Genomic DNA, 576,716 nt, shown 5'->3' with positions numbered 1-576,716 from the left:
TGAGGTCCTCTTTGTGTGGCTGGCCACTTGCTGCTTTCTCGGGTTTGAGTCATGAGAACTAAAAAAAAAAAAAAAAAAACAAACCCATGAAATCCAAATAAGGTCAGTAGTTGACTTCATAGTATGGTACCAATGTCAATTTCCTGGTTTTAATAGTTGTGCTATGGTTATGTAAGGTGTTAACACTGGGAGGAGCGGGGGAAGGGTACATGGGAACTCTCTGTACTGTTTTGCAACTTCTACATGAGTTTAAAATTATTTCAAAATAAAAAGGAAAAAAAAATCACCTAGGAATGTGAACCTGCCCTGTAAACTTTGGAGCACTGCATCCCCACTGTCCTAAGGCATTGATGGTGGGGCCGTCCAGTCCTCACAAAGCCCTGTGAGATAGTGCAGGGACAAGCATTTAGCACAGTTCCTGGCACAGAATAAAAACTTGAAAACTGTTGGCCAATGTTATTGTATTATCCCCATTTTAAAATGAGGAAACAGAGCATCAAAGAGCCGAAATGACTTGACCAAGTCACACAGCTAAAAAGTAGCTGAAGTTGGGTTTGATTCCATGTCTCCAACCTAAAACTTTTGATTACACTGGATTCCTCTGCTATTATTTTGGCAAGGATTATTTGTAAAACCTTCCTGGGACTTCTAAACAGGGTCTGACCGCCTTCCCTCCATCATGTTGCGTGCTTCTCTTTTCCCGTCCCTTCTCCCGCTGGGGGCAAGAGGATTGTCCTTGGGACTTCCTGTGGGCCAGGTACAGTGATCGGAGGGCAAGAGGGTGGAGAAGCCTGGAGTTTGCGGGGGAGGGGCTGGCAGTGCGGCTCCTGAGGCCTCTGCTGCTAACTGGGACCGTGGGCCACACACTCCATCCCGCAGGCTTGGTGGGTGGACCCAGAACACAATCCCATCCCCCACGGTGTGTTCTGTGTGTGACCTCTGATGCTCTGAGCCCTGACAGCTGGAGCAGCATCTCATTGGTCGGAGGTTCTGCCTGTGTCCTCCATGTGGGTGAGAGCCAAGGCCTTTCCAGTGGTTCCAGCTCAGCCAGCCCCAGAGCAGGGCCCCCAGGGCTGCACAGGGGTCTAGCACAGAGTGAAGCTGGAACTCAGACCCAGTTCCCCATCGAGTGGCCTGCCCTGCCTCTGACCCGGCTGACCGTCTGTGTTGCAGAGGACACCTACAGCTCCGAGGAGACTGTGGACCACCAGCCTGTCCACCTGAGGGTCATGGACACTGCAGACCTGGTAACGTTACCCCCGTTACCCGTGGAGAGTTGAGGGTCAGTGCAGCCTCCTGAGAAGTGCCGTCCCAGAGTGGTGGCCTCAGATGAGAATTTGTAAACCTTTTAAGCTCCAATTTGCCATGTGACCCTGAATGAGGCGCTGACCTCTCTGGGCCTGAATCTCTTCACTTGCCACATGAGAAGGGATGGGGCGGGGCCTGGGGAGACCTGATGAGTGCTGGCGTTGGCTGTGAGATCCTGCGCTCTGGGACTTGATGCTCTTGCACACGTGGAGACAAGTGCACACACATGTTCACACAGAGGATCCCCTGGGCCCAAGTCCCCCCACAATCCACACATCTCCCCTATGTTCTCACCACCCTCTACCAAGGCCAGATGCCTGTTATTCTCGGAAGCCAAAGGGGCAACATGAACCTGACCCCACACCAGCAGTGCCCAGGGACAGCCAGGTCTCTGGAGGGGCCATGCCAGAATTTTGGCTGTGTGCCCAGAGGCCAAGGTCCCCAGTCTCTGGCTGGGTGGTGGGAGGGAGGCCCACGAGACAATGTCTCCTTTCACACAAAGCCAAATCCACACTAAAGCGCCCCTTTGAAAAGGGCTCTGCTGGGGAACAATATACAAGGGCCTAGGGAGTGGGGAGGTAGGACAGGGCTGCTCAGGTGAAGGCCTTTACCCTGGCCTTTTATCTCTGACTGGGGCTTCCCTCCTTTACCCCAGGACACCCCCAGGAACTGTGAGCGCTACCTGAACTGGGCCCACGCCTTCCTGGTGGTGTACAGCGTCGATAGCCGCCAGAGCTTCGAGGGCAGCAGCAGCTACCTGGAGCTGCTCGCTCTGCACGCGAAGGAGACGCAGCGCGGCTACCCTGCTCTGCTGCTGGGCAACAAGCTGGACATGGCCCAGTACAGGTGAGCACAGGCAGTTTGTCCCACATCTCCGGAGCTCACTGTCCTCATTTGTGAAGGCCAGGTGTCATCTTCAGGGATTATTTGGCTGCTAAGAACAGCAATCCCCTCAAATTTAGGTAAGAGAGGGTATGTTGTGAGGGTAGGTGGGCATCGTCTTCCAGGCAGCCAAGGGCAGGAAGGGAAGGGCACCTGGGTTGCACAGGGGCTGGACCCCGAAAGTCAGAAGAGGGGCCGCTCCTTCCACCCTCATGGGGCTCTGTGGTCTCTCTCACCCTCAGCCTTTCTTGCCTGAGTCTACCTGACTTTCCATTCCCACTCCCCACAGCTGGTTGGTCATTCAGTGCCAAATTCCAATTCTAGGGAGAGAGGCTCTAATTGGCCTCTTGGGTCAGGTGTCTGCTCCAGTCCAACCTGCTCTCCTTCACCATCACGGCCCCCAGGCTCACTCCCACATTGGCTATTCTGAGAGCAGGTTCTCTTAGAAAGGGTTGGACTTGAATCAGAGGTCACAGACTGGCCAGAGGGCAGATTACCACCGAATACTGCAGCCATATTTTGCTTGGCCGGCACAGTATTTTAAAAGACCTGCAATTGGAATGCTTTGAGGCGGGGCATGCTCTCTCCAGCTGACCACAGGCCTCACCATTCCCCATGGCTTGTCTCCACCCTCTCCACACATTCAAGTAGCCTGCCTGGCCCCTGAGGCGTTGGAGACTTTGATGCCTCCACTTGATGAGTCATCCCGCTGGCCTTCTCCAACACTGACATTTGTCCTATGTGGCCAGTCCACCTGCAAGGCATAGCACCTTCCACCAGCCTTCCACCTGTCCCCCCTGCTCATGGCTGATCACTCCTGCTTCCCCAGGCCCCAAAGGTCCATTGACTGGTATTAGCAAGGAGGGGACCCTTGGTATAGAACAGGTCAGAGGGGCAGTGGGAGAAGAGGGGTGCAGTCTCATGAAGGGGGCCACAGTAGGGGCCTTCAAAGGTGGTCAAGCCCTCAGATCTAGACAAATCTATCTCAGGGAATGAGAGAAGTTGTGTGATCTTAAATCCACAAGGGGGTCTTTGAGGAATCATAGAGACTGCAGAGCCTGGAAGAAGGGTCAGAAGACTGAATTGTGAATAAACCAGTTTTCAATATGAGGAAAAAAACTAGACCACTGTTTTGATCCCAATCCTTGCCATAGGGATTGTCTGAAAATGGTTTGGAAGCAAATAACAAAGAATATGGGGCTAAAATGAAGCAGCATCAGTTCCCTAAGAACAAGTCATGACAATTTATGCCCATTTCCTTCTTTGATCAAGTCCTGAGGTTAGATCAGGGTCCCATGGGCACAGTAAATCTAACTTTTCACTGAGCATTGGTCAGTGTCTCCCATGATTGCCTTTCAGCTAAAGGATAAAATGTGGGTTAGAGTGGTGGTTCCCAAACCACTGATAAAATTTTCACTAGGATACAACAAAATCAGGAAAAGTATAATGTTACATCCCTTCTCACCCATTCACAAATATGCACGCACACATGGGGTCCTTGTTTCTGCAAGTTCATTATTCAAGCCCCACAATGACAAAGTTTGATTCAAGTTGCTCAGAAATGCAAATAATACCAAATATTCTTTCAATTGGGGTTCCTCAGGAGGCAAGGAGTTTACAGACAGGACGCCAGCCCTGGGTGGGGAGTGGATCAGATGCTCTGCCCCAGACCCTTTTTGTCCTAGTCACTCGCTCTGTCTGATACTCCCCTGGGCAGCTAGCCCACTCTCAGCCCCTGCTCCTGTCTAGTGAACCTTGGCTCAGAAACTTTTTCCCACCAGTACCCAACTAGGGTCCCCTCTGATCTCACAGGCTGTGTCATTGTCCTCAGGAATGGCAGGTGGGACAGTCAGAAATGGGAAGTAGTCAGGAGGATTCAGCCATTGGAACCTTGGCCTCAAGACCTCAGGGATCCCCTGTCCCTTCCCTCTTCTGGACATCTGACCTACCTAAGAGCCAGTCTTTTTCCCCTCACCTTGATTCCCATGGCTTTCAGGTCAGAAGTTTCCAGAGCCTTCCCAGTTACAAATATTCAATCCCACCATCATGGGAGGTGGTACAAGACCAAGCTGAGAATAGGTGCTGCTCCCTCTCTCCTTTTCCCCCTCCTCCCCATGAAATGTCACCCTTGCTCTCTCTCTTCCCCTGGGCAGGCAGAAGAAACTCCCCAAGAGCCCTGAGAGCTCTGCCAACCACAGGCGTCCTGAGTTACCTCGGCCCTCCATGTCTCTGTAGACACTGTGGTTTCACGCCCTTCAGTCTAAGCCACTGCCTTCTAGAGCTGATCCCACAAGCCAGGGCTGAGGGTGGCTCATTTCCTGACCAAGGGACTCATGCTAGAGTAGAGGAGAAATGAGGCTTGGAATGGCTGTCTTCCTCTGGCCACAGGCAGGGTCTGGGCAGGGACTTTGGGCCACCTTCTTCCTTACCCTAAGCCTCATTCCTAAAGTCTGGCTTTGGTGACATCAGTCACCATTTCTTGAGCACTGACTATGCTCAAGATACTGTGCTAGGCACTCGATACAAAACGTCCTTCTTAATCCCCTTAACAACCCTGAGAAGCAGATGTCATTATCCCATTTTACTGATGAGAAAACTGAGCCTCAGACATGAAGATGACGTAGGTCATCAAGCTAGTAAGTGGGGAGCCAAGTGTAGGCCCAGGCCTGCCTGACTTGGATGCATGCTCCTGATCGCACCTCGCCCTGCTTCCCCACCAGGCAGGTCACCAAGGCTGAGGGCACAGCCTTGGCAGGCAGGTTTGGGTGCCTGTTTTTCGAAGTCTCTGCCTGCCTGGACTTCGAGCACGTGCAGCACGTCTTCCATGAGGCAGTGCGGGAGGCACGGCGGGAGCTGGAGAAGAACTCCCTGGCCCGGCCCCTCTTCATCTCCGAGGAGAGGGCCCTGCCCCACCAGGCCCCACTCACCGCCCGGCACGGGCTGGCCAGCTGCACCTTCAACACTCTGTCCACTGTCAGCCTGAAGGAGATGCCCGCCGTGGCCCAGGCCAAGCTGGTCACTGTGAAGTCGTCCCGGGCCCAGAGCAAGCGCAAGGCACCCACCCTGACCCTCTTGAAGGGCTTCAAGATCTTCTGAGGGCCCCCCTCAGGATCCCAGGCTCGGAGGCCCAGCTGGGCTGCAGGACAGGGGCTGGCTTCTCACCGCCAGCTTTCCTTCTGATGGAACAATAGCCCACGCCCTCTGGTGGACAGCTGACCCTCCTCCAGCACAAGAGTGACCCTGACACCTAGTTCACTGTGCCAGCTGGAGGGACAGGCACGAATGCTGCCTGTATTCCCTCAGGCTATGATTTCCCTAGTAACCGTTACATTCCCTGACCCTGAAGGGAAACAGCCACTGCGACAACCCAGAGACCTAGGGTCAGGTTAAGCAGGAGGAAATTGCAGTGTCCATTGTGGTGCCAGCACCCGTTCCAGCTCCAGCTCAGCTGGATGTGGCCCCCAGTGGACAGCTCTGGGTGGAGAGCTCCAGGAGGCGCTGCACAAGTGCAGGTCTGAGAACAGCCTGCAGGGGGGACAGCCCTGAGGTCCTAGCGCCACCTGGTGGACAGGACGAGTAGGGCAGCTGCAGGTTTTGGAGGGCAGAAGTCTGGCCCTCCTGTTGTCTTCTGACCTCAGAGAAGCCCCAGGCAACACACCCCGTAGTTTATCCCAGTAAATTCTAGTTTAAATAATCCTACGAAACAGCATGTGAGAAGCAAAGAAGTCCCAGGAAGGGCTGTTTCCAGGACTTTGCTTCTCAGTGAGGGTAAAAAGGAGGGGGCTCTGGGTTGTCCAGTGTAGGGGGCCTCCAGAGATTTTCCCCAGGAGGCAGGGCCCCCTTCTTTTCCTACCTTAAATTAAGGACTCTGGCTACAGACCCTTAGGACCAGCCTCAAGTTTAATGATCAAAGCTGCAGAACAAAATCGTTCTCTCCAGTGACAATCACCCAGAACACCAGGGAGCCCACAGCTGGCAGTATAGACATCCGGTGAGCACTATTCGCCTGCTCCTGACTCATAGGTACAAACACAGTATATCAGATTGTAGTCTGGTCTGGCAGGACTCAGTGCCCATCGTAATGGCTCTGAGTGTTCGAAGTCCACTTTTGTAAGATAGAACCTAAAGCATTTTTGGTTCATAAAGCAAATTCTGCATAAATTATTTGGGATTGCCACCACAGCTTATACCACAACACTGTGGCTCAAGCATGGGATCAGGACACTCTCTTGGGATCCCAGGGTTATCAAAAGAAGGGTCTCAGAGGCAGGGAACTCCGTAGTTTTCTAACTTTGTTTACCATAGGGTCCCTGGCCCAAAGGAAGTCTTTCATGGACCCTCACCAGATAAGCAAGTAAAAAGGAGAGGGCTCTAGTGGGAGGAAGGGACAGGAAGGGGACTCTGAGCCCAGAATCCTGCTCCTTCCCTCTCAGCAGTTCCCAGAGCTTGGGTTGAAAAGAGCAGCTTCTAACCCAGCCTTCAGCCCCATTCTATAATGGAGAAGCTGAGGTCAGAGGGAGGCTGTGACCTCCTCAAGACCCCCATGAGGAGTCCTGGCCAGGCTTCCAGCCCCACAGGCTGGCTATGGATTTCCCACTTTTGCTTCAAGCCACTTGTGTGTTGACCACCGCCATTTGAACAAACTATGCAATTCCATCGGCGCACTTCCAGAAGCATTTTAATAAAAAGGTTTTTTTTAATAACAGAATTTTAGTTTGAGTACAGTTCATTCATTTTTATCTGCTAACAACGTGGGGCACTGCTCTGGGCTCTCAGATTCCTGTGGGTCTGGAGGGGGAACTGATGGCACATCTCTCTCTCTTAACTCAGTTTCCACCTGGGCCGAATTCGGCTTTTCTGAGAGCAAAGTCTCTCTTAGGATGCTCAGGTTGTTGTCATCCTTGGTTTCGGCCTCCTCCAAGTCTAGGACTTCTGAAGTTTGTTTTTCTGGTGGCCGCATCTTTCGATTTCTGGGAGGAGAGAAAACACTGTTGAATGTGAGTTCCCTGAGCTGGGGTGCTGAGTGACTGGGTCCCCTAAATGGGCTAGCGGGTTTGAGGGGAAAATCCAGTAGGCAGTTCTGAGAACTGTTGGGGGAGAAAGCTGAGACAGTGGGATGTTCTTTTGGCAGAGAAACAGCTTATACTTGCCTGTGCATTGTCTCACCAAATCATCGCCACCGGTGAGCTTGATTATTATCGCTCCCCCTTCCAGGTGAGGAGATGGGGCTCAAAGAGGCCAAAGAAGCACATACCTGGGACGTGCATTTAAGTCTCCTGACTGAGTCCTGTGTTGTTTTCATCAAACCACATTTTCTCCTCTCCCAGGCCTGTCCTACTGAGTGCAGATCCTTGTCACCCACCCCCAATCCCCAGACAACTACTGCAGGAAATTCCTCACTAATCTTCCTGCCTCTAGGTGCTTACTTCTCCAAACCAGCCTACGCACACCAGTCATATTTCTAAAGCCCCAGTGTGCACACGTCGCTTCTCAGCTCAAGCACCGTCAGTGGCTCCCCACTGCCCACTTTCTTAACCTGGCATTCAAGATCCAGCCTTCCTTCCAATAACTCCCCCAAGTGTCCTCTCTCTGAGGTGGTTTTACACAAGGTACCCCTAGACTTCCTGGCCACAGTAGAGGGACCCAGCTGTGGTTAGAGCTGACTGCCCTGAGAATCTTGGGCCACCGGGGGAGCAGCTCAGTGTCTGCTATTCCTGTGGACGGCCACCTTGTCTCTGAGTTGACTTTGCTGAGTAGGATGCTTCCTGACAGGGTGAGGGAGGCAAGGTTACCTTCTTAGAGGCCACACCGCTCCAGGTCCTTCTATATCCTGCATCCAGAATGATCTTGCTAAAACATAAACCTTTCATGTCCCAGTGCAAAGCCCTTCTCTGAATGCCCATGAGCTAGAATCTGAACCCCGTAGGATGGCCCCCAGAGCCTGTACGCTCTGGTCCTGTCCGCCTCTTGATCTCTCTCTCCGAAATCCTCCTCATACTCCACACTACAGCCACGTGGGACCCTCCTCTTCCCACCTCGAGTTTGGTGCATGCTGTCCCTTGGTCTGGAAAGCTTCCTCAGCCCACCCTCCCTTTCTCTCTTTGCCTCATAGGCCCCAGATCGCACTTCTGTGCTCCCACAACACTCTATGTGTCCCACCGACACCACTGTCACTCTGAACTACAGTCATCTCCCCACCAAACTGTCAATTCCATAAGGCTGGGGCTGAATCCATCTTGTCCACTGCTGTGGCCCCACTGTCAGCACAGAGCGTGGCACAGAGCAGGTGCTCAACTCACATCTGTGGGATGAGTGATGAATGGGGCCATAGCAGTTCGTAACAACCAGCTCTCAATGTGAACGATGTGGGGTTCTTTCTTTCTGACTTTATAGCAGAACTGTGAGGACGATTCATAGAAGATATAAAATATACCATAGAAGGAAGAGTATGGAGGTTAGGCCAACCCTTCCATGTATCCTCAGTGATCTCATTCTGTACAGTGGGAATAAATAACTTGTGCCTGCTCCACCTTACAGGGCTGTCTTGAGGATCAAATGAGAGAATGTGAAAGTGCTTTTATTTTTTTATTTTTTTGTGAGGAGGACCAGCCCTGAGCTAACATCCAATGCCCATCCTCCTCTGTTTTGCTGAGGAAGACTGGCCCTGGGCTAACATCCGTGCCCATCTTCCTCTACTTTATATGGGACGCCACCACAGCATGGCCTAACAAGCGGTGCATCGGTGCGCGCCCGGGATCCAAACAGGCGAACCCCGGGCCGCTGCAGCAGAGCGCAAGCACTTAACTGCTTGTGCCACCGGGCCGGCCCCTGAAGGTGCTTTTAAAACTGTAAAATGACACAGATATGAGGGAGGGAGTCTCATTATTATTGTGTTAAAGTTACTGATAGTGATGATTGATGGGTATATAGTAATTGTTGGATGAATGAATGATGAATGAATGAATGAATGGGGATGAGTGAACCAAGATTGACTGAGTAATTTCTAAGTAACTGTGCCAGTTACTTGAGGAAATACAGTTGAGTCAGATGTGGTTCCTGCCTTTAAGGAGCTCTCAAAAGTTAGCCCTGGAATCATCCAGAGAATTTAACAAAATGCCACTGCCCAGGTCCCACCCCAGACCCTTTGTGTCAGAATCTCCAAGGCAAGGCACAGCATTCTGTATTTTTAATATTCCTCCTCAGGTGATTTTCTTGTGCATCCAGGGTTAAGGGGTATTGTTATAAAAATGTTAAAATTACTCTGGGAGCCTCGACTGATCTCATGTCTCTATCTGTGCCCTGCGTTTGGCCTTGGAGCAGGGAGAGGCTTTCCCCTTTAACAGCATCCCTAACTCTGCAATAGCCCCCACTGAGCACTCCCCACAATCCTAGGAGGAAGGAATTGGTTATTTCGCCATTTATAGAAGGAGACACTGGTTTGGAGGTATGGAGTGTCTGGCCCCGCTAGTGAGTGGCAGAGCTGGGATATGACCCCAGGCTTGTGTGACTCCAGAGCCAGAGATCCCAACCTCTGAGACATACCAGTCCCTGCCCTGCTTGCTGGCCAGGGCCAGGGAGTGGTAATTGGAGACAGTTGCTAGTTTTTCAACAGCTTTGGGTTCCCAAAGGACCCTGAAGGCTGCATTTTGCTGTCCCAAAGGGTGGACAGCCAAGGCCCCTAGATGAATCTGCCCCTCCCCAGATTTCCCTTGGGAGGGCAGGGCCCCTCCCTCTAGAGACCGCCCCCCCCTGCCACCAGCTCCTCACCTGTTTGCCTGGATACTCTTTCCCAAGAGGACCATGCTTATCACGACCACCACACCCATCAGGGCAAAGATGGAACTATTCCAAGGAGTCGCTGGGGAGGAACACACAGGACAGAGTCTTGAGGAGAGGCTGAGTGCCTCTCAGACCCACTAACAGTTAGGGCTTGGGCTCAGACCCAGCTCATAGCATCAACTGTCCCCTGCTGTGGGCCAGGAGTTGTAGAGAGACTCTAACTACGGAGAAGATGAGCCCCCTACCCTGTGGGAACTCCAGTGTCAGGGAGGGGGACACAGTCTCTGCTCTGGAGAAGCCCTAATCTAATGGGGGACAGCCCTGCAGTTGGACAATAGTAGGGAAGGGGGGAGGTGGGTCAAGATAAACTTTATAATCTTCATAGTTTTGCCAGGGACTGGCCCTGTGCAGTACAAGGGAAGGAAGGAAGAGAGGAAGGGATGGAGGGAGAAGGGGAGGGCGGAAGGATGGGGTGGCAGTTAAACTGGAGTCAACAGCTGCCCACAGATAATACATAAAGTGGCTAATCTGAATTGGGATAATCAAGATATGTCCACACTATACCAAAATGAGGCAGGATCCAGCCTCAGAGCTTTTGCATTTGCTGTTCCCTCTCCCAGGAATGTTCTTCCCCCCACATAATCTGCATGGCTAATTCCTTTACCTCCTGCAAGCCTTTTTTCAAATGCCACCTTCTTAGTGAGGCCTTCCTTGACCACATTACCTACCCTTGCACACTTCCTATTCCCTTTCTCTGCTTAATTTCTCTCATTACTCATCACCAACACACTCTGCATTTTAGTGGTTTGTCTTGTTTATTTTCTACCTCTTTCACTAGAATGTATGCTCCACAAGGGCAGAGGTTTTGTGTTTTATTCACTCCTGAAACTCCAGTGCTGAGAACAGTGCCTGGCATACAGGAGGAACTTAAATGTTTGTGAGTGATTGGATGAATAAGTAAAGGAATGACTACGCCCTGAGAAAAGGGGGATGTGGTTCAGCTAGACTCCTCTGGGTACTCAGACCCCTCAGTCCCTGCCTTGGGGGAAATATGCAGCCTGCGGCGCAGGAGAGGACCATGTCCGGGAACTTCAGCCAGAGTCCACTCTTTGTGTTGAGAGCACACACCCCGCCCTCCTCCAGCACCACCAATCACCCGCCACTTACCATCTTCTACCCGAAAAAACCAAAGCATTTCTTCCAGCAGCTCCTGAGGCACCACGGTGCCAGCTGGGTCTCGGGTAACCCCCTCACTGTAGTCCATGCCCCTGCTCCTGGATGGGGTGCGTTTCTGACAACGAAGTCCTTAGGCCTCTCTTTGCCCCCTCAGCTGGCCCTCCGGGCCTCCCTAGGTTCCAGCCCCTGAGCAAAGTCCTGAAGATCCCTGGAAACAAAGAAGAGAGCATGACCGCATGTGCCACCCCAGTTTGACCTCCCTTCCCTGCCCAGACCCAGCTCTCCTCTGGCCCAAAGTTACAGGACAGAAACAGCCGAAACTCCGGAGCAGGTGGGGCCTGGAGAGACACCATAGAAGCGGGAGTCGCTCAGATCTTTATTAACACTCATCACGTGTGGGGAGGAGCGCTGACCTGGGAGTGAGGAGGACGGAGCCATTGACGGGCTGCGGGATCCTTGCAGCGGACATCTCCCGTTTGTGCCTGTCCAGCACCCCGGTCCAGCTTCTATAGCCCACAGTACTCCTTCACCCCGGTTCCTTCACGTGGTAGCCAATCACAGGCTCCTGTCTTCCACGTGACCAAGGCTGGGCCTATCACAGTCCCTCTCCTGGAGATTGGCACGCCCACGACCCAGAGCTGAGAGTAGGCGGAAGTGCCAGAGAAAAGTTCCCTCCGGGACTCGCTGCGGAGAGCTGAGAGCTCCTTTTACTCTGCCACCATCCCTAAGCCTGATTGGTCGGTGCTGCCCTCAGATCAGCAACCCCCTGATAACTTCTTTTTTGGACAAGTTATCAGAGTTGTTTCTGTCATTTGTAATAGAAGAACCTGAACATGCTTCGTGGATAAAATCCCTTTCTTAATTCGAGCCTGCTTCCTTCCCTACAAAATAAAGCAGGTAAGCTGTGTTGACTATACCTCAGTCAGTCTCAAAACAGTCACAGATGTTGGCATATTCTTGTACTACCTGTATTAGTACTACTTAATATAAAATTTTCTAGTACCCACATTAAAAAATGGTGAAATTAATTTTGACAACATATTTTGTTTAATCCAGTATATCCAAACCTAGGGAGGCCCGGAGGGCCAGCTGAGGGGGCAAAGAGAGGCCTAAGGACTTCGTTGTCAGAAACGCACCCCATCCAGGAGCAGGGGCATGGACTACAGTGAGGGGGTTACCCGAGACCCAGCTGGCACCGTGGTGCCTCAGGAGCTGCTGGAAGAAATGCTTTGGTTTTTTCGGGTAGAAGATGGTAAGTAGATAGTATCATTTCAACGTATAATCAATATAACAAGATATTTTACTTTTTTCATACTAAGTCTTTGAAATTGGGTGTAAATTTTACACTTACTGCATATCTCAATTCCAACCGGCCACATTTCAAGTGCTCAATAGCCACCGAGGCTAGTAGCTACTGTATTAGTCCAGGTCTATGCCTCAGCCCAGGGCCAGGCTGTGGCACCTGGTCCTCCCAGTTGCTCTGGGCTCCTGCCTCAGGCCAGGAGAGGTGAGCACTGGGCTAAGAGCCTAGGAGCTGGCCCCTCTCCTGGCTCTGCCTCTGGTTAATTTGTCTAGGCAAATTTCTCCCCTCTGGAACGCTGGGTCCTCTGAAGAACAAAAGAGGAAATGATAAAGATAGAGGCAGAAATCAATGAAATAGAGGGGGGAAAAAGGAGAAGATAAACAAAACCAAAAGCCAGTTTAAAAAATATATTAATAAAATGAATCTCTGGCAAGATTGATCCAGAAAAAGAGAGAAGACACATTGCTCATTTAACATTGGTTTCAGAACTAGATGAGGACCATACAAGAAGAGAAAATGATAGACCCATTCACTGATGAAAGTAGATGCAAAAATCCTAAATAAAGTATTAGTTAACCAAATTTAACAATGTATTAAGAAAATCATTATCAAGTATAATACCAGGAATGGAAGAACAGTTTGACATCAGAAACTATATAACATAATTCACCACATTAATAGGCTAAAGGGGAAAAATCATGTGATTGACATGTATGATAAAAACTCTTAGTAAATCTGGAGTAGAAAGAAATTTCTTCAACTTGGTGAAGGTAATATATAAAAATCTTACAGCAAACATTATATTTAATGGAGAGAGTTTAAATGCATTCAAGATAAATGACAAGACAACAATTTGCTGGTTGAATTTGACCATTATAGTTTAATATTGTCCTGGAGGTCCTAGCAAGTGCTATAAGGAAAGAAAAAGAAGTAAGTGAGGGCTGGCTGATGGCGCAAGCAGTCAAGTGCGTGCGCTCCGCTGTGGCAGCCCTGTGTTCCCCAGCTCGGATCCGGGCGTGCACCGACGTACCGCCTGTCAAGCCATGCTGTGGCGGCGTCCCATATAAAGTCGAGGAAGATGGGCACGATGTTAGCCCAGAACCAGTATTCCTCAGCAAAAAAAGAGGAGGATTGGCAGCTGTTAGCACAGGGCTGATCTTCCTCACAAAAAAAAAAAAAGTGAAAGATTTGATAGGAAAGAGTGAAAACATAATTTTTAGGTGACAAGATCATCTACCTAGAAAAATGAACAGTTAGAACTAATGGAAGCATTCATTAAGGTTGCTGTGTACAATGGCAGTAGCATTTCTCACATTATTAGTGAAACTGAAAAATTAAATAAAAGTAAGATATCATTTACAATAGCATCAAGGCCATAAAGCATCTAGATTAACTTATCCAAGAATACCAAAGATCTCGATGGAGAAAATTTTAAAACTCTGGAACAAAAACAAAATACATGATCTGAATAAATGGAGAGACATTTATGTTTTTAGAGAAGATAAACTTATAAAGATGTCAATTACCCCCAAATTAATCTATAAATTCAATGCAATCTCAATCAAAATTCCAATTGGATTTTTTTGAGGACCTTGATACAGTTATTCTAACATTTATATATAAAAAGTGCAAGTCCACAAATAGCTAAGTCAATCTTTAAAAAAAAAAAGACTAAGAGAGAGACTGGCCCTACCAGTTGTTGAGGCATAGTAATAAAAAAATATGGTTTTAACACAAGACCAAATCACTATACCAAAAGATCAGAACAGAATTTCACAGAGACTTATGTACACATGGGCACTTGATATACAATAAAGGTAGCTCTACTAACCGGTAGGAAAGGGGAATTGTCTAGTAGATAGAATCAGGAAAACTGGCTCACTGTATGCAGAAAAAGAAGACTGGATGCACATCTAACAAACAGCACATACAGAAACAGACTCCAAAATTAAAGACCTAAATGTAAGAGGAAAAAATATAAAGTTAATAGAAGTGGGGTAGGACTTCTTAAACAAAACCATAATAGCTCAAATCATTCAATAACAGCAAAAAGCTGATGAATTTGATTATATCAAAAATAAGATTATCGTTCAATGGAGAATACCATCAATAAAGTAACAAATATTTCTGTTTGGGATGAGATACTTGCAGTGCTTAAAACCGCAAAGAGACTGATTTCTAGAATATGCAAAGAATTCTTGCAAATGAACAAGAAAAAGACAGGAATCCTAATAATGGGTAAAGGGTATAAACAGGCAGTTTACAAATAGGAAACTCAAAAGGCTAGCAAGCATATGAAAAATGCTCAGACTCCTTGGTAATCAGAAGAAGGAAAATTAAAACAAAAATGAGATACTACTTGACATCTATTAGATGGGCATAGTTTGAAAGCTGGATAATGCCGTGTGTTGGTGGGGTTCTGCAGCTATAGCCTTATGTACTGACAGAGGGAGTGTAGACTGGGGCAGCCACCTCAAGAGCAAATGAGTCAAACTGAGTGTAGACACCCCATGACACAGCAGTTCTGCTCCCAGGTGCGTATATACATATATCCCAAAGAAATTATCCCCAAGGATCACAAGGGGGCACGCCAGACCATTTATGAAAACTCAAAATATATACACATAAAATAACCACACACACTTTACAAAAGCACATTTTAAAAAAAGACACACAGGGGACCGGCCCGGTGACATAGCGGTTAAGTGCCCTCGCTCCACTTCGGGCCGTGGGGTTCGCAGGGTTCGAGGAGTTCGAGGGGTTCGTCGGGTTCGAGGGTTTGGATCCCGGGTGCCCACCGAGACACCGCTTGTCAAGCCATGCTGTGGCGGCGTCCCATATAAACTAGAGGAAGATGGGCACGGATGTTAGCCCAGGGCCAGTCTTCCTCAGCAAAAAGAGGAGGATTGGCAGATGTTAGCCCAGGGCCAATCTTCCTCACAAAAAAACAAAAAAAAAGAAAGAAAGACACACATTAAACACATTAGAATAGTTAATCTCTGGGGGAAGAGGAAAAAGGGAATAAGAACGGAGATAAAAGTAACTAAAGAAATAAAATAGGAGAAGGTCTTGAACAGACCAATCGTGAAAACATGAGGTTAATACCAAAAACAAAAGCAAGGAGAAAACCAGAGAGGCCCCAAGGCGATCCCAGGTCCCTCCTACTTTGACACTGCCTTCTGAAATAGCCTTTGGATGCTCAGTCAGGAACATTCGAAAACAACTGGATGGCAAATGGCTGAGCAGGAAAACAGGGTACTAATAAAAGGACTGACATCGGCGTTTTCTCCAACTCTTAAATGCTCTGAGAAAACTGAAGAAACGTCTACAGATTTTGAGGGAAAATATTTTGACACAAACATAATACTGAAGGAAGTTTTTCATATATGAATGATCATTCATGTGTCAAGGTGGAGATGGAAGTCAGGGAGAAAGAAGGACCATTTTTAGACTTGGAAGGACTCAGATGCACACTACCTACTTATTGATTTGAGGGGTATATAATATAGTATATATATACTGAATAATGGAAAGACAAAGTTACAGGCGTGGCTAATCAATGTGATTTTGTATTCCAGCTCCAACTGTCTGTCCAGAGCACTTGCTAAGAAGAGTTGTGACTTTCTGTCCAATCTGAGATGCAGGAGTGCCTGGATTAATTAGAAACATTGGCCATAGGTCCCTGTCGCATATGCAGACCCCCACCCCAATACCCACAGAGAAATGAGTGTGGAGGTCAAGATACCAATCACCAACTCCCTCTGGGGAAGTGTGATGGGGTCTAGACACATGGGACTTTCACTTTGAATGCTTCTGTATTGTATACACTTCTTGTGAGTACACACTAGCTTCATGAAAATAATACATAATTACAATTTTTAAAATTTATGTATTTTTTGTATGTATACGTTAAATATCTACTTTGTATATTTGGATGTATTTTTTAAATGTATGTATAAATTGTATTTATACCTTTTGAGACAATAATGTCAATTTTTTAATTAGTGAAACTAATCAAGAAGTCAGTTCTATAAACTTGATTTATAGATTCAATGCAATCCCAATCAAAATCCCAACGAGTTATTTTATGGATATCAATAAACTGATTCTAAGGTTTATATGGAGAGGCAAAAGACCCAGGATAGTCAACAAAATATTGAAGAAAAAGAACAAAAAGTCAGAGGACTGACACTAGACCGAGTTCAAGAGTTACTATAAAGCTACAGTAATCAAGACAGCTGGTACTGGAACTAATCAGGTAAGTGTACACACTTGCATGTGGGCTTATGTCCACAGTAGAATATGTGTTTTAAATATGTATAATATTGTTATAATAAACATATATCAACAAATAAAAAAACAAAATGACAAGATGGATACAAGTCCAGAACCAAGTCAGCCCTCCCTGACTGTTAGATGCCACAGCAACAGAGGACACATTTCCCCCAGAGCACTTACCTAGTTTGCTTCTAGAGTGAGCATCATATTAATAATCTGTTTTAAAAAAATATTAACTAAACTTCATGATTTATTTGGATTTCATTCATTTTTCCGTTAACGTCTTTTTCCTGTTCCAGGATCCCATCCAGGATCCCATATTGTATTTGTCATATCTCCTTAGGCCCCTCTGGGAGATTCCTGCATTTTAAACAGGGCTTAACAATCTGCCATTGGACTGTGATTCCTGCCGAAAACCCTGGGCCACCCATCCCTGTGGGAGGTTGAAGACACTCACCCTGGATCCTGGGTTCCTGGGGCCTGCCTTGATCTGATGTTGGAAGCAGCACTGATTTCTGTGTCTTCCTCCTCTTCCTCTCACGGGAGCACCAGATGGTCTTTGCACCTAAGCTCTCCACACAGCTGTCACCTGGGGGGCAGTGCTGCGTGGCCTGTGGCAGCTGGGGCCCATCTGGTAGCTCTTCTCTTAGCACATGCCCAGGCCTGGAGCCTTCTCTGTCACTCTGGGGTGACTGACCTCTTGAATGAGTGGCTGGTAGCTCTTCTATTAGCACACACCCAGGCCTGGAGCCTTCTCTGTCACTCTGGGGTGACTGACCTCTTGAATGAGTGGCCTCAGACGGCAAACAGGCTCCACCTGACTTTCACAATCTGAAAGAACCAGGAGCCCAAGTTTTCCTTCTTACATGTTGTCCTCAAGTACAGAGAAAACATCCAGACCCTCTTGCCAGCCCAAGGGAAGGGGCTGAGGAGATCCTTTGGTCTGAGGGTTCCATCATTGCAGGGAGATAATGTGGTGTGCCCACTCCAGGCCTCTATTTCCTGGTGTTATCAATATTTAACCACAGAGTAGGCCTTTTACAGCCTGTGCTTTCTCACAGGGAAGGTCACAGCCTGATGTGAATTCCTCACAAGTAGCTATAAAACAAGACCTTTGGAGGGCTAGGGATGGGGGGAGGCAAGGCAAGGAAGACTGTGTGAGTGACCCAGAGAGGAGAAAGCAGGCCAGGTTGAACAGCATCTAGTGCGAAGAGCTTGGCAGGGAAGCAGGAGCAAGGTGCTCCCTGCACCAGGCCAGACCCATTCAATTCTGATCCTCAGTGCGCTCTGGGCTTTTCCACCCACTGGCTCCTTGCATCTCCAACAACCCTTGGAGTTGGCTCAGCAAGGAGTGGGGGTCCCATTTCACAAATGAGAAAACTGAGGTTGAGTGAGGTCAAGAGATAGTTGCAAGTTCCTCTGAGTTAAGCACTGGTCTACAGTGTGGACAACAGCATGGTGCAGAGGAAAGGAGATCCAACAGGGAACCTAGGGACCTGCACGGAACTCCAGCTCCTCATCATTTAGTAACTCAGTCATTCATTCAATAAATATGACATGAGCACCTATGTGGATACACGATAGGTGTAGGACCCTGCTCTCCTGGAGTTCACCTCTAGGGGGATAGACAGGCAATAAAAAAGTAAGCAAAAACATAAATAAAATAATGTCTGCTAGTGACAATTTCTGTGAGTAATTTTTTTTTTTTTTTTTTTTTTTACATTTTTATTGATATTTTAATGGTTTCTAACATTGTGAGATTTTGGGTTGTACATTTTTGTTTGTCCTTCACCCCATATATGACTCCCTTCACCCTTTGTGCCCACCCCCCACCCCCACTTCCCGGGTAACCACAGTCCAGTTTTCTCTGTCCATGTGTTTGTTTATATTCCACATATGAGTGAGATCATACAGTGTTTGTCTTTCTCTTTCTGGCTTATTTCACTTAACATAATACGCTCCAGGCCCATCCATGTTGTTGCAAATGGGACGATTTTGTCTTTTTTTATGGCTGAGTAGTATTCCATTGTATATATATACCACATTTTCTTAATCCAATCGTCAGTCGAGGGACACTTAGGTTGCTTCCACTTCTTGGCTATGGTGAATAATGCTGCAATGAACATAGGGGTGCATAAGCCTCTTTGGATTGTTGATTTCAGGTGCGTTGGATAGATTCCCAGTAGTGGGATGGCTGGATCATAGGGCATCTCTATTTTTAATTCTTTGAGGAATCTCCATACCGTTTTCCATAGAGGCTGCACCAATTTGCATTCCCACCAGCTGTGTATGAGGGTTCCTGTTTCTCCACATCCTCTCCAACATTTGTTGTTTTTTGTCTTGGTGATTATAGCCATTCTAACGGGCGTGAGGTGGTATCTTAGTGTTGTTTTGATTTGCATTTCCCTGATGATTAGTGATGTTGAGCATCTTTTCATGTGCCTATTGGCCATCTGTATATCTTCCTTGGAGAAGTGTCTGTTCATTTCCTCTGCCCATTTTTTGATCGGGTTGTTTGTTTTTTTGTTGTTCAATTGTGTGAGTTCTTTATATATTATGGAGATCAACCCCTTGTCAGATGTATGTTTTGCAAATATTCTCTCCCAGCTGGTTGGTTGTTTGTTCATCTTGATTCTGATTTCATTTGTCTTATAAAAGCTCTTTAGTCTGATAAAGTCCCACTTGTTTATTTTTTCTTTAGTTTCCCTAGTCTGGGTAGGCATGTCATCCGAAAAGATTCCTTTAAACCCAATGTCAAATAGTGTGTTGCCTATATTTTCTTCTATGAGTTTTATAGTTTCAGGTCTCACCTTCAGGTCTTTGATCCATTTTGAGTTAATTTTTGTGTATGGCGATAGCACATGGTCCACTTTCATTCTTTTGCATGTGGATGTCCAGTTTTCCCAACACCATTTATTGAAGAGACTTTCCTTTCTCCATTGCATGTCCTTAGCACCTTTGTCGAAAATTAGCTGTCCGTATCTGTGAGTAATTTAAACAACAAAATAATATAGAAAGAGATGGGGTGGGAGAGCTATTATTAACTATATTAAAAACAGAATGACGAGGAGCTAACCACGGAAAGAACAGGGACAGCAAGTGCAAAGGCACTGAAGAAATAATGAGATTAATGAGTTTGAGAAACAAAAATGACAATGTAGCTGACGCACAGTTATGAGGGGAAGTGGCATGGTATAAAGTTGGAGGGGAAACAGAAGCAGATCGTGCAGGGCCTGGTAAAACAGGATAAGGAGTTTGGATATAATGAGAAGCTGCTGGAGGTTTTTAGGCAGGAAGTGACATGACCTGATTGACATTTATCTAAGGTCACTTGGCTTGCTGGGTGGAGAATGAAATGCAAGGGAGCAAGAGAGAAGCTCGGAGACCTACTGGGAGACTGTTGTATTCATCCAAATAAGAGATAGTAGTGGTTTCCACCAGGATAGTAGCCTTGGAGATGATGAGAAGTAGTCAGATTCGGGGTGCATTTTGGAGAGAAAAGCAGCTGACAGTTTTCGAGAGAGGAACTCAACACTAATTCTCTTAAGCACAAAAGGACTTCAAAAGGGATTTATTGTCTTAAGTAACTGGGAAGAGCAGGGTGGAGTTGACCTTAGGGATAGTTGGAACCAGGAGCCTGAAGACCCTTAGCTCTTTGTCTCTCTAGCTCCCTCCCTGCTTTTCTCTGGCTATCAGGCTTACTCCCACAGGCCGGCCGTCTCCAGGAAGCTGGACCAGGCTGCAGGAAATCCAGGCTGACACTCTTAGGAGAGACAGAGAGTCCCTTTTCTCAGATCCAGTGTGGCAATTCCTTGGAAAGGACTCCAATTTTCCTGGCTTGGGTCATATACCCCCATTTTGGGTGAGTTGTTATGGCCAGGGGCTGAGGTGCCATGGATGGCCAGCTCAAATTTTATGCCCATTGGGTAACCAGGAGAGAAAGGCTGTGAGCCAGGTAGCCACTCCAATGTGGGTCCCTAAAGTGACTCCTTGACCACAGTCCTTGTCTGCCTTCCAGGAGTGTCATAGGGTGCTTAAAGGGGATCATGTCCCCTTTAAGAGGAGGCTGCCCCACCCCAGGTGATTTGAGATGTAGCATACTACTTCTGAATCACTTTTTCTTTTTTTACAATTTATGTAAACTTTTTTATTGAAGTATAACACACATACAGAAAAGTACACAAATATTAAGCTATGGCTTAGTGAATTTTCACATGTGAACACAGTTTTGTGTGGGAACACACATCATCCAGATCAAGAAATAGAACATTGCCAGAACCCAGAAGTCTTCTTGTGTCCAATTCTGGTCAGTATCTCCCACAAAGGCAAGTACTATCCTGACTTTTAATGCCATAGATTAGTTGTGCCTATTTTTATACTTTATATAAACGGAATCAATCAACATGTAATATTTTGTGTCTGGCTTCTCTTGCTTAACATTATATTTGTGGTACTCATCCAAGTTGTTGTGTGTAATTGTGGTTCGTTCATTCTTGTTTTCGTAGTATTCCGTTGTGTGACTATGCCACCATATTTTAATCTATGGATCATGTTTTTATAAGGAAAATTTCAACCCATCCACTTCTTTCCTCTGTCTGGAACACAGATACAATGGTGAAAAGGACATCTAAGGACAGAGGTCATTAAATCACAACCCATGGACTAAATCTTACCTGCAGCCTATTTTTGTAAATAAAGTTTTATTGGAACACAGCCATACCCATTTGCTTACCTAATATCTATATCTGCTTTTGCACTACATTAGCAGAAGTGAGCAGTTGTGACAATGATTGTATGGCCCGCAAAGCCTAAAACATTTACTATTTGGCCCTTTACAGAAAAAGTTTGTGGACCCAGGCAACAAGATAGAAGGAATCTGGTTCCTTCAGAATGACCTCTGAACAGAGCAGCCTACCTGCCCTGCACCAGCTGTCCACCTCTGGAGTGTTACGTGTGACAGAAGTAAGCTTTGGCATTATTTGAGACACTGTGTTTGGGATCTCTTTGTTACAGAAACTTAGCCTGCATTGTAACTAATACATACATTATTTGTGCTCAGTAACTGCTGAATAAGTGAATACCATGGCATCAGAAGAACTAAGTTCTAGTCCTGTCCACCCTTGCTACAATCACCCCTGTGATCCTGAGCTAGTCACTCAGAGCTCAGTTTCTTATCAAACTATATAAGCTTCAAAGAGGAGTTAAAAGGAAACGTAATTGACAAATTATTATCAGGAGGGCCCAATTGCATAATGACAAAACCAAAGCCCTTTAAACTCAGGAGATTTTTAGCCGGGGCCAACCAGTTAGCTTTTCTGCTAAAAAAGGTAAAAACCCAGTATGCAAGAGAACTCTTTCCTAAGAATGATGGGTGGTGAAGGTAGGGAAACACCCACTGAGCTGTCCAGGGTCCTGACTCCTCACCTTGGGGCATTTTAATCTCAGCCCAGGGTTAAGGTGACAGGTAGGGTCCTGCCCAGAACTCCAGGGCCTAAGAGTAAGCATCTCCGTGCTTCTCAACCTCCTACCTCCCCACACCAAAGAGACGATGCCTGCTAGGCTGACAGCCAGCAAAGGCTTCACAGCAGTGGAGACCGCTCTGTAGCATTTCCAGGGCAGGCTATTCCACTTCTTGAGGTGAGCCAGCCATTGTCAGCTGACACCGGGAGGGGCGCACTAGCCCTTCACTAGCTGTTTGTTCTTACTCTGATTTTTACAAGTATCACTTACCCTCAGAAGCCAATTTAATAATTCAGTTTGAACAATAATTCCGCCAAATCGCTGAGAGTGGCACATTTCTCAGTAGAGAAAACTTCATGGAAAATAAAATGAAATCTAAAAGTATGATGTAAGGAAATGATAACACACAAGAGCAGAGATAGATGTACGAAGATGTTCACTGAAACATTGTTTAAGATGGTAAACAAAACAAAACAAAAAAATGAAATATTCAAGAACAGAAGAGGGGTTAAATTATGGTACCAATGGAACAAAATATTTCTTCTAGGGGCCAATTTTTTTTTTTTTTTTTTTTTGGTGAGGAAAATTATCCCTGAGCTAACATCTGTTGCCAATCCTCCTCTTTCTGCTGAGGAAGATTGGCCCTGGGCTAACATCTGTGCCCATCTTCCTCTACTTTATAGTGGGCCACCTGCCACAGCATGGCTTGATAGGTGGTGCGTAGCTCCATGCACAGGATCTGAACCTGTGAACCCCGGGCCACTGAAGCGAACTTAACCACTATGCCACTGGGCCAGTAGGGGCCAATTTTTATATTAAACTCAGAGGAGGGAAACATAGTAGAATTAGTGAAGGCATATTTGGAAAAGGTAGGGCAATTAAGTCCAAAATTATTGGTGTGAAGCACTGACTTGGTGCCTCCATCTGTAATAGGGTGGTTGAGAAGAGGGATGGGTATCCAAAGGGAAGTCATCTTTATGCTGAAGTAAAATGATCTCAGTGATCAATGATTTTTCAACATGACACATGTTTTGCTAGAAGCATTTCAGGAACATTTGCAAAGTATCCGAAGTTTGGACAGAAACTGCTGTGAAGCAATGGAAGAAAGTATGTACTTTCTCCAAGAAAAAAACATTCTGCAGCCGCCGCTTTCGTCTTAGCGATAGCATTTGAGACTTTCTATGTCATTGACCCTGATTTATAATCCTTAATTTTCTGTCTTTGACCCCTTGCTCCTGGTTACAGTATAACCAAATATCTTTTTCAGTCCCTGACTAGGTCAAAGTCCAAGAGTAGAATAGAATCAAAGTCTATTTGCCTCTTATTTTAATTAAATGAGGTACTTGAAGTCTAATCATTCCCATACACAGCACTTTTTGAACAGCTTCATCTTGAAGATGAACTGCTCAATAATGTGTTTGAGGAATGTCAAACAATTCAGTAAGTAAGCATTGTATGCTAATTTGTCTGAATTTTGTTGCTCCCACCTTTCACAAGCACGTAAGCATTCTTTGAGGGGACTTAGGTGGCATACAGTTGGCCCCAGTGTTAAAGAAAACACTTCAGCCAATTTAGTTAAGACATTAGTTAGTCAAAGGTTTATTACAATCTTGCTGTAAGGAGAAAGGGCTCGGATAGTCCCAGTTTAGAAATTCACTTTTGGTGAATGTTTAGATAATCGTTGTTAGACTAGACTTAAAAAAAAAAAAGAACACTAAGACTCTTGACTGATATCAGCTGAGTGGGTGGGTGAGTAGTTTTCCAGAACAAGTCTTAATAGTCTTAAATTTATCAGAAAATTTTCTAAGCATTTTTACCAGGAGTCATAATTTCTTTCCAAAAGGAAGTTGTGAATTAAATCATTCAAAAAGAAAAAAAGTTCTGTTCTGGATCACATTTGGGACAATTTTTCTTCTAAAGCTCCTTCCTTTGGCTCAAATAATTTTTAAAGATCTGTCCAAAAAAAGACTGTCTCTTTACATTAGTTATATTTCTTGCCTAGTTGATCACTTTTTACGTTTTTTTAACAAATGGAGGCAAGTAGCCGTACAAAATAAACACAATCATCATTGCCAGAAGTATTTGTATCCACATTGATATTATTCCTTTAAACCAGCTTCCTATATTTGGGAGGAATTTCCAAATCAATATTGTATGGTGATTTGGTCTGGTGGTAACTATTTCATGCAGTTTATGAGCCTGAGTTATTGTAATGCTATTCTATGTGTCATGTTTTAACTCAGAGACGCAACAAGAGACATCTGTAAGTGCACAAAGACCACCTTGCTAAATGGTGAACAAAATTAGAGCCATAAGATTAGAAGCAACTTTTGCCTGTAAATTTTGTGAAGCCCTAAGGTTGAGTTTCCATTCCTTCCGCAGTGCCAGAAATGCTTTCTATTGACCTTTCTATTGACCTTATCAGTGTGTTTGGCCAGGAACCAAATACCACCTAACTCACCTCACCAGGTTTGGTCATCGGTTTCCAAATATCTTCTCTAGCTCCCTATAGTTTGTCAGTTTCTGGCCTGCCTAGAAGTGGCAGCCTTTACTATCTGTAAGGTTATGACTCCATAACTCATTTCCTTGGAGGTTTTGTAGCATCATTTGCATACATGTAGTGCAGTCCTCATTCCTTATCCATGGGAAGGTTTAAACCTCATTAAAAGAAATTCATCTCTAAATTTGACCCTCCTGGCTGGTCTTGGTTACACAGTTGGTTTTTCCAGTTATACTTTGGTAGGAAGGAGAACGAATTCTTATTGAACTTATGCAAATCACCTCCCTGGAAAGCAAAGGCCCTCTATGCCTTTAAGACCCGACCTCCGTTCTGGATAGTGCTGCAGAGAAGGTCAAGCAATGTGTTCTGTTTCAGCAGAATCTCCAGAGACTCTCCCAAGGGATCTATTTACAAATATGGCTTGACTATTTGCAGGTTGACTACTATAGTTAGGATAAGGAAATTTTTTTAGGGAAAATTTTATTTTGCTTAGTTTAACCCATTTTAAAATGAATTGCATTTTTTGGAGGCAGCATCCTTAATTTCATCTGAGCTTTTGTTTATTCATTTGGATAAAATTTCCATTTAAGATTTTCTACAGAGTCTTGTCCTCATGGACAAGACATTTTACACATCCTGAATTCTAATGGAATATGACAATGTGGGGAAGTTTTCCAAGGCATTTAGTCCCTGGCTCTGAAAATTGGATGATCTGAAGTACACAACATTATTTCTTTCATGAATTTTGGAGGGCCATCTGAAATAAAATACTAACTAAGGGGAAGGATTCACGAAGCTAATAATCAAGGAGATTTAGGGTACTGGTTCCTTTAACTCTGTGTGTTAAGAGAGAGAGAGTTTCTTTCGTTTTGAACATCTAAACTGAGGGTTGGAGATGGGATTAAAAGGACTTTATCATAGCCCAGAAGAATACAGAACAGTAGAAAAATACCAACAACATTCCAAGACAAACACAATCCAAGTTCCATCGCTGGTTTCACTCAGTCCTACATAATGAATTCTCTGTAGGCAGATCTTGCGTCAGCTGTTCACATTTACAGAATTATCTGCCTCTAAATAAAAGAGTTCCAGAAATCCTGAGACTTAAGTGCTTTGCTACAGCTTGCCAGACAAAGTCAACTCACACCAAGAGGCCTGAACACGAGTTAATTCCCCACAGTATCAATAGTTAAGAGTGCTAATAAGTGTCATACACAGCTGGTGGGAATGTGAAATGGTGCAGCCACCATGGAAAACCCCTTGGCAGTTCGTCTAAAAGTTAAACATGGAGTTGCCATATGACCCAGCAATTCCACTGCTAGGTCTATACGAAATAGAATTGGAAACATATGTCCACACAAGAACTTGTACATGAATATTCCTAGCAGCATTATTCATAATAGCCAACAGGTAGAAACAACCCAAATGTCCATCAACTGATGAATGAACAAGCAATGGAATATTATTCAGCCATAAAAAGCAACAAAGAACTGATATATACTACAACACAGATGAACCTTTAAAGCTATTATATAAATGAAAGAAGCCAATCACAAAAGACCACATCTTGTATGATTCCATGTATATGAAATATCCAGAATAGGCAAGTCTATACAGACAGAAAGTAGGTTAGTGGTTGCCTAGGAAAAATAGGGAGTTGGGGAGGGGTAATGGCTAAGGGGAATGGGATTTATTTGGGAGGATAATGAAAATGTTCTAAAATTTACTGAAGTAATTGATGCACAACTCTGTGAATATCCTAAAAGCCATTGATTTGTATACTTTAAATGGGTGAATTGTATGGTATGTGAATTATATCTTAATAAAACTGTTAAAAAAATAACAAGAGTATCCAGTACAGTCCTTACCACCAAGATTGGAAGATTTTCCTTTGATATTTCTCCCAGGATATATGATCTCTGACTTATAACATGTACAAGGGCCTTTAGGCAAGTGTGAGGAGAGAGCAAAAACCACCTGTTGATGATAAGATTAGGTGGGTCTGCTTTCGTTTATCACAGAGGCAACTCTATCAGAATGGAGGTGAGTGGAATTCCCCACTGGAGAGTAGGATGTAAGCAAATGGGCCTTTCCATAGCTCTTAAAGACTTAATTGATCATCACTCTCAAAAGAAAGGATGCATTATAGACAATGAAGGTTTTGGCAAATCTCCAAGGTATTACAATCTGTCTTGTAAAGTGGATACCACAATCACCTCCAACGGACAAAGTTATTATAATTCTAGGAAAAATCTTCTTAAAATTAAATTTATTCACAGCTCTTATACATGAACAGAAATATGCTACTTCCCAGTGCAGAATATATGATAATACATTCACAGTAACACTTTACCTATAGAAACTAACAGGGTGGCTTGCACTTCTCTTTTGATTCAACAGCTTCCCCCATATTCTGAACCTGATAAGTAGGGAAGCTTACTATTGAGGTAATTAAAAACTATGGAGTGTACCAATCACATGTAATTATTTCTAGCATCCCTCCTTGTGGGTGCCACAGGAGGGTAAACGGTGAGGGAGCACGGCTTTGGTGCTATCTAGTGGCTGTCTAGGAAACAGCAAAGATGGTTTGGGTACAAAAAACGGGATTTCTGTTTTGTTACTCAAAATGTGAGGACTAATTTCAGAGAAAAGCAGCATCAAAAAGGGCTTTCAGGGCCGGCCCCGTGGCTTAGTGGTTAAGTGCGCGTGCTCCGATGCTGGCGGCCAGGGTTCGGATCCCGGGCGCGCCGAGGCACCACTTCTCCGTCCATCCTGAGGCTGAGTCCCACATGCAGCAACTAGGGGGATGTGCAGCTATGACATACGACTATCTACTGGGGCTTTGGGGGAAAAAATAAATAAATAAAATCTTAAAAAAAAAAAAAAAAGGGCTTTCAGATAAGAACCCAGGTGTCCAAGAAAAAGAAGTGACCACAGTTCTAGCTACTTTATTAACCAGAGTTTTACAATGCTTTGTCACACCACAACAGACGCCAACACGACAAACAGGAATTCTAGCTTCTCTAGAGCTGAGGAATCCTTTGTCATTCTGTTTGTTTTCTTAGTTGTTTGCAGATTTTATATTTCCAAAAGTTTCTTTTAATAGTATACATTTGGAAAGTTACAGCAAAAAGTTTCTGTCATCTATGCAAAATAAAAATAAAAATTTATTTCACATGAAGACAGATTGTATACTCACAATCAGGCATATGATCAGTGTATTCAGATGGGTTATTAGTACTTTATTATACATAAGATTACCAATTACTTAATTACTTTTAATATATCTCACTACATATATATTTTAAATATGCACACTAAAAAATGATAGGTACAACATTATTTAAAGCTTTAAATTTTAGCTTTAAAAATAAAATTAGTCTTATAAAGCATATTTCAAGACTTTTTTACTGCATGGATTTTATTTTTGTAATTTGAATATGATGAAAAAAGGCCATTCCATACAGACAAGAGTTCATAAAAACATACTTTTTAGCAGTTTCGTTGAGATATAATTTACACACCATACAATTCACTCCTTTAAAGTGTGTGCAGTTCAATGGCTTTTAGTATGTTCATAGAATTGGGAGCCATCACCACAAACTTCAGAGCACGTTCATCACCCCAGAAAGAAACCGTGTGCCCATTAGCAGGCACCCCTCACTTCTCCCAATACACACCCTGCCCTACTTTCTGTCTCTATAGGTTTGCCTATTCTGGACATTTCATATAAATGGAATCACACATTTATTTGGTCTTTTGAGACTGGTTGTAAAAAGTATCGTGCAGTCTCCAAGTACTTGTATTCTTTCTGTCTCTATTCCTTTTAATTTCTTAAATTTTTTTTCAGATAACCAAAAATCATGTATTAATTACTTTAAATTAATATTTCTAAACTCTTAAAGTTAATTAGTGATCTTGGAATTACAATTTAAATTGACATTAAATAATAAATTAATCACTGTTGATATTAAATACATACCCTAAATTTTACTAAGGTAATGCAGGAGGAGTGATTCTGTGGTTCCACACGATTTGCAACATTGCCTGAATTTTATATACTACACTAATTATTGCTATTAAATTTAGCGGAGACCCCATATCTCTGTCTACATAGTCTTATATTCTTGGTATAATAATGATTACTTACATGGCCTATAAGACAAGCACAAGGAATTTAGAAAATTCCAATTAATTAGGCTTATCAGAATATAAATCCAAGCCTTACATCAGTTAAAATGTTTTGTTGGCATTTTACCTACTTTGTGATAAAATCAGACAGAGCCTTTTTAAAAATTGAAGCATACCATACACACAGAATCCATAAATCATAAATGTGCAGCTTGATGAATTTTCACAAACCAATCACCCCTGCATAATCAGCCCCCAGATCAAGAAATGGAGCATGACCAGACGCCTAGAAGCCCCTCCTGTGCTCCCTTCCAATCACACCACCAAACCCCCTCCAAAGGTAACAACTATCTTGATTCCAACACCATGAAGTAGTTTTGTGTGTTTTGAACTTTATGTAAGTGGAACCACACAGAATGTACTCTTTTGTGTCTGGCTTCTTTCACTCAATGTTATGTTTGCGATATCTGCATGTAGGTATAGTTGGTCCATTCTCATTGCTGTACAGTATTTCATTTTGTGACTAGTCCATAAATTATTTTTATCCATTCTAATGCTGATGGCTTTGGGGTTGTTTCCAGTTTGGGGCTATTATGAAGAGTACTGCTATGAACCTTTGTGAACTTGTCTTTTGGTGAACATGTGTGCACTAGGAGCGGAATTGCTAGGTCACAGGTTGGCATATGTTCAGCCTTAGTAGATATGGCCAAATGATTTTCCAGAGTGACTCTCCCACTCCCAATAGTGTATGAGAATTCCAGTTCTACATCAATATCAACATTTGGTATTATCTGTCTTTAGCATTCTGATAGGCACGTGTCTATATCTCACTGTGGTTTTAATCTGCATTTCCTTGATGACTAATATGCTTATTGGCTTTTTGGATATCCTCTTTCATAGAGTGTCCAATTCTTTTTCCCACTGGGTTATCTGCCTTTTTAAATTGATCTGTGGGAATTCTTTACATATTCTGGATACAAGCCCTTTTTCAGATATATGCAATAGCTTTGTTTTAAACTATATTTGACACAAACATATTTAACTTGTCCAAGTATTTACCATGATCAAGAGTATTAAGTGAAATTGTAATTTTATATAATTCTCTTCTATTTGTTTATCGAGTATTAATACAACTTTTAGTATCTTGGTTAAAAAATCTTATACAGAAAGATTTCTTAGGGCTGGCCTAATATCTATTTGGATATCTTTCATCCCCGGTATTGTCTTAGTAACCAGACACCTTCTATTCCGTTGTTCTCTTCTGAACATTTGTTTCCTTTTTCCTCCTTTTGTTTTCTTGAGATCCTTATTCTACATTTATGTAAATACTTACCAGTTTCTAGACCAGTCAAATTGTGAGATCCGTTAAATGCAAGAGGCTTTACTATCTTGTCAATTTCCTTGAGACAGGCAAAGGTACTTATAAAATGAAACACTCAGGGCAGGCTGGGTGGCGTGGTGGTTAAGTTCACGCACTCCACTTCAGTGGCCAAGGTTCACCGTTTCAGATCCCACTCATCAAGCCATGCTGTGGCGGGGTCCCACATATAAAATAGAGGAAGGTGGGCACAGATGTTAGCTCAGGGCCACTCTTCATCAAGCAAAAAGAGGAAGATTGGCAACAGGTGTTAGCTCAGGGCCAATCTTCCTCACCAAAAAAAAAAAGAAAGAAAGAAATACTCCTTCCCTTTGTTAATATTATACACCTCTTTTGCCTGGGGGAAGGAGTGGAGAACAAACCAAAGATTTAAAGATTTGATCTCTTTAAGTCTATTTTGATATTTCCCTTGGTTTACTAGGTTGGCTATCGGCAGCCTTATCCCTCGGCTGCTTCTCCTTCCTGTAGTACCACATTTGGCTTCCCTTCCTGGGACTCTGACATCCCTCAGATATCATGTGACCACCCCTGTCTCTCTCCTCAAGGACACCCAGTCCTGTAGGCCCACGCTGCCTCTTAAGCTCTCACCTGGGATGGAAAGACAACCCAGGCTCCTGCTGAGGGAGAGTCTGTTGCATAGAACCACCTCCTTAGTATTTGTGTATCATCTGTAAGAGCTGTGAGGGGTACGGGAGGGTAGCCAGCGTGTCCCGGTCTGTCCTCAGCGGGTGGCCTTGCAGCCCCAGCCCTGCTTTACAGAGCGGTTGGACAGATTAGGGAGTGACATCTCCTACTGAGACCACAAAGGGGTAACACAGACAGTCGAATGGAAGTCAGAAGCGCTGGAGCTTGTGAATTGTCCGCCAGGCTCGTGTCGGGAAAGGTTGGTGAGCAGCGCCCTCTCGCGGACTTCTGATGCAACCACAGGCAGGAGATGACTATACAGGGAACTTCTCACTAAGGGGCTGCATCGCAAAAGGCTTCGCTGGGCTGCGTCCCTCGGTTCAGTTCCTGCCCCTGTCATTGGCTCAATGCCTGTATCTGGCAGACGCTCCCCTGGTCACATGTGGCATTGCCTCCCAGGCCACATTCAAGAATTCTTGTGGACTCAGGTATCAGCCACCTTACCAACCAGAGCTCTGTCCATTTTCCTCCTCATGCTCCTACTCCATCTTTCCAGGGCTCTGGCTGCTCCTCCTTTTTGACTCTCAACGCCAAAGAAGTAATTACACACACACACACACACACACACACACACACACACACACACGAATTTAACCTGTGGCAGGTCTCCCCATTCCTCAGAAATCATATACACGCAGTGAGGGTTAGGGAGCAGGGAGAGGAGGAGATGTTTCCTGCTTCCTCCCACTCCCGGATCAGCTCTCTCACACCCCCCCCTCCGCCCCCCGTCATGGAGGCCAATCCCACATGCCAGTGTTCTACCAAACATCTCCACTTGCTTGTCTCATCACTTCCGTTTCAAACATTTAAAGCTGAAACGTCATCATGGTTACCACCAAGCAGTTCTTCCTCTCTGTCAATGACATTGCTCTTGTCTTGTCATTCAGACTCAGAACCTGGAGTAATTTCATTGATTCAACATGCACACATACTCCATTCATCAGAGGAGAGATGTTTCTGGAAACTGGAATACCTGCCCAATTAGCATTATCTGGGTACTGTTACAGCCCAATACTCTTAGATGTGCTTTCTGGATGTCTTAATTTATTACCTAAAACTCCTTGCCATTAGGCTTCCTCATCTTCTCTGTGTGCTTTACAGTAGCTCCAGCCATGGATTTGTTTGGGCTTGGAAAAGGACCCGTCCCCCCACCTCCCATGTGTCCCTAATTTACTCCCAAGAGTTGCAGAAAGATTTCCATTTTAGCATCCTGGGAAAACTTCAGTTGTTACAATATCATGTTCAGATTTTTTAAAAGAAGTTTACTGCAAATCAAAAGACCATCCCCTAGAAAATGAGATGGCATTTTAATGGTCAGTGGTCAATGGTAGCAGGCAGCTCTGTGGAGGAAAGAAAACAGATTGGCGTCAGCCCCTCAGACTGAGCAGTCGCTGTGTGGTTGGCAGAAGGCGCTGTGAGCAGGAAACGCAGCTCTAGGGGGCAGGGCTACCTGTGGAGAACCTGGGCTGCTGAAAATTAAACGTGGCATAATGCAGGCTCCCTAACTCAAGAAGAGAAATGACATAAACACAAATATAGAGTCACACTTTAGACAGCAGCCAGAATCTAAGGTGAAAACCCAAATGACTATTTGGGTTGTATTTATGGGTCATGCTGAGTGGAAAAAGACAATTTTTAAATATTAGAATCGTATTCCACTTACCCTAAGAGAAGATACTGGGAGAGAACTTGACTGAAGGAACAGAAGGTTTGGGGTCCCCTCTCACTCCCCTCCTCATATATGATCAGATGAGCAGAATCACTGGAAGTACAGCCTCTCCCTTCCTCTTTGCCTCCCTCTCTTCTATTCAACACACAGGTGCATTTGTCAATGTCTATGCAAACATTACACAACTTCCCTCAACAATTCCAAACTGTGTGAGCAGAGGTCCCTACAGAGCATTAAGGGGGCACATGGAGAAAGACATTAAATCGGTGCAGGCAAGAGCTCAAGGCTTCAGGGAGGATGTCTGAACTTGGCGTTGAAGAATGGATAGCATTTAGAGAGGAGGAGAGGTGGGAAGAGGAGTCCAGGAAGGACATTATGAGCAAAGGCACGGAAGCAGGGATGTGCAGAGCTCATAATTTAGGAAAAAGAACTGGTCCAGGGTTGCTAGGTCTAACACTGTGTGATGGGGTAAGGTGGTGAGGGTAAGACTAGAAAGGAATCTGGTCTCGACTCTATAGCCAGGATGTGGGACCACACTCAAGGAGAAGGCCACTGCATGGGCCTCGGGAACACAGAATCTAAGCACTAAAGGTCCTTAGACATCTTCTGGGAACGGCTTCCCCTGCCCATTTTCCCCAAGAATCTCCTGTATGGTATCCCTCTGTGTGGGAGGGAACCCACAGATTCACCACAGAGACTACAGCAAGTAACTGAGCCTCAGTTTCCCCAGGTTCAAAATGGGGACATTGGCTTGCCTAATGCATAGGGTTGCTGTGAAGGCCAAAGGGTTAGGACCACAGGCTTTGGAGCTACATGGACCAGCTGTGAGGCCCTTAACTTCACTGAGCCTCAGATTCTCTTCAGTAAAACGGTTGCAATAATGTCTACCTTGTATGGTTGATATAAGGATTAACTGAACTAATTAACATAAAATGCTTAGCCAAAGCATGGCATATATATAGCAAATACATAGCAAACATTAGTTACCATAATGGCAGAGAAAATGACACAGAATTACGTAGATAAATGAGATTTTATTGTCTGAAAACACATGATTTGTTCCCAAAAGAGTTCTTTTGGGAGATTGGCTAAATCGTGCAAATAATGCAACAAAAATCACCGGGACACCCGAACCGTCAAATTTCCTTCATCGGCTCCGACACAGATGGGCCACGCCTCCAATCAGGCAGGCCCCGCCCCCGTCGCTGGCAGACCCCGCCTCTCGGGCCTCCTCCCCGGCCCCGCCCCTCCGGCCCTGCGCACTGGCCCCCACCCCTGCGCGCCTGCGCAGGGTAGGCCACGGGCCGAAGCCATGAGGGTGCTGGTGCGGCGTTGCTGCGGGTACCTGCCAGCCAGTGGGGGCGCGGGCCGGAGGCTGGGCCCTCATTGGCGAGCGGTGGCCGGGCTCGGCTGGTGCCCTAGCGGGGAGGACGGCCGGGGCGCCCGAGTCCGCGAGAAGCCGCCCTGGCGGGTGCTCTTCTTCGGCACAGACCGGTTCGCCCGCGAGGCGCTGCGGGCGCTGCACGCCGCCAGGTACCGGGGCCGGGGCTTGGGGGGCCCGGCTGCTGAGGACGCCGGTGTCGAGCCTCTGCGGCCGACGCCGAGGGTTTGGACTCCTCGTCGGGGAAAGCGGCGGCGCCGGAGGGGTGTGGGCCCGGAAGGGGCGCCGCACCCGGCCGGTCAGCCCTAGGGCGCCCGCCGGGTCCCGCCCGGTCCTCACCCCCACTCCGAGCCCTGTCTGTCCGGCCTCCAAGCGCTACCGGGCGCCCCGCGGACCCCAGCCCGTGCGGGCCGCTTTGCGTACATCACCTCCGTCCAGTCCCACCACCTCCCTGCACATTTTGCGTGTATGGAAACCGGAGCTCAGAGACGTTAAGCGATTGCTCAAGGTTATCAGCTGAGCAGATTGGGGCTAAAACGGGGTCTGACTTCCAAGTCCTCCCGTTTCCACTTCCTCCTACTGCCTCCTGTTCGCCTAACTTGTACCCTCCAGTCCTTTGGCCTGCTTCTTAGGAGGCCCATATATCCCTCTGCACACCCATGTCTCTCGCTTCTTTGCTCCCCATCTCCCCAGTTTTCAGGGACTGAAATGAGGACATAGTCCAAAAATGAAGTTTTCAAATGAATAGACTTATAAATCAGAACTCTTAGGTATACATTTAGTATCTCTAACATTTAACAAATCTTGTTGACTGGAAACAAATTGAGATCCAACCTGTCCTGCAAGTCCACGTATGTGGTGGCTATCCCCATACATACTGCTCTGCCTCCTTTCCCCAACCTCTATTTTTTATTTGCCCGTTTTTTCCTGACACACCCCCCCACACTCATTTCTGTCATCTCACTCCATCAAGTCTTCCCTACAAATACTTCACAGCAACTTCTCATATTGACTCCCTCATCCATCCTCTTGTCTTGTAATCCTCTGTCCACACACTCCCCTCTGTACACACACCCTGGAACACTCCCTTCACACATGTCCGCTTTGCACAGCCCCCGTAATTCACTCTCCACATGCTGCCTTCCCCAGATTGCCTCCTACGTCTCTCACTGCCTATATCCTGACCCTTCTGCACATGCTTCACCCCGCAGCTCCATTACTCCTGTACTTTCTCTTTAGAGCCCTCCTATATATTCCTTTTCTCATATCTCCTCAACATGTGATGCAATACCTGCTAAATAAATAAATAAACAGCCCATGGGCACTGGAATACTATGCAGCAGATAAAAAAAATGAGGTAGTGCTACATGAACTGCCATGGAATGATGCCCATGGTGTATATTTTTGTTTTTTGTTTTTTAATATTTATTGTTTGAATAACACATGGTCATGGCACAAAATTCAAAAGATTCAAAGGATATAGAGTGAAAAGTTAGGTTCTTCCTCCCCTGTCTCCTAGTTCCCAGTTCCTGTCTTCAAAGACAGCCACTGTTTTCAGTTTCTTATTCTAGAAATGTTTGATGAATATACAAGCAAATGTATATTTAACCCATTGTTTTAAAAGACTCACATAATAGCTTATATACAGTCACACACCACATAACAACATTTCCGTCAACAATAGACCACATATATGATGGTGGTCCCATAAGATTAGTACCATATAGCCTAGATGTGTAGTAGGCTGTACCATCTAGGTTTGTGTAAGTATACTCTATGATGTTCGCACAAGGAAATCGCCTAGCAACGCGTTTTTCACAACGTATCCCCATCGTTAAGCGATGCATGATTGAAGTGTTGTTAAGAGGAAAAAAACAAAATGCAGAGCAGTATATATTATATCCCAATTGTGTAAAATGTCTGTACTGTATATGTTTCTCTATGCACAGGAAATCTCTAGAACCATGCTAGCCAAAGAGTGGCCACTAGCCACATGTGGCTCTTCAAATTTAAAGTGATTAAATAAAAAATAAAAACTCAGTCTTTCACTTGCACTAGTTTTACTCGTTTATCATTTATCATGAATTTAATCATAAAAATATTGTAGAGGTATGTGAAGTAGTTTAGCTTTGAGTCGTTGTAACATTGTCATATTTTCTTTCAATCTTGCCAACTTAGGGAAAACAAAGAGGAAGAGTTAATAGAAAAATTGGAGGTGGTCACAGTGCCCTCCCCGTCACCCAAAGGACTGCCAGTGAAGCAATACGCTGTCCAGTCTCAGCTTCCAGTGTATGAGTGGCCGGATGTGGGATCTGGAGAATATGATGTTGGAGTGGTAGCTTCATTTGGCCGACTTTTGAGTGAGGCTCTTATTCTTAAGTTTCCCTAGTAAGTTTTATTTATAAGGATATATGGCATAGAGGCCTTGGTCTTTATATGTAGACCTGGTATCTAAAGTGCAATAACTTGAACTCTAATTCTGCTTTCTTTAATATTTTCTCTTAAAAAAAAAATTATATTAGTGGCATGAATTGTTAAAATGCGTGATGTTCTTCATCACTATCTGTGGGCTTTCACCCACCTCATTTAAATTCCATATACTGTGTGTGCCCACAGCTCCCAAATTTGTCCCTCCAGTTCAGATCTCACCCTGAACTCCAGGCCCCTGATACCCACTGCCTCCTCCACAGCTCTACTTGGATGTCTCATAGGCACCTTACATTTAAGATGTCCAAAACTACCTTCCTGAACTTTCGCCCAAAATCTGCTCCTCCCCAAATCGTCATCTAGTAAAGGGCAATTCCAGCCTTCTAGTTGCTCGGACCCAAAACCTGGAAGTCATTCTTGATTCTGTATCTCACACCACGAATCCTGTCCATCAGGAAATCCTATTGGCTCTGCCTTCGAAATCTGTCTAGAATCTGACTGTCTCTCATCACTTCCACTGCCACTACTTCCACTGCTGTCTCTACTTCTGTCCTTGGCCCTCTCAGCCTTTTAGCAACCCAGCAGCCAAAGTGATCCTTTTAAAGCATAAGTGGGATCATGTCACTCTGCTCAAAATTCTCTGGTGGTTTTCCATCTCACTCAGAATAAAAGTCAAAATCCTTATATTGGCCTATGAGGACCTACCTACTTGGTTTGGTCCCCTGCTGGCCTTCTGGCCTCGCCTCCTAGTACTGTTCCTCAGGTTCACTCCACTCCAGCCACACTGGCCTCCCTGCTGTGCCCTGAACTCACCAAGCATTTACCTTCCTCAAGATCTATGTATGGCCCAGCTCTGTGCCATACTGGTTAAGTTTGGCGTGTTCTGCTTTGGCGGCCTGGGTTAGTGGGTTCAGATCCCAGGCGCAGACCTACGTCACTTGTCAGCCACACTGCGGCGGCGACCCACATAAAGTAGAGGAAGATTGGCACAGTGTTCGCTCAGGGCTTATCTTCCTCAAGCAAAAAACAAGGAAGATTGGCAACAGATGTTAGCACAGGGCTAATCTTCCTCAGCAAAAAAAAAATTATCTTTGTACTTACTGTTCCCTTTGCCTGGAAAGATTTCTCTCATATATCTACATGGCTTACTCCTTTACCTCCTCATGTCTTGCCTAAGTGTCTTCTTATTGGTAAAACCTTCTTTGACCACGATTAAAGTTGTAATCTCCCATCCCCTTCTCTGCTTTATTTTTCTCCACAGCTGTTAGCACCATCTGACAAACTTTTTACATATCTTCTTTTTTATTGTTTATCCCCCACTCTTTGGACATAAGCTCCCTGAGGGCAGAATTTGTTTTCTGTTTGGTTCACTGTTGCTTGTATCCCTAGCACTTGGAACAGTGCTAGCACATGGATTGTGCTCAGTAAATATTTGTTGGATGAATGAGCCTGGGCTGAACAGTGAAACTTAGAATATAAGACTCTCTAATATACACACACTCTCAAGTGCAGACTCATGCTGATGGAGACATCATTAAACTAATGACAGATTAGTAAATTATTTAAATTGCTCATTAATGGGTGATAGGTGTATTGGGATAAACAGCAAAGGTATATTGGGATAAACAGCAAAGGTGAATAGATCATTTGATGGGGATTCAAGAAGCTTGTTTTAGGCATTCTATATGCAAACTAAGTGAAGTGAGGATAATTATGTAACTAAACTATAAATATAATTCATATCATCCATGAGATGCATGATAGAGTTTGAGTGGTTTTTCTCATATAGTGAAAAATGCATTTTTTGTTTTTATTTAAAAATTCCCAGACATCATGAGCTGTTGTGGAACATCTTTGGAACAATGAATAGTTGTTCTTGCTCTGTTTTTTTGGTTGTTTTTTTTTTTTTTGGCTGAGGAAGATTCACCCTGAGCTAACATCTGTGCCAGTCTTCCTCTATTTTGTAAGTGGGTCGCCACCACAGCATGGCTGACGAGTGGTGTAGGTCCACGCCCAGCATCTGAACCCGCAAAGCCTGGGCTGCTGAATTGGAGTGCAACGAACTTAACCACTACGCCTGGGGCTGGCCCCCTCTTGCTCTGTTTTTAATTGAGTTTCATTGGTCTCTTACGGTAAGAGAGTGAACTTAGCTCTGGCTCCCTTTTCAGGTGGTACAAGACTAGATTTAACTGTTAGGTTTTCAAAATTTCTGGGAAAGTTGAATGATGAAAAGTAGCATATTAGTTTAGGCAGCAGTAACTAAACGGTAAAGCTCAGTCATGTACTAATTTCTGCCTTTTCTAACTCAGTGGCATATTGAATGTCCATCCCAGTTGCCTCCCGAGGTGGCGTGGTCCAGCCCCTATAATCCATACTGTGCTTCACGGAGACACAGTTACTGGAGTAACGATTATGCAAATCAGACCTAAAAGGTAGAGCATAATTCTTTCCTTGAGACTTCTTGTGATTTTGAATGTTGGTATCAGTCTGTTTTGGGGGAAGTGGATGAATGGATGGTGCTCACTAATTTCTCCAGTTCCAGAGTCCTCCCTTTGCTTTTGTACCCTTTCTGTTTTTTCCCGGTTTCTAACATAAGCCATATGTGTTTTGGTATTTATCTCTTTAAAGCCCTCATTAAATTTTTAACTTGTTAATTGAAATAAATTATATTAACAACTGGATTTCTGTAAAAGACATTGTGTAAATGAGAGATGGATTTTTGTATATTAGTTATGAATCTCAATTCTGCTGGCCTTGGTTTCTGTGGTCAAACTATGGTCAAATAATTTTTGGAATCTGAAGTAAGAGTATATTGTATACCAATGTGTAATATAATTGTCTTCAACATTTAATTTCTTTTATTATACTTACAATCTAAGAAACAATTATTTAAAATTGCTTCAGGAGTATATTAAGCCTCTGCCTGTTATCACCTAATGTCCCCATAGAAAAGAATAATTCACAAGTTCACAAGAACAACTCAATATCTGGGATTTGCTTTAATTTACTTCAGAAAAAAAGAGGGAGGGGTAAATAAAACAAGAGTGGCAAAACTTTGATTATTTTAAAATCTGTGTAATGTATATATGGAGATTCATTAGACTATTCACTCTGTTTTTGTGAAAGTTTATAATTTTTCATAATCAATATTTTCTTAATACTCATAGGTTAAAAATAGAATTAACAGAAGCACAAAGTTAAAAATTCAAAATAAAGCATATTTCTAATAAAAGCGGGTGGCCAGTATTTACAGAGCTTGATGTAAAATGTAAGATCTTGCAAATATACTTGTATCTACTTATAATCTACTTATAATTATAATCCAGGCAAAACTCTTGTGCTTTGAGAAAGGAAATATGGAAAAAAATAATTAGGGAATTCCTAACTGTACTTCCTTGGAAAATAAATTCTTTGCTCTATGCTTTCATTATACAAATAGAGTTTTTTTCCATACTATTTATTACTAATGATAGAATTATCTATAATTGCAATTAAATCCCTGATATGCAACTTTATACTTTTTTCCTTTAGGAAAACATAAGTTTAAAATCTTACGTGTAGGCCAGATTTTACTCTTCCTTCCTTCCAACTGACAGTTCCCTTGCTAGTGGCCAGCAGTCAAATTCCTGGCCAAGGTTAAACTATCCTTGTGGTATGTAAACACTCATGTAGACAAACATTTTGATCGTAAGAAACCATCAGCAATCATGCTATTATTTGGTGTTTTTTTTTTGGTAGGTTTGATGTAGGTCCAATTCTCAAACAGGAAACAGTTCCTGTGCCACCCAAGAGCACCGCAAAGGAATTGGAAGCAGTGCTGTCAAGACTGGGTGCCAACATGGTACAGTTCTCCAATGTTCTACTGTTTTTTATTCATTTAGTAGGTTTCCTAAGTGGTTATGATGAAAAGGACAATTTTATGATGTGTAATTTTAAGCTTCCTTTTTAAGTGATTTCTATCCCTGGCTTCCTAAAAATTAGCTTGACATTTGTGATCTCATGTGAATCTTTGAGAATTTACACAGAGTGGTTACCTAAAGGCTTTCAGATGAAACACATGACCTTATATGGCCTACTACATTTCACAATGAGGCCTTCTTTCTTCCCAGTTTCACTCTCCTCAGTCTCATAGATAGTCCTTTCGTCCCTGTCAGAATGAACCTACAGCATTTCCTAAGTGACTCTTAGCTTTCCTGCCACTTCTCTGCCTGTGTTGCAGTCATTTGTATCCATATGCACTGGGATTCTGCTGACCCCCTAACTATAAATGAACTCTCTGGCTTTATGTAGCTTATTGAATGTGCATACATAAGGTCTGAGTAAATGCTTAATGACCAAATTAATGATTTTCATTTGAACTAGTTAATTTTCTGTAGAGGAAATCTTTTCCACCAACTCACCTCGGAAATGCTATTATAATAGTGGCTCTCGTTTATTAAGTACTGGCTTGTGTGCCAGGACTATTCTAGATATTCTATTGACTTATTTTTTTACCTTCCCAGCAAACCTTTGAGGTAGCTGTTGCTGTCAACTGTTTTACAGATGATGACATTGAAGGCCACAGACAAGTAAAATAACTTTTCCACGATGACACAGCTAATTGGTGGAACTAGGATTTGAACCCAGAACTGTGTTGTGACTCCAGAGTACATTCTCATGTGAGACTCCACTGCCTTCCCTCCTGCAGAGTGAGACTGTGGATATCTGAGCATACGCTATCCTGATACCGAAAGTTTGCACAGCTGGGCAAGGCTCAGTGTTCTCTGGAAGCCAATCAGTGACCTGTACTCTGCAGACAGCAGCATCTCTAGTGAAACTCCACCCAGTAGACACGTATCCTACAGCTTAAGCCAGTTTACTGCCTAACCTGTCACACAGCTCTTTTAAAGCTATAGATAATTTCATGGTACTGAATTGTAATGCATTTCTGCTTTTGTTCTTTTTGTCTTGAATATATTGGGTTCTCCTTTTTTAGCTTATTTCAGTTTTGAAAAATTTGCCTGCAAGTTTGAACAGTGGAAGGCAGCAGCCAACTGAGGGGGTGACACATGGTGAGTGAAGGCTACAGGTTCTTACCTCTTTCCTAAGGTCCTCTTTGTCATGATAGCATCTGAGCACTCTGACTTCTTCACTTGCACATTTCCCTTAATTTTGACTAACGGTTGAGTGCCCACTTGTATGTCCTTTTCCAAGGAATGGTTGGTAAGGTCTTCCTCTCCCTCTTAACATGTAGCCATATGAAAGATTGGAAATTTTTTTCCTACTTTTTATATTGAAAAATACCAAGCATACAGATAAGTTAAAAGACATCGAATACCTGTTTAACCCAGAGTCAACAATTATTAATGTTTGGTCATATTTTCTTTATATATATATGTGGTTTATTTAGTATATATTTTTAAATTTCTGCTTAACCATTTGGAAGTATGCATCATGATCTTTCATCCCTAAATACTTCAGCATGCATCTCTTAAAAAAAATGAACAGTTCCCTAATTCCATCTAATAGCCAGTCCATATTTAAATTTTCTTAATTGTCTAAAAAACATATTTTATAGCTGTATTTTTTCAAACTAAGATCTAATTGTAATTAATTGTTATGTCTCATTAGTCTCTTTAAACTAGAGTAATTCCTCCACTATTTTCTTTTCCCTCCATATCATTGACTTTTTGAAGAGACCAGGCCAGTTGTCTGTTTCCTTCAGTGTTGTTTAACATGTTTTCCTAGCCCTTATATTTCCTGTAATTTGTAAGTTCTATAAAGGCTTGATTGGATTCAGGCTTCAAGTTTTTGGAAAGAGTATTTCATAGATGATAATTTAGTTTTAATGATATTTGTTTTAGTTTGTTTTTAATTTTAAAGATTGCTTTTTATTTTTATTTATGATTTAATTTTATTTCTTGAGTATGTAAAACATTTACATGATTCACAAGTTAAAACTATTTAAAAGGATATACTCAGAGAAGTCTCTTCTCTGTCTCCTCCAATCTCAGGATGTCACATCAGTAAGCCATAATACCACGTTGCATCAAGGGTAGTGAAGCTAGGTTTGATCACTTAGTTGACGTAGTGATCACCAGATCTTTCCAGTGTAAAGATATATTTCTCCCTTTGCAATTGGCAGGTAATCTGTGGGGGTACTTTGGCACCATGCAAATATCTTGTTCCCTAACAACCTTCCACATAACGATTTTAGCATGGATTGATGCTCCTTCCTTGAATGAATTATTTCATTAGAGATTGCAAAATGGTGATTTTCCAATTCCTTCTACATTTAATACTTGGCATTGTTCTGTAAAAAGAACTTTTCCTCATTAATTGGGGATGAATTTTAGTTCGTCCTAAAATTGCAGGATAAATGCTTAATTAACACTTTCTCTAATTACCAATTTTTAGAGTAAGGAGTTGGTGCCAAAATCGCCTTCAATTATGGTGGCAAATGAGTTTTTTAATTATCATTTGACTCGTGGATTCTCGTTTATTGTGTTTTACAGTGAATTACATTCATAATGCTTTCTGCTGCTCAAGTTGTCCCAAATTTAGCCAGTGGGAGCCCCTTTAAGTTGACTCCTGCAACCTTTTTGACACCTTCCCACCGCAACTAGTTTTTGAGTGCTTTCTTGCTTTCTGTTATAAGATGTCCCAGGCTCACCCTGTAAATTCTCTGACCCCTCTTGAATCAGTCATCTCTCCCTTGTTCATTTTAGTGGGGGGTTGTATTTAGAAACCATCTGGTAGAACACTGTGTTCCAAGATAAGATGTCAATGGACAAGGCTAGGCATTATATTTTTTAAGTAATATTTGAGTTCATATTGTTACTGATTCAAATTTTAAATTACAGGGTTTTTCTTATAGTATTTTCTCTTACACTGAATATCTTTTTTTTGTATTAATACTAACCTTATTTAATTTCTAAGCATAAAATAGTTTCAAAATTACAAAACCAATATTACTGTAAATGGTAAAACTACTGAGTAAGATTTAAGATTTCTCTGCAGGTGTTTTGTCCTTAGAATATATCCTACTAAGAGTATGCAGAGTACCGTGTTCAAAACTTACTGGAGATGATTATTTTTGCCATGTGCTTTTGTTATCTAGTTTGATAAAGACATAGGTTTATTTGGTTCAGTTTGTTTTTAATTTTCAAAGTTGCTTTTTTCCTCTTTATGATTAAATTTTATTTTTTGAATATGTAAAACATTTACATGATTCAAAAGTTAAAACTATTTGAAAAGGTGTACTCAGAGAAGTCTCACTTCCATCCGTATCTCCTCCAATCCTGGTTCCCTCCTTCTATGGGTAACTATTTTTATTAGTTTCTGATTTAGCCTTCCAGTTGTTTCCTTTTATCAAAATTAGCAAAAACACATTTTTAAATTGATTTTTCCTTTTTTCTTCCACAAAAGGTGGCATAAAATATACACTCTTCCCTTTCTTTATTCACTCAACATTGTATCCTGGAGATCATTTCCTATCAGTAAGAAGAAATTTTTCTGTGCTCTTTTTTTATAGCAGCATAGTTCTCATTTGTGTGAATATATCATAATTTATTCAACAGATCCCCTATTTATGGGAATTTGGGTTGTTTCCAATCTTTTGCTATTTCAAATAATGCGATTATAAATAACTTTATGCATATGTTACTTCCTAATCAAATAGAAATTGCATCTTGGAGTAGTTTTAATTTATATTACTTCTGTGAGTGAAGTGGAGGATCTTTTCATATGTTTAAGGACTATTTGCATTTCTTTTTTCTGGGAAGGGTCTGTTATATCTTTTGCCCATTTTCCTATCAGATTTTTAGTCTTTTTCCTCTCAGTTTTTAGGAATACTTTATATAATAGATATAAATAAATCTATATAACAGATATAAAGTACTCCTAAATATAATCTTATCATATTAATATTATTATATTACATAGATATATATTTATAGATATATAATTATATATGGGTATATTTATACTTATATAAATATATATCATATGGAATATATATCTATATAAATAGAGCACTGTGATACAAATTAAAAATACTTTCAGTTTGTCATTTGTTTGTTTTGTTTTTTTTTTAATTTTTTTAATTTATTTATTTTTTCCTCCAAAGCCCCAGTAGATAGTTGTATGTCATAGCTGGACATCCTTCTAGTTGCTGTATGTGGGACACGGCCTCAGCATGGCCGGAGAAGCGGTGTGTTGGTGTGCGCCCAGGATCCGAACCCGGGCTGCCAGCAGTGGAGCGCGCGCACTTAACCGCTAAGCCACGGGGCCGGCCCTGTCATTTGTTTTTTGACTTGACTTATGACATTTCTTTTTGTCTTGCAAAAGTTTGTTTTTATGTAGTCATATTTATGATTCTTTTCTTTAATTGCTTCTGGATTTTGAGTCATTGTTCAGTCATTTTTCTACTCCCAGGTTATAAAGAGATGCACCCATGTTTTCTTCTAGTACTTGTATGACTTATTTATTTACTTTTACTTTATATTATGGAAAATTTCAAACATATTCAAAAGTTGAGAAAATAATGTAATGAATTATCTTTTATCTGTCATTCAGCATCAATAGTTATTAATTCATGGACATTGAACCTGATATTCATTCTTGCTGTTGTCTTTATCTTGTAGCCCCTAAGATTTCTGCTGGTACCAGCTGTATAAAATGGGAGGAACAAACTTCAGAGCAAATATTCAGACTTTATCGTGCCATCGGAAATATAGTAAGTTGGAAGTCGGATTGCAGTTTTACCTAAATGTGTGTGTGTGTGTGTGTGTGTGTGTGTGTGTGTAATTCACTTTTGAAATATTTTTATTTAAGAATGAATCTCATAAACTAAACCTAAAAATCCTGAAATTCATTTTTTTTAAAAGTAACTTTTTTTAATGTGGTAAAATATACATAACAAAATTTACCATTTTAACCATTTTTAAGTGTATAGTTCAGTGGCATTAAATAAATTCACACTGTTTTATAACCATCACCACTATACTATCCATCTCCAGAACTTTTTCATTATCCTAAACTGATACTCTGTGCCCATTAAACAGGAACTCCCATTCCCCCTCTCCATAGTCCCTGGTAAACTCTGTCCTACTTTCTGTCTCTATGGATTTGCCTATTCTAGGCACCAGATGTAAGTGGAATCATGCAGTATTTGTCCTTTTGTGTTTGGCTTATCTCACTTAGCATAATGTCTTCAAGGGTCATCCATGTTGTGCTATGTATCAGTATGTCATTCCTTTTTAAGTCTGAATGACATTCCATTGTATGTATATACCATATTTCATTCATCCACTCATCTGTTGATGGATGTTTGGGTTGTTTCCAACCTTTTGGCTGTCGTGAATAATGCTGCTATGAACATGGGTGTACAGATATCTGTTTGAGTCACTGCTTTCAATTCTTATGTGTTATCTGAAATTCATTTAAAAAATATTCTTCAGACTTTAAATTTTTAGAATTTACAAATTGCTTTCACATATATTTTTCAGTTTTCCATAACCAAGTTTTACTGTCCCATTTCATAGATGAAGGGAATGAAAATGAAGTGACTAACTTAAGGGTACCCAGTCACTAATAATGAACTTAAATCTTCTAAGTCCTAATCCCATGCTGTTTCCAGTATATCTTTCTGCCTATGGCCAGTTTTTTATAATTGAATTCTTAAATCCTTGATTTCCATATGTGGTACACAAAGGAGAGTTGTAATGTAACAACTTGTTAAAATATCTGAGTTAAAGTCTCAGTTCTTTTGACAAATTTATTGGCTTTTTTCTTTCATTTTGATAGCCTCTTGTGTTGTTTGAACTCTGGGTCTACCTAGTGTGAGTTTTTAATGGACCATCTCTGTTATTAATGTTGGGTAAAATGGAGAACTACTCTTGAATATCTGTAGCATGCAAAGTTCGTCAGTGAGGATCACAACCTCATGTTGTGGGTATTATCCCATTTTAAGTTGAGGAAATTGAGGCTTACAGTAGATACTCAATGAATGGCTACTGAATATTGTTCAAGGTTACACTGCTAATTAGTGAGAGTCAAGCTTTGAACCAGAACTGTGACTTCAAACCCTGTACTTTTCCCACTGTAGCAGAATGGCTAGGGAAAGCAACATTGACTTTAGAGCCAGACAAAGCTGGGTCCCATCTTGTCTCTGCTACTTTCTAACTTTGCAGACTTGGGAAAAAGTTATTTAACCTCTAAGCTTTAGTTTATTAATTGGAAAATTAGGGCTGATATAATGTATATAAAGCATCTAATACAATATCGGGCACAGAGTAAGTACTCATTAAATGATACCTACTATTCATTCATTCATTAAATTAAATATTTATTAAAGGCCTATTATGTGTCAGGCACTGTTCTAGGTACTAGAGATAAAGATGATATAGGAAGAGAGACAAATAAGCAAATAAATAAGAAAAATATCAGAGTGACAAGTTCCTTGATGAAAATTAAAATAGGATAATGTGATAGACTAACTGGAGGTTATTTTAGACTGTATAGATGGGGAAGGCCTCTCTGAACTGACATTTAAGCTGAGATCTGAAAGACAATAGGAACCAGCCATGCCAAGATCAGGAAAAGAGCATTCCAGGCAGAGGGAGCAACTAGTATAAAACCCACAGTAGGCTAATCCAAATAAAGACATCACAAGAAAAGAAAACTGCAAATCAATATCCCCTATGAGGATAAAGGCAAAAATCTTCAAACAACATATAAAAAAGTATTATACACCATGACCAAGTGGGATTTGTCCCAGCATACAGAAATCAATCAATATAATACACCATGTTAACAGAATAAAAGACAAGCCATGTAGTTGTATCAATAGATGCAGAAAAAGCATTTGACAAAATCCAATACCCTTTCATGATAAAAATGCTCAACAAATTAAGAATAGAAGGGAACTTCCTCAACCTGATAAAGAACATCTACAAAAAACCCACAATTAACATCATATTTAATGGTGAAAGACTGAAAACTTTCCCCCTAAGATCAAGAATAAGACAAAGATGTCTGCTCTCACCACTTCTATTCAACATTGTACTGGAGGTTATAACCAGGGCAATTAGGCAAGAAAAAAGAAAAGGTAACCAGATTGGAAAGGAAGGAGTAAAACTATCTCTATTCACAGATGACATAATCTTACATAAAGAGAATCAGAAAGAATCCTAAAAAAAAAAAATTAGAGTTAATAAACAGTAAAGAAAACCTAAGTAAATGGAAAGACCTCCATGGTCATGGATTGGAAGACTTAATATTGGTCAGATGGTACTCTTCCCCAAATTGACCTATAGATTCAACACAATTCTTATAAAAATCCCAGTTGACTTCTTTGCAGAAATTGACAAGCTGATCCTAAAATTTGTATGGAATTGTAAGGGACCCAGAATAGCCAAAAAATCTTGACCAAGAAGAACAAAGTTGGAGGACTCACATTTCCTGATTTCAAAACTTACTACAAAGCTAGAGTAATCAAGACAGTGTAGTACTGGCATGAAGACAGATGTATAGCTCAACAGGATAGAATTGAGAGTCCAGAAAAAAAACCATACCTTTATAGTCAATTGATTTTTGACAAGGGTGCCAAGACAATTGGATGGAAAAAGAATAGTCTTTTCAACACATGGTGCTTGGACAACTGGATGTCTGTGCCAAGACAATTGGATGGAAAAAGAATAGTCTTTTCAACACATGGTGCTTGGACAACTGGATATCCACAATCAAAAGAATCAATTTGGACCCCTATCTCACACCATATACAAAAATTAACTCAAAATGGATCAGAGACCTAAATGTAAGAGCTAAAACTATAAAACTCTTAGAAGAAAACATAGGGGGTAAATCTTCATGACCTTGAGTTAGGCAGTGGTTCTTAGATATGATGCCTAAAGCATAAGCAACCAAACTAAAAATAGAGAAATTAGACTTCAAAATTAAAAACCATTAGGCTTCAAAGAACACTATCAAAAAAGTGGAAAGGCAACCTATGAATGGAAGAAAATATTTGCAAATCATGTATCTGATAAGGGTCTAGTATCCAGATTTTATCCAATATATAAAAAAAATCTTACAACTCTACAGTAAAAAAGACAATCTGATTGGAAAATGGGCACAGCATCTGAATAGACATTTCTCTCAAGAAGATATACAAATGGCCAATAAGGATATGAAAAGATGATCAACTTCATTAGGGAAATGCAGATCAAAACTGCCCTGAGGTACTACTTCACACCCATTAGGATGGTTATAATTTAAAAAACAGACAGTAACAAGCGTTGACAAGGATGTGGAGAAATTTGGAACTCGCATACATCGTTGGTGGGAACATAAAATGGTGCAGCTGCTTTGGAAAACGGTTTGACAGCTCCTCAAAAAGTTAAACACAGAGTTACATTACTACATAATGATCCTTATCTTCTGCAATTCACTTTTTCTCTCCACTGAGAAAAGCTTGTGCTATAACAGAATGAGTACTTATCTAGGAGCCAGAAAGTGAGATTTGATTCCTAGAGCTGCCATTTTACTAACCAAGAGAAATACCCTTATCTTCTCTGAGCTTCTGCTTTTTTACCTCTAAAATGGGGTTAATGATTATGTCCACAACTGTCAAGATCAAAGGAGACAAACTGTGAATTTAAATCCATGCAAACATATGATTTTGACAGTAATGATGGTGGACTCTGAAATGACTATATTTTTGCCATCATTTTCCCTTCTGCAATGCTCTGATGATAAGGTGAAGATGAGCTTTACCTCCTCAAAAACAAGAACTGCATATTCTGATTATATACCTAGTAACTTTATAACTCTCAGTAAATATAAATCTTTTTTTAGTCAGTAAACGTTTCAAAAATATTTTGTTCTTTGAAAGAAAAAGTTACACACATAATCATTTCATAACTTGCATTGGGAGCAGGTAAAGAAAAATGAGTCAGCAAGTTATTGAAGAGGATATTGTACCAAAGTATGACATATGTAAGGTTGTGAACATCTATGAACTTTTCTTCAAATTTATTTAATTTTTTTGATTTAACCTTCAAATCTTTGCAACAGCCTAACTCTTCTAAAAGATAAATGTCTTCTTTAAGGAATCGCATAAAAACGCACTGAGCTGAGAATGAGAAAACACAGGTTCTCATCCTTGGCTCTGCCGCTAACTAGCTGTGTCTCAGCTTGGGAAAATAGCTGCAATTCTCTGGGCCTCACTTTCCTCACCTATGAAATAGAAGATTGAACTACAGTCTGAAAATAAATTTATTTAATTCAGAAATTCGAGAGGACTTACTTCCTGGTGTGTGTTAATTTTTATTAACATATTTAAATCAAGTTCTAGGGTGTCAGGTATATTGGAAAGGTGTTATGTGATAAAAGGTAGCATTTGGGAAGGGGGAAATGGATTATCCAGTAAATAACATTGGAACAACTGGTTAGCCATTAGAGGGGTACCTTTTAAAATCAAAATAAAATCTAGATGGATCAAGGATTTAAATTTAAAAAGCAAAACCACAGAGGCCAGCCTGGTGGCGTAGCGGTTAAGTTTGTGCGCTCTGCTTTGGCGGCACGGGGTTCGCAGGTTCGGATCCTGGGCACAGACCAACGCACTGCTTGTCAAGCCATGCTGTGGTGGCATCCCATATAAAGTAGAGGAAGATGGGCATGAATGTTAGCCCAGGGCCAATCTTCCTCAGCAGAAAAGAGGAGGATTGGCAACAGATGTTAGCTCAGGGCTAATCTTCCTCACACACAAAAAAAACAAACAAACCCACAAAGGACTGGAAAAAAGCACAGTTGAATAATTTTATAATATTTAATAATCTTAAAGTGTGGGCTAGGCCTTTTTAAGCATGACCTGAACCACTGAGGCCATGAGAGAAAAGACTGATAAATATTACTCCAAATTACTGCACCCAAGATTAAAAGTCAGCAAACTGGAAAAATATTCATAACACATCTGAGAATTAAAGGGCTAATTTCCTAGAGATATAAAAGGCTTTCTCAAATTAATAAGAAAGAGATGAAAAACTCAGTTTTTTTTTTTAATGGGCAAAGGGCATAAATAGGCAGTTTTCAGAGAAATAAATAAAATGTGCAAGAAAATATATGGAATGCTCCTTGGCCTCACTAATAATAAACAGCAATAGGTAGTCTTTTTTTTTTCTCTTATCAAGGCAGTTTAACAATAACATGTTGATGCTCTTAATCTAGGTAGTCCACTTAAAAAAAAAAACAACTATTCTCCAGAAATATAAAAGTCCTCAAAGATATATCTATCAGGCTATTACCACATTTAAAAATTTTATAATAGCAAGAAATTGAAAATAACTGAAATATCCATCATAAAGGTATTGGTTACATAAATTATGATACAGTCATAAAATAGAATACTGTGCAGCAGATAAAAAGTAAAATAGATAAGTATGTACTGATGAAATGTTGCTCATGGTTTATGGTTAAGTAAAAAGAGTTCCTTGTAAAACAGTATGTTCTAGATTTTTGTAATAATAATATTTGTAGAAAAAAATACAAGGAAGTACACATCAAGCTATTAACAGTGGTTACCTCTGGGGATGGGAGTACAGAATACTTTCTAAATGTTTTTAACATAACTACTATAATGCCTGCATTTTTTTTATAATGAGGATACATTTTTAATTAGAAATATTGATATAAAAATTGATTTTATATCATGTTTAATTTTAAGATCTTATAAATCCTGGAGACTGATGTAGAGGATCATGTTTATATTCTGCTCCATGAGATTTAGAGACTGAGTTCCCAATTCCTCTGTAACTGAGAGAGAAGACAGACCAGATTAACCTAAAATAGTAGTTGAAAAAGGTTTGGGGGCTGAGTGTATTTCCTTACCATACCTTCTTTAATTTTATTTGCAGATTCCGTTGCAGACGCTCTGGATGGATAATACCATTAAACTTCTGGATTTGGTAGAAGTTAATAGTTCAGTCCTCACTGGTACTAACTTTTGAATAGCTGACACAGAAAATGTTTTCAGTATAGTCTATTTGAAAATATATCTGTTTTACCATAGGTCACATTTACTAAATATAAGGATTCTTTTAGTTTGTTTCAGTTCAATGATGATAATACTTTACATTCATTTATTGTCTTACTCTTTGCAGTGTCCGTTCACATGCATTTTCTCATTTAATTATAAGAACCTGGGAGGTAGGCAGAGCAGTGTTACTACCCCATTTTAAGCTCTGTGATTTCCTACCTTAAGGTTTTCAGGGAGTGCAAAATGACTTGGTTAATTTCATTCTGGTGAATATCATAATGAAAATCTCCAGACAGCTCAGTGAGACTCTTAGGCTAGGGTGTAGCGTGTCATGACACAGGTTCATTCTAAGGCCCAACAGTGCCCTTCCAACGTGGTGGACTGAAGGAGCGTGAGCCACAGAGGGAGCTGGTATAGTTCAGAGGGTGTCAGAGTTCCCCGGGAATCTAGGAACTGGGACTGGTTTGGTCATGGATTGGAAAGGCCAGCTTAGATCCTAAGCCTCCTGTATCTCTCTCCAGAAGAGAAATAGTTATTTCCCCAAAATGGTCAAAACTTCCAGATTCAACATTCTACGTTGATCTCTGGGAGACTGAGTAAAGGACTCGTAGCTTCTTCAGTGTATGGAAAGCCTCCCTTTGGGTTTGAGATACACACAGAGCACCATGGCTCCCATAAGTTTTGGATTACAAAGTCGGGGCATCAGCAGATGTGTCCTCTCCAGTATTAGTACTGCCTCCCAAGATGTTTTTGATTTTTTAAGAAGCACATTAAATTGCATAACTATTTACTCTCCTATCTTTATTTTTCCCCCATTTTTTAGATCCAAAATTAACAGGACAGGCTGTTACTCCAGGATCAGTAATATACCACAAACACTCACAAATACTGCTGGTCTGTTGTAAGGTACCTTTTCCTTTAGTTTCAAATTATCATACTTGTTTTACTGAGTTTATAGTTTGTATCATTTCTCGTTTTTAGTTGGGGCTTCACTCAACTGCTGATCCATCAGATTGAGCCAATGGACAGTTTAATTTTCTTAAGAAATAGTAGAATCTCTAGTATAATTTTTTGAAAGTGATGAAGTTTTGCCAAGGCATTATTATTACTCAAACAATGAAAGAATATTCAGTAACTTTAGTGCTTTCTTAAAGGAAACTTGAATATTCTTAGTAATCCAATTTAACTAACAAGCTCTTGTTAATAATTAGCAAGTCTTGTTTAAGTCATCTTGTTAATATTGACTATCACAAAAGATAGTCATATCGAAGTATCTAGCTGAATTACTACAGTGTGTCCTACTTTTACTGTTCAACAGTGGATAGAGAGATTTCTTAACTATTTAAAATGACTTTGGAACTGTTATTGTTTTATAACACAATGGCGTTGTCCTGAGAAGTCTTCCACAATCCTTCTGTTTCCTGGATATTTTCCTTCACATGGTGTTTATGTGCGATGTTCCATGCTCAAGAAAGTATATTTAAAATGTGTGATAGATTGATCTGCCCTACACAGACTGTACATACAGAACTCCTGCATCAACCTCTCTTCATCTCTCTTCGATTTAACTCTGGAACAGTGTTGGGTGTATATGTCTTGCTGTCCTTGTCTGTGTCTGTATATATCTGTATTACAAAGCTGGAGTTTGCTCCCATAGAAGAAGCTGGGGTTGTCTGAACATGTGAGTTTGAGTCCCACCTGGTGTGTCACCTCAGACAAATCACTCACCCTCTCTGGGCATCAGTTTTCTCTTCTAAAATCAGTTTTCTCTGGGGCTGATATTGGATCTGCCTACTTTTTACAATGGCTGTATTTTGACGACCAGTAACAATAAGATACATGGACATACTCTGAAAACTGTAAAGCACCCTGCAAATACAACATACCTTCTTATTCTGCTCCCTTTGTGTTTAAATATGTTTATATAGGTCTGCACATTTGTTATCACTCCTTGGTAATAAACTTTTAGAGTCAAAGAATCATATATGTTACTTAGTACAGTACTGTTTGCATCAAGGCATATAGTAAAGATTTGTTGGTTTATTTGTTTTCGTGATAAAAGTTTTATAAACTAAAATTTAGTACCAGTTTTGTCACCACTGCCTGTTCACTATTTGTCTTTTGCCCTGTAGAATGGCTGGATTGGTGTTCAATCAGTGATGCTCAAGAAAACACTAACAGCTACTGATTTCTACAATGGATATTTGCATCCCTGGTACCAGAAAAATTCCCAAGCTCAACCAAGCCAGTGCAGATTTCAGACTCTCAGACTGCCAACAAAGCAGCAGAAAAAAAAAATTGTTGCTATGCAACAGTGCATTAAATAGTTAGGAAAAAAATGGACAAGAACCTACTACATATTTGTAATTTATTAAAAGCCTTATTTACCAGGATTACCTTGACTTTCAAAGAAGAAGACACTGTTGGACAAAGTGAAGATTATTGTCAAAAAGATGAATTACCTCACTTTCCATTTTTTTGTTTAACAGTAGCTAAAAACAGCTTTTTCTATTTGAATAACAAAAGAAGCTTTAAATAAAATTTTTATTTATAACATCAAACTCAAGGAGGTTGTATCTTTCCCTAAGAGCAAGTGCAGCTAACTGGTATGTGCATATTTACTGGAGAGAGGTTCTTTTAAAAAGTGCATCTATTAAATTTTTACCATGACTGTTATCATTTCAGCAGTATTTAATCTACATTTCTGATCTGCACCAAGTAGTAAAGTCACCTCTTTAAATTTATCTACCAGCTAGTTCTCATCAAGTAGTAAACATACATAATATTTAACTCTGTGTCACATTGATCTGTACTATAAATTCATGTTTTATATCTAGGCTTTTTTTTGTGTGTGTGTGTGTGAGAAGGATCAGCCCTGTGCTAACATCTGCCCATCCTCCTCCTTTTTTTGCTGAGGAAGACTGGCCCTGGGCTAACATTCATGCCCATCTTCCTCCACTTTATGTGGGACGCCGCCACAGCATGGCTTTCCAAGCAGTGCGTCAGTGTGCGCCCGGGATCCGAACTGGCAAACCCCAGGCCGCCGCAGCGGAGCGCGTGCACTTAACTGCCTGCGCCACCGGGCCGGCCCCCTATATCTAGGCTTTCTTAAAGTAGGAATATGCTAACATTATTCTTCAACTTATTTGTGCAAAAGAAGTTATTGAGTATCGGTCTGTGCAAGTCAAGCACTTCTGGAGGAGGAAGGAGATGTAGTGGCCAGCTGTTGAATTTTTGAAAATCTTTACATATCAGCTTTTCCTGCCTAGATTCTATCATTAAAAGCTTTCTCCAATCATTAATTCATCCATTCAACAACATTTATTGATAGGGTGATCATATAATTGGTCATCTAAATTAGGACATGTTCATGAGTAAAAGGAAGTATTTTAATAATTACTCCTGGACAACAGGCATAAAACAGGACTGTCCTAGGCAGACCAGGTTGTGTGGACATCCTATTTATTGAGCGTTTGCTGTGTAACTAGCCTTTATGCTGGCTGCTGGAGAGTCAAGGATTAAATAATATTTGGTATCTTCAATCAACTAGGGAGGCAAACATGTAAGCAAATATAATACTGTTATAAATGTCATAACGGCGATATAATGGAAGCATTCAGTCTCTCAAGGGAGTCAATGGAGGCTTTCCAGAGGAGGTAAAGGAGAATCTGAGGTTCCAAATGATGGGTTCACTATGCAGACTAAGGCCTGGAAGGGCATCCTAGCATGTGCAGAGGCGTGGAGGCATAAAAGAACACTATCTTACAGGGGGTTTTGGTAATGTGGTTCCTAAACTGGGTGGTGGGAGCATGATTGCCTTTTATTATCATGCTTTAAACCATAAATTTGCTATGCATTCTCTTTAATGCATGAGCTAGTTGTATACTTACTTATATATAGCTGGCTGAGAAAAGCTAACATAGATCAAGAAAGAGAAAAAGTGGCATGTTAAACACAGGAAAAACGTGTTTTGAGGAAACTGGAGGAATTGATAGGAATGGAATAGGATGGTGGAGATGAGCCTGGAAGAGCAAGGCTGGAAGGCCAGATCATGGAGGGCTTTGAACACCATGAGAATTCGGACCTTTGCCTTGTATGCAATAGACTTAACCAGGTAAGTGACTTGACCAGATTTGCATTTTGGAAAGTTAACTTTGTTAGTGTGGCGGAGGGTAGGTTGGAGGTAAAACCTGGGGCAGAAGATCTATTGGGAGATAAGAAATGTGAAGATCTGAACTACAGCAGCAGTTATGGGGATGGGGAAAAATGATTTAAAAGAGTTTTGTTGTGGAAATGAGAACTTGGGTTATTAGTTGGGTATTATATCTTCTAAGAGTTTTGGCTCCACCACTGATGAGCTCTTTGATCTTCCAACAACTCATTAACATCACCGAACCTTAGTTTCCTCATGTGTGAGACGGGGCTGAAGATAAATAAATAACACTCCCAAAATAGTTTTGAGAATCAATGACTATGTGAAAGCGCCTTTTTGGTGTTGTCTTTCAGTTAATACGTATTGAGCACTTACTCCCCCCTCCAGCACTGAGATCATGTTCTGGAATTCAGAGAATGAGAATCAGTGTTCTCTGGGAGCTTATGGGTGTGCAGTCATGATTTCTGCAGGGGGTCTAAGGAAGTGCCCACTCACACACTGCCATGTGGAGTGGGGAACCTTACGGAGGGCACAGCTTTCTGCTTATCAGTTCTGATCTCTAACTACCTAGTGATTAATGGTCTCAGGTCTGTCACCCCATATTCCAGGTAGAGACTATCTGGCTGTTTAGCCAATTACCATTGCCCTTGCTGAGCAGAATCTTTTAGTGCCAGAACACCTCTAGTCCTTGGCCAGACTGAGTCAAGGCCCACTCCAGTCCAATGATTTCACCTGCATAAAAAACAGCCGAATGCTGAGTAGGAGGCTGTGGGTAAGCTATGTGAACTGGAAAGGGAAGCTGGTTGTCATGACTGGGATGGTTGGTATACTTAGGACTATATGAAACACCTTTCATACGTATGAACTCTTGAGGCAAGAGTGCAAGGCCCATCTTGTAGTGTGCAGTTTCCCACCCAGGAAGCCTCAAGCCCATCCTGGAACTGGAGGACAAACACCTGGTTTAGAAATGCCACCTTCATTTTGGCAGCCCATTCTTTGAAAAAGTAAATGGTGCACATCCTAGATAGGCCTCAGGAAACTATATGACCCACTCGTTGTTCAGGCCCCCTATAGAAACTACAATCCAGTATGACTGAGCAGTGTTTGTCATCTGAATCAGAATCACGTGGAGTACTTGTTTATAGTGTAGATTCCTGGGCCCTACTCCAGACCTTGAATCAGAATTTCTGGATATGGGACTCTGCATTTTATCAGACTCAACAAATAATTTTTATGCTACGGTAGTAGCAGCTCTGACCAGCTTAAGATGTGCACGTGGTACCACGTGCTGGCCCTTAGGTCCAGGGTCCTCCCAGGAAGGGTGGAACACAGCCTATTCTGTGCTCTGGCTGAAAGGATGGATTTGCAAACACTGATTTCTTATGCAAGATGCTTCTATTTTGGTTCTTGTCATTGCTGAAAAAACATCAGACTCAAATCAGAATTCAGTTACTCATTACTAGTTGAGTGACCCAGGAACAAGTTACTTAAATTTTTTAAATTCTGATTTTTCAGTTCAAAAACATGGGTAACACCTACTTTGCAGAATAGAAATACCTATAGAATATGCCCAGCGAAGTGCCTGGCACATAGTAGACACCTAATAAATGGTAGCTATTATTGTCACCACAGTCTATGCCTTCTTTGGGCCTGCAACAATATTTTCTCCTCTGGATGGCAGCAACATGCTGAGATGCCTTTAGACCAACAGGCAGAGAAGAATTTTAGAGTGGGAAAGGCTCTATGATTTAGTAACTCAAAATTTCATTTTAGAGGTGCTGAAACAGGAGTCTAGCAACAACTAGCTAGTGACAATACTAGGATTAGAACTTGAAGACTATAGTAGATTTTGTTAAAAAAAGATTTTCCTCTTGATTTGGTTCGGGGGACAAAAGAAATGTTTCTGAGCATTAACATCGAGCTCTTGAGAATGGCTGCCGAAAGGATGTTTATTGCTTTTATACTTTGTATTTAAGGCAGTACAACCTATTTTCACCATTTTTCTTTATATTCATCAATTTCAAGGTAAAGATATATGATTTTGAGAGGCAGAGTCTTAGATTCAACAAACATGGCGTGAGCCCTGGCTTTGCCACTGACCGTAAGCCTGAGCCTGTTACTCACCCTCTCTGAATTTGTTTTTTGTGTGTGTGTGTGTGAGGAAGATCAGCCCTGAGCTAACATCTGTGCTAATCCTCCTCTTTTTGCTGAGGAAGACCGGCTCTGAGCTAACACCTATTGCCAATCCTCCTCTTTTTTCTCCCCCAAAGCCCTAGTAGATAGCTGTATGTCATAGTTGCACATCCTTCTAGTTGCTGTATGTGGGACGTGGCCTCAGCGTGGCCGGAGAAGCGGTGCGTTGGTGCACGCCGGGGATCCAAACCGGGGCCGCCAGTAGTGGAGCGCGTGCACTTAACTGCTAAGCCACGGGGCCAGCCCTGTATTTGTTTCTTTATCTACGAAATGGAAGTTGTACCTATTTTGCAAGGATTGCCGTGAAGAATAGAAATACTATACATAATTCACTTAGCACAGTGCCTGGAACACAGTAGGTTCTCAATACCGTTATTATTAGCTAACATTTATTGAGTGCTAGCCGTGTTTCTAAGGACTGCCCCTGAACTATCTTATTTTATTTTTACAATAACCCTGGGAGGAAGGTACTATTATTGACCCTCATTTTTCCAGAATGTTAAATAGCTAATAGTGGTAGAGCTAGAGTTCACACTCCAGTAGCCTAACACCAATCTGTGGCCTGAACCACTTTCCCACCCGGCGTGTATTTGCAAATGTTTGTATCCTGATCAAGGAATTTAATGTGCTAGGCTTTGGTGCTCAGAAACAAAGAAACAAAAGCATCTGTTAATTGAGTGCCCATTATATGCAGGCACTATGCTAGGCAATTCCAAAAAGATTTTCTCATTTTAGTTACTATTTAATCACTGTCTTTATTACCTCTAAGAATTCATAAAGTCTTCTAGAACCCTACAGATAGAAGCTGCTTTATTTTTTAGTATAATAGTGCAGCTCTTGTTTCCCAGGATTCTTTATTGCAGCTCTTCTTCCAGAAGGTAGATTATTGCATTGTTATTTACAGCAGAAACACTAATGAGATGCTAGGTTGGCAGATGATACAAAAGATGAAGTACCTTTGCTTAGGAACTCTTATTTTAAAAAGTTAATGATGGACAAACGAAGATTAACTTATCCAAGAAGTTCAAATACTGTTTCCATAAAGAGGCAGTTTTGTGTGCAGGCTACTTTTTTAAAGTTTGATTGGAAGGGAGAGGCAGTGAAGGGATTATCAGAGAAGAGCAGCTTTGAGGAAAAGCTATTGTAAAGATTCTGTACTACATCTCTTATAAATATATAGAATCTAAAATCTTAGACTGGAAAGAACTTAGAGATCATTTAGTCTAACCATGGACTCATTTTACAGAGAAGGAAACCACACCTTGAGAGAGAAGATGTCTTGCCCAAAGATAGAACTTAAGTTTCTTAACTCCTGGATGATAATAAATTATTAATTACAAATAACTGCATATAACTTGTTTGATAGGACTTTTAGGTAGCAAGCTATAGAACAGTCATGTCAACATCTTTCTTGGGCAGTTCCAAAATCTCCACTCTGGGTCTGACCCCTATAATCCAGTGTGGTATGTATTTCACACAGACTGGGTCTGGCAATAAGGAAATAGCATTCATTTTCAATCTCGGGGCTCAGCATAATTCGATATATAACATTGCAGCCAATTGTACCCAGGGAAGCTTTAAAAGGATGGTATTCCAAGAATTGGTATTAGTGTGAAAAACCAAATGTTTTATTCCTCTTTCATTTTTTCATACATCCATTGTTTCTGGGGGTAAAATAGGTGGGTCAAGCAGAAGGAGGCACTCTAAGTGGAGGGAAGAGCATACACAAACTAGGTTTGAGACCTCAGAGGGTGTTTGGGGCCCTTCCAGAGAGCCAGACCTGCTCTAGTATGTGCACCTTGGACTTTAGCTTGAAGTCAGTGGGGAGCTACTGAAGGATTTAGAGAGAGTTTAATTATTTTTTTTATAACATAATAATATATGAATACATTCTTATATAAATTCAAACACTAAATCTAGAGCCAAAGTTCTCCTTCACTGCCCCTTCCATTCTCCAGGTTCTCCTCAGAGGTAAGCACTATTCTGTTTGGTGTGTATACATGCATAAGAGAGATATCTAGGATTATCTTGCATGTGTGTTTTAAAACAAATATTATCCTGTCAAAAGATCAATTAGAGGGATAGAGCTTGTGTTTCAGCAATTCTTAGAACCAGCTAGCCATCTGTTTACTTTGGTGTTCAGAGTATTTTGTGAACATTCCAGTTTTCAAGTGTGATTCTTACACAGGGATTGGTGCTGTGGGAACCATATGGCAGACCCCAAACACGACAGATGCAAACCCTCACAGCCAAATCCACGAGGTCTGCCTGCACTGTGGCCTGCTCTGGGTCAAAAGTTTGCTCCCTGCAGTTGTGCAATCATAGGACAGCTGGAATTCATGGATATTAAATGTTCCTTGTTCAGATTAGGGAATAGACAATGTGTTTGCCATGTGTTATGGAACAACTGAGGATCCAAACATGACCACAGGGTCCTTTTCTAAGGGAAACATGTAGAATCTCAAAAGGGTTTGATCTTTTACATTGTAATAAAAGTATACATGTAACAAAACATATCTACATAGTGAAATGGTTTTTCATTATCCACAGTCAAGTTAAAAATTACTATTACCAAACTAACCAAATAAGGACTTCTAATATATTTGGGCATACCGATAGCTTAAGTCTATGCTAGGGTACTGGTTGAATCCCTCTGTTGCCTTTGCTCTAAACTAAATTTCCCAGCCCGCTTAGGGAGAGAGATAAATAATGTGATCAGCACCCATAATGGGTTTTACATACAACCAGTGATTTGCCAGTTATTCCATTCATTAAACTATTCCAAAGTTTTGAGAAAAAGCCCCAAGGTTAAAAATCTTCTGTGGAAACATGCTCTATACACCTATATGGCACTTTTAATAAAAGACCACTTCCTGTGACTGACTCAAAATTTCAAAAGAGGTGAATGGGGGGGTGGGGGGTGAGAATCTGTTACTGTTTGGAAATGCATTTGGGATTTGTCTAATTCTAGATGGGGACCTAAGGCTCCCGAGCCACAGGGCAGAGGTCATGACTAAGGACGCAATTTACTGGAATTCTCCCCTGACCTTGATCCCATAACAGTTGCCTGGGTAAGGGCAAAATCCAAAGGCCTTTAAACAGGGTACAAGTTTCTCCTAATACAGATTAGGGAGAGGATCATTCAGCAGGACCTTGTTGCAGGATCACTAAAAACTTCAAACAAGGAGATTTACCTATTAGTCAATCTTATCATACATTCTTTCAGCAAACCTGCATATTTTACTGAAAAAGAGAGTCGCGACATCTGCAACACCTTGTTTAAGAATAATTATTATAAATATATTAATATTCTCCATCCCTTTAAGGGAAAGTGATAAAGGAGCTAGGGGCTCGGTGGGAGCTGTTCCTGGAAATCCCCCAGAACGTCAGCAAAAGTCTTGAAACGGAGGTGGGAGCGTTACAGTGGAGGACTATGGAGGGCGTCTGTAGTTGTGCCAAAGGAAAATAACCTTGCCAAGAAAAGAGTATACAAAACCTTGTTCACCAAAGCCTGGAACCCAAAGAGGTCCCCTCAAAGCTTTACACGGCGGAGAGAAACCTGCTTCCTCGAAGAGGAGAGAACTGAAGGCTGACGCACGTCCCAAGGGGCCAGGCGCCCCCTCCTTCCACTCCCATAACCTCTCCCTCCGTGCTCAAATCAGACAGGGGACCTGGAGCTGACCCACAGGCAATTCGGACCTCCTCCCCGAGACCGCCGCCACCGCCAGAACCACGCCGGCTCCCCAATCCTCCGCATATCGCAGGATGAAGCGAGAGCGCCGGGAGTCTCTCGGCTGGGTCTTCCACCCGCCCCGTCGCCGTGGTGACCGCCGGAGACACGCAGTCCCGCCCCTTCCTCACGACGTGGCCCCGCCCCCTTCAAACCCGGAAGCGCGAGGCCGGCGGCCGCTGAACTAACAATTCGGGAGGAGAGAGCGCGGCCGCCCAGGCTCGCTTGGCCGCGCGCCCCGCCCCCCGGAGGCCGGCCTCTCAGCGGGCCCCCACTGCTCTCTGCGCCTGCGGGGCGTGTGGGCTCTGGCCCGGGGGCCCCCACCCGGGCCCAGCCAACCCCACGGCCGGTGCCTGTACTGGAGGGAAGAGCCTCCTTGAGGAGGAGGGAAAGGGACGTGAGGGCGGACACGGCAGGTGAGGAGTGGAACCAGGCCCTGGGAAGTGGGGGTGTGGATGTGTGATGTGTATGGAGTTGCAGGTAGGTGTGTATGTAGTGTACGTGGCTGCCTCTGTCCGTGTCGCTTTGTGAGTGTGGACTCGAGTGGACCGGTGCGTGTGACCATGCACGTGATCTCCTGTCCCTCTGTATGTGTGTGTGTGTGTCTGAGGTCGAGTAGTACATGGGGGTGGTCGGTGTGCCTGTGACCCTGCCTTTGTGTGCTGTCATCGGTGGGACTGGGTGAGGGTGGGGGTCTTATGTGTGGGTCGCCTGCGGGTGGGGGGAGGGGGCTTGACCAGGGCATCCTCCTGTAGTCCCATTCTCTGGCTAGGCAGCTGCAGCCCAGGAACATGTTTTTCAGTTAACTTTGAAGAACTCTGTGCAGAGGCCAGTTATTTTGGAGATTGCACCTCAGCCTGAAAGTGACAGATGTCTTTGTCATTGCTGAGTATGGGCCAGGTGTGAGGCTTGTGAATGAGGGATGAGGAAAGTAGCAGGTCAGGAGTCTCACTTTTCCTCTTCTCCTTTTCCTGGGGAGTTTTAAGTTCTGCATTTATGCTGCTGCTTTGTCTCCACCTACAATGTTCTAGCTCCTGTTGGCACAAAGATTCAAGAGACTGAGGAGTAACTTAATAGCTGTGTGCAAATTTCCAAAAGCTTTTATACCAAGACAGAGCACAAGATGAGGTGTCACAGAAGAAATGTCAAGTAGGCAGCTTTTCCTCCCATGAAGTTTAGAAGATAATGGAATAAGTTCCTGAAGAAAAGAGGGATAAATCTTCCCCTGAAGAGATCTAAAAAAAGGATAGCTATGTCCTAGTGTGGTGAGGTCTGGAGACTTGCATTGAAAAGCCAATTGCATGGCCTAGAGACTCTTAGGTCCTCATATTTTGTTATTGCTGGTATTAATAATAATCACAGATTGTCCATATGTGGATCAAATACAGATTGAGATAAAGGATCAGAAACCTCTGACTAGTTAAGCTGGTTATGTGACTTAAACATTTGTAAAGGCGATTTCATTGACTATAAACTGGCAGGTTCTGTTGAAACCCTGAAGGATAAGTGCATATAATTCTTGGTGCATACTCACAGCTGGCAGTTTCATTGTTGAGCAGTACAAGGGCTGAGAGGACTGGGTATGCAAAGCACTCCCCAAGGAGGGGTTTCCTTAGGCAAGATTAAGGCTAATCTCTGCGGCCCTTTTCCCACCAGCATGAACAGGTGATTTCGTGAAGAATTGAATTGTGAGAGATCAAATCAGTGTTGAGCTCATGGTCCACATTCTTTCCTATTTAATGCTGACTGGTTTGGTCGCAATCTCAGTTAACCTTTTTTGCCACATACAGAATGTTTCTGTTGTGACTTGGAAAAGTATACCCCGTTAGTGGATGAAAGAGAGCTAGGAGAACAAAATTTCTTTTCATACTGCTCACAGCTGCTTTCCCTTTGCAGCACTGAGCTTTTTTTCTCTTCAACGTCAGTTGGTCAGATGCGACATTTGGTTTCTATCTGACCTTTCATGTACTGCCAAACTAGCACAAGTGTTAAAATCACTTGCCTCTACAAACATTTAGTCACAGTCGGGTGGAATCTCTCCATCCAGCAAGATTAGTTATAAAATGTTATAACACCAGGGTGGTTGTGAACAATACTGAGGACTGCGGTAAGGAACGTCTTTCTGTTTATTGCTATGGGAAGAAGTGGATGACAGTGAATTTGTGTGCCTGTGTATGATGTGTATTTCTGTTGTAGTTTGGTTTGTACATTGCAACTCATTCCAAACTATGAATGATTAATTTTATCCCAAGTTTGGCGAATCTAGAAGCAAACTTTCTGGCTTTAGTTAGCTAAGGTGCTTTATAAATCTATTGAGTAGATTTTATTTGCTAAACATGTTTTTGATATTTCCTCCTGTACAATAGAGTAATTGTTTATAGTAATGCAGTACTAGAAAATGTTGCCATTAGGCAGTAGTTAGATGATATAGGAATATTTCAAGTCTATCCAGATAGAAAATATTCCAGAATTAACTATATGTGCTAGTTGCTTTCAATTAAAAGTGATAACCAGCGTAGAGAAAGGTTATATAGTTCAAATGGCTTAGATTTTTTAACATGTTAATATTTGGTAAGAGAAAATGGATATGCAAAGAGTGACTTTCTTTATTTCAGTATAATAATAACTACATCTGTGCACACTGATTTTCAGCATAAGACTGGCTGATGATTTTCTTGGTGCTTGAGAGCAACTTATGATTTTAACAAACTTTTCTAAAAGTACCATCTTAGTCTTGAGAGAAGAGACCATTATTACAATGTCAAGGTTGTTAATCAAGTTTAATATTGGATGTCTACATTTGCCATCTCCTTAGGGTTCAGTTTAGTAACCCCCCAAAAGGTTAGAGGTAACAATTGAGACTGCTGAGTGCCTTTTGTTCTTGAGGGAGCAGATCTGGAGGGCGGGGGAGGAAGAGTTCCACTGGGTTTAGAATCCCCTGTTCCTGGCCGGTCCAGAGAAGCCCCTCTAAAAGGACAGCTCAGAGAAAGCCCAGGAGTTAAATCCTAGAGTCTCGAACTCATCCTAGCTCTCCCAGGAAATCCAGGCTTGCCCTGGGGTAGAGGGAAGGACGCAATGCAAGTATTTGAATCCTTCCAGACCAGTGGGTGGAAGTTCCTCATTTGGCAATAAGAATCTGCAAGAGGGAACTATAATTTCAGGTTCCTGTTATGACCTAACGTGGATGCCTGAGCAAAGAGGGGCAGCCTCTAAATTAAAGATACTCAGCCAGTCCAGTGCTCATAGGTGCCCGGGTTAGAAGGAACTCTAGGATTGCCTAGTTCAGTCTCCTTAGGACATAGTCATTCATTTAGTCAACAGATAATGCCTGCTGTGTGCCAAGCACTATTCTAGGCTTTGGGGAAACAGTGGTGAAACACTCATAGATGAGAAAACAAGCCCAAAGAGGATCTGTGACTTTTCCAAGGCCACAGAACTATAAAAGCTAAAAATCACTAATCTCATAACAAAAGACCACACGTTTCTTCTAAAGGTACATGTTATGTTTTGTTGCTATAGTGCCTTCAAGTCTATTCTGGTATCTTCTCACAGATCTTTCAGAGGACGTTATATCACTTTTAGTCACATCAGTATGAACAGCAAGTTTTCGTGTATTTTGCGTTAAGAACTATATGTGAGGTTCTGAAGTTATGTTCCACTAGAGTTAGATTGACGGCATTTTGTGAATTGATCAGGAAGCGGGCTTACATTAGCCCCTTTCTCTATTGTGGATTCTTCCCTATAGTTCTAGCAGACAGGAACATCTTTATTAAAATGGATTCTTAAGATATTGTCAAAGGTAGGTGATGGGACTGCAGTGTGGTATCATTTAACTAGGACAGGCAGTCTGGTGGCAGAAAAGACTGTCCCGTGTCTGGTCCTAGCTCTGCAGTAGCCATGGGATCTCGGGTAAGTCATTTAAATTTTCTAGACCAGATTCCTCTTCTGGAGGAACTAAGGGGGTTGGAATAATTGTCTCTCAGGGCCCCTTCCTGCTCTACGATGATAGGATTTCACCAAATTGTTTTCTGTAGTTTAAGAATATACCGACAAGGTAAAATAGCCCATTCCCTCAGTTTTACCTTTTAAAGTATTGTTGGTATAACTCGACCAGATTCTACATTTAGTTCTGATGTCAATATGAATTCTTGACATGAAATATCCCATGCTTTTGTTTCAGGGTTAACCTCCATTTCAGCTAATCATGGGAGAGATTAAAGTCTCTCCTGATTATAACTGGTTTAGAAGTACAGTTCCCCTTAAAAAGGTACGTGTGGTTTTATTATACCTCTTATTTGTAAAATCTCATATTGTTTTTGTGTGTGATTTAGATGTTATGGCTTAGCAGTGCTTAAGAGTAAAGGTTATTGCCAAGTGTTATGACTCTGTGGTGCAGAACATAAAGTTCACCGCTTGCCTGTCAAATACAGTCAACTTCTGAGACTCGTTCAAGGGTAAAAGCGAGTATAACTATACTCATTATTTTATAATTGCTTTTACATATTCAAGCAAGCAAGAACTCCTCTGTCTAGTTTGGTAGAAAGCTTCCTACAACAGCAACTATACCGTAAGTACAATCAGATTCTATTATAAAGCATTTTCCTTTTCCTCCGATTTAGGGTTTACAGTGAGTCACATTATAGATCCTCTGTTTGCAATGATAGACTCACTCTGCCATAGTCATCTTCTGGAAACTTCATTTGCCTGGGGTGTCGAAAAACCCCAAACACTTAGGTCAAAGTTTGACTACTGACTCTGAGTCCCAAATTAATCCCAAATATTTGGGGATCACACTAGACAAAGGCTGTTCAAGTCCCAGAGTAGTATCTTTGCTGATTCTCTCGTAGAAGTATTAGAGTAGTCTGATCTGAAGATCATCTAGGTCTCTGTTATAATCATTTTGTCAGGGTAGACAGCTGTGGAAGTATCATGCAAGTTTGGTTTAATTACAAAATTACCCTCTATATAGAACTTTGAGATACAATTCTCCAAGTGTAGACAGAATACCTGCTATATACCTGGCACTGTTGTAGGAAGTCCCCAGGTATCTTATTTAAATTCTTTTCAGCAGTTTAACATGGTAGATAATGGTGTGCCCATTTCACAGATGAGAAAACTGAGGTTCACAAAGTTTAGCATGTTAAAGGTCACACAGCCTGATAGAGTCTGGATTAAAATCAAATTAGTCTGCCTTCAAAGCCAGAAGTAGTTGGCTGCTTATCAAAGGGAGCCCCCCTTCCTTCTTGCTACCTGGGAAACTACTGCCCAGGTTAAATGACACTTGGCTCGTGGGGTCCATCTACCTTGTCCCATCCCCTCAAGTAACTCATGTGAGCTCCTCTTGATGAACTCATTCCCTCAGCAAACTGATCACCAGAGCCCAAACAACTCAAATTTATCTAAATATTCTTAGTACTAGGTATAGGAAGTAGTTTCATTGATGTAATTTTCTTCAGTTGTCAGATCACTTTGATCCACAAGTCATGATAAGTTTGCTTGAAATTTTGTGGTGCTAGATTTTAAATTATCAAGTAGATAGTGTGTCTTCTAAAGGAATTCTGACAAAATTGCCATTCAAAGAACTCTGAGAAAGCTGAAGTGATAAACAGCCTTTAAGTATTTATGGCTTAAATTCAGAACATGCTATGTCAGTTATATCTCAGTAAAACTGGGGGAGTGGGGGAGAGAACATGCCATTTTTGTTACTTTTCTTCCAAATTGGATTACTGAAATAATTTCCTAGAAAATTTTAGAGATCTGAATATCTTATCTCATATGAATTTTATTACTACAAGATTGGGATTTACTGTGTGCACTGTTAAAGGCCATTAAGAGATTTTTATCACAGTCATAGCAAAAAGAAACATGAAAGCAAAAATGGGAGTGGCAAAATACAGAGGGCAGAAACATGAGCATGAGCTATTACTGTGACCATCCGTGACCTGGGGAAGTCCCAAAGGACATTGTCAGGGCCCTCTGGACTCTGCCTTGCCCTTTTGTCTGCTCCAGTGACGTCAGTGACCCCAGTTAGTGTGCTGCCACCCACAGTGACACTGTGGGGCCCACAGCACTGCCAGCTAGGAGCTCTCAGAAAATAAAACCCGGAGACCTTTAGCCTTTTCATGTAAAAGTAGGATAAATATTGATCTGTATTGGCAAAAGTTCAAGCAGTTAATGTACTTTTCCAAATACCACCGAAAGTCAGCCAAAGAAAACAAAAATTAAACTATTAGGTAGTGAATAATACTAATGGCTAACACTTATTGAACACCCAATATCTGCCAAACTGTGCTGAGCACTGGGTTTGTCTTAGCTCATTTCATGCTCATCTTTTTCGCCTATTGGCTCCAGAACCACTAAATTAGGAAGATTTCTGATGACTTCCTCCTCCTCCTCACCCCCTTTTTCCAAAAAAGCCAGTTTTTCCCTGCACCCACTCCCCACACCTGACTTGAAACATTCCCCCAGAACAGTGACACCTACACCTGCCTCGTCCCTCCTCTCTAGCAGGCTAGAGGCTTGGTGTAGATCAGATTCCTGAAGCATCTCCTGAGTGGTACCATCTCTGCCCAGTTTCTCCCCAGAGCCTGGAGTCTCGTCTCCCCCTCACCTCCTCTGTTCATACTCTGACCCTGCTGATCCCAGCCACTCCTCTGGTTCAGCACTGGAGAATGACTCTGCAGATTGCCCTCCTCCTACACACACACACACAGCCAGAAGTGGGGGAAGAAATAAGATGCCATGTACAGAGTATACTGTTTAACGGTAAATAAAATAGACTTCGTATAATCGTGGGTAGGAAGGAAACTCAAAAACTGAAGGAAAAGGCAGCTCTTTGGATGAGTATAAAGGAGTTCCATGGAATATTTCCTTAGCACTAAAGAAGGAAAAGGAGTCCAAGGCAGTTCATTATACATGCTTGTCTGGCTTGATCCCCGGGTTATCTTGTAACAAACAAGGCAGTGGTATTAAAATTGTGTGTGAAATTATAGTGTGAAGTAAAATATAAAAACCAAATCCATAAGGTTTCCATTTTTTTCTTACAACTTTCCCTTAAGATTATCGTGGATGATGACGACAGTAAGATATGGTCGCTCTATGATGCAGGCCCCAGAAATATCAGGTGTCCTCTCATATTTCTGCCCCCCGTCAGTGGAACCGCAGATGTGTTTTTCCGGCAGATTTTGGCTTTGACTGGATGGGGTTACCGGGTTATAGCTGTAAGTATTATTGATTTAATATTAAAATTCAGGTCCACATTTTGTAGTTTTTTGTTCTTCTATAGTAATGAGCATGTTTTTTTATGGAGATAAGATATTGTTTTCCTGTTTTAAAATGTGAAATGAAGCCTTTTGAAGGAAAGAGGGATGTGTACACAGAGATGCAGAGGGGACACACCTCTGTTGGAAGACTTCTCTACGCCCGGCTTTTACATGCATTCTCTCCTTTAATTCTCCTCACAAGTCTGAATGGTAGGGAGCGTTGTCCTTGTTTATAGATGAGGGAACTGAAGTACAGGACTTTTTTTTTTTTCCGAGAAAGATTGGCCCTGAGCTAACAGCTGTGCCAGTCTTCCTCCATTTTGTATGTGGGTCGCCACCACAGCATGGCTGACAAGTGGTGTAGATCTGCACCCGAGAGCCCGGGCTGCTGAAGCAGAGCACACTGAACTTAACAACTACACTGTGGGGCCAGCCCCCAGGCCATTTTAGTGATCCCACAGGTCACACAGCCAGTAGGTGGGGGAGGGAGAAACAAGCTCAGTCTTCTGACTCCATTTCCGAGGGAGCTGAGGATGGAATGTTAGACAGCGAAGGAATCCGCTAACATCTAGGTGACTGAAAGCTTGCTTTAACGTAAGTCTTTGACAGTTGAGGTTCATCAGTTAGCTCATATCCTTAGCATTTGGTTAAGAAATTTTTGTTTCTAATTGTTATCTTATCTAAATCTAGTTTTGTATTGGCCATTCTTGAATCTCCTCCTCTGGGAGAAAGGTCTGGGAGGGGAAGGCGCTATTGCCTGTGACTCATGTTTTGGCATGCCTCAACTTGTAGCCACAATGGAGGTTGGTCTGCTAACTTCTGAGGAAAGAGAGACTCTTTGGCTTTGGAACTGGTGGTTGTTTCTGTGACCTGGAATATTAATATGTAAACGGTACTCTCTGTGGAAGTACTGCTGTTATTATACATTTTATTTACTGTCTAGAGGAGACAGTAATGTGGGCCAAATCTCTTCTCTTGGGAAGTAACTGCAAATTCTACTGAGGTTACCACCAACTGGAGCCACACAAAATACATCCCATACCTCTTCCTCCTGACATCCCTTCTCTTTCTTCAAAAAACTCGTTATTATTGGAGCCACCTGCTGCCTGCCCCAGGTCTCTTCTTCTCTATCTAAATTTCTCCAAATTCTTTAACCCTTCCTCCTATGGCATATTTGAGTTTCTGCAACATAATCCTCCCTTGTTCTAGGTTTTCAGTAATCTCTCTTCTTGGAAAGCATTACAGGAATGCAGGGTGGCACCTGCCCTTATCCCAGCCCTCTCCCCCCTAAAATGTGACAGTACCTTTCCTGGTGGCCACTGTTGATCAGCCAGGGAGGGAGAAACTGAGTGCCCCCAGGGGTCTGTTCTACTTTAGAGTGCTGTCAAAAGCTGACTGTGTTTATTGCTCTAAACTGGCAGGTCACCATAGCCTTGCCTTCTGGCTGCACATTTCTTCTTTGCCCTCAAGCTCCTTGATGTGGGCTTTCCCTATTTCATTAGCTAGATAATGAATCAAGAAAAGGCCAACAGTGTTTTCAAAATTACTTTATCCTTAAGATTTGAACAGAATGCCCAACCCCATGAGGTTTTGAAACTTACAAGATATTTGTTAGTATCTAGCAGTTAAAATGCACAGATCCTTTTTTCATTTAAATTTTTATTGAAATAATTGTAGATTCACATGAAGTTGTAAGAAATAATACAGAGAGTGATCCTTTTTGCACTTTGGCAGTTTCTCCCAATGGTAACATTTTGCAAAACTATTATACGATATCACAACCAAGATATTGATATTAACACAATCCACTGATCCTAGATTTCCCAGTTTTACTTGTACTCAATTATGTGTGTGTATGTATTAAGTTGTATACAGTTTTATCACCTATCTAGGAAACAAATATTTTTAAATTAAAGGCTTCATAAAAATATCATCTCCTTTCTTTTAGGTTATCATATGACTCAGATTTTCAAATTTTTCTCTCCTAGGGAGGGTCTGTTCTCCATTCTGTCTCAGAATAGTGGAATCTTATCCACAAATGGAATTTTAATAGTAAAAGTAACATATATCAAATCTGAAATTATCCCATAATTTACATGGCAGTGTCTATTCCAATGATTTGTCAATAACAAAATGAATCTAAGCACTTAAAACAACAAGCCTGTCAGGTGGGTTTTACATATGTTAAAGAGAGGGGGATTCTTAGGTGACAAGCCTGAGTCCCCTAAAAAGGAGTTAGTGATTTATATTTCTTTTTCCTCATAATCGTCAACATCAATAGGCTGCTTAGGGTCAAGCACCTGTCTTTTTGGGTCACAAAAGTACAAGAAATCAGAGGCCAGAACTTGGCCTAGTGTTAAGTTCAGCACACTCCACTTTGGTGGCCCAGGTTTGGTTCCCAGGTGCAGACCTACACCACTTGTCTGTCAGTGGCCCTTCTGTGGTGGCGGCTCACATACCAAAAAAAGAGGAAGATGGGGGCTGGCCTGGTGGCGTAGTAGTTAAGTTCACACACTCTGCTTCAGTGGCCCAGGCTTCGTAGGTTCGGTTCCTGGGCATGGACCTACACACCACTCATCAAGCTATGCTGTGGCAACATCCCACATAGAAAAAATGGAGGAAGATTGGCACAGATGTTAGCTCAAGGCCAATCTTCCTCACCGGGGGGGGGAAAAAAAAAAAGAGGAAGATTGTTGGCAGTGAGTGTTAGCTCAGGGCAGATCTTCCTCAGAAAAAAAAAAAGTACAAGAAATCAGATAGAATGACTAAGTCAACATAAGAGGAACAATTTTATTGAATACTCCCTTAAAGAAATGCTACCAAAAAGAAAGGGAACTCTCCTTAGAATGAATTTTATTTCTAGTTCTCCTGAGCCATAATTCAGAATGAAACTGGATTTAAAGGAAAACAGTATTTCTTTACTTGGATGGGTTCTGCTCCATTCACCCTTGAACCTCAGAATTTCTCAGCTATTTGGAAAGGAAATTGATGTGAGCTGAAATTGTTATTCACATAGTATCACTAGAGTGTGCTTTCTTTTTGTTCTTTTTTAATTGGTCAGTTAGGCAAAATGTGAATTATGAAGTTTAGGAGATGGTGAGAGCTAATTTTCACATATTTTGAATAAGGAGCAGAGCTTGAACAAATGAGAAATGCTGTTACGTGAGTCCTAAGTTTTTCATATATATATGTATGAGTTGCATTTTACCTTTAGTTTTTAAAATAAATTAAAAATTATTATTATTATTTCAGTTGCAGTATCCAGTTTATTGGGACCATCTTGAATTCTGTGATGGATTCAGAAAGCTTTTAGACCATTTACAATTGGATAAAGTGAGTACCCTGAAATTAATTACTTGCATGTGATTTTAATGCAGCATTTACATTGTAAAGCCTGGTGTTGTCTTTTATTTTTTAATAACAGCTCTTTCAAGATATAACTTATATATCATACAATTTACCCTTTTAAAGTATATAATTCAATGGTTTTTAGTATAGTCACAGATATGTGCAACCATCACCACAGTCAATTTTAGAACATTTTTCACCCCGTAAAGAAACCCCATACTCACTAGCAATTATCTTCACCCTTCCTGCCCCCAGCCCTGGCAACCTAATCTACTTTCTGTATCTATGGATTTGCCTATTCTGGGATATTTTACATAAATGGAATCATACAATATGTGGTCTTCTGTGACTGGCTTTTTTTCACTTAACATATCATTTTCAAGGTTCATCCATGTTGTACCATACATCAGTACTTCATTCCTTGTTATTGTGAAATAATATCCCATTGTATGGATATAGCACATTTTATTTATGCAGTCATCAGTCGATGCACATTTGGATTGTTTCCATTGTTTATCTATTATGAATAATGCTGCTGTGAACATTCGTGTACAGGTTTTCTGTAAACATGTTTTCAGTTCTCTTGGGTATGCACCTAGCAGTGGAATTACTGAATCATAGTTTTCTTAAACATAAACAACTATGTTTCTTAAACATAAACAACTAAACATAAACAACTAACATAAACATAAACAACATTTTGTTTTCTAATGTATTCTGTGAATAATATTTTTTTAACTTGTATAATTTGTATGCACAGTTGTATTGTTTTCTTGACAGAGTATATAAATTGCATTTAAATACAATATTTCCTAAGTTTCTAACTGCTGTAGAACCATCATGTACCATGTAACGACATTTCACTCAGTGACAGACCCCATATATGACTGTGGTCCCATAAGATTAGTACCGTATAGCCTAGGTGTGTAGTAGGCTATACCATTGTGTAAGTACACTGTGTGATGTTCGCGTGACGAAATCGTCTAGTGACACATTTCTCAGAATGTATTTCTTTCATTAAGTGATGCATGACTATTACAGTCTAATGGCTAGTGATGACATTATATTCTGTGGTTGGTGATAATTAAAACAACTTTTTTTGGACACTTATGTTCAGGATTGATCGTTGTTTTAGGATCCTCCTTGTGTTTGTTTACAATTAGGTTCATCTTTTTGGGGCTTCTTTGGGAGGCTTTCTGGCCCAGAAATTTGCCGAATATACTCACAAATCTCCCAGAGTCCATTCCCTCATCCTCTGCAATTCCTTCAGTGACACCTCTATCTTTAACCAAACTTGGACTGCAAACAGGTAAGAATGTAAACATTCAGCTAAAGTAATTATTATTTTTGTTCAGTGGAATTTTTTTGTGTGTGTGAGGAAGATCAGCCCTGGGCTAACATCTGCCAGTCCTCCTCATTTTTGCTGAGGAAGACTGGCCCTGGGCTAACATCCGTGCCCATCTTCCTCCACTTTATATGGGACGCCGCCACAGCATGACTTGCCAAGCGGTGCGTCGGTGCGCGCCCGGCATGCGAACCGGCAAACCCCAGGCCACCACAGCAGAGCGCGTGCACTTAACCACTTGCGCCACCGGGCCAGCCCCTGTTCAGTGGAATTTTGAAAATGTTGGTTTTGGGGTTTTTCAGTGTCCTAGGGAGGGAATGGGTCATATTTACTTCTGTCTTCTGAAACTGCCCAGCTTTTAAAATTAGAAGCAATCAGCTTTGCAAAAGAAAAGAATTGAATGTACTCTAAATTCAACTATTTCCATTACTCTAAATTATTGTTTAGCATTGTTTAATATACATTCATATGCTTTTACAGTTTCTGTTCAGTGCATATATACCTAATATTATGTTCTGCCTTTTCCACTTATTATTTTGTGTAAACAGTTCTGTGTATTGACTGACAACAGTTTCTTTAGGCGTTTGGCCGCTCCCTATTTTCCTCATGTTCTACTGTAAATCTTTGTACTAATTACTTTTTTCTTTCCCTTTCTGGGTTATATCCTTGAGATATGTTCCCCAAAATGGAGAGACTAGAGCATTTAGTCTGTCAGCAAATGTTCTGTACATCATGACACTTAATGTTAGTCTGGTTTTCAGAATGATGGAAATGGTGTAATGCTTTGTGGGGCAACCAGTGGGGTACCTGCTTCCTCTGAGCCATCCCTTGGATGATTTTGTCATTTTAATTAGTTTGATAGGTATCTTGTGGTACCTTAAAGCTGACTTAATGTGCATTTCTTTCATTGCTAGCAAGACTAGGCTCTACCATAAAAAAAGCTAAACATACTATGTGATCAGGTTGGTTTTCACATTGTTTTCATATCTACTTAAGATTATACTCTGATATTTTTAAAAACTTTTCCTGATACTATCTCAGTAGTTTACTCAGCATTCATGCAGCAATTTCTTGTATACATTAGCTACGAATACTTCATGTCCAGATGATGCACTGAAGCTCATCAATTGTTTTTGATGATTTTTCATGTTGTTTTAATTGTCAGAAGCCAAGACTGTCCCCACTTTGTGCTTTTGCATATCAGCTACTTTTTATCAAATATCTGAGTGCTTACTATGTGCGACACACTGAGGCTACAGAGGGGAGGAAAGCCAACACAGTCCACCCCTCACAGAGCATACTCAGGCATCGTGCCTTTGGAAGAGAAGAAAACTATTGGGGGGCAGAGTGGAGAATTTAGAAAGGTAACTGAAAGCTGGCCGACTGGTCCTTGAGAGGGAAGCTCAACTTCCAACAAGCCATTCCATTGAGAATATGCATCAGAAGGTGGTCTGCACCTTTTATACGTCATTTTCAGTATAGGTTTAGAGAAATTAGTGTTTACCCTATATAATGGCTTTCAACGTTTTTAATTAATAGAATAAATATCAACTAAAAATCACATATAGAAATCCATAAAGATGGAATTGCCTTGAATTAGCCCAGTTGAATCTAAGAGCAGCACACTTTGGGAGGTATAATAACTCTTTCATTTTCCTATTTTGAAATCTGTTTTGAAATGTCAGTCAATCAAAAGGTGATGTAAACCTGAAGCTTGATAATCTTAAGTTTTCAGTTTCCAAAGGAAATAGTTTAGCCATTGGAAATAAGGCCAATTAGGGGGAAAAAAATCTTGGGTTCATCACAATGCCTACCTTGGTAAAGGTATTTTGACATATCGCTTATAATTATTCCAAATCCTCAAATAAAAGTTTAATCATATTAAGCTATAACTCTTTGGGAGCTTGCAGAAGATGCTGAGCTCTTTGAAAGAAGGAACTAGGTCCTTTTTTCTCTAGATCCTAAGTTCCCAGCTAATACAAAGCTTCAATGTTGAATGAATATTTGCCATTTTTGTGTAGTCTTGGAAATTTAAATCAAGTCTTTGTTTTACAGCTTTTGGCTGATGCCATCATTTATGCTCAAAAAAATAGTTCTTGGCAACTTTTCATCTGGCCCAGTGGACCCTATGATGGCTGATGCCATTGATTTCATGGTGGACAGGGTAAGGATCATGGCATTGGGGTGGGGACACCTTGTACTGAGAATTTTCATGTCTTCTTGGTTCCTGATGAGATATCTGTCTCATTGAGTATGTATTAGAGGTGCTTGTTAAGCAGTCTTCCATATTAACTTGAATACATCCAAACAGATATTACTGCTGGTAAGTAATCAGAATCACTTGGGGGAACTTTTAAAAATAAAGATTCCAAGGCCTTGCACTAGACCATCGAATGGGAATCCCTGGGCTTGGGGTCTGGGAATCTGCATTTTTACTCCACTGCCCCCTCCTCCCCCTCCCGCAGATGAAGGTGATGTAGCAGGTCTGTAGCCTTGCATTTAGGAACTACTGGGCTAGATGATCTTTCTGAGGTCTCTTCCAGCAGTAAGATCTCTTAAACGTTTATCTGTCACCTTTGAGCTGCAGGAATTGGCCTGCTGCCCACAGGCACCTGGTTGTTGAGGCAGTTCAGGTTGAGGGCTACAGAATGCCAGGTTCCCAGAACAGAAAAATGCCACCACCTGAGAGGCCCAGTGTACAACCTCTCAGTACATTGCATTTCCTCATTGGTGACCTTTCTGGCCCCACAACACATAGTACCACCTTTATAAGCACAAATATTATCTGTGGAATTAATGTAAATGTGAAAAACAAAATTAACTCAAAAACTTTACCTGTGTGTCTTCCTGCAGCTGGAAAGTTTGGGACAGAGTGAACTGGCTTCAAGACTTACCCTGAATTGTCAAAATTCATATGTGGAACCTCATAAAATTCGAGACATCCCTGTAACCATTATGGATGTAAGCTTCCTTTCTAAATGTATATATGTCAAGATCCTCCTCATAATTATTTTAGAATTTTTCACTCTGCCTCTTCAAATGCTGCCTTGGGTTTTTGTGTTTTTTTACCCACCCCCAGCCTTCTCAATTCCAAAACAATCTGCTTATTACTTATCCTGTATTTTTCCTGGCAGGAATAACACCATTGAAATCAGAATAAATTTAAGCAAACATGGTAATCCTTACCCATTTGGGTGTATTTTTGCTATTCTTACCAATAGATATTGCACTTTTAGCTATTACACCTCTGGGCAGCAAAGAGAAGGGGCCTCATGAGGGCAGAGTATCAAGAATTGCATAAAGTCTAATTAGCACAAAAGCTTGCTTCCTATGTTCTTCAGTTGTAGTAAACTTTACATGACAAAATTTACCATTTTGAAATGTACAGTTTAGTGGCATTAAGTGCATTCACAATGTCGTGCAACCATTACCATTATCCATTTCCAGAACTTTTTCATCATCCCAAACTGAAACTCTGTACATTAAACAGTAACTCCCCATTCCCCCCTCCTCCCAGCCCCTGGTAACCAACATTATACTTTGTGTCTCTGTGTATCTGACCATTCCATATTCCTCATTTAGGTGGAATCATATAACACTTGTCCTTTTGTGTCTGGTTTATTTCACTCAGTATAATGTCTTCAAAGCTCACCCATGTTGTAGCATGTATTAGAATGTCATTCCTTTTTAAGGCTGAATAATATCCCATTGTATGTATAGACCACATTTTGTTTATCCATTCATCTGTTGATGGACATTTGGGTTGTTTCCACCTTTTGGCTATTGTGAATAATGCTACTATGAGCATTAGTGTATAAATAGCTGTTTGTGTCCCTCCTTCCAATTTTCGGGGGTATATACCCAGAAGTAGAATTGCTGGGTCATCTAGCAGTTCTATGTTTAACTTTTTGAGGAACCATGATATCCTGTTCCACAGTGGCTGCTCCATTTTACATTCCTACCAGCAATGCACAAGGGTTTCAGTTGTTCCATATCCTCACCAACACTTGTTATTTTCTGTTTTTTTATAATGGCCATCCTAATGGATGTAAAGTGGTATTTCATTGTGGGGTTTTTTTGTGTGTGTGTGAGGAAGATCAGCCCTGAGCTAATATCTGATGCCAATCCTCCTCTTTTTGCTGAGGAAGATTGGCCCTGGGCCAACATCTGTGCCCATCTTCCTCCACTTTATATGGGACGCCGCCACAGCATGGCTTGACAAGGATGCGTTGGTGCGCGCCCGGGATCCAAACTGGCGAACCCCGGGCCGCCGCAGCGTAGCGCGCGCACTTAAGTGCTTGCGCCACCAGGCCGGCCCCAACGTGGTATTTTTAAGAATTGATTTTTTTTCAGGAAATTTTCCGTTACAAATTATATATAAACAATAACTTCTTATCATTCTCCGTTATAATTGCTACAGTCTAACATTTACCATGACACAGAGCAAGCTTTTCAATACTCTTGGTGAAATATTTGGTTCTCACAGTGCATTTGCTCTGCCTGCCCATCTTTCAAAGCTGTGCTTACCACTTAGGTACGTGCTCACTGAACACTGTCTATAAGCTTTAGCAAGTCAGAGATGCATTAAAGAAAAATTTTATTTTTTTACTTTTAAATTACTTTTTGAAAAACTTTTTTGCATGTGTGTATGGTGTATAAACATAAATTTGTCTGGGCATTGAAAGAGATCTAGATTCATACACTCTGGACTACTACAGTGGCTCCCCCAGGAAAGGATCTGGACTTTTTATCTCATACTCTTTACATTTGGGGGGGATTTTTTTTCAGTGAGCATATATTACTTATGTAATTGTTTTTAACTAATAATAAAATTAAAAAGTTCTTTTGGGATTTCATGATCTTTTTAAAATTAATTGGCCTTTTTGATAATTGTTTACTATTAATATTCTGTTAATTTGGTTAGCTATGTTTGAGGAAAAAGGAAGTGTACAGTAGAATTTTTTTGCCCAAAGAATGCAAGAGACATTTGGCAGCACAGTCTAAGTCTTGCATTGGAGTTAGCGTCACCAGGCATTAGCAAGAGTGGGTGGCCTGGGCTGCACAGGGGTTCAGTGGTGTCTTCAGGAGAAAGGAATGCTTGGAGTAGCACTTTACACAATGTGAAAAGAACATATTAAGATACAAGTAGGTTTCAGCCTTGTGTTTTCTTAAAGGTGTTTGACCAGAGTGCACTTTCAACCGAAGCTAAAGAAGAAATGTACAAACTGTATCCTAATGCCAGGAGGGCTCACCTTAAAACAGGAGGCAATTTCCCATACCTGTGCAGAAGTGCAGAGGTGAATCTTTATGTACAGGTAAGTCCCAGCCTGGAACCCAGAGCACTTTGAACCCAAAGTGTATGGTTTGAAACATAAAGCTTTTTTCTTTTTTTTTTTTTGATGGTGGAGTAAGAGAACTACAGAATTCTCTGTAGGAATGAGGTATTGACTCAATAAGGGTGGTTTACATTAATAATTTATAGGAGAAGTCAGGCAAGTGTATTAGAGACACACAGGCGACTCTCTGCCCACCTTCCTTCTTCTGAGAGCAGCAGGCCTGCCTCCACACGCTGAAGTAGCCACATGGTATGACGTGACCTTTCCTCCCAGACACAATAAATTCAGTCACAGCGGGACTCTGGACCTCAATGGGGTCAATCTGAGTTCCATGAAGCAACTTCTTGCCCTATGTTTAATTCATTAAAAAAACATAAAAACTAACAAACACCACCTCTTCACCCTCTATCTCAATGGATGTTAGAATAGGGGTGAGAAATGATTGCTTTGGCAATTTGGCAAGAAGTATCAAGAACCTTAAAAAACCAGTCACATTCTTTGATCCTGTCATCTGCTTGTGGCAGTGGACCTAAGGGGAGGATCCTAAATACAGAAAAACTTGATACCCAGAGACACTCATCACGGTGTTAGAAGAGCAGAGGATGAGAAGGACCTAACTCGCAGCAGCAGAGGGGAAGGGTGAACACCTACTCGTAGAGCAGCATGCTGCCATTTAAGACGTTTATGAAGAGTTTGTAGGAACTTGGAGAGCCTGGTTACATATTAAGTGAGGAACAAAGCTCCCAAATTGTGGGTTAAAAAATCCTTTGACTTTTCTGTGTTTTCCAATTTTTCTCTAATTAGTGTGTATTACACTGTAATTTTAGAAGTAAAAGACATTTATATACCATGGTGATGTTTGAAATAAAGATTCTGCATTCCTACAGATACATTTGCTACAATTCCATGGAACCAAATATGCGGCCATTGACCCATCGATGGTCAGTGCCGAGGAACTCGAGGTGCAGAAAGGCAACCTCAGCATCAGTCAGGAGGAGCAATAGCTGCGGCTTCGGCTGTTCATGATGGGCTATGCAGCGTGTTCTTGTACAATCAGTGACGTCAGCGCCCGCCAGCCAGCCTCTCTGTTGGGTTTGTCAGGTTCACCGGTTATCACTGTGTTTGGAAACAGGACTGATTGTCATCTTCGTGACAGGCAGCAGCTCTTCTAAGCCAGTGTAACTGTTCCCTCTTCAGTTTTTTTAGCTTTTGAAGTTAAAGAAGTACTTTTGAAGACTCCCATTTTAAGAATTGTGAAAATTTTGCTACCAGAAGTCTTCACCACTGTGTTCTTAAGTGAATGTTAATTTCTGAGGTTTGGGATTTTGTGGGGTTTTTTTCCTTTTCTTTCCTCTCTTCCTTTCTTTCTTTTTATGTTATTTGCTGTAAATGCTGCACATCCAGATTGTGTATCAGAAGGACATTGGTTATTGTTCTGCTTTCTTGGTTATAACCATTATCAGAGTGCCAAGGCTGTCACCCCACCGTTTGCTCTCCTGAAAATCAACTACTTCTAATTTCCAGTTAAGCAAATCGTTTTCAGTTTTAGCTGTTGTCTTTCTAGCCATTACAGTCATTTGGAATAAAAATTCAATTTCAGTGAGTGGCTTTTGTGATTATTGTAGCTGCCCAACTGGGCTACATAGACATAGGACTTTCTGAGAAGCAGACCATGGTGGTGTTTGCCAATTCGCTGTGACTTTAGGTCAGTTACTTAATCTCTCTAAAGCGCAGTTTGCTTATTGTAAAATAACAGTAGCTATCATTTATTGAGCTGCTACTATGTGCCTGGTACTTTTCATACCTTCTTTTTTCGTCCTCAGGAAAATTTTAAACACACATAAAGTAGAGAAAATAGTATAATGAACTATGTCCCCACTACCTAGCTTCAGAAATTACCAACTCATGGACAGTCTTGTTTCATCTCATACCCCACCCTCCCTTCTTCCACACATACTCCCATCACTGGATGATTTTAAAGCAATTTCTGATACCATATCATTTCATCTGTAAATGTTTTTATAGGTACCTTCAAGAGATAAAAATAACCGTAACACCATCATCACACTTAAAAATTCACCACTAATTGCTTCATATCATCTAATGCCCAGTCAGTGTTCCCATTCATGATTATCTCACAAATGTCCTTTATAGTTGTTCTAATCAGCTTCCATACAAAGTTCATACTTTGTATTTGATTGAAATGCCTCTTAAGTCTCTCTTAAACTGTAAGTTCCTCCTCCCTCTGTTTTTTTTTCTTGCCATTTATTTGTTGAAGAAACAGGCTCATACGCCCTATAGTATTCCCCATAGTCTGGATTTGGCTGATTACAGCCTCGAGACATCCTTTAACTTGTTTCTCCGTCCCGGGTATTTCCAGTAAACTGGTAGTTACATCTAGAGGTTTGATCAGGTTCAAGCTCAGTCTTTTTGGCAGGAACACTTCATAGGTGGAGCTGTGTGCTTCCCGTTGTGTCACCTCGGGAGGCACATAACGTCTGGTTGTCTCTTAGTTGTTAAGGTTGCTCATTGGGTTCAGGTGCTGTCAGCTTGAGGTGGTCATGGGAAAATTCCCCTGATGGTTTGGCTGCCACTGCTGATCACTGCACAAATGCATCCTTTCATTAGGAGTTGCAGTGACAATACTCTTGCATAGTATTGTCAATAGTATTGCAGTGACAATACTCTTAATTTTTATCATTCCTTCTGCATTTATTAACTGGAGTTTGCTGATTAAAAAACAAAACACAACTTTCCCTCGTCAACTGTTTGGTTTCTCTGAGGTACAGTTTAAACAAGAAACTCAGCATCGATGCTTCTTTCCCTGTAAGTTTTCAGAATATTGAGTTCACCATACTTTTTCAGATTTTATCCCCACCACGACCCTGAAAACCCATGTCACAGGTGAGGTCACAGAGGGAGAGGTCAAGAGACTTGCTCAGCATCACAGAGTAAAGGGTGGAACTGGGATGCCAACTTGGGTCTGACTGTCCCTAAAGCCAGTGATCTTTCCACAAAGGCCACTGTCTTCTCTGACTACCTTGTGACTTGACAACTGTCACAAGTTATGGAAGCACTTGGTAAACCATGAAGGTAGGGCTTGACATTTTTGACTGTTAGCACTGAGGCTTCCTTGAGGCTGCTGTAGTTTCACTGTGTGTGTCCTGACTTTCCAACTAACGGAGCTCCTGTGGGTAGGGCCGTGCCACACATGGTCAGTGGCCCCCGCCTCACCTGGTGTAATAGCGAACCCTGGGACTGCCCTCCACTTTCTTTTCGAATTCTCCCTGTGTGAGCCACGCCCCCTAACAACTTTACTCCCTGGCTCTACACCCTGATGACCGCCATTTCCAGCTCTGACTGATGGTGAGTGCTGGCCTTGAATGCCTGTTCAGGCCTATCTATTAGGCCAGCCTTCTACAGGCACCCCAGACTCTACCTGGCAAAAGCCACACCCATGTCCCCACTGCCCAAACCTGTCCCTTCTCTCCTAAACCCTATCATCTCAGTTTCTAGCATCACTGTTCCTCAGATTCCCCAGACATCTTGGACCCCCACCCCGACCTCTCCACTGCCATGTCTCAGGCTGAGGCAGATCTGAGATGAAACTTTGGGTGCAAGATGTTTATTAAGGATCAAAGGAAGGAAGGTTGTGAAAGGAAGATGGATTGGGCAGAGGGAGAAGTTGAGCTATGATGCAGGCCCGACCGAGCACCGGCTAACCGGGAGGAAGCTCTGGAGCTAGTAGTGCCCGTTGGCATAGTCTCATGGAGGGCTGAAATGGCCAAGCCCCTCTGCACACCAGGACCCTCACAGCCCTCCTGCCCCTCCAGCTCATCTCTCCTCTTCCTTCCATGCTTCCTGTTTTCCAGCCACACCATTCCCCAACTAGATACGTCTCCACCCCTCCGTGCCATTGTGTAGACTGCTTTTTACTTGGAATGTGCTTTCTCTCCTTCTGTCTTCTCTGTGAGCTTCTCAGACTTTCCTCCCCCTTACCTTCCCCAAGGAAGAATAAATCCCATAGTTCTCTGCACACACCCATTACAGCACCAGCTGTATTGTTACATTATTGGTCCCCTGTCCCCTCTCCACCACAAGCTTCTGGAGGCCAGGAACCATGGGTTACTCAGCTCAGCACCCTGGCTCCCAGCAGACTGCCTGGCACTCAGTAAATATTGACGGGTGGTGGTGAGTTGAGTGGTTGTGGTTACACAGAACCAATCCACAACAGATTGTCTGATTTGAAATTATGCCATAGATATCCCAAAAAAAGAAATGAGTATTGAATTTAAGAGATATATTTCAACATTTCAATTTTATTTCACTTAAGAACTTGCTTTTTTGTTTCAAAAAAAATACAAAATTCACTTTGCAAAATTCATCCAGATAAATGATCGAAGTCCCATGTGGTACAAAATACCTTTCTCAAATGGAATAGATGGAAAAGGAGGGTTCCCCCCAACACAGCACATGCAGAGGAAGGGACCCCATGGCACGGAGGCCGAGTGCCGAACGGCGGTCTGAACCCAATGCGAACTGTGAGGCCTCAGGCAAGACACGCTTCTCAGATCATCAGGTTATTGCCCGTAAAATGGGTTGATTTCAAAGCCTCTTTTTTTTCCCCTAAGTTTTAGTTTTTGTGTGTTGTTTTTTTAATTAATAGACTTTATTTTTAAAAGGAGTTTAAAAAAACTGAGCAGATACGACAGAGTTCCCATACACCCCTCTCCCCAGCAGTTTCCCCTGTTTTATCTTGATTTAGTGTTAGTACAATGTTTGCAGGTTTATCTGTAGGATAAATTCCTAGACATGGGATTTCTGTGGTCAAAGGGTAAATGTATTTGTAATTTTGGTAGATGACGCCAAATTGCCTTCCAAAGGATTGTGAACTCCCACCAGCCATGTGTGGGAGCTGAAGCCCCTTTCAGCTCTAGCAGTTTTTATTCTATCTCCTTCCAGGACTCAGGCCCAGTGGGTAACTTGGTGGGGAGTTTTTCTAAGATACGGGCTCCTAAACTGGCCACAGCCAGCTGTGCCACATGCAAGAGAGCTCAAATTAGATAAAAACAGCTCTCAGGCAGAACTTCCAGGCCACCCTGCGTGGATATTCTCCACCTTCTGTGAAACCATCAGGCTTCCAGAGTCACGCTTCCCTGGAACCACACTCTCCTGCTGGTGTGGCCGAGCCTCCCAACAACCTGTACTTGCCGGCACCCAAAATCGAAGCTCCAGACCAGCTGTGCCGTCCAACACAGTTGCCACTTGCCACAGGTGCCTATGTAAATGTCAAATGATTTAAATTAAATTAAATTAAAAGCTCAGGTTCTCAGTCCCACTAGCCACATTCCCCGTGCTCAATAGCCACAGGTGGCTAGTGGCAAACATATTGGAAAGCACAGATCTGGAACATTCCCATCACCACAAAAAGTTCTACTGGATAGTGCTGCTCCAGAGAGATGACTCGTTGTATGGTTCTATTAAAAATGAGAAGGATGACAACTTAATGCAAGGTGTGATCCTGGACTGGATCCTGGTCCAGACAAAGGACAGGAATGGCTCAAGTGACAAAATTTGAATAAGGTCTGAAGATGAGTTAGTATTGCATCCGTGTTAATTTTCTGGTTTTGAAAATTATGTTGTGGTTAAGTAAGATGTTAATACTGGGGGAAGCTGTATTGTGAAAAGTATTCGGAAATTCTTCGTATATTTCTGCAACTTTTTGGTAAGTCTGAAATAATTTCAAAATAAAAAGTTTTAAAACTTTAAAAAATTATAAAACAAGAGGGAAAAATGAGAGTGTGCGCCTCCTGGAACTGTCCAAGCGTACAGCTAAGCTTGTGAACAGAAACAGCTGCGGAGTAAGCGCAGTATTCGTAAAAGCCAGTGAATGAGTTAAGGGCGGTCCATTCTGTAAATGATGGATGGAGCCCTTTCCCCAGGTTGGGGAGACAGGAATGCTGAGTTTGGCACCTGACCCACCACCTGATTAGCTGCTTATCCATCCAGAGCCCCCGTGTCCTCTCTGAAAAGATGCCCCTTGCATCTCAGGGGACTACCGTGAGGCTCCGAGGAGATAATGGAGATGAAAATGATCTGAGAGCTGCAAAAGACCATACCTCTGGGTAGGGATTACCAGCAAAACCTGACACAGGCCCCTGGAGCAATCCTTGTGAAAAAGATGACAAACATTTGCCTGCTGGTCCTGCATGACTGCGTTTCAGTAGAAGCAGCTGGAGGTCTGTTAACGATGATTTTTAAAAAGCCCTTAAATGGTGGTCCTCTTTTGTTCAGTCTGAGGTCTGGCCATTCTGTCCATTCTGAGGTCCCATGCGCCTGAAGGTCTGGCCCCTCCAGTTACATGGCTGTACACCTCCTGGGGGCACTGGGGTCTGCATTTGCTTTCTTCCTGATGCTTTCTGCAAAAGACAAGAATCCTATAGCCTCATGTTGCCTAAGCTCTGCCTCACAGGGCTGGTTTTAGGTTTTAATTGCCTGCCAGAGCTTGTGTTAAAAGAAGATGGAACAATAATATTTAAGAACATTTTGGAAAAAGAAAAAAGTCATCCCCAATTCCTCCACCCTGAAATGACTTTGTTTTTTCACAGCAGCCGCAGGCAAGATCACCACCATGCTGGGGGCTTTCCTTTCTCCCCTCAATTACAAGCTATCAGTGTTTTTCCTGTTGCCGCATGACTAATACAGTTACCATCGGTGACTGCCTAATACCTCATGCTGTGGTCACCCTGTAATGCACCCTGCCAATGGACGTGACTGCCTAATACCTCATGCTGTGGTCACCCTGTAATGCACCCTGCCAATGGACGTGATGGTGTTTAAAGCTTTGTCATCATGAGCTGCTCTTCTTTTCAATGAGGGATTAGCCCTAGAACCTTTTATCCCACTTGCCTGATGGTTCCACAGGATGCCCTAAATTCCAAACCAGGCTTTTGGGATCAACCAACAAATAGGTTGCGATGGCCTCAGAATTTTTATTTGACCAGATCTGACTCGTTCAACTCACATTAAGCCAGTTCTGGCCCATACGTCTTAAATGTCTGTGAAAAAGAAGTCTGCAGGCTGTTCCAGCCTTATTTCAAACTGGAAAAAAAAAAAATCAGAGTATAGAGGGCTGGAGAGAAAGAGATGATAACATCAGTGGCTTTGGGGCTATGAGGATCATAGGGATCATCTGGGCCAGTACCCGCACTGCACAGATGGGGAAACCAGAGCCAGGAGGCACTGTGATTTGCCCAAGACTCCACCTGAGTTCCAGAAGAAGGTAGGGCCAAGACCAGGAATCTGGAAGGTTGAGAACCAGCATCTTAGCATTGTGGTCTGAGCAGCCCTTGGAGGGCCCTGCTGCATTCCAGTGGGGCCATGCAGCTCTGATTCTGGGGCCCAGCCCTGCCCTGAGCAGCAGCCGGGCAGAGGACGCTCTTACCAGCTAGGTCCCTCCTGCCAATGGCCACGAGGCCCTCGAACAGCACTTTGCTGGGGTTCTCGCTGGCCGTGGTCATGCCATGCAGCCAGATGAGCAGCATCCGGTGGCCGTGCTCCCGGTAGCTCTTGGTGCCTGAGGACCATGAGAGGAGAAAGAGGGAGAAGGAGCCAACTTGGCCTGCCTCACCAGAGCCAGGTCTGAGCATGTGTCTATGCCGCCCGGTACAGCCTCCTGAACACCAGGCCTTTCTGTGTGCTCCAGTGGAGCTCAGCCCAGAGATGGGGAGGGCGAGGGGAAGAGCAGCCTCAGATGGGGTGGGGACAGGGGTTTTGTGTCAGGGACCCTAGAACCTCCCCAGGCCCAGGCTTTCTCCAGAGCATCCACCATACATCCTGTTGGTGTCGCTCTGAAGAGAGAAAGCACTGGCATTCGTTGTGGTACCACGATGCACACAGCTGTACATTTCATTTCTTTGGCCGCCTACAAAATCTGTGCCTTGCTTGCAGGTAGCCCTATTTTACGGATGAGAAAACTGAGACAGAGCTGGCCACATTCTTCCCCCTGCACCAGTGGTTCTCAACAGTTAAGTGCTCACTGGAAACACCTGGGAAGCTTTAGAAAATACTGACACCTGGGTCCCCTCCTCCCCCCTCCCCCCAGAGAGTCCAACGTACTTGGGTCTGGGTACAGCTAGGTACTGAGCTTCCCAGGTGATTCCAACGGACAAGCATGTTTGGAAAATAAGTGCCTACCCCCTTCAGTGCTGGTGTGTGGTTAACCTGCTAAACTCGGACCAGGTCTGCTCTCCCAGCTGCAGACACACACGCTCAGGCACAGCCGTCGGGGCCAGGTCAGGCTGTCCACTGCTCCTCTGACCTTCTGGTCCTCTCGGGCCCTCAGCAGGGGCTTCCTCAGTGCTGCCCTTGGTGTGGCAGTTTCATTTGACCCAGCTGTCTCAACACCACTTATTCATTAGCCCTCGCCCTCAGTGCCGTAATATGCAAGTGCTCCTCTATCACCCTTGAAAGTTCTTATCTGTAACAGAGCTCACTTGTGGACTCCCTGCTCTATACCACCAAGTGATTTGCACATTGTCGTGTCAGATATCTGTCTCTGTTAATTATTTTACCTTTATAAACGGTTAAGTCTGGTTGGGTTAGACCCTCTTCACTTTTGTCCCCCAGAATATTCATTTATTATAATATATAATTAGTATAATTATAATCCCTGTTTATTCTTTCAGATGAACTGTAGAATCCTTTAGTCAAGTTTCAAAAACCTCCTATTTTCATTTGATTAAAATTGGATCAAAGTTTTAATCTAATTTGGGAAAGATCAATATCTACATTATACTTTTTCAAGCTGGGAATACAGAATGTCATCCCACTTACCAAAGTCTTCTTTTATAGTTCAACTAATTTTTGTTTTACTCATATGTGTCATTCATATTTGTCTAAGATTTTCCAGATGAAACTATTATAAATGGAATATCTTTTTAAAAATATCTTTACATATTTTGCCCACTTATTGATAGGACATAGGTATACTATGGTGTCTGTATATTTTATCATATATTTAGCCATTTCATTGAAATTTTTTTTTCTTTGTGAGGAAGATTAGCTCTGAGCTAACATCCGATGCCAATCCTCCTCTTTTTGCTGAGGAAGGTTGGCGCTGGGCTAACACCCGTGCCCGTCTTCCTCTACTTTTTTTTATGTGGGACGCCACCACAGCATGTCATGACAAGCGGTGCGTTGGTCCGCGCCCAGGATCAGAACCTGCGAACCCTGGGCCGCCGAAGCAGAGCAAGAACTTAACCGCTATGCCACCAGGCTGGCCCCTAACTGAATTATTTTATTCTAAGAGTTTTTCACGATTCTTCTGGACTTTCTATGCATATAATTATAGCATCTGAAATTAATAAATCTCTCTCTTGTTTTCCAATATTTACACTCCTGATTTCTATTTTTGTTTCATGCCTTAGTAGCAGGGCCAAAATTTCCAAATAGATGATAAGTAATAGTGGCAAGAGCAGCTCCTCTCCTTTTTACAGGGAATGCCTTTAGTTTAGTGTGTGAACAATGGGTATCAGCTCTGGCTGATTCAGGAAGAATGTGAAGTTCACAGGTCAGTGGGGAGGGAGAGGCAGAGGGCACAGCCTGCGCAAAGGCCTGGAAGAGTGAAAGAGCTTGTGGTGTGTTGGAAACAGCATGTGGTTTGGTGTGGCTGGGCTGTCGGTTGCACAGGCTTTTTCCCCAGAAGCACAGAAAACTGAACCCACCTCAAGTGCCCCTACTCCTCCGCCCTTTGGTTGCTCTGGGGTAGCAGAGGCAAGGTGGTACCTGTCCACTGTTGCTCGATGGCATGGATGTGGGCCTCGGTGAACTCCCAGCAATATGCGAGCTTCTTCCACTCATGGGGCCGCAGGTACCTGGAGGCCAGTCGCCACAGCACCGAGCGGAGCTGCTGTGTTTCCTGCCGATGGTCCTGCTTAAAGGTCAAGCTCTTCCCAGAGGGGTCACTGGGGTCCCTGCATGAGAGGTGGTCCTGTGGGGCAGATCCCAAAAGTGCAGCAGCTATCTGGGGGAAATTCCTGCCAGGCTCTCCCTTGTGAGCCTGGAGCCGGAACTGGCGTCATCACAGGCCTGGGGCTTAGTGTCCACTACTCTATGCCGTGCCATGACCTCTGGAACCCAAGCTGCTCACACTGTTCCTCCATCCGGTATTCCACCTTCCTGTCCTTAACCCCATTGCCACAGTCAAAAGACCACCCACATGCCACCTATTCCAGGAAGCCTTCCCAATTCCTCTCTTTTCTCTGTCTTCTTATAGCATGGGTGTCAGTAGAATGACTCAGAAGCTGTGGCTAAAATCAGGCAAGCAAGAATCAAGCACTGGGATGCTGAATCCCAACAAGCAGTGAAGGGTGGGGCTACAGAATTCTTTCTATGCAAACCAGGTGATAAAATGAGAGGTTACAAAAGAATTACGTGATAGCATAAATTAAACCCACAAAAGCCTAAGTAAGCCCCTCTAAAGAAAGTGGATGCAGAGTTCTGGTTGTTAAAAAGCTCAGAGTGAGAAAAATCACCATGGGGGCTAAAGCTCTGAATCTTACATCCTGGTCAACAGCGTCTGGCCAGTCACCTGTGAGTGATGACCTGGGGGCGCGGCTCTCACCTGGGTGGTAAAAACCGTTTCCCTAGAGCAGTGTTCTCAGCTGAGTCTATACATTGGGATCATCTGGGAGCGTGAAGAACTACTGATGCTTGGCCCTCACCCTCAAGATTCTGATTGAATTGGTTTGGGGTAGTGAGGGGGATTTGTGATTCTAACGTGCACTGCTGCCTTAGTGTTGAGAATTCTAAAGCCTGAGGTGGTTTAGAATTAGGCACAGAGATGAATCAATTCATCAAACCCTTGATGTTAGCATTTTGAGGTTACATTTAGGAGTAATCTGTCGTATGATAAGGGGTTATAATGTTTGCAAGAATCTAGCATATCAATGAAAGAGAATGTCTTTAAAAATTCCAATGGAAATATGTTATTGATTGATTTTGGAATAGTGATTTTTTTATTTGAGAGGTGTAAGAAGTTTACTAAATTTGTAAACAATACTGGAATGTTTCAGATATTTGAGATTCACTTTATGGGTTTAATTTATTGGATTTACTAGGATAATTTAAGAATTTAAGAAACATTTGAAGTGCTTTTAAAAATCTATCATATTAAACTTCAATTTGTTTAAAATGTTTAAGGTAGTTTAGTTAACCAAGTTTAAACATGGGACCAAACATTAATCAAAAGGCTTCCTTGAAAGTGACTGTTAAAATTCACTAGTTGTATAAATAGAATAAGATTCATAAAATGAATTTAAAAGTTTAAGGAAAACTAGGTTTTTAAATTTGTAATTTAATAAATTTAATATTGATTTTTAAAACTGAAGTAAATGTGGGCCGGCCCGGTGGCGCAAGCGGTTAAGTGCGAGGGCTCCGCTGCAGCGGCCCGGGGTTTGCCGGTTGGGATCCCGGGTGCACACCGACACACTGCTTGGCAAGCCATGCTGTGGTGGCATCCCATATAAAGTGGAGGAAGATGGGCACGGATGTTAGCCCAGGGCCAGTCTTCCTCAGGAAAAAAAGAGGAGGATTGGCAGATGTTAGCCCACGGCCGATCTTCCTCACACACACAAAAAAACTGAAGTAAATGCAAAAATTATTTTCTGTGTATGAAAAAAACCCTCAAAGACACCATAAAACTCCCCACCCCACCCCCAACTGCTGACAACTGGATCAGCAAACGCCAGGCCTTACATTCTGCCACTCCTCTTTCCCAACTCCACAGCAGACATCACTAATCAATCCCAGCACACTTTCCTCCTGGGCTGAGAAAGTTGCCTGAACACAACACCCCAAGCAGCCATTCCAATCACCTGCAGAGGGCAGTGAGATGGAACCAACTGGCCATCTCTTTATTCACCCATGCACGCATGCATTCATTCATCCATCAACCAGGAGCAAGAGCAGTGTCCAGTGGAACCCCCGCACTGACATGGACCTCAGGTGGCCTTGTTTCGGTGTGGTTTGGATGCTCACCCATCTCCAGGTGCTCAAAAACACCCTGGTTGTAGGTGAGGTAGGGATTATCAGCCCCTTGGAAACTGAGCGGCCCCTGAATTGGTCAGGGCTGGGGTTCATAGCCAGTTCCACCTGGAGCCAAGGCCACTCCCTTTCCAACATGGAGAGACCAAGCGCAGGGTCTCAATACCTTCTCCCATCTGTAGAAACGATCAGCTTTTATGATCATGTCCACCAGGCTGATGTGGTTGCTGCGGGCGGCCACTGCCAGGGCGGTTTTTCCTTGCTGCAAGCAAGAAGAAGGAAGGGGGAGAAGCCCAAGTTTCTACAGGAGGGGTGTGGGGTAGCCTCTAGCACTGACTTCAAACCCTCCTAACCAAAGAAAGTGGTTTCCTGAGGTCTACTCTGGAGAGCAGAAAGGCTTCCTGGGCATATCGAGGGATGTGGAATAGTCACAGGTAGAATAAGACAATAATAATAATTCTAGCAACCACCTTGTGTGTTTCTTTAGAATTTAGGAAGCCTTAGAGCTTATGAAACTCAGCTCACATAACTCTTCAACACCACCTGTGAAATAGGTGTTACCAGCCCTATTTCTCAGGTGAAACCAGTGCTCCCCTCCCCTGGGCTCTCAGCCCTTTGCTCCAGGCCTCCTGCACAGTGCCAGTCTCAACCGCTCCCAGGGACCTGCGGGGAGATGGGAAGCTCCTCTTTGCATTTGGCCAGCTGCCCTGGGGCCCAGCTCAAAGCAGGGAGCCCCTCCCAGGTCCAACCTCAAGGCCTATTCCCTGCCGCCAACTCTTCCCCACACCATCCCAAGGGCTGGCCTTGCTGGGCCACGTGTGCAAGCACCCTCCATCTCGTGAGCCTGTGACCTCAGCCTCATACCAAGTCCTTACACTTCTCGGACCTCCACACCTGGGGAGGTAGCCACCCCAGAGGCACAATGATCAGGGAAGCTTCCCCTCTCCCAGAAGTAGGGAGTTGGGGGGTGGCAATGTGCTGCTCCTCCATTCCCTCTCCCCTTTCCCCACCAAATGACTCAAGGAGCTCAAAGTCTGAAGGGGACCATGAAACAGAAGACAACCATACCACAGGCCTAGACCAGGAGAGGGGTGGGAAAGCGTTGAGGGACCTCAGAGGAGGCAGGGGAAGGGGGTAGAGGGGCAGGAAGGCTTCCTGGAGGAGGCTGCATTTGAGCTGGTATATAAAGGATGGGAGGCCTTGAACATTCTAAGAGTAGGAGGCATTTGGAGCAGGATCTCTGGCAAAGAGGGAGCCATGAAAACTTGAAAGAGAGGTTGGTGGTGAGCAGAGGTACCTTATCTCTCAGGTGTAAGTTGACCCCAGCGATGAGGAGCATTTCTGCTATGTCCTGCCAGGCGTGCTCAGCGGCAAGGTGGAGGGGTGTCTGCTGCCTCTGCAGAAGAAGCCAAGGAGACGGGAGAGCAGAAAAGCATGTAGAGGTGGCCCATGGCTCAAAGCCAGTACAGGACCAAGGTGGGTATATTCCCAACTGGGCCTTGACAAAGTTTCTCTAAGATGTTATGGGGGAGGGGTAAGCTGGGTTTAATCGTAAACATAATACTCACCAGAGAAAACTTGGTAAAAACAAAAAAGTGCAAAGAACAAAAAAATACCACTTATTAGCCTACCTAAGTCAACCTCCATAATGATCCTCGTTTCTTCTAGTCTTTTCTTTAATGCAGAATGTTCTTTGTTGGTTTTACATATTTGAGATCATTCTGTATATATACATTTTGCATCTATTTTTCTACATTTCATAACACTTTCCACATATTATAAACTCTGATAAACACCATTTTTAATAGCTCCACAATAGTCTATGTCTATACTGTAATTTACCTAACTACTTCTCCATTATTAAATATTTGTGTCATTTTCAAATTGAAGACTGACAAACAATGCTGCAATAAATATCTTTGCGCCTGGGCTTTATATGTGTTTCTTGAGGCTCAATTCTCAGAAGTACCGATACTGATCATTTTAAAGGTATATGATATATCCTGCCAAACTGCTTTCCACCACTCGTGGTGGTGTGTGCTGGCACTGTGTACTATATGGCTGTGGGGTGGATTGTGGGGACAGGGATTTAAAAGGGCTCCCGACGGATCACAACTTCAGAACTAGGAGGCCTCTTGTTACACAAGACTGCCCCAGTCACCCTGCCCCGGGAATTTTCCCTAAGGAAAAAAAAAAATCAATGAAAGGAAAAGGTTGAACGTAGGAAGATGTTTACTGCAGAATTACATATATCATGGCAAAAACTTGGAAACAACCAAAATGTTTAAAACAGGGGAATGGTTAATAAAATGATGCCACCCTCAACAAATATTTAAATGGCTTTTTACAAGCTAAAAATACAATTTCTCAACTCTGAGCCGTGCTAGGAGACTGTGGCCAAGCCCTGCCAGAGGGAGGGTGCCCTGAGGCTCCCTGGGGCCCAGATGATTTCTGCAGCCACTTACATTGTCGGTGGCATCCAGGTCACTGCCGGCATCAATGAGAAGCTGCACCAGGCCAGGGAAATTGTGTCTCACAGCGAGGTGCATAGGAGAGGCGCCCTGCTAAGGGGGGAGACACAGGATCAATTGATGGGTCCCTCTCAGGACTGCCCCGCTGCAGGCTGGTGCTGGAGGATGGGAGGAGCGAGGGGTATAGTGCTTCTGGGTTTGGCCCTCTGGCTTCTCAGACAACATGGGTAGCCTGAGGCATTTATAGCCCCAAAGCCTGAATCCCTAGAGGCCAAAACTGATCCTCAAGGTGGGCAGGGGCCTGAAGAGTCAAGTTTGAGACCTCGCTATGCCAGGAACTCACTATGTGACTTCAGGCAAATCATTTCCTTTCTCTGCTACTCTATCTGGCAAGCGATGTTTGCTAAGGGCCCTTCTAGCAACAACATCTTCATGTTCTCTATCATCTCATTTAATTCACACATGCACCAAGGAAGTATACAGGGATGGTATTCTTATTAGTATTTTCATCTTACAAACAGAAACTCTGAGGTTCAGAAAACTTAAGCGACTTTCCCAAGGATATATAGCTAATAGAGACCTTGTATTATAAGACTTTCTACCCCCAGCACCTAGGTAGGTGCCTGATAACTATTTATGTATGAAATGAATGAATGAGAGAGCCAGCCAGGACCAGAACAGAGATCTCACTCCAAGTCCAGCGCTCATCCAAGGCCTCACTTTCCAATGAGTAATATCTCATTGTGGTTTTAACTTGCACTTCCCTCAAGGCTGAAAGACTCCACCCCAATGGTCCCTGGTGACCCCTGACTCCATGACAAAGTGGAGATGGTGCCACACCATCCCTCCCTCTAGGTGATACAGTGACACACATACTGAGGAACAGTACAGAGCCAGTAAAATCAATGGTATAGAGCGATACTTATTGTGGAAAAACATCCTCACATATTGAATATAAAAAGGTTACAGAATAGAATACACACACACACACAACAACAAGAAGAATGCCCACTATTGCCATTACTAGTTTAGGCCAGGAAAAAAAAGGTTTCTCAATATTGGAAAAGAAAATTTTAAAAATACCATTATTTGTAGGCAATGTGATTGTATTTCTAGACAGGTTAAAATAGTTATTAACTCCACCTCCAAAAAAACCCTAGTAGAATTAATAAAAAAGTCATATAGAAGATAAAAACACCCAAGTCAATAGCATTCCTATATTGAATGCCTACATGAAACGACATATTAATTTTAAAAATATATTCTATTCACAACGACAGCCAAAAAATATAAAGTCTGTGAAAGTTATAATCGGAAAAGGATATGACAAAGGCAAACCAAAAGCTATATAACATCACTGAGGGATATAAAAGAAGACATAAAGAAATGGCAAGAAATGTTACTAGTGAAAAAATAAAATATTACAAAGATGATCATTTTCTCTTATATTATTTACAGGTTTAATGTAATCCCAAACCCAAATTTCAATAAATGCCAAAAAATATTCTGAAACACATCTAGAAAAAATTTTAAACCCAGGTAAAACTACCACAGAATTTCAACTGTGTCCTCAGAACATTGCCGGATAAGCGTGAAATCAAAATCAGGCCAAAAGGTCTGTTCTGAGAGTGAATGGGCAAAGGAAACTGACTCACATGCACGACGCAGATGAGCCTGGAGACTTGTTGGAGCTGTAATGGTGGCTCTCCAGGAAGAGGGAGACTATTGAGATACAACAACCAAATACACTAGAGTGGCCTCGGTCGTCCTGGAAATAGGTCTGGGGGAATGTGGTGGGAAAGTGGAGTGGAAAGAGAGCAAGTATTGCTTTTAATTGTTTTATATTTTATTTATAAAAACCAAAAGAACCAAAAAGAACAAAAGGTATCTAATGAAAAGCCTTCTTCCCACCCCTGTCACCCATCAGTTCTCCCCCAGCCCCACTGGTGACCTCTGTCACTGCTTTTACAAGTATCCTTCCAGACACTTTTTTAATGTATATACAAGCAAAACTTTTTTTAAATTAAATTTTTATTTTGAGATCACTGTAGATTCACATGCAGTTAAGAAATAATACAGAGAGATCTGGTGTATCCTTACCCAGTTTCCCCCAATGGTAATGTCTTACAAACCATAGTACGTATCCCAACCAGGACTCTGACATTGATAATATCCACCACCTTACTCAGATTTCTCCAGTTTCACTTGTACTCATTTGTATGTCGGTGTGTTTAGTTCTCTGCTATTTTATCACATGTAGGTTTATGTATCTACTACATAGTCAAGTTATAGAACAGTTCCATCACCACAAGGATCCCTTGTGTTATCCTTTTATAATCATACCCTCCTCCCTCCTCTGCCCCTATCCCCATTCCTAACCCCCAGCAACCACTAATCTGTTCTCTACTTCTATTTTGTCATTTCAAGAATGTTATGTAAGTGGAACCATACAACATGTAACCTTTGGGACTGGCTTTTTTCACTCAACATAATTCCCTGGAGATCCACCCAAGGTTGTTGCATGTACCAATAGTTTCTTCCTTTTATTGCTGAGTTGTATTCCACAGTATGGATATTCCCCACTTTGTTTTACATTCACCTTTTGAAGGACATCAGGGTTGTTTCCAGTTTGGGGCTACTATGAAAAAGCTGCTATGAACATTCAAGTACAGGTTTTTGTATGAACATAAGTTTTCATGTCTCTGAGATAAATTCCCAAGACTGCAACTGCTGGGTCATATGGTAATTGCATGTTAGGTCTTATAAACAACTCCAAAACTGTTTTCCAGAGTGGCTGTTATCATTTTACATTCCCAGCAACATATGAGTAATCCGGTTTCTCCACACCCTTGACAGCATTTGGTGTTATTGTATTAATATCACATTGTGGTTTTAACTTGCACTTCCCTAACAGCTAATAATGTTGAACACTTTTTCATGTGCTTATTTGCCATCTGTATATCCTCTTCAGCGAAATGTTTCTTCATGTCTTTTGCCCATTTTCTAAATGATTCTTTTTTTACTGTTGAGCTTTGAGAGGAGTTCTTTATATATTCTAGACACTAGACTTTGTAAGATATGTGATTTGCAAATATTTTCTTTTGGTCTGTAGCTTGTCTTTTTATTCTCTTAAAAGGATCTTTTGCAGAGCAAAAAATTTTTAATTTGATGAGGTCCAATTTATCAACTTTTTTCTTCCAAGGATCGTATTTTTGGAGTCAAGTCTAAGAACTCTTTGCCTAGTCCTAGATCCTGAAATATTCCTCCTATGTTTTTTTCTAAAAGTTTTATAGTTTTACATTTAAGTCAATGATCCATTTTGAGTTAATTTTGTACAAAGTGTGAGGTTTCAGTCAAGGCTCTTTTTTTGGCTAAGGAAGATTGGTCCTGAACTAACACCTGTGCACATCTTCCTCTATTTTGTAGATGGGATGCCAGCACAGCATGGCTTGATGAGCGGTGTGTAGGTCTGCGCCCAGGACCCAGACCTGTGAACTCTGGGCTGCTGAAGCAGAGCACGAGAACTTAACCACTACGCCACCGGGCTGGCCCCTCGAGGCTCTTTTTCTGCCTGCTGATGTGCAATTGCTCCAGCACCATTTGTTGAAAAGGCTATGTAACCTTCCTCCATTGAATTGCTTTTGCACGACTGTCAAAAAATCAGTTGTGGGGGCCAGCCCCATGGTGTAGTGGTTAAGTTCCCGCGCTCTGCTTCTGGCGGCCTGGGGTTCGCAGGTTTGGATCCCAGGCGCAGACCTATGCAACACTCATCAAGCCACGCTGTAGCAGGCGTCCCACATAAAGCAGAGGAAGATGGGTACGGATGTTAGCCCAGGGCCAATCTTTCTCAGCAAAAAAGAGGAGGATTGGCAACAGGTGTTAGCTCAGAACTCATCTTCCTCACACACACACAAAAAATCAGTTAGGCATATCTGTATAGGTCTCTCACCATCCCCCCCACCAACCCCCGCATACTATTCACATTGTTCTGCAGTTTTAAATAAACTTTTTCTTTTAGAATATATTTAGTTTTACACAAAAGTTGCAAAGATAGTACAGAGTTCCCAAATACCCCACTCAGTTTCCCTTCTACGAACATCTTATATTGGTATGGTATATTTGTCATGATTAATGAACCAATGTGATAGTTTCTCAGACATTCATTGTTTTTGATGACCATGACAGTTTTGAGGAGTACTTATCAGGTATTTTGTAAAATGTCTCTCAATTGGGATTTGTCTGATGTTTCTTCTCATGATTAGACTGGGGTTATGGGTTTGGGGGAGGAAGAGCACAGAGGAAAAGTGTCATTTCCATCACTCCACACTAAGGGGACATGCTGTCAACATGACTTATCACTGTTGATGTTGGCCTTGACCACCTGACTGAGGTAGTGTGTGTCAGGTTTCTCCACCATAAGGTTACTCTTTTTTCCGCTTTGTGTACTGTACTTTTTGAAAGGAAGTCACTATGCAAAGCCCACATTTAAGGAATCCAGAGTTATGCTCCACCTTGAGGTGGAGGTCATAGTATCTACATAAATTATTTGGAATTCTTCTGCACGGGAGATTTGTTTATTCTCCTCCATTTACTTATTTATTCAATCAATCATTTATTTATATCAGTATGGACTCATAAATATTTATTTTATACAGTGGATTATAATCCAATACTACTTTATATATTTTCTTGCTCCAATTGTTCCAGTTTTGACCATTGGGAGCCCTTTCAGTTGGTTCCCACGGGCTCCCATGTCCTTTTGACGTAGCCTCATCATTATGGTTTTTTTTTTTTAATAGACTATTTTTTAGAGCAGTTTTAGGTTCATAGCAAAATTGAGAAGGTAGAGATTTCCTATATACCCCCTGCCCCAACACATTCATAGCCTCCCTCATTATCAACATCCTCCCACCAGAGTGGTACGTTTATTACAACTGACGCATCATTATAACCCAAAGTCCACAGTTTACATTAGGGTTCACTCTTGTGTTATATATTCTATGGGTTTGGATAAATGTATAATAACATGTATCCACCGTTATAATATCATACAGAGTATTTTCACTGCTCTAAAAGTCCTCTGTGCTCTGCCTATTCATTCCCTTCCACTCAACCTCTGGCAACCACTGATCTTCTCACTGTCTCCACAGTACTGCCTTTTCCAGAATGTCATATAGTGGGAATCATACAGTATGTAGCCTTTTCCAATTGGCTTCTTTCATTTAGTAATATGCATTTACAGTTCCTCCACGTCTTTTCATGGCTTGATAGCTCATTTCTTTTTAGCACTGAATCATATTTCATTCTCCAGACATACCACAGTTTATTTATCCATTCACCTACTGAAGGACATCTTGGTTGTTTCCAAGTTTTGGCAATTATGAGTAAAGCTGCTAGAAACATCCATGTGCAGGTTTTTGTGTGGACATAAGTTTTCAGGTCATTTGGGTAAATACCAAGGAGCTTGATTACTGGATCATATGGTAAGAGTATGTTTAGTTTTGTAAGAAAGTGGCAACTGTCTTCCAAAATGGCTGTACCATTTTGCATTCCCAGCAGCAATGAATGCGAGTTCCTGTTGCTCCACATCCTCGCCAGCATTTGGTGTTGTCAGTGTTCTGGCTTTTGGCCATTCCAGTAGGTGTGTGCATCACGGTGTTTTTTATGGAGCACTTTTTTTGTGAGGAAGGTCAGCCCTGAGCTAACATCCATACCAATCCTCCTCTTTTTGCTGAGGAAGGCTGGCCCTCAGCTAACATCCGTGCCCATCTTCCTCCACTTTACATGGGACTCCACCACAGCATGGCCTGACAAGCGGTGCGTCAGTACGCGCCCGGGATCCAAACCCAGGCCACCAGCAGCAGAGCACTTGCATTTAAACACTGTTACACGGGGCCAGCCCCTATGGAGCACTGCTTTACTTTTGTCACAAGGTGCTCCAGACTCATGCTATATATTTCCTGCCCCAGTCCTAGAATCAGCGATTTCTCCACGGAGCCCTGGTACCCTTTATTAGAGAATGTGCATCTTGCTTTTTTCGCAAAACTATATCTTTAAGATCTTTCCATATAAGTATATATTTTTAAAAACTTCCTCATTCTTTTTTATAGCTGTATAGTATTCAATTGCATGGATGTACCATAATTTATTAAACTGTCTCCTATTTAAACGTGGGTTCCAATCTCTTGCTCTTACAAACAATACTGCAGCAAAAATCTGTACATACATCATTCCACACATGTGGAACTATATCTGTAGAATAAATTCCTAGATTTGTTGGGTCAAAGGGCAATGCATTTGCACTTTTTATACATATTGCCAAATTGCCCTCTGTGTGGACTATACCAATTTATCCTCACTCTGGTAATATATGAGGGTGCCTATTTCCCCACAGCTTTGTCAACAAATTTGGCAAAACATTTGGATTTGTGCCAATCTAATGAGTGAAGAATTTTATCTCCATGTAGTATTAATTCACATTTCCCTTAAGAGTCTTCTGTATTTCCTTTTCTACCAAATGTTGCGCATATCCTTTGGCCATTTTTCTCTTGGGTTGTTTTTTTTTTTGGAAAAAAAAAAGTAGGAACTCTTTATATGTTAGAAAGACTCAACCCTTTAGCTTTCATTCTAGTTTGTCATTTGGCTTTTGACTTTGCTTATAGTCTCTTTTGCCAGGCAAAATGTTTTTATTTTTGTATAATCAAATTAATCAATCTTTTATAACATGTGGATTCAGGCCAACTCCCCGACCCCACTTTTCTCTTTCAGAGTGTTCTTAGCTATTTTGAACTTCAATTGTTTAAGAAAAAAGAAAAGATAAATAGATAAAACAAAAAACCTGTTGCTATGTGTATGAGCCACGCCTGCAGTAATCTGAAAGGACGAGGTCAGGCATCCCTGAAAGAGACCAGGACTAGCCCTGTGCTGCAGGTGTTGGCTCAGGATATTGGCTCTTCAGCCTCCCATCAGCTGCAAGGGACCATCCATGCTGGAGGCTAGGGAAGCATTGGGACCTCCCGGACCAGCAGATAGAGATGGCTGGAGTAGGTGAATGTTTACTTGGTATTCATTCATTCAGTGAGTATGTATTGAACATCCACTGTGTGCCAAGTACTGTTCTAGGTACCAGGGATCCAGCAGTGGACACAACGGACAAAACCTCTGTCGTCAGCAGCAACAGCATGGAGTTTGCCTTCTACTGGGGAAAACTGACAATAAACAACATAAAGAAATTAACCTATCAGTTAGTGCCAAATGCTAAGAAGAAAGCAAAAGTGTCAGGGATGGGGGAATGGATGGGAGCGTCTGCTCTTTTAGAAGAGTGAACAGAGGAAGAGATACTAGAATGGCAGACTGTGTTAATTATTTGGGTCAGCCCTCAACTAGGGCAGGAAAGAGCATGAAATCCCACATTAAACAGTTCATTGTAAGAGAATGGTCTCTTAAAAAGCAGAACCCAATAAACTGAAGTATTTGCTTTTTCAATAAGAGGTACTGAGATAACTAGTTAGTAATTTTGGAGGAAAAAATACACATTGATCCCTATTTGATACCACGGATATTTAAAAATTGATTTTTAAAAGTTGATGTTTAAAAATCAATTTATGGAAAAATTAGAAGAAAATAAATTATTTTGAAATTATGGGCAAGGAGATTCATTTTCCAAGCATAGAAACAATATAAGAAAAAGCAAATTAAAAAATCATCAGATTTAATTTCTTTGGGGAAAAAAAGCACCTCTGTTTGTAAAACACAAAGCCAGAAGAGAGAAGTGAGGGCCTTCACTTTTTAGGTCTGTGTCTTTTGACACTATTACTACCAGCAGGTTACTTTTGATATTAAAAAAAAATGCAAATATAACAAGTAAAAATAATATAAATGAATAAATAGGCGGAAAAACCAGTCAAAACGAAAGCAGCCTACCAAGAAATCTTTGTTGTTGACATTGGAGGTAGAAGGCTTATATATATTACATAAAGAGCACATACAAACTAATTTAAACATCATTTTAGATCCCTCTATATAAATGGGCAAACAATTTGAAGAGACAATTCACTACAAATGGAAAGATGTTCACTTTCAATAATAATCAAAGGGATGCAAATTAAGACAATAATGAGGGATGTTAGGTTTTATTCTTTTAGTTGGGAGAAAATATAAAACATAATATACGATGTCGGTGAGAGGACTAAGAAATGGCCAACCCACACGCTGCTAGTGGCTCTGCATATTGGCACAAGACTTTTAGGAAGTGATTTGGCTTATATATCAAGAGCTAGAAAGATGTTCACAAGATTTGATCTCAAATTTCCACCTCTGGGAATCTTTCTAAAAGAAAAGTTACATGCATAAAGTTGTGCTTCTTGTATTGCCAAGTAAACTTGGTGCTTTACGATAGTTGAAAAGGTAATAAATCATGGTGTCTCCGTTCAACAGACAAAATATCATCAATAGCTATGCAGGAACACGGAAATGCTCATGATTATCTGGGCCCAAAATTATATGTATATTATAGTTCTAACTATACTAAAGTAGGTCATTTTTTTTTAAAGATTGGTATAGAGTAAATAAACGAGAATATTTGTGCCAGGGTAGTAGAAATATGGATGATTTTGTTCTGTTTTCTAAAATTCCTTTTACGTTTTATTACTTTATTACGCTTCTAAAGTTTAACTTTATTGGTAGACTTAAATTAATATTTGCATATATAGAGAGACATATGTTCTTAGATGGGAAGACTAAATATTAAATTCATTTTAATTATCTCCAATTAATTATAGTATTTTAGTGATTGATATAAATCTTAAATTGATTTTTTTTGAATTGACAAAATTATTTTAAATTTCAACTGGAAGAAAAAACATGTGAGAATATAAAAGGATAAAAGATTATACTAACAGAGAAGAAAATTAAGGGAGACTAGGCTTTATGACTTTAAAACAAATTATAAGGCAACAATAACTAAAATAGCATGGTACCAGCTGAAGATTAGACATAGGACTTATTGAAAGAGAATCACTCGCCCAGAAATAGAGCCCACCCTATATCAAAAGGTAAATATGTGATAAAGGAAGGAATAAAAAAGCACTAAGAAATGTTAGAATTATTTAATAAATGCATTTGAGATAAAAATATAAAAATTTGGGGGAAAAACATCTGTTGAGTAAAATATCACACCATATACAAAAATACATTTTAGGAGGATTAAAGAGAAACATCAAAAATTAATCACAACCAGAAGATTACTAAATTAAAATTCAAAACTTGTGTCAAAAATACCATTGATTACATAAAAATTTACATCTTCAGTATGTCAAAAAATTGTAAGAGCAAACAACATATCTGATGGTCCAAGAGTAATGATCTCATAGAAACTGGTTAAAAACAAACAAAAAACCCACCAATAGAGACAAGGGTTCTGAAGAAATAACTCACAACAGAAGAATCTAAACTAGAAAAAGGAATTAATGGGAAAGGTACAAGGTCAACAGTAATCAAAGAGATTCAAGGTAAAACAAGAACAAAGAATCACTTAACTATAAAATTTATAAAAATATGAATACCTAATATTGGTGAAAGGTCACTCATAAATTACTGGGGCCTATGTGGTCTGACCTTTCTGGAAAGCAATTTGGCAACTTACATCAAGAATCATAAAAATGTTTTTACCACCTGACCCAGAAATCCTGTTTGGAGAATTCATATGTAATGCAAAAGAAATACAAAGTTATATGCCATAAAGATGTTCATGAAATCATTATTTATCGTGGCAAAGTCAGAACCAACTTAAATATCCAACAGTTGAGGAACTGTTAAGTAAAGTGTGATGTGGTCACTGGACCCATCTGGCATTAAAAATGGGCACTAGGAAAACTATGTAGCAACAACCGACACCTGCGCTGGTAGACTCCACTGGACTGGAGTCAAGATTCTGGTGTCTTGATGGGTAAAAACAAATAGGCTTCCCTCTTTCCAGAATTCTGCCTTAGCCTGGATTCTTTCTAGCTGGAGGTGCTACTCTGCATTTGAGGAAAAACTGGGAGAGAATAAAGAAAAGTCATGGCTTTACTAGGGTGTTGGGATTTTTTCGGCCTTTTTTCTCTATATTTCAATGAATTGTGTTATATTGTTTTTACGGTAATTTTAAATACAGTACTTATTTCAGCTATAAGAAATGACCTCTTTCTAATTTAAACAATAGACAGTTCCTCATTTATATAATGGGAATAATAATAGTGCCTATAGATACGGAAACAGAGGCCCAGGGAGGTCAAAGCAGCTTGCCCAAGGTCACTCGGTTTGTGAGTGGCCTGGAAGCCAGGTTGTCTGACACCAAAGTCCACGTCTTAACCACAAGGTTACGTGCTTCCTGTATGTGTACCACAACGTAACAGGAGAAAAATGAACAACCAAGAGGCTAGATCTGTAACATAAAAATCATTACTAAGACCCAGTGGATAAACAAGTAGAGAACACGAGCACATAATTCGCTTGGGAGGAAATGCAAGCTTGGTTCTAATCCTGTTCCAGCTAGGAGCTTATCTGACTCGCCTACGGGCTGCCAGCTCCCGTGGTCCTGGCGCCCCCCACCCCAACCCCAGGGGCCTGAAGCACCGGTCTCTCCCTGCTGTGCTTCATCAGTGAGGTCAGGGGAGACTTTGCAGCGGGGACCCCCTTCAATCCAGGCCCCTACACTTACATGATCAGCCACGTTGGTGCAGCCTCCTGCGTGGATGAGAGCCTGGGCGACGTCCTCGGAGCCACCAAGGGCTGCATAGTGGAGGCAGCTCTGCTTTTTCTAGAGGGAAACAGGCATCAATGCAGTGTCCTAAGGACTTCTCACAGTGGGGTTTACAAAGCAGTTTGGGATTCGTTATCCCATTTGTGTCTCACCACCCCCCCAGGACTATTATCCCAATTAAACTCTGAGGCTGGAGGAATCAATGACTTGCCCAGGCCTGGTGACTAGTAAAAGGTATTCACTATGGCCTCAGCCTTTTCCTCACCTCCTGTCACAAACTCCGGAACACAGGCCAAAACCCGAACAATTCCTTAGCTGGTAAAGACATACAGAGTATCGACTCTGAGGAGATGGTTTTCAAAGAGGGGGACAAACAAGATTTTCCAGTATAGGGCAAACCCCACCTGACATGTACTGCCCAGCTGGAGCAGTTCTCAGCGTGTCCAGGCAGGAGCCTGGCAGGGCCAGAGCAGGGGCTTCATCCTGGACAGGCCTTCTAAGTGCTCTCCTTCAGTCAGAGCCCACCCCTGGGCCAATAACAATCTCACACGAGATACCTCCCCACTTCGCCAGGCAGGCCCCGGAGGTGACCAACTGTCCCAGATTGCCCAGGACTGATGGTTCCCTAGGATGCAGGGCTTTCCGTTTTAAAACAAGGATAATATGGGGCAAAGTGGGATGAGTTGGTCACTCTCCCAAAGTCCCGTCTGAGCTGAGTACACAGGGTGGGTGGGAACCAGTCCACGTCCCAATAGGAAATGCAATCACATTGGGTCTGCAGACCCTACTGCGTGACACTGCAAGGGGTGGGTGTGTTGAAACGGAATGTGCCTCTGCCAGAAACTTCAAGCCAAGGCTGGAGCACAAGGCCCAGTGCAGTGGGCAGCTCCAACCCCATCAACGACCACCAGCTGGACGCAACCTCCTCGTCTCTAAACTTCTATGCTGCTACTGCTGGGGAGGCGGCCCTGACATGTCACTTCTTTTGCCCCCTCCCAGCACCTAGTACTATACTGAGCACAGAGAAGGGACCTGCTGACCAAAGAGCGACACCAAGCCTAAGGAAGGATATCGGGTGCCCTGGGGCAGCTACCTTTCCCCTCTGGGCCTTGGTGTCCCCCCCACACCCCTGGGGCAGTAGTTCCCACACCTTCTAGGAGAGTTCTGCAAATTAAGTGTTTTGTGACTTATAAAGCATTATTAACATTTAGCGGAGTTTAACACTGATATTATTACTAAATTTGTCATTTTGCTATTTATTTTCTACATGTCTCCTGTCTCTTTTGTTCTGTTTCTCCTTGACTGCCTTCTTTTGTGTTAGATATTTTTTAGCATACTATTTTAACTCCTGTTTTATAACTATTTTCACTATTATTTATATTTTATTATTTATTATTAATATTATTTTTGCTTTATTATTGAAATTTAGAACAAATAGAGAATTCCAGACCCTGAAGCCCTTCAACCAGCCAAGAAAGATTGTCATTGATCTAAAAATAAAAAGCAAAAACAAAACCACCAACTCCCTACCTAAAGAAAGGACACAACCTCCCTCTCCGAGACACAGAGGAGAATGTCTAAGGGCTGAGAAGTACAACAGTGAAGGGAGAAGAGGCCTGTCCCAGAGTCACACCAGGCTCCAGCATGAGGGCTGGGGTGGCCCCTGCACAGGTGGGGCAAACCTTCCAGGCCCTGAGCTTGGGAGTCAGGAATAGGCTTTTCAGACTCAGCTTTGCTTCTTACCAGCCTGTGACCTGGGCAAGTCACTGACCCTCTGTAAGCTTCAGTTTCCTCATCTGTAAAATGGGGGTAATTTCTCTGAGGTTAGAGCAATAAAGAGGACTTATGAACCATCAAGTGCCCAACAATAAGAAGACACTGACAGGTGGTGAGCTCCTATCTCACAGCAATGTAAAAAAGTAAGTATACAGCATCTCCATTTCATAGTTGGGAAAGAAGGCTCAGAGAAGTTAAGCAACTTGCCCAAGGTCACAGAGCTCAGCTGTAGAGAAGCCAAGACCAGAACCTGGGCCACTGCCTCATAGCCTCTATTCACACACGTTCAGGAATCATTGGGGCTGCTACTGTTGACATGGTTATGGCTCAGCAGCTGAGGGCAGACAACAGTCGTGGGTTGGCCTGGCTACCTGGGTGAGGGCGTTCACGCTGCTCCCAGCCCTGAGGAGGAGCTGCACACAGTCGGGGTGGATCCCTTCAACAGCCGCGTGCAGGGCAGTCAGACCTTCCTGAAACATACCAGGAGAGGTATGAGCACGGCGGGGAGGCTGAGGCCAACCCTGAGGGGAGAGGACATCCCTTGCGACACGGTTCCCAGGGCCCTTTGAGCTCTCCACTGCCCTGCTGCTGAGGACAACGACCTGGCTTATTTGTGGTTCCCTGAGCCCCATATCTGATTTTCTCATTTTGAGGGACATGTAGTACATTCACTCCCTTCTCCATACCTCTGGTCATGTTCTCCTTGCCCCCCAAGCCACCTCACCCCCTGCTCTCCATCTATTCCCTCCTACTCCAGGAAGCCATTCCAGATCATGCTGGCCACAGCGACTTCTCCCTTCTTTGAGCACACACCATGGGTGTACTTCTTGGTAATCCCTCACGTCTACTGCCCCCTAAGCCTGGAACTTTGTGCTGCTGCTTATCTTTTCCTTGGGGGCTGTTAGTCAGAGAACATGTTCTCAGCTTCTTGGCTTCAGGGCCTCTCCCAGGGGAAAATCAGGCCACACCACAGGCTCTGGATTCCTCAAAGGCAGGGAGCAAGTGATCGTCATGCATCTCTGCATCCTCTGGGGGTGACTCACCACATTCTGCTCCTCCAGGTCCAGCCTGATGTCCACGAGTCGCTGCAACACAGCCAGGTGTCCCCGGCCGGCAGCCAGGTGAAGGGCTGTGTTCCCCTCCTACGGGGAGAAGGGCTCCTGAGGGGCCAGTAGAATCACAGACCCTCACAGGCCCTGGAGACCAGCTAGAGCCGCCCCTCATTTTATAGACACGGAAGCTGCGGTCCAGAGAGACACGTCCAGGTCACAGAGCAAGTCTGTGATGAGCTGCAGCCCTGGAGGCTGGGCCAATGCCACCCTGCCCGAGCACTGTGCCCAAAACTACAACCAGGGGCACTTTCAAGGGCCAAGTCCTGGTCTCTTTCCCTACACTTCAAGGCAGACACATTTCTTGAAAAAAAAAAAAAAAAATCCCTACTTTCCATGCTCCTGTCTAATGTCGGTCCCTCCTGGGACATCCAAATCCACCCCCTCGCTCTGCTGAAAGCCACAGCTCCAGTATCTCTCCTCTGTGCTCAGGCTGTGCCCAGGCAGCCGCATGGCCCAGTCACTCACTTCCTTCATCTTTGCTCAAGAGGTAAGCCTCTCACTGAATAGTGCGGTCCACCCTGACCACACTATTTAAAGCTGCAACTCCTGATCCCTCATCCTGCTTGATTTTTCCTTTATCCCCATAGCACCGATCACCTAACACACTCTATAATTTGCTTGTATACTGGGCTTATTGTTCATTGTCTGACTCTGCTAGAACACGAGCACCACAAGGGCAGGGATTTCTATTTTGTTCTCTGATGTTTCCCCAAGTGCCTAAAACAGGGCCTAGGCCACATGGCAGGTGCTCAATAGATATTTGTTCAGTGAGTAAATAATGTGATGGGGAGCTTGACATGTGTCTCCTGGAACTTGAGAGCCACAAGACTGGTGGTTGCCTCACACTTGAGAAGTCTAAAGGTGACAGTGACAGAGCCAAGAGAGGTGGCTCCACTGGGCGGGGCAAAGGGCACAAAGTTCTTTGTATTAGAAACAGCCCCCACCGAGGGCAGCCTGCTTGGGGTAGTCCTTAAAGAGATCTTACTGCAGAGGACAACGGGAGGCTGACGGGGCCCCAGCAAAGAGGACAGCTAAAAGTGGCCAGCCAGAGAAAAGGTGTGTCCCTGACAAGGAACCACAGACGGAGGACCAGGGCAAGGAGCCCTGAGGAACCTACAGAAGCATCCAGAAGGGAAGATCCAGCTTCGGCCATTCGTCAAGGCCCTGGGACATATCTAGCTGACCCAGTCATGGGGCCTCCAGCTCCAGCTCTTTCCTCCAGCCTGGCCTGTCTCAGTACCTCCCTGAGAAGGAATCGAGACCTTCACATTTAGGCACAGACCCTTAAAGGGCCCAATGAGGATGTGATCATACAGTATACCGAAGCCAAAGCAGCACTTAAAATGGTTAAGAACATACCCCCTATGAGAGACGCACACATCCATAAAACAGCTATAACTACCTTATGGGATTAAAGAAGAAAGATTTAAATTTCCTTTATGATCATCATCATATTAATAAATAAAAATTAAGTTTAAAATGTCCCCTCACCAGCTTTGTTCCACTCCCCCCCTACCCTCTGCAGACACACACACTGTGACCTGGTTGGCTCGCTGCTGCAAGCAAGGACCAGGCTGTGGGAAATACAGTCACAGCATGAAGTCTCTGTTCAAGTAGACACGAAGGAAGCGGGTGAACCGTGGGGGCCGACACGTGCCCCCAGCTAGCAGGGCCATGGAGACAGGGCAGGGCTTTCTTGTTCCTTCTGGGTTATAAATATCTGCGTCCTGCACTTTGAAGCTGCAGGTGGCATGGACCCCCTACCAAGGCACCCGCACTCTGCCTGGGCAGGGCAGGGCGCTCAGTGGCAGGAGAGCTGGGCAGAAGGAGGCCTTGGCCTTGGGCCTGGTGCCCTCTCCCCTCCACCCATGGGGACGCCCAGCCTCTCCACCTCTGTGAGGCCCTGTGAGCATCTGCTTGACGTTCCCAGTGGAATTAACGACTCTCTGGGCTCTCAAAGCCTCCCTGCCTACAGCACCTCTGGCGTGACGTGTGTTGTCATTGGTTCTGACAGGTCTGTCCCCCTGTGCAGGCTGTGGGGTCCCAGCAGGAGTCAGACCTTCTGTGGCTCAAAGCTTTGAAAAACTTACTGTGGCCACTCCCCGAATGAAATTCAAAATGAAAACACTCCTCATCTGAAAATACAAAACTTGACAGGGGCATGCAATTTGAAAAGCTTCTTTCTAGAATTTCTGATTCTGGGTACATTCATCAAAGCTGGACTTTTCTTGTTTTCTGGTTTTGGAGCTCCTGCTCTCCTGGGGCCCTGAGGACAATCATTTTTGCCTCCTGGGTAGATGTGTCCTGGCCAAGGCTGTCCTTTACCCTCTCTGTACTCCCAGTTCCTGGCCCCGTGCCTGGCACGGAGCACGATCTGCTCAGCCCATGTTTCTGAAATGAAGGAAATCAGCCTGATCTGATTCTCAGGACCTGACTCAGCCTTTTCATCCTGAAAGGATGAGTGTGGACAGACAGATTCAGTGCAGACACCGAGGACTCAGTGCCCCAGGAGGCAGCCTGGTGAAAGAGAGGAGCACAGGGCTAGGCATCAGGATGCTGGTTCCAAACCCAGCTCGACCTTTGTCTTGCTGTGTGACCTTGGCTAAAGTATCCCCCTCTCTGGGCCTCGGTTTCCACATCTATAAAGTGAAAAGGTTGAACTGGCCCTTGATGAAGATGTCTTCCATTTCTAAAACCCTGTGGTGCATTTGTCTGTGAACTCTCTGTCACTAGCTTATAAACAGAACTCCTTCTATCCTGGCCCAGCACATTAATCAGAAGATTAAAAATGGAGTTTGTCTCTTTGTTGGAAGCATCGTTTAGAATTTGCTGCAACATATTCGCCTAATGATTCACAATGGTCCACTGACACAAGTCATTTGCAAGGTAGTCCCCTCTGGTCCCCATCCCCCACCCCTTCTCAGATTGCAGAAATCCTGCTCGTAAACTCCCCACCCTGAAGGAACTGCTCCCTCCTAAGTGCTCTCATCCTACTTTTGCCATAACCATAGTAGAAACTAAAACACAAAGAAAGCAAACAACCAGATGGTGGCTACCATCCCCCTAACTCTTCCCCACACCCCACAACAACAGACATCCCCAGTGGAATCACAATTCTGCTCAAACCCACTCCAGGCAGCACTACCAACCAATCAGATTTGCCAACCTGACTCCCCACATCCGATCATAGCTCTTTACTAGGACTGTGGTGTTGAGTTCCCTGAGTAAGAGACTGTGTCTTGGGCATCTTTGTGCTCCTCACCCATAACACAGGGCTGGCCCATGGCATGGGCTCGAAAAACGCCTGCTGGATGAACATCAGACATGCTCTGGTCTTTGCGCCACCAGCCCCTCCAGCATGCTGGAGTCAGAAGTGGGCACAGGTGAGCTGCCAGCACCCAGGAGCCCAGAGCCTGGCACTCCCCTGGGACCCACAGTCACAGTACCTTGTCTTTGACACCGTGGTCACAGCCAGAGCCCACAAGGAAGTCCAGAGCATCCAGCTGCCCATGGTCAGCAGCCCGGTGAAACGCCGTCCTTCCTAGCTGACCGGGGAGGAGAAGAGAGTGAACCTTCCACACCCTGCCCACCTGGCCTCTGTTTCCCCAACTGCTCTGGGCTTGCAGTGACCTCTCCTGCCCCCAATGATCTCCCCTCCTTTTGCCCTACACACCCTGCCTGGAAAGCCCAGACCCATTATCGCAACAAGACCCCACTTAGGGGGGTCCCTCCCCCACTGAAATCATGCTGCCTACTGAAGAAGGGACGGATTCCTGAGGCTGCTGGTCGAGATCTCCATGAGGGGCCCCAGCACCCCCTCGGGCCCTCACTCCAAGATTCCAATCCATCTGAACTCACACACCAGGAGCCTTTTCCGCCTCTAAAGCTCTAGCGATGCCCTCTCCTCCATTTGGAATGCCCCCCACCTCTGCTTTCCAATCTTACTCACAAAATACAGTTGATTCACCAAGCGCCACCTCCTCCGGGAAGCAGAAAGCAGTGGCTCCCTTCTCTAACCTGTCTAGTACTTATCAGAACCCCTTTGAGGTGACTGACCATGTTCTGCCTGTGTCCTGCTATTTGTGCCCTAATCCCCGTCCAGACCAGCAGCTCGCTGAGGCAGGGTCCAGTCTGCACTACTCATAGCTCAAAGGATGCACTCAATGAATGGGCAGGAGTGGTCCCAGGAGCCCCTGGCCTAATGGGAAGGACAAAGAGCCTTAAGGCCACTCTCACCTTGTCAGCGTGGTCCAGGGCCACGTCCTCCAGGTCCTCCATTATGAATGCTAGCACGAGCACGTGCCCTTTTTGGGCTGCGCAGTGCAGCAAGGTCAGACCGTCCTGGAAACAAGCCCAGGGTGGTCCCTGCAATCTGCGAAGGGAGGCGCTTCTCACACTGGCTGTCTCCCTGTCGGTCAGTGTTTGCAACCCAGAACACAGCTTTCCCAAGGAAACAACATTGTAAATAGAAAAGGGCCCCTGGAATAACTACAGGGGCCCACTCAGCCTCACGGGGTGGGTGAGATGCAGGATACCAGAGTCCAAATCCCAGCTCCAGCATTTGTCAGCTCTGTGGTCTTGGGCAAGTTACCTCTACCTCTCTGAGCCTCCATTTTCTCACAGGTGAAATTAGGTTAATAACCCTTGAGAGGACTGGACTGCATCACCTACAGGAAACATATTTTATAAACTGAAAATGATTCTAGGATGTAACGTGATATAGCATTCACAGTCCCACAACATCCCCACAGAATATTGTTATGAAGGTTCTAGCCTCTGCTTGCCTTGATAGAGCAGCAAATGAGGAGGGAGGTGGCTAAGTGCTCAGCCACTAGGGGGTGACCTCCTAACCTTCCGGGGAGGACTGAGAGCAGACACGGCCTGCAGGAACTAGGAGTTAGTGGCGCGAGTGGGAGGAGGGGGAGGCAGGGAGAAGGTCTCTTGGCCCCAGAAGCAACATTTAAGAGAGAAGGTTTGCAAATCCTATGTTCATAGCCCAGAGCTTCTACCCTGGCCTTGCATCACAGCCAGATTGTTTGGAGCACTGTTTTTCAAATAGATGGCAACCATCAATGGGTCATAAAAATCAACAGAACAGTGTTCTACACCTTGACAGCAGTTTGGGTTACACAGGAATAGCATTTGTCAAATCTCAGTGAGTATACACTTAATATTTGTGTATTTCATTGTAGGTAAAGAAATGAACTCTAGTTAATGATATGCAAGCTGAAGTATTTAGAGGGAAGTATATTGATGTCTGCAATTCATTTTGAAATGCATCTAAAATTTATAAAGAACTCTAAAAACTCATCAATAAGAAATTAAACAACCCAATTAAAAAATAATTTGGACACCAAAGAAGATATATGGAGGGCAAGTAAGCACATGAAAACATATCTGACATCATTAGTCATTATTGAAATGCAAATTAAAACCACAAAAAGTTTCTAACAATAGAATACAGAAAGGAAAAAATGCTAACATTCCAGTGGAGAAACCTAGCCGACACCACTTTAAACAAGAAATCAAGGGTGATATTGTGATTCATAATAAGAAATACATATTTGGTCTTCATCCCTGTTTCTGGCACAAATCTCCTAAAACCCTAGTGGCAAGAGCGATAAAGGAATCTCTTGTTATGTTAATGAGTGGGCTGGGGAACCCCGTAGGTAACCTAAGGATGGGGCTGGTTGCCTGGGGAACCAATTGTGATTAAAGGGTTGGAACTTTCAGACCGATACCCCCAACCTCCGGGAAGAGGAGAGGGGCTGAAGGTTGAATCAATCACCAATGGCCGAGGATTTAATCCATCATGCCTAAGTAACGAAGCCTCATAAAAACCCAAAGGGATGGGGTTTGGAGACCTTCTAGGTTGGTGAACTAGAACGCATCCACTCGCCAGGCCCCAAACTCCTCAGGGACAGAAGCTCCTGTTTACGGGACCTCGCCCTACGTATCTCTTCATCTGGCTATTGATTCCTAACCTTTAATATCCTTTGTAATAAGCTGATAACCTACTAAGTAAATTGGTTTCCTGAGTTCTGAGAGCTGCTCTAGCAAATTAATCAAACCCAAGAAGGAGGGTGGTGGGATCCTCTGATTTATAGCCAGTTGGTCAGAAGCACAGGTAACAACCTGGACTTGAGACTGGCATCCGAAGTGGGGGCAGTCTTGTGGGGCTGAGCCCTTAACTTGTGAAATCTGACGCTATCTCCAGGTAGACAGTGTCAGAATTGAGTTAAATTTGTGGGACATCCGATCAATGTCCGTGGAGAATTGAGTTAATTGCTTGATGATGTGGAAAAGAAATACACATCGGAATTAGTGTCAGAAGTGGATCAAGGTAACAACATCACTCGTGTTATCACTAGTGACAAGTCATGTTGGTATGATATGCCCCCTAATAAGAGGCGATGAGACGGGTGCTTGACCTCTGTGGTCTTCTTCCCAAAATTCCAGAACCCCAATCTATCTAATCATGAGAAAAACATCAGACAAACCCCAATTGAAGGACATTCTACAAAATACTTGACCACTACTCTTCAAAAGTGTCAAGGTCATGAAAAACAAGGAAAGACTAAGACATTGTCTCAAGGAAACAATTAGAATAAGGAGACAAGATGACTAAATACTTTAGGATATTAATGGGAAAAATGGTGAAATTCTACTACAATCTATAGTAAAATTTTACATATCACCAATGCCTGGCAAGGTAGAGCCAGGTAAACAGCAGGGAAAAGAGAAAGCTTCAGGGCAGAAGCAGGAAGGGGTGAATGGATTGTGGTCCTGGCTCAAGGCTCATCTAAAACGAGATGAACACCTTTGGGGAAGACCTTCAACAGGGATTGAAAGGAAGACTGCGATGGACTGTTTACAAAGATGGCTGCAACTATTCCTCCCACCCTTGGAAGCACCCTAAGCAACCGGACTGTGCTACTCTTCTTATCCAGAGGGGGAATCCAATATTCTCCTCCCCCTGGATCTAGGCTGGCCTGTGATGGGCTTTGAGCAGTAGAATGTGGTGGAAGTGCTATAATGTGACTTTCTAGCCTTCAACTGAAGAGACCTTGCCATGTTCACCCTTGCTTTTTTCATGCCCTAGGGTAGCCACATAAGGAAGGCCAGCCTGGCCTCCATGAAGATCAGCCACTACCTGGAGAAACAGGCAAGCTGCACCATCCCAGACATTCCTACCCTCCCTGCAGAGGCCCCAGACATGTGAGGGAGGCCACCCAGAGAGAGCCAGCCCCCAGCCCAACCACTTGCTGATCGTAGTCTCATAAGTAAGCCCAGGCAAGACCAGAGGAACTGCTCAGCCAATAACAGGATTATGAAAAATAATAAATCATTGTTACTTTAAACCACTAAGTTTTAGGGTGGTTTGTTACCAAAAATAGAAAACTAATACAGAGGGGATCCACTTAACCAGAAGAGTCCATTACTCAGAGCCCTGCCCTTGACACACACCCAAGACCCTGCCACCCTCATTCTAGAACAATGAGGTTCATTCACAGCTCTGTGTTTACAGCAAATTCCATCGAGATAGCTACTGGATTCCCTAGGGCCACTGAGCCTCTCCAAGGCCAAGCAGGCAGGACTGGATTCTCAGCTTGAACTGGGGCGTCTTCCTGGGTACCCTCCTGATGGCCCCTCACTCTCTCACTCTCTCATTCCCACACTCTGGGCTCAGACCCTGTGGCCCATAACCTAGGAGCATCCTTCCCTGGGAGCCGTCAAACATTCCCACCACTGCCAACAAGATCCTGACAACGGCCTAAGGCACACCTCTCATGTGCCATGGCCCTTTTTGGTATCTGGTGCAGCCTACGGACCCCTTCTCAGAATAATCTTTATTTAAATGCATAAAATAAATTATATAGGAAGAAATTTTAATCAAATACACAGGCTTACAACAGTGTATTAGTTTCCTATTGCTGCTATAACAAATTACCATAAACTTGGTGGCTTAAAACAACACCAATTTATTATCTTACAGTTCTGGAGGTCAGAGTGTAAAACGAGTTGGCAGGACTGTGCCTCTTCTGGAGGCTCTATGGGAGAATCCCTTTCTGGTCTCTCCAGCTTCTGGAGGCTGCCACATTCCTTGGCTTGTGGCTACATCACTCCAACCTCTGCTTCCTTCATCACATCTCCTTCTCTGATTCTCCTGCCTCCCTCTTTCTCCTCTAAGAATCTTTGTGGCCCCATGTAGATAACCCAGGATAATCTCCCCACCTCAAAGTCCTTAACTTAATCACATCTGCAAAGTCCCTTTTGCCATGTTAGGTTCTGGGGTTCACAGGTTCTAAGGATTAGGACATGGAAAAATTTGGGGGCCATTATTTTCCCCACGACAAAAGGAAACCAACTATATTGAAATAGAACTATCAAAAGTATTAAAAACCAAATTTTCAATCTAGTCATATATGTGCTTTATTGATCCATTAAACAACAAAATCTAGTGAAGGATCTGGTAACTGCCATAAATGCTAAGTAAGAATGAACATAAATAGTATTTTGATATAACTGCAAAAACTGTAATGTGATTCACAAAAATTAACTCCAAATGGATCAAAGACCTGAAGGTGAGACCTGAAACTATAAAACTCAGAAGAAAATATAGGCAACACACTATTTGACATTGGTCATAAAGGAATCCTTTCAGATGACATGCCTACCCAGACTAGGGAAACTAAAGAAAAAATAAACAAGTGGGACTTTATCAGATTAAAGAGCTTCTACAAGACAAACGAAACAAGAATCAAGATGAACAGACAACCCACCAGCTGGGAGAGAATATTTGCAAAACACACATCTGACAAGGGGTTGATCTCCGTAATATATAAAGAACTCACACAACTGAACAACAAAAAAACAAACAACCCGATCAAAAAATGGGCAGAGGAAATGAACAGACACTTCTCCAAAGAAGATATACAGATGGCCAATAGGCACACGAAAAGATGTTCAACATCATTAATCATCAGGGAAATGCAAATCAAAACAACGCTAAGATATCACCTCATGCCCGTTAGAATGGCTATAATCACCAAGACAAAAAACAACAAATGTTGGAGAGGATGTGCAGAAACAGGAACCCTCATACACAGCTGGTGGGAATGCAAACTGGTGCTGCCTCTATGGAAAACGGTATGGAGATTCCTCAAAGAATTAAAAATAGAGATGCCCTATGATGCAGCCATCCCACTACTGGGAATCTATTCAACGAACCTGAAATCAACAATCCAAAGAGGCTTATGCACCCCTATGTTCATTGCAGCATTATTCACCATAGCCAAGAAGTGGAAGCAACCTAAGTGTCCCTCAACTGACGATTGGATCAAGAAAATGTGGTATATATATACAATGGAATACTACTCAGCCATAAAAAAAGACAAAATCGTCCCATTTGCAACAACATGGATGGGCCTGGAGGGTATTATGTTAAGTGAAGTAAGCCAGAAGGAGAAAGACAAACACTGTATGATCTCACTCATAGGTGGAATATAAACCAACACATGGACAGAGAAAACTGTATTGTGGTTACTAGGGGCAATGGGGGTGGGGGTGGGAACAAGGGGTAAAGGGAGTCATATATACGGTGATGGACAAACAAAAATGTACAACCCAAAATTTCACAATGTTAAAAACTATTAAAACATCAATTAAAAAAAAAACTGTAATGTGATATGAAAATAGCTGCATTTTCTATTAGTGATAAAGTCACAGGTAATATTATTACCATCCACATTCATCATGGAAAGAAATGCTAAATTTTCAAGTAGAAGTTAGTGAAAAAAAAAACGTACTTTTCCCCATCCGAGTGCCTGGATCCCTGAATTCTCTCTAAGGACCAAGGTTGAGAACCCCTGGCTGAAGGTATTCGGCCCAGAAATGTCTGCATTTTCATAAGGGCCACTGAGCCCTGAAAGGTGAGACCCCCGTGCAGGGATTCCAGGCACTCCACTCGCTGGGGCCCTCCTCCCTCAAACCACAGCCCACACCAATGAGGGCGAGGCACTGCAGGTTCCCTAACAGCCAGCACCCAGCCAGGTACCGTACACACAACACTGCTCTTGCTTCTTCCTCAGCCCGGGGGGCAGTCCTAGCATCCCGTTTCCAAACGGGAAAACTGGGGCTCAGGTGGTGAAGTAACTTGCCCAAGGCCCCAGAGTTTGGTAAATGGTGCTTTCCTCCTTCCACCCCACCACAGGAACCACAAGGGAGGCAGGGGCCGGCATGGGGGAGGAGGAGGCCTAGCCCCTCTCATCTCACCTTCCAAAGACCCTCAGAGGGTGTTACTTTGGTTCCTCTCGTGTAAATAACGAGGCTGACCAGAGGGATGAGGACTGTCCCACACCACAGGGTGGTAAAGGGTCGGGGGCGTTGGAAGAAAGAGGCTCTCAATGTTGATGGAAGAGGTTCCCCAGGCCCTTCTCTAGCCCTCAGGGAAGCAGCGAGGGTCCCAGCTTCACAGGACTGAGCTCATGTGGGGCTTCCAGAGGGTTCTCAGAGGACCAGGGCAAGCTGAGACAGGCAGAGGCACATGGCAGGCAGGATGGGGCAGTGGCAGAGGTGGGGCAGACCTGTGCAGCCAGGGACAGGGAGAACAGAGCGGGCAGGGGCAGGAGGGCTGCTGGCTGAGGCCTTACCTTGTTCTCACAGTGGATCTTGGCCCCAGAGTTGACCAGGATCTGGAGGATCCGTAAGTGGCCAAACCATGCAGACAGGAGAAGCGCATTCATCCCAAACTGGGGGAGAGGACATGGGGGAGGAGAGGAGAAAGTGAGCAGGCGTGTCTGTGCCACCTGGGCCCTGTCTGCACTGCAAAATCATACAACCATGAGGGACCATAAGTGCCACCCAGGCCAGGGAGCTCTGGGCTTTAGGAATTTAAAGTCCAGGAAAATTTTTGTTGTTGTTGTTGAGGAAGATTTGCCCTGAGCTAACATCTGTGCCCATCTTCCTCTATTTGGTATGTGGGTCACCACCACAATATGGCCACCGACAAGTGGTGTAGGTCCGTGCTCGGGAACCAAATCTGGGCCACCAAAGCAGAGCGCACAGAACTTAACCACTAGGCCATGGGGCCAGCCCCAGGAAATTTTTCTTAATAGAGGCTGATATACTATTGCAAACTTTTTTGGGGGAGTGCTAAACAAAACTTTAAAATAAAACAGCTGCCATCTACTTTCATCATTTCATAAAGAAGGACAATTTTAACACAAAAAATTTGGAAAGAGCTAATCTCAGAATATACTCTTTCCAAATACAGCTTCATGAAAAACATACTACATGGTTCTTCTTTTCTGATTTGCTATGACTGGTGAAGACCTCATCCTGGACTGGCATTTGAGAATCAACTGTTTGAATCTCCTACAGAACATCCTCCAGGCAGATGGCTTAAGCCTCCACAGGTGTAGGGACGGCACCTTGCCACCTCACGAGACATCCACTGCACTATCACACGCTGCTCACCGTTAGAAAGTCCCTCCTTACGCTGTACTGAAATCCACATCCTGGTGACTTCCACCACACTGGAGCAACTGAAAACACATCTAGGCCCTCTTCTGATGGTGGCCCAGCACCTGTCTGCAGGGCATTCTTCCTCAACGTCCGCGAAGTGCTCCAGGGTCACCAGAGCCCCTTCACTGACCTCAGCCCTCGTGGGGTTCTGCATCTGAGGGCAGCCCTTGCCCTCACCTCTTCTGAGTCTTCCCTCCTCTATGGAGAGCACCCACAGGCCTCCAAAATCACCTCCCAGGATGCGTCGACAGCCAGCCATTCTCCTGGGGATGGTTTTTCGCTGTCTCTCCTTGGGTGTGGTGGTAGCAGGCAGGGTCTGAGCAGAACAGAGGCCCAGGAGTCATCACTACCTTTGGCCTAGAGGCTGTGCTGTCCTCTTGCAGTTTTGGACACCCCCAAAGTGTGTCTGTAAGTCAGGTGTTCATAGACCAGAACGTATTTTCTCACAGAAACAGGCTCTAGGTCCCCCGGCAAGGCCAAAACCTTGTCATACATAGAATGAGCCCACGGTGTGGCCTCATTCTGATGGGCCAAAGAATCTCCCCACAAGCATAAGAAGCAGGCCTGCAGTAGGCAAATGCTCCCAGGTCCAGCTGGGAGCAGAAACGCAGAGCCCACCTCAAGAAGAACTCAGCAATCACTCTCCCCTTAACCCATCCCCACCCTCAGCATGTTCCAAGCTGCCTGGGGCCTAGGGCAGGTCCACAAGGACATGGTTGGCCAGCTCCTAGTCCTGAATCAGCCTCTATTTCACAGTCTGGACCTCTGGGGGGGAGGGTGCCCCACCCAGCACCTGCACAGAACACCCTGGATCACAGACGACTCCCCACTGGCTCCATGAAGAGGCTTTGTGAGGTGCCAGAAAAGGAGTCTTAGTGGCTGGCACCAGAATTCCTCTTGGGGGGGAACTATGTTTGGGTAAAAGCTTTGACAAGTGGTTGGGGTGAAAGGTGAAACCTAAAAGGTGAAACTGATCAGCAGGCACCTGAGCATCCAAAGAGAGTTTCATGGCTCTGCTTTAAAAAGGGCAGAGATTGGAGGCAGGAAGGGGGTGGTGCAGACAAGGAACATTGTAGGGTGTGGGGCAGAGACTGAGGCCAAGACAAGGAAAGGGTCAAGGGACTTAAAAGAACAGGAGTGTCAAAGACAGATTTTAGGATTTGTACATTGTTTTCATGTGTGATGTAAATCCCCTCCATCTCTTGTTTTGGAAAGCCTGTCGCACACCGAAAGCTTTGTGTGAATGGGCTCTCTGCGGAAACTGGGGAGAAGGACTGAGATCCACGTTAGGGATAACGCCAGGGTAGAGACAAGGACTATTTGCAAAATTTCAAGAGGACGGCAAAAACCAAGCAGAGTCTACAAGTAAGAGCCAGCAGTGACTACAAGAATTTAAGCCCTTCCTCCTGAAATCTTGGGGAAGGTCCTGGACCTGCCGTAACACCTCAGATGAGGACTGGAGCTGGTCTCAGCAAGAGCCAAAGAGGACAAGAGCTCAGCCCCTGGGAGAACCCCAGTAACTGTGGGCTGGCTGGATGAGGGAGGGAATGAATAATCGATACCAGCTCAGTACAGGGTTGACATAAGAGAAGCCATATTGTAGAGGGGAAACCATATTGTGACTTGGAATGACCTTTAACTAACTCTGGACTTTATGGCCCCTCCCAGCTGCTATAAGTTGATAACTTTGTTCTTTTGAGTTCCTTAGGAATGTGATGACCCCTAGGCAGAGAGTCTATGCTGATAGCCATCATCAATGACAACTGAAAGATCAGGGTAGAGGGCATTGCTCCAGTCTCTGATGCAAAGCAAGCAGAACAAAAGACTGCCAGGAACTAAGATCAGATGGATGCCCCCACCCTGGGACCAGATGCCTCCCCCACCCGGAGACCAGCCCTCCATATAACTGGCCTGTAGTCTTTGTTCAGGAAGACGGTTCTTCCAGACAGGAGTTGGCCATCTTTCCCCTTGCTAGCAAGCTGTAATAAAAAGTCCTTTCTTTCCTACTACCTTGCCTCTTGACTATTGGCATGTCTCGTGGCCCACAGATGAACCCCCTTTTCAGGCAGTAACATAAGCACAGGGCAGAGTCCAGAGGGAGACGCCCGAAGGAGCTTGGGAATGAAAAGGATCAAGGCTCAGGGCTGGGGGAGGAGAGTCATGGGAGTCAAAGCCTCCTGCCAGTGGGAACCCCAGGGATACTTCACAGTCCTAGATCCAGGACCTGTCCAGGCCAGAACCCTTTGGCATATCACTAGAGACCTTCCCCCAACAACAGGATTTTCCTCTCCAGTATCTCCTCCATTCTGCTGTTACTAGGCATGTTTGTAGGCATGCCCACCAGCCTTCTTATTTTTCAAAATCTATTTATTACTGTTGCAAAGGAAACAGAGACGATTTATAAAAGGACTCTCTCTTACTACTCTCCCTCATATCTTCCTTTCTCACCCAGTCTCTCAAGGAAGAAATAACAGTGCACAGTGGTGAGAGTGGGGTCTTTGTGGGAAAAGGGCTGATGCAAGAGGTTCCAGTGTTTTATTGGGAAACTCAGACTAAGGATCCCAGACATCCTCCTTCCAGAGTCACGTCTAAATGAGGCCTAAGCAGGTACAGGGAGGAAATGGGGCGGGGGAGAGGGGAGGTAGGTGTTGTCGCCCCACTTACTCCCAGCCCCGCTTGTAATCAAGCCCCCTCAAGGTGGGGCCTGAGAGCAGAGAGAAGCCAGGCCAAAGAAAAGTATTTCCATGGAAGCTAAGTCTCTGCAGGGAAGTTTATAATTTTTTTTTAAAAAACTTAAATTCAGACTCTTTCGTGTATCCCTGTCAAATGTCATTGTCAGATTCAGCCCTTTCTCCAAACCAGTATAGATAATTTTGTAGACCCTGTTATTCTTCAGTGCTCTCTCTCAGCAATGTGCTGCCTGCCAATTTGTTAAGTAAGACTGTTAGTCTTTATCCAGGTTGTTGGTTAAAGGGTTAGTCAGGAGAGAGCCCTGTGGCATATCATGAGAGACCTCCCTCCTGATGACTTTACAAATAAGGCCTTTGTCAATCCACCCAATTTTCTGTTCCACAGCTCATATCTCTCCCTGTTCACATAGTTATCACAAGGGACTGAAAAGGCTCTCGGAGAACTGAAAGGCCCTTGAAACGGAGAGATCTTTATGACTGTGCAAGGGAAAAATGAGATCAATGCAGTGTCACTGATCCCTGAAGACTGACTCCCTGCCCACCCCACACCTGTGCCTCTGTGTCAGCAGCAACCTTGGCAATGACCCCTGGCTCGTAGACCCAGAGAGAGCTCCGAGGCCCCTCCACCACGATGAGACAGAAAGATACACACACACACACACACACACGTGCCTCCACGAGGGGTCTCGTACCACATCCTCATCGTTGACAGCAGCTCCATGTTCCAGCAGCAGCCGCACAGCTTGCTCGTGCCCTGCGCCCGCGGCCCAGTGCAGGGCCACCCTGCCTTCCTGCCAGGATTGAGACGAAACCTGTGAGGCGCCGGCTGGCTACCCGGCCCGCCTCCCACACCCTCCCCACCTCCCGGCCAGGACAACTGGTCTGCAGGGTAGAAAGGCCTCTGCTGACTCTCTGACCACTTGGCAGGGGGCCCAGCCCCATTCTGGCCCCGCCCCATGGCAGCAGCTGAAAGGAATGTAGTAAAACATATGCCCAGATCCACCCGTCCCCCACCTAAAACTCTTCACAGCTTCCCACTGCTCCTGGACAAACTCCTAACCCTGGGGCCTATAAGGCCCTGATGTCCCAGCCTGCCCACCAGGGCTTCTCAGAAATGCCAAACAACTGCCCCCCTCTGCCTTTGCTCCTGCTGCTCCCTCTGCCGGACAGCCACCTGTGTCTGAGGATTATTCTCCAAGTCCCTGAGGGCCCAAGGGCCTGGGTTCTGTTCCTTCCTTCCCTCAGAGAGGGGCTGAAGGGGCCTGATTCCCCACCTAATTGTCACACCACCCTGGCAGTTCATCATGGTCTCTGGCCCTCCGCACAGCTGAGCAGGCCTGGGGGAAGCCAGCCTCCAACCCATGAACCCACTTCCCTCTGCAGTTTTTGGCTTGCGAGAAGGAAAAAGGAAACTAATTTTCCATGTGGTCTCTCTGGGGACCAGCTATTCCTCCCTTCCTCAAGGCTTCTGCCCGTGCTGTCCCCACTCCCTGGCCTTCACCGGTTCCTGCAAAAACGCCACTTCCCTGGGAAGCCTTGCTTGACCCATGTAAGCGGGGTGGGCTCCCTCCATCCCCACATACACTCAACTTATCACAGTGGGAATGAATTGCTTGTGAGATACTCTGTTTAATGTCTGTCCTCTCCGATTAGACTATCAGCTTCAAGGGGGCAGGGACCACGTCTGATATGGGTTCTGCTCTGTCCCTAGCACCTAGCATAGTGCCGGCAGAGTAAGCCCTTAATAAACACTTATTGAATGACTCAATCAATCAATGAGTGAATGAATGAGTGAATGAACCTGGCATTAGCATCCTCTCATCCTGCAAGTCCATGCTTCCTTGCAAGAACTTGTCCAGGAGTTGAGACCAAGGCTCCAGTCACCAATAACATGCTGTGTGACCTAAGGTGACTTGCTGCCCCCTCTGTGCTTGCCTCAATCTATAAATAGGACTAATGCTTCCTGCCCTCCTCGCTCTTCTGGGGTGAATGAGGACCACCAAGAAATAGGTGGAGACTGCTCTGAAAATCAAAATGCACCAGACACACCCTAGAATACCTGTTACTATTACTGAGCCCCAGGCAGGCTCTGAAGACCCAGGTCATACCCTGGTTGTGTCACCCCAGACAGCGCGGCCTCTGCTGCAGTCAGGAATCCCGCATTCAACCCTTTCAGCCTCCGCTGACCTCCACGCAGGCCAGCATCTCCTCTAAGACGCTCCTGACAGCCAGAAGCCCCAAGGCGGGAAGAGCCTATGCCAGGTGGTACCCAGGCCTATCCCCGGTGTCCCCCACCAGAAGAAATGGCTGTTCCCTGTCCCCTTCCCCAGCAGGGCTGTGGACCACCCCACCTGTGGCCTTCCCTGAGGCCTGATCAGCAGGGCTGGGTCTGCCTCCCTGCCTGGTCTTTGAGCCCCAGGCAGCAGGTCTGGGCCCACTGCAGCTGTACACACTCAGTGGGCACAACAGGCCCTCAGAGAACTGAGCTAAACTGCTGCCTCATGCATGCTCAGGCTCTCTTGGACTGGGTTTCTTGCTCCTGAATTCCTGGACTTCTGACCACAGGCACCACTCCATCTTTGTCCTTCCAAGTGTCTGCCCCTAACTGCCTGTCTGCCAGCCTCTGACTCCTGACCTTTGACCCCCTGCCCTCTGGACTCTAACCTTGTTCCTTGGGTGTGCCTTTCCCATGGGTCACAGGGGTTAAGAGTATGAGCTCTGCAATTGCCCAAGCCTGGCTTGGAATCCTGACCCTGACTCTGGGGGAGGCCTCAGAGAGCTTGAGACAGTGTGGATAACCTGAGCCGTCCCCAAGTCAACACATGCCAGTGCGCCTGCCTCAGGCTCCATGAATGTCCCTCCTGTGCGGAGGGGGCACTGTGGCACTATCCCTATCCCAGGGTCCCCAATTCGGAGGAGCCCCTTCACGCACGTGGTTTCTGGCCCTGACATTGACTCTCCTCCCGATCAGCTCCTTCATCCTCCCGACGTTGTTCCGGCGGGCAGCCTCATGGAGCTGCCTCTCCAGAGGAAGCACTACGGGGAGAAAAAGGGATGCAGGATGAGGAGCGAGGAACAGCCCCTCCCTGGCCCTTAACGTTTCCCAGGCAGGTGGTCTTCTAGCTAGAACGGTGGGTAGGGGAGATGCCCCTCCTCCCTTTCCATGGTGGGGACCTCCCCAGGCAGGCTGCTTTTCCTTCTAACTCACCACATGTCCACACGAACAGGACTTGGCAAAACTCTGGCAATGGGAGAACATGGGCACAACCATCCACAGGAGCCAGGTGTGTGCCCCTCACCCCGCCAAGTGCCCCATCATCCAGGTTTCATGTCCCCTCCCAAGAGCTGCTCTCGGGAAAGGGAATGGGATTCACTCCCACTGGAGTCGTGGTAGTCCCATTGCCTTTTCCTGGCTCTGTCAGTATGGAAGGCAGCCAGGATTTACCAAGCCACCCACTGCGTCAGGCCCAGGCGAGGCCAGAGGCATTCACCCAGCTTCTACGCCCTCGTCCCTCCACCTCTTCTCTCCTCTTCCCCAAAGCCTAATCAGCTTTCGCCTCCCAACCACGGGGCCCATTCTGATGCGCCTTCTCTGTGGTCTCTCTCTGCACTCCTCTCATGCTCATACTGCATCTTTATCTCAGACAGTCTCAGACTAGAGGGAATCTCAACGCTCAATCAGCTCCTTCATCCTCCCCACCAACCCCCTGCCATGGGCAGGGGTGGACTCAGAGGGTTGGTGGCCAAGCCAGGAGGACCCAGGCCTGGTGACGTGGTCCAGGGCTCATCCCACCAGACCCCCACGCTGCCGTCATCCTTATGGGGGCCCTGGCCGCACCTGATCCTTCCCAAACCACTCACAGCTTACAACAGGCCCAAAGCTGGTCAGTGGTGTTCTGAGACCAATTCCAATGTGTGTGTGTCGGGGGGGGGGTCCCCACATCAATAAGCGATGCTCCAACACCAGCATGGTGTCCTACAGTTCAACTCAATTCTGATACCATCTACCCAGAGATATTATCAGATTCCACAGGGGGCCAGCCCCGTGGCACAGCAGTTAAGTGTGCGGGCTCTGCTTCGGCGGCCAGGGGTTTGCAGGTTCGGATCCCAGGCAAGGACCGACGCACCGCTTGTTAAGCCATGCTGTGGTGACGTCCCATATAAAGTGGAGGAAGATGGGCACGATGTTAGTCCAGGGCCAATCTTCCTCAAGAAGAAAAGGGGAGGATGGGCGTCAGATGTTAGCTCAGGGCTAGTCCTCCTCAGACACACACAAAAAAAAAAAAAAAAAAAAAAAAGATTCCACAGCTTAGGGTTCAGTCCTACAAGACTGCCCCCCACACACTTCAGATGCCAGTTGCAAGCCCAGCTTGTTACCTGTGCTTCTGACCAACTGGCTATAGACTGGAGTTTCCAATGACCACCCCCCAACTCAGAAAACCAATCACAAATCCAGGTGTTACCTGTACTTCTGACCAACTGGCTATAAAGCAGAGGTTCCCTACGACCCCCTCCTTGGGTTTGATTTATTTGCCAGAGCGGCTCACAGAACTCACAGAAACAGTTTACATACTGGGTCACTGGTCTATTATAAAAGGATATAACGCAGGAACAGCCAGATAGAAGAAATGCACAGGGCAAGGTATAGAGAAAGGGTGCAGAGCTTCCATGCCCTGTTCTAGAGCACCATTCTCCCTGCGTCTCCATATGCTCACCAACCAGAAGCTCTCGGAACTCTGTCCTGTTGGGTTGTTATGGAGGTTTCATTATATAGGCATGACTGATTAAACCATTGGCCACTGGCAATGGATTCAGCCTCCAGCCCTTTCACTCCTCCCCAGAGGTCAGAGGGGTGGGGAATGAAAGTTCCAACCCTCTAACTACATGACTGGCTCTACTGGCAACCATTCCCCATCCTTAGGTGCTTGCCAAAAGTCCTCTCGTTAACATAACAAAAGATATATTGCTCACTCTCAACACAGGAAATTCCAAGGGTTTTGGGAGCTGTGAACTGTGGATGAAGACCAAATATACATGAGAAATATATTTTGGTCATCTGCATAACCAAACATATATTTCTTATAAATCACAATGTCACAGCTGGGCAAAGGGAGGAATCCACAAAACTCTGCTTCCAGGAGTGACACTAACAATCCCCAAACTAATGGATGCTCATCCCTTCTCCAGAAAGGCTTAGACATACTAGATGGAGGGACAAATATTTGCTGGCCCTTCGCACAGTCATTACAGGGCAGGCAATCTTGTGATTTTATTGCTGCCAATACCCACATCCTGCATGTTCGGTCCAGTGTGAACGTCCAGACCCAGCCCCTCTGCATATCCAGGGACAGGTGGTCAATGTCTTGGCAGGGAAGGCTAGGATGTGTTGAGGTGCCAGACAGTCCTGACATCCATGTGTTTTTCCAAATGAATTCCACACAGCTTTCCAGATGTGGGAGAGGGTTTAGGCTTTCTGGGGCCTCATAGATACGACCTGTGGCTCTCAGAGCTCTGCCCAGGGCAATCACACAGCCCTGGGTTTAACACTGGCTGAGCCACTTCCTGGCTGTGTGACTTAGCCACTTAATTATCCTGTGCCTCAGCTTCTTCATCTGCAAAATGGGGATATGAACTGCTCGGCAGGGTTATTGTAATGATTAGATATAACACATGAAAAGCCTCTAGCATGGCGTCTGGTAAATAGTGCCATCATCATCATCGTCACTACTATTCCTCCAAGGCAAAGAGTCAGAGAATAAATTCTGGTCGCCAAAGACCTGGAGGTGGTGGGGCCTCCTTCATTTGGGGCCCTCTGAGCCAGGGAAACCCCAACCAAGGGAAGTACCCTCCCTACTCACCTCCCTGCATTGTTTTTTTCCATAGCACCCCTCATCATCAGCATATGCTATATTTACATATCTATTAGGTTTATTTTCTGCTTCTCCCATTATAATATAAGCTCACAAGGGGAGAGATTTTTGTCTAATTTGTTAACTGCCGTATCCCCGAATTCAGGCCCTGGCACATATTTGTTCAACGAATGAGTGACACACAAATCACTAAATCTCTTCAGGGGCCTTTGAACTACGAGATGTAGCCCCAATTAAGACTCATGGGTCCCCTGGAAAACCCAACCACAAGCTCAGGGAAATGGCAGGAAAGAGCTCCACAGAGAAGGCAGCTCAAGTCACCCCTTCAGGGGAAGGGGGGAAATACCACCTTCCAAGTGGGTCCCCACTAACAGCTCCACCCTTGCCCACCCCAGGGGTCTGCCTTTCCTGTAGGTAAGGAGGGGGCCCTTCTTAACGTAACATAACAGGCTCTGGAAGAACCCCTCTTAGATCCCAAACATCTCCAGGAAGCACTGTGTTCTGAGCTTTTCTTTCCTTAACCTCTTGGCTGAAAACCACCACCACCCAGGTTCGGGAAAAGGGCTGGCACTTCAGGTGTGAGCTTAGAGAAGCCTGGGTTCTGGTACTGATTCTGCCACGTTCCAGCAGCAGGATCCTGAGCTAGTCACGTCCCCCTTGGGCGTCTCACTTTCTTCCGTTGTAAAATTGGGGATGGTGAAGAAAGTGATCTGTAGAGATCCCCTCTAGCTCAGACACCCTTTATCTTAGCTGAAGCCTAAGAGGAGTGGCCTGGTTTGTGTTGGCAAACAGCCAAGAGTCCAATGGTAGCAGCCGACTCTCCATAGAGCCAGTGAAATCAAGTCCAGTCTCATCTCTTCCATCCACCTCAACCCATGCACCCTCTTGCTGGCCACATCAGATACACACTGCACTCTGGCCTCTGAGCCCATGCTGGGTCCACTGCCCAGAATTCCCTCCCACACACCCCAATGCTCCACTGCTGCACATTCTTTAAGGGCCCACTCAGGTGATCCTCTGCCCCAAGAAGAACTCTGTACCCCTCTGAAATAGTTATCACCTTGATAGAGCCCCCCACCCATCCCCATCCCAGGGAGGTCACTGGCACAATCCTTCTCTCCCATCTCCCAGGAGTGCAGCCAAAGCCTCCCAGGCCGGCTAATGCCCACACGGATGCTGCTGCCCGGCCTAGAGCGACTGGCACTGGGCACACTCCCTGAAGGAGGCTGTGAGGTGCCCTCATCCCACCTGCGTGCAGCACACCACAGCTCCTCTCCTCCGGGTTTCAACCTCCCCACTTGATATGGTCTGCACTCCCCATCCAGCACCGACATTGTCGGGGAGCTGTGGTCCTCAGCCACTTAACGGCTCTGTGGCCTTGGGCAACTTAACCACCCTGCGCCTCAGCTTTCTCTTCTGCGAAATGGAGATAACAGTAGGTCCTCCCCACAGGGCCTCTGTGAAGATCAAATAACGTGCCCTGTCCTGGCTCGGCCCACACACAAAGTAAGCACTCAATAAAGGATCGCATTACCATCTTATTCCTTGCTAATATCTCCGCCGCCGCAGCTCCCGGCCTTCCAAGCGAGGAGCGCCGCCGAATCCCAGCCGCGCGGCCAATGTCCCCTCAGCCCGGTGCGCGTTCCTCTGGGCGTCGCCGAGAGGCCCGGGACGGAGGTGGCCACGCGGACCGCGCCAACCGCAGCCTTGGTCACCCCCGTGGGGATGCGGGGCACCCTGTCGGCCTCTGCCCGCACCCGACCCCGACCCCGCGGCGCCGCGGACTCACGGCCGTCGGTCTCCCACGCCGGCTCCTCCTCCATGCCGCCGCTCCGCAGCCTCTGCGCGCGCTTCTGCCCCGGTGCGAGCCGCGCGTCCGCCCAGGCGGGGCCCGGGGAGCGCAGCGGAGGGGGCGCTGAGCTGGGAGGGGCGGGGGGATGCTCCCGGGAGCGCCAGGGTGCAGCAGCCGCTCTTCCAGACCCTTCGTCCCCGCCTCGGCCCTTCGGTGTGACGAGGGCGCAGCTGCTGCGGACTCCCCGGATCCCGGACCAGGCTGCAGGTCCCTCCTGGGGCTCCCCCGACCCGCCCACAGCTCGGCGCCTTTTAGACCCGAGTCCAGCAGGTCGGGGCCACTCTGGGCTTCTCAGGTGCCCCTGGGCATCTCTCCCCCCCGAGAGCTGTCCCAGCCTCCGGGCCCCAGAGGGGCGTGCAAGGCCTCGGGCAGGCCCCACTCTGAGGACTCCCGCGCCTGGTCCAGCTGACCCCGGGCGCTGAAAGTCAGACCCCAAGACTTGGGCAGGCTTTTAAGGACCAAAAACCCCAGCAAGCCTGCAAGCATATGAAGAGGTGGTCAGATTTATTTGTGATTAGAAAAATACAAATTAAAATGACAATGAGGTATCACTTACAGCAATTAGACTGGCAAAAACTAGAAAGCTGGATAATGCCAAATGTGGGTGGGGCATGAGGAGCGACGCGTCACAGCCAGGTGCACTGCTGGTGGGAGTAGCCGGGGGCAGCCCTTCTGGAAAACAGTCTGGGAGAAATAAGAGAAATTATACACAGCGAACTATGACCCTAAAATCCAGCTCCTTTTCTTACAGTCTCACAAAGGGACATGTTAGAGGATGTTCGTTGCTGTGTTGTTGTTTTGTGGTTGCTGGGAGTTGGAGGTAACCTAAGTGTCCACATTTAGGGAGTGGATGGGTAAAATGTGGTACTATACAACTACAGAAGGGAAAGACCAGGTGTATTCACAACAGCATGGATTCAACCACCTAGTGCTGAGTGGAAAAAATAAAAAAACTGAATGAGGGCCAGCCCTGGTGGCCTAGTGGTTATGTTCCACACGCTCTGCTTCAGCCGCCCAGATTCAGTTCCCAGGTGCAGACCTACACCACTCATCTGTCAGTAGCCATGCTGTGGCAACAGCTCACATACAAAAAGAGGAAGATTGGCAACAGATGTTAGCTCAGGACAAATCTTCCTCAGTAAAAAAAAAAAAAAAAAAACTGAATGAGACCTATAACATACCAATAAAAATATTTGAGATGCATGCATACAAAACAACACAGATTTGCAAAGACATACAAACAAAAAGATGCACATGAAACACATCATAATGGGTTGCGCTTCAGACGCTTGGGGGATGCCCATGTCTTCTCTTCTTTGCCTTTTAGGCTTTAAGGCATTTACAGCCTCTTTAGATTTGGAGATACATAGTGAGGTCCCAGGCATCTCTACCCTAAAACAAGAAGCTGTTACCAGTTCTTCCAGGATCAGAAGAGGAAGAATATCTTTCAGTCATTAGTCCATGGAGAGTAGTTCAAGAAGCCTTCCGGGAAGAGGAGGTATTTGGATTTCAAAGGATGGCCTTTGAAAAATAACATAATGATAATAGTTAATTAATGAGCCCCATGCCAAGCACTTTGTGTGGATTATCTCATTTTGTCCCCCAAACCACTCTATGAAATGAGTGTTATCATCACCATTTTATGGAGGAGGAACTAAAGCACAGAGAAGGTAACTAACTCTCCCTCCCTCACATGGTTGCGTGGTGGAGCCGGGGTTCTAACCTAGGTGGTCTGATTCCAGATCCAGAGCATGAGCATCGGGCAGGTGGACAGGACCCTGATGGAGTCAAAGCCGCAGACAGCAGGTGTCGGTCACTCTCCAAGCCCTGGCGTCCTGGGCGGATGCAGAGGTGGCAGGGAGCAGTTGGTTGGCAGAGCTGCCCAGCTGCCATCCCTGACATCCATGGCCCTGGGCCAGCAGAATGAAGTAGCTTCTGCTCTATCACCTTTTCCTGCAGCCACTGCTGCCTGGAGACTGTCCATGTCTCCGCCCTTCCCTGGGGAACCTGGAGGTGAAACCCAAGTGACCATGAGTCAGCATTAGGGAATCCCTGGGGAAGTGGGGTTTCTGACAGAAGTCTGGCCATCCCCACCAGACTAGCCACCTGGCCCAGGATGAGCCACACCATCTAGTGTTTCCAGGTAAGCCCAGAAGGTCTTAGGGGCTTCCTCTGGGAGGCCTCCCCAGCCTTCAGTGCTCCCACATTCTTGCCAGGGCTCTTTTATTCATTATCTCAGGTAATCCCCCTGACAATTCTGCAAAAAGACATTGTCATCTCCATGTAATGGATGAGGAAACTGAGGCTGAGAGAGGGCCAGTGACTTGTCGAGGCGACAGCAGCAAGTAGTAGAGGCTGGATTCAATCTCATGCACACACTGCCAGTTCAACCCGGACCAAACTGGCCCGTTCTGTCCAGCCCCTTCCCATCCTTCAAGTTCAACTCCACAGCACCCATCTCCTAGCCCCCAGCCCCCCAGGAAGGCTTCCTTGGTAGACTCTTATAACTAGCTAGTGATCTAGGTCAGTCCCTTCCCCTCTGTGGACCTCAGTCTCCCCATCTGTAAAACTGGGGGGTTGGAGATAGGATCTGTGAGCCACCCAGCCCTGATGGCCATAGCACAATGATCTCTCTCAAGATCCCTCTGAGAAGGGTTGAGGGCCTCCTCACACTGGTGGCAGGTTTCTCCACAAGATGGCCCTCCTGGCTTTTCTTTGTTCTTACCTCATATCTTGAGAAATTAGAGACTGGTTTTTTTTTTTCGTTTTTTTACAGAATAGAACTGTGACTTGTGTTTTGCAATCTACCTAGTAGATTTCATGCTCCTTTGTCATTTGGGTGACATTCTGTTAGAAAGGCAGATCCCAGGCCCCACCCCAGACCTACTGCCCAGACCTGCATTTCAATGAGATCCCTAGTGATTCCCGGGCACATCAAAGTATGAGACGCACTGCTCTGGGCTGTCCACACCACTTCATTCCAATCCACTTCTTTCAGGCTTTTATGTCTCTGTTTTCCCCAGGCAGGTCTAATCTCTTTGAGCTGTCGTCGTTTATTGAGCACCAGCCGTGTACTAGCCACTGTCGCAGTCCTTTATCAGCATGATCTCGTGTACTCTTCCCAACCTCCCTGGGAGGTGGATGCTGTTATCAACCTCGTTTCCAGGGAGAAAACTGGGGTGCACAGACAGTGAGTAACAAGCCTGAGGTCCCACAGGTGGTAAGTGGCAGATTCAAACCCAGAGCATGTGTCCCCAAAGCCATTGTCCTTGGGTCCTCAGCTACACAGCCACTCCCATTGAAGGCAAGGCCGTGATGCCTGCTTCTGTGCCTCCCCTGCCGGGAATGGGCACAAGCCAGTCTCGGAGACAGCCCATGATGGCCCTTGTCACCTCATAGTGCTGGGCACCTTCCCCTCAAAGCCCCCAGGGCCACTCTCTGGCAGTCTGGAGGGCTCTGCTGGCCTTCTGTCCTGGAGAAGCCTGGTCTGCAGCATACTGCCTGCTCCCCCTTCTGAGATGCTTTGGTCCTGGACATCCCACACCGGAGTGCCCATATCCTGGGGTACACAGTGAGGACAAGGGGAACAGGAACCAGTCAGAACCTCAATTTTACATGATGCCTGGGAGGGGGTGGAAAAGTTGCATTTTTACTAAAACAACCATGGTTATATAAGCAAGAGAGTAAGACGCAAAGTCCAGTGGTCCACTTTGGACAAGGCCCCAGAGCTTTGGGTGTTCACCCTGCTCTACTTTTGGGGGTATGTGGAGGGAGATATTTGGGGGAGCTAGACCCTGGCTCTGCCCTTTTCCTGTCCCTGACAGTATGCAGAGCCCACTGTCACCCTGCACCTCCAGCCCTCACCTCACACACGGACACACAGACACACACTCTCGTGATCCCCAGGTCATTCTCAAAGCAGACAGTACCCAGCCTCACACACTGCTGCCTCCATCCCTTTGGCATTAGGGACTGTGGGGTCGAGGAACAAAAAGAACGTGTAATTCAGAGACTGCCAGGGTTGACAGGGATGGAGAGAGGGCCTGAGAGCACAGTGCTGGGGCTTGGGGTTGGGGACGTGGAGTGGCTTCAGGACCTGTGTGTGTGTGACAGAGGGACATGATTGACCTTAACTTCAATTAGACATAATGAGGAATGGGCCGGCCCCATGGCTTAGCGGTTAAGTGCGTGCGCTCCACTGCTGGCCGCCTGGGTTCGGATCCCGGGTGCGCACCGACGCACCGCTTCTCCGGCCATGCTGAGGCCGCGTCCCACATGCAGCAACTAGAAGGATGTGCAGCTATGACATACAACTATCTACTGGGGCTTTGGGGGGAATAAATAAATAAATAAATAAATCTTTAAAGAAAAATAAATAATGAGGAAATATCAAAGTGAGGAACAACGGATGGAAAACTTGGTTTGACTCTGGAAAAATAATGTTAATTGTAGTCATTTATGAGCTCTACATATCATTTTAGCCTATTAACTTTGTGTCTTAGGAATGATGCATATCATTTCAAATGTCTTCTTTTGTATTAATCCTCACAGAGGGAAAAAACAATGAAATTAAATGTGTGAAACTTCCTCCAGCAGAATCAAATTTCCTCTGTCCTGCCTCAGGGCCTTTGCACTTGCTTTTCCCGCTTGCTTGGAACGACTCTTCCCCACCCTTTTTCCATGGCTAGCTCCTTGTCATTTTCTAGACTGGTCTAAGTGTCAATTTCCCAGTGTTAATTGTGCCACCCCTCCCTTCACTGTCCCTCTCACAGCAGCCTTTTCCTCCAGAGCACGGTCACAATTTATAGTTCTGTGACACACAGATAACACCGGGTCCACCTAGTCCCACTCAGAGCTCATTGCCCTGTTATTTCATACTCAAAAGAAACATTAGTCTGGTTCCAAAGCCTTGAAAAATAATGCAAGTCATTATTTTTAAAGTGGCAAGAAATTCAGGAAAGTTCAGACACAGCAAAACTTCCTAAAAACCATATTTCAACATCTCTTTCCCCGAAGGTCCACACATTGCAATAGGGCCCCCACTTCCCCACCCAAATCTCCTCCCCTCTATTCTCCTAACCAGACTCTCTGTCTTTGTAGCATCTACATGTCCTCTGCCCAGCCTCGTTTTTCATATAGAATAATTTTGTCTGCTCACTCCTCCTGCCACTGGGATCTCCCTCATCACCCCAAAAGTCCTTTGGGGTGCCCACAGCAGCCAGTCGCCCCCCTCAGAGGCTGTAAAGACTCATAGTTTAATACTTTTGAACATGCCACGTGAATATTTATTTGTTTACTTACTTGCTTGTTCTTTACCTCCTCTGCGTCCCTTTAAGCACTTTTGCTCACCATTAAATCACAGGGAGAGAAGGAGGCAGGGAGAATGAGAGGGACAATGGAAGGCAATTCTCAGTGGCACACGACAGCCCAAGTTGATGGGAGCCCTGGACGTGTGGGTCTGAAGTGCCAGTGCCCCAGGCAGCATTGGGAAGGATCCCCTGGATTTTATCCCTCGCTCTGACCTTGCTGGGTGTGAGGGCTGCTCCATCTGGTGGCCTGTGACCATAAGACCACCCAGTCCCAAAGCACTGCTCAGAATGGTCCCTAGGGTCCCATGGTCTGGGCTGTGAGGCCTCCTGCTGGGGCAAAAGGATATGGACAAAGAGAGAATTTTTGTTCTCCTAGTGTTCTATTTAGAAAAATTTCAAAACTACAGAAAAGTTGAAAGAATAGTACCCCGTGTTAGTATTTTGCCATATTTGCTTTATCTAAGAGATAAGAGTTTTGTAAAAAAATTTTACTATGGAAAATTTCAAATATACACAAAGATAGAGAGAATAATATAATGAACCCCACATGCCTATTATCCAGCTTCAGCAATTAACAATCCATGGCTAACTTCGTCCTCCTGAATTATTTTGAAGCAAATTCGTAAATATCATTTTATCCATAAAGGTCAATCCATATCTCTATAAATAAACCCCTTTTAAAAACATATCCACAATACCATTTTCACACCTAAAAAATTAACAATATCTCCTTAATATCATCAAATATTCAGTCAGTGTTCAACTTTGCCCAATTGTCATAGGTGTGAACGTATGTATATATGTGTGTATGTGTACTATAGTTTATTTGAATCAGAATCCCAATAAGCCCCATACATTGAAATTGGTTGATTTGTCTCTTAAGTCTCTTTTAATCTACAAGTTTCACTCCTCTCTCTGTCTCTCACACGCACAGTTTATTTCTTGATGTACTGGGTCATTTGTCCTGCAGAGATTCCCACACTCTAGATTTTCCTGATGACTTCCCCGTGGTGTCATTTAACATGTTCCTCTGCCTCCTGTGTTTCCTATAAATTGGTAGATTGATCAAAGGCTTTGTTTTGGAGAGACTCCTTTCATGGAAGTGGTGTGTATTTCCATCAGAAAGCACATAACATCTCGTCTCTCTTTGTGTGATGTTAGCAGCCATTGATGATTTCCTAAATCCATTTAAGAAACCAGTGTGATATTGTGATTTATAATAAGAAATATATATTTGGTCTCTGTCCCCGGTCCTGGAACAGAGCTCCTAAAACCCTTGGAATCTCCTAAGGGTTGAGAGGGATAATGGTTGTCTTTTGTTATGTTAATGAGGTGATTGGGGAAGCCACTGGGTAACCTAAGGATGGGAGCTGGTTGCCTGGGGAACCAACTGTGATTAGAGGGTTGGAACTTGCAGTCTCCGCCACACACCTCTGGGGAGGGTAGAGGGGCTGGAGGTTGAATCAATCACCGATGATCAATTCATTCCTACGTGATGAAGCCTCCATAAAAACCCAAAAGGAGGGGGTTCAGAGAGCTTCCAGGTTGGTGAAAACGAGGAGAGTCGGGCAGAGTGGTGCCCCACAGAGGACATGGAAGCTCCGCGAGCTTTCCGCACCCCTCGCCCTGTGCATCTCTTCCATCTGGCTGTTCCTGGGTTATATCCTTATATAATACACTGGTAAACTTAGGGATGATAATTGCTACCGGGTTGGTCTTATTTCTAGGACCTTTCAGTGGATAGAGCTAGGAAATGTTTGTTCATTTGTTTGTTTTCTGATAAAATGCATCATGAGTTCATACTCATGATTGAGTATCACTCATATTCAAGACAACAGGGTTTTACCTAAGGTTATCAAAATTACATCGGTATCTTCTTTCTCCCACGTTGGAAATCCCACTTCTCAGAGACTCCAACAAAATTCCTCCTTCACTTTACCCTATAATGTACTCACAACAGTCTCAGAATAACAATTTCAACATAATAACCAATAACGTGATTCCTGAAAACTGTTTAAGTTTTTTTAAAAGTTGGTCGTGTCGTTTGAATATATCCCACTAGGGGCATGTAGTCACATTACTGTTTTAAAGTCACCTGGAGGGCCGGCCCCATGGCTTAGCAGTTAAGTGCATGCGCTCCGCTGCTGGTGTCCCGGGTTCGGATCCCGGGCGCGTACCGACTCACTGCTTCTCTGGCCATGCTGAGGCCACGTCCCACATACAGCAACTAGAAGGACGTGCAGCTATGACATACAACTATCTACTGGGGCTTTGGGGGGAAAAATAAATAAATAAATAAAATTATTAAAAATAAAGTCACCTGGAATAGTTCCTCTCTGTGTGGTTATGCTACCAACTCAGCATGTGAAGGTTTGTTTCATTTTGCTTTTTAGACATTTTTTAATGTTAATTTTGTTTTAGAATTATGTAAAATATCTACAAGTTTCAAAGTCAAGTCTCTGAAGGTTATCATAGTCAGTTGTCATAGTCCAGCGGTTTCCTCCTTGTTCTTGCTCTCCTTCACTCCATATCCAGCTTTTATTCCCAACTGATGACCCAGCTGACCAGCAGTGGCCCCAGGCCACCGCAGATGCTCAGCGGCAGATCCAGCGGCATCCTCTGCACAGAGCAAACAGCTTCCCATGGACCATCCTGCAGCTTCCCCTGTGGTTCCATTTTGGTGGCTGGACATACTTGGCTTCTCAGATTGACTGGCTAATGACTCCTCTGATCCTCTAACTCCCCTCCTGGTCACCGTCTTCCCCAGCTCCTTCCACAACTGTGCAAGGAGAATTACTATAACGAAGCCCCTCTCCTGCAATCTCAAAGCGATTCTGCTCCCCGACTGAATCCCGACTGACACCATAACGTTTGCTGTTCTTGCTGCTTACCCTTATACTGTTTAATTCAATCATATACATGCATATATAATATAGCATAATGCATATTTTTTTCCTCCCTTTCCTACAGTAGCATACTCTACACAATTTTCTCACCGTGCTTTTCTTTGGCAACAGCTTTATTGAGATATGTCACATACCATACAATTCACTCACTTAAGTGCACAAATCAATGGTTTTTAGTATTGGTCAGAGTTGTGTAATCATCACCACTAAATTTTAGAACATTTTCATCACTCAAAAAAAGAAACCCCATTCCCTTTAGCTCTCACCCCGTCCCTCGTCTTCCCATTCCCCGACAGCCCCAGGCAACCAGTAATCTACTTCCCGCCTCTACAGATTTGCCTCTTCTGGACACCCACCTTGCTTTATTCATGGAACAACCCACCCCTGCCATGTCCAGCTCTGCCTTGTTTGTTTTGCAGCCTCAGAGTCCTCCATGGTGTGGCTTATTCAACTAGTTGCTGCTGATGGACATTTGCCCTCCAGCCAGTCTTTTGCTATTACAATAGAGTTACAATGTATCATTTGGTGTTTTTTACCAGTGCATCTATGGGATCTGTTCCTAGAAGTGGCATTGCTGGGTCAAAGGGCAAGTGCACACATGATTTTGCTAGCTATTGCCAAATCCCCTCCAGAGCGTCTGCACGATTTTGTACGCCCATCAGCAATGTATGAGAGTGCCTTTTTCCTCACAGCCTTCCCCCCAGAACAGGCTGTCAAACTTGGATTTTGGCCAGTCCGAGAGGTAAGAAATAGTATGTCCGTGTAATTTTAATTAGCATTTCTATCATGACAAGCAAAGTTCGTTATCTTTTTCTGTGGTTAAGAACTATTTTTCTTTTTTTTTTCTGAGAACAATCTGTTCTTATCTCTAGCTCATTTTTCTTTATCATTGTTGGCCTTTTTCTTAAGAGAATTTTGAAACAACTTTTATTTCTTGTCTTATTAATAAAGTAATATTTGTTCATTACCAAAGGAAATGTAAAATACAGACAAGGAAAAAATACCCACAATTCATCTACCCAAAGATGCCACTGGGAATCACTTGCTATATATTACGCTAGCCCCTTTCTCACAAAAGAAAAAAGATACACATACACACACACAAACACACACACACACAGAGCGGTAAAATATTTACTGGTCTTGTGCCAGCACTTGGGAGCCAGAGGCTGCACTGCTCTCCTCCCTGCTGAGAGCATCAGCCTTGGGAGGGGAGAGAAGCCTGGAGAGCCTAGACAAGGGGTGGCGGCAGGTCCTGCCAAGTGGGGTCAGCAGTGGCCAGTGGGCAGCCCCTGGGGAGGGGCCTGTACTGGGTGGGCAGTTTGTGGGTGGGAAGGAGCACCCCCTGCAGAATTGCTCCCCCAACAGGGAGGGGGGAGGTGAAGCAGCAGGAGCACAGGGCTAGAACCAAGCTCCAGTCCAGTTCTGTGCTGCCCCGCCACGTGACCCCGGACAAGTGTCCCCCTCTCTCTTTATAAGGAAATAGGCCTGAATGGTCTTTTAGGTCTCCGCCCACAAAAGCATTATATTGAGAAGGGATGAATAATCCATTAGAGGAAGAAAGCACTGATTAACGACCCACAGGGAGGCAGACCCAGATTATTTTTCAGGCCTCTGGGCACCTCCTAAACCCACAAACCTTGGACCCCGCCCCCACACTTCCCCGCACTTGTGTACCCACGTCTTCCTGAGTCCAGTCCCAGCTCTGCCACTCTCTGGCTGTGTGATTCTGGACAAATCACTAAATCTCAGTTTCTTCCCTCCATCTCTTCATCTGTGGGTGATACTTTTTTATAGGGTCATATCAAAATGCCTAGGGCAGGGGCCGGCCTGGTGGCATACCGGTTAAGCGTGCACACTCCACTGCGAGGGCGGGGATTCAGATCCCCAGTGCGCACCAACGCACTGCTTGTCAAGCCATGCTGTGGCAGCGTCCCATATAAAGCAGAGGAAGATGGGCACCGATGTTAGCCCAGGGCCCATCTTCCTCAACAAAAAGAGGAGGATTGGCGACAGATGTTAGCTCAACACTAATTTTCCTCGCCAAAAAAAATGCCTAGGGCAGGCGCTGGCACACAGTGAGTGCCCCACCATGGTGGTGATTATTATCCTCCTGCTCTCCACCTGCCACCTGTACTATCCTGTTGAATCATCTTGACAACCCTGTAAGGCAAACGCTAGTAAATCTAAGCTCCATTTTACAGAGGAGGCACGTGAAGTTCAGAGACGTTAATGACTCGCCCAGGGACACAGTGCAAGCAGATGAGAGTTCAGGTGGAATCCAGACGTGCCTCTCTCCGAAGGCGAACTCAGTGGTCCCCGCGGGGCTGCACCCCGTGTTGCGTTCTGGGTGGGGCCACGGCCGCAGGCGAGGCCCAAGGACATCCCTGGGACCAGTGTCCGCTGGGGCACCCCGACACTAGGGGGCGACTCTCTCGCCGGGAAGGAAAGCGATTTGGCGGAAAGCCTCAGAAAACAGGGCAAGCAAGTACCCTGGTGCAGAGAAACCAAACGAGAGAGGTATGGAGCGGGCGGCCGCCAGGCTTCTGGATGCTGAGCCTCCTCCCGGAACTCCGCTGGGAGGGGGCGGAGCCGGCTCGGCCCGACTGCAATTCCAGTTGTTGACACGAGGGGGAGCCAGAGCCGGCGAAGAGCCGCCGTCGGTAATACCGTAATTCCCTCCGGTGCGCGCATATGTAATCTGTCCCCTCCTCGGGCACGACGGTGACGGAAACCAGAGCGGCGAGAGGCTGGCTGGGTCTGCCGGTGAAAAGGAGACTCCGCGCGGAGAAGCGGGGTGCCCGCCCGTTCCGAATCTGTCCCAACTGGGTCCTCCACTCCGGGCTTCCTGCTGCTCTGTTTTCTGAGCCTTTCCCCAAAATTGCCAGTGAAAGTCGTTGAATGCCAGGCTAAGGACTTGGCCTTTGACGGGAGGGGTGAGTGGGTAAGAGCTGCAGTGGGTAAATGTGAGGTTAATTGCAGTTTAATTCCCACTCCCCTTCCTTCTGCCTTCACTAAGGCCCTCCCAGAGAGCTCAGGCCTTTCTAAACCTGAGGGAAAGGAGAGAATAACTATTCACACAGAAAGTATGGGAATTACTATGGGTTCCTGTCAGAGCAATGTGCATTTTAAAAGCTGCAGAACGCGGCAAATGCTTAACCCAAAAGACGTTCTAAAAGCCTGAGAGGTGCTTGCCTGGAGAAGGGATGGGATGACCCCGCTTTCCTGGGCTGAGAAGTGAGCAGGTTTGTGAAAGCCCAGTCCACCGACCCTGGGGTCTGGGTCCCAGACCTCTGTAAGAAGGCCGCCCAGCCATGGGCTGTGTCCACAGGCAGTGCCCATGACCCAGGGCTCTGCCAGCTCAGCCAGTGAGGCTCAGGGTGGGGGGCTGGGCGTTAGCTGCGGGGAGATGATGGGGAAGCACAGCAAAGAGAAAGGGAAAGGGGAGTTAAGAGCTGGGAGGCTGGAGCCAAGCAAGACCTTCATTCTCTAGGCCTCAGTTTCCTCATCTGAAAGGTAGAGACACTAATACTACCTAATGCAAAGAGCTGTTGTGAGAATTCAATGAGTCAGTGTTCTAAAAAGTGCTCTGTAACGAGTGCAAAGGCTAGGCAGGAAAACTCCTCTGGGAGGCCTCCCTGATTGCCCCAGACCCAAAATGCTGCTCTTTCCCGCTGGCTCCCAGAGCCCATGGTCCAGCCTTTGGTGCTAGCCCTGGCCTCCGTGGGGGTACCTGTTTGTTTTGCAGCTATCTCCCCTATTACACCGCTCTCCCCACTCCTGTCCCTGCCAGACTGTGGACATTTCAGGGCAGGCACGGTGGCTGATTCATCCCTGTATTCTTTCAAATACAAGGCCTGGTAATACTTGGCAAAATGATACTGAAGTTCATCTTAAAAAATAAATATATGCAAACAGACAGCAAAGTTATAAAAACAAAAGCAGTGGAGGGGAAAATGGGACCAGATATTGAAACAATTTGACAAGAGCTATCAGAATTTTTTTAAATGTACATATACTTTATGCTTAGCAACTCCATTTCTAAGAATGTACGCCACAGAAATAATAGTACTGATAGGGCAAAGATAAAGGGACAAGGATGTTGGCTGCAGTATAGTTTGTAACGATAGCAAAGAACTAGAACCAACCCGAATGCATCACTAGAAGATAGTGAAATAAATTGAGGTGCAGCCATACAAGGCAATGCTGAGAAGTTGTTAAAAAGAACTGAGTGGGTCTGTAGCACAGAGGTAAGAAGAATCTCTGAGAGATAGCAAGATGCAGAACAGGAAGTACGGTCTGAGTCTATTTCTTTAAAAACATTCTCCGACCACTGCCTTCAAGCCTTTATTTGTCAAATCTCCCTTCTCTGCCCCAGGAGGGCAATCTAGCAAACCCTTTGCTATGCAATCCCTTTAGAATATTAAAAGTCTGGTCCAACCCAATTTAAATTCCAAGCTCTTTGCATCTTCAAAATACATATTGCATAGGTACATACCAGGCTTGTCAGTTTAACTTATTTCTTTCTCACCACAGCCATCTGAAGTAGGTACTATAATTATCATCCTCATTTTACAGATGAGGAAATTGTGGTATAGAGAGAGGTTAAACAATTTTCCCAGAGTCACACAGATCATAAATGTCAGAGCCAGAGTCTATGGCTCCAAAATCCACACTCTTAACTACTGTATGTCACTCTAGGCTCATAGGACAATGAATGGGACTTTTTCTTGTCTCAGGCTTTCAGCAGGCGCAGTATATATCATTAACTAGATATATTAGAATTAATGTAGCCATTCCCCTAATGATAGACAGATAGACTGTTTCCAGTCTTGTTCTCTCACAAGCAATGCTGCGAGGAACTTCTTTGTTCGGGTCGTTTTGTGTGTTTTGTAAACATTTCAGTAGGTTAGATTCATAGAAGTGCAATTGCTGGGTCAACGGGTAAATTTAAATTTGGATAGCTGTTCCAGATACCTATGGCTGTATTACACACCATGCCAAAACTCAATGCTTAAAACTACCATTTTATTCTATTCATAGTTTTGTGGATCAGGAATTCAGGAAGGGCTCAGCTGGATGGTTCATCTTTGATTCTCTTCCAACTTGATTTCATCACCTCAGTGCTCCTTGACCTCTCTCTCTCCATGCGGTGTCATATCCTCCAGGGCTTCCCCACGTGGTTTGTGCTTCTCACAGCACGGTGATGTCAGGTAATCACAGTTCAGGCAAACTGGCAGTTGGTTTGCAAGGGGTAGGAAGTGGAACCCCCTGGGCAAGTGAAGGGATCCACTTGGAACTCGGACATTATCACTTTTGCTGTATTTTATTGGTCAGAGAACTCATAGACCAGCCCAAATTCAAGGGAAAGGGGACATAGACCCCACCTCTCTATGGGAAGAGTGTCAAAGAATTTGTGGCCACCTTGACTCCGTCACAATAGCTATTTCCAAATTGTCCTCCAAAATGTTGGCCAATTTATATCCCCACCAACAAGGTAAGAGTCTGTCTTTCCCCATGCCCTCACCAACGCTATACATTGTAAAACATTTTAATTGGTGCCAATCTGGCAGTTGAAAATTGTACTTCATTGTTACTTTATTATGCATTTGTTTAATTATGAATGAATTTGAGCATCTTTTCTTGTATTTACTGTTCATTTTAAATTTTTCATTCCTTGTGAATTGTCTGTTTATATACTTCGCCCATTTTTAAATTTGGTTTCCTTTTTTTGTATTAATTTTTACAGTGTGTGTATTAAGGAGATTAGCTCTTTATCTGATATTATGTTATAAATAATTTTCCCAGTTTGTGGCCTTTTGACTTTGTTTTTTGATAATATTCTGCATTCAGGTTTTTTGTTTTTATGTGTTTAAATGATCTATCTTTTAGTTTAAGATTTCTGGGTTTTGTGTAGCATGTTCCTTTCCTTTTTCAGAATGTTCCTGCTAGTTTCAAATGTTTATTTTTCCAGAGGAAGATTAGTATCATTTTCCGAGTCTCCCTCCCCAATCCGATTGGTGTTTGCACTGAAAGAGCTTCCAGTTGATCGACTCCTTAGAGAAAATGCACAACTTGATAACTGGAGGGCAAGGCTGGACGTCACCTTGTTTTGAGTCTTCTCTTCCGTGGGACATCAAGTCTTATTGAGGGGTGGCAGTGTCATCTCAGGGAGGCCCCAGCATCCCGGGCATCTGTTGGGGAGGGAGCCCAAGAGCCCAGCAAGGGCAGGCCTGGGGTCAGCAGGCCCTGCACAGCCCCGTCCCAAGGAACAGGAGGGAGGCCTAGATCATACTCCCAAGCCTACAACTTCTGGACCTCCACTACAGGGTGAGTTCAGGCCTCCTTGCAGGAAACATTCCTTGGAGGCCCAGGAGAGGGGCCAGATGTGCCCTCAAAGAGCTGATTCACGGGGTAGGGGATTTCACAGAGTGGAGCCTTGTTCAGGAGACCAAACACAGTAAGGCCTTTGCCAAGGACAATCCTGCTGGTCTTAACATCACAGCCCTGGGAAGAGGCAGGGATTTGCTCCGAGAGCCACAGGTTCGGGTCTGGTCTGGGCACAGGCCTTCGGGCTTGCCTTCCCCTCCAGCCGGGCTCTGCTGGCTTCTCTCCAATCCTGGAGCCCCAGATAGCAGCATCCACCACCCCAGGCAGGGGCCCAAAAGAGCCCAAAGGCTTTCCCAGAGGTGCCCAGGGCGACTGAGTGGGCCTTCATTTATTCAGGGATTATTCATTGAATGCCTGCTATGTGCCAGTCAGTGTTCTTGGGATACAGTAGAGAATAAGAGACCAATCGAGCTTACAGATAATAAAAATAACCATAGTGAATATGTCAATATGTTAGGAGATAAGTGCCACGGGAGAAAATAGGGCAAGGGAAGAGGAGGGAGTTGGGGGCAGGAGTGGCTGAGCTGGAGACGGTGCAGGGGAACTTCCCTTTGGCCCCCAGCCTGGCTCATGGATGGGGAGCCCCTGCAGGAGAGCCAGGAAGGAGAGGGAGGTGCCTGTTCCCCTGACTCCCTCCCTGCGGGTCACAGCTCCTGTCAGGTGGTCCCACAATTCTCCCCTCCCTGGTTCCACTTCTTTCCCTCCCCTCTCAGGCCTGGGAGTAGCAGAGGTGCATCGTGCCCTTGAGCACCGCACTCTCCCTTGGAGTTGCCTTACATCCCATCCACTCCTTGTAAATCGTCCTCAAATAATCCTAATTTGAGTGCTGTATTCTGTTGGAACGCTGAGAAATACAGTGACATCTGAGCAGGCTGGAAGGCAGGAAGGTGGTTTGCCATGCAGACATCCAAGGGAAGAGTGCTCTGGGCAGAGGGAACTGCAGGTGCAAAGGCCTGGAGATGGGGGAGGGTAGGCCTGATCCTTTTGAAGAAAAGCCAGAAAGTCAGAGTGGCTGGAGCAGAGTGAGAGAGGGGAGAGGAGTAGGAAATTGTATCAAAGAGGAGTGTGTTGGGAGCTGGGGGCTTGGCTTTTGCTCTGAGTGAAGTGGCCACCGGAGGGCTTCGGACTGTGGAGTGACATGATCTTTCACGCTATCGCTCTGGGGGTCAAGGGTGGAAACTGAGAGGCCAATGAGGGGGCTATTGCAGTATCCCAGGTGAGGGACACTGGTGGCTCAGGTGGCAGAGGGGAAGGAATGAGCCGACAGGATTTGCTAACAGATTGGATGTGGGGTGTGAGAGAGAGGAGGCAAGGATGCTTCAAGGATTCTGGCCTGTTGGATTTGCAGGGCTACTAGGTTTCTAGTGGCTTCCCTGCATCCAGCAAGCCTGACCCTCATACCCTGTCCCTCTGGAGCCTGTGTGTGTGTGTGTCTCCAGCCCCTGGAGCTGTGCACTGCAGACTCATCTCTTCTCTGGCAGGCCTAGACATCTGCCAGTCTCTGCCAGGAGGGGTCCTCGAGCAAGTCACAGCCCCCTCTGCTTGAGGCCATCTCTCTGCTGGTCCTGGTCCAGGGTCAGGAGTGGATTCAGCCCCTGGGGCACTGGGCAGGGAGGCTAAGCAAGATCCCCAGAGGCAGCCCCAGTGAGGTGACTGTCGCCATATCAGTGACCTGCTTTCTGGAGCACTCTCAGACCCATGCTCTTCAGCCCGGCTCCTGTGGGTCAGCCGGCCCTGAAGGTGACCTGCTGCTGCTTCCATCACTGGCTCAGCTGGCTTCCTCTCAGCCTCCAGTCCTCTGTGGGGGCATCTGAGGCCATGAGTGAAGAGCCTGCTCAGGGCTGGCCCACCCTTGTTCCTCAGGGCCCTCGGCAGCCTCCACCCCTCCTGATGGATGTGGTCTTTCAGAATCCCAGTTTGGAGGGCCTCCTCCCACAGCATCCTGTGGGGTCACTTGGCTGGACTCTCACTGCCCCAGACCCTGAATTCAGGCTGCAAGCACCTTCCAGGCGAGCCAGGCCTGGCCTCCAGTGATAGCAGCACCACCACAGAGCACTTTCCCCAAGCCAAGCCAGCTCTGTGCTGAGCTCTCCACAGGCCTCTCCTCACAGCCCCGCTGGGGTCCCTCAGCACAGAGGGCTGGTTATAAGAGTGGCTTCTGGGGTACAAGCTCTGCCACTCACCTGCACATGATCCTGGGCAGTCACCTAACTTCTCCAAGCTTCCATTGCTTCAGCTGACCTCATGGTGTCTCTCGCACATTGGAGACCCTTGTAAGAACTTTCTGAATAAGTTACTGCATGCGATACACTTAACACAGTGCCTGACCCATAGTAAATGCTCAATAAAAGTCAGCTACTTAAATCATCCCCATCTCCAGATGAAGAAACTGAGGGTCAGAGAGGAATGGAACTTGTCCAAGACCACAGGGCTAGGAAATGGTGGAGCCAGGTTTCCCTACTCCATCAGTCTCCCCTCCCCCTGCATTTGTCCCCTTCCTTCCTGCCTCTGCGAGGCCAGCACAGAATAGGTGTCAGCCCACAAATGGAGAAGCCAGGAGCTTTCACTCTGAGAACCCCTGAGGGGAGGAGAGGCTCCTGTCATCATGAGAGACACAAAAATGAATTAAACAGTCTCAGCCTTCAAGGGGCTGTGCATTCTGGAGCTGGGACCCACAGAGCTCAGCATCCCTCCCTACATAGAGGATCCAGGAAACCTCCAGGGTGACACCTGGGTTCCTGTACACAACTAGCTTGTTGAATCATAAAGGTCACAAGAAATGGTGACCATACAATCTGAATATGTAAAGACAGTCCAAGTTTCAAATATTCTGTCCCACTGTTGGAATAAAGCAACAAGAGCCCCAATGAATCCAATATTGTAGCACCTAAATGACCTCTCACAGCCAGATGGGTCACAAAAATCCATGTTACTTCACATGTCCTGAGCTCAACTTGGAGAGATAGGGTCCCAATTAAGCTGGGCACACAGACACCAGCTTCGTGGAGTATGCACATCCACATAGACATTAACACCAGCCAAGGCTAAGGGTCACCCACTCTCAGGCCATTAGAAGACTCCGTGGCTTGAATGAGCGCCCCCAACCCCCACCTTCCAGCAACGATCCTAACCCCAATGCTGGACACTGTAATGTCTGCAGGGGCCTTTTGAATCCTCAGAGAAAACGGTCTCTTGCCTTGCACACTCCTTGTCAGCATGAAAGGCAAGGCTCGCTCTAGGCAACACCAAGGTTGCAGCCAGGGTGTCTCTGACCAGGGTTGCTGCCCTCAGATAGGGTAGCTTTGCAACCTTGGCGTCTTGCTGCAGACCTGCCTTTCACTTTGATTCCTGCCAGGACTTTTGGTTTCGGTTTCTGAGAGCAGAAACAAGTCCTACCCTTTCCTTCTGCTGCCCTCCACACTCTCCTTCCTGCTCCCTTGTCTCTGTCCTTCCTCCCCTCTCCTACCCTGGTGGGAAATGGCCCCCTGGTCCCTGGCTCTGTGGGAAGGGGTAAGGGAAAGAAGAGAGGGGATAGAGAAGTGGGGAGAGTTGCCAAAGACCTCACTCCATTTTCAGGGCTGAGTGGCCACTCACAAGTTGTACAAATTGTGCACTGTACAACTCTAGGGGGCACAGTCACCTCGGTATCACCAAAATTTGCATAGTTATTAGAGTACTTTTTAGGCAGATAGCAATAAAGGTCCTGACAGGGGGCATCTCCTGAATTGTCTTAAGTGCTCCAAATGGGAGGAAGGGGCTGAGTGCATTGTGGTCTGATCCCCCAGAAGCCCCAAGGCAGCTCGTATCCCACAAGCTACCCACCCCCCACCCCCGTCCTTGCACTCTAACCCACTTGTCCCTCACTGCTCAACTTCTCAGCTGGGCTAGAGCCCCCGTGAGAGACTCCAGTTCAAAGGAGGCAGGCCCATCACTCTAGGGTCATGGGACCCCAAGAAACTCTCTTCCTTTCTGGGCCTCAGTTTCCCCATCTGTGATATGTGGAGTGGACAAAATGATCTCTAAGGGGCCCTCTAGACTTAACATTTGAGTCTCAGCTGAGGGTGCCTGGGAGGCAGATGAGTTACAGTTGGGCACCTCAGGGTGCCCTTTACCCTGAGGAAAGGAGGTTATCGTTCCCCTGACTGAAAGCGGGGCTCTGAGAGGATTCCTTGGATGCAGGATGACGGTGGGAGCCCCATGAGGTTACCCAGAGGGGCTGTGTGACCTGGGGCAGATCCTCTAACCCCTCTAAACCTCAGTTTCCTCCATGAAACAGGGGTGATAATACTCACCTTACAGGTGGCTGTGAGGATTAGAGGGAATACCGTGTGCAAAGGCGCTGGCACAGAGGACACACTCAGAGGAGGGCAGAGGAAGGGGGCCCTGCAGGACTCAGGGGAGCTAGACCCTGACCCAAGCTGGACCTGAGGAGCACAGCAGCCCTGCAAGGCCTCGCCACGGCTGAGCTCAGGCTCCAGGGCAGGAAGCCCACCTGGTTTCCTCTGGGCCTGACAGGCCACCCCCTGTCCTTCCTCCCCCTGTGGGCTCCCCACCTTTTGCATGATTGCACTTCAGGGTGGATGCCTAGGTCCTGCACAGCTCTGCGGGAACCCCAAAGAGCCCAAACCCCTTTGTCTGGCATGCAAAGCCCTCCCCTATCTGCCCCCAGTGCCCCTGCCCCTCCCCAGCCACCTTGAGTTACGGAACACCCCTAAACCAGCCATGCCCTGTCACACCTCCATGCCATTGCCCATGCTGTGTCCCTTCTGTGTCACATGCCCCTCACTCTCCCCTCTCCCTGCCCCCCAAGAGAGCTAAATCCCGCTCATTGTTTAGGGCCTAGCTCAAATGTCACCCTCTCTGGGAAGCCTTTCCCTCTCCCTCCAGTAAAGAAAATAATCACCCTTCCTGTTGGCTCCCTCAGCCCAGGACTCACAGTCAGGTGGCCTGCGCAGCTGAGTCAGGCACATCCCCGCGGAGCCTCAGGGCCCTGGTCTATAAAATGGAGGCAAATCACCTCTACCTAAGGGGGAGGATGTTGCAAAAATTCAATAAATGGGGACACGTAAAGCCCCTAAACACAGTCTGGGCCCACAGTCCGTGCCGGATAAACCCTAGTTGAAACTTCAACGCCAGCCCGCCAACTCGGCAGGGAGCGGGAAGGGTGTGCCAGGCACGTTTCCACCCGTCCATTCCAGCTCTTCTCAGTGGGTCCTCAGGTTCCCGCCCAGGGACACTGTCAACCCGCAGCTCATTGGACGATCAGCAATGATTGACAGGCTCCAAGCCCAATGACTGACCTAGTCCTTCCTGGAGCAGGTGGGCCGCCCCGCTGCCCTCCTTGGGGTCTCTACCTGAGAACGACAGAGAGGCCAGGAGTCATTTTGGGGGATCGGTCTGATTTCCACAGGCAGCCTTGTGTCAGCTGTGCGGCCTGACCGCCCGCTGATGACTCAGGTCTACTCCCCACCCTTCCCCTTCAGGAAGAGGCCCTGTCATCATCGCAGTTGTGCTACATAAAAATAGCTTCAGTTCACAGATACATGAACACCAGGCCTTTCCACTGAGGGAAGAGGAAGGCCATTTCCCCACACGCATTCCCCCGCGGCCCCGCTTCAAAAGCGGATCCTCTGGGGTGGGGTCTTCACACTTCTCAGTGGATGGCTCCAGCAGCTGCTTCCTCCCCGCTGTGGTGCAGAAGGCTTTTCGCTGCTTTGCAATCAGCTTCTCACATTTTCTCATTTGTCCTTCACACTAGAGATGTGGGGCAGAGCAGCTGAGGTTAGTGTACCCATTTTGCAGGTGCGGAAACGCAGACGAGGGAGGGGAGGTGACTTGCCCGAGATAACAGTAAGCTGGTGGTGGGGCTGATGCAGGCACCCGATTTCTCCTATGGTGTTCTTTCTGCTTTAGCTTATGCCTCCTCCTTGAAAAGTACTGTGGCCACAGCCAGGGCAAAGAGAAAAAGAAGATGAGAGGAAGGCTGGACAGAGCACAGATTTGAGGGGAAGGCATTCATGCCACAAACATTTGTCAAGCTCCTACTATGTGCCAGGCATCATGCTAGGCACTAGGGATACAGCAGAGGGCACCAAACAGGTCCACTTCCTGTCCCCGTGGAGCTTACAGTTGAATGAAATGAGAGCTAACATTTATTGATCATGCTCTTTGTACCAGCTGCTTTCCTAAGCACTTTTACATGGACTACATCATTTACTTCTCGCCAGCGTCCCAGTAGGGTAGCATAGCGGACATTTGTAATTTGTGTTGGCCACTCAGCATCAGAAAACCATTCCTATGTGTGGAGAATTCTCCACTCCTGAGGAAAAACACAGTTTCCACTACTGGGGCTAAGTATGCCAGATACTCCTTTGCCCAGCCTCCTTTGCAGCTAAGGCTGGGCGTGTGACCAGGCCTGGCCAATCACCATGACCACCCCAGACTCCGTGTTGAAGCAGTGACTGTACAGATCCGTCATGGCAATCAGTTAATGCAGTAACAAAAGGAGCCCCATCTGGCTTCCAGAGGCACCAGCAGCCGTTTGTAAGGGCAGAGACCTAGTGTTGTCCCTCCAGCATTGCTCCTGAGCTGGTGGAGGAAGGAGAAAATCCTGCCCTGCCTGCATATGGGGGTCCCTGCTGCTTCTTCCCAGGGGAAGTGGGTGGGGTGGGCAGAACCTGGAAATGGCAGGGAGTCTGGGGCAGGGATGAGATTTTCTCTGAGGCCCTCCAGCCTGATCCCAGTGGCCTGGGCTGGGGTAGAGGTGGGCACTGGGTGGTCTCAGAAGCCTCTGTCTAGTGGCTGCATAATTATTGCTTCCTGAATCCCTCTAGAGCCCCTATCTATTCTCAGGCTGTCTCTCTTCTCCCACCAGCCCTCCTTTCCATCCCACTGCTCCAGGCCTGGTTCTAGCCCCTCTGCCTGGATACCTCCTTCCTCAGCCTCTCCTCTTTGCATCCACACACTACTATCCTTCATCCTGGAGTCCAAATGAGCCTCTGGAACACAGGACTGATGGAGTCACACCCCTCCCTGAGCAGCTGCCAGAACATCCTAGCACCCAAATGCGTTTGCTTGGCACTCAAGGCCCTTCCAACCCCTCTGACCTGCACATCAGTCCTCCATCCCAGAGTTCTGACCACAACCTCTCTGGCCAGTCGCCCCCTGCTCCATTGCCACCATGCTCTGTCCTGTTCCTTGAACCTTCTTGCACTGTCTTTGCTCATGCTGTTCCCTCTGCTAGGAATGCCCTTTCCTGTCTCTTCTCTAGTAAAATTTCATTCATTCTTAAAGCAGCTTCAAATGCCACCTCAATCATGAAGTTCCCTCAACCCCACCTAGACTCCTGGTAATATTATTGGTTTTTTTATTTTGTCCATGAGAAGTCCTGTGGCATTTTATGGGTGTGCAAGGTGCTGCTGCCTCGATCAGCTACTTTGGCTTGAAGAAAGAAGTGCTTGTGGGACCAGGAACCTGGGCTCTTGGTCAAACAGACCCACGTTCAAATCTGGGCTTTGCCATTTACATGCTGGAACATTGTGAGCAAGTTGGTCAACCTCTCCAAGGGCCCCTTTATTCAGCCTCACTGGGCCCCCTGGACAAACTAGTGATTTCCCTGTCAGTCTGCCCTGTGAACTATGAGCAGCTCGTCCAGGCCCAGGACTGATGGACCTCAGCCATGGGGCCCTGCCTGGGGTGTGGGGGCCTTTGCTGCCCATTGAAGCCCTGCTGGGTCCTCTTGTGTCAGCTCCTCCCCTTCAAATCCACTCTCCACTATGGAAACGTAAGGCAGGTCAGAGGGCACAAGGTGGGAGGCTGCGATCAGGCATCTCCTGGCACCAGGGAGAAGTGCACAGGTGTGTCCCATCTGTGTGCCTAAATGCCCACAAGTGCAAGCAGATGGCTCTGTGTGTGTGCACACAGCTGTGTACAAACTTCGGGGGGGGTGTGTATGTGGGGGCACATTTGCTTGTCTGTGTGTATATGTGTAGCTGCTGCGGTTGTCAGCTCAGAGCAAAAAAAGCCCACACTTCCTGTTAAGAATCAATTAGAGCATTTTTTATAGAAACCCCAAATCTCCCTGGGAGTGTCGTCAGAGCTGGGAGAGGAAGGTGGGAAGGCAGGGCAGGAAGGATGGGAGCAGAGGCAGGCCTCCTAGGTTCTTGTCCCACTCTGCTGCCAAGTCATTGCATGACCCTAAACAAGTCACTGTACTTCTCTGTGCCTCAGTTTCCCTTTCTGTAAAAGCAGGATGGGGGATTAGACCAGGTGATCACTGAACCCTCCCTTCCGTCATTTTTGGAGACCCCAAGTACACTCTTCAGAGGGAGATACCACACACAGTCCAGATATCCCACCCAGCATGGCCCCACCCCACGTTGATCTAATCCTTCCCAGGCCATCCTTGGAAACACCTAGACTCTTCCTTGCGGTTGTATGGGGGAGGGGACAGGGAGGAAGTTTCCAGTGGGGAAGGGCTTAGTGGCAGCCAGTCTCCCACCCTCTTCAGCAACTTCCTCTTCACCCCTGTCCCCACGCTGCCCTGCTCCCTCCCGGTTCCCACATCGTTAACCAGAAGAGAAACAAATCAACTCAATAGAAAAAGGCAGGAGTCCCTGCCCCTCCCCCGCCCTCTCCCCCTCCTCTCTGCAGTAGAGGAAAGTCCAGGAGAGGGTGGGGTCACAATCAGAGCTGGCCCCCTCATTTTACAGATGAGAAAACCCATGTGCAGAGAGGGCCAGTGACGTGCTCAAGGCACAAAATGAGACAGTTGTAGTGCCAGGATTGAACCCAGCTCCCCATAAGCCCTTCCACATCACCAGCTGTCCCTCTGTGAAGGAGGGTCCCTAACTAATTTTCATTTCCACTGAGGGTGGAACACAAGAACGGCAGCTGACAGTGCAGCACGGGGACTTTGGGGTGGACGCCAGGAAGCACTTCCCCTGGGATTGGTAGCCTCTGGGACAGGTGCCAAAGGAACACTCACCTCCTCCCAGGCATGCCTTTAGAGCAGGGTACCCTGGAATGCAGGAGCTTCTTGTGGTTAGGAAGACGGCTGCTGGAGAGACCAGGCTTCCCGCCTAAGTTATCCTGCAGGGAAGAGAGGCAGGATTCCAGGAGGAGGAAGAAAGCTACTGTGGCCGGGCCCCATGCTCAGTACTCACTCACGTGCCCATGACAGCTGGGAGAGGGAGGATCCCCATTTTACAGATGAGGAAACTGAAGCCCAGAGAGGTTAAGTGACTTTTCCAGGGTCACACAGCTAGAAAGTAGTAGGACCCATGTGATATGACCCCCAAATTTTTGTCTTTCCAATGAATAGTTTCCCAAAACATGGACCACAAGATGAGTTTAAAAATGGTCCAGGGCCGGCCCCGTGGCTTAGTGGTTAAGTGCGCGCGCTCCGCTACTGGCGGCCCGGGTTCGGATCCCGGGCGCACACTGACACACCACTTTGCCAGCCATGCTGAGGCGGCGTCCCACATACAGCAACTAGAAGGATGTGCAACTACGACATACAACTATCTACTGGGGCTTTGGGGAGAAAAGGAGGAGGATTGGCAATAGATGTTAGCTCAGAGCCGGTCTTCCTCAGCAAAAAGAGGAGGATTGGCATGGATGTTAGCTCAGGGCTGATCTTCCTCACCAAAAAAAAAAAAAAAAAAGTCCATAAGATGAGTTTAGATATGTGGGTGAACTGTTTTGTTTTTGTTTTTTTAACAATATAGTGGTCCAAATGTAAATCAGGAAAAAATAAGTGTGCTCATTAAACTTGTGATTTCACAGGTATTATTGCTTGGGACTGAGTTGTCAAAGGAATTGATTTAAAGAATAATGTTAAATGGATAATAGTTTGGGTAGCAAAAATCTGGAAAGTGATGCACGAATGGCTGAAGCTTTAGAAACAGTGCTTGAAACCTCCTGGTCAGAGGCAGTGAAATGGGCCTCTGTCGGCGAACACCGGGGTGACTCCCTGTGCCCCCCTCCAGTCCAGTCCTGGGGGTGCAGCTCCCGCCCTGGTGTATGTGTGTGGAGAGGGCAGTTCATCCAGGGTAAAGCCGGCCTCAGGGAGGTGTAGATGGAGAGAGCGAGAGCAGAGCATCTGGCTTCTGGGGAGGGAGGGGGCAGGAGGAAGGGCAGGCCTGTGGGGGCTCAGACATGTGAGATGCAGCCCCTGGGCACCTGGAGTCGGCTCTGAGGAGAGCCGACGCGCCGCGTGGGCACCCCTTCCTCTCTCAGTTTTACCTCCTCATTTTGGGTCCTGGTTCCTATTCTTCTCTGTCCCTATCAGTTTCAGCCTTGCTCATTTTCTGAGGAGCCATCCGGGCAGGAAGGAGACTCTGGGCCTCCCTGAGGAGGCAACTCCACTCCTGGGCCCTCATTCCCAGGTCTCCAGGCCTGGCCAGGGAACCAGATCCATGCAGCTGAGTGTCAGGCCTGGCCACTGGCTGGGCTCATGGACCCAGGGGACTGAGGGAGGATGCAGAGCCCAGCGAGGGCCTGGCCGGCTGACCCTGCAGTCTGTGGGGTCAGCCCCACAGGGACAGGCCATGGGGGAGGTCAAGTACACTCACTCCAAGGCCTGATACAAAATAACCTCGGGCAGCATCTTCCCTGTCAGTAGGAAGCCCTGGGGTAGGGGAGTGGGGAGCTCCATTTTCCTTCAGCCTCTTTACCACACTAGCCCTTGGGTCTGCCCAACCCACCTTAATTGCTCATGGTCTATTCACTTACTCGGGATTTGAATCCTGAATGATCATGATGACATTCACCAATAAATATTTATAAGATGTTTCCCCCCAAAGCTCTGGGCTGAGTGCTCTTCACACAGGATTTTATTGAATCTTCACAACAACAGTGGGGGTTGATCCTGTTATTATCCCCACTTAACAGGTGATGAACTGAGTCTCTGAGAAGTGAACCGTCTTGTCTAAGGCCAGATGAAGGGCAAGGAAGAGCCAGGATTCAATCTTTGTGGTTCTGAACCTGTGCTTCTGCTCCCAGCCCTGTGAAGGGAGAGCTCACCATTGGAAAAGAAGGCCAGTCCTTCAGCCTAGGCTCAATCCCCAATTTAAATACAAGGCCCTCTGGGAAAAGCCATCTTGAAGCTTTATCAGTTGCCCATACCTCAGTGTGAATGAGTTAATGATCATTATGAGCTCATTCCATAAATGTCTTCTTACTTACCATCTCGTTTAGTCCATGCCAACAAGAGTAGATATCACTATGCCCATTTTACAGCTGAGGAAACCGAGACTCAGGAAGGTGTGGTAATGGGTCCTGCGATGCCCTTGCCAGCATCACGACCAGCCCCTCTTGGGTCCACCACTCCGTCCACACCACCTGCCCCTCTCTCAGGACCTTTCTCCCAGAGCACATTTTGATAGAAGGGAGGGGAGCCAGTGTGAGGAATCAGGGCCCCGGAGAGGGAAGGTGATGAAGGGGAGAAGGGGGTGGCAAGGAGAGAACAGAGACCACCTGGACGTTAGCTGGCCATCCTGATTTAAAATCTCGTGTCCTCATTGAGCTTCCAGTGCTGCAGGCAGGAATGCAAGGGCCGCCCTTCGTAAAAGCAAGACAGCTGTCCTGCATCCTTTCCCCCAGCCCTCCACTGCCAGCCTCTTCTCTAACCAAAAGACCTCCAGTTCCTTAGAAAGTCCTCTTAGGACGTGGCCTAATTATGATGCGTATACACATGTGTGAAGAAGAACATGCAGAGGCCTCAAGGTTGTTTCTCAGTTAAGTTAAACAATGTAAATGCCTGTTGGGGGAAAGATTTTTCTGCTAATAGACTATTAGAAATGTTCAACTGGAGAGCTGTGGATTGCTCACTGTCCGGTGATGGCAGGGAGTTGAATTTCACTTGATTAAGTAAAATAACCAGATCAGCATTCAACTTTCTGATGTGACTGGAAAATAGCCATTAAAAAAATCAGGATTCATTTTTAAAATATGAGTATTTCCCCAAATACTGCAGGGCAGGCCTAGATCAGGGGTCTTAACCTTTGCATGAGTATGTGCCTTAGCCACCTTTGCCATCTGGTAAAGCCTATAGACCCCTTCTCAGAATAACGTTCTTAAATGTGCAAAATAAAATAACATAGGCTTATAAAGGAAAGCAACTAAATAAAAATGAAGTTATAAAACATTTTTAAAAAACAAATTTTTTGATGTGGTAATAGATAGTGCTTCCTAATTAGTGCATGAAATATCAAGATCCAGCAATAGGCCTAAAAATTACTGTAATTTTGACATAGTGATGAGGGTAAACCGTATTTTGAAATATCTGAAAAACTCTAACATGATTTGAAAATATCTGTAATTCTGTCAGTGACACATCACAGGTCCTGCTGATACTGCTGTGATTTGTTACCACATCATTGAAGAGAAAATATTCAGGTAGAGGTCAGTGAAAATAAAGAAAAAAAAGTGTATTTTTTTCTCTTACAAATTTTTAAACCCCTTGAATTCTATCCTTAGATCTTTCTGGGGGGCGGTCTTACAGACCCCAGGCTAAGAACTCCTCTTCTGGTTCTATCTTTTATTTTATAGCTTGTATATGTAATTGTATCAAAGATAGTTTTCCAAATCTGATTAAATTTACAAATAAAGTGCCTGGCAGGTAGTAGGTCTCAGTAAATTGGGGTCTCCTGGGGTTCCTGTTGTGGTTACTCCATTTCGCGTTCTTCTGGGGAAAATGGAGCCTCTGTTGCTCACCCAGAAAGTGGAGCTCCCAGGGCACGTGGAGGCACCGTGCCCCAGACACCCACAGACTGCTTGGCACTGAGCCAGGCCTTCCTCCACCAGGGTGGCCTATTGTGCCCCTCCTCACGCTATGCCACTCAGCATGAGAGGAATCGAGTTAGGTCTGGAGATATTTTGACTGGCCCTCAATCTTGGGAGGAGGGTGGCTGCACAGCCCAGCCCTGGGAAGCCCCAGCCTCCAAGGCACCTTGGGGCCTTCCTCACCCAGGGCCTTGAGCTGCCTGCATCCCGGGAAATCCCCCGGCCGCCCTCAGGCGCCTGCTTCCTCTCTTGACTCATTTGTGGCTGCATGAGGAGCACAGTCACGAGCCAGTGTGACCAGGTCAGTGCCGACAGGCTCACAAGACACTCGGCCGGCGGGGAATCAGGCAGCAGACCTTGGCGGTGAAGTGGGAGGCCCTCAGAGCCCGGAGAGCAAATGGAAGCCTAAAGGAGAGGTCCACTCCAGCCTCTCAGGCTCCAGGCCGGGCCGACCAACACTCAGGCTCTGATTCCCCAGAGCTCACCCTCCACTCTTTTGCAGCCTCCTTCCCACTGCCAGGCCACACTTCCCCCTGCTCCAACTCTGAATGCCCTGGGGACTCATACCCTTCCCTCTAGCCAACGTCTGCCATCCAATTCCCCCTGCTCCAGAACATTTTCCCCTGATCCATTCTGCTTTCCTATCAAAACCTACCTGTTCTGTGTGCCATCAGCTTCTGTTCTCTAAGGCAACTGCCAGTTATCTGAAGTACATGGAATTGGAGCTAAAGACCCGTTCAAGTAATGGCTCTGATTAGCTATGAAGCCCTCTGCGTCTCTGAGCCTTGTTCAGTGTCCTCGTCTATTGCATGGACATGTTTAAATTGCTGGCCTACCTTTCATAGCTGTTATGAGGATTAAAAACATTTTTAGATGTGAAATCACTTTATAAAGCACTTTCATAGCTATAATATGGGAGTCATGGCTAAGTTGATGTGTTCCAATTATCAGCGTCCTTCTGGAGAAATGACACAAAGGAATGGCTTTAGCAGTGGTGTTTCAGGCAGGGGGAGATCCATATAACGGGCCCTGCCACATATTCCCACCCCTCCCCTAAATCATATCCTAAGCAAGACATGTCCTTGTAGCAGAGTCTGGTCTTAAATCTGGGTGGGAGTTTGAAAACTCTGGAGGAGTGACCCCTCGAACCCAACACAGGAAACTGACCAAGCAGGTGCTGGGGTTGATGCAGATCTGCTTCTGCTGTAGATGTGATTCGCCCATTTGTCTCAACCATTGAGCCAAGAGGGCAACGGAAGGATGAAACATCTATTTCTGAGGAGGAAAGCCAGGAGATGTGCCCCACTCCAGGAGCAGAGCCTGTGGCTCACAGGAGAGTGTGTTCTAACCATTCATTGGCTTGAGGGCCTGGAGTGTGACCTGCTGGGAATCATGCAGGGGTTAGCACCAGAAGGCCTGGATTCCAGACCCCGCTCTGCCACGTCCAAGCTGTGTGCCTGTGGGTAGGTCATTGGTCATCTCTGTGTCTACATTTCCTGACTGTAAAAGGCCTGTGATAATCTCCAACTCAGCAGGGTCTTCTGAGGATTCATGAGTTTATGAGACACAGAAATGCCTGCAGCTGGGCTGCAGGGTGAGGTGCCTACCCCCACATTGCCATCCAGCATAGCATTTGTCTAGGCCTCCTATGTATCTGTCTCCTTACTGGGCTGATTCCTGCTAGAGAGAGCAGTGCCTTCTCATCTTGTTCTCACAATGTGGGGCACCTGGTGCACAATGGCTGAATGGAGGGAAGGAGGGTGGTGCACCTGTAATTATTATTCCAAAACTCACATTGTGGCAGGGCCAGAGGCCCAGGAGGCTCCTTCCTCCCTGTGAGGCTATGATCACATGTCTGCATTTTGTGTTGTTTCAGATATTTCATTTAGCTTTCCCCTCTGGGGTCACAGAACCCTCAACCCCCACCATTGCCCCAATGTCTGGGAATGTTTCGTTATGAGAATGTTTCATTCTCTCCATCTTTGGGGCTAGACAGTCTGGTTCAAATCCCAGCTCTGATACTTGCTAGCTAAATTTACAGTTCATTTACAGTTAAATGAGCAAGTCATTTAACTACTCTGTGCCTCAGATTCCTCATCTGTAAAGTGGAAATAATAATTCAACCTACTGCTGGGTAGATGTATATTCAGCTTAACAAGAAAATGTCAAATTGTTTTCTATTTTTTTTTTTTAAAGATTTATTTATTAATTTTTTCTTCCCCCCAAAGCCCCAGTAGATAGTTGTATGTCATAGCTGCACATCCTTCTAGTTGCTGCATGTGGGACACGGCCTCAGCATGGCTGGAGAAGCGTGCGTCGGTGCACGCCCGGGATCCGAACCCGGGCCGCCAGCAGCGGAGCGCGCGCACTTAACCGCTAAGCCACGGGGCCGGCCCGTCAAATTGTTTTCTAAAGTAGTTGTGCCAATTTATATTCCCAATAGCTGTGTTTAAGAGATCTCATGGTCCATATCCTCTTCTACCTTTGTATTATCAAATTTTTACCAGCCAAATGGATGTCAAATGATATTTATTATGGTGCTTATATGCATTTCTCTGAATGCTAATGAGGCTGAGTATGTCTTCATATGTTTATTAGCCATATGTATTTCCCCTTTGGTGAAATGCCTATTCATATCTTTCATTAATTTTTCTATTGTATTGTTTCACTTTTTGTTAATTGATTTGTAGGAGTTCTCTCTATACTTTTTTCTATATATTCTTTTTTTGTGTGAGGAACATTGTCCTGAGCTAACATCTGTGCCAATCTTCCTCTCTTTTGTATGTGGGATGCAGCCACAGCATGGCTTGATGAGCGGTGTGTCAGTCCGCACCCGGGATCCGAACGCGCGAACCCCAGGCCGCTGAAGCAGAGCGTGTGAACTTAACCACTACACCACTGGGCTGGCCCCTATATATTCTTAATACTAATCCTTTGTTGGTTATATAAAGTAATTATCTTCTCCTAGTTTGTAGCCTTGTCTTTTCACTTTATTCGAGGTATCTTTTGATGAGCAGAAGTTCTTAATTTTAATGAAGTAGGATATCAGAAAGATAGTCACCAAATATTTTTTCTAAAGGTTTTAATGTTTAACTTATAAGTCCTTGATCTCTATGTATGGTGTGACGTAGGGATTTTTTCTTTTCCATAGGGATAACTAAATTTTCTAGCTCCATTTGTTGAACAGTCCTAGATCCAATCTTTTTTTTTCTGTGAGGAAGATCAGCCCTGAGCTAACATCCATGCCAATCCTCCTCTTTTTTTTTTTTTTTTTTGCTGAGGAAGACTGGCCCTGAGCTAACATTCATGCCGATCTTCCTCCACTTTATGTGGGACACCGCCACAACATGGCCTGACAAGCGGTGCGTGGTTGTGCGCCCAGGATCCAAAGCCGGGCTGCCAGCAGCGGAGCGCACGCACTTAACCGCTATGCCACAGGTTCGGCCCCCAATCTTTTTTTTTCCTGGAGCCAACCTTAACTGATCTTCAGGGAGCAGGGAGGGTATCTGATTGACCCAGAATTCCCTCTAAGCCTGAGCACAGACTTCCTGAGGGGGTCACATCCAAGGAGACTAGAGACAAAAGAAGCCACACTACAGCTTTGCTGAAGCAGCCCCTGCCTGCATCTGAGCTCAGCATTAAGTATTTTATTAATAGATGTAACATATGTATATGGCAAATAATAATAATAATTCAAATAGTACTGAAAAGCATCAAATGAAAAGTTAAATTCTCCCAGTTCCAGAAGCACTGCCCAGAGGTAACCACTTTAGCGGTGAATGATTTTTAGCTCTTGTGAATTCTCTTCCTGACTGCAAATAATATGCTTACTGCCTCTATTTCTTGATTTATCAACCCTACAATAACTCTAGTTATTCTCTGCTGGAAAAGTTAGTTCCCTTACATCTGCCCCATCTCTCCTCTCTTCTCACTCCATTCTGAATATTTGATTTTTTAAAAATGAATGCTGGGGCCGGCCCGGTGGCGCAAGCGGTTAAGTGCGCGCGCTCCGCTGCGGCAGCCCGGGGTTCGCTGGTTCGCACTGCTTTGGCAAGCCATGCTGTGGCAGCGTCCCATATAAAGTGGAGGAAGATGGACACAGATGTTAGCCCAGGGCCGTCTTCCTCAGTAAAAAAAGAGGAAGATTGGCGGATGTTAGCACAGGGCTGATCTCCTCACAAAAAAAAAAAAAAAAAAAAATGAATGCTAAATGTTACGCCAACTCCTAAAGCTGCTGCCACAGGAGCTGTGTTTCAGGAAGCCCAGCCCTGTGAGGTTGCCTCCCCCCATCGGGAGGACGTCAGACAGGACACTTCCCATCACCCCATTTCCTGATTCCAGGCATCAGTGCTGAGCTGGACAGAAGGAAAACAGCCTTTGAGTGTCTGGGGATCTTCCCAAAAATGATATAAATGAGAGGCCTGGGCCCATTTCCTGAGTGGGCGGGGAGAGCCCTGGGAGAGGGCAGGAGAAGGATGTTGCACGTGGATTCTACCTGGTTGATGCCCTGCCACAGGCTCCTGTGTGGCTATGGGCAAGTCCCTTCCCTGGTCTCTCCATCTGTAAAATGCAGGTTATGAGGTCCCTCCCACTGTAGACTTTCTGTGCTCAGAATTAGAGTAGTGGCTCTAGGGAGGACTTTCTGATTGAGTAGAAAAGGCTCTCCTGAGAGAAGATATGATGATACAATGATGATCAGAACAGCTGCTGCTTCCGGAGTGCCTCCCCTGGGCCAGGGAGTGCCCAGATATTTCACGTGCATGATCCTATTTAATCCTCACAACTCTCAGCTGGGCATTATTCTCCTCATTTAACACATGAGGAAACTGAGGATCAGAGAGGTTAGGCAACTTCTCAGAGGTCACAGGGCTGAAAGGTCTGTGCCACAAAACCAATCCATTGCCTAGTCCTGTTGAAGAACCTGGATATTTGAAAATGCCAAAAAACTCCAGAGTCCCTCTGGGCTTCCAGAAACCGGTCAGAAGGCAGGAGTTTAACCCTTCCTGACCTCATGGAGACCCTGCCTGCCAAACCCACTGCAGGGACTGACCCTGGCCAAGACCCAGTGGGCAATTCTGAGACCAGCTCCTTTCAGGGGGCCTTTTCACAGTCAGAAGAGCTGGGGTCTATTTGGCCTGGGGAGACATTTGCTTACCCACAGCAAGGACCCCAAACAGTTCAGAATGGTTTGGACGCTATTCCTCTCCCCTAGCCCTCCCCAGAGGCAGAGCTATTCACACACCCCTCATCCCACTGACAGGCACACTCTTGGCCACACCACATTTTGGGGACTCTGGGGACCCACAGGCTTCAGCCTCAGTGTGACCTGGCACTGGCCACAGCTGGGGCAGGTCTGCTTCCCTTCAGACCCAAGGCCACAGCCGGGAAGGAAATGAAGGTGGGAGGGGCCTAGAGATGCTGACTTGGCTGGAAGCCTGCCTAGGAGGGAGGAAGCACAGAAAGGCCCAGCCCAGCGCTGTGGGTAAAGCCAGCAAACCACCCTGGCATCTCTGCGGATTCAGGACCGCAGGCGCCTCACCTTGGCCACCCAGCCCTGGCTTGTGGCCAGGAGGCTGGGGGGAGGGTCCTGATTGGGTCACACCATAAGTGAGGGACCGAACCAGAACCTGGCCCTGGCTGTCCAGACCATAGGGCTTTTCCCCTCACCAGCAGCCAAGAGCGTGGCTGGTGGGCAAAGAAATGCCCATATTTTAAGCCCCTTCCCTGAGAGTCCAGCCTGGGACTCTGTGCTTCTGAGCCCAACATCAAGATATGAATGAAACAATGAGACACAAACAAAACAAAGAAAGCCTCTTTGTTTCTGTCTGAGGGCCAGAGCCCCTCTAAACTGGGGCAAATCTGACAAAACCCCAGAGCCTAGGTGTGAGCTGCTGAACTTCCCTGACATGGCAGTCTGCCAGGGACAGGTGTCTTGCACGCCCACAGTGACTTGTCCACTCACTCTGCACGCTCTCCTGGTTGCTGCAATGGGACTGTAAATTGTCCATCTAGGTGAGGGTTTCTCAACGTCAGTATCACTGACATTTTTGGCCCGATGTTGTTGGGGGCCATCTCATGCATTGTAGGGCTTTTGGCAGCATCCCTGGCCTACACCCACTTGACTCCAGTAGGACGCCTCTCAGGTGCTACAAACAAAAATATCTCCAGACATTGCCAAGTGTCCCTGGAGGGCACCACGTCCCCAGTTGAGAACTGCCGCTCTAGATCCATTCTTTCCTTCTCTGGCAATAAGACTTGATTTTCAGCTGGCACACAGTCACCAGGATACAAGACCAAGAAGCTGCACGACCCCCTTCACAGCTAGGTGTGGCGACGTGACTGAGATCTGGCCTGTGGGAGGTATGCAGAAATGCAACTTCCAGGAAGTGCCTTTAAAGGGAAGATGTCTGTCCTTATGACCCCTTCTCACTTCCCACTTGCTTGGAATACAAGTGTGGTGACTGAAGCAGAGAGGCTCATGGGTCATGAAGTGGGAGTCAAGTACCAAGAACGGTAAGAGAGAAGGAGGCCGAGTACTGGATGACCTTGGAGCTGCCGTGGTAGAGATGGACTCTACCGCCAGACTTATCTCATACAAGAGAGAAATGAACTCATGTCACTGTTATCTGGGCCTAACTCCCCCAGAGCCCACATTTCAGCCTCTGATGAACTCTCCTGACACCATGGCCTTTTGTCAATCAGTCAAATCTAATCCTAAGTAACATATAAGATATAACTCTGCCATTCTTGTGGCTTCAATCACCCACCATCTAGATGCCTGCGACCTTCAGATTTGCCCCAGCCAAGTTCTAGTAGCTCACCAAACCCCTCCACACAGTTGCTATCCTCTCCCCACCCTGTCTCTCCCCTGGTGCTCTCCATCTCAGGAAAGGGCACCTCCATACCCCCAGCACCCCCAGAGTCATTTCTGATTTCCTTTCCACCTACTCCATCTCTCCCACATCCACGAGACCCCAAAGCCCCCATTCTGCCTCCTAAAAAGAACCTACTCCTCCACTCCACCCTCAATGTCCCTGTCCCAGCTCAGGCCCTCACCACTCCACACCTGGTCCATTGCAACCACCTCCTAACTGGTCTCCCTGCCTCTAGTCTCCAGCCCACGGCCTGTCCCTGGGAGGCCTGTCCCTCTTTAAAAGACTCCCTTGACTCCCTTTGGTCTCTAGAACAAAATCCAAGATTCCTGGGTGAACATCACGATTCCCTGCCTTCTGCCACCTCTTCTCTCAGTCCCCCACCCCTCCCTCAGCACCTCCCCTTACAGGATACTACACAAAGAATTTCCCACAGCTCCAGAAACATCCTGTGATTCTCTGTTTTGCACACACTGTGCCCTCTGTCTCAAATGCCCTCCCCCACTCCTGTTTGGTAAACTCTTACTCCTGCTTCAAGGCTCAGGCAAATGTCACCTCCTCCAAGAGGCCTTGCCTGATTCCCCCAGCAAAGCAGCCTGTTGATCTCTGCTCTGTGCTGCTGCAGACTTGCCTTATCTAACTTAGTGCTTATCCCACTGCATTCACTGAGTCGGGATGTCTGTCTCCCCGACTGGCAGTGAGCATCTCGGGAAGAGGTCCCATTTTACTGTACTTGGAATCTGCAGCACCTAATGTCATGTTGGCACAGAGTAGGTGCCCCCCACACAATGTTGTTACCCATTGACTAAGCCCCTACTCTGTGCCAGGCCCTGAGCTAGGTGCTTTATCTAAATTATCTCATTTTATCCTCAAAATCACTCTGCTGGGAGAGATGAGACTGAGATTCAGAGAGGCTGAGCAGCTGCTTCAGGTCACACAGTTTGTGCACAGCAGTGTCCGAGACTGATTCTCCATCTGCCACACTTGGTTTTCCCTTGGGATGTGGCCTGAACCCATTGCCAACCCCAGACGTGGTCTCTAGGGAAGTACCAATCGATCCCCAGGGCTAATCAGACCTGGATGTGGAAATGCCCCTCCCCCTCCCCATTTTCTATATATACATTTTTAATTTTATTTTTTACAAAACAGGTGGGCAAGTTCAGGTCCTCCCTCTGAGCTGTTACTTCCTCCTCTCTAAAACCAGCAGGAGGGACTAAATGGTCTCAAAGATCCTTATCAGTCCTGATATCCTGTGATCCCATGATTAGTTTCTCAGATGGACGGTGGGCTGGTGAATTTTGTGGGAGAGGGCAGTACACTAGGGACACAGCTATGGGAGGAGGAGGATAGGGTCGCGCTGCGCTGCGAGCCAACCAGCCCCCACCCACGCCCTCTCCCCTGTGTGACTTGACCTTAGAGGTCCAAAGAGAGAGAGAGAAGATGTCCAAGAGCCTCCTGCCGCCTCCTTACTGGCCCTCGTATGGTCCTGACCTGTCTGCAGGTGGAGCAGGGGATAGATAGGCCCAGGACTTGGGGTCTAGACTCTGTGCTTCCTGCCGGACCTACAAGGGTCCTGTCCCCCCTCTCGGCCTCAGTTTACACATCTTCCCTTCCGAGGGCCACCCACTCTAGCCTCCCAGGCTCCTCCTCCCCCCTCCCGCCGGTGAGACCCTCTGGAAAACCCCGCTGAGCGCTGACACAGGAAGGGGAGAGGGGAGGCTCGTGGGCGAGTTCCTGCCCAGGCTCAAGCTCAGCTGTAGCCGTTGGAGCCCGTCATTTCCCTTCCCCCGCCCACCCAGCTGGGAGGCCGAGAAGTTTCATCACAGCTGAGTTGTTGTCCTTATAAGGGAAGGGCCTCCCAACAAGCCTCTCACTTGGGCCATGGCTGGCTGGCAGAAAGCCAGGCCAGCCTCGAGGTGTCCTCCAGGTGCCAGGACAGGTGGGGATGCCCCAAGTCAGCCAGAAGTCCCCTGGGCTGAGTGTCCATCTAAAGTCACAGATTCTCCAGAAAAAAAGTAGGAAGAGGTACATTGTGGTTCCAGGCCAGGACCCTAGGGGGCCAAATCCCACGTCCTGATACTAACTTGCGGTCTCCTAGGCAATTTGTTTAAGCCTCAGTTTCCTAACCTGTAAATGGAGTGAACATAAACACATCTTCCTCATGAGGCCACTGTGGTAACAATGAGAGACCAATATAGGCCTGCCAAATAGTAGGTGCTGTGAGTCCAGGCCACTGGGGTTTGTTAAACATTTTCTAGGAGGACGGCCATGAGCTGTGTTCCACAGCAACCCTGTGAAGAAAGGAGAATTAGCCCATTTTACAGAGAGGAAAAAGTGAGGCACAGTTTGCTTAAGGTCACTCATTCATGGCTGGGATTTGAATCTAGATGTGTCTGCCTCCAAATCTAAAGTGATGTTTTTTTCTACTTACACCCAAAATTTTGTTTCTTTAATAAAATTATGACAACAGGGAGGAATTTCCACCATCATCTCTCCATCCTCCGTGTTCCCCCTCATAATGAGCCTCCTCATAATGTCACAGAAATCTCCACTTGAGTGAGTTTATGTGGCCTTTTCTGACAGCCCTGTCTCATGTCTCACAACATGTCTCACGTCAGGGACATGAGAGTAGGGCTCGGGAAGTTAGGAAGATAGGCCTTGGAGGAGGGCACAAAACATGGTGGCTCTAGAAAGACACAGAGAGCTTCCAGGGCCCAGGCTCAGGTAGAGGCAGAAGGAAGGGCAATCCAGATGCCCCCTCCCCCCCAGGCCCTCCCCCTCTGCCTAGGTCCTGTCTGAAGGCGGCCACTTTGTGGTTTGCAAAATCCTGCATTGTAACTATTCATAGTTACCTGAAGGCCACTGAGATATCGCAGCCTGTATTCAAGAGGAAGGCTCCCTCTCTCTGCATAGGCCTCCAGCCCCCAAGACCGGAGGAAAGAAAGTTCTCACCACATCCTTGCCCTGTGGCTGGCCACTGAGCAGCTGCTCCCTTCAAGGCAGCCCTCCAGAGGGGACCCAGTTCCTGGGTGAGGATGGGGGACACCCCCATCTGTAAAGGGACTCCTCTTACCTTGTTTCTTCCTCACAGATAAGGGGCCTGGGAAGTGATTTGCCTGGGATCCTTCAGCTTCTGCAGGCCACTCACTCAACATGGCTGTCACACATCAGGCCAGTGGCAGGGGAATTCAGGAGGGACACAAGGGACAGAAGGGTCATAGCCACAGTTGATAGGCTGGGTCAGGTGCTTCCTGTTATGCTGGCCACCGGCCTGTCCAGCAGCCTTCACAGAGGAGGAAGGGAGCCAGCCTTTGGGGAGCACAGCAGTGCTTCCCCACATTGGAGGGTGGGGACATTGTAATCCCCTTTTTGTGGGTCAGGAAACTGAGGCCCCCTGAGGCTGAGACTCACCGGGGTGCCTGGGTGGGACTCGAACCTTGGCAGCTAGACTTGGAGCTCTGCCGACTGGCCCAGGAGCTTCCAAAGAGCACTCAGTGAAACCCTGGTGTCCCACTGAGATGTATCAGAGGTGCCACAGGTATAAGGCAGGGCCCAGGCTCACCCCTAACTAGAACCAGGCTCCGAGGTTAAAATAACAGCTGGAAATATTTTGAACCATCATAGGAAACACCTGTTCAGGCAAGACTCCTCAATGGAGACTAAATCTAAGGGGAAATTTTGATGAGGTGCAAAATATTTGTGCATGGTCTTAAAATGTCTCCCAGATTGCTTATTAGTTACAAGAGAAAAAAATATAACTATACAGTAGAAAAAAATATAACTATACAGTAGAAAAAAAAATTAGTTACAAGAGAGAAAAATATAACTATACAGTAGAAAACTATACAGTGATCACACCTTGACCAGTGATCAAAATTAACATCACCAATGAAGGGTGGATGGAGGTTGTATGTCTCCAGATGTGAGGCCCTGAGAAAGACCCAGTATCACCCACGCAGTTTTCTGGCTAAGAATCTGCAACCTCAATCTGATTATGAGAAAATCTCAGACAAATCCCAAATGAGGAATATTCTATTAAAAAAGTGGGGGAAGACTGTATTCTTCAAAAACGTCCACATCATGAAAGATAAAGAAAAGCTGTGGAAACATTTCAGATTAAAGGAGACTAAAGAGACATGTATACAATATGATTCTACACTGGCGGAAAAATATGATAAAGGATATTATTGGTTATAAATGACAAAATTGGAAAATGAACAGTAAGTATCATATCAGTGTTAAATTTACTGAAGTTGATAATTGTACTCTAGTTAATGAGAGAATATACTTATTTTTAGGAAATACACACTGAAGGGGTAAGGGGCCACGATAACTAACTATCCAATGATTCAGAAAAAAATTGTGTATGTGTTAAAGAAAGTGCTCAAAAGATAAACCATTGGGTCAATCTGGGTAAAGAGTATATGAGTTTTCTTTGTATTATTCCTCTTCTTGTAGCTTTTCTCTATGTTTGAAATTACTTCCAAATAAAGTTTTTAAAAATTGAAAAGCATTGTTCCTTACGACCACCCCTAGCCTGCAGAAATGTTGTGTGTGGAGGTGAAACTGGAGAGCCTGGCTGAGGTGAGCAGAGATGGAGCACTGCCAGTGGGCAATGTCCCACCAGCCTACGGGAAGGGAGCTCGAGAACAGGGTTTGGACTGGTGATGCCACTGATCAACCACCACCTACGCTCTGCATCCTTTGAGGCCAGCCCTGGAGCTGCTCCCCATACCAACAAATAGGCTTGCGGCAGAGAAGTTCCATAAAAAGGGATTTATTGCCAAACTTCAAGAAAGGCGCTGCATAAGCAGAAGACATGGAATGCCATCCTCCTCAAGGATGCAGGAAAGGCAGCCCTGCATAGTCCTGATCCTCCTCCCCCTCCCCTGGACGCTGGATTCCCCTTTGGGGCCCAGGCTGCCAAGGCATGGGAACCCCAGAAGAACCAATGGCATTAGGCGACTGGGGTGGCCCCAGAGCTACTTGCTCAGCCTGGTCACTTATCGGAGGAGGAAACTGAGACTCTAGTCCCTGGAAGCAGGTGACTTGGCTAAGGCCCCAGCCAGCCCAGGCTGCTGGTGGGGAAAGCTATTCCCCAAGAAAAGATGGCAGGGGGCCACATGACTGTGGGCACCTGATGACATTCTTGCACTGCAGACAGATACAGGGACAGGCAGACTGTGGCATGGGAGCCTACTCTGTCCAAGGAGTGTGGTTTGGGATGCCAGTTGGGGCTCACGAGCCATGACATTGCTGCTCACCCCCCACCCCTGCCCAGTCCAGGCTGCAGAATGGACATCTGCCCCTCCCGATCCCTGGCCACTACCTTCAAGGACAAAGTAGAAGTACAGTAAGAAGGCATTGACCTGCGCCGGCAGGCCTCAGTGGGCACGACTGGCGGCTCGGGGTGGGGCAGTGGGCAGAAGACCAGAGCATGTAGCTGTGACCCTCCCTCTCCTTCAGTAAACAAAAGTGCACATGCAGAAACCCCCTGAGCAGGCCTGTCAGAAGCAGCTCCCACTCCCACAGGCCCAGGGAGAGTGGCTGCGGCCCTCAGGGCCTCTGCACCTACAGGCTCTGCCTTCAGTACGGCCGCTGCAGCAGGATGGAGACTGGATGTGCTCCTTGAGCTAGGGACGATGGGGGCGGGGGGGTTGTGCTAGGAAGAGGCTCAGGCTGCAGGCATGGACCAGGAAAGGGACAGGAGAAAATGCTCCTTCCACTAGGAAGTTCAGGAGCAGTCCGTTGGGGGCCTGAGCCAGAGGGATGAGAGGAAGAGGGGAGAGGAAAGTGGTTTCAGGTCCCAACATACCCCCATCAGCATTCGAAGAAATCAGGTGATACTGGACCTGTTTGGGTTGAGAAGGAACCACAGAGACCCAGAAATAAATCCCCTCTGGGGAGGCACAGAAGTGGGGGCAGCTTCTCTTCTGAAGGTTGATTTATAATGAATTACATACAGGATTTTCTGATGTTGACACTGGGACCATTCTGGGGTTCACCTCTACAGGAATGTGCAAGGCTGGACACAAGCTGGTCCAGGGGCAGGGACTAGACTAGTAGACCCTTGAGTTTCTCCTCCACTCTGGAGTCCTCCAATCACAGCTCACCAGAGGGAAAGGCCTGCAGAAGAGGAAAGAGGCCCAGAGAGGGGCCACACAGCAAATGGCTTTCTCACACAGATGACTCTCACTTGCCTTCGGAGGCCCTAGCTGGATTCCAGGTCTCACTCAGCTGAGGGATGACCCTATAGCCGGGACCCAAGGCCTCAGCAGCTGCTCGGAATAGGTGGGTGGGGAGAGTTGGTCACGACTTGAAGCTGCCTCTGCCATGAGGCTCTCTGCCTGGGAATATCTGGACATGGAGGCTGCAGTGGGGCTCAGCTGTGCTCTATTCAGGAGTCAGGAATGTAAACTACTGGGGTGGGAAGCAGAGATGATGCCACCTCCAGAAACCCCAAGTGTTGTGCCAAAACCCAGGGGCAGTTCGGAACAACCAGGAAAGCACAGTGGTCCCAGGTATGTGCTCCCAGCCCAAGCCCAGAGCCCAGAGCCCAGAGGCCAGGCCAGATAGACTGAGAGTGGCCCTGGGTGGCACCTAGCACCACTGGTCAGGATAGGGCGGAAAGGACACCAGGAGTCTCAGCAGGTCCTGGCCAAACCCCGACACGCCCGATGGCCCTTCTACAGCCTGAGTAGAAGCACATTTCTTAGCAGGGCTGGCCTCTGATGGACTGGGCTGCCAGGAGGGACCATGCCCTGGCCCAGCAGGCCCTAGGGTGCACTTCTCCTGTAGAGGGTCACCAGCTCCTTCCGCTTCTCCTGTAGCCCAGGTGCTTCCTGGTTCAGCTCTCCCAGATCTCTGATCTCCTGCAGGACCTGGGTGGCCTGTCTCAGCTGCTCCACGGCCTGGCTGAGCAATGTTTCGGCGCTCACAGGGGCCGGCTCACTGCCTAGGACCTTGTTCAACAGTTTCTCCGTCTGTTCGGAGGCCACCTTCACCTCCAGCTGGGCCCGATACAGCCGTTCCACAGGCTTCCATGGACGCCGGGGGCCTTCCCCAAGCAGGTCCCCCAGGGAGGAGCAACGGGGATGGAACTGAGGTGGTGGGTCCCAGGCGGGCAGTGCTGCGGATGTTGTTGTGTCCTTTGGGGGAGTTTCTGGGGTGCCCGAAGACTGGGATGGCTTGTCGGGCTCATGACTCTCATCCACACCGTTCACTGAGACCTGTGCTGGGCCTGGGGCAGAGGTCTCAGAGGTCCCAGGACTCTGGGCTGGCCCAGAAGCCTCCACCCCACTCATGGAGGCTTTCAGTTTCTCCGATAAGATCTTGGGTGGGGGTGTAGGGGGCTTCCCACCCTCCTTGGGCGCAGCCTCGGAAGTCTCAGAACAGGGTACTTGGAGCGGTTCTGCACTCTCAGGGTCGGGGGGCTCCTCGGGGCTGGGGTTCTCCCAGCTCACCTTCAGTTTGTCAGGCAGGACCCTGTTGGCAGGCTGCTCAGAGCCACTGTCCTCCCCCACTGGAGTCTCTGAGTCCTCTTGGCTCTCAGGGTGGGCCTCAGAGCTTGCTGAGACAGGGGTGGGGGCTCTCTCCCCCGCAGGGGTTTCCACTCTGTCACCAAGGCTGGTTGTCTCGGGTGCTGGAGACGGCTTGATAGGAGGCATGGGGGGCCGGACTGTCTCCCTGGGCTGGGCTGCACTGACATCATTGCTGGGGGCAAACACTGGTGGCCCGCTGTCCGGGACATCGAGGTCTAGGCGTGAAAGCCCATCAGAAGCTGCGTTGGCAACCTGGTGGGGGCAGTACACAGGCGTCATCTTGGATGACTGGCCTTTGGGTCAGATGTGCCCACCTACAAGGGTACTCAAGCCCTCCCATCCAGGCTGCCCAGGCCCCCAGCCCCCACTCTCCACGCCCTCTGGCCTGGCTTCCGAGGTCACTTGATTAGAAGCCGAAGTGATTCTCTGATAAATCCTCTTCTGTCCCTCACTCCCATAGAATTCCCTGTTTTGGGATCACAGGCCAGGAATTCAGAGCCAAGGTGTCTTCCCAGCACCACAGTTTGACTTCTTCTAGCCAGTGAAAGAGGCAGCTCGTTTTAGTGGCTGTTGTACTGGCCTGGGCAGCAGAGGACATGGTTCCAGCCCTGTTTCTTACCCCTTCCTGGCTGTATGGCCTTGGGAGGGTCCCTTCTCTGCAACCACCCACTCAGGGTCCCCACAGGCTGTAGGCGACAGGTCCAGGACTCAACGATAGGACTCCCGAGTTGTCTTGAGCTCACTCACTTCTTCTTCCCCTCCCTTAAGACCTCTGTCTGGTGTGCCAGCCCCTCACGCAGCCCTGCGGCCCAGATCTCTCCAGCCTCTGCCCGCCCAGCTGCTCAGCAGCCTGTGCCCACTCTCCTCATGCCGTCAGATGTGGCCCCAGACATGGGCAGCCCCAGACCAGCTGACCGCCAGAGGAGAACAGCTGCACCAAGCAGGCAGCTGGCCCTGGGGACCCACAGGGACACCCAGCAGCCCCACGGTCATGGGGACACTCTCAGGGGGCCTCAGAGGCCCTGGAGCAGAGCTGGGGAGGGGACCTCCCCCAAGGTCTCTCAGGTGGTGGGGGTGCTGGCTGGGACCCTCACTCCCTTTCATATGCCCACAAGTGCTCTGGCCAACATATGCACTCAGTCACTGGGACAAGAGCCCCTCTCTGAATTCTTCTCAAAGGGTCCCTCCCTCCAAGGCTGGCCCTCCGGCAACACCTCCTAGACCTCCCCCTCAGCATTCCTCTTCTCTCTGGCTACTTCGGTCACTCCCTCGGCAGGCTTTCTTCCCTCAGTTGACACATGTGAACAGGCTGCCTCATCTCAAAAATAAACTCTCCAATGATGTCGGCCCCTTTTCTTCTCTCTCTTCCCTTCCATGGTCCCCTTCTCTCTGGCACCCCCAGCTCTGCACCCCATGATAGCCCTGAGCTGACTCCCCTGAGAAAACATGCTATAAGCATTACCACCCGCCTTTCCCTCAGTCCTGCCCTGTGACTAGTAGTGGCTGCCAACCCAGCTGACAGCCCCCAGGTCCTGTGCTCTTCTCTCCCCAGCTGTGCCACTAGCCTCTCTGGTTTCTTCTTCCTTGGCTCCCTACAGCCCTCCATTCCCCAAATGTAGCATTTGCTGAGGTTCTTTCTTGGCCTCCAAGATCTCTCCCCCACCATCCACCCCCATCAGCATCACTAGTCTGAAAAAGGGCTTCTCCCTTACCCCTGCCCTTGCCCATGCCTCCTCCCAAATTTGCTGCGCCCACGGCCTCCACTCACCCAATCTCCAGGCTTGGGGGCACCTCTGACAACCCTCCCTCTCTGTTTAGTCTGCCTCCTCTAGCCCCATATTCAATAAAAAGCTCAGGTAGCTCTTGCTTCCCAGTGTCACTCCCACGGGCCCCTCCCTTTTCACCCCCCCAAGGGCCTGGAGGTGTCGCCTCTCCCTTTACTTCCTGGCCCCCTGCCTTTCCCTCCCTCACCCCAACCCCCCCTACCCAGAGCCTCAAACTGACCTCTGGAATGCACCCTCCCATCCATCCTGTCCCCAGCTCCAGCATTCAAGACCTCCACAACTTCCTCCCCACAACCTCGCCTTCCCAGACCATCTCCCAGTCAAAGGGACTTGGCCCACCTTGAACTCTCCTGCCTCGTGCCTCAGTTCACGCCATTCCCTCCACCAGAAATGTCCCTCACACCAAGTCTGCCAATTGAAACCCTTTCTGTCCTTCAAGGCTCAAGTGTCAGTGGGTCCTCTGTGGCCCCTCCTGTCTCAGCCTCTCAGAGCCCTCCACTGTACAGAAATTAGACACAGCTCTGCTTGGAACAGGTCTTTTCTCCAGCTGGAAGCTGCACTCTGAGAGGCAGGGACTAGCCTCAGGGTCTCAGTTTCCCTCAGGCACCAAGCCTGGCTAAGGCCAGTGTGTGGACTCAACAAGTGAAGGAGGACATCTACACACTGAGCACATATAACACACGTGCCTCCTCACACAGACACCCCGAATACCACTCAGTCCTCAGGAAGAAGGCGGCCCCAAGCCTGGCTGCCACCCTAAGGAGCTGGGGTCCTAGGCTTAACTGACCTCCCACCTGTCCAAGCCGGGGGCAAAGTCTTACCTCCTTCAGGTGGACTCTCGTGGGCGGCCGGCGCCGCTGGCCCCCACGCACCCGGTCCCGCGTCACGTGCTCCAGGGCACAGCTCTTGTCCACCTTTACCTGGGAAGGAGGAGGAACCAGGTCAGTCCTCACCAGGACTTGGGGAGAGGAGGAAGTGCCCAGGCATTAACCCACCTCAGGGGCAGGTCTGCACCCACATCTTCACTTGACAGGGTAAAGCGCCCCACAGCGGCCTCTCTCTTTGAGGCATCCCCCGTGTCCAGACCTCTGCTCTTCTCTGTCTCTACACTACCTCTGTCAGCTCTGCAGGCAGAGGCTCTCCCTCCCTCGGCAGCTGCCCTCTTTGCCTCAGCCTTCCTGCTCAAATATGGGCTATCAGCCATTGCCCCTTGGTCTATTGCAAATATATAAGCCGCCCTGAGGCTGCTTTTGTGCTTAGCTGGGGGAGGGGAAGATAATCCATGGTCCCCTGGTACCTGGCTTCCAGAATAGGCCTGTCCTGGCCCCAGTCACTCTCCCAGGACCCCCGGGCACAGCCCAGGAAAGAGCAGGGCCCCTGTCCCTTTGGGGTGGGGAATCTGGAGGGCATATCTCCTCTCTGACAGTAAGGAAAGGAGGTCAGGAGTAGCAGGGAAACCACAGAGTAAGATCCACATGGGAAATCCAGACTCTGAACCCCGGTACAGCCTGTCCCTGTGATGGGCAATGGCGCTAACACTCTCCAGCCCCCAGATCAGGCTCAGGCTCACCTTGGGGTCCAACTGTCTCTGTTCCCCAGTGAAGGAGTTGGCCCTGCTCCACCAAGACTGGGGGCTGAGGCCCAGTCCACGCTCCTGTGGCCTTAAACACCCACAATATGGCCCATCAGCCCTATCCCAGGAAATGGGGACATGTTCCCCAGCTGGTAATTGGCTGAGAATGACACAGTCACATAAGACATGACACAGGAGCCATAGCTGCAAGTCAAGGGGACCTGGGTGTTAAGAGGGGACTTGCTTGGGAAGATTTGCTCCCCTCAGGTCTCAGCTTCTGCAACCCCAGAGGTCCCTTCAGGTGGCCCCCAGGTCCATTTTATCCCAAATAGCTATGAATCCATGATGTCAACGCAAATCTTTCCTAGGAGATCTGGCCCCATGGGACACCCACCTGCCCCAAGCCTGATCATGGCCACTGTTGCCACTGTCACCGCTACGGCACAGGGGGCTGGGCAGCTACTGCAGACAGATAGAGAGGCCAAGGGCTAGAGCCAGCCTGGTCTGGACTTCATCGCCAAACTAAAAAGTGAGCTTTCAGGCTCCCAGCTCACCCCCTCAGACCTCTCTGGCCTGGGCCCACCTGCTGTTTCCAGCTGAGGCTGGGCTGGAAACGATGCATGGCTGCAACCAGTAAAATTCTACCCTACCTATGTTTTAATTTAAAACAAGTTATTTAATTTCCTTACACCTCAGTTTCTTCATCTATAAAATGGGAACACTACTACCTCCTTTGAGGGGTGTTGTTAGTATTAAATGAGGTAAGAACAGCAGGTTCTTGCCCCAGTGTTTGTAGCAGTGACATAATCAAGGGGTTGTCTGGGTGAGGTGAGGCAGGGTCCTCTCTGAGATCACACATGGTGGGAAAGGGGACACCGAGCCATCCACAGGACTGCACGCACCTCATCGAAAGCCTTGTTTTTGCCTCGGTTGATCCCTTCATTGAGGGCTTTGATCCAGGATTCCTTCTCCTCTCCACTGGGTGCCTGGAATTTGATGTCACTGACCTGCAGGAGGCATGGGTGGGGTGGATGGCAGATGTTTCAACAGGGCTCACATTTGGGGTCTTAAGAAAACTTCCCACCCCAGATCCCAAAGTATTCTCTGGCACCGCTGGTCAGGAGCAAACCAGAATGACCCCACAACAGGTCTAACACCTCGGCTTCAGGACAAGGGAGCGGACAGATCCAGCAGAGAAGGGGCTCTCTCCCTGCACGCAGCTGCCAAAGATTTGGATTAGTCAGCCTTGCCCTGTGGAAAGATCTGGTCTTGCTGCATGTGACTCCTCCAGGCCAGCTGCCTGACCCCTGAGCTTCAGTTTTTCTCTGTAAAGTAGGAGTAGTCCAGTCTACACCCACACCAGGCTGAGGACAATGACAGATATGACAGGCTTGAGGGGTGTCCATTGGTGAAGACCCACTGGAACCAGGGCCACCTTCAGCTCCCCTGTGGGCCCCACAACCAGCCCTGGCTCCAAGTGAGAAAGTCCCAGGGTCTCCTTTCTGGCCTTGAATAATAGACTACAAGAGAGAAAGGGCATTGGGGGTCAAGTCACACCCCTCATCATACAGATAAGGACACAGAGGCTCACCAGATGGGATGGGACTTGGCCAAGGCGGCCTGAAGCAATCCAGTGACTCCTGACTCCACTCCCCACCCCACCCCACCCCAAAGGTCCCTTCCCATCTCAAGCAGGAGCTCTGAGCTTCTATATTAGAATCAGAGGGCAGCTCAGAGAGCCCCCTCCCTCTCAGGCCCCAAGGTCAGACAGGAAATGGTGGAAGGGATGAGGCCGTGCAAATTGAGGGGCTACCTTGCGTGGTAGACACAGCAGTAGGGTCTCTAAGCTGGACAGACCACCACTTATAGCTGGCTGACCTTGAGCCACAGTCTCCTCATCTGTAAAAGGAGAACACCACCACGACCTGCCTCATGGAGCTGTGAAGATCACCGATGTATCTACAGTGCTGAATCTGGAGCTCAGCACAGAGTGAGTGCTCACTAGTAGGAATGATCACCATTGCCTTCCTTCTGGACAAAACAGTCCTGGTCTCCTCATCAGGAAACAGGGATAACACCACCTACCACAAGGCAATGCTGAGGGAATTAAACTCGACTAAAGCCAGGATCTGGCACATAGAAGGTACCCAGTAAATAGCTACTGAATGAATGAGCCAGGAAATGAATGAACTGGCCCAAGCTTCCTTCCCTTGCCCATTTTGGGCTGCTGCCCACTCTCTGACCTCAAGATGTCCTAGTTCTTTGCCCGCCGGGTCGCCAGCCTGCCCATCCCCCGCCGTGGTATAAGATAGCGCCTTCCCTCCTGCCACTGTCTGAGTTATATAACACCGCAATCCGCCTGGCCCCCTCAGCATCTTCGTTATATAACTTCCTCCTGGCTGCCTCCTCTTTCTCCTCACACAGGGCGCTGGGTCCCACCCACCTCCCATGCCAGGCACAGCCAAATGCTCATTTGCATGACCAGGATAAATTCGATCCTGGCAGCAGATCTACAGTTAAGTCAGAAACCCCAGGGCACCTTGGCAACTGCCTCTTAGCCCAGCCACCAGGGCTGCTGGGGGCTCAGGGAGGGACAGCACTGCATCTGGGCTCTTCAAGGGCCCACGCAATCCTGTGCTGGGGGCTGCGAGAAAGGCAGCCCAGGGCCAGCCCCTCTGAGCCCAGCCGCTGCTCCTGCTCACAGGCCCTGAGTTGATGGGGCCCCTGCTTGGTGCAGGACTTAGCATTCCAGAGAGTTTGAGAGGCATACACCCGAACTCAACAACAGATGCAGCAAGAGTGGGGCAGAGAAAGAGCACTGGTCTAGAAGTCAAGTTCTAGTCCCACTGCCCACAATGGCACCCTGCACAGGTCTCTTCACTACTCCGGGCCTCAACGGGATAAGAACAGAGCCACTGGACCCAATCCGAACTGTGGCCCTTGCTCATCGGCCAGCCCACCTGAGGCAGGCTGAGTGGAGGGTATCAGCCAAAGGGCTTCCCTAGGAGAGGGAATATGAGGTTACATGGGACCCAGCCCCACCCTAAGGAACCCTGTAATCCTGGCTGAATGAGCAGGCATCGCCCAAGGGGGATCAGAATAGGGACAAGTAGATATCAAGAAGTGGCTCCTCTTGCCCCATCCCCACATCCTGAAGAGCCACAGGCTGCACAGATCCCTCCCCAAGCCCTTCCAAGAAGCCCCAGGGGCACAGGCCCTGCTAGGAGTTTAGGAGCTAAGGGACTGGCACAGAATAGGCCCACATGGCCTGGAAAAGGAGGGGAGGACAAAACGGCAGAAAGGAAAAAAGTGAAAGGGGGAGAAAGGAAGCAGGAAAGAGGATAAGGGCCAAGCTGGCTGAGACCAGCAGGGCAGCAAGGCCCAGCAGAGGCCACCCTGCTTCCTGGCAGTGTCTGCCTGTGACCTCATGGCAGGGGTGTGGGGACGGGGAGGCAGGAGGGAGAGGGGCATGCAAGACACTGGAGGCTTTGTTTATTTGATTAGAGGGAAAAAAAAAAGGCGGCCTCAGGACCAGACAGCCAGGGTCATGTGACCTCCGGCCAGCCGTGGGCCTCACTGAGGGTGGGGAACACCCAGGGCGATAGGAAAGGAGGGTGAGAGGATGCAGTGAGTGGTGCTCTGCACGGTCCTCCATCTGCCCTCTGGAGAGCCCCCACTCTGTGTGCGCTCCTGGGGTGGCCAGGGTCAGGGGCCTTGAGCTGGAACCAGGTATGCTGTCCTTCCACTGCCCTGCAGCCCCCACCAACGGCTCCACAGCCCCATCTCCCTGACTGATCGCCCTGTTCCCAGAGTCACCCAGAGCCAACCTGAACTCTGCAGGATTGGGGGATGGATGGCAGGTTGTTGGCCAAAGCAGCTGCACAAACAGGCCTCTCTGAAGGTGCTGTCCCACCCTGAGCTGGGCCTGATCCATCCAGCCCACCACCAGCTGATTCTCAGAGCTGGGGAAAGGAGGTGGCCCGCAGAACAGCACTGGCAGAGGACAGAGAAGCAAGGCCCATCTGTCCCACATCCACATAAGCTCCCTAAGAGACACACAAAGGCCCAGACAGACCTACACCAGGCGAATGCTCACCTGCCCCTGAAGAGGAGCACACACGCACGCCAGGCACAGGCGGCAGACTTTCCCACAGAACGGACTCTGCGTGTCTCTCAAATACACATACACAAATACAGGACCCACTCAGAGAGGAAGCAGCTCTCCAGGAGAGGGTGGGGGCTCCAGGGCCTGAATGACCAAAATGTGGCTCTCCTCTTCTTCAATCAGCCCTAAGCAGCGGATGTCAAGGGAAACCTGGGCCCAGCCCTATGAACCCTCATGACACTATAAACCTGCCCCCACCCTGGGGCACACCCAGGATCAGAGTTCCACAGTTCCTTCTTTGCCCCCACCCACGGCAGAATAGGACAAAAGTCTAGTGAGTAAAGCATCATGGTCTCCTCCAGGGGCCAGAGCCCCGGGGACCACAGAGGACTGGGCTCCCAGGCCCTTAAAGCTGGGGAAGAAACAGAATGGCCTCCAACAGGCCCAGACCAGACCTGTTCCCCAACCTGCAGCCTCTGTGACTCAGCCCCACTCTGCGTGGCTCCACATGATGTGCAGAGGTTGGGGCGAGGCGTGGCCCAACTGCAGATGGGTGCAAGCTGGCGAGAGGTGCTGTATACGCAAGCCCCAAATCTGAACTCCCTCCTGACATCCGTGAAACTACACCATGTGTCAACACCCACCCTGGCAGATTCCCTGCCAGAGATACGTGGTGCAAACAGTGATCTTTCATCTGAACACACAGCATGTCCCAGGGAAAGAACCTCTCAGCAAGAGATTTTCTCCCCCTTCAGCCAAGAAAGGAAAGTGTGAGGAGACGAAAGCTGGGGTCTGCAGGTCTCCGAGCACTGAGTCCTGAATGGAGGGGAGGAGGGGTAGCCCACCCAGAAGGCCTGAGATGAAGGGGAGGCCACACCCTCCCCTCCACCCTAGACTACCACAGGGTGTCAGAGGCCTGGTGGGGTGAAGGCCTCATCCCCAGCTTTCCTGCCTCAGCCCTGGGCCTCCTGTGTCCAGGGTGTGGGAGAAGGCCAAGGGCCCCACCTTCCAAAGGCTACTTTCCAACTATAGCCTGGGAAGGAGGCCCCAGGGTCTGGAAAGGGAGAGGACAGCAGAGCTCTCAGCAGAGTCCTAAATGCATCTCCTATCAACCAGAGGCTGGGGAGACTCCAAGACAAAATGAGAAAAAGGTCCAACCTGTGGTGGCTCCTGGGTTTGAGACTCAGCCAGTCAACAGAGAACCTGCAGGCTACAGCCAGGGGCCCAGCTTGCCTTAGAGAGCCTTCCAGGGGTGATCTTCCCAAGGAGACCCTGTCTGCAGGAAGGTCAGGCAGCAGTGCGCATAGCCCTACCTTGTTCCCTGGGGATCGCAACAGGATAAAGCGGTGTTTCCGCTTGAGGAGGGCACGAAGGTCCTGGCACTTCTCATAGCTGCCCAGCTCCACTGTCTCCACACACTTCTGCTCATCCTGGGAGGAGGGAAAGAGAGGGGACACGAACCGATGAGAGCTAGACGCACCCAGACTCTCAAACACCCAGGCCCCGCCCCAGGTCCTGATCCCACTCAGTGAGGGCATCACTTGGTCAGAGGGGGACCTCAGGCTGCCAATCAATCACCCAGATGCGGTATTCAGACCCTGGCGGTAGACGGTGCTCAGTCCGTGCTGGTTGGAGGGATGCCCTCAAGGCTCACCATCCACATGAGAAATGAGGTAGGTAGCAGAACTGACTCAAATGTGCCTAAGGCCAAAGGAGGAAACAGGCGAAGCTGGAGAAGCTTAGAAAAGGGTGCCTGGGGGGTCCATGCAGGCCCAGAGGCCAGGCAGAGATTTGTGGAAGAGGTAGTCTGGAAGAAGGAGCAAAATGTCAAAAAATGAGAAAAAAAGAAAAGGCTTTCCAGGCAGAGCCACAGAGGGAAGTGTGAACAAGGCATGAACATGCCCTGCCTTCACCACAGTGATCCTGAGCTGACTTCCCCACTTGGCATCTTCCTCCGCTGACTATTGGCTTGGGATGAGAGGCCACTCTCCATAGCCTGCACAATGGAGAGGGCAAGGGTTCCTTCAAGAGCACCCCCCTCAGCCTGCCACCCTGAGGCCTCATCACTAGAAGGGCTGGTGGCCAGGACAGTGGCAAGCCTCTTCTAGGCCACCCCTGGACACAGGCTAGGCTGCCTTCCTGCCTGCCAGCCCTGGCCCTTGAGTGTTTTCTCCACATGGGCTCTACCCGCCAGGTGCCTCTCCAGCAAGCTGCCTGGTACAAGCTCCTCCCTCATTGGTGGTCAATTGGTTCCTCTTCCAGGAGAGACCCAGCTGGAACAACTTCCTGGAGACTCCACAGAAGTAGAAGCGGGCCCTGGGTGGGGGGCACTGCCCTGGGGAGTGGCCAACAAGTTAAGGAAACTTTTGCCGTTGGACATCATGCAGACAGCCAGCAAAGCATCCACCCAGGGACCGCCTTAGTGCTCTGCAGTTTGGGGTGGAATATCTGGGAGGCAGTGCCTCGATTATTTGCAGAGGAAATGTCCCAATTTCTCTCCCTGATAATCTACACATACTGAGAAACCCTGACATTTAGCGAGCACTTTTGCATCCCTGATTCTCCTGAGCCTCTCAATCACCCTGAAAGCCTTGAGCTCCAGTATTTGCCTCAGTTTACAGAGGAAGAGAATGAGGCCTGGAGGCGAAGTGATTTGCTCTAGGAGCACAGACCCAAATATAAGGGGCAGGGCCAAACTCAAACCCACGGCCTCTGACCCCCAGGCCAGAGCTCTGTCCCACCCACTACGCTCCTCCCAGAGGCTCAGACAGTGCCGTAGCAACAGGTTGCTCTGCATCAATGGTCCTCCAAGTGTGGCACTGGGCCAGCAGCAGCCGCCATCACCTGAGAACTCATTAGAAATGCAAATTCTCAGGTCCTGTCCCTACTGAATCATAATCTTAGGGGAATGGGCCTGGCAATCTGAGTTTTAACAAGCCCTCCAAGTGATTCTGATGTATGCAAAAGTTTGAGAACCTCTGCTCCACACCAGAGGTTCTCAACTTTGGTGGCACCTGGGAGTTATAAAAACCCCAATGCCCAGCCAACATCCAATTACATCAGGATCCCTGAGGCGTGGAGCCCAGACATCAGTATTTTTCAAAGCAGATGACTATGCAGCTAAGGTGGATGACCACCGATCTACTCTCTCTTCAGCACCTCAGGGAAAGGGGAACAGACGCCCAGGGTGGCCAGATCTTTCCCACCCAGATTCAATCAAGTGTCTTTTCCCATTTTCACCTCCACACATCTCTTTCCAACCCCTAGTCTCCAATCCCTTCCAGGTTCCTCCACTCAACACAAGGGCTAGTCAAATCCACCTGCTCCAGGAAGCTCCCCGCCCACCCCCAGAAGCCCAAGCCTTGGTGCTCTCTCTGTGCTCTGAGGCCCCCCCATCCACAAAGCACCTGCCAAGTATAGGCACCATACTAGATGCTAGGGATGCCCTGCCACAGGGACAAACAGCCCTAACTCCCTGCCGCCATCTCTGTCTACCCTACGCTGCATGTGTCTGTTCTCCTTTCTGTCCCTGCTGCAGCGCCCTATAAGGGGCAGCCCTCAAGAGAGACATACGTAGGACTAGTTTGCTGGACTGAATGCCTGACACAGAGTGAGACCCCAGGAAGTCCTACCTTGGAAGCTGCCTGGGGAAGGACCCCCCCCACGGGGTGCAGCTCACCTGCCCCATGTGCACAGGCCTCCCCGAACTGGACAACTACTGGCCCAAACATACCCTCCTCTGTCTAGGAACAAAAAGTTCATCTCCACCACCCAGCTCCCCACGGCTGCCTGTCCTGGGTCTCCTCTGCACCCGAAACGCTGAATCATCCAGCCCTTCTGCAGCTCAGAAAAACGGATACACCAGCAGGCACTGGGCGGGGGCAGCATTTTTGGAATGTCAGCCTCACTGACAGCAAAGAAAGAGCCAAGAGCAATTCGCACTCGCCTAGTTCCTTACATCAGAAAGAGGAATTGAACTAATAAGCATTTCTCAATTCCTACTCCTGGGCCAAGGTCCCCCACCCCTGAGTGCTAAGTTCTTAAAACTGCACTGAGGTTTTAATAGTGATTTTTTTTAAAGCTTGATTTATATTTTTCATACTTAGGGGATGTGAAATCCTTCCTGCTTCCCAGCCATGGCCAGATGTGGAGAGGCAGCCCAGGACAAGTCTGACAGCATCTGACAGGCTGACAGCTGGGGGCCTGTCACTCAACTCTTATGGCAGCCAGGACTGAAAGAAGCTGCGACAACCCCCATTTATTTATAAAAATATCCCCCTGCTGCCGCCACAGCACATCCTAATTTGGTGACAGCGGTAGTATAGAATACCTGGGGGGCTGTCTGCACAATTCACCCCCTTGGCCTCCTACAGCAGCTTCTCTGACACCCCAACTCTATGAGCCTGGGGACTCGGGCAGGCAAGGCAAGGTGCTCCTCAAAGGCAGCTCCTTTAAATACCGAGATCTGGTGGCCCAACCTTTCTTGGCCTGGGACAATTATGAATTTGCCAAGATACCCTGAGGCATGCTGAGAGAGGCTGATGGTGAATGGGCAGGATCCCCTTTCTGCTGCCCCTAGGCCAGTTCCTCCCCAGGTATCCCATTGATCAACGGCAGACAGCGATAGTCCATTTTCAGCGGATGGGGCCTCTGGTAGCCTCAACCCCAGCACACAAACAGCATTTACAGGTAAAAGCCCCCTTTCCTCCTCAGGTCTTCACCCAGAGCTTCATCGACTCTTACTCAACACACAATTGTAGCATCCTTGGTTGTCCAACTTCCGAGGCTGCTGAAACGAGAAGCGGCACAACCTGAAGTGGGAAGACGTGAGGACTGTGGGAGGCACAAGGACAGCAGAAATGGCAACTGGCAGCTTGATGTCCAAGAAGAAAAGCTGAAAAGTACAGTCTGGCGGTATGGCACAGTCTAATAAGTGACTCGGAGCCACCAAGGAAAGACTCATTTTAGGCCGGCACCTTCTGTTGGAGAAGGCAGAGAATATTCAACATATTTCAGAGGATTTCCACCAAAAATATGTTTTAGAGTCTACATGCTGGTGTGTCTGGGCGGAAAGAGCACTGGATTTGGTTCTAGACCTGACTCCTTCATTCACTGAGAAGCTGACAGCATTTGGCCACCCTGGGCCTCAGTATCCTCTTCTGTAGAAGGTAACATGATGACCACTCTCATGAGACTATTGCATCTGTCATATAAGAGGTATATAAGAGCTCCAAACAAGCATGAGTGATAAGTATTATTTCTACTATCATTGCTGAATGGAGCAAACTTCAGTTTCCCGGAACATTCACATATGTAGAACCTAGCCCAGGGACAAGGAGTTGCAGTGTCGGTGTACAGTTGAGGAGACACACACATCCCTATGCACATACACTTCAAAGAGCCCCTCATCCAGGAGCCCTAGACTTGCACCTAGAGGTATCGTCCCCATACCACAGACACCCAGAGAAGATCAGGCACTAAAAGGTTGCACAGCATGTCAAAAGTGGAGCAGGTCTTCCAGTCCCGGTTCTGGGATCCACCTGCTGGCCTGGGCTGCCCTCACTTTGCTCCCTGCCCCAGCACCCCCAACCTCAGGGCCAGGCAGGTCCTTACCTCGTTCTCATAGACCAGCAGCTGGGCCTGGCAGAGGAGCAGATAGCGGTCTTTCCAGAACCCCAGGAGGCCTCCGCTGCTCTTCTTGATCCAGCCAGCCTTGTCCGCCGTCCGCGCTCCCCGAACCTTCTCGCCCCCCTCCTTCATACTCTGTAAGACAGCACCAGGACATGCCATGAGGGTTGCTGCCATGGGCCACAAAGTCCACAGGCCACACAAGGGATGCGTACCTTTGCTGGATACCTACTGATATCATCGCATGTGAGCTTCCCTACAACCCCCAAGGCAGATATTCTTAATCCAGTATTAGAAATAACAGTAATAACAGCAGCAACAACAATAATAATAGCAGCAGCCACCTTATATTGAGACACCATATTACATTTTACACACATCGTCTCATTTAACCCACACAACCACCCTCCAAGGCAATAGCATCGTTATCCACATGTCACAGAACCCAAACTGAAGCTTGGAGAGGCGAGATGACTTGCCAGAGTCACACAGCTGGAATGACAAAGCTAGAATTCAAACTGGGTCTCTGACCCCACGTTCTTCCTGCCGCACCGTTCTGCCTCCCATGTGTTCATTCAACCAGTCAACAAACGTTGTACTGAGCACCTACAAGGTCACAGGGGCTGGAGTAGGCAGAGAAGAACGAAAATAACGCATCTCTGCCCTCATAGAGTTGGCAATTCAGGCAGGAGGGGCTGACAAATAAACACCAGACATGAACACATTAACAAGTGTGAAATGCTATGAAGGCAACAGAGAAGGGAGAGTGAAGAAGGGGGCAGTGAGAGAGGACAGTGGGGGACCTGGTTCAGGTTGGGGTGGCCCAGGAAGGCCTCCCAGAGGAGAGCACAGTTAAGCAGGATCAGAGGAGGGAAGGAGGCAGGCAGGCAAAGTGGTAATCTGTCTCTCTACCCCGCCTTCTAGAGAGCCCACTCTGCAGCCCCTGCTTCCTGCCCCAAAGCAGGAGGCTCCTCTGCCCTCATCCCTGCCCCAGGCCAGGACTTTGGGGCCACTAACCCCCCTGGTGGGGGCTCCAAGGACTCTGCCTTCGACCACAAGCTGGTACAAGAGGTAAACTTGAGCCCTTCTCTAGGACACAGCAGCCACCCTGGAGCCTCCAGGCCCGCCACTGATATCTTGTGCCCCTCAACTTCCTGCTTGTGTAGCTGGATGCCAGGTGGGATCAGATTCACCTCTGGTCCCCAGCACCCAGCACTGTTCCTTTACACATACTGGGTGCTCAAGAAATATCTGTGAAATGGAAATAAAAATACACCCAATTTGCTAACCACTTTGCTTCAGTAACTGGTACCCACAGTAGTGAGTGTGAAGGGGAGGGTGGAGGAGAGGGGGTCAAGAGCATGTCAGAATCTAGAGGATGCTAGAAGGAAATTAGCATTGCCTAATTCTGACCACTTTATAATTTACATAAAGCTCAAAAAAGGGGCCCCAGTTAAAAGGAGCACACCTCTCCCCAGGGATACCGTGTGGCCACAGCCGCCTTTGGAAGGACAAGCCCAGGCAGACAGAAGTGTGGTGAGCTGTCAGGGGCTGGGCAGGGCACAGCCTCCCTGCTCTCTGTCATGGAAGGGGAGCCCCGGCCTGGTTCTCACTGTGGCCTCCTCCCACTCTGAACTGCACACTCCGGTGGCTGCGAGTCTGAGCTTTGAAGCCCAAGTCACACAGACCAGGGTCAAGTCACTCAATCTCTCTAAGCCTCAGCGTCTCCATCTATGAAATGGAGATATTAACAGGAGTTGCAAAGATTAAAACTCCATGAGGGCAGGGATTTTTGTTTTGTTTACTGCTGTATGCCCAGTGCCTAGACAGTGTCTGGCACACAGTAGTTGCTCAATAAATGTTTGTTGCTGAATAAAGATACGGCATATACAGCAGTGCCTAAACTCAGTAAATGGTAGCTGTTATTATTGTTACTGTTGTCATCACTACCATCCCCTCTGGCTCTCAGGGACCCTCTCCCTGGTCCTGGTTCAGAATCCAGGACAGGACCTTTCTAGCTTAGCTGCTGGTCCTCAATACCCCAGGAGCTCCAGGATTGTAGGATGCCCCCTCAGGGTCTCTCCCTAACTTGTAGGTGGCGAGAGAAATGGGGAAGTGGGATGGTCCCAAACGGTCTTCCCGGATGGAGGAACAAGGAAGTGGGAGGCTTGCCTACCGGCCAGTTAGGAACCACCCTGACCAGGGGAAGAGGAGACTTCAGGGCTTTTCGATGAGAAGGGGGAGGCTCTCATATCGTCTTATGCACACACTCCCCCCACCCCCTCCCGCATCACCAAAGACCCTGTGGTCAGCCCCATGGGCTGTGTGACCTGCAGGGGCCTCATCCTCTCAGTGATCCCTGCAGGCTGGCCCAGGCCCAGGGCTGGAAGGGAAGAAGTGGGAAATGGGAAACCCCACCCCACATTTCACACATCACACCCTCCATTAGCAACTGCAGCGCTGTTGGCCACCTCTAGGCCTGCAGACTCTCGGTCTCTCTTAAACAACGCAGTAGGGACTGTGGAACGCAGTAGGGACTGTGGAACGGTGAAACTGCTGCCTGGATCTCCCACCTCTGAGCTCCAAGCTCACCTCCTGCTTTTCAGGGCCCCACCCACCACCCCATGGGCTCTCAAACCCCTTTCTAAACTCCCTCCGCTTGTGACCTCCCCTGCCTGCCTCACCCACTGCCTGAAACGTGAAAACTTCCTGCCCGCTAGAAGATGCAGGGGGCAAGGCTGGAACCTTGTGCCTTGACCACTGTCCTGTCCAGGTGTAGCAGAGCAGTACCCAGTGAACACCATGACTGGATGAACTAGAGAAGCAAGTCCAGGGCCTTTAGGGATGGGTGGGACCAGGATGGGCAGAAGGCACTTTGGGATGGGTGAGTGACAACTGAGAGGCTGGAGGTGGCATGAACCACAGCCCAGGAAAGAGTCTCCTTGTCAGGAATCAGACACAGCAAGAGCCACCCCAGGGAGGCCTGGCTGGAGGTCAGAGTCCTGCCTGCCTGCCACGCTTCACCCAGCCCCTCTCTGCCCCTCAGACACTCTCCCACCAGGGGCCTGGCTATGCCCCAGGAAGTTTTAATAAGTGGCCTCTCCCCTTGGCAGGGCTCACAGGGGAGGTTTTGTCCCGCTCAGCCCAGTTTCTCAGCCTCCTCTCCTCTTACTGACGAGCTGACCACAGTTCTTCCTGTTTTACCCTCTCCTCTCCCATCCATCCTCACTCAGGCCCTCCCCTGCCCACTGTGAGCAGCTCCTGAGGCACCCCTGGGCACCAGCCCAGCTCTCCTTTGACTAAGGTGGGAAGGTCTCCAGGTCATTCATTAAAAAAGAAGAAAAAAAATGCCAGGTCACCCCTACCCTGTGCACAGAGGGGAGCAGGTGGAAAGCCACAATGCAGGCCATGACAGAGGGAGGAGACCAGCAGAAGAAACTTTGTTGGCACCTTACATCACAGGGAGCTTATGACAATGACCTTTGCCCTTGGACTAAACCAAACGATGCTCTGACCAAACTCTGCTAAGAACCCATGTCAGAGCCCTGTGATGGGGCAATACGAGAGAGGAAGCACAGGCTCTGCCCTGGGGAACTTCCAGTCTGATGGGGGCAACATAGACTCTGCACAAGGGAAGTCCCCAGTCAGGGGGTTGGGTGAGCATCCCCCGCTTAAGAGAGCCCCAGGCTGTTGGGAGAGACACAGCACCTACCCGGAGGGATACCTCAGTCCTAGCTCTCTAATGGGGTAAGGGCTTGGGGTGAGTTTGGGAAGCTCTTGTAGAAGGTAGGGTTTGGGTAGGACTGTGAGGAGGGAAAGAGACACACACCTTGGCCCAGAGGAGAAGGAAAAGCACAAAGGGTATCAAAGACCTTATACTCTCACCTCCTTCACTAGAAAAAGAGAAAGTACAGCCCAGAAAGGGCCAGAGAGGAGCTCAAGGTCACAAAACCAGTGCTGGGACAGGACACTGTCCTGCCTCTCTCTAGATGAGTAAGGGCAAATGGGAAGCCTGGAGCCACTGAAGGCCAAGCAAGGGAAAGGCATGACTGAGAGGGCAGGGGGCAGAACCCCAGGGCAGAGACAGGAAAGCCTGGGTCCAGGTTTTTAACCTCACCTCAGTGGCAACAATACCTCATGTTGATATTTGCAGTTTTCAAAGCTTTTGCACATATATCATCACATTTCTGGATCACCCACCTCCCTCATTTTATAGATGGGGAAACTGAGGCCCTGAGAACACAAGTAGACAGACGCCCAGTGCCCTGGGCATCATCACCAAGCCTCAGCCTGATGGGGACTACCAACCCACTACACAGAGGAGGTCACTTGTCTAAGAGGGCTTGGCACCAAAGTGGCCGGGGGCATGGGGAGGAAGCTCAAAGCTACAGGGAGGGCTGAAAGCAGCCATGTGGGAGTGAGGTGATGAGGCCAGACTGGGGTCATGGAGCAGAGCAGGTGACTATGATCTAAGAGGTGTTTTAGAGAAACAAAGATGGGTACTAAGGCCTAGAGAAACAAGGGGAAGTGATTGGGAGAAGAAATGGAAGGAAAAGAGTTAGGGATGTCAAAGGGGAGGTAGGGGATAGGGAGCCCCTGGCTGTGTAGGGAGGAGGCGGGCAGGACCTTAGCTGGCCCAGCTATGCAAGGAGCTTTTGGCATCTAGGAGTCAGTAAGTGGCAATGTTAGCGACGCAGGACAAGCGGGAGTTCAAGGCTAGGCTCGGCTGGCCTGGCCATGAGACAAACCGAGACAAACTATCGGCTCAGGAGGCCCCAGGAGAACTTCCCTTAATTGGGGGCCAGAGCAGATCAGGAGATGGAGTAATCCTGACCCACATCCTCTAGGAGAAGGGGAGGGGCCACAGCCAGACAGCACAGCTCTCACAACAGGGGCCTGGGGCCGGGGAGGACAGCCCCACCCGTCAGCAAGAAACCACAGCAAATCATAGTGGCCTGACTTTGCCCCCTACTTCCACCCACTCTGAGAGAAAGGACCGCAATCATACTGTCAGGACCAGGAGAAGAGGCCAGGCCCTATATTTTATAGAAGAGGAAATGCAGGCTGAGAGGGGAAGTGACTTATCTACCATCCCACAGAAATGCAGGGCCTAGCCTGGAGGGAACCCAGACAAACAGCCCAGCTGCCCCTGGGCAGTAGCCCCAGGAAATAGGGAGATGGGCACTGATGGGGACACAGGCAACCTGGTCCACTCAGGGCTCCTCAGCTGGCCAGGTTTGCCCCAAGAGTGAAAGCTTCATCTTTCCTCCCCATCCATCCAGGCAAAGACACATCCCCTCCCCTTGGGCTGGGAGGGGCAGAAGCTGAGACCCCCTCAGAGGACAAGAAGCAAAGTCCTCTAGACTCAGTAGGCCACTCCTCCACAGGCATAAATTAAGTGTTTGCTGTATGCTTGGATGGTGGGGCTGCTGGAAGAACTGAGCATGTAAGTAAAGGGCAGGAGTCAGAGTGCCTGACCCCACCCCAGAACAAGAGGGTCCTGAGGGGGAAGAGGGAGGCTCAAGGGGCACTGCTGGTCCAGCTGCCCAGCTCCTCCAGGGAGTTAGCCCTCCCAGAGATGTAGGGAAAGTAGGGGCCAGGATCAGCCCCTACCTGGGCCTGACTCCAGGCCAGCAGAGAGGGTAGCGGAAAGGGGACTCATATAGGGCAGAAAAATGCAACTTCTCCAGTCCTCTGGCCATCAGACACAGTCATAGCCTCAAGATTCCTTGAGACAGGGACTCTAGACGCACAGACCTCCCCCTCACCCCTCGACAACACAAACACACACACACACACAGTCTGCCCCCTCAGGATCCGACCTGGCCGGCATGGGGAGTCAACAGTAACTGGGGTTTGAGGCCAGCAACCCAAGCCACTTTTAGCAAGTCATCAAACTGATCAGAGCCTCAGTCTCCCCATCAGTCCAATGGGAACAATAACAACCACCATGCCCACAGTTGGTGAGAGAAGCCAGAGAGATCATGAAGAAGGACGGGTCTCCGAAGCGCCGGACGCAGATCGCTACCCGCGCCTCTGCCTCATCCGCCCAGGCTCTGCCTGGGACGGGGGTGGGGGCGGGGGGTGGGGTAGGGGTGGTGTCCAGAGACTGGCGGGAGAGGGGCTGGCTGGAACAAGGGCCTGAGCCCAGGAACCCCCAACCGCCGTGAGGGGCTCGAAGACCCCAGCCCAGGCCCCCTGCCTGGCCCGGCCCTCACCTCCTCCTCCATGGCGAGTCAGTTGAAGTCTGGCCGCTTGGCCGCTCACCCCCGACGCCGCGCGGGCTCCACCACCTCCATCCACGCCCGGCCGGGCGGCGGCTGTCTGCGTTCTGTCCCGCGGGCCGCCAGGGCCCAAGAAACTTAGGGGGGGCGGGGCTCGGGGCGGGGAGAGGCTTCCGGGGGCCGGGGGGCGGGGCCTGGCGAGTGGAATAGCGGGGCCTGGAGGCCGGGGGCCGGGGCGGGAAACGGGGGGCGGGGCCGGAGCTGAGGGAGGAACCTGGGCGGGGCCGGGCGTGGGTCTGGGGACTGGATGGAGGAGCCCGAGCCCGAGGAAGAGGGAGGGACAAGGCGGAGAGCGAGTTCCTCGACCCGCAGAGGGAAAGGGACTGGGAGGGGATAAAGGGTGCTAGGGACTGGGCGGGGGCAGGGGGAGGGGGTTTCCGGCCAGAGGCGGGGGCGAGGGACGTGGGCGGGGCCGGAGGGCGGGGCCGGGGTGGGGCAGGACCGAGCGAGCCCCCGAGGCGCTGGCTGCTTGTACCTTTGAGGTCTCCTGACCCGAGTGGGCTGGGGTTGCCAGACTAAGCCAAGCCGCCCTGGACGGCCCAGAGATGGGGGTACCAAGAGGCTCCTTTTCTTTCCTCCCCGAAGCCAGGGCAGTGGCGACGACCTGGTCCTCTTCTCCCTGGAACCTCCTGGCCGGGCGGGGCTTGGAGCTCTAACCCGTCCGGAGACTAGTACAACGGGAAGACCTGGGGCTGGGAGTCTGGATTCCGGGGTCTCTTTGGGGGAAGGAGTCTGCCCCGGGCTCTCAGGGGTCCCCAGATGCAGTGTTCTCCTGGCCTCTCTGGTTCCTATATCTCAGGGCCACCTCCCGCTCCCCATCCCCCATCCAGCGGTGATCTAGCAGCCTTGACAACCTTGCTGGGGAGTGAAGTGTAGGGACTAGCAGAAAATGGTGTTAGTTACACCTTGTGCCTTCATTTTACACTTAGAGAGACAGAGGCCCAGAGAGAAAATAACTGCTACATCCCAGCCCCAGCGCTGTCCCCCCTCCAACTCTTCCCCCTTAGCTCTCTGGGTCAACCCTGCCCCATACCTCAGCAGGAAGAATTAAGTGCGTGTGGGATCAATGGTGACCTCCTTCTGCTCTGGCTGCCATAGCAGCAGCTGTACCAGTTGAGGGAGCGCCCCTTTCACTGCCTTCTGCTGGCCCTCAGGCTCCCAAGCCACTTCCAGCTCTGCAAGGAAAAGGGCAGCCTGGGACCCCAGGGCCAAGGGGGAAGAAGATGGGGGTGAACTTTTTCCTCATGCCTGGGCCTGGGTTCCTTTATCTAAAGGGAGGAAGAAAATCCAGCCTGAGGATCTGAGAAAGTCAGTGTATGTGGCAACCTCTTGCAGCCAACACATGGTTTTATTCTCTCAGTCTGCAGAACTGTGCAGCCGTTGCACCCTGTGCCTGAGGACTCAGAAGGTCCTGTATCTGGAAACTCAGATTCTACCTGCAGACCAGAGACCCTGGGGAATTCATGTTGTTGCACAAAAGCAGCTCATGGTGGGGATGAGAGTGAGGTCGTTTTGATACCTAGCCAGCTCTGTCACTTTTGGGAGTGAGCCACTGATAACCACCTTGGCCTCAGTTTCCTCATCCAGCCCATGCTGGCCCTCTGGTTGTTGCCTCTACACCACATGCATTCATTCAACACAAATATTTTATTTGCCTTGATTGTTTGTCAGGCCCTACACTGATAACTGGAAGATAATGGCAGGACCCAGGGTCCCTGTCCTCTATGAGGAAAGAAAGGCATGTAAACAGATGAGAAAACCATGTGTTAAATGTGAGGGTAAATGTGCAGAGGAAGGGTACCAAAACCAGGACAAAGGGGCAGGACTGGCATTCTAGGCAGAGGGGCAGTGTGAGCAATGGCATAGAGGCATGAAACAGTATAGTGTATGTGTGTAGGGAGGCCAGGCTGGAGAAGCAGACAGAGCTCAGTGTAGAGAGGACCTTGAAGGCCGTGTGGAAGAGACTACATTTTAACCTCAGGGCAATGGGAAGTCATTGAAAGTTTTGGGCTGTGGAAGTGATGAAGTCTGTTTTGCATGTGCACCTAACACATGGAGTCTGTTTTGCATAAGGCATTTAATCCACAAAGCTTATTGAGTGCCTCTTAAGTGGGGTGCTTTCCAATACTTCATCCTGGCATTTATCTATTTACTCAAAAGAATTTAAGGAGCCTCTATTATCTGCTCACTGTACTAAACTCTTCACATGTATCTCATTTAATCCTCACAAAAGTAGGTACGCATCCATGAAATAGATATGATTGTTATCCTCATTTTACAGATGAAGAATCCGAGGCTTGGACCTGTTTAAGGTCCCCACTTGACTGGTAAGTGGTGGCGCAAGGATTCAAACCTTGCCTGACTCCAGAGTCCATGCTCTCTACTAAATAACCGGTTTTGGAACCATTGTGTGACCAGGCCACACAGATCCAGGCCCTGCTTGCAGAGCTGAGGAACAGTAGGAGTAGTTGTAAGTTCTCTAGGAGAAATAGACAGGGTAATAAAATAGTAACTGGGAAGCCCATTTTAGATATGGTGTGTGTGGTGGGGGAAAACTTTTCTGCAGAGTGGATACTTCAGCTGAGCCCTGAAAGATGAAAAAAAAAAGAGAGCCACAAAAAGAGGCAGCGTGGAAGGGAGAAAGTATTTCATGCAGAGGAAAGAGCAAGGGCAAAGACCTTGGCATTGGAAAGGGCTTTGGTGTTCAAGTAACACCAAGGAGGCCAGTGTGACAGAAGCATAGTGAGTCAGGGAGAAAGTGGGAGACTTGAGGTCACAGTGAAAGGAAGGGAGGGAGTTGGCCTCAGGCTATGGTAAGGACTGAGGGTTTTATTCTAGGAGGAATAGCCTAAGGAGGCACTGAAGGTTTTTAACTAGAGCAGTAGCAAAATCGGATTTATATGTTTGAAAAGATCCCACCTGCTGCTGTTTGGAAAACGATGTGAGATTAGGAGACTACTGCTATAATCTAGGGGAGAGGTGACAGGCTGCTAGCTCTAGGGTGTGGGGTAGGGGTGGAGAGAAGTAAATAGATGCAAAATACATTTTGGAAGCAGAAACAACAGGTTTCCATGGTAGATTGGATGTGGTAGGGGAAGAAGGAATCAAGGATATGGTGTAGGTTTTTAAGTTGAGCCAAAAATAGTGGTGCCATTTACTGAAATGATGAAGACAGGAGAAAAACAGGTTTATATGGTATTGGAGAAGAAAATTAAAAGTTCTATTTTGGAAAAAGTCAGTTTGACATGCCTGCTAGGCATCTGTGTGGAGATATTAGGAGGGCAAATGGAGCTAGAGTCTGCAGTTCAGGGGAGACGGACACGCTGGAGATATAATTTTGGGAATCAGCATGTAGCTGATAATTAAACCATGGGACTCGAAAAGATAGACAGAAAGAAAAAAAAAGATAAAGCCCTCCTACACTGAGAGATCTGGTTGAGGAAAAAGGGTTAGCAAAGGAGACCTACGAGGAGCAGCCAAAATGTAGGAAGAAACGAGCGGAGTGTGTTGTGGAAGTTCAGAGAAGAGAGGATTTCAAGGAGGGAGGATCACCTGTACCAGAGGTTCAATAAAATGAGTGACCGCTACGCAGTGGTGAAGCAATGCGAGGTGAAGTCGTGCTCTGGAAGCTGGAAGACCGTGAAACACCCTTTCAGCTCCTCTACAAGGCTGTCCTTCTAAGCTTAGGGCTGTAAAGGAGGGCGGGCAAAAGCTTGGAGAAATAGGACCTTAAGGTGGAGGGGAGGGGCTCTTTTAAGTATCAAATGAGATAACGCGGAAAATTCACTTTGTAAACCGCCCAGTCCTGTGCTGATGTCGTATTAATGAGCCGGGAACTGGACTGAGACCACCAGTGAGAAAGAGCAGATAAAACGTATGGAAAGAGTTCTCGAGGAGGAAATTGCATAATGAAGAAAACCCGTTCCTCCAGAGAGCTTGCGTCAAAACCAGGCTTTGGGTTAGGCGAGGAGATCGCAGAGCAGTGTTGCCCTTCACTCGGAATTGACCCCGCGGCGGCAGCAGCGAGCAAGAGCACCGAGCGGATGCGAAGACTGCCCAAAGCCCAGACGGAGGAAGTCCAGCCCCAGGAGTGAGAAGCCCCTCTGGCTCCGCCTCTCTCCTCCACCGGCCAATCAGGATCCAGCTGCCGGGCCGGCAGCGCTGGGGCGGGGAGGAGGGCGGAGCCTGAGGACTGTTAATCCACTAGGAGGCAGTATCTAACTATTCCTTCGATTCCTTTACTTACAGGGACTCGCTGTTGTTCGTACAAAAACCTGGGTGGGCATACAGCCACTTTGGAGAAAGCTCTGGTAGCTTCATATATAACTAAATATAAACCTACTCTATGACCCAGCAATTTCTCACCTAGGTATTTATTCAAAAGAAATTAAAGCATAAATCCACAGAAAGCCTAGATATCCATCAACAGGAACATGGATAAACTGTAGTATACGCATACAATGGAATACTACTCAGCAATAAAAAGCAACCAACCCACTGATACACGTAGCAACATGGATGAATCTCAAAATCATTATGCTGAGTGAAAGAAGCTGGTTCACACAAGAATATTGTATAATTCCATTTATAAGAACTTCTAGAATAAGCTAAAATCAATGGTGAAAACAAAATCAGAACAGGGGTTGCCTGAGGATTGAAGGTAGGGATTGACTGGAAAGGGGCATGAGGAACTTTCTAGGTGATGTTAATGTTCCTAGAACTTTGTGCAATGAAGGAAATGTCCTATATCTGTGTGGTCCAATAGGGTAGCCAGTAGCCACATGTGACTACTGAATACGAAGTGTGGCCAGTGCGACTGAAAAATTGAATTTTTATTTTAACTTTAATTACTTTAAATTTAAAATTAGCCCCATGTGGCTAGTGACTACCCTATTGGACAGTGCAGTTCTATATCCTCATAAGGGTTTGGGCTGCATAGGTATACACATTTGTCAAAACTCCTCTAACGATAAGTGTAAGGTTTGTGCATTTCACTATATGTAAAGTTTACATTAAAAAGATAAGCATATGGGCCAGCCCGGTGGCTTAGCGGTTAAGTGCTTGTGCTCTGCTACTGGCGGCCTGGGGTTCGGATCCCGGGCACGCTCCGACGCACCGCTTCTCCGGCCATGCTGAGGCCGCGTCCCACATACAGCAACTAGAAGGATGTGCAGCTATGACATACAACTATCTACTGGGGCTTTGGGGGAAAAATAAATAAATAAAATTAAAAAAAAAGGGTAAGCATAAACTCTAGTTAATGCTATGTATTTTGAAGTGTTTAGAAGTGCAACGTACTGTTGTTTGCAACTTTGAAATGCATAACAAAAAGATGGGTTGATGAATAGAGGGATGGATAGATGGTTAGATGTGATAAAACAAATACAGCAAAATATTTATTGTAGAATCTTGGTGGTAGGTATATGGGTGTTCACTGTAAAATTCTTTCAACCTTTCTGTATATGTTGGAATATTTTCAGAATAAAATGTTGAGGGTACTAGGGGCTGAGAGGAGAGAGGAATGGGGAATTGTTGTCTAATGGGTACAAAGTTTCTGTTTGGGATGATGAAAATTTTCTGGAAATATAGTGGTGGTGGTGGTTATACAACATTTGAATGTACTTAATGGCAATGAATTGTACACTTAAAATTTACCATTTTGACTATTTTTATGTTATGTGTATTTTACAATTTAAAAATTTTGAAAACCAAAAGAAAAAAAATGTTGGGGGAAAATCTATGTGGAAGTCTCTGTGCCTTCTCTAGAGGCAGTCTGGGGTACTGCACAGAGAGAAGGGGCAGGGAACAGGATGTGTGAGTGTGCTAGCCCCACTTGGAGCAGAGGATAGTGGGAAGAGAGAATACAAGCTTTGGAAACACACAGACCTGGGTTCATAATCCTAGCTCTTGCACTTTCTAGCTGTATGACTGTATTTGTTTCTTATTGCTATTGCTGCTGTAACAAATTACCACAAATTTGGTGGCTTAAAACAACACAAATTTATTATCTTGCAGTTCTGGAGGTCTGAAATGCGTCTTACTGGGCTAAAATCAAGAACTGCGTTCCTTCAAGAACTGTGTTCCTTCTGGAGACTCTAGGGAGGCAACCCACTTCCTTGCCTTTTCCAGCTTCTAGAAGCCTTCTGTATTCTTTGGCTTGGCTTGTGACCCTTCTCTCCATCTTTAAAGGCAGCAGTAACATCTTTAAATCTCTCTCTCTCTCAGACACACACACACACACACACCCCCCTCTTCGCTTTCTTCATCACATCTCCCTCTCTGAATCTCTTGCCTCCATCTTGCCCTTATAAGAACCCTTATGATTCCATTGGGCCCACCCAGACAATCCAGGATAATCTCCGCATCTCAAGATCCTTAATTTATCACACCTGCAAAGTCCCTTTTGCCATGTAAGGTAACATATTCATAAGTTTCTGGGGATTAGGACGTGGACATCTTAGGGAGGGCATTTTTCTGCCTACCACAGTGACTTCGAAATTTTTCCTTAATGTAATGACCAAGCCACTAGTACTCATATGTCAAGACAACACTGAAGAGGAAAATTCTTCTCATGATTTTTTCCTAACAGTTTTATTGAGATATAATTCACAAACCATACAATTTACCCATTTAAAGCAAACAATTCAATGTTTTTTAGTATAGTCACAGAGTTGTGCAATCATCACATTTTCATCTTTCTCCCATTATTATGTATGAGGAAACAAAGGCTTGAGACATTAAGGAAACTTGCTAGGTAACATCTAACCGACTGGGCTGGGGCATTGCAGTGGCTGTGAGGAGCTGAGAGTCCAGGCTTGGACTACCCTCATGAAGACCAGTCACCTGTGAACAGTGTGGCGTAGGAGTGAAACACACAGGGGCTTAGGCCGGTTAGACTTGGCTTCAAGGCTTTGTTGTGCTATCTACAAACTACCAAAGTTTTACCTTTGGTAAAACCTCGTGGAGCCTTGGTTTCCTCACTGGCAATATGAAGGCAATTCAGTAAATAAGGGGGCTAGACTCACCTGTAAGATCCCTTCCAGCTAGGTAATTCCAAGCTTCAATGAGGGAAAAAAAGACAACCAAAAAATAAATTCCCCAAGCATCCAGTGCAACAAGAGAGAGAATTCCCTGAAGACAAGGGTTCACACCCTTCTTTTGCACTCTCAGCCGGGTGGGAAAGACAAATGCGTAAAATGACCCTTACGAAGGCAGAGAAAGGTGGAAAGAGTTGGGGGGCGGGGGCGGGGGCAGCGGAAACGGCAGGCCTTGGGTGGTCTGCCCAGGAGTAGGCAATGATCCTCCGGGTGGGAGGGATCAGAGGTAGCTCTTCTCCTAGGCCAAGTTCAGCCGCTCTGTGAAGGCTAGAGGGGAGAGGGAGCGTGTTGGAGGAATGGCTATGAAAATAAATCTTCAGAGCCGCGTTGGGTGACGCGACACCACGCGCGATCAGTTGCAGCCCTCTGCCCTCTTGCACCGCATCCACTCTTCCATGCGACTTGGTATGCTCGGCCTCCACCGTAAGCCTCCTTCCCCCGGCGTGCGATTGGTACAGCCCAAGCTCGCGGAGCAGGAACCCAACGAAAGACACGCCCATTGTCACGCCCCTACCTCTGATTGGCTGGGGAATTTAAAGATCCAGCCCGTGATAGGGTGATTCTCTACTCCTAGTATTTGAAAGTTCCTAGTGCCCGAACTTCGCTAGCAGCTTGGCTCCGTTCAGTTTGTTTGTCAGAGTGCCGGCGCAAGTGAGTGTCCAGGGACTGCTTCTTCAAGGGTCCCTGCCGGGAGGGTGCAGACGAGTGGCTCAGATGGAGGGAGCAAGGATTCCTGGGCCCCTCTGTGATTTCCCTAGCCAAATATTCTCTACCCCTTCCCCACCTCGGAGATGGGCAGCGCCAGGGCTTCGGAATCACACTAGCCCTGACTCTTGCCAGCCGTTGTGGCCTCTCCCAGCCTGTTTTCATTTCTGTACACGGGAAATAGCGAGACCTGCCTGGCTGCACATAAACCAGTGGACGTACCTGCAAGACAGAAGGTGCTTGTTCAATGTCAGTCTCCTGCTCATCTCCCCACGCGAGATTCCTCTGCTTCCGGGGAGGCGACTCAGGATTCCCGTGCCCGCCCTGGGTCTCTTGGAAGCAGGCTTCTTTTCTGTTCAGGGGCGCCCGTCTTCTGCGTCCCTTGCAGGACAGCCAGGGGTCCGCAATCCGGGGTGCATTTAACGCCGCTCTGCAAATGACTGTGTAGGAGAGTAATTTCTAAGTGAATTTCCGGTTGGCCCCAGGCCCTTTTGCCGTCTCTGTGTGTTACCTCTTTGTGTTACCAGTGACAGCCTCGGCGACCCCGTGAAGCCTTGACCCAGCTCCCCGTCACGGCCTCTATACCACCTGTTATGTCCCCTGAGTCCCGGTGACCCCTGTGCTCTGGTCCTTGCAGACCTGGAGAGGCGGTGGCGATGCTGTTGCGCGCGCAGGCAGCGGCAGCGGAATGTGAGGACGCGGAGCTGCGGTGCCGCGTGGCTGTGGAGGAGCTGAGCCCGGGCGGGCAGCCGCGAAGGCGCCAGGCCCTACGCACGGCGGAGCTGAGCCTGGGTCGTAACGAGCGCCGCGAGTTGATGCTGCGGCTGCAGGCGCCCGGGCCCGCGGGGCGGCCGCGCTGCTTCCCCCTGCGCGCCGCGCGCCTCTTCACGCGCTTCGCCACGGCCGGGCGCAGCACTCTGAGGCTCCCGGCCGACGGTGCTCCCCGGGCGGGCGCCGTGCAGCTGCTGCTCTCCGACTGCCCCCCGGACCGCCTGCGCCGCTTCCTGCGCACGCTGCGCCTCAAGCTGGCAGCGGCCCCAGGTCCCCCGCCGGCCTCCGCACGCACGCAGCTGCTTGGCCCGCGACCCCGCGATTTCGTTACCATCAGCCCCGTGCAGCCCGAGGAGCTTCGGCGCGCGGCGGCCAACCGGGTCCCGGACACCACGCCCGTGAAGCAGCCCACGACAGAGCCCCCGGCGGGGGCTGAGCCCAGCACGGTGAGGACAGGAAAGGGGGGACGCCTTGGGGAGTGGATGTGCCACCTAGATGGAAGAGACTGAGAAGGCCCAAGTTTGGGGGGAAGATGGTGGTGGTATTTGAGGGGGCTGCGTGTTATCTCAGAGGAGAGGCCCATCAGACTTCTGAGTAGGACAGGGATGTGGGAATTGTGCCTGTGTTTCTCATAGTACAACCCCTGAGACTGGGTAAGCAAGAATAGGAAAAGGGGGCCCAGGCCACGTTAAAAGAGAAAGCAGAGAAGGAGACTTCAGAAGAAAAGTAGGAATGTAGTCTCCCTGGAGAAGGAGAGGAGCTTTTGGTGAGAAGGAAGGGGTCAGCAGTGTCAGAGGCAGCCAACAGGTCCAATCAGATGGGGAGACAAAGTCTGGTGGGTTTGACAGTGTTTGGAACTGGGGCAGATGGATCGCAGACCACAGGGGTTTGAGGCTAAGCTGGTGAGAAGGTGGAGATGGGGCAAGAAGGGGCCCTGGTTAGGCAGGGTTTTGCTTGGGTGTTTTGAGGTGAGAGAGACAGGTTTGAGACAGGAAGAGAAATGAGAAGGAAAGATGGGTGAGAGGTGAGTCAGGGAACCAGAGAAGGGAGCTGAGGGAGAATCCAGATCCACACACTGGGGTCTTCAAGGCACCAGGGGTCAGTGGAGACCCAGCCTTGGTCCCTTCCCAAGGAGAGCCCTGGACCCCAATAGTTACTGGCAAGATCTCCAGGTGAACAGAGGCTGCCCTAGGGCTCCAAGGAGTGAAGTCAGCAGAGCACAAAGGGCTACCAGGCCTAGCATTGCACCCAGGCCAGGAAGGGAGGGGCAATGCCCTGGGCGTGGGGGAGGCCCTGAGACAGTCCTATCCCCCCAGGAAGCCCCAAGGTGGCCCCTGCCCGTGAAGAGGCTGAGCTTGCCCCCCACCAAACCACAGCTCTCTGAGGAACAGGCTGCTGTGCTGAGGGTTGTCCTGAAAGGCCAGAGCGTCTTCTTCACTGGGAGTGCAGGTAGTGGGGGGCAGAGTGGGGGTGGAGAGAACAGTGGTAGGGTGGGGTGGAGGAGAGCTGGCCCTGACTTTGCCCTCTGCCTAGGGACAGGGAAGTCTTATCTGCTGAAGAGAATCCTGGGCTCACTGCCTCCCACAGGCACTGTGGCCACTGCCAGCACTGGGGTGGCAGCCTGCCACATTGGGGGTACTACCCTCCATGCCTTTGCAGGTAAGTGAGAGCCCCTGGGCCTTGAGCTGGGAGCAAGCTAGGCCTGTGGGAAAGGAGGGAGGCGAGGAGGTCAGGGTTGAGACAGGGCTAGGGTCTTAGCCCAGACTGAATAGTGTCATTCACAGGCATTGGTTCAGGCCAGGCTTCCCTCGCGCAATGTGTGGCCCTGGCCCAGCGGCCAGGTGTGCGGCAGGGCTGGCTGAACTGTCAGCGGCTAGTCATTGATGAGATCTCCATGGTGGAGGCAGACCTGTTTGACAAGCTGGAGGCCGTAGCCAGGTCAGTTTGTACAGTGTGGGCAGTAAGTGGGGGCTGGCTTCTGGTGGTCTTCCATCTGGAACCTGCCCACTCCAGCCCCTAAAGCACCCATGATCCTCTCCAGAGCTGTCCGGCAGCAGAACAAGCCATTTGGAGGGATCCAGCTCATCATCTGCGGGGACTTCCTACAGCTGCCGCCTGTAACCAAGGGCTCCCAGCCCCCGCAGTTCTGCTTCCAGGTACCACTCACTCTCTGGCCCCAACCCCCCTTAGGGGTCTGCTCTGTTCCCTGACACCCCCACTTTGCTCCCATCAGGCCAAGAGCTGGAGGAGGTGTGTCCCAGTGACCCTGGAGCTGACCGAGGTGTGGAGGCAGGCAGACCAGACCTTCATCTCTCTGCTGCAAGCTGTGAGGCTGGGCAGGTGGGCCCTGGTGAATAGAGAAGGGGCCACAGGATGAGGATCCAAGTGTGGGTCAGAGAGGAGCACAGGGACCCAGAGAAGGGGGAGAAATGCTTCATGGCCCCATAAGAGACGGTCACTCCGTGAGCGCTGGGACCCAGCCTCTCCCAGGGTTGCGTCCCTATCACCCAGCACAGGGCCTGGCACAGAGTAGGTCTCAGGGAATTGTGGGCAGATGAACACACAAGAGGAATTCAGAGATGTTAACACTCCCATTTCACAGATGCAGAAACTGGGGTTCAAAGAGGTGAAGCCATAGCGAGTAAGTGGCCAAGCTGGGATTTGAACCCAGATCTAACTCTAAAACCCAAGTTCCTTCCACACTTAGAGCCTGTGGGGTCACTCGGTGGGGGCAGGGAGGTTGCACACATGATCCCACCCCAACTAGGACAAAAGGTTGAAATGCTATGACTACTCCAATGTGGGAGTGGACGGGGGGCCAGGAGGGTGGAAGATGTGGGCCAGAGCTGGGCCTTGAAAGCCAGGTCAGACTGGGATGGACAGGGGAAGGAGTGGTGGTGAGGGGCTTTCTAGGCCTGGGGACAGGAGGCAGGGAGGAAGGTGCACAGCACACAGCAGCATGCGTGGGGGACAAAAGGAAGGCTGAGTGGCAGAGCAGGGAGAGATGGTCCCAAGTTGTTCCCCCTCATCCCACTTGAGTTGCTGCTGTACCCAGACTTCCCCATGTGGAGGAGGGCTTGAGATGGGGGAAAACAGAAACACAGGCTAGAGGTTTTTCCCCCAAGGCAGTAGGCAAGGGGCTAGAAGATTGTACCTTGGAGACCAATCTGATTATAGGCTACCCACATTACAGAGTGTCAGTCAACGCCTCGTCTAGGTCCTCTAAACTTCTGTGCTCACTCATTGCACCCAACTTCCTCAGGAGCACTGGGACGGGGTGGGGCATGGGGGGAGCAGGTGGCTAGCTCCTACCTGGGGGCAGACACAGGGAAGAGCGCCTCGCCCATGATCACAGCCAAGCACCACCCCCAATCTTATTCTCCATGTCTGGGGTCCAGGTAGAGAAGGGACATGGTGACCAGCCTGGGGACCAGTAAATCTTGCCCTGGTGTCCCTTTTCAGTCCCCACGCCTGACCCATGGCCTGCTGCTTGGGCCACAGAGCCCTGCCTTCTCTGGTGTTCATGTGGGCTCTGCCCTGACAGCCCAGCCTCCACAGGTGCTCAGATGAAGTGACCCGCCAGCTCCGGGCCACGGCTGCCCACAAGGTGGGGCGAGATGGGATTGTGGCCACGAGGCTCTGCACCCACCAGGATGATGTGGCCCTTACCAATCAGAGGCGGCTGCAGGAGCTACCAGGTGAGCAGGGAGCTGGAGACTGGCCAAGACCAGCTGGGAGGAGCCATCCCGCAGGTATGGCCCCTCAGGCAGCCCAGGACCTTGATGTCATTTGGATATCTAGGCCCCCAACTTCTGTGGCCATAAAGGCCCTTACATTTACAAATGTAATTGTGACTTTGAGAGATGTGACCTTGAATGGGTCAAGCCAGTAAATGCTGAGTGGGTCACTCAGCCAGTAAATGCTGAAAGTGAGACTTGAACCCAGGCCCCCAATTCCAAAGCCCCAACTAGGCCTGAGCTGTCCCCACTACCTCCCTCCAGGCCCTGGTCTAATATGTGTTTTTGGAAACTGAGCCACAAGTCAGTGACTTGTAATCTGTTTGCCCAACTCTCTTTTCCCAGGTGAGGTACACAGCTTTGAGGCCATGGACAGTGACCCTGAGCAAGCCCGGACCCTGGATGCCCAGTGTCCTGTTAGCCAGCTCCTTCAGCTAAAGCTGGGGGCCCAGGTGTGTGGGAAGCAGGGCCTAGACCTTGGGAGCTTGGGCCTCCCTGATCCTTGTCCCTCTGCCCAGGCTGTTCCACAGCCAAAGGGCCCAGCTGTGACCACAGCAAACCCTTCCCTCCTGTTCCCACCACTTTCCTGTCTTCAGCTTTCCACGGCCCTCCCCTTCCTACGCCTGGAGCTCCAAGCAGCATTGCTTTGGACAAGTCCTTTCCCTTGCTGCAGCTCAGTTTCCTCATCTCTAAAATGGGGAGTGAAATACCTACCCCACACAGTTGTCTTCTGTACTGCACCCTGTACTGTGAGAGTCCTCCTTCCTCCCACAGTGTTGGGAGTGGGCCAAATGGGAGCCTTTCCTCAGGTTCCAAAGGGCACCCAAGGGGAAATGCAGGCACAATGTGGTTGGAAGAGGGGTGGCAGGACCTGAGGGCTCTCCCTCAAGATTGTGGCCCTCACGTACTCTATAGCAGACGTGGTAACTTGCAAAGCCCTGTGATGTCTGTTACCTTATTGCTCTTTACCCCGTATTTCTGAGGCAAACTAAGCAAATGTCATTCCGCTTTGACACAAGGGGAAATTGAGACCTGGCGAAATAAAGCAGCTTGCCACAGGGGTCACAGTCGGCTGGTGGCTGAGCTAAAGATTAGGACTCGGTGCGCTTCTGTGAGAGCCCCCAGCCCCCAAGAACCACTGCCACAACCGCCGGAGCTGAGGCCAGGCGTCAGAACGGGCTGCCCTCCAGGCCTCCAGCTCTCTGTCTCTTGCAGGTGATGCTGGTGAAGAACTTAGCGGTGTCCCGGGGCCTGGTGAATGGTGCCCGAGGAGTGGTTGTGGGGTTCGAGGCTGAGGGGAGAGGTAAGTGACCAGGGAGCAGTCCTACTGCTTGGGCTTGCAGCAGGGCCCCGGGTTGACTGTGAGGAGAAGGCTGGGACGGAAAGGTGTGGCCTCCTCGCCTCTGAGCCCTGAAGCAGGGCGGAAAGGTCGGACTTCTCCATGCCTCCCTCAGGGCTGCCCCAGGTACGGTTCCTGTGTGGAGTCACCGAGGTCATCCGTGCTGACCGCTGGACAGTGCAGGCCACTGGGGGCCAGCTCCTCAGCCGGCAGCAGCTGCCCCTCCAGCTGGCTTGGGCAATTTCCATCCACAAGAGCCAGGTGAGCAGCCAGTGCGGGGGATAGGGGCAGGTCAGGGCAGAGGGGGGACAGGATAGGCTTGGGGCATGTTGAAACGGGGATCCTAAAGGCTTTTGGGGGGTTGAGCTTGCTCTGGATGGAAAGTTCCAGACCAAGTGTAGATTAAACCTTTCTTTAGCGCATTTCCCATCCCCCCTCCTCTTCCTTTCTCGGACACATGTACTTCCCTTCTGTCATCTCCCGCCCTGCCATTTTCTGAGTCACTACCAGATACGTTAAATTTAATCCGTACAACAACTCTAAGAAATATAGATGTAATAATCATTCCCGTTTTATAGAAGAGGAAACCAAGCCTCAGAGAGGTGAGGTAACTTGTCCAAGGTCACACAGCTAGTGAGAGGGAGAGCCGGGATTCATCTCCATGCCTGTCTGACCCAGGCCTGAGCTCTTTCCTTTCACCTCTACCCCTCTACTCTTATCCTGGATCTGTGTCTCCTGGACCCCCTCCTACTCAGACACCCATCTGCTGTCAGCCTGTCCTGCCTCGAGAATCTCTGGTCTGGGTGAGGAGATCCAGGGACAGTAGCTGGGATGGTGAAGGTGGGGTCAGGTTCTCGGGCACAAGAGATTTGAGACTGAACTGGCTCCAGCTCTGTCCCTCTATCCCCCAGGGCATGTCTCTGGATTGCGTGGAGATCTCTCTGGCCCGTGTGTTTGCCAGTGGCCAGGCCTACGTGGCCCTTTCCCGGGCCCGCAGCCTGCAGGGCCTGCGTGTACTGGACTTTGACCCCATGGTGGTTCGCTGTGATCCCCGTGTGCTGAGCTTCTATGCCAACCTGTGGCGGGGCAGGGGCCTCAGCCTGGTAAGAGGGAGTCACCCAATGGTGGGCCATGTGGCCGTGGGCGGCCTGGGAGCTAGGACAGAGGGAAGGCCAAGGGACCCTCAGGTGGGGGTGGCAGAGCCTTTTCTGGCTCTATTAGGGGCAGAGGCAAGAAGAAGGAGATGCTGGCCCTCAGGCTGCAGCCCTGGGGAACAGCGCAAGCCCATGACTGGGCTTCTCTGGTTCTGATCCAGGAGTCCCCAAATGATGGTGAGGCAGCCTCAGACCAGGAGAACGTGGACCCAAACCTTTGAGCTGCAAAAAGAAGACAAAGGGTGGTCTCTCCCTCTTCCTGCTCCCTAGTGGGCCAGGACCCCAGGGGATAACAGGCGGAGGGTGGTCAGTGTCCCTTTCTCCCTTCACTAGGGGCTCCAAGCCTCCTGGCACAGTTCAAGGGAGTGTGTTTCCCACCCATTTGCCAGCTGTGCCTCAGTTTCTCCCCTTGCCCTGGCTGAGCTGCTTCTAGGGTCAGGAGCAACCCTTTCCGTGCCAGTTGGGAATGGACTGTGGTGGTACCCAGTGTAAGAGGACAGAGCTTTCTGTGAGGGCTGGCCACAGGGCCACATGGTCGTGAATGCTGCTCCTTTTGGGCTGCAGAGGGGAGAGGCGGTGAAGACAGGTGCTCCAGGAGCAGGAACAGGCCGTAGCGGTCCTGGGGGAACTCAGGCTGAGTACAGGCTCCAAACAGAGAAGGGAACCTGGAGGCATCTTCCCAGCTAGGCCCAGCCTAACACAAGCCAGGACAAACACCCTCCTGAGCCTACCGTAAGAACACGCACTGTGAACTGTGCGCCCGTATCTTAAGCTGCTTCTTCAGAGAAGAAATGGTGTTTGGGGGTATTGAAATGGATATTCTCAAATTGTATTTATTTAGGACAAATAAACTTGAGACTTGTGCAAGGACTGTGAGTCTTCCGCTCTCTTTAAGAAGGCACTCCTTCCTGGGGCCCCAGGCACCCATTCCAGGGAGGCTGTGCCCGCCTCTGCCTCCTCCTCCCATGCACACAGAGGTGTTTACGTCCTGATGGCTGAGCCCCCAGCACCCTTATGTGAGATTTTGTTAGTATCACTGGTGATTTGGAAAGCTTAGGTTGGCGACACACGATGAAATAAGAAGGCGAACCACCGTTACCAATAGTCAGACAAGGACACACTAGAGAATTCACGTGGTGGGGAACAAGCCTGTCACAACATCTAAAGAATGCTGGGGGCCTCTGGGGGCCTCAGCTGAAACTTCCTCACTTTGGGTCTTGCTGGCGCTCCAGCTGATGGGAGGGTATCATGAACACACTAGCTTCAGTTGATCAAAAAGCCTGATGAAAATTGCTCAGGGGTCCTCATAGGCTGGCTAAAACTATTAGGGTTCCCTGCTTATGGGTGAAAAGGTTATCAATTCTGGCTGGTAAATACGGGTTCTGGTGGAAGCATGCTTGGGAGCTACAGAGAGCAATCTACTTAAGTGTAAAATCCCTAGTGGTGGGAGGAGTCGAGAATAATAAAGCCATGCTGGTTGCTGGAGGACATGGAATTTGGGTGCTTGAAGGTGTTTAATCCTTGTCTTCCCAAAGCCAGGAGGGGCCCCAGTGCGCAGATTGGGTGCTCAGGGAGTGTCTGGTTAAGTGATGGAGACCATTGACACAGGGGCTCAGTGCTGTGGTGGTTCGAGGCGCTATGGGGCCTCAGACTTTCAATGTGGGCTTCGCGGGGGAGGTAGGGCTACTGCCTGTGGAGAATGTGACTGGTGATCAAAGCTCAGGACATAGACCTGGCTTTCCATCCTGATTTTGCCACTCGCCAGCTTTGTGACTTTAGGCATGTTATATCACGTCTCTGAGAGGATTTCCTCACTGATAAAGTGCAAGTGGTAACTTCCTTTCACATAGGGTTGTTGGGAGAAAGGCCAGCCACACAGCAGGAACTCGATCAGTAGCTGTTAGTAACATTTATGATTACTAATGATCATCACCATGATGTCTGTAGAGCATCCCTGTCCGGTTCCTACCTTAGCTCCTTTAGCAGACAAGATGTAGAGGCTCAGAGGGGTGCCAGCCTGGCCCCTGGACACTGGAGGACGCCTGCCTGTCTGGCTCTTTTCACCACCCTTCCTGATCTTGAGGAGTCAATTGTTTTTCTGTGGCATCAACCCTGTTCTCTGCCCCAAACAGAAGACACTCTTAAGAGCAGAAGCCAAGCCCCCTAGGGTGACCCCCAACAAGTGGGCAGCCATGGGGGCCTTTCAGTGTGGAGCTATTCAAGGGTCAGGGTGTTCCAAATCTGCAGATAGGACACAGCCCTCCTCCCGGGTCCAGCTGTGAGCACACAGGGCCTCCGCCCTCAGGGGGCTTACAGCCTGGTTGTACCTTGTGTTTTTCACTCCTTCCACTTAACACAGAGTTTGGGGACCATCCAGTTCAGCAGTGTCTTGTGTTTTCTAGCAGCTCTGCACCCTTTGGGGTTCTTGGGTGGAAACAGGAAAAACTGGCTCAGGATAACTTAAACAGGAATGGAAGGTAATGGAAGGCTAGCTCGCACAAACTGCTATGAAGCCCAGAAACCCAGGCTTGGAAACGAGTGGGAACCAGGGAGGCTAGAACCACTGGCAGGAGTGGAGCTGGGAGCAGCTGGCCAGGAGGACCTCTGTGGTCACCCCTGGACACTGAGGAGCATGGTCACCAGGCCACTATTCTGCCTCCTCACATCACTCAGCCCAGACATAAAGGCAGGTATGTGGCTGGCTGGGCTTGGTGTCCCGCACAGGTCCTGCAGCCACTGGCAAGAGGCTGGATGTGCCACCAAGGTGCAAGAGGAACCAGGGCTTCTGCCGGGAGGTAAATCTCCCATCATCTCCCAGAGCCAGGCTGTTGAGGACATCTGAGGGTCCCTCTTGGATCTCTCCTCTCTGAGCCAACACTCAACACACACTGCTGAGGCCTCCCCACCACCCCGAGACCTTTCCCCTCACCCAAGGACTGATTTCAACTTTCTCTGTCTCATATGGACTTGCCCTGCTTAAAGATGTCTTCCTCATGAGACCACCTGGGCCCGAGAACACCATGTCCTTAGCAATCCCTTCTCATTGAGAAGGTGCTCTCCAGAAGGCCCCTGGGGGAAGGCCTATGAGGGGGAGCTCCGGACATGCCTGCTCCTCAGGCCAGATCATGACAGTGGATTGTCTTGGGAGGGAGATGCTCAAGAAACCTCACAGTTCTGTATTTTTTTGGCATCTAATTCAATCTAATTTCGAACCTGTACCCCTGAGGGTGTAGGGAAACCCCATCTCAGTCAGAATTGGGGCTCCCCACCCCCAGGGTCATACAGGCAGGGAGTAGGGCTTGCAGGAGCAGGCCTCTCATCTCCAGGGCCTCATGGTGGCTGCTGACACCCGCAATGACCAGCATCCACAGGACTTAACTCTACTCAGGCCAAGGGCGTGGTGGAGGTAGAGGAAGGTCTTTCTGAGAGCTGTAGCCTCTCCAGGGGCCTCACAGCATGACCTCTGGGACCTGCCACCTCCCTGTGGTGCTCCCAGAGGACGTTCTGATTGCTCACCCCTCCCCAGTCTTGGGGACCCTCCTCTCTCTGCCTCTCCTTCTCCCCAGCATAGTCCCCTCAAGGAATTGGATTTAGGAAGCAAAAGTCAGAAGAGTGTGTCCTCAGGCAGCTTCTAGATTTGAGGCAAAGGAGCACAAAGTTCTTGTGACCCCACTTAGAATACGTGGGCAGCTGAAATGAATATGGTTAAGCACGGGCAGAACAAAGGAGAAAATATAACCAGTAATCATCCTGTCATACTGGGATACAGGAGACTTCCCGCCCATCCTTTGTGTTCATTTGTTCATTCATTCATTCATTCACGCCACAAATATTTATTGAGTGCCTCTAATAGGCCAGGTGCCAGGCTAGACCCTGGAGACCCCACAGTGAACCAGAGCGACACGGCCCTGCTTCCTGACACTTATAGTGAAGGGTGGGAGACCGACTATAAAGAACTAAGCAGATAAGAAGACAACCTCAAACTGTGACAAGTGCTAAATAATCAATAATAGAGAGTGCCTGCATGGGGGGAGAGCTCACTTAGAGTATGGTCAGAGAAAGGGGCTCTAAGGTGGATGCCTCCCCCTTCACACCTCCCTAACTTTGCTACATGACTCGCCTCAGACATCACCTCCTCTGTTCCCTAGGATCTACCCCTGCCTCGTTCTAGGCAGAACGGTCAGTTCCTGCCTCTGAGCACATACATTGTGTTGTCCTTGGCTGTGGGTTGCTCTCCTGCTTCAGAAAGCTCCTCAGAAAAGGATTGAGTCTCTGCCTCTTGCAGCCCCAGCGCCCAGCCCAGCACATGGAATGGGGCAGGCAGACAGCAGGGAATGAATAGAGGAATGAAAGAATGCAGAGAGCCTGCAGTTAGGGGACCATACAGGCCTGCCACCTGCCTGAACACCCTGTCCCTGATGATGGGGGTATCTATGCCACTGCTTGGGGCACCTTGACTTCTGTTTCCTCCCTAGTTGCTTAGTCGCAGGGATTTCCCACTCTCCCCTCCACTCTCCAGGAGGACGGCTGGAGATGTTTGTCAGGTGGACAAGTTGAAGAAAGGCATTTAGGAAAAGGAAACTGTACCTAGAACAAAGGCTCAGAGGTGTGAAAGATGGAGCTCGATGGTCCACTTTAAAGCAAGAGGAGATGGGAGTTGGGGGAGGCAGGCCTATCCCAGAGGGGGCTCAGCAAGGGGTGAGAGCCCTTCTGGGGGCAAGAGACACCTGTGGGTCCCACTTCCTGCTGGCCCCCATTTGTCTCCCTCACTTTAGTGCTCCCTCCTCAGTGCTGGTTGTGATCTGCCTCAGAGGGTAACGAGCAATTTACAAGTATGTCTCCCACAGAATGAGATGGATCTCTTGGTATCAAGAGACCTGGCTTCGAAGTCTTTGTGTCCACACAGCACTCAGCATGATGAGTTTAGAAAGATGACACTTCATAAAATGTCTGAGAAATGAAAGAACACCAGGACAGTGCCAGGTCCCCAGAGGTGCAGGATGTTTACTCCGATTTTGCAGAGAAGGTAGCTGATGCCTGGGGAGCTAGGTAGTGGCAGAGCTGGAACTAGAACCCTGTGCCCTCCCCTTGGTCTTCCCAGAGTTGTCCAAAAGGAGTAAGATGTGGGGAGGGGACCTCGAGGGGCTGAGATGGCAGACGGGTGGAGTGTCCACCTTCACCCTTCCCTCAGTGGGGTGGCCAGGGGAGGGCTTAGCTAGGCATGACCTCATCCTTCCTGAGGTTCCGGCATATTTTGCCCACCTGCACAGGGCCCGTGGTCATGCTCAGACCCTCCAATCCCAAAGCAGCCAGGCCCTTCTGCTTCCCAAGCACCACACACCATGGACCACTAGGTGGCGCTAAGTGGTCATTCAGGCCTGAGAAGTCCTTTGTCTCCCAGTCTCTGTGCCTGGGTGGGGCACATGGACACCTCAGGAGCATGGTGCCAAGTAAGTACAGGCAGAGGGGCTCCTTTGTTGAGAAGCTTGCACTGAGTATCTGTTGAGTGCATCATGGTTCGTGTTCATTAGCTCTCATTTGTTTTTCACAATAACCCCGAGAAGACTATGGGACATTATCCGCACCTTATGGTTAGGTGACTTGGCCAAGGCCACAGCTATAGGGTCCTGGGGTTTTTGCAAAGTCAGCAGAGGGCTGATACTGCCTCTATCACTTCCCCTGTGACCTTGGACATGCTGCCTAAATCCTTAGGCCTAGTTTCATCAATAGCAAAATGGGGCTAAGGGCCAATCGATGGAGTTAGGTCAGGTAAAGAGCACGTGGTAAACCCTCTTTGTTAGGTCCTATAGGCCTTTCTTACTTTTACCCGAAGTGGCCTCTTCACACCCCCCCACCTCCCCCACCCCTCTCCCCACCTTCTGAGTGGCCCAGAGAATAACAAAGGAATTAACAGGATCCCAGAGTAAATGAATGTCCTTTCAGAGTCTTCCCACCTGGAGGACCCAGGCTGTGTCCACCCACTAAGGGGAAGGGGAGAATGAAGTCTTGTCCCCTTTCCTTCCCCCAGCAACCATGAGGTCCCAGCCCTGGTCAGTGAGTGCATTTGTCCTAGCTGCCCCTCTTCTTTCCTCCATCCACCTTCTTATCAGTCTTCCACAACTCGGTGAGGGGGACTTTTAGACCTAGTTTATAGAGGAGGAGACCAGGCTCATAGAAGGTGGGCGGCTCAAGGTTGCACGGCTGTAAATGGCAGAGCCAGGATGGGCACCCAGTGCCTGAGGCCTTACCTTAGCGTTGGCCTTCGCAAAAAGGAGCAAGCAGGGGGCCTTGCCCCTAGCTTTGTCCCAGAAACCCCACACTCAAGACCCCGTTTCTTTATGATTCCAAGAGCTTCACCTGCGGAGACATAAATGGCTGGGAGGGGCCAAGATGGAAGGGGAGGCGCTTAAAAGGAGACTCTGAGTAGGGAAGTGAACCCCAGGCGCCAGACAAGCCCTGCAGGGAGCGGGTGACAGCTAGACCACCTCCCACTCCTCGGACTCCTAGCCCCTTGGCTCCAGCTCCCTCCTTCAGCCTCGAAGCCGCCTGGCAGATGCCCGCCCCAGAGGTGCCCCCTCACTTCCCTCCCCCAGCTGGTGTTGGGTTCAGTAAGCAGAGCCCCAGCTTACCTGGGAAGGTGTGGAGAGAGGAGGGCATCCAGTTACAAGCTGGGGCTGGGGGGCGGGCAGGGGCAACCTGGGGGCAGGAGTCAAAGGCCTGGGAACTGATGGTGGGGGCAGGTGTTGGGGGAGCCCCACCCCCACCGCACGGGGCCCTATCTTCTGGGCTCCTTGTCTCCCTGAACTCCTTCTCCCCACTCCTGGGGGTTGCAGCAGAAAGACCGTGGCATCCAGCCTCAGACGCCACTTGGTAGCTAGCTCCTGTCAGTTCTTGAGCTGGGTCTCAGTGTCCTCATCCTCAGAATGGGGGCAGGGCAGGAATTAGCCCTGTTTGACCCTGGGACTGTGCTTGGTAAACTGTGAAGGGCTGTGCACACCCCTGGGGAGGCTGTTCTCCTGTCTTCCAGCTCCACTCCTTTCTCTCCACCACCCGGGGTGGCCTCCTCCCCCGCCCTCACCCTGGGCCCTGGCACAGCACTCTATGCCTATTTAAGGCAAATCTCCTGATCTCCTTTGAAATAACATTCACTCCTTGTTGTGGAGAAGACTAGCAGGGCCTGAGCTTAGGGAAAGGGGAGGGGAGCCCCAAATATCCCACCAGAGAGTGGGGGGAAGGGGAGATGCAGAGGTGAAGCAGATATGGGAAGGTCCTTGTACCCTCCCCATCCCCAGCCTCCTATTTGCTCCCCTCACTGCACAGGCTCTGGATTGGCTCAAAGCCCTTTAGAGGGTCAGGGCACTCCCAGAATGCTTCATGCAGCCCCTTGAGGGCAGTGGGGAAGGGCAGTGGAGGAGGAAGAAAAATGCCAGTCCCAGGGCCTGGGGGTATACGCCTGGGTGAAGAAGTGACACAACCAGGGTAATCAGCAAGGGGAGTGGGAGGGTCTGGGGTAGGATTGACATCTGATCTCACAGTCCGCCCTGTGTGAAGGATGAAACGCAACTGCTATTTGGTTCTAAAATCTGAGGCTCAGAGAGGCCAAGAGACCTGCCCAGGGCCACAGAGCTAGTGAGTGGAAGGGTCTGAAATCAAGGCCTGGCCTGGCTCCAAATTTAATGTTTCCTCCCTCTCGATGCTGGTCTCCTTGTGCCTGGGACTGTATGTGACACCTGACAGTAACTCTTATCAGGCCCAGGCATCACTCAAAGCCACCCCCCACCCCCCTACTCCCACCCCCCACCCCACACACACCCTTCCTCGGCCAGCATAGCTCTCAGGCAGGGGCCTTCACTCCTTCACTTCTGCCTCCCTAGTCTTTTCTCCAGGCCCACCACACCCCTTCTTCCCCTTCTCCTGGGTTCTTGGCCTAGGCCCCTTCCCCTCTGGCCTGGCCCCCAGAACTGCTCACTTTGGCTTGGTTCATGCACTCAGAAACTTACAGCCAGAAGGTAGCATGCCCCACACCCCTCAAAGGAGCCAGGCTGGGGCACCTTCCCCCTGCAGGACCCCTGCAGGGCCCTTCCCAGCAGCTCAGTTCTCCACCCTTGAGGCCCGAGGCCCTCCCTCTCCTGCTTCCTTCTCTCCCTTCTTCCCAGTCTTTCTCCCAGGCTGCCGCCTCCCCAGCCTCCCATCTCAGCGTGGCTAATCCCCCTGTGGTCCTCACATGACTGAGACGCCCTCTCTGGGGTTCAAAAGGAGAGGGTCAGGGATCCTTTACAGATCATGTTGCCTCCTCGGGACCAGGCACTCACTCCTCAGGCATGTGAGCCCCAGCAGGCCGGCTCCACCCCCGTGTCAGTGTCAGGCTGGACTGGGGGTTGGGGGACCAGAGTGAGGAAGAAGCCCTAGCCTTGTCTTCCTCTGGGCACTTACAGCAGAAAGGGGCCATAGCGGTCAGCTGGTCCTCATGAGCAAACTGGGGCCCAGGGAATGGGAGGGGATACCCTAGGGTCCCACAGTGAGACAGAAGCCAAGCTGGGCCTTACTGGGACCCCTGATAACCTCAGGTCGGGGTTTGATCCCTGGGGGAGGAGGGTCTATTACAGGAGGAAACTCGGCTCCATGTTTAATGGGAATGTCCTTGAGCTTCTCAGGGTCTTTCTGACTTGGCTCTACTATTAACCTCTTGTGTGCCCTTGGGCAAGCCCTTTTCCCTCTTTGGGCCTCAATTTCCTTGTGTGAAACAGATGGGTAGGGTAGATGATCTTTGAGATCCCTTCCCGCTTAGACCTCCTGCACCTCCCATCCGCCCAGCCCAGCCCCATCCCCCCAGGCTTCTGTTTCCAGGCTCTTGCCCTGGCCCAGGCCTCCCTCATAGCCCGCCGAGATTGCTCGAACAGCCTCTGCACCGTCTCTGGCCTCTACTCTCTTCCTCCTCTACCCCACACATTGCCCAGGTAACCTCCTGAGGCTGAGGAACCTCCCATGGCCTCCCTCAGAATGATCCAGCTCATCGCCAGGTTTCAGCACATCCCGCCTGCAGTCGTGGACCCCAGGTTCAGTTTCCTCATCTGCCAAGCCGCACTACAACCCCTCACTGGGAACGCTATGGTGTGGACACACAGAGGGGCACACATGAGGAGCCTGGGAAGGCTGGACGGCCTGACCAGCACTCCTGGCTTCTCTGTGCTGAAAAGGCTGCCTATCCCACCCCCACTCTCCATGATCCAAATTGGCGAGGTCCTCCAAGGCTGGTTCAAGTCCCATCCCCTCCTGGAGGGGCCAGGCCCCCTCAACAGTCCTATCAGAGGTGACCTTGCCCACGTGGAGCTCCCACGGGGCTGGACTCCATTTGCCTGCCTGCATCTGCAGCTCCTGCCATCCTGTGGGGAATGTTTAACTGATGGCGCCTAGAGAACCAGCTGGCAGGACACTTGCTGAGGGAAAACTGGGTCTGTGGGCTCCTGCCCATGCCCCCATCCTTCCCCTAGGGCTGTGTTTTTGACACGGGATTATCTTTGTTTGTTTGTTTTTGATGAGGAAGATTGGCCCTGAGCTAACATCTGTGCCAATCTTCCTCTATTTTTCGTATGTGGGACACTGCCACAGCATGGCTTGACGGGCAGTGTGTACGTCTGCACCCAGAATCCAAACCTGCGAACTGGGCCACCAAAGCAGAGTATGCGAACTTAACCACTACGCCACTAGGCCAGCCCCTGACATGGGATTATCTTTGACCCTCAGAGGGGTTACTGCCAACTCCAAAAAAGCTCATAGTTGGGCCTCCGGGCAGACTCTCAGTTGGAGGTTTTATACCCCGTCTCACCCTGTTCCAATGACTGACCAAATGGACTCTCAGAAATCTTGCCCAAAGGCCCAAGAAAGTGTAGCTGGCAGGAAATGCAAGTTATTAGAAGAGATAGCTAAGGGAAGAGAAGCCAGAACCTAGACGCTTGGAGATTTCTCACTCTGGGGTCTAAACACTCTCAGCCACTTACTAGTTATAGACCTTGGGGAGGTTACCTAATGTCTCTGAGCCTCGGTTTCCCCGTCAGTAAAATGGGGACAATAATTCCTATCCCATCCTATGACAAGAGAATTAAATAATGCATGCAAAGTGCTTCGCTCATGGCCTGGCACCTCATAAATGCTCAAAAAATGATAGCTATATTCCTTATTGAAGACGCATAGATCAGGCCGCCAGCTGAGGGGCCAAGGGCTGTCAGGAAGGAAGGAGGCACTGAGGCACAGGGTTGCTTAGCCAGAGGTAGGCAGGTGGTTAGTAGCTAGAATAAAAACACCACATCCTAAGCCTGGTGCTAAGCAGTCTACATACATTTCATTTAAACCTCAGTCTCGTCCTGTCAAAAGTAGAGGTTTGGAACAGAAGCTTCTTAAGGGCTTTCCAATTCAGTGAGTACTTGTTTTCAGTTTACAAAGTACTTTTCACTTTATGGAGCCAATCTCTAATTCTGCGAGTGTTCTAATAGTTGTTAATGGTCACACAACTAGATCTAGGACTAGAACAGGGGGGATGGCTCCATCTCTGCCCAGATCCTGGTGGTAGATGGCTCTGAGAGGGGTGGGTGAGACCTGAAGCCCCACCAAGAGCCTAGGGAGGAGCAGAGCCCTTGAAGGCGACGACGTCATGGAAGCTTGGCACTGGCCCCTGCCCAGCGTCCGGTTCTGTCAGGCTGTGCTGCAGCCCAGAGGCCTGGAACTCATCAGCCCCACCTGTCAGCCCTCCCCTGGCCGGCACGCAGGGCCTTTGGTTATCACTAAGGAGAGTGCGGCCTTGGTCCAGGGGTCCGGTGTCCCTTCCCTGCTGGGAACCTTAGGGCAGAGAGCTGTGTTCCCATCGGCCAAGCAGCCCCAACTTGACTGAGTTCTGTTACATGACAGGCACCATGAAATACACAGACCTCACTCATCCAATAAATAGTCATTGACCACCTACCGTGAGCCTGGCCCTGCGCTGGCTCCAGGGAATCCGACAAAAATTCCTGCCTACATTCTAGTAAAAGAAGCTGTAAAGGAAAGCAGAAATGTGATGGGACATAAAAGAGAGAGTGATTCACGTCATACAGGGCAGTCAGGGAAGGCCTCTGAGCTGAGGGAGGGAAGTACAGCTAGAAAGAGCATTCCAGACAGAGGAAAGGCCAAGAAAAGGCCCTGAGAGAGGAGTATTTGGAGTGTTTGGAGAGTGAAGACCAGTGTGAGGTGGGCACACAGCAAGCTCTCCCTTCACAAATGCCAGCTAAACAAATTAACAAACGGGTCGTAAGGATTTCTGCTGCCAGCCGAGATGGAGTAACAGGGACTGGATTTACATGCCCGTCTAAAACAACTAAAATACTCCACAAAATATATGAGGCAATGGTTGTCAAGACATTGGACATCAGGTAAAGAAAAACAGTGACTCCTGAGAGTCAGGAAACAAATGAGGTCAGCCCTATGAATGCCCCACCTTACTGCCTGAAGGAAGTTTCCAGACCAGAGCATGGCGAGAGGAAGGCAGGTAGAGTCTAGCCCATCTCCCTGCACTGAAAAGAGGAAGCCAGAGTCCGGGACACAAGGCAGAGAAGTAAAAAGGAAGGAGCTGCACACAGAGAGAACAGTGGAGCTCTATAGAGGGTACCTCTTACAGTAATTCAGCTCGGTGCCTACACGTGAGGAAGCTACCAGAAGGCAGGGTAAGAACCACCCAAAAGGATTAGAGAGAACAATCCTTGGAGCTCACACAGGGCTGGGAACAGTGCCGGCTCCCACAAACCAGAGTGAAATCTCACAAGTAATGGGGCATTGAGAAGAGCACTCAGAAGAGTTTTTGGCTCAGAAGTGGGTAAAAACTACACGTTGCTCTGGCTCCATCTAACAAAAGCAAGATCTGCAAGGACCAAACTGTTTCCAAGTAACTTTTGCACCCCAGACCAAAGCTCAAGAATATTTATAAGAATACAAAAATATCCAGCACCCAAGAAAATTCACAATGTCGTGCAATCAATAAAAATTAGCATGTATACAAAGAAACAGGAAAATATAACCCATAATGAAAAGAAAAACCAATCAATTAAAACCTATCTAGAAATTACCCAGATGATAGAATTAGAAGACACAGACATTAAAAGTTATTCTAACTATATTTCATATGTACAAGAAGATAAAGGAAAGACTCACCGTGTTAAGTAGAGACATAGAAGATATTTTTTTAAAGACCCAAATTGAAATTCTAGAGATGAAAACTAGAATGTCTGAGATAAAAAATACACTATATGGATTAATGGAATATTAAATACGGCAGATTAGTGATTCTGAATACACAGTAATAGAACCTAGCCAAAATAAAACACAGAGAGAAAAAGCTAAAAAAAATAACAAGATGGCATTAGTGAGCTGTGAGACAACTTCAAGTGACCTAATATATGTGTAACTGGAGTCCAGAAAGGAGGGAAGAGGATAGAAAAAATACTTGAAGGAAAAAAAAAACTGAAAACTTTCCAAATTTGATGAAAGATCTAAGATACTTAATGAACCTCAAGCACAATAAACATAAAGAAACTATACCAAGCTCTCTGCTCCTCCCCATTGGTCAGACAGTTGCATCTTCTTGTACAGTGCCAGCTGTGTCCCTGAGACATGATGGTGAAGGTCAGAGTAAACAGATTTGGCCGTAATGGGTGGCTGGTGACCAGGGCTTTTAACTCTGGCAAAATAGATATTGTTATCATCAATGACCCCTTCATTGAACTCAACTACATGGTCTACATGTTCCAGTATCGTTCCACCCATGGCAAGTTCAATGGCACAGTCCAAGCTGAGAATGGGCAGCTTGTCATCAATGGAAGGCTCATCTCCATCTTCCAGGAATGAGTTCCCACCAACATCAAATAGGGTGAGGCTGGTGCTGAATATGTTGTGGAGTCCACTGGTGTCTTTACAACCTTGGAGAAGGCTGGGGCTCAGTTGAAGGGTGGAGCCAAAAGGGTCGTCATCTCTGCCCCTTGTGCTGATGCCCCCATGTTTGTGATGGGCATGAACCATGAGAAGTGTGACAACTCCTTTAAGATTGTCAGCAATGCCTCCTGTAGCACCAACTGCTTGGCCCCCTCTGGCCAAGGTCATCCATGACAACTCTGGAATAGTGGAGGGACTCATACCACAGTCCATGCTATCACTGCCACCCAGAAGATGGTGGGTGGCCCCTCTGGGAAGCTGTGGTGTGACTGGCCGTGGGGCTGCCCAGAACATCATCCCTGCTTCTATTGGTGCTGTTGAGGCAGTGGGCGTCATCCCTGAGCTGAATGGGAAGCTCACTGGCATGGACTTCCATGTCCCCACCCACAATGTGTCAGTTGTGGATCTGACCTGCTGTTTGGAGAAAGCTGCCAAATATGATGACCTCAAGAAGGTGGTGAAGCAGGCATCAAAGGGTGCCTTAAAGGGCATCCTGAGCTACAATGAGGATCAGGTTGTCTCTGTGACTTTAATAGTGATCCCACTCTTCCACCTTCAATGCTGAGGTTTGCATTGCCCTCAAAGACCACTTTGTCAAGCTCGTTTCCTGGTATGACAATGAATTTGACTGCAGCAACAGGGTGGTGGACTTATGGTCCACATGGCCTCTAAGGAGTGAGAGTCCCCTGGATCACCAGCCCCAGCAAGAGCGTGAGAGGAAGAGAGAGGCCCTCAGCTGCTGGGGAGTCCTTGCCCCAACTCGATCTCCTGACATACTGAGAATCTCTTGTCCTTGACTCAGTTTCCATCCCAGACTCCCTGGAGAAGGGGAGGAGCTTAGGAAGCCCTGATTGATGTCATATACCATCAATAAAGTACACTGTATCTAGCCAAAAAAAAAAAAAAAGGAAACTATACCAAAGTATATCATAAATTGCTTTTTAAAAGTGATAAAGAGAAATATTTAAAAGTAGCCAGAGAAGAAAGACACAATAAACACAAAAATAAGGATAGCAGATTTTTTGTCAGAAATAACGCAAGTGAGAAGACAGTAAAGCCATGTCTTTAAAATACAGAAAGAAAAAAATAAATATCAACCTAAAATATTTTACCTAGGAAAAGTATCTTTCAAAAATGAAAGTGAGGGGCCAGCCCCACGGCCTAGTGGTTAAGTTTGGCACACTGCGCTTAGGCGGCCCAGGTTCAGGTGCCAGGCACAGACCTACACCACTTGTCTGCAGCCATGCTGTGGCGGTGACCCACATACAAAATAGAGGACGATTGGGACAGATGTTAGCTCAGGGCAAATCTTCCTCAAGCAAAAAGAGGAAGATTGGCAATGGATGTTAGCTCAGGGCGAATCTTCCTCAGCAAAAAAAAGAAAGAAAGAAAGTGAGACCACATGGGATGAAATTAGAAATCAATGACAAAAGGAAATTTTGAAAATTCAAAAATATGTGGAAATTAAGCAACAACTCCGAAATAACCCAGGGTCCAAAGAAAACATCACAAAGGAAGTAGACAGTACTTTGAAATAAATGAAAATGGAAACATAACACACCAAAACTTATGGGATGCAGCTAGAGCAGTGCTTCGAGGAAAATTTATTCCTGTAAATGCCTATTTATAAAGGAAGAAAGATCTCAAATTAATAACCTAACCTTTCACCTTAAGACACTGGAAAAGATAGAGCAAACTCAATCTAAAGCAAGCAGAGGTAAGGAAAAAATAAAGATTAGAGTGTAAATTAATGGAATAGAGAATAGAAAAATAGAGAAAATCATAAACTCAAAGCAGGTCTTTTGAAAAGACCAACAAAATTGACAAACCATTAGTTAGAATGACCAAGAAAAAAAGAAAGAAGACTCAAATTATTAGAATCAGAAATGAAAGAGAGAACATTACTACTGACTTTACAAAAATAAAAAGGATTATAAAGCAATAGTATGAATAATTGTATGCTAATAAATTAGATAACTTAGGTGAAATGGACAAATTCCTAGAAAGAAACAAACTCTCAAAACTGACTCAAGAAGAAATAGACAATCTATATAGACCTATAACAAGTAAAGAGATTGAAGTATTAATTTAAAAATTACCCACAGGATCAGATGGCTTCACTGATTAATTCTACCAAATATTTAAAGAATTAATACCAATTCTTCACAAACTTTTCAAGAAATAGAAGAGGAGGAAATACTTCTCAACTCATTCTATCAGCTCAGAATTACCCTGATACCTAAATCAAACAAAGATATCACAAGAAAACTACAGACCAATACTCTTAGGGATATAGACACAAAAATCCTCAACAAAATACTAGCAAACTAAATCCAGCAACATCTAAGAAGAATTATACCATGACCAAGTGGGATTTATCCCAGGAATGCAAGACTGGTTTACCATCCAAAAATCAATTAATGTAATATACCTTATCAATAGAATAAAAAAAACAAAAAGCTCATGATTCTCTCAATAGATGCAAAAGAAAAAAGAAAAATAAAGCATTTGACAAGATCCAAAACCCATTCATAATTAAAAAAACAAAACAAAACAAAACAAATTAGGAATAGAAGGGAATTTCCTCAAGCTTATAAAGGGCTTTTACAAAAAACCCACAGCTAACATCATACTTAATAAAGACTTGACACTTTCCCCCTAAGATCAGGAACAAGACAAGGATATTTGCTTTCACTACTTCTATCTAACATTGTACTAGAGGTTCTAGTAGGGGCAATTAGGCAAAAAATAGAAATAAAAGGCATCAAGATTGGAAAGGAAGAAGTAAAACTATCTCTACTTGCAAATGACATGATCTTGTATATAGCAAGTCCAATGACTCCACACACACACAAAATACTATTAGAACTAATAAACGAGCTCAGCAAGGTTGCAGGATAAAAGATCAATATACACAAATCAATTGTATTTCTGCACACAAATCAACAATCTGAAAATAAAATTAAGAAAATAATTCCATATACAATAGCATCAAAAAGAACAAAATACTTAGGAATAGATTTAATAAGAGAATTGAAAAACATATGCAGAAAACATTTTTGAATGAAATTAAAGAAGATCTAAATGAATGGAAAAACATCTCATGTCCATGCATCAGAAGACTTAATATTGTTAGGATATCCCCATTTGATCTACAGATTCAACACAATCCCTATCAGAATCCCAGCTATCATCATTGTAGAAACTGACAAGCTAGGGCCAGCCCCATGGTATAGTGGTTGGGTTTAGGGTGCTCTGCTTTGGCAGCCTGGGTTCACTGGTTTGGATCCTGGTCACGGACATATACCACTCATTGGCCATGCTATGGTGGCAACCCACACACAGAATACAGGGAGACTGGCACAGATGTTAGCTGAGGGCTAATCTTCCTCAGCACAAAAAAAAAAAAATAGAAAGAAATTGACAAGCTGATGCCAAAATTCATATGAAATTTCAAGGGACCTAGAATAGCCAAAACAGTCTTGAAAAAGAAGAAGTTGGAGGATCCACACTTGCTGACTTCAAAACTTACTACAAAGCAACCAACAGTAATTAAGACAGTGTGGCACTGGCATAAGGATAGACATATAGATCAGTGGAATAGAATTAAGAGTCCAGAAATAAACCCATGTGTCAATGGTCCATTGATTTTCAACGAGGGTGCAAACACCATTCAATTATGAAAGAACAGTCTTTTCAACAAATAGTTTTGGGACAACTAGAAATTCACACACACAAAAATGAAGTTGGAATCCTTACCTCATATCATATGCGAAAAGTAACTCAAATTAGATCATATACCTAAATATAGGAGCTAAAATTATATTAGAAGAAAACATATGAATAAATCTCAAATTAGGCAATGGATTCTTAGATATGACAGCAAAAGCAAAAGAAAAAGTAGATAGGGCCGGCCCTGTGGCTTAGTGGTTAAGTGAGCGCGCTCCACTGCTGGCGACCCGGGTTCGGATCCCGGGCTCGCACCGACATGCTGCTTCTCTGGCCATGCTGAGGCCGCGTCCCACATACAGCAACTAGAAGGATGTGCAGCTATGACACACAACTATCTACTGGGGCTTTGGGGGGAAAGAAAAAAAAAAAGTAAAAAAAAAGAAAAAGTAGATAAAATGGACTTTATCAAAATTTAAAACTTTTGTGCTTCAAAGGACACTCTTAAGAAAGGGAAAAGGCAGCCCTTAGAATGAGAACAAGTGTTAGGAAATTATATACCTGAGAAGGGACTTGTATACAGAATACATAAAGAACTCTTACAATGCAATAATGAAAAGACAAATAAGCCAATTAAAAATTAGGCAAAGGATCTGAATAGGTATTTCTTCAAAGAAGATATACAAATGGCCAATAAGCACATGAAAAGATGCTTGATGTCATTCACAAAATTTTTTTTTTGTTGTTAGGAAGATCAGCCCTGAGCTAACATCTGCCAATCCTCCTCTTTTTTTGCTGAGGAAGACTGGCCCTGGGCTAACATCCGTGCCCATCTTCCTCCACTTTGTATGGGACGCCGCCACAGCATGGCTTGACAAGCAGTGCGTCGGTGCGCGCCCGGGATCCAAACCGGCGAACCCCAGGCGGCCACAGCAGAGTGTGGGCACTTAACCACTTGTGCCACCGGGCCGGCCCCACAAAATCTTTATGCCAATAAATTTGACAACTTAGATGAAATGGACAAATTCCTTAATAGAAGACACAAAGTGTGAAAGCTAACTCAAGAAGAAACAAATAACCCTATATCTATAGCCCTATATCTATTAGAGAAAGCGAATTCATTATAAGAAGGATAATCTTGTCAACAAATGATGCTGGAATAACTGGATATTTATACACACAGACAAAAGAAATTTGATTGATACCTTGTATATATATCAAAATCAACTCAAAATAGAGGACAGACCTAAAGGTAAAACTTAAAACTATAAAACTATAGACGCTTACTAGAAGTTCTAAAATTAAAAAGACTAAACCAAGGGTTTGGTAAGAATATGAAGCAACTAGAATTTTCATATATTGCTAGTGGGAATGTAAAACAGCGTAACCACTTTGGAAAAGAGTTTGGCAGTTTTTTAAGTTAAGCATAGTGTACACCTATCATTATGACCCAGCCATTGCACTCCTAGGTATTTTTCCAAAAGAAATAAAAGCATATATCCATATAAAGACTTACTCGGGAATGTTCACAGTAACTTTATTTCTAACAGCCAAAGCCTAGAAACAACCCAAATGTCCATCAACAGGTGAATGGTAAACAAATTCTTTATATCCATGTAATTGGTTACTACTCAGCAAGAAAAAAAGGATCTATTAAGATATACAACAACATGGATGAATCTCAAAATAATTAGGCTGACTGAAAGAAGACAAAAGAGAGTACATATTGTATGATTCCATTTATATAAAATTCTGGAAAATGCAAACCAATCTATAGTGACTGAAAGCAGTTGAGTGGTTGCCTGGGGTGAGCATCAGGGAGGAGCCGGAGGGAACAAGAAGGGGCAGGAGGAAACTTTCGTGGGTGACAGATATGTTCATTATCTTGAATGTGACGATGGTTTCACAAATGCATACCTATGTCAAATCTTATCAAATGGCACACTTGACATATCTGCAGTTTATTGTATGCCAGTTACACCTCGATTAATCTGTTTGAAACACGATTATATGGAGGTATATGTGATGCAGTATCTACGCTGCTAACTTGCTATGTGACCCCAGGCATGCTGGTAAGCCTTCCTGAGACTTAGTTTGTTTTTCTGTAAAGGTCAGGAAGTAGTAGAACCCACAAATGCTAGTTTAAACCAAAAAGGGAATTTATTGGAAAGAAACCTCAGAAAGTGATGGATCCCTGCAGGGTCCCAGGAAGCCTTTTATCTATCCCTGTCTTTGCTTCTCTGATCACTGGTTTTCCCTATTTCCCCATCTACATGGTAGAAAAGGAAAGCCACCAGCTTCTGAGTTTTGCATGTTACAGGTAATTACTCAGAGAGATGCTCAATTGACTTCCTGTCAATCCCAGGCCCAAATGTAAATTCTCAGAGAAAAACCTTGTTGGCCCACTTAGGTTAAGGACTCCACCGTGCACAAAGGTACTGTGGTCAGGGAACAGAACCACAGATGAACCTGGCTGCTCTTGCATCCTACAGATGGAGGACAGAACAAGTGCTAGGAAAGTGCTTGGTAGACAGACCACAATAGAGGTGTCAGGAGATACTACCAAGATACTGGCCAGAATTCAGGAGACCTGTCCTGTTCTGTACTCAGAATCATGCCTCTCACTGAGGATGGCAGGTATATATGTAAGGTTCAGGTGAGCAGCAGCGGGAGATCAGTGGGGAAAGAAATCACTTCCAATTGGGCAGTCTGGGAAGGCTTCATGGAGGAGGTGTCATTGGTATCAGGCCTGTGAGAAAACTTATGCCCTGCATTTGTTTAGCCTCTAAAGTTTACTAAGTGCTTTCCTCTCCTCTCTTGAGAGTCTAGACCCATCCTCTCAACCTCTCCTCTGGGGTTAGCATTATTATACACCCCTTTGCACAGACGGGGAAACTGGTGACTGGAGACATTGAGTGGCTTGCCCAAGTTTGCATAGCTTGGCAGGGCAAGATGTGACCTCTGGTGTTTTGACTCGAGCCCTGACTTGTTCCCCATCCAAGGCTGACTCCAGACGGGGTGGGGCAGGCTGGTGAGTGGGCAGGGATTGAAAAGAGAAAGAAGCTCAAGAAGCATCTCCGACCTCCTCTGCAGTGTCTTCCAGAAGACGTCCGTCCGTCCATCCGTCCCCTCCCCCCAGATATCCAGAAACCACCTTTGAGCTGTGCTGCAGACTCTCAGAACAGAGTTTCCACTCCAGACCTCTCTCTTGACCTCCAGTCCTGCACCTCCAACAGCTGGTGGAACCTCAGACTCAAAATATGAACTCCTCAGAGTCCTGCAGAACCCACCCCAACCACCTGATGATAACACCGACAATCAACACCACGTATGTGGCTGCTACCACATACATACACAGGCTTGAACTGAGTGTCACACAGTACTGCATTTCATCTTCATGGACACTGTGCAGTAGGTACTGTTACCATCCCCATTTTACAATTTGGGGAAACTGAGGCTCAGTTTATTTATTGTCCCAGGTCACATAGCTGATACGTGGTGGATCCAAGTCCATCTGACAACAAATTAACTATTATCATCCTGCAACATTATTTCCTCTTCTCAACCTGCCTGTTTCTACCAGAGGCACCACCAAGGCCCTAGGCCCGAGACTCTGCCATTTCTCCCGGCTTCAGTGTCTCAGGACAACCAGCAACTCTGAAAGAGCTGAAGGCTCAGGAAGGTGGCAGGCAGGCTGTCCGCACCGAGGCGGTGGGAGGAAAAGGGGGACTTGACTGCTTCATCTGCCAACCATGGATTTAATGGTGCTACTAACTTTTAATCCTGACTTTTTAAGAGTTAAATCAATTACCAGGTTGCATGTCCTGGAGGTTAAGAGCAAGGAGTCTGAGATCAGAGGCAGTCCGGTGTCAGTCCAGTCCTGGTTTCCCTACTTTCCTGCTCTGTGACCTTGGGACAGTTTTTAAACCTCTCTGAACTACAGCTTCTTCATCTGGAAAAGAGATAACCACCCCAACCTCTTGGGTTAAAATATGAGGGGAGATGGGTTCCACTAGAGACCCACAAGGCTCAGGTTGCTGTATGCACCACCACACCCGCCCCACCACACTTACTCCACTCATTCCTCTAAGTGAAGCTAGTTTACTTCAAAACATTTAAAACATATACTCAACTTTGTTAGATGGTTAAATCTTTTGGATGCCTGCTTAAGTTTGTCTGGAATGTTCTTCCAGGAAGTTCACGCATGAGCCTCAGTGAGCTCCCAGGCCCACAGCAGGCTGACAGCGTGTTGAATTGAGCTAAACTGGTCTTTTCTCCCCCACCCCCTTCTTGCTGAGCCTTTCTCATGCTGATGCGCATTGTGGGCCTCCCAGAGTGCTGCTGGGGTGGAGGGGGAGCAATGGAGCTTCCCAAACTTACTTCCTGCAGCTCCTACCAACATCTCCCCTCTGGGAAGGGCCATTTGCCTGCCATTCACCTTGGGCAGTCTTTTCCCCAATCTCTCCCCAGCTCCAGCCTCCCATTTCCAACCACCTGACAGACAGATTTCCTACCAAATCCTGCTTTCTTCTCTGTCCTGCCCCTGGCGCCCTCGCCAGGCCCCAGGCATCACTGTCTTTCCCTAGTCCCCTCCTATAAAGCTATTGGAGGCCCAGTGCTTGCCCCTCTCTCCACCCCTGAAGCCCTGCAGTTGTCCCCTCCTGATGACTCTTGGTCTAGTTCCCATCAGGGCCTGAACCACCGTGGGTCCACGTCTCCTCCAGCCTTGCTCCTGAGAGAGCTCCTCTCCATTCACCAGTTCACCTGACACTCCAGCCAAACCAGGCCGTGCACACCCTGAGGTTTCCCACATCCATGTCTTTTCCTCTGCCTGGAACACCCCCAACTACCCATCTTCAGGGTCCGGCTCCAGTGCCATGGACTTCCAGGGGAGTTCCCAGCTGGCCTGGCTGAAGGCTGCAAGTGGCCCCTTGTTCCCCTTGGGCATAGTTCTTTGCGCCTGAGGCTGCTTCATCGCTGGTGCAGTAGGTGCCCATAAACTCCTACAGTTGTAGAGAATGAATCTGATCCCACTCCTTCATTTTACAGTGGAGACACATAGTTGAAGAGATGGGCTTGCCCTTCACTGCCACCAGGAGACAGGACTCCGGGGCTCACCTGCAGGGCTCCCCCACAAGCTAGGCTTTTTCTGCCATTCACTTTGGGAAGGAAGTCCTCCAGGGGCCAAGTTTCCTTGGGAAGACAACTCTCTAGAGCTCATGCTACAGACTCCGGCAGAGAGGTCAGATGGAGGCCTCTTGTCAGCCCGCCACCCACTGTCCCAGACTGTACCATCCATTCCGGAAGTCCCTGGTTCCCACTCTGAGCCTTCCTGCAGGCATTCCACAATTTCTAGAACCAGTACCTGGTCACTGCAGTTGACCTCAGTGAAGGGGCCTTAGGGATTATCCATCTAGGGGGCCCACAAAGGCCTCAGAAGGTCCTTAACTCCTCCAGCTGTGGGCACAACCCTGTGTGTTTTTGTGTGTGTAGATATCTGGAGCAAGCATCCAGAGACATCACCTGAGTCTCAGTAGGGGTCCAAGACCCAAACGAGATACAGAACAATTTATCTGTCGAGCCCCTCATTATAAAGGTGTTAATGCATGTAAAGCTCTTACAACCGTACCTGGAACATTTAAATGCTCTCTAAGGCACGGGTTGGCCCACAGCCTGGTTTTGTAAATAAAGTTTTATTGGAGGGGCCGGCCCCTGGCTTAAGTGGTTAAGTGCGCGCGCCCCGCTACTGGTGGCCCAGCTTGGGAACGGGGCACTCACCGACGCACCGCTTGTCCGGCCATGCTGAGGCGGTGTTCCACATACAGCAACTAGGAGGATGTGCAACTATGACATACAACTATCTACTGGGGCTTTGGGGAGAAAAAGGGGGGAAAAAAGGAGGAGGATTGGCAATAGATGTTAGCTCAGGGCTGATCTTCCTCAGCAAAAAAAAAAAAATTTTATTGGAACACAGCCACGCCCATGTTTTTGTATTGTCTATGGCGGCTTTACCACTACAGCTACAAGACAGAGTTGAGTAGTTGCAACACAGCTCTAATTGCACGGCTCACAAAGACCTCCAAGGGTTGGCTGCCATCATGATGATTACAGAGATGAACAGCAGCAGGCCCCAAGCCATACAGCTAGTAATCTGGGGCTTGAATCTGTCTCTGTTCAAGGATTCTGTGACACACCCCTCTGCCTCTCTTCTTCATTCACCTTTAACACACAGTGCTCATTCCTTCATCTGGCAAGGTTCAGGGAGCCCCTGCTGTGTCCTCTAGGCTGAGCTATTGGGGGGCAGGGAAGGGACCGGGAGAGCTGACTTTGCAGAATGACCTCACTCTGCCTCCAGGGCCCTAAGTGATTAGCCCTGTGCACCTTTGCCACCTCATTTGCTCCAGTCACATTGGCCTTCCTCTTGTCTGTCAAATACAAATTTTCTTGCTACCTCGGGACCTTTGCATATGCTGGTTTAGCTGGCTCTTTCCTGTCATTCAGGTTCTAGCTCAGATATCACCACCCAATTAAGACTCCTGGGCCCAAGTCACTCTTTATAAGGCTTATATGACACTTACCATCACGTAAAATATTTTGTTTACTTGTTTTTGGTTGGTCTCACTGAACAAAATGTGAGGTTTCTGTCTCATTCACTGCTGGAGCCCAGTGCCTAGAACAGTGCCTGACGCAGTGGGCATTCATGGTACTCGATAACTGTTCATTAAATGAATGAAATGACTTCTGGACAGGATGTCAGGAAATATGGCTTCTCTTCCTGGCTCTGTAAACCCACTCACTGAGCCACATTTCCCTTCTCTGGGCCTCAGTTGCCTCCTACGTAAAGTGGAAGGCGAGGGTTGGATGAGAAGCCCTTAACCTTTTGGTTTGAACATTCTATGATTTGAAAGCACTTGCCAGGGGCCCGCCATAGGTAGGTTTGGTGGTAATTGGTTATATTTGACTGTGAGCTTCAGTCCCACACCAGGCCCTGGGGAAGTCTCTACTGAGGGATAAGGGAAGGAAAATGGGGATGGAGGGAGTAGGAGGTGGGGAGACCCAGAATCAGGCAGGTGGGGAAGGCTCTGAGAGCTGCCGGCCAGGGGCCAGGGAGGAAGTGCCCAGAAAAGGGAGGCAGAGGAAGAAGAGGGAGCAACCAGCCTCTGAGGCATGGGATTGGGCTTGTGGGGAGGGCTTCTTTCACTTTTTAGCCTCCGAGTTTCAGATTGTTTGAAATTTATATAACAAGTATGCATTATTCTTGCAACTGGAAAAATGCGCATGCCCTTTGACCCAGCAATTCCACTTCTAGGAATTTCCCCACAGATAGAGGCATGTGTGAAATGACCCATGTACAAGGCTGTTCACGGCAGCCTTGTTTGAAATAGCAAAAGCCTGGTAACAATCTAAATGTCCATCAAAAGGGGACAAGCTAGATAAACCAGGGTACATCCACAAAATGCAAGAGTATAGAGATGTTAAAGAGAACACAGCGAGTCTGTAAGTGCTGATGTGGAATAATCTCCAAGATCTCTGCTAAGTAAAAGAAACAAGATACAGAACAATGTATACAGGATGCTACCGTTTATATGAAAAACTATACACACAAATGTTTATAAATGCTCAGAATATCTCTGGAACTTGTACCAGTTGCTAGGGGATGGGGTTGGGGGAGAGACTTCATGTTCAATATTCTTTTTATAGAATTGAGGTAAAATTCATGACATGAATCATTTTAACCATTTTAAAGTATACAATTCAGTACATCCAGTGTTGTTCAACAATCACCTTGATCTAGTTCCACATTTTCATCACATAAAAAAAAACCCTCGTACCCACTGGCAGTCACTCCCCATCTCCCCTCCCCCAGTCCCTGGCAACCACTAAGCTGCTTTCTGTCTCTGTGGATTTGCTGATTCTGGATAGTTCATATAAATGGAATCACAGAATATGTGACCTTTCGTACCTGGCTTTTTTCACTTAGAATGTTTTTGAGTTCATCTATGTTGATCCTTTTCATGGATTTTTTTTTTTTTTTGCTTGAGGAAGATTGCCCCTGAGCTAACATCTGTGCCAATCTTCCTCTATTTTGTATATGGGACACTGCCACAGCGTGGCTTGATGAGCAGCGTGTAGGTCCATGCCCGGGATCTGAACCCGTGAACCCTGGGCTACCAAAGTGGAGCACATGAACTTAACTACTACGCCACTGGGCCGGCCCCAATTTTCATGGATTTCTATATCCCATTGCATGGATAGACGACATTTTGTTTATCTATTCCTCAGTTGATGGACATTTGTGTTGTCTCCACCTTTTGGCCATTGTGAATAGTGCTGCTCTGAACACTCGTGTACAGGTTTTTGTTTGAATACCTGTTTTCTATTGTTTTGGGTACATATCTAGGAGTGGAATTGTAATTCTATGTTTATATGGTAAAACTATGTTTTATATGGTAAAAACATACAGTGATTTTATGTTTAACCTTTTTTGTGTGTGTGAGGAAGATCAGCCCTGAGCTAACATCTGTTGCCAATCCTCCTCTTTTTGCTGAAGAAGACCAGCCCTGGGCTAACATCCGTGCCCATCTTCCTCTACTTGATATGGGACGCTGCCACAGCATGGCTTGACAAGTGGTGCGTCGGTCCGCATCTGGGATCTGAACCTGTGAACCCCGGGCCACTGAAGCAGACCACATGAACTTAACCACTATGCCACCGGGCCGGCCCCTGTTTAACTTTTTTAAGAACTGAGAACTGTTTTCAATATTCTTTTGTACTTCGTGAAATTTATACTATGAACACCATGAGCAAATATTAGCTCTTTCAAAAAAAAAAAAAATGAAAAACAAAAAAATGAAAGCGTACATTCATGGAAAAAAAATAAAGTATACTGTAAATGCAAGGGATTATTGTGAGATAAGAAATTAGTAAATATTTATCTAGATGATTTCTGGAAAAAAACTGCATTTTGGACTTATTTTATTATTATTTTTTTTTGTGAGGAGGACCAGCCCTGAGCTAACATCCAACGCCAATCCTCCCCTTTTTTGCTGAGGAAGACTGGCCCTGGGCTAACATCCATGCCCATCTTCCTCTACTTTATATGGGACGCCGCCACAGCATGGCTTAACAAGCGGTGCGTCAGTGCGCACCCGGGATCTGAACCGGCGAACCCCGGGCCGCCGCAGCGGAACGTGCGCACTTAACCGCTTGCGCCACCGGGCTGGCCCCGCATCTTGGACTTAGACCTCAATTCAAATTCAACTCCTTTGTCCCATTCTAGTTCCAGGAGTGAGGTACTGGGAGACCTGGGTTCAAACCTCAGTCCTGTCGGTTATAGCTGTGCATCATTGTACAGGTTACTTAATCTCTCTGCACCTCAAATGTAAAATAAGGAAAAAGCATCTATCTGGCCAGCTGTGACAGTTGAATAAGCTGAAGGACATGTTATGCCAGGCCCTGTACCTGGCACACAGCTGGCCACCTAGGTTAGCGGCCTTACACTAGCAGATTATGAGAGCTACCGTCTTCTCTCCCGGGCTCACTGTTCTCTACAGCCTTTTTCACATAAGCTGCTCTGATTCCCCACATGCTCAAGGAACTCCTGCATGCCTGGCCTGCTGAGCAGAGTCCCCCTCCCATAATACTTCACCATCTTTAGTGTCCAAACAGTCCAGAAGAGGGGCCAACCAGGGTGTGAGGGGACAATAAGCAGGGTCAGGCGCTGGGAAAGGGGCCTGCTGTCTGCCAAGGACTGCCCCAGACAGACAGGGAACGTGGGTTTGCTCTGTGGAGCTATGGAGCCCAGGGCCATATATATGGAGTTCTGTGGAGGCACAGGGAGACAGATTTGAGTTTAACTGGAGGAACAACTTAAATTTTTAATTGACAGGACATTATGCCAAGCACTGTTGTGTGATTCCACACAAACTATCCCCATTTCACAGATGAGAAAACTGAGGCTCAGAGTCCTCACCCAAAGTCACAAAAACAAATATAAAGTGCAGCAAGGTTTGAATCCAGGCCTGTCTCAGTCTAGCACCTGGAAGCTTAGCCTCTGAGCTAAGAGGTCAGTGGCCAAGTACTACTTGACAAATGTTAATTATCACAAATCATTATCTGATAACAATATTGCTGTACTCAGAGTTGGAGGCAGAGCAATGTAAGGAGCAGTTGGAGTAGAGGGTGTGACTTGCTTCTCCACAAGTTCAGGCAGAGGCTGGAGGAGATCAAGTGTTTGATGCAGACGGTTGGATTCAGGTCCTGGGGTTCTAGTTGTTAGGGCACAAGGAGAGTCCCAAGGTCTGCCCCCAGAGATCTGGATGTAGTTGTTTTCAGGTGGGCCCCAGGAATCTGTCTTTTTCAAAAGGCAATTCTGGTCTGCAGCCAAGTGTGAGGCCCACTGGCTTGGATGACCCCTTCTACACCAGATTCTTTGATCTGCAATGACCTAACACCTGTCACGGAGATTCCTTTGGGTTAGGCATTGCCCTCTCTCCCTACTGTCTCCTTAAATCCCTAAGGCCTAAGAGAATGAATACATCTGCCCCCCTCCCCTTATGAACAACAGGCTTTCTGGAAGGCAAAAAAGACTGTAAAGATGGAGGGCACAGGAGTCTCACGGCCACTTTCAGTGGTGAGGGTAGAGGCAGCTCATCTTCCCTCCTCACCCTGCCCCCCAACTCCATGCAGAGTCCCAGTCTCCAAAAGACTGTCACTCGCCCCACTGGACCCTGGTCAAGTGCAACCATTCCTACTTTCAGCCCTTGGTCTTTCTCAGAAACTCTGCCCAGTGGGCCCAGCTTCCTGGGCACGCCAGGCAACTCTGCAGAGTTTGCCTGGCCTCGGGGGCCCTCTCCCAGGCTCTGGGAGACCAGCGACTCAGGCAGGGAAGCAGGCCAATGAGGCACTCTCAGCAACCTTTGGTTCCCTGGAAGGACTCAAAACCAGTAAAAGTTTAGCAAGTACCATTTAATCGCTGCCAGAACTTAAAACTCATTTTTTTAACACACAGACTTTCTGAAGCATAAAAGATCATTTGAGGACTCCACACGAAAAGATCTTCGATTAGTTTTGTTTTTTCTTAGAAAAAACATTTCCAAGCCATCTGCCTTTGAAATTAAATAGGAAGTACAAAATGAACTCAGTACCTTGCTGTGTGACCTCAGGGGAATTGATTTCAGCCTGCCAACCTCAGTTTCCCCATTTGCAAAGGCCACTGGCCCAGTGGTTGGGTAGGAATTGGGGGTGGGGCAGGGGCTCTGGCTGCTGAGAGGCAGGTGTAAGTTGGGAGCCCAGAGACCAGGCCAGGAACCTTTGACCTGCCCAGACACTCTTTTTAGGTTTCTGATTGTTGTTTTTTAATTCTGATTCCCTTTCAGGTTCCTGGTACCTCATTCTTTCTCCTGTCTGGGAGAGGGAAAAAGCAGTCATTGACATGTTAGTATAAAAATACTTCCATGGATTTTTCCATGGTAACTCAAGCCTTTCATTCATTAAGTATTTATTACTGCACCCTCCTACCAGCACCTGGGCTGGGCACTGAGGATTCAAAAATGAAAAAAGTCACCATCCTTATCCTCAGGTCCTCCCCTAATTTTCAGCCCTGTGGGAACAGAAGAAATAACATCCTTTTTTTTGAGGGGGCTGGCAGGGGAGACATTGCCTCCGGGGAAGACTGGATTTTAAGTGTTCTTGGTTCTATTCTTTTGCTGATTTGATAATCACCCTTCCTGTTGCCCTAGAGCTTTGAGGCCATCAATGAACTTATAGAGCCAGGATCTCACTCAACACTCAAGAAAGACTAAATAACACTCATGACAGCCTGAAAGGCATCTCTAGTTTTGCCATGAGAAAATAAATCCTTAGAGGGGCCGGCCCAGTGGCGTAGCGGTTAAGTGTGCATGCTCTGCTGTGGCAGCCTGGGGTTTGCAGGTTCACAGGTTTGCAGGTTCACATCCGGGGTGCGTACTGATGCGCTGCTTGTCAAGACATGCTGTGGTGGTGTTCCATAAAAAGTAGAGGAAGATGGGCACGGATGTTAGCCCAGGGCCAATCTTCCTCAACAAAAAGAGGAGGATTGGCAACAGATGTTAGCTCAGGGCTGGTCTTCCTCACAAAAAAAAATAAATAAATAAAATAAGGTTAATACTTAACAAAAGAAAATAAAGCCTTAGAGAGGTGAAACTATCTGCCCCTGGTCCCACAGGTTGCCATGGTCACCTGGACTCAAACCCAGGTCTTCCCGCACAGCTATTTTGGAAATAATGTTTGCCTTGAATTTGAACCCGGGATCTAGGTAACTATGTGGCCCAGAGTAAAAGAGGCAAGAGGAGGAGAGAGCTCAGGAACTTTGGGCTGAAATGACCCAGTCTCTGATCTTGCCCTGCACCATTCTGACCTTGACCTTCAAACCAGCAGTAGGACCATGGGCAATAATTACAACCACCAGGAGCTTACCATGAGCCCCTCCTTATCTTACATACCCCCTCCCTGAACTTGTGCACTCGTATCCCCATTTTACAGATGAACTGATTGAGACACAGTTGGTAACTTGCCCAGGGTCACAGAATCAGAATTCCATCGCAAGGGTACTTCATGCTTTTCCCACCATCCATGCTGTCCACTAGTAGCTAGGCGAGTTCCCCTAATACCTCTGAGCCTCACTTTTCTAATCTGTAACTAGGGAGAGCATGAACAATGGGAGGATTACGTGAGACGGCATATTAACTGCCTGGGGCAGGAAGGAGTAGGTACTTAATAAATTCCAGCATCCTGCCTCCTTCCCTTCCTGAGACCTCTTAGACCCAAGTGGAGCTTAAACCTATAGGTGCCAAGAAAATACACCTCAGGTACGTCCCAGCCTTTGGGCCTCAAGCTCACCCTCTCTACTTGCCTTCTTATTGCCCAGGCTTTCCTGGTTGCAGTGGAGCTGGGGTTAAAATACGGGGCCTGCCCTGAAGTAGCCAGGCACACTCTCAGGATGCTGAGTTCCAGGGCAGTGTTTCTCAGCAGTGAGGCCAGCTGACTCTTTTCCCTACCCTAAGAATGAAACATTAAAGGATAATGTATGTACAGTAAACCAAAGACAAAGGGCCATAGGCACCAGATGACCCAGAGGCCCCAGGAATGGCCCGGTATCATTTCCACAAATGTTGATTGAACACCTACGACTGCAAATGCCCACCACTCATCAAGCTCTCTGCTTGAGGCCAGGGGTCTGCAGAGGTGGAAGCGGGAGGCTCTCTTCCCTTAGCAGGGTTTGTGGACACTTCTCAGAGTCAGAGATTTTCCCATCTGGTTGCAAGACAAGGTACTCCCAGGCTCAAGAGGACACAGAAGGCATTCTGAGAGCGCTGGGAAGGGGAGTGGGTGCTGGGAAGATCAGGAAGCTGGGGAAGAGGGTGTGGTTCCAGGCAAAGGGAACAGAAATGTGAAAAGCTCGGAGGTGACATGGAGCCCAGCACTGGGGGAGAAGGTGGCATTGAAGAGGTTGCTAGAGGCTGGGCTACTAGGTCACAGTTGGGGGAGACAAAGGTACCCACTCACCAGGTGGCCTGCCAGTGTGAATACCCTGAACTCTCTCCAGCCCCACTTGCATTAACTCCCTAGGCAGCACTGGCATTGGGTGGGTGGGCGCTTTGCATTTATATAATCTCCAAATCTCTTTGGAGTCAGAGATTCTCCCATTTCAGGGGCTGTGGAGCATACACGGAGGAATAAGACAGCTGCTGCCTCCCAAGTGCTTAAGGGCTGGTCACACATAGAGGAAGTTTTCTGAGGCATTAAGAACCCTCATATAAGGTGTCTCTTATGAAGGCAAAAAAGAATAAAACTGGAAATAATGCAAATGTCTAACAACAAGAGATAAATTATATAAATTATGGCACATCTAATGGGGACTAAGCCATCATTAAAAATTATGACTGAAGAATTTAAAATGCTCATGATAAATTTAGGGGAAAAAAGGAGTATTTAAACTACGTTCAGCATAGATTGCAATTTTTTTAAACTATGCACATACAAAAAGACTAGAAGGAAATATTAATAATCTTGCTTTCTTGATGGCAGATTGTTTTCTAAACTATTTTATAGCTTCCAACTATTCAACAATGAGCATGTATTGCTATTATCATCAGAAAAGTAATACATATTATTTAAGAAATAATCATCAGCTTCATGTCATGGAAAAATACAGAGATGGGGGTCATTGTGGACCTTGTGTCATTTGTCACCTCTTTGGTTTCGGCTTCCTCATCTATAAAATGGAGACCCGAACAACAGGATGAGAATCCCTTCCTCTGAAAAATTCAAACTAACTTCTAGAGGATACCTGAGTTTAGAAAACTGGCCAGGCTTCTCCTCCTGGAAAAAATGGGGCTGAAGCAGGATCTTGAGGGAAGGGAGGATTTGGATTGGCATGGCGAAGGGAGCTGGGGGGGGCTATGTGGGGTGTGGAAAGGAGAAAGAATAAAGGGAGGAGGAGGGAAGGGAGAAAGAACATTGCTGGGCCAAAGTTGGAGACACGCGTGATGGGAAGATCTATTCTAGGGGAGGGGGGATAACCCCAGATTGGACTGAGGCCTGTGAAAGATGGTCAGGATGTCTGCCGGTTCATAAGGTTGGCTCCATCTGGAGATGCCAGAGGCTGGAAGTACCTAAAAACTGAGTAGTGAAGCAGGTATCAGGGAATGGCAGTGCCTGATTCCTATAGGAGGCAGTATCCTCATACTAGGGCCTGAACCAAGTGTTAGCAATGGGGGTTGCGTGAAACCGGGGGGCTTCTGGCCTTGCCACCAGCACACAGTGGTTCCCAGGCACACAGTAGGTGCTCAACAATTATTTACTGAATGAACAAATCATTAGGAAAGATATTGCCTATCTCTAGGCCTCAATTTACTCATCAGTGAAATGGCAGGTTAGAGGGAGATTATCATGTGCTGGGGAGACTAAGTCACAAGAACATTGTGTACTTCCACACTCGCTACTCATGTACGGTAGTGCTGGCCCTATTTATCAGGTCGGCACGTTGAGGCTCTGAAGGGTTGAGTCACTCGTCCAGGGTCTGGAATCCTAGCTGGTTCGTGACTGCAAACTCAGCTTTTCCCACTCCACCGACGTTGTGAGTCTCTTTCAATCTTAAAAGCCAGGTGCGACGACCTGGTTTGGCGGGGAAAGTCAGAACAGAAACTAGGCGCAGGGAGGCAGTTCGCAGATCGCGGCCGGGGTCCCGCAGATCTCCCCTCACCTCTCGGCAGTGTTTCCCCAAGTCTCGACGAAGCCTCTGGCCGGGATCCCCCAGGGCGCAGCTCGAGTTCAGTGGCGGGGGCGCCGGCGAGGTGCCCAGTCCTCGCGCAGCTCCGCCGGGCTTGTGGCTGCTGCACTTCAAGCGCGACCCGAGGTGGGCGCAGGTTCTTACAAGGTGGCGGCAGGGCCCCGCCCCTATCGGCGTCGGTTTTCAAAATTCAGAGGAAAACCGACCTGGGGGCCGCGCCCTCAAGACCGGCAGAGGGGAGTCTCGACGACCCCGCCCGAGCCGCAAGGCTGCTCTCCCCTCCCCCCGCCCTTGGGCTCTGAATAGGAGGAGGCGAAAAGGTGTGTATGTGCGTGTTGGGGGGTATGTAAGCCGAGGGAGGAGAAGACCCAAAAGTTGGAGGGGGTTGGGGGAAGGAGAAGGTGAATGGAACCTTCTTGGTCACTCGAGGTACCCTCTCCTGGGGCTAATAACCATTTGGGTCCCAAAGACTCGTCTCGCAGCCGTGGTCCTATTCAGTGACCGGGAACGGGAAGGTTAGTTTGAGATATAAGTCCCACCCTCTGGGCTGGAAGCCTGAGGCAAGAGAGGGGAAGTGATTTCCTCAAGGTCACGTAGCAAAAACGGCGCCCAGCCAGGGCCAAAGCCCAGGTGTCTAGCCACCACCCCCCCGTCGCCCCCGCTCCAGCCATCATCTCCAGAACCCGGCCCCCAAAAGCCCTGAGCTCGGGGGGGAGAGAGGAGAGTGTGGACGGGGTCTGGGCGGCTGGATCTGGGGGTGAAATGAGTTTGCCGAACACTCTATAACCCGGGATCAGGGTACAAGAGGAGCCTACTTCCTGAAGCCGACGACCCAGGAGCCCCGCTTCGGGCTCCCCTCGCGTGGAGCCGCCGAGGCGGGGATGCCGAGAGACGAGGGGGCGCAGGGAGCCTGGCACCCAGCTCCACCTCTCGCGGGCTGGGACAGCGCGGTGCGCGCGGCCCCTTTAAGAAAGTTCGCTAGGCGAGTTCATCAAAGTTTAAAAACTTGTCGTGGAGAAGAGAAAGGGGAGAGAAGAGGAGAGAGATGACGAGGGGGAGCGGGGAAAAGCCCCAGCCGGAGGCTGGCGCGCCGCAGCCCGGGCCGGGGCGAGCCCGCAGTGGGCGGCGGGGATTGGCTGCGCGTTCCCCCGGAGACCGGGAGGAGGGCGGGGTAGGGGGATGGCCGGGCCCCAGCTGAGGCCGGTTCCGGCCCCCGCCCCCCGCCACCGCCCGGCGCCCGCCCCCTCCCCCGCGCCCGCCCCCGGCCGCCGCCGCCGCCGCCGCCGCCGCCGCGGGCGCACTCGCCGGTCGCAGTGAAAAGGCGGAGGCGGCGGCCGCTCCGGCTCGGCTCCGGTTCCCAGTGCCTCCCCCGCCGCGCACCCCCTCCCCACCTCCCGCACCCGCCAAACTTGATGTGACCCCAGCCCGACGCGGCGGCTGCCCCTCTCACCGCCCCGCGCGCCCCCCACCGCCACCCCGCCCCGCACTCCCGGAGCGCACCGCTCACCGCGCCCCTTCCCACCTCCTCGCCGGGGCCAGGCGCCGCGCTCGCCCTCCGCGTTCCCTTTCCCTCGCCACCCCCACCCCACCCCCCGCACCATGAGCAACCTGAAGCCAGACGGCGAGCACAGCACCAGCACCAGCACCAGCATGGGCACCGGCACGGGCTCGGGCTCCGGCGGCACCCTGGAGGAGGAGGTGGGTCTGCGGCCCCAGGACTTGTCGGGTGAAGTGCACGCGGAGGTGGGCGGGGGAGAGGGCGCGCGGGGCCTTCCGCGCCGCGTGGGGCCGCTCTGGCAGTCGCTCCCGGCGCCTTCCCGCCGCTGCCCTTCGGCCGGGGAGGAGCAGCCCGTGTCCAGCGGGCGGGGGCGTGCGGCCTGGACTGCCCTGCCGGGCGGGCATTGTCTCCCCGCCCTCCCGGGCTCGGGGCGGGCCGCGCGCCGGCCGCCGTCCGTGCGTCCCGCGGTGGGCGAGCGTCGCCGAGTCCGCCCCACGCCTGCCGTCCGCGCGTCCCGCGTTCTCCACTCCCGGCCCGGCTCGCTGCCCTCTTCCGAGGCGCTACTCCCGCATGGCCGGGACTCCCGCCTCGGCTGAAGGAACTGAGCAGGATTAGCACGGCGGGCGGTCGGCACCTCACTCCCTTGCACTTTCCACCCTGACCCCTCCCCGTGACCTTGGAGGCCTGGGCCGGCCGCGCCGCACCTTGGTTCCCTAGAGTCGTAGTCATAGGGAGTGGACGGGCTTTCCTCACAGCCCCAGAACCTGGGCTTTGGCGAAGAGGTCAGCCGGCAGTGAATTAGAGTTGGGAAGGAGATGCCTAAAGACACTCAGTTCCTGGTTCTCCTCCCTCCGATTTTGCCCTGGCAGCCAAGCCAGGACTCCAAAGCTAGCCTGGGTGGGATTCTGCAAGGAGGGGCGACATTATCTTGTCCACTGGCCATGTGCTAAGAGGAGGGAGTATAAAGCGGCTTCATGGAATCACCAGCAGCTGGGTGGTTAATGGGATGGCGAAATCGGGGAGAGAGTGTGTGGGGGGTGGTGGATATAAGTCTTAAGGCTATCAGCGAAGGAGACCAGGAGCTGGGCCGACAGAGACAAAAACTGGTGTGGAAAGGGGACAGGCTTCGCAGCTCCCTCGAAGGGCCTCTGGCCTCTGCTGTGTCACTCCAGGGCTAAAAGACCCTTCCTGCCACGCCCTGGTATGCTCTTGCCCAGGAAACCAAGGGCCAGTTATCCACCCTGAGCTCCTTTCCCCTTGGTTTGGGGGAGAAACCGCAGAGCCCCTGGTGGGAGCTGGTGTTGCTACCTCCCTCCAGTCCAGTGGCGGTGCCGCTGGGCGTGCTATAGGTTTGGTGCAGAATGGCGGCAATGGCCCACTGCTGGGCTGGGCTCCGCACTGTGGGAGGGATGGTGGGAGGGTCACACTGCCAGCTCTCACAGAGGCAGTGCTGCCAGCCTCAGTCCACCAATGGCATGACATCTTAAGAATCTAGGTCTGGATCCCGCTTTTTTGCGGGGGAGGAGGGGAGTAATATACAACACTTTACTCTGAAGGGTGGCAAGGGAGGGCCTGACATCTGTCCACTAGTGTGGTGTGGGCTCTAGTGTTGTGGGGTAGTTTTGGTTCCTGAAGGCCCTGTCATCCTTGGACCATGATGCTGACAGACCCTTGGTTTGGGGGACCTTGACTGACTCCTGCCTGGTTGTTCAGAATCTCCCCTGAGAGTTGGGGGAGGGTGACAAGGTTGCTAGTGTGTGTGGGGTCTCTGCTTGGCCTCCTGGGCTAAAATTGGGGGAGGGAAGCCATCTGTGAAGCTGGGCAAGGACCCAAAACGCCACTTCTGCTAGAGGGTTGACTTCACACTGCCCAAGAGGCTGGGCTGACCCTCAGACCACCCCTTTGAAGTGGGGAGGGTGAACCATGTGGCCAGGCTAAAGTCTTTGAGAAAGCATTTGAGGTATTGGTCACTTTTTTCTAAGTGCCTTTTCTGAGAGATAGGGCAGAATCTTCCGGAGGTGGAACCCCTGCTATTCCTCTTTGGGAGCAGAGGTGGGCTGCAGCACCATAGTGGTTCAAGGAGTCAGTGCGACTGGTGCTGGCAGAGGGGCCTGGGCGCCCGTTTAACAGAGGTCTAAAACGAAGGGCTCTGGGGATCTCCTGGAGCTCAGCGTCTGCTCTGGTCAGGTAAGCACAAGGCCCCTTCCCCTCATGAACAGTGGACCAAGAGCTCTTCTGCTGGGGTTCCATATTGGATTGATGGTTTGAGCTGGAACTGGACTCCTTCCTTTTAGCTTAGGTGCCCCTCTAGGCGGTCAGTTCTGTATCCCCAAGAGCTACCATCCAGGGAATGTGCATTACCAGTGGTGGTTTACCCTTATGGCTGACCCAGGCTGGCTCTTCCCAGTTGACTACTGGAGATTAGCTAGAGCAAGCCTAGAAAACCAAGGACCTTAGTTGCCTACCATAAGACCTCAATTCCTAAAGGTGTCAGGTAGCTGAAGAAAGGGGTGTATTTTCATGGTTCCAGGAGGGGGTGCCAGTGGGGCTGTCTTAAACTGCTTTATATAGCCTTGACTCTCCCTGCTTGCCAACTCTTCCCATGGGGGCTTCACCCATATCATAAGCATTAGGTTCCTTTTCTGGACCAGGAGTCAGGGATACAGGTGAAAGATCACAGAGTGGGAGGTGAGAAGGAATTGCCAGGAAGTGAGGGTATGTTAAATGCAATGGTAGATAAAAGAAAGGGATATCAGTGTGTGATAAAATGGTGCTGCTGGGAAGTTAGAGGTCAGCCCTGCCTGAGATGTGGCTAAGGAGGAGGTTGTTAGACCTGTGGAGGTGAAAAGGGCATTCCGAGAAGAGGGAAGAGCATGTATGAGAGTAGGGGGTGGATCAAGGAACCACTTGGCTTGTTTGGGTGACTACCAGGAGTTTGCTATGTTGCAGCAGTATTGGGCCCACATTATGAGGAGCTTGAGATGGTGCAAGCTTGGGGGGAAATTGGCATTTTTCTTCTACTTGGAGGGAGATGTGTTAGGAGCTTTGATACCCTTTGAAAGCTAAGGAGGGCAGCGAGGAGTTCTGGGGAGGGTCAGCAGGGAGGAGCTAAGTGTCCCTTTAGATCTAGAGGCTGTACCCTCCCCCAGGTGGGTCATGGCTGGTGCTGGAGCCCCAGAAGGTGAGATGATACAGCATATGAGCCCTCTCAGGGCAGGCTTGCCTCTGCTGCTGCTGAACCCCAGACTCAAGCATGTCCTGTCTCGATCATTCTTGAGGGATGGCTAGATAGTTACGGTGTTTCTGGGGAGGGGTATGTGTGGTTTGAAAGCATATTCTGTTTTGAAAATGGAGACTTTACTTTCATAATACAAGCTACAGTAATTTATTCTAATATTCTAATATTCTATTCATATTCAATATTCTATTCATATACTAAGTTACAGTAATTATTCATTGGGGCCCCCCTGAGGGGAAGGTAGTATTTGGACTCTTGGGTTGGGGGGTTTCAAGTTTCTAGAAGTTAAAGAAGTTTTAGCCAGTCTAATGGTAAGCTGTACAAAGGCAGGGATTAAAGGCAGCTAAGGGGGTGACAGCTTGACCTGAAGGTCTTGCCGCACACCCCCCCCAGCCTTGCATCCAGTGTAGCTGGGCAAAGGAAGCTCATCACAGGCCTGGTACCCCAGGGTCCATCACATGTCCTCTAGAGGTCTGTGAGGGACAGGCCAGCCTTAGCACTCTAGATGAGGGTGAGGGAATTCTGGGGTCCAGTGTGTGACTTGGGCACCTCCCCTTTTCTGTGCCATCAAAAGCATTTGACAGAATCCGGGATGCCTTGGTGCTCTGTCTGCAGGCTTTTTTTGGTATGAGGGAAGGGAGGCGTCTTTGCTTCGGAGCTTTTACCTGGAAACAGGGCCCAGGCCGGTGGATCCAGGCAGATTCTGGTAGGTCAGGCTCTCCTCCTCCCTGGGGGTTGTTATTATGTCCCCTCTCCTAAAATAACCTAACAGAGAGGCTGTACTAATAATACTAAATGCATATATAGTATTTGTGCCAGGCATAGTTCTAAGTGCTTTACCATTTTAATTCGTTTAACTTTCACGATGGCACTGTGAAGTACATACATTATTATCACCATTTTATAAATGAGGAATCTGAGACACAGAGGTTAGATAATTTTCATGTAGCCAGTAAGTAGGTAAGTTGGGATTTGAACCCAGAGTTTGTTCTTAACCACACACTATCCCTGCCGTTCTGTTTTATATTAGGGTTTTTGGTGAGACTTGGGAGGGTGGAGAAAGGTCCTGCAACTAAAGTTTTTGAGGCCTGAGCTTTGAGTGATGTCAGGGTCCCACGTAGACTGGCTCCAGGCTGGTTCCTTTTGGGCTGGTGGCATCCCAAGGCTGGACGATAGTAGCTCTCAGCCCCTGCAGGAGGAGCATTTCATCACAGATATTGTTTAGAATTGCCGTCGCGTGATGATCATACAAACCAGACCAAGTCAGTTGTGTTCTTTTTCAATTCTCTACAGACAGTGTACCGCCTTGTTGACTGTACGAGGCTGACTGCCTTCACGCCCCCCTCAGTACGCTGCTGCTTTGGGCATCTTAACTAAAGAAATGGTACTTGCTGTAGAGTGACTGCCTGTCATTTTGGGGGCCATTCTCTTGGGTCTCCTTATCTCCTCTGTCCCTGCACACAGGCAGAGCACCCTGGCTCATTTGCCCTGGTAAGAACCAGCTTCTAAATCTCATTCAATGTTTGGATGTTCTAACTTCTTCTCATCCCCATCTCTAGAGGAGGACTGGCGAGTGCTGTAAGTAGAGGCAAGACATGAACTGTGGGTGCTGAGCGTTGCTCTCATGCTCTCCACCCATTTATCCCACTGGGCCTCCAGGCAGTCCCAAGAGGTAGAGGAGAGGAGTCCGTCTCGCCTACCCTGAGGGCTGAGCTCCTAGTCCAAGGCCACCCATCTTTGGTGACCCAGAGCTGAACTAGAGCGCTAGGTTTCGGCACTGCCTGGTGGCCCCCAGCTGCTGCTCAGCCATTGGTTTTGGGCGGCAGCAACATCTGGTGCCTCGTCAGTTCCTCTGCCATCCCCTGACCATGGCTGCCTCAGAGGGGTCCTCATGCCCCAGGCAAAGCCGTGAGGCGGTAGTGCAGAGCCCATCACTGTGTATACTTCAGAAGCCGTGCTCCTGTGAGGTGAGAGTTGCAGACAACCCGTGAAGCTTCATATATCAGAACCCCATCTAGGGCCTGTCCAGCATCCAGCACGGCCTCCTTGCATTCTGCCGCTTCCCCTATTCCATCCTCGGACGGAAAGAGTAAGATTATCTCTGAGATGTGCCAAGGCTAGACAAGATCATTGGATCCTCCCTTCCTGAGGAGTCTACTGGTGGATCCATAAGTGCCGGGGGGCCTCCAGAGTATAGCAGGGGCTGGGTGTAGTGGGACGGTCTGCCTAGGCCCATCTGTCATGGCCTTTAGTTGTTTATGGCTGACTAAGCAGAGGCTCTTGGCTGTTACAAGGCATCAAGGCTGCCTGTATAGTTCTGAACGGGTCTTGGACCCCCAGGGAAAAGGAGCAGAGCCTGATCTGGCCCAGACCATGGGATCAGTGTCTGGGGTACCTAGCTGCTCTTCGTGTTTAGCCAACCTTCCCCTCCCCAAATGAGTCTTGGGCTTTTACTGGGGAAGGGATCAGGAGAGGTTGCTGGAATATGACCTGAGAACCTTTGGGCTATAAAGGCTATAAAGAACTTCTGCCCAGACTGGTCCCTGTTCTTGATGTGTAGTTGTAGCCATGTTCAGGCACAGCTTTGGATGGAGGGATCCTAATGTGTTCGTGACAGGGGAGCTCCAAACCAGAATGTAGTTCCTGGAAGCAGCTTCCATCTCTGAACAAGGACCCTTTCCCAACAGGAGCATTACGTTAGGAAACATCTCTTGTCAGGCTTCTTCTGCCTCAGTCAGGTGGTGGGCAGGCATGATGGGCTCAGCGCTGTGTTCGCCATGTTGTGTGTTCACACTGGAGTGACGTCACGTGGTTTAAGGGTTGGAGGTATTGATTTTAGAGTTGGGGGAGGGGTGTAAGATTCCCCTAGGCCAACACCTTGAATCTGTGGGGTGGTGTGTGGCAGTGGTGACAATGCAACCCTTGCCAGGCACAGGGGACAGGCAGTAGATCCGCGTTGGCTGACCACACAGCACTAGGAGGCACAGTGGAGGGGGATGGCACTGAAGGGAAGGGAGCCTTGCTGAGGGAGGCTCCATGCTGGGGACCTTGTGAGCCTGCCACTGAGAAGCCTCTGAAAGCGTTGGCCCCTGGCTCTGTCTGGAGCCAAATGGAAGACAGACCCTGCCCCCACCTCCAGCCAGCCTGGAGCACCCAGGTCAGCACAGCACAGTTCGTGCTCTTTGGTCTGGTTCCCTAAATGAAGCGTAGAACAGTGCTCACAACAGGCTTTGACCAGGTGTGTCCCCAAGATGTTAGCCTTCTGTTCCTGGGGCTAGAAGTAGCTTGGAGTATGAGGTCTGAAGCCTTCTTAATTAACACTTTATCCATGCCCAGCCCTGTCCCTCTTTTGAGAGAACTTATCACCCCAGCTTGGTTCCCCCCATCCCTACACACACACAGTTGGAACTCGAGGACACGTTGCAGGCTATAGGGGAAGAGCCCCAACTTTCCAGGCAAGTTGGACTTGACTCCCAGCTCTGCCACTGGCTGGCCAGGCACCTAAGCCCTGAGCTGGTTTCCTGATCTGTAAAATGGGCCAATACCACTCTGCCTGTTACATCAAAGGACTGTCAGGCTCACATGCTGATGTTTGGTATGGAAGAACTGAAAACTACCAAGTGCTGCCCAGAGTGGGTCCTTAGCGCCAAGCCCTGATAATGTGGTTTGGGGCTGGAATTAGCAGGGGCAGGCAGAACATTGGGGAACAGACTCTAAGCCTGGGACTTCTCCATACCAGGTCAGTCTGTGATGATGCTGGAGGTGTCCTAGGTGGGGGCTCCCTTGAGGGAAGCTGGGCCCTGTCCTGGCCCGGGAGCTGAGCAGCCCAGAGCTCCTTGGAGGAAGCATGGGAAGCACTGGGGTTCTGGGAGCGTGTGTGTCTCGGTTCACAGCCACTGTCTGGCTGTATCTGCTTGCTCTTTTTCCCTGTGTCCTAGTTCAGCCCTTATAAGTCCTGGGTCTGCGGGCCTTGTCGCCACATTCCATCCACCTCTCGTCAAGTGGCCCCACTCAGAGTGACTTCTTTCCCTTGGGAGGGGCAAGAGCAACCTGCCAGTGCCAAGCCTAAGCATGGGACCCAGGCAGAACGCAGCCCCCACCCCACCCCCTACACACATACACAGAAGAAAAACCCTGGCCACTGAGATCTCTGAGGGGGAGCGTGGGACTGCTCTGAGGTTTCTGTTTGCCAACCCTGATACTGCCCCAGCAGAGACCTCTCTCAAACCCCCAGCCCTAGCTCGGCCCAGGGCCTGGCTTCTAATGTCCTGCTTTCTCCCCCTCTCGTTCTCTGTCCCTTCTTCACCACTTTCTTTGCCGCTTTTTTTTTTTTTGGTTGGTTGTTTTGTTTTGCTGAGGAAGATTCACCCTAAGCTAACATCTGCCGCAAATCTTCCTCTTTTTGTATGTGAGCCACCGCCACAGCATGGCCGCTGGAGACAAGTGGCGTAGGTCCGCGCCTGGGAAACAAACCAGGGCCGCCGAAGTGGAGTGTGCCGAACTTAACCACTAGGCCACCGGGGCTGGCCCCGTTGCCTTCTTGTGGGCAGAAGGAAAGCATTTAAGCTTTGAGCAGATGGAGGACAGTGCCCAAGTCACCTTCTCCCACTTCCCTGGTATCTTAGAAGGTGGGGTGTGAGGGACCCTGAGGCTAGTCCACCCCTCCTCTTGATAGCTGAGGCAGCAGAGGAAGGCCGCGATGCTACCTGCCTGGCTGCTGGCCAGGCTGCAACTTCAGCCCAGGCTCCCTGACAGTTGGTTTGCAACTCTATTTCTTTTATTTCCAAATCTGGTCAGCTGGTGTTTGCTGAGCAGGAGGCTGAGCCTGAGTCTGGTGTTTCGGTTCTCAATGGGGTCTCTTCCCCTTGGAGAAGCCAGAGCAGAGCTGGGTGTGATGATGGCTGGGGTACAAGTTTAAAGAGGACATTCAGTATCTTTTTTTTTTTTTTTTTTTTTTTTGTGAGGAGATCAGCCCTGTGCTAACATCCGCCAATCCTCCTCTTTTTTTGCTGAGGAAGACGGCCCTGAGCTAACATCTGTGCCCATCTTCCTCCACTTTATATGGGACGCCGCCACAGCATGGCTTGCCAAGCAGTGCGTCGGTGCGCGCCCGGGATCCGAACCAGCGAACCCCAGGCCGCCGCAGCGGAGCGCGCGCACTCAACCGCCTGCGCCACCGGGCTGGCCCCTACATTCAGTATCTTTATAACAGGAAAGCTGTAAGTTTTTAAATAATGCAGGCTGCAGCTCATAAACTCCTGTGATCTGGCTGGTGGGGGGGTTAGTGAGACACTGAGATGGGGTGGCTTGAGCTTCTGTTCAGACTCAGGGCTTCTTGGGGCTTCATGTGCCCAGCTGTCCTGTCCAAAATGTGCAAGGGGCCCTGCTGTAGCCCCCCAAGTCAGTGGGGCATAAGGCTGCTCCTACTCAGCTGCGGGGAGTTGGCAGTCTGTCTGTCAATCTTCCCTTTGACCTCCCTGTAACTAACTCTGATTAGGACTAATCATGAGATCATCCAGTGGGACCCCAAACCCCATTCGGCACTCAGAGAGGGGCCGTTTTTGCCCTCTTAGCTCAAAAACTGAAGGCCACTTGTTCTGGGCGCCTAAGGCTGACCCCACTGGGGTCTGAGTGGGTTGGTGGTGTGAGATCAAAGGCTGCAAAAGAGCAGTGACTCCTGAGCTGGGGACATGGGGGCTCCTTCTGACATGCTTGGTGACCATGAGCAGCTCACTGGACCCTTGGGCCTTGGTTTCCTCATCTAAAAATAAGGTTTCTTCCAGCTCAAATATTCTGCATTTTGGTTACTGCACAGGGCTTGGAGCTGGAGAAGAATGTGGGAGGGGCTTATGAGAGGCTTATTTTTCCCTTTTTGAATTTCCCTCCTCCCCCCACCCCCTTCCCTAAGTGATGTTTCCCATTCAGATGACACCAGGAGAGCTCGCATTATGCAGTGAGTAGGTGGGGACTCAAGCAAGTGCATGACTTGAACATTCTGGTGGAGTGGACAGTTGAAATAGTTTTTCCTTTCCAGCTGGAATTCTAACTCTTAGAGATGCTAAAGGATTGCTGTGAAGAATCAATTTCCAAATATCATTTTTATCTCTTTGGTAGGATGTTTCTTTTGCGCAGAGTCAAGTTTCCTGAATATGTCTTTCCCCAAGTCCCAGCCTTGTGAGGCCTAGAAGGCAGGTGTCTGTCTTCTGGGGAAGAGTGTTCCTTGCGGACCGAAGGGATTTATTTGTGGGGGTGGAGGAGGTGGGGAGTGGCACTGATGTTTTCCTGCCTCAGCATCCTTTGTGGAGGAAGGTCTGTCCTCCAGGTGGGTGGTCCCTGAAGTCCAGGGTGCTGTCTTGGAGATTACCAGACTGGGGTTTGAAGAAGGCTGTGGTCATCCTTCACGGTTAAAGGACAAGAGGGTTTAATATCCATGGGCATCCCACTGTTTTTGAAAGCAGTGTTTACCCTTTCCTTCTCTAGTAAAAGCTGACTTACGGAGCCTGTCCTCTCAGCCACAATACTCTGCTGCCGCCCTTAACTGAGAAGTTGAGTGTTTAATGCTCACTATGAAGGGCTTTTGTGTCAAAAGGGTTGGGGCGAGTTGGAGCTACAGAGCCCTCGGCATCAGGTCTCTCCTTCTCCTTGCAGAGGAGGGCACACACCTGATGAGGGCAGAGGGGCCAGGCCCTAGCCTGAGTGTGGGGTCTAATTCACTGGAGAGGGAGGGCTCCATGGCCGTGGCCCCCACTGACCCCGCTGCCCCAGTCTGTTCCACACAGAGGCTTTGCCCTGCTGCTTTCCTCTGTGGAGAACACCAACCCCCTCCACCTCCCCTGACAACCCTCTTCCCTTAGCTCCTGCTGGGCCCTATGTGTGCCCTGGGGTGGAGGGAGAACTCTGTGCAGCCACTGTCTGGGGAGCTGGCCTGGCTTGGGGGCACCTGAATGGCAGGTCTACCCATGAGGAGTGTGCAGGGAGAAGAGAGATGTCCCCCTGAGCCAACAGAAAGAGGATGAGTCCTGCCTGGAAGCCTTTTCCACAGAAGCCTGAATTTGATGCCCTGGGTGTCACCATCACCTTGTTCCTCAAGGCTTTTGTTTGATTTATTTCTTGTGAAGATCTTTACACAAATGTCAGTTTGTCTGAGGGAAGAACATCACTGATACATAGATATGAGGGAGTTTGTCAGAGCCCCTTCTCCCTACTTCTTTTCTCTTTAAGAAGTGAGCTCTTACCTCTGGGCGGAGGAGGAAAGCCTGGATGTTGGTCTGCGGTCGACAGCTTTCCCGAAGAAAAGGGCTGGGTTACCTGGCGAGCGTGGGTCCTCTGTCATGCTAGGATTAGAAAGTGTGGGGGGCTGGCCCCGTGGCTTAGTGGTTAAGAGCGCGCGCTCCGCTGCTGGCTGCCTGGGTTCGGATCCCGGGCGCGCACCGATGCACCGCTTCTCTGGCCATGCTGAGGCAGCGTCCCACATACAGCAAGTAGAAGGATATGCAACTATGACATACAACTATCTACTGGGGCTTTGGGGAAAAAAAGGAGGAGGATTGGCAATAGCTGTTAGCTCAGAGCTGATCTTCATCAGCAAAAAGAAAAGAGAAGGGTTGGCATGGATGTTAGCTCAGGGCTGATCTTCCTCACAAAAAAAGAAAAAGTGTGGCCGAGAGGCTCCTTCTAAACCTTTCTTACGGGAGGGGGCATTCCCTCCCCAGGAGCCTCAAGAATAAGGCTGAGGTAGGGGGGCTACTTCCTGTGCCTCCCGGGTCCTGCCCTTCTCTATCCCTCCCCTGTGCCCCCGTGCTGAGTTAGGACTCTAGCACTGGGAGTGACATTTGGGGGCCTCCATGCAGGAGGTGAGGAGCAGTCAAGAGGTCGCTGGGAGCTCCAGGCACTCGAGGTCCTGTACTAGCTGGAGGGAAAGAGGCCAGGACACACAACAAAGACCTAGACAACCCTGGGAAGTTTGCCGACCACTGAAGCCTGTGGTGTGGACTTAGCAGAAGGGGGCCTCGGCAACTCGGGGGAAGATGGGCAGCAGGCCTTGCCCAAGGGAAGAGCGGCCTCAGGAGGCCCCAGAGCCTTGCTGGATGGGAACATGTTTTTGCCAAGGGCCAGTTGGTTCCCTAGGCAGGTGTGGCGCTGCCTGAGACCCCCAGCAAGGCCGGGTCTGCTCCTGACCGTCCTGAAAGCCACACAGTCGTGTCTGCGATGTCCTGTATGGGGACACCTCTCTGGCCAAGTTCCTTGTCCGTGCTGAATTTGGTGCTTCCAGCGAGTTCCACCAAAAGAGCTGTTCCTTGACATGTTTCTTTTTTCACTGACTTCTAAGGATTCTCCATCCATTCTCCACTTCTCCCTAGTACCCCCCCACCCCATTCCCAACTTACCTTCCCCCTCTGCTAAGGACGTGGCCGTGGTCTAGCACCATCTGCTTGTACTTGCCCTGAAGATGGCCATTTTTAAAGGGCTGTGGTTGCTTTCCACGTCTCAGAACAGGAAGGAGACCATCCCTTGGGTGGTCTGGATACTTCTGGAGGAAGGGTGAGCATATGGAAGGAGAAGGGCCCAGGTAAATGAGTTTGGTGCCTCCTAGCAGCCTGGGGATCATGTTAACCATCTCTTTTGCTTTCTTCACATATTGAAAACATTTTTGTGTTGAATTCTTATAATAAATGTGTGGAATAATCAGGACATGGGTTCTTTGATTGATCTTTCCATCTTGGCATCTACCAGCTGTTGGTGCCTGAATCCTTGTCTGACCCCGCCTCTTTGCTGAATGTTGTGCCCTATTGCTGTGAGGCTGACACCACCAAGTGGCTTGGGAGGAATGGTCTCCAATGCTGGACTGGGACACAGGACTAGTTGGCCAGGCCTTAGAGAAGTAGCTGCTTGTCTCTGTCCCTGCCGTCCCTAAAGGATCCTGACTATGCCAACAGCTGACTTTGTCACCTTCCTATTCTAAGCCTCCGTTTCTTCATCTGTAAAATGAGGGTGTTGAACTAGCTGATCTCCATGGTACCTTGCACCTCAGATATTACCTCCCTGGGAAGAGAAAAACTAAAGAATCCGGTGACCGCCTGAGGTTGTCTCACCTGTGTTGTTACCAGCTCTATAGTCTGACCTGGACCCGATCCAGCCTCACTTGGCAACCTTATAAGTAAATGGCTCGTGGTACCTGATGGCTGAGGTTTCTGTGCAGGTAAATGCTGTGATTACAGGAGCCCTGAGTGAACGAGCATCTTGTTGAGCCTCTCCTATGTGCCGGGCGTAGAGTAAGGTGAGCTCTTCATCCTGGAGGTAGATGGTGTCTGCAGGTACAGTTAAAGAAACTGAGATTTGGAGCGACGAAGCAGCTTCCCCAAGCCAAGCATAAAGCTGAGATGCGAAGTCCAGTCTAACTAACTAAAGTCTGTTCTCTTTCCCATTTATGGTGTCACTCTGCCGTGCTGGGCCACATTTCTCTCTGGCTGTGAGCTTCTTTGGAGGGACTGAGGTGTGTAGAGATGGTGAGAGGGGTAGTGCTCAAATGTTGAGGCCTGACTCTAGGCACCTCGGAGGAGAGGAAAGTTTTGAGACTTGGCTCCTGTCTCTGGGGTTTTATAAAGTCCAGGTGAGGGGCTGAGCTCAGACTGGTGGCAACAATATAAGGCAGGGGGTCCTAAGGGCCCTGTAGGACCTCAGAGGCAGGAAAGGGGAATGAGGAAGTAGAGGGACCTGAAGGATGAGTGCCCTTCGATTAAGAAATGAGGAAGGGGCGGGCTGAGGGGCAGCATGATCCACTGCCTTGAGACGGGCTGTGCAGGCGCTTGTCGGGGACCTGGAGACAATGGGGCAGGGGCAGGACCTGATGGAGTTGGAAGCAGGAGGGTGGGTATGTGGGCTCTGGAACCTCTTGTCCTCTCAACATGTAGCTGACCAGCCTGCCAAGCTCATGCTTCCCTCCACCTCTGGTTCGCCCATTTCTTCTTGTTCTACCCCCGTCCCTCCAGCTTTGCTGTCATCCTAAACATGTAGGGAAGGGACTGGCTACTGAATGGATATGTGGCAACACTTTAACACCCGTGGGGCAACAAGGCCATCCAAGTGCCACTCCTTTTGTCTCTGCAGCCAGATGGATTGGTGGTGGCACAGACGGCTGGGTCAGGGTATCTGTGTCTTACTCAGCTCTGCTCCTCAGTGAACCAAGCTGCATGAGCCCTTTCTGGGCCTCAGTTTCTCAGTCTGCACAAGGGGATAGGCAGAGGGCACATCATCTACTGGGGTGGCGAGGATCAGGTCAGAACCAAGGAGGGTATTCAGGTCAGGCTTCCTGTGCCTTGGCCTCCCAGGCTTCCCTCCCAGCAAAGGGTCTGACCAGGCAGACGAGGACCCACCACCTAATCCATAACTTCCTTAACCTCAGTTTGTTTCCTGAGAGGTGGCCAGGCACAGGATGGGAGCTATATCTTAGCCTTCTGGACATTTTAGAACCTAAAAGATGGAAACCAGAGGAAAAGGGTCATCTGCCCAGAGGGAAGGCTGGAAACAAGGATCTGAGCTGGGAATGAGGCAAAGATCCCCTATACTCATCCCCCTCTCCCACCCCAAGCAGGAAACTTTGTGCTGAGAACTTGCTATTTAAGGGGGCCCCTGGGGAGTCTGGCCAGAAAAGAGCCGTTTGAGGAAGGATTTAAAATTAGCCCGGGTGAAATGCATGGCCCCTGGGGAGAACTGAGGCAGAGGTTTCTGTGGGGCGGCTCTGGTTCTCCATCTTTGACCCAAACTGCATCCTGGGAGGAGGAAATAGTACTGATCCAGGTCCATCCAGCAGGGCCCTGGTCGGCTTGCACTCTTTCAGTCCATTCTCTGGGGGTAGGCTTGGTACCCAAGTCCTAGCACCCGAAAGCACATATCGTCTCTGCCCGCCTGGATGAGTAGTTGGGAGACCTGGGTTTGTTGCCTTTAAAGAACAAGGTATATGACCTGAGCGAGTCCCTTCTATTTGGGGGTTTACACATAATTAAAGGCCCTTCCTTCAAAGGGCAGAGGGGTGTAGAGGATGGTTGTCGTCTGGGGTCCAGGAGCTCGGTTTAGCCCACCCTGGAGCCTGGGCTGTCTGTCCAGTTTCCCTCAGATGCTCCTGGGAACAGGGCAGCACTTGAGAGCTTGTGTATACAGGGACAGAGCTGCCAAGGGCTATGAAATGCACAGAACTGTCACCCCAGGCCTGGGAGTAGAGGCAGGTCTGGCAAGGGACAGGCATGACCAAAGGGGGAAGATGTGCCTAAATGGCAAAGGATTCTGATGGATATGCTTCTTGGCAAAAACTCTTGTGAGGGAAGAAGCTTGTCCTTTCCCAGTCTTTATCAGCCATGGGCTGGGTGTCATTCTTGTGTGGGTGGGAGTGGTGACACTGGTTACCAGCAGCTATATCAGGGCTGGTGTCCTTTGCTTTTTCTGGCTCTGTTGTTGAGATCTGTGTGTTCATTGGTCTGTGTGTCTGTCTGTCTGTGTTGTGTATAACTGCCTGGCTGCCCCAGGTTCCTGATTCAAGCCATTGTCCATAAAAAGCCTGTTGCCTAGGTTCAGCAGGTCATCACTAGAGCATGGAGGAAGTTCTTTGGTGCCTCTGGAGATGGCCCACTCTAGGGCATCTAAATACTTTCAAGAATGGCCACGTGGTGGGGTGGGCTGAGACGTGAACTTCTTAAATCGGCAGTGATGAGTCGAGAAGACCTATGCTTGGGTTTAGTGGTATGAAATGCAACTTGAAACAGGGAGGCTGCTGTCAGGGGTGGCTGGGATAATAAAAATTCATTCGGATTTTTTATTACTCAGGAAGCCACAGTTTCAAGATGTATTTTTAATGGATCTACACTATGGAAAATCCTCCCTCCCCCATTATAGTTATTGGCTGATCTGGCCTTGCTAGTTTAGCATTGGGTGCCAGCAGTGGTGAATTAGGAAAGTGTTTCAGCCAACCCTCTCGTGGGCCTCACCCGCAGTTTAGGAGGTCAGGTATGGCTGGAGTCACAGGATGGATACCTGGTGTCTAGACCTGGCTTCACCACCAACTTGTAACCATGTTGAGGGCAAGTCTTGTAACTTACAGCATCATCTGGCTCACTTGAATTTGGCAAGATCCTACTCATTCTTTGAAACCCAGCATAATTGTTCCGTCTCTGACTCCTTACCCAGGTCCCTTATTCAGTAAACATTTAGTATCAGCACCATGCTAGGAACCAGGCATAGAGGCATGAATACAGCACATTCTCTGCTATTAAAGAGCCCACATCTAGGGTAGGAAGCACTGGGAGATGGATGTGAAAGTGCTGGGCCCTCTGTTGAAATTGGTCCAGGGCATAGTGTGGCATTGGACTTCTGTTCCATTTACATCTCTGCCTCTCCCCTAGACCGTACAGAACTTCTCAACCAGGGTTCCATGGGTATCCTCTGAAAAAAATATACATTTTTACTTGTGCATTTTGGGGAGGTAAGACACCATAGCTTTCTTCAGGTCTCAGAGGGGTCCTTGATCTGAAAAAGAGTCCTTGATCTGTGCACTTTGTAAACAGGGCTCTCTTCTTCGGCTGTTCGGCTGCAGACAGTCTGCACAGAGACGCTCAGCAGGTGCTTGTTGTGACCCCTGCAGGGTGAACCTAGAGAAAGGAGAGCGTACAGAAAGGGCTTTGAAAAGTTAAATGCTACGAAACTCTGAGTGATCACGTGCCTCGGCCTCCAAAGGAGGCCCAGAAAATACTAAATTCCTCATTAAACTCTGGAAGGATTCCAGTTCCTTCCTGAAGGGAGAGCCATCATCCCTGTCTGTCAGCCGGGCCCTGACCACTGTGGTTTCTGTCCCCAGGTCAGGACACTATTCGTCAGTGGCCTCCCTGTGGACATTAAGCCCAGAGAACTCTACCTGCTCTTCAGGCCGTTCAAGGTGAGTCTGGACCCAGCCACCCATGGGCTCAGCCTAAAATGGAGGAGAAGCATCAGGAATGAATCTCTGACCTGGATTGGGCAGTGGGAAGACATGGGACAGTGTATCAGAAACTGATTGCAGACCTGGCTCTCTCTCCTGGTTCTGCTAATTCACATACTGCTTTCCGTCGATTGCTTACCCCTTCTGAGCCTCTGTTTCCTCACCTGTAAAGTGGAGACAGTAGAGAATCTCAGTAGACTTTCCCAAGTAAGGAATCTTTAACATTCAATGTAGCCTTTTCAATTTGCAGATGAGAAAACTTAAAAAGGTAAGATCTGTGCTTCAGGATTACGAGCTAGTGGAGCAAATGGGAATTTACGCATGAAATGATGACGGTTACCGTGTGATGCCCACGCGTGTGCTAGACCGTGTGATACAGAACGCAGGGGCGGAGGGCGCTCACCGGTGGTGGAGGTCAGAGTGGGTCGACTTAGGAGTGGGGAGAGGAGTGTGAGAATGATTCAGGCGAGCACTGGGGAAGGGGGGCTGCTGTCGGGGGTGGCTGGGATAGCACAGCAAAGGCTTCTGACCTTTCCCTTTAATGACCACCTCTCTCTGCAGGGGTATGAAGGGTCTCTGATCAAGCTCACATCCAGACAGGTAATTTCTCTCCAAGGTGCTTCTTCCTCCAGCCCAGACCAGCTGTTGAGCTTGGAACTGAGCCTGTTGCTTTCTCCTCAATCTTGAGGCATTTGGCAGCTAAGACCTGCTCCCTGTATCCGTTTCTGTCCTGGGCTGATGAAGGAGCAGCCTCCATAGGTCCTCTCTCCTTACCCGTCAGCTCCTGGTCCTCCGTCTAGCCTGGCTCTGAGGCTGAGGACCGTAGAGGTGGTGGCTGTGCTCTGGCTCCTGATGCCGGGACACTGGGGCCCAGAGCCTTCAGGGGCATTTTGGGGTCGGGACTGAACCTCGGCAAGATGAAGTTGGAGAAGTTTTCAGCCTGTTGCCCCTTGATTGAACCTGGAAACTCCCTGTGCCCTTGATACATTGTGTCCCATTTCTTGCTGGGGAGAACACTGGAACTTCCTTGTAATTACCTGCATGCATTTAAAAAAAAGGCTTACTGAAAGGGTGGTATTTAATGCAGTGGGATAAAGCTGTATTGGCATCATTTCCCACATATGGTACCTGGGTGAGAGACTTTTGTTGTACAAGAACCTCTCCTGTTCCAGCTGAACATGGGGAGGATGATGGGCAAGAGTTGTTTTTTTGTTGGGGGAGATGGAATGCTGGGAGAGATGCAAGGGTGTTCTCTCTCTTTCCTACTAGCCTGTTGGTTTTGTGATCTTTGACAGCCGGGCAGGAGCAGAAGCGGCCAAGAATGCTTTGAACGTGAGTAGATGGAGAACAGGACTTTCTCTGACCCACAGACCTCTAGGCAGTGGGTATCTCTGTTCCGTCTTGTGCAAACCTTCCCCCGCTCCACGCCCAAGGAAAGTGCCCACAAATGTACTTTATTTCCCAGCTGTCTTGGGGCAGAGTCCTTGGCTGCACTGTCTGCCAAGTGTCGCTAGTCACGTGGCCCGAGCAGCGTGTCCTCTGTCTTAGCCCCCATGTGGGCAAGTCTTTCAGGCAAGATCATTTCTGGGGCCCTTCGGTACCCACTGCAGTGGACAGTCTGGGTCCTACAGAGTAAGGTTTTTCCTTTCCTTTCCTTCCGGTGTAGGGTATTCGCTTTGATCCCGAGAACCCGCAGACCCTGAGGCTAGAATTTGCCAAAGCCAACACCAAGATGGCCAAGAACAAGCTAATGGCTACACCAAATCCCACCAACGCTCACCCCGCCCTAGGAGCACACTTCATCGCACGGGACCCCTGTGAGTGGCACTCATAGCTGCCGTCTGCTGCCCTGTACTTGGCCCAAGCTGGGGGCCCCCAGTGGCATTGCATGCGGAGGGCAGACATTAAGATTCTCAGTGAGGGCATCAGTCCTGCCTGTCCCCTCTTCCAGGAGGCTTCTTGTATCCACAGCCATTTATCTCTGCAGGTTGCACGCTTCCTTCCTCCCCTGCAGGCTTTGCTGGATCTCAGACACATTGAGCTCCTGAGCTGTTGCATTGCCCAACTTCCCTGAAGCCTTCTCTGATTTCTTTTGGTTGAGGTGGGCAGAGGCCCATCTGAGACTTTCTCAAAGCAGACAGGATGCTCACCATGCCAGGCCAAGTTAACATGACTCCTTTCCGTGTCTTGGGGTCCTTGAGGGGAGTCTGGCCTGAGTGGGGAACTTATGCTTCAACCATAGTGCTGGGTCCCCTTCTTTGTCTGGAATAGGGTGGCAGAAGGGGAGACCAGTGTTCTAATGATGGGGACTGTTGTCTCCTTTCGTAGATGACCTGATGGGGGCTGCTCTGATCCCTGCATCCCCAGAGGCCTGGGCCCCGTACCCTCTGTACACCACAGAGCTGACCCCAGCCATCTCACATGCTGCATTCACCTACCCAGCTGCCACTGCTGCTGCCGCCGCTGCCCTCCATGCTCAGGTAAGTTTCCCCTCTAGGGGAGAAGCAGGAAGGGGAAGAATGAAGGCTCTAAGCTGGCCAGACTACCTCTCTGGCCACCGGGCCACTCATGTCCCCAGAGCTGCAACAGAGCTGCTGGCTTCCACATCAGTACCCTTAGGGTTTGGGATTTGACAGAGGGGAGGGAGAGAACAAGCCATGAGGCCACACTGAGGATACGAACAGAATGCTGAGAGAGACCCAGCCGTGGTTCCACTACCCCTGAACACCTGCTGGCAGGCACCGTGCTGCTTTCTGCTTCTGGCAACAGAACCATAATTTGTAATTTTATTTATTTATTTTTTCCCCCAAAGCCCCAGTAGATAGTTGTATGCCATAGCTGCACATCCTTCCAGTCGCTGTACGTGGGATGCGGCCTCAGCATGGCCGTAGAAGCGGCGCGTCAGTGCGCGCCCGGGATCCGAACCCGGGCCGCCAGCAATGGAGCGCGCGCGCTTAACCGCTAAGCCACGGGGCCGGCCCTGGAGCCATAATTTGAATCCCCACCTGAGTGTGGTCTCCGGAGCCAGGCCACCTGCCTCTGCCTCCTCCTGCCTTTCTGAACTTCAGAAACCTCTTAAAGATTTCTGTGCCTCGATTTTTTTTACTCATCGAGAAAATGAGAATATTATTACCTGCCTCCGGGTTGTTGTGAGAATTAAATGTGAAGACACATGAAGTATTAGAACTGTACCTGGAACGTCCTGAGTGCTCAGAGAGTGTCTGTTCTTGTTTTCATGAAGCCTGGACACTCTCCATTGTGAGCCTGTGCTGGGGTGGGAAAGAGGGAACGAGCACTTCTGGGGGAGAGTTGAGGAGGGTAGAGCTGGGCCAGGAGGGCTCTGGGCACCACAGGGCTCTGTGCTCACCGGGTGCCATGCCAGGTGCCCGAGAGGCAGGTGGTCAGATACCGGCCCACGCCACTGAAGGGCAATGACAGGACCCTGCCAGGTGTCTGGACAGGGCGCCGCCAGGCAACCACAGCGGGGCCGAGGAGCAGTGGCGAGCCCACCTCGGCCTCTGATCAGCGAAGTGACCAAGAGCTGAGCCTCGGGAAGAGCAGCCAGGCCAGGGCGTTCTGTGCTGTCGAGAGGGAGAGAACAGAAGTTGCCTGGCTGGGGTGATGGAAGGGGCTGAGGAGGAAAAGGATATGAGCAGCCAGGAAGGGAGAGTTCACAGGAACTAGAAGCTGAGGTGGGAGGAGTTGGGTGCTCCGCCCAAGGGTCCAGTGCATGTCCATCTCAGGTCTTCTGAAGGGCTTAGTGACATCTGGGTTCATCCAGTTCCAAGGTGGAAAGTTCAGATTCCCAGGCTCCTACCCTGGAAACTGTTCCCCCCTCAGAAAACGCTCCCGGGCCACGGCACCCTGCACAGAAGGCAGAGCGTGGTTAGACTTGGCACTGTTCCCCAGCTGCGCACTGCAGACAGCTGGGAAATGGATCAGGGGCAGGAAGGTGGTAAAGAGCTTCCCCTGGAGGAAAATGTTTGGCTATTTACCGCAAACCAGGTTCTGTGATGGATACAGAGTTGTCAGCAGGGAAGACAATCCCCATCCTCTGTCCTGGCTGAGTATGGAAGGCGGGCAGTTAGTCAGCGCCCCCAGCCAAGCGGACGGTTTAACTGCAGGGGCCTTGCTGGTGCTGGTTTCCTCGCCTCGGATCCCATCTTTGCCGCCAATTAGCTGCCTGATCTTTCGCAAGTGATTTCACCTGGGGTCCTCCATGTCCTCGTCTGTAAAATGAAAGTTTAGACCAGGTCGGGTGGGGAGGTTCTACCCCACCTGCTCTGAGACGCTAGGCTGTGACAATAGTAAGGCAGAGGTTGGGAGGCAGGGACAGTTAGTATGTCAAATTAACAAGGAGAGGTGTCTCTGCCCTTTTCAGGGCAGCCTCCCCAGCTGGCTGGGAGTTGTGCATAGCTACCCGCCCCTGAGCTCCATAGCACAGGGCTGGTGCCCTCCTGTGGTCTTCTTTTCCAGCTTCCTTCCACCCTACCCACCACCTGTGGCTGTCCAGCTCCAGTCCAGCTGCCTGGATCCAAATCCTGGCGCTGTCTCTCAACACCTGTGTGACCTTGGGCAAATTACTGAAGCTTTCTGTGTCTTGGTTTCTTTATGGAGTGGTAATAATCGTACCTACTTTATAGGGTTGTTGTTAGCATATTAGCATAAAGGGGGTTCTATAGAAGTGCTGATTATCATGATTATTATTTAATGTCATTATTGTCTAGTTGTGTCGTTTCCCCACCCCACCCACCCCCATCCTCTCTGAGGCTGGAGACCTCATTGTGCCTGAATTCCTGTCATCTGACCTCCCTGGGAAGGGGATGAAGGCCACCTCAAAGGATAATAGCATTTTTCGGGAGGCAGATTAAAGACAAGAGTGGCCCAGGTAGTAACTGGTTGGTCCCTGCTGCTCGAGCGCTCTGGAAAGCCACTTCCTCCTCAACAGGGAGACTATTAGGACCAAATGCCGTCATAGGCATGAAAGCATTTTCCACTGTCTCTTTTGCTTCCAAGAGCCCCCTCCCTGGCCCCTGACAGCGCTGGCCCAGAGGTGGAAGCTGAAAATGCCTCAGTAAAGGAAGTGGACACTGTTTCTCCTAAGGGGATTATTCTGAACCCAGAAGACCAACAGAGAAACTGAGTTGTTCTGTGCCTGGGAGGAAGGAGGTGACTTGGAGAGAAAGTGGAAGCTAATGGACGAAAGGGGATGAAACCCAGTGCTTCCTTTCTCTACCCCAACCTGTACACCCCGGCTGCACGCCCTTTGCCGGAGTCGAGGCATCCAAGTGTGGTCGCAGGGACCAGAGCTGCAGGAAGGGGCTTGGAGATGGTGTGTCGTGCTCTGTCTTGGCACCAGGCCATCTTGCTTGACCTTTTGATCCTCTTGATAGAGTCTTCTCCTTTAAGAGGGTGAGGCATGCAAGAAGTGTGGACAGCAGGGGCACACTGAGGTCTGGCACATAAGATGGTTTAGTAGCAGGGGTTCTCCATGTCCCCTGCATCCCAGGTTCCCCCAGACTGGACTTCCGTTTTCCATTTGGACCTGAGGCTATGGGGGTCTTTCACTGTGGCTCTTTTCCCTCTTAAACTGGCTCAGCCACTTACCGATGACTTTAAAGTTGCATCTACTCCCTTCCCTCTGTTTTCTTATCTGTATAATGGAGAGGGTAATAGCATCACCTCCATGGGGTTTTGTGAGGATTAAATGAGCTGAGTACATAAAAACTACTTAGAACAGCATCTGGCACATGGTAAGTGCTTCATAGGCATTAGTTACTAGAGGTTGGCATTTATGGGAAAAAACAGATAGGCAGGTTTTTTTCTCTTTTGCCTTTAGCTTATCATCCTGCTCCCCAGAAAATCACTACTTTTAGTCCTCAGACTTGATAGGTAGTTGGGGATGGGTGTATAAGTAAATTCAGAGATAGGAATCTTTTACAAAAATTATTATACACAGTTAATCTTTTTAAAACTTAAATATTAGGCCATTTTTCCATGTCAGTAAATGTAGATCTGCATTCTGGGTACCTGGCTAGCCCACTATTGAACAAGTCTGCCTAGCTCCCTGTGGATGGGAAGTTAGGATATTTACACAATTTTTGCTACTGACAGGCTGTGCTGCGTGGGCACCCTTGTTCCCACCTCTTTGGACACCTGTTCTGCTTGTTTTCCTTATCCTAAGTTCTTGGAACTATTACAAGGTCAAAGTGTAGGCTTGCCAGTCTGGGTTAAGTAAGACCGAGTATTGCTTTAATTGACTTTATTTTTGTTTGGTTTTTGTTTTTGTTTTTTTTTGGTGAGGAAGATTTGCCCTGAAGTAACATCTGTTGCCAAACCTCTTTTTTTACTTGAGGAAGATGAGCCGTGAGCTAACATCTGTGCCAGTCCTCCTCTATTTTGTATGTGGGTTGCCGCCACAGCATGGCTGATGAGTGGTGTAAGTTGGCGCCTGGGATCTGAACCCACAAACCCAGGCCACCGAAGCGGAGCGCACCAAACTTCACTGCTATGCCACAGGACCTGCCCCTTAATTGACTTTCTGATGAGTGAGGTGCCCGTGTTTGTTGGCTGTTCACATTTCTTCTTGTGCAAACTCATTCCTATGCCCCTTTCTTGGCACATCTTCTCCATTAGTCAGTCCCAAGATCTAAGAGGGGACTGAATTCATGCCCCTCTTTGTTTTGATACTGCCCCTTTTGGAGCCTGGTCATTCTAGATGCTCAGAGGCCTGTTCCTGTGGAGTGGCTTCTCAGGACCCTCAAACTCCCTGTTAACACTTGGAGGCCCTGAGAAGGAACCGACTGCTCGCTCCCTGAAGTGCTGGCCCTGACCCCTGGACCCGGGGGTCTCTTGTTCTGAGCTGGGGCAGGAAGGGACCGTGCTTCTTTAGAGGACCCAGACTGCCGGCTGGTACCAGGCATCTGAGGGAGTGGAAACACAGGAGTACGTTCTCTCTGCTTTGGTGGCATGGCCATCCTGAGTTCAGAAATGGGATTTTTCCTCTATTTCCTCCCCCAGGAGGCAGTGGCTCGTCTCAGGCTGGAGGGAAAGCTGCTGCTTTGGAGGCCAAGGCCTAGCACCTAGTGGAAAGTGTGGGACCGGATGAGGCAGGCTCGCTGAGGGAGCCCTTAAGCAGCCACTGGACGCCTCGGGAGTCCCTCCCACTCTCGTCCGATGTTCTCCCCTCCCCTTGTCCAGCCCTGCAGGGCACCCAGGCCCCCCCCAACACGCTTCCTGTTACAGGGCTGCTCCAGCTGGAAGCTGGGTGGAGGGCAGTGGTCACGGCCCACTGGGGATTCCCTGAGCTGGATGGGCCACAGGCTTGTCTGGTAGCAATGGTGCTGGTTTCCTTGTTGTCCTTCTCTTGTGGAATGGGCTCTAGTGTCCAGCCGGGCTTCCAGCTGAGAGGGCATCCCACAGCTCAGCAAAGGGGAGGAGAGGCTTCCTCCCACTCAGCTGTCAGCCAGGAAAGGAAGGAACTGCTTCCAGATGTTTAGGAGGCTGGAGGGAAGATACAGCAGCCTCTAAGGCTGGATAGCTCAAGGCAAAAAGAAGCTCCTGGGGGCTGGCCCGGTGACATAGTGGTTAAGTTCGTGTGCTCTGCTTTGGTGGCCCGAGGTTCGCAGGTTTGGATCCCAGGCACAGACCTACACACTGCTTATCAAGCCATGCTGTGGCAGTGTCCCACATACAAAATAGAGGAAGATTGGCACAGACGTTAGCTCAGGGCCACTCTTCCTCACAAAAAATAAAAAAAGAGGCTCTTGACATTTTCTGTGTGCTGTGGGGCATAATCAAGGTGTTTCCAGCAGCCCAGGGCCAGCTGTGTTCTGGTGACAGCAGTGCCAGCCACATCCTTGGAGCCCAGGGATGATCCTGGCATTGGTTGGATGGCCTAGGACCTGGTCCTGCCATATGCCAAGTGTCCTGGCATCTTGGGGTAACCAGCCCCTGACTTCTGCTGAGCATGTGGTGGTCAGAGTCCTGCACTATACAAAACAGCACCTAGAATTTGGAGGGGGCACAGGAGCAAGTTCTCAGGAAGCTTCCATCGGCCCCCAGATGGCCTGGCATTGCCTGATACCTTTTCTGCCTACAGAGGCAGGGATTCCAGGCAGCCAAGTAGGTAACTAGGTCTGACTGCTGCAGCTTCGCGGGAGTTGTCTGTGTGCCCAACCGTCCTCATTTTCTACATCGGCTCTCGTGTGCCTTCCCTTCCTTTCCTAAGGGGACCCCGGGCTCCCCTCTCTGGGTGTTCTTCCCCCATCTCACTCGGAGTCTTGTGATGCCCTGCTCCCCCTCCCAGGCAGCCATGGGTCAGGCTGGGGCAGACATGCTGTCTATAACTGGGCCAGGCGGCCTCCTTGCAATCTTGGCTTGGCACCCAGCACAGCTCTCCCTCCAGATGACCGGCCCATGTGGAAGAGGGCGCATGTCGTTTTCCTGACCTGTCTCTGGGAATCCTGCTTTGGGGCTACTGCTTGCTCTGTGGGGCCTTCTGGCAAATGCCAGAGTTTAGGTAGCTGCCAGGCCCCCACCAGAGGGCTCAGCTGGGTGGTTACAAATCTCTAGACTTAGGAGGCTTGTAATGGAGGGAACAAGAAGGGACGGAGCGGTTGTAACGGGAGGAAGTGTCAGTGGGGTCTCGTCCATGCCTTCCTTGGAGCATCATACAAGGACAGAAAAAGCCATGTCTGGGAGTCCTGCCCCTGGGAGACCACACTCACCTTGGGTTCTAATGTGTTTTCCATTCTGTCTTAGCTGATCCTCATGACCACCTGTGACTTGATCATCTCTCTCATAGCTGGGTGAGGACACTGAGACTCAGAGAAGCCAAACCAAAATGTATTAGGTTCCTTCTCCTAACGTTAGGAATTCTGCACTCTCCCAGTAAAGGGGGAAGGGCAGATTGTTGGCACCAGCGCCCCTGGCTCCCAAGACTCCACTGGCACTACTTGTCACATTCGAATTGGGCTTAGTGGAGTGTGAAACACCTTCGTAACCGTTGTCTCATTTGAACCTCGACTCTGCTGAGGAGGCGGGTCACGTGGTGCTCTCCCATTTTCAGGATGAAGAAACTGATGCCTAGAGGTGAGTAACTGGCCCGACCTCCGCCAGTCAGTGACACAACCAGGACTCCAACAGGGACACTGCAGGCCGTGTTTACCCAGCTCCCCCGTCAGAGAAGGGCCTGCACAGCCTGCTCCTGACCTTGGCTTCTCTTGCAGGTGCGCTGGTACCCTTCCTCTGATACCACCCAGCAAGGATGGAAATATCGTCAATTCTGTTAGTTCTTCAGTAAGTGCTGGCCCAGAGGTCCAGGAGGAAAAGTGTCTTAGACCCTGGCTTCGTGCAGGGCCTTGGCTCCTCTGCCTGAGTCCGAAGGCTCGCTGGTGCTAGACCTCCGCCTGAGCTTCTGCGCTGGGGCATTCTGGCTGTTTCTCCTCTTCTCCTCCCACCCTGTCACCCCTGCCATCCGTCTGCAGCCTCCTCACCAGGGGAAGGCCTGGGTTCAGCTCCAGTCCCACGCCTCTGCTCATGGCCACCTCTCTCCCCTCCCTCCAGGTCTTGTCACCGCAGTTTGAAGCCCCTGCCCTGCTGGGGAGGAAGCCGCCGTGAGCTTCCACTGCCCCCAGGCGGCCTGTGGAGAGCGGCTGCTTCCCTCCAAAGACTGTGAATTTTAAGCCTGACTCAGTGGACTGCTTCCTGTTTTCCTTTCTCTCCTCTTCCTCATCCCTGTCCTGCCCCAAAGCCCCACTCCAAGGCCTCACAGGAGGATTCGGGGGCCTTCTTGCTGGAACCCCCAGACCCGGCTCGGAGGCCTCACTGGGACTGAGCAAGGCCTGACCTCAGTCCAAACTTGGTTCTGTAACTCCACCTCAGAGAGACGAGGCATTTAATTTTGCATGTTTTCTGGCATGAATTAAGACACTTAAACTGTGTATATGTGAGTGTACAGTTTGTTCTCACATTGTGTCACCATAGCAACAGGTCCTGGCCACTAAGGGTTCATCACTCCTGGTCCCTCTCTCCACACCCCTCCCCTCCACTCACTGCTTCAGTGAAGACCGAGCCCTGCAGCCAGTCCGCCCGGCGCCCCCCACCACCCGCACACGTGTCCAGGCTGAATAGCAACGACCACCAACCAAGATAGTGTTTTCTTTTTCGTTTCAAATCAGGGTCCTCCGCTTCCTCCTCCTCAGATGGGCCAACAACTAAAAAAATCCTTTCCCTGCCGTTCTGCTCACCTCTCCACAGTGCACCCCACCCCTGCCTTGCTCCTCATTCTTTCCAAACTTCGAAATCAACCAAAAAGTGAAAGTATTTTTGTACCCTGTGTAACAAAATATTTATGCATCATAAAGGATTTTTCGTGTGTGTGCAATTAATTATTAAAGAGACCTTGTTCGCCCTGTCAGATAAGTTTAATGTTTAGTTTGAGGCATGAAGAAGAAAAGGGTTTCCATTCTCCAGCAATGAGCCTTTGTGTCAGGCGTTAGTTTAAGAAAAATGAAGGAAAAATTGTGCAATTTTTTGTTTCATGAGCACGTCAGTGCGTTGCCTTCCGCCGCAGCTGCGGCTGTCTTGCCGTGTTCAGACTTGGGAGACGAGGTGGCTTTTGTAATTGCTGATCCTGTGAGAATGTGAAACTGGATAATATATGAAATGCAAAATAAAAAATCATCCAAAGTCACTGCTCTCTGACCTCTGCTTCCACGGGATGTTGATGCCGTTGGGAGGGCACGACCAGAGGACAGATGTTGGGAGTTAGGAAGGGAAGGAAGTGAGATGGGCCCCGGGCCTTAGAGCTCAGGCAGCCTCTCCCCCCTTCCCTCTTTTGTGTCACTGAAGTCTGGAGGGGAAGTGACTTGCCAAGGGCCATACAGTGGAGGCCCCATCTGTCAGCCCTCCTTGTGTATAATTCATTCACCTCTTCATTTTCCGAGTTCTGAGGATAGGGGTGGAGATTCCCTGAACCCAGAGGAAGCACCCTAATGGGACCTTTGTTTTCTCCAGTGCTGTTAGGTGGTTGGCCTAAGCTTTGTGGCCTGTGGCCTTCCAGGCCCTCCAGTAGCAAAGGACTGTGGTGTGGGAGGTTGGGCTCCTCTGTGTGGCATCCATGGTGTATGTCTTGTGAGGCTCTGCTGGAGGGAAGGTGAGGACCCAGGAGTCTGGCCCAGAAAGGGTTAAGCTCTCCAACCCTGGAGGTGCCCGCAGCAGCTCTGATTCCTGAGAATTCCTGAGAGGTTTTGCTGGGAGCCTGAGCAAACGGGTGTGAAGGTTGGAACGGTGTGGGGCCAAGACCCTGGGCTGCACTGGACCCAGTCGAGACGCCACAGCCTGCCCTCGTTCTTCCCTCTTATGATCCGGGCCTCAGTTTCTTCGTCGGTGAAGTGGTGGTTTGAAATCCTTTCCAGCTCCTTCTGGAGAGGTGGAGCACTGACCCCATGGCTTTGCTGTTTGTCTTTTCCATCTGCTCACCCTCCCCTCATGCCCTTCACAGCTTGACTGCTGTGCCTAGAGAGGAAGGGCAGGACAGGCCCCAGAGCCTCTCTCCCACTGGGGCTGGCCCTGGTCACTTCGTCACCTGCACGTTGGTGACCCTGTGTCCTTCTCCACTCCCTGCCTCACCCCTTCTGAATCCCAGGCCTGCACTGGGCCACTTCGGTCTAAGGTGTTGTGCTGATGAGTGTGTCAGCTGTTAAAGGCTCAGGGATGACACGTGAGGCCCAGCTCGTACCTGCGTGTGAAGAGAGGACACGGCACCTCCAGGTGCTGTGAGGGAGGAGGAGTCTGGCCAGGTACAGGCCCCGTAGGTAACTCTGGGTGGCAGGCAGGTGGGCTCCTGAACCCCAGAGGGAGGCTCGGAGGAGGGGAGTTGCTGGCTGTGTTCATGCCAGCAAGAGGGGGTGGGCAACTGATGCTTTACTGCCTTGTACCCCTTACCTCACTGCAGTATTGGACCAGCAAGGCACTAGCGAAGCAAACAAAGCGTTCCCAGCCGGCAGCCCCTCCTAGTGCAGGTGGGGAAGCTGCTCTAGCCCCACCGCCCCTACCCAGGGCCAAGCCGATGCCTGACCTACTTCAGCTGTGTCAGGAACCACTGGGTCTTTCTGAGGTGGTGAATTATTTAGTTGGGGCGCCTGGGCCTTTCTGAGAGGGGTTAAGAAAGCTGCTCCATAATTTAAAGGCCCCTGCTCCTCTGGCTTCCCTGGGGGGCCTCCTTCACGCTTTACTAAGCAGGGTCCAGGCCTGCATCTGAGAGGAGAGGAGCCCGGAAGGGGAGGGAGGCCCTGAGGCCATCCCAGAGGGGGCTTTCCAGCTGGACTGGGGCCTTTTCTCAGGGTGAGCCTCCAGAGAAAGGCATTAGTGGACAGTCACGTACGGACTGAACTTGTGGAACTGAGGAGCCCCGAATAGTTAACGGGCTTCCTGGCCAGGACACAGGGAAGCTGGGGTCAGAAACAGCCAGGTCCTAACTCCCCATCCCGTGCTCTTTCCAGAAAGGTGTTTAATCCTGATCTGATTACAGGTAAAAGGCTTGTTTCCTTTCTGAAGGGAGTTTGGGCATCTGGGAATAACCAGGGGTCTTTTGCTCAGGGGTCCCCTCCCAGCAGCACTGACATCTCCCCTGCGGCAGAGGAGGCCATCTTCCCAGGTGCTCGCGCCTCCCGCCCCTTCACACACAAATGAGGCTGGTGCTCCGTGGATGCTTGTTGAGGTACCAGGAGCCTGAGCTGCCCGCTGTGCCCTGGCCTGAAGCCAGCTCTGTGTTTCCTGGGACAAAGATGATGCTCATCATCCCAACTGGGCCATCCTTGGGTGCTGCTGCCCGGCCAGCATTTTTAGGGATGTGACTTTTATCTTGGAGCCTTCACAGGTGAGCAGGTTCCACCACCTTTGGAACTTCCAGGCTGTGTGGCCTGACATTGAGCTTCCTGGGAGTCAGTGCAGGGTAAAGGCCTCCATGGGGGCCTGAGGTCTCAAGAGGGACTAGGCTCACTAGTCCCTCGCCCTTTCCACCTGGCCCTGCCTGTCATGCATGTGCCCAGCATAGCTCCATTTCCTGGGGTCTTGAATAAAGCCTTTTTGATCTTGAGGAGCTTTCTGTCAGAATGCAAATATCCCTGAGAAACAGGGCACAGCCCTTCAGAGTAGGATTAGGGAAAGTACCAGAAGGGGACCCTGGAAGGGAAAGGTGAAATGGGGGAAGAAAGACTTTCCTGCGAAGTATCAGAAAAAGGGAGCAAAAACCTCTCCATGCAGTGCAGCCTACCCTGCGTCCCCCCCGGGTGGGCCACCTCCAGGAGAGCAGGCGGTGGTCCCTGACTTGTTCCCTCAGGAGCAGAGGAGGGGCTGAGGGCCCACCCCGTGAGAGGGGGAGAGGCTGGGCAGGTCACTGCCCTGGCAGTATTCCAGGATGGCAGGAAAGGGGCATGAGCTCCTGAGGCCTGGGCCTCCTTGACCATCACCCAGCCCACCCACACCATCTGGTCAGTGTGGGCAACTTCCACAGGCTCCCTCGCCCTCTGGCTTCTGGTTGGGTTGGGTGAGTGGGAGCCCCTACAGGAGTTTGGAGGGAGGACAGTGGGTGAGGTCAGGTGCCCCTGGCCATTTTCTTTATGACCTTAGAGCAAACCCCTTCGCCTGGTTTTCTGAAGAGCCCTTGACCGTCAGAATCAGAATGTTTGCATGGAGAGTATTGAGTCCAGTCCCCTCTCCCATTTTACAGATGAGGAAGTTGAAGCACAGAAGTGAAGTGTTTTGCTCTAAGGTCATGAAGACTGGCTAAGGTGTGCTCCACTCATGTCTCCTGACTCCCAGTCCAGGGCTCCTTCCACCACCTCATGTGCCATTCCAGAACCACACACACACCCTTTAGCACACGGGCAGAGAGGCAGCAGATGCAGGATGGGCCACAGGCTTGGAAGCCTGTCCCTGCAGTTCCAGAAGCCAGGACTAGAGCTCAGGTTCCCTGTCACACCACACTCTGGCCTGATCGCTTCCTGGGCTACTGGGTGCTGCTCCCTGATGAAGGGACAAAGAAGTCCTTCGTGAGCTATTGAGCTTCAGCCCAGCCCTGTGCAGTCTCTCTGGCCTGGTAACCTAGGGGGTAGAGTTATTGGACCTGCAGGATCCATCTGGCCTCAGCTTATGCAAGAACCAACACAGTGTATCTCCATTTCTGCCTGAGGTAGAGAAAATGCAGCACAATTTAGTAGGAGGCATCTAAGAGATAAGGAGTGGCTATATCATTCCACCAAATCCCATCTCTTTCCCTCCAAATATGTATTTCTTTACGAATCTGTGCCCTTCTCTCACGGGTTATCTTGAGGGTTAATGATAACACAGGAACATGCCTAATACACAGTAGGTACTCAGTAAATGTTTGCTATAGTTATCTTAAAAAGAACACATTTTCATGTTTTTCTCATCCTTAACAAGAAATGAAACTGAGTTGATTCTAGTATATGCACTCCTTGGTTATTTTCCCAATAGGATCGATAGTCCTCAAAAGCTTTTTAACCCCTCATTCTACCTGGAGGAGAGGTGGAGGAAGAGGGGGCAGGGCCCAGGAATTGCAGAGAACATCTACAAGCCCAGAGCCAGCCTTCGGCACTTTGGCACCTTGGATCTAACTCTAGCCTTTCTTTTTTTTTTCCTGAGGAAGATTTGCCCCGAGCTAACATCTGTGCCAATCTTCCTCTATTTTGTATGTGGGTGGCTGCCACAGCATGGCCACCGATGAGTAGTGCAGGTCCACACCTGGGAACCAAACCCAGGCCACTGAAGTGGAGTGTGCCAAACTTAACCACTAGGCCACAAGGCCGGCCCCATAACTCTAGCCTTTTGATCAAACCATTTAGGATTTCAGAGTTCTGGCAATAGTAGCAGTAGTAACACATAATAACATTCAAACACTGCTTTACGGTTTACAGAACACGTTCACTGGTGTCGCTGGTGAGCCTCATAAAGCCCTATGAGATAAGCAAGAAAGGCGTCATTATTCACTTTTTGCAGCTATGGGAACTGAAGTTTAAAGTCCCACAGAAGGCTGAAGACCCTGGTTTTCTGGTGTCCCGTCCAGAATTAAATGATTCTCTGGAACTCTGGGCCACAGGGTCCCACAAAGGCCAGGGCTCCTGGGAGACTGGCAGAGCCTCATGGGGCCTGGAGAAGCCCTGTGTGGGCAGGAAGAAGAGCCAGTGGTTACCCAAACCTCTCTAGTAACCTGCTTAAGAAACAGACTAAACGAAAAACAAAAGGCCACAACCATTAGACTACACAGGGGAAGAAACGTCACCTGGACAGGGGTGGGCAGCGCTCAGAAAGCTCTGGAGGTGAACTTGTTTCCTGATTTGACCAGAGCAGGATGATACACGTGCCCACGTCCACTACCTGTATCTGAGTTTATCCTGTTAGAGTTTGTGAGCAACTGCAGCTTCACAATGCTGCCTGAATTGGGAGTTTTATTACTCAAGATGAATTACCTGAGTTGCTGTTTTCAATAACTTAACACCATGGGGCCAGGAGAGAGTTAAGTCCACAGGCTGTAGCCACTCCTGTCTCTGACCTTCAGTTGCCCTGGGTCATGGTCTGGGGATAAGAAGTTCAAGTTTGGAGAGGTGCCAGAGTCCTGTTTGGCCGTGAGGAGCCGAGGCACTGAGCCTGGACTCTTGTCACCCGAGGGGAAGGACCACACCCGCCTGCCCGTTCGTTCTCTCTTCAGTCATTCTTCCTTTCAGCAAACATCTGTCAAGCGTCTGCTCCCTACTGGAGCCCGTGTTTGGTGCCGAGGTGGAGGATAAGGCAGAGTTGCAGTTCTTGGGGCACAGCCTGGGGTCTGGGGGTTTGGGCTGTGAGCTACTTAAGTGGATAATAACCCGGAAGGGGAGGATTTAGGAGTTGGTGGTTCCAAGTGGCTCAGGTTCCCTTTTTCCCCCCGGATGCCGTCCTACCGCCCTCCTCCCCCCAAGTCCAGATCCGCCCCTGGGCCCATGTTATTGTGGTTCTGTGCTTGGCTTCTCAGAACAGCTACGTGGGTAGCTTAGAGGTGGGCACAGAGAGAGACGCCCCATTTCCCACCCCAAGGCAACTCTCCAGCTTCCAGAGCAGGACACTCAGATTCCAGCCCCTGGTGAAGGTGGCCTCTCATAACAGAGGCTTCTCAGCTGTGCCTGTTTCTCTCTCCAGACCCAGTTCTCACTCCTGGAACCAAGAGTGTGGAAACTACCTCAGGCCTCAGGGAAGAGATGGAGGGAGAAACACCATAAAAGGGGAGCGAGGAGGGAGCCCCTAGAGCAATGATCTCCAGTAGGATTTTTCCCAAAGAGCATACTCCCAAATATTTCATTGCATATACTTTCCATGAGCATGTATATTTAAATCTCTCCTGTCTACAGCTGCCAGATGAATCATGCCAAAATACCACTTTCACGGTTTCAAAGAAATTTCTTTCATAGTTCTCTAGAGCCTATGGGCTGATGGCCAGAGTCAGGCATTCACGACCCACCCCAATTTGGCTTCTGGCCCCTTCTTCCCTGTGCATTCAAGTCAAGACATTTGCTGATCACTGTGCAGGCTCTGAGATACTCACAGGGAGATGTTTTTCCTATGAAATTGAGCATTGCCTTCATCCTCAAGGCAACAGGGGGACCTCGCTGTGACCTCACTCCAGGTCTCATTTCTGGGTGGATCTCTAGGCATGCTCTGTGATTCCAGTAAGTCCCTTTCTCTCTCTTTGGCCCCTTCCCTGTCCTGCCTCCCCTGCATCCTCCATTGCTCCCTTGTCCTATGTCCACCTGTGTTTACATCTCAGGTGTCCTCTCTTGGCCCGGTGGTGCCCAAGGTGAAGTGTCTGCTCACCTAAGACAGCACTGCACAGGTGGGCTCTGATGGGGCCTCCCTCTTCCCAGCAGCGGGGTGGGTGGAGTGAGGCTGGGGCGCCCTCTCATGGTCAAAAGTGCTCACAAGCCTCACACATTTTTCCCTTTTGACCTTCCAAGAGGAACTCTGCCTGTGGCTACTCCAGGGTCCGTTTGTTCTGTAGTCTGGCACCTCTGTTCTGGCTAACGCTCTCAGAGGCAGAGTCAGCAGTCTATCGCAATCATGTATGTATTTACAGCTGGCACTGGGGATACGAAAGTGAATATTAGGCCCTGAGAAATTTGATTCAACCACATCAGTTCACAGATGGAGAAGCCTTGGCCCTAAGAGGCAAAAAAACGTGCCCAAGTTCATTTGGTTATGCAGAATTGACATAAAATTCAGGTGTCCTGACTCATGGTTTCATAGAAGATCAGCTACATGGAGTCAGTTACCTGTATGCCCTTCCATCTCATTGGTTAAACTTCTATATGTCCATAGTAATGTGCCAGGAATGGCACAGAGTTTAATAACCACAGTTGATATTTTCAGAGCTTATATGGCTAATTTCCCATATCTGGGAGACTTTTTGCCCACTGGAATGGCAGGGGTAGAGCTCCCTGGGAGCTCAAATTTGGACTGTTCCCTTTCAGTGCACTATTCCCAGATGTCACCATATCAGTCAGCACTCCAGGCATTGATCTCATCAGTGTAAACCTTGCAGTCCCTGCCCAGCCTGGAAGTTCCTGAGGGCATAAGTCATCACCCACCAGCATAGTCTAGGGCCCCCGGTGGTACCTAACACATGTCTGCTAACTGGCTACTTCACTTTCGAGACATGTAGGCAAGTCTCTTCTCCACTCTGGACATGCGTCCTCATGGGAATGCAATCTCAATGGAGGTCCCACCTGTGAAAGCACTCAGAACTATCTGAAGGTGCAGTGGGCTGCCTTCACAGGCAATGACTTTCTTGTCCCCAAAGGTCTTCAAGCATATGCTGGATGATGCTTAGTGGGGATGCTCTGGAGGCGAGTCAGGCACTGGATGACTGGTTGGCCCCTGTCCCAATATTTTTTCACCTTGCTCTCCATCACGAAATGCCCATCTTAGTCAGGAGCTGCAAACTCCCAGCAGGGGGTGATGGGACTGAGGGAGGCAGCCTGGTGACTGAGTGGCAGGAGAGCTCATGCCCCACTGAAAGGAGCGGTGGCTTCTCAGCCCCAGCCAGCTGCTGCTCAGCAGGATGAGGGCCCCATGTGGCTTGATGTTTTGATTTCTCAAGAGAAACTGGACATTAAGATTTTAATGTGAAAATTCATGATTTTGGATGTTGGCAACTAAACAAAATTTTAAACTATTGCATGGGCTGAACCGTGGCCCATGCACTATCGGTTTGCAACTCACAGATTCCTTCTAGTTTTGAGTTTGTGCAGTGAGTCTGGCGACAACACTGCCCCCAAGTGCTCAGTTACCCCCAGCCATGTGCATGGCACCCTCCTCTCCCTCCTTTGTTCCCTTCTTTTTCTACAGAAGCAACTTTGGCCGTCTTCTTCTCAAGCACAGCAATCCCGGATCTCCCTGATGAGGAACCAGAATTCCGCTTAGGTGTGACACTGTATTGGCAATGCCCACAGAGGCCACCAGGGGGCAGGGTCGGGGTGCAGAAACCGATTGGTTTTGGCTGGCGGAAGAGTGAGGATTGTGATCACCCTCCCCCACGGTTGCATGTCCGTCTTGAATCCAGGTTTGGGGGTTCAGGAAGGCATCTGAGGTCGTTCCCAAGCGTGCAGTGTGGCTCGCCATCCCCTGCCTCAAGTCCCAGTGGGTGTTATCGCCACACCTCTGGATCACGGGAGCAACTTTCTACCTCGACTTCCGGCCCTTAGCTTCCCCCCATCCCCCACCCGCCACACACTCACCGTCTCCCTTGCCCCCCAGCCACCCAGCAGTCACTGATGTCGGATTGATCTGCCTAAACCCACTTTCCACAGACCTTGTCAAGGGCCTTCAGTGGTTGATGATCGTACACAGCATTTCAGGAGTGGAGTTTCAAGACGCTGATTGATCCCTGTTAAGTGAAGGAGAGTGGGATGGGAGGAGCTTTTCTATCATCTGAATTGTAGTCATAAGGGCCAGCCTTGTTATCCCAACTTCATAGATGAGGAGATTGAAGCACACAGAGAAAAGTGACCAATTCAGCCATCAAGCAGAACTCATATATTTTCTGACTTTTTGCTAGATAGTATGGGAGATATAGAAACTTGAAGATATGGTGCCCATCCTCAAAGAAACTACGGCTTGTTAGGAAAACATGATACACATATATAAAAAGATGACTAATTCCGCTTGGCTTCTAAATGGATAGTGCAGCAGTAATGACAGCAGGAACTCAGGGAGACGTCCCTGGATCTAAATGGTCAGGGAAGGCTTCACAAAGGCTGTAGTGGTCTTCACACTTGGGCGTGTGTACCACTAGAGATGCAAAAAGGCTAGTCTTCTTTTTTTTTTTTTTTTTGTGAGGAAGATCAGCCCTGAGCTAACATCTGATGCTGATCCTCCTCTTTTTTTGCGGAGGAAGATTGGCCCTGAGCTGACATCTGTGCCTATCTTCTTCTATATGGTATGCCGCCACAGCATGGCATGACAAGCAGTGCGTCGGTGCGCGCCCGGGATCTGAACCCACGAACCCCAGGCCGCCAAAGCGGAGTATGCACACTAAACTGCTTGAGCCACCGGGCCGGCTTGCAAAAAGGCTATTCTAAGGGTAGGTGTCAGAGTTATGTTGAAGGGAATCAATTTCCATAACATCATCGTCAATAAGGACTATTCTATGCCTGACAATGCCTCTCCTCCCTTCATTTTCACAATTTCTTGTCTCCCACTTTACAAAAGACAGATGTGGTAACCATTGGTGCTGCTCAACCATGTTCCCTATTCTCCTCCTTCCAGGTACTTTCCCACCTTCTAGAAGTTAGGTGTGGCCATGTGACTTACTTTGGCACATGAAATATGAGCAAAAATATGTCTTTCCTGGGTGGAAGCATTTAAGAGCCAGTGTATGAGTCTCCTTCTTGCCATCTCTCTTCCATGGTGACTGATGATATTTTAGATGGTGGAGTCTGGATCCCTGAGTGATGATGGCATGGATCAGAACACCCAAACGAACTGTGATGGACATGTATTGTGACTTGGGGGTGCTGGAGGAGAAAAGAACCTTTGTTGGCTTAAGCAACCGAGATTTTGAGGTTGCATGTTACTACATCATAACTTAGCATATACTATACGAAGGACTTAGCTCTCGCCCATCCTAAATCTTACTTTCGTATGTTGCCTTGGTGTGTAAAAATCTCTCGGGTTCCCAACAAAGAAACAATTTCACATAGTGATTTCAATATTGAAAAAGCAAATGACTCAAAATGACTGGGTAATAAATCCTTTTGTAAATCAAAGATTTCCCAATATTTTGCTTTCAACAATTGAAGGAGGTGAAACAAATTCAGTTGTCACCTGCTCAATGATTAGGTGGTATTGAGTGACTCCACCAGAACTTCCTCCATTCCCTTGTACTTATTTATATGAACAACATTTCTCAGCTTTAATATCTATAAAAAGGAAATGTGGAAATAGAGTTGATACTGACAACTGTCTCATTCCAGCATGAACAGCTATCTCAATATGAGTTGTATTTGCTATACAATTTTACTTCTTATGTTTAATAATTCTCTATCAACATTTGCAATATATTTATGTTGTTTTGACAAACAATGAACTAACAATAATTGTGATAAGTCAATCCAGAAGAAAATTTTAAACTGTAGAGACTTATGGTCACAAAAAATAAGAAAAAAATACAATTTTAATTTATATATTTTTTTTATGGCAGAGAAGTATGGTTTGTTGATCAATAAAAGATTTTCAAGCATAAACTATATATTACATTGGGATAGCGTTATATGGGGGAAGTGGAAAGAAAATATCAATTCGAGGAGAAAAAGCAATGATGTAAGTTTTCCTTTGTTAAAGAAGAGCTTGCTGGGGCCCGCCTGGTGGTGTAGTGGTTAAGTTCCCATGCTCTGCTTCGGCGGCCCATGGTTCGCAGGTTCAGATCCTGGGTGCAGACTTACACACCGCCCATCAAGCTATGCTGTGGTAGCGTCCCACATACAAAATAGAGGAGGATGGGCACAGATGCTAGCTCAGGGCCAATCCGCCTCACCAAAAAAAAAAAAAGCTTGCTTCTGTATTTTACAAATGGTTGATGATGGGTGTCAAATTGCTGTGATTCCACTGGATACATTTAATATGTTTTATTTTAAAATATCAATATTTCCAATACACCAGAAATTGCATCCTTTACAACTATTTAAACCTTGTTGGAAAAAAATTTTTTTAATTTAAAAATTTCAAGAGAATAGTTTTTTAAAAACCAGTATTATTGAGGGGTACATAATTTAAAATTTTGTTTACGGCGTGCATGAGCTTCATTATTGAAAGACTACTGCCTTGAGGGATGGGCTGGATTTGGCTTGGTAGAGGAGGAGGAGAAAGGTATTGGGGTAGGAAGAAGAGGGAAAAGCAGAAACAGGGCACATTCAGGGAACTGTGAGTGGACCAGTTCATGGAGGGAAGTAATTGGAGATAAACTGGAAAGGTACGTTGGGGTCAGACTTACAGTTACTAGGCTAATGCATTTCTGCTTCTTCTTTTTTTTTTTTTTTTTTGTGAGGAAGATCAGCCCTGAGCTAACATCCATGCTAATCCTCCTCTTTTTGCTGAGGAAGACCAGCTCTGAGCTAACATCTATTGCCTATATTCCTCCTTTTTTTTTTCCCCAAAGCCCCAGTAAATAGTTGTATGTCATAGCTGCATATCCTTCTAGTTGCTGTACGTGGGACGCGGCCTCAGCATGGCCAGAGAAGCGGTGCGTTGGTGCGCGCCCGGGATCCGAACCTGGGCCGCCAGTAGCGGAGCACGCGCACTTAACCGCTAAGCCACGGGGCCGGCCCAGCATTTCTGCTTCTTATTAATTTTAATTATGCAATTTATGCATGATCATAATCTCCTTGTTAAAGATTAAAACTTTATGAATAGGCTTGGGACCATCTCCTCCATTTCTGGTCCCTTCCTCACCTCCCCAGAGGTGGCCTTGGTTTTCAGTTTGGTGTTAGTGCTTTCAGATGGGTTTCCGTGTCGTCACACACACCTGTTGCAGGTCTCTTCATGAGAGAACACGTAGGCTAAGGAGTTTCGGCTATCTCACAGGGTCATTAGCAACTGCTGTCTTGGGAGAATATACCATCAATGTTAGTTATATCTTCTGATTTTTCAAAAGACTAGAAATTGACATTTTTAAATCTCTCAATATTGGCTCAAAACTTTCTTAAGCACTGTGCTAGCCAGACAAGGCATGTGTTGGTAGGATACATCTGGCCTGTGGGCTGCTAGTTTGTGATCTCTGCTGTAAGGCTTCTTGCCTGAAAGCAGAGCACTAGACTGTCACATAATCTCTTGGCATGCCACTTGGCACTAAGACCTATGTGGTCATGAAGGATTCTGGCCTTCTTCGGGAGATACTTTGGGAATGGTTGACTTCATTCCCCATGTCCAGTTCCCACCAACTTTCCAACATCCAGCTGGTAACAGAGCTCTGCCAGGAAGCTGGGAGCTTAGCAGAAGGTTCCAGAAGCATCCTCATAAATCCAGGAAGTCAGCCAATCTAGATTCACTAGAAGCCAAGACTCCTCCAGGGAGTTGGACCTAAGGCCTCCAGTGTCTTTCTCTCAGGCGTTCTTATGTTCTTATGCCTCTCCCAAGACAGAGTCCAGTGGGAACACAGACTGGTGACTGTTTCTCAAAGGGCTTTGTCCTGTGACTAAAGCCAAGCAAGGCAGTCAGACACAAATGAAAACACACACACACACACACACACACACACACACACACACACACACACACTGTCCTTAGCACTTCCAAGACCTTTTCCCACGCAGTCCTAGGGTGGCCGGAAGGGCAGCTGGTCATGGGAATGGACCTGAGTCCCCCTCCCCCTGCTTCATTTACTCCTGGCCATGCAACCCGGCCCCCTCCACCCGCTTATTACTTCCAGGGGAGGAAATAGCTGAACAATGCTGCAGATCAGAGAGTGGGCACTGAGCCCAGGGCCCAGGACTGGTCCTTGGCAGGCCGTGGGCTCCGACCCCTGGCTGCCCTACTCCCACTGCACACCCCTCCCTCTCTGTGGTTTCCACAAAGGTTGGCCTTCCTCAGACCTTTCTCCCTAACTTCTCGCCATCTCTATGAAACTTCTCCTGGCTGACAACTCTTTCTAGGTTTGCCCCTTCTCCATTGCGTGGTAGCCAGTGGTGTCCACACTCCCACTTGGGTAAAATTCCTAGTACGAGGGGCTGAAGCCAAGCTTTGACAGAGGTTTTGGCCAGTGGGAGTGGGCAGGAAGAAAGGGTCATTTTTTTCTAAAGTTTTTCTCCAGAGGTGAATGCACGTCCTGAGAATGGAGACAGCGCTGGAACAAAAGCACCAGAGCCCTGAAGTCTCATTCCGTCTTCTGGACAGAGCCATCTCGGCCTGGGCAGGAGGAGATGGAAGTGCTCACAGGCCTGTGGGGCCATTTTCAGAGGAACAGAAATGAATCGCTAGTCATTTCCAATTTCTTGGGATTGGGAAGTTGGTGGGAATCACTACTTTTGTTTTTCCTGTTGGTCTAAAATAATGTTCTGCCTGGGCCCGGAACCCCACACCCCAGGCGGTACTGCCCCTTGCTTGCTCTTGGTTCTAGTGCTTTCAACTGCCTCGCCTTCCGCCAGGCATTTCCTGCCCTGGGAGCAAGGGGCAGGGTTCCTCATAAATCTTTGCCACCTCTAAAAGCCAGTCTCCTCTCTCCTCCCGGGATCCTGACTCAGGGAGTGGGTAATGGCATGGAAGTTCACTGGATAGGTGACAACAGGCCGATCCTCATAGCCTTCTGCCACACTCAACAAGGTTCCAGGACGTGGGTGAGATGAGTCCTGAATCCCAGTCTCTTTCCCCTGTTGTTTGGTTTCACCCCTTAAGTGATCTCTCTCCCTGTGTAGCTCGACCATACCCTAATGGCCAGTTGGAATCCTAAAAAGTCTTGAGAGTGGGAAAGAACCCTCAAAGGCCCACTCTCTGCCTCAAATTTTAGGTGAGAAACTGAGGCAGAAAGAGCACACGTGCCTTGCCCAAGATCAACAACCAGTAAAAGGGAGAGAATTGGGACTTGCAGGTTCTCTGACTCTTAGTCTTTCTTTCTGTAACCTACAATTTTCAAAGGCATAACCCGGGAAGGGAACAGAAGAAAAAATGTCAGTCTCTTGATATCCTGATCTTCTGGCTCGGGCCTTTCAGAACCTTTATTTTTATCTCCTTTTTCAGTGCCTGGGGCTCTATTTCTCCCTTGAAAAAGTGGTATTTGAATTGTCTTTGTTCTTAGCAAAGAAGCTGATGCTAATTCTTCTACACTCCTGCACTCACAGGCTGAGCAACCCACTTCTGCACTGATTATGCCATCTGCGTTTGCTTCCTAGTTCGTTCATACACGTAAATCATGTCTCTCAAACTATACTGTAAGCTTTTGTGCTTCACAAAATATTCATTGAATTTTACCACCGTAAAAAAGTATTCATTGAGCACCTACAATGGCCCAAGCTCTTTGCTTCCCACCCTCATGGAGCTTTCAGACTAAAGGGCACAAGGCACCATGAACAAGGAAACAACTGACTAAATGGTTACAGATGTGCTCGTTGCTGTGAAGGAAATGCCCAGGGTATAGTGATGCTCCCACCTCCACTGAGGAGGTGGTGGTGTAGGTGAGCTCTAAGGATGGGGAGCAAGCCTTGTGAAGATCTGGGGGGAGCATGGTCCAGGCCAAGGGAATAGCAGAAATCAATGCTCTGAGGCACAAAGCAGCTTGTCGTTTGTGATCCTGAAAAGGAGCCAGGGTTGCTCCAGGAAAGAGAGGGGCTTGGGATGCAGTTGGAGGGTAGAAGGGCTCAGATCATGCAGGGTCTCACGTACAGGAGAGTGAGGAATTTGGATTTTATTACGAGTGAAATAGGAAGCAGCTGGAGGGTTTATTTTTTTATTTAATTTTTTTGTGTGTGAGGAAGATCAGCCCTGAGCTAACATCCATGCCAATCTTCCTTTTTTTTTGCTGAGGAAGACTGGCCCTGAGCTAACATCTGTGCCCATTTTCCTCTACTTTATATGGGACGCCGCCACAGCATGGCTTGACCAGCGGTGCGCCGGTGCACGCCCAGGATCTGAACCTGGGCCGCCAGCAGCGGAGCGCGCACACTTAACCGCTACGCCACAGGGCCGGCCCCTGGAGGGTTAAAAGTAGAGTAATGACACGACCTATATTTTTATTTATTCATTCATTCATTCATTTATGTAAATAGATTTATGCTAGTTTATTTTTTCCCAGGCAGACACAGGCTAATTTCTGGCACAAGGTACCTTGTGTTTGGGCTTAAGGTGATTTTTTTTTCTAGTTTTATTGAGATATAATTGACATACAGTACTGTATAAGTTTAGGGTGTACAGCATAATGATTTGACTTACATATATCGTGAAATGATTACCACTTTAGTTAACATGCATCATCTCATACAGATATTAAAAAAACCCCAGAAACAACAAAAAACAACAAAATATATGTATTTTTCCCTTGTGATGAGAACTCAGGATTTACTCTCTTAACAACTTTCGTATATATCATACAGCACCGTTATCATGTTGTACATCACATCCCTAGTACTTATTTATCTTACTGGAAGTTTGTGGCTTTTGACCACCTTCATCTAATTCCCCTCCTCTCTTCCCTCTCTATTTTAAAAAGACTTAAAATATTAATTACCCTAGCTGTTTTGAGGGGAATGGGTTGGAAGAGGTCAAGAAAAGAGACAATTAGGAAGACGATTAGAAGGCTGCAGTAATCTGAGCAAAAGATGGTGGTGGATTGGATCAGGGTGGAAGAGATGGAGAATAAATATACCCCTTTTGGAGACAGAAATGATAGGACTTGTAATGAGTTGGATGACAAGGGGGGAGGGGGGAAGGAAAGAGAGGAATTGTAACAACCCCCAGGTACCTGCCTGAGCAACCAGATGGTGGTGGGGCCGTTTGTGGAGATGGGAAAAATGGGGAAGCTGTAGGAGGGACCAGGTTGGAGGGGGCAGGTGGAATCGAGGGTTTGGGCATGTGAGGTTAGAGCCATTTAATAGAGATGTCAGGCTGGCCTTGTCATACGTCATGTCAAATGGCCTAAATGTCTAAAGCTTAAAGGAGGATTCTAGGCTAGAGACATGGATTTGGGAGCCATCAGACTATCATCAGGATGATATTTAAATTCATGGGAATAAATGAGATCATCTAGCGATATAGAGAAGAGGCTCCAGGATGGGTTCCTAGGGAAAACTAACATTTGGAGGACAGGTAGAGTTGGTGAAACTGGAAAAGGACATTGAGAAGGAGCGGCCAGAGAGCCGCTCAGGAGAGGACAGTGTCATGGAAAAGAAGAAAGGAGAGCGTCCTAAGAGGGAAGGAGTGGTCAACACTTAGGTGTTCCGGAAGCCAAGTAATAGGACAGAAGGCCGACTCTGGATATGGCCACTTAGAGACCAGAGGAGGCCAAGACGAGAGCAGCCTCTGTGGAGTGGTGGGGTGGGTGTCAGACTGCTGTGCACTGAGATTTGTTGTTGTTGCTATTATTATTATTCATTTTGTTTTTTAAATTTTTATTATGGGAAATGTCAAACATTCAAGTTAAAAGCATGATCCAACAATCATCAACTCATAGCTACTGGTTTCATACATACCTTCTCCCCACTTTGATTCTTTTGAAGCTAATCTCAGGCATATCATTTCATCCATAAATATTTCAGTGTGTATCAGTAAAAGATAGGGATTCCTTTTTAAACAATACCATTATCACACCTAAAAAGACTAATAACTATTTCTTTTTTTAAATTGAATATAACTGACATATAACATTGTATTAGTTTTAGGTGTACAACATAATGATTTATGTAGATATTGGGAAATGATTACCAGAATAAGTTTAGTTAACATCCATCACCACACATAGTTACAAATTTTTTTTTCTTGTGATGAGAACTTTTAAAATCTACTCTTTTAGCAACTTTCAAATATACAATATGGTATTGTTAACTTTCAAATATACAATACAGTATTGTTAACTATACTCGCCATGCTGTACGTTACATCCGCAGGATTTATTTATGTTATAACTGGAAGTTTCTGCCTTTTGACCCCCTTCACTCATTTTGCCCACCCCCCTATAGTAATTATTTCTTAATATCATTAAATCAGTGTTCAAATTTCCCTAATTTTAAAATGTCCTGTCTCAAAAAAAATTTATATATACGTTTTATATATATTTATATATTTTACAGTTGGTAAATATATATATATATTTTTTACAGTTGGTTTCTTTGAATCACCATCCAAAAAGGGCCAGTGGTTACATGTGGTGGATAACTCTCTTAAATCTATTTTAAAGATTTTATTTATTTATTTTTCCCCCCAAAGCCCCAGTAGATAGTTGTATGTCATTGCTGCACATCCTTCTAGTTGCTGTGTGTGGGACGCAGCCTCAGCATGGCCGGAGAAGCTGCGCGTCGGTGCGCGCCCGGGATCCGAACCCGGGCCGCCAGCAGCGGGGCGCGCGCACTTAACCCTTAAGCCATGGGTCGGCCCCTCTTAAATCTATTTTAATCCACAGATTTCCCCTCCGCCCCTTTTTGGTGAAGAAACAAAGATTTTTGTCCTTTAGAAATTTCCTACATTTGAGATTTTGCTGATTGCATTCCTGTGGTGCCATCTAACAAGTTCCTTTGTCTCCTTTTATTTTCTCTAAACTGTAGTTAGATATAAAAGCTTGCTCTGATTCAGGTTCAAGTTTCTGTCAAGAATACTTCACAGGTGATGATGTATCCTTTCATCGGGAGGCACACAACCTTCATGTGTCTCTCTCCTTTGTCACATTAACAGCTACTGGTGATCATGATCTCCTGAAGGGTGTGCAAAATGGTGATGTTCTATTATTTCTTCTTCGTTTATTACGTAATTGGTTACTTTGCGGCACGTTTGTAAAGAAAATCAGGTTGAATGTTTGCTTTTTTACTCTTACCGTTTTCAGAATAATTATCTCACATCAACAATTTTGTTAACCTGAAGTATAATTCATATAAGAAAGGCAAGTTAAATGCTTGACTCGATTCTCTCCCTTTATTTACCAGTTTTCAGAAAAATGAGTTGGTTCCTTCAAATTCTCTAAAGATGGTCAATGATGTTACTTTTTTTCTTTTATTTCTCCCTTCTCTCTCTCTCTCTTTCTTTTTGAGCATCAGTAAGCACTCATGAATTTTATCATTATAAACGAGCTTTTACCAGATCTTTTCTGGAGAGCAGATTTTTATACAAAGAGGAATAGGACTGAATTTACAGTTATGGAACATCTTCTAGACACCGGGCTTGGTGCTTTCACACACGCTATTTTATTCAATCCCCACAGCAGTCTTGCAGGGCAAGTACCATGGCCCTTGTTCCACCGTCATACAGCCAGACAGTGGCCAAGCTCAGATTTGTCTGAGCCACATGGGACCATATAGCTTTTCTGAATGAGATCCTACAGACACCGAGTCCCTAAAGAGGGTACCCTGATAACCCCTCCAGGCACTATCTTACCTCTTGCCATACATTCTCCTCATACTTACCTGTTTTGGTTCCCTTGGGTTTGTCACTCTCCTACTTACAAGAGCAGTTCCTAAGGACTAGAATAGTCTTCTGCTGCCCTGTAACCTAACTCATAGCTTTTTTGTTGTTGTTAAATTCATTTTTATTATATTTACATATATGATTTTACCTAAGTGCAATCTTATCACATTATATATATTATTATTATTATTATTTTTGTGAGGAAGATCAGCCTTGAGCTAACATCTGTGCTAATCCTCCTCTTTTTGCTGAAGAAGACTGGCTCTGAGCTAACATCTATTGCCAATCCTCCTCCTTTTTTTTTTTTATTTCCCCAAAGCCCCAGTAGATAGTTGTACGTCATAGTTGCACATCCTTCTAGTTGCTGTATGTGGGACACGGCCTCAGCATGGCCGGAGAAGCGGTGCATTGGTGCGCGCCCGGGATCCGAACCCGGGCCGCCAGTAGCAGAGCACGCGTGCTTAACTGCTAAGCCACGGGGCCGGCCCTATATATATTATTTTTAATTGAAAATTTTATTGACATAATTGCAGAGTCAGATGCAGTTGCAAGAAATAATACAGAGCGATCCTTATACGCTTTGTCCAGTTCCTCCTGAACATTTTGCAAAATTACCTACAGTATAACATCACAACCAGGACGTCAACATTGATGCCATCCACCTATCTTATTCAGGTTATCCCAGTTTCTCTTGTACTCATTGTGTGTGGGCCTGCGTGTTTTTAGCTCTAGACAATTTTAGCGCATGTGTAGGTTCCTGTTTCCACCATCACTGTCAGGATGCTGAACAGTTCTATCCCCACAGGGATCCCTCAGTGTTGCCTTTTATAACCATACCCACCTCCTTCCCACCTTCCCCCACCCCATCCCAAAACCCTGGCAACCACTAATCTGTCCTCTATTTCTAAAATGTTGTCATTTCAAAAATGTTATGTAAATAGCATCATACAGTATGTAAACTTTTTTTCAATCAGCATAATTCCCAGGAGATTCATCCAAGTTGTTGCATGCATCAACCAATAGTTTAGTCCTTTTTATTGCTGAGTTGTATTCCATGGTATGGATGTACTACAGTTTGTTTAACTATTCACTTGGGCTGATTCCAATGTTTGGCTATTATCAATAAAGCTGCTATGAATACACATGCACAAATTTTTATGTGAACTTAAGTTTTCATTTCTCTGGGATAAATGCCCAGGAGTGCAATTCCTGGGTCATCTGGTAGTGGCATGGTTAGTTTTCTAAGAAACTGACAAACTATTTTCCAGAATGGCTGTGTTATTATTTTTTAAGGACTGGAGAGCATGTTTGTGTGCTGAAGGGAAAGAATAGATTGTAGGAGCCAGGTTCTTGAAAAGGGGAGAGAGGATGGGCCCCATAGCTCCTGTGGAGGGATTAACTGGTCCTTTGTAAGGGAGGTGGGCACTTCTCAGAATACCAGGAGCGGGTAGATACAGGGGGGTGGAGAGGCAGATAGGTTTTCAAGTTGTGTTAAGAATGAGAGGGAGGGGCCGGACCCTTGGCTTAGTGGTTGAGTGTGCGCGCTCCACTACTGGCGGCCTGGGTTCGGATCCCAGGCGCGCACCGACTCACTGCTTGTCCAGCCATGCTGAGGCCGCGTCCCACACACAGCAACTAGAAGGATGTGCAACTATGACATACAACTATCTACTGGGGCTTTGGGGAAAAAAAAAAAGGAGGAGGATTGGCAATAGATGTTAGCTTAGAGCTGGTCTTCCTCAGCAAAAAGACGAGGATTAGCATGGATGTTAGCTCAGGGCTGATCTTCCTCACAAAAAAAAAAAAAGAATGAGAGGGAGCTCCCCTTTGCTTCCATTTCCTCAGTAACCTAAGAGGCCAGGGCAATATGTACATATATCAAATCATCATGTTGTACACCTTAAACTTATACAATATTATATGTCAATTTTATTTCAATAAAACTGGAAAAAAAGAAGTTTAGAGGCTAGGTCATCAGCTAAGTTGAGAGGAGTAGAGGTTTTTCAGAGAGAGAATAGGTATACAAGTCGTCTTAGAGAGTAGAAAACCATCTTATTAGAGACATGGAGTAGGAATTCCCAGGCAGTGTGGAAAGCCCGTCTGAGGTGAGGATCATGAATGTGAGTGAAGATAACCTGCCTGGCAGTGTGAGTTTGCTTTAACAAAAGCACTCAGAAGGCAGATGGTGGATTTATCCAGAGCAGGGGTTTTGCCAGGCAAGCACCAAGGGAGGATATGGGCCAAGAGAGTGGTTATAGTGATGGATGATGGAAACGAAACTGAAAAAGAAGGAACATGGAAACTAGGGCTAATGAAGAGTGAAAAATTAGTGAGGTCAAGGGATCGGAGCTCATGATGAGGGTCAAAGAATTGTTGAGGGAGGCTCAGTGAAGGAAAAGGTTGTGGTTGGAGAGTCTACATATTGGAAGTGGTATGTTTTTTGGTGAAAACAAAGTTGAAGGTGTGACTACAGAGTGGGCAGCTGCTGTGGAGTGTGGAAAATATCGCTGGACATGAGGAGGATGTTGGATAGGCCATCACACAGATGTTGAACTCATCAAATATAACAAAATTTTGGGTGGGGAAAGGGCAGTGAGCCAAGAGCTAAATGATGGGCAGCAACCAGGAGGCTGACTGGTGACATCAACCAAGATGGTATGTCTAGATGGTGAAGCTTCAGGGGAACAGTGGTTTTGTAGGAGGGAGGGGAAGCACTGGTTTAGAAATGTCATTGAGTGTGAGAGAGAAATATACTTACCCACTTCCTGACCCTGGGGTACACAAGAATGAGAGGAAAATAGCATTCATCTAAGAGGGCCGCTAAAGAAACAGTGTCCTTAGGGGATAGCCAGGTTTCAGGTAAGGCAAAGAGGTGAAGTCAGCATCCTGAGAAAAGGCTGAGGATATGGAAGAATTTGCTGATCACACGTTGCAGCGGGCACAGGAGAAGGGTGTAGCTGGTGGCAGGGAGCTGGGAGCCTGTCAGACAAACTGCCAGTATGAGGACAAGGATGGAGGTGATAATGGAGGAGAGGGAGCACAAACCTGTGGTGATGACCGAGGGAAATAGGGATAGGGAGGATGATGGGATACAGCACTGTCCAGAACTTTCCGTGTTGATGGAAAATCTGTACTGTGCAATACTGTAACCACTAGTCATGTGTGGCTATTAAGTACATGAATTTTGGCTAATGGGACTGAGGAACTGAATTTTTAACTTTATTTCATTGTAATTAATTTAAATTTAAAGCCATATGTGGCTAGTGGCTATCATAGCACAGGCCAGAGGAAGGCAGCTCCCATTTTTGTGACTTTTCTACTTGCTGGCCAGGAGGCGATCAGGGTCACTCCTTCAAATAGCAAGCAGTGGCAGAGACCTACTCACTCCTCCACCACATGAATCCAGACACAGCACAGAATCAGGCAACTCTGGGTCCAAAGTTCAGCTCCACCACTTACTAGCTTTTAATTAGAGCAAATGAATTAATTTGCCTGGTATATATAGGCTCTCAATAAATATTAGTTGGCAAAAATCTCCCTGAGGTTTAATTCTTTTCATCTGTAAAATGGGACTGGGGAGCTGTTGTAAAAATTAGTGCTTTAGCATGATGCTGTTGGGGAAGAGGGAGAATCCCCCTCCACCCTTTCCCTTAAGGTTCTTATGGCTGGCCAAATAATGAAAAGACAGGTTAGCAGGAGAAAATAATACCAGGGGCCGGCCCCGTGGCTTAGTGGTTCAGGGCGTGCGCTCCGCTACCTGCGGCCCAGGTTCGGATCCCGGGCACGCACCAACGCACCACTTCTCTGGCCATGCTGAGGCCGCGTCCCACATACAGCTACTAGAAGGATGTGCAACTATGACATACAACTATCTACTGGGGCTTTGGGGAAAAAAAAAAAGGAGGAGGATTGGCAATAGATGTTAGCTCAGAGCCGGTCTTCCTCAGCAAAAAGAGGAGGATTAGCATGGATGTTAGCTCAGGGCTGATCTTCCTCACAAAAAAAAAAAAAAAGAAAGAAAATAATACCAAGTTTAACTTTATTTATTTATTTATTTATTTTTTCCCCCAAAGCCCCAGTAGATAGTTGTATGTCATAGCTGCACGTCTTTCTAGTTGCTGTATGTGGGACGCGGCCTCAGCATGGCCGGAGAAGCAGTGCGTCGGTGCACGCCCAGGATCCAAACCCAGGCCGCCAGCAGCGGAGCATGCGCACTTAACCGCTAAGCCACGGGGCTGGCCCAATACCAAGTTTAATAACATGTATACACGGGAGAAACCAGGGAATCTGAGTTTCTTATCATTCTGATTTTTTTTTTTTTGTGAGGAAGATCAGCCCTGAGCTAACATCCATGCCAATCCTCCTCCTTTTTTTTCCCCAAAGCCCCAGCAGATAGTTGTATGTCATAGTTGCACATCTTTCTAGTTGCTGTATGTGGGACACAGCCTCAGCATGGCCCAAGAAGTGGTGCGTCAGTGCACGCCCGGGATCCAAACCTGGGCCACCAGTAGCGGAGCTCGGGCACTTAACCGCTAAGCCACGGGGCCGGCCCTCTCGTCATTCTGATTAACCTGCTCCCTTAAGTATTTTCAGCTAAAGGTGAGGAGGGTGTTGGGGGGTAGTGGTTTGGGATTTCTGAGGGGAAGAAGACAATTCATATGGAGAGGGAAATGTAAATATTTGTCAGACAATTCTTTACAGGGCCACCTATAGAGAATGTGGCCGGAGAGCAAGAAATCACAGTAATCAAGAGTATGTAGATTTAAGTCCTTTCGTTCTGTACTGATAAGAGTTTCCAGAGATAAGGCCATCCTCCCCTCTTCCCAGTACAGAGAGGGAGATACCTTTACAAATGTAAATATTTGGTAAACAGAACTTTGACAGGAATGGGTTTAGCGAGGACCCTGCTAGTCTGTCCGAACCCAGAGTTAAATTTCTTTAGGCAGTTAGTGGGGGAGGTCAAATGTCTGTCACAGAAAATAATCAAGGTAAAGAGATATATTTCAGGGTGGCCAATTTTGATCTCCCACAATGCTCATTAAATGGTCACTGTTACTGACATAGTGAGTTCTCAATATTGTCTGCTTGATTGGTTAAAAACCGTCCTTCAGGCCAAAAGGGATGTGCTGGCAGAAATGAGCCATTCTAGCTCCCTTTGAGAGCCAGGAGAATTGCCCAGGTCTCTGGGACTATGAGATGGGGTGGATCAGGACTGGGTTTAATTGTTCAGTTCTGCTGTGTACTAATGTAAGAATAAACCTGGCTTGAACTTGGAAGAGCAGGTAAGTACAGACAGGGGGACCAAGGTGGAAGATCTAAAGGGAGCCAAAGTATTAAGCCTTGCTTAAATATCTAGTGATAATCCAGACAGTTCTGGTATCATTTACTACTTCAATTTTTGCTGGAAAAGCCTTAGTTTGGCTGCTCCAACCTTTCTTCCATCCCCGTAACCCCATCATCTAAAAACCAAAAGCATACTGTTTGTGAAGCAGAGTAATGGTGTCCTGAGATGGTTCTAATGTGGGACATTTGTGATTTGGGGCTATTATGAACTGAGGGTTATAGTGACCTCTGATCTGGATTGACTGTGATCACCCTTTCTGAGAAGCCCTCTCTGATTCCCTAGTTACTTTCTCCGTGGTCTCCTTCAGATTGAGCACCTACTTACCTCATATTGTGATGGCCTGTGTCTCTCCCTCTGACCAGATTGCGACACCCAAGGACGGAACTTTGCACAGTTGATCCTTGAGTATTCTTGGACTCTAGCACATGCCTGGAGCACATGGTAAGAAGCTGCTCAATAATTATTTGTTGAATAAATGAATGAATGGGATTTGAGGTGACAGCACTCTGCTGTGATCTAAGATAATGTGACCTCTCTTGTTTGCAGTCTGGATTGACTATGAACAGAGTCGAGAGCTTTGATGATTGTGTGGAAGTGCCTGTGATGGTAGCCTCCAATGACTGTGATCTGAGGGGTCTGTGCACAGTGATTGTGACCTGTTGTCACTGATCTGTGATAAAGACCAGCAGGGTTAGTGAACAGAGGTGACTCCATGATTGTGATCTAAAGTGACTGTGAACAAGTTGGTGATGGTACTTTTCATCACTGCCGTCAGGTGACTGTGATCCCGACCCACAGAGATTTGGCTTCAGATGACCACCAGCCAGTGTCAGGCTGTAACCACTGGTCTGAGATGTCTTCAAGGTGCAGAGACTGTTGATCACAGCTGACAGCTGAAGTTATTGATCTGCATTATGAGCTGAGGTAGCTGAGATCTGTGGGCCTGGGCTCATCTGGAAATGGAGCTAATACGTGTGTAGTCCCCTTAGATTTGTTTTGTTTAATAAAATATCCTCCCAGGGCCTACAAACGACACAGCCCTGCTCGGCTCCTCACAAACAAGGAGTAGGGATGAAGACTACGTTAGGTCAATGCTCAGAAAACATTACTTGAAATACAAAGCATCTCCCGGGCCTTGAAGCCACGGCAACGCGCACCTTTACCCCTTCACCGCTCCACATCCGGCTTCTGCCCGGTCCTCCCTACCGCCACTACCGGCCCCTAGTGCGCCTGCGCGGAGGCGGGGACGTGGGGAGGTGTTTTGCCCTTTGTTGTGGGCCCCAGTTTCCCAGGACACCGCGCGGCGCTGGGGTGGGGCTATGCAGATAAGGCACTCGGGGGGCGGGGCGGTTGCGGTGGCGTCGGCGGCGGCCGGGGAGGGTCAGTTGGAGGCAGGCGCTCGCTGAGGCAGGAGGAGGGCTCTGGGCCCGCGGCCTGACAGGGACTTAGCCCGCAGAGATCGGCCCCGCGCGCGCGACCCTACACCCACCCACTCATCCACCTACCCACTCCCTGCGCCGCCTCCTCCCACCCTGAGCAGAGCCGCCGAGGATGATAAACACCCAGGACAGGTAACGGCCCGGCCCAGGCTCCCCGCCCCCATCCCCCGGTCATCTGCTTCAGAAGGCCTCCTCCCCCACCACCCAGCGGGTCCCCGCCCGCCCAACGGGGCCCCATCTGCCTCCCACTGGGTCCCTTCTGCACTTCAGCCCCCCAGTCTGAGCCCCAGCCCCGCAACGGGGCCTCCTTCCGTCCTTTAGCCCCTTCCCTCCAGCCCGGCCCATCCCCCTCATCCGGGCCTCCTCCTCCGGTAAAGCCCGGACAAACCCGGATCCAGGCGTCCCGTCAAGTCCCCATTTGCCTTCGTCCCCGCCGAACGGTGCCCCATTCCCCAAACTGGGCTTTTTTCCTCATCCAGGCTCTCCAGATTGTTTCCCATCTTCCCCAAATCGGTCTTCCTCCCCTTTTAAGTCACTTAACCCATCTCTTTGAATCCCTTCCCTAATTCAAATTGCACCCTCTAACCAGACCCTTCTCTTATCACTGCCGCCCCCTCCCCCCCAAGTCAGGCTCCATCCGTCAGTTCTTAATTGTACCCTTTACCCCCACCCATCACCCTCCCCCCCTCTCCTCAGGCCTAATAAGTCTTTACAATGATGCCCAGCTCTCCCCTTGGTCCCGCAGTCTAGCTTCATCTTTTCCCTCCCCTCCTCCCTTGACACCCCTTTTCCGGTTAGGCCCCATTTTCCCTGTCTCCCAACCTCATTCCTTTTATTTCTCAAACATTGTGGACTTGATTCCCATCCTCTGTCCTATTTCCGTAATGGAGTTCCCCCCAACACTCTTCTAAACACTCCTACCCTTTAAACACTTTCTCTCAACTGGAACTCATCTTTACTCTTAATCCTTTCATCTTAACTGAACCCTGTCTTTAGATTATTAGGTCACAGAACTCAGCCCACCCTGCTTCTACTGAAGGCCTACCCCCTTTCCCTGTACCTCTGGTGCCTTCAAGTCAGACCCCATACTCTGGACACTGGGCCTTTGCAAGTTTCCTCCCTCAAAATCTGACCCCAGCCTTCCCCTATTAATTGGACAGAAAGGCTGCACACCTTTCTGAAACTGAGCACCAGTGGTTTTCTAAACTTGCATCACATATACTTCCCACTGGCCAAACTAGGCAGAATTCATCATTTCAATTTTCCTCTCTTCACCTCTCCTCTTTTTCTCCAAGGCAGCCCTTGTCATCCATCTCGCCCTCAAACATATCCCATATTTCTGCCCCAAATGCTTCTTTGAAACTGTTTCATAATTTCCTGATTCCCCACAATCTTTTACCCCAATTGTTTCTTATATATCAGAATGGCTTCCATTTACAATTTGGGTCTAATTCTCTTCCTCATTTTTTCCCTAGACTTGTTGCTGCCCCTGCCAAAATGAGTGTGAAGCTCATTAGTTCCCCACACCAGACTCTTTGTCCCCAGATTTGGCCTTATGGCCTCTGCCCCTCACTTGGGTCTCGTTTTGCAAGTAGATTGATTCCCTGCACATCTTCCTTAAATTGTGCCATGGTCTGTCCAAAACTAGACTTTAGTTCCTCTTACAAACATAGCCTTCTTTATTGCTTTTCTTCACATAGGGCTCTAACTACCACTTAAGGTTCGTCTCAGACTCAGGTTCCCTTCTCACAAAAACGATCTCTAACTTGCCATTTCCAAGTCCTTTAGCAACACCATCCTTAAATATTCCAGCTGGGTTTTCAGCTTTTTTTGTATCTCAGTGTTTCTCAACCCTGGCTGCACATTTGAAAAATCAGTCCCTGTACCCCACCTTCAGAGATCTGGTGTAATTGGCCTAGGGTGGGGCCTGGTTATTGGTATATATTTTTAAAGCTCCCTGGGTAATTCTTTCTAATGTGCAGACAGGGTTGAGAAACACTGCCTCCCCTTCCCCCTAACCGCCCAGAAGACCCTTCCTATCATATACTTTAGTGGGTATCAGCCTTTACTCTGCTGAAAAGGGCTTTTTCTTCAGGGATTTCTTAGCCTTTCTCTCCTAGGTACTGTCCAAAAATACCCAAGATACCCGCAACAGCGTCTTGAATTTTCCTACATCGAGTTACGCAGTTCGCAGCTATTAGCCATTTTCTTCCCTTAGTTCTCCGACTCTTATGTAGCTCCCACACTCCCATTTCTTCCCTACATGCAGAAAGAAAATTCACTCCTCATTTCCTGTTTTGTTATGGTTCTCTTTCACCCATTATCCCCACCTGCCAAGCCCTCTTTACCTACAGTCCCATTTTGTTGTTATATTTTCCTTTTCTGAGACTCTCCATGTCCATTTCCCTTTGCAGTCCCCTCTTTTATTCCATCTTCTCTAACCCAGCCCCTCTGGAGCTGAGGAGGTGGAGGTGGATGTATACTTGGATGGTGCTAGATGCAAAAGCTGTTACTTGTGATAAGGAAGGCTGTGTGTGCTGAGGGTAGACAACAGGTAGGAGAAAGCGCAGGATGAAGTGCAGGGGTGGAGGGAAGCAGAGGAACCTACAGGAAAACCCATGAAAGGGGTATGTGAGATGGATTTTCTTTCCTATTACTTATGTTTTGTTTCCTCAGTGGCGTTCGGAAGGTGGTGTGGTCTCAGCAGGCATTTCCTGGAGTCCTCCAGACTGAACTGGTCTGGGTGCTAAATCCTTTGCCCGCTGAGCCCTGAGCACTTGGGACCAAAACATAAGGGTCTTCACCACCTGTAAGGTTGAGAGACCTGAGTTCTGGTTCTAGCTTAGCCAGCGTGCTTACATGTAAAAAGAGGGGGTTGGGTGCGCTTAACTTGAAGATTCCGTCCAGGTTCCTAAGTGGCAAAACAGGCTTGCTTGTCTCCAGGGCCCTTGCTTAGTGTGCTGGTAATTTGAGGGGTTTGGCTGTATGAAAGGCAGGTGGAGGGAGGAGCCAGCTGCCTGCCAGGGCCTGGGCAGGAGCAAGGACTTGGATCAGGCTCCTCCACTTTGGCCTGGGGGTGGGGTGTTGTGTGCAGTGTCTGGTTTCTTTGAGTTATGGCAATCCTGTTTCCATAGCATGTTTCCCAGCCTCCTCTGGCCTGCCCCTAAGGTTTTAAAAGGAATCCTCTTGGAGCTCTAACTAGGGATCCGGATAAGAGCCAGATATTCTTCCCAGTCAGAGTTCTTGGTGTTTTGTATCTGCCGAGGGGGTAGCTGGCTAGGAGTTTAGCTCCCTTTGGGTGGGGGATGGGCTTTCCAGCTTCCATGGCTCCAGTCAAATACTCTAGAGGTGGAGGCTTGGTTTCCTGGAAGAAATAGTTGCAGAGGAGCAAGACAGTATGTTTTGAAAACAAGGCTCTTCCTTTCCAGTTTCACTCTGATTAGCACCTCCAAAATGTCAAAATTCCCGTGGTAGTGGAGGGAAGGGGACGCCAGTACAAGCATTTTTATTATGGTTTTTGAACATGAGGTTTAAATCCAAGGAAATCAATGATTTTTCTCTCCCTGGATTTGTTGGGGGAGGAGGACAGTCTCAGTCTAGGGCTTGCTTAGTAGCTCGTGACGGTACAGTATGTGGGGAAGAGCTCACCCTGGCTTGATATCCATATTATAATCAGTTTGTGTCTGATGGGCTGTGAGGAAAAGCATTTGGTTCTACAGGTGCTTTTTCTGGGGGATGGGCAGGGCACAAGAGCACATCAGAGCCACCCTGAGCATCTTCACTGAATGGTTCCCTGAATAATGGAATTTCTGTCTCTCTCCCAAAGAATTTGGTTTTGGTTATTCCTTATTTATTGGCACTATGGCTTGTTGGGGGTGGGGTGGTAGGGAGAGCAGGTTTTCCTATGATGTGCCTTCAAGGTCATCCCACAGAGAGAAAGAGACTCCTACTATAGTCAAGAATCCCCCCAAACTGGAGGTATGCTTCGGAAAGCAGCGTGGACTAATAATAGTAATTCCTCACTCTGCCAAGAAATCCAAATTTAGCCTCAGAGCTGCTCAGAAATATAAAAAAGGGGACTGAGGAATGGAGTAGAGGGATGTTACATATGTGCATCTCTAGGAAAAAAAATGAGTAATTCATCCCTTTTTGAAACAGTATGCAGTGTTGATTCAAGTTGGTGCCATGATTTGGAAGGCTGTGAAGCCTCATTGAAAGCTATAGACCAGAAATGGCCAAGTAGGTGAGCAAGAATTTTGTTACTCGAAGTGAACAAAACAGGTAGTTTCCTTTTAGCAACAGAAGAATTAAAAGGCTTTGTACAAGATAAGCCTTATGAAAATTTCCTAGGCCTTTGATACTATATAAACAATGAAGTAATTCTACCCTGGGAAGAGAGGCTGGAACTGAGTGATGAGCTTACTATAAAAACAAGATTGAGGTACTTAAAATGTAAAATTAAGGTCTTATTTTAAAGCATAATGACCTAGCTATCCACCCACCTCTGGTAGCATATGTGGTTGTGCTTACCTTTGGCAGAAGATGTACCAATATCAGCTGTGTAATAAGCAAACCTCAGAGGCACAGATATTCTAGCTGCCACCGTTAAGTGTGTTTCTTGTGGAGAATCAACCAAAACCCAGTTTTGCTTTCAGTCTGTGATTCAGAGTGGTGATGTCATTTTCCTTATAATCGTGCTTAGCAAGTAGACTCCCTTTGGCACACAGAACAGTCCTAGTGAAATGACTTATACCTGGCATCTGACCAGGGCCGCTTTCTCGTATGGGAAGGGAATTGGTAGCTGGAAATCAGCCTCTATGGTCACACTAGACTGGAGGTGGCCATCACCTCCCACCTTTCTTATTTCATTTTTAGCTAAGTGTGATGGCAGCCCTGGATTGGTCCCTCTTTGCATAGGGATTAGTCATCAGAGACCTTCCTAGTCTCAGTAAAAGCAGCTTATGTGAGGGAAGTCAGAGGAGCCTAGAGAGTGTTGTATGAGGCAGGGCCTGAGACAGGAATGGGTCAGCAGGGGTTGAAAAAGAGATGAGGGGCCGGCCTGGTGGCGCAAGCGGTTAAGTGCACGCGCTCCGCTGTGGTGGCCCGGGGTTCACCGGTTTGGATCCCAGGCACGCACTGATGCACCACTTGTCAAGCCATGCTGTGGTGGTGTCCCATATAAAGTGGAGGAAGATGGGCATGGAGGTTAGCCCAGGGCCAGTCTTCCTCAGCAAGAGGAGGAGGATTGGCAGATGTTAGCTCAGGGCCGATCTTCCTCACAAAAAAAAAAAAAGAAAAGGAAAAGGGGGATGAGGTAGAATGCTTGGGAATGTGGTTTTTATGTCTTTTCACTTGATGACACAAGGTAGGTAAGACTAAGGCTCTCCTCTAACCAGGTAATGGAAACCAGAGAGAAAGGGTGCAGACTTGAACAAGGTCAGGCAACTGATTAAAGTGAAACATGATTAAAGTATATCAAGGAGACTATGAATTCAAGTATTTGTTAAATGTAGCTGAATGCAAGTTAGCCACAGAATTACTTTTATATTAAATCTCTATGTAGCAGGCTATATACCCTGTTTTGAGCAAACTAAATATAAAAATCAAAACTGACATAGAGTCAACTGGAAGTGATTCTTTAACAGGAGATCCTTTATCAAGAGATTTGAGGTTACTTCCTTTAAATAGTAAGCTCCCTAGAGATTTAAAAACAGGATTTGAATTATAAAAATTTGATTTACTGGTAACATTCCCCAGGAATACATCTGCTGCATACACTGCCTGTCTGGAGCCAGTGTATGAAATTATAACCTGCTAAGGACATTTCAGACAAGTTTCACAGAATGCTGTAAATTAGAGGCAGCAGGATGTGATATGTTGGTGGCACTCATATGTATCCTGAGGAGTGTTTCCAAGGGCGTGTCTGATAACAACTGAGAAAAGGCACTAACAGATCAGTTCTAATCTCCCATCTCTCTTCCGAATTAACTTGGATACCCTCATTGCCAGCACGGTGTATTTCTTTCTTCTCTTGTAAAAGCAGGACCAGCCTAGCTGGATGTTTGGGTTTAGTCGGATATGTTTGATTCTCCTTAATCAGCCTGATCTTTTCAGCCTCTAGACTGAGCTTCTTAAATCATCCTTTTGGTGGTAAAGATTAAACCATCCTGCCCCCCAGTGGAGAGAGAGCAGGAATGGAAAAAGCTGGGCATTGGAGCCCATAGAAACACACTGAACCGAATATGAAACCTAACCTGGTTTGGATCTTGTGACAGGAAGACTTGGGTTTAGAAGCCACTTCCTCTAGTATTCACTGTTCACTGTTGCTATAATACCATTTTGAACACTAAAACCAATACAAGAAGAGAAAGCCATTGCCAGGCAATTTCATGCCCCTTAATTTCTTTAACCACCACATATATGTACCCTTCCTTTCTCACTTTAGAAATAACAGTTAGGTTTTTTGAAAGAGAAGCAATTTTCCATTCAGAGCAAGTAACTAAAAACAGATCCATTATGATGGATGATGAAGATAATTATGGATTGTGATCTACTATCAACCAAGCTTATCCCAAACGCCAGCTGTTTCTCTTAGGGAGCTGGAACTGGATCCCAAGGTGGGGGCCTGAAACACTTTTCTCCCCCTACTCACACACACACTTTCTTTTTCGTGCAGACGTTGAGGGGGAGGAGGAAAGAGTTTCCAGGATCCTTGTGTGTGAGAGTAGGAAAGTAAATGATTTGTTACCATGGAATAGACTTCTTGCATTTATTTGAAGGGGAGCGAGATCAGGACACCAGAAATATCAGGAGCTTGTAGATTAGTGCTAGACATAGGGCAGGCTCTAGGGATTATTTCTAGGAAGACAAAGGGGATTCTGGACCTAAAAAAAAGAAAACCCACCTTAGTCTGATCTTTTCGGTGGGTTGGCCCCATTGTTTCTGCCATTTCCAAGCAAAAATTAGCTTAGAATCAAGATAGTGGTTGATATGCAGGTCAGGAGTTGAATGTAGCTCTCCCATCAGAAGACTGTTGAGGAATCATTTCTCAGGAAGTAGGAGTCTGAAGTTAAGTGAGTTAGCACCAGAAGTCTAGAACTACAAGAGCTTTGGTGATCTGGTGTTTTGTGAACCCACAATTCTCCTAGTATACAAGGCTACATCTCATCTATCTACCCCAGAGGTTTGCTCAGTCTTTGGCTAGTTCCACTGACCAATACAAGCAAGCCAGCTTTCTCCAGTGGCCCAGCCTTCCTGGTGCTCCAGCAGGAACCTCAACAGAGGCCTGAAGTGGTCACTAGGGAATGGGGAGGGAATCATATCGTATGGGGCATGTGTGCGCCTTTGCTTGGGGAAACCTCCACCCTTGTCTTATTTTTTTCCGGCCTGGACACTATTCTATCCCTTAACACATTGGAAGGGGGATGATAACAGCTCATTATCCCTCCCTAGAAGATAAGTCCCATCTTTGAAAACAGTCAGTAGCGTAGTCCTCTGTCATGCCTCTTGTTCTAGTAGCAGTTGGTGAGGCTGAGTGTGCTGGGTGGGGAGGGGGGAGGCGGGGGTTGAGGATGCCCTGAGGCTTTCCAGAGGAGGCAGGAGGTGGCGCATGTGGTTATTACTCTCAGGTGCTGATGCTGTTCCAGGTCTACTGACACTGCTCTGGGAACTCCATCTCCCAGTGAAATTTCCAAGTGTAATTTCAGGCCCCTGGTTGAAATTCTTGAGAGAAAGAGGAGCCGAGCAAGAGCAGTGATGGGTTTGGGCTTCCTGTCTCAGCTGGAATGCTCATACAGGTCTCTTAGTACTGAGGGTCTTAGTGGGCTGCCCCTTTGGTTATTGTACCATTGCCATGTTAGGTGTGAGTTCAGTTCTTTCACTCTGAGCCTAGTGAAGAACTCTAATCTGGCATGCCATATCATATAAAGCAAAGGACAGTGTGAAGAATGGTGGCTCGCATCATTTTACAACTAGTTTTCAGGAGAAAAAGCCTTGATTTGTAGCATTTGCTGATTTCTGTGGTGTAAAGGCTACCCTGTGGCTTACTGAAGCTACCAACGTGACATCACTAAACACATAGTTGGGAAGAGACGTGCAGTCATATGAGCTGGCTCCAGCACATCAGTGCACCACCCTCCCATATATGTTATCCATTGCATTCCAGCTGCCCCGAGGCTGGTGTGTTGGGGCTGTGGGACAGGCCTATTGCTGAGTCATTGTGTACATGCACAGACAATTTACCTCTTCTCTGTTTCACTTGCTGTTGGCCTGTGGAGTGAACTATGTCTCGGCCTAAGGAACCACCATATCGGATTCAAGAAAGCAGTGGAGCAGATTTAGAGCCCTCTTGGGTCCACCCACCTAAAAATCATGGTGGCAGTAAGGGCACACACCTGGAGGTGACAGGGAGCTCCTTTAGGACCCTTTCATCGTCTGTGATCCATCTGATGATTGGCTTCCTTACTCAGGTCCCAGCATGCATACCTCCTCCCAGCAAAGCCCCAACCCCCCCAGTACACACGCCCCTGAGTGTCCTTTCTGATCATATCAGTATTACCTGAACTCCCAGGCTCAGGTCGTATTCTAGCAAAGAAGGGCAAGGAAGCCCAGCATTTGGTGGCACACCATGGACAAACTCAGATACCATAATACTCTGTACTGTAGTGCACCTCCTCTCTGGGAGCCAAATCCCTGGATTTAATTCAGTTCTTGACTCTAGAGGGATCTGGGTAAGTGATTTCTTGTCCAGTTACTTTGTTTAGATCAGGGAGGAGGCCATCGTTGGAAAAGTGGACTTGGGAGTTCCTCAGGGACTAGGTACCCAGCCCATGTGACTTCCTGAGGCCCATATGCCTCTCCAGCCTGAAATGATTGTATAGGCTTTGCCGTTCAGCCATGTAGGTGTTGAGGCACTGTTGGGGTAAGAAAGGTGTTGGTGGAGGGTACAGGGCTCTAGGCCTAGCAGGCAGACCAGGATCTGGTTCCTGCCAAGGTCTGCCAGCACCACAGAGATTTGTTTGATGTTTGACAGGTGCTCCTCTGGTGAGACATATCCAGCTGGACTCCCTTAGCCTTCTGGGACTCCCTACTCCCTATAGGATGGTGGGTTCCCGCCCTTTAAGAGAGCAGTAGTAGTTCTGAAAGTTGAAGCTGAAAGGACTGGGGCAGTGGTATAGCCTTGGAGCACTTGTTTAGGGGTTGGGGTGGGATGCTGAGTTAAATCTTCAGGTCTTCGTGTTTACTGTCTCACCTTCTCTGTCTCTTGCAGTAGTATTTTGCCTTTGAGTAACTGTCCCCAGCTCCAGTGCTGCAGGCACATTGTTCCGGGGCCTCTGTGGTGCTCCTGATGCCCCTCACCCACTGTCGAAGATCCCCGGTGGGCGAGGGGGCAGCAGGGATCCTTCTCTCTCAGCTCTAATATATAAGGTAAGGAGGACTCGGGGGTGGAAGGCTTGGAGCAGAGCATTCTCAGACTCCACTGAGCTGCTGCTTAAGGGCAGTAATCACTTTCTTTAGTTTTCTCTTAGGCAAGGCCAGTAGGGGGATTGGGAAGGACTCTTTCAACTGAGGCTGCTATATAGCTTTTGGTGAGAACTAGAAGGAAGCTATCAGCACCAAGCAAACACTCTGCCATCTTCTTAGCTTGGTGGTCAGCACTTTAGGGTCCTGAGTGGGAGGGAGAATGGTGGATGGGAGGGGTGCGAGAACTCTTTCTGGTGCTGCTCCTGAGTTTCTCTTGAGAAATACCAAGGGCCAGGAGGAACAGTTTTCCCATTGTCCTTGACCCTTGGGCATTCTGATTTCTCTCCCTGACCAGCCTGATGGGGGTCGGGTGGGGTGGTGTGGAGGTGGGTGGTAAGGAGAAGGTGGCCTTGCATCTCAATCACCTATCACCCTGGCAGCATAGGGCACAGCCCAGGAACTTGAGAGAACCCTGGGAATCTACCACGAGAGTGATCTGTGCTGGGGTGGGCAGCCAGCCCTTTGCTGCCTTTTAATCTCTGTGATTGAGGCCCAGAAGATGGTTTAACTTCTCCCTAAGACTGCCGTTGAAGGGTAGCAGGGTGGCTGAGTGCTGGTCTCTTGAGATTGTGCCCAGGGGAGACAACATGGACTCTGCAGTCCCCCTGGAAGCAAGCTTTGAGTCAGGGAGACCTGGTTTGAATTTTAACTCTGCCATTTATTATCTGTGGAACCTTGGGTCAGTTGCTTAATTGTTCTGGGCCCCTAATACCTTAGATTTAAAATGAGGATATTAATGCCTACCTCAAGTGCTTGTTTTGGTGATTGGAAAATGGGAAAGCATCTTGCACAGTACATGGCACGTAGTGGACACTTGGTAAATATTTCCCTTCCCATCACGCTAGTTTTTAGCCGACATCAACTGGTCTTGATGCCTGATGAGTGATGGCTCCATTTAGCCTGCATGCAGTTCTACATTTTCAGCATGCCCTTCATCCCATGCTACCCTGAGACTGGCCCAACGGGACTCCCAGCACCACCTAGGTTAGGAAGGCTATGACGTGGCCAGAAGTAGTAGTGACCTGGTCCTCTGATCTGATCTCCTCAGGACGAGAAGCTCACTGTGACCCAGGACCTCCCTGTGAACGATGGAAAACCTCACATCGTCCACTTCCAGTATGAGGTCACTGAAGTGAAGGTCTCTTCCTGGGATGCAGTCCTGTCCAGCCAGAGCCTGTTTATAGAAATCCCAGATGGATTATTAGCTGATGGGAGCAAAGAAGGGTAAGGAGCAAGTGCTGGGGAAGGGGAAGGAGCAAACAGGGAAGGAGGTTCCATTCCAGAAAAGGGCCTGTGCTTACTGGGGCTAACAGATGAGTAGGGAGTCTGCCTTCTCCCCTAGCTCTAGGCTTGCCAAGCAGATATCATTTTGTAACCTATTATTTTTAGCCAGTAAAACAGGCCTGCTCTAGGTTATAATTAAAGCAGATAATTATCACATTAACCAAATCCCTGTCATTTAATGGCCCCATGGTTCACTCTTCTCAGCAGACATTAAATCCCCCTTGAGTCACCACACAATGGTGCAGTTGAAAAGGCTGGGAAGCTGAGAGATAACAGTGAGATTTCGATGGATTGGGCAAGGCCCTCCTAGCAGCCAGGTGTGTAAGAAACAGTCCTGAGGATGGAGTTCTCTTGAGTGGCCCCAGCCTCTTGAGGAAATCCTTTTAGGCAGTGTTAGGGCCCAGAGTCCCTCTCAGTGGCAGGTGGTCATTATCAAACTTGGCAACTTTGGAAGATCTCTGAAAAACTGGGTTCTCTTCCTAGGCCCCATACTATTATGTGAACTGCATTAAGTTGGTTAGTGTTAATTTCAGATGAAGAACCCCTATTCCAGGAAGAGATAATTCAATAACATTTTTCTTTGGGATTGTGACTTTTTTCCTTCTAAACTCAGGGTTCCTGGGGTCTTGAAGTAAGAACCTTCCTCCTGGAGCTTCCCTATTTATAATGCTGGCCGTATGCCTCAGAAAGCCCTTTTTTTGGGGTGGGTGGGAAGTCTAGAGAAGTGGTAGTGGGCCTGAGTGGTTTTCTTTTGCTTCTTGCAGATTGTTAGCACTGCTAGAGTTTGCTGAAGAGAAGATGAAAGTGAACTACGTCTTCATCTGCTTCAGGAAGGGCCGGGAAGACAGAGGTGAGGAGTCAAAGCAACCTGAGACCTACTGCCCAGACAGTGGGAAACTGGGGAGGGGAAAAGGGGGCTCCCAGACAGTGGGGGGAGGGGCTCTTGAGCTTGCCATACAAACCCTGGGAAATCATGGGGGGGAGTGCCCATAAGTCCCTTAGTAAAGGCCTAGTGCTTATTTATTCCATCTTTGTCTTGTGTTTTCCCTCCATTTGAGCCTACCCTTGTGTTTCTTATCAGAATCCTTTTTACACTCTTATCTTCTGCAGCTCCACTCCTGAAGACCTTCAGCTTCTTGGGCTTTGAGATTGTGCGTCCAGGCCATCCCTGTGTCCCCTCTCGGCCAGATGTGATGTTCATGGTTTATTCCCTGGACCAGAACTTGTCCGATGAGGACTAACGGTCATAGAGGATGCTTTGCCCAAGAGCCACAGTAGGGGAAGAGGGGAAGTTAGGTAGCCCTGGGACAGAGGAGGGGGCTCCTTGCTGTCTAGGAAAGGACGCTGAGGGGCTCGGGGTGAGGGTTGCCTATTGTGTTCTTGGAGTTGACTTGTTGAAATTGTTTTCCATAAAGAACAGTATAAACATATTATTCACATGTAATCACCAATAGTAAATGAAGATGTTTATGAACTGGCATTAGAAGCTTTTTAAACTGCGCTGTGTGATGTGCTCTATCTAGCCTAGGGGAGGACATTGCCTAGAAGGGGAGGGACTGTCTGGGTCCAGGGGCAAGGCCTGGAGGGCTGTTGGGCAGCACTGTCAGGCTCTGGTTACCCTGCTGTTGGGGTTTTTTTTTTTTTTTGGTTTTTAAGATTTGTGTATTTTCTTTCCTTGCTTCCTGTCACCCCAAGGGTTCCTGAGTATAGGCTTTTCAGCCCCTGGGCAGTGTCCTTGAGTTGTTTTTTTGACACGCCACTGGGGCTTCTCTGTGCATCTGTGTCTGGCCTGGTGAAAGCAGGTCTGACCCCTCCTTTAGAGTTTACTGTTATTCTGGCATTTGGTTAAGCTGGCTTAATCTGTTTAATGTTATCAGTGCATTTTAAATAGGGGCATTGAAGTTCACTCCCACCACCAGGGCTTTTTTTGGGGTGCCTGGGCCTTAAAAAAAAGTAGCCAAACTCCAGTTCTCAAATCAAAGCCAGAAGTTCTTGCTCCTGGCTGCAGGCCCAGGCCCTAAGGTGTCTCCTTCCTAGGGTCACAAAGAGCAGAGAGGAAGAAGAATAGCGGCTCAGGGCCTGGGGATTGTGGGGGAATCTGTTCTTAGGGACTGGATGCCTCTGCCTGGCTGAGCATAGTGCTAACTGCCCACCCTCCCTTTCTAACAGGTTCTGAGTAGTGCCTGAGACCCTGCTCCACAGGGCTTAGGGGTGGGACTGGGGGTGTAGAAGTGGCCTGCCCTTTTCTGTTTTCACTAAACAGCTTGTTCTAAGGGGATAAGAAGAGGGAGTGATCTAGATTGGGTAAGGGGGGGTGGGAGTGCCAGGGAGGCAAGTGTGTTGTGTTTTTGTGTCAATAAACTGATTTAAAGTTGTGGTTGGTCTGGTCTTTATTCCTGTACCAGGATCAGCTTCCTACCACTACTCTTTTAAGTCTAGAGCCTAACCTAGTAGGGGTGTGATACGTGCTTCTCAGGGAAAAAGCTGTAGTGCATCAGGACAGATCAACTGGCCGAGGTCTCTGGGCCCACATTACATTGCAAAATGTGGGGTTGCCAGGACTCTGGGACACATACTGCCAGAGCCCCCTAAAGAGACAGGTCTGTACACATCAGCTTCATCCAGAATAATGGCTATATTCAGGATCCGAGCCATTCTTAGTTCTTCCTTTTGTATAGAAGGCTGGATCCTAAAACCAGGTTTTGGCTTTTGCATGGAGCTGCCCGAAATTCCCGTTCCTGGAGGTGTCCGAAGGAAGCAGCACACACCTTCCCTAGGAAAATAGTTTTCCCTTTTTGGAGCCCAGTGCCCTAAGGTATAGCTGCCATTCCCCTCTCACCACCAGTCTGATGAATAAGCTCTCAGTGGCACTAGAGGCGGCTAGAATCCTCTTCACTTATGTTCTTTTTTAATTTATCACAGGCTTACCAGCATTTGTTTTTCCCTTTTGCTTCCATTTTCCCAAGAGCTCAGCGTGTTCTTCCACCTCCTACAGCTTTGGAACTATCTATCTACTGTTGAGCTGTGGCTGTCCTTAGTTTCTCTGAGTCTGTGGCCCATTTTCACATTGTTCTGTGTGGAGCTTACTTGTGTTTTCATGCTGGGCCACGTTGTTACCCTTGGACTCTACCCAGTATTCATTAGAAGATGTGAACTCAACACCTCCACCCCCCACAGTATTAGTAGAAGGTCTGAGCCTAGAGACATTCGAGTGACATAAGAAGGGCTTGAAGATGTCCACCACTGAGCAGATAACCCCTAGAGGCAGCATAAAGTGACTGAAAAATGGTCACTATAGTGAGATATTTACCACAGAGATCCATGTGGATGCTGACAATGGCCAAGTTAATGTAGGCAGTTTAGGATTCAGATGTTAAAACTCAAACCCAAGGAATCTACAAGACAGGGATAAAGAACCAAGACAAAACTCAGTCCTTTAATTGTCCTCTAAGCTAGCAGAGCAGACAGGAAACACACCTGAGAGTCTGCTGCCATCTGCTGGTGGATCATCTTTAATACAGTCCGAGTTAGGAGGACTGAACTGGAAAACCCAAGTACAGTTAAGATTTCCCTTTCAAAAAGAAAAGCTTTTGCTAGATAAGACCACTGATAGGAAAGAAATCTGGTACCCTAAAGCTGCACTCCAATTAAAAAAGCAACTTAGAAGGTGGACTATTTTGGAGGGTGGTGGAGTGGGATAGGGGAAATAGGTGAAAGGCAAACTAAGTCTAAATTTAAGAACAGGGACATTAAAAACTTTATTCAATAAATACAACAAATAATTTAAAAATATACTTCAATTCCAAAGCCAATTAAGAAAAAGAAGTAGAAAGGGGAAAAAAGGGGGAGGAGGAAACCAGAGGAAAAGGAGAATGTTCAAGAGACCGAACAATGGTTTGGTTGGGCTGTGGTTTCAGAATGTACCACTCTTTGAAATTGTGATCAAATGCTCTTGACCCATAAACCCTTAGCCCTTGTTCTGAGGGGGCAAGCCATAGGAGTCCGCCAGCCAGGAGTGATTCTCTGGACTCTGGATCAGAGCACTTTGGAGGCTGGAATCTGTAGGGAGTGTTAGGGGGTAGTTTCCCACTCATTCTTAAAAACCATCCATTCTAACTCCCAGGCAGGTTTAAGTAGTGCAAATTCTTAGGCAGAGAGCTCCCAGCTGCATAGTTTTACAGGTGTGTCCAAAGCCAGGGCCTCCGGGAGACAGGTCCCAGAGTACCCAGGGGTCCAAAGCCACTTCGGTGAACAGGATCTAATGGGGAAGACAGGAGAGGCCAGGGCACAGGATAAAGCTCCTGGATAAGCCAGTGGCCAAGCCAGAAAACACTGCTGGGCAGGAAAGGGCTGCAGGGCAGTTAGTCTGGAGACTGGATTCAACAGCTTGCCATCAGCCAGGGAAGGTGGAGCTGAGGATGCATATGGAGCAGGACCAGGAAGATTAGGAAAGCTGAGGGAGAACGGAAAAGTGGAGAGGAAGGAGGAGGCAGCTTAGCAGCAAACTCCAGGAGAAATAACCAGCAGCCCTCACAGATTTGTGATTGTCTCTTAAAAAGATTTATTTTCTCTTCTTGCCTGAATGTACAAAGGCAAAAAGAGTACAGTTTGTATATATATATATTTATATATATATATAAAAAAACAAGGAACTTGGTAATGTACATTTTACAGAAGGGAAGAATCAGGAAGACTGAAATTAAATCCAACAGAGCAACGCCAACGGAACAAAAGCTATGAACAGCAACACTGCCCCTCCAGCCCGGGCCTCCAGCTCGCCCCAACCTGCTCCCAATGGGGGCGCTGAGCACCAAGGCAAGCGGGTGGGCTGGGGCAGGAGGGGCTGGGGATGGGGCCTGGGAGGGGCTCAATCCCAGGAGGGGCCCATGGCAGAGGATCATCAGAAAGCTTCCTGGGATGCCCTATTAATAAAACAAATGACAAAGGCCCAGAATCATGGGGCCAACTAGCTGCCCAGTTGAATCCTGGGGGCATCAGAGTAGACACTGAGATGGTGATAGGGTATATGGGATAATAAGTGATATGTGACCTCAAAGCCCGTATACAATAACTCTCTAGCCCTTCTGCAGTCTTACCCTCCCACTCCCGAACCAAGTCCTCCCACCCCACCTTGGAGCCTGGAGAGAAGAGATTCAAGAATCATCATTTCATTTTATGGGGTGCCCTCTTAACCCTTCTGCATGTGGTCCTTTGACCTTGAGATGTGTGGAGAGGGTGAGGTAAGAGAAGGAAATTTCATACATGTACAGGCAGGGAAAGGGGATGAAGGGAACTGGCACACCTTAAATGAGGAAGAAGCAGACGTAAATCCTGAAGAGCAGCTCTCCAAACCTTGGCTGTCCTACCTGGGGATGAGGTTCTTTCCCTCTAGCTTCTATCTGGGGAGCCCTGATGAGCGATGTCTATGTAGAGGCCTGGGGTGGCTCAGAAAGAGCCTTGGTCTGGTGGTCTGCGGCCCTAGCAGCAAACTTTTCCAGCCTTTGCTCATGGGGTGGGGGCAGGTATGGGAATCCTTGCTGAATGTCTCATCCCTCTGACCAGGTCATGCATGCCACAGGTACTCCCAACTCTGTTTCCTCCCCATGCAGAGAGACTGGAGGTGGACAGCAAATCTTTCGCTCAGCACTCATCAAGGATTTCTATTTCTTCCATTACTGCTGCTGCTGCTTCATGTTATTTCAAGGAGGGAAGATTGGACTTGGCAAGGATTGGGGACTAGGAGGATCAGGGATCAGGAAAAGGCAGTGCCATCCTGCCACTGCTGCTTTCACCTGCTCTTTTGGGTAGTACAGCTCCTACTCTTCAAGGGGGACTTGGATATAAGGATCAAAGAGCCAAATGTTTAAGGAAAAGAAAAAGCCGTTGCCTTCTGCAGAACCCAAGGCTGCCCTGCTAATACAGAAGTTCCTCTTCTCTGTGTTAAAGAACAAAGCGGAAAGGGCAGGAATGCAAGGCCATGCCTGCCCAATGGGAAAGAAAATTATTCCAAACAGTTTCTTTACAATATGTACAGAGCACGCTGTAAGCCAGCGCCACAGACAGAAAACACACAACAATATTTAAAAACAAACAGGAACAGAGATGGGCCCTTGGCTCCATCCCACAAGAGCCCGGGAGGGCATAATCAGACTGAAATTCAGAGTCATCCTCTTGGGGATGACTCAGGTTAGGTGGGGCTAACTACTTCCATAGATGAAAGGGAAGTCACTGCTCAGAGCACTGCCCGCTGGGGCAACAGGAGGCAGAGGGGATGATGGGGGAAAGGGATGCTGCTTGGGGGCCTCCTAAGAGGTCTAAAATAGCGGGTTGTTTTGGAAGGGCTCAGAACCCAACTTGAACAAAAACAAGAACATGAAAACCTAGAGGAAAGGTCTATAGGTCAGAGGAGCTGCTCTTGGGCAAATGACCCTAAGCCTATCTGGAGGAGGCCTCCAAGGATCTTGGGAAGCAGGCTAGCTGTGCATTGTGCTTACTGTCCTCCACCTCCAGGCCCCAACTGAGTCAGAGCCAAGCCCCTGCTCTACATTGGTCACTTTTGGCACTCTGGTCACAAATACCCCCCTCTAGCCTAGGCTGGTGTCTGTCAGTCTTTATCTCTCTCTCAATCCAGAAGGTCAAGGAAAGATAGTAGAGGAGGGGAACAAAGGGATGATATCTCAAAAGCAAAGTAAGAACTAAAGCTACCCAAACCTTGGGGAAAAAGTGACTACAATAAAGTTACCAAATCATCGTTACTCTCCTAGTACAAAGAGCATAAAGCCTGGACTGGGAGACAGCATTTTTAATGAGAGCAGAGAAACATCTGCTGCCTCAAAGCACACCACCACACCTCTGTGGCTCTGAGGAGTAATGGCTTGGATGTGTTATCCCAGGGTCTAAGGAACACATAACCTCCCAGGGTCAATGGCCCCTAAAATAAAAACGTGTGTTACAAACAAACACGGCTTATGTTGGCACACATGGGGTTACAGATTGAGCTATATAAAATCATGTACTTGTATACAGAGGAACTGGGCTGTATACATTTGTGGCCCTAAATGAGGAGGATACTCAGATGGCTGAATGGATAGGACATCTCTAAGAACTGCTGGGTGCTCCCAGGGTCTGCCTCCTGGGCCTTGCCCTAAGGTGACCTGGCAGACTCCAAAGCTCCCCATGCTGGGGGGAATACTATTTCACCTGCCTGAGTCTTAAGAGCCAAGCAGTGGAAAAGAAGAGCAGAGATCAGCATGGGGATCCCCTGGGAAAGGCACCAAGGGGTCAGGAGAGAAGAGAGAAAAGGGCAAGGAGTTGGGGGCTAAGAAGCAGCAGGACTTAGTGGGGATGTAGGTTCTATTTCACAGACTCCATTCATGCTCCAGCTCCAGCTTACTCCCAGTATCCCTGGGGAGCCCTGTGCTGGTGTTGGGACCCCTGGCCCTCTGTCTGACAGGTAGCCCAAGGCCACAGTGGGGCAATGCCTTGGTCTTCCTTTACAGGATAGGCTCTGAGCATTTATATGTGCTCATGTGAGAGAGGAGAAGTCTTCATATTTGAAGACCTTGTTTTCACAATTACAGAGAAAACAGCCCCCAATTTCTTTCCTGAGATTCTAATTCCTCCACGTGCTGCCAGTTCCCAGGGCCCAAATCGCTGGGGAGATGCAGGATCTGGTGATGGTGATTATGATGGTGAGAGGGGTATGGCTGCTGTGCTATCTTCAGACCTTACCCAGTGCTTGGCGGGGTCCCTCCCCGGGGGCAGGGGGGCGGGATGTGGTACTGCTCTGGGGCTTGGGGAACAAAGCAGTGACTTCTCTGGGCTGAGGCCATGTTCCCCTGTTTGCTCCCCGTGCCTTCATCTCCACAGAGGCCACAACAGTCACGACTGTGGCCGAGAGAATAAATATTTTTGCTAAGTACCAGCTCTCCAGCTCCTGAGGAAGAGGGAAGGTTGGGGAGTCCGGGGGTCTGGTGGAGGTGAGATAGCCAAGGGTCTGCCTTCGGTCATGGTTGGAACGGCAAACAGGATGATCAACACCATTTAACTGATGTCTAAATGGCACCTCCAGCACCTCCTTGGGTGAGCCAATCCGGGCCCTTGAAGCTGACTTTATCCGGGCACTTGGTGTTCTGCAAGGGAAACATGGACAAATGACCAGGCACTCAGCTGGCTGGCAAAACAACCACAAGGTGGCGCTCCAAGAAAACAAACTGCAGGGCCGGCTGGTATTGTTCCCTAGGGCACATGTGTTCCACAGCTCCTCTCAGATGCACATGGCTTCACAGGAGACTTATACAAGAGGCTTGGCCAGGGTTCTACCGTTTCCAGACCGCTGACCCCACCTAGGCTCCACAGGGATTCTGTGATCCAGGTATCAACTATCCCTGCTCTATGTGTTGCCCCAAATTACAAAGTTACTTACCAATCTCACCTCCGGGGGGGCGGGTAGAGTGAGGGAGTTGAGCCTTGCTGGCTGGCAACAATGGCTGTAGAAGAAAGCCCTGAGTGAGAAAGAGGACATGTTAGCAGAGCACTTCCAGAACCCTCCGATAAGCACTTTCTCTTTACCAGCTGTGTGGGTACTGGGAGGAGTTTCTCCTTGAATTCCTAGCTACACTGAGTTTTGGGGTGCTGACAGAAAAAAATCTGATACTTGGCCAGATATAGTGGCTGGGGTTAGATAGCAAGGCTCTATTTTTTTTTTCCTAAGTAAAGCTCTATTTCTCAGCTGCTTGTTTCTCTTTGGCTGTGGGAACACCTGTTCCTTATTCTTCTGAGTATCAAAGCCAATTTTCTGGAGGAGTTTGCAAGTCCCCAAGCTCCAAGGGAGGAAACAAATGTCATTTGCTTTAATGACTGTTAGCAGGAGGCCAGGATTCTGGACAGATTAGAAGCTCAAAAAAAAGGATTCTTGCCGGAGGCCCCTTTCTGTGGGCTAGGCTACTGGGATGGAGTCATAAAGATAGGCGGTGGGGAAAAGAGGCTTACCTGCTGCATAGGGTAAGTTGTACTGTGCTGGGAGCAACGAGTACCCCAAGTGGTGGTGGTGGTGATGTGTGGACATCAGGCGCTGAGAAGGGGAGGTGCGGGGCCGGTCTACACTCCTTTCACCTCCGCCTGCTCCCCCGACGCTGCTACAGCTGCCACCACCCCCAACTACCCCACAGCCTCCCCGATCTCTCTCCTGAGAAGTTTTATCACTTATCTGGAAAGGAAAGCAGACACAAAGCACTACTGTGAGACACACATGAGAGCAAGATGCCTGGAGCCCACATTATGACTCCTTAGAGGGGCACCTAAGAATCAAGGAGGTGCCTGGTGAAGCCAACATCAAGTCAGCCAAGCTGCACTGTGGTCAGGACCTGAACCTGCCCACCTTCTCCCAGACCCTGAATCTGGCCTTATTGGTCTTTTTTTTTTTTTCTTTTGTTAGGAAGATCAGCCCTGAGCTAACATCCGTGCTAATCCTCCTCTTTTTGCTGAGGAAGACCGGCTCTGAGCCAACATCTATTGCCAATCCTCCTCCTTTTTTTCCCCCCAAAGCCCCAGTAGATAGTTGTGTGTCATAGTTGCACATCCTTCTAGTTGCTGTATGTGGGACGCGGCCTCAGCATGGCTGGAGAAGGGGTGAGTCGGTACGTGCCGGGGATCCGAACCCGGGCTGCCAGTAGCGGAGCGCGCACACTTAACCGCTAAGCCACGGGGCTGGCCCTTTTTTTTTTTTTTGGTGAGGAGATCAGCCCTGTGCTAACATCGGCCAATTCTCCCCACCCCCTTTTTTTTTTTCGCTGAGGAAGACTGGCCCTGGGCTAACATCCATGCCCATCTTCCTCCACTTTATATGAGATGCTGCCACAGCATGGCTTGCCAAGCAGTGCGTCAGTGTGTGCCCAGGATCCGAACCGGCGAACCCCAGGCCACTGCAGCGGAGCGCGCACACTTAACCCGCGGGGCCAGCCCTGGTCTTTGACAACGGCCAATGTCACTGCACTTCCTTACCGTGGGCGACTTGCTCTTGTAGTGACTGGCATGCTGCTGCAAGATGTCCAGGGCTTTGGACTCTGAGCTGGATTTACAACTGACACTGGGGCTGGCTCGTGCCTTGTCGGCATCTTCACCCCCTGAGACCTTGCTGCCATATGGGGAGAAAGAGTAGCTGGAAGGCAGGTAGGAACCTGGGGAAGGAGAAATAAACCACTCAGAAAGATGGGAGAGGTAGAAGAAACTCTGCCTTAGTGAGCTTGGTTAGGTAGGCATCAGCTTTCCTACGCACAGGCTGAGATATTTTCTACCACAGTGGCTTCGGGCTGAGACTATTAGTTAGCCCTTTCTTTACTAGAGGCAAAACCAGCTAAGGGATATTAGGAACATGGCCCTCAGTTGCTGGGGAGTCAACTTCCCTAGAGCCCCAGTCTCAGAGATCCATCTTGGAGAGGTGATATGGTAAAGTGGAAAGATCACAGGGTTTGGAGTCAGATGGCCTTGGGCTCAAATCCTACCTCTGAGACTTACCAGCTGGGTAGCTTTGAGCAAATTAACAACCTTTTTTGAGCTTCAGTTTCATCATCAAACTGAAGATAACAACACTTATTTCATAGGGTTACAAGGAGGAGTTAATAAGATAATGTACATAAATCACCTAGTACAGTGCCTGGCCCAGAGCAGAGACTCATCAAATGGAACTACAGTCATGTGTTGCTTCATGATGGGGATACGTTCTGAGAAATGCGTCATTAGGCAATTTCGTCGTCTTGTGAACATCATAGAGCGTACTTACACAAACCTAGATGGTATAGCCTACTACACACTTCAGCTAAATGGTACTAATCTGATGGGACCACCATTGTACATGTGGTCTGTCATTGACCGAAACATCGTTATGCAGTGCATGACTGTATTATTTTTATATGGATGGATGGGGGTAACAAGGAGAAAGGAATACCACAGGGTAAGATAATTTCCTATCTCTGTTTGAAAAGCTTACTTATCCTATTTAGAGTTTGCCTTATAATGTTACATCAGAATATCAAGACTATTTAGACTGCTCTCCTATAGGGAGTTGGGAGCTCTAAGGAGTGAAAGAAGTGCTCTCCCACCCCAGAAGCATCCCACATGGCCCTTTAGGCAACAGAAATCAGTGAGTGGAGTTGAATAAGAGCATTTCCGTCTAACACGTTAAAAAACACTTAAACTCCTAGTTTGTGCCTCCCTGCCCAAGAACTCATGGATGGCAGTGTAAAGAGCTTATCTTTCCCGAGCTCACCCCTTCTAGCTGGACTTCAGACTTCAAAATGCTTTTCCCTTCTCTGCCTTCTGACCTTACAGCTGAACATGATCTTGCAAATGAATACATGCACTGCCTTGGTTTGAATGTTATTTGTTCCATATGTCTCTCTTGCTACAATTAAGTTATAAACTCCTTGAGGGGAGGGAACAAGTCTTCTTTCTTTCTTTTGTATTCCCCACAATGCCTAGCACATGGCAAAACGTAGAATATGTGTTTAAAAAAGAATTCCAGCTGAGGGAAGATGGCAGTGGTAGAGAGGGAGTTTTACCTTTAGTTATCCATGAAAACTAACTGTAGAGGCAACCCTCTAGTGGAGCAAGGGAGGCAGAGGTGGTCCCACAGACTGTAATTAGGGGTCATTCCAGGAGCTTGGGGTTCAAGTATCTACTTCACAGAATGCCACATTTAAAAAAAGGCTGTCATCTACCTGAGCCTCAACAAGGCTTAGGGCTGAGCAAGAAAACTCTGGATTTGAAATTTGTGCTTCATTTCCCTTCCCGGTTAATGGAACACCAGCTGGAATGAGAGTGCTGTACCTGGGTAGTTCTGCATCATCACAGCAGGCATGCCCCGGTAGCTGGGGTGGTTGGGGTCATAGGACTGGCTGTAGGAGTAGCCGTGCATGTAGGGGATGTAAGACTGGTGCTGGGTGAGCGGGGAGGACACAGGCACATGGACACTCGGTCGAGGCTCCTTGCTCCCAAGGCGAGATTCCTCAGACGTGGGCAGCTTGCAGTCACTACTTGTGCTTTCCTTCCCATCCTCCTTGGGGACAGAGTCCTTACTCCGATTCCTTTCCTCCTTCAATTTGCGGTCTCGCTCCTCTTTCCAACGCTCATCTTCTGACTTGATGTCTGAGTACTTGGCAGGATAAACATATGTCCACATCCGGGGCTCTGCTTCCTACAACAATCACAGAATGAGCACTGAGTGTTGTACAGATAAGAGAGAGATTTCAAGGCCAAAGTCCCAGTAGAAACACCAGAGCAGATAATATTAGACACCTGGGGCAGAGTATGAACTTGGCCTCTATTGATCTTCATTTACAATCAACTCTAGTCCCTCCTGTTTAAAAAGCCTGCCCCCTCCCTGCCCCCAAAGGAAACAAGATGTGGGGAAAGAAAAGAAAAATCCATCAATGGGTCTTCTCTAGGAGAGAACAGCATTCTGGGGAAATGACTCCAAGAACAGAAGAGGCTGGGCCGGCCCCGTGGCTTGGCGGTTGGGTGCGCGTGCTCCGCTGCTGGCGGCCCGGGTTCGGATCCCGGGCGCGCACCAACGTACCGCTTCTCTGGCCATGCTGAGGCCGCGTCCCACATACAGCAACTGGAAGGATGTGCAGCTATGACATGCAACTATCTACTGGGGCTTTGGGGGAAAAAATAAATAAATAAAATTATAATTGATGTTATTAAAAAAAAGAAGAGGCTGCTCCCTTTCCAAGGATTTTTAGGTTGTTTCACTTCTTCAGAACAAGCTCAGGGGTAGAAAGCTGTAAGTGGTGCCCATCTCAGAGGAGAGAGGTTTAACTAGGGCACCAAGAGGGAAGGGAAGCTTTCTGAGTCTCATGAGCAGAACTAGATGTGAGACCAAGTTCTCAATTCTAACTCTACCTATAAAGTCTTTTTGAAAGTGACTCAATCTAAGTAGTGGTACTCTCAGCCTACTCTAAAAAATGGAGAGATCACCATTAACTCATTCCATAGGAACCAAACAGTGGGAGCAACACTGGACTAGGAATCAAGATACCTGGATTCTAGTTCTGGCTCTGTTAGTGAAGTCTCAAGTAATCCTAGACAAATAACACTAACTTACCTGGGTCTCTCTTCTCAAATATGAAAAATATCTTTTACTGATGTAAAAGTGCTTTTTAAAAAACATTAAAATGATTTGCAAAGGTAAAGAATCCCTAAAGTTATAGAATTCTCCTGCTAATCTGTATTCTGTTGACCCCCTACATAAGGACAGCCCTGATTAATGAGGAAGACAGAAAGACTATCAAACAGTATTTCTATTTCCTCCCAGAACAGTTACCTGTCGGTACCAGAGTATTGGATCCACCTCAGCCTGTCGGCCACACTCAGCACCTGCCTTAGCCTCAGAAGCCTCCTTGCCTAGGTGGCTGGCTTCACTCAGCTTCACTTTAAGTCCTTCTGGGGCCTGGCTGGGGAGTTTGGAAGAGTCATCTAACTTGGGAATAATGACTGATTTGGCAGGGTCAGCCCCTGGCTCCTTGGCTTTGCCAGGTCCTGACTTCACCAGGTCTGTCAGGCTGGGGGCCTTGGTGAGAGTTGGTGGAATTGATGGCTTTTGCTTCCATTCTTCCTTGAGTGCTGCCTCCTTCAGGCCCATCTCTGTCTTCTTATCCAGTCCCCGCTGTTGTTGCTCCAAGCTCTGCCGTTTCTGCTGTTCTTCATACTGTTGCCGGTATACCGTGTTAGTGCTTAGGAGGTGGGTGTGGTAACTCTGGTCACTGTAGCCATAGGGGGGCACATAGGCATATTGGTTGTAGTACAGCGACTGCATATACATGTTGGGACGTTGCTGGATGACGGAGGGCTGCTGACTGGAACTGCTCAGCTCTGGTTTCTTTTCCTCACAGACATCATTCTTTACTTTCCCCTCTATATTCTCAGACTCCTCATCCTTTTTTGTCTTCAGGGCCTGGCTCTCCACTCCTGCCTGGCTGCTGGGGTTCAGAGCCCCTGGGCTGGACTGTGCATAACTTGGAGAGTAGTAACTCTCAAAACCTTGGTAATATGGTGAGTCTTTGCTCTGTGGCTGAGGGGGGAAAAGAGTCTTCTTAGCTCCTTCCTTAACCAACTGTTCAGGGTCCTTTGACTTGACACTGTCCACTTTGCCCTCCCCATCCTCCCCAGCATCAGAGATGTCAGAGTATGCAGGACTGTTGGTTTTGACTGAGCTGGCTTCAGCTCCATTCTGGGTCACTACATGCAAGGGAGTCATGGGCTGGGTAGGGGTGGTGCTATCTAGGCGGCTACTGCCTCCAATTGAAGGACTGGGGGCATTGTCTGTGAAGCTGTAGATCTTATCAGCTTCAGCCTTGATGCTAGCCAGTCGGCTTTGGTGGGGGTCTGATGAGCCATTTAGGAGCCCCTCCATTTTCATTCCATCTCCTGATGATTCCCTGAATGGGCTTTTGCCTTCTTCTGCTCGACATACCTTCCCAGGGGTCAGAGGACTTTCAAGTTCCTTTGAAGACTCCTTCTTTTTTTTATCTTTCTTTTTCTTGTCCTTGGCTGGAGTCAAGGCGGGGTTGACTGTGAAAGGTTCTCCCATCACAGTGGGCTTGGGCTGAATGGGTTTGAGTTGGGGGCTGTTGGGCATGGCTTGGACCACTGTGGTAGTCAAGCCTGAGGAGGAGCCTGGGCTTGCTGCTGTGAAGGTGGCTGTCTGGAACGTGTAGATTTGCTGCGGGGGGATGGCAGGGGCAATGGGCCTGGCTGACTTTAAGCTCTTTGAAGGAATCTTTTCAGGTTTCAAACTAGAGGGTTTTTTACATTTTTCTTTTTCCATACACTTCCTTTCCAAAGAATCAAAGGCATCATTGCTTGTTTCATCCATTGCTGAGGGTCCATCATCAGAGCCATCATTGGATAAGGCCCCTAAGTCTGTGTCCCCTTCCCCACTCAACTTTTTCTTACAGAGGCCTTTTGTGCTGAATTTGCTTGAAGGAGAAGGGCTATGTGGCTCTACGAGCCGAACTTTGGGGGTAGCTGAGCGGGCAGGGGACAAGGAACCTTTCTGTGAGACAGATGCACCATTGCAGCTCCCAAGGTCTGCATGGAGGGTGGGCTCCTCTCCGTACTCACTGTCTCCATCTGCTTCCGGCTTGCTGTCATCATCTGTATGGGCATGAGCTTGGTGGTACTTAAGTCCATTGATGTGCTTGTACTTTTTGTTGCAGTTTGGGTGGGGACAGTCAATCAGGACCGGGGAGGGACAATTTCTGTCTAGAACAGTAGGTTCCACTTTGGTCCCAGGAAGAGGGCCAGTGGCTGAGCCCATGGAATTCGTACGGACACGTTTGCTCCCTTTGGAGTCCTCTGAGCTAGAATTCAGCTCCATGTCTGAAAGGGGTTTGTTTTTCCGCTTATTAGCTGAGGAAGGGCTAGCTTTGACATCCTCAGAGGTGCTACTGGCAGGTGTGCGATGCTCTGAAGAATTCTGGCTGCCCCGACGGCCTTTGCTATTGGCTCCTGCTCTGGTTTTGCTGCTGCTGCTGGTCCCTTTGCTGTCAGAGGCTGTGGTTGTCTCATTGACAGGTGTGTTACTGTTGGGACGCATACGTTTGCCTCTACCCCGACCGTTGCGCATTTCCAAGTCACTGGTAGGGGAGTCACAGAACCTTGGCAAAGGACAAACACAACAGGTTATTATTAAGAAGAGAAAACATCTTAAAACCATTTTAGCTGCAGGTTCCAGAAGAACTGTCCAGATGGTAACTATCATTTTCAATGAATATGATTCGTTAAAGAAACTTCTGAAAGCGTGGGAACTGCATTAAGTGGTGAGCTCCTAGGATGTTATCTGCATGCAATTTGTAAATTATTTCCCAACATTTGGGTTCCCCAAACCCTGGCAAACTGGAAACTAATATTAGGAACAAGCTGTAGGGTGCTATTCACTGAAATGTCAATCTTATTTATTTATTTTTTTTGTGAGGAAGATCAGCCCTGAGCTAACATCCATGCGAATCCTCCTGTTTTTTTGCTGAGGAAGACTGGCCCTGGGCTAACATCCGTACCCATCTTCCTCCACTTTATATGGGACGCCACCACAGCATGGCCTGGCAAGCGGTACATTTGTGCGTGCCCGGGATCTGAACCCGGGCTGCCAGCAGCAGAGCGTGCACGCTTAACCGCTACGCCAGGGGGCCAGCCCCTGAAATGTCAATCTTAAGGTCAAATTGCAACTTGAAAAGATCCTTGTGAAACCCACGCTGTCTAATGGAGTTTATAAAACTGAAAATGTTCTTAGTTTAAACTTCTAAGAGATAGTACCATCAAAAAACATCATCAGTGAATGTTTGTTCACCCATAGTCAGACTCCATGGCCTTGGTTTCAAGCCAGAATTCAGTAATTCCAGACTAAGGCTTAAATAGGATCTTCTCCCAATTCCTACCCAACCCATCAACAGCTAATTCATGTATTTTTCTTGAATGCCAGATGAATATAGTACCTTCCCTTGTCTCTACGCCATAATGTCCTTTAAAAGCTGGGTATCTTTTAAAAGCTATCCAACTCTAGTGGGATAACGGTAAGAGGTCACTCACTGATGAGGATGGTTCAGACTAATACAAACTAAAAAGCTGTAGAGTGCTTACCTGGGGGGTGCCCAATCATGCCGTGTGCAGTCAAGAAGTGTACCTACATAGGTCTTGTTCCTCCATGTTACATTTACCACCAACATCCCTGGAAGATAAGACAACTCAGATATAGACATGAGAAACCCTGTTGGCCACCAAGAAGAGTCTCGTTCATTTAAGTAGCATTCTGGCTCCTGTAGGAGGGTAGGGGATGCTCTGGGTCCCAACAGGACAAATAGGATTGGGTGAGAACAGTTCTATGGGAACTGCCTACAACACTACTGGGGCCCCTTAGGATGGGCAATAGTGGCAAAGATTTCATGGTCCAGTTAAGCACATTTTCTTAACTTTAAAAAAAAATCATGCAGGGGCCAGCCTGGTGGAGCAGCGGTTGGGTTTGCGTGTTCCACTTCGGTGGCCTGGGGTTCACCGGTTCGGATCCTGGGCGCAGAACTGCTCACCGCTTCTCAAGCCATGCTGAGGCAGAGTCCAACACGGAAGAACTAGAAGGATCTACACCTAGGATATACAACTATGTACTGGGGGCTTTGGGGAGAAAAAAGGAAAAAAAAAAAGAGGAGGATTGGCAATAGATGTTAGTGCAGGGCCAATCTTCCTCAAAAAAAAATTATGCAGGAGGCTGGCCCCGTGGCCTAGTGGTTAAGTTTGGCGCTCTGCTTGGGAGGCCTGAGTTCGGTTCCTGGGCATGGACCTACACCACTCACCAGTGGCCATGCTGTGGTGGTGACCAACACACGAGATAGAGATAGATAAGATGTCAGCTCAGGGTGAATCTTCTTCAGCAAAAAACCCCAAACAAACAAAAAAAGCCCGCAGTATTTCAAACACACCAAAAGAAATAAAGGAGACTCTAACAAAAAAACTCATGTACCCATTACCTAGATGAATGGATTTATAAGATTTTGTGCCATACTTGCATCAGATTTCTTTTTTAAAGAATAAAACGTCATAGTTGAAAAGCATTGTTTACTACATTTTCAAACTTTCCATTGATGGGATGATGCTGGGGGTGTAACTTACCTTTCTCACTTAACATTACAAATTTGACATTTTTCTATGTTGACATGAAAAGCTTAATACATTTATTTTAGCTGTGCTCAAGTATATCACTGTAGATTTGACCACGATTTACATATTTTCCTATTGATGAACATTTAGGTTTTTTGCACCTTTTCGCTCTTAAATGACAGCATAATAAACATTCCTGATGTGTTCATTCTAAAAATGCTTTTGAATAGATGTCATACTCCAAAATTCAAAAGATAGCCAAAAAACGCAAAGAAACCCAAATATAAAATGAAGTGTCCCTCCTGTCACTGTTCTTCAGCCTTCCAGTTCCTCTACTCAGAAACATCCATAGATATTCATGTATTCCTCTAGACGTATTTTACACGTTTATAAGCAAATATGTTTATACATTCTTTCTCAAATGGTAGCAGTATGTACACAATGTTCTGCACATTTTTCTGCATTTTTTTCATGTAACAATATATTTTGGATCATTCCATGTGAGTATACACTAGAACTACTTCATTCTTTTCAATGGCTGTATTTGAATGATTTCAAATCATACCATAATTTATTTAATCAGTCCCCTGTTGATGGACATTTAGGTTGCTTCACTCTTTTGCTGTTAAAAATAATGCTGAATGAATAAAACAAATTTTTTATCTTACTTATGCAAATGCCTGGCAGATCAATTCCTGTAAGTAAAATTGCTAATCACAGAGCACTTGTATTTGGATTTCTGAGGAATACTGCCAAATTGCCCTCAAAGAGAATGTACTAATTTATACACCTATCAGTAGTGCATGAGAACAACTGTTGTCTTTTCTCTTTGGCAACATGGTGTCCTCAACTTTTTTGATCTTTGCCAATCTGACAGGAGAAAAATGTTTATGTAGTTTTAATGTTTTTTATTAAGAGTTTGTACATATTTCATTACAAGACATCATTACAAGGTATTTGTATTTCCTTTCTAGTGAACTGTCTGTTCTTATCCTTTGCTCATTTTTCTACTGAATTATAGTCTTTTTCTTATTTGTGACTCTTAATATACTAGAGTAAGCCCTTTGTTTATAATATGAATCAGATATTTCTCCCTGGTTTGTCATTTGCTAACAGTGGTTAATGCTACACAGAAATTATTTACATTTATCAATCTTTTATGGCTTCAATTTTTTGCCATATTTCAAAAGGCTTTCCCCATTTCATCACTTTATTAACAGTTTTTTCTTATGGTTTCTTTTAGTACTTTCATGGTTTGATTTTTTATATTTAAATCTGATCCATCTGGAATTCAACCTGGTATAAAAATGTCTGACATGGACTTTTTAATTTTGTTTTTGTGGCTTTTCCAAAGTATTTTTGGTCAGTTTTACATTTTAATAAAGTCAAATATATTAAGCTTTTCCTTTATGGTTTGTGCTCTTTATGTCTTATCATAAGGTCATAAACATTGTACCATGAGATATTTTAAAGGTACCTTTACCAAACTAAGAATGGTTTTTACATTTTTAATGGTAGAAAAAAAAGGAAAAGGATAATAATATTCTTTGTCATGTGAAATTATATGAAATTCAAATATCATTGCCCATGAATAAAGTTTTATTGGAACATAGCCACTTATTCATTTATTTAGCTTTGTCTATGTCAGGCATTGTCTATGCCTGATTTCATGCCACAAGGCAGAGTTAAGTATGCAGCAGAGGCTGAATGGCCTGCAAAGCCTAAAATATTTACTGTCTGGCCCTTTATAGAAAAAGTTCCCCAATGTCTGTTTTAGATCTTCTTTCTTTTCTTTCTTTTTTTTTTTTGTGAGGAAGATCAGCCCTGAGCTAACATCCATGCTAATCCTCCTCTTTTTGCTGAGAAAGACCGGCTCTGAGCTAACATCTATTGCCAATCCTCCTCCTTTTTTTTCCCCCCAAAGCCCCCATAGATAGTTGTACATCATAGTTGCACGTCCTTCTAGTTACTGCATGTGGGACACGGCCTCAGCATGGCCGGAGAAGCGGTGCCTCGGTGCGCGCCCGGGATCCGAACCCGGGCCGCCAGCAGCGGAACGCGTGCACTTAACCGCTAAGCCACGGGGCCGGCCCTCTTTTTTCTTTTCTAATATAAGCACTTAAACGTATAAATTTCCCTCATAGCCTACTTTAGCTTCATCCCACAAGTTTTGATGTTTCCATTATCATTTAGGTCAAAACATTTTCCAGTTTCCCTGGTGACTTTTTCTTTTTTGATCCTGGAGTTATTTAGAAGGGCGTTTTGTGAAATTTACAAATATTTAGGGATTTTCCAGATATCACTTTGTTATTGATTTCTAATATAATTCTACTGTGGTTAAAGAATATATTCTATATGATTTCAATCCTTTTACATTTATTGAGAATTAACTTATGGTCTAAAATGTGTTCTTTTTTTTTTTTCCCCAAAGCCCCAGTAGATAGTTGTATGTCATAGTTATACATCCTTCTAGTTGCTGTATGTGGGATGAGGCCTCAGCATGGCCGGACAAGCGGTGTGTCGGTGAGCGCCTGGGATCCGAACCTGGGCTACCAGTAGCGGAGCGCGCGCACTTAACCGCTGAGCCACGGGGCCGGCCCTAAAATGTGTTCTATCTTGAAAACATTCCATGTGCACCTGAAAAGAATATTTTAAAATACGTATTTTGCAGTTGTTGTGTGTTCTATAAATGTCAGGTCAAGTTAATTGACAGTGTTACTCAAATATTCTATATCCCTACTAATTTTCTGCCTTCTTTTTATTAATCACTTGCTCCTTGTTCTTGCTTACTGAAACTCCTATTTATATAGAAGTTGGACCTTCTAGACTAATTCTCCTTCTTATCATTCCATACCTGTTTTCCATTTCTTGGTCTTTTGGCTCTATACTCTAAGGGATTTCCTTCATCTTCTAAGTTATATACTGAATTCTTCATTTTTACTCTTGTATTTTTAATTAAAAAAAAAAAGCATCCTGTTCTTATTTCATGGATGCAATATCTTATCTCTCTGACCATGTTTAATTATATTTTTTGAAATCTGTTTATGCTCTCTCAATAGACTTTTTCCTCTGAGCTCTTTTTTTCTGTTTGTTTTGGTCTATATCCTCTTGTTTTTCAGGTTTTCCTCAAAAGTTTGGTGATCCTTGGATCTGTTCATATTTAAGGGAAAGGTATCAAAAATTGGACTGGAAGCACTATATGGGGGCCCTTCCATTAAGCCATGATCATGAACACTGGTAGGGATTTTTCCTTCCTTCCAGGGCTTGTCAAATCCCCCAGAGAGGACCTCTTTAATCTCTTACCGGGCTGCCCGTTTCTCTATATGTTATATGGACTTTCATTTAGTCCTTGGTACAGCATCCTGTCTTCCTCTATGCCCAGTGTACCTGAGCCCAGAGCTGCTCTGGTTGAAACTCTCCCGAGAGTAAACATCAGTTTTCTGCTGTAGTGGCAGAGGGGCAGCTGCATGGCTGTGTAGGATGAAGATAATAATGTACAGCTTGTGCTTCTTGTATAGACTTTCAGCCAGTCTTCCTGTTTCCCATATTCCCTGTGTTCAGAGGTACTCTATTTCTAATTCCTTAATTTTTCTAGAAATCTGTGGTACAAACTCATTTTTTGGCTCTTCATCCTCCCAACTTCAGGTAAAAAACAATTAACAAACTAAAAAACTTAGTTTTTGTTTTTTCAGGTCTCTTAAATCAGCACTCGTTTCCAAAGTTCTACTGATTATACCTGTCTGCAGTAGTTTTGTCTGTTTTCTTTAACTTATGAGTCTATACCTTAAAAACAAAATACCTTTACTAACATTTGAATGGATTATAAAGGGGGAAGGTAGGAGGTAAACATGTATGTTCAATTTACCATGTTTAACCAGAATACTGGATTTACTTTTTTTTTTTTTGTGAGGAAGATCAGCCCTGAGCTAACATCCATGCCAATCCTCCACTTTTTGCTGAGGAAGATTGGCCCTGGGCTAACATCTGTGCACATCTTCCTCCACTTTATGTGGGACACCGCCACAGCATGGCCTGACAAGCGGTGCGTCGGTGCGCGCCGGAGATCCAAACATGGGCTGCCAGCAGTGGAGCACGCACACTTAACCGCTACGCCATGGGGCCGGCCCCGGGATTTACTTTTATTTACCTGTTTGGTATCCTTGGAGTGTACAACCCAGCTAAACAGTTAAATTTCTAATTAGAATTTCTCTAATTCAGGAAAATTATCACCTATCATATATTCATTTAATGTCTCTTTGCCATTCTTTCATTTTTTTTTTTTCTAGGACTCATTTGATGTGTGTCAGAGCCTCTCAAGCCATTATCTGTTTATTTAAATTGATCTCTCATATATTTTTTTCTCTTTGTGCTTGATTCTTCTAATTTATAATTTTTCTTTGACTACATGCAGTTTAGTCTTTATCTAAGGTATGGAGTTTTAAAAAAAATTTCAATGTCTATAATACGTAATTATATTTCAATGACTATTTCTCATTTCCAAGATTTTAAACTGGTTAATTTTTCATATCTACATGACATTATTTAATTTCTGGCTGTTTGGTTCATAGTTTTATTTTTAATAGACATTATTATTGTTTCTCTTGAAGAATTCTAAATGTACTTAATACAGTGTTTGACTGTACCATACATTAATTTCATTAGGTGTGCATTCAATTCTTGATGGTTACATTTTTTAAATTAATTTTTAAATTTTGAGATAATTGTAGATTCATAATGGAGAGATCTTACCTGCCCTTTAGTCAGTTTCCCCCAATGGTAACATCTTGCAAAACTATAATAATATCCCAACAAGAAATCTAATATTGATACAATGAAGATACAAAATATTTCCATCAACACAAGGATACCTCATGTTGCCCTTTTATAGCTATACTCACTTCCCTCCCACTCCCACCTCTCCTTAATTCCTGGCAACCATGAATCTGTTCTCCATTTCTATAATTTTATCCTTTCAAGAATGTTATATAAATCGAATCATACAGTATATAACCTTTTGGGACTGTTTTTTTCCTACTAGTACAATCATCTGGAGATTCATCCAGGTTGTTGCATGTATTGATAGTTTAGTCCTTTTTATTCCACGGTATGGATGCAACACAGTTTGTTTTACCATTCACCTGCTGAAAGACATCTTGGGCTATTATGAATAAAGCTGCTATAAACATTTGTGTAGAGGTTTTGTGTGAGTGTAAGTTTTCTTCTCTCAGAGATAAATACCCAGGAGTGCAATCACTGGGTCATATTGTAGTTGCGTATTTAGTTTTTTAAAGAAACTGCCAACTGTTTTTCAGAGTGGCTGTACTCTTTTATATTCTTACCAGCAATGCATTAGAGAACCAGTTTCACTGCATTCTTGCCAGTAGCTGGTATTAACTCTGTTGTTTTAATCTTAGCCATTCTAATAGTTCTGTAGTAATGTCTCATATTGTAGTTTTAATTTGCATTTCCCTAAGTGGTTAATGATGTTCAACATCTCTTCATGTGCTTATTTGCCATCTATATATCCTGTCTGGTGAAATGTCTGTTCATGTCTTTAGCCGATTTTCTGATTGGATTGTTGGTTTTCTACTGTTAAGATTTGAGAGGTCTTTATATATTCTAGATACTAGTCCTTTGTTGGATATTTTCTCCTACTCTGTAGCTTGTCCTTTCATCATCTTAACAGGGTCTTTCACAGAACAAACATTTTTAATTTTGATGAAATGCAATTTACCAAATTTCCCTTTTATGGATCGTGTTTTTGGTGTCAAGTCTAAAAACTCTGCCTACTGAAGATTTTCTTGTAGGTATTTTTCTAAAAGTTTTATAGTTTTATGCATTATATGTTTAAGTCCTTGATCCATTTTGAGTAAACTTTTGTACGAGATTCCTTTTTTTCTTTTTGGCCTATGATATCCACTTGTTCCAATACCACTTATTGAAAAGGCTATTTTTCGTCCTAAGAATTGCTTTTGCATCTTTGTCAAAATTAGTTGGGTGTATCTGTGTGTCTACTCTTGGATTCTCTGTTCTGTTCCATTAGTCTAAGTGTCTATCCTTCTCTAGTATCACACAGTCTTCATTACTGCCGGCTATCTAAGTGTTGAAATCAGGTAGTCTGATTCCTCCCACTTTATTCTTCTTTTTCAAAACTGTTTTAGCTCCTTTGGTCTTTCCATATAAATTTTAGAATAATAATTTTGTCTATATCTACAAAATATCTCGCTGGAATTTTGACAGGAATTGCATTAAACCTGCATATCAATTTGGGAAAAATTGACATGTTTACTTTGTACTTCCCATTTAGTTAGATCTTCTTTGATTTCTTTCATCAGCATTGTGTAGTTTCAGCATACAAATCCAGTAGATGTTTTGTTAGGTTTTGTTAGATTTACACCTAAGTATTTCTTTTTTTTTTGAGCTATTGTAAATGGTATTGTATTTTTAATTTCAGTGTCCATGTGTTCATAGGCAGTATATAGTAGACATACAATTGATTTTTGTATGTTTATCTTATATTTTACGACTTAGCTAAACTCACTTATTAGTTCTAGGAGTTTTTGGTATATTCATTGGGATTTACTGTGTAGACAATCACATAATGTGCAAATAAGTACAGTTGTATTTCTTCCTTTCTGATCTGTATGTCTTTTATTTCCTCTTCTTGTCTTACTGCACTAGCTAGAACTTCTAGCACTATGTTGAATAAGAGTGGTGAGAGTGGAGCAGACATCCTTGACTAGTTCTCTATCTTAGGAGGAAGGCATTCAGTCTTTTGTCACTAAGTATAGTTCAGCTCCATGTCTAGGATATATGAGGCAAAAAGAAAACCCAGAAAACTCACCACCATGTTGTTCCTCAAGTACTGAGGTCCCTAGCCAGTCTCCCTTTTATTCTCCACTTTTCACAGTCTTGTTATATTTGTCTTATATATAACGTACGGAGTTTCTAGTTATATTTAGTGGGAGAAATAGGGAAAAGTATGTCTACTCCATCTTCCTCAAGGTGGAAGTCCTTGTTAATTTTTATTGGTTATCTTTCTTAGCATTAGATTTCTATTATATAAAATTTGGGTTTGCAAGCTTTTTGAGTGGGATGTTTTTGCTACTAATTTCTCCCCTTCTCCTGTTAAATAGTTTTGTAATTCCTTCCATCTAGTCCCCTAAGAACCTAGTCTGAACAGGATATCATAGTTCTCATCACTGAACCAGCAGGCAGCTTGACATACTTCTTCACAACATCTTAGGCTTCCCTCCTTCCCCACTCAACTAACTTTTTAAAGCCTCCTTTCATAAGGCTGGTTGGGGGTTGGCATCTTCCTTTCCTGGCTTCAAGTTCTCTCTCTCAAACTTTTTTTTTGTGTGTGTGAGGAAGATCAGCCCTGAGCTGACAACTATGCCAATCCTCCTCTTTTTTTGCTGAGGAAGACCGGCCCTGAGCTAACATCTATTGCCATTCCTCCCTTTTTTTTTTTCCTTTTTCTCCCCAAAGCCCCAGTAGATAGTTGTATGTCACAGTTGCACATCCTTCTAGTTGCTGTATGTGGGACGCGGCCTCAGCATGGCTGGACAAGCAGTGAGTCGGTGCGCGCCTGGGATCCGAACCCAGGCCGTCAGTAGCAGAGCATGCGCACTTAACCGCTAAGCCACGGGGCTGGCCCAAGTTCTCTCTCTCTATGGGGCATTTTCAGTATGTAGTTACCACTCAGGAACTCATCTCTCAGGCACCATTCTCTGTTCCCAGATCTGGAGATGAGCAGGCCCACAGCTTCAGCCTTATTCAGTGACTTACATCTCCTCTATTTTTGGTTCATGGAGATGGTTATTTTGTTTTTGAGCCTAAATATATTCTTTTATTTTCATTTTATATATTTTACTCCTTGCTACGTGTTTGGAACAGAGAGGATATGTCAAAAGTTAGAACACAGTAAGTCATCTTACTGAATGGAAGTCCCAAGGTACATTTTCTATGTAATGTATCTAGAGAACTAAGTCTGAGGACTCTAGAATTAGCCTTTTGTTTGTCTTTAGTCATACACTAATAAAATACTATTTTACTCAGCACTCCTAGGGCCTATCTGTAGCAACTAACCTATATTCATTTTCTTCTTTGAAGTAGAATGCTGTCTAAAGATCACTGGATGTGGAGTCAGAAAACCTTAGTCCAAATCCTCGCTCTGTTACGGTGTAACCTTGGACAAGAAACTTAACCTCTATCAATCTCAGATTTTTAATCAATACTACAGGATTGAAACAGAAATACATGATAAGATTATTAAATTAAATAACTAGCCAACAGGAGGCTTTCAATAAATCAATACAAAGAGAGTGCTTAGACAAAACCACGGAGTATCAGGACTTGAGCCCTGAAACTCTTGGGCATGGCTTTAAATAAGACCTTATTTAGCTCCTGTTCTGTTTGGAATTAGATTTAGCATGCGCTATCATAAAACTAGATCAGACAAGGGAGCTAAAAAAAAAAAAAAGGATTATCCTACCGGAAATAATCTAATAAAATTAGGGCAGGAAAGAACTTTGGTTTAGGCAATTAGATTCTTTTCTTTTTTTTTAATTTTATTTATTTATTTTTTTCCCCCAAAGCCCCAGTAGATAGTTGTATGTCATAGATGCATATCCTTCTAGTTGCTGTATGTGGGACGCGGCCTCAACATGGCTGGACAAGTGGTGCGTCGGTGCGCGCCCGGGATCCGAACCCGGGCCGCCAGCAGTGGAGTGCACGCGCTTAACTGCTAAGCCATGGGGCCGGCCCAGGCAATTAGATTCTAATTAAACACTTATTGAACATCTATTATGTGCTAGGTGTTTTCATACTCATTATCTTATCAAATATTCACAGCCTTAAATCACTTTTTGAACAAGGCAGGCCATAAAGAGAAAGCACAATCCTATCAACAATCCTGTTATGTAGGGATTGTTAAAGCAACTTTGTAAATAAGGAAATTAAAGCCCAGATAGGTTAAGTAATTTACCAAAGGTCTCATTATTTATTAGTGGTCAGATCTTTAAGTTATTACACAGCTATCTCTAATGGATTCTGATTCTTTTTACACAATTTCCTTAAAATGTCCCTTTATATTCACCTTAGATAAAAGACATACAGGATTGCAAGAGGGCATCCAGAGGGGAAAAGGACAGGATTCTTACTCCCTTCTAGAGCTCTGGCATCTTAAGGAAAATGGCAAACCTCCTAAGAAAGTAATCAGGCTAAATTCTCTCTGGCTCTTAGCAGAGTGAATTCAAATGGATGTCTCCTCCCAGTGATGGGCTGCTCTGATTATGGCATAACCAATTTGAATAGGAACAGAGTCCATTTATTTCCAGACAAGGTAAGACTTAGAGATAGGCACCCCATTAATAAGGGCAGATGAGCACAGCTGTATACAGATAGCAGGCATACAATTAGAAGACAAATATTATTTCTACTCTTGAAACAGCTAGGCAGGAACACGTTTATATATCTGTCGTCTTCCTCTGGTATAATCTGCAAACCTTAGCAATAATGAATCAGCTGAAAAGAAGACAGGTCAGATAGACTGCTGGAAATGGGAGAGAGGAAGATGAAAAATTCTAATATGGAAAAACAAAACGGAGGCTTGTTTAAATGTCAAAGCAAACACATTTTTCTGAAGTGCAACTCTCTTCCTACAAGGTTCAGAGTTGAGACAGCTGGAGAATAAGAGGACAGGAAGGAGAAAGCTGAAAATAACACTTAACGGACCTAGTTTCTCTATTAGGGACTAGCTTTAGGGCAGCAAGTAGGCTGAAGAGAAAGAGAAAATTTGGTTTTATAAAGCTTCCTATTTTGAACAAGTGTTCACAAAATAAGGAAAGGCTTGACATGTTTGAAAATAATAATAATAATAATGCTAAAAATAGTAGTAATAAACAGTGCTTTGTGTTTCTCTAGGTGGTTATTTTCATATTTACCAAGGGCCTTAGAGACACAATCTCATTAAACATCATTAAGTTTTAGAGTGCTGAGTATTCTCCCTTCTTAATGGTGATCAACACTGGAGCAGAGTAAAGGGGGAATGTCTTAGGTATGAGGCAGCAGTCAGCTTCCCACAGGTCTCAGGAGGAGTGCAGTGTTGAGACAAAACCGAATCCCAAAGCGGCACTGCTTTACTTCAGAGGACAATTCAAAACCTCAAAACAGTAATGCAGTCAAGACTGATCTAAGCACAGCAGTGGGAAGAGTAAATTTTACCTCCAGGGCCCTCCATTTTACTATTTCCACTAGTACACACCTTCTCTCAGGCATCTGGTCCTTCATGCTCAGGTGACCACTCTCCTTCTTGAAACACTTCCTTCACTTGGTTTCCAGGACAAGGACAACACACTGTCCTGGATTTCCTCTTATCTGGTCACTCCTTCTCAGTATCTTTTGGTGTTTCTTCTTCACCTCTAACTGATGACTCAAACTTCTATCTCCCGTTCCAACCTTCCCCCTGAACTCCAGAATCATATATCTAACTGCAAATTTGACATTTTCACTTGATGTCTAAATAGAGATCTCAAACTTAACATGCCCAAAACTGAGCTCCTGATAGCTACTTTCTCTTTGACACTCTCCCACCCCCCCCTAAACAACAACTTGCTCTGAGTTTTCCCTATTTCAGGTAATGGCATCTCCATCCTTTTAGGTGCTCAGGTCAAAAACCTTGGGAGTTTTACTTGACTCCTCTCTTACTCTCATGACCCACATACGTCAGTCAGCAAATCTTGTCAGTTCAATCTTCAAAATATATCCAGATTTTGACCATATCTCACTACCTCCGCTTCTCCAACTCAAAGCACTCCCTGAATTATTGCAACAGCCTCCTAACTTACTTCCATCCTTATCCCTCTCTGACCTACTCTCAACACAGGTGCCAGCGAGATCCTGTTAAAACCTAAGCCATACCCTATCATTCGTCTGCTCAAAACCTTCCAGAGGCTTCTTGCCACTTCACCCAGATTAAAGACCTAAATTGTTTTTGAAGATTGGCCCTGCGCTAACATCTGTTGCCAATCTTCCTCTTTTTCTTTCTCTTTTTTTTTCCTCCTCAAAGCCCCAGTACATAGTTGTATATCATAGTCGTAGAGTTGTAGCTCTTCTATGTGGGACACCGCCTCAGCATGGCTTGATGAGCGGTGAGTAGGTCTGCGCCCAGGATCCGAACCGGAGAACCTGGGGCTGCCGAAGCAGAACGCGAACTTAACCGCTATGCCACTGGGCCGGCCCCTAAAGGCCTAAATTCTTATCGTGACCTTAAAGGACTCACATGATCTTAGCCTGCATTACCTCTCTGATCAACATCATCTTCTACTACTCTGCCCCTCAGGCTGATCAAGCACAGTGACCTACTTATTCCTTGAAGATGACAGGCATGATCCCATCTCAGGGCCTTTGAACTTGCCTATAACACCCCCTTGCCATCCCCCATATTCTCCAAGCTTACTCTTCCTTCACTTCTTTCAAATCTTTTCTCAAAAGTCATCTCAAGCCATCCCTAATTCCCACCCCCTCACTTATATACTCCCTAGTTCCCTTTCTTACCTTTTTTGCCCTCTTGCAAGGTATTTAACTACCTAACACAGAAGAAATTTTATGTATTTATCTTGTTTATTGTCTGTTCAGTCCTATTAGAATGTAAGCTCTATGAAAGCAAAGATTTTTGTCAGTTTTTTTTCACTGCTGTATCCATAACTACTAGAAACATATTTGGCATATAGTAGGTGCTTAATAAATATATGTTGAATGAATGAATGCTCCTTATTTCTCTCCAGAAACTCTCTGTTCAAGGAAAGAAACACTTGCAAGTAGTTCCGTCCTTATACATAATTGGGCTAAGGAGTCTTACTAGTGTTTGAATAGAATAATGGTTTATTTTATGGGTTGAGTAAGTACCTACTTACCCAACTGAGTCAGTACCTAGCTGTATAACTAAGGGGAAACTGCTTTATCCTCCTGGGTTTCAATTTCCTCACCTGTAAAATGAGAGCATTGGACTAGATGACCTTCAACTCTAAAATTCTGTGATTCTATGAAAGGCTGTGAAACTCAAGCACTTAAAAGTATAAATGATAAAATGCTATTCCCATGGAGTTTTAACAATGATTGAGATTTAAGCTAAAGAAAATACAAGGCATGAAGTATAGGACATGTCATTTCAGACATTATTACCTGGTAGAAAAAAATTTTACTTGAGTAGGAGTATAAATTGGTAAAAGCACTCTGGAAAACTATTTCTAAGCAGATCCTCTAAAGCTAAACATACATCTACCATACCACCCAGCGAATCTTAGAAATAAGAGCTAATATCCAACAAAAGACATGTAAAAGGATGTTTACAGCAGCTTCACTCATAATAGCCCCAAACTGGAAACAACTCAAATGTCCATAAAAAGTAGAATAGGTAAATAAATTGTGGTATATTCATAATGTAATACTATACAGCATTGAAGAATGAGCTATTGTTAGATACTACAGCCTGGATGAATCTCAGACATAATGTTAAATGAAAGAAGTTAGAGAAAAGAGTGCATACCATGTGATCACATTCCAAGAATAGGAAAACTCATCTATGATGATAAAAATTAGAATGGTGGGGGCTAGCCCGGTGGTGTAGTGGTTAAGTTTGTGCCCTCTGCTTGGGCAGCCTGGGGTTCGCAGGTTCGGTTCCTGGGCGCAGACCTACGCACCGCTTATTGAGCCATGCTGTGGTGGCATCCCATATAAAGTAGAGGAAGATGGGCACGAATGTTAGCCCAGGGCTGATCTTCCTCAGCAAAAAAGAGGAGGATTGGTAACAGAAGTTACCTCAGGGCTCATCTCCCCCCCCAAAAAAAATCAGAATAGTGGCTACTTTTTAGGGTGGTATTGCCTGGAGAGGGCATGAGAGAAGCTTCTAGAGGTACTGGTAATGTTCTAATTCTGGATCTAGGTAGTGGTCACATAGCTATATACATTGTAAAAATTTATCAAACCATGTACTCAATATTTGTGCATTTTATTTAGGTTATACTTCAAGAAAATATTAAAGTGACTTACAATAGGCAGTGCTTCTCCCTCAGTAGCATTCTACTCTATCCAAGAGTTGAAAACTATCTGGAATATAGTGACCAATTCAATAAGTAAACTTCCACAAAGAAAGTCTAACTCCTCTGAGATTAGCCAACAATTATTGGGCATCAACATGTGCTAGCAGATTGTGTTGGGCAAAAAGTGCAAAAGATGTATATAATGTTTTATTTATTAGCAACATTGCTCCACATAGTTTTTCCAGCTAATTTTAAGAAATGAGCTTGACATATTTAAATTGTCAAATCTCTACATTTTTCTACTTTACTATGCCTAGAGAGGAAAATAGCTTCTCATATATTGCTGGTGGGTATATAAAATTGGCTCAATCTCTGGTGGCAATCTGGCATCATCTTTCAAAAAGCACATACTCTTTGACCAACAAATCTACTTGTAGGTATTTACCAGTAAATATTCTCAGTGTAAAAAACGAACAAGGTATTTGCTGCAGCAGTGTTTAATAGCAAAAGATGGGAAACAAACTAAATGTCCTTCAATGAGGGACCAATTAAATACACACCATGGAATACTATGCAGCTATTAAAAAGAATGAAGCAACTATAAAAAAATTATATGGAACAAATTCTAAGATACACAGGTAACTGAAAAAAAGCAAGGTGCAGACAGTAACTATAGTATGCTACCGTCTGTGTAAAAAAAAAAAGCGTATAAATATGTATTTATAAGTGCATAGAACGTCTCCAGAAGGATAAATAAACTAATAATAGTGGTTTTCTCCAGAGAGGGAAACTGAGTGGCTGGGATTCAGGTGAGGGAAACTTGTTTTTCATTGTATACTCATTTTACCTTTGAATTTTGCACCATATGCCTATATTACCTATTCAAATAAATAAAGATAAAAATAGTTACTAATTTTCGTAGAAATATTTCAAAAATGTTTTTTAAATTTTCTTTTCAGGAAAGAGTGCAGGCAATATTGAATTTGAAAAGGGAATACAGGTAGCAAGATAGACATCATCTCTGAAACCTTGTCTCATTTCCAATAAAGACAAGTTACCCTAAATGGGTAACTTCTCTTTACTTAATTCAGAGTATCAGAGTGATTGTGGCAGTTTTAAAATATGTCCAGAAATTCTTTGATATTCCTCCCTTCAAAAAGTTGAGGCCTAGGGCCGGCCCCGTGGCTTAGTGGTTAAGTGCGCACACTCCGCTAGAGGCGGCCTGGGTTCGGATCCCGGGTGCGCACCGACGCACGGCTTGTCTGGCCATGTTGAGGCCGCGTCCCACATACAGCAACTAGAGGGATTGTGCAACTATGACATACAACTATCTACTGAGGCTTTGGGGAGAAAAAGGGGGAAAAAAAAAAGGAGGATTGACATGGATGTTAGCTCAGGGCTGATCTTCTTCACACACACACACACAAAAGTGGAGGCCTAATTTCCCTCACTTTGGGTTGCACTTAGCAAGTTGCTTCTAATAAATAGAATGTGGTAGAAGTGATGTGCATGACTTCCCAGAGTAGGTGATAAAAGGCATCGTGGGTTCCTCCTTGCTTTTTCTCTTGGATAACTTCTCTTGGGGAAGCCAGCTGCCATTTTGTGAGGACATTCAAGCAGCCCATCCTATGGAGAGGTCCATGAGGCCAGAAACTGAGGCCTCCTGCTAATAGCCATGTGAGTGAGCCAACTTGGAAGTGGATCCTCCAGAGTCAAATAAGCTTTCAGATGATGGCAGTCCCAGCTGACATCTTGACTGCAACCTCATGGGAGACCCTAAGACAGAACCAGCCACGTAAGCCACTCCTGAATTTCTGACCCACAGAAATTATATGAGACAATAAATACTTATTGTTTTAGACTGCTATGTTTTGGGGGCATTTTGTTACATAACAATAGATAACCTGGAGCAGTGTCTTATCCTGAGTAGACAAAGAATTCATTTAACTTATTTATTCCTTCCTGGAGCAAATATTTACTGAGTCTCTATTATTTGCCAGGCATTGTGCTAACTATTGAAGTTATAAAAAACAGCTAAAAAGATACCAAGGTCCATTCCTGGGATGGGAGCAAATATTTATTAAGAGCCTATTTTGTGGAATTCACTGGACTAGGTACAGGAGAACAAAGATAAATAAGGCCAGCTGCCTGCTCTCAACACAAGGGACTGAAAAAGAGAAAGGGTAGGGAGAAGAGGTCACATGTGACTGAATACTCCAGTAGCTTTGAGTTTTCAAATGGAAACATCAGCATTTGCCTATATGCTGCTTTTAAATCTTGTTTCAATCCCAATTTTCAATCCTGGTTGATGTTGACAACTACTCCCTGAATAAAGGGCAGATTAGCATGCATGTGTGCTTTCTTTCTTTTTTTCTTTCATTACTTATTCATTCATTCACCTCCTCTGGGCTAGACACCATTCTAAAGTGATGGGATATAGTAATGAACAAAACTGACAGTCCTTGGGGGCTGGCCCGGTGGTGTAGCAGTTAAGTTCGGGCGCTCCGCTTCGGCGGCCCGGGGTTTGCAGGTTCGGATCCCAGATGCGGACCTATGTGCCACTTGTCAAGCCATGCTGTGGCGGTGTCCCATATGAAATAGACGAAGATGGGCACAGATGTTAGCCCAGGGCCAGTCTTCCTCTTTTTGCTGAGGAAGATTGGCAACGGATGTTAGTTCAGGGCTAATCTTCCTCACAAAAAACAAAAACAAAAAACCTGACAGTCCTTGCTCTCATCCAACTTATAGTCAAGTGATGGGACACAGACAATAAATAAATAAATGAGTAAAAATATGTTAGATAGTGGTGAGCTCTATGGAGAAAAATAAAGCAGGAGCAGAGAAACAAAGAATGCAAGGACGGGGATGTTGCTATTTTATAAAGGGTGGTCAAGAAAAGCGTTACTGAAAAAGTGACATTCAAGCAGAAAAACCTGAGAGAGGTGAGAGAGGGAGCTATGTGGAAATGAGAAGGAAGAACATTTTAGGCAGAGGAAAAAGCAGGTACAAAGGAGTAGTGGGAATGTGCCTGGCATGTTCTGAGGAACAGCAAAGTGGATAGTGAGCTACAGTGGAGTAAGTGAGGGGAAGAGTGGGAAGAAATGAGGTCAGACAAGGGTGGGCCAGATCACACAGACCAGGGGTTGACAGACTTTTAATGTAAAGGACACAAACAGGCAGTGGACTGGATTTGACACCTGGGCTGTAGTTTGCTGACCCCTGATATAGACCATCTCATCCTTTCCAGGGCAAATGATGGGAGGCCAGAGGGGAATGGTATATTTGCCCAGGTTTTGACCTTTGAATGCAGTCTCTCACTGAAACAAAGCTACAAATCAGAGCTAACTGAAATACCTCTATTGATATTAGGCACTCAAAAGTTGTTTGTTGAACAGATAAAATGAAAAGGCAGCTTACCTGGGACCCCAAATAACAATTATTTAACTGTTTCTACAGAAAAATATTTTGAAAATTAACTTTGGAACATAAGCCATTCATAAGTTGAGGACTCTCCATATACAGATGATATTTTAATCATTTTTTTGATGACTCAAGGACATTATTGTAGATTTAATTATCCCATGGTGTGGTAAAGAGATGTCCCTTTAAGGGTTACTGAGGTGTATTGGGTTAATGACCCTCTATTAATTGTGACCAAACTGCTCTGTTGAGTTTTTATGTCTTGCTTTTCCGTCTCTTCTCTGGTTATCAGCAGTCACTTTTTCTTGTCATTAATATGTCTACCTTTTGCAGTAGTAGTCCTTACCTTATTGCCAAACTTTGTATCACATCTAGATGAGGGAATCAGGGAGTCAACACTAATGTAGCTCTATCATCAGGCCCTATATAGGTCCTCTCATCTGACTTCATGACTATACACATTCCACACCTGTTAATTCCATGATCTTCTTAAGAGTCTGTTATATTTGGAACTCAAAGTCCATGGGGTAAAATTCTGTAGCTAGTAGCCAAAGGAATCAGTTAGTCAGACAAAACTGTCTTTGGTAACTCTCGACAACTAGTTTGTCAGTGAGCTTTTTTTGTGTGTGTGTGTGAAGAAGATCAGCCCTGAGCTAACATCTGATGCCAATCCTCCTCTATTTGCTGAGGAAGCCTGGCCCTGGGCTAACATCCATGTCCATTTTCCTCCACTTTATATGGGACGCCACCACAGCATGGCTTGACAAGCGGTGTGTTGGTGTGCGCCCGGGATCCGGGCCAGCAAACCCCGGGCCACCACAGCAGAGCGCATGCACTTTACCGCTGCGCCACCGGGCTGGCCCCTGTCAGTGAGCTTTGAATGCAGTGTGCGGGTATGTATGATCAATGTCCAATAAACTTTTAAAAACTGAATACTTGTTTTTATTTCTCTTTTAAGTATATTATTTTTACCAATGGGTAATGAGGGTCTCAGTGAAGGTGTCAAGAATGCCTAGACATGGCTACAAAATGAAACATACATCTTTAAGGCTTTCCTAGATAGAGAAACTAAAAAGCACTGCTTACAGCAGTGGTTTTCAAAGTGTGGTTTGGGGACACTTGGAAGTCCCAAAGACAGTTTCAAGGGGTCTGCAAAGTCAAAACTATTTCATAATAATACTAAGACAAATTTGCTTTTCTATTTTCATTCTCTCATGAGAATGAAATATAGATATAGAATAGAAGGAAAATACAGTCTCTCATGAGCGTACAGAAGAGTTTCCCAGAGGCTGCATGAGGTGATATTTCAACAAATTGAACAGAGAAATATATATTGGAATCCAGCTTGTCTTCATTAAGCCAGACATTAAAAAGATTTGTAAAAATGTAAAACAATGCTATTCTTTTCACTAAATATTTTTGTTTTAGAAACTATAGTTATTTTTTTATAAATATATGTTAATATGTAATAGGTTTATTATTGTTATTTTTAAATGGATTTATAAATACATATTTTTAACGGTTTCTCAGTTTTAATTCCTATTATGGCAAATATCAATAGATATAAACAAAAGCTCTTAGAGGTCCTTAATAATTTTTAAGAGTGAAAGGAGTTCTGAGTCCAAGAAGTTTTAGAACTGCTGACTTAACGGCATTGTTTTACTTCTGGCTTTTTATAGAGGTGTTAACTAAGCTGCTGCTACCTTTATGCTGGGAGACAGAAAGTTGGGGACCAACCAGTTCTATCTCTGCTGTCAGTTTTGCCTTCTGGGGATCCAAAAGTTGCTCAGTTGGAATTCTCCTAAGTTAGAGAATCCTGGACACTGAAGAGAGGCAACTGATGATCTGGAAACGAAGCAGGGAACTTTGGGCATAGCCAGGAGGAAACATGGGCTGAAAAATGAGGCAGCAGAGCTGGTTTTCTGTGGCATCTGGATAAGAGCCAGTCACCATGGCCTGTCCCTTCTGCCTTTGAACTCTCTCTGAATAATGTCTTCCTCTCCATCCCCACCACAACCACCAGAGTCCAAGACCTCATTAACCCACCTGTAAGACTATTCTAACAGCCTTTGAATTGTGCTCCCTAACTCTAGTTTTTAATTCTTTCTGTCAATCCAGCTGGTAAACCACCGTCAGATTAATCTACCTCAAATACTGCTTTCATGCAATTAGCCAGCAAATATATTTTCCTTATTATACCCCATCATTGTGCCGAGTGCTATTGGAGATTTAGGACTTTCACTGAACTGAAAGTTTTACTCTACTTGGGGAGAAGTAAAGGAATATACATAAAATCACTATTAAAAAGAAAAGAAAAACATATGCTACATCCTACAGTATAACCACAGAGTGTGATAGATCAGAGAAGGAAGAATAGTAGAATTTTATAAATCTTAAGGGGATCTGGGATGAGAATGGCACACATAAGGAAGAGTGAAACCATGTGATGATGAGCTGACAGCAGGAAGACAGCAGGAAGAAGACCTGGAAGAAGCTAGTCTAATACTTGATGCTAAATAAATACTTGTTAATTGTTCCTGACTGGTGTACTAATGCGTTAAAAGAAGTTATAGATAGAAAATAAGATAAAAAGTTTTGATTGGTGTGCTGGGTTGCTTAATTCACCTTCCCCCAATAGCTGTTGCTCATCTACAGTTTTCTAAATATGGTAAGAATGAAGGTTATGGTTTTCAGCTTCTTATTATTTAATTACTTGATTTATTTTACACAATTCCCATGCCTCTTCTCCCCTTAGCCATTCTTTATGTTTAATGTACATTTTTGTTTGTATATATGCATATAAAATACATATTGTTGTTTTGATTTCATGTATTTTAATTTACATATATAATATTATGTTATAGATCTCTTTTTTTTTTTTCAACTTGGCACTATGTTGTTAAGAATCATCCATATTGCTCTATTATATCTAACCTGTAAGGTTATTTGTAATGTCTATACCTATCATTTAATAATCAATATTTAATGAGTTCCTATCACTAGTTAGGGGCTATGGAGATACAGAGAAATACAAGCCATGGTCCCTATCCTAGCCTCCTGTATCTTACAATCCCACTGGAACAGATAAACACACAAAAAGATAACATACTATCAGGCACAGTTGATAAAGAGAGAGTAAAGTTTGGTTGAATGGCCGAGTGAAGCATACCTTACCATATCATGACATATTTAGTAAAAAAGGAGAGATAGGAAGGATGTGGCATCTAGATTTAAATGAACTGATATGGTGAAGTTGTAAAACAACATTTTACACATTTCTAGACTTTCCTCTAGATGGTGCTAGAGCAACCACACTGTCTTTTACAACTCGGGTTTCCTTCACCATTATAGGGTAAGGTAATTTATTCATTAGCAACCTGATGGCTCCTCTACCAATTTTATTGCCCTTTGGTTCCCAGTCTTGGACAGTGGGAAATCCTAGACACTGCTAAGAAGTTAAAATCACAAACAACTCAAACCCCACTGATTTCTCATTCAATATACAAAGAGCTATTCATTCAAAGTAATGTGCTATTTGTGTGTGTTTGCAGGTGTAAGAGTGGGGTTGAAAAATTTTCAGTCTCTGCTTCCAGGAAGCTTATAAGCTAGAATGAAATAAAAGGAACAAAACTCAATATAAAGCAGAAGACATTATCACCAGCAATGCTTACCACTACTAATCCAAAAGATCACAGGGATGCATGGGGTAGGTAATGAATATTCTAACCTGCCTAAGGAAACAAGGGTTCTTGAAAGACTAGTAATAAGTTTTTAAAGATTGGCTTAAAATAAACTTATTTTAGACATACGTTATGACTCTGTTATATCAGGCATCTGGACCAGATGGAAGCCCTTCCTGTCTAGGAACAGCCATAGTGTGCATTCTGTACAGATTTTCAGTATCTTAGGTAATACGGTATATACTCAAAATATGGTAATATGAGTGATGGCTTACTGCTCCTAACTAACTAGAGAGATGTGAACTGAGCTCTAAGATCTCATGTTATGAGGCTTTTTTTGTTTGTTTTTTAAAAAATTCTGAATGACCAAACTTCTAGTACACAGGGAGCTGGGAATGCTGGTGACAGGAGCGGTTAATGAGAGAGCTAACAAATAACACGTGAATACAAACAAAATAGCTTCAAACAAAATAGCTTCTACTTCCTCCCCAAGAGAGGGGTATCTGAAGAAACCTACATCACTGGCGTGTGGAGAACACTTGTGAAAAACTTCTACCCAGGCCTTCTCCATCAGCTATCATTGCCAGAGCAGCTTTACAAACCTTCAGGACATTTTATGTCCTTGCTATGTCAAGGATGATTTCTCCTTGTATAATCCTCTTGACAGCTCCTGTCACAATCTTTCCCCTCCAATGACAGTGATAAAATGGCTGGGGAACCCCACATTGAATAGAAGCTGAGTGATGGCTCACTGCTCCCAACTAACCCTTCATAACAGCAGGTACCTATTACAGTTACCTGGTCTACTAGTTAAAAATAACTAGGCTGAAGAAGAGCTGCTGTGGTCTGCTCAGCTGCCTTACCCAGAGTTGCCCTTTCAGGAAAAGCTGAAAACGAACTGAGCTCTATAATTTAGCCAAAAGCGATCTCTTTTGGTTCTCAATTATATGGCATCTGCTGATTGTATCATTAACAGGGCTCTTAATACATGCTATTTGGTGGTGTAATTATTTGCATTTACTTATTTGAAGATACTCCAGTTATAAGATTTCCTGAAAATGAACTCCTATATACAAAGCAAATGTGAAAAAACAACTCCACAAATCTTAGGAAACAAAGCTGCCTATTTGGCATTACACGGCAAAAATGTGACACAGTACAAATTTCTTTCATTCCAGCCTATTTGCAAGTAAACAGGACTACCCTTAGACAAAGTTGTTTAAGATGTTCTTTGCTATAGCAAAGGTTTACATTTCTAACGTAACCAAATCCATCAATCTTTTCCTTTGTGATTTCTTCCATTATTTCTATGCTTAGCTTTTTCATCTAGAAATTTGGAGATTTACTTATATTATTTTAATTGAGTGGCTTTACAAAAATAAAACAAACATGTACCTCTTTAAAAAATCTTGAATTTAAATATATACGTATGTATTTACATATATATACATATAAACTTTTTTCTGTTTTTGAAATTTTTATTTTTGAAATTTTCTTTTCTTATTAAGGTATAAGTGACAAGTAAAATTATAATATATTTAAAGTGTACAACATGATGATTTGAGATCTGTATACATTTATATAAACTTACTTTGGATAGATGGATAGTTTGAGATGAGTCTCTAAATCAGCTTCTTTCCCTCCCAGAGGGTTTCCCCAATACCTATTATTAAAAAATCCTTCCATTTCCATTGGTTTGCTTATAAATTAGGGCTTGTTTCTGGACTGCCAAATTGGTTCTACTGAGCCATTACCAAACAGTATTTTTATAGTTTTTAAAATTAGTTTTAAATAAATGGCAAAGGACTTCCCCCTCACCCCCAACACACACACTGTATACTAAATGAATATTGTTTCACAATCATGTTAACTATTCTCAGTCTTAGGTGAAGACGCACACTCTGCAAGATTTTCCTCAAAGTTCTACACCTCCTTGTCCAATATTCTGTGTAATGGTCTCTCTCTCCAGCTTCCTACTTTCAGGCGGCTGAGATGCTCAAGACAAATTACTGGAGTAGAGAAGATCTCTTTCCCTTTAACACATTTCTGATTCACTGGTTGTCCTGCCCCAGTACAGGTATCTTTCGCCTACAGATTTTCTACACCTCCTCTAAACTTAATCTTCAATCCTCTAAGCCCCAAGACTTCTAGATACGTTTTTTTGTGTGTGTGAGGAAGATTAGCTCTGAGCTAACATCTGTCGCCAATCCTCCTCTTTTTGCTGAGGAGGACTGGCCCTGGGCTAACATCCGTGCCCATCTTCCTCCACTTTATATGGGACGCTGCCACAGCATGGCTTGACAAGCGGTGCGTCGGTGCGCACCTGGGATCCGAACCTGCAAACCCCGGGCTGCAGAAGCAGAGCGCACGCACTTAACCGCTTGTGCCAGCAGGCCAGCCCCTAGATACAAATTTATGTTGTCTACTGTGACCGAACTTATTTGATTTAGAAATTAATGATATACTTTACCTAATTTCTTATCTGATATCCCAAAGTGTATCCCTATGCCTGTTTTATTATTTCTATTTCTAGATAAATGTTCTGATTTCAAAAATAATATCTATACTTTGAAATTGTAACTGTTGTTGCCTCAAGGTAGGTGGGCTAGTGGACAGGGGAAGAAGACTTACTTTCTACTGTCTACCCTTCTTGTCTCTTTTGCATGTTGTACCACTTCATGTATGCATACAAAAAATAAAAACGAACCCCTGCCACCCACTCCACCACCAAATCTCAATGATGCTGTACTAGAAGAGATAACATCTACATTTTTTTCTTTTCCCTACATAAATACTTACCTGGTACTCAGTAACTAATAAACAGAATAAATAACACTAATGCTGGTTTAACCCATCAGGCAGGGTTTGGTTAGGCACCAGACCCCATCTCTGGCTGATAAGCTGACAGCAGAACAGGAATTCAACTACTCCCTCTTCCTTCTTTCAAAGATAAGAATCTCAGTTACTTTCTGATTCTCAATACAGTGTGGTTCATCAAATTTCCCGTGGCATGGCGTGTGTGTGTTGGATTCAGGGAAGGAGTGTTAGTAAGCCCAAGTGACAACATCCTATATAGCAATAATGAGTTTATGGTATAAAAATGTAGCATAAAGATTTAGAATATTTTTTAAAACCACAAATACAACTAAACTGAGTCCTATATGTCTGATGCTCCATTTTAAGTTACAACAATTCTACTTTTTCAAAATTCATCTAAGGGTTAACATTGACTTGTAAAAACCAAACCCATCATACATATTTTACTTCGTTGGGTTCATATTTAAAAGTAAATGTCCGAATTTGTCCAACCAAAGCTACAATCAGTTGAAATTCTTGTCTTTTATTTATGGTTTGTGCCAGATGAAATTTGTTGTAGATTTTGCAATAAGCATCTATCTTTCTCTTCCACCTTTGAGATGAACCATCAGCAGCATCCTAGACCTTAGCTGTTATCACACACTGAATCTGCCCACTCAATTAAGATTTAGACTCAAATATAATCCCACTAAAATTGTGGAAGAGGTTTCTCAAATCCTAATGATACAAAAAGTAAAGACGTTTAGTCCCAGACACAATGGTTAAATCCTTTGTTGCTTTCTCTGATTTTCTTTTTTGCAGCGGGAGGTATACAGAATTTCTATTAAGCCTTGGGGCTTTCAAGATAATAGTTACCATTTATCGTGTTTAAGAGTCTTCCATAGGATGCCGACCCCGTGGCTTAGCGGTTAAGTGCGTGCGCTCCGCTATTGGTGGCCCGGGTCCGGATCCCAGGTGCGCACCAATGCACCGCTTCTCTGGCCATGCTGAGGCGGCGTCCCACATACAGCAACTAGAAGGATGTGCAACTATGACAGACAACTATCTACTGGGGCTTTGGGGAGAAAAAGGGAAAAAAAAGGAGGAGGATTGGCAATAGACGTTAGCTCAGGGCCGGTCTTCCTCAGCTTAAAAAAAAAAAACGAAGAGGATTGGCATGGATGTTAGCTCAGGGCTGATCTTCCTCACAAAAAAAAAAAAAAGGAGTCTTCCATATATTATCTCATATTTAATCCTCTGAACAACCCCCAAAGTATTATCATTCCCATTTTACAGATGAACAAATGGAAGCTTAGAGCAATCTGTCTCAATGTTACCATAGCTAAATAAAATGCAAAGCCAGGATCCAAATCAGTCTGACACCAAACTAAAGCTTGTATTTTTAACTACGCTGTCTCGCAAGATGAGGATACACTTTCTTGGCTCTCAGCAGCTCACGTTCCCAGGTGTAAAACACTAAATGGTCCATGTATTACACTTCAGAATAAAATTGTGGACTAGAGTGAAAGACATCAACATTTGTTGGTTTATTTTTGGTTGAGAAGCAGGTTATTGATTTTATATTTGACCTCTCTCTTCCAGGAAAGAAACAGAAGCAGCAATAAAGCTGCATACTGGTGGCAAAGGGAAAGATACATGGAGCAGAAGAGGCAAGAAGCAAAAAGAAAATGTCAAAGTAAGTAAAAGGCACCATGAGGACAGAAACAGGAAAAGGAGTAGGAGACAGAAACTCAGAAGTCCAAAGCTGCAAGGTTATTATGATACACATAATGTGTTTCCTTTGTCTGTGACTATTTTATTGATGATATGAGAAACAAAGCTCAGTTCTTGAAGAGCTGGAAAATTTCAGAAGTATCTTTTTTAAGCTATTAAAAAAAAGGATATAGGGGCCGGTCCCGTGGCTTAGCGGTTAAGTGCGCGCGCTCCGCTGCTGGCGGCCCGGGTTCGGATCCCGGGCGCGCACCGACGCACCGCTTCTCTGGCCATGCTGAGGCCACGTTCCACATACAACAACTAGAAGGATGTGCAGCTATGACATACAACTATCTACCGGGGCTTTGAGGGGAAAAATAAATAAATAAATAAAATTATAAAAAAAAAAAAGGATATAACAACTAAATCAATCATCATACATTCTTAACATGAAATAATGTGTGGTTATATAAAATGTTACAGGAGACCATTTAATGTTATAGGAGACTGTTCGTGATACACTCCTCTTTAAATAAAGAAGATTACAAATATATAGAGAAGGGTACCAATTTGTTTAAAATAAAACAATAAAAATGTATGTATAATACAACAAAATCATAACAGTATTTATCTCTGGATGATTTATCATTTTCTTCTTTGTGATTTATGATTTTTTTCTTTGTTTCCCAAATTTTAACAATAAAAAGTTACTTTTTTTTTTTTTTGGGAACATCACTACTATTTATTTGCAGAACTTTTTCATCACCCGAAACAGAAACTCTGTAACCATTAAGCAATAATTCTCTATTCCCTCTGCTTCCTAGCTCCTAGTAATTCTTTTCTACTTTCTGTCTATAAATTTGCCTATTCTAGATACCTCATATAAGTGGAATCATACAATACTTTTTCTTTTGTGTCTAGCTTATTTCACTTAGCATAATATTTTCAAGGTTTATCCACATTGAGCATATATCGGAATTTCATTCTTTTTATTGCTGAATAATATTCCATTGTAAGTATAAACTACATTTGTTTATCCATTCATCTGTTGATGGACACTGGGTTGTTTCCATCTTTTGGCTATAGTGAATAATATTGCTATGAATATTCATGTACAAGTTTTGTTTGAACACCTGTTTTCAATTCTTTTGGATATATACCTAGGAGGGGAATTGCTAGATCGTATGTTAATTCTATGTTTAACTTTCTGAGGAACCACCAAACTGTTTTCCACAATGGCTGCAACATTTTACATTTCCACCTGCAATCCACAAGGATTCTAATTTCTCCACATCCTATCCAATATTTGTTATTTTCCACTATTTTGATTATAGCCATCCTAGTAGGTGTGAAGTGGTATCTCATTGTGGGTTTGTTTTTTTTTTTTTTTTTTTTGTGAAGAGATCAGCCCTGTGCTAACATCTGCCAATCCTCCTCTTTTTGCTGAGGAAGACTGGCCCTGGGCTAACATCCGTGCCCATCTTCCTCTACTTATATGGGATGCCGCCACACCATGGCTTGACAAGCGGTGCATCGCTGCGCGCCCAGGATCTGAACTGGCGAACCCCGGGCCGCCGCAGCAGAGCGCGCACACTTAACTGCTTGCGCCACCAGGCCGGCCCTCATTGTGGTTTTGATTTGAATTTTCCCTTATGATTAATGATGCTGAGCATCTTTTCATACGCTTATTGGTCATCTGTATATCTTCTTTGCAAAATGTCTATTCAAGTCCTTTGCTCAGTTTTGAATTGGGTTGTTTGGTTTTTTTGTTGTTGACTTGTAGGAGTTCTTTCTATATTCTAGATATTAATCCCTAATCAGATATATGATTTGCAAATATTTTCTCTCATTCTGAGTTGTCTTTCTCACTCTCTTGATAGCATCTTTTGATGAACAAAAGTTTTTAAGTTTGATGAAGTCTAATTTATCTATTTTTTTCTTTTGTTGCCTGTGCTTTTGGTGTCATATCCAAGAAACCAGGCATTACTTTTTTGTTTGTTTTTGGTGAGGAAGATTGGCCCTGAGCCTAACACCTGTTGCCAACCTTCCTCTTTTTGCTTGAGGAAGATTGTCCCTGAGCTAACATCCATGCCAATCTTCCTCTATTTTGTATGTGGGATGCCTCCACAGCATGGCTTGATGAGCAGTGTGTAGGTCCACACACGGGATCCTCATTTGTGAACCCCGGGCTGCTGAAGTAGAGTGCGTGAACTTAACCACTACACCACTGGGCTGGCCCCCAAGCATTACTTTTTAAACCAATTTAAAAAAGGTAATGTTTAAAAAACATTAGAGAAAAAAATAGTTGCTAGTAGTGGGGTAGGAAATGGAGGAGGTGATATAGTTTATTTATTACCACTCTGAATTCAAAGCACAGTATAACACAGCTTAAAAAAAAGACTGTTTTAAGCACCCACATTCCTCCTCTTACTAAAACATGACCTAGTAGAGGATATCTTGGTCCAAAGACATGTACAAAAGCTTTTCTACTTCAAACTTTCAATTTATCAACTTTTGTAATTAAAATAAATCTACCCACTGGATCAAGAGCTCATCAATTTTGCCCACCATCTACAGGTGGCACATCAGATCATTTGTGCAGTGTCTACTTTGGACTTAAAAATTAGTAGACTTAGCAACAGCCCTTTGTACCAAACCATTTTATACATTCTACGCAATTTAAAATTGACCCCTAAGATTCACATCTCAAGGCAGAAGTTATGGTAAAGGGATTTATTCTTGGGTGTGTAAATACCAGTTCTATCATCTGTTATTTTTAAAAGACCCCTGTTTCTTTTTCTTTGTTCTTTTCTTTTTTTAAGAAAAGCTTGTCATCTTAAAAAAAGATTCCTTTGGAAGCTGTATTTCCTTAGTTTGGTTAGAGAAATAAAAAGTGCTAAGCCTAACGTCCAGAGCTAATGGGAGTGGTTAACAATAAACACTAATGGTTGCTGATACTCTTTACCCTGGTGCCAAATTGTTGTTCAATTTAGTCCTGTTCTTTTTTTGCTGAGGGAGATTTGCCCTAAGCTAACATCTGCTGCCAATCTTTCTCTTTTTTTTTGTTTGCTTGAGGAAGATTGTCTCTGAGCTAACACCTCTGCCAATCTTCCTCTGTTTTGTATGTGGGTCGCTGCCACAGCATGGCTGACAAATGGTGTAGGTCCCTACCGGGATCCGAACCCGCAAACCCAGGCCGCCAAAGTGGAGTGTGCTGAACCTAACCACTATGCCCTGGGCCAGCCCCCAATCTTTCTCTTTTTGTCTGTGAGCTGCCACCGCAGCATGGCCACTGACAGACAAGTGGTGTAGGTCTTCACCTGGGAACTGAACCCAGGTTGTCAAAATGGAGCATGCTGAATTCAACCACTAGGCCACTGGGGCTGGCACTAGTCCTGTTCTTTAGAAGTTGAATATGCCTTCAGCTGTGCTCTTCTCTTTGCTTTCCTGGTTAAGTCCTCTTCACTCTCCCCAAACCTCTTATATGAGCCAAAGGTCCTTTTAGCCACCACTAAATGATCAAAAGCCTGTTAATGGGCTTTGCGTAGTTCCAATTTCTTTCTAAAGGAGAATGACAGACATGTCTGTCTACTGATGTTAGGAGTGAGGGCAAGAAGGAGGAGAATGCGTCTGTAACAAATACCTCAACTTTCAGTCAATACTAAGTTTCAGGTTTTCCAGTCCTCGTTAGAGAAAGAGGTGGAAGAAGAGATCATATGAAAGTAAATAAGTCACAGTTTCTGGAAACCTGTAAGCATAGCTGCATCCTGGCCTATAGTATAGTGCAGGAAATTGGCTAGGACTGAGAAAGAAGGGAAAGACACAAGAGGAGGCCTGTGAGGAAGGCTGGTTTGGAACTCTGGGTACTACTATCTCTGTCGAAGCCCCAATGGGGGAATGTAGGAATTGTTTACTTCCCAAAGCTGATCTCTGGTATATTATTGTCTAATGTTTAATCTTGCCATGTGATTAGAGATTATGCAAATTTCTGAGCACTGTTTTCCAGAACAAAAGTTCAAATCAGACATATAGGGAAAGGGTGAATATAATCAGAAATTCACAAGAGTGAGGAGCCTTGAGAAATGCAAAGACTAGGAAAAATTAGGACCATTTGTGGTTCATCGACTAGCTAAGATTTTTTTTCCTAAATCGGTTATCTGAAAACCATTATTTTTTTATAGGTTTGCCATGCAGTAATATCAGGAACTTTGGTAAAGAGTGCCAGATTTCAGGGAGAACTCCAGTTGCAAATTTGTCTACTGTAGTGAAAATTATTAGAGAGAATGCTTTCCTATGCTATAAATTCTTATGTCCTACCAAACCTCATGCAGGCAGAACCTCAAATTAACTTAACAGCAACATCTCCAGGTTTTTTAATCTCACTTATCCTGGCAATAAGAGAACCTATACTCCCCAGGAGCCCTTTATTAACATTCTAAGTATAAATTTCTGAGGTTATCCAATAAAGCAATTTGGGATAAAATCTTCTGCAGAAATGTTTGAAGCCTATGGAGCAGTGGTTCCCAAACTTTCCTGCACATTGGATGCATGAGGAGATCTTTAAAAAATACTGACCTGGCTCCCACCTAAATCAGACATTCTGATTTAATTTAACTGTGTGAGACCTTGGGCATCAGGATTTTTTATATCCCTACCCCCACATTCTAATGTGCAGCAAAATCTGGGAACCATTGCTATAGAAAATGGTGTCTTCACATTTTTCTGCCTTCTGTTCTGGGATTGACAGGAAACAAAAATCCTAAGCCCCTATTTCTGTGATCTTTTGGGGCTGAATGAGCCAAAAAATGTACAAAGATAACACCCGTCATCCTAGAACCATTTTTACATGACCATGGTATTTTCTCTGGATAGAATTTCAGGCAGAAGTATAATAGAGAACAGCTGAAACCACTATCAAGCAAGTACCAATTTGGGGAGTGGTTTAGGTAGATCTGTTAATGCTAAAACTATAAGCAGGGAAAGAACTGGTATAGGGGAGAGGTGTAAAGCTCAAGTGGAACATCTACCAAATGTAAACCACTCCACGCCCAGACTGTGGGGACCAGGTGGCCGGGGAGGAACGCTAAAGATCTGATACAGTTCTTCTTCCCATCAACAAGTTCCTGCACCGTGGAAACTCTGCTTAAATGCAACAAAGGCTGGTTCACCCCACCCTTAAATTGCACACCCTCCCTTTCCTCCTCTATCCACATACTCTATCCACAGTGAAAGTTGGCTCAGCAGAGGTCATCATGCCCTTGGCTGTCCAGCTGGAGTCCCTATCTGAAAACCACTGTAAATAAGAAGAGTGGTATCATCTCAATGGGACAGCTTTGAGGAAATAATTGCCTGGGGTTGAGATGGAATCACACTTGTCCAGTTTTACTGCTTTATGACCTGGCAGGAAAAACTAGGAGAAGAACATGGCTAAGGACTGGCCTATGTGAGGCACTTTTCCTTTCAGCCTTCTTCAGCTAGAAGCTAAGAGATGCAGCTAACTGCTAAAGCCTCTTTTTCTTTCTGGTAACCTCCACTTGGCATTTTCAGGGTTTGTTAACAAAGCAGAACTGAACCACACTGTTGCTATCAGTGCCAAGGAAAGGGGAAACAGTAACGTAGAGAGAGGAATAGTTGGGATCGGAGAGTGGATGCTCTTTTGCCCAGACTGGCTTTGGGAAGCAATGCTTCTCATTACTGTGTACAGTTCTAGATTTCCCTCCTCTAACTTGTGACAATAATTATTCTGAAATTTTCGATGGCCTCTGATATAGGTTGAATTGTGTCCCCCCAAAAGATATAATGAAGTCCTAATCCCCAGTACCTCAGAATGTGATCTTATTTGGAAATAGGGTCTGCATAGAGGCAATCAAGTTAAAAATGAGGTCATTTAAGTGGGCTCTAATCCAATATGACTGATGTCCTAATAAAAAGAGGAAATTGGACACAGTGACAGACACACACAGAGGGAAGAAGATGTGAAGGCACACAAGGAGAAGACAACCATGTGACTGGAGTGGTCTACAAAGCAAGGACACCAAGGATTGCTGGCGAACAGCGGAAGCTAGCAGAGGCAAAGAAGGATTCTCTCATCAAAACATCAGAGAAAGCGTAGCCCTGCCAACACCTTGATTTCTGACTTCTAGCCTCCAGAACTGTGAGACAATAAATTTGATGTTTTAAGCCACCTACTTTTTGGTATAATACAGCCCCCAAAGCAGACCTGGTGTTGATTAAATTAGTCAGATTTTACCTTAACTAGTCTCAGTGAATTACTGCTGCTAGCCAAGGAGATCACAGTCTAGGTCAGTGGTTCTCAAACAGGGTGGGTGGAGAACAGTGATAATGGTAGCAAATCATAATTTCTTGGGGAGCTGTTTCAGGACAAACATAACCAAGCTCCATCCTGAACTTGCTGACTCAGAATACGAGGAGTAGGGGATAGCTAACATATTTTAAGCAAGTTCCCAAGGTGATAGCACTGACTTGCTCTGATCCCACTCCACCATCCCCAACTGAGTAACACCAGCTTAAACAAAAGGATAAAACTTTGGGTCTTCCCAAAATTGATGTGTAGATTCAATGTAATCCTAATCAAAATCTCACCAGGTTTTTTCATAAAAATTCACAAGCTGATTCTAAAATTTATATGGAAAAGCAAAAGGTCAAGAATAGCCAAGGCAATCTTGAAGAAGTACAATAAAGCTAGAGGACTTACACTACTAGATATCAAGACTTATAAAGCTATAGTTATTAAGACAGTGTAGTACTGACACAAGACTATACAAATGGATGAATGGAACAGAGAGCCCAGAAATAAACCCACACATATGTCACTTGATTTATAACGAATGCGACACTGTAGTGGGGGAAAAAAATAAAGTGCTGGGTCAATTAGGCATCCATATGAAAAAAATAGAATCTTGACTCCCAACTCACACTGTAAACGAAAATCAATTTCAGATTGTAGATTTAAATATGAAAAGAAAAACAATAAAGTTCTCGGGAAAAAAAACATAAGAATATCTTTATTATCTTGAGAAAGGCAAAATTTTCTTAAACAGGACACAAAAAGTACTAAGTACAAGACAAAAAAGATAAACTAGACTTTATAAAAATGAAGAACTTCCATTCATGAAAAGGTATCATTAAGAGAAAAGGCAAGATACAAAACAGAAGATATTTGTAATACACATATCTGATAAAGGACTCATAACCAGAATATACAACGAACTCCTACAAATCAGTGAAAAGAAAACATACAACCCAATCCAAAAACAGTTACAAATAGATCTGAACATGCACTTCATAAAAGAAGATTTCCAAATGGCCAATAAGCACACGAAAAGATGCTCCATTTCATGACTCACCATGGAAATGCAAATTAATACCACAATGAGATACTACCATACACCAACCAGAACGGCTAAAATGAAAAAGAAAAAAGGAAAAGGTCAAGTGTTGGCAAGGATGCAGAGCAACCAGGATTCTAATTGGAAGCAGGAGTATAAATTGGTTCAGACACTTTTGGAAACTGGCAATATCTATTAAAGCTAATCATATGTATACTTTATGACCCAGGAATTCCATTCCTAAGTATATAGAATAGGAATGTATACACATATTCCCCAAAAGACACGTACAAGAATTTTTGCAGCAGCATTTTTCACAACAGCCCCAAACTGCAAACAACCCAAACGCCCATCAACAACTGAATAAGTAGCGTTATATTCACATAATGAAATACTTGAAATAATGAGAACAAACAAACTATAACTACTTGCAACATGAATGAATTCCACTGGCATAATGCTGAACAGCTAGACATAAAGTATATACTGTAATGATTCTATTTATATAACGTTCAAAATGGTTAACACTAATCTATGATATTAGCAGCCAGAATTGATTTTCTTGGGGGGAGCTTAGCTATTGGAAGAGAGGTATGAAGGGGCTTCTGGATTTCTGATAATATTGCACTTCTTAATATTGCACTTCTTTTTTTGTGTGTGTGAGGAAGACTAGCCCTGAGCTAACATCTGATGTCAATCTTCCTCTTTTTGCTGAGGAAGATTGGCCCTGGGCTAACATCCATGCCCATCTTCCTCTACTTTATATGGGACACCGCAACAGCATGGCTTAACAAGTGACGTGTTGATCCGTGCCTGGGATCGGAACCTGTGAACCCCAGGCCGCTGACGTGGAGCACACGAACTTAACCGCCACGCCACTGGGCTGGCTCCTGCACTTCTTCATCTAGGTGCCGGTACCATAAAATGTATTCACTTTGAAAATTCAATTACCTGCATGCTTATGATTTGTGCATGTTTTTATTTTATATTTATTGTTTATAAATATTTTTATATTATTGTTTATATTTATTTATATTATTGTTCAATAAGACCTGCTAACATAAAAACAAAAACAAAACCTTTGGGTTTGTGACTCCTGTAGATCTCTGCCAGGATCAGCTGAGACACAGGCTAATTCTATACTTTAGGCAGTCTGCCCAACCTAAACGCTGCAGCAGACCAGTCTAGTATCTAATGCAACAGCACACAGGGGGGTGGGGGGTGGCGCACTTTCTTCATCCATTTTTTTCTCTATATTGATACTCAATTTCAGGAGATTTTTCATAGTATAATAATTCTAAGGAGCAGGCTAAAAGCTGAAAAGCAGAGGGGAGCTTGATAAATAGAAAGATGCACAGTATTTCAAGCGCATTGAATGATATGGGAAAATCTTCAAAAGATAGGGATAATTAGAGTCAAATAAGGAGAAAGCAGGTTATTCACTGAAATAGTTCAGGGTTAAAAGTTTCATTTGATTATGAGTTCAACGGGGGTAGAAAATTATTTGATAGCAGTCTTTTAGGCTTTTTTAAGACATCCTAAAGAGAAAATAGAGTACAACTCGTGGGAGGGGGTACTACTGAATTTCTCATCACAGTCTTTTTTGTCATAGAGCTTGTTGCTATGGAGAAGGCCATGAAGGCAACAACTAAGAGAAATAAAGGATTTGGCAGGAGTAAGCACCCGGATAGTGGATTAAACAAAAATTCCTTGAGCAATTACCAAGCAGTAGGGCTATAAATGATATACTTTCCATTGTTTCCTAACCCCTACCCCTCTAAAAGTACATGGGCCTGGTTTGCCACTATAATTTAAACTCAAAAACACAGAAGCCTGAATGGGCCTAACAAAGCCTAAGCCTGGCAGACAAAACACATGACCATTTAGCAATGCTGCTTCATGCCAGGGGGAATCAGCTACCTACCCACCCTATCCTGGAGAAATTATCTCCAGCTGCCTAAACTACAAAGCTGATGCCCTATGATTTCTTTGTTCTGTAAAGCCTGAGGGAGATGGGATAATGAAGTATCAGAAGAGGTGGAGAACAGCTCCTTGTTTCATAGAGTAGTCAGCGAGAGAGAAGAGAGAGAGTGAGTTAGTTCTCACTGGTATCATTAAGAGGCAGCAGTAGCAACCTGGGAGCAAAGCTCTGCCTGAACTGGTCTGAAACTACTGCTGTGGGAAAAAAGGCTAGTTGCTAAGTCTGTTAATAGCTTCCGCCCATCGTTGTTACAGCAGCTTTATCAACCACTGCAGGGCTAGGACCTGTTTTTAGCAGTGTACGCACGGAGACCGGAGGGTTTGACGACATCTTCCAGCAGATCTCACCCACAACCAATGATTAACAAAGACAATTCCCTCCTCTGTCCCACACAAACGATCACAGAATTGTAAGTATCAGAGCTGGAAGGACCACAGAGATACATAGTCCAACCTCCTCGTTTTACAAATGAGGAAACTAAGGCCCAGACCAGTTAAATGCCCTTATCAACGAGGCAAGAAAACACTGAGGCTCTCAAAGGGGGCTTTCTCCCTCGGAATCATATGCCAAAGCTAAATTAGCTGGGGCCAGTGATTAGCCTCAGTTTATACAGAACTATATTTATTGCCCAGGTATCACTCACCTGGAGTCATACATAAGTATCAGGAAATAAATTATTTGTTAAAGGATGGCATTAGTAACAAAATGGGTCTGTCTTTGAGTCCATCTGAGAGGGTTTTGTTACTGAAATATCAAAAGAATCTCATTTGAGGGGCCGGCCCGGTGGCGCAAGCGGTTAAGTGCGCGCGCTCCGCTGCGGCGGCCCGGGGTTCGCTGGTTCGGATCCCGGGCGCGCACCGATGCACTGCTTGGTAAGCCATGCTGTGGCGGCGTCCCATATAAAGTGGAGGAAGATAGGCACCGATGTTAGCCCAGGGCCGTCTTCCTCAGCAAAAAAGGAGGAGGATTGGCGGATGTTAGCTCAGGGCTGATCTCCTCACAAAAAAAAAAAAAAAAAAAAAGAATCTCATTTGAAACAACCTTACCTATGTGACAAGCCCGCAGCCTAGCCAACCGTACTGCCTGCCTATGCTTTCCCTGGGGGAGGGAGGAGGTGGATGAGAGTGCACAAAAGGACATTTCTCCTTTGGAGATTAGTTTATTTTGCAATTTGCAAAATGAAACTCAAAAAACTCTGTAACTTAAATTTTTCCTTAGGGCTTCAGGATTAAAATATATGACAGTAGATAACATAATCCACAAGGGTATATAAACATGTTAACTGCCCTAAGCATCCCCTATGAGTAAGCTGCTAGGTGGGAAGAATGTGTTGGTTGTTGTTTTGGGTGGGGGAGGAGTGGGAGAAAGTAAGTACATATTGATTTCCCTAATATTTCCTTTGTGTGGCTGCTGTTGCCATGTGGTGGTCTGTTGCTATGAAGATTTGTGGTGCCAGACAATGGCTGCTAGGATCTTTATGACTGTGCTGTTGGTAGCGCTGTTTCTGCAGGAGTCAGGCTAGTAAGCAGTTGGCTAGGCAGTGGAGAAAGCTTGATCACTGTGTACCATCTCTCTCCAGGTAAGTGGTGCCTGAGGCAAGACTGAAGGTGAAGGAGTGTTAATAATAGCCAAGGAAAAAGAAAAACCAGTAGCTGAGAACCATCTTAAAATTAGATACTTCATGTTTCACACACATACTTTCCTACATCAGAATCACATAGAATAAACCAAGGGTAACTACCATGGTTACTATTTCCATGAAAGAAGATTAATGGACAACCCCCTCCTTTTGGTGAGAAGGATAAAGACCCACAGCCAGGATCTGCAATCAGATGAGGATGAAGAACCACTCAGGCAGGTTCTCGGTGGAGCTACCACGGCAAACTAACTTCCTGCTAAGCAAAACCACTGCCTATTACTCTGATAATGAGAAAACTGCAACCGACAGACCAAAGCACACGGCTCAACCACAGAGTTTGACGCACGGCCAAATGTTCTCCCAGGTTACAGGAGCCAGAGTACACAGAAGTCACCTTGGATCTGTAGATGTCAGCTATTTACCTACACTCTTCATCCTCCCACACAATTACTCTTCTTTCCATCTCAGAGTATATGTACACTCTTATTAGAGTATACATAATTTAAAGATAATCTAGCCCCTATGCTGTCCAGTATGGTAAACTATTAGCTATATGTGACTATATAAACTTAAATAAAATTTAAAATTCATTTCCTCAGTTCCACATGCCACATTTCAGGTGCTCAATATCACATGTGACTAGATTATCATTTTGGACAGCATATTTCCATCACAAAAAGTTCCACTGGACACCGCAGATTTAGCCCAAGCCCCCACAAATTAAAAATTGAAGGCCAGGAGAAGTTAAGAGACTTACCCAAGATCACACAGCTAGCTAAAGGTACAATCTGTTCTAGAATCCAACTCTCCTGACTCTAGTTCAGAGATATTTGTTCTGTACTACTATGCCTTTAAGGCACTATTATTCCTTGAAACAGTTCTTCCCCAAGAGATGGGGATGACAGCCTTTCTATGTTTGCTTGTGCATGTATGTGACAAAACTTTTAACGAGTGCAAAAATTGAAAACTTCCTCCTCTTCACCAAATCATAAAGCTAGAATTCAGCTTCAGAAGACAGGCCAAGCTTATCACACAGCTTTTCATATCCTCTGGCACACAAGGGAGTTGCACTCACTTCAGCTTCAAAAACATGGTCTTATTATAGCACTACAACTTCTGTCTTTCTGATATTCTGGTAAAAGAAGATCAGACTAATTTCAGAGATGTTATAAGAGGGATTTCTACATGGAGTAGGAGGGTGAACCTAGATAAATGATCATCAAAGCTTTTTTTTAGCAGCAGAATCCTCTTCAAATATAGTTTTACAAAGGAGCCTAACATATAAATCACTCAAGAGTAGAACTGCTGTGAGGTTGCATCTGGTGGGGTAGTAGAGGTAGGCCCACTCAACACCTTCCACTCCTATGACTGCGTCTGAGGTTCATCCATGCTCAAGTTCCTCAGAGTATAACTTCAAAGCATTTCCTTTGAAAATATCTGAAGGTTCTGTCTCTGACTTTTATAATTTCAAAAGATCCGTGGTGGAAGCCACTGTTAAAAAAGAAACAAAGCAAGTACATTACAAAATCTCTCATGATTTTTAGTCAATACATAGCAAATGAATCCAAGAGAGATTACAAAAAAAATTACCACTTTTACCTAGATGCCTGAAACACATGGGTACAAGGCACAGTCAATTTTATTAGTCATATATTTACTGATTATTTTACTTTTTGTGTAAAGACTAAACTAGTTCTTGGGGAAATAAAATGATATATAAAATGCAATTCCTGGCCTCAACTATCTTACAGTCTAACAAAGGAGAAAAGACACATAGGAATTCTAAGTGAAAACAAATAAGAACTAGCTTATACTTATATCATTGTAGTCCTAGGAGAGGAGAAAGAGGGTGGTGCAGAAAAAATGTTTTTTGGTTTTTTTTTGGTGAGGAGGACTGGCCATGAGCTAACACCTACTGTCAATCTTCCTCTTGTTGCTGAGGAAGATTGGCCTTGAGCTAACATCTGTGCCCATCTTCCTCTATTTTGTATATGGGATGCTACCATAGCATGGCTTCATGAGCAGTGTGTAGGTCCTCACCCGGGATCTGAACCTACGAACCCCGGGCCACCAAAGCAGAGCACGTGAACTTAACCACTACGCCATGGGGCCAGCCTTGAAAAAATGTTTAAAGAAGTAATCGCCAAAGACTCCCAAAATTTGAAAAAAGATAAATTTATAGATTCAAGAAGCAAAGTGAACCCCCAAACAGGATAAACCCCAAAAAATCCATGTCAGACATATCATACATCATAATCAAAATGCTGAAAATGACAGAAAAACTTTGAAAGCAGCCAGGGGAAAATGACACATTACTTACAGGGGACCAATGATTTAAGTGATTGTGTATTTCTCAGAAACCATGGAGGCTAAAAGGAAATGGAACATTTTTATTTTTTTATTTTATTATTTTTGTTTTTGTGAGGAAGATCAGCTCTGAGCTAACATCTGATACCAATCTTCCTGGTTTTTTTTTTTTTTTTTTTTTGCTGAGGAAGATTGGCCCTGAGGTAACATTCGTGCCCATCTTCCTCTACTTTACATGGGACGCCGCCACAGCATGGCTTGGCAAGCAGTGCATCGGTGCACGCCCAGATCCGAACCAGCGAACCCTGGGCCGCCACAGTGGAGCGCGCACACTTAACCACTTGCACCACCGGGCCGGCCCTGGAACATTTTTAAAGTGCTGAAAGAAAAGAAATGTAGTGTCGGCCCCGTGGCTTGGCAGTTAAGTACGCACGCTCCGCTGCTGGTGGCCTGGGTTCGGATCCCGGGCGCGCACGGACGTGCTGCTTCTCTGGCCGTGCTGAGGCCGCGTCCCACATGCAGCAGCTGGAAGGATGTGCAACTATGACATACAACTATCTACTGGGGCTTTGTGGGGAGGAAAAAAAAAAAAGAAAAGAAATGTAAACCTAGATTTCTATATTCAGAAAAAATATCTTTTAGGAATAAAGGTGAAATAAATACATTCTCAGAGAATTAATAGCCAATGAACCTACTCTAAAAGAATTACTAAAGGAGATTCTTCAGACAGAAGGGAAACAATAGAGGGACTCTAGGAACATCAAGAATGAAGGAAGAGCAACAGAAATGTTAAGTGTCTGGGTAAATATAATAAACTATTCTCTTGAGTTCTTTCAAGTATATATGATGATTGAAAGGGAAAATTTTTTTAAAGTTATCTGATGGGATTTTCAACATATTAGATGTAATACATGAAACCAGGGGTTTGCAAACTTTTTCAGTAAAAGACCAGATAGTAAATACTTTTGGCTTTGCAGGCCATATGGTCTCTGCTGCAATACTCTACCCTGCCACTTTAGTGCAAAAGTGGCTGAAAAGGGGCCGGCCCCGTGGCATAGTGGTTAAGTGCGCATGCTCGGCTGCTGGCGGCCCAGGTTCGGATACTGAGCCCGCACCGATGCACTTCTTGTCAGGCCATGCTGTGGCGGCGTCCCACATAAAGTAGAGGAAGATGGGCAAAGATGTTAGTCCAGGGCCAGTCTTCCTTAGCAAAAAGAGGAGGATTGGCATGGATGTTAGCTCAGGGCTGATCTTCCTCACACACACACAAAAAAGTGGCTGAAAATACATGAAATGAATATGGCTGTGTTCCAATAAAACTTTACCTATGGACAATGAAATCTGGATTTCATATAATTTTCATGTCTCACAATATTCTTGTTTTGATTTTTTTTCAACCATTAAAAAACATTACCTGTTTTTGCATGGCCCATAGGCTCATATTAAAAAGCTATACAAAGAGATGAAGAATGAAGAGTCAGAGATAACTAGGGAGGTTGGAGCCTAGAAAACTGGTAGCATGGTGATGTAGGTGATGAAGGTAGGTGTAATGACGAGAAATAGAGAAGAAGGAAAGAGAAACAAAATTTTAGGAGAAAAAGTTTATTATTTTTCAGACATTTTGAATTTAAGAAATCAGCTTCTGGTAATGTTCAAGTCAGCAGTATGAAACAGAATTAGGCAAAAGGTCAAGCGTAGAGATAAACGTGTTGGGGATTGTTCATACAAGGGAAACAGATGAAGCCATGAATATATAAGACTGCACTTACTAAAAGAAGGCTACTGGGGCTGGCCCGGTGGTGTAGTGGTTAAGTTTGTGCGCTCTGCTTTGGCAGCCCAGGGTTCGCAGGTTTGGATCCCAGGCATGGACCTATGCACCCGCTTATCAAGCCGTGCTGTGGCAGGTCGCCCACGTATAAAGTAGAGGAAGATGGGCAGGGATGTTAGCCCAGGGCCAATCTTCCTCAGCAAAAAGAGGAGGATTGGCAACAGATGTTAGCTCAGGGCTAATCTTCCTCACACAAAACAAACAAACAAACAAAAAAGAAGGCTGCTGAAGTAACTTTTGGGAGTTATGATGTAGGTAGGCTATGCAGAGAAGAGTGGCAGAGTCTGCTAATTGTTTCCCTTTCTTCCTTAGTCTGAGCTTCTATTTCGTGAGGGGAAGCAATATATCCAGCTACGTTTCCTTGCCTTCCCAGCGGCGTAGCCAATGAGATGTAGGGTTCTAGAAGTTGTAGGGTGTGGCTTTTAGGAAAGCTTGTCAAAGGCAAACAGACTGGATGGGAGGCAGATGCTGTTTTACACTTCTTCCTTGTTAAGCCTGGAAAGCAAACATGATGGCTAGAGCTACATTAGCAATTTTGCAATAAAGAAGTAACTTTAAGGAGCCTGGAATATTGATTACTTTGTGAAGCCATCACACCAGCTCTAGACTGCCTACCTTCGGAATTCTCAGAATAAATCATTATTACTTCATCTTCTGTTCCTTGCAGCCAAATCCCATTCTTAACTCAAAGTTTCCTCAACTTTCCCCACTATGGCACACACAGTAAATGATAAGGCTGCTTGTCTGGTAGAAAGGGAGTGGGGCACCAGCTGCCACAGCCCCCAGCTAGAGGCCAACAAGACAGAATTGACCAATATTTCAGCATCCTAAAAGCCATCTGGAATTTCTGACCTAATGAATACAAGGAGGAAGAGGGATTGACAAAAAATAAAGTGAATAACCAGTTAGAAAGAGAAATGAGGAGATTTAGGGAAGTGCAGTATGACAAAGACGAGAGGAGAGTTTCAAGAATAAAGAAGCAGTAGAACTTCTAAAAGTCTAGTATAAGAAATGTTTCAGTCAAATGGTGACAGAAGAAATCTGATGGGAAGATGTTATATGATACTGGACAGGTAAAAAAGGTTGGAAACAGCAATAGCAAGTAGTGAAGAAAAGGGGAGAGGTCAGTAGTTCAAAGGGGTAGCAATGATGAGGAAAACATTTTCAGTGTAAAGAAGTGTTGCAGAGAGAGTTTAAATAGAAGGGGAAAGAATGAAGATGAAGAAGAAAGAGTAGATAAAATTCATGGTATAAAGTCTCAAAGAGTCTTCAGAATAAAGAGAGCAAAAGAAATAATGGGATAAGAAAAACAGATTTTAAGAAAGAAGAGGGAAGCTAGGGAGATTTAGGTGGGTGGTTTTGATCTTAGTTGTTTAAGAGCATGAAAAGAGAATGAATTGGGCTAATAAATCTTGAGAATGAAGTAAGCATTGCGGACTGCAAATGTAACAGGGCAATGAAGGGATTGCTAAGTAGTATTGCAAGCTCCGTTTATGTCTGCTAGCATATACTTGCATCAAAAACAGGTGGGTTTTGTGAATTCTTCTACTTGTCAGTCTAGGATCAGGAGTTGAAAAATGGGAGGTGGAGATTCCCTGAATTTGAGACCAGCAAGGTGAGTATTTTCATTTTTCTAATGAAACAAATCTATATGTAACAAGTGTATAATGAAATTTCATCATTGATATTAATATTTTTCAATTTTCATTCTCATTATTAGTATATGAAACTGTTCCCTTTCAAGATGCCATATTCAACTAGTACTGGATCCATGCTAATTCCAATGTTTAAGTCATAGATTCTTATAACTTAAAAGCTGGTCCTGGTGGCGTAGTGGTTAAGTTCACATGCTCCGCTTCGGCGGCCCAGGGTTCTCAGGTTCAGATTCTGGGCATGGACCTATGCACTGCTCATCAAGCCATGCTGTGGCTGCGTCCCATATACAAAATAGAGAAAGATGGGCACAGATGTCAGCTCAGGGTCAATTTTCCTTAGCAAAAAGAGGAAGACTGGCAACGGATATTAGCTCATGGTCAATCTTCCTCACCAAAAAAAAAAAAAAAAAAAGCTGGTCCTTATTGGTCACATAGTTCAACTCCACTTAAGAGATCACGTAACTAAGGCCCAAAGAAGTTAAGGAACTTGCCTAAGGTCACAATGATAAGTGGCAGAGGTAAAGAGGTCTCCTGATTTCCACCCCAGTGCTCTTTCCATTAGACCACAAATTCCTCCAGAAAGTACATTTGCCCAAGTAACATATATCACTAGTGATGGCCTTCCACTTAGTGCTGTGGTCTAAAAAGGAGAACCGACAGCATCTCCTGGAATTCTTATCTAAAGTCAGCCTTGCCTTTCTTTAAAACCCATAGAAGCCAGTAAGCAATTTTATCTCAGCAAAAGTCTGCCTTAAGGCTTTTTAAACATTGTTTCCAGGACCCTGGGTTAAGGTAAACCTTGTGAACCAGGAATAGACTTGGGACCTGTTATTTGATTCAAAGTGATATCAGGTGGAATCAGACCTCTGCATAAGTGCTAAGAATAAGTCTCAAAAAGCCAAGGAAAACACTCCAGGTTACACTTGGGTCCTCTTAATAGTCCTAAGATTGAGCCTAGTCAAGGAGGATCATTGCAGTGCTGGCTGAATTATGAACAGCCTAAAAAGAGATGGAATCTGCAAGAATTTAAAAATGCCTCCAAGGCAAGGTTTACAGTGAGAAATAGGGCAGAAAGAAGTAACACTGCAGGACAGGTAAGCAAAGAAATCAGGAAGAATTGAGGCCATGACCCCTACACCTGTTTTCAGCAAGGTGGCTCAGTTCTACAGGGACCTCAGGGTCCCCCATTCCCCTCAGAGGCCAGGCATTCACAGCTTCTTTCTAAGCTGTATGGGTTTTTCTGTTTGAAGACAGTAGTTTGCTGGGCAAAGAGACAGACAGAAGTACAGAGATTCAAGCAGGAGAAAAAAAGCCTAAAAGGCTAGAAGGATTTTTTTAAAGTATCTGTATACAGTTCTTACTATTAACTTGAGGAATGACTCAGTATACCTGTCTTATAGATCTGCAGAGAACGATCTTTGCAGGAAACCTCTGTTACCTGAAGATGAAAAGGAATGTGAACTAACTCTGATCCCAATTCAGACTTTTGCCAACTGACAGCTCAGGTGAATGCCCTCTGGGATCGCCAGAAAGCAAAGAAAAATAGAGCATATAATTGTAGAACAGTTCCCTTTCCCTTGGGATGAAGAAAAAGAAAGAAAAGAGGTACTAAGCCCTGAAACACAATATGGTAAGTGGGAGAAAATATGGCATTAAAAGTAGGAGAACTGAAAATCTTACAGATTTAAATAAATGAGAGTGATCTCAAACCTTGTGAAAGTAGTATTTACTCTGAGTTTCAGAGAAGGTGTGGAATTTTGGCAAGTATTTGACATGATTTCTAAGTTCAAACAATATTATAGTATTTATTAGATATATATTAACATAGATCCAGAAATGACAATGACACAGATGCAAGCATTCATTCAAATAAATATATAAATATTTTTTCCTTTTTTCTCCCCAAAGCCCCAGTAGATAGTTGTATGTCATAGCTGCACATCCTTCTAGTTGCTCTATGTGGGACGCCCCCTCAGCATGGTGTGACGAGTGGTGCGCGGGTCTGCGCCGAGGTTCCAAACCAGCGAACCCCGGGCCGCCAAAGTAGACCGCGTAAACTTAACCACTACGCCACCAGGCCGGCCCCCAAATAAATATTTTTCAAGGCCAACTATAGGTGCCACGTGTTAAGTGCTGGGGATACAATGATGAGCAAAACAGACGCCCTGAGCTCACAGAACTTCTAAAACAATGGAAGAGACAGACATTAATAGAAAAATACAAGTATATACAAAATTGCAAACTGTGATAAGTGCTGTGAAATAAAATACAGGGTGCATTAAAAGTACATAACAGGGGAACTTGGTGATAGGCTGCCAGTGACACCCAGAGAACCTTTCAGAGGAAATAATTTACAAAAAAATAAGAAGTGCTAACATCCCCCTGGCAGGGAGGGAGAACGGGGATCCTCAGAAAAAAAGATATCCATTGTTCTCAGGAGAGTGAAAGGGTTACCCTCACTCTCTTACAAAGTTTTCATCAGGTTCACATACACAAAATGCACCTTGCCCTTGGAGAAAAGTCACCATCATAAAGATAGGTAGAATAAATAGGCAGGAAATTGATGTCTTCTATCTTCAATATAGTGAGGCAACAGGCCCTGAAGGTTGCTTGGTGGCACAGAGCTGTGGTCTGGATGTTTGTCATCCCAACAGACTCTGGCTGTTCAGATGTCTGGCTATAGGCAGATGACATTTTAAAAATCAGAGATAGCCACTTGTGATTTCCAGATTGTATACTGTATACACATATCCAGAGTCAACCTCTGGGGTCAACCTCTCTTTCCACTGTCTCTGCATCAGTTTCTATCACAAGAGGATTTTTGTTTTCATTATTGTCCCGGGCATACAATAAAACCTCACAGCAACATTATTCTGAAAGCTGAAGCTTTACTATATTGTTAATGACAACAGAGCCAAGAACACAGAATTCTTAACCTGTATCACATCAGGCAGTGCATGATAGACTTTAAATAAATACTGAATCACAACACAATATTCAGAGGAACAGATTTTTATCAGAATGACCAGAATGAAACGCCTGAATTTCCACAGGCAGATTGACAAGACAGCTTATGATAATCAGAGATAATGAGCTGTGCTCCTCTGGGCCTCTCAACTCCCTAGAGTGGGGATGCTTTGAAAGTCTGGTTATTGATGGAGAGACCTGATGGGACTGCGAGGCCCAGCCTCTCTAACCACACATACTTTGACGAGGACTTGGATTCTTTAAAGAAAAGAATGTTATGTGCTGAAATCAAATTGCCACAGGTGATACCAAGGGATCTGAAATACCTGGTTAAGTCCCTTTGCCTGCCTATTCTATTTTTTCAGGTTTAACTTCTAAAACAGAAGAGATTCTATTCTCAGGGGCAAATGGAATATACAAGAAGTCTGGATGGTAGCCTTGGGCAGCAGCACCCTACAGTGAACCAACTGCTTACTGGAAGCCTGAAAACAAGACCATGTAAACATTCCCCTGTTGCCTAGGCCTATAAAATCTGTACTGACAGATGCATGAAGCAGTGTGGGTGGCTGGGCAATGAGGCAACCAATGGGAAGGCACTGGCTTCTCCTTCAGGTGTTAAAAAAGGCAAGAGTTGCATATTCAAGGACCCAACACTAACATAATTTAATTTAAAAGTGACTGTTTTCCATTTCCTTGACTCCCATAGCTGCCCTTTTACTACTTTTTCTCTTCAAGACTGACCCCAAAGTTAATTTACATTCAAATTCTCCCATATAAAATGATAGAGAGGTTATTGAGAGTATAGAATTGAATTGCCTGGCCAACACCTATCAAATGACTGCTAAAGTACCAGGGCCAACACTGCTGAATAGCTATGACGGGGAGATAATTAATTTAAAAAACTGCCACTCTCTAGAAGCTGGGTGATTTTACTAATAAGTTTGCTGTAATACTCTGGGTAGGTAACACCATCAGACCATGGTCACTTGATACTCCTAATAAACATTTGGTATTATTTACAACAATAAGCCCCTGTTGGCAGAAGCAGGTTGAGAAGGGATGGGACGGCACACATAGCACTTACCATCTTCTGTTTCCTGCCACACGATGCCCTCGAGGTTGACGCTTGTCCCAGGTTCACAGGGCCCCAGGCACTCAGGCTCTGTGGCAAGAGCCACATCACATGTGTTGACCCCAACTGATCGGGTACGAACCATGATCTGCTCGCAGGGGGATGAGATGTCATTACTGACCACTGGCACCAAAAGGTGCAGCGGCAGCACCGCTGGTGTAGAGACAGGGGACTCCATCTGTGGGGGAAGAGAAAGTAGTAGCTGAGTTGCAGGGAGAAAATTTAGAGGAAATACCTTCTCTGTATTTAATCTAGTCCTATGCCCCTTCCTGCCAGAGTGTGGAGGGCTGTAAATATAAGACTTTGGTCCTTCTTTTCAAGTTCTAGCTCATGATACCACTACAAATCTAGTGGTTTAGATGAGTGCACCCTGTGTTAGGAGCAGTTCTATTTCTTATTAATGATCTTCCTCATAAATTGTGCTTGGCTGAAAGTGTATTAAAAAATCTTGTCTCATTTAAAAATCTCTATTGAAAGAGAATCAGAGCCAGACTTCAATAGCAACAGGGCACATAGACTGATGAGAAAGAAAAGGCCTAGCTTCTGAGGCATGTTCTACTGCCACCACTATGCTTCCCACCAATCTATCATTCAACAAAGAATACATTAATCATATATAAAACAGAAGAATACAGGTGGGGATAAAAAGGGGGAGAAATATCCAGATCCTAGGAATGCCACTTCAAGAAAACTGGAGCTTTAATTCATCTTTAGTTAAAAGGAAATCTACTTAAGTTATAGGAGGGCTGGGAGCAACCTGATGGGGGTTTCTAACCCTCAGAAATTATAACAGCAATTGGTTAATAAGAATGGTGTTTTGGAGTGTGAATCTAACATCAAATTTATGTATAAGAAACAGAGGGTGCTGCTACTATCCAGAAGCCAATCCACAGCAGTCTGCAGATGAAGCTGATTACACACACACAGATAGAAACAGTCGAACACAAGGATCAGCAATCTACCACCAAAACTAGAACCTCTCACAAGAATGCAATTACCTAGATTCTAAGAAGAATGCAACACATTTAGAGTTAGAAGAAAAGTTGTAATAAAGAGAGTAATAATCCCTTAACTCTTTAAATCGCAACATTTATCAGTTTGACAAAGTACCAGCTCTGAATCTATAGTCAACATAGTGTTTTGCATACGCAAAGGCATTCAATACACACACTGACTGATCTTTCCTGAAGATTAAATATGATACAATCAGAAGACCTAGAAAATAAGAGTCAAGGATTGGGACTCTCTTTACCTTGTGAAAGACTTTTTAGTCCAGGTTGAATGTACTCCTTCACCAGACCTACATTCAGAGAGAGCCATACACTGCACCCATAACCCAAGCTGCTGGACAGCTCTGCAAAGAACTCTAGTTCTGGAATAGTTCACTACATGACCACTGCTCTACCTACAATCCACCTCCCTTCTCCTAACACATACATGCATACACACACACACCTTTCTGGCCTCAAGTATAACTCAGAAGCTGAGATGTGGGTATCGCATCCATTCTTTGCAGTTTGGCTTAGAAGTCACTGCTATTTGCGGATCATCACTGTCAGAGTCCACAGAATGCTAAAACACTGATTCTGATTAATTCTGGTCCCTGAAAAGCTGTCAAAACATTATCCTTATCTGCTTTTTTGTCACATACACCCATCCTGTACTTCCCTAACTCCACCTTTTTCATAAAATGAAATTAAAGTGGAAGCCTGTATAATGAATCCTCCGCATTATGGTAAATGCCAAAAGGCATGTTTGCTCTCTTGAAAATCAGTTATTTATAATTTAATTTGGAAACCTTCTTGGGATGTGCTAGATCCTTGGAAGACCCTTTAAAATTTCCATGCACAGATTTGAAGGTAAAAACAACACAGAAAAAGTAAACTGGACTCCCTATACTCCTGTGCAGTGTTGGAATCTGGCTCTAATCATTAAGCCCTTTCAGGAATGCTATAAAAAGGTGGCTCTTAACTCTTTGCAAAGGAAGTTTCCTGGAGATTTTACCCTTGAGAGTTACTAGAAAGGGGAAATTAGAGACAAAGTATATGGATCATCTTTACTCTTGGCCTTACTTCTATTCCTCTGTTTTTTGTCTTGGGGAAGAACTGAGACAGAAGTAATTTTGCAGTATGTGCATTTCCTTTGCTTAGAGTCTGTTCCCTTTTCTATACCTTTCTTCTACTAGCAAGAGAAATTCCTGCAAGGTCCTCTTGCCTGGACACAGAGATTGGCCTAAACCTTCTAGGTCACTCCTGTGAACTTTCTGATTGCCTTGCTTGAGCATGTCCTGTTGCCAACTTGTTCCATTGCTGAGGCAGCAATCCCAAGCATAGAAGGAGGTAAATCCCCAGCGAGTCACCTACATATTCTCAGCCATCAAGGACACCTCTTTGCTGGAAGTGGTTTCATTTCCCGCTAGGTTATTCAGTGCTGCTGGGAGGCCAGGGAGAAGATAAGCTACTAACATTCTAGATAAAGGCAAGCTCAGAATTCTGTACTGACAGATCCAGAAAACAACATCTAAGATGTAAGTAGGAAAACACCATTGTTGCATTCAAGCAGTCTGCCAAATTAAACCCTGCTACAGAACATCTGAAGAGAAGAATCTTAGCTGAACTGATTACTAAGAATAACAGAACTAATACATATGAGGAGCTGATTAATGTGTGTATACATCAAACTACCCTTACTGATCAGAGTTACTAAGAGTTTAGGATCTCCGTGTGAGGATGATTTTATTTAATTATTTAGTTAATTAAGAGAGACTTTTGGGGGTGGGGAGAAGCGAAGAAATCCACCTATGTGTTTGGAACTATTTAGTTTCCTTCTACTTTGCAACAGAAATCTAAGGAGAAATCACAAAATGGCACAATAATGTTTAATTACAGCTCCAGCTCTGCTAATTACCGTTTGGTCACATCTATAATCTACATTAAGCCATGATGTATAATAAGCAGCTCTGTGATATTCATCTAACAACCTAGGTGGTTTTATGGGATTTCATATTCTACTATTCATTGGGACAAACATAGCTTCATTTATCACTTTCCAGGAGAGGATAGAAATCAGAAAATGACTCATTTTGCCATCTTTCCCATACACCTAGGATGTAAGAGCAGGGATTGCCAGGAGATAGGTGCCAGCAGGGAAAATAAGGAACAAGAATGTAAAAAGTTAAGATCTACCTCAACAACTATGACAATGATAAAAGCTGGGGCAATTCTCAGTCTCTGAAAGGCTAAGAAGTGCCACCATGGCTCCTGGCGCTCACCGAATGGGGAGGTAAACAACAAAACAAAACAAAACCTGAAAAGAGACTTACAGAGAATTTAAAGATGGAAATCTCTGAAGCTTCCCAACAGTTCATGTCCTGTATCTTTCAATGATACTTCTTTTCAATTCACCTTTAGATATTAGTCTTAATAGCACCTATTAGGGATTTGAGTGCTGACAGGCAGGTGACACAGAGATGAGGACTGGAGAGAATAAAGAAAGGCCAGAGGCATTATTCTCCCAGCAAGAAGTAATTATACACTGACTTCAGATGACTCCCACACAAGAGAGGCAGTGATGGAGGAAAAATTTGAAGGCTGCAACATAATTATTGGGGTAGAAAATGCAGTGAAGAAATATTCGGGACAGACCGTCCCCTCTCCCCTTCACAAATATAAGTCTGGTACCTTCACCTGCACAGTCAAAAGGCAGAAAGGAAGCTGTTTCTACTGATAACTGCAGTAGCTCTAAAAACTCCATTTTATCCAAGAATGAAAGATAATTGGAGATAATGGTTAGATGAGTGTTCAGATTTATTCAGAATTATTGGATACGATTATATAGAAAGTAGAATGTCACCAAATATACTAAATACTATATTAATAAGACATTCTCTTTCTTCAATAATTCCAAAGGTCCTTCAAGATTTTACAGTGACTCAGCATCAGCAATACTAACAGTAAAATAGGTTCCTGATTCATGGACAAACATAGAAGTATGCCCCCTGCCAATGTTTTATATACAACTTGATTTGCTCACAAAGTTTTTACTGTGGGTTATTAAGAAGAGCAGGTATTTTTTTGAAGCCCATTTATCAATTTATGATGTTATTTATTTGTCTCTCAAATTAAAATACAAAAGGAAAAAATCCTCAGTTACTTGAACTGCCTCCTGTTGACTGGGATTTTGAGACAAAATAAGTTTACTGGGGGCCGGCCCAGTGGCAAGCAGTTAAGTGCGTGTGCTCCGCTGCGGCGGCGCTGGGTTCGCTGGTTCGGATCCCGGGCGCGCCGATGCACACAAGCCATCATGCTGTGGCGGCGTCCCATATAAAGTGGAGGAAGATGGGTACGGATGTTAGCCCAAGGCCAGTCTTCCTCAGCAAAACAAGAGGAGGATTGGCAGATGTTAGCTTAGGGCCGATCCTCCTCACAAAAAAATAAATAAATAAGTTTACTGTATTATTTTTTAATAATTAAGGATTATTTTGCTTATTCTGAAATACCAGTGATTCCTTGTTGCAAGCGGCTGGCAGGTAAAAATCATGGAATAACTGAGGATGGAAGGAGAAATCTGAATTCCTGCTTTCCACAAAGCTCTTGTCAGAATGCAACACAATTTTCCGAGTAAATCTCAAAACAACACAACATTTCACTACTAGTGAAGGAGCAAATCAGCCCCTTTTCAAACACTAAGTACTCTTTGACCCTGCCTCTCCGTTTAAAAAAAAGAAAGAAAAAAGAGGCTGCTGGTCTGCTGAGCTTCCAGACTTCACATAGGCTGCTTTGAAAAAGAATTTGATTGTAACTCTGGTTAATTTCCAAGACATCTTGTAGCAGAAGGCAAGAAGGAAAAAGAGAAAAAGACAGTAGCTGGCACCATAACCAGACATCAAACAGTTCTTAGAAGCTACATATTCTATTATTCACAGAAGACTTACTTTAGTACTCAATTTTAACCAATCAGCACCTGGTCAAGGTCAGCAGTGAAGGCCGTTTCAGTGCGTACCAGAAAACGCAAGTGCAGTGAACACAGAATTTGAAGGCTACATACTAGCCATAGAGAGTTCTCCTGCAATGATCCTTATACAGTTTCAGGCTCAGACCCTAAAGAGCTCTTCTAGCGAAGAGGAGATAAAGGATCAAACAATCCTGATACTCAAGCCTGTCTAAATTCTCAGTGTGTGGGAATGGATAAATTATGCTGAAAATTTAACAAAGGAGAAAAATCTCATAAATGAAAATAAAAGACACAACACAAACCACGTGGCAGTGGCAAAAGTTTTTGCTGAATGAAATATCTATTCTGCTCTTCTAGGTCTTCTCATTCTCCTGCCTGCTTGAAATTTACCACATTGTCCTTCAGCAAAGCTATTAACTTTGCAGCTGATGAGTGATGATAGGGACCTAAGTACTACCTCTGAAACTTGACTATTTTTTTCCCACAGGTTTATGATCCCTCCCATTCCTGTATTGTTCCATGGGAAGCACTAGAATTAGCTTCTCAAGAATAAAGAATCCGAGAAAAATTCATTCTTTGGCTGCAAATACTTCCTTTTCCAAATACACTTCTTATCTCCTTTCACATACTCATTTCCTAAAAAGTCAGGGCTGGAGCTTGTCATCTCTACTCCATTCTCTTACCTCTTAGGATACAAAAACAAACAAACAAACAATACTCCACAAACAAAATAAGGTGAACACAACAGAAGGCTAACGCCTTTTTCTGAAACATTTGGAATCACAGATGTCAGAAGAAAATTCTCAGTTTAACTTATAACACGGATGGATCAAACCGTACTACAGAATCTAATCATGATTCATATTGATGGTCCTACGAGAAAACATGAGAATTCTAAATTGAGACATCACAAACCATATCTTGCTCTGCAGTAGGGTGGAAAGGAGAAATGGGAATGATTTTCCCTGCTTTTCTTAAACTTTTTGGTCTCAGGAAAAACTTCACAGTCTTAAAAATTGAGAACCTTACAGAGCTTTTATTTATGTAGGCTATATCAACTGATATTTATCATATTCAAAATTAAAACGGAAAGATTTTAATATGTACTAATTAACTTATTTAAAACAACTAATAATTTTGAAATGACAAACTTAGAGACACAGAGAATAGATTAGTAGTGGCCAGGGGTAAGGGTCAGTGAGAGGCGGAAGGGAGGTGGGTGTGGTTAGGAAAGGGCAACACAAGGGATCCTTGTAGTGATGGAACTATTCTGTATCTTGACTGTGTGGTAAATACCCAAAACTACACGATAAAATTGCATAGAACTAAATACACACACACAAATGAGTACAAGTAAAACAGGGGAAATCTGAACAAGATAAGTGGATTGCATCAATGTCAATATCCCTGTTGTGATATCGTACCATAGCTTTGAAAGGTGTTACCACTAGGGGAAACTAAGTAAAAGGTACACGAGATCTCTCTGAATTATTTATTACAACTACAATTATCTCAGAATAAAAAGATGAATAGAAAATTGAGAACGCCAAAGAGCTTTTATGTGGAATATATCTATTGATATTCACCATACTACAATTTAAAGAGAAAAAATTGAATATGCATTAACTTGTTTAAAATAACATTTAAAAATCTATTATGTATTTAAGTAAAAATAGCTACAATTTTTCAAAAGAAAGGAAAAAACAGAAGAGTGGCCTTGATCTACATTTTGCAGATCTCTTCAATGTCTGGTTTAATAGGAGACAGCTAGATTCTCATGTCTGCTTCTGCATTCAATCTGTTGCTGAAATGTTTTGGTTAAGTATTTAAGAAAACTGGCCTCACACAGATACACAGATTATATATAGCCTTTTCAGATAACTGTGGATATTCTTCTTTGATATGACACCAAAACTCAACAAGTGATAGTTCTTAAAGGTTAGTGGCAACGTGGAATCTAAAACTGTATCAATGAACTTTTTGTATTCTATTACAAGCCATGGGTCTATCTTGCACTTTGAGTGTTTCTTTTACCCATGCATGACTTTTTTCTTTTTTTTTTTTGTTTTTTTTTTTGTGAGGAAGATTAGCCCTGAGCTAACATCTGTCACCAATCCTCCTCTTTTTGCTGAGGAAGACTGGCCCTGGGCTAACATCTGTGCCCATCTTCCTCTACTTTATATGGGATGCCGCCACAACGTGGCTTGATAAGCAGTGTGTCCATCCGCGCCTGGGATCCGAACCTGCGCACCCTGGGCCACCGAAGCAGAGTGCGCAAACTTAACCACTGTGCCACTGGGCCAGCCCCCATGCGTGATTTTTTAACATCATGCATTAGTTATTTGGAAAATATTGGTTCACTGAATTATACAGCTCTTTCAAGTACTGACACATTTCATTAATATCAAAAAGTCATATTCCTTAATATTGCCTCTGAGCTCATCAGAAAAGTCTGTAAGTAGTGGTAAGCTGTCAAACTCACAGAGAGGCAGACACAGATTTTCCAAAATTATAATGTTTGCTTGAAAGCTCAAATTTTATAATTAACAAAAAATATTGTCAGTTGTTTTCCTTGGAATAATAGGCTCATTTCATTCACTTTCAAGAAAATGTCTGCCAAATATCCAAGTCTGAATAACTATAATTTGTCAATTGTTCTTTCAAGTAAAAATGGCATTCCATGAAAACAATGGCTAGTTCAGCTTGCAACTCAATTGCACAAGTGTTTTTCCTAGAGATAAACATTGTACTTTGGCATGAGCAGAGGGGCTTTATGTGTACTTCCCATTTTGTCACATAGAATATAAAATGACATACAGTTCTCAAAGGTCAAGATTTAATAAACTAATAATTTTCATCACTTTATTAAAGGTATTTTAAAGTAAAACTGGCTTTATAAACATTTTTATCTTTTACTCTGAGGGCACAGCAGTGAAGAATGTGATGGCTACTAGTACTGATTTGTGTCACTGATTTGGTTTATGCCAAGATGCCAGCCATTTTACCCACCACTGCTTTTGCCCATCAGTGCAAATGTCAACAGGGTAAAAAGGGCAAATAATGTCATAGTATTATAATGAAAATAGTTGTTTTTTGCTGAGGAAGATTCGCCCTGAGCTAACATCTGTTGCCAATCTTCCTCTATTTTGTATGTGAGCCGCTGTCACAGCATGGCCACTGATAGATAAGTGGTGTAGGTTCATGCCTGGGAACCAAACCTGGGCTGCCGAAGCAGAGTGTGCCAAACTTAACCACCAGGCCCCCAGGGCTGGCCCTGAAAATAGTTTTGACCTAGCAGAACCTCTGGAAAAGTCTGTAAGATACCTAGAGGTCTGAGGGTTATATTTTGAGAACTAATCAAGTTTCATGATCTGGGATTGGGGAAGTGATCAGCTTTCCCAGAAGCATATGCCCATCTGAATACTAAACAAAACTGGGATTCTGGTAGCAAGGAAGTTGAGGAAGATTGCCTGTTTAGTAGGCAAACAAGAGTGTCTGCCACAATAGGGCAGTCTGGAAGGAAGGGTGAAGGAAGAAGAGACACTAAGGCAGGGAAAATTATTAGCAAGGGTGGAGTAGGAGAGAATGCTCCTAAGATCCACAGACTAAGGATTTTATAAGTAAGGGATGTTTACAAGTTGGGTATTAATAAATTTCAGCAATTAAGTAATAAGTGAGTATTTTAAAAATTTGGGAGAATGAAGGGCTTAGTTAATTGTTTAGAAAATGGACAAATGAATGATGGTCATTAACTACTGACAAAATTGACCCTTACCCTTGTGGGGGGAGGGGGCATCAGCCTCTCTAGTGCCTATTTGTTTTCAAATTGCCAAGGATAAGACTTCTCTGAAATTACAACTTAGTGGATCAGAAATTAAACATGCCAAAAGAAATTTTAAAATGGGTCCTTAATTAACCAGGAGCCATCATTTTGTATGGAAGTCTTCCTTGTCTTTGCTATTTAAGCTAAAACTGTAGAGTTAAAACTTCAAAGTGGATGAAGGGTGTTGTACTGTATGGATTAACTCCTGATTATGGACACCTTAGCACTGCTGAACCAAGTGGGAAATGACCATCTGCTTAGATAGGCTTCATTGCCCAAGTGTCTCCTAGGTGATTTTGTGTTCTAGAAGGTCAGAGAATGTCCACCGATTTTGTATACCTTCCTCATAAGACTCATGGATTTGACAGGAAACAATGGGTAATTCTGACGAGAGGTCCTTCTATCTAAAGAACACACCTTAAGCAGCAAAGCTGATTTGGGCTCCTAGAGGGATGTTTATACTATAGCATCACATTTTATATCATGTATATATTCCTAACAGAATACACAAAGACAAAATCATAGCATCATAGTGTGGAAGAAACTTAAAGATCACCTAACTAACCACTAAAGGGTGAAATCTTTTCTATAATAAGTAGTCACAAACCCCCTATTTGAACTCCATCCCCATACACCTATGCAGGTAGAGAAAATAACCCTTACTTTACTAGGGTAGTTTAAAAGATTAAATTCTTTAACATATGTCAAGTGCCTAGCAGTGTGCCTACAGTATTCTGGCAACCTCAAATGATAGCCATTATTAGCTACAGTAAGAGTCAACTCACTCTTGAAAGCTCATATTGAATTTCATGTCCATTAAAACTCTCTAGATCTTTTCTACTCAAACTTTGAAAAGATTTTCTTCCATCCCTGACCCCTAGTTTCCTTTCCCAGAAGCAACCAACATAATGCATACGTATTTGCTTGTTTATATGCCCTTCCCTTTATTCTTTTTACACAAATGACAGTGTACACACTGTTCTATACCTTATTTGTTCACGTAACAAAAATGTAGGTAACTGTTTTAAACTTTAGATGCTCATCTTCCTAAAAGACAGACTGGCTGAAATCTCAGCTCAATTACTTAATAGCTGGGTGACCACAGATACATTATGCAATCTTTCCGAGCCTCAGTTTCCTCTTACGTAAAATAAAAACATCAAGGGTACCTATATTTCACACAGTCATTGTAGCAATTAACTGAACGTAAAGTGCTTTGTGTACAGTACCGAAGACACAGTGAAAGTTCAATAAATTTTAGCCAGGAATAATAATGATGATGATAGTAATAATAACGATATCTTGTTAATTTAATTCCATCTTTCATTTCAGTCTCTTAAGACGTTGTCAATCTCTATTCAGACATTCAGTGCTTGTAGTGAACCATCTGTAGTGGTTCATGATAGTCAGTTTTGACTTTTCATCATGCTTTCCCTTCCTTCTTCTGGTAGAGAAATTTGTCTTTCCTGCGGGAAATCTATTCCCCTAACTTCACTCCACTACAGAAGTGGGCCAAACTCTACTCAAACTACATGGAATACATTCTTCACAGGCTATAGAGAGTCCTTCTTCCTCTGGTCTCTTAAGCTGGAAGGACTAATTAAATCTGGAGCTGCCAGTTGCCATTTCTTTTAATACACAAAGAAGTCTTGTCTAAGAATAAAGCCAATTCAGGGGAAAGTAGAATAGGGAGATGAGCAAAGAAAGAATCCCGATGACATTGAATCCCTGCCTGAAACTAATAAACTCCATTTGTGGAAACCTACAAATTCCTTGTTTGCTTAAACTAGCTTGAGTCAGGTTTCCATCACAATTGAAAAAGTCCTGACTACTATATATTACCCACAAATTTATATGCATACTTTCTATTTAGTCACAGAAGTTATAATAAAAATTTTGAAAGAGACTGGACCAAAGGCATAGTCTTGTGGTATACCACCTCCATCCTCGCTGACAAACATCTAGTAATCAATACTCTTTAAATATAGGTCTTCAGCCAGCTATAAAGTCACCCAACTGTACCATCATCCAGTTCATATTTCACTGACACGTCATCAAGAATATCATAAAAGGCTTTTTCAAATATCTTTAAGAAATCAAGGCATACCAATCTACCCACCCAACAACTCTATTGGGAAGAGAGAGAGAGAGAGAGGAAGTTTAGAGTGCCTTGCTTTAGAATTTAATTTGGTTTCTAATAAGCATTCTTTTTTCTGGATTCCTTTCTTCATTCAGAAACATTAAATACTTACTACGGTCTAAGCACTGTACTATGGCAAGTGATGAATCTTAATATGATCCCTGTCCCTAGGTCTGGTGGGGTAAACAAGTAATTAGAGCAATGTCATAAAGGATGCAAAAGAGGTAAGTATAAACGGTACAAAATCACTTATGTCCACCTGGGAGAGAGGCAGGTGACATTTCAGGCAAGTCTTAAGGAATAAGTTCAACAGAAAGATAAGAAAATTAAGTTATTTTAGTCAGATGCAATACCAAATACATGGCCTGAGAGGCAACCACAATAGTTTGGCATGGAGGGGTTGGAGGGAATAAGGGGAGATTACATGTCATGGTAAAGAAAGTCATTGTGGAGTTTTAAGCAGGAAAGTGATATGATCCAATATGCCTTTAAAATTTTTACTTTGGCTTTGAGAGAGATTAATCAGAAGGCAAGGATACCAGTTAGAAGCCCACCATAATAGTCCAAGTAAGATATAATGATAGCTTGAACCAAGGCGGTTTAGTAGTTGTAATGGAAAGAAAGGAATGGGTTAGAGGTGGAATCAATAGGACTTTGTGATTGACTATCAAAGAGGTAAGAAAAATCTGGGCCGACTGCAAGGTTTCTGGTGCCATTATCTCAGACAGGAGATACAAGAAAACAACAGCAACAGTAACAAATTGTTGGCGAGACAGAATCAGAAAATACGTTAAACTCTGGACATGAGTTAGTAGGCAGCTAGATATACAGGACCGGAACTCAGGAGAAAGGTCAGGGCAGTAGGTAACAGAAGCCATGCGCTTGCTTGGTGAGACAGCCCAAGGATAGAGGATACAGAGAAAAAAAGAAGACAGGTAGGGAGAGATTGTAAGAAACATTAACATTTAAAGGATTAAATCCAGGAAGAGAAAACCACAAAGAAACTGAAAATGATAATAATCATAATGATAGAAGCAAATTTTAATTTATTGCTTACTGTGTGTGTGCCAAGCACTTTTCAAAGCATTTTATATGTATTCCTCAAAACAATCCTCTGAAGTAATTAATATAGTATCTCCTTTTAAAGATGAATATACTAAGGCTAAATGGGTTAGGTAACTTGGCCAAGGCCACAAAACTACTAAGTGATAAAACCGAGATTTCAACTTGGGCAATTTGGCTCCAGAACCCAGGCAGTAATAAAGACGAGAGAACCAAAACCAAATGGAGTCACAAGAAGTCAAGAGAAAACGGAGTTTCAAGAAGAAAATGGGCTGGTGTTAAATAACCTTAGCAAGAAGTTGAAATTGCAGGACAGGGTAAGGCACAGAAGCTAAATTGCACTGGGTAAAGGAAAACAAAGATGTGAAGGGAAGATAATAAGAATTTACTGTGCGTCTACTGTGTGCCAGGAGTTCTACATATATTATCTAGAGCCCTGGGAAAGTTAATTGATTTGTCCATAATGACCCAGTTATTAGGTGGCAGGGCCAGGATTTAAACCAAGGTATGCCTGACTCTGAAGCTTATGCTCTTTTCCATTATATAATACTCCTCCAAAGAAGCTTAGGCATAACCAGGAAGGAGAGTGCAAGAAGCTCACAGACTATCTGTTTAACGTTTTGTTCTAGGATCTTGCTGAACATCTACAATTTTGACAATTGGGACGTCTGCCTGTCTGCAGTCTTCTGATTCTCTCTCATTTACCAGGATTCCCTAGACAACCAGATCTCTAACTATGTGCACAAATTCATTTAATTTTCCAATATGATTGATTTGGATTTAGATATTTGAATTCTGTGAAAACCTGAGGTGCTTTGTGAAAGAGAAAAGAGGGTACTTGCTATTTAGTAGTCCTCTGGTAAAGGAAACTCATCTTTTGTAAAAAGAACAAAGGTTGTTCAAGAGTTTGTGACTGTTTTTAGATTTGCACATTAGTTTTGGTAAATCCTTAGTTTTATATATCGAGTTTTGCTTAAAGTGTATCGTAACATGATTCTGATATTTTAGTACAAATATCTTCTGAAGTGGAACTGAAACACCTGTCATAATGCAGTGAAGCCTTGCTAAACTATATTTTACTTTTCAACAACTACTCTGTAGCTCAGCTCTTCTAAAATAAACCAACAAACCCCAAAATACCAAATAACAACACTTTATGAAATTCAGAATTTTATAGAACATATTTAACACATGGGGTTCAGAAAATTCTATAGAAATTGAGAGTGGCAATTCATCTTTCAAGGGACAGAAAAGTTAAGTTTCTTAAATACTGTAACTTAGAAAGACACCACAGTATTCTGATATTGGAAAGAATTCTGTCCTTAAAAATCTCTAACCAAGGTAGAACACTAGGCCAACCAACAATGTGAGTTAAGAGTCATTATATTGTAGTCACTATAATCTATATTCTAGATTTTTACTGCCTTCATTACTAAACATAGTCCTTATTCTAATACTCACAAATCCATTCAACAGAGCAATAAAATGGAGAATCACACAACTCTGAAAGGCTCAAGAAAACAGATATCCTATATTTCTAGAGTCAATACAAAGTTTATATCCTTGCTTGGAAAACTTCATTTTAGATTAGGAGACAAACTGATAAACAAATAATCACAACAGAGATGACCAAAGGGTTGCAAGGATACTGCCCATGGAGTGACTGCCAGAGGGAATAGGGAAGACTTCATGCTGGAGTGGACCTAAAGGATAAATAAGTAGGAGTTTCCCAAGAAAAGAAGCAAGTGTACGCCAAGTAGAAGGAACAGCCTGTTCAAAGGTGCAGAGGCATGAACAAACACAATATATTCAAAGAACCCCAAGTTGTTTGGTTTGGTTGGAGTAAACAGTACAGGGAGAGTAAAATTTGGACTTAACTTTGCAGGTATTAAGAAATTACTGAGGAATTAAAGCAAAACAGTGATGTTATCAGATTTGTATATTCAAAGATAAAATTAATGGAAGGAAGGGAGTAGACTACAAAAGATTGAAAAGGAGGGCTCCTGGCCAGATGCCTGTTGCAATAAAACCACTAAGTCAGAAGTAGGGGGATAACAGGAAGGACTCAAGAGAAGTTCAGGACATATAAGCAATTTGACTTCATCAGGTAACAGACATGTAGGTAATCAGCAAAGGAGTCAGGTATGATGAGAATTTCTGATTCAGATGGTTGGGAGATGATTCATTCCACAAATATTTACTAGGCATCTAATACATGCCAGGCTCTATTCTAGGTGCTAAGGATATGCTATAAACAAAACAGACCAAAATTCCAATCTCTGGAGTTTAAATTCAAGTGGATGGTATTCCATTACTGAAAGAAAAAGAAAAAGAGGAGGAACAGGTTTTAGTTTTGATTTGGAGAAAGGCCGGAGAAAGATGAATGAGATTTGGTTTTTCTTTTTTGCTTAGTTGCCAGTACTCTAGGAAAAGAAGACAGGAAGTATATTAGAAGAAGTAGGTAGGTCTTCGGTGCACTATCTGAAGGAGTCTTCTGAGTATTTTTAAGGACTTCAGAATAACATATAAATACAAATGAAAATACAATATAACTTGCCACCTATCTGACTGGCAAAGATGAAAGAGTTGAACAATATCCAAGCTGGCAAGAGTATAGAAAACAACAGGCACTAAACAGGCAGAATTAGTTGGTAGGAATACGAACTGGCAGAAACTCTGGGGAGGACAGTTTGTGCATTTTACATTTTGGTACATGTTGCCATACTCTTTTGTCCAAAAATTACATTTCTAGAATTTATATCAAGATAACAGGACAGGTGCACTAAGATGTATGACGTGACAGTTTGCTTCAGTGGTGTTTTTAATAGCCAAACAAAAAAACCCAGAAACAATCTAATCCATCATAGCATAGATCTCTATCTACCATCAAAGACAAATATCCACAGCATATTTCTGAGTGGAAAAAAGGTTACAATACAGCATATACAAGATTAGCCCATTAATTTTAAATTGATCTCTACATAAGTAAATACGATTCTTATACAATATGTAGATCAGAAGTTAGAAACAGAAGTTGAGATTTGGAAGGATGTTCTTGTAGTCATCTTTGGGTAGTGAGAATCTGGATGATTTTTAGTTTTTCTTTCACATTTTTCAGTATTTAATTTTTTCATTATATCATGAATTTATTGTTCTAGTTTTCAAAAAAGCTATTTTTTATTTTTTAAACTTTTTTTTTTTTTTTTACCTTTTCCCCCAAAGCCCCAGTAGATAGTTGTATGTCATAGCTGCACATCCTTCTAGCTGCCGTTATGTGGGACGCGGCCTCAGCATGGTCGGAAAAGCGGTGCGTCGGTGCGCGCCCGGGATCCGAACCCGGGCCGCCAGCAGCGGAGCGCGAGCACTTAACCGCTAAGCCACGGGGCCGGCCCCAAAGCTATTTTTTATTTTAAAGGAAAAGGGAGAGATGTTTACATATGTGAAGCTTTAGGTTTATTATAACAAAAGGGACATAGGTTCATGAGGAAATGGGCAGGTAGGTGAAGCATGTAAGAACTGTGGGGCATATAAGTAGAAGTGGGAGGTAGAAGGGTAAGGACATTAAGTCAGTACAGGTCACTGGGCAATAGGACTGGCAGTTGGGTGGTTCCTAAGAGCTGAGGATAGCAGCAGTACTACATGAACATTTCTTCAACCTTCAGAAGGCAGATATTCAAAACCTACGGACTACCTGTATACATTTGATTCTAGTTGTTGAGAACTGTGTAGCATCTTCCATGCATGTGCAAATATAGAAAATCCTTGTTGAGAAATAAACAACAATCCCAAACTCCTCTCTGTGGCAACCAGAATCCTACCTGGAACAGGGCCAGAAAAAGTCATGTGTCTAGCACTTCTGAGAAAACTGTGGCTACTGCTTATCAAATTAAAATGCAAAGCAGCTCACTCCAGTGTCACTGGGAACTGTCAGAAAGGGATTATGGTTTCCACCCCAAGGATGAGGTCAGCTAAACAATACCCATCTTCTTGTGCTGAGAAGGAGGAGAAAGATTAGGCCTGTTTCCAAATAGCAGTCCCGCCTGCTTGTTACCGTGGTAACCTCCCTTCCCTGAGCTGCTCTCATTTGTCTCTCTCTGCCTGACCTTCATGTTGCTCTGACAGTAACTGAGGAGGAAAAGGTGTCCGCCTGCCAGCTAAGCACTCAAGCTGAGGGCACTGAGCAAGAAAAAGAGGCACTCAAAGTCCCTCTCATTCTAGACTCTAAGTGGTGACCTTAGAGTGATTAGAGTCTTGAAAGAGATTTCTCGTGGCCCTTGTCATTCCACCCTTCCTCCTCTGCTCTCAGGGCCACCTCACTTCTCTGATATACCCTTTTAGTGTGAGGAATCTGAGTCAGAGTCAAGTGGGTAAGTGAGAAGTCACAGAGAAGAGAAAAAACAAGGCATGACAAGCTGAAGAATAGAGGTAATAAAATATTAACTCAAAAATGCCTGAGACAATTATCAGCATAGTGGTTAAGTACAGCTTTTAGTTTCCTCTCTTCTCAGGATTCATGTCATATGTTCAGTCAATGGAAGTGTGAGGGCAATTAAGGTACTTGGGACAGGGCTGGGAGAAGTCCAAATACTTAGTGCTTTTTACTGTTTTTCTTCAAGCTCTGGACCCATAAAATTCAATCATTTAGCAAATAATTATTTGTATTTATATATTTTTTTTTTGATTTTCATTGATATTTTAATGGTTTCTAACATTGTGAAATTTTGGGTTGTACATTTTTGTTTGTCCATCACCCCATATATGACTCCCTTCACCCCTTGTGCCCACCCCCCACCCCCACTTCCCGGGTAACCACAGTCCAGTTTTCTCTGTCCAAGTGTTGGTTTATATTCCACATATGAGTGAGATCATACAGTGTTTGTCTTTCTCTTTCTGGCTTATTTCACTTAACATAATACGCTCCAGGCCCATCCATGTTGTTGCAAATGGGACGATTTTGTCTTTTTTTACGGCTGAGTAGTATTCCATTGTATATATATACCACATTTTCTTAATCCAATCGTCAGTCGAGGGACACTTAGGTTGCTTCCACTTCTTGGCTATGGTGAATAATGCTGCAATGAACATAGGGGTGCATAAGCCTCTTTGGATTGTTGATTTCAGGTGCGTTGGATAGATTCCCAGTAGTGGGATGGCTGGATCATAGGGCATCTCTATTTTTAATTCTTTGAGGAATCTCCATACCGTTTTCCATAGAGGCTGCACCAATTTGCATTCCCACCAGCTGTGTATGAGGGTTCCTGTTTCTCCACATCCTCTCCAACATTTGTTGTTTTTTGTCTTGGTGATTATAGCCATTCTAACGGGCGTGAGGTGGTATCTTAGTGTTGTTTTGATTTGCATTTCCCTGATGATTAGTGATGTTGAGCATCTTTTCATGTGCCTATTGGCCATCTGTATATCTTCCTTGGAGAAGTGTCTGTTCATTTCCTCTGCCCATTTTTTGATCGGGTTGTTTGTTTTTTTGTTGTTCAATTGTGTGAGTTCTTTATATATTATGGAGATCAACCCCTTGTCAGATGTATGTTTTGCAAATATTCTCTCCCAGCTGGTTGGTTGTTCGTTCATCTTGATTCTGATTTCATTTGTCTTATAAAAGCTCTTTAGTCTGATAAAGTCCCACTTGTTTATTTTTTCTTTAGTTTCCCTAGTCTGGGTAGGCATGTCATCCGAAAAGATTCCTTTAAACCCAATGTCAAATAGTGTGTTGCCTATATTTTCTTCTATGAGTTTTATAGTTTCAGGTCTCACCTTCAGGTCTTTGATCCATTTTGAGTTAATTTTTGTGAATGGCGATAGCACATGGTCCACTTTCATTCTTTTGCATGTGGATGTCCAGTTTTCCCAACACCATTTATTGAAGAGACTTTCCTTTCTCCATTGCATGTCCTTAGCACCTTTGTCGAAAATTAGCTGTCCGTATATGTGTGGTTTTATTTCTGGGCTTTCAGTTCTGTTCCATTGATCTGTGTGTCTGTTTTTGTACCAGTACCATGCTGTTTTGATTACTATTGCTTTGTAGTATGTTTTGAAGTCAGGAATTGTGATGCCTCCTGCTTTGTTCTTTTTCTTTAGGATTTCTTTAGCTATTCGGGGTCTTTTGTTGCCCCATATAAATTTTAGTATTCTTTTTTCTATTTCTGTGAAGAATGTCATTGGGATTCTGATTGGGATTGCATTGAATCTGTAGATTGCTTTAGGTAATATAGACATTTTAACTATGTTTATTCTTCCAATCCACGTGCATGGGATATCTTTCCATTTCTTTATGTCATCGTAGATTTCCCTCAATAATGTCTTGTAGTTCTCATTGTATAGGTCCTTCACCTCCTTGGTAAGATTTATTCCTAGGTATTTTATTCTTTTTGATGCAATTGTAAATGGTATTATCTTTTTGAGCTCTCTTTCTGTTAGTTCATTATTAGCATATAGAAATGCAACTGATTTTTGTAGATTGATTTTGTACCCTGCAACTTTGCTGTAGTTGTTGATTGTTTCTAACAGTTTTCCAACAGATTCTTTAGGGTTTTCTATATATACAATCATGTCATCTGCAAATAGTGAGAGTTTCACTTCTTCGTTACCTATTTGGATTCCTTTTATTCCTTTTTCTTGCCTAATTGCTCTGGCCAAAACCTCCAGTACTATGTTGAACAGGAGTGGTGAGAGTGGGCAGCCCTGCCTCGTTCCTGTTCTCAGAGGAATGGCTTTCAGTCTTTCCCCGTTGAGTATGATGTTAGCTGTGGGTTTGTCATATATGGCCTTTATTATGTTGAGGTACTTTCCTTCTATTCCCATTTTATTGAGAGTTTTTATCATAAATGGATGTTGTATCTTGTCAAATGCCTTCTCTGCGTCTATTGAGATGATCATGTGGTTTTTATTCTTTGTTTTGTTGATGTGATGTATCACGTTGATTGATTTGCGGATGTTGAACCATCCTTGCGTCTCTGGTATAAATCCCACTTGATCATGGTGTATGATCTTTTTAATATATTGTTGTATTCGGTTTGCCAATATTTTGTTGAGGATTTTTGCATCAATGTTCATCAGCGATATTGGCCTGTAATTTTCTTTCTTTGTATTGTCTTTGTCTGGTTTCGGTATCAGGGTGATGTTGGCCTCATAGAATGATTCAGGAAGTGTTCCATCTTCCTCTATTTTTTGGAATAGTTTGAGGAGGATGGGTATTAAATCTTCTTTGAATGTTTGGTAAAATTCACTGGAGAAGCCATCTGGTCCTGGACTTTTATTTTTTGGGAGGTTTTTGATTACTATTTCAATCTCTTTACTTGTGATTGGTCTATTCAGATTCTCCATTTCTTCTTGGTTCAATTTTGGGAGGTTGTATAAGTCTAAGAATTTATCCATTTCTTCTAGATTGTCCAATTTGTTGGCATATAATTTCTCATAGTATTCTCTTATAATCCTCTGTATTTCCATGGTATCCGTTGTAATTTCTCCTCTTTCATTTCTAATTTTGTTTACTTGAGCCTTTTCTCTTTTTTTCTTAGTTAGCCTGGCTAAGGGTTTGTCTATTTTGTTTATCTTCTCGAAGAACCAACTCTTTGTTTCATTAATCCTTTCTACTGTTTTTTTGGTCTCAATATCATTTATTTCTGCTCTGATTTTTATTATTTCTCTCCTTCTGCTGGCTTTGGGCTTTGTTTGTTCTTCTTTTTCTAGTTCTGTTAGGTGTAATTTAACGTTGCCTATTAGGGCTTTTTCTTGTTTGTTAAGGTGGGCTTGTATCGCTATGAGTTTCCCTCTCAGGACCGCTTTTGCTGCGTCCCATATGGTTTGATATGGCATGTTATCATTTTCGTTTGTTTCCAGATAGTTTTTGATTTCTCCTTTAATTTCATCAATGATCCATTGGTTGTTCAGTAGCATGTTGTTTAATCTCCACATTTTTGTCACTTTCCCAGTTTTTTTTTCCTGGTTCATTTCCAGTTTCATAGCCTTATGGTCTGAAAAGATGCTTGTTATGATTTCAATCTTCTTAAATTTATTGAGGCTTGCTTTGTTTCCCAACATATGGTCTATCCTAGAGAATGTTCCATGCGCGCTTGAGAAGAATGTGTAGTCAGCTGTTTTTGGGTGGAATGCTCTGTATATGTCTACTAGGTCCATCTCGTCCAGTTTTTCATTTAAGTCTAATATTTCTTTATTAACTTTTTGTCTGGATGATCTATCCATTGCTGTAAGTGGGGTGTTAAGATCCCCTACTATTATTGTGTTGTTGTTGATTTCTCCTTTTAGGTTTGTTAATAGTTGTTTTATGTACATTGGTGCTCCTATGTTGGGTGCATATATATTTATAAGTGATATGTCTTCTTGATGGAGTGTCCCTTTTATCATTATATATTTCCCTTCTTTGTCTTTCTTAACCTGTTTTATCTTGAAGTCTACTTTGTCTGATATGAGTATGGCAACACCTGCTTTCTTTTGTTTGCCATTAGCTTGGAGTATTGTCTTCCATCCTTTCACTCTGAGCCTGTGCTTGTCTTTAGTGCTAAGATGTGTTTCCTGAAGGCAGCATATTGTTGGGTCTTGCTTTTTAATCCATCCTGCCACTCTGTATCTTTTGATTGGAGAGTTCAATCCATTTACATTTAGGGTAATTATTGAAATACGAGGGTTGAATGTTGCTGTTTTGTCACTTATTTTCTGGTTCTTTTGCATTTCCTTTGTTTCTTGTCCCATTTGTTTCGGACTGCCAATTCAGTTTGGTTGTTCTGTCTTATGATTCTTCTAGTTTTCTCTTTGTTTATCATATGTGGTTTTAATTTGATTATTTGTTTAGTGGTTACCTTGAGGTTTGGGCGAAAAATCTTCTGTATGAGATAGTCCATTATCTGATAGCCTCCTATTTCCTTATACTAAGTCAATTCAGTCACTTTCCTCTTCCCCTTCTAAGTTGCTCTTGTTATACCTTATTCTATCTTGTGTTGTGGCTGTGTGTTTACAGTGATGAGGTTAAATTTATTTTTGGTGAATTTCTTCCTCTGATCTTTGAGTTTAGTATTTAAGTGGTTGCTAACCTATTCCGGTAAAGATCTACTATTTCTCTGATTTTGTCTACCTACTTTTCTCCTTACTCCAAGCTTTGTGTTCCCTTTCTCTTCTTGTTTTCAGGCCTGAGGGCCTTCTTGAGTATTTCTTGTAGTGGCGGTCTCGTGGCCATGAACTCCCTTAGCTTTTGTTTATCTGGGAGAGTTACTATTTCTCCATCATATTTGAAGGATATTTTTGCTGGATAGAGTATTCTTGGCTGAAAGTTTTTGTCTTTTAGTATTTTGAATATATCATTCCAGTCTCTTCTAGCCTGAAAAGTTTCTGTTGAGAAATCCGCTGAGAGCCTGATGGGAGTTCCTTTGTACCTTATTTTTTGTTTTTGTCTAGCTGCCCTTAATATTGTTTCTTTGTCGTTGACCCTGGCTAGCCTTACCACTAGGTGTCGTGGTGAAGGCCTTTGTCTGTTAATATATATAGGAGTCCTGTTGGCTTCGCTTACTGGTATTTCCTGCTCCTTCCCCAGATTTGGGAAATTTTCAGCTATTATTTCCTTGAATAGGCTCTCTGTTCCTCTTTCCCTCTCCTCTCCCTCAGGAATACCTATAATTCTTATGTTACATTTTCTAATAGAGTCCGATATTTCTCGGAGTCTTTCTTCATTTCTTTTTAGTCTTAGTTCTCTCTCTTCTTCCATCTGGAGTATATCTGTATTCCTATCCTCTAAAGTACTAATTCTTTCCTCCATATTGTCAGCTCTGTTCTTTAAAGATTCCAGATTCTCCTTTATCTCCTCCATTGTGTTCTTCATCTCCATCAGCCCTGATAGGTTTTTCTTTATGATTTCAATCTCTTTTGTGAAGAAACTCCTAATCTCATTTAATTGTTTGTCTGTGTTGTCTCGTATTTCGTTGAGTGTTTTTATGATAGCTATTTTGAAATCTCTGTCATTTAGTTTATGGATTTCTGTGTCTTCGGGGTTGATTTCTGGGTGCTTGTCATTTTGTTTCTGGTCTGGTGATTTCATATATTTTTGCATTGTGGTTCCTGTGTTGGTTTTGATTTTCCTCATCCTGGAAGTCTCTGGTTGCAATTTCCACCTGCCGCCACTGTGTGGTGGTAAAGGGCTGTGTAGTCTAAACCCCCTGCGCTCTGCCCCAGTTTTTCTGCTGCGATCCGCAGTTTTGTTTTGTTTTGTTTTGTTTCTTTTCCCCACTGCGATCCACGGGTCCAGTCCAGTTTATTCAGGTCTGCCTCGGACCGCTAGATCTGGTCGAGCTGCAGACTCCGGGTTGCGGGGAGGGGGGAGCTCTCTCTTTTGCCCTCTGGGTCCCTGACGTGGGAGGCTTCTCGTTTGCCCCTCTTTATCCGCTCTCTGGGTTGCTCAGATGTTGATGGTAGCCCTGTGGCTCCTCTGAGCCCTCTGTGCGGGAGTTTCCCACTGGCTGAGAGAGCCCGAAGAGCTACAGTTTCCCGCCGAGGGCCGCCCCTCCCCCCTCTCTGGGAGCCGCGCGGACCGGGATCGCTGATCTGATGGGGAGGGAGCGGAGTTCTCCTTACCTCTCCCCACTTCCTCCAGGGGCCCAGCACGTTCCGCTCTCAGATGTGCGGCAGTGTGGATCCCTCCGCTCCAGCTTTTGACTGTCTGGGATTCCGTTGTTGGTCTGTGGCTGTTACTTTTGTTGTATTTTGTGGGGGAAGAATTCACGGGAAAGCTCACTCCGCCATGATGCTGACGTCACCTCTATATTTATTTTTTTGCTGAGGAAGATTCACCCTGAGCTAACACCTGTTGCCAATCTTCCTCTTTTTGTATGTGAGCCGCTGCCACAGCATGGCCACTGACAGATGAGTGGTGTAGGTCTGTGCCTGGGAACCGAACCCGGGCCGCTGAAGCAGAGCACGCCGAACTTAACCACTAGGCCACTGAAGCAGGCCCAACAAATAGTTATTGATTACCCTCTATGTGTAGGTCCTGTGCTAGACACTGGGTATGGAGTGGTAAATGAAAAAGACTCGTAAATAAATATGAATTAGATGGGCCGGCCCTGTGGCTTAGTGGTTAAGTGCGCGCGTTCCGCTGCCGGTGGCCTGGGTTCGGATCCCGGGCGCGCACCGACGCACCGCTTCTCTGGCCATGCTGGCGCAGTGTCCCACATACAGCAACTAGAAGGATGTGCAGCTATGACATACAACTATCTACTGGGGCTTTGGGGGGAAAAAATAAATAAATAAAATAAATAAATAAATAAATAAATAAATAAATATGAATTAGAAATCTATTAAGGAACAAAAAGGGCAAGTAATAAGAGAACAATGTGAGCTACATAGGGTAGCCAGGGATGGTATCTCTGAAGAGGCTGGATCAGAAGACGTGAAGAAGCTAGGGTTAAGCAATGCAGGCAGAGGGAACAGCATATGCAAACCTCTAACGCAGCAAAGAGCTTGGCATATATTTGAGGTCCATATTTCATTTCATATTACTAGATACACTCATGGAAAAATGTTTGAGTCTGCTGACTCTAGAAGCTTAGGAGGCCCAAGGAATGGACAACATTAGAACAGCTAGCCAAATATTATCCACTAAGTTCACAGATGACTGAGTTATTAAGATATCAATCATGAAATGTTACGGTCTATGGACAGAACTCTTATCCAATAGTTTAGAAAAATAAGAGCTACAATACTGGGGTCAGTTCTCTGCCAGGAGCAGTCACTGTCATGCCAAAAGACACCCTGTATAAGAGTAGGGCTGATTTCCATTAGTTTATCTTAAATGGCATCCTCAAACCCACCACAGATCTAGTTAAACTGATTTATGTTGAAGCAATGAGCTTATAAAGGAGGTAGCAGGGCCAGGTTTTAGTCCCACTTTTCCACCATTTAGCTGTATAACCGTAGGCAAGTCACTTCACTTCTCCAAACTTAAACCTTATGAAATGTAGCAGTTGGACATTATGATCTCTAAGGAGATTGTATTAGGACTCTTTCAGTTACAAGTGACAGAAAACCACAGGAAACTGGCTTGAACAAAAAGGGAATTTAGTGGCTCTCATATAACTAAAAAAGTCCAAATCAGGCATGGCCTGCTGTGGGGCTCAAATGATGGCATGGAGGCCTACTTTCTATCCCTTCCTTCTCTCGGTGCTGTTTTTTCTGGTCCAGCTTCATTTTCAGACAGGCTTTCCTCCTGTGGGCAAGGTAGCTACAGCAATTCAAGCTTTACGAGCTCTCAACCCCAAGCCCAGTCGAAAGACAAGTTCTTTTCTAACCACTCTAACAAAAATCCTGAAATTCATTCTGATGGACCAGCTTCTGGATTTTGAAGAGCTGACGTCCCTTAAAATCTTGAAAATCTTTATATTTTGTAAATATTTGAGCATATTCCAAGTCTTTGCATTTTCAGGTTTAAATTTTAAAAACTGTCATGTATATGTAGTTTTTGTCTGCCCAGCATCTCTCTTTGCTATAGGAAAACTGCCCTTCTCCCAATCTCTGTGTTCTTAGTAAGACGGGCAATCACAGTGCAGTCGCCTGGCTCTGGAGTGGGTTCAGTATCAATCTATTTATTTCTTTTAGAACAAGCTGTTGATGGAGTTTTTATTTTGCTTTTTTAGCAGGTGGAGCCAAGCTTCCTCCTCAATATGCCTGCTCATGATATAAAACACATTGAACCTCTCCTGCTCTTAAAAGTATGACATTTTTGCATCTTCCTCAAACAAAGTATTTGAATAACAGCCAGGGAGTTCCACCACAAAAGTATTAATATGGCCAGACAGCAAACACCAATCATTCTTATCCACTCAATTCTACTACAGGAATGAGTTATGGTTGGATCATCAGAACATTCCAGATTATTCTTCAATACAGGAACTTTCTTGAAGACCAACTGGAATTTTCAGATTACAAAAAGCCAGATTATCAGAATTTCACTATGCCACTAACATTTTTGTTGTCAATTAGCTATTAATTTAAAACAAAATTTTAAATGTTTGAATAGAATTCTTTTGAACAAATAAACCATAATTTATTTGACCAACCCCCTACAAGTGGATATTTAGGTTGTCCCAATTTTCACTTGTATAAACAAGGCTGAGAGGAATAGCTTAACGGCTAAATCTCTTGCACTTGTTTCACTAGTTTCACAAGCTCAAGTCCTACCTATGAGATTAGTGAGTAAAAGGTATGTATATTTTAAGGCTTTCTGATACACACTACTCCACCAACTTTCAGGCTTTCTAGAGTTAAAAAACAAAAAAAGTCTATAGTATTGCCTATTTTCCAGGGTAATTTATTTACCCTTTCTCAGGATCTTTTTTAGGTATTACCAAGAACGTTCAAAGTATTCTACTTTTGAACTTGTCTTTATTCCCAAAGGATGATAACATTTTCTGTTTGTTTTTAATGTCTTCCTAACTATAACCCTGTAAACTGACATTTATAGCCACTGCTCTGGTTTTCACTTAAGGAGGTCTACATTAATTTCTGAATTCTTTTCCTGGGTTACAAATGACTCCTCAAAACCCAGATATATGTAATATGTAACCTATAACATACAATATACAATATGCACTATATATATACATTTCAGTTTATCTCATGCCTCTCCCCCAGCCCCCATGTACATGACCTAATATCTACCCACAGGTAATATTCAAATAGTTCAGGCCCAAGAGCTTGAATACTGGGCAGAGTCTGAGTTCCTCTTAAGCCAGGACAATAAAAGGCTCGATTTCTTAGAGTACAGGTTGGGAGTTGAGATTTCTAATCAGCAAGTAGTTGGCAGACAGGAAAGATTTAAGTTCATAAATTAAAAGTAGGCCATGTGCAGTATGTGTTTTTTCTTCCTCTCTACAACTTTTCCTGGCAGCTCTTTGACTTTCTAGTAATAGAAATAATGTTTTAGCTTTCACCATAACCAGTAGGAGCAACCTTACCATCTAATTCTTTATCAGCTTCTATCAGTCTCAGTTTTCAGTCACTTATCTGTGAATACTATGAAGAACTTTTTAAAAGGATTGAGTTTTTCCTGCCAAATCTCTATAATGAACAAATCTCTTAAGATTCTGGGTCCATTTCCAATATGTAAAATTTCTTAACCATTTTTATTTATAATTTTAACCTTGTAGAAGAGAAAATATCACATAAAATATCCATAATCCACAGATTTGGATTATTCCAAAGAAAATTCCATAGATGTGGACTATTGTAGGAAGTAGTAGAGGAGGGTTTTGGTTTAAGAATGCAACACATACAGCAACTAGAAGGATGTGCAGCTATGACATATAACTATCTGCTGGGGCTTTGGGGGAAAAAATAAATAAATAAAATAAAATAAATGCATGAGATAAGGGAAGAAAGACTGCTTCAAACAGAAGTAAAGGGTGACGACAAGTAGGAGGAGATAATGATTAAGAGAAATGGACTTTGAAGATCGATAACTTGGGTGCAAACAGACTCTCCTCTATTGGCTGTGCAACCTTAGGCATTTAACTTCTTTAAGCCAGTTTTCCCATCAGTAAAATGGAAATCATACTAGTATGTATCTCAAAGAACTACTGTGAGAATTAAATGAAATATCATATAAAAAGCATTTAGCATTGTTGCCTGGCACATACCCTGATAAACGTTAAATGCTGCTGCTGCAATGTCTGTTATTACTAAATGTGCCCTAGGGATCCTCCAAAGGGGCTTCATCCACTGACCTTTACCTCAAAACAAAGATTAGAGGTTCATAAGCCAGCTATCACCAGTTCTTTTCAGGCTAAGAGCAGGTCAGGAGTTGGGTACTAAATCATCAATTTAATAAACCAAATGAGTTTTTCTCCTTTTCAGCTTTTCAAGCCCATCCTTACTTTAAGTCGGAACATGTGCACATAAGGTGAACGCACCTTCCATAATTCTTGTACTACTCTACACTGGGCTCCATCAAAAGAGTGAAAAGGGAACTTAGCAGTACTCATCTGAGCAAGCCAGAAACAAATCCAGGAGAGAAAGTCTCAAAATGACATTCTGACATGTAGTTAAACCACTTGCTCCTATGTCAGTAGTTGAAACATTGTCCTTCTTGCACTATTAAGACTGAGAAAGAGGTTATCATAATCTCCAGTAGTCTGTATATCCTTCCCCTTCTTGTAGAACAAATTGGGTAATCCACCAGCACAGTCTCCCCAAGCAGCTTAAACTGGTCAGCAGGTGACACAAGCTGGTAATAATCCTACAATTCTCTAAGGAGTTAGAGACAAAGCACTTAATCTCCACTTCAATGAGGCATTTGGCTAATCACTTGCCTGAGAAGGAACCTTTGGGGAAAAAAATGGGTGGGGTAGCTTCTAATAAGAGAAAATGCCTACAGCACAAATACTTTAGCTGTCTTGAAAAAGATCAGGGAGGTTTCCCTCAATCTGCTCCTCCACTGCCCTCTATAACAAGTGGACCTTAACTGCAAAGGAAGCTTTCCTGGCTCCTATTACTCAGTTTTCTAGCACTCTCAAGATTTCCAGACATTAGCTGTGGTCACTTAAGCTCTCTTGGCCTCAGTTTCCTTATGAGATTAATAAAATGCTAGGATTTTAGTCTCTCTTCCAAATTCGAATCCTGCCTAAATCCTAACTGGTATGACTGTCAGTGGGACAGCTATCCTTATCAGCACTGCTATTAACTTGCTTAACTAGCTTTATTACAAGGGTATCCATCAAAACAAAAACCTCTACATTCAGACAAGCATTTTCAGTACAAAAATAAAACAATGCCAACCAGGAACCTCTTTTTTGTGAGGAAGATCGGCCCTGGGCTAACATCTGCCAATCCTCCTCTTTTCGCTGAGGAAGACTGGCCCTGGGCTAACATCCATGCCCATCTTCCTCCACTTTACATGGGACACCGCCACAGCATGGCTTGCCAAGCGGTGCGTCGGTGCGCGGGCCGGCGAACCCCGGGCTGCCGCAGCAGAGCACGTGCAGCTAACCGCTTGCACCACCGGGCTGGCCCCTGAGGAACCTCTCTAAAACGGTATGAATGAGATAAGGGCAGCACCTAAACCATGGTGGCTTCGGACTGACATCAGGCGTAGGGTCCAAGCATGACAGGTATTGGAAGAATCACAATTTTTGAGCTCCACAGAGATATGTATATTTCAAATATAATAAGTGGTGAAACAGTTCAGATGCATTTATCCTTCAGGCAATGAGATATTTTCTTTCAATCTAGGAAATATTTAAAATGGCCTATTTTGGTATGGTTTTCACATCTCCAGTGTGATCTAAAGATATTCCTTTTTTTACTTTATAGATTTTGCTCAGGTTACTAGAAGAGATACTGTGAATTTCCAGCCTCAAAGCTGGATTGATCTGATTCAGTAAAAGATTAGAGTGAGAGAGCAGGTACACACATGCAAGAACTAGTAAGAAACTAAATAAATCAAGTCACAACTGCCAGAAGGGAGGAAGAGACCAGTACAGAAGAGAAATATTACTTTTGTATTTCTAACAAGTACATGTGGCAGAAATACATGCTTTACAACTTCATTGTTTACCTCATGTCCTCAATCAAGATCCAATTAGTTTCACAGGTCTAAAGAGAAACTCTTAGTAAAATTTCACTGTGTGTACCATTCTATGTCATATTATAACACCAACATACTCAAAGCAGATCTTTCTGATCTCCCTCAAACTAACGTTTTGCCTAACAGTAAATCAAAGAATTTCTTTTCTAATTTCCTGCAGAAAGAAAAAAAGTGAAGTCACATTCCAAGAAGTTCTCATTTCGTATACAGTATTTCAAGCCATGTGGCAAAGCACCAAGTTATTTAACTACCATCCTAATAAGACTAGACTTTCCATTGAGAGGGAAAGTCTATATTCAAATATATTTAGAACGATGTTATCTTAGTACATTGTCCTTGTTTCACAGCACTCAGAGAAAGCAATACTTTGTACCTTATAAACTGCGTGGTAAGCCCTAAGAATTTTTAAACTCCCATCCCTGTATTCCTTTTTGGGTTTGTTTCTTTTAAAGAATAAGAGTAAGAAAAAGAAAATACAGACTTCGGTAAACAACATAGTGATAGATGCTCACATTGTCCTTAATCACTTACTGGCCACATTTAAGACAGTATTATGCACCTACGATACAGGGAAAATTTTTAAAGTTGACAATAACAAGTACTAATTAAGCAACGCTGGCGGAAGCATAAACTATTGGTACAACCACTCTTATAAACTGGCCTTACCTAGCAAAATAGAACATGTGCATCCTATTACCTAGTAATTCCACTCCTAGGTTTGTACCTTAGAGAAACTCTTGTACAATATAATAACAATATTCATAGCAGCAATGTTTGTAATAGCAAAAATGCTGGAAAGAATCCAAATGTCCATCAACAGACTGACGATACATATTTTCATATATTCATACCAAACACTAAAAGTAGTGAAAATAAATTAACTACACTGCACATATCGACATGGACAAGGAAAAAGCGAACCACAAAAAAAGGCATGACACTGTGATTCCATTTAAAACAAGAGCAAAATCAGGCAAAACTAAGAAAGATTGCTTAGTGAAACAGACAAATGGAAAAAATATAAAGATAAGCAGGTGAATAGTTAATATAACATGCCAGACAGTGGGAGGTAAAGAGGAAGGAGAGGGTACAATGAGGAAAGGGTCACACAGGAGGTTCTTAAACCTGAAGTGTTGTTAAGGCTTTATTTCTTATAAGGTGGGTAATAGGTTCAGGTGTTCTTTTTATTGTTATTCTCTAAACTGTACGGGACATATTTCACAGTTTAAAACTGAGAGAAAGAAACAAATCATACCTAGAGGCAAAATATTCCTTATTGCTAGTGCCTATACATTGCTACAATGAGGAAACATGTCAAGCTTTCCTGATGACCTCTTTAGGTAGTAAAGAGATTCTACTAACCACATTGGTTTTCAGAAAAATTAAGCTAGCGAGTCTACTTCTATACTATCTCAGAAGTATAATCTTCCTCTCTAGCACTTATCTTACGCAAAATGACTTTTTGTAATGTCTGCCTCCCACAATAAACTGGAAATTTCATGAAGGAGAGTATTCAATTCTGGGAAGTATCCAATAAATATTTTTTGAATGAATGAATAAATGAATGATTTTGAGAATCTAATTAAGTTGGGATAACTTTTACTTGTCTTTCCACAAATGCAGGAAAATACACAATTTTCCAGAAACTCAAACATTTCATCCCTGTCAGTAGGCTTTCTGAACCACTGTCCCAGAATTTAGTAGTTATTTCAGCATTTATGTAACAAAGTTTACTAAGGTCCTACTACAAGTAGGCACTGTGGTAGGTGCTGAAAATATGGCACTGACAGGATTGACATAGTCTCATTTATCTATATAATAGCCACTCAACATATAAGGGAAACCGGTAAGATAGGATTCCCACTCCACCACCCCCATCCCTTAGGACACTGAAATGTGTACAAAGACAAGGTTGAGATTTCAACAACTGGTGGGTGGCAAGACCCAATTTGGAGAAATATGGGCTGCTATTTCCTTCAGCTGCTCTAAACGATGAACTAATTTCTTCAGTCTTTGCCATCCTTGTGAATAAAATTATATGATTCTTTGTTCTGCAGAGTAGCCTCTCCTAAAATATTGAATAAACAGCAAAGCACTGTCCTTCTGGAACCTCTTCTAGAAAGCAACAGGCAGAGACAATCACTCATAGGAAGAAGAGCTATAAAGGAAAGAAATTATTATCTTGAAGACAAACATCTCTATTCTGGAGATAGAAAAGCCATAGGTTGCCACATTGTAGCTGACTCTGTCTACAGTTTATGGGAAAGGTTAAAATTAAAGACAACTAATGAAGAAGCATTAAATAGTGGTTCTAACAAATTTGCAAACCATTTTGTTTCACTAAACTCAAGACTTTGGCTGCCTTTTGTTCTGCTTCAATACAGTCATCATTCTACCCAGCCTCCCGTTATAGGCCACGGTAGAAAATGCTGCTGACACCTATTATCAGCTCAAGTTCTTCCTGACTCCTTTCTCCTTCCTCCTTCTTCCTTAACCCAACCTAAAAGTTAAGAAATCAAAGATGGTGAGGAGTAGTGTAATTAGGTAGGACACGAAGGGGACAACCAGCACCCCTCAAAATGAGCTTTGTTTCTATTGTCTTCTTAGGGAATTAACCTCCTCATGAAAATTTAACAAGATCATCAGTAATTTGACTCCAAAGGGCATATTTCCTTTTGTACATTATCTCAATTAAAATATGCATTTCAAAATTTCTCAGATTCAGTCTCCTTCCGTGTGAGTCATTGTTTATGGGACAAGAATTTAGCACTCAGAATGTTGAAGCAATTCAGTCATGCCTGAATCGACTGAGTATAGCCGGGACAGGAGTCAATGAGATCAAAGGCACATGATCATTAACTAAAGATACTGAATACCCAATTAGGTGCTAAGTAGCTACACCAGAAACTAGTCAAGAAGATTTAGAAATAAAACTTATTTATTACTATATTCAAAGGGAATTTTTTAACCAAAGAACTGGGGAACTTAATGCAGTAAAAAGCATTCACAATGTGCTATAGATTGAAAAAATAAAGTAGAACTATACATCAGATTCAAGTTATTACCCAAAGACAACAGCAACAAATATATACCTAGGGCTACCACCAGCATAAGGCCTTTGTGATTTAGAGAGAAGGTGCCTTCCTCTGGGCTGAGGTTCAAGGTATTGTGAGCCAAGCTCAGGCTGGATTTCAACCCTTCGTTAAAGCCTCCCTCAACAGAAGACCCTCCTCAACGGCACACTCTATACAACTGAAGCTGACTGCCCTATATGTGTGATTCTCTACTCTCTCTTCCAAAACCTCATTAAAATGAAAAAAAGTAAACAGAAAAATAGGCATAAATCCTTGAGAACAGAGAGCACGAGAGAAGAGAATAGCAGACATGAGATGTCAAAAACATTTTGGAAACTAGAAAGCAGATAGACAAATGTTAACCTAGCAAACCAAAGAAAGCTGAAACCTAAGCCTGTAAGGTGGAAGTGAAGGAACAATGCTAGCAAACATTCAAAACCCAGGAAAAGCTTAGTGGCATCAGGTACTTCTGAAAGGAGGGTAGGGATCAAAACAGGAAGATCAGCTGAAAGTCTTGAAAAGATACAACCAGACCTCTAGACCATCTCCACCACCCAATGCAGCCTCCCCTCCTCCCCACTCTCTACCCTTCATGACTCTAGCAGAAGTCTGAAGGTATACTCTCTGGATATGTTGAACAGACAGACTCTGTACTCACCCACACCAAGCACAACTGAGAACAGGGATAAAGTTCAACACTGAGAGCAACAGTGCAACGCAAAACCCTTTTCCCTCCACTGGGCTCTGTGAAAGCAGGCAAAAGACTGGTTGATTCCTCTGAGGGAAAAATGACTTGCCTAAGACAAAAGACCTACAAATGCTGGCAGTTAGGTGACCCCCACCTAAATAGTCAATCACCCCTACAGTGAAGCCCACAAATTGACAAGCCCCACCCATGAAAACAGAGCTTCTTAAAAAGGACTATAGTGTCTCATTTTTAAATACAAGTGGATAATCAAGAATGGCAAGACATTTGATAAAAACCCTCTAAACTGAACAATGAATGGACCATAGCAAATAGAGACAATGCAGGGAACAGAAAAAAAAAATTTTAAACTATCATATCAGACATAAAATAATGCATCCATGGAACAAGAACAAGAGATTATTTAAAAGCATTTGGAGTATAACAAGGAGACTGTAGAAATAAAAAAACATATCTATAATAGAAAGTTGATTCAAGTTGAAGAAATCTCCTAGAAAAAAAGACAGAGGGGCAAAATGGGGAAAAAATAAGAAATTGAGAAAAGCAGTATGGCAGGGCTGAAATGCAACTAATAGGGTTGTAGAAAGAAAGAAGAAAGAAAAAGAAGGAAAAGGAAATTTCTTAAAAAAAAAATAAACAAAAAAAGTCCAGATATCAATTTCTAGATTGAAAGTGTTGCCTAGAACTTAGCTTCTAGAAGTACAGATGAAAAGAAACCCACAACAAAGCACATCACAATAAAATTTTAGAATAACAAGAATAAAAAGATAATATAATACCTTCATAATTTTGAGGTAAAATTATTAGGTCAAACATATGAAGCTACCATTTTTGTAGGCCAAAAACTGTTAACTAACAGCAATTTCTTATAGGTCAATCTAATACTTCCAATCTTGAATTTAAAATCTAGACAAACTTTTTGGACTTGTAAGGTCTCAAAAAATTTATCTCCCATACTCCCTTTCTCAGAAAGCTACTACTGGAGGATGTGTTCCAGCATCACAAGAAAATAAACTGAGAAAGAGGAAGGAAAGATCCTCTCCAGAAAGGAGAGGATCCAACATACAAGAAAATTCCAACGATAAATCCTAGGACAAAAGCTATGTAGCTGGTCTAGAAAGCCACCAGTCCACATTTAGAGAATGACTGCTCAAGAAGTAATGTCTCTAAGAGGAAAAAAACTGAAAAAAATATCAAATATGCTTGTAACATATCAAGAAGAGATTTTTAGTTCTGTCGAAGACTTTGAAGATGAATTACTGATGGATACATAAAACTCCAAGCAAGCAAACAAAAAAACAAATCCAGGGAAAATAAAAGTCTGTGCAAGAAAGGCAACATAGGGGCTGGCCCGGTGGCGCAAGCAGTTAAGTGCGTGCGCTCCAATGCGGTGGCCCGGGGTTTGCTGGTTCCGATCCCAGGTGCGCACCAACGCACTGCTTGGCAAGCCATGCTGTGGCAGCGTCCCATATAAAGTAGAGAAAGATGGGCACGGATGTTAGCCCAGGGCCAGCCTTCCTCAGCAAAAAAGGAGGAAGATAGGCAGATGTTAGCACAGGGCTGATCTCACAAAAAAAAAAAGGCTGCATAAGGGAGGTAGTGTGCACGTGGAGTGGGGAGGGGTAAGAGAACTAAATCTCATCTTTCATCATATTAAGTTAATAAATAATTTACTAAATTTGAAATATTAAAACAAATAGCAGAATAAGCATTTGAACTATGGAAGTAAATATCAGAAGAAACAACTAAAAGACTTGAAAGTGTTGCCTCTGGGGAGCAAGAATCTAGAGTGTGAAGGGACAGGGCATGGGACTGTTTCTATTATAAGCCAAGTTGTACTTTTAACTTTTAAAACTATATACAGACACTACTTTAATAAACAGCTCAAGGCATTCTGCCAAATTAAATATAATCTCATTAAATAACCTGCACGTAAAGCCCTTAGTTACAATAAGCTAACCCTTTTGGAAAGCTGTCTAAATTAATCACTTCAAAATTACACATCAAGAGATCCCATATAAAACACCAATCAAATTAATTTGAATGATGTATATAAATATACTTAAGAGTTGGGATATTTAAAACTTGATTGAGGGGATTTTTACTTAGATGAATTTGATATGACTAGCTGATGAATCCATGATAAAATGCACGTTGCTGAGCTGATTTCTGGAACTATGTTATTTTATTCCCAATTCTATTTTTTTGGGGTGCGGTGGGGTGGGGAACAAAGACAAAAACTAAATACCATTAGAGAATACAAAATTAAATAACTTAGTTGCATCTTTTCTTGGAAATATTTTCATGTAAGAATCAACTATAAAACTGATCACCATTCAAATTAAAATTTTACATTCTAAAAACAAGTCACTGTGTTTATAGGTATGCAAGGTCTTTGTTAGATACTCTTTCTAAAAATTAACCACGGCTTCTGGCACAAGGCAGTTTCATGAAGCTGGAGATTTTCTTTCTGTCCAAGAATGAAAACTCTCCCTTTCCACAAGATGCCTTATAGGAAAATTTCAACCCAGATTAGAGCCAATATTTATTTTTAAAATTTTATATAAGGTTACATTTGCACAATAAATACTGTTTGTGGCAAAAAAGATTTTAAAATACAGGAAGGTATAAAGAAAGTAAAATGCACTGGTGAACTCATTCCTAAAGAACATCATTGTAAATATTTTTGTATCTTATCTTTAAAAAGTAAAAGAAAACTGGGCATACCAAATATACTTCTTTTAGGGGCTGGCCTGGTGGCACAAGTGGTTAAGTGTGTGCGCTCTGCTTCGGCGGCCCAGGGTTTGCAGGTTCGGATCCCAGGCGCACACCGACGCACCGCCTGTCAGGCCATGCTGTGGCAGCGTCCCATATAAAGTAGAGGAAGATGGGCATGGATGTTAGCCCAGGGCCAATCTTCCTCAGCAAAAAAAGAGGAGAATTGGCATCGGATCTTAGCTCTAAGGCTGATTTTCCTCACAAAAAACAAAACAAAACAAAATATACTTCTTTTAAATCAGGTTTTTCACTTCCACACATTTTCCTCTGCCATTGAGAATATAGTTTCTGATGGCTGCATAATGTTCCCTACACAGATATACATACTGGAATTTGTCTAACTTGCTTTCCTATACTTAGAATTGTGGGTTGCTTGAATTTTTTCTTTAGCATCCTTGTCCATAAGTCATTGCAAAATGCTTGTAATTACTTCCTTGTGATAAACTCCTACAAGTGGAATTGTAGAGTTTAAACATTTTCAATACATATTCTTTTCTTTTGTGAGGAGGACCAGCTCTGAGCTAACATCCAATGCCAATCCTCCTCTTTTTTGCTGAGGAAGACTGGCCCTGAGCTAACATCCGTGCCCACCTTCCTCTACTTTACATAGGACACCGCCACAGCATGGCTCAACAAGCAGTGCATCAATGCGCGCCCAGGATCCGAACCGGCGAACCCTGGGCCGCCAAAGTGGAGTGCACACACTTAACCGCTTGTGCCACTGGACCAGCTCCCTTCAATACACATTCTTAAACTGTATTTCCACAGGAAGAAAATAACAAACACCAGTAAAGCTAACTCCATAGCTGTATTAGTTTCCTATTGCTGCTGCAACATATTACCACAAATTTAGAGGCTTAAAACAACACAAATTTGTTATAGTCCTGGAGGTTGGAAGTCTGAAATGGTTCTTACTGGGCTAAAATTAAGATGTTGGCAGGGCTGCATTTCTTTGTAAAGGCTCTAAGGGAATATCTGTTTTCTTGCTTTTTCCAGCAGCTAGAGGCTGCCTGCATTCCTTGGCTCATGATCTCTTCCTCCATATTCAAAGTCAGCTGTACAGCATCTTTAAATCTCTCTGACTCTTACTTTCCTGCTTCCTTCCTTCCCTTACAAAGACCCTTGTGATTACACTGGGCTCACCTGGATAACCCAGGCTAATCCCTCCATCTCAAAATTCTTAATCACATCTATAAAATCCCTTTTGCTATGTAAGGTAACATATTCACAGGCTCCAGGGGTTAAATACACATGGATTTTTTTAGGGGGTTATTATTTTGCCTACCACAGTAGGTAAATACAAAACACAGTATAAATGTACTTTTTGTTTTTAACTCTTTTTGTTTTTCTTACCTGTATAAAAGAGAGGTCTTTCACCTGTTGCTTACCTGTTTAAAAGACAACTGTATAAAGCAATAATTATAATCTGTGTTGAAGGGCACATAATGTTTAAAGATGTCACTTGTGTGACAATAACAGCACAAAGGAGAGAGGACAAAAAGAGTTATACAGGAACAAAGTTTTTAGAATCTACTGAAATCAAACTGGCATTAATCCAAACTAGATGATTATAAATTAAGATGTTAATTGTAATCCCTGGGGCAACCATGAGAAAATAACACAAAATATTATATTAAAAAATAACAAGGGAATTAAAATGGTATACTGGAACATACTTATTTAACACAAAAGAAAACTGTCATGGAGGAATAGAGGAACAAAAAAGGTATAAGACATATAAAAAATAAATACCAAAATGGCAGACATAAATCTTATCAGCAATTACATTAACTATAAGTGAATTAAACATTCCAATTAAAGAATGAGGGGAAGTAACCCCAGAGTCTATAAGATGACTAAAATAGACAAATGACAAGACTTACAAACCTAGGAGGTTTTAGAGAAAAAGAAGAGACAATGATCTGCATGAGGCAAGAAAGAAAAAGGAAGACACCAACCTCACTTTTAGGTCCAGTGGTATGAGGAACGTGAGAGACAGGACACATACCACTTGAGAGGACTGCAGTGAAGCAGGATCCTTTGGGGATATTTATGATTTTCTCTGATATAAAGAAATTTAAAATTTTTATTCAGTAAAAATTTGTCAGTCTTTGCCTTTATGTTTCTTCCCTTTGCATTCATGCTTAGAAAGTCATTTGTATCCTGACAGGAGATAATAAATATTCATCTATATTTTCTTTTTATATACAAGATTCTTAAATTAGCTCCTCAGTTCACTTTAACTTTACTGTAGACTCTGCTGTATAAAACTCTCTCTCATTTTTTTTTTCATAGAATCAGAAGGAGAGCAAAGGAGCCAATAATGTATCCTAGAAAGAGCACTAAATTAAAAGGCAGTAGTACTGACATTTAATCCAAGCTCCACTACGAAGTCATTGAGTGGCAGCTTGATCTCTTAAACCTGCCTCCCTTTTCCCCCACTGCCACAGTTCAACTCCACGTCATCTCCGGTCTATGTCTATAGGTTATTGCAATATCTCCCAATTGGCCAAGGTGACAATAGTCTCTCCTTTTTCCAATGCATCCACCACAAAGGCTAGAATTATAGTCCTACAAAAACCTTAAAATGAAGGATTCATATCTATAGTTTATATAAATCATTCCTACAAATCATTAAGAAAAACAAACAATTCAATAGAAAAATGAGTAAAGGCTATGAACAAGCAATACACAAAAGAAATACAAATGACCAATAGATTCATATTTTATTTTATTTTATTTATTTATTTTTTTTGTGAGGAAGATCAGCCCTGAGCTAACATCCATGCTAATCCTCCTGTTTTTGCTGAGGAAGACTGGCTCTGAGCTAACATCTATTGCCAATCCTCCTCCTTTTTTTTCCCCAAAGCCCCAGTACATAGTTGTATGTCATAGTTGCACATCCTTCTAGTTGCTGTTTATGGGACCCGGCCTCAGCATGGCCGGAGAAGCAGTATCTCAGTGCGCACCCGGGATCCGAACCCGGGCCGCCAGTAGTGGAGCGCGCGCGCACGTAACCGCTAAGCCACGGGGCCGGCCCAAGATACATATTTTAAAATAACATTTAACCACACTAATAATTAGGATGACACAAATTAAAATGACAAAGCATCTCTCCCATCAAATTAGCATAATTATAAAGAATGATAAACACCCAGTTTGGGTAGAGATATGGAGACACAGAAACTTGCTTATATTAAGGAGTTTCATGTTTAATAATAAGGAAATCCAAACTCCCTAATATGACTTATGTCCTTTCACAATCTGGCCTTGCCTTATCTTTCTTTTCTCTTCTCTACTCTCTACTGACCATAAGCTTTACCTGCATATCACAAAGAAAAAGCATGGAACATGTCAGATTTTTCATCCCCCAGCAATTATGGACATGCTGTTCTTACTGCCTGAAATGATTCTTTCTCTTCGTCTCCTCAATGCAAATGCCGTATTTCCTTTCAAGATATAATTCAAATACCCCTCTCCATGATGTCTCAAATTTAGCTGTCCTCTCCTTTGTGTTCTCATAGCACTTTAAAACTCAAGAGCCCTTAACACTCTTCCACTGGCAGTGTTGATAATCGTGTTTCTAACAGATTGAGGAGGGAAGCTCTTGAAATTCCAGTCTTAGTTATTTTTGTTTTTATGGCACTGAGCACATAGTTGGTGCTCTATAAAAACTGAATTAGTAGCATTTCATCTAGCACCTAAAGCTAACAGCAAGACTTTTTTCGTTTCCCAAAGTCTAGAAAGTCCAGTATTTATTTTTATTTTTTTAATTTTTTGTGAGGAAGATTAGCCCTGAACTAACATCCGATGCCAATCCTCCTCTTTTTGCTGAGGAAGACTGGCCCTGGGCTAACATCCGTGCCCATCTTCCTCCACTTTATATGGGATGCTGCCACAGCATGCCTTGACAAGCAGTGCGTTGGTGCGCGCCAGGATCCGAACCTTCGAATCCCGGCTCCCTACGCAGAGCGCGCGCATTTAACCGCTACGCCACTGGGCCAGCCCCGAAGTCCAGTATTTAATATTACCTTAAAATTACACTTCTCAACACACCACTGTCCAAAACACCAAACCCAACTACCTGATATTGGTAATCTAGGTTTTATTATTGATCATTGACAAGGCTAAAAAAGCTAACTGTTGCTTTTATCAACATATGGTCTCAGTAGGTGAATTAGAAATTTAAAAAATGCTGATAGAAAGAAGCAGTGGTATGCAAGGCAGTTGACTTCATGTTGATAAACTGAAGTTGGCCAGGGTAAGATTATTTACACCATGGAAATTGGTAAACACTACAAATAAGCCCTGGTCCCTCCTCCAAGCTGGTTAAACATTAACTAGAACACCATTGGACAAAAGTATATTTATTCTAGTAGGATAGCACTGTGACTATCTGATGAGTAAACAGTAGTTCAAATCTTCTTTCTTCTTCAAGAAGCTTTCTGGTCTAGTCTGGTCATATATTTTTCCCTAATTTAGATTTCCTAAAGCACTTGTATCTATGTCAAAAAGTTTTACTTACAGACACACAATTCACTCAATAAATATTTACTGAGTACTGTGGCACTATCCATATTGATGATCAATTGTTTTATCCACTCATTTTCTTATTTTATTTATTTATTTATTTTTGTGAGGAAGATCAGCCCCGAGCTAACATCTGTGCTAATCCTCCTATTTTTTTGCTGAGGAAGACCAGCTCTGAGCTAACATCTATTGCCAATCCTCCCCCTTTTTCTCCCCAAAGCCCCAGTAGATAGTTGTATGTCATAGTTGCACATCCTTCTAGTTGCTGTGTGTGGGACGCAGCCTCAGCATGGCCGGAGAAGCAGTGCGTGGTGCACGCCCGGGATCCGAACCTGGGCCGCCAGCAGCAGAGCGCACGCACTTAATCACTAAGCCACGGGGCCGGCCCTATCCACTCATTTTCTTTTTGCCTTTTTTTTTTTGTGAGGAAGATCAGCCCTGAGCTAACATCTGATGCCAAGCCACCTTTTTTTGTTGTTGTTGTTGAGGAAGACTGGCCCTGAGCTAACATCCATGCCCATCTTCCTCTACTTTATATGGGATGCCGCCACAGCATGGCTTGACAAGCGGTGCATCAATACGCGCCTGGATCCAAACCTGCAAACCCCAGGCCGCCAAAATGGAGCGCACACACTTAACTGCTGTGCTGCCAGGTGGGCCCCTCTTTTCACCTTTAAACAGTAAAGCTTCTTGAAAGAGGAGTGGGTTCTCAATAAGTACTTAATAGATAATGATTGGGGTAGCAGACATTATGGTTGATGCCCAACATCCATTTCACCTGAGACAATCAGTGTAAGACAATCACTGAAATCCCATTCCCCTTGTCATTGACTAAGTTTAAAAGAGGGCTTATGACCCAGTTATGGTCAGAGATGTGAGAATAAAAGTCTGCCGGGAGCTTCTGGGAAAGTCTTCCTTGATCCTAAGCAATAGAAGCAGATTTCCCTTCTTAATCTCATGTTGTGGTATGTAGATGTAATCCTTACAAAGCTGCAGTCATTACATTATCCAAAACAAACAAACAAACAACAAAAAAAACCCCCAAAACCTGACCTACCTCTGAAATTCTGTTACAAGCAATAAAAAGTTCCTTATTAGGCCATGTAAAAAAACAGGGGTTCCGTTACCCACAGCCAAAAGCATATTAACTGACAGATCAGAAATGTGGAAAAGATCTATGCACTGAACTAGGATTCTCACCTATTCTAAGTGAAATTTGTTGTTTGGAGAGTAACTAGTACCTGTGTTTTAAATTAAGGTGTTTTTTCCTTTAACATTTTCCTGCTAGGCACACAACTATTTTTCAAAGATCAAAGTTAAACATGCACATAGTTTAAAGAGTCAGAGTTCTACAAAGTTTGTTAAGAAAAAACAGTAGCCCTTGCCCCTGTTGCTGTCCCTTTTCTCCCTATAGGCAAACCATTTGCACATCTTTTAAGTAATTATTTTGGAACTGAACTCCATGTTTCTAAATGACATGCTTATCTACTGATTTCCCACTTTGGAAGATGATGATTTAGATCTCTTTTCTCCTTCTGTTCCCATCATACACATGCATCCTTTCTTTCTCCTCAACTACCCTTTATAATGATACTATAATTTTGATTAGTTCAATATTCAGTGTACATTATAATGACTATGTAAGCCTATTCACACTTGAGCCATACAATAAACCATAATTCCTTTTCCCTTCCTGCACAACTTTTTGCTTTTCCTGTAAATATTAACTTTTTTATTCATTTGCTTAGATTTGTATGTATTTATCAATATTTCACCCAAAAAAATCTTTGTCAATTGTCTAAATTTCCTCTCAAGACATTCAGACCCATCAAGTATTCTATTTCATCTTCTCTTGTGGAGACTTCAAACCTTCTTCGATCTGGACTGGCTGCCCTCTCAGTGCTGGTAGCCTGTTGTTTATCTGAAATCTCCATTCACCGTTCTGAGGAATCCCCTAGCCTTTCTTGATACTGGATTTCCTGTTTTCTCTACCACATATCTTCCTCTTTCCTGGTTTATACCCTTATTTTGCAGAGAATATCTTCCAGTAGGTTCCTAGAATGGAGTATGGGAAGTAAATTTTTTGAGACATTGCAAGTTTATTCTAGCTTTCAGACAAGACTGATAGTTTGGCTGAATAAAAAAAAAATTCCAGGCCCCATTCTTGAATACAGTTCCTGACAATGTTGTGTACTGACTTTCTAACTTTTAGAGTAAAAATTTGATGATAAATTCTGAATTGACACAGGAACTGAGAAGTACATGACCATAGAAGTCTACAATGGAATTTATAATACATTTAAGCTAGCCTAGAGACAGTAGTGATGTTTAAAGAAAGCCTCATGAAATTGGCGGCAAGTAGGCACTGAATAAACAGTAGTTATTATTAATAACAAAAACCATATTTATATCTGCAAGTTCTGATATAAATGAAGCAGATAAATTCAACCTAAAAGAAGCCAAACCAAGGGTTTTGGTTTCTCAAGTTTCCTAATCCTGATTAGTCTCCAAGTTTATTAATTTCTCAAATATATCATGTAATTCTTTTTGTATGTATGTTTTCTCAGTTGGGTAAAACCGGCCTGCCTGGTTAGAATGTAGATTAAACTTCAAACATTGGCAAAGTTCAAGCGGCTATATTATGAAGTTCACCTTGCTAAAAATTTCAAAATCTTCTTTTTGTAAACACACAGTCCTACACACAGTGAGACTGCCCAGGATTTCAGTAATTTATGTAATTAATAGCACACAAGAACCCTGAATAAGAAAAGGGAATTCAATATCAAGAGAAAACAAAGATATCAATCTCCCTGAGGAAACAAAAGAACTTCCTCCATGGTTGCTATTCCCCTTCTGTCTCCAAAAGATTCACATTGCTAGAAATTTCATAAGTGCAAAATGCTAGATACTGAGTCAAATCTCTTTGATTATAGGCAATTTCGGCTTCTCCTCCTTCATCCTTCCCTTCCCCACACCCAACCTCTAGGTGTCAATGTTCAAAACACAGGTGTTCAAAGAAAAATCTCTTCTTTTCTTCCTTAATGAAAACTGGGTAAGTAGGGGACATGCTAGTCTTCCCTTGGTTCCCTAACGTCTTGTTGCTCATCCAGCATTCTCAAACACAACAGTCAAGGCTCAGTAGGGCCGGCCCCATGGCTTAGTGGTTAAGTGCGCGCGCTCCGCTGCTGGCAGCCCGGGGTTCGATCTCGGGCGCGCACCAACTCACTGCTTCTCTGGCCATGCTGAGGCCGCGTCCCACATACAGCAACTAGAAGGACGTGCAGCTATGACATACAACTATCTACTGGGGCTCTGGGGGAAAAATAAATAAATAAATAAAATTATAAAAAAAAAAAAGGCTCAGTACTAGGAAAATTTCTCAGACTAAAGGAGAGATTTAAACTAAGGGCCAGGACAAATTTGATTAGCTTCATACAACTACATAAGGGTAACTAAAATATTAATAAGCATTTGAAAGATCAATATAGATTACGTACAATGTAGTCTCAACCTCTGTAAAAACTATACTTAAGTTTAATAGCAACAACAATTATTAATACTATTAAAAATATAAAATAATGGAAATAATATGTTTGTTTAAGAAATAATGGCTCCACTCCAGTAGCAAGGAGCATTCCTAGTGCCTAAATCTTGTTTTCTAATACCATTCTCTAATAAAAAGAATCAGGGTTCCTTGCAGAAATGGCTGATTCTAGGACTGAGGCAGGAAATATACAAGATGAGCCTACCGCATCTTATAGTGCCAGAAAGCGAGGAAGTGCTCAAAGAATAATGCACACAAGCATGTATGCGTGGAGGTACACATGCATGCCCCGCCCCCACAGTAATGATAATATATCAAAGGAATGCGGAAAGTGATTGAAAGGGCTTCCAATGGCCAAAGGTGGAACAATTTTAGCAACGAAATAAAGTAGTACTGGATTATAACCCAAAATATAAAACAAATATCCATGAGTCCACACTGATGTAAATAAATGATTGGATAAATGAATAAACGAGGGAGAAGAGACAAATCTCTCATGCAGAAGAATTCCAAATAATTTACGTAGATACTCTGCCCTCAAGGTGCGGGAGCACAACTCCCTACTCCTTAGGCTGTGGACTGCGCATAGTCACTTCCCTCCAGAGTACAATATGGAAAGGGGAGGAAAAAAAAAGAGTAATTTTATAGTAAAGAACCTGACGAACACTACCTCAGCCAGGCGATCAAGGCCAACATTAACAGTCATAAATCATGTTGATAGCATGTATGGTTGATATGATGTGATGAAAATAGCACTTTTCCTTTGTGGTTATCTTCCCAATAACCCATAACCCCAGCTTTATCATGACAAAAACATAAGTCAAATTCCCAAAGTGGGGCATCCTACAAAATACCTGACCAGTACTCCTCAAAACTGTCAAGGTCATCAAAAACAAGGCGAGTCTGAGGAACTGCCACAGCCAAGAGGAGGCCAAAGAGACATGTCAACTAAACGTAATGTAGTATTCCAGATGGGATTCTGGAACAGAAAAACAACAGTAAGTTAATCTAAATAAGATATAGACTTTAGTTTAGTAATAATATGCCAATACTGGTTCATTAATTGTAACAAATGTATCATACTAATAATACGGGATATTAATAATAGGGAAAACTAGGTGCAGGGTACATGGGAATTCTCTATACTATCATTTCAACTTTTCTGTAAATCTAAAACTGTTCTAAAAAATAAAGTCTATTAGTCTATTAAAAAGAAGAAACAATATTGATCCCCACTGCCAGGTCAGAATGTGATCTGACCAAATCAGGGTGGGTGAAGGAATTTAATACATTAGAGTTCACAAAGAAACACACATTGCACATTTCCCCTACCTCAGAAAAAAATTTGGAACTTGTCATCCACACACATAGTATCAGATCAGTTGTCTAATCATGACATTTAAGTTTCAAGTAATTACATGTTTGCATATCAGAATCAAGTACCCTAACAGATACACAGCTAGCAACAAACAACGGATGATCTGACAAGACATCTGTGAGGGAGGGTGGCTGAAAGTCAAAAATTCAGATAATTTCAATTGACGAGCTTTGCTTGAAAGTAAAAGCAAATAAAAATCTTTGGAATCTATCATATCCTGAGAGAACTAACTACTAAAAAAATCAAATCAAATCCACTAATATTGAGTCTTAGCTATGTGTAGGGCATCAGCCCGAGGCCAGTACTACTCTTAAGTGTGGTTTCCAGATTGGGAGCATCAGCACTTCCTGGGAACTTCTTAAATTTGCAAATGGCCTCACCCCAGATTTACTAAATCAGAACCTCTAGGAGTTCAACCTAGAAATTCTGTGTTTTAACATGCTCTCCAGGTGCTTCTCATGCATGCTAAAGTTTAAGTATCATTGTGGTAAACAGTATGATCCCTCTGTGAATGTGGCAAACGCAGAGTGGACAAGTAAGCAGATGGAGAGTTCACATCCCACAGCAACCTACCTGTCACATGATTACCAAGCAGCACAGGTAAAGCAAGCAGTCAACCCTCCTCTACCAGAAACTGAGCAGAAACATAATGGTTAGATCCTCTGAGCTCTTTGTGGCAATTTCAAAGACAAGCAAAAGGGAACAGAAGTCAGAGGCAGGCTGAAAATGTCAGCCAGGAGGGAGACATACATAATAGCAAGTGTACTGTATATTCTACCCAGTGACCCAAAACAGACTTAAGTGTTACAATCCAGTTCTTTTAACATCTCCAGGTTCTTGTTTTCCATGGAAACCTGTGGATTTGGTTTTGACTCTTCTGCACTTTGAGACTGCCATTTCCGTCTTGTTCTCCCCTGTTTAAAAATAAGCACTTCCTATATCACCAACAAAAGCAATTCAGCAGGATTCATTTATATATACTGGGCTGCCAAATATAAGCCCTATTAATAAACAGCACAAGGGACTAGGGCTTGGCTTGGTAAAATGATTAGAGTGTCAGGAGAAATCTAGCTCTGCAAGCTGCTGCTTTTAGAAAAATGCATTTAACGGCAGCCACAGGTCCCTCCCCACTCTTGCTTCAAAATCAGATGTTCACCCATCCCTAGCAGCAAGATGAAGACCTTAGAGAGAGGGCCCTGACAGCAAACCAGAGAGGCTGCAGACGCATCTCATTTTAATTGCATCAGCAACTGCTAATAATTAATGAAAGAGAGAAAGAGGGAGGGAACATCAGGGCAAAGAGAAAAAGAGACTTGAGCAACCATGTGGAAATAGTTCATACTCACTCCAATGAAAGCAGGTTATTTATGGCAGCTGCACAGAGCATCAAATCCTTACATCTGAACTCCCAGGCCACTTCCCAGGCAGCAATAAAGCTACACAGTCTAGATTTCCTCTTGCTTACAGTTTTATATCTCCCATATTCCTCCCTGTAGCCAACAACAAAGATGAGGGAGGGAGAAAGCCAACAGATCAAATGGGTGATTTAGCTATTACGTCCCTTGGGCAGATTCTATGCTTTGCACAATACTGGGAGATGAGGATCAGTAAATACTAAATTCTAACAGCAGTGATTCATCAGAAGCATGCATACTCTAGGCCTAAGGCGTGGTGGGGCAGGAACTCCATCAATAAACCTCTGCAGTTTTCTTCTTTTTCAAGCTGTATCCTTATCCTATCATAGAAGAGAAAGGCAGTAAGATAAAAAGTGCCAACGAAAATCTCTTAGAGAGAAAGTGAATTCTCAAATGTGGCCTTGGGTGCCAAAAAAAACATCAGGATGAAAGAAAACAAGTCATTTAATGCCAAGATTCCAGCTGTCATCTCCTCAGTGAACAGGGAACCCTAAATCACATCAGTGAAGGTTGGTGTTTTTGTGCGGTGAGGGTGTGAGCTGATGAAAAATTAGATGGTCTTTACTAATTCATACAGGAAGTTCCTAAATAGAATAACGTTCGGGTACCCTCATTTACCCCTTCACACAGTATTCAATCACAAGGATCAGAAGTCTTGGGTTTTCTGCAACAACCCTGATTGAAAAATTCTATCCTATTGTGTCTGAATTTGAGGTTCCAAGAAAAAATGATCATTTATATATAGCTTATCCCAAAGGCCCTTGCACAGATCTTGACAGAACACAGTAAACCAACATACACAGGCAAAATACAATGCCAAAAAGACAAAGGGTAAAGTAGCCAGGAGACAGATCCCTGAGGCCAAGGTCCAAAAGTATTGAAAATTGGACTTCAACTAACTTGGCATACGCCTATCTCTACTACAGAATTACCTACACTGCTTATTAAAAACACGGAAGATTATGATTCAATGAAAAGTATTCTAAGGGACTTCCCAGCTGACCACTATTAGGAAAAAAAAAAAATCAAAGTCCTTAGAAGTCCTATCAAATCTGGTTTCTACCTACCTTCTTGTCTCATAACCACTCTCCTCCTTCACTCTAAACTCTTCCTTCATTTTACAAATATTTATTCAGTGCCTGCTACATGCTAGCACTGTTGTAGGTACTATGGACCACACAGGACTGTCATGTAATGATTGTTCAATTATGTCTTGTAGAAGAGCTCCTGGCTGAGGAGGCCGGAGGAAGCTGAAATCTAGATCATGCTTTGCTAGCTAAGCTGCATGTTCTGGTGTGGGGCTGCAACCTCTAGGAAAGCAGACTTTTTTCCTAATTTGCTGAAAGAAGCCCTATAGCCTAAGAGAGGCCCTACGTACCGCAAGAAACAAATCAGACAAAAACCCTGTCCTCATGGAGCTTATATCTCATTGTTGGGGAGACATATGAAACCAAAATAAATTATATAGTATGTGAGACAGTGTTAAGGAGAAAATAAAACAGGGAAGAGGAGATAGAAAGTTTGTGTAGGCATGTAATTTTAGACTATTCAGGGGAGGACTCACTGAGAAGGTGACATTTCTATGTTTAGAACCTTATCAAACCCATTCTCCCCTTCAAGCCTTTGCATTTGCCTTACTCTCTGCCTAAACTGCTCCTGGTGCACCCTCTACCCCCTATTTGTGTATGGCTAACTTTTTATCTTTCAATTTTGGCCTGTCACCTCCTCAAAGGGGCCTTCCTTGGCTACTCTAAGTAAAATAGCTACCCAGTATCCCTAGGCATTCCTAACCAAATGAAGACTCAACTACACAGACTAGAGAGTTGAATTCTCTTCTATTTCCTGGCTTAACCTCTGGCATTTAGTTTCCTCATCTGCAAAATGGATAAAAATAGTACCTACCTTATAGGGTTGCTGTGAAGATTAATTACCACTACTACCACAATACTATAACAAGAAAAATGATAATAGCAGCTATTACTTATATAGCTCTTACCATGTACCAGGCATTATTCTATGTGTTCTATATTTATTAACCCATTTAATCCATTCAATTAATACATTTAAAGTGCTTAGCACTGTATTTAGCACACAGTAAATAAATGTTTGCTGTCATTCTATCACCATCATTAGTGGCAGCGTCACGAGCTATTCTAATGAAGTATCTAAGCACTTTGCCTGACTTTCTGCTCCACTGAAGGATCTATGCCGAAAAGTTTCTTATTTTGTCTTCTAGGATTAACAGTCCATAGAAGGAATTGATGTATCGATCTCAGCACTCACTCTGCGCAAAGTGATCTCTCATTCCTGGCAGTAGCATGACTGAAAGCAAAAGACATAAGTGTGTCCCTATGGATCATATGCTTTAAAAGTCTTTAGACGGCAAGCAGTAAGGCAGTGTTGAACTGGAAGTCAAAATCCCTGGATTCGTTGATTCACAGAATGTTAGAGATTATGCAGATTAATCTCTCTTTTTACACATGAATAAAATAAGGCTCAGAGAAAGGAAGTTATTTGCCAACTTCCCTAGTTCCTTATAGTTAGTTCATTATAGACCTGGAACCAGAATCTAAATCTCTCATCCAATCTAGCACTTTCCCCGTTACTCCATAGAACCACCAGTTCAAAGAGGCCACTTGCGGGCTGGCCCCATGGCGAAGCGGCAAGTGTGCATGCTCCGCTGCTGGTAGCCCAGGCCCGGATCCCGGGCGCGCACCAATGCACTGCTTGTCAGGCCATGCTGTGGCGGCGTCCCAAATAAAGTGGAGGAAGATGGGCACAGATGCTAGCCCAGGGCCAGTCTTCCTGAGCAAAAAGAGGGGGATTGGCATGGATGTTAGCTTAGGGCTGATCTTCCTCACAAAAAAAAAAACAGGCCACTTGCAAAATAAGGGAACTAAACTTGTTCATCATAGAGGTCTCTCCTCAATCTGTTCTAATTCTGTAATTCTAATAGGGATGAAACCAAGAAAGAGATAAATACAGTTCAAAACAAATTTTCAATTTTGAGAAATCTCAGGCTTTTAACACTAGGGTAAGTATTTGACTGTACAGGTGTGATATTCAAAAGCCATACTGAAATAATCTCTCCATTTTTGTGGAAACATCCATCAGCGAAAAATTCCAAGAGTTAAATATAAATTCTAAAGCCGTGTTAAAGTAAACTTGATTCTGCCCATAGTGGAAAGAAGGATACAATTCTGGGATAGAATTCTAGTTCTGCCATTATTTTTATGACTTCATAAATCATTTTCCTCTTTATTTTATTTTTTTGTGAGGAAGATCAGCTCTGAGCTAACATCCATGCCAATCCTCCTCTTTTTGCTCAGGAAGACTGGCCCTGGCCTAACATCCGTGCCCATCTTCCTCCACTTTATATTGGATGCCGCCACGGCATGGCCTGACAAGCGGTACATGGCTGCGCGCCCAGGATCCCAGCCGGGCCACCAGCAGCGGAGCGCACGCACTTAACTGCTAAGCCATGGAGCTGGCCCTCACTTTTCCTCTTTAGAACTCAGTTTCTGTACCGGAAAATGGGAAGGTTAGGCTAATTATTTCTAAAGTGCTTTTCAACATTAACAATCTAGGATTTGAGGCCAAATACAGAATAGAACAATACATCATTTTAGGATTAGCAACATGATTTTCCTTCTAAACAAGCTCTAGCAAGATCAGCTTGCTATCAGTTTGAAAAATGAAAGAAAAAAAGAAAGAGCTTGAATTATTAATTACTAAGGCTTAATTATGATTTACAACAAATAAGTACAACAATTAACTTAAGAATGGATGTCTTTTTCAGTAGCTATTTAGTCATAAGAATGATAACCTGGCACAGTGCTTGGCACATAGCAAATTCTCAAAAATTTGTTGAATAAATATGTAAATGAACAAATGAATTAACCAATTAGATATTTTTTCAGACAGGTCAATCTGATCAAAGAGAACTTTTGTCAGCATAGAAGTGAATCTCTTGGAGTTTGGCTCTATAAAGAATAAATATGTCAGATATCCTGCACACAAAAGTGCTAACTAATCTACAAGGTGATTGTATTAGTTTCTGGTGGCTGCTGTAACAAATTACCACAAACTTAGTGGCTTAAAACAACATAAATTTATTCTCACAGTTATGGAGCCCAGAGTTCAAAATCAGTTTCACTGGGCTGAAATCCAGTATCAGCAGGGCCAAGCTCCCTCTGAAAGCTCTGGGAGAGAATCTATTCCCTGATTCTTTCAGCTTCTGGTGGCTGCCAGCATTCCTTGGCTTGTGGCTGCATCACTCCAATCTTCAAGGCCAGCATCTTCAAATCTCTGTCAGCTCCACCTTGACATCATCTTCTCTTCTGTGTATTCAAATCTCCCTCTGCATCTCTTGTAAGGACACATGTGATTAAATACTTAAGTTGTTTACACCTAATACTTAATAAATAGAAGCATTAGAAATGTCTTTTGACCTAGGTGTGCTGTGAAAAAATTGAGACACTAAGAACACTGACAACCAAAACAGTTTAGGAACCTCTGACATACAGCCCTATGATTAAATTTGAGCTTCTGAAGTACAGTGAGACACACCATATCTAGGACAGTGATAGACTCTAAATGTCCGTGGAAATGAAGTTACAAATGACCTTAACACCCAGGATCAGGAAATTTAATTTGATATTGAAGGGGAACTAGATATTGTTAGCACAAGGATTTTCTTAAATTTCACCTTCTCCAATAAGTGGGTATCTTTTAGTTGTATTGTCCTACTCAAAATCATAAATATCTATTTTCTCTTGACTACAGTTACTTTCTTTTTTTGGTAAGGAAGATTAGCCCTGAGCTAACATCTGTTGCCAATCCTCCTCTTTTTGCTGAGGAAGATTGGCCCTGGGCTAACATCCGTGCCCATCTTCCTCTACTTTATATGTGGGACGCTTGCCATAGCATGGCTTGATAAATGGGGATCCAAACCTGTGAACCCTGGGCTGCCGAAGCAGAGCATGTGAACTTAAATACTACGCCACTGGGCTGGCCCCTACGGTTACATTTTTTAAAAAATGAATTGAACACCAGTGAAGAACACACAAAAGCTGTAGGATGATATACGGAAAGCAGCCATCTCCAGAGAGTGTCACATAAGACTGCTTTCCTCATGTTAAACGACCCTTAATAACAAAGTTTGATGATTTTATAGAAATATGGGCTAACTTTACTTCCTCAAAAGATTTTAGGATTAAACACAAATGCTCCTTTTGGATCCCTTACTCAAGACAGCCTAGAATCCATGCATTTAACACCATAGATATCAAAAAATAATCATAAGGCTTAAAGAAAAGTGGAAATCCAGAACCTTGGTTCCACTTTCCAGACTCATCTACTAACACATATTAACCAATGTTGATGCTACTACTCTTTAAGAATCTTGATTGATTAGAACATGACTTCTGAACAAGGCCACTGGGAACTGTTTTCCTGGTATCTGTTGCTTTGGGACATAAATTTACCCTGAGCCATCTCAAATGCCTTTTATAGAAATATTTAACTGATCAAGTCGAGAGAGAAAAGGATATAATGGGAGGTAGTGTGGTTAAAACTGTGGAATATAAAGTAATACTACCTGGATTTTAATCCTAGTTGTCACAAATCACCAACCAGGGCAAATTTCTTAACTTCCTAAGACTTACTATGCTCGTATATAAAATGGGAATAAGAAATAGTTCCTACCTCATAGAGATGTCGTGAGATGTGTTCTAATCATTCAGTGCCAGGCACACAGTACAAGATCACTAAATTAAAGCTTAAAAAAATACACCAGAAAGAAAAAGAAAAGTCAAGAACATTCTGTGTCCATTTACTGCATTTGCTTTTTAGCTTGGAAAAGACAACATAGAAAGAAAGTTAACTAGCTGACTAATGCTGCCTCCTTCTTGACTCTCAGTGATACACAAAGAAAGAATGGCTTATCAATACTTTCTATTTCTCTAGCATTACCCAAAGGTTAAACAACAAATTCCTGTTCAGTGGGAGAAGTATTAAGATAGCACAATTACTGCTGATGCCTTTTCATAAGGAGACTCTTCGTGAAAGCAAAAAAGGAACCCTACAACCACAGTCTGGTGAGGCGGCAGAAATGGCAGAGCCAACATACTTTGTTACACATTCAGCAGAAGTACCCTCTACCTGCTTAGATTTCTAAGCTTTCAGCCTTTATAAGAAAAGATGCTCCTTGGGGAAAGGCCATGTGGGGATTGATAAAAGATTGTCCCCAGGAGCTTTTCACAAGTTATCTCAAACACAAGGTAGGATTACTGTCACCACTTTACTTATTCATTTATTCAACAAATAGTTATCAGGCATCCTCTATATCTCAGGTATTTTCCTATAGTTACTGGGTACACAGGAAACAAAACAGATGAGGTCCCAGATCTCATGGTGCTCTTACATTGTAAAGAGGGAGGGAGACCATAACAAACAAAACAAGAAAATATCAAGAAGAGACAAGTGCCAAAATGAAAATCAAACACAATGATATGATATGGACTATCTGGGAGGTTACTTTAGATTAGGTGGTCAGGAAAAGCCTCACTGAGGAGACGACATTTACACTGAAACCTGAATAACTAGCAAGGGCCAGTCTGTGTTCCAGACTAGGGTGAGGGAAGAAAGCTAGTAAAAAGGTCCTAGAGTAGGAATGAGCTTCATATGTTTGAGAAACAGAAAGAGGCCAGTGTGGCCAGAGCACGGAGAGGTGGTAAGGGTGGTAGAGATAACATCTGAAAGAAAAGCTAGGTCATATTAAAGCCTCATAGAGATTCAGGACTTAGCTAAAGTCATACATCTTGCTCCTGGCAAAGCCAGAATTTAACTCCACAGAAGTCTGACCCCTAAGTCCATGATCTTTCCAGGATACCACAGTTAACATATCTTATTCATCATTATGAATGGAACCTAGCACAGCGCTTTAAAAATTGTAGATGTTTATAGTAAATGTTTATTTAAAAAAAAGGAAAAAGCCTGAACACCTTCACATACCACTTTTTATCTCTGTTCTCGTCAGAAACATGTCATTTGTCCATCCAAACACTTCTGAACAGTCTCATGGAAGATTACTGGGATCTAGAGCTGTGATTCTCAATCTTGGCCATGCACTGGAATCACCTGGGAAACTGAAAAATATTGATGCCTGAGTCCCCTATCCCCAGAAATTATGATTTACGTGGTCTAGGATGAAAGCGGATTAGGATTTTTAAAAGCTCCCCAAGTTATTCTAATGTGCAGCCCAAGTTGAGAACCATCGCTCTAGAGACACCAAATTTAAAGCCAAATGAACGTTCAAACAATTTCATCAAGTGCTGCTGGGCATTAGGTCCATGGCAAAGTGACAAGGAAAAATAAGGCCTGGGGGGAGTAGGGTTACTGGAGTGAGGAGAAACAAACTTAAATAAGTGGTTAAATAAAATATCTTGCTACACATAGATAATGTGACATTAAGGAATTATTATGTATTATAATAATGGTATTTTGGTTATATAACCAAATGTCCTAATGTTTTGGAGATGTATGTTGAAGTATTTAAGAGAGAAACATCAAAATGTCTCAAATTTCCAAAGTGTTCAGCAAAACAAATAAATAAAATACACAAATATAGACAAAGCAAATATGTCAAAACAAACAATTGTTAAATCTAGGTGGTGAGTGGTCATTTTACTTCTCTTAACTTTTCTGTATATTTACAATTGTTCATAAAAAAAGGTTGGGGGAGGGAAAATATCTTGCCACAATATAGTTAGTCCATTATGTTTAAAAAGCTATCTTGGTAATTTTTTTAGATGGAACACCATGCTTTTTAAAGGAGGTGTCAGTTCACACTATCACAATTGAAAGTATAAAATAAAAGCCTGCTTTTAAAATGTTTTAAAAATATTTAAAGTCTGTTTATAAATATTTTCTCTTAATTCTACTTAGCCAGATCCTTTTTAGCCCTTTATTTCCTTATAACAGCATAGCACGTGAAACTTACACACTCTGCAGAATCTATTATGTTTCACTCTTTCTGGGAATCAGATTTCCCAAAGCTTACCACTAAAGGTCTCTGTACTATCAGCAGCTTCAGGCTGCCTGCCATGAAATAGTCTTCACCTCTGAATGACACTAAGAGATACCACCCATGACCTGGAAGAGGATGGTGGCCTTTAGCAGAACTGAGTTACATACTAGTAGGCTGTAATACAATCTCTCTTCACTAGCTCTCAAAAGCAGCTCAGAATTAGTGAACTGCAATTAGGGTCACCCAAGGTAAAACTGGAGAGTAGGCAACACTATCTCTACCACTCCCTCCACTGGCAGCTTAGGACCCTCAATTCTAAACCTTTCCCATCTCTTCTGTATCTGTTACTTTACTCACAATTAATCTTAAGTATGAGTCAACTAAATAAATTAATCCTAATTAAATATGTTTAGCTGACTGGACTTGTAAGAAATGTCTAGAATTTCTGGCTCTTAGCAGTCTCTTCAAATCACACCATGGCCACCTATTCTGATATATATTAGATACATACATATTGAGAAGTACCTACCTATATATAGAGTCTCGTCTGAAGTTCCTATAAAACCAACTTCACTTTTCAGATAGTTCAAATGTCAGCCATTGATTGGTCACGCTTACTTCTTTCTCCATGGCTACTCCAGGAGATTCATTTAAAATCCGTCAACAGAAAAGTACCTGAATAAATGTACAGGTCAACGTCAAGTGGGTACTTACTACCCTCCTTACTTTAACCAAAACTCATGGTGAATTTTTAGGGACACAAAAAAGAAACTCAGCTCAATACTAAGGATGCTTATTCTAGTATCCTTCCTATCTTGATTCTCCTAAGAGATGATCAGAATCACCACAGCGATGACTTCAAACACCTTTGCCAAACCTAACTTGGCCAGTTTTCTATTCCGCATTCAGTGCTTCTAAAATTAAAGACATCAAATTCACCTACTAAAATGATTATGTAACTTAGTGGGCATTCTTAGTAGCCTAAGCAGACATTAAGGGTAAATATGAGGAGGGCCGGCCCCCTGGCTTAGCGGTTAAGTGCGCGCACTCCGCTGCTGGCGGCCCGGGTTCGGATCCCGGGCGCGCACGGACGCACCGCTTCCCTGGCCATGCTGAGGCCGTGTCCCACATACAGCAACTAGAAGGATGTGCAGCTATGACATACAACTATCTACTGGCGCTTTGAGGGAAAAAATAAATAAATAAATAAAATTATTTTAAAAAAGGGTAAATATGAGGAGTTTTATAAATTATCAACAACCTACCCTATCCTAGTAAACAGACAAGCACTTACAAAATTAAGGAAGTATTAGTGGGTAAAAGAATATGTTTAGTTAGCAACATGCACAGCAATGGATCAGTGACAATTCTATCACTCACTTTAATCAAGTGGCTTGAAAGGAAGTGGTAGAGTCTGACATGCTCTTATATATAGCCAGTGTCATTAAACTCAGATTATACAGATTGAAGCCACACTGAAATGAGTATACTTCTTTTCACTTGTTCTACAACAAAACATATAGACCCTGGTTTCCTTTGTCAATATGACAAAATACCATGGAGAATCAATTCTAACTAAGGGATGGATATCATTATGCCAGAAAACAACAAAACAAAATGCTTTTTATTTCAAGTTCTGTAAAAAGTAAAAATAAAGTCAAAATAAACCTTCACTGTTTGCTCTCAACCTCTAAATGTTAACCTCTCCCTTACACCATCCTCCAACTTAAGACCAGAAAAGCAGTGTTACAACACTCAGTGTACTTTCAGCTCCTCTTACGTGATTATCTTGTGCTATAGTGGATTTCATAATAAGCAGCTTCCCTGACCAAAACAGGTTTCTGTTCTCTGAGCCACGGGGACAATTATTGTGAATACCACTCATCTGGCTCCTATCTTGTTTGGTATAGTTATCTTCTTAATCCTTTTTATAAGTATAGGTCACACCCCGCCCTGCCCACCCCCTGCCACCCCAATTAGACAATCAGACTTCAGAAGTGATCTCACCTCTTACTTCGCATAGCAACTGCTCTCTCTCTCCTTCTAGGAGGCAAATACACACACACAGACACAAAGCTGCTGCTAATATTAAGATTCAATTTTTGCTGGCTTCTGATTCTGAACCATAAACTCAGGTTATTGTTTAATTATGACAATCATGAAATTATGGCAAATAAACAAAGACTGTAAAACTCTCTTCCTAATTTACCTAGCACCGTTAGTTAAATTTGATAAGTTTAATAGAATTATGTAGAGTTATCTCAGCCAGGAACTCCAAGAATGTACATGGCTGTGATCTAGAGGGATTATCAGTAACACACAAACCCAGTGTGGGTGTCATGTTAGTGCCTCCATCAAATTAAATGATATAAGCAGCCAAGCATTGTGGTAAGATGACCAGCTTTGAAGTCACACACAGATCTAGGTGATAAATCAACTTCTGCTCCTTTCTAGTTGTGTAATCTTGGAGAAGTAAATGTTTCTAAGCCAAAATTTCTTCAAATGCAAAATAATAGTTACCACCTACTTGTCAAGGTAGTTGTGAGATTATCAAGATAAATTGCTGCCTAGCACAGTTTACTTTGAAGGCACTCAAAATAAATGACAGCTATTATTACTAATTACAATGACTCTCAGTGAACAGAATTTTTACATTTATTTGGCAACCAACAATCAATATCCTTGGTACTATGCCAAACTGAGAAACAGGCTTGTACTTAAGAGAATGAAAAGTGGACCTTGGAGAACGAAAAGATTGAACTGAAATTATTAGGTTTTATACTAGGAGCTGGGACTTATTCTCAGGAGTTTGCAAGAAGTTTGGAGATTTGTAAAACTCAAAAGGATAATTCAGATGTCAGATGGTACATTTTTAAACATAATATCAAAATTTTCATAGGCAGCAGGAGGTACACCCTTATCTCACTGAAACGAACACAAACTCTGGTTCTTAAAGTAGCTTAACAAAATGGCCTACACTAAGCCTGCTCTGAAAAATAATTCAATGACTTTTTCCCTCACAATACCAAAACACAACAATGTTTAGTTCCTAGTCCTCAGAGGAGAGGAAATAAAGTTAACACTTGATCTGTTGCCTAGGATAGGTTTTTGGCCACAAGGCCTTGGTAGGTACAAGTTTCTTTCGTAGAGATTGGTTCTGAAAGAGTCAGGAATGAAAACTATTATGAGATAATCCATTCTGCATTATAAAAAGCGAGTTAGAATACAAAAACCTTAGGTTTTAAGCAACCCAATCTTAATAAGGAGCATTACTATTTTTTTAAAGTTAAAATCTATCCTATTTTGATTTGCTCTGTTAAGACTGATACAATAGGAAGGTCGGGCAATGGGACTCTAGCAATCAGTGAAGAAAAGAGAAGGACCAACCCTCATAAAAATCTCTCTAGAAGAGAAAGACTGACAAACAAGAAAACAAATAAGACAGTTTTAGAAAGTGGTAATTGCTATTACAAAAATAAAATAAGGTATTGGGTTAGATTATGAATAACTGGGAGAAGGTATCGTAAGATAAGTGGGTCTGGAAGAACTGACAGCTGAATGATGAGTAAGCCAGGTATTAGGGAGGAACAACCAGGTTGAGGGACCAGAAAGTGCACAAACTGAGGCAAGACCAGATATAAGGCTTGCATGGCTGGTATATGAATGGGCAACAGTGGTAACATCAGTTAAATAAGTAGTCCTGGTCACATATGTAGGACTTCTTGGCCTTCGTATAAGAATTTGGATTTTATCCTAATTTGGTGAGTCATTAGAGGATTTTTAAGCAGAGAAATTAGTGACATTGAGACTATGACTGAAATCTAAAGATGCTGTTTTCTCGTTAAAGCTCACAGGTTCATATAAAGCCTTTCAAAGTTCATGGAAAATGTATGGAGGAAGTTTAGCACCTAAATTAAAATACACCTTCTATAGATTTCCGTCATCTTTGACACGTTTCTATTCCTTGCTCCCCTGATCCAGTCAGTTAAGAAGCCCTGCCAATTTCTCCTTTATAATCATTTATTTATCCCTTTTGCCAAGCATCCCACTTTAATGTCTTTTCCATTTCTTGTGCTTTTCCTTCTCTTCTCCCAAAAACATGCTCATGTGTATGAATGCACAGAGATGGGCAGAAAATTTAAGATTTAACCCTGTTGGAAAAGGAGGTCCCTGAGTTTTCCATGTTAGAATCCAAATAATGAGTATGAAAGAGTATCTCATTTCCAGGAATAGAAAATAAGGGATTTCCTTGGTAAGAGAGGAATATGAAAAATAAACTCTATCTAGAAAGAATAGCATATGATGGGTTGTGAAAGCCAAAGGATCCTTTGCTGAAAAAAAAACAAAACAAAAAACTAGAGAGACAAAAGGAAGGGTGAATGAAAGTATGTGGTTACTCTAGATCCAGGCCAGAGGTATAACAACTCATCTGGTGTAAGATATAGCTACATAAGCTCCTATTTTCCTCTATTCTCTGTTTATCAAAACCTTATTCTCCTTAAAAGGCCTGGTTAAAGGACCATGTCTTTAGAGAGGCTTTCTGTGACCCTACTAACCCAGAATTAATTTTTTTCTCCTTTACAGTCTCATATTTGAACTTCTATTTAACTTAATTTATTCTCTTTTATGTTATACTATTATTCTTGTAGATATGGTTATCCATCTTGCTAACATCACAAAGGGGAAGAGAGAGAGGTAGAATGACAAATGAGATATTTGTGAAGCACTTAGTAAACTGGGAAAGGTTAAACAAATTCATTTAGTCAGTTAATATTTATTGAGCAACTACTATGTGCCAGACACAAAACAGACATGGTTTGCACTCTCCTGGAGGTATCCTTGGAGGTAGTGGGGAATGTTAGCAGTTATTAATATAATTATTCATTACATGTCTATCTTTCCTACCAGATACTGAAATTCTGTAGGAGGTCATGTCATTTTTTTATTCACCCTAACAATGACCATTGCCCCTGGTACACAACAGGTGAAAAATAAATGTCAGTATTGGGAATATTTCACAGAAAGGCTTTTCTAATGTTCAGCCACAGAACCCCCTTCTAAAGGTCCTGACTTGGCCACCAGCGGTCTCCTTCTTGCTACAGATCCCAGGGCCTCAGCCAGTCGTCCTTTCCCCTTGGTTGTTGGCACTCAGCCATTTTTAATCTCTGAGGTTTTCCTCCACCCCATCCCTGGCTGACTAACCAAAAAGGTCAGCTTTTCGCTCCCCACATTTTATAACCAGGACTTGAGTCTCATTAGCGTCATCTTTTGGTTCCATCTTTAAGCCAAGGGATCTTTTCTTTCCAAACAGACGTTGCAATTAAGGTAGAATAACAAGCACCTCCTTGGTCTAAAATGAAAAATTTACATCTTTGAGGCTGCACATTAAAACACTTCACAAGGTTAGGGCCCAGCCTGGGAATTATCCTCTCTGGGCATTTCTTCATATTCCAGCCAAAGCTAAAGGGGTGAATTTAACTGCAAATGCATGAACTCTCTCAGACACTAAAAAGGCCACCTAGTACAACAGCTTGATTTCAGACCAGGCGATGGAAATAGGATGAAATTGAAAAACCCTAACTTCTTGGGTCAAGGTCCAGACGAAAGACCTGCTGACTAAAAGGGAATGGCAACAGCAAAACAAATGGAAATGTTTTAGAGTTTCAAAGCTATGCCAAGAAATCTGTAAAACAGAACTCTTTGAAATAAACCTCAACAGTTTAGTTCAACTACCAAAACTTTCCCACTTGTAGTCAATTTTAGTTTCCTATTTGAACTCTGTGTGTGCTAGACAACAAATATTTATTAAGCAGTTACTATGTGCCAGTCAAGGAGGATATGATGATGTGATGGCAGCAGAAAAAGAAATTGTGGCAGTCAAACAGCAAGGCAGTGATAATACAACATGGCGAGGGAAGTAAGGGAATCTATGGGAACACAAAGGAGTATTTAACCCAGCTTTGGGTCAGGAAAGACTTCCCACAAGTAAAATCTAAGCTGAGATCAGAAAAATGAATATAAGCCAGAGAACAACAACAATAATAATATTTATATGGTGCTTATTAAGTGCCAAGCACTGTTTTAAGAGTATTCCATATATTTACTCATTAATTCTCCCAACCACTTTATGAAGTAGAAATTATTATTATTATCCACCTTGTACAGATGAAGAAATTGAGGCTTTGAGAGAGTAAGCAAATTGCCAAAGTCACACAGCTAAGGGGCAGAACCAGAATTAGAACCCAGGTACTCTAGAGGCTCTATGTGTACCTCTATCTCAGTTATCAAGATAGGAGGTGAGGGAGAGGGGTGGAAAGAGATGGTAAGGGAAGGTGAAATGAAAGTGTGAGAGGCAGAGGAATGTATGCATTAAAACTTGGAGAAGAGAAAAAAAGCAAGAATTGAAGGAAGTTCAGTACGGTGGGTTCTTGGGAGAGGTTAAGAATGGAAATTTAAGAGAAACCAGATTAAGCTGGGGCTCCTTACACCTTGGATTAAGGTAGTCAATATCAAACTCAAGAATCAATGTGTATTACAGCAGTGGGCTATTAAATGATTTCTTTGTGCTCTTCCTTTGAGATGCTCTTTCTATATACCACTCTACCAGGATTCAAACTTACTAACACACCATTTTTATGATATCACTACCCTGCTCAAAATGTCTTTAGTAGCACTCCACTGACTACAGGAGTCATTCCAAAATGCTGAGTCTTCATAAAATGGCCTCCATCTCTCTTCTCAACTTTCTTTTCTACCAACCCCAACCACAAATTTCGGCCCTAGATATAATTATTTTTTGCCTTTGGAACAAACACACATTGCTGAATAAAAATTTCAAAGAAACATTTCTCACACTTTGTATCATACTTCAACCTATAAAACAGTATATTTATCATGCTTGCACAGTTTCACAATTTTGAGTAAAAGGAGAGAGAAGAGTGAATTTGTACAAACAGAACAATTACCTTAATATTTCTCGATGCTCCTTAAAATCGCTGCATGTATAAAAAAGTTTTGACCACCGACTAATGGAAAGTATGTAAAGAACTACATTTCAGGTTTGTTCAGTGGTAGGTATTTTAGCATTCAGAATAATATCTGACATACCAAATGACATAATTTCAAATGAATGAATCTGGGCTATCCCCAAGAGCCAGAATTTCATTCTAATCAAAGATGTCAGGAAGAAGAACTAAATTTAATAATAAATTGTGGTTACTAAATGAGCCTAGATTTTAGGCGTAATTATCCTGTTTCCTCTTTAAGGTTTTTAATCTTTAAGTTTAAAAATCCTATTGTATGTCTCATTTATTGTAAGTTGCATTAAATCCTTTTTTCAAAGCAGACAGGATATAAATAATAATTTAAAAATTCTCTCAAGTGGTGAATAATTTTAAATACAAACTCAATCTAGTCACTATGAAAAAAACCTCAATAGACCTAGGTAATGTTGTAACTGCTAAACACACTGTGTATAACAACTGAGTACTTGTCAACACGATCTCATGAAGTTATAAACAGATGAAATACACAGGTATTATGCCAAAGACTAGTAGTGTTAAGTATTAGTGGCTAGGAGGGAAGGACAAAGGTTTCTATCTTAAATTTTTAGTTAAGTTTGGGAAACTGATTACTTATTTAACTTTTCTGTAAGAAACAATATCTGATCATCACGAGGGTTAAACAAGTTAATGTACAGGAAGCATTTAGAATAATACCTGGCATTTAAAAAGTGCTACTATTATTATTGATAGCAGATTAGTAGTCATAATAAAGGGCTCGTACAAATAATTAAAACAGAGATCCACAAAGTTCCAAAGATAAAATGAAAAAAAAAAAAAACAAAAAATCAAAACAGAATTTAGAAAAGAAAAAATAAAAATAGGTAAAAAATATTTGAAAAATTATTCGGTCCTGTTATTCCACTTTTAGGAATCTACCCAAGAAAGAAAATAAATGCAAACAAAGATGTATGCATCAAGATGTCCACTGTTAACATTACTAATATCTAAGACTCTATCCACAAAAAAAACATAGATTAAATCATCTATTAAAAGAACCTGAAAAAGATTACTTATACACAAAAAGCTGAAAACAGCCCTAAAAGTTTAAAATTAGGGAACTGAAAAAGAGAAAAGAATTAAAAAGAGTGAGGACAGTCTAAGGGACCTCTGGGACAACATCAAGCGCACTAACATCCGTGTTATAGGTGTCCCGGAAGGAGAAGAGCGAGACAAGGGGGCAGAGAATCTATTTCAAGAAATAATAGATGAAAACTTCCCTAACCTAAGGAAGGAAACAGACATCCCAGTACAGGAAGCACAGAGAGCCCCAAACAAGATAAACCCAAAGAGGCCCACACCAAGACACATCATAATCAAAATGTCCAGAATTAAAGATAAAGAGAGAATCCTAAAAGCCACAAGAGAATGTCAAGTTACATACAAAGGAAACCCCATAAGGCTATCAGCTGACTTCTCAGCAGAAACCTTACAGGCTAGAAGAGAATGGCACAATATATTTAAAGTGCTAAAAGGAAAAAACTTACAGCCAAGGATACTCTACCCAGCAAGGTTATCATTCAAAATGGAAGGAGAGATCAAAATTTTCCCAGATAAGCAAAAATTAAAGGAGTTTGTCACCAAGAAACCAGTGCTACAAGAAATGTTAAAGGGACTGATTTAAGGCGAAAAGAGAAGACCAAAAATAGGAAAAATTATCTATTTCCATGATTAGAACGTAATGGATACAAATACACAAAAAAGAGGTTAGATATGATATCAAAAACATAAAAGGAGGGAGGAGGGGAGTTAAAGAGTACAGCTTTCAGACAGAGTTCAAACTAAAGTGACCATCAATTCTGTATAGAAGTAAGGAACAGAGAAGGACTACTAAAACAATGAGAAAAAAAAAAAAGTTAAAAAATGGCAGTAAGTACATACTTATCAATAGCTACTTTAAACGTCAATGGACTAAATGCTCCAATTAAAAGGCATAGGGTGGCTGACTGGATAAAAAAACAAGACCCATATATATGCTGCATACAAGAGACACACTTCAGACCTAAAGATACTCACAAACTGAAAGTGAAGGGATGGAAAAAGATACTCCATGCAAATGGCAATGAAAAGAAAGCTGGGGTAGCAGTACTCATATCAGACAAAATAGACTTTAAAACAAAAACTGTAAAGAGAGACAAAGAAGGGCATTACATAATGATCAAGGGAACAATCCAACAAGAGGATATAACACTTGTAAATATCTACGCACCCAATGTAGGTGCACCTAAATATATAAAGCAATTATTAACAGACATAAAAACAGAAATAGACAGTAACACAATAATAGTAGGGGACTTTAACACTCCACTTACACCAACAGATAGATCATCCAAACAGAAGATCAATAAGGAAACACTGGCCTTAAACGACACATTAGAACAGATGGACCTAGTAGATATATACAGAGCATTCCATCCAAAAACCGAAGAATACACGTTCTTTTCAAATGCACATGGAACATTCTCCAGGATTGATCACATATTAGGCCACAAAACAAGTCTCCATAAATTTAAGAAGATTGAAATAATACCAAGCATCTTTTCTGACCACAACGGTATGAAACTAGAAATCAACTATAGGAAGAAAATCAGAAAAGCCACAAATACATGGAGATTAAACAAAATGCTACTGAACAACGACTGGGTTAACGAAGAAATCAAAGAAGAAATCAAAAAATACCTGGAGACAAATGAAAATGAAAATACGACATGCCAGAATTTATGGGATACAGCAAAAGCGGTTCTAAGAGGGAAGTTTATAGCGATACAGGCCTATCTCAACAAACAAGAAAAATCTCAAATAAACAATCTAACAATGCACCTAAAGGAACTGGAAAAAGAAGAACAAACAAAGCCCAAAATCAGTAGAAGAAGGGAAATAATAAAAATCAGAGCAGAAATAAATGAAATAGAGACCAAAAAAACAATAGAAAAAATTAATAAAACCAAGAGCTGGTTCTTTGAAAAGATCAACAAAATTGACAAACCTTTAGCTAGACTCACCAAGAAAAAAAGAGAGAAGGCACAAATAAGTAAAATCAGAAATGAAAGAGGAGAGGTTACAACAGACACCTCAGAAATACAAAAGATTATAAGAGAATACTATGAAAAGCTATATGCCAACCAATTCGACAATCTGGAAGAAATGGATAAATTCTTAGAATCATACAACCTTCCAAAACTGGAGCAAGAAGAAGTAGAGAATTTGAATAGACCAATCACCAGTAAGGAGATCGAAACAGTAATGAAAAACTTTCCCCAAAATAAAAGTCCAGGACCAGACGGCTTCCCTGGTGAATTCTACCAAACATTCAAAGAAGACTTAATACCTATCCTTCTCAAACTCTTCCAAAAAATTGAGGAGGGGGGAAGCTCCCTAACTCATTCTACGAAGCTGACATTACCCTGATACCAAAACCAGACAAGGACAACACAAAAAAAGAAAATTACAGGCCAATATCACTGATGAACATCGATGCGAAAATCCTCAACAAAATACTAGCAAATCGCATACAACAATACGTTAAAAAGATTATACCCCACGATCAAGTGGGATTTATTCCAGGGATGCAGGGATGGTTTAACATTCGCAAATCAATCAACGTAATACACCACATTAATAAAATGAACAACAAAAATCACATGATCATCTCAATAGATGCAGAGAAAGCATTTGACAAGATACAGCATCCATTTATGATAAAAACTCTGAATAAAATGGGTATAGAAGGAAAGTACCTCAACATAATAAAGACCATATATGAGAAACCCACAGCTAATATCATCCTCAATGGTGAAAAACTGAAAGCTATCCCTCTAAGAACAGGAACCAGACAAGGATGCCCACTGTCACCACTCCTATTTAACATAGTATTGGAAGTCCTAGCCAGAGCAATCAGGCAAGAGAAAGAAATAAAAGGGATCCAAATTGGAAAGGAAGAAGTGAAACTGTCACTATTTGCAGATGACATGATTTTATATATAGAAAACCCTAAAGAATCCACCAGAAAACTTTTAGAAGTAATAAACGAATATGGTAAAGTTGCAGGATACAAAATCAACATACAAAAATCAGTTGCATTTCTGTACACTAACAACGAAGTAGCAGAAAGAGAAATTCAGAATACCATCCCATTTACAACTGCAACAAAAAGAATAAAATACCTAGGAATAAACTTAACCAAAGAGGTGAAAGATCTGTACACCAAAAACTATAAAACATTTCTGAAAGAAATTGAAGAAGACACAAAGAAATGGAAAGATATTCCGTGCTCTTGGATTGGAAGAATTAACATAGTTAAGATGTCCATACTTCCTAAAGCCATCTATAGATTCAACGCAATCCCTATCAAAGTTCCAACGACATTTTTCACAGAAATAGAACAAAGAATCCTAAAATTTATATGGAACAACAAAAGACCCCGAATAGCTAAAGGAATCCTGAGAAAAAAGAACAAAGCTGGAGGTATCACACTCCCTGATTTCAAAATATACTACAAAGCTATAGTAACCAAAACAGCATGGTACTGGCACAAAAACAGACACACAGATCAATGGAATAGCATCGAAAGCCCAGAAATAAACCCACACATCTATGGACAGCTAATCTTTGACAAAGGAGCCAAGAACATACAATGGGGAAAAGAAAGTTTCTTCAACAAATGGTGTTGGGAAAACTGGATAGCCACGTGCAAAAAAATGAAAGTAGCCCTTACCTTACACCATGCACAAAAATTAACTCCAAATGGATTAAAGACTTGAATGTAAGACCTGAAACTATGAAAGTTCTAGAAGAAAACATAGGCAGTACGCTCTTCCACATCGGTCTTAGCAACATCTTTTCAAACACCATGTCTGACCGGGCAAGAGAAACAACAGAAAAAATAAACAAATGGGACTACATCAAACTAAAAAGCTTCTGCACAGCAAAGGAAACCATCAACAAAATGAAAAGACAACCTAACAATTGGGAGAAGATATCTGCAAACCATACATCTGATAAGGGCTTAATCTCCAAAACATATAAAGAACTCATGCATCTCAACAACAAAAAAACTACCAACCCAATTAAAAAATGGGCAAAAGACCTGAACAGACATTTCTCTAAAGAACATATACAGATGGCCAACAGACACATGAAAAGATGTTCAAAATCACTAACTGTCAGGGAAATGCAAATCAAAACTACAATGAGATATCACCTCACGCCTGTCAGAATGGCTATAATTAACAAGACAGGAAACAATATGTGTTGGAGAGGATGTGGAGAGAAGGGAACTCTCATACACTGCTGGTGGGAGTGCAAACTGGTGCAGCCACTATGGAAAACAGTATGGAGATTCCTCAAAAAATCAAGGATAGAACTACCATATGATCCAGCTATTCCACTGTTGGGTATTTATCCAAAGAACTTGAAAACACCAATTTGCAAAGGTACATGCACCCCTGTGTTCATTGCAGCGTTATTCACAATAGCCAAGACTTGGAAGCAACCTAAGTGCCCATCAAGGGACGAGTGGATAAAGAAGATGTGGTATATATACACAATGGAATACTACTCAGCCATAAGAAACGATGAAATCCAGGCATTTGTGACAACGTGGATGGACATTGAGGGTATAATGCAAAGTGAAATAAGTCAGAGGGAGAAGGTCAAATACCGTATGATTTCCTTCATTAAGTAGTAGATAATAACAACAATAAACAAACACATAGGGACAGAGATTGGATTGGTGGTTACCAGAGGGGAAGGGGGGAGGGAGGAGGGTGAAAGGGATAATTCGGTACATGTGTGGTGATGGGTTGTAATTAGTATTTTGGTGGTGAACATGATGTAGTCCATGCAGAAATTGAAGTACAATGATGTACACCTGAAATTTTTACAATGTTATAAACCAATGTTACTGCAATAAACAAAAAATTTATTAAAAAATAAATTAATTAATTAATTAAATTAAATTAGGGAACTGAGGAAATGGTTGGGTAATAATTTATGATACATCCTGACTCTGGAATATTTAGCAATAACTAAAAATGTTTACAGAGAATTTTTAATGAAATAAACAAAAAGATAAGTTAAAGAAGCAGTAGGAGCACAATGGTATATAAAGCAAAATGCACGTAAGGGAAAGGTACTCAACGTTAAAAGTGGTTATTGCTACATGGTGGATTATGTATGATTTTTGTTCTCTATACTTCTCTATACCTTGCAAGTTATCTACATGAGCACAAGTCAGTTTAACAATAAAAAATTAAACATTTTTAAGGGGAAAAACACAAATCTTAGGGTCCCACTTTGCAGAGAATTAGAGACATAATTAGAATTCCTACTAAATAATTCCTTTAATAATTCCTACTAAAGCTATTATTATATAAGTTGCATGTACCACATCTTTAAATTAAAAAAAAAAGTTGTCCTCATAGCAGTCAATTAGGACCTACAACTTTATGGCTGGCAGTAAGCTGAAGTGACAGTTTTTACTTGTTTCCCAAACCACATGCAGCACATCTACAATACAAATGTGTTTTTCAGGAAGAACAAGCAGATAGCAAGAATGAGATGACAGCGGAGAGAAAACAGATACTTCATCCTGAATTTAGATTTGCATCGAAAATCAGAAGAAGGGAAAGAGATCATTTTTGTTTCTCCTATTTTATATATGCACTAAACATACTTGGTTTAGCCCAACAGTCTATAGCCCTTGCCAAACAACAACAAAAAAATGACCAAGGTATGAAATGAATTTTTCACAATGCCTTTTATCCCCATAAACACTGCTACACTATGGATTTCGCCATCATTCTGAACTGCCTCACCTCCAGGATATTAAATGACAAAATCCCTCTGACCATAACCGCTATCCCTTCTCTCTAGGCCCTTGGTCCTATGATCCTTGCTTTGAGCAACTGGAGAACGAGTACTTTGATCTCTTGGTCATATACCAGGTTTACCCAGATCCTCACCAAGACTTTCCTTGCCACTCAGCCTGACTTCAAGATCAACCATTTAAATTACAATCTCACTATGGTGGATTTCATAGACCACAATTAACCCTGGAAAAAAATTAGGAGACTAATGAATGGTTGACAACTTTTTATTTAGTCAAAAAAGAATAGTAAAAAAAAAAAAATCAAGCACCATCATCTATCATCATAATTTCATAAAAGAGTATTTAAATACCAAAAGTAGAAAAGCCAATCTCAAAATAAAGGACAGTGCCTTCCAGGAAGAGAGGAAAAAAAGAACAAAAACAGACAAAAAAATTCAATTTTTCAAATGTAAAATTATTTTTAATTTTCAAATTTAAAAGTTTTCTTTATAATATTTTCTTCTGGGTTATTATTTTCTTTACATAAGGAAGTCAAACTGGAAAGCTATATTCAGTACTGTCCCCAGAATTGAAGCTTGAATAACAATTCAGAATTTTCAGAGTGAAAAGAAGGCACGTAAGGGACATTAGTCTCTGCTCTTCAGGAGTACTAGGACTTTTCCCTGAAGGACAGTGATGGCAGACTAGGTCTGGAAAAGGCTGCAGGGCCATCTTGCATCACTCAACATGAAGACGGCAAAATATGTCAGAAAAAGAATTTGAAGACCACTAAAAATAGACATGGATACCTTGTTTTAGAACACATCTTTTGGAACCTCTTAGAAGATATTTTCAGGCCAGCCCTGTGGCGTAGCGGTTAAGTGCACGCACTCCACTGCTGGTGGCCCAGGTTTGGATCCCGGGCGCGCACCGATGCACCACTTGTCAGGCCATGCTGTGGCAGCGTCCCACATAAAGTGAAGGAAGATGGGCACAGATGCTAACCCAGGGCCAGTCTTCCTTAGCAAAAAAAAGAGGACGATTGGCATAGATGTTAGCTCAGGGCTGATCTTCCTCACCAAAAAAAATAAATAAATAAAAAGAAGATATTTTCTACACTTTAGTACTGGTTCTTCACTTCCCCTCTCCCTTAAGAAATCTACCCCTATCCACACCAACCTCTTCCAGGGCCACCTACAATCACTGACTGGACTATGAGGGAGCAGGAGGATGGGAGGTATTGAAGACCCAACCCAGAGGAGGACCACTAAGTGATTATGAGTTAAACAAATTTTGGAAAATTTGAAACAAGAGATGGAGAGTGAGTTAGATCCATGGCTCTCAACTTCTTTGACTGTAACGTACAGTGAAAATTACATTTTATTTCATCATCTCTCACTTGGATTATGATATTTCTCTCCCAAATGGTCTCCTTGCTTCCACCCTTGACAACCTTCAGTCTATTCTCAAAACAGCAGCTAGAGGGATCCTATTAAAAACTAAAGGGTGGAACTTTCACGTCTAGCCAAGGTCGAGTAACAGAGATCAGATTTACGCTCCTACCTCAAACAAGGGAAAAAACAATAAAAATATATGAAACGCTTTTCAAGACACTGGACATTAGAAAATGAAAACAGTGATCCCTGAGAGATGAGAAACAAATGAGGTAAGCTCTGTAATTGCCCAAGCTTAGTGCCTGAGAGAATTTCTAGGTAGCTGTGTGGGGAGGGGAAACCCAAACAGAACCCAGCAGTCTCCTAGAGTAGAGAAGACAGAGCTGGAAGTTTGGAGAGGTCAAAACAGCTAGAGTTTGCAAGGCACAGTACAAGAAGGAAAGTGCTGTGCAAATTCTGGAGATCTGCAAAGGGTCCCCTTCAAGTTATAAGCTGAGTACTGGTCAGAACACGTGCGTGAAGAAACTACCCAGGGCTAGGAAGAGAACCACCCAAAAGAATTAAGAGGGAAAAATACCTGTAGGTCACACAGGACAGGGAATAGTGCCTATTCCCACCACCAGTGTCTGTCCTCTATGATTCACAGAGCATCAGACAAGAGTACATATGAGGGTTTGGCTTTAGTAGTGGAGAAAATCAGCCCTACTTTAATGCTGCTTTGGTGCTACTTAAGGAAGCTTAAAGGGATAAACTAATTCTGAGAAATCTAACCACAACTCAGAACAAAGCTCAAGAATATTTAAAGTAATTAAAAAAATATCCAGCACAATGTCCGGCATCCAAAAAAAAATTCCCAGGTGGGGCCGGCCCAGTGGCACAAGCAGTTAAGTGCGCACGCAAGCTGCGGCGGCCCGGGGTTCGCCAGTTCAGATCCCAGGCGTGCACCGACGCACTGCTTGGCAAGCCATGCTGTGGCGGCATCCCATATAAAGTGGAGGAAGATGGGCACGGATGTTAGCCCAGGGCCAGTCTTCCTCAGCAAAAAAAGAGGAGGATTGGCAGATGTTAGCACAGAGCTGATCTCCTCACAAAAAAAAAAAAAAATTCCCAGGCATGCAAAGAAGCAGGAAAATATGACCCATAATGAGGAGAAAAATTAATCTATCAAAATCAACCCAGAAATGACATAGATAGAACAAACAACGACATTAAAATAATCATTATAATATTCCATATATTAAAGAGGCTTGAGGAAAGATTAAACATGTTAAGTAGAGCTTTGGAAATACAAAATAATATCTAAATAAAACTTCCAGAGATGAAAATTAAAATGTCTGAGGTGAAACAGAGACTGTTAGCGATTAATGGCAGATGAGGCACTGCAGAAGAAAGAATGGTGAACTTGAAAACACAGCAACAGAAACTATCCAACATGAAACAGAGAGAAGGAAGGTTGGGGGAAAAAAAAAGACAACTTCAGGTGGAATAATAAGCATGTAATTCAGGTCTGCAAAGAAAGAAGAAAAAAATTGAATAATAGCTTAAAATTTTCCAAAATTGATGAAAACTATAAATTCACAGAAACAGGAATCACAACAAAACCCAAGCACAAGAAGCATGAAGAAAACTATGTCAAGGCACATCACAATCAACCTGATTAAAACAAGTGATAGAAACAAAAATTGTAAAGCAGACTGACATACAGAGGAACAAATATAAGGGTGAACATAGATTTGCCAGAGACAATGCAAGCCTTGAAAGACACAAACTGCCAAAGCTCACTCAAGAAGAAAGAGATAACCTGAATAGTCCTCCATCTATTAAAGAAATTGAATTTTTAGTTAAAAGTATTCCCACTATTTTCCCCAACCCTCCAGCCTCTAAAAAATTCTAGCGGATGGCTAGATGGCTTTTTTGGCAAATTCTACTAAACATTCAAGAAAGAAATAATACCAATACTGCATAAACTCTTCCACAAAATTGAAGGGTGGGAATACTTCCTGACACATTCTGTGAGGCCAGAATTACTCTGGTACCCAAACAAAAGACATTATATGAAAACTTTAGATCAATATCCTTTATGATTATAGATGTAAAAATTCTTTAAAAATTAGCAAATCAAATCCAAGAATATATAAAAAGGTTACATTATGATCAAGTGAGTTTTATCCTAGGAACGCAAGGTTGTCTGAACATCTGAAATTCAATCAATGTAATTCACCGTAAGAGACTAAAACCATAGCAGACTAAAAAAATTTTAAAGTATATAGTCATCCCAGTAAATACAGAAAGAGTACTTGGCAAAATCTAACATCCATTTCCGATAAAATGCTCAGCAAACCAGGAATTGAAGGGAACTTTCTCAATCTGATAAAGAGCATCTATGAAAAACCTACCAATAACATCTTTTTTTTTTTTTTTTTGTGAGGAAGATCAGCCCTGAGCTAACATCCCTGCCGATCTTCCTCCACTTTATGTGGGACGCCGCCACAGCATGGCCTGAGAAGCGGTGTGTTGGTGTGCACCTGGGATTCGAACCCTGGCTGCCAGCAGCAGAGCGCCCGCACTTAACCGCTATGCCACAGGGCCAGCCCCCCAATGACATCATTTTTAATGTGAAAACTGAATGCTTTCCTAAGGTCAGGAACAAGGTAAGGATGTCTACTCTCATCACTTCTATTGAGCAGTGTACTAGAGGTTACAGGTAGTGCAATAAAGGCAAGAAAAGGAAATAAATAACATCCAAAATGAAAAGGAAAATGTAAAACTCTCTTAATTTGAGGAGGACATGTTTGTCTAGCTAGAAAATTCTATGGAATCTACAAAAAAGCTACTAAGAACCAATATATGAGTTTAGCAAGGTTGCAGGATATAAGATCAATTTTTAAAAATAAATTTTATTTCAGGGGCCGACCTGGTGGTGTAATGGTTAAGTTCACGCACTCCACTTCAGCAGCTCAGTGTTCGCAGGTTCTTATCCCAGGTGTGGACCTATGCACCTCTTATCAAGCCATGCTGTGGCAGGCGTCCCACATAAAATAGAGGAAGATGGGCACAGATGTTAGCTCAGGGCCAATCTTCCTCACCAAAAAGAGGAGGATCGGCAGCAGATCTTAGCTCAGGGCTAATCTTCCTCACCAAAAAATAAATAAATAAATTTTATTTCTATTATATATCAATGAACACTCAGAAATGGAATTTCAAAAATACAATTTACAATAGCATCAAATATGAAATAGCAAAAATAAGAAATACTTAAGAATAAAACTAACAAAACACATGCAAAATCTATACACTGAAAACAAAAGACTGCTAAGAGAAATTAAAGAAGACCTAAAATAAATGAGAGATACTGTGTTCATGGACTGGAAGACAATATTAAGATGTCAATTCTCCCCAAATTTATTAATAGATTCAATGCAATCCCAATTAAAATCCTAGAAGGCTTTTTTTCTTTAAAGAAATGGACAAGCTGATTCTAAATTTATAGGAAAGTCAAAGGAACCAGAACTGCCAAAACAGCTTTAAAAAAGAAGAGCAAAATTGGAAGATTTATACCATCTGACTTTACAATTTATTATAGTTATAGCAATTAAGACAATGTAATGTTGGCATTAGGATATACAAGTTGAATCAAAATAGAATCTAGAACTAGAACCACACATATATGAAAAATGGTCAGTTAATTTTTGACAAAAGTGAAAATACAGTTCAGTGGATAAAAAGAATAGTCTTTTTAACAAATGGTGCTGGAGCACTAGATACTCATAAACAAATATAAGGAATATTTTAATCCATACCCCATACCATATACAAAAGTTAATTCAAAATGGATGATAGTTCTAAATATAAAACTTACTATAAAACTTCTAGAAGAAAAAATAGAAGAGTATCTTTGTAACCTTGGTTTAGACAAAGATTTTAGATATGACACCAAAAGCACGACCCATTAAAGCAAGCATTGAATTGAACTTCATCAAAATTAAGAACTTCAACTCTCTTATCACTGATAAGAGAATGAACAGATAAGCCAGACTAGGAGAAAATATTTGTAAATAACATATCTAATAAAGGATTTTTATCCAGAAGATATCAACAATTCTCAAAACTCAATAATAAGAAAACATCTCAATTTAAAAATAAGCAAAACAGGGCCGGCCCCGTGGCTTAGCGGTTAAGTGCATGCGCTCCGCTGCTGGCGGCCCGGGTTCGGATCCCGGGCGTGCACCGACGCACCGCTTCTCCGGCCATGCTGAGGCCGCGTCCCACATACAGCAACTAGAAGGATGTGCAGCTATGACATACAACTATCTGCTGGGGCTTTGGGGGAAAAAATAAATAAATAAAATCTTTAAAAATAAGCAAAACATTTTGAGACATTTCATGAAAGATACACAGATAGTAAATAAATTCATGAAAAGAGACCATCACTAGTCAAAAGGGAAACACAAATTAAAATCACAAAGAAATACAACTATACGTCATTAGAATGTCTTTAAAAAAAAACAAAAACCAGACCATACCAAGTGTTTGGCAAAGATATGGATCATCTGGAACTCCCATACACTGCTGGTAGGAATGCATTATGGTACCACTTTGCAAACCAATTTGGTAGTTACTTAGAAAGTTAAACAAGTAACTACCATGTAAACCAGCCATTCCAATCCTAGAAATTTACCCAAGAGAAATGGAAGCGTATGTCCCTAAAAAGACTTGTACATGAATGTTCAGGGTCGCTTTATGTGCAGCAGCCAAAAACTGGAAACTACTCAAATGTCCATTAATAAACTGGATAAACAAATTGTAGTAACAATTTATACAACAAAATACTATTCAGGAATAAAAAGGAATAAACTAAAGATACATGCAATCTCAAATTATTTATGCTGAAAGAAGCTAGCAAAAAAAGAATACATTCCATTTATATAAAATTCTAGAAAATGCAAACTAACTAACGTACAGTGACAGCAGATCCGTGGTTGCCTAGAGATCGAGATAAAGTGCAGACAGGAGTGGGAGAAAGAGATTACAAAAGGGCAAAGGGAAGTTTTTTGGGGTGACCAATATTTTCATTACCTTGATTGTGGTGAGTTTCACAGGTATACATATATGTCAAAACACATCACTGTACACATTAAACATGTGCAACTTACTGTATGTTAATTATGTTGCAATAAAGCTACTAAAATATGTTTAAATTTTTTTTAATTTAATAAGTGGCTTCCGATCTCAGAGCAAAAGCCTACATGCTTATAATGTACTCCACCCCAATCACTTATTTCTTTGATTTTCTCTCCTACTACTTCCTCAACTTACTCAGCTGTAAGTCACAGATTCCTTTGTTGTTCCCTGCCTGAATAAGCTACTTCTCACCTCAGTACCTTTGCACTTGCTGTTTTTAATCCCCCTAGGAAACTTCCCCTCCAGATATCCTCTTAGCTTGCTTCCTTATCTCCTTTAGGTCATTTATCAAATGTCATCTTCTCTCCTCTACTCTACACTGTCACAAATCCTCCACACCTACTTCTCTGCTTTATTTTCTCCACAGCACTCATCACCATCTAACACACCACATATTTATTTTGCTTATTGTCTGTCTCTGTCCACCAAATTATAAATTCCATAGGGCACAGATTTTTTCCTTTAGATTCTTTAATTAGTTACTTAAAATCCCTATTTCATAGTTTCAACAATCTCTAGGTCCGGTTGTGTTAGCATTGTTTTTTCTTGTTTTTTTTTTGCATCTCTTAATTTTTGATTGAACTGGATACTGTGTCTTAAACAGTAGAGACTAATATTATGCCTCGAAATGAGCACACTTGTTTCTGCCAGGCCATTAGGGTGGGGGTTGGAATCAATCTAGTGAGTAGGTGAGCTGGGTTTGGGTTTTATTGTTGCTTCAGTGCATCACAGGCTTCAAATTCTTCCAGTAGAGAACTAACAATACTTTGTGTTTTAGTGTGAGGAGTGGAGTGCTGGAGAAGTTTTCTTAGAGTTCTTGCTCTATCCTCAGTGTTTAGCAGGTCTAGAACACCTGTGCCATAGAGCAGGTGTCTCTGCACGTTCCTGCCCCTGCCCCAGTGGTAGACTGCTGTTGCTTATTACTCTGTGCATGGCTAGAGGTGCAAACAGGATTCTCTTGCTCCCGTTTCAGTCTTAGGCAGGCCCTGTGCACCTGAACCTCAGCGGTGGCGCTTACTCTAGTGGTAGACAACCTCTGTTTCTGACTCAGTGCAAGATCTATATAGCTCAGGCAGGCTTCCTGCAATTCTTCTACCCCCTACCCCTCACACTGACCCCCTTTCCTCTCCATGCAGCAACCAAACTCTGCCTACTCTGCCTTATATTCTAAGAGGTTCTTGGGCAGGAGGGAGCAAAGGGCAGGAATTTTGATTTGTTTCCTAAGGTATCTCTGTATGACACATAGTAGACACTCAATAAATTTGATGAAACAATTTTACGTTGCAATAACTAAGCATTCAAACACAGACACAACTTGAAATAAACTTACTAATTGTACTGAGTTACTTTTTTAAAAAAAATGTTCGTTGCAACCAACTTAATTGATTGCATAACCCACTAATAAGTCAAATCTGCAATTCATGAGGAGGGTGGGGACCTATGCAAAGTTAAGTGCTGTGCCAGTCACGTAGAGCCATATGCAGAGTAGGCCAGGCAAGAAATAGAAGAAGAGACAGACGCAGAGATGAATGTATTCGAGGTGTCTAGCTGTACTTTTGTCGTTGGTTGCCCTTATGATTGTCTCCTGAAGCCTTAAAATAACTCCCCTACTGCCTTCTGTTAGAGTGGATTTCTCTTCTTTGCAACCCAATTTTTCCTAATACAACCTTAATCTAATCTCTATCATTCATTTTTGCTTTTGTTTTGTTTTTATTCTTATTTTTCTCCTGGGCTACAGAGCAGTGCTAGTAAATCCACAAACTGTACTATCTTGCCCAACAACAAATTCCTGATAACCATCCTTCAGTAGCCCTTTAATGCTATTCCGCAATCATTTGTTTCTACACAGACTTCCTATCCTGTTTGTTCCCACATGACTTCCTATCCTGAATCTGTCCAACTTTTCCAACCAACTTGGAACTCCCAAGACTATCCACAATACTCCCACCTCATCCTCAGCAAATGACTTTGCCACTGAAATGAGGCTAAGATTTATCTGTCCTGGGCTCCCTTAAATTTCTATTTTTTTCAATTCAAAATTCCTTAAAAAAAAAATTTTCACCTATTTTCTCTGCCCCCTCCTATCTTAGAGGAAGATCTAATCCTTCCCCACCCCGATGTGGCTAAACTTTCTAAGCTTTATCTTTTATTTTGTTTGCTTTAAATTTTAAGTTATTTTTATTATAAAATATTTCAAACAGATAAGAACATAAATACTCTTGTGCCCATCAATCAGCTTTGTTGAATCTGAATATTATGTCAGACATCTACTTTTCTTAAAAAATTAAAACATTATAGATTGAGGCCTCCTGTGTACCCTTCCCTCATCCTGTTCCCCTCCTGCCCTCACCCCAAGGGAACTCACTATCATGAATTCAGGGTTTATTCTTGCCAAGGATAGATTTTAAGCATTTACTATATATTTATGTATCCATAAACATTATATATTATTGTTTTCCAAGTTGTTTACCTTTTTTCTTAATACTTTCTTGACCTCTCCAAATTTTCTTCAATGAGCACGTTTTATTTTTTTTTTTGGTGAGGAAGATTAGCCCTCAGCTAACATCTGCTGCCAATCTTACTCTTTTTGCTTGAGAAAGATTGTCCCTGAGCTAACATCTGTGCCAATCTTCCTCTATTTTGTATGTAGGTCCGTGCCTGGGATCCGAACCCTTGAACCCTGGGCCACTGAAGTGGAGGGTGGGAACTTAACCACTATGCCACGAGCATGTTATTTTGAAAAATATTCCCTACTTAAAAGACAGCAATCCTTTTCTTTTCCTCCCCCTTCCAACTACTGAAATTTCTAAATGAGTAATTTATATTTGCTACTGCCACTTTCTTAACACCCCCTTTTCCTAAATCCTTTATGCCAACTCTTTAAATTGAGGGTTAAGTACCCTTGGAGGTAAAAACAATGGGCCAGAAATTAAGCCATAGGATAAAAGTTGGATCTTTACCATATACCATATACAAAAATGAACTCAAAATGGATCAAAGACCTAAACATAAAAGCTAAAACTAAAAAACTCTTTGAAGAAAACAAAGGGGACACTGGATTTGGTAATGATTTCTTGACTAAGACACCAAAAGCACAGGCAACAAAAGATAAAATAGATAAATTGGACTTCATCAAAATTAAAAACTTTTATGTAGCAAGAGGTGAAAAAACAACCTACAGAATGGGAGAAAATATTTGCAGATCATAGATCTAATCAGACATTAATATCCAGAATATATAAAGAACTCCTACAACTCAACAACAAAAAACCCAACCCAATTCAAAAATGGGCAAAGATTTGAATAGATATTTTTCCTTAGAAAAGATGCTCAACATCACTAGTCATGGGGAAATGCAATCAAAACCACAACGAGATACCACTTCACACCTATTAGGATAGCTACTATAAAAAAACAAAACAAAAACAAAACCCCCGAAACAGAAATAACAAACGTCAATGAGGATGTGGAGAAATTGGAACCCTTGTGCACTGCTGATAGGAATATAAAAAATGGTGCAGCCACTATAGAAAACGGTACGGCAATTCCTCAAAAAATTAAACACAGAATTATCATATGAGTCAGTAATTCTACTTCTAGGTATATACCCAAAAGAATTTAAAGCAGGGACTCAAGCAAATATTTGCACACATATGTTCATAACGCCATTATTCACAGCAGCCAAAAGGTGGAAGCAACCTAAGTGTCCATTAAAAGACAAATGGATAAACAAAATGTGGTATATACATAACAATGAAATATTATTCAGCCTTAAAAAGGAAGTAAATTCTGACACATGCAGTGTGTGGTGATGGGTTGTAATTAGTATTTTGGTGGTGAACATGATGTAATCTATGCAGAAATAGAAGTACAATGATGTACACCTGAAACTTTTACAATGTTATAAACCAATGTTACTGCAATAAACAAAAAATTAAAAAAAAAAATTCTGACACATGCTACAACATGGATGAACCTTGAAGACGTTACAGTAAGTAATATAAGCCAGTTACAACAAGACAAATATTGTTATGATTCCACTTACATGAGGTACCTAGAGCAGTCAAAGTCAGAGACAGAAAGTAGAATGATAGTTGCCAGGGGCAGGGGAAGAGGGGAATGGGGGGTTGTTTAATGGATATAGTTTCAGTTTTTCAAGATGAAAAAGAGTTCTGGAGATTGGCTGCATAAAATGTGAATGTGCAGCCAAACACTACTGATCTGTACATTTAAAAATGGTTAAGATGATAACTGTTATGTTATTTATGTTTTACAATTTTACTTAAAAGTTAAAAAAAAAAAAAAAAAGAGTATAGATTCTGGAATCAGATTACCTGGCTTGGAATCTTGGCTCTGCCACTTCCTATGTGACCTTGGGCAAATTGCCTAACTGCTTTGTGCCTCATTTCCTCAGCTACAGACAGGATGACATTAATAGTACCTATACATCATTAACTTGTTGTGATGATTAAATTAGTAAATATATGTAAACCATTCACAACAGTCCTAGCACACAGTGAGTACTATTTTTAAGTGTTGTTATCATTACTAGATTCATCATTTTGAAAACATTATTTAACGTGGAATTCAGGCCTACAGGCAAAATTGAGTTTCTCCTATGCAAAACTGAATAAAACAATTCACGTGTTTGTATTCAAGGTTTCCAGGTGAACTCTTGATACAAAGCAGCACTACCACTTACACAAACTGAGGAAAGATTTCCATAATATTTTATTTTTTCAAAGATTTCATTTATAATTTTAAATATTTCATCTCAAGTAGTTTGTTTCAGTAGATGTACAGATCAAATAATGTTCTAAGAATTTCTCTTCAGGGATTCTAACCAGTACTATCAAGTGGGAACATCTACTAATGTCTATTGACTCATCAATCTGTAATGAAAAGCATGGATTTAAGAGCCATCTGGTGTAGTGCTGTTTCTATAGCATCTGATGCTTTACAATTTCCACAAGTAGAATTACTCAAAAGTGGCACCTTTTCTATTTCCTTTTTTTCACTCAACATAATATTGACCATTTCTAAGCAAGATGGTAAAATGAGCAATTCTGCAATTGTGTAAGGCTACAACCTTTGTTTCCTATTTTGTGTTTGCAGATGCTGAAAAAATTCAAATCTTTTTCTGTGAGAATGAGATGTTTTGTGGTGAGGGATCAGTGTAGTTTTCCGGAACCATTTTTTCTGAATCCTCTTCCTTGCAAATAAGACAATTAGGTTGGGGAAGAAAAGCACTGGGGAATACATATCTAAACTTGAGATAATCCTCATCAGAGGATCATCATTGACTGAATAATTAATTACGAAGTAACCTTTTTTCCCCCCGGCTACTTGGTTTGTGGGATGAATCTGATGACTTGTCAGCTTTAATCAAGTAGTCTATAAGGGTCTTAAAAAGAGCATACTTCCTATACTCTTTCCCCCTTCTCCACCTCATTTTTCTCCAAAGCCCTGTTCACTCTTAATAGATAGGCAAACAGACAGGAAGACAGATTTTCATGCTTAATATTTATTGTATATTTCTCCCACTAGAACGTAATCAAAACAGAAATTTTTGACTGTTCAGTGGTGTATCCCTAGTACCAAAACAGTGTCAGGTACCTTGTGGGCAGTCACTCACTAAATATTTGCCCAAGGAATGAACTGGTAAACGGCTTCACAAGTGGCCAGAGCTAATACCATTATCCTCCAATGTAACCACTTTCAGAAAGCACTTCTTTTGGGCCAGAGCCAAATTTTATTATTCTTTAGAGCACCGGTCCTTCTTTCTAAATGTTCGAAAGCCCAGAGGGTAAAACAGACTTGTTTACCATCTGCCATGCCAATTCTATACATGATTATTACTGCAACTGTATTCATCCACTTCATATTCATGGTTCACACTTCAATTATGTCATCCTAACATGCATGCAGAGGCTTATAAAGATAAGGCTTTCAAATATCAAGAAAACTAAACAAGCCAAAAATCCAGATTATGTAGATCCTATCCTTACTGCCTAAACTTTAATAAGATAAGTGCAATATTAACACCATGACTGTCTATGTAGAAAATCCTAGGAAATCTAAAACAAAAACAAAAACACACAAAACAAAAAACTGCTAGAAATAAGAACTAAATGACTTTGATATAAGGTCATATACAAAAATCAACTGCATTTCTATATACTAGAAACAAAGAAATGGAAAATGAAATTTTTAAAAATACTATTTATAACAGAATCAAAAAACATGAAAAATTAAAATCACAGTGAGATACTACTTCACACCCACTAGGATGCTATAATGAAAAAGACAAACAATATCAAGTTTTTGCAAGGATTTGCAGCAACTAGAACTCTCATTAACTGCTGGTGAGAGTGTAAAATGGTGCAACCACTTAAGAAAATAGTTTGGGGCTGGCCCCATGGCTTAGCGGTTAAGTGCACGTGCTCCGCTACTGGCGGCCCGGGGTTCGGATCCCGGGCACGCACCAACGCACCGCTTCTCTGGCCATGCTGAGGCGGCGTCCCACGTACAGCAACTAGAAGGATGTGTAACTATGACATACAACTATCTACTGGGACTTTGGGGGGAAAAAAAAGGAGGAAGATTGGCAATAGATGTTAGCTCAGAGCTGGTCTTCCTCAGCAAAAAGAGGAGGATTAGCATGGACGTTAGCTCAGGGCTGATCTTCCTCACAAAAAAAAAAAAGAAAGAAAAAGAAAATAGTTTGCCCATTTCTGATAAAGTTAAATATAAATTTACCATATGACCCAGCAATTCTACTCTTAGGTATTTATCCAAGAACAACGAAATCTTATGTCCATAAAAAGCAATGTATACACAGATATTCATAGCTTTATTTATAGAAGCCCAACACTAGAAATAATCAACTTTCCTTCAATCAGTGAATAAACAAATTGTGGTATATCCATACAATGAAATAGTACTCAACAATAAAAAGAAACTGGTAATACATGCAACAACACGAACAATTTTCAAAGACATTATTATACTGAGAGAAAGAACCCGGACACAAAAAAGCACCTACTGTTTGATTTCTTTTATATAAAATCCTGGAACAGGCAAAACTAATCTACAGTGCTTGAAATCATATTAGTGGTTGGTTGCAATGAGGTGGGGGGAGGAGGCTGATTGCAAAGAGACACAAAGGAACTTTCCGGGGAAATTAAAATGTCCTACATCGTGGTTTGAGTAGTGGTTAAACAGATACATTCATTTGTCAAAAATCATCAATCTGTACACTTAAAATCTGTGATTTTTATTGTATGGATATCATAGTACAATAAACTGATTTTTAAAAATCCTGATTATCTGGATCCTTTTCTCACCATACCAACCTCTTACCCCCACCCCCTTTTATCAAGCAGATCCAGCTGCAAAAGAAAGGGCTAAAAATACTTCCAGGAGAGACACAAAGGATTCAAGAAAGAAGTGGGTTTGTAGTCTCATTTAATCCTAGAAAGTAGCCAATCTTAATCTCTTTTACCTGCTCATCAGAATGGCAGAAACCATGCTCTTGCTCCACTGCGGTGGCCTGGGGTCTGTAGGTTCGGATCCCAGGTGCACACCAATGCACAGCTTGTCAAGCCATGCTGTGGCGGCATCCCACATAAAGTGGAGAAAGATGGGCACGGATGTTAGCCCAGGGCCAATCCTTCTCGGCAAAAAGAGGAAGATTGGCATCGGATGTTACTCAGGGCTGATCTTCCTCACAAAAAAAAAAAAAGAATGGCAGAAACCACAGGTACATAGTTCTCTCACAGTAGGGAAATCACAGCTTTCTGCAATTGTTCAACATCAAGGGGCCATCCTGAAGTAGGCAACACAACACCTACAACTTGATGGGCCGTGAGCAGAGGATAAAGCACTGACTGGCAATCTGGAGACTGAAAATCAAATGCCCTTTAACAAGCAATGTACCGGCCCTGTATTCCTAGCTCATGGCTTTCGTGCTAGACCAGTAAGAAGGGGTTTGTTTGCTGATAGCTTGGAAGATTTACAAGAAGGGATTAGTACTGGCACTGCTGTTGAGAAAACTCTGGGCAAAGTCTGACCCATGGCCTTGGAAAGGGGTTTCAGATGAGGCTATAGAAGGAACCAAGTCTTCATCACAATCAATAAAGAATGCTGCCTGTTGTTTCAACACAAAGGAAGGAAAACCAGTCTGAAAAGAGAACTTCCAACCTCAGCATCATTTGGTTGACGAAAATTACCTTAGGCACATTTTGCATGAATGTGGATACCAAAAACCAGTGAACGTATAAAGCACATCAAATTACATTCCAACGGCCCCAAAGTCCTTTCAAATTCTTTGATTTTGTTGGACTTTGAGTTTAATGACTATTACTTGAAATAAATAGGTCCAGAGCTCAAGTTGAAAACCTTTCTGCTTCATTGAAATTTTTTTCTTTTTAACATGAATGAGATTCAGTCAATGAGCATTTATGGAGCAACTACTTGGAACTAGGTGCTGTGTTAAGTAATATAGAGCCTAAGATAAAGATGACACAACGCGGGGCCGGCCCCGTGGCTTAGTGGTTAAGTGCGTGCGCTCCGCTACTGGCCGCCCAGGTTCGGATCCTGGGTACACACTGATGCACCGCTTCTCCGGCCATGCTGAGGCCGCGTCCCACGTACAGCAACTAGAAGGATGTGAAACTATGATGTACAACTATCTACTGGGGCTTTGGGGGAAAAAGAATAAATAAATAAAATTATAAAAAAAAAAAAAAGATGACACAACACTTGCCCTCAATAAGATCTTACAGTCTAAGTGGAAAAGAGGGAATTAGATCATACATATGGTGTGATAAACGCTATGACACAAATACGTACGAGGTCTTGGGAAACAAGGACTTCCCAGAGTAAAACTTCTACTGATTCTTGAAGTAGAACTAGAAGTTATTTGATCAAAAATGGCAGAAAAAGGTCTTCTAGGCAGGAAAAAAAAGTATATACAAAGGCACAGTGATGTGAAACAATAGGTATGAAACCCCGTGGCATGTCTAGGGAACTGCAAGTACTTTGGTATGGCTGAAATAAAGGAGGAGTGGTATAAGATGAAGCTAGGAAAAACCAGACTAGGATGGGATTCTGAAGGACTGTGTGTCTTAAAATTAAGGAACTGAAATTTAATCCAGAATGTTATGGGAAATAATTAAAAGCCTTTAAGTACGAGTCTGATATCATGCTGTAATTTTAGAAAGATAACCTGGCAGCAAAGAAGAGAATGGTCTGGAAAGATGCTAACCCAGAAGCAGGGAGACAAACTGGGAAGTAACTGGGATGATGCAGGTAATAAGCGATAAGATCCAACTAAGGCAGGGAAGTGGGGATGGAAAGCGGAGGAGAGAGGATATTTTTAAGAGGAAATCATTCACAGGACTTGCGACTTCTGGATAAGTGAAAAGGACAGAGTCTAGGACAATTCTCTGTTTCAGCAATTGAGCGGATGGTGCATTAAGCATCACCAAGACGTGGAATATCAATAGACAATCAGGTTTAGGTAGAAAGATAAGAACTATTTTAGACATGCTGATTAAAATACAATGAGTGTTGGACTGTAGTACACAGAACCTTGAAAGGTGACAATATTTAAATCCTATTTCAGTATTACAGGGATGGGAGAAAATAACAGAGAAATCTTAAGTCAGGAAAGAAATTCCAGAAAAAATTGTATTAAATCCCATAGTTGAGGGCCGGCCCCGTGGCGTAGCGGTTAAGGGCGCGTGCTCCGCTGCTGGCAGCCTGGGTTCGGATCCCAGGTGCGCATCGACGCACCGCTTCTCCAGCCATGCTGAGGCCACGTCCCACCTACAGCAACTAGAAGGATGTGCAGCTATGACATACAACTATCTACTGGGGCTTTGGGGGGAAAAAAAAATAAATAAATAAAATTATAAAAAAAATAAATCCCATAGTCGAATCTAGAAGAGGTTATCATTTCTGACTCCCTCTTTCACAATGACCTACCTGCAAAACAATTCTAATAAATTCAGGCAAAATTATATTTTTAATTTTGCCCAAGAGTTCTATAAATATTGTAGGCAAGTCCAAGTTGGAGAAAGATTGGTTTTAAACCATTTTCTAAGCTTCCCTACTCTCATACAATATAGAAAACACATACTGAGGAGTAAGTTCTGTGTTCACTTTCTCAGAAGGACCCACTTAAACTGAAGACAAGTCTCAGTTCAGTAAACAGTAGGACCCAAAAAGCAAGGGCAAAGAGAAGAAATTTCACCTGGATAACAATTCCTTTTCCATAAAATCAGTTATAGACCCACTGCAATTCATTTATAATGTTTTACCCTGCCAATTATTCTCCTTCCAGGGAAATGCAATTCTTTTCCACTTTTCCACATATCCTATTTGGTGGAGAAGAGGAAGAAGACAAAAATGGCTTTTGTTTTGCTGCTAGACTCAAGTTTTTTTATCTACATTTAAAAAATCTACCTGTTTTCATAAAGATTAATGGCCTATTCTAGATAACTAAACACAAAGCATCAACAACTGACAAAAAGAAAAGGGATAGTTAATATTAGTGTTCCATTACTTTAAATTAGAATCTCCTCTTTTGACCAGTCCTTGTTCTCTACAGCCTTCAAATCCTCACAAAGTCCTGCCTACTCTTACCTCTCCAAGAAAACATGCTTTAGGCAAGAAGAGAAGAAGATGACTGGGGGAGATGAAAGAAAAGAATCTTTTTTCTAATGTATTATTAAGGCATAGGAGAGATGCAGAGCTAGCATTATAAATCAGCTGGTAATAAAAACCCTCACTTTACAGACAAAATTTTAAAAAATTAAACTCTCTAGCCTCTGCCGATAGCCAAACTTTGTATGATAAACCAGTCTATGAACTGAAACAAAAGCTTCAAATATCTTGGTGAAGAACAGTCACCAAAATTTCCCCAAATTTTAAAATGCCAAGATGGTAATATCTTGTGTTATATGCTGACAGTCAAATCTCTTAGCTTAGAGATCTAACAGCAGATCCCAACATACTGTTTGAACACCTCAACACTAGAAATATTTCTGAGGGAAATCTAACCCATTTGAAAATTGTTTTCACCTCCTAATGTAACAAGAAAAGGAGATTAATCTAACCAGAACACTACTGTAGAATATGCATCCTCAATGAGGGTGATATCACCTCTGAGAATGCAAAAAAAAAAATCAGAAGATATTGTGATGGTTTGTGTCCCACCAAAGGACAACAGTACACAAACAGATACACAGTATACCTCTAGTATTAAAATTTCATGGAGGGAAGGCACTTAAGAAAAAAATGTGTAAAAAGGCTCCTTAGGACACAATAATGAAGAAAAAGGTTGAGAAACACTGTTCAAGATCAGGGGTCAACAAACCTTCTCTGCAAAGGGCAAATAGTAAATATGTTAGACTCTGAAGGCTGAACAGGCTGTCACTATTCAACTTTGCCATTGGAGCAATGAAAACAGCCACAAATGATACATAAAGGCACGAGCATGGCTGTGTTTCAATAAAACTTTATTTATTGGAGGCCGGCCCCATGGCATAGTGGGTAACTGCACGTGCTCTGCTGCTGGTGGCCTGGGTTCGGATCCCAGGCACGCACTGATGCACCACTTGTTAGGCCATGCTGTGGCGGCATCCCATATAAAGTAGAGGAAGACAGGCACAGATGTTAGCCCAGGGCCAGTCTTCCTCAGCAAAAAAGAGGAGGATTGGCATGGATGTTAGCTCAGGGCTGATCTTCCTCACCAAAAAAAAAAAAAAAAAAGAAAGAAAACTTTATTTATGGACAATAAAATTTGAATTTCACATAGTTTTTGCATAATAAAATACTGATCTTCTTTTGATGTTTTTCAGTCATTTAAAAAAGTAATAAAAATCCACCCAAATGTCTATCAACCGACAAATGGATAAATAAAATGTGGTATATCCATACAATGGAGTATTATTTGGCAATAAAAAGGAATGAAGTATTGAATCATGCTACAACATGAATGACTCTTGAAAATATTATGCTAAGTGGAAGAAGCTAATCACAAAGACCACATGTTTATTGTATAATTCCATTTATATGAAATGTCCAGAATAGGTAAATTTATAGAGAGAGAAAGTAGATTAGTGGTTACCTGTGGATAGGGCAGCAGGGGTGCGGTTTGGAAGAAGTGTGGGCTGACTGATAAAGGGTACAAAGGTTCTTTTTGGGGTGACAAAAATGTTCTAAAATTAGATAATGGTGAACTATTCAACTCTGTGAATACACTAAAAAAACCATTGAACTGCATGCCTTAAATGGGTGAAATTTATGGTATGTGAATTATACCTCAATAATGCCGTTTCAAAAAAAAAAGGTTAAAATCATGCTTAGCTCACAGACTGTACAACAACAGGAGGTGGCCTTGACTTGGCCTGCAGTCTGTGGTTTGCCAACCGCTGTTCTAGATATATCAGTTCAGCAAATATGATCTTAAGGGAGGAGAATATGAACTAACACCTTAAGAGTCAGACACTCTGATTAAAAGAGGAAAGATTTTTCACAGCCCTGTACGAAAAGCAAATGCTACTCATAGACAATAAGCCATAAGAACTGCTATCCAGGTTACCAAGCACACTCAATAAACCAAACCTGATACTCAAACTTTAGAGTGTATCAGAATCAACGTGCTGGGGGATTGCTAAAACAGATGGATAGGGGCCAGCCTGGTGGAGCAGTGGTTAAGTTCACGTGCTCCACTTTGGTGGCCTGGGGTTCACAGGTTTGGATCCTGGGTGCGGACTTACACACCGCTCACCAAGCCATGCTATGGCAGCATCCCACATACAAAACAGAGAAAGTCTGGTACAGATGTTAGCGCAGCAACAAATCTTCCCCAAGGAAAAAGAGGAAGATTGGCAACAGATGTTAGCGCAGGGCCAATCCTCCTCACCAAAAAAAAAAAACACCAGACGGATTGCTGGGCCTCATCCCTAGAGTTTCCAAGCAGTTGGGTCTGGGATGGAGATGAAAACCTGCATTTTTAACAGGCTTCCTTATGATGCTGATGCTGCTGATCTGGGGACCACACTCTGAGAACCACTGATCTAAATTAATAGACTGTAACTAGTGAAATATTTACAGTAGTCCTATTTGAGTCATATATTAGATATCAACATTTAATGAAAAGTGAAGATACACTTTCTCTTATTCACTGCAGTGGGTCTTGGTCTTTGGCTCCTGAAGTAGTATAACAAATATTTTCTTTCTTTTGTTTTGTGTGAGGAAGATCAGCCCTGAGCTAACATCCATGCCAATCCTCCTCTTTTATTTTTTGCTGAGGAAGACTGGCCCTGAGCTAACATCTGTGCCGATCTTCCTCCACTTTATGTGGGACACCGCCACAGCATGGCCTGACAAGCGGTGCGTTGGTGCATGCCCGGGATCCAAACCTGGGCCGCCAGCAGTGAAGGCGCACACTTAACCGCTACACCACGGGGCCAGCCCCACAAATATTTTCTTTCAATGCGCAACGTGGCTGTCTGTAGTCTAAAACCTTCTCCTCCTTCCTGAAAACTGAAGCTGACTATTCAGAAACCATCAAAGCCCTGGGTACATTATTTTGGACACAAGTACATAGACAAAGTTCTCAGTGTTTCCCAGAGGCTCACTAATATCATTTTCAAAGAAAGTCTAGGCAGTGAAAAGAGGTGAAACAAAAACCATCTAGACCAATGAACCACAACCAAATAGCGTTTACTTAGAGCACCTGACATGACTTTATCTACAGAAACAAGAACCTAGGGACAAGACCCTTGGAGCTGGGAAGTTCTGCTGAATACCTTGCAGCTTTCCACCTTCCTCCACCACCATAAATCGGTTATTAAAAAGCATAACAGGGCTGGCCCCGTGGCTCAGCGGTTATGTTCGCACGCTCCGCTACTGGCGGCCCGGGGTTCGGATCCCGGGCGCGCACCGACCCACTGCTTGTCCTGCCATGCTGAGGCCGCATCCCACATACAGCAACTAGAAGGATGTGCAACTATGACGTACAACTATCTATTGAGGCTTTGGGGGAAAAAAAAGGAGGAGGATTGGCAATAGATGTTAGCTCAGAGCTGGTCTTCCTCAGCAAAAAGAGGAGGATTAGCATGGATGTTAGCTCAGGGCTTATCTTCCTCACACACACACACAAAAAAGCATAACAGAATCACCCATGCAGAAAAATTCCAAATACTTTATGTAGATACCTGCCCTCAAGGAGGGAGAGCACTTGACTCCCTACTCCGTAAGTGTGGGCTACACATGGTGACTTTCCTCCAAAAAGTACAGTATAGACAGGGGAGGAAAGAGTAACTTTACAGTGGAAAAACCTGACAAACACTATCTCAGCCAGGTGAACAAAGTCAACATCAACAGTGATAAATCATGTAAACAGTATGTACCTTTGACGTAATGGGATGCAAATGTTACCTTACCTCTGTGGTCCTTCTTCCAAAATCCGTAACTCCAGTCCAAGTATGAGGAAAACATCAGATAAATACCAAGTGAGGAGCATTCTACAAAATAACTGACCACTACACTTCAAAACTGTCAAGGTTATCAAAAACAAGGAAAATCTGAGACACTGTCAAGACCAAGAAGAGTTTGAGGAAACACGATAACTAAATGTAATGTGGTCTCCTGGATGTGATCTCAGAAACGAAAAAGGACATTTGGCAAAAACTAACTTAATCTGAATCAAGGATGAAAGTTAATTAATAATAACATCTTAATATTGGTTCAGTAATAGGTTCAGTAATAGTAACAAATGTACCATACTAATTAGCAAGATGTTAATAATAGGGGAAAATCTGAGTGTGGGATATATGGGAATTCTGTACTATCATCTCAATTTTTCTGTAAATCTAAAACTGTTCTAAAAGATAAAGTCTATCAAAAAAAAAAAAAAGCATAAAGGCATAATTCCAGGCTAGAGCTAGTGAACTGTTAGAAATCACTAGACCCCAAAACAAATCACATCTGACCAAAGTATCTTAAATTTTTTCCAAACAAACAAAACAAACAAACACACCAGGCCAGCTACACAATACTTAATGTCCATGATAACTCTGAGCTAAAGAAAACCTTAATTCTCTCAACTCCTTCCAAAGAACACTTAAAGGATAAAAACTTAAAAAAAAAATGTATAGAGCCCAATCACATGGCAGACAGTGGAGATGCAGAGATGAATAAGAGTCCCTGTTCTTATCAAAGAGCTTAAAGATGGGGATGGGGAAGGTTGGAGAGCACAGGGAATCAGACGGAAAAACAAAACTACAAAAGAATAAGACAAATCAGTACTACAATAAAGTCTGCAAAATAATCATGGGAGCAAAGAAAAAGGATACTCATTTGCAATCTATTTGCGGGAGAAGAACAGGCCTCAATTAAGCTTTACTTTTTTTTTTTTTTTTGTGAGGCGATCAGCCCTGTGCTAACATCTGCCAATCCTCCTTTTTTTTTTTTCCGCTGAGGAAGACCGGCCCTGGGCTAACATCCGTGCCCATCTTCCTCCACTTTATATGGGACGCCGCCACAGCATGGCTTGCCAAACAGTGCGTTGGTGTGCGCCCGGGATCCAAACTGGCGAACCCCGCAGCGGAGCACGCGTACCCAACCGCTTGCGCCACCAGGCCGGCCCCTAAGCTTTACTTTTATCTGGACAAAGTCAATTATGAAAATATATTTACAAATGAAGTGTGAGAAAGCTCCAATATGCTCCGTGAAGCTTAGCATACCTAACAGATAAATGGATAACTGGTTATGGAGAGATTTTAAGGAGTAAGAGTTTCAAAAGTATAATCACAAATGAAACAGTTTTTTAAGTTAAAAAAAAAAAAACAGCTATATTTCCCTGCCCCTTAAAAAAGAAATTGCTGGTAGCCTTCAGGGAATTTGAAAAGAATAAATTCTGCAAAAATAAATAAAATAAACATTTTTTTTTTTTTAATTTACAAGTCTTTACAGGCAGACTTGTAACACTCCCAGTTACACACAGTCATGAGAATTACTAATGGTGAAAGCATACACTTTACTGGCCTACTTAAATATATAATCCTAACATCCCACTTTCCTTTTCCTAACATCCCCTCTTCCTTTTTTCCTTCCTGTTTTTGCCCAGTATGAAGCAGAGGTATCTAAACATTATCAACAGTTCTCAGTGACAAGAGTTAACATTTTTCTGACTGACTTGTACCTTTCTAAACATTTCTTCTTTCTACCCACTATTTGAGGCCCAGTTTCTCTACAAACCTGTTTCCAAATACTCTTCCACTGATTTTTCCTGTCTTTATATCACTTATAATCTGTGTTATATAAGCTGTCACATTTGTGTGTAATATAGATCCAGTATTTCATGATTTTTGTCTCTGAATAAGATGTGCACTTCTTTAAGATGTACTGTGGTTTCTACTCTCAAAATTCAACTACTTACTATATCACTCATGGTTCATGGTTGCTTACAGAAACTAACTAGCTGATTCAAGCAAAAGATGCAAGGTTTGTGGGTGACTCATAGAACTCCCAAGAAGTCTGAAGAATTAGGCTCAGAAAACAAGCAGGCACAGGAAGAGGCTATACAAGCAGAATCACTTATGAAATCATGCCACATAATCAGTCTGGTAAGGATACTGCTGCCTCCACCACTAAACTACTGGAGATTGGATGGTGCCACCACCACTATAAACGATTGTCCACTGTCCCTTGGCATCAGGGACTGATTGAAAATATCAGGGATGATATATCTGATTGGTAAAGCTTGAGTCAAGGTCTCAAATCCTCATTGCTATAACAGCTGGTAAAGTAAGCATCTGGCATTTTCTGATTTTATAGCAGACATTGGACTTATAAGGTAAGGGATTCCCCCAAAGGGGAGGGGCTCAGATAATTGGTAGCAAAAACAAAGATAAATGTTTATTATATGTATTGAATTATTCCATCTTCTAAAGTATTAAAGGTATATCTATGTAAAATACTACAATCTAAATAAAAGAACAGTATTTCAGAAGTAAACGAAAATTATATTTAATCAAAATAACACGAGTAGTACAAAAAGAAGTAATAGCAATCATTTTTATATATGGATGGTGATATTGGACCTTTCTCAGTAACTTAAATCTAAATTCTAACTGTCATCTAGTCAAAGTAGTAGCAGTTACTACATCCAAATAGAAACAGAAGGATAAACAATTCTGTACTAAAATGGAGAAGAAAGATTTGGTAAAGAAAAAACTCTAGCAGCTCTCTCACAATTTCATCCATCACTTGAAAATATTTGCATGCCAGACACTGGTGCTACATACAGAAGCTTAAGAGTCTAAAAACAGAAAACAGGCATGAAAACAACTGAGTGTAATGAGTGTAATAAAATATTATAGATGCTAAATACCGCCACGAGGTGTTCAAAGGAAAGATGCCAGGGTGGGGGTGGGGTAGAATGACAGAAAGTCAGAAAAGGCTTTGTTGAAGAGGTGTTCTTAAGCATCTTGAATAAGATGAATACCACAGAAAAAAAGGCAGAGGGAGGAAGAAAAACAAAATTAAAATACCACCCTAATATAAGATAGCCCTATTCCGTTTATGACTCCAAATACTGTTTTAGAACAGGGGTGAAAATAAAAGTTCATATGAATGCATATTAAAAACAAAAGAGGAGATGTCAGTCAAGATGGATCACTGGGATTTATTTTCCTAAAAGCAAATGCAAAATATGGGTATGGTAGATTGCAAAAAAAAGTCACACATTCTTCCCCTCCCTGAACCCACCCACTTGCAATTCTCTCATCAAGAGATGGAATTCCTAGCACTTGAATCTGTGCTGCCTGGCCTCATGACTTGCTTTGGCCAAGAGAAAGTGGAGGAAGCAAAGTAGTGCCAGTTCTCTGCTTGAGCTTCAAGAGGCCTGGCACACATCCCATATTTCCTCTTGGGGAGGGAGACCACTGTGTGAATAATCCATATATAGACTGGTAGAGAATGAAAAACTGCATGGAGAAGGTGGCTCAGTTGTGCCAACCAACATAAGCCAAGTCTGGCCCAGATCACCAGAACCATGTAGCAGAGTCCAGCCTAAACTGCTAACCCTCAGAATAGAAAAAAGCTAAGTAAACAGTGGTTGTTTTAAGCCATTAAGTTGGAGTGCCTGTTTACAGCAAAAGTTAACTGAGGTAATGGGTTTAGAAAACATGTAGACAGACAAGTTCCTAAATTACAAGGTATATATTCACCACTATGGAATTTCTAAAGTAGAGAACTGATAAATGAATTTTCAGATTTCCTCGTCAGTATATTTCAGAAAATGTCCATTTTCTGAGATACCACTGCACACATATCAGAATGGCTAAAATAAAAAATAGTAATAACACTAAATACTGGCAAGGACACAAAGAAAATGGATCTCTCATGCACTGCTGGTAGGAATGTAAAATGGTATAGCCACTCTGGAAAATAATTTGGCAGTTTCTTTTTTTCTTTTTAGTTGCTTGGTCTTTTAAATTTATTATTTTATTTTTTATCAAGGTCATATAGGCTTGTAACATTGTATAATTTCAGGTGTACACTATTATATATCAGTTTCTGTATGTGACTGCATCGTGCTCACCAACAACAGTCTAGATTTTATCCGTCACCATATGTATGTGTCCCTTTCACACACTCTCTACCCCCTTTCCCTCTGGTAACCACTAATCTGTTCTTTATCCATCTGTTTGTTTATCTTCCACATATGAGTGAAATCATATGGTGTTTGTCTTTCTCTGTCTGGCTTATTTTGCTCAGCATAATACCCTCAAGGTCCATCCATGTTGTTGCAAATGGGACAGTTCTGTCTTTTTTTTATGGCTGAGTAGTATTCCGTTGTATATATATACCACATCTTCTTTATCCAATGATCCGTTGATGGGCAGTTGGGTTGCTTCCATGTCTTGGCTATTGTGAATAATGCTGCAACGAACATAGGGGGACATAAATCTCTCTCTATTGTTGATTTCATGTGCCTTGATAAATACCCAGTAATGGGATAGCTGGATCGAATGGTATTTCTATTTTTAATTTTTTGAGAAATCTCCATACTGTTTTCCATAGTGGCTGCACCAGTCTGCATTCCCACCAGCAGTGTATGAGGGTTCCCTTCTCTCCACATCCTCTCCAACACTTATTATTTCTCGTCTTGTTAATTATAGCCATTCTAACGGGTATGAGGTGATATCTCATTGCAGTTTTGACTTGCATTTCCCTAATAATTAGTGATGTTGAACATCTTTTCATGTGCTTGTTGGTCATCTATATATCGTCTTCGGAAAAAAGTCTCTTCATATCTTCTGCCTATTTTTTGATCAGGTTGTCTTTTTTGTCTTTGTTGAGTTGTATGAGTTCTTTGCACATTTTAGAAATTAACCCCTTGTTGGATATATGATTTGCAAATATTTTCTCCCAGTTGGTGAGTTGTCTTTTCGTTTTGTTCACAGTATCCTTTGCTATGCAGAAGCTTTTTAGTCTGATGTAGTCCTATTTGTTTACTTTTTCTTTTGTTTCCCTTGCCCGAGTAGACATGGTATTTGAAAAGATGCTGCTAAGATCAATGTCAAAGAGTGTACTGCCTATATTTTCTTCTAGGAGTTTTACAGTTTCAGGTCTTAAACATTCAAGTCTTTAATCCATTTTGAGTTAATTTTTGTGTATGGTATAAGATAATGATCTACTTTCATTCTTTTGCACATGGCTGTCCAGTTTTCCCAACACCATTTATTGAAGAGACTTTCCTTTCTCCATTGTATGTTCTTGGCTTGTCTGTTAAAGATTAGCTGTCCATAGATGTGTGGTTTTATTTCTGAGTTCTCAATTCTGTTCTATTGATCTACATGTCTGTTTTTGTGCCAGTACCATTACTGTTTTGGTTAGTATAACTTTGTAGTATATTTTGAAGTCAGGGAGTGTGACACCTCCAGACTTGTTCTTTTTCCTTGGGATTGCTTTGGCTATTCAGGGTCTTTTCTTGTTCCATATAAATTCTAGGATTCTTTATTCTATTTCCGTGAAGAATGTCACTGGGATTCTGATTGGGATTCCACTGAATCTGTAGATTGGTTTAGGTAATACGGACATTTTAACTATGTTTATTCTTCCAACCCATGAGCATGGAATATCTTTCCATTTCTTTATGTTTTCTTTGATTTCTTTCAATAATGTCTTATAGTTTTCAGTGTATAGGCCTTTAACCTCCTTGGTTAAATTTATTCCTGGATATTTTATTCTTTTTGTTGCGACTGGTAAATCGAATTGTATTCTTGACTTCTCTTGCTGCTAGTTCGCTATTAGTATATAGAAATGCAACTGACTTTTCTAAGTTGACTTTGTACCTTGCTGTAGTTGATTATTTCTAATAGCTTTCTGGTGGATTCTTTAGGGTTTTCTATATATAGAATCATGTCATCCACTAACAGCAAGAGTTTTACTTCTTCCTTTCCAATTTCATTACCTTTTATTTGTTTTCCTTGCCTAATTGCTCTGGCCAAAACCTCCAGTACTATGTTGAATAGGAGTGGCAAGAGTGGGCACACTTGTCTTGTTCCTGTTCTCAAAGGGATGGCTTTCAGCTTTTCACCGTTAAGTATGATGATGGCTGTGGGTTTGTCATATATGGCCTTTATTATGTTGAGGTATTTTCCTTCTATACCCATTTTGTTGAGAGTTTTTATCATAAATGGATGTTGGATGTTGTCAAATGCTTCCTCTGCATCTGTTAAGATGATATGTGATTTTTATTCCTCATTTTGTTAATGTGGTATATCATACTGATTGATTTGCAGATGATGAACCATCCCTGCATCCCTGGTATAAATCCCCCTTGATCATGGTGTATGATCCTTTTAACGTATTGCTGTATTTGATTCGGCAATATTTTGTTGAGGATTTTTTCATCTATGCTCATCAGTGATAATGGACTGTAACTTTCCTTCTTTGTGTTGTCCTTGTCTGGTTTTGGTATCAGGGTGATGTTGCCCTCATAGAACGAGTGAGGAAATCTTCTGTCTTCTTCAATTTTTTGGAATAGTTTGAGAAAGACAGAGATTAAATCTTCTTCCAATGTTTGACAGAATTCTCCAGAGAAGCCATCTGGTCCTAGACTTTTGATTTTGGGGAGGTTTTTGATTACTGTTTCAATCTCTTTACTTGTGATTCAGATTCTCTATTTCTTTCTTTCTTTTTTTTTTTTTGACGAACATTGGCCCTGTGCTAACATTTCTTGCCAATCTTCTGCTTTTTTCTCCCCAGGGCCCCAGTATATAGTTGTGTACCATAGTTGTAGAGTTTTAGCCCTTCTATACAGGACGCTGGCTCAGCATGGTTGATGAGTGGTGAGTAGGTCCACGCCAGGGATCCAAACCTGCGAACCCCGGGCCGCCGGAGCAGAGTGTGCACACTTAACCACTATGCCACAGGGCCGGCCCCCCTCTATTTCTTCTTGATTCAGTTTTGGGAGGCTGTATAAGTCTAAGAATTTATCCATTTTTCTAGATTGTCCATTTTGTTGACATAGTTTTGCACAGTATTCTCTTATAATCCTTTGTATTTCTATGGTATCCCTTGTAATTTCTCCTCTTCCATTGTTAATTTTATTTATTTGAGCCTTCTCTCTTTTTTTCTTAGTGAGTCTGGCTAAGGGTTGGTCAATTTTGTTTATTTTCTCAAAGAATCAGCTCTTAGTTTCATTGATCCTTTCTATTGTTTTTTTAGTCTCTATTTCATTTATTTCTGCTCTAATATTTATTATTTCCCTCCTTCCACTGACTCTGGGCTTTGTTTGTTCTTCTTTTTCTAGTTCTGTTAGGTGTAATTTAAGATTATTTATTTGAGATTTTTCTTCTTTGTTGAGGTAGGCCTGTATTGCTATAAATTTCCCTCTTAGCACCACTTTTGCTGCATCCCATAAGAGTTGGTATATTATGTTTTCATTTTCATTTGTCTCTATGTATTTTTTTATTTCTCCTTTGATCCAATGGTTGTTCAGTAGCATGTTGTTTAGTCTCCACATATTTGTGACTTTCCCAGCCTTTTTCTTGTAGTTGATTTCTAGTTTCATAGCATTGTGGTCAGAAAAGACACTTGATATGATTTCAAGCTTCTTAAATTTATTGAAGCTTGCCTTGTTTCCCAATATATGGTCTATCATTGAGAATCTCCCATGTGTGCTTGAGAAGAATGTGTATTCTGCTGTTTTGGGATAGAATGTTCTCTCTCTCTCTCTCTCTCTCTCTCTATATATATATATATATATCTCTCTCTCTCTATTAAGTCTATCTGGTCTGGTATTTCATTTAAGGCCACGGTTTCCTTGTTGACTTTCTGTCTGGATGATCTATCCATTGATCTAAGTGGGGTGTTGAGGCCCCTACTATTATTATGTTGCTCTCAATTTCTCCCTTTAGGTCTATTCATAGTTGCTTTATATACTTTGGTGCTCCTGTTAGATGCATATGTAATCATTAACGCTATGTCCTCTTGGTGGAATGTCCCTTTTATCATTATATACTGTCCCTCTTTGTCTCTCATGGTCTTTTTTATCTGGAAGTCTGCTTTGTCTGATGTAAGTATGGTAATACATGCTTTCTTTTGCTTGCCATTTGCTTGGAGTATCATCTTCCATTCCTTCCCTCTGAGCCTATGTTTGTCTTTACAGGTGAGATGTGTTTCCTGGAGGCAGCATATTGTTGAGTCTTGTTTTTTAATCCATCTAGCCACTCTGTGTCTTTTGATTGGAGAATTCAATCCATTTACATTTAGAGTGATTATTGATATACGAGGGCTTAATACTGCCATTTTATCTCTTGTTTTCCAGTTGTTCTATATTTCCACTGTTTATTTTCCCTTGTATTTCTCACTGCCATTTCAGTTTGATGGTTTTCTGTGATGGTTTTCTCAGTTTTCTCTTTATTTATGATTTGTGGCTCTGCTCTGATTTTTTGTTTAGTGGTTACCATGAGGTTTGTATAAAAGATCTCATAGATGAGATAGTCCATTTTCTGATCGCCTCCTTTCCATTAGGCTAAGCAGGTTCCAACCCTTTTCTCTTTCCCTTGAGTTACTGTTGTCACAAATTGTTCTTTTCTGTGTTGTGAGTTTGTGACTAAATTGAAGTGTTATTTTTGTTAGTTATTTTTTATGCTTTCCTCCCCTTTGTCTTTTAAAATTAAGTGTTTACTGATCTATTCTGATACAGAGCTGCAGTTTTCTGATTCTATTTATCTCCTTGCTCCAGGTTTTGCAAATCTTTGCCTTTTTATTACAGGTAGGAGGGCTTCCTTCATCATTTCTCATCAGGGAGGTCTAGTGGCGATGAACTCCCTCAGTTTTTTTTATCCAGGAAAGCTTTTATTTTTCCATTGTATCCGAAGGATAGTTTCGCTGGATAGAGTATTCTTGGCTGAAAGTTTTTGGCTTACAGTATTTTGAATATATCATTCCATTCTCTCCTAGTCTGTAAGGTTTCTGCTGAGAAATCTGCTGAAAGCCTGATAGGGGTTCCTTTGTAGGTTATTTTCTTCTGCCTTGCTGCCCTTAATATTTTTTCTTTGTCATTGACTTTTGCCAGTTTTAACAGTATATGCCTTGGAGAAGGTCTTTTTGCATTGATGTAATGAGGAGTTCTATTGGCTTCATGTACTTGTCAGTCCAGTTCCTTTCCCAGGTTTGGGACATCCTCAGCTATTATTTCTTTGAACAAGTTCTCTGCTCTTTTCTCCTTCTCTTCTCCCTCTGGAATACCTATAATCTTTACGGTGCTTCTCCTAATTGAGTCGGATATTCCTTGAAGAATTTCTTCATTTTTTAAAATCTTAGTTCTCTCTCCTTCTCCACCTGAAGCATTTCTATATTTCGATCCTTTAAATCACTAATTCTGTCCTCCATTACGTCAGCTCTACTTTTTATAAATTCTAGATTATTTTTTATTTCATTACTTGTATTCTTCATATCCAGAATTTCTTTTTTTTAGAGTTTCAATCTCTTTTGTGAAGTATTCCTTCTGCTCATTAATTTTATTCCTAAGCTCAGCGAACTGCCTTTCTGAGATTTCTTGTAACTCGTTGAGTTTATGATAACTATTTTGAATTCTCTGTCATTTAGATTGTAAATTTCTTGAGTTCAGGATTGGCATCTGGAGACTTGTCATTTTCCTTCTGCTCTGAAGTGTTAATGTAGTTCTTCATGGTGTTTGATGAAGTGATCCTTTGCTGGTGCATTTGTGGTAGAATCAGGTCGCAGATTCCACCTGCCACCGCTGCAGGGGGGCACAGCTGCGTTTTCTGATCCTGCCCCATCTGCTGGAAGTTGTGCCGGTAGGGCTTCTCTGCATTTGCACACTGGCCACAATTGCTTGGCAGTTCATGCACACACATGCAGGCAGGGGCCTCTATGCTCCACCAGAGGGTCACTGTGGTGTGGGACCACTGTGCTTGGCTGGAGACCAGCCAAGCTTGTGCACTACGTGGGAGGGGAGGGGCGCTTTCTTTTGTGCATGCCAGCTCTGCGCTTGAGGGCGGCTTGACTGAGCTGCTGTGCTTGGTGGGGGCTCCTTCAGGAAGGCTGAGCCGTACCACTCGGTGGAAGCCTTCCCACAGGTGGGGCTGCTGTGGCACAGTGGGCGCTTCTGCAGGGCCAGGCTGCCCCACCTCCTCTTACACTCAGACCAGCTGCTGTGCGAGGACCCGCAACCTAGATCAGTGCTGCCAGGAGAGGGAGGGGTGCACTCACCTAGTTCCACTGCCTCCCAGGCATCCAATCCACCTACCTTCAGATGCAGGGCTACGTGGATCTCCTATGTCCTGTTGTGCAGTGCAGGGAATCCTCTGCTGGTTAATGAATGTCCATTTAGTTGCAACTTAACGGGGAGAGACAAAGGGAGCAACTCACTCTGCCATGATGCTTATGTCACTCTGGCAGTTTCTTAAAACACTAAACACAGAATTACCATGTGACCCAGCAATTGCACTCTTGGACTCATTTATCCCAGAGAAATGAAAACTTATGCTTGCCCAAAAACCTGATTATGAATGTTCGTAGCAATTTTTTTCATAATAGTCAAAAACTGGAAACAGCCCAAATGTCCTTCAACAGGTGATTGGTTAAACAAACTTTGGCACATATACACCCATACCATAAAAACTCAGCAATAAAAAGAAATGAACTACTGATACATGCAACAACTTGGATCAATCTCCAGAGAATTATGCTGATTGAAAAAAGCTAATTCCAAAAGGTTACATACTGTATGATTACATTTATGTAACATTCTGATATGACAATTTTAGAAATGGAGAACAGATTAGTGGTTCCCTGGGATTCACAAGGTGGTGGGATATGCGTTGCAGAGAGGTAGGTGGCTATGGTATAAAAGGACAACACCAGGGATCCCTGTGGTGATGGAACTGCTCAGAATCTTGATAGTGGTGGTGGTGGCTAGACAAACTTACACATGTGATAAGATTGTATAGAACTACACACACATACACATACACACACACACAGGAAAACAAGTAAAACTGGGCAAATCTAAATAAGATTGGTGAACTGTATCAATATCAATATCCTGGTTGTGATATTATACTATAGCTTTGCAAAATGTTACTGCTGGGGGACATTGATAAAAAGTATAAGAGGTATCTTTGTATTATTTCTTACAACTGCATGTGACTTACAATTATCTCAATAAAAATGTCAATTAAAAACAAAGACAAATGACAGAGAAGAAGATAGCTACAATAAATACAGTAGACAAAACCACATTAAAACTAAATAAAAGATTTTCTAAAAGACTTAAACTCACAAGGAAGGGAAGAAGAGGAGACAACAGTAACATTTTGGAATCTACAAAGCAAATGAAAGAACGGTAACTGACTAACCAGACATAAGAATGCTGAATACTAAACTTGCAATAGGCAAAACTTCCAACTATACCAATCAACAGCACAGAATCTTCCCCTCACGAGCTCAGGAACTGGTAGCACCAAATAACTCAAGTGGGGGGGCCGAGGTGCTGGTGATTTAGTATGAATAAGACTGACTGAAAACTGTTTAAGAAGCAGTTATCTCCTTAGTCCCTTTATTACTCAGATACCCTCCCCAACTCAGGAGACTAGAGGTTTATTCTCTGGAGAGGGTCAAACAGAGGATCTCTGGACTAAGGTGCTCCAGGCATAGGGGACAACATGAGGACCATACCTAAAATAAGGAGCTTAAATGTGGACTTAAGCATACTGAATTCCAAAGGCCAAGGCTCCAGTCCTCTTTTTTCACTTGGTGCAAAGAAAGCTGGCAGTCAGTCCTTACCTTCGAGGAGGATTAGAAGAGGCTTTTCTAAGGAATCTGGTAAACCCACGAGGAAAGACCTAGAGACAGTGACGCCTAGGGTTTGCCAACTTAACAGCCATCTCACTGTAAAGTTCACCATAAATATGCCCTACTGATGCACTCAGAGCTTCCAATCAATCTTTCAGTGCCCCATCTTAAAGATGTTTAAAACATGAGCAGACAACCAAGGACTACCAGATATCTGAGGAAAGTCTCTAACATAAAAGATAGAGATCAAAACCAGCATTTCATAAATGAGTCAACTGAGGCTCATATTAGCTAAAAATGGGATTAGTATTCACCACACTGCATAGCCCATCCATATGTTTAACAAATAGTTAATAGGCCAGGTACTATTAAAGGTGCTCGGGAAACAAACCAAACAAAAAAATCTCTTCCCTAGTAGAACTTACATTCTAGCAAATAGAGTCAAACAATAAACATAATAATTAAGTACACACCTAGTAAATTAGAAGGAGATCAGCGCTTTGAGAAAAAATAATGGGACAGGGTAAAGGAGTGGGGGGGGGCAGTGAAGAGGCAGTTGCAAATTTAAAATAGGGTGACATTTGAGTGAAAACTTGAAGGAGATGAGGAAGTTGACAGTGCTGCTGTCCGTGAAAAGAGAATTCCAGAAGCTGGGATTTTCAGCCTAAGAGCTCAAAGGCAAGAGGAGCATGCTTGAGATGTTCAAGGAACAGCAGAGTCCAGTATAGCCAGAAAGGAGTGAGAAAGGGAGAAAACAGGAAATAAGGCCACGGAGGTATGGAAGGGAGACGCACACATCACGTAGGGCCTTATAGGCCATTGGCTTCTTCTCTGAATGAAATGAAAAGCAAATGAGGAAAGGAGTGATACTGATTGGACAAGTTTTAAAAGAATAACTATGGCTGGTGTGCTGAGACTGCGTGAAAGCAAGGGACACCAGTTAGAAGGAGAGACAGAATAGAGTTTCTCAGAATTTTAGAATGGACACAGTACTTGGAAATAATTTTTTCCAAGTCTTTCATTTTAGAGATAAGGAAACTGAGGCCCAGGAAGTTAAGTGAGTTCTCCAAAGTCATGTATTAAGTTTGGAATTATCCACTTTGCATTTGTGTAGCCTTTTCAGTGCTTTCAGGTTTATCATCTTATTTTGTGCTCAACAAGCCTCTGGGCAGTTCATAGGGTAGCTGACAGCTGACATTCATTTACAATACAGCTGGCCAAAATTATGGACCAGGTTTAGAATATTCTCTCTCAATACTCAATATAAAGCCACTAACTGTCTATACAGGGAGTGAGTCTGCAGTCATGCCCCTAATATAACCAAGTCCTAAATAACCTAACTAATTCAGACCTTCAAGCAACAGAAATGACTCATTTTCACATGATCTAATTCCACGGTTATACAGCAAAGCCAGGCTACCAAATGTCAGCCATGCGTATTAGGTGGCATGATGTCTATTACAAATTAGGAAAAAGAATCAGTAATTCTGAGGTAAATGGGAAACAGCGATTTTGTTCCCCATGATACTGTGTGCTCAGGACTCTTCCTCTCCCCTTTCTTTCCCACCCAGTCTCATCCTGCTAGGTCTTTCTCAGATTAGAAAGCAGCTGATAAACAACTAATTCCCACAGGATAGTTGCTGATAATAGCACAAAGTATTATCGCTCTCCAGGGGTATGTGTACTTTAAAAAGAAACTCAAAACCTTCAAATCTCAAAGGAACTGCAGTCAAGTTAGCAGGGAATATTATTTCGAAGAAGACATCCTAGCATTCTATCAAATACTACTAAATAAATTCAAACTCAACAACTGTTTATTGATGATCTACCATACTGTCAATCACAAAGATAAGACATGGTTCTTGCCCTTAAGATGCTCAGCTGAGTGGAAGAAGACAACACAGAAAATACTAGCTTTTTTTTACTGAATGTCTGCTATACAATTAGGCACTGAGTCAACTGCTTTTCATGAGCAATATGTATCAAGTATCATACTTAGGTCAGTGCTTAGCAAATAATAAGTGTTCAATATATTGTGGCCATAATTACTATAATTATTACCTTCATAACTGCATTTAATCTTTACTTCTGCTCTATGAAGTAGTTATTAGCTTTACTTTAAGAAAAAGAAACTTTGGGGCTGGCCCAGTGGTGCAAGCGGTTAGGTGCACGCGCTCCGCTGCGGCGGCCCGGGGTTTGCCGGTTCAGATCCCGGGCGCGCACCGACGCACCGCTTGTTAGGCCATGCTGCGGTGGCGTCTCATATAAAGCAGAGGAGGACGGGCACGGATGTTAGCCCAGGGCCAGTCTTCCTCAGCAAAAAAGAGGATTGGCACTGGATGTTAGCTCAGGGCTGGTCTTTCTCACAAAAAAAAAAAAAAAAAGAAAAAGAAACTGACGCTCAGAGAGGCCGAGTAACATGCTCAAGGTCATATAGCTATTTAGAGCCAGGATTCAAACTAAAATCTGTATGATTCTGGGCCGGCCCCGTCGCTTAGCGGTTAGGTGCACGTGCTCCGCTACTGGCAGCCCAGGTTTGGATCCCGGGCGCTCACCGACACACCGCTTCTCCAGCCATGCTGAGGCCGCGTCCCACATACAGCCACTAGAAGGATGTGCAACTATGACATACAACTATCTACTGGGGCTTTGGGGGAAAAAAAGGAGGAGGATTGGCAATAGATGTTAGCTCAGAGCCAGTCTTCCTCAGCAAAAAGAGGAAGATTAGCACAGATGTAGCTCAGGGCTGATCTCCCTCACAAAAATAAATAAATAAATAAAATAAAATAAAATCTGTATGATTCTGTAACTTATGCTATTAATACTTATAAAATATTCAAAATTTCCATAACATTAATAAAAGATGTTTAATTTCACCTGGAAGTCTAAGGAGCTGGCTAACAAGAATATGCTATAAAGAGGAAGTGACATTTAAGTTGGATCCTGAATGACCATTAATTTACCAAGCAAGAAAGAAAGGAGGTGAGAATAGAGTTTGGTCCAGGTAAAAACTGATGAGGGTCTGAACAAAGAAGTGGCAACGAGTATAGAGAAGAGGAAAGGTAACAGGAGATATGTAGGAGATAATCTCTCAAAGGTCTGTGAGAAGTGAGGAAAAGGCGTCAAGGATGAGTCAGACGTTTCTAGTTTGGGTGAATGGAAGGAAATATTCCCACTACTGAAATTCAGAAAACACAGAGAGAGGTGGGCTTTAGGGACAAATCATAATTTTGTTGTGGACACTGTGAGTTTGAAGTATGTTTGGGACAACCAAGTAAGGAAATCTGTTAGGCAGCTAGAAACCATGGTCAAACTTAGGAAAGAGGTCAGGGCAGAGGACAAAGATTTGGGAGTCACTGCTGTGACTATAATAGTTTGAAAAAATGAGAGTATAAGAGATTGACACAGTAGCACTTGTGCTATCTACATATAAGGCCAGTCTTGACACTGAGACCATACTGAACTCTGAAAATAAACAGGGCCTTATTACATGCCCACAAATCAACATATGTCCAACACCGATAAACGGAAAGCATGAATGAAGGAGGCACAGAGAATAAAACAGAATGCCCAAAGTTATACAGTTTAAGTGGTAGAATGGACATTAGAATCCAAGCACTCTCAATCTTGTATGCTTTACATTCCACAGGTTTCTCCAACTTCCTCCTTCCTGACCCACACACACCCCCACACCCCCCGCCATACACAAACACACACCCTCAAGGACTATCTTGTTATGAAAAAAATAAAAATACTCTTAAATCTCAAACAAGCATATAAATGTTCCCTTCAAAACTCCATGTTAATAAAGAGCATCTCTAACATCGTACTTAATAGTAAAAGACTGACTGTTTTCCCCTAAAATCAGGAACAAGCCAAGGATGTCAGCTCTTGCCACTTCTATTCAACATTGTACTGAAGGTTATAGCCAGGGAAATTAGGCAAGAAAAAAAGACATCCATATTGGAAAGGAAGTAAAAACATCTCTATCTGCAGATGACATGATCTCATATATGGAAAATGCTAAAGAATTGATTAAAAAACTATTAAACCAGCTAATAAACAAGTTCAGCAAGGATGCAAGATATAAGATCAATAAATACAAATCAATTGTATTTCTATACAAAGCAATAAATAACCCAAATATAAAATTGTGAAAACAATTCCACTTATAAAAGCATCTAAAAGAACAAAATACTTAGGAATAAATTTAATGAAAGAAGTACAAGACTTGTTCTCTGAAAACCACAAAACATCATTGAAAGAAATTAAAGATGACCTAAATAAATGGAAAGAGAGACCATGTTCATGGATTGGAAAACTTAAAACTGTTAAGATTGCAATACAGTTACATGCTGCATAATGACACTTCAGTCAACGACCAACCACATATATATGGCAATGGTCCCATAAGACTAGTACCATATAGCCTAGGTGTGTAGTTGGCTATACCATCTAGGTTTGTGTAAGTATACTCTATGATGTTTCCACAACAATAAAATCACCTAATGACTCATTTCTCACAATGTCTCCCCGTCGTTAAGCAATGCATGACTGTACCTGCAAACTGTGTGACAGATTCAACACAATCTCTATCAAAATCCTAGTTAACTTTTTTGCAGAAACTGACAAGCTGATCCTAAAATTCATATGGAAATGCAAAGGGCTGAGAACAGCCAAAACAATCTTGAAAAGAACAAAGTTAGAAAACTCACAATTCATGATTTCAAAACTTACTACAAAACTACAGTAATCAACAAGGTAATACTGGCATAAGAATAGACATGTAGATCAGTGGAACAGAACTGAGAACCCAGATAAAAACCCATACATTCATGGTCAACTGATTTTCTACAAAGGTGTCAAGACAATCCAATGGGGAAAGAACAGTCTTTTCAATAAGTGATGCTAGGAAAACTGGGTACCCACATGTAAAAGAATAAAGTTGAACCCCTACCTCACACCATGTACAAAAATTAACTTAAAATAGATCAAAGATCTAAACGTTAAGAGCTAAAATGATAAAACTTTTAGAAAAAAGCATAGATGTAAATCTTTATGACCTTGGATCAGGTAATGGCTTTTTAGATATGACACCAAAAGCATAAGCAACTAAAGGAAAAATAGATAAACTGGACTTCATCAAAATTTAAAACTTTTATGCTTCAAAGGACACTATCAAAAAAGTGAAAAGACAGTCCACAGAAATTTACACAGAATATAAAATGGTGCAGCCACTCTTGGAAAAAGTTTGGCAGTTCCTGTAAAAGTCAAACAGAGCTATCATATGACCCAGCAATTCCGCTCATAGGTACATTCCCAAAAGAACTGAATACATGTCCACATAAAAACTTGCACACGAATGTTCATAGCAACATTATTCATAACAGTCAAAAAGTGGAAACAACCCAAATGTCTATGTTCATAGCAACATTATTCATAATAGCCAAAGTAGAAACAACCCAAATGTTTATCAATGATGAATGGATAAACAAATGTGGTATATTCATATAATGGAATTTTAGTCAGCTATAAAAAGGAATGGAGTACTGATACATGCTACAACAGGGATGAACCTTGAAAACATTATGCTAAGTGAAAGAAGTCAGGCACAAAAAGGTCACATATTGTATGATTTCATTTATATGCAATGTCCAGAACAGGCAAATCCACAGAGACAGAAAGTAGATTAGTGGTTGACAGGGGCTTGGGGAAAAGGAGAATGGTGGTGTGTGTGTGTGTGTCTGTGGGACTGCTAATGGGTCCAGAGGCTTCTTTCTGGGGTCATGAAAATATTCTGGAATTAAATAATGGTGATGGTTGAATAATTTTGTAAATATGCTATAAAAGCACTGAACTGTACACTTAAAAAAAATGTGAACATCTTAATTTTCAAAAACTTGCATATGGGAAAAAAAAAATCCCCACATATAACCTGTTTAGCTCACCTCTTTCCCCTAAATTCTCCAACTATCTATCAGTCATTAACGAGTTCTGGAAACAGATTATTTTCTACTTTTTTGACAATAAATAAGGAAAGGCAGGAACACTAAAGCCAGCTGATGAACATGTAGAAATTCTGCCCACAGCTTAGGCCACCACATATCATTTCTCAACCCTCCATTCTTATGAAATTTAAGTTAATCACATGGAAGATTTTCAAAGATTTTCTTAAATTCTTAAGTTAGGCTCTTGGTCAAAGCCTACTATTAGGTAGTCAATCCTGATTTGATTTCTTCAAATTAACATGCTGACAACAGTTTCAAAGATTAGTCTCAGAGGTGCTAGAGTAATTATTTTGACTGGAAGCTCCATCTCCCCAATTATATGGAGAGAGTCCATATTAAATGAAAAGAAAATCTACAATAATGACCTATCAGTATACAATGTATACTTTCAGAGAATATAAATTAAAACATACCCAGCTAGTATCCCATTTCTGTCCCGTCAAAAGATCACAAGAGTATATTAATGAAAGTCTCTTTTGGGAATGGCTACATCTGATACTGCAAATGTCAAAGAGTACTTTTAGACACCAGTCTTTTGTAGTCCTTGCCTCAATTTAACACTAAGGAGGAACAATAAATAAGTCCAAAATACATTTTCCTACTAGGCCAAGATATTCATTTTCTTTACCACAAACCTCTACGAGTTAAACAAAAATCTAAACAGCTATGTAAACATGTAACAAGTAGAAGCTCCAGACTAGTCAATATAAATTCAGATATAAAGTTAGATAGAAAAAGAAGTAGACTGGTTTCTGTGCAGTTGCCTTAACTAAACTGTTACTCTAGGGGAAAAGAAAAAGTCCCTATGGCTTTTTCTTGAAAGACAGCCCTTTTCTTTTTATACAACAAGAAATCTCAGAAGACTTTCTCGACCACGGTTATCAATGAAAGCAAATCATTAAGTTAAATGACCACAGATACTTCTTTCCAAAAGGGGAAAGCAGGTCAACAATTAGCTTTCAAAAATAACAAAACCATTCCCCTCTAAATATTCATTCATCACCACTAATTTAAAAAACAAAATAAACACTCAGACTTCTAAAGAGAATCACAGATGAAGAATAAAGACAAGTTATAAAAGACAAGTTATAAAAAATTAAATATAGAAGATCGAGTTTCATACTCCAGGGTGAGATTTTATCAAATGTAATAAAAGCTAGCCAAGCAGGGCCAGATCAGGTCAGTTCTCAAATGGGAAAATTCAAGATGCTTAAGGGAACAGGGTTGAGATTCATGAGCTATAGATCATGCCCAAGCCAGCCCCGAACCAATAATCTCAGGCAGTTCCACAACATTAAAAAAAAATTCTTCTGTTAAGAAAATGAACATAGTAGAATTAAATATGATTTTTCTGTTCTTCCTTTTACCTTTCTGCATTTTCCAAATTCTGTATAATAAAGCACTTATTACTTTCATGATATGTAAAAGTATTTCAACAAAAGCATTAATAGTAGGTTTCAATGCCTGAAAGCTGAAACTTCACTAGCAGAAAATAATCTCAAAGAAACTTAAGACCAAGTGGACAGGTTGCTATAATTCACAAGGTCAAGACATTCCCACTTGCCAACTAGACAGTTTGCCCTGAGGCCATCAGAGATAACCATGCATGTACTTTGCCCCAATCTTCTCTCTGACAAAACAGGCTTTTGTCTTAAAGAGTCACCAGATGCCTCAGCAAATGCCTTAGCCAAGTGCCAGAGGCTCAGAGCCTAGATAACACAGCTGAATCTTGGTACTCCTATACAGGAATTAAGAAACAATCCCCAGTCCCCAACTCTATTGAGCAAGCTTTGGCAGCTGCCAGGGCCACTAAAGGATAATGAGGGGACAAGGGTCCAGAGACATAGTTGCACCTCTTTCCCACACCAATGCTCTCCTTTTGTCCTCAGAGGGCTCACTCTGCTGCCAATTTCAGGTCTTACAGGTCTCCTTGGTTTAGCCACCATGGCTGTCTGTCCTCTTTAAAAAGCCACGCTGGCAATGATGGGATTTTAGTAAAACTTAAAACACTTCCAAATAAACTAAGGGTACCTTGCTGAGGGCACTTTCATAAAAGTTATGAGCCTTGATTCTAGCTAGTTAAATCCCTTCTGGCTTTCGTCTTGGCAGATCAGAACGTTAATAGGCTGTTCTAGAAGAGTTGTAAAACACTCAATATCCAACCATTTCCTGTACCTTGAAATGTTAAAACTAAGGAGGGAAAAGGCAAAAAAAAAAAAAAAAAAAAAGAGAAACAAGAAAAGGAAGGGAAAAAAATCCTTCCCTCTGGGCAATGCCCAGACCCCAGAGACGGGGTCCAAACTCCCTCCCTGCTCTATTTCCAGCCATACTACAGCCAAAGCCAAGAACAATCCTTCCACTTACAGAGCCTTCCACACATCTCTCTCCTCAGCCAACTCTGGAGCCAGGATGAGAGACTCTGTTGGTACACGCCAGTTCTTGTTTATGAGCTGGTTACCACCTCAAAGGCTGCTTGGCCCAAGGCCTGCCCTCTCTTTACAGGATCTTTCAAACTTCAAAATGGGATCTTTTCTTTGATTCCTCTCAAGAAACTGAGGTGGGTTACTTAACCTGCTGCTTCCAGCTTGGGTCCTATCCAAGGACTTCGTTGGAGTCTATATTCTCAGGGAATAGTCAACATCATCCAATACGGAAGGACATTCTACCCACCTATACAAAGCAGAGAAAAACTGAAAGATTTTATATTAAAGGTAAAAGCAAACACTTTCAGAAGTACCTTCAACCGCCAGCAAGAAAGGGGTCATGAGAGTTGAAATGACCAAAATCAGGTGATCCTCTCCTTTGCTGTCACAGTACAGAAAGGGTAGAAAGGAAGATACTTGTTTTGCTGATAATTCAACTCTGTCCTGTCCCCAGAGCTTATTTCTGAAATCCTATAATAGAAATTTTCTTAGGTTGAATTCCATATCCTATTCGCTAGGAGTTGAAAAGAGACATTTGGAAGCCAGATTTTCAGACTATTTTTTGCTACCTTTCCATCCTACCATGGCCCACTTTCTCCCTTTAATTCCACCTCACCTTTTAGGGATTGAGGAAGAAGACTGAAAACCGAGACACACTTGGATGTAGTTATGGGTTAGAGCCTGGTTCTCTACTGCCTTTGGTGAAAAAAGGATTTTAAAAAAAACTTTTTGCGGAAACATACATTCACAACAGAAAATTACATATATCATATATGTAAACTCACCGTATGTTCATAAACATACACAGCTGTGTAACACTCACATCGAGAAACAGTATTTTAGCAAACAGTTCTCAAATAGAGATTTTGCCCTCTAGGAAACATCTGGCAACGTCTGGAGACATTTTTGGTCGTCTCAACTTGGGGGGAATGCTCCTGGCATCTAGTGGGTAAAGGCAAGGATGCTGCTAAACATCCTACAATATACAGGATTGCCCCACAACAAAGAATTATCCCAAATGCCAATGGTGGTGTTGTTGAAAAACCCTGGATTACAACAACCCAGAAACCCTCCTTGTACTTCCTCTCCAGAAAGGGCTTTTACCACTAAAATACAAAACTTTGCTCTAGCAGAAAAGCTGCTGGTGCATGACGCCGTGAGGAGGTGGGACAGAGCCTCAATGATCACAGATGAAAAAACTCACCTGCCTGGAAAAACAGGAGAGGCTGCAAGGAAGAGAAAACAGAACAAACATTTGTAGTTGCTGGCCTACAACTACTAGATCACCATATACCATACACTTATAGTATACTTTTAATCCATACAAAATTTAAAGAAAATAAGATTCAGAGAGGTAATCTGCAAGATTCCATACCTATTAAGTGGGAGTGTTGGGATTCAAACACAGGTCTAATTATAAAGTCTATGCTTTCATTTTAATTCCATTATAGAAGTTGAGAATGATTTGGAAGAGGCAATGAAAAGCAGGAAAAATATGCGAAGTGGTTATAGTAAAAAGCAAAGATCGCTCTTTCATTGTTCACAAGTAGCATGGGAAAGGGACTTTTCCTTAAAGCAGGACTCAATCCAGTAAACCAAATTTAACTACAGAACCAAGCAAGTTCTATAATCCTTTTCAGAGGGTTTTTAAATGTTTTTGTAGACATGTGTTCCCAGTTGTATTTTTGCTCTCCATTACACCAAGAAGCACTTCCTAATATATCATCTAAGTTAGCTACCTTCTTGGCGCTCCTCAGGGATCTATCCTGCACCCCTTCTTTTCATCTCATTCAACAGACACATTCTCCCTGGGTAAGTTCACCCACTTCTATGGTGTCAATTACCATTTATTTGTTCACATTAATAACTCCTACATCTTTGGACTTCCAGTTCTCTCCCATGACCTCCAGACTTTAACGGATACTTCCACTTGGTTTTCTTTCATTTAACTCTCTCCTCCAATTAACTACTATTCATCCTTCAGATATTTACTCAAACTTCTTCGTGAATATTTTCTCTGACCTCCACCCTGATATGCATGTGATTATTTGATTCCATTCTGTCTCTCTTATTAGACTGTATGCCCACTGGACTTATTATTCAGTAGCCTGCAAGATGAAGTTTGGAAATTGTTCTGAAAGATATAGAAACACATAGGCAGGATAAATGCAATGATAAGGAACCATCCCTAAAACAAGATCAATATGAGAACATTTAAGAAAATATAATTTTTACTAAGTGAGCACCACACTAAAATCTAAGTTTCCTTTAACAGTACTGTTTGTTTGTTTCTTGGGAGGTATTATCTATACCAAAGACATCATCTTTTGCTATCAACTCCTAAACTATCCTAATCTCAAATTCTTAGCCAAAACCATACCTAAAGGGTGATAAACCAGTCATTAGCTATTTTACTTGCCAACAGCAAGTAAATAAGTGGTAGGGAAAGTACTAAGATTTGTTTGCTGTTGTTAAAAATAAAAATAAACCGGGGCCGGCCCCGTGGCATAGCGGTTAAGTGTGTGCGCGCCACTGCTGGCAGCCCAGGTTCAGATCCTGGGCGCGCAAAGATGCACTGCTTGTCAGGCCATGCTGTAGCGGCGTCCCATATAAAGTAGAGGAAGATGGGCACGGATGTCAGCCCAGGGCCAGTCTTCCTCAGCAAAAAGAGGAGGATTGGCATGGATGTTAGCTCAGAGATGATCTTCGTCACAAAAAAATAAATAAATAAATACACCATCAAAGTTTATATTCAAGCACTCATTCCCCACAATCCCAAAGCCTAACTCTATTACCTCTTCACTGCCACTACCTTACAAACATACTTCTCAAGCTGCTCCCAGTTCATTTCAACAAGCTTTCACCAGCATCAAAGCTCTATGGGGACAAGGAAATGGGAAGGATTAAAGTGGGATTTGCCTGGCCCTTTTCTCCTGTTTTTGGTTATTAGACATGAAATGGAGGATATATGTCATTAGGGAATAAAAATAAATGAAAAATCTGAAAATTTTGATCAGATATGAAAATGTCACTTAAGTATTATTTTCCAACTATCTTCCCAGACTTTTCTCTGCTCTGAATGCCACTTCAGGTCACTAATCCAGAATAAACTAGGGACAGCCCTACCTAACTTGGCTTCTAAACAACAGTCCATCTTTTCCTCTGTGTGTGATATTTGAGGACACCTACCTGCTTAATTCTAAGGAGGTAATTAGAGGGTTGGGAAATGACATTATTTTAAGCCTTTAAGTCTGCCCAATCCCATCCCTTACCATCCCCTTTGAAAAGAAGCTCCATTTTAAAAAGGCTGAGGGGCAAAAACCCAGAGGTTCCCAAATTAATAAGCTTAGAATTTCCATTTCTAAGAGCTTTGCCCTGCCCAAACTGCTTCCCAGGGAGAGGCAAACTGTACTTTTCTACTTCCTCGTGATGTTGTATTGGCCTACACCCAGAATCATTTGTACTTAGCTCTTCAACATGAAAACTTCTGTGTCTCCATCGTATAGGGCAACTGCAACATTCTGTCCAAGAGCTGCCACTAGTACACAGCTAAAAGCACAGCACTGGCACCAAGCCTTCAAATAAGGTATACTTATTCACAGCAGTGTCATCTTTAAGCAGTAGCTAATAGCAATTTTCAAACTACGGGTAAAACCTCATTGTCAATAGTACAGTGGTTTTCTTGATACAAACAATGCTGTGCCCAGACTGTAATGAATGCCCATAGTAGAACATATAAAAATTACGACTTTTTTCTGGTTAATTATTTTCAATTGGGGAGGAGGAAAAAAGCCCTCTCTAAATCTGCATAACTAAATATATTCCATCTGGTTAAGACAGGACCAATAATAAATGTAAAAGTAAGTCTCAGAAATGACAAAAAACAAAACAACAGGATTTTACAAAAGCATGGTTTAGATTCTAGCTAAAAGCCAGAAAAGGATAGAAAGTGAAGAGTAGCTCAAAGAAGTTACTAAAGGCACTGGGCCTAAGAAAAAGAGACTAGACTAGACTAGACTAAATATCAGGGATATTTATGTTGGTAAGAAAACAGCTCTGTTGTTCAGTTTGCCTATAGGATGGTTCTTGTTTAACTCAAGGGTTAAGACCTGAGGTTACCATATAGGAACAGCCTTATTTCTTCAGTGATAAAGAGACTCTAAAGAGAAAGAATTTGTGGGTATGGTGAGGAACATGAAAGTTAGAATTGAAAACTAAATGCTACAAAAGAATAATCATTATATTTAGATAGATTCAATCCTTGGACCTGTAAATTTCTACTACAGAGAGAATCTGGACCCCAAGATTTCCTCTACTGTCATAAAATACCTTTGTACACCAAACAGATAACTGGATAAATATAATCAAATCAACTATATGTGGCTGGCAAAAGAAAAAGAAACAACAATTTGAATGATTTGGGCCTCACAGTTATTCCATTCATTGAGTATACACTCTGGAGGGAGCCAGAAATGAAAGACCTGAACTGGCTGGCTTCTATTTCCATGTGCCTCTCATAGTGCAAGCATTTCACCAGGGTTAGGTAATTACAAACAAATATTTTTCATTAATACAGTCTTTAAACAGAAGCCAGCTTTTGCATGAGACGGCAAATGAAGAAATAACGGTTTGTTTCAATATTGGAGAAAAAAATGTGTTGAATTTATGAAGCCAGTATGTCAACCTCCAACATGACATCATCCTAAGTAATTTTTAAGGGTACTTTCTGACCGAGTGCTTCATATCCTGACTTTAGAACCTGATCCTTGTAAGAGATGGGAAAGGATACGAGAGATACCAGAGGCAAACAAAATGAAAGAACGTCTCAGCGTCTTTCTAAAATTGTAATAAGCAATCAGCTTGTTTGATTTCAAGTCCCCACATTCTCAATCCAAGCACATATGTATAAGCAAAATGAAAAATGCCTTATGGCGTATTTATCTAAAAGACACTCTGCCAGATGTTTAGGAATCTGCATACTGACGGAATTAAGATCTAGTCTAATGTGGTGTATATAAATGTATAGTCACTTTGTATGATGACTTCCCTACATTTGCCAATTTTTTCTTCTCCTATTTAATGGTACATGCATCTGAGATACTCCAAAACCTAAAAAGATCCATCTAAAGTATACATTAATGTAAATTCTAAGAGCATAGGTAATAAACGTACCAGTACTAAAAACTATATTCTAAATTTTATTATATGAGAATTTCAGGTTATATAATTATAATTCTGTCCAAAATATGACATTCCATAATGTTTTTAACTATGAGTTTGCAGTATATTCAACTATGTGTTCGTCTCTGATAACAATTAGCATTCTAATTACTACTCTTCCTTAGATATGAGACTTAAAATCCCAGCAGGGAATTACTTTATACTCAAAACCATTTAATTCTCTTCTTGACTTCAAAGAAATAGTATGTGTTTATTAAAAAAAAATGACAAAGAACTTAGAGAGGGGCCTTCTATTTCTGTGAGGTGACCCTCTCTCTTTTACACCTATTGTCCAATATAAACACAGAAACACATTCACAAATCAATGCGAAAAGAAACTACTTTTGGATTAGTAATAAATTTAGATTATCTAAACCTGTTTTCCGCTCCCTCCTAATTTACATAGAAAAAATATCACAAGTTGCCTATATATGGCAAATGTATCTCGTCATAAGAATTTTGCTCAAATCTGTCTAAAAAATTCTGGAACAATAATTTAAAATTGAATCATTAACACTGATATGGACACTCTGCCTTAAAGGCTATAACTATCAGAAATTCAATAATTCCTAATTAAGAGAATAATGAAAAGTCAGGTTCATTATAGCTGTATTTCTAAATGACTGACCCCAACACAATGACTGAACAATGAAAAATGAGAGTTGCAGGAGAAAACTGAGCATGCTGTAAAACACTTGAGAATCACACGGTATCTAAAGTGCAGTGCATAGCTCCATCTGGAAATGGCAAGAAGCAAGGACAACTTTAAGAGTTCCGTGGCTAAGGGAGTAACGGGGATTCCCAGAGGCTGTGTAGTGAAGCTCAAGTCCTTTCCACAATGGTAGCGGTTTTTAACCAAGAATTACCTTAAAAGCACCTGTTGAAGTTTGGAAAAAATATGTACATGCTTGGGGTCCCCAACCCTAAAGATTTTACTTCAGTAGGGCACTTTTACTTTGTAAAACCTTGAGAAGTGATTCTGATATGCACCTCCAGTTGAGAAGTCTCAGCACCAAGAGTCTCTTCAGCCTGAATGCTAATTTCTCTAACCTCATGCTACTTTGATTGGTGTGAGTATGATGAACATGTACACCTCCTTTCTACAATACTCTCTGTACCTTTCACTAAGGTTTGATTCAGTGCAGAGCTAAGTACTTGACTTTTGAAGAAACATAACAACTAGGAAATATCAACTCTGAGTTGAGTGGGCTGGGTACCAGTTTATAAAAACGTCTTACATGAGTGATAATAAATGAAGAGAATCCATTACTAAACAAAAACAGAAGCCAAGAGAAGACATACAGATGGCCAACAGGCACATGAAAAGATGCTCTACATCACTAATCATCAGGGAAATGCAAATCAAAACCACAATGAGATATCACTTTACACCTGTTAGAACGGATATTATCAAAAAGACAAGAAATAACAAGTGTTGGCGAGGATGTGGAGAAAAGGGAAATGCTGTGCACTGTTGGTGGGAATGGAAATTGGAGCAGCCACTATAGAAAACAGTTTGGAGGATCCTCAAAAAATTAAAAACAAAACTATATGATCCAGCAATTCCACTTCTGAGTATTTATCCAAAGAAAATGAAAACTAATTCAAAAAGATATATGCACCCCCATGTTCACTGCAGTATTATTTACAATAGCCAAGACATGGAAACAACCTAAATGTCCATAGATGGATGAATGAATAAAGAAAACGTGGTATATACACCCAATGGAATATTATTCAGCCATAAAAAAGAATGGAATCTCACCATTTGAAAAACATGGAAGGATCTTGAGGGCATTATGCTAAGCAAAATAAGTCAGTCAGAAGAAGATAAATACTGTATAATCTCATTTACATGTGGAATCTAAAAACAAAACAAAACAAAACGCAAACAAACTAAGCTCATGGATATAGAGAACAGACTGGTGGTTGCCTGAGGCAGGGGGTGGGCAAAATGGCTGAAGGGGACCAAAAGGTACAAATTTCCAGTTATAAAATAAATATGTCATGGGGATGTAATGTATAGCATGGTGACTATAGTTAATAATACTGTATTGCATATTTGAAAGCTAGGAGAGTGAATCTTGAAAGTTCTCATGATAAGAAAAAAAATTGTAATTATGTATGGTGACACATGTTAATTAAACTTATTGAGGTGATCGTATTGCAATATATACAAACATCAAATCATTAATGCTGTATAGTTGAAACTAATATAATGTTATGCCAATTATACCTCAAAAAAAAAAAAAAATGCCGAGAAAGGATTTAACAGCCAGGTCTGGCTCATCCAAACACAATCTAGTATTTGCCACTAGGGCTGGAACCGAGTGGCAAATTTAAAAAGCAATTAGGGTATTTTTCAGGCACACAGTCAAATTGTACTCTCCCAATGGATAACACTTCAAGTTGAAAACTGACCACCTTCAAAAATCTAAGAACTGCCTTCCTATTTCCTGCAGTTAGCGACAAATTCACAAAAAGTATCTCAAGCCTCATTCTTCTCCTGACTGTTCAGAATACCTGTAGGAGATCTAATCTCTTCAAAAGGCTAAAGTCTGCACTCTGAGGATTAACAGAGGGAAAAAAACAACTTTCTAAACTAAAACAATCATGCTATGTATTCATTTTAATCCTTAGAAAAATAATTCAGACGGCCTGCAGATATACCAAAGAAACTGACTTTAATGGAAAATAGCTAAGCAAAAGCCATGGTTCTTCCACCTGAGATCAGCCTGTGCCAAAAGGAGTCCAACAAACCCTTCTAAACTAACCAATCAATCAAACAATAAAACCCCAAACCTCAACGGCTCCAAATGCTCTGAATCAGTCTCCCCTCGAGCCTTCCTGGAAATCAGTAGGAGTTAGAATATTAGCTATCATAACTCATTATTTTCCAAAACTTCCTGGGGCTTAACCTCTTCAAAGTCTCTAAGGATATCCTTTCTCTTTAATTTCACAATGACCTTGCACCTCATAGCTAATAACATTATATCAGCAACAGCTAACATTTATTGAGTACTCACGATATGCTAGGCTCTATGCTGAGTGCTTAACCTTCTTTACCTCATCTAATCCTCACAATAACCTTGAGGTCAGTACTATTATTCACTTCCACATTACAGATGAGAAAAGTGAGGCTTAGAAAAGTTAATTTGAATATCTCTTCTGTTCTCAAAGTCCCAAACCCTTAAGTATTCCTTCCAATTTTAGGTTCTTGTCAGTTTGGACAAGAACTCAGGAAAAAAAAAAATCATATGTACTCTCCCGAGTTACTTTTTACCCCTTAAAGCTTTTGGTGAATTTGACCTTCACTATTAAAAGGGAAGGGTGCTCTACAATAGTGGATCTCAAACTTTAGTGTGTATCACGATCAATGGGACAGCTAACGTTAAAACACAAATTGCTGGGCCTCAACTCTCGAGTTTCTGTTCTGTGGACTTGGGACGGGGCCTGATATTCAAATTTTTAACAAGTTCCCAGATGCTGCTGTTGCTGGTACAGGGACATGGCTTTATAAGAAGGTAAAGGGAAGCAATCCTCTCTCAACTTAGCTGTCACCTTCTCATGTGAAAACACTTCTCTACAGAGTACTTCCAACAAGAGAGACACTTAGGATTTAAAAACACCTTCAGGGTCTGAAAGCTAAGACTTCATCCGCACTCCACAAAGCCTCCAATGTCACCAATGACATTAAGTGGAAATCCAGAAAAAGGAAAATTAAGGACAGAACGATTGTAAATTCTGCTCAAGAACCTCTTATCCACATTTTACTTCTTCAGCCTAAAAAGTGTTTCCTTTGGATCTCCCAGGGCAAGAGAAATGCCAAAAGAGAAAGGAAGTAGATTGTTTTGTAATACTGAAAAAACAAGGACAGGCTCTGAAAATATAATAGAATTTTGCCCTACAAACAGAAAATTTCAAAATGCTATAAATTCCTCCTATCTCTCCTTTGTCACACTATCTTCCCTCTCAAAAGAGCTACTGCTCTTCCCCAAGACTGACCCAAAGTCTATACTTTCTTAGATAGCTTAAACACTGATTATGCCAATGTCATCTAGGATGAATAACTTCACGGAACAGGATTTGTTAAAAATGTCTCCTCAGCCAGCCAGGGAAGCTTCTTACTGGGGTGGGTGCTCTCAACCATGACTAAACTGTACCGAGAGAAATATATTTTAAAATATTAATATGGTCTGGCACCTTCCTGATGCTAATCCTGCCAAGCCCATTCCAATGGCACAACTGGGAAATTAACTGAAGAGAAAAGCAATCTTCTCTCTGCTCTCTACTTTCAGATGCTCCTCCTCTACAGCTTTGCCATGCACAGACTCATTCTATACACATACACAGAGATAGAACATGTGCACACACACAAGTAACTCTCAGCAGGAACCAAAAATCAAAGCCTAACCCCATGGTTTTTAAGTGAGCAAGTCCAATTTCCTTCTTTGTAGCCCTTGACACATGCTGGCCGGGAGCCGTCTGGATTTTTTTCTGCCTTATTCCTGCACCAGAAGGCTCTGCACTGCAGGTCAGGGGATGATAAGGAAATGAACAGTGTAATTTCCAAGGCCTCTGAACGTGGCCCTGTCAGCAGCTCTGGAGGCGGGTTACTCAAGCATGGCTTAAAGAGTGAAAACCACAGAGAGGAGGGCTCAGACAGCCAGCAGTGGCAGGATCTTAGCTGTGTATGTTACTGCCACCTCCAGCCTGAAAGCCCAAGCCCTGCTGCCTCCCTGGATGAGCTCTGCTGGTAAAAGCTCTTATACTCAAATGGCAAAAATGTAAGTTCGCACTGGGGGTGGAAGATTAAGGACTAGGACTTAGATTTTCCATGCACTCTTGTGTAGAAACAAAAACATTTAGTGCTCTTCCAGCGTACATGAGATTGCACATGCTGGCAAACCCACAGTAACATCTATCCAACATACCCAATACCCCACACCAGGGATAGGGCCAAAAAGGAAACTCAATTCATATGAAATCTGAAATTCAACAGGCCACTTCAATATCCTTTGGAGCCAATTTTGGTCTCCCAACCCTCCCAACCCTGCTATAAATACCAGGGGCTTTAGAACACATCACCAACATGTAAATTTCCCAGCCCAGGTTTGGAACTTCTGAGCACAGTGTTTTCTGAAAGTCTTAGCCAATATGTTTATCTATTTACACAGGGCTTCCTATATAGGTAGAATGTTGTTATATTTCAGTCCATTATTGCCTAGGGCAGACTGAGACATATTTCAAATCAAATCATATTTTTCTTTTTTCCTAATATTTACTGAACGCTTCCTATGTGCTGTTCTAACTGTTTTATATGAATTAACCAATTTAATCTCACAACAACCCTATGTAGGAACTATTGTTTTCCTCATTTTGCACATGAGAAAACTGAGGTAGAACAGTTAAGTAACTTGCTCAAGATCACTCAGTTAATAAGTAGCAAAGCTGGGATACAAACCCATGTAGTGTGGCTCCAGAGTTTATGCTTTTTTTTTTTTTTTTGTGAGGAAGATCAGCCCTGAGCTAACATCCATGCTAATCCTCCACTTTTTGCTGAGGAAGACTGGCTCTGAGCTAACGTCTATTGCCAATCCTCCTCCTTTTATCCCCCAAAGCCCCAGTAGATAGTTGTAAGTCATAGTTGCACATCCTTCTAGTTGCTGTATGTGGGATGTGGCCTCAGCATGGCCGGAACAGCGGTACATCAGTGCGCGCCCGGGATCCGAACCCAGGAGGCCAGCAGCGGAGCGCACGCACTTAACCGCTAAGCCACGGCGTCCGCCCCAGAGTTTATGCTCTTAACCACTAAGTTATACATAAGAGTTGATGTGAAATTTAAGTTTAGAAGGCTGGTATTTTAAGTCAGAAGTGGCTCCCAATGCCCACCTTACAAAGAAAATTCACAACGGTTCTCAAATGTTAAAGTATATAGCAATTATCTGGAGAGTCTTCTGTAAGTAGAGATTTCTGGGCTCCTACCTCTAAAACCTATACAGCAGATCTGAGGTAGGGTTCAAGAATCCACATTTTTGGCATTCAGGTGATGTGATGCACATGGTTTTATGGGCCACACTTTCAGGAACTCGTGCTCTAGATAGCAAACTTTAAGCTCCTCAAAGAACAGGAACCATCTCTGTTTTATTCACCAGTGTATATCCAGCACCAAGCACAACACCTGGAGTCTAAAACGCACTCAATGGGGGCCGTCCCTGTGGCTTAGCGCGCGGACTCCGCTGCTGGCGGCCTGGGGTTCGGATCCTGCGCGCGGACCGACGCACCGCTTCTCCGGCTACGCTGAGGCCGCGTCCCACATACAGCAACTAGGAGGATGTGCAGCTATGACATACAACTATCTACTGGGGCTTTGGGGGACAAAATAAATAAATAAAATTATAAAATGCACTCAATGTTCTGAATGAATTAAAGGTGATAATGGTATCCAACAGTATATCACCTCTTTACAAAACAATTAATATCCACAATACATTTAAGGTCTGTCTATTAGTGATATGTCCAGGAAACACCAGGGCAGGGACTTTTTTACTTACCTACAATTGCCAAGTAAAGACAGAACTGGCAATGATTCAACGATTACAATGAAAATCTGACTGAATGCAACATTCCAGAACACACACATACACACACACGGTTCCCGCAAGAAGTCAAGCTCAAAGTAGCAGTTTAAAAGTAACTTTCTTGGGCCAGCCCGGTGGTGCAAGTGGTTAAGTGTGTGTGCTCTGCTGCGGAGGCCCGGGGTTCGCCAGTTCAGATCCTGGGCACGCACCGATGCACTGCTTGTCGAGCCATGCTGTGGCGGTGTCCCATATAAAGTAGAGGAAGATGGGCACGATGTTAGCTCAGGGCCAGTCTTCCTCAGAAAAAAGAGGAGAATTGGCATCAGATGTTAGCTCAGGGCTGATCTTCCTCACACACACACAAAAAAAGAATTAAAAGTAACTTTCCCTCTTTATATATAATAGGATAGGTTCAGTGCCAGCTGTAAATGGTTGGTCTTGCAAACATTATCACCTTACCAAGAAAACCTAAACTCAAAGATCCTTTGTTTACTGAGTGAATACAATGTTAAAACCAGTATGAAAAACAAATGAAATCAGTCTTAAGAGTATCTGGGCATTTATATCCAGTGTTTCCAAGGTAGTCTTTAAAGTGGGAAAATAGAGAATTCCTCATAACAGTTAAAGATTTGTTAAAAATCCTAGAGTAACAATATGCCATTAGAACTTGGTAACCAAAAACCTGGTTTGTACGCTTGGCTTTGCCATGGACTACCTGTGAGATCCTAGGCAGGTCTTAGTTTCCTCTTCTATAAAATGAGGAGATTGGACAAGATAATTTTTCTCTGGGCTCTCCTTGAGTTACAACACCCAGATGGAAAACAGAGCCGCTGAAGAAAAAATAAAGCAAGCTCAAGCGCCGTTGTAGTTAGAGAATGCATCTCTGTCCCACATAAATATCAACTTCTTTTAAATTTTTTCCATGAAGGAAAATGCTTGAGGTCATCTGGCTTCAGGAAGCAAGGCTGACTGCTATGCCACCAATAGCTGAGAAACAACAGCTAGCGAAGGAGGAATGTGTTAAAAGAGAAAGCCTTGGATCAGAAGGAATAAAAGAGACCTGACCTTGGTTGGGCAATGAGGGATTGCAACACGAGAGAACTGAGCTGGAAGGCATAAACTAGGGCAGGAAAACAAAACCAAGGGCAAAGGAAGATGCTCTTAGAACACAGGATATGATAGCAAGCATGATCAGAAGGCGAAAGAGCAAAGAGCACACTTTATCATTTTCTTTGTATCCTAAACTAACGGGGGAAGTGGTAAATATATGCAGCATTCTGAGAGCAGCAGAAGCTGAGACAAACACGGGCAAAGCAGAGTGCAGAGTGTTCCTACCTTGCAAGATCAAAATCAGCAGCTAAAAAGAGGCAAGGGGAGCTTCTGGTTGCAAACTTCTGGATCCTTTAGCCACTAGAGCCTACAGGTTACTTCATATGATCTGGGAAAAAAAGGATTCTCACCTTAAACTCCTGGTTTAAGGCCTGACTCGGACAGAGTCGGCTTGGATAGATCTTTGCCTTCTGTGGTTTGTAAATTCTTTTTTTCTTGCTTGTCAGAGTGGCAATGCAATCACTAAGCTTGGGACATTCAGACAGGCACACTCCCTCCTCCCTACCTCCCCTTCCATCACTAACTTAACCTATCAATCAAACCAAAGGCAAGGGAATAGGCAGGAGCCGGAAGGCTCTGTCTTGTTTATTCCATAACACTCTCTCCCCCATCTCTTCAGCTGGCAGGAAGTATGAGGCAGGAGTGTTCAATAACAATTCAGGGCAGCAGGAGTTGCTAAGAGCCATCTCTGGTCTCTCCTAGAACTCTGGGCAATAGCACAGTGAGCCCTAGCAGAGAGAGGTGTGGTGGAGCAAAAGTGGGATTCTATGAAGGGAAATTCACATCTTTGGCTGAGAGAAAATTCCCTCAGCCATAGTCTGAGAGAAAATTCCCTCAGCCATAGTCTGAGATATCTACCTTGATGAGAGAGAAGGTCCTGAGGTAGATAATTTGAATATTCAAATATCCCTCATTAGCTAGTAGTAGACATGTGACAATTCTATCCTACACCACAAACTCCATTTGTCTTCTCTCCTTTTTCCAAGGGGGGTGGGGGTGGGGAGACTCCAATCAAGACACTTTCCAAAGTTTACGAGTTTTCCCTCTTCATGACAGTTCCCAGCTCAGAGTATGTAATTCTTAGATTATATCAAAACATCTGTTTTGCTGTTTTGGTTCTGTTGGTTGCCCCCACATGGAAGGAACATTCCAAACCAGTTAAGCCATAGGCAAGCCCATATCTCAGAGAGAAAAGTCTTCAAGAAATTTTCAAAGACGTAGCTTATAAGCTACAGTACTAATCATCAAACAGTGACTGAGCACCTATTATGCCCCAAACCCTGGGTTCCTGGTTTCTCAAAAGCTGCTCCACTGCAAGATTCCTAGCCTTCTTTCCGTTAACTTCTGTCTTCCCCTCCTTCCATTCCAGAAATGCTCTCTCCCTGCACAGTGTTTTCATATCCTAGCAACTTCCAAACATTTATTTAAATAATTATTTATTTCAATGGTCAAAGGCTTTATGGAAAGGCACCCCTAGAGCCAGACTGTTCAAAACAGTTGAGGGAACAGGGAAAGGAACTGAGAAAGCAGGTTCTTGCCTACAGTAACATCAAACTGCACAGCAAGTTTTCTGCTTCTAAAAGTACTTCCCAGCAATTTTATCTTTCTTCCAAAAACTGAAGCACAGTCTCTCTCCCTTTTCTCTCTCATTCCACTGCCCTACTCTCAGTCTCCTTGGGAGACAAAGCTTATAGCACAGCTACATTATTAATGGACAAACCTCCCTGGCACCAAGGTGTAGTCTTAGCTTGAATGTATTGCATCTTTCAGCCTAATTATAATCTGAAGGGCAGCCACCCAAGCAGTCCCTGCACCCTTAAGAGAAAATGGGTTCCATTTGCTTCTCTGATGGAGACTATCATGGACATTTAGACTTAAATCCAACATGAAGCTAAGCATCATTAATCCTTTCACCCACAGACTACTACTGCGTTTAGAAGACTGCAACATGAGTCAAGAGTTCTAAACAGAAAGGAAAATGAAGGCCACTCTCAGAAGTGGCCACTTTCCAGCACAGGAAAAACAATGATTATGAACACGGATATATAGCAAGAGTTTACTGAAGCCAGATGTAGGGAACAGTCTAATGGGTCTGGAACAGAAGCAAGAACTCCTAGTACTCTTAGGCCTCTTTAAAACAGTATTATCCACCTGCACCCCAGAGAAAATGGTAAATCTCAGCCAGCACGGGATGAGCCATGCCAGTAACCAGCTGGAACTTGACTCTACTGAGGTGGACTACAGCATCCGCCACCTAAACACAGGCAGCCTCTCTGGCCGCTGCCACTGGTAAAAGGGAATGAACCATTGCGTTATTAGTGGAAGAAAACTCACAGCCCTGTTACCGGGGAAGCCCAGATGTTGCTAAGAGCTACAGATGTGCCAGAGGCAAGACTAAAATACCTATAGCAAAGAAAGTGCAACCCACCACTAGAATCCAGGCACTGAGAGAGCACCACCACCCAAACATATATATCCAGCCTCTATTTATAAACACTTACATATGGAAATAGGTATTCCCTGCTGCAGCTGATATAATAACAGAGAAATCAATTTATACTGCATCTGCTAGGATCAGCTGAAAGCACAGAGTGAACAGAACACAGAGCGGAAAAGCAAGAGCCAATGAACAGCTCATCACCAGGCCAGCTGCTTTGCAGGAAACTGTAAGCTGCTGAAGTTGAAGGCAGCCTGAGCTGACCCTAGACTCACATCTACTCTGCTTCAACTCTGCAAGCTCTATTTCCTGGACATGAACTAAGATCATCTTCCCAGAGGAGGAGAGTCCCTCCTGGGGCTGCAGGCACCAGTCCTTCCAAGTCAAGCAGAAGGCAAGGTATCATTACACTGTTTGGCAGCTGTTAACACCAGGAGACTTTGATTCCCAATAGTTGAGGGAGATACCTGGCCAAGAACTATAACTTTAGTGGCCAAAGAATCTCTTTCAAGACCAAACTTGCATAGCCATAACACTATCTCATAAGGCCTGATTAAGTACCTCTTAAGACAGTCAGTATCTCCTGCTCCCTTGTTTACCTGCCCCAAACTGTGCCCCTTTGCTCTTTGGTAGCCACCAATAGAACACTTGGTAGATATCATGCCATGAAACTTATTTAACCCATTTCTCTTCCAGAGACCCAGCAGAATCATTTATCCCATTAAGAACAGCACTCAACCAAAAGCCTATCAAGTTTCCACTTATTATTAAGTTTATCAATGACTTTGAGGATGAAAAGCCAGACAAGCTGGGAATCACATAAAGGTTGATGCCAGCCTCTAGCAACAAATGTCTTAGGTGGGACAAGGACAAGATGGGAGGTTCTCAACCTGATTTATAGAAAATTCATTCTACAAGTAGCTGCCCCCAACAACAGATATTCTTCTCCAAAATGTCCAGGTCTGCTGTTCATGAATCTGTAGGGAATTCCCTAATTTAGAACAAAACCACATTATCATTATCAGCTGCTCTGACCTTACAATTGGTCTTTACCCACAAACTAATGAGCCTCCCACAGAGTGCACACAGCATTTGGCGATTAGTCCAGGGCAGTTCTGACTGGCAATGGGCAGCCAGATCTGGCCACCTCTTACCTTTTCAGACTTGACTTTCTTTAGCGGGCGACACTCATTCTCCCCTTCCTCTGGCTCCAGTTTAGCTCCCAAAGGATTGAGCGCTGCCCCAGGCTCAACAGCTATACTCCCAAGTGGCTCCACAGCGCCTGTATCCACCCCTGCACTTCCATCGTACTGACCACCCCGTCCTCCCAAGGGAACTGGCTGGAGGACCCCAGGATCCTTTTCTGAACAAGTTCCCACTCCTTCGCTTCTCTCCTTCTTGCTCTTAGATGAGCTGTTCTCCTTCTCCTTTTTGGAGCCGGCTACACTGCGGGATGCCTTAGCCGCCTTCTCTGAGCCCTTGGGAGCAATAGCAGCAACCAGGCTTCCTGCATTGGCACCATCTCCTGAGCGTCCCTGTACCTCTTTCTTGCTAGCTGCCCCCTCACTTGGAGTGAACAGGGAAGTCCCTGGAGTGGGTTTGCTAGCGTCTTTGCCACTCTTATTCCTTTTGGATTTTGATTTGCCTTCCTTCCCTTGAGGACCTGGTACTGGGGTCACAAACTTGATGTTGTCTGGTAGTGTGGCCACAGCATTGGGAGCCGGTATCCCCACCTCCTTTGAGCCTGACATTTCCAGTTTCTGCTGGTCCTTTTCCAGATCGGCGTCCAGGTCAATGATGAGATTCCCTACTCCAATGTCCCATTCATCCCCACTGTCGTATGTCTCAACCGCGTTTGCATCCACTCCTTTCCCTCCGGAGGCTCCACTGCTCAAGGACATCTTAGAGTCAACGTCCCACCTCAAGATTCAAGGCTCTTCCTTGCCCCCAGCTTTCCTATTTTCAGCTTCAGCTATGTTCTCAGACCTGCCACATTGGTCAGTACATGCCCAGTGGACAACATCATTGCTGGAAAAAGAAAATTTAAAGAGCTGTTAAAGGAAACAATACAAGCAAGGAGACAGCTTGAAATCAACTCCCACACAAAACAGACCCTTCCTAGGCGGCTATCACATCACAGTGGACAAAACACACAGGTTCAATTGTATTTCTAACCAAGTCACATTTGACCAAGGGAAAAGTTAATTCCCACTCCATCTCCCCAGGAAAGAATACAATATTTCCAATTGCCCAGAGATTCTGTGGTAAGTCTTAACTAGAAATCCTCTAGAGTTAGTTCCCATTCCCAAGAGACTTATGTCTACTACCATGGCCAGCTGGCAATCCTCCCTCAATACAGGCCCTGGCACATCACAGATTCAAGCTCTAGCACAACTTTACTCACACCCCCTTTCTCCTTGCTTCTTTTTGAATTATCAGAGACACAGAACATGGTCTAGCAAATGTCTTAAAAGCCCTCTACTAAGAGGGCCTGTCTCTACTAACAATATAGACTTCTCGTTATTCTACTGTTGGAGGGGGAAAAGTCTAATTACGGGTAAGTAAGAATAAAAACGAAAAGCAAGCAGAACTGGGAAAAATACAAATCAGGGTGGGGGCAAAAACTGCAACTAGAGGAAACAATCCTCGGAGAGGACTCAACCAATCAGCTTGAGTTAAATCAGCCTTATTAAACTCCAGGTTTCAAATTATGTCTAAATAGCAGAATTCAGTGTGGCCTTTCCCATAGGCATTCCCAAATGCCTATGAAGACACCAAAAAAAATAGAAAAAATTTTACGCTATCAATAACTGAACACTACTAAAGAAACCTAACACAAGAATGTGGAACAATTCTCCACATTCTTATACAAGATTGATGGCACTGTATTGATAAATACCAGGGCCTCACCACATGAAATAGAGATTGGCTAAAAAAAGGGGGGGAGGTGGTAAAAACGGCAATTTATATCTTTCCTGCCTCCTGACTAACAAGACCTGGGGAATATACCACCTAGAAAATCTTGCAGCCAACATATACCATCCAGGTATTACTTTATGACAAAGCCAAAGAGTTCTGTTTCTGCTCACTTCCCTGACCACCATCTTTGTATACCCATTTAGAAAATAAGTTCATAAGATAACAGCAGAAAGAGCCAATGGTGGCACAATGAATCCTCCAAAGCGGATTTCTAACAGGTAAACGCTATAGATAGGACAGAGACAAGACAAATCGCACTTATTCACCTACTCTCTTCAAGACAGTGTCAAAGAACCAGGGTGCAGTTCCAAGAAAAGATGTCATCCTTAGAGAGCAAAGCTGTACCAAGTGAAAGCCTGCTAGCAACTGGAATTTAAGAGAGAAAGGTGGGGCTGCCCCGTGGATTAGCGGTTAAGTGCACGCGCTCTGCTGCTGGCGGCCAGGTTCGGACCCTGGGCGCGCACCGATGCACCGCTTCTCCGGCCATGCTGAGGCTGCGTCCCACATACAGCAACTAGAAGGATATGCAGCTATGACATACAACTCTCTGCTGGGGCTTTGGCGGAAAAATAAATAAATAAAATTATAAAAAAAAAAAATAAGAGAGAAAGGTGTGCAAATTGATTGGCCATTTTAGCTGTAGATCTGAGAAGAAAACACATCCTTTACCCAAGTAGAGAGTGTAGTGCCAACAGCAACCAACCACTGCTGGCATCAAGTCTACACAGATCTCAGGTCATAAAAGGATGAGCAAAAAGTGTGTGTAGGGGGAAACATGATGTAGGAACTATGGAAAAAATGCCACCCACAAGGTAGAGGAAACACAATCCTTGAAGAGTCAAAGAAATGATACCTCTGAAAATTATCTAGATTTCTGAAGAAATTTTTAGTAAAATGTTTGGAATTCTCAACACTACACAATGAGATTTGGCCTCCATGAAATAGTAGTGTAGTATGTATTTGTTCGTACATTCAAAAAAATTTGTATAAATTGCCTATGTGCCAGGCACTAAACTAGGAGCTGGGAATACAGCAGAGACTAAAAAGTGAATAAGACAGTGGAACATGGTACTGAAAATAATTCTATAATGAGAGGCAGAGGGCATTTCTAGAGAAGGGAATGCAAACTAATCTGCACTATAGAGAATTATTAAAGCATAGTTCTTCCCAATATCTAATTTTTTCCAACATCATAATTTATCACCTCTGCAATCTTTGCAATTGTGGCTAGGCTTAGAGCATAACCCACATTCATCTAAGGTTTACCCACTTTCCTCCAGAGCTACTATCATCAGTATGTAATTTAACCATTAAAACAACCCCATGTTTGTTTATCCTTGGAAAAGCAATAAAACTTTCAAAAGACCTTCCTCTAAAAACAAAAAACAAAAACCTTTCTCTAGAAAATAAGATGGTAATGGAAGAGAGACTCTGCAGAAGCATATAAAGGAAAGAATATAGAGTAATTGTACAGTAAAATGTTAGTGCTCACTGACAGCTTCTGATAGTTCTCACTCCACTGTATTATCAGGATAAACAAAGTATGCCAGTAAGGAAGAGACAGCATTAAGAAGATAATAGGCTGAAATGAAAAGATACGAACTTAGATAAAAGGACAAAAGGATATGATACTTTAAAAAAAGGAAGATGCAAGGAAACGAAAAATGCAATACCAATTAAAATTCATGTGGGCCGGCCCCATGGCTTAGAGGTTAAGCGCGCGCGCTCCACTGCTGGCGGCCCGGGTTCGGATCCCGGGCGTGCACCGACGCACCGCTTCTCTGGCCATGCTGAAGCCACGTCCCACATATAGTAACTAGAAGGATGTGCAGCTATGACATACAACTATCTACTGGGGCTTTGGGGGAAAAAATAAATAAATAGAATTATTAAAAAAAAAATTCATACAGAAATGAAAAAAGCACAGAACTGAAACTGTGGAAAATGAATCAGTAAATTTTAAGAAAACTTGAGATATGTTTTCCAGAATGCAAAGGAAAAGAACAGCAAACAGAAAATAAAGAAGGAAAGAGAGAGATAAGGCATTTAATAACACTGAAAGGAAAACTGAAGAAAAGGCTAGAACAAATGAGAGGAAAGCAACCCATCAAGACATAAATAACATCTTGAACTGAAAAAGATCTGGCATGCAGACTGAAAAGGTTCATTACTTTTTCAGCAAAATCAATTTAAAAAGCCAAACTTGCACACATTCTGGCAAAAATTTTAAATTACAAAGGACAAAAATTGGGCCAACCTCAGACTGCTCTGCAGTATTAAATGTTAAAAGAGAATGAAAAATTTACAGAATTTTGAAGAGAAAAGGTTGTTGGTCAAGAGTTTTACACTGAGTCAAATTGTCTATCATGTGTAAAAGCGACAGATTTTCAGTTATATAAGAACACATAATATATCTATCTTGTTAAAAATTATCTGAGGCACCAAAATGAGTTCAGTGTAGCATAAATTTGAATAATTCTTATAAACTCAAATACCAACTGACTTTTGTAATCTGAAGAGTAAACTCAATGCAGACATTAAAAATTATTCCTGAAAAAGACAAGGCAATATCAACGCTTATAATAAATGTAGAACCTCAAAAAGTTCAGCCTTAACACCAGTAAGGAAAGACACTTCCTCAAATTCTCCTTGTCCCAATTCCATATGTCACGGCAAATTGCTTTGTTTTTTTCTAGTAACAAGAAATAGTACCATTACATTTTTTTAAAATTGTGCTTCTTCTCAAAAGGGAGTTGGACACGAAAAGAACTTCTGATGGTCTGTGCTCTTTTCCAGGTTCCACATCTTAAAGGAGATATTCGTTAAATGGAGGGAAGTCCAGAAGAGTAAAAGACCAAGAAGCCATTATAAGAGGAAAGGTCTTAGAAACTGGTATTCTTTAGTCTAGAAAGGAGAATACTGAAGGGAGACAAGCTAGTTAGCTTCAAATATACAATAGCTGCAATGTGGAAGACAGACACTTACGCTGAGGGTAGAAAGAGGACCAGCGAGTAGAAGTTACAGAAAGACAGATGTTTAACTCAGGAAAAAATTTAATAACTTGAGATTTCCAACAATGGCCCACAATGCTTAATGAAGCCATATCTTTATCACTGAAAGTATTGTGCAGAAAAAGCATAACCACCTGTCAAGCAAATTACATAATTAATTTCTCTATATGTGGTAGGGGGTAGTCTGGACACGCCTCGGGCCTTTTTCAAATCTATAATTCTATTAATGTACCTATCAAAAAGTGCTTTCCCGGGGCCAGTCTGGTGGTGCAAGCGGTTAAGTGCGCGCGCTCCGCTGCGGCGGCCCGGGGTTCACTGGTTCGGATCCTGGGCGTGCACTGATGCACTGCTTGGCAAGCCATGCTGTGGCGGTGTCTCATATAAAGTGGAGGAAGATGGGCATGGATGTTAGCCCAGGGCCAGTCTTCTTCAGCAAAAAGAGGAGGATTGGCAGATGTTAGCTCAGGGCCAACCTTCCTCACACACAAAAAAAGTGCTTTCCCCACTAGAAACCTACCCACAATTTCTGAATGAGTAGGATGCAAACAAAGAAAACATCTTGAGGACTGATCTTTAGTGGTCCCGATGTTTTTTAGAGCGCCACTGTCCTCTTATTTTTGCAAGTTTACGAGTTTTCATAATTATAACTTTTCAACCAGGTGACTTTTCAGAAATCCAGCTTTCCAAACCCAGCAGGCTTCACGGTAACTTTGGTGGTACATTTCCAAAGATACACTGTAAAATTGCTGAGGATTTTTTAATCAGCCTGGCTGCAGCAGCCAAACCACTTCCCATCTGCGCCCTACAGCATCCCTGCCTTTACACAGTTAATAATCAACTCTTGGACAGGTCACTGCAGAGATGTTTAACCCCAGGAGGTAGGGTAACTAACATGCTAGCTGGAAATGAAAAGCACCGACCTCTTGCTTCCATGGCAGAGAAAGTGCAGTATCAGGAGAACCAATACCTTACAGAGACCACAAGGCATTTTCAACTTGCAAAAGCTTCTGTAAATATTTTCCTCTCCTCTCCTTCTGCCTAATTGTACTCCACTTCTCTATTTAGGACCATGATTCACGAGACTCTGGAAATACTTGTCAGTACCACTTGTGCTTTGTTCCTGCAACTGATCACCAAAGAACTCCTCTCTGCATGGATATAGCTAAGGGACCAAGATATGTCATGATAATCATTCCCCACACCCTGTACCTATAACAACACAAGTTCAAATCCCAGTTTCCTCTCTGGAGCCCAACTCCATCTCCCAGACTCCCAGCCCACAGACTGGTCTGTAATCATACATTTCAAGTCATTAATTGCTTTTTTTTAGAGCAAATGCCATAGATCATACCACTCCCCTACCTCAGGAATGAACAAGGCATCTCTTCAAGAAGCCTAAGAATGAGAAAAAGAGTCTTCATGTTAGGTCTCTGCCCCCACACAGAGGACCTAAGCAGTAACTGACCCTACTTATGACCAAACATAGTAACAGTACTTCTCTTTCCACCCAGATAAAGCTCTGTATCCATCCTAGAGGGCTTCAAAGAGAGAGCATCTCTTTAACTGCCAACTACTCACAGATAATCTGGTTTAAGTAGCAAATTGTCCAATGCTGTTCTACTGTAAATCTATCTGGCCTCCCCTCTTCCTATGGGTTTTGGATCAATCTTCTTATAGGCTTTGGCCTGAGCAAGTGACAGTTGTGTATGAGTATGTATAATCTGCTTGGGACTACACAGGTCACACACATTTGGATATGAGGGTGATCTGTCTGGTTAGCTTTGTAGTTCCCTCCAAAAGCTGTATGGACAAAGAAAAAAAATACTAGACTCAATTCTAGGAAGGTAGCATGGTGTAGGAGAAAGAGCACTGAACTTAGAATCAAGAGATGTGATTTCTGGACTCAGATTTCCACTGACCCTAGCTAGGTTGCTAGCCAAGTTGCTTCATTAAATATTAATTTTCTCACTACAAAATGGAGGAGGATCCATCATGGTTCTAAGCATATTATGAGAACACAAATCTGAAAAACATAAGACAACTCAAAAATATAAAATGACTCAAATATTTTTTTTTAAACTGTTTTTATTATTTTTTTTTTGTGAGGAAGATCAGCCCTGAGCTAACATCCATGCTAATCCTCCTCTTTTTGCTGAGGAAGACAGGCCCTGAGCTAACATCTATTGCCAATCTTCCTCCTTTTTTTTCCCCTTTTTCTCCCCAAAGCCCCAGTAGATAGTTGTATGTCATAGTTGCACATCCTTCTAGCTGCTGTATGTGGGATGCGGCCTCAGCATGGCCGGACAAGCGGTGCGTCAGTGCGCGCCCAGGATCTCAACGTGGGCCGCCAGTAGCGGAGCGCACGCACTTAACCACTAAGCCATGGGGCCGGCCCTCAAATATTCTTATAATGTTCTGATGTCTGAACTTAAAGAAGACTCTTTCACAGTTATACCTTATATAGAGTATCTAAAATATTTTTTAAAAAAAGGAAAAATGGGGGCTAGCCCGGTGGCGCAGCAGTTAAGTGCGCACGCTCTGCTTCCGCGGCCCGGGGTTCACAAGTTCAGATCCCGGGCGCGCACTGACGCACCGCTTGTCAAGCCATGCTGGGGCGGCGTCCCATATAAAGTAGAGGAAGATGGGCACGGATGTTAGCCCATGGCCAATCTTCCTCAGCAAAAAAAAGAAGGATTGGCATCGGATGTTAGCCCAGGGCTGATCCTCCTCACAAAAAAAAAAGGAAAAATGTTTTAAAAAAATTTTTACAAATTAAATTACAGGTAGTACTGATATCCCCTTGAGTTCTATGAACAAAAATGACAATTCTTTCTTCTTCCATGAACTCAGTGGTCCGGGTTTTCCCTTTAGGCTACTGCTACCTCAGATATGGCTCATAAAACCCTACTCGACAGTATCTGACAGGAAGACTCCATCTTCCTTCAAAAATCCCTCAGGACCAAGGTACCAATCTCAAGGCTCATAGTTTCAACATCTGGACTATTTCTTTTACCAACTGTTCCAATCCACTAGATTGTTGACCCCCCTAACAGGAAAGGCCTTCAAATCTAAATTGTCTGAGGTTCACAAGGTCTGATGCTCCAAGGAACTGTCAATACACCAATGGGATACAAGAAAGTTGCTAGAAGAAAACCATATTATATCATCTTCCCTGAATTCCAGATGATACCCTGAAATTGCATCATACTTAGCCAGCCTCAGGTGAGGCCAGTACATGTAAACCACCCTCAGTGACTCTGAGCTTACCCAACTGGAATAATAGACATCTCCCTCTCCACTTGCCATACTTCATAGGAGCTCACTAAAAAACTGAATTTCCAATTACGGCTCTAAGGAGAAACAATCAACTTTCCTTTGGGTCTCTCTCTTAATTTATTACATTAATTACTATAACAAAGGAACTGTGTCATCTCCTCAAGTACCATAGCTCTCAGCTTATTTCCCCAATGGGGATCAGATAAAGACAGACCAATAGTGCCAATTTGAGAAGATGGATCCAATTCAACATGGCTCATCTGACCATGTGTCACCTAAGGACAGAAGAGTAAAACTGTAGCATCTCTCAGTCCCTGAGTGTTTATAAGCTGCATCTCATGAACAGTTTTATGGTCCTCACAGGCTGCTGTTCTCAAAGATTATGAGGCTTGACCTCTTTTATTTCACATAAGCAAATGACACTTCTACCAGGACATAGCTATTCAACAGGGCTCAGGTTTAGAGCCTTGGTGTTTGTTGATACTGCTCTGTACCAGCATACATCTCACAATAGGCAAAATAGAATACTGAATATGTAAATAATTCAGTCCCAACCCCATAGGGATTCATTTGGTGGAACTGGTCCACAGAGAAAATCCTTACCAAGGCCTATGTGGAAGAAGGCCAAGAAGAAGGCAAAAATCATGTAAACAATAAAGAAAGCTCCACCATCCCCTCTCCCCTAATAACTGGAGGGGTATGTAGCCCTTCATAATTTAGTTCTTATCCCCAGAGGTAAACTGTCTGTGCCAAAGAGAAAGAGATGATGCCAGATTCTCAGGAAAAAAGTGAACAGTGGAGACAGCTTAGGAATTAGATTTAAGATGTTAGCCCTCTACACAGAACTGTTGTGTCAAAGCTTTTCTGTATCTCAATCTCCTCGTCTCTAAAACAAGGAATAATATCGGTCAAGTTCATGGGCATGAGGGAAAGGAAAAAAACCTAAGCATTTTCCAGGAAATACGAGGAATTATCTTCACGTTTTTTTTTGTAAGGAAGATTAGCCTTGAACTAACATCTATTGCCAACCCTCCTCTTTTTGCTGAGGAAGATTAGCCCTGGGCTAATATCCATGCCCATCCTCCTCTACCTTACATGTGGGATGCCTGCCACAGCATGGCTTGGTGAATGGTGCGTAGGTCCACGCCCAGGATCTGAACCTGGGCCAGGGCCACTGAAGCAGAGCGTGTGAACTTCACCACTATGCCACTGGGCCGGCCCCTACCTTCGCTTTTTATATTCGAGAACTCACTTCCCTTCCTAAATCTCTAACATTAGAACTACTATCTTACAGTAACTCTGAAGAGTAGAGTAAGAAAACTTCTCTATCAAAAGATAGTATCGTGGCTGGCGTGGTGGCATAGCAATTAAGTTCACACGTTCCCCTTCAGCTGCCTGGGGTTCGCTGGTTCAAATCCTGAGCGCAGACCTACTCACCACTCATCAAGCCATGCTGAGGCGGTGTCACACATAGAAGAACTAGAAGGACCTACAACCAGGATATACAACTATATACTGGGGCTTTGGGGAGAAAAAAGAAAAAAAAAAGAGGAGGATTGGCAACAGATGTCAATCTTCCTCAAAAAAAAAAAAAAAAAAAAGATAATATCTATACTACTAGACTATCCAAAAAAATGGTGGAATCCAGGGCCAGCCCGGTGGCGTAACGGTTAAGTCCGGCACACTCTGCTTCGGTGGCCCAGGTTCACAGGTTTGGATCCTGGGCATGGACCTACACCACGCATCAAGCCATGCTGTGGCAGCAACTCACATACAAAATAGAGGAAGAATGGCACAGATGTTAACTCAGGGACAATCTTCCTCAAGCAAAAAGAGGACGACTGGCAACAGATGTTAGCTCCAGGCCAATCTTCCTCACCAAAGGAAAGAAAAAAAATGGTGGAATCCACATGCACATCCTTAAGGATATCTAAGCTATGTCTACTTCTCCAGCCTTGTCTGATAGCCACACTGTCCTCTGCATCCCACTCCCACCTGACCACCTCATGGCATTTACTTTAAAGACATTCCCTATGCACATCCTTTACCTCTCAAAGTGTGTGATGATTTAACATTTGTTTCCTCCACTAGACTGCAAGCACTGTGAGCACAGGGGCTGTATTTCTTTTGCTCACCATTGTATCCTATGAACAGTGTTCGGTTTGCAGGTTTGCAGTCCTCCCTCAGTAAATATTTTAGTCAATAAATGAGTGAATGAACACTGCTTTCCTCAATGGGCAGAATCATAACAGTGACCAGGCTGCCAATTCTCCTCTCCATTCTTACTTCAGCTTGATTTGTCACTAGTTATACACTGTCTCAAATACCTGACAGTCTTCAAATTTACTAGAACAGAGTGTGGATTCCTCTCTCTAGGATAAAGGATGCAGATTCACTAAGAGTCCAGGGGAAGAAAACAAAGAAAACAAAGCAGTGCCCATATTTCTTAAAATGTCTAACTGCTCGAGAGTATTCTCAGCCTTTAAACAGTTTCATCCATGCACAGTTGCTACCCAAAATAGGGCTAGTCCACAAATCAAGTGTTCTGGACATAACCAGGTTGTGGGAGCCCTCATGTATATACTTAAATTTATGATAAGTTTTATCAGACTTAAACCACCCAGTTGTCACATTTTAAACACTGTCAAAGCTGACAGAAGACAGAAAAGTGGTCATGTCTGGGAGGGGGTTACTGAATGGGAAGAAGCATGAGGGAACCTTTTGGGGTGGTGGAAATGTTGTATATCTTGAACTGGATGGAGGTTATATGGCTGTACACATATGTAAAAACTAAGTTGTACACAAGATTAGTGTACCTAATGTACTTTATCATATGCACATTATTCTTCCAAAAAAAGTAAAATAGTAAATACCTACAAACAAGAGAACTGCATTATTGGATCATGGTCCTAGTCCTAAAGTAGCATTTTATGTGATCATGGTAAAAGGGAATCATGCCATCAGTCTTCATAGGTTAGGATATTTAAGGGGATGGAAAGAAAGGAAGGAAGGAATGAAGGAAAGAAGGAAGAAGGAAGGAAAGAAAAGAAAAAGAAAGAGGGTGGCTTAGCGGTTAAGTGCGCGCGCTCCGCTACTGGCGGCCTGGGTTTGGATCCCAGGCGCGCACCAAGGCACCGCTTCTCCGGCCATGCTGAGGCCGCGTCCCACATGCAGCAATTAGAAGGATGTGCAACTATAACATACAACTATCTACTGGGGCTTTGGGGAAAAAAAGGAGGAGGACTGGCAACAGATGTTAGCTCAGAGCCGATCTTCCTCAGCAAAAAAGGGGAGGGTTGCATGGATGTTAGCTCAGGGCTGATCTTCCTCACAAAAAAAAAAAAAAAAAGAGTGGGTTAAGCAATAAAGACATTTCATTAAAAAAAAAAACAAGTGGTTGGACTTGCTGCCTCTTTTTAAATATAATTCTTGTCTACACTGAAGCTCTTCTTCTATTTTTTATCCCACACACACAGCCAAGATATTCCTGAAGCATAATCTTACTTAACTCTTCCACCTAAAAGAACTTATTATCAAGATGGTTTTTGGAGGCAATGTCATGAGGAACCAGCACAGTGCAACGGAAAAAATCAAACAAGGGAGAAGGCAGAAAAGCTCAATTCCACTCTTTACTCTCCCCTAGATGTGGGACAATCTCAGGCAAGTCACTGCACTTATTTGAGCCACAGTTACTTCACCTGTAAAAAGGTGAGACAATACACCATATACACTGTAATAGTCTCAGTAGAAACTGGAGCAGCACCCTGACATCAAACTCATTAATATTCCTACCACAAAATGAATAAATATTTACTTGAAATACAACAACAAAAAAGGCTATAAACAGCCTCTTAGTTGAAGTCAGGTTTGTGCCTACCTTACAAAAAAAACTTTCAGTTATCAGAGCTTTGGGGTTTTAGAACTGCAGAGAAGGAACTGTGGACCTACAGAAGCGTTTATTGTCAGAAAGTCAGTTTAGTAATACACAACAAAACGTTTTCTCCCACTCCAAAAGTAAAGTTTTTAAAGAGCCTTTGGCCTGAATTTAGCAAAAGCCTTTTCAAACTAAATAATGTCCACTGGTAACAACTCTGTCTACACACAATTGTTAATGATTTGTCATATGTGACTTCTTATGTAAACTAACCCATCCCCTTGGCCCCAATAAGTTACATGAATGGTACCAAGTCATTTCAATCTTTAATTTACAGTTTAACAATTTTCCAATATAGTTTTTAGTTTCTCCACCTCCAAACACTTCTTATGGACAGAATCACATTTGAAATCTACACTAGTCCCTTAGTGTAATGACCACTGCATTACAAGTTGATGTGATATACTTTCACTGAGAGTTCCACAGTTTATTCTTGAATTCTTCCTAAATTCTTGGTTAGATAAATGTGACCTCATCAAGCTTATTGATTTGATCAAGAAAAGCCTACGCAGCTAGAAAAACCATGTGTTGGAAGCATTAAATATGTGTTAACATTTCTGGGATAATTCCTGGGACTTCTTTACATTTTTCTGTACTTTCTGTGCTTTAAAAAAGATTAATTCATGTTCTAATCAGAAAAAAAAAATAGTTAAGCATCTATCATCATTTGACCTAGAAGCTTTAATCTGCTTGGAAAGAGGGAAAAACATAAGTGGAAATTCTCCAATGTTTTCATCCCTGAATGGATCTTTCACATCACGATCAAGTAGTCTTACCAATTTTCTAGCTGCCTTTCCATTTTTAACACGTCTTCTTAAAAAAACAAAAACAAATATAAAACTCGTACCATCAGTTGTGCAAAGAGGCTTATCGAATTCATCTTTCTTTTGCCTAATTTCTAGGTGGCACTCAACCATCATCACTTTGTGGGCTTCTTTGGCCTTGATTGACAACGTTTCTAATTTTTTTTAAAGATGCTTTTTTTCTCTCCACAGTCGCTAAGACTGTGCCAAATAACCATCTGTTTTGTATGGTCCTTTTGATCCCTTACATTTAACATGGACTTCTAATAAAATGATTTTTAAGTCTTTAAACTTCCAGTGGGTTATTTGCTTTTTACAATCTTTCTTTCCACTTTTCCTAATGTACATACTTGATCACAGCTCAATTTCTTAAAACTGAATTTCCATATGATAGATTTCATTCTTCCTCTCCCTGAAGAACGCTGAGCTTAATCAAGATATGATTACTATTAAATAGAGTTGACCTACAGAAACCTTTATCAATTCTTATTTGTTTCTCAAAGTAAAATCCAGGTTATTTCTTTGCTTTGTGGGTTCTAAAACTGCCAACTGCTAAGAAGTAGTTTGTCTTACTCAAAACCAGATCTCCACATTTGCTCTCAATGAAGTATTTAACCAAGCTGAGTATAAATAAATAAATCCCACATTAGTATTATCTGACCTAATTTTGCAGCTTCTCCAATCTCCTTTAACATTTTCAACTCAGTCACTCAGTTATTTTGATTAGGATTGTAACATTTTTATTTAAGCAAGGATTTCAATCCCTATAAAAATGTAATCCCTTGCTGCCTCTATCATTCCTATGAAGTGTATAAACTAGGAGTACCACACTTCAACAATTGAGTCTCCTTCCATTAAGTACCTAAGATGTGAATTAAATCATTATACCATTATTTTGCCTACCAAGAAAAAAGGAAAAAAAATTATAAGGATGACAGAAATGGCACCAATCATGTTTATGTAACACTTTTAAATAAATCTAATACTTCAGATCACACATTCAGGTAAAACATATTATAGATTTATTGTTGGAAGAACATGTCACTTGACCCTTATGTCACCTACCCCAATGTGACCTTGTTAAAACTGAATTCCTTTCTTATAAAAAGCCTCCATAAGAAAAAGAATATTGCGAGACACTGTCCTGCATTTCCCTCTCTGTCAGATAGTGTTAGGGAACTCATTTGAAATCCACATTGCCAGGATTTCTAGCTCTGCTAGGACTGGAAGGGCCTACCAATACAAACCACAGAAACATTACTACCCAAAAAAACAGTTTGCATTAGCAAACTAAGCTATGTTAAAGCACTCTCACTAATAAAGCAATACAAGCTGGTCAGTTAAACTGAGATCCTTTCAACCAGTAAAGAAAAAAACAATATATGCTTCGATTCAACAGCTGCTGGCTTTAAAGTTCACAGCATCAGTAATATGTTATTGTAATACTCAAGCATATGTAGTGAGAATGTATGATTCAGGTTTGATATAGAGCAAATCCTTACAGAGAAAAGCAATGTGAAATGTGCCTAGAAGCTCACCTAACATTAGAACTATATCTGCCTAAAAGTAACAGATTTTTCTCAGCATGGACTCAAGTTCATTAAGAACTTTTATTCTCAAATTATATATATCAAAAAGAGCACATTTTTACAGAATGGCAAATAGGTCTCCCTGTGTACTGCAACTGCGCAAGCTGATGGTCAAAACAGTGTGTACAGGTATCCTGTACCTCAGCTACCTCAAATAGCATACAGTATAACAGGCTGAGAGCTTGATGTCCACAAGCTGCATTCTACATAACCGAAGGACAGAAATAAGATATTCCATGTCTTATATATTAGGGAGGAATTTTAGCTTCCAGCCAATTACCAAAACAGCAGTCTGGCCTAAAGGATTTCTGTTTCCTACAAGCTTCATGTAAGGAAAAAAGGGAAGAGGTAACAGGAAAAATAATGAAGATGTAGAAGAGTTAGGAAAGGGCAAGCAAGGAAACTGTAACAAAATTTACAATACACAAGTCAAACGAGAGCATCTAGACATCATGAGAGATCTTCATCCTCAGGTTAATGAATTAGGTACTGAGACTTCCAGAACATAGCTAGCTATGTGTCAAGAGAAAGTCAAAATACCAAAAACCTGAAAATTCAATTTTTAAGCAGAGTGCACACCCCTTGAAAGCTTATTTTTCAAAAGCTACCCCAAAGTTGCTGAGGCCTCACTAGAAAGAATGAAGGTCATGACACTGGGCTTTTCCCTTTGAGGAAGGAGATAACTCAGAGGCCTAACTCTACCTTACCCATTACTCTAGGCACCCAAGGCATAGTCAGAAGGTTAAATCCCACCCTCTACAAGGCCTCCAGTTCCACCCCTGGTGTCTTCCAGACATGACTGACTGCAATTTTCACTATGATTAACTTCCCGGAATGGCAGCCAGAGGAGCAGCCAGGAGAAAAGAACATAACGAGTAGCTATTTCCCCCTCAATGTCAGCTGGACTGTTCGGAACAACTGCAGACACTGCCTCTTTCTCTCTGCTGGGCAGAAGAGCATTCAGCAATCTCAGGGAAGTGCCTAACAACCCAGTAACATACTGGCACCACATTTCTCAAAGATGCCCATCTGACCATCTTATTTAAAGCTGTAACTCTCCCACCTCTACCACCTACCTATCCCTCCCTCCACACTCCTAATCTCCCTTACTCTGCTCTATTTTTTCCCCACATCACTTATCACCCTCGTAACACTATATTATTATTTGTCATGCTTATTTCTATTTCCTTCTGTTAAAAGATAAGATCCATGAGGTTGGGATTTTTGGTTTATTTTGTGCACTGATAGATCTTAAGCAGCTGGAACAGAACCTCACATATAGAAGGAATCCAATAAATATTTATGGGATAAAAGAAGAAAATAAGAAAAACTAAAAAGACCTCCCAGAGGTCAACAACACCCAGAGGGCCCAACAATGCCTATATTCCTCTAAGAGAACCAGTCTGGTTCCCGTGACTGACCTACACTGCCTCTACCCCTTCTCCCTCCCCCAACTCTTCCATCAGCTAGGATATATGGAACCACAGTACTGCTGCAGGCAGTAAAGACAAAACAAATGCTTGTCCTAGAGTCGAGGGATTTTGAAGGCTTTTGTAATCTGCGCCTTGTTCCTAGGTTATTCAGTTTGGGATAAAATGTATTGAATGCAAGTTACCTTAGCGTGAAAAGAGGCCTGAAAAAAAAATCACAAGAAGTTTCTGTTTTCAAAAATCAAATTCCTAGTCAATTCAGCAAGCATTAATTAAGCATAAAGTTATATTCAAAGCATTGGGCTAGAAGCCACGGGGAAGAGAAGACACAGGTCTCTTATGGAGTTTAGAATGAGGGAAGAAAAAAATATATTCACAAATAATTATAATTAAAGACAATGTGTGACAAAGTGCTATAACAGAGATCCTAGCAAGTAGTTAAAGAGATACAGAGGAAGATGAAATCAATTCTGGAACTAAGTGGGTAGGAAGAATAGGGTTAAGAAAGACTTCAGGAAGAAGATGAAATTTTTTTGCTAGGTTGAAGGAAAGGTCTGATTTTGAGTTGAACACCTTGGAGCAGGGAAGGGCATTCCAATAAAAAAGAGAAAAAAAACTAAGGTGCTAAGACTGAAAAATGCAGAGTAAAGTGAAGGAATGGCTATTAAAAGCAGTGAGAAATAAATGAAATAAGGCTGAAGAAGGCCACGGTTGGTCAGGTTACAGAAGATTTTGAGTACTGGCCTATGTAGGCAATAAGGAGCCATTGAAGGTTTTTCAGCAAGAAGTGAAATGATGAGAACTGTATTTTTTAAAGTCTACACTGGGGTTCCGTGTTACATACTCTCCTAGAGCCAAATCCTTTCTTTTCAGAGCACTTCAGTTCATAATCATACATTCACTAGTTGACTGTAGGTCTCCCCAGCTAGACTTATAAGTCCTGAAAGGACAGGGGCCCTATATGGCCTGACACATAAGTGCTCAATAAACATTAGCTAAATGCATAAATAAAAATTATAATAATTTTGCAGCAGTCTGCAGTATGGAATACAGAAAGAGGCATTAACCATGAGGTTACCGCAATAATATACACATGAAGGCCTGAACTAGGTCAGGTGAAAAAGTGAAGAGAAATGACAAGATATCTAGAATGATCCAAATTTAGTGAATAATTAGATCCGGTGGTGAATAAGCAAAAAAGAACCAAATATGAGTCCAAAGTTTTGTGCCATGGCAACTGGAAGAATTGTAATGCTTAGGAGAGAAAAAGGAAGGCAGGTTTCAGAAATGATAGACTGAAAGTACATTTGAAAGCAGATACCAAGTAGAAAAAATTGTCCCCCTTCCCTCTATACCTTTCAGATTCATATACTTCATAAACTTCACAATTCCAATTTCTCTTCCTACAGTTCCATTTCTGATACCATTCTTTAAGAATCTGCTCTAGAAGGATCTGTTCCAGAACAAAGATAAATGCTGAGTTTTATACCAAACCTCAGAATTTATAACTGAAGTTTACAAGGCACATTCCTGAACATTCATTTCTGCTCACATGAATGAAAGTTCACCCCAACCAAACCCAAAGTGCTCCACCTAGGAATGTTACTAGGAACATTGCTGGTAACATACCAAAAGCCCACTGGCTGTACTTGGTACATAGTACAAAGACCAGACACTGCTGCTTTCCTCTACAAATACTGAACTACAGTCTAAGAAACTACAGGTACCAACATGCAATGTGGTATACCAGCATGCAATGTGCTCTAACTGCAAGGCTCTGGATTTCACTCATGGTGTAGTTTGATTTCAAAGGGTTGCATGGCACTTACTATGGCCACTTTTCAATTCAACACCCTGCGCTTCACTTGATACTTTTTATAAAACCTATCTATAAAACCTACTTATGTTTCTAATATATTTTATTATTATTTTTTTCCCCCAAAGCCCCAGTAGATAGTTGTATGTCATAGCTGCACATCCTTCTAGTTGCTGTATGTGGGACGCGGCCTCAGCAGGGCCGGAGAAGCTGTGCGTCGGTGCGCGCTCGGGATCCAAACCTGGGCCGCCAGCAGCACTTAACCGCTAAGCCACGGGGCCAGCCCTATATTTCTAATATAAATCTTCCTAAAATCTCACATTCAAGTGGATCACTTCCCAAAATAACCTTTAGATTACCTGAAAATTAGTAATGTGCTACAGATGGCTGGGAATAAAGCAAAGAACTCCCAGGACTTTTTGTGAGTCCAAAATGAACAATGGCTCTGCCCACCAAATTTTTCTGTTTCAGATTGATGGATGTTTTAAGCAGATTTAAAAACAGTGAATGCTGGGCCGGCCCCGTGGCTTAGCAGTTGGGTGCATGTGCTCCACTACTGGTGGCCCGGGTTCGGATCCCGGGCCCACACCGATGCACCGCTTCTCCGGCCATGCTGAGGCCACGTCCCACATACAGCAACTAGAAGGATGTGCAACTATGACATACAACTATCTACTGGGGCTTTGGGGGAAAAAAATAAATAAATAAAATTAAAAAACAAAACAAAACAGTGAATGCTTCTTTCAGTGTTCAAAGGTAGACTGAACATATTAACCAAAAAAAAAAAAAAAGACTAAAAGACCATCATCCTCTTAACATTCAATAAATAGCTGCTACTGGAAGTCCCAAATCCAAGAATTAACTGGAAAATGCTGATAAAAATCCTAACTTGGGGAATTAACAACTAGGTTATGCAATTTTACTCCTTTAAACTGTGTGACAGCAAAGATTTCCTAACATTATTGTCAACTTCCAAGTTCCTACAGTTACCCATCAGCTTTCAATCCCTCAGGCCCTTTCAGGGGATATTTTAGAGATCCTCCTTGTTAGTCATACTTTACCAAATGTCATCAATTTAGCATTTTCAGCATTAAAAATAACATAATTTTATTTTCCAAACAAAACACCATGGGCAACTCATACTCAATCCCAAGAAGTTAATACAAAGCAAGTTTTCCATTGACTCGTCAAAAATAGAAAAATGTCCAACCCACCTCCCCAATCAGCCCCATTGGTTCAAAGATTTCAGATATAAGAGATTTAAGGATCTTAGATCTCCGACTGAATGTACAAAATTACTTTTTACTGATATCAGGCAAATCCTTCCAGGTATGATTTCCTTCTCACAAGCTGAGGTTCTTTTTCTGCAGCTTTCTGATTCCCACTCCTATAGCTTGAACAGACTAGAAAAAGATATATTTGACAAGCTAGTAAACCTGCAGAATGAGGGTACAAGAATCCCCAAAAGAAGACAGCCTAGTAAAAAAAGCATAGCATAAGCTTTGCAAACATATCAAAGACAAGAGTCAGGCCCCAGAGACCTAAGCTTCACTCATTAGCCCTTCTGAATACTGACTGTACTTTTTTTTTAATGCTGACTATATTTTTGACACAGTAATAAAAAACTGCTCACTTAATGTCAACCATTTTTGTCCCATTCTTCCATCACAATCTTGATATCATAAAAGTCTACAGCTAAATGGAAGCTTAGAGATGATTTTGTCTAATGTGCTCATTTTACAGATAAGGAAAGTGAAAATAGAGTGACTAACACAAGCTCACAAAGCTAGTTAAAGGCATAATAGCGATCAGAACCTGGGTTTTATGACTCCCAATTCTATGCTTTTTCCTCTATGCTTTGAAAAGCTATATTAGCAAAGAAAACATCTAACGCTATTAAATCAGACAATAACTGTAACTCTAGGCCACACAAAAGTAAAATTCATCCACATAAAGAGAACAAAGGGTTAGAACAGGAAGTACCCCAAATCCAACAGAAAGAAGCAGCATTTGTTCACACAGTACAGAGGTTTCTTAAGGGCACAACCTCGCACATATTTTCTGAGCCATTTTATTAATTACCACCTGCTAGGATGTGTCCTGTACTTCCATCAAATGCACCTCCTTAAGAGGATGCCACAGTGACCCCTGTGGCAAAGATATGAAAAGCGATAACTTCTGGCATAGATAACTGATGGTACAAAAGGAACCCACCAATGTTGTGCCAACAATCAAGAAGAAAGGACTTAAGTTGAAGGGGTGGAGATATTGCTGGGAGCAAGTAACCCTGAAAATGGGATAAGAATAAAAACCCAAGAGAGCAAAGTTGGCCAGACACTAATGACCACAGAGCATAATAAAAAGAAGGCAGTTTCAGAGCTTGCCTGGCATCAGACAGCTCTCACCTGCAAAAGAAAGAAGGAAAAAACTCGCACAGAGACAAGACAAAGATCGTAGGTTTGCTCCTGAGTGATGGACTAGATATAACCTAATAGGTATTGGCCATCTCTTATTTCTGGGACTCTGATCCAAGAACAAACAGCAAGAGAACCATGAAAAATCAGCCCTGTTGGATCTGGAGTTCTGCCTTGACAAGATATAAAGCTCATTCATAGATCTGACTGTGCTCATGAGACTACAGATCAACTCCTGCTGCTAGAGCAAGGGGAGGGGGAAGGAAGATAGAAAGGGGTGAGCGGGAAGGAGGCAGAAGATCTGGGTTGTGACTACAATAGCTCAGTAATTAGAGTGTTTCCAAGCTGCTAGAGAAGTCTTCAGAGCAGAGAACTAGGATGGGAGATGGGGGAGGGGAAAAAGCATGAGGAAGCAAACTTCTGAGAATGCTAGGAAAGTATATGGTGGTTTGTGAACAATTTAAAACAAACAAACAACTGTGATGGCTTCATATGGGGAAATAAATAAGTTTATATTCTTTCCCAGAAGTGAATACTATACAAATAACTGCTAGGCTCCCACTTAAAGTTGGGTTACTAACTAAGTTTAAGCAGATTCTTGCAAATGTCCCTGTCTTTGCAGTGGTCCACTGGCCCTGGCCTCAGAGTCACACCATTTGCTTCCCTATATCTACCTATTTATCTATCTACCTATCCATCTAAATCTCTGTCTCTCTCTCTCTCTGACAAACAGGTCAGAGCCTTCACTTCTTGAAAAAGAGATTTCCGAACTCTAAAACGGTTAATATCACTTATTTCCCTTCAATCAACTGTTAATTAATACCCTGTGAATTCAATTAGATTGTGTGTGAGTGTGTGTGTGTTTCAAGAGAAGGAGCACACGGCCTGTTGGCCTAATACAGAAAATGAGTGTAGGGCACTAAAAAAGTCAGAAAATAAACACCAAGTTACTTGCTTATAAATTTTAGGCTCTATGGCACTGCCTACTATAGTGGCATGTACATGTGAAAGAAAAATAAAATCACATTAAGAGAAGATGATGATGATAACCTCTAACAAACATCTGGGAATTTGCAGAAAACTACAAAACAAAGTCCTCCTCCAAGTTATACGAAATGCTATACTTGTTTTTAAGATAAATATTTAGTTGAGATATTTCCTTAACATGGTTTGGCCCTCTGGTGATGATTTGATTCTAACAAGTGATATTAATCTCAATGCCAGAGAAAAGAGTTATAAAGGTGCTGGGAGAAACTAAAAGTGGAATAAAACAAACAACTGAAGAGATGCAAACTTCATGTGGAGAATTAGATTCATAAAATAAAAACACATGCAAATTTCTTGACTAAGGCATGTCAGGTGGACCTAATGCAAAAAGTCAATTATATCCTCTGCATAAAACCAGCTGGGTATCCTCCCAGTGGGCTAAATCTTTTTCACCACACTGAAAGCAAAAAATTTTCTCTTTCCCATTTCCCCCTAATAAACAAGTACTAGAAACACTGAATTACCACTGTTTCCTTCCCATTCATAGGGCATAAAGCCAGAACTCACAGAAATACAATAGGGCTGTCTAGGACCATGTCTAAGACCAGCTACTCAGTAATCTAATAGAAACACAGAGAAAGAAGAATCTCTTCTCTCTATTCCATTATCATCTCACTAACAAACCAGTATAGGGCATTAAGAAATGTGAAACAAAGAGCAATTTCACACATATGAACTGAACCTAAGCCACGGAAGACCAAGTATTTTCTTGTCACTATGGCATGTGATTCTTTAACCACCTGCTCAATAATCCCTCTTCAGCTGCACAGCTGCTGCCAATTCCACATGCCCAGCTAGGCAGGTGCTTTGGTGAATTACCTGTTCCCTAGTGAAGAGTCCTTCACTGACACTTACTGGGCCCAGAACCTGCCAATCAGCATCACCTATCTTCATTTTGTCTGTCACAGCCAACTTTTATGTGTGGTATCACGAAGGCATATTTAGTACACTATGTGATTTTGTATTTTGTGGGGTTTTTGTTGCTGTTCTTTGGTTTTAAAGGAAACATTTTTAAAAATCAAGCAGAAGTGTGAATTCAGCTGCTGAAAAGAAAACTTGCCACACAACATAAGGCTGCCTTATCTCAGAGTGGCCCCATCTGTCTGGCAGTATTCCCATCCATGACCAGTCTTCCACAAGGGAAATAACAATTGCTTAGCTACCTTTGGAGCAGGAGAAAGTGGCAGTAGAAGGTGCTATAGTACTTGGCAGTAATGAGAAACTGAGCAGAGTGAGAACTTCTGGAGACCACACATCATTCCTGTACTTCTTAAGTCTCCATGGCTAAACCCAGGCAGTAGTGTTCACAGTCAAATGAATAAGGAGTGCCACTTCCACTTGACAGAGCAATCAGTAAACCCCTCAACAAATTATCCTGTTCCAGTCATTTAGCTGCTATATGCTAATTGCAACATAATTACTACCAGGAGCCAAAATTATGCTTCCATATCCTCACACAAAATAAGAACTCTCACAAGCAAACATTTTCTACCAAGAGGCTGGGGGGAAAAACCCAAAGTGCTCTCTGAAAGATGGTCACAATCAGAAGACTCATAAGACTCCGTTGTGGCAAGGGCCCAACTCTGAAACCACTAAATCTAATCAGGGCAAATTTAATCTGAGGCGTCTGCCTTCACTGTCACCTGACAGTATTCAGAAATGAATGCCAACAGCCCAAGAGCAAAAAGCTTTGTACTCAGTTTAGCTGAGGCTTTACTCAGAGACCTAGGATATACAGTTGGAAATAGTCTCAAGACAGAAAACACCTTTATAAGACCTTAAGACAGTTCCATCATCAAGAAATATAAAGGTCAGAACAACCTGTTCCCTCCTAACAAAGCCCAACACCTAAATGGCAAGCCCTCACTTTAAGAAACTCATTGAAATAAAGTGATGAGGCAGCCAACACAGACTGTGTGCCTCAGAAAGACCTTTACCAAAACCAAAAGCTAACGTTCCTATGCAACAATACCCCATAGGAAATGGTTGGCTATTGTGTACACAGTGTACTGTGTACCACCGCCCTCTCACAATGAGTTTGATTTCTAACCTCTCTTTAAAGTTTTCTTTAATGTCCTAAATAGAAACCTCATTTCTAACCACAAATATCTCTTTACCCAATTAACAGTACCTAAATATTATTTGGGCACTTCTATGAAATATATACAAGGATAGGGTTCCATCTAGCTTGTTCTCATCCTTCTCTGGTTAATAACCCCCAAGACCTCAAACGATTTTTTAATGTTCATCTCTTGAGTAAATTTCTTCCCAATAGAGAGGCAGATATAGACTTTCCGCACAATGAGCAAGTCACCTCCTTTCATCAGAATTAAAGACTAAAAGGAAAGTTGTTTTGTTTCCAGAGCCCTTGCCCAGATAGGCAAATTCTGTGGCTTTTTTTGTGTGCAATTATTACTGACCAGGAAGTCACCATTCAAAAGGTACTTCGGTCCTCGCCTCCCTATCTTAACCCTGCACAGGGTTTTAGTGGTATTCCTAAACAAATAAACAAAAATGATTGTATGAGTGTCCCATCTCTATAAAAAGAATTAAATATGATGGTTCAAACAAGAGTAGAAACCTCCCCTTGGAGTCTTCTTCCTTAAAGGTCTGATACAAATATCAAGGCTGAGCCTCCCAGACACTATTCCTCTACAACTTAGTACAGACTAGCCAAAGAGGCAGGCACAACATGGCTGGCATCCCCTATTCTTCTGAAAAATGTGTGCCAATGAGCTCTGCATTGTTCCTCACTCAAAAAGAAGAGCCTTTCTGTCTGGCCTCCTCCAATGGCAAGCCCCAGCCTAGAAAAGGAAGAAAATGGCACTGAGGAGCCTGGGAGATGGAGCATATCCAAAGCCCTCAGACAAGACTTGAACCTATGACCTTCACTGTGTACACAATAGGCGGGTGAGAGGGACCGGTTTATCTCTGCAGCAGCAGTTCTCAGCCCTAGGGTAGCACTCCTGATAAAATGACACGACTATTGTGTGTGGCAGCAGAACAGTCATCTCCTCACAACAGCCTAAACCAGCACTCCCTCCCCCAAGACAAAGCAGCAGGGGTGAAATTAACTCAAGGCTGCAGAGCAAAGCCTAACACAGAAAAGAGAGGCCTGTGGGGGACTGGGGACTCTCCTCAACCCCTGGGGCTCTGGACTCAAGGCTGGAAACGACAGGCTTTCTCCCCGATCTTTCACACTCTCATTTAGGTAGAAAGCTGTTTCTTACAGAATTTAATCATCTGTGATTTGTTCAGAAATATTCCCCCTGAAGGGCTCTGATCTCTCCACCCTGTGTGAGCCTAATTCCTAGAAGCTGAAATGACTGTTTGCTGCTGCCTGTTTCACAAACACACATTAATTGGTCAGATGTGTCTCCTCCTCCTCAACCCCAGAGGGAGGAAGGAGAATCTGAGCAAAGCACAGAGATGATCCAACCGTAATTACACATAAAGGGAAAAGAGGGCAGCATGGGTTTTCCAAACAGGACAGGGTCACTAACCCTCCTGGGGGGACAAGGATAGCAGTTAAAGGCCAGGCCCATGGATCCCTCCATCTTGAAAAAAAGGACAGGAGTAAATGTGACCTGAAGAGTGGAAGGAGCACACACCCACAACCTACTTACTGTACACTCCCAGCCACCTTGCTCCCCCCTCCTGGGCTGTGCACACGTCCTGCTCCCAACCCTTCGCTCTGAACGCCCCTAACTCCCTGACCGGCCCCAGTCGCCCTGGGCCCCCTCAAGATACCAGACTCGCCTCTGAAACTCTCTGGCCTGTCCCTACAACCCAGCCAGACCCTAAATCCCCTCTCGGGCACCCCTACCCTCAGCCTGAACCGGCCCTGGCCACGCTTTGAACTTCACCTCGCGCCCCTCGACGCCCCTTCCCCCCACCCAGGCAACGACCCCCCTCCCCCCATACACACCTTCCCCTCGCTCCGCCCCGGACCCCCAACCCCCACTTCCTCCATCAGGCGCCGCTGCCCCCGGCGCCCCTTAGCCCCGGCCCCCTTCAGCGCCGCCGCCTCCCTTCTCCCCGAGGCCCGGTTCCACACAAAGCTCCGGACTCACCGCGCGGCCGGTCCCGGGAGCCGCCACCTCCGCCCGCCCGGGGCCCCGGGCCGTAGAGCCGCCGCTGCTACGGGGCCCAGGCCGCCATCCGTTCCTGCGGCCCCTCCCCCCTCCCCACCCCACCTCGGCTCCGGCTTTGCGCCCCCTCCCCGCGCCGCTACGCCCCGCCCGGCTGGTGCCGCTGGGTCCGGGGCCGCGGGTCCCTCAGCCGCCGCCGCCGCCGCCGCCGCCGCCGCCGCCGCGATCCGGGACAACCAGGGCCGCCCGGAAGACCCGGACACTGGATTACCAGGCCCTCGGATCTGGATTCCAGGCTGGTGTGTAGTCTGGAGCGGGAGAGCGCGGGGGAAACCCGGAACCTGGATGAAGGAGCCAAATCCTGGGTGTCGGAGTGCGCGGTCACACGGAGCCCGGATTAGCAAGTCGTAGCTGTGGGAATGCTGGAAAACCCGGCGAGCCGGTTAAAACGGAGATAAACTCGAAGAAACCTGGATAGGAGAGCTCGAACCTAACGCTCTCTCCTCGTGGAAAGAACTCTCGCTGGACCACACTTCCTCGCAGAGAGGTCTCTGGGGAAGTATCATTCCTTAAATACTGAAGACACCAATTCTGTAGGTGTCCTTCAACCGTGGGGAGAGGAAAGGGCCATAAGGGGTCTGAACGTGTGAACATCCACAAAGAACAGAAGACCAAGCACAGCTCATGATGGTTTCATCCATTTTATCCCTTGGTTCAGCAAAATATCAACCCTCTAATTTTTTATTCTTTATTCTCCAGTTTCTTTTTTTAGGATTACCACTTGTTTTCCTCTCCAAAGTAACCGTTTTTAATCCTTCTGCATCCCTTTTCACCTCACCATCCTGTATCACCAAATCTTGTTGCTTTTTATTATCTTAAAAGTCCTATTCTGTCCTTCTCCAAACCACCATTCTAACGACTGTAACTTTTATCTTATCTGCCATTCATCTCTGATTACCCAGCACATTATCCAGTACACAGTAGGCATTCAGTCCGTTTAAATGACCCTTCTACCCACCTCTCACTTGTGAAACATATACTCTTCATGACCTCCTTCCTAAAACTTCTACCTCCTTCCATAGCAAACAGAAATTTATCTTAATTCTCAAGGCTCCCCATGTCTTAGCCCCTATTATTTCCTTCCTGTATCCTTGACCATCTTAGCTCTGCAGTTTTTATCTTTCCTTTCTTCTCTTATCCTGAGGCATCCTTCAACAGTGCCAGTCAAGATAGTGACTTGGGGATAGAGCCAGGTACTAAAATGCTTTTACTCTCCATATCTACACACATAAAAAAGGGGGTGGGAGGAGGCGGGTGGGGATGCAGAGTTGATGCCTAAAGATGAACACAGCCTGTCTAGCCTAGGAAGAATAATCTCCCTTTGGTCCACCAATATTCAACTTGTTCTAGGACAGTATAAGGACAAAACTGATCCCAGGGGACAGCAAACTTCCAATCTGTACTGGGCGATGTTACAAGTGAGGATTCAGCTACTTAACAGGTAGAGAAAAAATAGGGTTTAGTGTTTTATTTTTATTTTTTTGTGTGTGAGGAAGATCAGCCCTGAGCTAACATCCATGCCAATCCTCCTCTTTTTGCTGAGGAAGACTGGCCCTGAGCTAACATCTATTGCCAATCCTCCTCCTTTTTTTTTTTTTTCCCTTTTTCTCCCCAAAGCCCCAGTAGATAGTTGTATGTCATAGCTGCACATCCTGCTAGTTGCTGTATGTGGGACGCAGCCTCAGCATGGCCGGACAAGTGGTGGGTCGGTGCGCGCCTGGGATCCAAACCCAGGCCACCAGTAGCGGAGCACACGCACTTAACTGCTAAGCCACCGGGCCAGCCCCCAGGGTTTAGTGTTTTAGACCTAGGTGTGACTTAATTAGGGGTTAATACTTGAGTAGTCATCTCCTACTGAAGAGCATTGGAGAGGACTGGGCTGCAAAAATAGGGAACAAAGGAAAGTAAACGTTCCTACGGTGAACCCCAATTTTTAGTCAGAGAAGCTTCTCAAGCCTGGAAGAAACATTAAAAATTTTCAAGTGATTGATATCCTGTACAGTAAAGAATCTTACGTTTTGACTCCCTGTTCCTCTAGACCAGGGGTTGGCAAATTATGGTCTATAGGTCAAATTAGGCTCACTACCTGTTTTGGTATGTCCCATGAGCTAAGAATGGTTTTTACATTTTTAGATGGCTGAAAAATAATCAAAAGAAGAATATTTTGTGATGTGAAAATTATATGAAATTTAAATTTCAGTGTCCATAAATAAAGTTTTATTGGCTCATAGCCATGCTCATTCATTTATGTGTTATCTATGGATTCATTTGCACTACAACAACAGAATTGAATAGTTGTAACAGAGACTGTATGGCCTGTAAAGCCTAAAATATTTGCCATCTGGCCCTTTATAGAAAACCTGTGCTGACCCCTGCTCCAAACAAGCACTGTCCAATAGAACTTTTTGCAATGATGGAAATGTTCTACATTTGCACTAATTCGGAAGTCACTAGCCACATGTGGCTATTTGAGCACCTGAAATATGGTTAATGTGACTGAAGAACTGAATTCTTAATTTCATTTAAATAGCTACATGTGGCTAGCGGCTACCACATTAGACAGTACAGCTCTAGACTCTTCTCAAATCTTCCGTACTGACATTTTTTGCCCCTTGTCCCAACATCGCACACTCCTTCCTGTGACATACTCCTTTATGGATTCTCTGTCCCACCCCCGCTCCTCCCCAGCCCTATTTACCTGACTCCAAGCTAGGGTACAACATTTATTAGGTTTTCTTTCTGGAGTCTCCATTGTCACAACTGAAATCTGAAATCTGGTCAGTTTACCAAATTTCACTCCATGAATTAATCCACATTATGTGCACACACATAAATGGACAGACATTTACACAAGTTCCTTTGTGTCAGAGGATGGCATTGTGGCTATGTTCTTTCTTCTCTGCATGAGAGAACTAGAAAGGCCCTCCACATGCCGATCCCTTGTTGCTGCTGGAGCCTGTGATATGGATCACCTCCTTCCAAACACATTCACAGAAGCTGAGAACAGCAGATGTGTATTTGCTATTTGAATCTCAAGGAAAAAGAAATCCTTCATCACAGGACTTCTTTCCTCCCCTCAGGCTTAATAAACTGAAGTTAGCTGATTTCTCTTGTTTAGTAGATACTTGCTTTTTTACTGGCCTTTTCTAGCTGGGCAAGAGAACAACCCCCATACTGTCTGGATCTTGGCTAAGAGCTCTAGCAAAGCCATTAAAAAAAAAATTTACCAAACTAAATGAAATCCATATAAATGGGCTTTAGTAGAGACAGTAGTTAAAATGGAAAGAGATTAAGGGTTATAACTCATAAAAGCCATAGCTTTGTAATTATTTGTAAAAGTAATCTTTAAAGTCTAAATTTTTCACACCTACTCCCTAGGAAAAAATGAGTTTCTACAAACTTCCAGCTTAAAAAAGAAAAAGAAGGGACACCTAGTCCTTTCTCCAAGTGAGCTACACAGCAAGCAAAAAAACCCCTTACTCCATTCCAAACATCTAACTACAAGGCCAAAGCCTCCTAAATCCTGACAGAGAAAGTCTCCAGTTTCATAATATCCTACTTTGAGCTTATATAATTCAGACTGGGTCCTGCCTAGAAAAACAAAAACAAAAACACTGAATCCTTTAGCCACTATACATATTGAGAGCCACTGAACCCACCCATCCAAAAGGGGGCGCAGATATTTATGCTGCAAAAGAAAACCAGCTCAGAAACGTGAAACTTCCCTCAGGCCAAGCTGTCCCAGAGTTACAGGGTCAGTGCAAAGTGTTGTAAAGTACTGAAAGGCTATTCCTGGGCGAGTTTGTACTCAGGCTGCTAAGATTTTCCACTAGGCCTTAAATTATGCTATTCATCACTGAGCAACTGAGGGCCATCTACCGCCAAGTCTCTCCCACACTTCCTCCTCAGTGTCTCTGCAAATAAAAGAGAGACCTTATACCACTACCACGTGAACTAAAGACAGGCTTTCACAGTCTAACCATGAAAAGGAGAAGTTTCCAAGTTAGTCTGCCATTTACTCATGTGGCTCCAGCTGCATATTCTGGACGCTGAAGTGGGTTCTTGTAAACTTGTAAAGTTCTTGTAAACTTTCTTATCACAGCACACAAAATGGTTGCATAACCTGAACTCTTGCAGCTCCTGATGTTCTTCTTGAGGCATGCACACAACCTATCCACGTGGAAAAATCAATCCAGACTCCTCTCTGCTCAGGCTATTGTTCAAAGAAAAAGGCAGATAAACGTTTTTTTTTTTTTTTTTTGCTCCCTAGACTCTTCACCTCCTGCCTTTCAGTTTTATTTTGGTATTAAAAAAACCAGACAATTCCAGCACCAAATTCAAGGTGCCACTGCTTGGTAAACTATTAACTGCACGGTGAACCCAGTGTGGCTTCATTAATCGAACCCAGTGTGGCTTCATTAATCGTACTAAAGTCTACAGGAGGCCAAAAAGAGACTTATTTTTTCCTAAAGAAGTGCCATTAGCTGTTCTTTCCACTTTCTCTACAGAAGTTGAGCAGGAAAAGAAGGAGAATACTGCATGTTTGCATCACCAGAACAAGAACCAGGTGGGTTTTCCCTGGGACTCCAGAGTGATCAGGCCCTACAAAACCAGTGCCTAGAGCTATGAAACAAGCAGGGTTCACAGCTGAGTGAACATCAATGCATAATGAGTGGAGGCATTTCAATGCAAATAACACTGAATATGAAGGATTAAAGAAAGGGGAAATTAATCTTTTTCATAACACAGGGCACTTTTTTCCTCTCACTTGTGCTCTCTTTTTTAAGTCGTGCACACAACTGCTGGAGGGAATCCAACTTCCCCAGTGTGGTGGTGCTGCTTTATAAAAAGCAGAACATACAACACATTTAAGACCATGAATTTCCTGAGGATGCCAGCAACTGAGATTCTGACAGCTCTTCTGAGCAGCCTCAGAAAAAAAATGGTTCACTAAGTGGGGCCAGACTGACTAGTAAAAATCTCATTTCAAACTAACCTCCCATTTTTCCAAAGCTCATAGCTTCCTGGGGTGTGGATGGTTTAAAGGGTTTGGTTTCAGCATTTGGATGCATTTACTGAAGGGATTTTATTTTTCAGTTTGTTTCTAATTGCCCCATCCAAGTGTTGCTTTTGCAATACCAACAAAATAAATAGGGCAGTTTCATGCTGCTTTAGCAGGTGGCTCCATCTCTTCCCAGTCTGATCCTCTTATGTCCTAACGTCTCAACCCAAAGAACAAAGTGGCAGCACCTCTTCAGGTTATCCCTTCCAAAAAAATCTGCCAATGAAGGTTATTCAGCTTTTGAAGACTGTTCACTTCAAGAGATGTTGGACTGGAGCAGAAAACTTGTTAAAAGCCTTTTTGTCCCATTACAGGTTTGTATTAAACACAGGATTCCTCAAACATCTTAATACTCCACCAGGCTATCACTTTGAAAAGAAGCTTTAAAATTCAAGTGGTCCCTCAAAAAATCATTAACCTAGATTAAGAATTTTCCTAACCACAAACCCAAGCCTCAGAGAGGAAAGTGATTTCCAACTTGTTCCTTTCTCTTCTGATACCATTCTGAGAAAAATGTCAAAGACAGAATTTTTAAAATAGGTTTTTATAAATAATGTATTCAAAGATTTTGACCCACCACATAAAGTAAGAATCCCACTCTTCAAGAAAAATATACAGATTTTGGTAAGAGTTTAAATTCTGAGAGATTCCAGCCTGATGCCAAGCTTTTAGATTTCTACTGCTTCAACTCCAAAGGACGAGTGGATAGCAATTTTAGTACACAAAACTCCACTATGCTGTTTAGTTCCTTTTCTCCTGGGTCAGACAGCTTTATTCTGCTTCATTAACCCCTTCTTTGCTCCTTGATGGATCTTGGAATCCAGTTTCCCTGTAAGGGAGAAAAAGAAGCCTCATTATTTATTTTTTATATTTGCAATGCAAATCTTTTGTGGCCTCCCAGGTCTTCTGGTTACTGTGTTGCTGTCACACTCAATTATCTTGGTTCAGGACTCAGACACTTTCGAACTTCAGAGTTTCATTCTGTAAGAATGAGGAAGCAGTGGGAACACTGTATAGGGACACACAAATGTGCACACAGAAACACAATGATTATTCGCCTAAAGAATCTAAGAAGTTAATATTTCTAATTTTGTAGCTGCTAGAAAAGAAATATCATGTTTTCCAGGGTGTCTGATGCTAAGGCAAGTTTTTTTAAGAATACTCACAAATAATAAAGGAAGGCATTTCACACAGTGGGAAACCCATTCCTCTGACCTGTTAACTGGCTGAGCATAATGCATGAACCTCCCTCACAGCGAGAAAAGCAGTTCAACTCACCCCTTTGCTGCCTCAGACTTAATATGGGGAGTGACCTGAAACACTTGGAGTAGAATCCACATGAATGCTTTACTGACAAAGGGCCCCTATCACCAGCTAAGAAGGGCAAAGGTCATAGGCTGTATGACTCTTCTAAGTGTTCAAGTTAGAAAACAAGCAACCTTCCTGTCTCAGGTGACCCTAATGAGAGGTACTTCACCCTAATGATGTGGTCTGTGACCTCTGACTCCTCAGCTCTACCAGGGTAGAGTTTGGTTCAGTGGTAGCAGCCTTAGGAGCCATCCATCTCATGAAGAGAATCTTAACAGAGTTCCTGTCTGTCTGGCCTGAGAATGAGAATGAGCTCGCAGGTTGCTTTCCTCCACAAAAAGTCTCATTTAAGGCAAGAGCCATACTGACACTGGAAGTAGAAACAGTTCAGTTCAGCCTCAGCACTAAAAAAAAGAAAAATAAATAAAACAAGGAGCCTCCCTTCAACGACAGCCAGGTGTACTACAGGCCCACACCTACACCCACTGCCACTCATATATTGTCATTTTCATTTGTTGCAGCAATCAGGTGTAAGAGAAAGAGCACTGGACTAGAAGTCAGGAGACTCAGGTTCTAGTCCACCCTTGTCTGGTATTAACTAGCTGTACAACCTCGGGCAAGTCATTCAGTCTCTCCAGACTTCAATATCCTCATTTGTCCAACTATGATAAAAATATATGTCCTAAATACTGCACCAGGAGAACGTGAAAAAAATAACCTCAACCTAACAAGTTTCCCTGTTTTCTTAAATTTTTCTTTTCTTCCTAATCTCTCTAGGGCTACACCTGCCTCTGGAATAACATTACTTCCTTTTCTGGGCTTCCTCAGAAACCATCACTAAGTGATACCCTGAATGCTGTCCACAACAGTCACAATGATGTTGATTTTAATTTTGACTTTAGAGCACAGAGTATTCCCAGTGATTTAGGAGTTCTTTCATCCCCTAGGCTGCCTGGCTGGAAATCCAAACATGTGCCAGTAATCTGGCAAAGAGCCCTATTCCAAGGCAAATTTGCCTTTGTATCCCTAACACTACCATAGTGACTGCCAAATGGTAGGTGCTCAATAAATGTTTTCATCAAATGAATTAAACAAAGAAGGCAGACACTACAAATTTCAAAACCTTTACATTATAGGTACTACTAAGTAACTGAAAAGAGCAGATATCTGATCAGATTGTAAAGGTGGTGGTAACCAGAGGTACAAAGAAGTAATGCATCTCATTCACGTTTTTAGGACGAGCTAGGACAGAATTTAGAATTCCATTTAGGACACCAGACTTCTAGTTCTCTGGATTGAATAAGTTAGAAGACACAGGTCCCAGTTTTAGTCCTGAGACTACCTAGTTGTATAACCTAAGGAAGTCACCTAATCACTCTTGTCCTCAACTTTTTCAATGCTAAGAGAAAACTGGACTACACAGTATTGGAGGCCCCTTTCAGCTCTATGATACTGTACCCTAAAAATGAAATGTAAATCGGAATAATTTGTTTCTGAGGCAACCTGATAAAATGAAAAGAACAGGAAACCTAGAGGCAGAAAGACTTGAGCAAAATACAACTTCTGGGGCCGGCCCCCTGGCTTAGCGGTTAAGTGCACGCACTCCGCTGCTGGCAGTTCGGGTTCGGATCCCGGGTGCGCACCACTTCTCCCGCCATGCTGAGGCCGCGTCCCACATACAGCAACTAGAATGATGTGCAGCTATGACATACAACTATCCACTGGGGCTTTGGGGGGAAAAAATAAATAAATAAAATCTTTAAAAAAAAAAAATACAACTTCTGTAAACTGGTTTACTCAACTATAAAATGAAAGGAGGAAAAAATTCCAACTAACTTAACTTGTTAAGAGGATTTAGCTAACATTAAGTGCTTCCTATATACCAAGCACTGTACTAAGTATTTTATATACACTGTCATTTAATCAAATAACTAATTAAAATAATATACATATGTTAAAGTGCTTCATAAACTCAAAGTTCTCTGAAAAAGTAAGAGTAGTCATATTATTTATGCTGAGGCCTGGGAGTTGTTTCTTAGTTATGGTCTCAGTTTTACTTTTAATTTACCATATAACTCTAGGCAAGTCTTTTAACTATATTTATTTCAGATTCCTCAAATTAATAAAAAAAGAGACACCTCTGTTACACTCTCAAAGCTTTACTGTATAAGAATATTCCAAGAATAATTTTCAGAAAACTCCAGTCTAACTGTAAAAGCCCTCAAATGAAAATAGCTCAGGTAAGATCAACTCATCTGAGCAAAGCACTCAATGTTAGGCAAACTCATCACTGGTTTCAATGATGATGTCATAAAACAGAAAACTGATAAGAGGAAGGAGATATAGAGGATGAAGGATTTCCAGGTAATTCCCAGGGATTCAGAAATTCTTTCATCCCCTAGGCTTCCTAAGAAAACCATGCGTACCAGCAATCTGTGAGCTCCTTACAAGTAAGGACTTCTTTGCCTCTCTAACATCTATGACAGTGACTACCAATAATGACAATTCTTGGGCCAGCTGTGGGCAGGCAATGATGACAAGGGACTGAGGCTTCTTGCACGAAGAAGCAGTCATCATAGCTGTCCTCAGATTGCAGGAACTCTGAACTCTGAGTTCAGCCTGGTCTTTCAAGACTTGGGATGTGGAGAGTTAACTACAGTAACATACGGTACACTCTCTTAAAAGCAGTGATAACACTTAGTTTCTGTATTTCCTCAATATTTTTACATTTAGTACCTATAGCATTGCAGTGTTAAACCACATCCTCAATCATGGTGCATAAAAGAAAATCAAATGCATGTGAAGCAGATGGGTAAAAAGTTAAAAGGGGAAAAAGTATTTATCATCAATTGATATAACTCTCATAGGGATTTTCACATGCTTTGCATAAGATATAAGGCAGTATTTGCATGAGTTTATAGAGCATGTAGTTCATTTAAAGTAAAAAGATTTCCTTTATCTCTTTGAGCATTCAACCTACATAGTCTACTATACTTAATGTTTTTGCATTTCTTAATTTGAGCAGACACATAGACAAGTGATATCATATTGCACATTGCTCTTTTCTAAATTATTTCAATTTCAAGAAACATAATTATCCCCAGGTCAAGTTTACGTGTCCAAAAACATAAATCAAAATATATACCTTCAATTTAAGGCATATATTTACACATATACAAGTGATACAACATGTAAATGGGTTGTATTTTTTTTTTTTTTTTGTGAGGGAGATCAGCCCTGAGCTAACATCCATGCTAATCCTCCTTTTTTTTTTTTTCCTGAGGAAGACTGGCTCTGAGCTAACATCTATTGCCAATCCTCCTCCTTTTTTTTCTTCCCCAAAGCCCCAGTAGATGTATGTCATAGTTGCACATCCTTCTAGCTGCTGTATGTGGGACGTGGCCTCAGCACGGCCGGAGAAGTGGTGCGTCGGTGCGCGCCCAGGATCCGAACCCCAGGCCGGCAGTAGCGGAGCACACGCACTTAACCGCTAAGCCACCGGGCCGGCCTAAATGGGTTGTATTCTAAAACTTTATTTGCAAGTCAGAAGTTTGGAACTTGGAATATATTTCTTATAGAACTAATCTATAAAAGGTGGCTGGGTTCCTAAGCCATTTCACAGAAAAAAATTATTTAAGCCAGAGGGCTATAATTGGAGTGTTAATATTCTTAATACCTCGCAACTTAACCACTTCACGTAACAATATATCTAGAAGAAAATGTGAAGCATTCCAAATTACGAGCAAAGTATGTACCTTCCCCTGTGCCAGTGGGATTAAAAACTTTTCCAGCTGTAAACTACTGGAGGTGGCCCCTATAGCCTAAGGAAAGGAAGTTCTGGCAGAGTGTAAGGTGTTTAGAGATGGTAAGGAGGAATGAAGGATAAAGGAATGAGGAGCTATAGGGAATAGAAACTTTATAACTTCATACTAGACTAAATCCTCAGGTAGGTTGGCTCCCTCTCAATAGAAATTTTTTTCTGAAAGACAGGGATTAGTCAACCTATTCGTTCCTTTTTTTTTTTTTTTAATTTTCTACCTACTGTTTCTGATCAGTTTTACTTGTCTGGTCTACCATGGAAGAAGCTGCACTCTCACAATTTTTCTCCAGCCCTGCTGTCCCTGAAACAAGCATACAGCCCATTTTGGCTTTTTAAAGCTTTTAACTAACAGAAACAATGGGGAAAAGACAGGTTATTAAAGCTTTCTCCTAAGAGCATCACTTCCTCCACCCCTGTTAAACCTGATGGAGATAAATCAAGGTGAGTCTCTTGGTAGAGAAAGTACTGAAGTAAAACATGTCAGAGAAACATCTAAACTCTGTTTACACAGAACATTTTCTCACAGGAGCTTAAGCAGCAGATGAAAACCAAGATAGGGGAGGAAGCTAAGAAAAGGTAACTGAGACTAAAAATCAAGTAGCAATGGGTCTGGGAGAGAAGACCTACCACATTTTCCTCCTACCACCAGTGTTGCTATCAGTGCCTAGAGTAAGGTAAGAATGGAACAGAGTGGAAGGAGTAGATTCCACAACCAAAAAAGAGGGAAAAGAAAAGGGCGATTTTAAATGCTCAACAGTGGAGAGAAAGGAAAAAGATTTTCCAGGGCCACTCAGCTACTAGCTGGGGTACAGTCTTAAGTGAATGATTTGTAAGTCAAGGGCAACTTATGTTCAGATTTTCTGATTTGTAGGACTATATGTCTCATATATCATGAGGGTTGCCTGAACTTTCTAGTTAATATACATTAATCTAAATCCATACTCCAAGCATTTCATTTTGTGATCAAAAACAGTTACTCAAAGTGTAGTCAGCTGACCAACAGCATCAGTATCACTTGGGAGAGGGCCCAGGAACCTGTGTTTTAATAGCTCCTTAGGTGATTTTCATCTACATTACAGTTTGAGAAGTACTTCTCTACGAACAGATTTATAAAAAGGCTAGTTGGTCCCCAAGGTACAGGGTAAGGTAGAGTTGTTCACAGTTGAAGACAATGCATGCCCCAGAATCAACCATTCACACAATGGAAAAGCAATGTTACAGAGGCACAAAACAGTAACTGACATGAACAAATAGGAGAGTTGTTGATGTTGTTTTTAAAAGGAGGTTAGGCAGGGAGGACACCACCATATGTTTCTTGAGATTGCTTTGAAATAGAAGAGGCTGCTGTGGGACTAGACAGAGGAAAAGAAGTTGGAAGTTGAAGAAGAGTTGGAAGTTAAAAGAGCAAAGTCAACAAGCACTTCCTAAGAAGTGAATATTTAGAGGGTACTATAATCACAAATACATAAAAGCAAAAGTTACAGAAAAAGAAATCATGAAGAAGTTTCAAAAAGAGGATGGAAAGCAAGAGGGGAGGGCAGACCTCTAGGAACAAAGGGAATCAAGGGAATAGTGGGAATTGGTGCCTCTAAAATAGACGCTCAAATATATACACCTAAAAAGTTAAGTCTTGGGGCCAGCCCCGTGGCTTAGCAGTTGGGTGCACTAGCTCCGCTGCTGGCAGAGCCGGGTTCGGATCCCGGGCACACACCGATGCACCACTTGTCCGGCCATGCTGAGGTGGCGTCCCACATACAGCATCTAGAAGGATGTGCAACTATGACATACAACTATCTACTGGGGCTTTGGGGAGAAAAAGGGAAAAAAAAGGAGGAGGATTGGCAATAGATGTTAGCTCAGGGTCGGTCTTCCTCAGCAAAAAGAGGAGGATTGGCATGGATGTTAGCTCACAGCTGATCTTCCTCACACACACACAAAAAATATTTCACAATAAAAACTATATTAAAAAAAAAAAGTTAAGTCTTGGGGCCAGCCTGGTGGCATAGCAGTTAAGTTTGCGCGTTCTGCTCAGGCAGCCCAGGATTAGCTGGTTTGGAACCTGGGCCATGGACCTACCCACCGCTCATCAAAGCCATGCTGAGGTGTCGTCCCACGGAGAAGAACTGGAAGGACCTACAACTATATACTGGGGCTTTGGGGAGAAAAAAGAAAAAGAGGTAAACTGGCAACAGATGTTAGCTCAGGACCAATCATCCTCAAAAAAAAGTTGTCTTATTCTTGGATTGAATACTGAGGAATAATGGATAAATGACAAAGTTGCCACTGGCATTTGCTTACTGCCTCCTTTAACGAGCAGAAAGTAGAGCAAAGCATACTCTTTTGGCTGACAAATAGGGTTTTAAATGTAATAGGGTCCATGGGCTGGCCCCATGGCTTAGCGGTTAAGTGTGTGCGCTCCGCTGCTGGCGGCCCACGTTCGGATCCCGGGCGCACACCGACGCACCGCTTCTCCGGCCATGCTGAGGCCGTGTCCCACATACAGCAACTAGAAGGATGTGCCGCTATGACATACAACTATCTACTGGGGCTTTGGGGGGTAAAAAAATAAATAAATAAAATCTTAAAAAAAAATAAATAAAATAAATGTAATAGGGTCCTAAATGAAGTTTAGAGTAACACTAGCATGTTGATAATTGTGGATCGAGGTACACTTTGGAAAGGCTACAGTGTAGTTAACCTAACATTAAAGTAATCAATAAATATAATTATATTAATCCTTCAACATTTGAGATGCCATAGAACAGGGTAAAAAAAGAAGATTTTTAAAAAGTTAAACAAATGAGATGTAAGACAAAAAGGAAAAAAGAAAATTAGGCCATCAAAGCCTGTGACTTACAGATTTTTGGATTTCCTTTTATAGGAAACTTCACAATCATTTCCTGTGGATTTGTGCAGATGAAAACAAATGGAGAATCAGATTCTTGACTCATGTCTGGATACTGTAAAATATAAAAATAAAAAGTTCAGGATAGTTGAGACAAATTTTGAATTTCAAGGAGATCAAAGGATGTCCCAGATTTCACCTTAACATTCTGATGATAGTACTCTCCATTTCACAATCAGGTAAAGAGGATTATGCTCAACAAGCAAGAACAAACATTCACCTTTCCCCAGGCCGTTAGCATAGTATTCTTACACAGTCTATTGCCTGACATTTCTGACTTCCTATGATGGAAACAACTTCTTAAAAAAAGGATACCTGACATCTTCCCAAAAGAATCAGAACTGACTGCTCTTTTAATACAAGTGACTGTGAGTTATGAGATTCAGGGGTCTCCTTCAGGAACATCTGGCATCCCCAAGGTTAAGACTTAAGAAAAATAGAACATTTGTGGAAATTCTGCCAGAAACAGTCAACAGAGCCCTTCTCTCACTAAAGGGAAGGAAGATGATTCATTCTGAGAGGTATGAACATGCAAAAGCTGTTTTGCTAGATGCATTCCAGACTTACTGAGGGTGAAAAGGTAACTGGTAGACCAATTCTGAAAATTATTTAGATACCTCCTTTGGATCTCTTATCACAAAACAAATCTGTGTGAATACTTAGGACTTTTATTCCTTCTGCAAAGACAGACACAGAACCTAGAGTAAGACTGTTGGCCACACAATTCCAATTTAAGGAACAGGGGTTTGGCAGAAAGTGCTCTCTAGCAATGCCCAACTGATTTGGTGTTTCATTATTTCCTACCTTGGGATGTCTTGTGTTTAGCATGTTTGACAAATATGATTCACAGGCTGACTATGACAATAAGTCAGATTTCATTACCAGAGGAGCCTTTCTCCTAGTAACTACCATCAAAAGTATGAAGTTATTTTCCAATCTTATTCATATGCTAAGATGTGTCCTCTAAAGATATAAGGCTCTAAAGCAAAAATGGAGGTTTCAGTAAAATAAATAAGAAAATGCAAATTTCTCTGTAACTAGTGCAAGTATAAACAATTAAACTTCTTTACTGACCACTTTGACCTAGGTGGTAAATAATGCTGTGAAGAAAGCAGAAGAAATTTTTAGCAGCTTTCAGTCCCGCCCACATACCATGGCTTTCAGTGTGGGACAGGGGTGGCATGTACTTTGATAAAACATAGCTTAATATCAAGTATCAGCCACAATTATATTCACAGGCAGGGTCAAAATGTTCATGGTAGAAAAGAAAAACTAAAGATGAGAGGGTAGGGGGCCAGCCCCGTGGCATAGTGGTTAAGTGCGCGAGCTCCGCTGCTGGCAGCCCGGGTTCGGATCCCGGGCGTGCACCGATGCACTGCTTGTCAGGCCATGCTGCGGCATCCCATATAAAGTAGAGAAAGATGGGCACGGATGTTAGCTCAGGGCTGATCTTCCTCACACACACACACTAAAATAAATAAATAAATAAATATTTTAAAAAAAAAAAAAGATGAGAGGGTAAACCCTCTTCTTTCCTTATCCCCTGGATCTTTAGAACAAAGAGAAGCAGGGTCCAGCCATTACTGTGAGGTGCTTTGGCACGAATAAAACCAGAGGCTGCTATCAAGATCTTTAAACCTAATTCTACAGAGGCAAAAACAGTAGCAGTCACAATTAAGATCTCTTAAATTTTTCTGGTCTCTCTTCCCTGTGTCTTAGAGAGTGTCAAGCCAGAGGACAGTGCTGCCAGGACTTCACAGCTCTGCTTTTCCAAAACTAAAAGCCATTTCAACCATTCTCTCCTCTTCCTTCCACATCAATAAATGTTTTCTCTCTAATGGATCGATGCCACTAACAAACATACTTTCTGTAATGTCTTTCATGAAACAAAAACTCTCTAGATACCACATTCTCCTCCAGCTACTGCCCCATTTCTCAGATTTCCTTCATAACAAAATTCATTAAATGAATTATCTATACTCCCTGCCTCAAATTCCTCTCCTTCTATTCTTTCTTGAATTCACTATAAACAGGCTTTCAGTCCCATCACTCCAACAAAACTATTCTTGTAAAGGTCATCATTCACTTCCATGTTACTAAATCAAATAGTCGATTCTCAGTTCTCAATTTATCTATTTGTAGAACTTGACAGAATTTCTCTCTCCCTCCTTCTTGAACACATTCCTCACCTGGCTTCCAGGATACCATTCTCTTCCTAGTTTTGCTCTTTTACTGACTGCTCCTCACCTCCCCATCATTTAAATGTTGGAGTGTTTCAGGGGTCAGGTCTCAGACCTCTTCTCTCCCTGCATTCACAACCTTGGTGATTTCCTGCAGTCTCAGAGTTAAAAAATAAGGTCCTGGATTTGTAACTATGTGAGGTGATGGATGTTAACTAAACTTGTTGTGGTAATCATTTCACAATATATACACATAGCAAATCAGTATGTGGTATACCTTAAACTAATACAGTGTTATATTTCACTTATATCTCAATAAAACTAGAAAAAAATAAGGTCCTGGAAATGCAAATTAAAACCACAATGAGGGGCTGGTGCTGTGGTGTAGTGGTTAAGTTCAGCACACTCCGCTTTGCTGGCCCAGGTTTGCGGGTTCGGATCACAGGTGTGGACCTATATCACTCATCAAGCCATGCTGTGGCGGCAACCCACATACAAAATAGAGAAAAGACTGGCATAGATGTTAGCTCAGGGCCAATCTTCCTCAGCAAAAAAAAAAAAAAGAGAGAGAGAGAGAGAGAGAGAGAGATACCACTTCATACTCACTAGGATGGCTATTACAAAGCAAAAATAAAAAACATGGAAAATAACAAGTGTTGGTAAGGATGAGAAGAAACTGGAATCATCATGCATTGCTAGTGCAAATGTAAAATGGTGCAGCTGTTCTGGAAAATAGTCCGGCGGTTCTTCAAAAAGTTAAACAAAATTACCATGTGATCCAGCAATTCCACTTCTAGGTACATACCCAAAAGAATTGAAAGCAGGGACTCAAACAGACACTCGTACACCCATGTTCATAGCAGTATTATTCACAATTGCCAACAGTTTCCACAATCCAAATGTCCATCAATAGGTGAATGGATAAACAAAATGTGGTATATACATACAATGGAATTTTATTCAGCCTTAGAAAGGAATGAAATTCTGATACATGCTACAACATGGATGAAGCCTGAAAAATTATGCTATGTGAAATAAACCATACACAGACAAATGGTGTATGATTCTAGTTATATGAGGTACTTAGAATAGGCAAATTCATAGAGACAGAAAGTAGGTTACCTGGGGCTGGGGGGAAGAGAAAGAAGGAGTTATTATTTAATGGGTACAGAGTTTCTATTTGGGATGATGAAAAGAAGGAGTTATTATTTAATGGGTACAGAGTTTCTATTTGGCATGATGAAAAAGTTCTGGAGATGGATAGTGGTCATGGATGCACAACACTGTGAATGTACTTAATGCCACTGAACTGTACACTTAAAAATGGTTAAAATGGTAAGTAGCGGCTAAGTGTGCGCGCTCCGCTGCTGGTGGCTGGGGTTCGGATTCTGGCGCACACCGATGCACCGCTTGTCAAGCCATGCTGTGATGGCATCCCATATAAAGTGGAGGAAGATGGGCACAGATGTTAGCTCAGGGTCAGTCTTCCTCAGCAAAGAGAGGAGGATTGGTGACGGATGTTAGCTCAGGGCTAATCTTCCTCACAAAAAATAAATAAATAAAATAAAATAAAATCATAAGTTTTATGTTATGTATATTTTACCATTATGTTATGTATATTTTACAATAAAAATAAAATCAAAAAAAAAAATCAAGGTCTTGGATTTCCTTTCCAAACCTCCTCCTCTCTTATTCGTACCATTTTAAAATAAATCCCTCCAGTTGTTCAGGCCAAAAACCCTACAACCAACCCACTGGGAAATCCTGTCAACTCTACCTTCAAAAGATATCCAGTATCTCACCACTTCTTAAGACCTCCATGGCTACTTCCCTGGTCCAAGCCATCATAATGTTTCCTTGGATTACCACAATAACCTCCTAACTGGTCTCTCTGTTTCTGCCCTTAACCTCCCTTTTGTCTATTATCAACACAGCAGCCAGAGCTATTTTTTAAAAAATATCAGACCGTGTCACTCTTCTGTTTAAAACTCTCCAATGGCAGTTCATCACAGTCAGAATAAAAGCCTAACTCCTCACCATGACCTATAGGTCCGTAGACAATTTAGCCCCCGATTTCTTTTCTGACGCCTTTTCCTACTACTATTCCCCCACTTTCACTCCACTGCAGCCACACTGGCTTCCTTGTTGTTCCTGCCTCTGGGTCTTTGCACTCTTTCCTCTTCCTGGAATGCTTTCTCCTCCAGATAACCACAGGGCTTCCTCTTTCTCTTCCTTCAGGACTTTAAATTTCAACTTCATAGTGCGTCTTCCCTGATCATTCTATTTAACATCAGAGCACTAATCTCCTCACAAACCTGGCACTCTTAATCCTCCTCTCCTACTTAATTTTTTTTCTATAGCACTTACTATCATATGATACTATATAATTTACTTAAGTTTTTTAATTTGGCCTCCCTTTACTAGGATGAAAGCCCCATGAAGCCAAGGATTTTTGTCTGGTTTTGTTCTCAGCACCTAGAATCACGCCTGGTACATAGCAGGCAACTGATAAATATTTGTTGAATGAAATAACAATGAATTTACCAAGTTGTGCAATGGGTTATCTTAATCATGCTGAATACACACACGCTGGGAACTGGACACTCTTAGTACTATAAAGCTGGGTAAAAGCAGGTGCTACTCTATAATCTGTTATCCCTCAAGCTAAATTAGAATTTTTGTGTCACAGCAAGTGGCCAGTAGGCCTTATGTTTAATAAAAATTACCCTGACATATATTAACAGAGTAAGCAAATGCTAAATAATGGCAAAAATGATGGATAAATTAAATTATATAACAAGAGGTTCCTTGGACCCATTCATGCTTCACGATAAAGATAAACATTAAAATCAACTTTCCCAACTGACTCTAAATCCAAGTTTCACGTGAATATCCCTTTTCCCAAGCTCTGTCACTAACTTTAGGAGGCTTACGAGAAACAGAGCTAAAGAGCAAAGCAGCCTAAAAGGAATAAAGAAAAGTAAGGCCTATGCATTGGAGAAAGAGATTATTTTTCACAGTAAAATGTATTAAAGCGAAGTCATCTTGGCAGAGCCTCAGTATCTCCAAAAAAGGCATAATCTTTGCAACCCAGGCCTGGACACTACAGACCACAGTAACAACTAACAAGTCAGAAACTCACAAGAAAGGGATTTTTGGTCTGAGAGTCAAAAAACTAGAATGCAGCTGACCCAGAGAAAGAGTAAATTAAGAGAAGGGAGGCTCATATTTGTAAAGAAGGTGGATCAACTCTGGATGTCATATCCACTTTAGAGAGGATGCTAGATTAAGGGTCACTGAGACTGCACAATAGACAGGTTAGGGAATGTGGGTTATAAGATCAAGCAACTCAAAGCAACCATTCACATTCAGTAACAGACTCCTCAGGAAGTTGCTGCTGTTCTTGCCTTACGACAACATGACTCCTATCACCTGGTTTCCAGTCTGACGAGCAAGGAAAAGTGGGCCTGCTCTTCTTTCATGCCTCATAAGTTTCATAGCTGTCTAACATAACAGGTAATTAACTACTAAACGGCCATTTTCTTCTCCTCTCCAGAGGGAAATTGTTTACCAGTCATCTAGAAAACATTTCTTTTGTCATTTTCATAAGAGAAAAAAAGGTTTAGTAGTGTTTGGCAACCACTGCTGATTCAGAGCCAAGTGGGCATTTTCACCAACCCTGCAAGCTTCCATTAGTCCTTGTACTGAAATGATCAGTAACTCCTAAACGATGATACTCTTCACAACAAATTCCCAGATGACCTATAAATCTTATACGTATCTCCAGAGGACTAACAGCTAAAGCAAACAGTTAACAAGGAACTCATTGACAAAGAACATATATTTGCTGTAGGTGTTCTTGGTTTGAAATTTGGGGAACTAGATAGGACATGAAATCAGGCTCTGAAATCTAGTTAGCTGAAAACCAACTCCAAGAAGATTGAGGTGATAATACTCAGAAAGAGAGAAGGAAATGAGTCTGATAAAAAGGCCACAGGCACAACAGATCCAAAGAAGCATATCCTGAAAGTAACTGTGTTCTCTGATAAATAGTTCTCATTTACATTTTCCTTCCAAGCAATTCAAGGTGTTCACAGACAAACTAGCACCTCAGGCCCACTATACTGAAGGATAAACATTTTCTCACATCAGAGTAACATATTGATCATGATACTTTTTTTTTTTTTGAGGAAGATCAGCCCTGAGCTAACATCCATGCCAATCCTCCTCCTTTTTTTTTTTTTTTTTTGCTGAGGAAGACTGGCCCTGAGCTAACATCCGTGCCCACCTTCCTTCACTTTATGTGGGATGCCGCCACAGCATGGCTTGACAAGCGGTGCATCGGTGCGTGCCTGGGATCTGAACCCGGGCCGCCAGCAGTTCAAGGTGCGCACTTAACCGCTACGCCACTGGGCCAGCCCCTGATCATGACACTTTAACCAGATGACTAGTGTATATTTGACTGGAGTTCGATAAAGATCATGCCAGCTGGCCCAAAGTGGGGTAGCTGAATTCCCATGTACCAGTACCCAATTCAAATCATGTGCCCCGTATCAAAGACAGGGGGTTACAGCTCACTGCTACAGAGACAATTCCTATTTGCTCCAGGTGAAAAGAATAAGGGATGAGTGATATGCAGCTTATGGGTCTTAGAGCCATTTGTGGAAGATGATCTGGTTGAAGCCACATCGTATTGGTTTCCAGGTTCCAACCTACTCACATTAAAATTTCCACTGTGGCTTTCTGTGCCCTTTGGAATCCTGTGCTGGAACCTCCACACACACAAGAACCCAAGCAAGTATATTTTCTCTGAAATTAACCTCATAGATTTTCTGCCCTGACTCTTCAAAACCTAAATGTGAATCACCCATTCACAACAATTATTTTGGGTCTTAATTTTCATTTAGCAGGCTTTCACTCTGCCTTAAGTTAGCGAGAACCAAGAGAATATTGCTCTTAAACATACTACATTGTAAAGTCCTTAACCACCGAAGTCTACTCTGGGACTAATACCTAAGAATTCTAAGACTCCTCTTGCGTTAAGGACTCGGTCAGTTTTAGATTTTATCTCCCAATGGCTGACTCAACTGAGAATAACTGTTCCGAGGCAGAGCTCAGAGAATCCTTTGACATCAGTTGACATATCAAGGTAAGATCTTTATCAAGCAATATGGCATTATTAATATCAACAGTACCTCTTTATCAAATAACATTTGTCTTTTAGAACAAAAACAGATTAAAATATTTTAAACTGTCCAAATGAAAAATCATAGAAAAATTGATTTTTGTATGGTGATCACATACTACAGAACATTTCTCCTTTACTGCTACAATATAGGTTTACTTTGTCACAGCTCATTTATTTTAAAAAAGTCATTTACCTTAAAAGAAAATTCTCTTCTTTTGTATACCCCATCTGGACTAATGGTACTACCATTCACTCACCCACCACAGCCAGAAACCCAAGTTTATCCTAGACTTCTCTCTTTCTCTCGCCCTTCAAATAATCAAATCACCAACTTTACCTCCTAAATATTTCAATCATCTGTTCCTTTCTGTCCAACTCAACTGCCAGAGCATTGTTGCAGTCCTTCGTCATGCCTCACCTGGGCAATCATGATAATTTCCTAAATCAACTCCTTGTTTTCAGGCCTGCCCCATCCATCCTTCCTACTACTGCCAGGACAATCTTTCTAAAATGCACATCTCATTATATCACTTAGATGGTTGCCTTCAGAATACAATTCAAATTCCTTCACATGGCATTTAAAGCTTTTCATATATTGACCATTGCCTGCCTCTCCACTTACTGTCACCACCATTTACTGAGCACCTACTATGTAGCATATAGCAGGCTATATGCTAGGACACTGGAGATAAAAAGATGACTAAGACATAGATGATGACCTAAAGGAACTACATATGAACATATAATTATATTTTAAAAAAGTGAAAAATGCAATAATAGAAATATAAACACAGTAGCCCAGAGAAGGAAGTGATTAATCCTGTCAGGGAGGAAATGGGCTGAGGTCAGGGAAGACTACAGAAAAGAGTGACAACTGAGCGATTTTAAAGGATGAATAGGAACTCTCCTAGTGGACAAGAGCATGGAGACATGATTTAGGTTAGTATATTGAGAAAGATATGAATTCTGCTTTCTTCAGGACTCACCATTTTTAGAAGTTTCCTTAACCCTCCCCATCCTGCCTCCAGCCAAGCTGAGTTAGGAGTTGGGTTCCTTCCTTTGTGCATTTCTTTGTTCATATGATAATTATTATGGTTGGCTTTTCTTGTCTCAGTCTCTTCTAGTAGACTTAAAGATCTAGTGGGAGGGGCCGGCCCAGTGGCGTAGTGGTTGAGTTTGTCTGCTCTGCTTCGGCGGCCCGGGGTTCAGATACCGGGTGCAGACGTACACACCACTCGTCAAGCCATTCTGTGGTGGTGACCAACAAACAGAGTGGAGGGAGGTTGGCAAGGACGTTAGCTCAGGGACAAGCTTCTTCAAGTGGAAAAAAAAAAAAGATCTAAAGGGAATGGAGTACCTTGTTAAAACTCTGGATCCTTAGTCTTTAGCACAGTGCCCGGCACATGACAGATGGTCAACAAATACTTGCTGAATATATGATTATATAATATTGAGTCCTAAAATCTTAAAGTAGGAGATAATTTGCCACTTGTCATACAGTAGACTAGATGACAAAACAAGAAGCCTTGAACAGATTGCAAGAAGATAGCAAGTCTACTACAGATTCCTTCTACATCAAGCATATCCTTTCTCTCTGTAAGCCTGGATTACTTACAGGTAAAATAAAGATGTCACGTTAAGTGATTGATTCCACCTACATAAAACCGCTTGCATCTGTCCCCGTCTTGTCTAATTCCACTGGCATTATCCTAAAACAGATTTTTTAAAACATCTCTACCCTGGATGACAACTGCCTTCTCACAAGTCTTCCCACCTTCAGTCTCTTCATTGCAATCGATTTTCCATATTACTACCAGATTGGTTTTCCTCAAGCAATGCTCTGATCACCTCCAAAACATGCCTCCCCCATCCCACAACAGACTACAGAAAAAATCTTACCTCTGTAGCCTTTCATTCAAAGTTATCTACCGTCTGACCACAACATACCTTTCCATTTTTATTTCCTGCTTGTCCCTCTTCACTCATACTCTTCTCTCAACAAACTGGTTTGCTATTACTCTCCACACAGGTCCATAACTTCCCACCTCACATTACTCCTTCTCCTTGGAATATGCTTTTCTACCATCTAAGTAGAAAGATTTGAACAGCAATTCCAATTCCACCATTTACTGACTAATACTACGCAAGTTATTTTAACTGTCTCAGTCTTAAGTTCTCTCATCTCTAAAAAAGGCGTAATGATACCTTGCTTGGAGTTGTTGTGAAGATTAGAAAATAACATACATAATAGGCCTGGCACATAACTGATCAAAAAGTGATAGATTTTATTATTACCATCTTTCAAGGCTAATTCAAAAGCCATCTTCTTAATAAAGTCTTTTGGGATCCCTCCCAGCTGGAAGCAACCCTTCCCTCCTTTACATTCCTCAGAGTCAGACTTTACTTCTCTTAAGACAGTTACCTTTGCTTTTTATTAGTGGTCTTTCAAACATTCTGAGGACAGAATCCATGGCTGATTCCTCTTTTTGTTTCTTTTAGTGTCTAAAACAGTGTCTGATTTAGGATAGGCATTTATTGATGAATAAATACTTAAGAAAATCCTAAGAATTATATGTCCATTTTCAGTTGAAAAGCTAAGCATTAACGAATTTACATAATTGCAGAGAAAAGTGTTATTATTCCCCTCCTCTCTTCAGGATAAGTACAAGAGAAAGCATAATACTTCTTGGATTATTAAAAAATGTACATGGACTCTATATATAGAAAACTCTAAAGAATCCACCAGAAAACTATTAGAAATAATCAACAACTACAGCAAAGTTGTAGGGTAAAAAATCAACTTACAAAAATCAGTTGCATTTCTATACACTAACAATGAACTAACAGAAAGAGAAGTCAAGAATACAATCCCATTTAGAATCACAACAAAAAGAATAAAATATCTAGGAATAAAGTTAATGAAGGAAGTGAAAGATCTAAACCCTAAAAACTATAAGACATATTATTGAAAGAAATCAAAGAAGACATAAAGAAATGGAAAGCTATTCCATGCTTATGGATTGGAAGAATAAACATTGTTAAAATGTCTATATTACCTAAAGCAATCTACAGATTCAATGCAGTCCTAATCAGAATCCCAATGACATTCTTCACGGAAATAGAACAAGAATCCTAAAATTTATATGGAACAACAAAAGACCCCAAATAGCCAAAGCAATCCCAAGAAAAAAGAACAAAGCTAGAGGCATCACAATCCCTGACTTCAAAATATACTACAAAGTTACAGTAATCAAAACAGCATGGTACTGGCACAAAAACAGACACATAAATCAATGGAACAGATTGAGAACTCAGAAATAAAACCACACATCTATGGACAGCTAATCTTTGACAAAAGAGCTAAGAACATACAATGGAGAAAAGAAAGTCTCTTCAATAAATGGTGTTGGGAAAACTGGACAGCCATGTGCAAAAGGATGAAAGTAGACCATTATCTTACATAAAGAACTCATACAACTCAACAACCAGAAGACAAACAACCTGATCAAAAAATGGGCAGAGGATATGAAGAGACATTTTTCCAAAGAAGATATACAGATGGCCAAGAGGCACATGAAAAGATGTTCAATATCACTAATTATTAGGGAAAGGCAAATCAAAACTATAGTGAGATATCAACTTACACTGTCAGAATGGCTATATAATTAACATGACAAAAAATAACAAAAGTTGGAGAGGACGTGGAGAAAAGGGAACCCTCATACACTGCTGGTGGGAATGCAAACTGGTGCAGCCACGATGGAAAACAGTATGGAGACTTCTCAAAAATTAAAAATAGAAATATCATACCATCCAGCTATCCCACTACTGGGTATTTATCCAAAGAACGTGAAATCAACAATACAAACAGATCTATGCACCCCTATGTTCACTGCAGCATTAGTCACAGTAACCAAGACATGGAAGCAACACAAGTGCCCATCAACTGATGAATGGATAAAGAAGATGTGGCATAAATATACAATGGAATACTACTCAGCCATAAAAAAGACAAAATTGTCCCATTTGCAACAATATGGATGGACCTGGAGGGTATTATGTTAAGTGAAATAAGCCAAGAAATAAGACATAGACAGATGTCTTATTAATAAGCAAAATAAGACAAACACCGCATGCTTTTACTCATATGTGGAAGATAAAAAAAGACATGGATAAGGAGAACAGATTAGTGGTTACCAGAGGGGAAGGGGGTGGGCGAGGGGGTGAAAGGGGTAAAGGGGCACATATGTATGGTGATGGATAAAAACTAGACTACAAGATGCGGTCTTTATAGAAACTGATATAAAATAATGTACACCTGAAATTACACAATGTTATAAACCCATATGACCTCAATAAAATAATTTTAAAAAAATGTACATGGTTATCTTCAACTCATCAAGTGGGCACTTGATACCCAGGTTGCAAACAACTCTAAAGACAATTTGTTCTGACCTAGACACTCTAGTACATGTTCTAGTCTTCATGAGAACTCTGAAAATACATTTCCTGTCTCCCTCAAGTAAGCTGTGATTTTAAAGAACCGCCTAGGGTTAGGCTAGTTGTTGCAGACGTCCAATTCCCCTCTTCGTCAGGTCTCAGATACCCACATACACCATACATTTTAGGTCCATCAATTGGCAGGTTTTCTCAGTATGACAAAGAGGACATTTTCACATATTTTAAAAGACAATTTGGGGACTCTGCATTTTTCAAGGCCAATGCTTGGTTTGAAAGTTGACTATTACTTCCTTCATTCTCTAATATTTCACCTCTCAGACTTACAGACAATCCATTGGTGATAGAAGCCAATGATTTCCACATGTGAAGTGATATGCGCAATCTTTCTGAAGATCTGTATGACTTGGACATTCTTATAGAAGAAGGAAATACTCTCTTCTCCACTGGAAGACTGCAATTCTATTGCTGATGTCAATTATATAGGCACCCAGCAGTAGAACTGCTTCAGCATAATTCCTTAAAGATAGGGTCTTGGCTATTTTAAAGGCCATAATATCAAATGAACTAAAAGGTCAGTAAAGCTGGCAGGAGAGGAATGAATTCAGTACAGAAGATACAGACTAATCAATGACCTTGGAGATTTCAGACAAATCAGATTTTCTATTGAAGGCAGAGACATAAATAGTACGAACAAAACACAGACGTAGAAACAAAAGCCACCAACTCAACTTTTTGTTTGAAAACTTGTTAGGTCTAGAGAACTGTTCAAACCACAGCTGCTAATGGTTATGGATTTGGCAATCAAAATGTCTTTGTTAAAAAAAAAGTTTTAACTGCCTTACTATTGAGGTTACAAACCACAGCCTTGATGCATTGTTGCAGTCAACATCCTCCCTGCTGTTTTTGAGAGCTTACATCTGCTGCTGGCAGATAAAACGCTGGCAAATGGCATGGGCTCCTTCCAGGGGAATACAGGAGGAGTTTTAACTAGATGGCTCTTATCTTCCTTTCCCTCCTGAGTTAAGCCCACAGCCTTTTCTGTATCACTCCTACCTTGTCTAGGTTGATCCCCTGCCATTACTCAGGAGGGTTGAAGGTCTAGAGGGATTTTTTTCCTGGCACAAATCAGCCATGCCAGCCATACTACTCTTAGAAGATAAAAGGAAGACGAGTTCTTAGCTCAGGGGAAAGCATTTTAAGCACATATTTTTAAAGCCACTGACAGTGTAGTGCACTTGATTTTAAACAACCACTAATAAAACCTTTTCAGTTTTTTTTTTTTAAAGGAACTAAATGATCACGCTATGCCAAAAATAATGAGGACTTAGTATATTTTAACTTATCAAAAAAAGGCCAAGAATGCAAGGTCAGGAAGTAAATTACTGAGTTTCTTCAGGGAAGGAAAAAGGAACAAGACGGAGAAATAAAATGTGGTCCAAGTCACAGGGGAGATTAGTTTCAGTTGAAATAAAAATTACTAGATTCACACTGGTTTTCAAAGAATATGCAATTCAGCTGAGTGATGAGAAATGCGTGTGGAAATGCAGAAAGAAGACATATGTCAGGAAACTGTATCCTGGATGGTTCTCTCAGTGAGCTAGCCTATGAGGATAAAAGAAAACCAAACATACCTAGACTAGCACTTCCTAAACTGTATATACCACAAGATACCAGTTCTGCAGTATGTCAGTAGGTAGTGGAAGGAGCAGGGGGACATTTTATAGTCAAAAAGTTTTGGGAACACTGCATGTCATATCCACCAGACATATCAGGGAGTTTTATCAGAGAGTCATAAGGCACACTAGCATATTAAGGGTCCTGAGAAGACCTGCAGTAAACAAACAAATTTGTTTAATCCAAAAGCATTTTCCAAATGTATGTGTCCATAGAACCCTTTTTTTTTTTTCAGAGAACTGCTATGTCATGGAATAATTTGGGAAATGCTAGTCTAGAGCTATTATTCTGAAATTCTCAACTCATTCTTGCAGAAATGAAAATAAGGTTGGTAAAACAGACTAGGCAATCGCATCTCTTACATCACAGAATCCTAGCTCAAACAGAGACAGGTAGATTACCAAGGATGCTTGAGACATTTTCCAAAAGGCAGTCAAATACCAAAGCTACAATTTTTTAAAAGTGGTAAGATCCTTACCCAATAATCCCCAAATAGGGCTAATATCAATTCTAATACATTCAGGTGCTACCTTCAAATACAGAAAAGACAATGGGGGAAAAGCTGACTATAAGGAAAATGGGGCTGGGATTCCTGTGTTTGGTGAAGCCTAGCAGCTTCTGGCATTTGAGGATATTCTGTCATACATCAGGGAAATTCATAAGGAGAGTTGCCAGGACTTCCAGCTGGGAACATATGGGAGGATTCCGACACTTCTATGTGCTGCCCTCAGCATCCTTAGGATAAAAGACAGAATATAAACTCAAGGAGGAGTATCATGCTGACCTGAAAGAGAGGGATCCCTGAGAAACCAAAAAGATTTGTTTTGTTAATTGGATTTCTAATTCCCTTAAGCCTTGTGGTATTCCATAGACTAGGATTACAGTTTTCTACAATTCTCCACACAAATCTGTGGCAGAAAAAAGACTGGCTAACTGTCTAGTGACTGAAATCAGTTGACCTTGTATCAGGTGGTGGTTTTCTTGACTGGCAAATGAGAAAGTAAAGAAAGGCCCCTCACCAAAAACCACCATCCACACTGCCAGATATGCCTGGGTCCTTTCAGAATGCAAATATCCTAAGAAGAAAATATAATACATTAAGTTATACTAAGCTGTTAATGACTGTGAGACCTGCCCAATGTAAGGAATTTTTATAATTATTACTTCTAGACTTAAAGAAAGGGAAAAGAGGAGAGAAAAGAAGACATTGAAAAAATGGGCAAAAAGTCCATAGATTAAACAAGGGTGTGGAAAACAAAGGGCCTCCATGTGTCTATGGTTTTGCCTAGGTGTGGATGAGGTACTAAGGGCAGAACGACAGCCTAGGAGTCAAAATTCATGGCAAAATGCATGCACTGCACACATAGTCATAAAGTAATCAGAAGGTGATCCACAAGAAAATAGAGCGATAACAACTATTGGCTAAAATCCATGAGAAAAGGATAGAGAGGGTGAGATAGAATAGTTTTTTTAAAAAGCAGACAGTAATAACAGTAATGAAAGACAAAAAAGTCTGAGAAAAATAAGCTGAAGAACATTTTCTTAAGCACAGCGGTAGAAGCCCTATTGCCTAAAGTAACTGTTCAAAAACAGGAAAACCATACTGTTAGGTAAGATTCTTCATGCTTTAAGGACGGGCTTTCCCATTTTGGATTTCTGCTAGCCTGAGTCTAAACATAAGGCTCTGAATTTCAAGAGTTTTCCATTTAAGCTAAAGTCCTTTGGCTCCCTCTGCTGTTCAAAAATGTACTTTAGTGGGCCGGCCCCCTGGCTTAGCAGTTAAGTGCGCGCACTCCGCTGCTGGCAGTCCGGGTTCGGATCCCGGGTGCGCACAGCTTCTCCCGCCATGCTGAGGCCGCGTCCCACATACAGCAACTAGAATGATGTGCAGCTATGACATACAACTATCTACTGGGGCTTTGGGGGGAAAAAAATAAATAAATAAAATCTTTAAAAAAAAAATGAACTTTAGTTATGTCAGTTTAATCTTTAGTGATCAAAATAAATAAAAATACGTACATACGTACACACATACACCAAACCTGGCATGGTTCAGGCAATCAGAGTTCAAACACACTTGCCTAACATGAATTCCCTGGCCTAGACCAAATGTTCCCGAATAAGTAATAACAAATCCTACCATCCCCACTACCTAATCGAAATAATTCAAGGGATTATGGAGGGTTTCTTCACCAAAAGCAGCAAAGTTTTATTAAGGGATGAGGACCCTATACTTGTTAGCTGGATTATAGCAACAGCTTTTTATGTAGAAATACATAAAATACATGGAAATACAGTCCTTCATATACCAGAAACAAAAGCATCACTAAGTTTTTTCTGTTTCTGCTCTGGTCTTTTCTCTCCCCAATATTTTCCTTATTAAAAGATTCTCCTCACATGTCTAAATTCAGTTGTTAACACCTTACTATCTCTAGGATGTTCTGCATTGAAGGATCTACAGGTCAGCCATGGTGGCAAACCAAGCATCTGTCCAAGTATTCTTTACTCACCTGATCCTTAAATTGCTTCTGAGACAAGCAGTCAATTAGATCCACACAGCCCAGAAGACAACCTGATGGATAGTCGTTGGGAAATTCCACATCTGAATCAAGAATAACAGAAGGATTGGATAAACTTCCTTCTTTGTGTCCCTGGAACTCATGAATCTGTTTTCAATTCTGAACAAATCACTTTCTATATTGTCTATTTGTGGATATAAGGAAAACAATGAGGTCTTTATTTGGCACAACCGTTTGTATTTCAGCAAAAAATTTAGGGAGTGGCCAGTTTAGTCCACTATCCACATCCTAAGCCATAGGAAAATTACCCTCACACCATTGAAGTTCAAGAACCCCACAACTTCATGCCGAACAAATCAATTCCACTATACTCAATTGGATCAGACTAGAGTTTGGTGATGATGGCTTTTGGAAACAAGCTACAGGTGTCAAGAGAAAAACCATAAAAGTTAAGCAAAAACCATAAGAATGTCAGAAAACAAATTTAAAACAAGCCAGTCATATCAGTCAAAACAGAAATGCGTTTTTAAGGAAACATGCACTTTTGAGTTCTAAAACTTGGTTTCTTAAAAACTTTTAAAGGTGGTTCTCTAATTATCCTCTCATTCTACCTTGAAAACAACTGTATGAGCTGGATAAAAGGAAGGAAAACAAGACACTCAAGGGTCAGAGTGTTTTTTAGTATACAAATTTAGTGTGTTTGGGGTGATTCCCAAAATACACTGCTTCAGTCAACCACCTTTGATCTGTCCAATCTGATAGGAGAGGTCTATTTGTGTCACTCTCAACAAAAAATTTTTATTTCTAATTGTTCTTCCCAACCTAAAGATCCCAGACTTTGTAACAGTCATTTTATTCTCATATTTTTTAAAAAAATGGAGAAAATTTTCTCAGATAAAATTAAGACTAGCTGGTTGATTTCTGGTGTTGGGAACTGATATTTTTATTTGTACTGTTTGGTGAATCAGTGCTTTGAACAGCTCTCTATGATTTGCCACTAGACAAACAAACACAAAGTTTAAAGTCCCTTAAGGCCAAAAATAGCCCAAGAAGAAGGAAGTGAAAGAAGATGAAGGTCAATGACTTCTCTCCACAAAGTAAGACTGAAAGGAGAATATATGACTGTTACCTTTCCCACGAAGAAGACGATATGTATTCTGGAGTTCTGAGACTTCTTGAGGGGAAGGTCTTTTGGCTGTGGCTGCTATCCAAAGTCGTCCTCTGTGAGGGGTGTACCAGCTTCTGCCCTCTACCCTTAAACAAACACAAATTTAGGATCTAAATTCTAGTATCCTAAAGGATCTCATAACATACTGCAAATTATCCAGTTGAAACAAGAGATCTATAGATAATACCTCACCAAGAGGGGTATTTTTTTGTGAAAAACATTTCTCTCACAATACCCTTCACTTGAGTATGAACCTCATTCTCTAGTTTTTCCTATCATCAGAACAAAGAGGGGCCAGCCCAGTGGCACAGCAGTTAAGTGCACGCACTCTGCTTCAGCGGCCCGGGGTTCCCAGGTTCAGACCCCGGGAGTACACTGATGCACTGCTTGTCAAGCCATACTGTGGCAGCGTCCCATATAAAGTAGAGGAAGATGGGCATGCATGTTAGCCCAGGGCCAATCTTTCTCAGCAAAAAAAAACAAAGAGGAAGATTGGCATCAGATGTTAGCTCGGGGCTGATCTTCCTCACAAAAAGAAAAAAAAAGAACGAAGACAATTTACCTCCCTCAGCTCCTATTTTTCACCTGATCTCTATAACTCAGAATTGTTGTTGTCACTAGCCTTGGGACTTGTACAATCCAAATCTTATATTTTCAAGGCATCCAAGTTATCCCACAAAAATGGAAATCTTTGCTTTTCTTTGAGTCAAAGGTTAACCTTTTCCTGGAAGATTTGTTAGTTAATTCTTCTCCAACCTGACAGAAAAATCCTCACCCACACATAACTTCCCAAGAATAGTACTTTTATAATTATTATTTAATAGAATTTAAGTAAATAAAAATGCTTATCATCTTTATTCTTTAAATTACGACCACATTCATTTTATAAAGGGTTATGTTCTTTGTAGATAATTAAACAACTTATTGACTAGTTTGAAAGAATCTTTAAGTGGAATAACAGAATGCATCTAAGAGAATTTAATTACTCTCTACTCTCTGAGGATTACAAAAAGATGTTTCTCTTTTAGTTCCCACCAAATAAAATAAAGTACCTTGATAATATACCCCTATTATACTATTCTTATAATGAGAAATAGGGAATTTCTCATATCCTCAGTTTTCCAATATAGATGAATTGGAAGGGTGCCAGGCACATAGTAGGTGCTCAATAAATGAAGACCACATCAATATATTTCTTCCCTCTACACCAAATAACCTGAAGGGTTACTGGGAAAATGGTCTCACAAACGTGGCAGAACCACCCACTTTATGTCTGTGGGATTAGTGATTGTGGGCTTGATGCTGCTCATTCTGTTCTTTTCAGTGAGAAAATCTGAATAACACAGATCCAAAATAGGATGAAAGAAATGTAAACATTCTGATTCCCTTGGCAGAAAACAAGCTGTTTAGTCTTCTACTTTGGAAAAGGAAGACATCTAAATTGCTGAGAGCTGAAGAAGAACAGACATCTGAGGGCCTACTTGCCCTGGAGCAGAAGCAGATTCACATGCACTTGTTCTAATGGCACTATGCACGTGGACTATGAAACAATTACAAGCCAAAGAAAAAGGCTGGGGGCTGGCCCTGTCGCCTGGTGGTTAAGTTTGGACACTCTGCTTCTGCAGCCTGGGTTCGCGGGTTCGGATGCTGGGCGTGGACCTATACCACTGTCGGTGGCCATGCTGTGGCAGGGACCCACATACAAAATAGCGGAAGACTGGTACAGATGTTAGCTTGGGGCAAATCTTCGTCAAGCAAAAAGAGGAAGATTGGCAAAAGATGTTAGCTCAGAGTAAATCTTCCTCAGCAAAAAAAAAAAAAGCCTGACTTTCGAGAGGGGAGAAAAATGGTAATGCATGTTTAATGAAGGAGGGAAATCACAGCCAATCTTGAAAACACCAAAGTAGAAATGATTGTTCCTAAATGCTGATAATAAATTTTATTTCAGGAAAGCAGAGAAATGAGTGAAGCTTACACAGTAAAAGTGGAAAAAGCACTTTGAAAATTTGAACTCTACTTCAATCTCTGTCACTAACTAGCCTTGTAATTCAGAGCAAGCTACTTTACCTTTGCCTGCCTAAGTGTCCTCATTTGTCCAAGATTGTAATAATTTTAGCCTCATCTATTTCATAGAGCTGCTGCTTTGAAAACTATAAAATTCTATTTAAATAGAATGTATTTTTACCGTTATGAGTTAGGATACTGCCAGGCATATAAAATTCTAATAGATAAACTAAGAAGGAAAAAAAGAGATATCTGCATCCTCACATTCATTGCAGCATTATTTACAAGAGCCAAGACATGGAAACAACCTAAGTGTCCACTGATGGATGAATACATAAAGAAAACGTGGTATATATATACAGTGGAATGTTATTCATCCATAAAAATGAAGGAAATCCTGCCATTTGCAACAACATGGATAGACCTTGAGGGTACTTTGCTAAGTGAAATAAGTCAGAGAAAGACGAATACTGTATGATCTCACTTACTGTGGAATCTGAAAAAACCAAACTCATAGATACAGAGAACAAATTGGGGGTGCCAGAGGGAAATGGGTGAAGGTAGTCAAAAAGTACAAACCTCCAGTTATAAGATAAATAAGTCCTGGGGATGTAATGTATAGCATAATGACTATAGTTAACAATACTTTATTGTATATTTGAAAGTTGCTAAGAGAGATCTTAAAAGTTCTCATCACAAGAAACAAAAAATTTGTTACTATGTGGGGTGATGGATGTTGACTCATTTTATTGTGGCAACCATTTTGCAATATATATATATACACATCAAATCATTATGTTGTACACCTTAAACAAATACAAATGTTACATGTCAACTGTATCTCAATAAAATGGAAAAAAGAAGAAAAATGAATATATTATAATGATAAGTGAAAGAAGAAAAACGCAAATATAAACATATACTAGGACCTCATTATTAACAATCTGCACAGAAAAAGAATATAAACAAACACTCCAAAATGCTAACAGTAGCTATTTCTAGGTGGTGGGATTATAGGTGACCTTTCTTTTTCTAGCTACTTTTCTGTATTTTCTAATTTTCTATTTACAAAAAAAGAAAAAACGATTTTTAAAAATTAAATTGCGAAGAAACATATGAAAATATGGAATAATAACCTATTACCATCACTAACAGGTACAAGGACTCAATCCTATAATACCTCTTCTTATCCCTCACTACTTCCCCAACTTTTTGTAGAAAAGGACTTTGTGGTAAAACAGTTTCTCCATAACGTTACTCAGATTAATAGACAGACAGATAGAAAACAAAACCACAGTTAGGCTGGTGTCTTAAAAAAATTAATAAACAGGCATAAAAATTTTGAATTTCAAATAGGATCAAACCATTAAGGTTGCTGAGTGCTATACTACAAAGGCAAAGCCAAGATAAGTTTTGTCAATAGATTTCCTTCCAAAGGTGAAAAAACTGGTATTCTAGGATCCTTAGTCTTTCTAATCTCAGTTTTTTTAAAGCTATTCAGTAAAAACTCTACTACTAAGTCAGTAACATGAATATATTGCTTAAAGTTGTATGTACTGAAGAGTATTATAAACCATCACTAGATTGGGGAAAATGAATTCCAATCCATAATTCTAAATCAAGTTTATGTTACTGTAAAATCTTCCACTGCCAAGATTCATTTCTATCTTTACCTTTTAATCCCTCTGACGAGCAGAGAAGCCCAGGGCTGATGCATAGAGAGGCACCAGCCACCATCAAAGCCCTCCTGAAATTCTTGGTCCTGGATTCGCAACTGGTGGCGATGTGAGTTGAACTCTAGTTCCGATCCTGCTGAATGGAAAGCCTTCTTCTGTGAGGCTGCACCTGTTTGATCTATCCACTATATGGGAAAGAAACCAAACATACAGTTCTATCTGACAAGGAAAGAATCTGGGGTAGGTATACAAAATGAGATGAATGCTAATAATGAAGAAATCATACTGGGAACATTTTCTTAGAAATATTTAATCCCATCTTTGTCTGAAACAAGGGCAAAAAAGGTGGAGAAGATATAAATTCAGTAGGAGTCCCAGGTATGATAACAAGATCTCACCTTAAAGGATAATTAGAATGTGGAAATCTCCATACATAGCTTCCAAATTCCAGCAACAGCACAACTACCAGACCAAATAATAGGTCTGTAATTATTTCCAGTTTATACTTATTAACGATTCATATTGGATTCTGGACAATTTTGCAACACAATTCTATCAGCCAAATGAGGGTTCAACATTTTGGTCCACACGTTCTTCATGTGCTTAGGGTCAGGGTCACATGCTGGTACCATGACAAAGCCAAACAGATGCTGTCAGGGGCAGGAGTTCTGACTATTGGATGCATAAAGTATTCTCTTACCCTGAAATGAACAACTTGTCCCCTCAAAGAGATGATGGAAGACTACTGAAATAAAACTCCCATCATGTAAACAGAATAGAAAATTACAGGGTAAAGGTAATTACACGAGACTGAAGAGTCCTGGCAGTAGTTCAGTCAGAGAATGACAAAGTTAATGTTCCTTCCAGAGCAAGAAGACTGAGTGCTCCAAAACTTTTTTTAAAAAAGAGGCTCTATTAAAATGATGAGGTTTGGGGTTAGCTGTCTTAATTTCTTGACTTTTTATTTAATAATTCATAGGGGAAAAAAAATGCCAGAGTGGTAGTCTGGAGACTCTAAGGAATCATTTAACCCTAAAAGGTTTCAGTTTTCTCAACTGTAAAATGATGAGGGTAGACTAAAGGAATCTCTAAGAATCTTTTTGTAATAAAATTTTATGACATCAATTATGTCATATCTTAAAAAAACCCAAACATATATTATTAACTATGTGAAAAGCTCAGAAAGTAAGGAGACTTACATAAAATATAAAAAAGATATGGTTCTTGCTTGCAAGGTACTTACAACTCTAGTAGAAGACAGACACATAAATAACTATCCAAAACATAAGGCAGAATTGAGTCAATACTACTCAGGGATGTAAATCCTTAAGTGGGAACACAGAGGAAGTATTGATCCATTACCGGGGAAATAAGTGATTTCATTAAAATGTTGGTATTTGAACAATCCTGAGGCCCAAATTCTCTGTTCTTTCTCTACTACAGTTCCTGTTTCTATTACCCATTTCTCTATTCCCACAGCCACTCTCCTGAATTAATCTATTATCTTTCAATAATACTATTATCCAGCCTGCTAACTGGTTTCCTCATCTACATTTTTAGTGTTTAAATAACTCCCTACTGCCCTACTAAAGCTACAATACTACTTTGGGCCCTCATCATCTCCCCATTGTGCTACTGCAATAATCTTCTTAGCAATTTCTCTGCTTGAAGTCTTACTCCTCCCTCCAATCCATTCTCTACATAGGCATGGAAGTCACGCCAATCTTCTGCTAAAATTCTTCAAGGACTCTTCTTTACCTACTTTAGGATAAAACCAAACTCCTTAGCATGAGACATAAGGGATTTCATAAGATGTTGCCTTCTGTACTGGTTTGAGTAATATCCACCCAAAATTTATGTCCACTCAGAACCTGTTAAAGTGACCTTATTTGGGAACAGGGTTTTTGCAGACGTAATCAGGTTAAGATAAGGTTATATCAGATTAGGGTGGACCCCAAATCCAATGACTAATGTCCTTATAAAAGGAGAGAACACACAGAGACAGACACACAGGGAAGAAGGCCACCTGAAGACGGAGGTAGAGATTAGAGTAAGCTACAAACCAAGGGATGCCTGGGGCCACCGAAACTGAAAGAGGAAAAGAAGCATTCTCCCATAGAACCTTGGGATGGAGTGTGGCCCTGCCAACACCTGGATTTCGGTGTTGAGAACTGTGAGAGAATAAATTTCCGTCGTCTTAAACCACCCAGTTGTGCTACTTTGTTATGGCTTCCCTAAGAAACAAGTACGCCCACTAGTCCATTTTAACTTCTAACAATACTTAATTACTTGCAGTTCTCCCAAATCTACAATGCTCTCAAGCTGAGCCTTTGTAAATGCGGTACCTTCTACCTGGAATTCCCTCCCTAGATTTGACTGCTTGGAAATTCCTATTCATCCCTTAACTCTCCTCTCAAACACTACTTCTTTTTGACTCCTCTAGTGAGTTTATGAACACTTCCCTCAAGTCCTACTATACTCACGACATGTGTCTATCATAGCAATTATCTTAATGAATTAAAATTATTTATATTCAAACACATCTTCCCGCTAAACTTGAAGTCCTTAAGGACAGGATCTGGGCCTTTACCTTTTAACTCCCCAGCACCTGGCAAAGAGCCTGGTACGTATACAATGCTGAATGAATATCTCCAGTTAAGCTATCTAAAGCACAGCTCTGATTGCATCTTTGTTTACGAATCTTCTACAGCTCACATTTATTTACAAAATAAAAATGTGAAAACTTCCTAGCTAAACATTTAAGCTCCTTAGTGATCTGGTTCTACCTACCTAACCCTACTCTATTTCTCATGATAAACCCTTTTATAAGCACTATCTAGGTAGTCTAAATTCACTATTTCATATATATATATATCTATACCATATAGATATATATCTATGTCATATATATGTAGATATATATAGATATACATATATATATGACATAGATATATATCTGTGATATAGATCTATGATATAGATATATATATCTATAGATATAGATATACCTATAGATATAGATATATCTCCTATGCTTTTGTCTATTCATGCCTTATTCTCACACTTCATTCTGTCTGGAATGTTTTTTTCCCACCAGCCCCAAACATCCATTTTCTTGGATATTTACTTTTAATGAATACCAGCTTCCCTATAAAAGCTTCTTTTATTCCCCTCAACTGGAAGCAGTCTCTCCCTCCTCTGGGTTTCCACTGTACAGTATTAGAGCTGCTTATGTAATCTTTTCCCCTACTAGTCTATGAGTTCTCTGAGGATAGAAACAGTGTCTGGTGTCTGGTTTTCTACTGTGCTTGTACATAGTAGATGCTCAATGTACTTGATGGAAAAATGAATGATAATGAATAAGTGAATTAATTAATTTAAAACACCACTCTATTGGACTACCCACATTCTATAAAAGATAAAGAACATTAACAAAAGGACTATGGGATTATAGTCTAAATCTCTATAGTACTTAACAAAACCCTCTCTTGGGAAATAGACGATAATACAGGTCAACTCCTCAGAAGTGTTGCAAAAAAAGTGGAAAAAATTGGACCAGAGAATAACGTTGGTGGATGTGCTGAGAGAGCAGATTGGTATCTAAAGCCTATGAAACAGGCACACCTGAAAGGAGAAATATATGGGCCCAAAATTCTCTCATTATCAGTTAGAGCAAAGGTCCACTAACCTGGGGAGGGGACTGGTACAGGTTGGGATTCACCAAAACTCCCAAAGGCTCTTCAGAAGATCTATCCAATTTGGTGAGTGGTTGGTTCAAGGTTCCATTGGCAATGGCTTGTATTGTCTCATCTAGTCTGTGATAACAAACCAAAGGATGCAATAATTGGTAATATTCTGTGCTCAGAATATCCTTACTTATCACCAATATAAAACCCTTCAACAGTAATAAAATGTGAAATTCAAAGAGGGATCCATGAATGACCTTCCCTGATTCCCCCCACCAACTTCCTTTTCTTCACTCCAAGAACCCAAAGGAATATGAGTTAGTAAAAGTTCCAGAACACTAAGGAAATAAGTAGGGCACACTACAATCATTCATCTGTTTAACAAGATTATTAAAAATGCCAAGATTAGAAAAGTTGCCTACAAACAGTCTGACCCACAGAAGAGTATTCTATTTACTTAACATATTCAATTAATCCTCTGCCCACTTTCTACTCCTCGACATTGGTCTGAAGTCTATCCTTGCTTTAAGGCCCAGAAGTTCTAAGGAGGCCCCCTACTGGCCTAGCACAAAAGTGCTTACTCCTTTCTCTGAAGTCCTATAGTACCTGCTATTTAAACAGTCATCAGATACACCCCATATTATCCTATGCCTATGGTGTCTGCTTTGAATTATTTCCCTCTAAACCCATAAAAGAATGTGATGATTTTCATTTAAAGATTGTGGAACTAATTGTACTGGTTAGTAAGAGACCTTAGGTCCTGCAGGAACCATATCTTATTTTACTCTATCGCTCTACATTACTTGCTGCTGTACTCCATGACCCTGCCGGATGCCTGACAAACATTTGCGGATGATGATAATTCTGAGGCACAACATAATGAACAGCTTTTACTAATAGGGAAGGCTGAACTTGACCTTAAATACAATTAAAGAGATATTTGTTAAGAACTTCTTATATGCAAGGCAACTTTAAAGGTGTGGAGGACATGGTTCCTGCTTTTGAGAAGCTTTGAATCTAACTGGTAGGTTTAAGACATCTATAAAGGTAATGAACGAAACATGGGAGGATGTAATTATTATTATGAGACAGGCACAATCCATCTAGTGGTTATTATCCCATTATCCATGTGTTATATACCAAGTAGGTTCAAGGAAGAGGTAGATATCTGAAAAGCAAAGATTGGGGGAAGGATTTCCAAACCAAGGGAAGAGCAGAAACAAAGGCATGAAAGAAAAAAAAAAAAAAACAAGTACAAGGGGCTGGCCCAGGGGCATAGTGGTTGGGTTCAGCACATTCTGCTTTGGCGGCCCGGGTTGGTGGGTTTGGATCTTGGACACAGACCTACACCACTCATCAAGCCATGCTGTGGTGGTATCCCACATATAAAATAGAGGAAGATGGGCACAGATGTTAGCTCAGGGTCACAGTTCCTCAAGTAAAAAGAGGAAGATCAGCAACAGGTGTTAGCTGAGGGCCAATCTTCCTCACCAAAAAAAAAAAAAAGTACAAGAATTTGAGGGAAGAGGTAAGTCGACAATATGGTATCCCCCACCCTACTGTAGGGATCTGAAGGAGGGAAGCAGACTTGAGAACTAGTACAGTGGAAAGTATATCCAGAACTCTAGAATCTATAAAAGAAATAGTATAAATAGCTAATCAATACATTTTTAGAACGTTCAGACTTACTAGCACACAACCAAAGCAAAGAAATGTGAATAAAAATTGTGATGAAGTACTATTTTTCATGTGTCAGAATGGTAAATATTTTTAAAAATTGTTGAGAAGGGGATGAAGAAAACTAGCATCTTGATATCTGGTGTGTAGCCAATAAGCCAAAAAGTATGCACAATTTAAATTTTGAGATACTGTTCAATTTCACTTCTACGATGCTGTACCATTTTTTAACATAAAATGAACATAAAAATGATTTTTGAATATAAAAATGATTATTATTATAAAAACAATATGTTTATTATGGAAAAACTGGAAAATACAAATTAACAGAAAGAAAATAAAAAATTCCTAAACCCATCACACAAAAATAATTTTATTTTTTCTTTATAACTGTGTATCATATATATAAAAACTGAGAACAAATAATTATTTTGAAGCTAGGGGTAGCATTTCTTTTAGGGAGAGAATAACCTTTGTTTAGGAAAAGTCTATGATGGATTTGCCAGGTATGAAAGAGAATAGCCAAGGATTGGGCCTTGTGGAAAGCATTACAGTGTTCACCAATATCCAGTTCTCTGTGTGAGTGTCAGAGTGAGAGACGTGTGCCATTTCCAAAGCACAAAACAGGGAGTGAGATCTCCATGTGCTTTCCGTTCAGTAGTGTGCTATAGCCAATATGCATCTCTCTTCTCAATTCTACGTTCAGTGACTTCATGTTAGTAACTTGAAATTGGCCATAATGGGAATTTTTTTTCAATAGACTTTATTTATTTATTTATTTATTTTTTCTGAGGAAGAGTCACCCTGAGCTAACAGCTATTACCAATCTTCCTCTTTTTTTGCCTGGGGAAGATTAGCTCTGAGCTAACATCTGTGCCAATCTTCCTCTATTTTTTGTATGTAGGTTGTCGCCACAGCATGGCTGATGAGTGGTGTAGGCCTGTGCCCGGGATCCGAACCCATGAACCTGGTCCGCCAAAGTGGAGCGTGCTGAACTTAACCACTACACCATGGGGCTGGTCCCAACAGACTTTATTTTTTAGAGCAGTTTTAGGTTCATAGCAAAACTGAATGGAAGGTATGGAGATTTCCCATATACCTCCTGCCTCCACACATGCATAACCTCCCCCATTATCAACCAACCTTCACTAGAGTGGTACATTTGTTACAATTAATTAAACTACATTGACAAATCATTATCACCCCAAATCCACAGTTTACATTAGGGTCACTTTCGGTGTTGAGGCTGTACCATTTATTTTTTTTTTCAAAATTTTATTTTTTTAATTTAATTTATTTATTTTTTTCCCCAAAGCCCCAGTAGATAGTTGTATGTCATAGATGCACATCCTTCTAGTTTCTGTACGTGGGACGCGGCCTCAGCATGGCCGGAGAAGTGGTGCATCAGCGAGAGCCCGGGATCCGAACCCGGGCCGCCAGCAGCAGAGCGTGAGCACTTAACCGCTAAGCCATGGGACCAGCCCAAGGCTGTACCATTTTAATACTCCCAACCATAGTAAGAGAGTATATTCATTTGCCTACACTTGCAAATTATACAATATTTTATATATGCATTTTTTTATTTCAGCCAATTTAATGATATATTACATCTTAAAATTTGCATTTTCCTGATAACTAGTTGAACATCTTTTCAAACGTTTATTGCCTATTTATGTTTCCTCACTTGTAAATTGTCTGTTCTCAGCCTTTGCCCATTTTCCTACTGGATTTGTCTTTTTCTTTAAATCTGCAGGAGGTCTTTATATAGTATGAATATTGCAATTTTCATTGTTTTTTTTTTTAAGATTTTATTTATTTATTTTTCCCCCAAAGCCCCAGTAGATAGTTGTCTCTCATAGCTGCACATCCTTCTAGTTGCTGTATGTGGGATGCGGCCTCAGCATGGCCGGAGAAGCGGTGCGTCGGTGCGCGCCCGGGATCCGAACCCGGGCCGCCAGCAGCGGAGCGCGCGCACTTAACCACTAAGCCATGGGGCCAGCCCTCTTTTGATTGTTAAAAACATTTAAAATATTTTCTCTCAGGCTAGTACTATCTTTTTTATTTTATTTAAAATATCATGTCTTTTTTACTTCTGGGTTTTGTTTCTTGCTTAGAAAGATCTTTATCACACTAAGACTACAACTATACTCTCCTATATTTCTTCCTGATCCTTTTATTTCTTTTACATTTAACTTTTTAGTCAAACATTATTGCAGTATGGTTTGAAGTAGAGATCTAATGTAGATTTTTTTCCAAGCTGGTGGCCAAACACCTCATCATATATTTAATCTTTCTTCACTGTATAGAAATGTTGCCTTTATCAATTACTAAATTTACACATATATAGACACAAACCCATGCACACATATCCACACAATGCAGACACATAGGTCTCTTTCTGGATTCTATTACATTCTATTACATTTCATTGATCTATTCTTGTGCCCAAACTGTACTTCTTTTTTTTTTTTTTTTTTAATTTTTTTTTTTTTATTTTCCCCCCAAAGCCCCAGTAGATAGTTGTATGTCATAGTTGCACATCCTTCTAGTTGCTGTATGTGGGACGCAGCCTCAGCATGGTCGGAGAAGCGGTACGTCAGTGCACGCCCGGGATCCGAACCCTGGGCCGCCAGCAGCGGAGCGCGTGCACTTAACTGCTAAGCCACGGGGCCGGCCCCCAAACTGTACTTCATTGTTTTAAAAAAAGTTTTTTTTTTATAAAAGTACAGTAATTACCTACTAGGACAAGTTCCTCTGATTGTTCATTTTCAAAATTTTCTTAGCTTCTCTTACATGTTTCTATTCCAAATGAATATATTATTTTTAAAATCAACAAAAATAACACATCCATCAAAGGGGGAAAATCCTTTACAGTCAAACTGCCCCCTTCTTTCAGACCCTTTCCAGTGCTGCCTACTTACTTGCTGTGATACTCAGCTAGTGGATTTTCATCTTCCACGATCTTCCTGCCTGCAAAGTCAATGATGATCTTCTTAGAGAGCCGAGAGGCATGTCGAAATTCTCTCAGCTCCTCCTCTCGCTTCTGCAGGGTCTCTCGCTCAATTTTGGACAACCACTGGTTAGAATCACTGGCAAAGTAATCTGATTCATCATCAATGACTTGGGTCCTTCGAATGCTAAGAAAAAAAAAGAACACATGGCAATTAGATCATCTGTTGACAAACAGTGACTTGATTACCGGGAAACTGTTTCAAGGTAGTTCACTTTTCTGCTGTCCTGAAGGTTATTATCTCAAATATAGATGACTAAGAATGTTCCAAAATCAAGTCAAGCTCTGCCTGGTTCCCAGCTTCTGCATATATCTTATCCCCACTGCAGGCTCAGCTCAGCTCCTAGAACCAACCTCATCCTCAGGCAAGAAAAAGATACAGCACCATAACCCACTGCCCTTTTACCTTTCTTACAGTCCAGCCCTCACCTTTTGATAACTGGGCTTACACCTGGTTTTGCTGCATCTGAGTTTACATCTTGGCAGCTTACTCAATATCCTAGTCCCTCTACAATTGGGACCTAGTCTATTCTTGCTAGGCCCAATTCATGCCCTTTCCCTTAGAAACTGGAGTTCTATCCTGGACTCTGAGACCTGTGGCTTACTCTTAGGATATCCTATTACTCTACTACTATATGTCAGTTTCTATTCCTGCTCCCAACTCCATCTCCAGTCCCTCACTAATACACTGGGACCAAGTTCCAAGATATGACAATCAGGCCTATTTCTAAGATCATACTGACAAAGAAACTGAGAACTAGAAGGAATCTTGATGATCCAACTCTCTCATTCTACAGATAATGAACCTGGGGCTCACAGAAGTTAAGTGACTACTCCATAATAATTACAAATTAGTGATAGGCATAGGGAAATACTGAAATCAGATTCATATATTGATTTCAAATTTTCAGGACTTAGCTGGAATTATAAAAGTTTTATGATAGACTGAGAGTGGGAAGTTCAAGAGGGCTCAGGACAGGGGCCAGCCCAGTGGCACAGCGATTAAGTGTACACGCTCTGCTTCGGCGGCCCAGGGTTCGCAGGTTCGGATCCCAGGCACGCACTGACACATCGCTTGTCAAGCCATGCTATGGCGGCGTCTCACATAAAGTGGAGGAAGATGGGCATGGATGTTAGCCCAGGGCCAGTCTTCCTCAGCAAAAAGAGGAGGATTGGCATCGGATATTAGCTCAGGGCTGGTCTTCCTCACAAAAAAAAGAAAAAAAAAAGAGGGCTCAGGAGAAAATTGGTCCTATACACAAACCTAAATAATGAGACTGGTGCCTCGAACACACCAACAAAGGGGCCACACCAACAGGGAGAGACCCTTTTCCAGTTTTTATTTATCAACAAATGTACTCTATTTCTAATTATATTTCTAAAGGTAAGTTTTACCGAGCAGGGCTAAAAGTGATGTTTAAAGAACTAACAGTGAATCTGAGTTACGAACCTTGTGATAGGCTTACTTAAGGAAAAGCTCTCAAAGTTATATCTCATGTACTCATAGAAATTGGTTTGCAAGTAGTAGGTGTGTCTAACCAAAGGATTATACTGCCAGGAACAGACTCCCAAGTCAGTTACAATAAGTAAGAGATTCAGGGTCTCTCTAAGGATCCTTACAGATTCTCACATGGGCATTTGAAAATGAGCATATAAGTCCTATTTAAACATTTTTTACCATTAATTGGTTTTCAATACAAATTTTGTGCAAAAGAAGAAAAAAATAAAAGAGAAAGAAATAAAAAATAGAACTAACAAATCTATAAATCTGTCTCCTTAAGAAAAGTCAGTGGGCTAAATGACAAAAGTGTAGAGTATAAAAGCCAATTTAGGGACTTTTTTTTTTTTTAAAGATTTTATTTATTTATTTATTTTTTCCCCCCAAAGCCCCAGTAGATAGTTGTATGTCATAGCTGCACATCCTTCTAGTTGATGTATGTGGGACGCAGCCTCAGCATGGCCGGAGAAGCGGTGCGTCGGTGCGCGCCCGGGATCTGAACCCGGGCCGCCAGCAGCGGAGCATGCGCACTTAACCGCTAAGCCACAGGGCCGGCCCTAGGGACATTTTAATATACTGAGTATTCAATCAGAAAACAAATTTAGTGTCAAAGGGAAGGGAAAGAGTAATGCATGTCTTCCTATAATATGGTGTGACCTACACTCTCCCAGAGGCAATTTCTTATAGATTCTCCAGAGCTCAGCACAGCCATCTGCACGTGGCAGGCACTCTAATATATGTTGACTGAATGAACAAATGGCTGCAAGTGAAACAAGTGGGGAATCTACCAATCCAAATCGAGTTCCAGGGAGGTATACTAGCATTTGCCAAGAATCAAAAAATATTGCTCCCTCTTGGGAGGAGCCTACCTTATTGAAACATGGATTCAAAAACAAGATATAAGCCTCCTATGTAGAGCATCCAACTCTTCTTTTGCTATAAACTCTTTCATTCTCCGCCCTAAGAAGGTATCAAGTGTCAAAATAATGTTTTAATGGCCAGATCCGTAGACTAGTCTATTCCTTAGCATTAGTTAGTCTAACCACATCATACCTAGTTCTGTCAAACTCTAACAGTTTGTCTTTATGCTTGATAGCCTTCTCCAGACCAGACTTCATTCGCAATTCTTGATGAGGAAGAAGGTCCTTGGGAGAGATGTCCACCTTTGAAGAATTCTCTGTTCCTGAAATTAAATAAGGAAATCAAATGGTGTCAGCCTAAAATACGAATTAGTTGTACCTCTGTGCAGCAAAGAATAAAATATCAGAAGATCTGGCTCTGTCCCTGATGGCCGACAGCCTTCATTTCAATGGAAACCAAACAAGTACACAGGCCAGGCTTTACTTGTCAAGCACCAAGCAGTGCTTGACACATAACAGGTTCTCAATAAACATTAGGATTCTCTTACGGAAATCTGGATCGCTAAGGGTGTCAAACTGTTTAACAACACAATATAAAAATGCCTTATAAATAAAAAAACTTTATTGAGTAGGGCTGAATATCACCTTTAAACACACTTTTATGGATCAAACCTAAAAACTAAACAATGAAAGAAAAAAAGAAGAAATTGCAGGAAAGGGATAGAAATGAATAATGAGAACTTATTAGATGCTAAGGCACTTAACACATATTATATTATTTAATTTTCGCAATAACCCTGTAAGACAGTTTGTATTACCTTTGTTTTACAGATAAAGAAACTGAAGTTCAGACATGATAATAAATTTACTGAGTTCACTCAGAAATTAGAAGGTAGAAACAAAATTTAAACTTAGGTCTGTCTAACTCTAAAGCCCACATTCATTCCTCAGCCCATGTATTATCTCCTTTGTGACAGCATACCATAAATTTATATATCCCAGAAAAGAGAGCCATAAATTATGATAAAACCAAGATCTAAAATGTGTTAGGAAAACAACTAGGTTAAAATGAAGCCTGACCTTTCTCTTTACCTAAAACTCCAGGCCTGTTTATAAAGTCCTGTCAAATCTTTCTTTCAAACTTAAAAAAAAAAGAGACAGAGAGAGAGATTCTTTTGTTCTGAATATAAGAAAAGAACTTAGAACTACCTTTTCTCATAATAATGACCTTAAAGAAATCCTAATTGAAAAAATATAGACACCTCATTAATAAAAAAAAATTACAACTATAAAAATAAAATTTGAAATGTCAAAACTCAATAGAGACAGGATTTTAGGGTATAATATTAATATTGTAGATTGGTACAATATTTTGGTAAAGTAATATGGCAAATACATCTTAAGTGTCCAAAATGATTATATTCTTTGACTCAGTAATATCATTCTTAGGAATTTATTCCAAGGAAATAAATCAAAAGATATATTAAAGGCAACCAATTGCATTATTGTGTATAATCTGTCAAAATACCCAGTAACTGGGAAATAGGTAATCAAATTATAATAAATCAAGTTAATAAACTATTTTTAGCCACTAAAAATATATATGAAAAATATATATAAAAATATGAATTTTTTCATATTTTTTCATATATATATATGAAAAATATATATAAAAATAAAAATATATATGAAAAATATATAGCAACATAGAAACTAACTATAAAATATTAACTAAAAAAAGGAAAAACAGGGCCGGCCCCGTGGCTTAGCGGTTAAGTGCACGCGCTCCACTGCCGGCGGCCCGGGTTCGGATCCCGGGCGTGCACCGACGCACCGCTTCTCCGGCCGTGCTGAGGCCGCATCCCACATACAGCAACTAGAAGGATGTGCAGCTATGACATACAACTATCTACTGGGGCTTTGGGGGGAAAAATAAATAAATAAATAAAATCTTTAAAAAAAAAATGGAAAAACATAAAATTCTATCCATACCATGATCGTTACTTTATAATACCAACCAATCTACCTATATAAAAAAAAACTATGAACTAAAGCAGAAATGAAATATTTGCATAAGTGGAAAGTAATGAGTACATTGTTTTTCCTTTTAAAAATGTCCTTAACTATTTTTATCATGTGTTTTTCAACTATAAAAGACTTATAAAAGAGTTGCAAAAAAGTAGAGTTCTTGTATAACTTTAATTCAGTTTCCCTTAATGTTAATCTCTTATATAACCATAGTGCAATTATCAAAAGTAAGAAATTAACATTAGTACAATATTATTAAGTAAATTACAGACTTTATTTGGACTTCAACATTTTTTCCATTAATGTTATTTTTCTGTTCTGGGATCCAATTCAGGATCCTACATCACAGTTTGGCATGTTTCCTCCAATCTGTGACAATTCTTCAGTCTTTCCTTGTCTTTCCTGACCTTGCAAATCTATTCTTTTTTTTTTTTTGTGAGGAAGATCAGCCCTGAGCGAACATCCATGCTAATCCTCCTCTTTTTGCTGAGGAAGACCGGCTCTGAGCTAACATCTATTGCCAATCCTCCTCCTTTTTTTTTTTTTCCTCCCCAAAGCCCCAGTAGATAGTGGTATGTCATAGTCGCACATCCTTCTAGTTGCTGTATGTGGGATGCAGCCTCAGCATGGCGGAGAAGCGGTGTGTCGGTGCACGCCCAGGATCCAAACCCGAGCCGCCAGTAGCGGAGCACGCACACTTAACCACTAAGCCACGGGGCCGGACCGCAAATCTATTCTTAAACTTTCACTCAACAATTTTAGCATCCATCTGTGGATCTTGCCTGTAGCAATTACTACTACTGTGGTGTTCTAATGGTGATTTTCTCTTACCCCCATTCCTTCACTTTATTTTATTTTATTTTTTTTTAAGATTTTATTTATTTATTTTTTCCCCCCAAAGCCCCAGTAGATAGTTGTATGTCATAGCTGCACATCCTTCTAGTTGCTGTATGTGGGACTTGGCCTCAGGATGGCCGGACAAGTGGTGCCTCGGTGCGTGCCCTGGATCCAAACCCGGGCCACCAGCAGCGGAGCACTCGCACTTAACCGCCAAGCCACGGGGCCGGCCCCTTTCACTTTATTAATTGGAATTCTTCTATAAGAAGGAGTTGTTCCCTCTCCCGCATTTATTAACTTATTCAGTTAATTCAGAATATTGATTTTATTCTTCTTTGGGTAATGATCCAATATTATTAATACTAGTTTTTTTGCTAGTATTAAAACCAATGTTATGTGGTTTTAACAATAACTTAAAAAAAAATAAATGCTTGTAGAATAAATGAGTGAATAAACCTCATCTTGCATACCAGGATACAACAAAGAGAAACAATCACAGATACAACACAATGTAGCCATCACCACAGTGATCCAATCAGAAGATCGCTGCCTACCTGACATCAGCTTCTTCAGCAGTTTCTGGCTTTTGTTTGAGTCACGCTGTAAAATATCCTGTTCTTCACGAGTACATACCTATAAAGTAATAAGAGTAAGACACATTATCCAATAGTTAAATTATATTGTTTACTCGACAGACCTAAAAAGTAACCTCAAATTACACATTAGATATGGCAATAAAATAATGAGACTGTTGGTGCTTTTTCATTCAAACATACCGAAAATATATATATCCAAATGAGTTTTGCCCTAGTCTCTTTCCATTTCTCCCTTCTTTTTATGAACCACACAAAAAACTGACCTCACTGTAAGTGTCCCTGAACCACGTGATAGTTTTTTTAAAAATCTAAAATACTTCCAAAGGACAAAGATTTGCCATCATTGAGAATACTAGAAAAAATATACAAGACTTTTTAACTTTTTTTTTTTTTTTGCTGGGTAGGATTCGCCCTGAGCTAGCATCTGTTGCCAATCTTTCCTCTTTTTTTTTTTTTTTCCCCTCTTCTCCAAAGCCCCAAGCATGGTTGTATATCTAGTTGTAAGTCCTTATAGTTCTTCTATGTGAGCTGCCACCACAGCATGGCAATTGACAGACAGGTGATGTGGTTCCCTGACAAGGCAGTAAACCTGGGCCGCCAAAGCAGAGAGTGTGGAACTTTAACCACTAGGCCATCACGGCTGGCTCTATACAAGACTTTTTTAAAAAAGATTTTCAGTTCAAATCGTGAAATCCACGTGTTACAAGAGAAATTATAAGTAGATGTCTTATTAGAAAGAACCAGAAAAAGAAGCAAATTACAGTGCCACCAGTGAAAACTAGTCTAGCTTTTATACTATATTTATTTCTTTGCTTTTGAACTTTACCTACTTACAAAATAATAAATATATTATGCAAAGTTCTGTTTATTATAAAATCACTGCAAGGAAGTCCAACAGGTTACCTAAAAACAATTTCATACTGAGCTTATAAACTGTAAGACTTCAAGGCTAATCTGCTTTATATTACTCTGTTTCTTGAACTGAAGGATCCAAGAGACCTAACAGAAAACATACTTCCTAGCAGTTGCCTCAGTGGCACACAAAGTTTCCGCCAGCAGCTGTAGGGTGTTTCTCTAGAGAAAGGCCCATATGGGAAGACATTTACTGCCGTTTTATAAACATTTTTTGTGGTATACACTGCATTTTTCAGGTCATCCATTGTCTATCAGCTTATTCTCCGAGTATATTGAAAAATTAAAGGTCCCATCAGAGAAGGGAAAACAAAGCAATATAAAATGGATGCCATCACCAACATCAAATGCCATTGCTTCTGCCAGCCAGTTCAACTAGCAGAGTAAGCTTTGTAGACAACTCATAAGGGTGTTTGTAAGAGAGTAATTACTACTACACTCTTGAAGCCATTCTCTCATACAATGCAGAGCTCTAAAAGCCGGTGTCCCCGAAACAGAAGCTATAATGACCTGAGGATTATGTCACAATGGCTCTGTTCCCCTAGAGATATGAGCCACATCTGAACACTTTGACAAAAAAATTTTGACATTTCAGGCCCTAAAGTTTTCGTGAATTGAAGTTAATCTGATACAAGACGTGGATCCCTCAACAATGTATGTTCTCAAAACCCTTCTCACTAACAAACCTCAGTACTAGCATGTAACCTTGGTTTTTGACTAATCAAATTCCTGCTACTAGAGTTTAATGGACACCTCAGGGAAGACATTTACTAAGAAAAAGAGAAATTACTAGGAATGTGAATGTCCCTATGTATTAAACCAAAGCATAGTAAAATAAAATAGAAAAGAAACAGTTTACCAGAGTACCGCAGAATAAGCAGGGGCCAGAACCCTCCTGCTCACAGACAATACGACCACAGATCAGACAGTTATTGATCAGCTTGTGCTTCTGGCCCAGGCAATCACAAGGGTGGCGACCGGGGATCAGGACTGCAAGCCTGTCCTGTCCCTCTTTTGTGTATAAACTGACAAACTTCGTCTTCTTCTTTAAGGAGCTGCTGTTCTCTTGTGCCTAATTATACAAAAATATCAGAAATAACATCAAATAATTAATGACAAAGAAAATAGTCAAGGAGGGAAAACCTCAGTTCTGTTCAATAACAACTTATACACTACCCAGGAACCATGAAAGAATGGAGGGAGTGGGAGAAATACAAATCAGTTATAATCAAGGGTCTGAGGAAAGGTTATGCTCTAGAAAAACTAGCTAATATACCTTGCCTTTTCCGCTAGTAGCTTTCAACCCTCTTTTACAGCTGGTGAAAGGTAAATGTAGCAGTAAAAGCTGTTTATGTGACATATTTAAGCATAGCTAAATTGGAGATCATAAGAAACAAAAATGCTTCTAAAAGTAGATGATATTCACAGATTTGGAAATATGAACAATCAATAAAACAAGAAAAATCAATAAAAAATTGACTCAGTACGAAAAAGATAGATAACACAATAGAAAAATGGGCAAAAGACCTAAAAAGGAACTTTATAAAAGAAGACATTCAAATGGCCAAAAGACATGAAAAGGTGCTTAACTTCACTAATCATCAAGATAACACAAACAAAATCCCAATGCAATACTACTCCACACCAACCAGAAAGGCTAAATTGAAAAAAACAGAAAATACGGAGCATTGGCAAGAATACAGAGCAATTAGCTGTACTCTGTTGGTGGGAGTGTAAACTGGTATCTACTAAAGCTGAACATATGTACATCCTGTGACCCAGCAATTCAGCTCTTGGATATATACTCAACAGAAATGTGTAGACATGTTCACCAAAAGACATGTACAAGAACGTTCACTGCAGCATTGGAATTGGAAACTACCCACATGTTCAACAGTAGATTGATGTATTCACTTAATAGAACCCTATGTAGCAATGAGAATGAAATAGTTATACCAAACAACATATATATAATTCTCATAAACCATGTTAATTAAAAGAAGCCAGACACAAAAGAGTACATACAATTTAGCTCCATTTATACAAAGTTCATAAGGAGGCAAAACTAATCTAGGGTGTTGGAAGTCAAGATGGTGTTTTCCCTTGAGAGAGTTGTCATTTGTGGGCACACTGGGGGTCTTTTAGATGAATGGTAATGTTTTGTTTCTGGCTACACGGTATGGTCAGTTTGTGAAAATTCATCTGTTCACTTCTGTATGTACGGAATAAAATAAAAAGTTTAAAAAGAGAACTGTATTTATTAGCCTCTCTGTCTTAGTCCATTCAGGCTGCTATAACAAAATACCACAAAATGGGTAGCTTATAAACAACAGAAATTTATTTCTCACAGTTCTGGATGCTGGAAGTCCATGATCAGGATGCCAACATGGTTGAGTGAGGGCCCTCTTCTAGGTCACAGACATGACTTCTTCTAAGTGATTGTATCCTTACACGGCAAAAAGGGCTAGGGAGCTCTGTGAGGTCTCTTATATAAGAACACTATTCCCATTATGAGGGCTCCACCTTCACAACACAAGAAACTCCCAAAGGTCCCACTTTCTAATAGAATCACATTGGACATTAGCATTTCAACATACGAATTTTGAGGGGGTCACAAACATTCAGACCATAGCAGCTTCTGACACTTAAAAGTGTATAGATGCCTCTCCCACGTTGAGGTCTTACTTTCCCTTTAAATTGAGAGCTACTCAATCATTTCCAGAGACTGAAGTTCCAGAGAAAAAAAATCTCAAGACTTCCAGTGGATAGGCAAGTTACTATAAGTAAGAGAACAACTCTTTGGTAAGTACAAAGAGAGGTGACACGCCCTAACGTCCAAAGCCAAAAGCTGAGATATAGAGACAATATCAAATAAGTCAAGTTAGGTAAATATTGAAATCTAAGACAAGTGCTGAAGATTTTATCTAATCTAGCAGGTTGCCACTTTTCAAAATACTCAATTATATCTTGGGCTCTTAGGGATGGTGGTGAGGGGAAGATTAAACTCTAAGCAAAAATTTGTATTTGACTCCCATTAAAATATCCAGTTACATTACGACAAGGTATTTGAGGGATTGAGGGCTGTGCTCTGATGAGGTCTCTTACACACAATGGGAAATAAGTATTTATTGAGAAGGAGAGAGAGAGAAATAGAGGAGAGAAGGGGAGAACAGGGCAAGCAAGAAAACTCATAGCATTATCACCCCACTGCTTAAAACCATTCACTGGCTTCCCATTGTGCTTAGAATAAAATCCAAGCTACTTATAAGGACCTATAAAGCCTTACGTATGGCCTCCAAGTGCTCTCCAACCTCATCTACGTATCATTCTTCCCCTACTCACTATGCTCCAGCCACACAGGGTTTCTGACACATCCTAGAACACTTTTCTCCATCTCCCCTTTGCACATGTTACTCCCTCTACCTGCATTGTTCCTAGCCCATTTCTTTACATACTAGTTCCTTTTCAGTGTTAAGGTCTTAGCTATAATTTTACCCCTCAGAGAGGCTTTTCTTGATTACCATACCTAAACTAGTTCTCATTCAACTATTGCCCATCAATTACTGCCCCTTTTATTTCTTTCAAGGCAGTTTTTACAATCTATAATTACTTTTATTTTTATCTTTATTTTTTTGTGAGGAAGATCAGCCCTGAGCTAACATCCGTGCTAATCCTCCTGTTTTTTTTTTTGCTGAGGAAGACCAGCTCCAAGCTAACATCTATTGCCAATCCTCCTCTTCTTTTTTCCCCAAAGCCCCAGTAGATAGTTGTATGTGATAGCTGCACATCCTTCTAGTTGCTGTATGTGGGACGCGGCCTCAGCATGGCCAGAGAAGCGGTGCATTGGTGCATGCCTGGGATCCGAACCTGGGCTGCCAGTAGCGGAGCACGCGCACTTAACCTCTAAGCCACGTGGCGGCCCAATATAATTACTTTTAAAAAACTTTCTTTTACTGTCTTTTCTACCCTTCCACTGAACCACTAAAATGTAAATTTTAGGTGAGCAAGAAAACCTAATGTGTCTTGCCTATTGCCATATATCTAATGCCTAAATCAGTTCTTGACATACAGTAGACAGGCAATAAAAATTTCTGAATAACCAAATGAACTGCCTGTGGAAGGTGAAGATAGATTACCTACAGGTCCAAAAATGGAACTTTAAGTACAGTTTGATTATCATTACTCATGGTTCCAGATCTGCAAATTCGCCTACTCATTAAAATTTATTTGTAACCCCCTAATCAATACTCTAGGTGCTTCCACAATCATTCATGGACATGCACAGAGTGGCAAAAAATTTGAGTCACCAAATGCAAATGCACACATTTCCAGCTAAGGTCAAGCAAGGCAATGATGTGCCTTCTTGTTTCAGCTCTCATATTGTAAACAATTGTCTTTTTCAGTCTATTTAGCGCCCGTTTTTCGCATCGTTGTGCTTTTGTTGGTGATCTCACCATTTAAAGTGGCCCCTATACATAGTGCTGAAGTGCTGTCGAGTGTTCCTAAGCACAAGAAGGCTGTATCTTATGCAGAAAATAGGTGTGTTTGATAAGCTTTCTTCAGGCATGAGTTATGGTGCTGTTGCCCATGAGTTCAGTGTTAATGAATCAACAATATATATATTAAATAAAGTGTCTTTAAACAGAAATACACATAAAATAAGGTTATGTATTGATTGGTTGATGGAAATGTTGTGACCAGAGGCTCTCAGAAATCTAGCCCTGTATTTCCACTAGGAGCAATGGTTCAGGATTCACTAATATGACTTAAAAGTATATGAACATTTCCATGGTTATTGATGTATGCTGCCAAACTCTCCCCTTGAACCAATTTGCGTTGCCACCAATAGTATACAGGAGGTTCCTGTTTAAAGATAACTTCATCACCACTGAGTATTCTCTTTTTAAAATGTTTGACAATTTGATAGGCAATATCGCAGGGATTTAATTTGTATTTATTTGATTACTAGTAGAGTAACCAATCATCTTGGTTTGCCCAGGACTTAGGGGAATCCCAGAATACGGGACTTTCAGTGCTAAAACTGGGAAAGTCCTGGGCAATTAGGGTGACAAACTGGTTACTTTAATTACTAGTAAGGTCAAACATCTTTTTATGTTTATTGGTCATTCACGTTTTTACTTTTGCTTGTGATGGTCTTTGCTCATTTTATTCCGATTGATAAAAGACTTTGGTCTCTATTTTTTTTTCTTTAACTTAACATTATTTTGCAAACACTTTTCCATGTTTTTTTGCATGATCATCACACTCAGAATTTTTTGATCACTCCTCTTCCATCTTACCATAACTAACTACTCCTTTCTGCTGGGAAATTTAGCTTGTCAAAATGCCCTGATTATAAATATCGCTGCTTACCTCACAGGGCTATTTTGAGAACCATGAGAGAATATGAGAAAGCTCTAAAAGCTAAATGATGATGACGATGGTGGTGGTAGTGGTGGTGGTGGTGCATGGCCCAAAATAGGAACACTCTTAATAACAACTGGAACTGTGCATTCTTGCAGTATACACTCACAAAAAATGTTGAAATTGAAGCCCCGGAGCACTTCATTAATTATTTTCCATCATCTCTCTCTCAATTTCATCTCTAAGCAAAAGTGTCTATAATACTCATTTGATCAGGCTGCCAAAAAAAAAATCTATCATATAGAAAGTAATATGTCATCGTTATCACTTTCTCGCCATAAAATTCGTGCATTTGTTGAAAAATTGCCATTCTAGACCAATTTGTACACTTTGCTCTCTGAAATGTATCAGTCATTCCCTCTTCTCCATATAGCCAGAAAAAGTTTCATTCTATAAGCACTCACCTTGGCCAAATCAAAAGGCGTTTTGACCTCTATTGTTGTATCAGGTTCAGCAAATGCAGGAACTTCCTGTCTGTTTCTCCCTTTCCGCCTACTCCTCTTCAGCTGGTCTCCTGATCTCTGCCCATCTAAAATTTCTTTAAAGGAAAAATATATATATATATATATGTATATATGTGTACATAGATAGATTGATAATAGCAGAATTCATTGGTGAACTAACAGCTAATAAAGAAAAGGCGATGCTTAATATTTAGAGTGAAGATTATGAAGGCAGGTTTTTAAATTATCTTTTCCTCTCAAACCAGAATTAAATTGAAATCACCATTTTCAACATTGTACGATTAAGAAGTTAAATTAAAATCTGATATTTTAGATTGTATAATAATAATGACTTAGATTATTTAGTTTGGTGCTCATCTTTTGTAACGTTTAATTAGTTACTTCTAAATGCTACTCATACTAAAATTGGTCAACCTTTACTTTCATCCAGGTATACACATAACTACAAAGTGTTTCTTTAATCCATTTACGAATTTTTCAAATTATTCTGAAGCCACATTTGTATCTGCAAACAGGTATTTCTGTGATATTTTCTAAGTTGAAAAAGCCTGAACTAGAACAATATTCATTACAGATTGAGTAGAACTCAACTAAAAATATGTATATCATGATTCTGCTTAAGTTAGCTGTGAGGTAATACAGGATGAAAGAAAATACCAGGAACTATAAACCAGTCCATTTACGAATATTTCAATCTTTACTTAATTACATTAACTTACCATCTTTTTTGAGGGACTGATGCAGAACATCAGAAATCAACTCCTGATCATTCTTTTGCCATTTGGTTATAAGCTCTTCTATAAATTGACCTTTTTTGCCCTCATTTCCCTGAAGGAGGTCAGTAACATATTCTCGTATCTCTTCAGCACTCTCAATTGACAAAACATACCTCAGGAAGCAAAGATATAAGTTGTTGAAACAAGGCCAGGTTACACCATGTTTTTCAATAATCATAACAGAGATCAAGGCAGTAAAAATCATTCATTAATCCATTAGAGGGTTTACTTTGAGCCAAGTTCTATGCTAGGTGCTAGGGATATAAATTTCATTAGCATAAAGACCTTGACCTCAAGTGGTTCATAATCTAACCTTCATATAACCTTCTTGTATTTCTAGAATCAAATCAGTGTTTGAGGAAAGGCTTATAGGGCTGTCCTTAAGATAGGAATACTCCCTATAACTACACATCTGCAGTCATTATATTTTCCTAGGAACAATACAAATTACTTAATCTCTATTTTGCAAAACCTAAAATTTCTCTACTTTTTTGCTAAAAACATGAATATACACTACAATCTAATCAGTTATTGATTCAACATTCTTAATTATAAATCAAGATTAGCATCGCATCAGAGTAAGTAGATCTATTTTAAGGAAATGTTATAAAGGGTTCCTAAAAGTGAAATGGGGTGAGAGTACAAGTCAGTACAACTTTTCTAGGAATCAGTCGGCCAACACATTTGAAGTGCCTTAAAAATAATCCAATAATTCCATTGGATTATATTAATCCAGTAATTCCATTGAACTCAAGATGAAATAAGAGACACAGGAAAATTTATGCAAAAAAGTTAACGGCATCATTATTTGAATTAGTGAGAAACTGGAAGCTATTTAAAACATCCATTAATGGGGAATGGGTAATTGAATTCAATTTTTGGACTTGACAAAATGTAATACACCACTAAAAGTGAAATTTTTGAATACTTATTATTGACCTGAGAAAATGCTCTCACATAATGGTAAGTGAAATAGCAGGATAGACTGTATAGCATATGATCCCAACTGCTATAAAAGGCATGTGTATATCTATACACTTATGTGCAGAAAAAAGGCTAGAAGGCTCCCACCAAAGTGACTACCACTGAGTGGTAGAATTAAAGAGAGCTTTTGGTTTATTTTTATTTTCTTTTTTCCTCTACAATAAATATCTTTTGAAAATATACTACAGGGGCTGGCCCAGTGGCGTAGTGGTTAAGTTCACGCACTCCGCTTAGACAGTGGCCTAGGGTTCGCAGGTTCAGATTCCGGGTGCGGACCTACACACTGCTTGTCAAGCCATGCTGTGGCAGCATCCCACATAAAAAATAGAGGAAGATGGGCACAGACGTTAGCTCAGGGCTAATCTTCCTCAGCCAAAAGAGGAAGATTGACAATGGATGGTGGCTCAGGGGCCAATATTCCTCACCTCCCAAAAAAGAAGAAAGAAAGAAAATATATTACAATACGCATAGGAAAAAACACTAAGAGAGAAATGATGGTTATCTCTGGGTTGTAGTGTTATGGTAATTTTGGCTTCCTCTTTTATCCTTTTCTAATTTTTTCAGTTTTCTACAGTGATTATGTTACATCATTAGCGAAGAAAGAAGTGAAAAAAATTACTTATAAATCAAGAAATCAGACCATGAAAGCATTATAAGATCTGAAGAAATTGTAATTCAGACACACTGGTATGGGATACAAGAAAAATTTTTATAATAATGCTATAGCCTTTAATTTAAAAAATCATGTGATTGTTCCATCGTTGGTTGCATTATGTACTGGGTTCTTTTCCTAATGTGGTGGTGGATTTACACAGTTATGATCTATAGGTGAACAAACCTGTGCCTTTGGGCCTCATTAAGAGCATCTTCTAATCCATCATAGATTAAAAAACAAACACAATCGTTTTTCAGGACTTTTAGTACAGTTTAATCAACTTAATCCTCAAACTTAGCAACTCCCATCGAAAAACTAATTGCTATCAAGGACGCATAGAGATGCAAGGAACCTCAAGGGATTATTTCCCTCTGGAGTATTCAAACCACTAGAGAAGTATTTAAAGAGTTCCAGAAACATTTGAATAAATGTCATTTTAACTATTTAACAAAGTATAATAAAGAACAACATACATCCAAATATATCAAATCTTATCGAAATAGAATCAACCAAAACATGAACTAAGGCAGAAATTGTGGAACAATTTTGTTATTTTGCTAACTCTGTGCACAGATCTTAATGTCTCATAAACGTGTCACTGATTAGGAAAGTAATAGCTCTGTGCTGTCTTTTTAAAAAATTCAGGCCACTCACGTCAAATTGTTCAAGTTAGCATACTACTATAGTACACCTGGGTAATTCTCAATTAAATATCAGGCAAGGCACAGCAAATGCTTTCATCATGGCATCATAGCCTGTTGTGCAATAACTAGTGAAAACCTAATAAGTGGTTCAAATAGTAATATATTATAGGTAGCTTTAGTGCTTATTTTAAGTTTTGAACAATTCTTGTCTAACTTATATTTATGATTTTAAAACTACAAGCAGGTGTTCAGCCATACTTAGTGCTTCGACTTTAAACTTCTGATGGCTCTTCTTTCAAAATTGTGGATAAGTTTAACTGAGTAAAATGAAAGGCTGCAAAACGAGCTAAGCCACAATCTAAGATTAGAATTTTCCTGATCCTGTTTAAGCAGACAAAACACAATCGGATTCTGAGACTGAGCAGACTGCATCTATCCATACTCCACTGTTGATTCATCAAAAAAAAAGCCTCAATCTGGGGCCGGCCCGTGACATAGCGGTTAAGTGCGCGGGCTCCGCTGCTGGCCGGCCGGTTGGCATCCCGGGTGCGCACCGACTCACCGCTTGTCAGGCCATGCTGTGGCAGCGTCCCATATAAAGTGGAGGAAGATGGGTACGGATGTTAGCCCAGGGCCAGTCTTCCTCAGCAAAAAAAGAGGAGGATTGGCGGATGTTAGCTTAGGGCTGATCTTCCTCTCACGCACGCACGCACGCACGCACACACACACACAAAAAGCCTCAATCTTTTTTTTTTTTTTTTTAACCCGAATGACTTTTTTCTGTTTGGTATATTGCAAAGTCTCATAATTTCATTTTACAGCATTCCACTGCTTTAAAAAATATTTGAAAACTACTTAACCTGATCTTACCTTCAAACAAGGGTAAAGCCAAGCCATACGATTTGGCTGGGGTTTTTTGATAGTCTATTCCAGCGTTCAAAAAAAATCCTTTAAAATAGGTTCGCTTAACTCTCTCCTTGCCGACAAGTCTATTTTCGCTCCAACTCAGAAACTCACCTTATTTTCTACAAAAGCCCTACAACTGCAAATTAGGTTTCAGCATCAATGAACAAGAAATCAAATTAAGAAACACTTTCAGTTTCCTTGATCAAGTCCGTTTTTTGTAGTTTTTCCCTCCAGCTTAACACTGCACCTCCACCTTACCCATCTTTTAGTTCTCAGGTAAAAGTCGTCCCTTGCAGTAAACCTCCTGAGTTTCTCAAATCTTAACGAGTTCTTGACTCCGTGCTCCCCAAACACCCTGCACTTCCCTCACCTCAGCACTCTTCAACCAAGCAGAACCCAATTGTCCCAATGGTCTTTGCTGCCCCAGCACCTGGCATGCAGTAGCACAACAAACATTTGTTAAATAAATCAATTGAAAGCAGATATTAAATCATGTCACTATCTCCATTTCATAAGAATCATAAAGTATTAAGGATAAGCTCTGCTAATTATTCATTTTATAGATGAGAAAACTAAGGTACAGAGAGGCAACTTAAGTTGCCCAAGGTTCCAAAACTGGTAAATGACAACAAAAATAGAACCTGGGACTCCTGAGTCAGGAGCTATTTGCACTGTACCACGCCGCCCCCATTTAAATTCCAGTTCCTATTCGACACAACCCAGATCGGGCAAACTAAAATGTTCAGAGTAAGGAATTTCTGGAAAGACAATTTGGCTTGCCCCTTCTCTCCAGGATCTATAAGGAAACCGGCTCCCGGGACAGTCTTACAAGTCTAATTATCTGGGATTTCGCGTTTTCCTAGGAGAAAAAGGCCCCAACGGCCGATTGTGGAGCCTGACACTTTATTCCAGAAGCTAAACTGTAAAGCCGGAGGTCAAAATTTGGCGCCTAGAGACCAACAGCAGCCCTTTTGTCACATTTCTTCACTCTCATCAACTTTTTAGTCCTCCCCGCTTCCCCGTTCGCTCAGCCAATGCACATCCCAGAGCTCCTTCCCGCCTCGGACCCAAACCGGTCTCACTGCATGATCTCCTCGCTGACATCCAGGCCGAAAGTTTTCCGCAACTGCTGGGTGCACCAGCCTACCAGCTGCTCCCGGGACACCGCCCCAGCCACCGCCATTTTCCCCAGCCGGAACCAGCTGGGCTGTAAAAGCCTCGCGTCCCGCGCCGGACTAGTCCCCTTCGCAACACCGACCCCGCTCGCGCGGGTTCCGCCAGCCTGCACTGCCACGCGCAGTTGCGCCGCCCTCAGCACAGATCCTTCCCACCTGTGCCGCCTGCTGCGGCTCCGTCCCACTTCCTGACGTGTGTATACTTATACCAGACCTCCGTTTGCGCGTAATTCTTCCGCGTCGTCAGATTTAGGACTCGAGATCTGGAAGTTCTGCTAAAAAGACAATACACATACCTATGAATACTACAGTTTAGGAAAAAAACAAAACAAGACCCCGTAACATGAGGGGCCAGCTTTTAAACTGTTCTGGTTTTACGTAAAATATTTAAAATAGCACTTGGAAGCTAGAGTAAGCGCTGTAAGGATTTGCTCTGGTAATAGTGGTTTTATTAATATCCCCTGTGTTCTAATGCTAGATTCACTCTACTGAAGCCTCTTTCCTTTTAATTTTTTGAGCCAGGTCTTATCCAGGAGGGCCAAGACAATTCAGTAAGCTCGAGGGGGAAAAAACTTGAATAAAACAGATGCTTGGAAGACATTCCGTATTAATTCTTGTAGTGATTTTTAAGAAGTTAAAGGTATTCCAACCCAAGATGACCAGATTTAAGGGTCTTTTGCTACTCCCTACTCCACTGGGAAGACGGACTGGGGAAAATTTAGCCAGACTTTTCTGGAGAGCATAATGTCTTTTGATATTTTTCATCAGTAAATTTAATTGGCTTGCTTTGCGTTACATTTATAGGTTCTTTATTCCCATTAGGCTATTTAGACTACGTAATTATGTTAATTGGATGCTGTTTCACCTTATGCTAATGTTTTCATGGATATAAATAGTCAAGATCATGTGTATTGAGTTCAGATTGTTTTTGTTATTAATTTGGAAAATATATGATGTTATTAATTTGGAAAATATATGATTTTCCAGCTTTAAAAAAAATACTCCGTGAATGTTCATTCATTGGGTACATTCATTAATTAAGTGGGTACACTTTTTGTTTCTTCATAAAAATCCACTACATTTAATACTAATTTTACATATCTAAATTGTTTACCTGTTTCTGTGTCTGTTCAGTTCTCATAACTAAAATGTTAACTTCTTGAAGAGATTATGACAAGTTTTTTTGTATAATAGGACTTAGTACATCATACATAGTATGATGAAATTACTAGATCCTCAAGAATAAAAGTATACATGCATCCTTTCCTATCATAATTGGTATGAAAAAGACAAACATACAAACAGCTATAGTAATATGTAGACTGCCCCTGGTTTGCAGAGGTATACATACTTGCAATTCTTTCTAGCAATGGACTTGTCATGTGGACTAGGAGGAAAGACTGGCAGATCCTACATGCAGTTCTAACCTCTGCAGGGATCTGGGATGTGAATTCTAATTAAGTAATTCAGGCCTTTGTAGAAGCCACTGTAACTGAAAAGGAAGTAATGTGTATTGAAGGATCATTGTGTATTGAGAAGGACATGATGACAAAGAACAAAGGAATACCCTGGGGCTTGTTGATTTTTCCGGTAGGAATTTGTCTGTAATCTCAGACTCTAAGGTTTAGACAAAGCTACAGGTAATTTCCAATACATTTCCTACTATTATAATATTAATTTCACCTGTTGTCTAAATTCTTTAATTCTAAAACACAAAGTAGTTGTTGATTCTGTTCAAGTACTGAGTAGCCTATGTTCCGAAAGTTCAAGAAT

At 43.9% G+C, this 576,716-nt stretch overlaps 11 protein-coding genes, 1 long non-coding RNA gene and 1 pseudogene across 24 annotated transcripts in view; 7 read left to right on the top strand and 6 right to left on the bottom strand.

Annotated features, from left to right (window-relative positions):
* Nucleotides 1-5,681, top strand: part of RASL12 (RAS like family 12) — a 12,448-nt gene extending 6,767 nt beyond the window's left edge. For both annotated transcript variants that reach the window (XM_058541840.1, XM_058541839.1), the window contains 3 exons: nt 1,174-1,247; nt 1,964-2,154; nt 4,911-5,681. In XM_058541840.1, coding sequence (XP_058397823.1) covers nt 1,174-1,247; nt 1,964-2,154; nt 4,911-5,286 — 641 coding nt within the window. In that variant the 3' untranslated portion in view covers nt 5,287-5,681. The remainder of the gene's footprint in view (nt 1-1,173; nt 1,248-1,963; nt 2,155-4,910) is intronic.
* A 1,165-nt stretch (nt 5,682-6,846) lies between these two features.
* On the bottom strand, nt 6,847-11,661 carry SLC51B (solute carrier family 51 subunit beta). Of its 3 annotated transcripts, none has more exons than XM_058541841.1 (4): nt 11,559-11,661; nt 11,137-11,353; nt 9,958-10,048; nt 6,847-7,160 (listed from the first exon to the last, which is right to left on the bottom strand). In XM_058541841.1, the coding sequence occupies exons 2-4, from the start codon at nt 11,231-11,233 to the stop codon at nt 6,917-6,919; spliced, it is 432 nt and encodes a 143-aa protein (XP_058397824.1). In that variant the 5' UTR covers nt 11,234-11,353; nt 11,559-11,661; the 3' UTR covers nt 6,847-6,916. The 3 variants fall into 3 exon arrangements, 2 of the variants coding, with proteins under 2 accessions (XP_058397824.1, XP_058397825.1); XM_058541842.1 differs by lacking the exon at nt 11,559-11,661 and adding an exon at nt 11,447-11,527; XR_009220080.1 differs by lacking the exons at nt 9,958-10,048; nt 11,559-11,661 and having other exon boundaries at nt 7,096-7,160; nt 11,137-11,223.
* Nucleotides 11,662-33,851: 22,190 nt separating this feature from the next.
* Nucleotides 33,852-53,933, top strand: MTFMT (mitochondrial methionyl-tRNA formyltransferase). Its single transcript, XM_058541836.1, has 9 exons — nt 33,852-34,081; nt 36,108-36,317; nt 38,666-38,788; nt 40,095-40,197; nt 41,332-41,407; nt 44,981-45,072; nt 51,251-51,329; nt 52,196-52,278; nt 53,505-53,933. The coding sequence occupies exons 1-9, from the start codon at nt 33,861-33,863 to the stop codon at nt 53,697-53,699; spliced, it is 1,182 nt and encodes a 393-aa protein (XP_058397819.1). The 5' UTR covers nt 33,852-33,860; the 3' UTR covers nt 53,700-53,933.
* A 7,740-nt stretch (nt 53,934-61,673) lies between these two features.
* On the top strand, nt 61,674-80,342 carry SPG21 (SPG21 abhydrolase domain containing, maspardin). Its single transcript, XM_058541838.1, has 9 exons — nt 61,674-61,864; nt 65,629-65,715; nt 68,507-68,668; nt 71,963-72,043; nt 73,222-73,367; nt 75,459-75,567; nt 76,257-76,364; nt 78,578-78,718; nt 79,627-80,342. The coding sequence occupies exons 2-9, from the start codon at nt 65,653-65,655 to the stop codon at nt 79,741-79,743; spliced, it is 927 nt and encodes a 308-aa protein (XP_058397821.1). The 5' UTR covers nt 61,674-61,864; nt 65,629-65,652; the 3' UTR covers nt 79,744-80,342.
* A 2,696-nt stretch (nt 80,343-83,038) lies between these two features.
* Nucleotides 83,039-125,366, bottom strand: ANKDD1A (ankyrin repeat and death domain containing 1A). Of its 5 annotated transcripts, none has more exons than XM_058541831.1 (14): nt 124,033-125,366; nt 121,793-121,891; nt 117,537-117,635; nt 111,121-111,225; nt 110,331-110,429; nt 106,816-106,914; nt 106,144-106,242; nt 103,955-104,053; nt 93,250-93,348; nt 92,082-92,180; nt 90,951-91,046; nt 88,526-88,730; nt 86,184-86,315; nt 83,039-85,158 (listed from the first exon to the last, which is right to left on the bottom strand). In XM_058541831.1, exons 1-14 carry the CDS (start codon nt 124,078-124,080, stop codon nt 85,097-85,099), a joined length of 1,440 nt encoding a protein of 479 aa, XP_058397814.1. In that variant the 5' UTR covers nt 124,081-125,366; the 3' UTR covers nt 83,039-85,096. The 5 variants fall into 5 exon arrangements, with proteins under 5 accessions (XP_058397814.1, XP_058397815.1, XP_058397818.1 ...); XM_058541832.1 differs by having other exon boundaries at nt 93,250-93,345; XM_058541835.1 differs by lacking the exon at nt 124,033-125,366 and adding an exon at nt 118,588-118,726 and having other exon boundaries at nt 121,793-121,840.
* A 42,480-nt stretch (nt 125,367-167,846) lies between these two features.
* Nucleotides 167,847-190,075, bottom strand: PLEKHO2 (pleckstrin homology domain containing O2). Its single transcript, XM_058541830.1, has 6 exons — nt 189,935-190,075; nt 183,702-183,851; nt 179,402-179,518; nt 174,886-174,990; nt 173,232-173,330; nt 167,847-170,878 (listed from the first exon to the last, which is right to left on the bottom strand). Exons 1-6 carry the CDS (start codon nt 189,944-189,946, stop codon nt 169,862-169,864), a joined length of 1,500 nt encoding a protein of 499 aa, XP_058397813.1. The 5' UTR covers nt 189,947-190,075; the 3' UTR covers nt 167,847-169,861.
* Nucleotides 190,076-190,470: 395 nt separating this feature from the next.
* On the bottom strand, nt 190,471-197,270 carry LOC131406184 (uncharacterized). 2 transcript variants are annotated; one of them, XR_009220081.1, is made up of 3 exons: nt 197,026-197,270; nt 191,034-191,194; nt 190,471-190,668 (listed from the first exon to the last, which is right to left on the bottom strand). It is a non-coding gene; the product is annotated as an uncharacterized LOC131406184 (long non-coding RNA). The 2 variants fall into 2 exon arrangements; XR_009220082.1 differs by having other exon boundaries at nt 191,034-191,175.
* Nucleotides 197,271-197,679: 409 nt separating this feature from the next.
* PIF1 (PIF1 5'-to-3' DNA helicase) lies at nt 197,680-206,723 on the top strand. 4 transcript variants are annotated; one of them, XM_058541827.1, is made up of 13 exons: nt 197,715-198,038; nt 198,440-199,019; nt 199,890-200,022; nt 200,107-200,232; nt 200,358-200,511; nt 200,615-200,729; nt 200,807-200,913; nt 202,132-202,271; nt 202,656-202,762; nt 203,526-203,613; nt 203,765-203,910; nt 204,561-204,752; nt 205,368-206,723. In XM_058541827.1, the coding sequence occupies exons 1-13, from the start codon at nt 197,812-197,814 to the stop codon at nt 205,488-205,490; spliced, it is 2,238 nt and encodes a 745-aa protein (XP_058397810.1). In that variant the 5' UTR covers nt 197,715-197,811; the 3' UTR covers nt 205,491-206,723. The 4 variants fall into 4 exon arrangements, with proteins under 4 accessions (XP_058397812.1, XP_058397809.1, XP_058397810.1 ...); XM_058541828.1 differs by having other exon boundaries at nt 204,965-205,436; XM_058541829.1 differs by lacking the exon at nt 205,368-206,723 and having other exon boundaries at nt 197,680-197,748; nt 204,561-205,024.
* Nucleotides 206,724-217,489: 10,766 nt separating this feature from the next.
* On the top strand, nt 217,490-218,436 carry LOC131406183 (glyceraldehyde-3-phosphate dehydrogenase-like; annotated as a pseudogene).
* A 19,578-nt stretch (nt 218,437-238,014) lies between these two features.
* On the top strand, nt 238,015-265,093 carry RBPMS2 (RNA binding protein, mRNA processing factor 2). 2 transcript variants are annotated; one of them, XM_058541824.1, is made up of 9 exons: nt 238,015-238,395; nt 254,278-254,355; nt 254,648-254,665; nt 254,959-254,997; nt 255,667-255,729; nt 256,064-256,214; nt 256,726-256,877; nt 263,628-263,697; nt 263,965-265,093. In XM_058541824.1, exons 1-8 carry the CDS (start codon nt 238,297-238,299, stop codon nt 263,688-263,690), a joined length of 663 nt encoding a protein of 220 aa, XP_058397807.1. In that variant the 5' UTR covers nt 238,015-238,296; the 3' UTR covers nt 263,691-263,697; nt 263,965-265,093. The 2 variants fall into 2 exon arrangements, with proteins under 2 accessions (XP_058397807.1, XP_058397808.1); XM_058541825.1 differs by lacking the exon at nt 254,648-254,665 and having other exon boundaries at nt 238,016-238,395.
* A 24,664-nt stretch (nt 265,094-289,757) lies between these two features.
* On the top strand, nt 289,758-303,007 carry OAZ2 (ornithine decarboxylase antizyme 2). Its single transcript, XM_058541823.1, is given in 6 exon segments — nt 289,758-289,956; nt 299,093-299,168; nt 299,170-299,250; nt 300,395-300,570; nt 301,395-301,480; nt 301,741-303,007. Coding segments are annotated over 6 exon segments (570 nt in total). The 5' UTR covers nt 289,758-289,936; the 3' UTR covers nt 301,872-303,007.
* A 5,410-nt stretch (nt 303,008-308,417) lies between these two features.
* On the bottom strand, nt 308,418-514,847 carry ZNF609 (zinc finger protein 609). Its single transcript, XM_058541821.1, has 10 exons — nt 514,769-514,847; nt 489,551-490,424; nt 363,742-363,967; nt 317,269-317,356; nt 313,955-316,289; nt 312,457-312,823; nt 310,633-310,808; nt 309,622-309,838; nt 309,056-309,134; nt 308,418-308,762 (listed from the first exon to the last, which is right to left on the bottom strand). Exons 2-9 carry the CDS (start codon nt 490,295-490,297, stop codon nt 309,061-309,063), a joined length of 4,230 nt encoding a protein of 1,409 aa, XP_058397804.1. The 5' UTR covers nt 490,298-490,424; nt 514,769-514,847; the 3' UTR covers nt 308,418-308,762; nt 309,056-309,060.
* Nucleotides 514,848-520,433: 5,586 nt separating this feature from the next.
* Nucleotides 520,434-574,975, bottom strand: TRIP4 (thyroid hormone receptor interactor 4). Its single transcript, XM_058541822.1, has 13 exons — nt 574,851-574,975; nt 570,523-570,692; nt 569,744-569,877; nt 564,775-564,987; nt 562,962-563,040; nt 559,736-559,865; nt 557,096-557,311; nt 552,500-552,626; nt 548,809-548,996; nt 545,093-545,217; nt 543,955-544,046; nt 527,894-527,996; nt 520,434-520,737 (listed from the first exon to the last, which is right to left on the bottom strand). Exons 1-13 carry the CDS (start codon nt 574,949-574,951, stop codon nt 520,670-520,672), a joined length of 1,746 nt encoding a protein of 581 aa, XP_058397805.1. The 5' UTR covers nt 574,952-574,975; the 3' UTR covers nt 520,434-520,669.
* Between the last annotated feature and the right edge of the window lie 1,741 nt (nt 574,976-576,716).

Source organism: Diceros bicornis, chromosome 5 (genome assembly GCF_020826845.1).
Source record: "Diceros bicornis minor isolate mBicDic1 chromosome 5, mDicBic1.mat.cur, whole genome shotgun sequence".
NCBI classification, from domain to species: domain Eukaryota; kingdom Metazoa; phylum Chordata; class Mammalia; order Perissodactyla; family Rhinocerotidae; genus Diceros; species Diceros bicornis.
This window is presented reverse-complemented; position numbering and strand designations above follow the sequence as displayed.

What these genes read in the sequence shown, in the direction of transcription:
- SLC51B (XM_058541841.1), bottom strand. Translation starts at nt 11,233, where the DNA reads ATGGACTACAGTGAGGGGGTTACCCGAGACCCAGCTGGCACCGTGGTG. An exon ending in GTTTTTTCGGGTAGAAGATG is followed by an intron (nt 10,049 to 11,136) that starts GTAAGTGGCGGG and finishes GTTCCTCCCCAG; the next exon opens with CGACTCCTTGGAATAGTTCC. An exon ending in AAGAGTATCCAGGCAAACAG is followed by an intron (nt 7,161 to 9,957) that starts GTGAGGAGCTGG and finishes CTCTCCTCCCAG; the next exon opens with AAATCGAAAGATGCGGCCAC.
- MTFMT (XM_058541836.1), top strand. Translation starts at nt 33,861, where the DNA reads ATGAGGGTGCTGGTGCGGCGTTGCTGCGGGTACCTGCCAGCCAGTGGG. An exon ending in CGGGCGCTGCACGCCGCCAG is followed by an intron (nt 34,082 to 36,107) that starts GTACCGGGGCCG and finishes TTGCCAACTTAG; the next exon opens with GGAAAACAAAGAGGAAGAGT. An exon ending in TACTGCTGGTCTGTTGTAAG is followed by an intron (nt 52,279 to 53,504) that starts GTACCTTTTCCT and finishes TTTGCCCTGTAG; the next exon opens with AATGGCTGGATTGGTGTTCA.
- SPG21 (XM_058541838.1), top strand. Translation starts at nt 65,653, where the DNA reads ATGGGAGAGATTAAAGTCTCTCCTGATTATAACTGGTTTAGAAGTACA. An exon ending in CAAACTTGGACTGCAAACAG is followed by an intron (nt 73,368 to 75,458) that starts GTAAGAATGTAA and finishes TTTGTTTTACAG; the next exon opens with CTTTTGGCTGATGCCATCAT. An exon ending in TCCCTGTAACCATTATGGAT is followed by an intron (nt 76,365 to 78,577) that starts GTAAGCTTCCTT and finishes GTTTTCTTAAAG; the next exon opens with GTGTTTGACCAGAGTGCACT.
- ANKDD1A (XM_058541831.1), bottom strand. Translation starts at nt 124,080, where the DNA reads ATGAAGGAGCTGATCGGGAGGAGAGTCAATGTCAGGGCCAGAAACCAC. An exon ending in GTTTCTACAGATGGGAGAAG is followed by an intron (nt 88,731 to 90,950) that starts GTATTGAGACCC and finishes TCTGCCCCACAG; the next exon opens with GACCACCTCTCATGCAGGGA. An exon ending in TGGCAGGAGGGACCTAGCTG is followed by an intron (nt 85,159 to 86,183) that starts GTAAGAGCGTCC and finishes TGTCTTTTGCAG; the next exon opens with AAAGCATCAGGAAGAAAGCA.
- PLEKHO2 (XM_058541830.1), bottom strand. An exon ending in TGCGATCCCCAGGGAACAAG is followed by an intron (nt 174,991 to 179,401) that starts GTAGGGCTATGC and finishes TGCCTCCTGCAG; the next exon opens with GTCAGTGACATCAAATTCCA. An exon ending in CGAGAGTCCACCTGAAGGAG is followed by an intron (nt 170,879 to 173,231) that starts GTAAGACTTTGC and finishes TGCCCCCACCAG; the next exon opens with GTTGCCAACGCAGCTTCTGA.
- PIF1 (XM_058541826.1), top strand. Translation starts at nt 197,812, where the DNA reads ATGGAGGGAGCAAGGATTCCTGGGCCCCTCTGTGATTTCCCTAGCCAA. An exon ending in ACGTACCTGCAAGACAGAAG is followed by an intron (nt 198,039 to 198,439) that starts GTGCTTGTTCAA and finishes TGGTCCTTGCAG; the next exon opens with ACCTGGAGAGGCGGTGGCGA. An exon ending in AGCTAAAGCTGGGGGCCCAG is followed by an intron (nt 202,763 to 203,525) that starts GTGTGTGGGAAG and finishes TGTCTCTTGCAG; the next exon opens with GTGATGCTGGTGAAGAACTT.
- RBPMS2 (XM_058541824.1), top strand. Translation starts at nt 238,297, where the DNA reads ATGAGCAACCTGAAGCCAGACGGCGAGCACAGCACCAGCACCAGCACC. An exon ending in CTTCATCGCACGGGACCCCT is followed by an intron (nt 256,215 to 256,725) that starts GTGAGTGGCACT and finishes CTCCTTTCGTAG; the next exon opens with ATGACCTGATGGGGGCTGCT. An exon ending in CCGCTGCCCTCCATGCTCAG is followed by an intron (nt 256,878 to 263,627) that starts GTAAGTTTCCCC and finishes CTTCTCTTGCAG; the next exon opens with GTGCGCTGGTACCCTTCCTC.
- ZNF609 (XM_058541821.1), bottom strand. Translation starts at nt 490,297, where the DNA reads ATGTCCTTGAGCAGTGGAGCCTCCGGAGGGAAAGGAGTGGATGCAAAC. An exon ending in GATGATGCAGAACTACCCAG is followed by an intron (nt 310,809 to 312,456) that starts GTACAGCACTCT and finishes CTCCTTCCCCAG; the next exon opens with GTTCCTACCTGCCTTCCAGC. An exon ending in CAACTTACCCTATGCAGCAG is followed by an intron (nt 309,135 to 309,621) that starts GTAAGCCTCTTT and finishes TTTCTCACTCAG; the next exon opens with GGCTTTCTTCTACAGCCATT.
- TRIP4 (XM_058541822.1), bottom strand. Translation starts at nt 574,951, where the DNA reads ATGGCGGTGGCTGGGGCGGTGTCCCGGGAGCAGCTGGTAGGCTGGTGC. An exon ending in GTCAGCGAGGAGATCATGCA is followed by an intron (nt 570,693 to 574,850) that starts GTGAGACCGGTT and finishes TTGCTTCCTGAG; the next exon opens with GTATGTTTTGTCAATTGAGA. An exon ending in TTAGAGTTTGACAGAACTAG is followed by an intron (nt 557,312 to 559,735) that starts GTATGATGTGGT and finishes TTTTTTTCTTAG; the next exon opens with CATTCGAAGGACCCAAGTCA.